We start from the raw sequence: 576,716 nt of genomic DNA on the forward strand, positions 1-576,716 counted from the left end.
ATATAATCAGCCTCAATTATATTCATGAATAATATACTTATTTTATTCCATTGTATATTGCTTAATAAATATATATTAATAACCGTTTCAGTTATATTTTATTATTGAAACGAAACGTGTTCATACAAACGAAAATGTATAATAATATAATGCAAAATTATGAGTTTATTTTGTTCGTTTGAAAGCAAAGCGCGTGCAAAATATGCCACCTGTTAGAACAGTCGTCAGCACGGGTATTATTTGAGTAATGTATTCAAACGAAAATCGTATTTAAACTCTTGATTTAAGATTTATACTCGTGTGAATGTGTTTGTTACTACTTAATGTTGTAGTTACTCGAATAATTCATCTATGTGTATAATTTGCATGATTTGTTCAATTTTTTTTTATATATCCAAATGATTAATATTAATGAAAAGATTTTTGAAACTATAAAAAGTTCTTAAAAATAAAACCATTTAAACATATATCATTGAAGTCATACGAAAAATAAAAATATTTAGTATCTTGAATATTTAATTAAGCATATATTTGTCATTAGTTACTATATGATTTAAATCAGTATCTTAGGAGTTATCGTATAATAAAAGCTAATAATAAATAAATAAAAAAAAAACTATCGTGGCGGTCAAAGATGTAATGGCGGGGCCAGTCAGCGGGGACTCAGTTACGCGAATCGGAGGGTATCGCCGTCAATATATATTTTTGATACAGATTTTCTTATACTAAAATTATTTTCTTTATTCTTCGTTACGTTATTATTTTGGTCCGAGGTCTACTTCTAAGTCAATTCATTACTTTTACGTTTAAGATGAGACGGACATAACATTATTGATACGTATAATAATGTAATACACAGAATTATTTATTAGTGAGAAAGGTTTTGAGAATGGATGTGGATGGATATAGAGGTAGGGGACGACCCAAGAAACGATGGATGGATTGTGTGAAAGACGATATGGTTAGAAAGAATGTTACTAGTGAGATGACGTCCGACAGAGAAGTATGGAAGAAGAAGACATGCTGCGCCGACTCCAAGTAAAATTGGGATAAGGGCAAGAGGATGATGACACAGAATTGTTTATATCGAGTTACTTTCGCATTCATATTATTAATATAAGTAAGTACATTTTCTTCTGATGGGCTAACTCCTCTCCCTTTGAGGAAAAGCCTTGCAGCCAACTGCCACCACCAACCAACACACCAATTCCACCAACTGCTCCAATGCGGGTTGATTGACACACATGTAAATAATAAATAATAAATATTGGACAACATCATACATTACTCTGATCCCAATGTAAGTAGCTAAAGCACTTGTGTTATGGAAATCAGAAGTAACGACGGTACCACATGTGACAGAATTTCGGTGAGATTAGACACATACAGGTTTCCTCACGATGTTTTCCTTTACCGAGCATGAATTATAAAAACGAATTAAGCACATGGAAATTCAGTAGTTCTTGCCTGGGCTTGAATACGTAATCATCGGTTAAGATGCAAACGTTCTAACCAATGGGCCATCTCGGCTCGTTATTATATATATTGATATATATTATTAGTTTAGTTGTATCTATATAATAATATAAATTGTAAGACGTTCCAATTTTATACATTTTACTTGGGTAATTAAGTAATTTTGTTTTTAAATATCGGTTTCAATCAAATACTACAAAATCTGTAGATATGTATCATGTAAATTTGAATTTTGAATCTTCTAAAGTTTTCATTCGAATTTTATAGTGTTAAAGACAATGTGAATCTATATGAAATGCCCAAAATAACTAACATATTTATCTAAATAATAATGAGACAAACATTTATTTATTTACATAAGAATTATTAGCATTAAGTCCATAAACATTATATATAAAATAACATGTCCTGTCTGAACGATTCATCATCGCCGAGCGTAAACTATTAAAGTTAGGGCAATGAAATTTGGTGAGTAAGATCGTTCGAAGGAATTTTGGAAATTCTACCCCTAAGAGGGGTTGAAAGTTTATACGGAAGTCCGTCATTTTTTAAGTTAGAAAAATTAAACTTTATTTTTGGGATACTGAATAATATAATAGTTAAGATTTTCTGAATATTCTACCCTAAGGGGTGAAATACACACCAATGTCCGTTGAGTGATTTAGAAGAAAATACCTTTTTTTTCTTAGCCACTGTTAGACGAAAGCCTCCAATAGAATGCCAACCATCCCAGTCGTGGTAGCCGCACCCATCGCGTACCTGCCACCTTTTTTAAATCATCGGTCCACCTCGCCACAGGGCGTTATGCACTACGTTCATCTAAGCGTGGTCCACACTCAGGCACGTGACTTTGTTAAAACGTGGACTTTATTTTATCATAGATTATTCTAGAAAACGAGGTATATTGAACACGTGATCAGATTTGAACTGGAATTCTGATTTAGATCCATTTATTCTATTCATAGGTCTATATCAGTTCTTTTTTGGCAATACAGCATTCAATTATAAATCATTTAACTTGAATATCAATTCAATTATAAGAAAAGTTGGAGTCTGGAGAGACGCCAATAGAATTAATACCATATGAAATTTGGAAAGTGCAATAAATCGTATTCTATTTCTATGACACATCCATTTGAATGTCGAATTCACGTCGTTAGAATTTATTACTTATGAGGTAAGTTTAAAGTTGGAACTTTAAAGAAATATATTTTAGCTTAGAAGACAACTCTATATCGGTATTGCATTTTTATATCCCATATTTTTTTTCCATCTCGATTATTATGTTAAACTTTAAAGTTCAATTTCGTTTCTGATTGAATTTTATAGAATAATATTTTTTTTTTATATATATATATTTTTTTTAAATTAACCAATTAGATTCAACACTATCATCAAATACATAACCATCCCTGGGGTTACGCCTAAGAAAGAATATAGAGCTACTCCTATCGCCGAGTTTCTTTCGATACAGTCAATTCATTCTTCCGTAGATAAAGTTTTCGATTCTATAATAAAATCGTCCACAAATACTTACAACTAATTAAATAAAAAGAGCTGCGTAAGCGTTAGTATTTAATGTCTTTCATGATTCGTTCAAGAATAGTTTATCTGTATTAATTAACAAATTTATAGATAGATATTTAATTGGTAAAACTGCTAACTTCTCAGTCAGATAATATAAGTATAATCTATATTCTAAGCCGATAGTGACACTAAATTGAATTCAATGTTAAACTAACGATTCAGAACTGCTTATAAGACGCAATTAATATACGATATATTGTAGCGAAACTGTAAAGACGTCTACAGGATCTGGATCCTTCAGTAATGAGGAAACGACTAGGAAGAAGAAGAAGTACCGACACAAGGGGCTAGATGACGTGACTTAAATCACATTCACCGCAGACCTTGAAAGGATTGCATAATATTTTACAAAGTACTAGTGCGTATAATTCATGAGATTAACAGGAAATTTATTTGCCCAACAAACATTACCACATCACCAAATTTCCAAATTAACCCCCGATAATTTATCCATCGTATCTAACAATTCATAACGAAGATAAAATAATCAAATATTAAATCAGTCACCGTAGAGTTATTATAATAAACAATACGAGCGGTATGCACACAATTGTCACCGTCGGACGATACATACGACAAAATTTCGATCAAAATTTACCCCATCCGTTACTGTTTAATTACATTCGACTTGTCTGAATATGGAAATTCAATATTCCATGTCGCCGTATTCGCATATTGCATTCTCGTCCTATTGAATACGATGATTTGTTGATACGATTAGTTTTAAGCAATAGTTTAATTCAACGGATCTACTTTTATAATAATACTAGATACCCGTCTCAAATTCACGGGTACCATAAGGATCTACACTTTAAGATTACAAACAAAAAAAGTAAACAGGAATAAGGAGAGAGTTACGGAATTTTAAAATTCGCGACTTTTCTCTACTATATTGCACATGTAAATATTTTTCTTGAATGGCGCATTTTATTCATTAAAATTACATTAAAATCCATTGCGTAGTTTAAATTATCTAAACATACAGGCGACGGGAAGTGACTTGGTTTTATACCGTGCAGAGATAACATACTAGAAACCTCCGAAACATACTCCTTCCTCTGGTAAAGTAATATTAAAGACTTTAATTTTAGGCAATTAATCAAATCAATACTTAAATGATATGCAGTAAACAAAAAGTACAAAAAACAATAATACATAAAGAGAGAAGATAAAATTGAAATGTGTATGTTTTGTTTCCGCTTCAATGCAGGATGCAACTAATTTTTTGCAAAAGGAATTACTTAGATCCTTAACGATAGAACATTAAAACGCGTGCATCTTAACCGATAATTGGTTCAAACCCAGGTAAGCACCAATTATTTTTTATGAGCTAAATTTGAGTTTATAATTCATCTCGTGCTCGGCGGTAAAGGAAAACATTGTGAGGAAACCTGCAAACAAATTTCAACGAAATTCTGCCACATTTGTATCCACCAATCAGCATTGGAACAGCGTGTTGATATAAGCTCCATACCTTCTCCTCAAAGGGAGAGGAGGCCTTAGTTAGAAATTTTCAATCTGTTTGCACCTCAGTCTTTATCAGAACGAAGCTGTGGTTGCTCTGACAATAGCGACGAAGTGTCTCATGCAGCCAGAGCTTTAGCACTGCAGAATCCTGAATGCTGCAATAAAAAGCAAAAAAACATTGTCATACTGGATGCTTATCGCATTGAAGTTGCGCTTAGTAAACCTGATATAAGTTTAATGAATGTTTTAATAGTTTGTGCAATTAGGCATTCCAAAAATAATTGCATTTATTAGTCTAGATAAATGTTCCCTGGTTGACTTACAGCCTAAGTAAAGTATGAAAAATAAGGCGACTTGAAATTTAGGAGCAACTTTCGATATGCTAAAGGAATTTTGCGAAGTCTTGGTTATAAAGAAGCATTGATCCCACCCATACAAAATTTTTTATTTGTCATTATTTTTAGAACATCAAAACAGATAAATATTGCTTAAAATGATAGTAAGAGCAAAATATTCGTGCCTGCGGCAGCTAAAACAGTATCATGTGGGTATCTGCAGATGACGAACTCCAATACTCCGACATTAGCTAAGTTTTTTTTTTATGGAATAGGTAGGCGGGCCAGCAAATGGACTACCTGGTGGAAAATGTTCACCACCACCCATAGACATAGGCGCTGTAAGAAATATTACTAATCCTCATAACGTGTAACCGTTAATATTTCATGATTAGCTTAACTAGTCAATGAAATAATTTCCGTGTTTTATTAATTATGGGTATTAGATGCTATTAATGTTTGTGTACCAGTAATTAATTATGATATTAATTAATTATATTTGTACGTATAATTCAAAATATTTTTGAATGGTGAGTTGATTGTCGTGGGTAAGTTACACACATAAACACATTTGCATTATAAAACAAACCAATCCCTAGCGTAACTCAGTCGAAAAAAAAATTTATTGAAATGACATATAGACATACTCGTCTAAATTATTTTTGAGTAAAAAGAAAATTACTTTTGAAAGTCAACCCTCAATCAGTTAGCTGTTAATAATAACAATGTGTCACTTCGTGTCTATCGTCACTAGGCCTGCCTGTGGACGTTAAACGTCGAACATTATCGTCGAAATTAAATTACTCTTTAAATATCCTTATTTTATAATCTTTAATTATTTGTTAATTACTTGTTCTTATTAGGTTCAGTCCATGTTTTAATGTAACAGGGGAAACTTTGTTGGCACACGTGAGACTTATTTTGGTATCAAAAATATAGGAACTTCGTTTGTACAATACATTGTTTTTCTTCTAATTATTATAATACATAACAACCAATACCTTATATAATATAATATATAAACTTGAAATTAGGCAGGTAGGTTCCTTATAGGGCGTAGACATCCGCTAAGAATTTTACGAAACTCCACCCTTGAGATGGTAAAACAGAGGTTGGAAGTATGTATGAAAGTCCTAAGTTTTTGAAGTAAGAGACATGAAATTTAAATTTAATGTTTTATAGATGGTTTATAGGTGTACTAATAGTGTATCTTTAGAAATCAACGCCCTCTTGGAGTTAAAACAGGGAATGCTAGTAGATCAATCAGATAATAGGCAATTTTTAGGGTTCCGTAGCCAAAAGGCAAAAAACGGAACCCTTATAGATTCGTCATGTTAACTAATTCTGTCGATCAAAACAGCATTCGACCGACGAGACTTGACCGCAACATGTATTCATTTCAAATATTATGTGCTCTCGCTATGCTAGCACATTTGCCATGCAGTAATAAACGTCGAAGCTCAACTTTACTGAATTCCGTCGTGAAATGTAAAATATGATATTTGATATCGAATGATATTATCACCATTATAATATTAACGGATACAATTACACTGTTACTTGAAGTGATAACTTCTCATAGGTAGCGGTTGAATGGGAGGGCCATTCAACCGCTACGCTACGTAACGCGTTACGGCGCCAGTCCCGTTCTCTTATACATTCTTAGTTACAATTCTTTAAGATGTACATTGTACATACACAAAATTCTAATGTATATATTCAAGAATTGTAAGTAAGAATAAAAGATTTTTTTAATAAATAAACTTTTCTTACATTGTCAGATTAATATACATAAAATTTAAGTAATAACCTAAGATTTTCTCGAGTCAAACGATTTCAATATTAAATATTTCAACTTAGATTAGTTTAAGTTATCACTTTTGTCGGGCGTCCCGAGACGCATGCGTTTGTTTAGCGCTGACTACCGCAAATTGAACAAAAATCATTTTATTATTTTGTATTGCTGTTTTCTGTTTTAAAAGGAAGACTAAACAGTTAAATTTTTGTATCTTAGATTCCAAAGCCAATGCTGTTACAGATTTTTTTTTTTATGGCATTTGTTGGCGGACTAGCGTATGAGCCACCTGATGGTAAGTGGTCACCACCGCCCATAGACAAAGGCGCTGTAAGAAATATTAACCATTCCTTACATCACCTATGCGCCACCAACCTTGGGAACTAAGATGTTATGTCCCTTGTGCCTGTGATTACACTGGCTCACTCACCCTTCTAACCGGAACACAACAATACAGTGTACTGTTATTTGGCGGTAGAATATCTGATGAGTGGGTGGTACCTACCCAGTCGGGCTTGCACAAAGCCCTACCACCAAGTTATAGATACAAGGAATATGATAGGTTAAATTAGCAGGTAACACATTGATGCAAAGGCGGATTCATTGTTCAAAGAGGCTCAAGAATTCTACCAAGAAAAAACAATAAGAACCTAAGTAGTTCTCTTCTTCTAACTTTTCTACATGATTCATTTATTTATTACACGAATAGACCATTTACAAATAAATTAATGTATCCTGTAAACAAAATACATACATCAAATACCAAACTCTGAGGTCATTCATCGTTTTTATAATCTTGTACGGAATGATATCGCTTTATGTTTAACACTAGCTGTGCCCGCGACTTCGTGCGCGTTTGAATTTCACAAAAAAGTTATTGTTGTAACCCAAGCTACTCCTTATTACATCAGCTTTCTGTCAGTGAAAGTCCCGTCAATATCGGTCCAGTCGTACTAGAGATTAGCCGGAACAAACAAACAGACAGACAGACAGACCGACAGACAGGCAAAAAATTGGAAAAAAATATTTTGGTATATTGATATTTAGCAAAAAGCGGTTATTTTAATATTACAAACAGACACTCCAATTTTAATTATATGTATATATAAGCTTTTAATTAATTTATTGATAAATGTAAAATTTTGACTTTGATTTCGATCCGTACCATACACCAAAATATTCGTCGTATTTTTATCGAATAACGTTATAAAGGCATAACCACTGACAGTCGAGTAAGTCATGAATGAAATCCGTCAATTTCCATGGAATAAAATAAAACTGACATAAATAATATTTAAACGTCTTCGTATACGTCACGTGTTGACAGTCACGTACTTTTCCTAACACAATATTATGTGTGTAGTACAGGGACCTATTGTGTTTTCAGCTTACAACATTCAACAAGTGCTAAGGTCACACGTGTAGCTATTTTCAACTGCATCGTTGGTCTGGTTAATACTATTTTACAAAAGGAAGTAATGTTGTTTGTCCAGTGCCTGATCTAACTGCGGTCGTGCCAGCCAACCCATCAGACTAAGAGGAACACAGACACGCACTCTCTATTCTATCAGATAGATATTTCATGACTATGTTTTCATTTCTTCATTCGGCATTACTATTATTAATATCAATTTTAATTACATTTTAAAAATAGTATATTTTTGGAAATGTACAAGTGTGTGTTTGTGTGTAGATGTTTTTTTTTTTATTTTCTTCATTCTTAACGAAATGTTCTAAATATTTTTTTGTAATATTATTTCGTATACAAATAAATATTTACATTTTTAAATTAATATATTTATAAAAATTGTATTAATATAGATTCGATTCAAATTCGATTTTCAAAACTCGTACAAGCTTATAAATATAATGTTTTCGTTTTCAAATGCTTGTTTTGGCATTTGAAAACGAAAACGTACAAATGTTTATCAGATCGATAGAACCACGAGCCGTCTGTGTAAATCCCTTTAAAATCCCATCGCAGCAAACGAATATCCAAGTTTAAAGTTATTACTTTGCACCGCGTAACAGAGACCGCTCTTCAATCCTGCAATGAAGCCTCGGGCTCCAATCTCAATCAATTGAATCGCCTATCACGATACCAATGTTTGTAAAAGCGTACAAATTTTTAGATAGTACGATTTTGAATGTTTATTATGGGTAATGAATAAATAATTAAATAAACGTTATAACTATTTAGAGCAGAATTTATGTAAATGATTTTCAATCGTCAGTCTTGTACATAATTAATTATGTGATTATAACAAAATTTGTTTTTAATAAAATAACATGATACAAATATTTGAAGTTGTTTCATTATATTATGTATTATTAAGTAAATATTATGCTTTATATTACATTATAACAAGCAGTGCTGTATTTTGCGCTCATTATTATTGCCCAATAAATGGAGCATAAAAAACCTCTTTCATGATCGCTGTGAACTTCTGTAACATAAGGTGGCTAAACTCCGAACTGAACGACTTTCACTTTCACCTTGAGAGAAGAAGCAAGCCTTGCTTCTTCTTATAGGGTATCTGAGTCGCGGTCCTGATATCTCTTGTCTCTCCTACTGCACATTGATACAAATTGATTAAATCAATTTGTTAGAGAGGATATCAGCTATAATCGCCGCGGCAGCCTCGAAGGATATGTATGCATGCCTATATATGCCCCATCATCGATTAAAATCCATGTATTCTTTTCACACCGCCATTTTGGCACCGTATATGTTAATATAGAAAACATAATATTACATGAATTTTTGACATTATTTCATTAAATGAGTTCAAAGACCTCAAAAATCCAAAAAGTACAAAAACAAAGCAATAACAATTTTATGTCCAAGTAATTACTATTAAACTACTAACTAAAAATATACAATGGTACAGCGACATTGAACAACAGTCTTGTCGATCCATCTTGTATTCCGGTTTGAATATATTTATGGACAGGACATATTTCATCTCATTTGCTAATTAACTAATCTGCCCCTAAGCGGTGGTCCGACATGATGCGGAAGGATATAATGGAACATTTATGTAATATTACCCTGTAATACTTTAATACACAAAACTTCAAAAGTAGAGGGTTGTATATGAAATATTAATTACATTTACTAAAACGTCGAAACAAACTATGATATATTTAAATATACGAATGATAATTCAGTTAGATAATACATATTTTTTATTTGATTTTTTAATCCACATATATCCCTCCTAAAATTAATTACTTTAATACACAAAACTCAATAAGTTTTATATCTTTCTTTTTCAAGCTATTTAGTACTTGCAAATTTGAACAACTCTTTCACGACTATATTAAAATACTATGATTACTTATTTCTCTATAGTTTCGTATATGTTCTCGATACAAAATATGCATTTTTAAAACTAAAACTAGTATATTATATGGATGAGCAATATAAAATAACTATTTATTAACATTTTGAAAAACATTTCTCTATATATATAAAACTCTCTGAAGACTTAATATTAGAAAACAAATTAAAAAACAAACATTCTGATAAAACCTCTTCTATTCGATAGAAATATATTAAAACCATCAAAGTAAATTCCATAGCAATTACAATGCTAAGGTAGTTTTTAAATTAAGTAACGATAAGATAATTAATTATACATCCGTCTCCTATACTATGACCTCACGACACTTGTACAGGAATGAGTTTCCATAAGCCCGTACTAGCGTGACAATAAGTCCCGTTCTAACGTGCCAATCTTTGTAATACGATTCCGATTTAGCCGGCACTGTTTGGAAAATTCCAGAATTTTTGAGGTAAGATTCGCTTATTGATCGTTATTCAATATATGATCGAGTTAGATGAAATTTTATTTTGTACGAAACATACGTATTGTGATGCAGATGCGAGGTTCGATTTGAATAGCGTTTTTTGTGAGTTTTGGATCTGATTTTTTTACTTCCTATCTTTGTTTAAAACGTTTTGTTGGTAGAAATGACGTACAAAGCATACGGAATGCTACTTAAATTAATTGAAAAAGAACCTTTGTGATATCAAATTTTAAGGAATTGCAAACGTTCCATACATATATAAAATTTTAACCATATGTACGTATATCTAACTCTCTTTAGACTTTAATTAGTATTTTTACTAGGTATTTTGACTTTAACCATCTTCATATTCTTCAATATGCAAAATTATTTCTTGGTTTTGTATACTTTCAGTCTATCTCTTTACCTGTAAAGCAACAGTAATGATTCTTTTATACATATGTAATTGAAATTATTCTTGATCATTTCGGTCGTGATAGTACTTTTAAAGGAAACTACATTAACAGCCTGTAAATTTCTCACTGCTGGGCTAAGGCCTCCTATCCTTTTGAGGGGAAGGTTTGAAGGACACGCCGTTCAAATGTGAGTTGGTGGATATACATGTGGCAGAATTTAATTAAAATAAGACACATGCAGGTTTCCTAACGATGTTTTCCTCCACCGCCGAGCACGAGATGAATTATAAACACAAATTAAGCACATGACAATTCAGTGTTACTTTCCTGGGTTTGAACCCGTAATCATCGATTAAGCTTATGTTTATGTTTGTTTAATGTATCATGTGACTCAAGGTAACTTGACTGAACAAGGACCACAAATCCGACATAACCGGAAAGGGTTCAGGTAGCTAGCCAACGACTTTACTCGATTTCCGAAGCATGCGACTGTCTTAACTCCAAACTTCTGAACTTGAGACTGCTTGTGAGATTTCTCAATTGCGAAACGTAATAATTTTTTACTTATCTAATCCAGGATTCAAACTCAGTGCCTCGGGATCTGTAGCCTAATAACTTAGCTGAACCAACGAGGTACCATTAACACAGAGGCATAATTATTTATTACAAAACTGGTGTACCGCTAGTTGCCTTATCTAACGTTTTAGTATGAAGACTTGATCTATAATTTAGTAAACTCCCACGTCATGTTTTCACAGGCTATTGAATGTCCTTCACATTTTCGATCTCTACTATAATAGAATTTCGAGCGAAATTGTCGACCGAGCTAATTTAATTTAGTATTGCATTTGATAAACGAACGTGCATCAATGAATAATTAATTATTATATTAAAGCGAGTGCGTATAATTTTTGAAATTAGAATATTGATATTCTGCGACTATAATTTTTTTTTTTTCTTTCTATGGCATAGGTTCGCGGTCGAGCATATGGGCCACCTGATGGCAAGTTGTCACCACCCTAGACAATGGCGCTGTAAGAAATATTATAAAATATGAAGAATTAATTTTTCTTTGTATATTTAACTCTCGTTTATTATTTGCGAGTCTCTCCATATTAAACTTCAATAAAATCAACTTATCGAAACATTTTCTTTTCTCATTTCTTTAGTATTGATTTTGATAACATTTATTTTTATTAGACAGGTAATTGATGTTAAGTCTTTGTCCATATACATAGTGACTTAAATATATCTTAACCACTTTGGATACTATCAATACGCCGTCAATAACAGAATCTAAAATGTAACGTCTCTTGTAATTATCCTGTCTAACTCACCGTTCAAATAACATACAACGTGCTGATGATGTTCTACTGACCGATTTTGGTCACGGTGGCTTTCACAATGGAGAATATTCAATTTCGCAGAAGATATAACAGTGAACAGGTGTTTTCACAAACACAGGGGCATTACTATTTATTTTTCATAATGCAGATGTGTTGACGGGTATGTACATCACCTGATGATAAATGATCACTTCTTAAATGCGGCAATTTGTCACCAACCTTAAGAGTTAAGATGTTTTGTCCATTGGGTCTGTAGTTACAAATAGCTCACTCGCCTTTCATAGCGAAACACAACAATAATAAGTACTGCTGCTTGGCGAAAGCCTTACCACTGAGTAAATTATTCCCTTGCTCTCTTAGGGAATATGGGTGCAAGGGAACTGACTGATTGGCTTCCGGCAATCAAACACGACCGGCGAAAGTTTAAGCGAATACCTACGGCCTTAAACGCTTCCCCAGACAGCACCATATTTGTGAGTTGGCCATACTCACTGTATGTGAGTCCTATTAATATTTGACCAACTTACAAACATGGTACTGTCACTGAGGACTACTCGATAGGAAATTACTTTTTACTATTTACTTGGGGTCTAAATCTGGACACGGGATATGAATACCTAAAGATCCCTATAGCTGTATAGCTAAGCAAAATTGTATTGTATTCAAGAATCACTGCTGAAATTACAAAGGAACTTGTAAAACACAAGCGAAACCATACACATAGTGTCTTTTAATTAAGTTGCTTAACCATTACAACGAATCTAAATTATTTGAACATCTGGTTACAGCGTGTAGTCGTATTGAGGTTTATAAATCTCGAGTTGACTTGTAGGAAACGATGACGTCATAAAAGTATACGGCTAAGTTAGAAATCGAGTTCCTTGTAAAATGTTCTCTACACATAAAAGACAAATATTGTTTTCCTACTAATTGGAAGTTACTGTAATGGGTGCAGTTTGTTAAAGTTTCAATTTTATCCGTCTATGCGTCTAACGAGTTATATACTTATATTATTTATTTATACTTCACTCTAATTCTGTCTATGTGTATGGACGAGTTTTTGCGAACGTATTTCTCTTCGTATAAAGCAAAACAACAGCTTCTAAATATTGGGTTGGAGCCCACTACACCACGCTGATACAATACAAGAATAAAACACACGTGGCATAATTTAATTGAAATTGAGCACATGAAAATTCAGTGGTGTTTGCTATCGGTTCGGTGTCGGTTTATTATCGGCGATAATCATTGTATGTGCACAAGAAATAAGGATAAGCTTATAACGCCAAGTTTCCGACTCCGCAACGTCAATAAATCATTCTTGGGGCAAGTTATCCGTTTCTATAATAAAATTCCACAGACATTTTTACCTTTGCCGTTTCATAAATTCAAATGATTTGTAAAAAATACATCGGTAAAGAAGGCATATTATTCGATACAACACTATATAGATGATAAAAAAAGCGTGGAGTTAATGCTTGTTGACTTCCAGGCAGGAGACATAACATACATATGTATATAATTGTATTTAACTAACATGACTGTGTTTTTAGATGTTGAAAAAGAGTAACTTCTGAGTTTCGTGCCGGTTCTTCTCGGTAAAATCTACATTCCGAACCGGTGGTAGCTTTACTTAAAATAGTTTGTTAATCGATTCAAAACTCTACTTGAATAAAGTATATTTTGATTTTGATTTTATAATTATAATAAATTAAATTATAATATGCACGTGTTCTGGACCATATTTTCAGATATTATGAAAAACAAAATTTGTTATAGCATAATAAGCAGCTAAAAAAGTTTTCATCTTTTGTTATAATCGTCATAAATCCTCAATTCTAATCCTTTATCCTTATGATCGTATGTGTAGATCGCCATTTCTAACAATAGAACGCATACTTTGATATATCAAGTTTTAATGGCGTTTTATTTATATACCCTCGGAACCCTAATTCAATGCACTCATTAGAAGCCAAAAATAAAACGAATTTTATTCTCACAGGAATCTAAATGACCTTTTTAAAAGTTTTATCAAAATAAACAGCTATTTCATGTAACATTTTAGGGACAGATGGTCTTTCGTTTTATGCGCTTGGGTTTTGTTATTATATCTAAGAAGGGATATAATTGTATGTATTAGAAAGTGTATATTTTACAGATATTATGGCTTATCACTTCTTTTCATTAATATATAATATATAACCTCAAATAAGTATAAACTTATTTTTGCGAAATTATATTTATTTTTATTATATCATGTATTAAAATTCTAAAACAAACAAACTATCTGAACTACCTCCTCGATAAAGAAGCTAATTTATAAGCTATCCCAAGATTCTAACTTCTAATCCCGGGTTGGGCACTACTAAAGTGTTTGACTTTTTTTGCAAATAAATTTTCAGTAGCATTTCGAAATTTTGAAATTCGTTGACTATACATTTATGCCCTGAAATCCCACCAATTTATGAGAGTTTGTCTGTGCACACGTATCTATTTAATTTCCCGGACAGATGGTTGGCTGCGTTGAAAGGCCACGCCAGATTTAAACAGGAAACCATCATCACCATCATCATTTTGAAGGAATTGTCAAATCAAAGTCTTAGTTTAGTAAAGCTATTCGGTGAGAACCAAATTTGACACTTCTAGTTTGCCAATGCTCGACGCGGTCATAAAATGTTCAAACTGATTTACGGCGATACGCTATTTTGACGTATATAACCTATAAATATTATAATTACTGAAGTCATTCTTCCAAATAACTTTCTGACATTTCACGATCGAGTTTCCTTGTCCTTGAAAAGGCATTTTACTTGACTTAGCGTGTTCGTGTAGTGATATATATTTGATCAAACATTAGGCGTTTAATATTACAACCACCCAAACATGAACTGAACCTACAAAAAATCTCGCCATAGACAAGTACATCGAATACAAGTATTTACTATTGGCATTATTTGACATATTGGTAAAGAAATATAATCAAAAACTAATTCTAAGCAATACCATGTTGGCAAAATCAATGCAAATACGCCAACATTTTAAGCCAACGTATCTAACTACTGGTCCATCATGGCTCTCCATATAACCATGTAGTTCGAAGTTGAAAAAGCATCGCCATTTACAAGTTTCTTAACGTCCCATTTTAAATGTTGAGGTCACCCTTGGGGATGTACTTGATCCGTAAATCTTGTAATACTTGAAGCTTTGAAATTTATAGCTGTAGGCTTTCCTTGACACTGATTATAAAAAATGCATAGTTTACTTTGATTTAGTCTGGATGTACTTTAATCTGGTGCTCTCTCCTTTGTAATAATTTTAAAGTAAAGAGATAATTTTAAAGTACATTCAATCGTAATAAGTTTGAAGGAGATTTGAAAATGAACACCTTTGAATTAATAAATTAATTTTATGTGAAGTTAATAGATAAACATAAAACTACTACTTTTTGACTATTCAGCTTTATTTAATAAATACAATAAAAGATAAGTAAAAAAAGTTTTTACGTCTATGTAAACAGGAACAGCCTGTAAATTTCCCACTGCTGGGCTAAGGACTCCTTTCCCTTTGAAGAGAACGTTTCTAGCATATTCCACGCCAACCACGAGATGAATTATGAACCTAAATTAAGCAAGAATTATAAGCACAAATTTAATAAATGTTCATAATGTAAGATAATTTAGCTCAAAACAACGCACAAAATTTGAAGACTATGATGTTGGCGGAGTTTTCGTGGAATTAATAACTTTTATTATTCGTATGCTTTTGAGTCAAAGCTGCGTTGAGACTTGCTATTTTTTTCACAAAATTTAAATAACTAAAACACGAAAGAGATGACACCGATATACGATTACACAAAAAGGGCGTGTATGATATTATCGTTATGTAGTAAAATTATTCTCTCTGATCTTCGTACATAAAAAAAATTCAGAAATACTTTTCGCAATGGAAACACTCTACTGATCAAATTCGATTAATTTTATCAAATGAAAGTTTATTAAATGAAATTTTAGAAATCGTCAAATAAGGAAAACGCATTATGCGATCATCTCTCTGTCCCCCTCTCTCTCATTGTGTCATTTACACGACATATCTCGTTTTGTAGATATGCCTTTATAAAAACGATTGCAGGTAGATAACTTTTATCTCATTGTTGGCAACGCATTCACGATCTAAAATAGGGTCTCTTATTTATTGCAGCGGCATTGTCTATGGGCGAAACTGAACTTGTTACATAATTAAGATGACTAATCGTGACAGGAGAAACATCACCGATACATATTTAAGATCGGATTAATTTCCATCACTGAAACTTCACTATGCTTGTTGAACAAGCTCTAAAAACTTTCTTCTTGGGAGAATGGTGACTTTTTCCCAGCAATGAAACATTTCAGCTAGTAAATTTATTTGTGAATTCAGTCAATAATACCTTCTGCAACTGGTTTCTATCATTCAACGAGTTCTTTTAAGCCGTTTCCCTATTATACGACGATAAGAAACATAAAGCCCATTTTACGCCAAATTACATCCTTGTGTAGTCAATAAGCATCAAATTCGCATCCATACGTCCAATCAACGTTCGTGACGAATCAGATGTAAAGGAAGGGATATCGAAGGCTATTTTCCGGTCTTACGCTTCCCACTGAGCATTTTTTCTGAACAAAATTGGACCCAAACGATTTGATCCCTTATACAAAAACACATAAGACATATAATAACGTGAGTATATATTTTTAGAAGATAGAGTATGTGCGTTGTATGTAATAGTAGCCATAATTCGCGTGCTGCAGAAAAGTAGCCCAATTTGATTAATTTAGATGTTCCGTTTGGTAGGCATCGTATTAAAATTATAGCATGTATAATTAATACATATACTCGTATAAATAAATAGATGACGATGCTATTTATTAAAGCAACAAATCCTCTAGGACGTTTTATTGTTAAGGATTTTTTAGCAGCGAGCAATTGTACGCACAAACTTGGGCATTCTATGTTGTGCAAAGTTAGTACTCCTTGAAGAAGGCAGCCGAGACCAGAGCCACCTGGTTTAATCCTCATTTAAGTAGAATTATGCATATTTTCTTCCTACATATTTCTGTATTGTTTGAGGTTTCGTGTTTCTGATCTTTGTTTGTAGTAAAGAGTTGTAACTTGAACTGAACTTCCTCAAGAAGCGAACTATTTGTCGCAGAAGAGATATTCAAATCTGATTAGTACTTCCCGAAATTAGCACCCCCAACCATTATAACCGTATCTATTTAATATGGTAGTATTATACGTATTCTTTGTGAGTATCACCAAACATCATTCGTTGTATAGTCTGAGTCTGAGTCTTCTGTTGAAGGGTGAGTGAGTTAATGAGTAATAAATTTATAAATTTCTGTAAAGAGTAGGTGACACTTCTTCTAATAGTGTATTTACCATTTCGGCCTTCCTAAATATAATAAAAAAGATTTAGCAGTGAGCACATTCAGTGTTTCCATAAAATATTAGCTTTTTATACACTTTTTACCGACTATAAATTGGCAATGCGTCACATTGGTACATTTGGCAACATTTTTATCTACGCTCGATATGGAGCCTCTTGATTTATATTTATTTTAATTTGAATTCACTACGTAAACTCTATTAACATAAAATGCTCTAAAAATATTAATAGTTTATGCTAACAATTTTTGAAATTCTAAATCTTTGCTAATATTATTGGTACAAGTCTCTCCTCCGTCCGTCTGTTTCTTACCTCAATACGAATACCAAGAAAACGATAAAATTATAAAATGAACCAATACACACTTTATTAAAATTGACTCTTACTTACTTTAAAATCTTCAATAAACTTTCAATTTAGTTATTTATTACAATAAGTCAACAAGCATTAACTCCACGCTTTTGTATCATCGATATAATCCTGTATCGAATAATTTGCCTTCTTTACCGATGCATTTTTTACAATTGACTTGAATCTATGAAACGGCAAAGTTAAAAATGTCTGCGGCATTTTATTATAGAAGCGGATACCTTGCCCCAAGAATGATTTATTGACTTTGCGTTTCATAGATTCGAGTCAAATTATGATGAATGATTAATATTTAGTACATTATTAACTAGCGACCCGGCCCGGTTTCGCACGGGTGCAATGCTGATACTAAATATAGTACAAATGTCTATATATACAACGTACACAACTTTCTCCCGTCGGTAAATGTATAATGTATTTAAGGTACTTAATTGGATAAGATAGGATATTGGATTATTAATACTTTATTGCTTAAAACCACTTCATAAATAAGCCATTATGTCTCGTAAAAAGTAAAAGACAAAAAATGACTTTTTTGTAGACCTTTTTAAGGTGGTTTATCTATCTCGTAGGTTTCAGCGTAAGCAATGCTAGAGCAAAAAAATGTGCTTAGTTACAACATTACATTAGGAACCTCTAAAATTATCAGTGTTTCTCAACTACATTCTGCATATATTATACATTTATAAACCTTCCCCTTGAGTCACTCTATCTACTAAAAAAATCACATCAAAATCCACTGCTTAGTTCTAAAGATCTAAGCATACATAGAGACAGACAGACAGCGGGAAGCGACTTTGTTTTATACTATGTATTGATGTTGCATAGGCAGTGATGGCTACTTACAAATCTGTGTGCAAGGAGTTTACGCTGTTATACTCTAAATTCTGTCACTCTCATAATTCAGTGGAAGAACATCAATACGAATAGAGATAGTTTAGACGCAGGAAAAACAGCGCTTTGTGTTTCTAATGAAAGGGAATTTCAACCCTATAATTATAATTACCAGCTCCTAAGAATTACTTGACTGAAAAACTTTATAGTTTTGTACTAGCTCAACCCAGGATGTGATTCCAGGTACTCGCGATCTACTGCTTTAAAAGAAAATGATTATCCATATTATTTAATTCACTTTTTATCATTTACCAGAATTTATCCAATGATATTCAAGCTAAAATCAAGTCTGTACCCGTCCGAATATTTTTCGAACCGCGAGCGAATTCAGCACTTTCGTGCCACGAATACGTTCTTATTGTTTCCCTGTAAACTGCCGCTTTTAGGTTGACTGTTCAACTAACATTATGAAACGCATCAGTTAAGTCGTTTTCGTATCACTTATTTTGTCGACAAATAACTATATAGCGTTCTATCAATAGTTAAGAACACTAGGAACTTTAAAATCATTATGTTAAATTTTTAGAACGTCACTTGTATCAACTTGTTTCGATAACACAAAGAATTTAAACGAAGAGTAAATAACAACTTTTAATAATAAAATAAAAAAGTGAAAAGTTTTAATTATCACACAAACAGGTAGGGTCAAATCGTGTGTAAACTCCTAATAGGTACTACTTCGGTTTTAAAGGGAAACCAGTGTAAATAGAACCACAAGTGACTTAGATCCCATGGATGGTTTCCCGTTCTAAATTATGGTTTATAATTCATACAATGTAAATGTCTATGGGCCGTGATGAGAAATTGTGTTATTTTCACGTCTATGTTTGTTCTAGAATAAAATAAAACAATTTACATAGTTTAACTAACATATAACACACATACAAACGTAGAATACACAAATACGTATAATTTTGCAACAATTTCTCTCAATATATAAAATCATATTTCAAGAAACACGATCGACAAGCAGCCTTAACACCGACTGCATTGTGAAGCGAAGCTCGTATGCCTGGTTCGACCGTAGATATTTCATTGGTAACTGAGGGTGTAATGAGTGGACACGAACTGAATAAAGATACTTGGCTTGCAGCAAAAATCTGATTGGAGCTAAGAATGCTACTATTTAGGTTCTAATATTAATTACTATACTGTTGTAGCATAATGATATATAAATATGATAAAAATTTGTAATGTATTCTGTAAAAAAATGGAGAGGAAATCGACTAATTGTACACGAGATAGCTATACTGACTTTATGGTATCGGAAGGTGGACTGGGCTACCTGATGGTAAGTGGTCACCACTGCCCTTATATTATGGCGCTATAAGAAATATTAACCATTCCTTACATCACTAATGCGTCAACGACCTTGGAAACTAAGATGTTAAGTCCCTTGTGCCTGTAGTAACACTGGCTCACTCACTCTTCCAACCGGAACACAACAATACTGAGTACTACTGTTTGGCGGTAGAGTATCTGATGAGTGGGTGTACCTACCCAGACAGGCTTGCACAAAGCCCTGCCACCAAGTAAAAACTCAACTGTATCATAACGAATTATCACTGGTTCAATTCAAATCAAGTGCATAAAGATTCTCAAATTTTATATATCAATACTAGCTACCAGTTCGCGCTTTGTACGAATGAAATAAAGACAAACATACAAAAAAAACCTTGTGTTTGTGACTTAGACATAGAACAATCACAAGTTTCATCACGACCAGATGAATAGTTTAGACACGCATATAGGACAAACAGACATTCATTTATTATTTATAAGGAGAAGAAGAAGATTAATGCAACTTTTAATATAATCATTATTATCGATCATCCAATGGAATTGAAGATTTCTGGCTGATAATAATTGTAGATTCTACCGAGAAGAGCTGCCAAGAATCTCATATATGTAACAATCATAATATAAATTTAAATACATACGTCCCGTATGGAAATCAACGAATAGTCCACGTAAAGGCGTTTTACAGTAAATACTTTTATATCAATATCGTAGGGATGAAAGGAAAATGAATTTAATTTAAATATTATGGAAATTTAAAAGTAAATACGGCATTTGGTTCAACTAATACAACAAATTCAAACAAATATGTCCCGTCAATTAACAAGTTTTATAGTTACAATATTACTAAAGGTTTAAGCTTATTCTATTTCACGACAAGTAAGACCTTCGCAAAATTATTAATCATGGATTCCAGAGTTTTAGTAAGTTTACGTTTAATTGTAAGACCAATTACACACGATCCGTGCCAGAGGATTTATTGGCAAAGTTTAACTCAAGGGAACTCGCATGGTTTTATTCCAGGTAAATCAAATTAGGTCATTTCTCTTGCTGAATATACTTTTAAACATTATTTTTTTTGTATTCGTTACGATGATCTTGTCAAGGTTTATTAAAATCTTACATTATTAAATTAAATTAGTCTAAATACATTAACATACATTCACAAACATAGATATATATTTAGTAAGATTGTAAGCTTCATAAAAATATATTTAACAGTGACGCCTTAATTGTAAGAAATAAACAAACGTGACGTTGACACAACAAATTGCCTCGTAAACCACACATTACTTGTACGTCTGTTTGTTTATACCCCAATTAAGGACGGGACGGAGATATTTTCATTACGAGGTGTTGAATTTATTAAAAGAAATAGTTAGTGCTTATTGACTTCCTCATTTCAGTTTATCAATTGTACGGTGCGATTTTAGAGTGGGGTGTGGTACCCAGGTATCACTTTAGTCTAGTTGAAACAGTATGTATGTACAGTATCGGTGTACCTGCTTGTAATGTATTGAACTATTCAACTAATGATATATGTTATTTTCAATGTACAATACTTTGTAGAGAAATCAACCTTATTGGCTTCGAGCAAATTATTGGAACACGACTGTTTCAACTAAGAACAAATCAGAACATACAGCTTATTGTACAAAATAATTGGATGTTATATATTTCTATCCAATTATATTGTCTGCCTCGTTGGTCTAGTGGCTAAATATAGGGTCGCAGTTCTCGAGGCCATGAGTTCAAACGGTCGGTTTTTGTACCCAGGCCCAGCTCGGGCTGATAAAAAGATATTTATATACGTTCTTTATTTATCTTTCCTCTCGTTGTGATTGGAATAGGCTATATATGACATTTGACAGCCTCGTTAGTTTAGAAGCTAGTTATAAGGCTGCATATCCCGTGGTCCTGAGTTCCAACGGAGCTCAAATGGAAGATGTAAAAAATAAGATTTTTCCTCTTATAACCTCCAAACCTTCTCCTCAATGGGAGAGAAGGCCTTAGCCCAGCAGTGGGAAATTTACAGGCTGTTAATATTGTAAAAAAAACCTGGGTGCCTTCAAACGAATCTTGCGGGCCAGCATTGCGAGGATGACTAGTGCAGTTCATTCTCGCTGACTGTACTGGCCGTCTTCGCGTTTGGACTCCACTTTATTTTTGAACGATAAATGACTCAGTATAATACCAAAATAAGTGAAAATAATACATTATACCATATTTCGTTGAAATTAATAAAATTTATTAAAATAACACAAGACATCGTAATGAGTCAAGATGGCAGGCAAGCACGACTGAATTTTCATGTGCTTAATTTGTGTTTATAATTCATCTCGTGCGTTAGCTCCAAACTCTTGAGATAACTATACCCTATTTGGTGGAGCATTGACGATGAAAGAAATAATTACACTTGATAAATCGCCAGTATCCATACGCGAAACATACTCACAATCAAGGCCTTAGCCTCTGTCTCAATTATATAATCAATAACTTCATTCATAATCCGAATAACCCGATCTATTCCTTATATAATAAACCTCGATATGAATTTATAGCGGCAATCGAACATCAAAGCGGGTTTACGTGCGAAGGCCGATCGCAAATCGGTCCCGCTTATTCGGCAATAATAAAAACAGTCTCAATAACAGGCCATAACCTTATGGCCATGAGCACATGTGTCACGAGTTATGTGCTACGGACTTAGTTTCAGCACTTTATTGTGAACCGTTAAATTTTACAGCCATGCATAAGCCCGACGTACATAGATTCGAACGTTTTGAAGATGTGGCACATTTTTTTTATGATACACTTTCGATGACGATTCTAGGAAATATATTTACTCTAGATCCAAGGTCGCACAGTGGTTGGAACATATGAATCTTAAAGGAAGATTGTCTAATTCGATATCCTGATTAACATGAATGAACTGAAAGGATAACATCATAAAGAAACATAATTTGTGTGATGAAATTCTTTCATAATTATATTGGATATATATGCTATCTGTATTGGAGCAGCTTGGTCGATTGATCTTCAAACATTTTCTCAAGAGGAGGCTTCAGCCCAATAGTAGCACAGTATCAGCCTATATGTCACTTTACTAAAAGTTATAATGAATGAATCAGAACCCCACTTACAAAACACAGACACACTCATCCCTCAATTACATTTGGATTCGTTCAATGAATGAATATTGGTTATGGTGTTAGTATTGTTGAATATTTTTCTTATTATTATATACCAACGAAGTATATAATACACGCAGCATGCATACATAACAGAGTGGTTCAAGTGGAAAGCGTAACAGACAAACAGACAGACAGAGTTAACATACAAAAACAAACGGTTTTATGAATTTTTGTTAAAAAAAAATGTTGTCATTGTGTGAGTGATAACATAATATGTATATTGTTTTTTCATGTTTACGTTAATCTAATATATTCTACATTCAGAATATTAAATATTAAATGTCATATTCCAATCAATAAACTAACACCACGATAAATATTATGAACGTCAAATGGTATAATAAAAATACCATCACGCCTATCAAAGACGTTATAATTATTTATAGTAACTTAGCTTTACTTTTAAAGTTAGTCGTCTGGTATGAATAAATAACTATGGCAAACGAATTCACATAAAATGTTATTCTAGACAAGTGCCACATCTATTTAATAAGCTTTGACAACCCGCTGACCACCAGGACGAGTTTTACGTTTCTGCGCTCGCCATTTTTTTTGCATCTTTTTGTCTCGCAAAGTTGGTAACATTGCGTCACATGTCCCCATATTCTGCAACCAACTGTTTCACATATAACTTTAAATTAAAGGGGATAAAACTTGGCTATTTGTGGCTGCTAGCTGACGATAAGGGCGAACTTTGATGTTTCGAATTCCTCTGCGTTGTAATTTCGGATGTTATTACTTTCAGTGATGTTATTTTAAATAGTATATGGTTATATAACAGTATGCGATCTGGAAAACGTCAAGGGGACGCGCGTTATGATTTTTTTAAAGAAACCTTTGATATTTCAGATAGAGAAACCTAATTTTATTTTTTATATAGCTGCCCGTCCCGAGTTCTTACGGCCGAAATAAGACTTTTTTTTATTATTTTCGTTCATACTGCGCCGAATTAAAATTTATTTCATTTCATTTCAATTACAATTAAAAAACCCAATAATCATTTCAACAAAATCGGTCCAGCTGGTAATTCAAGTGGGCTAGGTAGTAGGAAGTAGCACTTTTATGAAAAAATAAAAAATGTATTCGTCATGCTACTACGTTAAATTTATTGTAAAGGTACCATCAGCTTGGAAAGTATATTCTACCCAAAAAAGTACCAAAAAATGAACGTGGAAAATTACATACATAATTATGTCATTTTGTACTTATATATAAAAAGAAAATATTATTTCTTTATACTAGTTATTAAGACTAAAAAGTGCATAGCTTCCAATGATTTAGTCAAATTCAGAGCAATGCACGAAACTAATTCGTAATACGAAATTAAAAATAATTATGCATGCATATTAAATTCGTTCGTTGAATTCGTAACTGCTATCGTTCTCTAACCCACGAACATAAAATCCATCTGACAATTATATAATTAAAGGGGTCGCACGTGTCCGCTATTATTCCAGCGACTAAGAAATTCATTACTGACCTGACACAAATATCAGTTTTATTTCTTTTTTAATTAATCTTTTACCGCTTTCTGTCATTTACACATTACATTAACAGCCTGTAAAGTTCCTACTGCTGGACTAAGGCCTCCTCTTCCTTTGAGGAGAAGGCTTTGGAGCATATTTCACCACGCTGTCCAATGCATGTTGGTGGAATACACATGTGGCAGAATTTCGTTGAAATTAGACACATGCAGGTTTTCTCACGACGTTTTCCTTCACCGCCCAGCAAAAAATTGCTTGGAATCGGCTTTTATATAAAATCTAATGACTCACATGGACAAGTGGAAAAAAAGTGGATCTTCATCTGTCTATTCAATTCGAGATTAATTATTAAACTCAAACACTAATCTTTATCAAGGATTTATCAAAACCTGACTTATTTTCAATTAAAAAAATTGGAATAATGGAGTCATTGTATGACTTTTGTAATTGCGAATCGGCAAATTACGCCAATTATAATCAACGAACAATTTAATTCCATTATTTAAGACAACCTTTGATCGTAACTACATATTTCAAGTACGTTTTCTTTGTAAACTCAACGCCAACGCGGGTTAACACGGATGCTGCCTTGTATACCCTTACAATCTCAGAATATCCTGATAATTACTATAACTATTGATTATACCCGTAACATCGTTCCTTGCCCGGAGCAAATTAATGTAGCGAGGATAATGGTACGGCAATTGTTATATATTTGCTTATTCTTGTGTAATTTTGTGTCCATGGTCTAACTCATTAGACCTCCTGCTGTGAAATTGCTATATAATAAAATAAGGAGTAAGTAAATAAACATCAATGTTATACAGTCTCGTTGGTCTTATAAAGTCCTGGGATCGAGCCCAGGATTGGTTCAATAAAAAAAATTGTCGGCAAGTGTGGGATATTTTATCTTGTCGGATTATAATAGTGGAGGTTATTAGAAGTGCACTTGTGTTTGCGTACACATTTGTTTACTAATATCCCGCAAAGTTCGCTAGTCTCCCTTGAGAGTGAGCACCGTTGCCGAAATCGATCAGGTGGAAATTAATACTTAGATGGGTTGTGTGCCTGACAATGATCTAATATTATACTGCCAAATATACATCAGCTTATAGATAGTAGCACACCTTGAAATTAAAGGATTCCGTGAAAACGAATTCACAAATTTTTCAAAAAAGTACGAATCTACTCTGTATGGGACCAGGAGTTTTCTTTTCAAAACAACAGTGCAGTTCTGGACGAACTCACGTCGTAGAAAGTCGTCTCTTTCTATACATTCCATGGTTCTTGTTCTGCGGTTAGTCAGTTAGTTTGTTCTTAACTCTACTGGTAGTAGTTTTTTTAATTTAAGTATTTGTGTTTTTTTTACTATTATAAATGTGCCTACTGAGAAAATACCTGTTCTGAATATGTAACAGTCGTAGCTCTTTTTGCGGATATATTATACTTCCAGATCTTTCAAAGTGGAAGATTTTTTTTATCTAACATTTGTAGAGTCGTTAAAACACTTTAAACAACGTTTCGATTTGATCCTATTCGTTGAAAATTTCTTAAACATTTTTTTATGGCAGTTTTAAATCGCATGCGTAAGGCGAATGTTGAGCGTCAATGACGAAACGACGAAAGTCAAGTCTTTTGATCTATAGAATTAAAATCATGTCTGATCTGGTGTAGTCATAAAGCTGTAGCGTGTAGATCATCAAACCGTGGGCTTAACTGATTATTCGCACATATTAACCGTGATATTTTGAATGTAGAAGAAATTATTTCTGTGAATAATCAATACCCAAATAGAATTTACTCCAGTAGAGTAGCAATTAGAATTTGTATCGTTATGCTATCTAGTCACTGACGAAGGCGATCCCATCTACCTTAATATATCGGCGTGTATTTGTACGAGTGACACTCTTACTTATAAGACATCTCAGAGTGCGTGAGACGATTAAAATTTTAAGAGTAAAGACATATGTACTTGGTGGTAGGGATTTGTGGGTAGGTACCACCCCTTCATCAGATATTCTACCACCAAATAACAGTACTCTGAACTTTTGTGTTCCAGTTAGAAGGCTGAGTGAGCTAGCGTAATCACAGGCACAAGGGACATAACATCTTAGTTCCCAAGGTTGGTGGCGCATAGGTGATGTAAGGAATGGTTAATATTTCTTACAGCGCCTTTGTCTATGGGCGGTGATGACCACTTACCATCAGGTGGCCTATATGCTCGTCCGCCAACCAATGCCATAAAAAAAAAGAAAATTAAATTAGAGTATATTTTTCAATGAACTTAGATAATTTTACTAGGAGGGGCGCGCCTTCGATCTACATTAACACTATAGATCTATAACGTTATCACTTATTTCAAATGACAGAAAAAATGGTATAATGGTAATATTATTTAAATGTTATCATTATTATAGTCACTGTCACGTATCTCTTTTTAACATTTCACAACCGTGTACTACGGTAAGTTTCGAGTTAGTTGTTCCAAAATATCTTATTAGCTATATTTGTTCTAAAGTACATTGACATACAACATCCACTATAAAACTCACTCACTATCTTGATTTGATTTCAATAAATTGATTTTTAGCTTATATAATTTTATTTTGTTTAAATTTGTTTACGTTTTTTTTATTTTGTAATATGTTATTATATTAAATTTATTTACGTAACAATATTGGTACCTAATATTGGCTTTTAATCTTCATACACTATGACTTCAGATCAATGTGTCGAGTAACGTCAAAGTTATTTCTCTAGTAACTTAAACCACACCATAAAGCTGCCAAACCAAAACAGAGACTACACGAATCTTCATTCACTTTCAGGCACAATGTCTTTGTGAACACTTTTGAAAACACCACGTATTCTTCGCAGAAATAATTTTACTTACAGAACACAGCTCCTTCCAACTTTTTGTAGAACAATATATTACTTTTAACATTTATCAAATTTACAAATATCCCGATAATTGACTGGGATTGGATTTTGAAGAACGTGATGATTCAGTGATTATATTTTTTGACCACCCACACATTTTCATGTAATAGTTAGGTCAACGGGCAAATATGCCACCTGATGGTGAGTGATCATCACTGCTCATAGACATTATTGCCGCAAGAAATATTAACAATAACCTACATCGCCAATGTACCACCAAATTTGTGAACTAAGACGTTATGTCCCTTGTGACTCACCCTTCAAACTGGAATACAACAAAATTAAGTATAGCTATGATTTAAAAGTCTTGAAGCTTCGTTAGTATATATGATTCGGATGATTGTAGAATAGTTTATGAACATAAAGCTGATCCAATTCGCTGCTTAGATTGGATTAATTTGATTCACAAGTCGCATGTGTTCAAAGAACAAATATATTGTATTTAATTATAACTTATATTTTCATTCCTGAATTGCCACTTTTATTTTGTCCATATAGCCAAAGCTACACTATAATAAATTAAGAATAACACCTCGTCTTATTACTCCACTGGTTACAGGAGAGCTGGTTCATTCCTTGCCCAGAGTATCGAAGTTGCAATTCAACAGGGAAATACTGTTAGCACTCTTGCCGCCATTTCACGCGGTCTTCATTTATACAGTTACTATTTTTAATCTTTATTGGTATATAATTATGGCCTGAATGTAAATATTTCTTATATTATAGATAAATTGGTACCGATCAAAATTTAATTTAATACAATTAAATATTTGTAGTAAAAAAAATCGTCAGGCCAAAGAGATTGTGTGAAAATATTTTCTTTTGTGCGGACTATCAACTCATCAAAACAAAAAGTACTTTCTGTTGACCTAGAATTTCTAAATTTGGCTCAAAGAAATATCTCACAGTACGATGTCAATGTCTATGCGATGTGACTATCCAATTACTCTTCAACATTCTTCGTATGAAAAATAAAAGAATGTGAAAAAAAAACTAAATAATAAATAAATATTACACAACATCACATACATTACTCTGATCCCAATGTAAGTAGCTAAAGCACTTGTGTTATGGAAAATCAGAAGTAACGACGGTACCACAAACACCCAGACCCAAGGCAACATAGAAAACTAATGAACTTTTTTTATATCGACTTGGCCGGGAATCGAACCCGGAACCTCGGAGTGGAACCCATGAAAACCGGTGTACACACTACTCGACCACGGAGGTCGTCAGAATAAAAAATAAAGGAATTTCGATAGAACGTCATGATAAACCTAATATTTTTCCTATTTTTTTATGGCTTTTCTTTAAAAATAAAGAAGAGCCGCGATTACCCAGCGAATAGAACGCGTCAATCTTGACCAAAAACCGCATCTTTTAATAGGAGCACTGAGGATTTGAAGTTTTAAAATTGATCTCTCGTACAATACTCAGACGAAATTCTGCCACTAGATAAATGAGCAAAGCAATGTTCAGAAGTGGAACCTTATACAAAAATATTGTTAATATGCTAGTTTTTTTTTTGTTTGTAAGAACTTCTCTCCTATCATAAAGAAACAATATGCTTTACTTAAAATTATTTCTCGAATCCCTTTTGAATATATTATATACATCCAATTTCGCAAGTGTCTACTCAGACGCGTGTCTAATATATAAAACTCTGAAAGTTGCTTATTTTTGTTCTCTTATTTAATACTAACGACTCGCCCTGACTTTAAACTAGCTCTTCATATTATTATACAGGGTTATTGGTAATTCGACGTATTCCCGTTAGGAGGTGATAGGGGTGACTATTTGCGATAATTTTAACCCCCATATGCATATATGCAAAAGTGAACCATTTTTGAGTTATCGCGTTTTTTAGATTTATTCAAAATATGCCAAAAATGCAACTTCAAAAATTTATTAAAAAAAAAGTATCAATTAAAATCCAGTTTTTTCTTCTGATTTATAAAAACGATTAAACATTGGATATTTTTCAATATTTAAACAATAATTATCGGTTCAAATTTAAAAATGCGAGACGGAAAACGATATTTTCAATAAATTCAATATTTTTTTTATTTTTTTCCCTCAAATATGCCTGAAAAACAAAAAAAAACATTATGCCTGCAGATTATTTTAAAAACATAATCGTTTTCTTAGCTTTCTGAAAATGTATAAAAACTAGGAATTTATTTCAAAGCAACCGAAATAAAATGATCAGAAAGGACGCTGGTGGAAATTCGTATTCGAACATGACCGAATTCGTACTAAAGGTCGCTCTTTAAAATTCCCACAAAATTGATTTAAAATAATAACCAAGGTAAAAAAACTTACATATTCACTTAACTTACTTAATACAAATTTAAAATAAAATTTAGATGCATAAACAGTTCAGTAGCTAAGTTACAATTAAGATATTTTGTATTATCATTTTAATCCTGTGCACGTTATTTACGAAGAGGATGCTGAAAGAAGAGTTGCTTTCTGTAGATTCATGCTTAATGAGGATTTAGAAGATGCCCTCCTAACGGGAATACGTCGAATTACCAAGAACCCTGTATATTATACTATACTAACTGGTTATCCTGATTTTGTCCGTGTGAAATAAGAATTTGATATATCGGGTCCAATCTAAACCAGCCATGAAACAACTCAAATACATACAAAAAACTTCGATCCAACCTCTTAATTAAATTACACACATACGTACAGAAGATTTATATATATAAAGTATATGTTATAGTAAGAAAAATATCGTAAGGTAACCTACATAGGTATGTCAAAAATCCCCTCAAAATTAATGGATTAATCCACCAATGGGACATTTACAAGATCTTTGTTTTACAACTACCTTCCAACTAGTAAAATGTTGACGCTTTGGTCTTCGTTTAATTTGATACGAAACGATTTGAACATACATATCACCTAATGAGCTGCCGACTTTCAAACTAGACAAAACACCAATGGGCTTGGAAGTTAGAAGTTGGCAATGTTGCACTGCAATCAAGAAATTCTCAATAGAAGCCTGGAGTTCAGAAATTAACACTGCTAATTACTCGTGCCTTGGAGAGCATGTAGCGTTTATTCTGTTTTTTAGTTCATTGGTCGGTTTGGATTGTTCCGTTGGCTTAATGGAGGGAATCTTTAGATTTTTCCCATATACTTGAACATTATAATAAACGCGGCACAGATAACTTACACGTTTGAAATTGCCGCCGAATTGTTATAATTTTTCCTGACAAAGTAAAGCGTTAATAACTTACTTAAATATTATATTATTATACTCAATACAAACACTAATAAATATTTGTAGTAAATAAAGGATTACAACCCGGCAGGGGTACCTAACGAACAAGGGTCGGAATGACAGGTTGAGAAACTGGCTTCCTACATTTTGGCTACGAGCGAGCCACAGGACCCCAAAAGGAATTATTGTTAATATTATATAACGCAAAAGTTTTACTACATTTAGTTATTTTATTCAGTATCTCAAAAATAAACTAAGAGTATTTGTTTATGAAAAGAAAATTTTTGTATTTTCTTTTACAAGTAATTTACGGAATTTTACGATTTACGATCTATTTTTATCGCAACGAAGCTTTTTCTCTTTAAAAGCAATCCGATAAAATTGTGGTGTTATGTCTTATAATAAAACGGATGAGAAATTTCATAACTGACATAAAAATAATTATATATCATTTACGATACTTTGGTTTTTGAGTCTCTGTAGTTAGTGTCAAAGTATTGAACAATTACTAAAAAATCACTGACAATTTATGACCGATTCGGATTCGGAAGAATTTCATCGTTTCGACCGTTTGCAATTTCATTTACTTTTAACAAAATTTCGACAAAGTACAAATTATATTATTGAATGTTAATGAGTAATCTGGCGAGCAAAAGAAAATCGCCAAGGGTCTCAGTATAATATATTAATTAGCAAATATGAAACACGAAGATTTAATTACCGCCATTAAAATAATCCAGATAAGAGAATCTCCACCCAACATCAGCTCATTAAAAACTCGAAAGCAAAGAAAATAGACTGGGGGTATGAGGAACGCATTAAGTATCATTTTCCTAACAAGACACGTATGTCTCGTTCCGTATGTAACAAAAACATCACATTATTTATTCTTCATTCATATTTCATTCGAAGCGAATATCACCTTTACGTCGACGCGTTAAGAGCTCTACTCGTCATAAATTAGGAAACACATCGACTAGGCAATTTAAATAACTAACTTAAGGTACACGAAATAAAACCTTATTGCATTGCAATACGAACGGTATCGAGTGTAAAGGAAATTGTTTTGGATATAAAGATGAATGATACTGTCTCTGTAGGTGGCCCGTGACAGACAGATGCTCCCCTTTATCTCGTACATCACAGTTCACTCAAGCCATTTTTTTAATTTTAGATTTTCAGAGGTTTTTTTCGATAAACAAACATTTCACATTCTTTTGTTAACTTTGTTTGGGAGAGAAGTTTATGGTCAAGGTTTGAAGTTTTCAAAGAATGTTTGTGTCAAAAATAATTAATCCTCTACCAACAATATATTTAACGTAATATTAGAAAATCTGAACAATAATAAAAATGAAATATTTTTTTGTAATAAGAGTATTTAATGTTTTAATGTAATAGTTGTTGGTTATTATATTATATTATTCGTACAATGGCATATACTGTAATAATTTGTAATGTACTCTACAACTTCAATCAGGAACAAAATCTCTGTTGTTATCAATAAGCGAAGGTTATATTTTTATCAAGTAATGGTTTGAGTAGAGATAGATCAGTGGTTAGCCACATGAGCCTTACCGATAGTCCTTAGGTTCAGACTCAGACAAGCACTTAATTTTCATGTACTTCATTTTTGATTATAAATAATCTCGTGTTCGACCATGAAGGTAAACATCGTGAGGAATCCAAGATGTACCGAATGAAAATGAATGAATATGTCATGAATGGGATACTATTACTGCCCCACTGCTGAGCCAAGTATAGAATTAATTATAAACACAAATTAATCACATTGAACTTCAGTAGTTCTTGTATAGGTTTGAACTCGTAAACATCGGTAACTAACAGGCCCATCTCAACTCGTAATTAATTAATCTTAATACTCTACCACATATGAGAATTGACACAAAATTTTACATTTACGAGCAATATTCCAAGTTCATCATAGATGCGAACATTGTTATTTATGAGATATGTTACTAACCAATTCATTGTGCCGTTGAATACAGCAGGTTCCACTGGGAGCAGTTAGCGAAAATCGAAAACAATATCTTACCCTTAATAGGCACATATTCTGTTTATATCTTACAGGTGATGTGACGTACAACGATGTACGTATTCCTACAATAAATACTATCAAGTAATGGAATCTGCTTTGTGTATTATCTAAATTGTGGTTGAGGAAATAGCTTAGGTAATAATCATCAATTTAAAGGACAATATAAGAAGGTCGAAGACTTTAAGTATTTGTTTAATTAATTCGTAGCTGTTTACTTAATTTGACAGATTACTAAGGGATCATATTCATTAGTATTTTAGTTGTAGTAAAAATTCAGTTTTCGTTTAATACTATCGATTAATTTTAAAGTATGATTACTAGCACTTGTTTATTATGGAAGAAGACACAAACGATTAGAAGGCTCAGCTGATGGAATGTTACTACGACCGCCTATTCAAATTTATAGATGATATGGAGGATTTTCAGATGCGTTACCAGTCTACAACACAAACAAAAAATAGCTATAATAATGATCAAGTTAAAAGTTAGATATTAGAACCATCTCATTAAAAATATGCGTTTGCTCAGAAGTTTGACATTAATGAACTCTTACGTTTTTATGTAATTTACTTTAAATTTATATATTAAATAAGTCGACCCTTGCAGTAGAAGCGACGCCTAGGCCGAGACGGTAAACGGCATGACGCACTTTTATGCCGTCACACCTCTTCGCTACCACTCTCTCCTCCCTTGTGCGCGTGGCGCATGCGCAGTATGAATCCTTTGCTATATACTATTATAATAATAAAAAATATATATTTAGTTTCTGGAAAAACTCTGTTTTTTAGTTTTTTTTTTACATTAGCAGCCTGTAAATTTCCCACTGCTGGGCTAAGGCCCCCTCTCCCTTTGAGGAGAAGGTTTGGAGCATATTCCACCACGCTGCTCGAATGTGGGTTGGTGGAATACACATGTGGCAGAATTTCGTTGAAATTAGACACATGCAGGTTTCCTCACGATGTTTTCCTTCACTGCCGAGCACGAGATAAATTATAAACACAAATTAAGCACATCAAAATTTAGTGATGCCTGCCTGGATTTGAACCCGAAATCATCGGTTAAGATGCACGCATTCTAACCACAGGGCCATCTCGGCTCTTTTAGTTAGTTTTCTCTAATTGTAATTTATTTTAATAACCATCTAATTCAATGTTTTACATATGCACGTTGAACAGTGACGGACCGTTTTTGATAAAAAAAAGACAAAAAAGTACATAGACATTGGTACTGTAGGAAATAATAATCATTCCTTATATCACCATTTCATCACTAACCTTAAGTACTAAAACGTTATGTCCCTTGTGCTGTACTTGCACTATGTGAGACCGGAACACAAGAAAGCTAAGTATTGCTGTTTGGCGATATATGATGAGTGGGAGGTGGGTGATACCTACCTAGAAGGGCTTGCACAAAGCCCTCCCACTAAGTGAACGAACCATAACCCAACGAAGATGCCTTCAGATGAGCAAAGCAGAGTCTTCTAATAGACATCATAGCGTTCTAGTTGACAGTTACGTTACAGGCCCGGTGGCACTGAATTCGTTGTTTATTAAACTCAGATTTATCAATCTGTGATTATTTACATATATCACAAAAAAATTGCCAGAAGGCAATCGTTTCATTGTCAAAGTGTGCATCAACCATGAACTCTCTTATTGTATGATAATCTCCTACACGAGCTGTCGCTCACTTTTCTGGAAAGATTGGCAAAATAATTTTGAAGATATCATATTCAGATTTTTTTACATATAAAATATAATATATTTTAATTTTTAGTTTCTATTTTTTTTTTTAATAAACACCTCTTCATGTGTTAAATTTATATTTTTTACTATATCTTTATAATCTAAGCTTTAATTTATGTAGTTGAAATAAATTACAAAAAAAAAAGAAATTATTTTTTTATAGATATACCCTCAGTACCGGCGAAGTGCCAGCCCTCCAAACTACTAAGTCACTTACTACGTAGTAACTTCACATTTTCCAACGTCTTCGGTCTAAGGTCTAAACAATTTACTCCAACCGTTCTAAGTGCAACCGGATCTTGTAAAAACGATTTATCTCAAGCGTTTGAAACTGACGGAACAGACACGCGGCCATTAGTTATAGTAGGGAATAGATACAATGACGCTGACGGCTTAAACTTCTTCCACGTCACTATGAGAAATTAATTTGTGGGGTCACTGAACTGTCTTATTAACTAAAATATGGATAATGCTTAAAAGGTTATGTAAGAACTATTTTAAACAATATAACTATGGTTTTATTAAGATACAGAACGAAATCTTTGTCCGTTATTAGAAATACTTCTTCGTTCTTCAATCGATCAGTCCTTTAGCAATATCTGTTTAGAAAGTAACCACTGAGTTTCTAAATTGTTCTCCTTTGTGGAGTCTATCTTTGAGAACCGGTGGTAGCTTTAAATTTAATTCTACACTGCAATATGACGGTTGAAAAGTGCGTTTATGAGCCTACTTGAATAAAGAATATTTTGATTTTGATTTTTATCACTGGCTTACGTTTTTATAACGTATAAAAGTTAGCTAAACTTGAGACACTGGTTAAATAAATGAAAGTAATAAAATGGTAAACATCAAATCAAATCCATCACCATGACCAATTACCATCAGGTAGCCCTTTGGCCCGACCACCTACCTATATCATAAAAATTAGCATTATTAAAATATAAGGAACAAGTTAATATCCTTCTGCTGAGGAAAAAATGTCTTATGAAGCCTTTCGAAGCCGAATTCCCAACAATGCGAGATGAACAGACAAGTATCTACTTGAACAGCTCTTTAGTTACCGGAAGTAGAATTGAAGATCTTCGACGAAGATGTTTGTTGAATGTTTTATTTGGGCCATTTAGTTCAAAGAGATAATTATTCGTTAGAAAGTTATTTTTGACTCCACTAACCACTGTATTTAAATGGATGAGGGATAGTACTTTGTTTAAGCTATGATTCGAATTGCTCTATACAAAAATATATTCTATACAAAGATTTAGACTTAAAAAGCGGCATATTACCTAAAGTGATCTCAACCACTCGCTCTCTTAAGAGATGAATGGGAGGAACAAAATCGGGCATTGAGTGCACTCAGAATTAACAAAGAAAGTAATATAAATATTTTAATATGTTTTTTTTTATATTATATAGGTAGGCGGATACAAGCACATGGACTATCTATCTGTTTTATATTTTAATCTATCTCGCGAGATTGTGAACCACAACATACTGCTTACAATTTAACGCACTGATTTTTCGATATATTATATTAATCTACCTAAACTAATTGAAGTTAAATTATAAAAAATATAGTGATTTAGCTCAAAATAAAATGTCAAAAATCGATATTTTTGATATTTTATTTTGAGCTAAATCACCCTCCACAATATTTCGACAGTTTACAATCTCGCAAGATAGATTACAGTCTAACAGTATTTACAATTCTAGGGTGATATATATATTATGTTGTAATTAAATAAAATAATTGTAATTTATATAATATACAAATATACTAGTTGTTAAACGCGACTTTGCTCTCAGTGCTTGGTCAAAAACTGTTAGGCGTACAACGTAACCAAATTTCATCAAATTCAGTTCAGACAGACTTAACAAACAGACAGACGGAGTTCTCACATTTATAATATAAATAATACATAGTTTAAATATAATTTGATTGTTTTATTTAATCATATAATTCTACGAAGGAATGCCGTATCTATAATCCTTAAAGCTTAAATAAAAAAGGATTACTTGTCTAATTATCTACCTTCAATTAACATAATCCACTCAACACTTTAATTAAATTGGATACCATAAAGCAAAATTAGCGGAACCTTAGCACCTAATACGCGTCCATACATTTGCCAAGCCAATACAAAACCGCAAAAATATATACCAAACAAATGTGAACTTTATTGTTAATACAATAAGAGCGAATTGAATTTATTTATGTTACAGATTAAATTGAATCCGCAGTAATGTGTTGATAATTATCTGGTTCGAAATAATAGTTGTGTTGTATTTTACATTTTCGATAAATAGTCTACGGTAAACACGTCTTTAATGCAAATAGCTTAAGTATCAAAATTGTATGATATTTTTTAAACATTTATTGTGTTGAAACTTAATGATAAAAATGTTTATTTGTTTATATTTTTCTTTTATTCGCTGACGAAGTAGTAAGCCGGATAATATAAAACTTTTACATCGTAATTGCTTTACGACGGGCGCTGGTAATAAAGTAAATTATTTATATATAAAAATAATACAACGATAATACCTTTGTAGTATAAGAGTTTATTTTTCGGTCCGTGCACTTTTGAATTTATAATTTATAAAAAAAATATTTTTAAATTAAAAAAACAAATATTTAATAAAATTTTCTATGCAACACCGTACATAAATTAATTAATAAAATCAATGAACATGAAAACCGTATGTACTTGAAATTTAATTTGAAACATGTATTTAATTATCTAACAGGAAAATTTTGATGTAGCAGATATCACAATTGGATTTACTTCGTGTTAGGGCTTTGTTCTCGCCCGTCTGGGTTCTCACTCATCAGATATTACGCCAAACAGCAGTACTCGATATTGCTGTGATCCGTTTTGAAGAATGAGTGAGCCAGTCTCATTACAGGCACAAGGCACATTTTCGTTCCCAAAGTTGGTGGCACATTGACGATTGTCTATGGGCGGTGGTGACCACTTACGATCAGGTGGCCCATTAGCTCGTCCGCTTGCCTATATCATAATAAAAATGATATAGACTATAAATGTACATAGCAAAAGTTAATTATAAAATAATTGCTCATTTTCGATATCACATTTCCACAATATCGAACGAAACTGAGACGTAAGGCGCACGTCTCCTGCTTCAATATTTTCAATGAAAGCAGTCTGAGCGAAGAGAAATTAATTAATACATCAGAAATCGTTACATTGTTTCGCTTTTCAATAGAATGAATTTACCCTTGTGTTTAAACGTTGCTCCATGTTTTATCAATGAATATTGTTATAAACGTGTTATAATATCAAACTAAAAAATATTTCAGTATAGTATTTACTTACTTAACTTTAGAAGATTCGTATTTTATATAAAATATTAGATTCAAATAGTTTCCATTTCGTTAAGTGTTTTTAAAGTGAAGTATATCAAAGTAAGATTATGCCCAAATTTAAGCCAAATTATATTAGGCAGCGTGGGTAGGCCCACCATAAGGTGGTCCGACGACCTGGTGAAGGTCGCAGGAAGCCGCTGGTTGCGGGCTGCCCAAGACCGGTCGTTGTGGCGATCTTTGGGAGAAGCCTATGTCCAGCAATGGACGTCCTTCGGCTGAGAGATGAGATCATAATATACTGAATTACTATATTACTATATTATCATCTCATCTCTCAGCCTCTTTATAATATTTATAAAATCAAGCCAAAAAATCTCAAAAATGTACATTCACTTAGTACCATCAAACTTATCTCACGGTGGAATCCAGGACGTGGTTCGAGGGGGTGAATAGAGGAAATATTCATCTAAAGACCTTGAGTTAAGGCTAATTTTGGCTTAATCCAACGAGCTTTAAGGTGTCTGTTTTTTAACTTGTATAATATTAACAACCAAGAAAAATATATATGTAAAAATTAATATAATAAATAATTATTTCAATCAATATTATATATTATATTATGACTATAACCATTAATCTTAAAACGATCACTTTTTTTTTTTTTCTTATTACATGGTCGCTGGCAGCCAATATGACTAGATGTTCTATCCACTTTGGATCTAAGAGATTGCTTTCTGTTTACAGATTTTTACATTACGTTTCTCGAATTTCTTTTTCTTCTTGAAATAACCCAAAACTACTTCAGCTATAAATACGATTATACTAAGAGTATATAAGATTCCAATCAGCATAAAAGCCCCGAGCAAGTGCTGAATACTTAACGGGAGTATAGCGCTAGTTCCATCCGAGCTGATGCTGTGTATAAATAGTTCTTTGTTCCATTTATCTATTAGACCGTTCTCTGAAACACTTCGTATAATATTATTAAACCTTTCCAGCATTGGAAACCATTTCCTAGCAAGTAAAACAACACCGTATTTGTAGAGGTTATTGCTCTCGGGGAAGCAGTAAATCAACGCCGCACCTTTACCTAATTTCTGATCTATGTATTTTGCTTGCCTCTTCGATGAAACAACGGCGAAATTCCTATCTAAAGCCGCTCGTCTTATCCCCTCGGAGAACGTTGTCGAGTTATATTTGCGATATAAATAAAACGAGCTTGCGTTATTAGTCTCAAAATAGGATCGGTAAATCTCCCTGCCTCCCAAAGGAATTCTAGACTGAATAAGATCTGATTCGCTGCTTATCTGCTTTTCGAATCGTGGGTGCATTAGAAAGCTTCTTAGAAATGATTCGTACGATATCCCCATGTTTAAACTAAAGCAGAGCCAAACGAAAATCAGTATGCGAAACACTGACGATTTTGGATCAAATTTAGCTCCCCACCCAAGCAGCATACTAAACGTCATTAAAATTGAGTTCGTTGGCCATATCGGTGTCGTCCGATTTTCTCTATAATGCAAGAAATGAAAAATTAAACCCATTACTAAAACACTCATCAAAGTTGCGACCCATGTAGACCATTGAAAAATTATGAATAAATTGTCCCAAGTCGCGGCCTGTTTCGCTTTTGGTACACACCAAGTCATCTCGTCTTGAGTGTAACTAACCGTGGGATGAAATAATTTACGTGCAGTTCTTGTAACTTCTATATTACCAAAGAGAAGATCCACTGAGTCGTTTAGCAAGGCACCGTATCCGCCAGTCACGGAGCCGTTTGCGTAAATCTCCCCCCAATTTTCCTGTTTCTCCGACATTCGAATAACAAGGCTCATGTTTGTGAATTCACTTACAATCTTCACGAGATTAATCTCTCCGCCTTTTTGAAATTCATAAGCATCGTTCCACATTGTGTTCAAAACTTTCCTTTCAGGAGGCATCACGTACGGTTCAGATATAACAGCGTAGGTTATTAAAGGGCATCCTTTTAAGTCTAATGGAAACATTTCCCTTTGAACTTCCAATTGTTTTATATCATTGTTTCTGCATTTGTCTAAAATGTACACGGAGTTACATTTTCCGGCGCAATTTTTGTCAGTGTATGGGGTCCATGAATAGGAAGTTACTTCTTCGTTTAATGGGTTATATATGAATGCCATACTTTTAAGAATTCTATATTTTCTGAGATCATTAATAAATGATTTAGCTATTTCTGAACCACTTTCTCTTGGCTTTAGCTTGTAGTAAACTATCGCTTTAGCTAATGGATTCCAAGTCGGTAATCCACTCAATTGTCCCAAGTGATTCATGAGCTCGAATTTCTTCTTTAATATAAGCAAATAATTTTTAGCTTTCTCTCGAAAATGTGAAGCGTTAGCGTGTCGACGGAAAGCGTTTTTAACCATGATAGAATATTTTTTTCCTTTATGCATAGTTTTTAATAACTGGCTCTCATCAGCTGACGCATTAGAATTGACACTTACAACAACAATACTTCCGCTTAAAGCCTTTTTATCAACAAAATATTTAGCAGATAGATTTAAAATACATTCAGCACTAGTAGCTATTTTTACAAAATCTTCATCTGCAATGAAAAGAGATTTTTCACCGCATACTGTGGAAATTACATTTACTAGAATTAAAACTATAATTATATTTCTTAAAAGCATGGTATTGGTCATGTTACTAGACGAGAAATAAAAATACCAGGGGATTAAAACCTTTATACAAAGCTTAAAGTCAGAGAAGTTACATCTTTGGTTATATTTTTAGCTACGAGTATCTTTAAAATTAAGGATGTTGATTAAAATTGATGATGTTATCCGAAACCAAGAATATATTATCTTCTGAAATGTTTTTGTATTCCATATGATATTTATACAATATATTCCATATATTTTCCATATATATATTTCTATTGATTCCATATATACAACAACTATGAGCGCAAATAATTTTGTCAACGCTGTCTCGTGATAGCACATGTAAGAAAAAGTATGCCAATATATAAATAATTATGTAATTAAGCTCTATGTAGAGCTTTTTCTAAAAAAAAAACTTCTTCCAGTTTTTGTCTTCTAGTTCTACCTTTGTGTACAAATTAAGTGTGTCCATAAAATAAAAGTAGGAAATTCGATATGAAAAACTATTTATTGGATAGTTATAAAAAAATCTTGCGACGTACATTGCGGTGCGCATATTATGTGTATTTTTCTCAGAATGTATTAAAAGTATCCATAAAAAAGTTAAAGTCCGTAATATAAAGTATCTAGCTCACTATCACTATGTATTTTACTGCTAAATACGAGTTAAACATTGAAAAGATGAAAACTGATTGATATTTACTCAGTTGAAGCGTAATTTTCGGATAGGATTTACGCGTTCAAACCAGTGTACCAGCTTTTCTATGTATTTTTATTAGTGTATATGCAGCATCCATTAAGTATTTTGCCTGTTTTTTTGTAGATTCTTTATTCCGATGACAGGTTTAAGGTAATTTAATGTTGTTAAATGACGATTCGAATGTCCTCATAAGAGTCTGTTCCAACAAATAAATTTTGATGTATTACTTAGATAATGGTTTTCGGGTGCAAGCGAAAAGTATATTAGATCAATGTCGAAAATAATTATTGTATTTGTTAATACATTTTTTTTAATGTTGAATTGCTATTTTCAACGTCATTTTTCATCTACTTATTTTTATATTGTACAGTCAGAGTAAGAAAACCTTCGTCAGTTATCAAATTCATTCCTTTATCAAGTCGTAAACTCTTAGTACCTTTTGAATCTAAAGTACAGACAACTGCATATAAAATTAAACTAAAATAGTATGGGAACTTGGTTCAAAATAGTGTAACATCTTTGGACTACGTCTAGTGTCATATCAACATAAAAACTTTTTATGGCCTAATTAGTCATTACAAGATTTAAATTAGATATGATATCTTCTACTGAATTGTCAAAGTCTGTCAGTGTCATATATTTTCTTATCTGTTTTTTTAAGTGACGGTTAATGTAATGACGTGACGTGTGATGAGTGGTTCCATCGGCACCGGGAAGTGGTGGTGATTCCTTGGCCTGTAAAAGCGGCGGATATACCCTACCGAAAATCTATCGGATTTGATGGTGTAGCGGTGGATAAATAAGAACGATAGAACCAAAGCAGCTGTCGTAGAACATTGTCGAAGTATCTGGGAGGGCTTCAGGGGAACCGATATATACTCTCGCCTTGTTGGATCAATGCGACAGCGACTACAACCTGTGATTGATACGAATGGCGGATATACTCGTTTTTAATAAAATAAATAAGATTTGTTTAAATGAATAAAGTTTACCATAACTACTATTTTATTTACTACTTCCTTCCTGCGGTTTCACCCGCGTCCCCGAAGATTTTATGTTTTCCCGGCATTAAAAGTATCTAATATGCTATTGCAGTACATATTCTATCTGTGTGCAAAATTTTATCCAAATCCGTTTAGTAAATTTGACGTGATAGAGTAACAAACATCCATCCATGCCTCAGAGAAATCAGCCAGATCGATACACACAAACTTTCGCGTTTATAATATTAGTAGGAAGTAGGATTACTACTATGCACTCTCTTTTATAAGAGACAAGACAATGTTCTAATCTCCGATGTTACACGAGCATTCACGAAGGACTATGAGGTTTCGTGAAACTTTTCACGAAATTTTTCACGAAACGGTAATTATCATACCGAAGCTTCTTCTTATTATTATAGAAACGCTATTATACTCTTTGCTAGATGCGACTTATAATGACATTGCGACGCAATATGTCATACTCAATCGGTAAAGCAGGTTATCGCTCATACTGAGCACACGAAAATAGATCTTAAGGTGACGAGCCTTTTCTTACCCCGACTGTACATTATTGCTCATAGATATTGGCGCAGTCATAAACATTAACCATTCCTTATATCGTCAATGCGCAAACGACCTTGGAAGCTAATATCTGATTTTAATTACACTAGAATTAAATGTTTATTCCGTGGTTATCAGTGAAAGAAAACATTGGTAGGAAACTTTTTTTTTTAAACTGTTTGTGACATCTGATTCAGTATTTTCCCTTCAGCATTATCTTGACATTTAAAACTAAATGGTCCAATCATGACTAAGTAATGCACGATTATTTTCATAATAGCCGCCGTGAACTTCTCTAATGTCAAATGATGAAACAAAAATCATAAAATAAACAACATATTCATTTACAAAAAATATAATATTAAGATTTTAAGGTGGTTTGTAGGTCACTCTATCCCGGGTTCAAATTCAAATTAAAAAAGGTTATTTGTTTTTCCTGTCAGGAAATTCTTCATTTTACTTCTTACAATCTGTTTACAGTTTATCCTCCTCCTGACCGATTTCGGCCTCGGCGATTAATCTCAAAGAAGACTGGCTAGTCTTCTTTAGTTGGCTAACTAAACAGAACATATTGTAGCGTAGACATATTATGAGCAGGACATATTATAGTGGAGATATATGAAAGTTCACCTGTGCACGGAAGTGTATCCAATTTCAATGTTTAGTTTGCTACTGAGAATATTTCGCCAGAACAACTGAATATTTTCATAAAATCTATTGCTTCGTATCAAATTTATAAATCACTTCTTAGATCGCCAGAGCGGCGCCAACCAAAGGATCTTTGATGTTTAATCCCTTGTCTAATAAAACTGCCTCACTCACCTGCGCACGTGACAAATATTTGAACTGTTTGGACCTGTTATGATCAGTCGCATTATGCTGGCGTATCCATGTGCGTAATGCGCCGAACTCAACACACATAAAACGCCGAAACGCGTATGTATACACAGTATTTTTGCTTTGGCATTTTTTATGCTGAATTAACAATATTAACCGAAGATTGTGGATATGAACCCCGGTACCGAAATTTCCTTTTTCATGTATTTATTTTAATGCTATACGGTGACGGAAGGGCAAATAGGTCACCTATTGGCGAGTACTTTTTTTAGCCATATAATAATATTGACGTGCAGCCGGATTGCGTCCAGGTGAGCCTGCGCATTTTTGGGAAAAGCATTTCGTATTTGCTATATATACTCGTCTCTGAATTCTTTGTATTATATTATATTCAGAATGCTGTGTCGTATTTACGCTACTGTTGATCTTGAGGGAGAGTAATTAGGAAGTACGTAAACAGGCGTGATACTCACTCTGTGCGGATATTTCGTGCGTAAATAGCTAGTATTTAAGATTGGCCGTCGTGACATTTCGATCACAAGTACCTCAATCATAATTCGAATTTAAGCAAGACAACATCAGTATAATACTCTTATTAGACTTCTATTTTTATTTACATATATAGATTAAATTTAAAGTTCAGTCTTTGGTTGTTCATTTTCTTAAAATGCAATTACAGATCTAAGGAGATACAGTGCTGAGTTAAATATGCATTTGGAATCCTTCTGAAATCGCGAGATAAAGGGTATTCATTATAATTTTAGTGACCGTGATGTGTTCTGAAAATTCCCTAACCTATATAGTGTGCATATGATAAAAAAATTTGAAGCGAAATAGTCCTGTCTATATGGACAATAAAGTTTTGCCGAAATTCCCGTCACTAAAATCAGCTGTGATTTATATATGGGTAGGCAGCCTGGTAAATGAGCCAGGAGATGTTCAGTCGTCACCAGCATAAACCTTAGCACCATAAGAAGTATTAACCTTGCCCTACCAAGGAACTAAGGTGTTCATCCCTTGTGCCTATAATTGTACTCACAATAGAAAATGAAGCAAAACAATACTTGGTAACACTTAATAATTGAATTTAGAGGGAATTGTTTTTGCTCAATCTTAATGTAGCAATCTTATAATATATATAAAAATAAGTGGCATTTTTCGTTGTCACTTTATAACTCAAGAATGGGCTCATCTATCCAAACCAAATTTTCAGGGTTTGTTCGGACTATTTAGTAGATGGTTTATGTGAAGTTTGCACAAAATCGGTCGAGTGGTTCTTCATTTATCACATTTTTTGTCACAAATGATTTCAATAAATGACAGGTTATTTTGTTAATGGAGATTTTTAGACGGGGAATTGTCTATCAAATTAAAAGTAAGTATCAATTCAAAATGAGTACTCATCCACCAGTTTCAATAGGTAATACGTCTTTATTCAATTTATTATTTCCAAATAACCCATGGCATAGCATTAAATACTGGCATGTAACACAATTTCTTATTTTAAAAATGATTGAGCTGCATACATGTTACAGATTCAGGGCCAGATTTATCATCAAGTTGGGTCGTTATTGCCGTACCCCGACGCTGATCATCAATTTTTGCAAATTTATTTTATTGGTGATGAAAATCGTGAATTGGATCAACGTTGTACAATTGTTTCTAATACAAGACGAGAAATTATTCGAGATCTACAATGGTTTTTCCATCAGCATAACGCACGAATAACATAATTAATATGCGTATTAATCTACAAAATGATCCAGCTGCCCATGAGTTTTCAAAACAATTGCTAGAAATTGGTGATGGCAAAATACAAATCGACAGGACCAATGGATTGATCGCTATACCGAACAATTTTTGTACTATTGTACAATCGATAGATGAATTGATTGAATGTGTTTTTCCGAATATTCTTCAGAATTATATAAATCATGATTGGTTGAGAGAACGCGCCATTTTAGCACCAAAGAACATTCATATCAATGCTATTAATTTTCAAATTCAAGAGAAACTGCCAGGTGATTCACGACATATAAATCAATTGACAGTGCTATGAATCAAGATGAGGCATTGAACTGTCCAGTTGAATTTTTAAATTCATTGGAACCGGCTGGTATGCCACCGCACTGCTTAAATCTGAAAGTTGGTTCTTTAATTATATTATTGCGAAATATTAATCCACCAAATCTGTGTAATGGCACCAGATTGACAGTGAAAAAAGTTATTGCCAAATTTGATCGAAACTACGATCTTAACTGGTAAATCTAAAGGTGAAATTTTGTTTGATACCACGTATACCTATGATTCAAACTGATATGCCATTCGAGTTCAAACGATTACAATATCCTGTTCGTTTATCATTTGCGATGTCTACCAGCAAGGCCCAAGGGCAAACACATCACGTTTGTGGTGTGAATTTGGAAGAATCATGTTTTTCACACGGCCTACTTTATGTTGCCTGTTCCAGAGTCGGTACCCCCAGCCGTTTGTTTATTCACATTCAAAATGGAAAAACCAAAAATATTGTTTATCCAAATGTTTTGAATTAATTTTTTAAATAGCTAGTAATTAAGTAAATATATTTTTTTAAGAAATGAATCGATGTTCTAACTCATTTTTGTATCATATCACTTTATACGTAGCGAAGCACGTACCGGGCCGCTAGTTCTCTATAATTTTAGTTAAAAAAAAATTTACTGGTTATTGTCTCATTCGAATTTACCCAAAATTGTAAATCTGTACAAGTTTGTTCATATTAAGTATGTGTGTATGTATTTTATGCCCTAAAAATTAATCAACGAGACATTTCGACAACGATTAATTTCCAATTTTTCTAATTCGAAAAATATCGATGCCACTAAAAATTGCAAAGGCTTAAACGACAATGTCTGTCGACAGATCTTCGATTTATTTTATTTAGGGAAGGTTGTAAGTAAAAAAAAAACAAAGATGTAAATTACATAATTTATTATTATTTTCAAAATTTGACGTTTTACACAAACAAACCTTGGTCCGATCGAGATCGGCTGTACAACAATTGCAATTGAATACGGTGGAAACAAACATATAATTAGGGATCGAACACACCTGCGCTACTCAGCTAAGAGAAATTACAGGGATCAATTATAAAGCTACAGTCAAACGTATGGAATCAGGTGATTGCGAAATCTCTGCAGTCTTTGCAATCATCTCGTTTGATCGTATAGGTGTAACAATAGTTTTATAAATCATAGATAACGCGTTTCTTAGTTTGGTCATGGAGGTGTGTTCAATTCTTCAATTTCTAGGCTCATCAGATACGATAGTTTTGAAATAAGCACTAAATAGGTTCGAAGGATTTTATCATAAAAGATTCAATTACGTTCGAAAGATTATCCAGTTATAATATTTTGAAATGTATCTATTCAAATTAGTAAACCCATGAACGTGAATCCTTTACCATAAAATATAATATCACTAATCTTACTGATACACATATCAGAAAAGATGAAGTATATTTTTCACGTACTAAAATGCCTGATGATGAACCAATACTCAATAGATAAGCTTGTAAACATTCAAAACATTGGAAACGAATAAAGCGAATCAAACACAAATATCCGGTACAAATAAATGATTAAATTACATTAAACATTAATTACGACCTAAAATTGACAAACAAATTGTTGTTCTAACATTTTGTGCCGTAAAACGAGTGTGACGTTACACCGTATAATACCATTTAATTACATTAACTATATACAATAAATGCAACTTCGAGTACCTAAAACCTGTGCTCCATAACAATCTATATAAATATGACTTTTATTTAAAGCTAATTGAAAATTTATTGGGAGAGAGGAAAACGGGACGGTGGATGTTTTTATTGTAAAAAATATAAGCGATTTTTCAGTAATATAAAATTGTAGAGGAATTCGTTAATGACAAAGCTTAGGGCGAAATTACTTAACTTACTTGCGTGGATGACCTGACAAAATATATTGAAAATAATGACGACTTTGAATACCCCAACAACCTTCATGAAGAGAGAACAGATGAAACAAAACATGATACAGGATATTATGCACTACCGATCTGTTTTTTATTTCCTGTTTCCTGTTTGTTATTTCCCTGTGATTGAATAAAACCAATTTAAAGAGGGAGCAAAACGAATAACAGTTCGTAAAATAATTAAAAAATGATCATGAAGTTTTGCGATTTATTTTTATTCGATTATTATTTTATAAATAGGATACGATTAGGACGTTTTGAGGAACTAGTCCTGGATTAGTTATAATTCTTTAATTTTCATGTTAAATTTATAAATATTTACATTATTTTCAACAATACGAAATTCATTAACATCGTGTTGAAATAAATAACTCTTCAATTAGGCCTCTACTTGAAAAATCGGTAACAGAATCATAAAACCAATGTTTTTAAACTCAGTGGGTTAATGCATAGAATCATCTACGGTACCATCGTTTCCTACAAGCTCATACGTCTTAACGCCTTCTATGTTATTATACCTGTCTCTATCAAGCTAATCGACCCTCGACGATACATTTCATTTCCCTACTCGCGTCGTCTATTCGTTAAAAATATTGTATAAGACCTAATATATAGGAAAGAGAAACTTTAAATTGTAAAAGTGCCGAAGTCTTCAGTTGAACGATATGCTTCATTTTCAGTGATGGCAGCCCAAATTTTAGCCTTGTACCCCTATTCATATGGTTTGTAGTTTAATTATATTCATCAGATATTTATTTTGTTAAATAAATGTAGATCAACATCAGTTTTCGGATCTATTCAACTTAATAATATAAGAAACTGAATTATAAACTATCGAAACATCTGATGAAATAATTATTACATCCAATCTATTTATAAGTCTTAGCATAAGTTAAACTATTAAAGGCAGAAAGGGCATGGTATGATTTAATAAAGCTGATGATTATAAAGTAAATCAGAATGAAAATTAAAAATATTTCATCAAAGCAATAATGATTGACAGACATTTCAATAACCTCTCAAGATCAAAGTGGATTCACGACAAAATCTATTTAAAATAATACCATTATGATTGAGGATGAAAATAAAAACATGAATTTTGATTTTTGATTCATTATTTCTTGAGAGATTAATTAAGATACTTCCATTTCTTGTTCCAGGTTTGCGCAAATTTTCAATAACTCACACCCGATCGCACAAGTGACTACAGCGTTACGTTAATTAATATTTACATTAACACTTGCGTATCAGTCGGTATTTCGATTCTATCTTATGCAACTTAACCATTACTAATCGATTCATACCAACCATTAATATCGATTTCAGATTTTTTATATCGATTAATTTTATCCATTCAGCTAATTAAGGAATGAAGCGTCTACGGGTTGATATTCGAATCACTACTTCTCGTATATAAATCGATCTACGGCTGATATGTTCCGTTTTAGGTGACTTGTAGGGAGAGTTCATAAATTCGTCGCTGGTTTTTGTATATATTTAAATCAGGGTCAGTAACATATAGCATGTACTTAGCACCTTGATGGATCTAAATCTTGAAGATGGTTATAAACGAATGCGTACAAATATGTAGTTACAAAACATTTAAATCAAATTTTAACTTAAGTGTCGTTGAAGTGGTATTAAAGTAACTGTATAATTATCACCGATATAGCTTTCTGATCATTATTTTGAACACAAATAGGTATATTGTATATTTTGTTACTGATATTATTATTTTATACAGTTAATTTAATCTTTTCTTACAATCAAACAAATCAATCGAGATCTTCACAACACACTTATGGTATTTAATAAACATTTATTAAATAATAAATACAATAAAAACCCAGTCCAGCATAAATACAATTCCATAGACTGAGGCAGCTGTACAATGTAACGTACAATAATATACTTTCATTGACATAAATATTATATTGACAAAATATATCAGTGTCGGATTGGTACACGCGCGGTATTGCTCGTAGTAACAAACTTCATTAAAATAAAATAATATCATTCATGAATGAAGTGCACCGTTGACACAAAACACTCAGCTAACACTTAAATACATTTATTATACAACATCTTGAATCGATATTTTGTCGTGCGTACTTCTGGCACACGTGTGTTGCGTCAAACGTATACTTTGTTTCGGTTAAAGGAAATTCAATAAAAGTGTTTTAAACCAAAAATTCGAACATCAACGTAAGCATCATCGACTCCCCAGCGAGCCGCGACCACAAGCCACCTAACAGTACACATCTACACGTACCACTCCTTGATGCCGTCTCGCTTCACGGGCTGCGGCGGCGCGAGCGGGGCGCTGCCGTTGCGCTGCAGCGCGAGAGGCTGCAGCGCGCGGGCCGGGCCGCCGGCGCCCGCAGCGCTCGAAGCGCTTTGGTAGCTCGAGTGAGCCTGGGGAATGTTACAGCGTTGAAGAGGGGACTCCACGTCTTAAGTTAACATAGAATTATTTCACCAAAACAACTTTCATCTTAAATAACACAATATTCCTTAAGGTTTAAACTTGCTTCATACCAAATTTTATCAAGTTCAGTTCGGTGGTTTGGTCGTGAAAGAGCAACAGACAAATAGACAAAGTATAGAAGTAAAGATGGCTATTGTGACGAAGCCAAATCCTTACCGTAGTCTTATTCATAGATATTAAGAGGGAAAAGTTGGATGTGGCGCTTTGGTCAGCTACTGACCTGGTTTCCTAGCAATGCCGCACTAGCACTTTGTTGATAGTTCTTATCCTCAGTCACCTTGTAGGAGGGGTCCAGGCGGAACACCAACTTGAGCACGATGATCACGATCAGTATTATTGCTATCAGCACTGAAGCCACTATACCTGTAAAAATATTTAAAATGTCTCTTAAAACTGTCAAACTTTCCTCTTGATTATAATATCTGCCACCTGATGGTCAATTACCACCATTGATCAAAGATACTGGAGCCGTAAGAAATTTTAACCATTCCTTACATAGCCAATGCACCGCCACCCTTGGGAAGGGAAGTCCCTTGTGCCTCACTTGTAGATATATTAATTATGCTCTACTCACCTACAACGGTTGCAAAGAATTCAGACTCGGGTGGCACAACCCTACTGTCAGTGGTCTTCGGATGATACCACTTAGTGGTGATCTCGTGTTCATATCCATTGTAATCTGGGTGTATCCTCGGTCCTCGATCCTGTTCTTCGATTTCGTATGTTGGCGACCTCGTTTCTATTTCGTTCTTATGATCTTCATAGTCTGGTATGCGGTGATCATCTTCCGTAGTGCGAGTAGATTCTGTATGCTTGCCCGTCATTGTGGGGGTGAAGTGACCGGAGTGGGAACGATCTGCAATTTTTTTTTTTATAAAATTAATTAAGAGCTATACTTATAATAAACAGATGAAAAATCTATTTATTTGTGAATTGAAAAAATTTAATACACGACTTAAAACTAAGTTCTCACCGTCTGTTGGTGTAGTTCCTTTTTCCGGTGTGGTCGCCGTATCCAAAGTACCAGCGTGCATGTTATCGTGATCAGGTAGTGTTGATTGATCGCTCTTGGTGGTACCAGTCGTGTCTGTACCACTAGCAGTGGACCCTGAAAGGGATTTATCAACGTGCTCCGTTGATATCGGAGCGGTAGGGGACGTCATCGCATGGGTACTGCTTGCACCAGAACTGTAGAGAATAGAAAATCAAATAAAACTATTAGGTTGTGGTATCGAACTGTTGGATGTGCTTAATTTGTGTTTATAATTCATCTCGTGCTCGGCGGTGAAGGAAAACATCGTGAGGAAATCTGCATGTGTCTAATTTCAACGAAATTCTGCTATATGTGTATCCACCAACCCGCATTGGAGCAGCGTGGTGGAATATGCTCCAAAAACCTTCTCACCACAGGGAGAGGAGGCCTTAGCCCAGCAATAGGAAATTTACAGCTGTTTATGTGTATGTGGACTGATTATAAAAGATCCTCAAGGGAATTGTGATTATTCCCATTGAACTTATTATATTGTGTAAGAGTAATTAAATTAATTGAATGGTGCAATTGTTTTAGCAATTTATCTTTAGAATACAAGACATCTTAACACAAATACCAAAATAATTACTTTTGAAATGAATAGTTGTTGAACTCGATCGACATGTGTCGATGGAATACGCTAGGAATTTATTCGTATGTAAAGTTAATTACGTGGTCATAGGATGTTCTGGTTCAGTGATTTCCTCTCCGCTGGAACCAGAGCCTTCAATACAGTCTTCATCGTCGCATGGTTTCATAAGCTTACCACTGATATCACCCTGAGATAAACACATGGAGTTAATTTAATGCATTTTAAATATGAATAATGTAAATATTATAGTCACGTGGTTTCAACTTCGTATAGTTTTTTAATTTCCCGCCAGTCTATAGTGGAGCATCATCGCGGGATAAGCTTTCGTTCCTTTCCATTTTCAGCTTAAAAGCTTTTGTACAAAAATGAATAGTTGGTTAAATATTTTGTAAATAATATTTTAATTAAGTTCCAATAAAATAGTTGTACTATAATAATAAGTTTACCTTATGCAACTTAGAAGGTGGTCGTCTCGTAGATGGAACGTAAACTGGGGTGATTAGATCATCACCAGATCCCGCGTCGGGTAGCACACAGGCGTCCTCGTCATCATCACGGCAGCCTGAACCGGCTCCGGAGTACACGAGCTCATCTAGTACTCCAGGTCCACCATAGCCTGATGGTGGAGTCTAACGAAAAATAAAATAAATGTTAAATTTATTGCACCATAATTTCAATCTTTTATTTTTATAGTTGTGATAATTGTTAATTGAAATTATATGTAGATATAGTTCGTTCGATTAGTTTAGGGAATATAAATAATAACTATTTAATCGTAGATTTGTATTGAGTATACAAAATTTGAATAGAAGAAATATAAAAAAATCTTGTTATGAAAAAAGTGACTTTAAATTATAAGATATTTGATATTTATAGGTGAGATAATCCATGAGAAGAATAGACAATTTCCGGCACTTCAGTTTGCTTGGTGGTGTTTTTATTGGTAGGGCTTAGTGCAAGTGCGTCTCGGTAGGCACCACTCACTCATCATATATTCTACCGCCGAGCAGCAATATTTAGTACTATTGTAGTTTCCGAGGTCGGTGGCGCATCGGCGACGCTTACCGGTCCCAACGTCCATGGGGAGCGGTGACCGCCTACCGTCAGGTCCATCGGCGAGTCCCCCGACCTACGCCACAAAAAGAGAAAGGAGAGCGTCTAAGGCGCGACCTGCTGCATGCGGTTGATGTCGCGGTCGAGCGGCGCGGCGGCGCGGCGCACGTCCCCGCGCAGCGCGGCGGCGGGGTCGGCGGCGGCCGCGAGGTCCAGCAGGCGCGCGCCGTTGAGCACGAGGCCGGCCGCCACGCCGCTGAACGAGCGCCCGCCGCCGCCGCCGCCGCCCACCGTCACGCGCGACATGCCGTTGAAGATGCTCGACTGCTGCCCGCCTGCGCAGCCACGGGCCGAGTGAGAACCATTTCACATCACAGTCTTTGACTCGAATGTAGTTCGTCTTTTAAGGTACTGTCTTTTTACAGATCTAGCATATTAACTGTGTCTTCAAATTTTAATAATATAGTATTTTATATTTGGCGGAGTGCAATTGAATCACTTCGTCGCAATCGATAAGGTCGGAAGAATTACTTAGTTAAAAATTCGGGTTTAGAGTTAGCAATCTGAGTCTTGTATTACATTTATATTTAAATTCGAAATAATGTTTCCCATGTACAGTCAGAGTAAGAAAACCTTCGTCAGATTTCAAAGTCATTCCTTTATCAAGTCGTAAACTCTTAGTACCTTTTGAATGTAAAGCACTAAACAGACAACTGCATATAAAATTAAACTAACATATTATTATGATAACTTGGTTCAAAATAGTGTAACATCTTTGGACTACGTCTAGTGTCATATCAACATAAAAACTTTTTATGGCCTAATTAGTCATTACAAGATTTAAATTAGATATGATATCTTCTACTAAATTGTCAAAGTCTGTCAGTGTCATATATTTTCTTGCAATATCTTGCAATCTTAGAATAAAAACGCTTGTAATATTATTCGGCCGTTATTTTAAGTGACGGTTAATGTAATGACGTGACGTGTGATGAGTGGTTCCATCGGCACCGGGAAGTGGTGGTGATTCTTTGGCCTGCAACGGATATACCCTACCGAAAATCTATCGGATTTGATGGTGTAGCGGTGGATAAATAAGAACGATAGAACCAAAGCAGCTGTCGTAGAACATTGCCGAAGTGTCTGGTAGAGCTTTAGTGGAACCGACATATGGTCTCGCCTTGTTGGATCAATGCGACAGCGACTACAAGCTGTGATTGATACGAATGGCGGATATACTCGTTTTTAATAAAATAAATAAGATTTGTTTAAATGAATAAAGTTTACCATAACTAATATTTTATTTACTACTTCCGTCCTGCGGTTTCACCCGCGTTCCCGAAGATTTTATGTTTTCCCGGCATTAAAAGTATCCAATATGTTATTCCAGTACATATTCTATCTGTATGCAAAGAGTGAAAGAGTAACAAACATCCATCCATGCCTCAGATAAATCAGCCAGACCCATACACACAAACTTTCGCGTTTATAATATTAGTAGGAAGTAGGATTAATACTATGCACGCTCTTTTACTGACGTTTGACTTTTATAGTTGACCTCTTTTTTTATGTTATAGGGGACAAACGACCAGGAGGCTCACCTGATGGGAAGTGATTACCACCGCCCATGGACATCTGCAACACCATGGGGGTTGCAGATGCGTTGCCGGCCTTTTAGGAAGGAATACGCTCTTTTTTGAAGGTGCCCATGTCGTATCGGTTCGGAAAAACCGCCGGCGAAAGTTGGACTATCGATATGCAACACTACTCTTTTATAAGAGACAAGACAATGTCCTAATCTCCGATGTTACACGAGCATTCACGAAGGACTATGAGGTTTCGTGAAAAGTTGGTAATTATCATCCCGATGGACGGCTTCTTCTTATTATTATTTAAGCTTTTAAACGCTATTACACTCTTTGCTAGATGCGACTTATAATGACATTGCGACGCAATATGTCATACTCAATCGGTAAAGCAGGTTATCGCTCATACTGAGCACACGAAAATAGATCTTAAGGTGACGAACCTTTTCTTACCCCGACTGTACATTATTGGTACTTTGTTGACAGAAAACTTCGTACAAATATTTTTATGAATTATAACTTTAAAAAACGACCTTACCCTGTGGATGTCGTATATTAACAGCATAGTTGTCCAGCTGCAACGCCGCTCGGCTACCGTTCCTCGTGAACCGAGCCACGTGGTACGCACCGTCGTCTACCCTTGCCGCTTCGTCACCCAAAGGATGATCTCCATCACCCACGTTGTAAACCATGAAGAGATTACCTCGGATCTGGCGATTTTTTTTAATTTAAATATAATAAAATCATATGATATGATATGATATTATAAAATAAATAAATAAGGTGTAACAACAATCATCAAACCTAAGTGTTACGAAAAGTAAGTTACTTATTTGTCTAATATAGTCTAATAACTGAATCAATCGAACATAACTTGAAAAGAAAACACAATCAATATATACAAAACTATTCCGTTACTGAGTGATTGAGTGACTGACAGACAACGCACAGCCTAAACCACTGGACCTAGAGATTTGAAAATTGGCACACGTATACCTTGAGCATCCTAGAGGTGCACTAAGAAGGTACTTTTCAAAATTCCCACGGAACTATTTTTAGGATATTTCGGAATTCCCAAGGGATAGGGAATAAACGGGAATTGTATTTTTTTCTTGAAAGTCCGTAGTCCTAGAAACTTAAAATTTGGCATGAAGATAGTTATTATAGCACAAAAAAAAAAAAAACTGAAATTCTTTTTTTATTTTTATTTGTTTATAAAAGTAACCAATATAATTTGATCCCATACTGCGTACATTTTGCTTAAGAGCAGGGCTCTGCTTACATTGGAAAATTTAAAAAACTTGAAAAAAGTGAAATATCTTCAAGCATCGTTCCCTTTTGGTAGATCTATGAGCTATTTACATACCTATAAATATGTACATGGAACCCTCGGTCCACGAGTCCGACTCGCACTTTATTAGGTAGGTTAGTTTCAATTGAATAGTTACTTTTAGGTTTCATTTAGTTTTAGTTGGTTACTTTTTAGTTCGTAATTACGTTTGCAGGTTAAAGTTGAATAAAATCGTGTCTCTGCATTTCGTTAAAATGATTCAGAAAACACACCTCAAAAAATATGTTTGCAAATCCATACTTCCATACTAATCCATAAATTATTATTTTTCTGTTATTTTTGAAGTTAGAAGCTATAAAATACACACCAATGTCAACAAAGAGGTCTTACATTAACGTAATATTTTAAGTTAATTTGTAAATATATTCAATTATTCATATTCTATGCGAGCAAAGCCGCGGGTAACAGCTAGTATTTATATAAGAAGGACTGCTGATTTCTTAATACGAATGCACAAAATAGCTCCTGACCAAATAAAATAGCAAAACAGTTGTGAGTGATTTTGCTCTCCACATAAAAGTACACTATAACTACAATACACAACTAACTAGATCAGAGCCTTTAAACTAAGCAATCTCAAATATTATAAATTACCTCTAAAATTAATTATTAAATTCAGTAAACAGAGAAACAATATTCCTTGATTTATTAATGAAACGATATTTTTTAAATGTTATATTTGTAGTTCCACAGCCACATTGTCTGTTCCTTTAGTGTATCTTATTTCTAATCTGTATTTTTTATTCAGAATTTCCTCATTAGTCATCATTTGTGCCGCCTTTACCAGTGATAAGAATGCAGCATATAATTGGCAATCCTCGAAGCATTGAAAGAGATGATAGGCGAACTTACAATTTCCATCTGCATATAATCCTGCGTATTAGAAGACTCGATCCTCAACAGCACGGCGTCAGACTTGCTGGTAACAAAGCCGACAGCTACTTTGTCCGTCTCGGTATCTGCGACTGCGCTGGGCGGAAACGTGTAGGTTATGATGCCTCGCCCGGGACCGAACTCATATGCAATTGATTCTGAAATTCATAGACAATATTTGACTTTGAGGAAGACTTGAAGATATATACAGATACTTAATATAAGCCTGCCTACTTATTGGCACAGATACTTGTTAGACACATTCGAATGCAATAGAATGCCATTTAAATATATAAGAGATACATGTTTGCACATAACATAATTAATGAACAACTAGACAAAATATAATAATGACGAGCCACTCCGACGTCCCGGGTTCGATTCCCGGCCGAGTCGATGTAGGAAAAGTTCATTAGGTTTCTATGTTGTCTTGGGTCTGGGTATTCGTGGTACCGTCGTTACTTCTGATTTTCCATAACACAAGTGCTTTAACTACTTACATTGGGATCGGAGTAATTTATGTGATGTTGTCCAATATTTACATTTATAATTATTGTATAATGAATATATATACCACATATTAATTATTATTAAAATTTATAATTGTATGAATGTACGTGGAAACAATAAATTAATATAAAAATAATCATTGAAACGAAATATTCTTACCGTCGTAACACGTGGGCCCCGTGAAAGAAGTGAGGTCACAATCACAAACATAAGTATTCCATTGTTGCACGCACACGCCCTTGTTAGCGCATGCGTTATGTGTGCACTTGGTAGGACCTGCGTCAAAATTACCGTTTCAATATTTCATCCTAATATTACGAGAAATTAAAAAAAAACAATCATTATTCTTATATACCTTCACATCCTGAAACTAATGAGGAACTAGGTACGACTGCGTCTTCTATCAGAGACGGTGACTCGCCGGGAAGATCTAAGCTCGACATGCATCCTTCAAACCCTTGCCTTGACAAGACACCTACTGGCAACGCTGTGTACATCTCCTTAGGCACCCCACCCACATATAGGACGCTGTCTAGCTCCAGCATTAGATTAGAACCTAAAATTAAATCAAATATAACAACATTGTTTTCTTAAAATGTTTGTTTCTCTGGTATTTGAACCTTACTTGTCGTATGCATTTCCAAATCTTCATCGACTTGCATTGTATGTATTTTCGGAGTCGGTCTCCTTATTGAGACCGTGTGCCATCTATTATCGTTTAGAAAACTCTTTAATTTATCTTTCATTGTCACCACTCCGTCTCCGAGATTGAACACGCAGTGTATATGGCCATTGACCAATTCCACAGCAATAAAATCTTGTTTCTTTCCTCCATTGTAGAATAAAAGGCCATCCATCTCAGTCGTTCGGAAATAAAAATCTAAATACGTATTCCCATATGCCTTCAGTAAAGGCAACCCGACGTATGTATGTTTCGATTTAAATGTCACAGCCTTGTAAACATTTAGAGAATCCGGCTTCACGAATTTACCCGTAAATATTATATTAGACGTATCGTATATGTTGTTGTGTTCATCGATGCTTCCAATACCGAGCGTTTTAGCCATATCTATATATTTTATACCATTAAAAATGAATTTCTGGAGGTAACCAACAAAATTAGGTAACGTGGATGTCATTTGTATTTCTTCTTCTGGATGATAAAGTCCTCCTAAATGTAGCGTCGAAATTTCTAAAGTAGACGCTTTACCTAGAATTGTTTCAGCTGTAAAACAAATCAAAGTCAATGATAAAATGGATAATCTCGATACTAGTTTCACATTTAGTCACAACATTGACGTTAAAATCAATAGAAACTAGCAAAGTAAACGCCTTACAGATTCACGATTAGCAGCATCAAAACATATTTACACTCAGAGTCTATCAGCCCAAAAATATTTGCACGAAAATAGCAAAGCTCCACAGAAAAGATTATTTTTAAATCTAAATTACTTCAATCGAAAGTGTGGTGTCAGAAATTATAATTAGTAGCGATTTTACAATTTAACAGATACTAGCTTTAACTAATCTATTTTGTACTTGAAACCGTTTTTAACTAACCAGAAGGACACTACTCTGTATATATTCTACTCTATATCTGTTATTATAACTAATAGTTGAAGTAAAGTTCTGATGAAATTCGTCTCCTTCGTACATGTAAGAAAAAGACAAATTTATTTCAAGATAGTTTTTAAATCTAATTAAATATTTTAACTATGTGTTTTTGGTCACCATTTCGAGATCATTTACTCTCAATGCTGCTTATTGGCTTATTGTAAAAACAAAACCATTAACAATCTTTAATTTCAACTGACAAACCAGAAAGGTAACCAAAACATTTAGTTTAAATTTTTCAACTGCCGAAAGTAATGTAAAGGGCTACAGGAGAAAGAAAAGAAAAATCAAATAACAGAGAAGAAATAAAAGCATTAGAAGAACAGAAAAGTGAAGGTACCAAGTGCCAGCTAAAACCAACTCAATATAAGCCTCTATCTACAGCTAATAGGACATCTAACATCAAGGGACGCCGTCTGTAGTCTTTAGCGTCATTAGAAACTTAACTGTATTTCATTCTTATGGAGATTCATAATTGCACATTTTTTATTGAATGGTTTAGTCTAAATACAATGTATATTTTTAGTGCAATTATTAAACTGTTTCTATTAAAATATTACGGTTCTTAAACTTAACTCTACTATTGATTTCGCTTTGTATGTTATAATATTTGTTAATAATGATATTTTATTATCTAATAACATAAAGCATCGTTATTTGAAACAAAATAGATGTTTGAGAACTTTTATTATTTTGTCATTTTTTTTTTGTATTCTATTGAAATATAATTTAATATTTTAAGGAATACCACGATCCGAAGTTATTTTCTCGTTTTAACAGAGCAAAACCAAAACCAACCTTATGTTCCACTACATTAGGGTCAAAATAAAATGGTGCGGGTGCTGTCCCGTGCATACGTACATAACGTACCGCGCACTGGCTGCCCTCCGTCTACCTGCAGCTTAAGGTTTGATGCCCGACGCGAAAAGCGAACCGTATGCCACTTGTCGTCTGCTACATTTGTGCCAGCTAGAAGGTTCTGTAACATTATAAGTTAAAATATTTTTATACAGTTAATATAAGACGGTTTACAATATTTTCATCTAAAACTCTTCATTACCTTTGGTCATAACATTTCAAATATGATCTGGTAATGGACAATTCTCCTAGTAATGTAAAATACTGGGAGCTAATTCTACTAACAGATTATCATTTTATCTCAATCGAATCGAAACGTTATCGTTCAACCGTATTCTACTAAAACAGCTATCCAGATGCTGTTCCGTCGAAATTGGATCGATAAAGTAATAATCATATTAAAACCGTGATATTGGTGTTATGTACCTTTTCTCTATCTCCCAATCTTACACTGGCTCTAACCCTTCCCGCAGCCACGGCTAATTCGATCCTGTCAGCTGAATGTTCAGATGCAGTTCTGAGCAATAGTCCTGCTTTAGTAGTCCGGAATCGCAAAAGTAGTTCTTCGGTTTGCGTGACGTGCTCAAGTCCAAGCGCAGCTGTGAGGTGTTGACTGCCATTGAGGAATATTGTCGGTGATTCTGAAATTTGTTTATATTTTGCTTATAATTAAATATTAGCTAAAATCCGATTGAAACCTAACCATAACCTTTGTCAAAACCAATTAAAAATGACATAGTTCCTATAATTTTTTTACTACATGACCCAAAATATATGTTACAGGCATAAGTGAATCAATTGATTCTCAAAGTTTCTCTCACCTCGTCCACAAGTAGGTCCACCATAATTTGTAGCAGAACAGTCACATATTGGTCGATTCCAACCCTCAGAGCAAATCCCACTATGCTGACAAGGCGAACTGACGCATTGCTTCATCAATACATGACAAGCTGGTCTGACTGAGGCTAAAAATAAAAAAAATAAAAAAACATTTATTCTTCTATTTTAAATTAAAATGAACATCAAAATGCAATCGAATTTTAACTCACAGTACAGTACAGTACAATTAAACTTTATCAGCTTGAGTGAGGACTAAGCTGTTCCTAGTTTCAAACGTTATGTAAACATGAATAAAAAAATATGGAAAAATCGAGAAATATATTTACTAATAGAGGCACATTTTTGCATTTTATAGTTTTATAACAATCATTTTATAATTTAAAACAAATTTAATATAATGAAACACTATTGTTATAATTGTTTCCAGTCACCAGAATCCTGTTGTCTTGCATAAGCGGTCAGATCCTGCGGTTTTCCATTAAGCACCAAATCACGAATACATCCAACAAAGCCCTGTCTTAATGCAGCTGTCCACAAAGCCGCTGGTGTCCTAGACGCGGAGTATTCTGAACCAAGACCGCCGACAAAAAGAGGCCCATCGAGCTCCAGTTGATTCGATTCACCTTTACCGAAAAAATATGAATAAAATAATGTAATTACACAAACAGATACATATTTTATTGTTACAAATTTCAAAGTAAAGCGTCATAAATGCCCCAGTACTATCTCACCTCACCTTTAACAAAGAAGGTTTAAAGATTGTCCTAAAGCTTTGCTAAAAATAATGTTAGTGAATAAACATGTAGATAACTTTTATATAACTGATATATTTAGGTGTTCTCGTAATATTTTTCTGTACTATCGCGCATAAGATGAGTTTAAACACGTATAGAAACCTCGGTAGCCAAATACCACTGATTATAATCAGCACATTACATCTACTTCCGTTTCATATATATCGCAACTGTTCATATTAGATACTACCTATTAATTTTAAATATCTTACCAGGCGTCTTAAACTCAGCATTAGCTCCATCAACAGTAACCCTCCCATCTCTACCAGTTCTTCTGAGAAGAAATTCGTGCCAATGCGAATCATCAACCCGTCGTCGGGAAGCCCTAACTCGAACGCCTCCAGACCCTAAATCCACGTGGACGTAAATATACCCATTAAGGATTTCCACAGCAAAGAGATCCGCCTGAAACAGATGAAAATCATTATTGTGACTCAAACCTGATTGGCATAATACACAATACGATTATATAAATACAGTTAAACATTATAAACGTAAAATTGAGATACAAAATAAAATAAAATCAGAATAAAATATCCTTAAGAAAAGTTTTAAGAACTATAATATATAAGTATAGTATATATAGAACTATAGTATATAAACAATATACATATATGTGGTGATTTTTATATACTTAATTCTTTTTGGGTCTTAATCTAGAGACTAATAAATACTTTATTATTATATTTTTGTTTGTTTGCATCCTTAACGAGTGTTTATAACGAACATATCATCTTTGATAAAAGGCGATCTATCGGAGCGCTTGCAATTATTTTATTATTGTATATAATAAATAATTATTTATCATTATGTAATAGACATGTAACCGACTGTGTTATATATTTATATATTTCTCTTTCTTTTTTCAAAATAATAATCCTCAATAGTAGAATATTAGGATTATTACTCATATTGTACTTTTGAACAGGGCCCTTATTGAATAGCACATTATTGCAAAACAAGGAATCAGAATTCAATTCTGAAGTACCAAGCCATAAATTATTCCATACTGTTTGATCACCGTTATGCATATCACGGCTAATTGTAATAGAACTACATGCTAAATGCAAATTACTGGATACATTCTACCTGCATAGTATCAAACGAATTACAATTGTGCATACTTAACTCAGAAGCAGTTCATAACATGCATATTTCAGCTTATCAATTTACGGATTCACAACTGAATTTAAAAGTAGGATTATTCTGTAAGAATAAATTCGCAACTCACCGCAAAACCTCGTGTTTTCTCGTGAAAGGTCAGAATGTTATACGAGACTGACTATTTTAATTATTAAATTTATACGACACACGTATCAAAATGGCGTTTCACCGTAACGATGGTGTCAACGTATGGTGTCAACATTATACGAGTGAGATCCGAAGTGAATTCTTACTCAATAGCAATGTAATTACATACTAATAAAATCATAATTGACATTATTCAATATCGTTGCTGTCATTTTAATTTTAGAATTCATTTAATTTTTCGTAAGTGTATTATGCCTAAATTTATAATTAATTGTGTTTCTATTATTTTGGATAAAAAATGTATCTACAAATACATTATAAATTTACTTTTAAATTGATATGTTTTCTATACATAGAACTAATTGGCTGAAACATAACATTGAAACAAAGAACAATTTATTCTAAACAAAATAAAAATGTATACAATAGCTCCCTAAAAAAAGGAAAATAAAAAAAAATCCAATTCATCCAACTTAATACATGCAAACTATTCGCAAACAATCTGAATCCCAATATTCGCTAAACTAGAAATGCAAATCGTAGCTTACTGTCTAATAAAACAACCAAAATTTTGATAACAATTTGTAGAAATATCAGACATATACATTAGGTAATACTAAAGTAGAAATGGAAAAAATACCATCGACGAAAATGAGGATCGATATTCTAAAAAAAATATACCCTAGTGTTGATCTTATTGTGTTTTATTTTCTTGCAGAAAAAATCTATAGCTACATTGAGTAAAATGTAATAAGTAATAAGGTAAGTGCAATTAATTATCATAAACAATATAATTGTTCTATTAAAAATAATTCTATAATAAATAAACATGATAACTAAAACTGTGGGCTTATGGTGCGAATTTGTGTAGGTATTAATAAAGCCTTTCTCGAAAAGCTTAAGATTTATCGACCTCGATATATATACTGGAGAAGCCGACGGGAATCAGGTGCTCAGGATGTTCTGTGTACCACTGTGCTTGGGGTTCTACGTGCACATCAATCACAAAAAAACACAACACACTTCAACATTTCCAAGTGGGTGAAACTTTATAAGGTACCATACACAAATTCCCCTACGTCTGTGTTTCCGATATATTTTTTTCAACTTCACGTTACCTTGACCTACCATGCAAGATTCTTAGTGGATGAAACGAATGAGAAATTACAAGTCAGTACGACGTTAATTTAATTCAAAGATATCGAGCTTCATTTAATCAATATGTTTAAACGTAGCTGCCGATTCAGTTTTCGTTACATAATTAATTCTTTTACTCATCCAATAAGAAAAATTTATAGGAGATTGCAAATTTTTACGCAATTTACTAGCTACTACTAGTTTTGAATAGTTTATTATTCAAAACGTATGATTCATCAAAAAAAAAATAATATTCGAATACAATTTATCGCAAAATATTAACCTTATTTAATAAAACGATTGGGATAATAACTCTTACAATTCTGAATACAGACTTTTGAGGATGTTTGATGAGTTCGTTACACAAAATATTGATATCGGATAAAGCGTATTAAATATTTCAAAAGAAATAAAAGATTCCAATCATATTTTGCAATCTCGTATAAAACATTTTAATGGTAATGAAATTGACGACGAAAGTTCAGCTGATAATTTTGATGATGATTTTTTTGACAACGGTGATATTTGTAATGACAATGATTTTGATGAGAATGATTTCTTTAATGGTCTCTTGTGGTGACGGTCCAACCCCAAAAGCTTCACCCCTTACCGTGCAACCTACCCTTGGTGGCTTCGCGCCCATGTTGAAGAGAATTAGTCCATTTGGTTCATTTGTTCGGAACTTGAATGAAATCGTTCCAGTCTTCACCGCTTCCCATTTCGGTAATATCTGAAGTAATACGAGTCTTATATTATGACAGTAATTACATATCTATATCGTATATCTGTTTGTACATGTGTCTATAAATTAAATCCTTATTTAAACTGAACGAAGTCGGGACAGGTCGCTACTGTATATATCATTAGGAGGATACAATTCCCAGGACCATCTGATGTGACGATTACTTGAACAATTAAACTCAATTATATTATACCGTTACTTTAAATGCTATAAATTACAATCGGGTCGATTCTTGGCCTCGGTTTTTAAATGATCAGTCCTTCGTCCAGGGCTGAAGCATTTTTTTAATAAAAACACGTCATCCTTCTCTATTCCAATAATAATATACTGAAAAATTCAGAAAAGAGAAATGATTTAACAACCAATACAGAATTTTAGACGTAAGACATGTAAAATTAATATTGTAAAAAAAAAATTAAACTAATTCACATAACGTCAACTTAAGTTCCCGAATGCGTCACGTAAAGTTCCATTATCCGATAACAGTGAGAACGTAGGATCACTTAATATTTTTACGCCAACCCTTTTCTTGAGCCATTTAGGAAACGGCGTTATCGGAACATTAAATCAGTTATTTCCATCAACCCCACCTGCCCATATTCCCAGTAATTACAATAATGTACTAGCATCACAAACACTTGAAGACTCCGCTAAAGGTCAAAGTGTGCGTGGGTGAAAACTAAATTGAGCAACCAGAAATATGAATGAAATTAATTATTCATTCAAACCCCTTAAACTGAAATGGCCTTACAATGTTTCAGTGACCTTTATACAAGATTTTAATTGGAAATTTATTTTTTAGTAAATTATAGAATAACATGAAGCTCAATGTGTTCGTAGATATGTTTATATCTATAGGTGATGTTTTATATTTATAATAAAAGCCAATATACTTGTGTAATCACTCACTTGTAACGTTTAAGGAACGCCAGTACAGAAATTCCAAAATATCGCCTATTTCTTTGTATATACATCGTCGTCTACCATGATAATGTTATCGCTTCAAGTGATTGAAGCGAATGACATAAGAATATATTAAATACCTTATAATGAAAATGAAAAATGTTTTATTCCGTCGAGAATTTATCACATTTGTTGGTGAGATCTTCTTTTAATTATTTATAATACTGTCCCAGAAGATCCCGCTCTTCTATAATGTCATTTATAATATGTACATGTTGGAATTAGTATTTGACGATAACTTTTTTATTTTTCAAATAAATAAATAATACCTTCTTTCTCATGAGATACTTCATTTATTTGTGTGGGTACACAAATAAACATGTGTGCACGTTTTTGTGTCAGTGTTTGCTTGTATGTATGATATAATAATAATGTATGGAGTCTAAGAGCGTTTGTTCTCTTCGACGAAAAGTTAATTGACTTATGTAACGGGCTTTATATGGCGGATATTTATTTAGTTTCTTCCCAGTAGAATCTATTTTCCGAAGCGATTCTCATCATAAATTTTATTTTATCTTTTAAGTGACGGTTGAAAGGCGCTTGTCAGAACTTATTAAAATAAAATATATTTGAGTTCAATTGACTTCAAGTCTTTGTGTGCCTACTTCTTAAACAAGATCAGCACGTTTTTTGGTAAAGAATATAAATAATACTTCATTAGTATTTTTTAAACACCAAAAATAATGTGCAAAGAAAAAAATAACGTTAAAAGGAAGTATTTCAAAAGAGTAAAATAGTAGTTTATTTATATGTATATTATGTAATAGCGTTTATTTATTTTAACTTCAAAATCTTTTCGAAAAGATAATCTGTGGGTTTACCAAGTCAACCTTATCGTCTTTCAAATTTATTGAATGGAAACGACGATTAAGTTTTTCCAAAAACTGTATCTATACGACATTATTTATTTAATGTACCAATTTACAATTGTATATTGAATACAAGAAAAAATTACGTCTTTTCAGGATTTGACGTTAAGTATTAGAAAAAATATAATTTCATATGATTTTAAATGAGTTTCATAATTATTTGCATTACGAAAATATTGTTTCCAAAAAAAAATTAATAATAAACTATTTTCGGTCATTTGGTTTGTATTGAAACGTCTGATATGTTTGTTCATTTATGGACGTAATCAGATTCGCAAACGTTCATTGCAATATCTAATATGTAAATATCTAAGTAATTTACATCATTGAATGCTTTTAATAATTCAGTATAAAAAGCGTTAGGTAGCATTTTGTTCCCATAATATATTCTCTTTGTTATATTCCTATTGTTGTCTCAGTTCATATTCAGGAAGCAAATTTTCTGAAGGTCCAACTTCGAGGCTAAAAGTTTGTAATAGTTGCAATCATAGACTCATTTCGCTTTGAATAGCATTCGAAGCGGTGCTATTCAAACTTCACGTATACGAACAACAATAACTTTCACACACTTCATTACTTGACAATGGCGTCCATCGTGAGGGATAAGCACCAATTAAAAACAATGGTCTGCGTGAAAAATCGTCCTCTATAACCCGACCCATTACGGAAAGCGTTACTAAAGTGGAAAGTACTTTAAACGGCGGACTCTCGAATTTGGTCGAGTGCCCGGAGTGGTCTCGATCTGATTAGATCGGTACGGGTATTGGATTTGAGTTAAGCGTTTGACTACCGCTCTCGGGGACACTTCATCCTTTGGTACATATAAATCTTTCGATAAGTGTTATACGATATTGTTTTAAAACTTTTATGTTAAAAATTTTAGTATTCGACTACGAAAGTAATTTTGTCTATAAATATAAATACTAAATATTAAAATCTATTATTAATATAGATACAATCAGAACTTCAATTTCTGTTTCTACTTATGTAGTAACTTCGGGTCCGTCTTGTTATTTAATTTCACCCAATTTACTATTCCAGACGTACAAATTAGACCAATTAGTTAAGAATGAGCCAGTATTGATTTACTAAACCAATTTACTGCCTGGGGCGAGTTTTATTTATATGATATCATTTAAACCTAATCTACAGAACCTCTACAAACCCATTTATATCGTACGTAACCTATTGTAATAACTACTATATTATTCCACTGTGTTAAATATTCTAAAATTTCAAGCAACTTATAGTCGGAACAAATCTTGGAAATTCCATTTTCAACTGTGTATAAATGTGTAAGTGAACATTATTAATCGGTATGTGGGCGTGTGAGTGATCCTTTGTATGTGTGTGTGATTAATATTATGTTTAAATACGTTTTACGATAAAACTTACTAAATGTGCATCTCTAGTAGTAAACGTCACAGGGTCGGCGGAATCAGTGGCGGTACAGGCGTATTCAAGTCTCCCAGTAACTGCAATCAACTTGCTACCAGTTCGTGCTAAGTCGATCAAGTTCAAACGAAGCGTGTCTGCCGAAAACTCCACCTGGGAACGTAATGAATTTGTAAAATTTATCGTCAATTGCTACTACGATATTTTTTTTTAATATCCAGTTTTGTTAAAAATAAATGTTTTGTATATTTCAATTAATATATATAGTATTCTGTAGATATCACTTTCAAGGTCGCGTAATAGGCCAAATCCATAATTACGAGTATTGCTCAAAGGAGTTGGAAAGTCTGGTCGAGATCCTTTTTTTTAATTTATAGTACGACAGTTTAAGTAATTAAATATTCAAGAAATTGAGCTTTAAATTTTACTTCAGCTATTCCTTTATGTCACTCTATAAAATCAAACAAAAATAGATTGCGTCTTTCCGTCAAATTATAAATTATTTGTAATATATATTCATTAGCAGCCTGTAAATTTCCCACTGCTGGGCTAAGGCCTCCTCTCCCTTTGAGGAGAAGGTTTGGAGCATATTCCACCACGCTGCTCCAATTCGGGTTGGTGGAATACACATGTGGCAGAATTTCGTTGAAATTAGACACATACAGATTTCCTCACCATGTTTTCCTTCACCGCCGAGCACGAGATGAATTATAAACACAAATTAATCAAATGAAAATGAATATAATTGAATATACATACATATAGTCATTAAAGTACAATTTGTAGAATATTTTACTTATCAAGCTAGTTAAATTTGATATAGCAATAATTATTTTCTTATTTAAGAGGTCCTTAACGTTGCTCGTTAGGGCGTTACCGATAAATATGCCCCGAATAAACCTCACACCCCTGTGCCTTGTGTTTTCGGGGAATAGTATCAGGTACATTCGATACTACGTCTCGCCCCTTACTGATTCAATAGGTTAGTTGGGTTGCATCGCGATTAGCGTGCATATTTAATTACGTAAAAAAAAGCATTAAAAATGTTATGAGGGATATATTGCAAAAATGAGGCAAATATTCCCTTTGTGTTGTTGTTCAATATGAAGATATCAATAAGGAAATCTTGTGATAGATAGCGTAGGAGTAAAACTCGGATTATTTAGGTTTGCTCATTAATTTCTATTTCTTCGAATTATTCTTTTAATTCTCTGAAGCGAAAAGGAAATGCTACAGATGCCACTTTACATATAACTCCACGTTAAGTTTTAATTGCTGTAACTATATCAGTACCAATTAAACTCAAGCCATGTTCCGTACGTAACCATATACGATATATTGTAAAAATAGTAAAATTAAATTAATAAAGTTCTTACCTTTTTGAGACAACCAATAAAGTTGGTATGAACTCTAGCACCTGGTAACGCTCTTGCGTTCAATGAACCGCCAACGTGGGCTCTGGAACTGGCCAACATGGTGAAAGAACCGGCTACGTGAGAGTGTTCTGAGTATACATCATCAACTACCGCTGATACCTGAGAACAAGAATTTTAGTATAAGTAGGTGGACGGGCAAATGGGCCACCTGGCGTATTCCTTAAATCACAATGCAAAATCTTGGATCCAAAGGTTGGTGGCCAACCTTTGGATCCTAGATTTTGTGTCCTTAGTGCCTTAGTTACACTGACTCATTCAATTCTTCAAACCGGATTACAACAATACTAACAGTAAGTATTGCCGATTGATGGTAGAATATTTGATTATTGGGTGGTACCTACCCAGACGGACTTATACAAAGTCAACCAATAAGATATATGGATACTTATTAATGTACAATACTTTATTTGAATCATTTTATTTGCTCATTTCCCTAGTGACTAGCATTTACGGGTGCTTATCACGAGGACCTGTGTTGGAATCTATGATTAGGCTAACAAAGAGCTTTCGCATTTTTTTCTGTAAAGTAAATTCAGATAGTTGGTTTTTATTTGTAATTAAACAAATTTATTTTCAATGATTTACGAAACCATATATCAGTGACTGTTATCTTAAATTCGAGTCAGACCAAATCCCAATAAACAAACAAGACAGCTATTTCATAATAGACATGAATATTTAATTCATACCAAATTATTTACCAATATTTATCAGTTATAATATATCTCACTTATGTAACCTTAAAAAAGACTAACCTTATCTTGGCTATATTGTTATATTTTAGATTAATAAGTATATTTTTCTATGAAGTCATTATATTTTCATAACGTCTATTAATAATTCAGACTTCTGTATAACAAAGACAACGTCTAGGCCATAATCGCTTAAGAAAATCCACGAAAATTAATTCTACGCTTCAATGTCATCTACGACGTCAATATCATTTTATATCAAATAATATGCTTCGTCTATAAAAAATATGTCATAAGTTTTTAATATAAACTCCCTGTATCTGTGGTGTGTACGTGAAGAGCTATTTCATGTTAGAACATACAGTTTAGATAAACTTTCATAGAAAACTTTTTTCATATCGACAGCAGGGCTTAATGTATTTGTTTCAACATTACTTTTAAGTATATAGGCCTTTGACCGTTTATCGTTTATCTTCTTCGTTGTTTTATGATGATGATCGTATTAGTAACAGCTGTTGAAGAATGTTATATATTAGCGCCATTTGTTATTGGAACAGTTGGTCTTGAGATACAGTGCCAAATCTAAAAGATTTAAGACGAGTATTATGGCTCCACGGGCGTTAGACGGGATTTTTCATTTTTTCAATAGAGAATTAATGCTAGGTCTACCCACAATTCCAAATTTATAATAACACGATAACTCAAAGTTATTTAAAACGATGCTCATTTGGAGCAGAAATTTAAATTATTGTAGTACGTTTAAACAAAGGTTACACCTTTTCTTATTACGAGTAACAAAACGCTTAAAAATAATATGATTTTATGAGCGTCGTGTCTTTGTAACCGACTGATAAGTTAGTACTTATCGATTTGAAACTTTGCTAGCATATGTGATTCGGTTAATGCGATGTGATATTATGACGATATAGCTTAGATGTGAATAATAATGACTACTTGTGAATAACCCGTTTGAGTTAATTTGGTTTATATAAAGCATGGAACCTAGTGACGAGAATCTGATAAATCAATCAACTTTATAAAGACCTTCGTCCTTTTTCTGAAGTAGTACTCGAATTATGCTTCTGTCGTCTAGTCTGCCTACGGAATGGATAGTCATGGAGTCCAAATGTTTGCTGTTGAATAACCTTTGACAGTGAATATTATTATTATTTTTTAAATGTTCTTCTGGTTTTTTTATGTCTATCTCGGTGAGAGTATCACTATTTTCAATAGCCTGCATAACATTGAGAAATAGTAAGTGATTTTCAAGGCGTGAGCTATAACTTACGCCTTCAAACCAATTTAAAGTCAAAATCTTTTTTCAATATAGAAGCATTACACTTATTGACTCACATAAATTCTACCACCGGTTCGCAAAGTAACAACTCAGATCCGAGAACCGGGGAAAGAAACTCAGCGGGAATTTTCTTTTCATTTAATTTAAAAACTGTGGTCTCATTTTAAATCGTATATTGTATTATATATAGAAACAATTTATAAACTTTAAAAAAATACCCACGTGATTTTGAATGCTATTAAATCTAAGCTCTTTGCACGAAAATATATTACTAATATCATTTAATTTGAAACAATTTTACTTTATGGAGGATCAGAACATGCACTTTAAAATAAAAACTCAAATACGAATTATTACGTAGCCTTGCGTCAGCGACTGCAATTTTACTATGAACGTCAAGTTGGTAATATAACAAAACAAAAAATCACATGTAAACGTCAAATAGTCTTCAAATTCATGCAAACACGCGATCAATTGCGCTGGAGAAATAGCGTAACCTATAACAAACGTATTTTACCGATGTATATAAATTGAAGTGTTTTACCGTTATTGGGCAATATGCGAGCCGTCTGGGCGAAACTAACCTCTTAATATCAGAAGATTAACAGCTATTATTTCCGTATGGTATGCATGTGTTAAACGTGGAGTAAACATGGGGTAAATGCAGTACTTTTCGATACGTATTCGTAAATTAAATTAATTTACTGATAACGTTAGAAATATCGCCATTTATTTATGATATAGGTAGGCCGACTAGCGAATAAGCCACCTGATGGTAAGTGTTCACCACCGCCCATAGACATTAGCTCTGTAAGAAATATTAATCATTCCTTACATCGCCAATGTGCCACCAACCTTGGTTACTAAGATGTTATGTTCCTTGTGCCTGTAGTTACATTGGCTCACTCACCCTTCAAACCGGAACCCAACAACACTGGGTAATGCTGTTTGGCGGTAAAATATCTGATGAGTGGGTGGTTCCTACCCAGACGGGCTACCACAAAGCCCTACCACTAGAAATTGGTACTAAATAGTTGATTTAGTATTCATTAACTTTTATGTGGAATGTATAAATTTAATTGTATATAATTTACATGTCTGTGTAATATAATATTTAATTACGGCTGTGTAAACAGAACTAATAGTAGTTTTACATTAAACTCGTTAACGATTCAAAAGTGTTTACTTGAATAAAGTATATTATGATTTTGTCTTTGAAGGAAAACTTAAAAGCTTGCTACGTTCACAGCAAGCTATTTAAGTTTCCTTGGAAAACGATTTTGTCTTTAGAACTTCTTTTGTTGATATTTAATTTCTTAGTATTTAGATATATATTGTTAAGGAATTCTCTATAAGCTTTTATGTTTAGATAATATGGCAGAGTACATATTATAGGAATCATACATTAAGGCTGATGCAAATTCCCTGGGAGTAGGGGTGGATAATATTGAGGGACGCTAGTTTTATGAGTACATTGACCCAACCTAATGTGGGAAACAACGGCAGCCGTGGCGAAGAATGCTAAACAGGTAAACAGTAAAACTATTGGTCTCATAGTCGACATTTCATGTTGAAAATTTTTGAATACATTGTTAGGTAAGTAGTGGGTTACATTTCGTCCAAAGGAATTAAAACCGCTCTTCATTGGAGTCAAATGTTCACATTTAACAACTATTTCGTTTCGAGGTAAATAGAGTCATAATATACATATAAAAAAATATTGTCTACAATTTATTTGCTGACTGTACAAAGCAGACGGAATCCTCAGAAGAGAGATAAGAGAAATAGTGGCAGCTCGCCTCAGATTAATATTTGCTGAGCGAAATTATACACAGGGAGACGTGCAAACAGATCGTGAAACTAATGAGATTTAGTGGCTCGACGGACAGACGGTCTGGTAAACCGAATACTTGTAGCGACTTAGATTATATTAATAAGCGTATTTTCATTTATAATTGTTTTAGTTGTATGCGGAAATTTAATTGGTAAAGCATTAAGAATAATAATTAATCGTTTAAAAATGATTGTGTCCCCCACATATTTTATAATCAGTCCTCAATACAAATATAGTCTGAAAGGGGTTCACTGTTTGTGCGATAGCAGTCTATAGAGTTTGGTTACAATTTCCGTAAATAGTTTTATTATAGATTTGACTGAAATAAATATTTTCATTATATCAATTATAAAATGAAACTCTTATAGATCAAGATTTTAGTATTGACTCGTATCGACGGTTACGGCATCTTTGCAAAACGTGAAACAGGTAAAAAAGGAATTGCGATTTGATTAAATCGTATGAAAACTATATTCCATCTAAAATCAAGGAAATCGACCGCATGATGACAAGAAACTACTTCTGACTACATTATATAATGTCAATATGAATATTATGACATATTCATATTGGAATTAAGTCATTACTTACTAGCAGTCGATGTGCCAAAATCATAGGATCCGATTAACATCTCTGGGTAGAGCGCCAGACAATTTTAATTAGAACTTACATCGTATTGTTGAGTCATGCGTTTAGTAATCTAAACATTACACAGATTAATATGCTGTTTTAATTTAATATTCAAATGTAGTTTTATTCACCTCAAGTTCTCATGCTCCGTATGAGCTCAGAACAAACAAAATCACGAAAGAAAAACGTTTCATGAAAAAAGGACAGTTATTCCATATTTATATGAAAAGGAATCCCTTTGCTTATGTTTCGAATGATGAATAAATATCCTCATGCCAGTTGAATATTTCTATTGCCTCTGTATACTTCAAAATTCAACGCAACAAGAGGATTGAGGTCAGAGATGAATGGAATCCCATAACTTCTCATCGTCACACAGCAGAAACTAATTTTATTCGTGTTCGTGTTCCTGTGTTCGTTATCTATAGTTAGTTTTGTTTGTATGTTAAAATATTTTTGTCTAGTGGCAGTGTCTAAGGCTAAATCTATACTAATATTATTATAAATATAAAATTAATTCAGTCTGTTTATCTTTCTATCTGTTGCACTTTTACGGCCAAAGTACTCAACGGAATTAGATGAAATTTGGTATGCAGCATGCTTGAACCCCAAGGAGGGACTTATACTTTATACCTATACCTAATTTTTTAAACCTAATACCTGACAAAATACAGAAGTGTTTGGTTTGAAATCGTTTTAAATTTTCTCTAATGCTTCAGAGTACCTAATACCTACGGTTTTATTCGGTAAATTACATCATGTCTTTTACGTTTCACCAAATGGATTTTGTAAATACTTGGACAAAATTATCTTAAATATCTTATCCGTAATGTACTTTACTTTGACCAAACAATACTTCCAGCTAATTCCAAGTCAATTCCAATTTGATATCGACTAAATTCGCCGAACCAGCGTACACTTGGAATACGCGCTTAAATATACTTCGAAGAAAATATAAGTTTTTACATTAAAATATTTTAAGTATTAATTAAAGTTAAATATTTGTATTTTAACTGTAACACTTACCCTGCAAAAGCTCGTGAACGGTGTAATCTGCGAACAAGCATATAAAAATTAAACTTTTTCCGTATTTAAGTTTGGGACTTGCAAACGTTATTCATGGAATTTGAAAATTGTATTAACAGGGATAATCTCAATTTACTCGAGTAAGTCTAACTATACTTTTGTTAGGTATTTAATTAAATACTTGTTAGCCGAAGAAATCCTGAGCTCAACCACCTTGGATTAAATACAAAAATCTTTTCATTCAAACAATTTTTAAGAATAAATCTGAAATTTTGAATGAAACAAAAAAAAAAATATTTGTTATCTCTAGATGTGATATATTTAAGTCACGACAAAATACTCTTAGTAATAAATGAGCCGTCACATTTTATATTATTATTATTGAACACTCCAGTTTAACATAAGCAACAGACGATGTAAAAAATTTTTGATCATTTCTCAATAAATTACGTTAGAGAATCGGAATATTTTGCAGTCATACATACAACATTAATCACTCTGAAACTATAACTGAACCTTGATAATATTTTGACTGGCATAGAAGCAAACGAATCTACGACTACTTTATTTTCTTACTTTCAAATTAAAAGTATGAATCACATCTCATATCATGATGCTATAATCAAGATCTTTCACTTAACAACTTTATTATTTTTTTAATTTTAATTTAATCTTAACAAAGTTAATAGTACTGACATGAAGTCAGAAATAATTAAACAAATTAACAAACAAAGAATACTTTTGTATTGAAAATTTTGTATCGACTAAACAATGGCTTACCTCAATCAAAAGTTCTACATGAAAAAAATACAATGAACAATACTTAATTAAATAATTTGTAAACAATCCATACTCTAACCAAATTAATATTTAAAATTTATTATTAATAAATTCGGGTAAAGTTCTTCATAATTAGTAATTCATCAGAGATTATATCAAAATTGTTTTTGTCTATATATTGTCATTCATTGTCAATATGACATAATAAAGAATATTAATTAATGGTCTGATATTTACCAATTCCTAAATATAAATATTGTGTCTTAGTATTGTAACTATACAATATACTTGATAGACAAGTTATATATAGTATATAGGGATCCTAAATAGAATAAAAAGTCGAGGTGGTACTAATAATCTCAAAGTGATTCCTAGAACATGAAGCCATTTCATTGAAATATAAAAAGAATCTAACATTTACACACTAACCGCTAATGACTTACTGGAAATCCTTTGATGAACTCCATGCAAACTTGTATCGATCAACTTACGGGGAAATGTAAGGTTAGAATCAAGTTAATAATTATATTTCTTACTATCGAACAAGCCCTCTTCTAATAAATAAAAAATGACGCGATCACTCTTCATTTGGTTACAACACAATCTAAAATGTATCCGTTAAATCCGACGCAGAAAATATATTTCAACAAATTCGAAGTTTAATAAAAATTCCTTGCCGATATAGAATGATTTAAGGTAATCTGAATATTTTAAAGCAACTTAAAATTGGATTTATTATAGTGTTTACCTGATGCGCTATTGCTTGACAAACTCGGCACCAGATTTCGGTTATGGACCTTGATTTTATGGAACGGAGTACATTAAATAAACTTTGTTTCAAATATAGAGTTTTAGTAACTTGATAATCCGGAAAGTTGTAATCAATGCAGACAATTATATTTGGTCGTAAATGAGAATACCTTGCAAGATTAACCACCTAAATTTATTTCAGTATTAAGTACTTTAAAGTGCAGGAGAGTCTTACCTCTTGAATTCGCCTTCTAACGGTAAGCTTGTGCCATTGATGATCATCAAATCGCGTCTTCGAAGGCTTGATGTGCATCTCTTGCTTGCCGTTTCCAAGGCCCATCGTGAGTGACAGACCACCATCTCGAACAGCTAAGTTAAGATAGTCCGCCTCGTGACCTGTATGAATATCGAATTATACATTAAAAAAAATAAGAATTTAAATGCTTTTTGATTCGAAATTATAAGAAAGACATATAAAAAATTCAAAACATTTTTACTCAAATCTCCTTTTACGAGTTCTATTGAATTCTTAAACGTCTAGAAAATATTCTTAAGAAATTGAAGAGGTTCAGACGTTGCAAAAAATGCTAATTAAAACAAATAACAATACAATACAGAGTTTTGATAAAACTTATTTCGCATATAGCTGAAATCAGTTTTTTTAGACAAACCTAAATGACATTGTTCATATATAACACAATACGAAAAGAAACAAATAACGATAACACAATTATACACAAAAATAAATGTGGCAAAAATAAACAAACATATTTGTTTCAACAAGGAGAACAACAAAATAAACTTAGTGAAGATATAATTGATACCTGTATAGAAGAGAAGGCCGTTTGGTTGTCTCGTCTTGAAATAGAGAGAGATCGCGTCCTGTGTGCTAACAATCGGTTCACCGCCAGTTTGAGTCAAATCATACGAGAGAAACTCAGCGCCGCGAAACGTTGCTTCAGATGGCGCTTTATCTGAAACAAAGACATTTTTTATCATACTTGGAGTTTTTATTTGGGGATGATTTAGGTGATGATGTTTTTGGAATTGTAAAGAAAAAAGTCATGATAATAGAACCCAATGGCTATTTCTTAATTACAACAAACTCGCAGTGGATCGCTTCACACGCGATTATTATACATGATATCATCAAAAATCCTAAAGCATAATATTACACAAATCAAATCAAAATATAATTTATTAAAGTAGGCTTCTACAAGCACTTTTGAATCATCATTTTACAGAATTATACTAAATATAAAGCTACAAGCCAATTCTGAATATCCATATATTCTACCTAGAAGACCTGGCAAGAAACTCAGTTGTTATTCTTTTCCAACATTTAAAATACAAAGTTAGGTCAATAAAAACTAAATTTAAATAATATATCTTGCCTGGCAATCAACAAGTATCAGCTTCACGCTATTTTGTCATCTATATAATGTTCTTTTAACAAAAAAATTAAATTTATGAATCAGCGAACTTAAAAATATTGGGATGTTTTATTATAGAAACAAATAACTTGATCCAGGTAGGATTCATTGACTTTGCGGAGTCGGAAACTTATCCTTATTTCTCGTGTTTATACAATGATTATCACTGATTCTATCAAAGAGATCAATGTTTAAATAAAAAAGTTTAACACAAGGTATTTATGCTTCATGAAGTAGGTATGCCTAGATATTCTTTCAGCAACATTTAGTATTGTTACGTTCCGGTTTGAAAGATAATTGACCCAGTGTAACTACAGGCATCAGGGACATAACATCTTAGTTCCCAAGGTTGGTGGCGCATTGGCGATGTAAGAAATGGTCAATATTTCTTTCATTGCCAATGTCTATGGACGGTTATGACCACATAGCTTTAGGTGGCAAGATAGCCCGTACTCTTACCCATATAAAAAATCTAAGAAGCTTGTACAGAGTTATACAGCCAATAATCACTATGATCCATGAATGTAAAGAAATGTATAGACTTTTTAGTAGCAAATATAAGAGTGTGTTCTGATTTATTAAATTTTAAATTTAGTAAGTATTGTACTCATTACATTGTTATTAAATTACATTTAGTGTGTACAAACATTTTGTAAAAATTCTCTGTCTATTTATGGACCAGCTTGGAAATTTTTAATTCAACGCTGCGAGGCGAAATTAATTCTTGACAAAATAACGCATTTTGCTTAAGCATTTTCAGTCACTAAAATGTGTAATTTAAAAATTTCAATTTTGACCAGGACTGAGTTATTATATAAAATATTTGTAAGTTTAAAAAAACAGCACAGAGCGTGCGGTAAAGTGTTTTAACACTAAGGGCTGGCTGGTTACCGGCGGACGGATTTCTAAGATGGTATAATGATTATGTTATATTATATATTTATATATTACAATAATTTAAAAATACTTCTGGGTAATAATTTTTTACATAGTATAATTATGTCCAAAATAAAGTTAGGAAAATGTACTATGTTATAAAAAAAAATACTCCAGCCTGAAAAAACCGTGTTTTCCCACTTCCAGTGCGGCCTTGAAATGTAAGTATTTAATTAAAATAAAAAGATCATCAATCGATTGCGCTTATTACATTTACTAAAGATTAGTGTTGTGTGTTTTATGACAGTGCAAGAAAATGACAGACTTTCACGACACGCCGCCTTCTTCATTAGGAGGGTTACGTTGTGTTAATGGTACTAACGGATACGCCGAACACAAAACTTACCCATATAGATTTCTAGTGACGCTTACAGTTACTCGCGTAATATTCTTAAGATACATATAAATTATAAATAAATAAAATAATATAAGTACAAAAAAGATGTCAAACTAAAAAGAATCTGATATATCTGATTCTCCTCCAATTTAAAAGGAAATCATATGGAAATCATCATCATCATCCTTCGAATCATTATTTACTGTCAAAACATAAAAGACTGGTAGAAACTGTGACGTACTAATAGGAAAGATAATTACGAATACTACCCGACTAAACGATACTAGAAAAAGTTCAATATTATAAAATTATTTTGCCGTCGGTGGTTGATTTTTTAAGTGTTCTATCTTTAATATAACTATTCCATTTTCCTTTGGAAAAAAGCTGATTCCCATAATTGTAATAAGTGTACATCATATTCATGTGTTATTAAAGTGTGATGAATATTCTCTATATTTATTAATTATTATAGGGGAAGCATTGATAAAAAGATTTCAGCTATTTATGGTAAATGTTAGTGTAATGCAAAATGTTTCATCAGACCCCAACTTTGCAGTGGCTTCTGACCGATTTCGGTCACGGCGCTAATCTCAAGGGATTCCAGCCAACTGGATGTTATAGTGCAAAGGTGTTTGCGCAAACACTGGTCAACTGTCTATTGCTCTCCCATAATCCGATGGGACGGAAAATCTGACACGACTCCAAAGTTTTCGACCGTAACGTAGTAACGCACCTGCGAATATATATGACACCAACTTCTGTTTCAGCTAAGGAGAAAGGTTATTGGTACCGTACAATCCAGCTTCATCCTTGCAGACATCCTTGGATTGAGAACAGTAAACTCAACTTTAATGATACAAAATCAAATCTGCGGCTTCGGTCTGGCCACATCCCGTGCAATAATTTTGCATTTCGGATGCGGAAAACAACATCCCTGAACTGCACAACTTGTAATGTCTTGTCTGTCTGTCTGTCTTGATTATCTCTTGCACATATTGATGGAATATACTCAGAACGAATCAGTTAGAACTAAACTTAATTTAGATTAGACTTAAAGTCTGTTGGACAAAGCAATGTCGTTCTGGCAGATCCAATGTCAAATCTCGCAAAAACGTTGTCCAAATTAATTTATAGACCTGTGATTGATTAAGATAATTTTAGGTTTAATATATATTATTTTTGTATCCTCACAATGAAACCTTAACCAGGTCGACATGTTCGCGTATGTGAAAAAGCCCTTTTTTTTAGTAAAAAAAAACTTCCATTTCCAACGAATGCTGTCCTAAAAGCGAACCTAAACCGTACGACCCTTTCTGCTTTGTCAAATAAGTTAATTCGATCATTTATTAAATTATCCTCAAAAATACGCTATGAATTAAAACACATTAAAAATTAATGGTCACTTAAAACTTTCCTGCGACCAATTAAAAGTTGAGTTTAACGAACTTTCTGCCGTTTTAGTTTTTATCACAACACTCATTAACAATAACAGAACGAAACTATTCATTCATAATTCTTTAGCCAGACTAATTGAGGTATGTACTTTATACTTGGAGTTTATGCAGTTTTAATCGTCTTTAAACTTCCCGACACCTGAATGAAGCAAGAATTGATTAATGGATCCAACTTTGCTACACTCGGCCAAGTTTTGTATAAATTGCTAACGGCTTTATTGTAAAAAGAACTCTATTATATATTATACTTGATTCAATATACTCTAACGAACATAACATTTCGGTGCTTTCTTGGAAAACTGACAACATAGGGTAGTAAAATATGATCTGGTAGGTCCATTAAAAATCTTTATGTTGTAGGTAATAGAGGAACGGTAATGTATTTCTTTGTTCGTTTTTCATTATATAGAGTATGTATGACAATGTAATAGCACATACAAAGGATATAGTAAATTAGTTCCACTCATCGGCATTGACAATATAATGAATGAATACTTCTTATAGTATCTTTGTAAGAAAATTACGACTATGAGGTGAAATTGATATAGGAAATGAGATTAAGCATTCAATTAATTTGTAAAGTTATATGTTTATGTAAAATATCTGCATGCTGATGAAGTATTTACTTTGACGAAATAACATTTACGTATATACGTATTGGATCCATTCCAATATTGCAAAAATAATAGACTGGATGTCGATATATATTTAAATGAAGTAAATCATATGAACATATATTTAAATGAAGTAAATCATATGAACATCGGTTTTTAATCATCGTAGAAACGAAAATAACACCTACATATTAAAATGAGATAAAACGCCGAGATTATCCAGTTGAAAACGCGTCGATCAACCGTCAAGAATCAAAGATCGCTTACAATAACTTCCAAGAGCACACAGCCACAACGGATTGACGTGACGTATTAACCCAAGGGCGCTTTATTAAACTCGGGGTGTGTCATGCGAGTAACGTGTGACAATGTTTAAAATGAACGCAACCACATACTTATTATATATCACTTAAGATGTTCTGGAACGAAATGTCCAACATTGTTGAATTTAAAATTTTTCAATTTTAAATGTCAAGTATAAATATATCAGATATGTTATAACATTGGTAATTTGGCTCGGTCATTTAAAAATAGAACACATTCTTTTTTTTTTTTAATTGCTGAAAAAAATATAATCCGCCCTTATAAAAAGCAGGCTACAGCTAGTCAGTTATAATTTTAAAGTAAAAATGAAAGTACTTATTTCTTAATAAATTATTTAATAAAAAATATTGCTGTATATAAAACCAGAATCAATTTAAATTATACATTCACATCAGTCATGAGAAAATTTAGATTGTAATGACAATTTGCCAAAAACAGAAACATATCTATGGTTTTTGTTTATTTAAAGAATTACGATAAACAATACAGATACATTGGAATAATTGTAAGGAATTAAGTGTCTTAATCTCTATTACCGAAACTCAGAAGATCAGTGTTATATACTTAAGTCAGCCTAAGACTTAAGACCTGTTGTTTGGAGGCGTAATCCCTACTGAAGTCTAACTATCAAAATTACTGGAACTAACAAAGAACGTTATTAAATAATTAACGATTAAGTTATTGAATGATCCGAGTTGGCCCAGTGGTTAGAACGCGTGCATCTTAACCGATGATTTCGAGTTCAAGCGAGTTCGAGTTCAAACCCAGGCAAGCACCACTGAATTTTCATGTGCTTAATTTGTGTTTATAATTCATCTCGTGCTCGGCGGTGAAGGAAAACATCCTGAGGAAACCTGTTTGTGTTTAATTTCAACGAAATTCTGCCACATGTATATTCCACCCCGCATTTGAGCAGCGTGGTGGAATATCCTCCAAACCTTCTCCTCAAAGAGAGAGGAGGCCTTAGCCCAGCAGTGGGAAATTTACAGGCTGCTAATGTAATGTAATATAAGTTATTGAATGTGGTTTTTTATATAAGCTTTCATTTCTCATCACTGGTGATTCTACCCAATTGAAGCTAAGTTTACTTATATTTTCTGTTCATAAACAAATCACCTTGTTAATGGATTTAGTAAACGGTAATTATGATATTTTATCAGTGTTATATTTATTCTTACATATATGGATAGTAAGGTTCTCATTTGGAAAAAAATTACATACAAATTTACAAATACAAGCAGTATCTGTTTTCATACAGTTACAATCCTGTTATCCCTTCCAGCTATTGTGAACGTTGAAATAACGATTGAAAGAGTAATTACGATACACTCAACGAAAGCAGCAGCGACTGTATCTTAATGAATAAATCATACGCCGTACGCGTACAGAGACATGGATTCGTCTCAATCCTGCGTACGATCCGAACAGACGTATCTATTGGCACTAGTAAATAGACAACAGTAAAACACTCCCTATTTCGTACATGTAGGGGGCAACGAGTGCCTTATTAGTGCCCCACGCACAATAGCATGTTTACGCATGTAGTAACAGCAAAACTTTAGGTTCACGATACCGGGAAATGCTATCGTAGTCGATGTAATAATGCATTTTACATTTACTATACGGATATTTAGAATTCACCACGATGCCAATAATGAAAGTGAGAGACGAAAAAAACAGATACACTGCGCTGTTCTAGGAGTTGCTTTAGACCGATGATTACTTTTAGTTCCATTTCCCTTAGCGTACTTATTGCTGAAGGATTAGTTATTAAATTAACTAATAAATATATACTAGTATTAACTAAATAATAACTAATGATTACGTAATAAGCTTAAAAAATTATAGACTAAGCGGAATTATGCCGAGGAGATTAACTAAAATAATTATACAATTTATAGGATACACGAATCGAATGGCCGTAATCTCATTGTCAAGATTTCACGAGTGAGAAGTTATCCTTACAGAATTACAGTGCTCTTAGTAGGGAAGAAATAGGGATTTTTAATTTGTATTCTAAAAAATCTTTAATACTAAGTAAATTAATTACTAATTGGTCTACTAACATGTCTTACTGAAGGTCACATACATTGTGATATCATTATAACTAATGACGTAGGTACTCACATAGATAAGTATATTGACTTGTCTACCATCAAGTGAATATACTTACTCTGATGAAGTACCTACCCATTTATCATATAATCTACCTCCAAGCAACAACACTCAGTATTGTGGTGTTTCAGTTTAAAGGTTGAGTGAGTCAGTGTAACTACATGTAAGTTCTAAAGGTTGGTGGTCAAATTTCTTACGATGCCAACACCCATGTGACCACCCACCATCAGGTGGCCCATTTGACCACCTAGCTATTCTATAAAAAAACCACCTACAATTACATTGTTATCTTACTAAAGGCCACATAATATGTCGTACGTGTACAAAAATAATGAATTTTAAAGTATTAACAATGCTTTTTATTTTCATAGTACGTTATGTTACGTAAAAAAATATATATTTTTAATTTTGACAATGATAGATCATGCTTGGTAAATAATTAGAACTAATGTTATCGGGAACGGCAGCACGTGATTTTATTTTTTTATTTTATAAAAAGTAAATTTACAACATACACATTAAACACTGTTAAAAATTAAATAGATTTAATAACACTCACTGATTAGTTTATGAATTAATGAAAAATGTACATAACATTCACATATTATAACATGTAAATTAATTTTGATTTCGCAGGTCAGCATATAAAACTCATATAAAACTGCTTCACCGATTCTCTATAAAATATAACGCAGTTAAAATCATTGTTTTCTTATTAATAGCGAACTACCCGTCCTGGCTTCACACGATCACAATAAGAGCCTATATACAACTTTGAGATAGAAAAACAAACATAAAAATAAATTCTCATGTTATTTTCCAGCAAGGAAAGTTGAAGTTCTCGGCTTTCTTTACTATAATTCGTATGTGTTATGCGAATCATTCCTCTTGAATCACTCTGTTTATTCATAAAAACCGCATTAAAATCCGTTGCAATTTAAATTGCAGGTTTCGAATATATTTATTAACTTAAAAAATATTTATGTAGAAGTTTAAAATAAATACCCACGAAACAAAATAAACAATAGCTACTGTACAAATCATGACCGCGTGGAATGTGGGCGGGAATGCTAGCAGCATTTCCCCGTTGAATCGCAATTGTCTCTGGGCGAAAAATGTACCAGCCCTGTCACCATTGGAGACAATAAACCGGAGTGTTACATGTTTTAGAATTATTTTTGTATTATTTCTCCGAGGCTTAAACTGCAAAGAGCACAAGGACATTATTTTAAACTACTTTTTAATTACAACAACGTAATACTAATACTTGAAAGTACAGTATAACCTGTTCGAGTTAGCTTGATCTTTTTGACAGACGGGCTAGTGATGAGAAACAGAAAATATAACATATATAACAGACGATGGAACGATGGAATGCGTAATTCAAATTATTTTTTACTTATTTTTCTAAAAAGAGTTATACCAGCTAAAGAGACCCCAACCACTAGCCAAAAAGATCCCAACCAAAAGGAACCCCGTTCGTAACAATAACTTAACAATGATCTTTAATAAGGATTTTTGTAATCGATATTTGTAGCAGTTGGGGTGTAAGGGGGCGCAAACTATACCTTAGCGCCCCAAGCCAACCTCACCTGCCCGTGGTGCATCCTTTTGACCAGCAAACGAGGCTCTGACGACCGACTGATGGCGGTATAACCATAAAAAAAAAAAATAGGCGTAGCTAAATACCACAGGCTGGTGACGGGCAGCAGCGTCACCGGTGCGAGAAATTGCGTCCTGCGATCGCCAACCCGCCTGCCCAGCGTGGTGATTATGGGCAATACCTCCAAATGATGAAAACACGTAAGCCACGGCCCCCAGTTCCCGGCGGTCCCGCTATTCCTCGTCATAGGTGCGACGGTGGTAATGGACGGACGGGGGGTGCTAAGAATCACCGGGCTACAGGAGGCCACGCCAAAGTCCAAACTTTCGGAAGAGACTTTAGGGCTAATGAAGAAACGACGTGAAAACCCACCTGTCACTTCGTCAGAGAAACGGCAACTAAACCAAGAGATCAGCAAGCGTGTACAACACGACCTCCGGTGCTCCAATACTCTTACGATCAAAAGAGCCATCGAGCAGAATCGGGAGTCTAAGGTGTTCGTACAATCTCTTGGAAGGAGCCACCTGACGAAATTGACCACAGCAAGTGGAGAAGTCGTTTCTTCCAAGCCGGCAGTTCTTTCGTAAGTAGAGGACTTCTACGGCCGGTTATACGCATCGCACGCATCTCGACCTGATCCCGAAAATGAGGATCCTAGAGCTACATTAACACGCCACTTCACCGAAGACCTGCCAGAAGTCAGTTTTAGCGAAATCGAGATTGCTCTTAAACAGCTTAAAAATGGAAAAGTCCCTGGAGAGGACGGCGTCGCAACGGAGCTATTGAAAGCAGGAGGTAAACCCGTACTGAGGGAACTCCAGAAGCTTTATAACTCTGTCCTCTTTGAAGGGAGAACTCCGAAGGCGTGGAGTAGGAGTGTGGTCGTCCTGTTCTTCAAAAAGGGAGACAAGACCCTGCTGAAGAACTATCGACCCATATCCCTAATGAGCCACGTCTATAAGCTGTTTTCAAGAGTAATCACGAACCATCTTGCGTGAAGATTCGACGAATTCCAACCCACGGAACAGGCCGGGTTTCGGAGCGGATACGGCACCATAGACCACATCCACACAGTGCGGCAGATTATACAGAAGTCCCATGAGTATAATCGGCCCCTGTGTCTTGTATTCGAGGACTATGAGAAGGCCTTTGAATCGGTTGAAAGCCGGGCTGTTCTGGAGTCCCTGCAGCGTTGCCAAGTTGATTGGCGATACATCCAAGTGATGAGATGTCTCTACAAAGCTGCCACCATGTCCGTCCAAGTACAGAATCAGCAAACAAATTCCATACCGTTTTTGAGTTATCACGTTTTTTAGATTTTTTCAAAATAAGTCAAAATTGCAACTTCAAAAATTTATTAAAAAAAAAAGATTCGATTAAAATCTACTTTTTTCTTCTGATTTATAAAAACAATTAAACACTGGATATTTTTCAATATTTAAACAATAATTATCGGTCCAAATGAAAATGTGAGACGGAAAACGATATTATTTCAATATTTTTTTTATTTTTTTCCCTCAAATATGCCTGAAAAACAAAAAAAAACATTATGAAACTTGTTCTGCAGATTATTTTAAAAACATAATCGTTTTATTAGCTTTCCGAAAATGTATAAAAACTAGAAATTTATTTCAAAGCAACCGAAATAAAATGATCAAAAAGGACGCTGGTGGAAATTCGTATTCGAACATGACCGAATTCGTACTAAAGGTCGCTCTTTAAAATTCCCACAATATTGATTTAAAATAATATCCAATGTAAAAAAACTTACTTATTTACTTAACTTACTTACTTAATACAAATTTAAAATTAAATTTAGATACATAAACAGTTCAGTAGCTAAGTTACAATTAAGATATTTTGTAATTTAGCCTAGTTCTTGCTCGAAGTGACTTCCCCTATTGTGAACGCAAAGTAGCATTCTTTTTCTAAGTTGTGACTTAACTACCGAACTAGTCAAATTATTCCGCATTGTATTTGAAGCATTGCATGTGTCTTATTTCAGAAATTCGAACACATTTGTATCCACCAAGCCGTATTGGAAAAGCGTGGTGGAGTTAGCTCCATACCTTCTCCTCGAAGGGAGGGGCTTTCGCCCAACAGTGGTATATTAACAGGCTGATACTTTATCCGTTGTAATATATACATTTAGCTTGTGTTTTATAATCTGTTTCGACTAATTCTCGTTCTAAATTGAACATTATAAAATTTGATATGGTGTACCGCAAACTAGTTAAAATGTCGATAGTATTAAAACGTATAAGAAATAGAGCATATTTATGTCCCAACTTTCATGGCGTACGGTTAAGCAGTATCGAAGTCCAATAATCTCAAGTATATACTAAAATCCACTTTTCATATAATGTTAATGTTTAATGAATATGGTATTGTATTTATATAAAAAAACATTATCATTAAGCTTCATAGTTGATGTGACATTTTACGTGTTCAATATTTTTCGTGTCACACGCAAATTAAATGTGTCAATTATTGTCACGTGGAATATATAATTGAACTTATTCCATTTATAAACTGGAAAACAAATGTATTATAGCTACGTACTTATTTCGATTTTTGAAAATAGAACAGATAAAATTATATGGTTTACATTAGAGGGACGTCTTGTGTCTGTGTGGGTATGATTGCGTATGTGTATACGTTTGTCTACGTCTCATTTCCTTTTCATAATGGTTACTATATATTTATATGCGTGTGTGTGTAAAGTATGCTTTTGAATTCCAGTATAAATTAAGAAATACAAGTGGTCTCCCGCGATTATTCAAAAAAAATTTTTAGGAATTTCGAAATCTATCACAGATTTTGTTTTGATTTAATTTCATTGTAAACTGCAAGTCGGTCAGTTGTTTCCGTTTTTCATTTTTTTCTTATACATCCATAGCACCGCTTTCTAACCAGCCCGTAACTTTTTTCAAAATAAAATATTTATTGATTCATAACAATTTAGTAAAATGCCATCAATAATTATCTTCAATTTCCAGCACATCTACAGCTGGAGCTCTTCAAAATGAGGACATAACCGATTTTTTATGTGCAGCTATCGTCTCAAAATCACTGACAAAAATCGGCTACGCTATCAATATATAAGATTGATTATGTTTTTATTTAATTCACTGTATATTTTTAACGTGAAACGACGTTAAAATTGTTGATTATTCTCTAAAGGTGTTTAGGAACTTAATAAAATGGTCTGACATTGGAACTTGTTACATTTTCAAACAAACTGCTTAAAAAGTCACAACATTGTTACGATAAAACTGTTCCCCAATTGAGTTGTAAAATTCATTACTCACTTTGTCTCTCGTTGTTGGGTAGTATAAAGTCTATTGTAGGTTACGCAAACAGCGCTCGTATGAAATTCTCTATACAAGTTACTGATTGAAATTCGTGAAGTTTCACTTCGTGGTCGAGGACATAGATTAACTTTTATAATTGGATGTTTAATATGACATGACTTTAATTTGAGGAATACTCTGAATTTATCAATTGATACTTAGGATTATTATAATTCTCGTTTGTAATACACGTTTATTTATTTGATATATCTACAACCCGAGATGTACCAGTGGATAGAAAACGTGAGTCATAATCCAAGATAACGAGTTCAAACCCAGGGCAGTAAACCAGTTGATTTGTATTAGCGGTAGGTAACCAATTTGTTCAGCGTGGTAGAGACATATTCTAAACTTTCATAGAGAATATGAGAAAAGGTAGTACTACGACCAAGAGTACAACTCTTGGAGCATGTGATCATCTGATCGGCCTCTTATTTTATAATCTGAACCCGGCACGACCGTTGAAGCACAGCATCGCTTTATTCAAGATCAAGTCAAGATCCATACTCCGGGTTGCCCCGTTGTTCTAGTGGCCACAAATCTCGAGGTTCTCGGTTCAAATCGCTGACCGATAAAAAGTTAATTAAATTCTTTCGTTGAAGAATTCTCAGTAATTTCTGGAATCCGGAGTTTGAACACAAGACCTTGAAACTCCCGACTTTACAAACTAGCCACCAGATTTACTAGGTGGTTGGGTTTTGTACAAACTCATCTAGTATATTCTACCGCCAAACAGTAGTATAACATAGTTGACCAGTATGAAGGGCGAATGATCCAGTCTAACTACAAGCACAATAAAAATAACATCTCATATATGAGGAATATTACCAAGCGCGTTGGTAATATGAGGAATATTACCAAGCGCGTTGGTAATATGAGGAATATTACCATACGCATTGGTAATATGGACTGGTGGCCACTTACCATCATCCATTTGCCAGTTCCATACATATAATACTATATACTATGTAACCTAAATAAACATCAAATAAGATATAATTGCAATTTGTGTGACAAGTGCGACGGTCGACGATATAATTGAACAACTCTAATTGGAAACAGCGCAATCGTTTCATACAATTCAAGTCAACCTATACTTGACTACATATACTAGTATTAGATCGTGACTTCATTCGTGTGGAAATATTGTTTGCTTCCTGTAAGTTGATGATGTTATATAATATAGAAGCTAATGTATTCGTCAAAAGACTTTATGTATTGAAACGGTTTATCTATTACATTAAACATTTTTTTTTATATTTTAATTATTTTTATAAAATAGTAAAAAAAATTTTTTTTTACAATTTTTTTTTTTAAATAACTGTAAATAAATTTAAAAAGTAATATAGGATCTTAGTTGTATTAAGAATATAATATAATATCAAATTAAATTTTCTCATACCACTCAAAAGTATTATTTACACAACAATATTTAACATAAATAAACATTTTATTTTCTACTTCTAGATTTCAATTCTGTTTTAAATATTATCTCAATTATTATTGAGACACAAATTATATATAAGTCAATAAAAGTTAACCCTTCTCAAAGTGAAAGAGTAATTGACATTCTTACTTCATAGTCCTCAATAGTCATTCTCAGTAGTGTAATGGTCGATTTACAAGCAACATCTTACTTACGCAGTATAATTTTCGCAGGCAAACGAATAATACTTATACGATATAAACAAACAAATACACGAAAATAAAATGTTGCGATGCTACATTTAAAATACCCTTTCAACATTTTTACGTTCACATACGCTCGTTTAAGTGTGCAAACCAGTTTGCACAAACTAACGCCATGTAATATGTTTGTAATCACGCAACATAATGTCGTACGTATGTCGAAAATACGTTACATTATTAACGTAATTAATTACATAAGTAACAACGCACTTGTCAGCGAAACGTCCTTAGGAAACCAATAGTGATTAATGAGTCGAAATTCGGTACTACATTACTAATCATTTTAAGCTAAAAATAAAATCAAGTTACTCTCGATACGAATAAGGAGACATAAATTGTGAATAAGATCAATACTTTCCACAATCGTATCATATTACAGAGACATCTTCCCCGATGGCTTCACCGATGTAGAATTCTTCCAATTAATAAATTTGAAGTATTTAACTAGCAACAGATTATGAATACAGTTTATACCACACATGAGTAATCTAACCTTCTTACCTTCCAGTGAAAAAAAAAAAAAGAATTTGTACATTGATTTTATACGGATATTATCCCCAACGTACAATTAAACAAATTTTATCTTTTTATTATATTATTTATTTTTATTTAAAATACTTTATTGTACAACATATATTACATAACAATTATTGGGAACATTAGAGAAACGAAAAAAATGTGACAGATGGCGCGCAAAGGCGGTCTTATCGCTTATTGCGATCTCTCGCAGACAGCCTTTTGTAATAGAAGCTTAGAACGAAAACAGGTAAGTGCAGTTATAGATAGACATAACATACATAACATAAGCAGCCTGTAAATTTCCCACTGCTGGGCTAAGGCCTCCTCTCCCTTTGAGGAGCAGGTATGGAGCATATTCCACCACGATGCTCCAATGCGGGTTGGTGGAATACACATGTGGCAGAATTTCGTTGAAATTAGACACATGTAGGTTTCCTCACGATGTTTTCCTTCACCGCCGAGCACGTGATGAATTATAAACACAAATTAAGCACATGAAAATTCAGTGGTGCCTGCCTGGGTTTGAACCCGAAATCATCGGTTAAGATGCACATGTTCTAACCACTGGGCCATCTCGGCTTATATATATACATTATAGATAGAAAGAGGAGATAATAACTGTTATTTAAGAATACTGATATTAAAGTATAATAATAAACTACACATAACTGCATCCGAATAATACACATAATAATATAATATATATATCAACATATATATACATAACTATTATATTAGTGTTGATATAGAATTATTGATTGACAAGAAATACTGTTTCTTACTTAGAATTGCGATCGTGATTATATATAAGAAATACAATTACAAATAATGTATTAATTTTAACTAGCTGCTCTGCGCGGCATAGCGCGTTAGGGCGCTCCCTCGGGCAAATCTTGCCTGTAATATTTGTTATATTATTGTTTATACTATGATTCGATTTTGAGCATTCGCCTGCAATCGAGTCATCTCTTTTTTACACTTTGATTCTTGATCTTCTCTCTCGCTGATTATACAAATTATATCAACTAATGCGCAGTTCATCTAACTCCCTTATGTAATGCTCGAATTTGAACTGTTACAATACAAGCGAATGCTCTCGGCAAGGAACCGCCCTTAAACAATACGCTCCGCTATGCAAATTCACCTAGACTTTGTATAGAAACAGTATGTATATTAAGTAATTTTATTTACCGGTACTGCAAACTTTTCTTAGTAATTATTCTATACGAAACTTTATAGAGCAGAATAACTCAATTTATTAACGGTCACAGTGTAATATGCAAATCCCTGACTAAGAGCTTAAACTTTTCAAACGTATCTTTTGCATATTTTTCTAGACCTCAATCTGAAATAGGCCGTTACGTCGACGTCGACGCTTCGTCTGTCTAAATCAAGTGTAATAAATATGTAACAACTTCAAAATTTATATTTTTCATACTATGAGCGAGGGTCGATCTTGACGGTAATTATATTCGATGATTATGATAAATGTCATCTAGGATGCAAAGAGGTTACAGATTAAAGATTAAGGTTATTTAGAATACTTTAAAAATATCAGATACGTAGATTTGAGACTGACTGATTTTTAATCTTTTTCTTAATTTAGCTTTTATGTTAATAAAATGTAATTATTCGTATCACAATCCAATTAGTAGAATTTCGAATTTCGAAAATAGTTTAAAATTATAATATATATATATATATATACAAAACGTTGTATCCAGTGCCCCATATAATTAAATAGTTTTCCGTTCATAAATGAATTTATTAATTTACAACGAACAATTCTAAACCAGTTTCAACCAGTTGGAAGAACTTTAAACCGACTCAAGCCGGAATAATTGTAACATGTAAGTACATGTTAATGGTCTCGAAGTCTATAAAATGAAATTATTGTTCGGTTTTATAATCCAATGATATTTGATGAAATTGTTAGTACTTAATATTGGCATAGCGACAATAGCGGAAGTTCGATTTATGGCGGTTGAATATTCCCAAACTAATTTTGAAGGTCAAAGTTAAACTATGAAATGCAAATAACAGTAAGTTTGCTTGAAATTGATGTTGAATCAAATCTACGAAGCCGATAGCATTTTCTCAGTCTAGAAATTGTTGGAAGTCAACGGTTGAAATGGTAAGTGGATTTTGATTTTGTAGATATTTACTACCACTAGCGGCAGTCTTGAATTTTGCTACAGTTTAAAAATATTCCATTTGTTTTAAGTTACGTTTTGAATTATTGCAAAAAACGGGCTTTTTAAAAACATTCTTCGCGTTCGATAAACTCAATCAAAAGGGTTTATCCGACACCAAAAGATTTAGGAGTGGAAAGTTAAAAAATGAAATAGAAAATATCCCAAGCCGTGATGGCTTCGAAATCACTGCAAAAAATCAACCCGCAATCCGCTCGGAATGTGACGGTTCTAAAATTGAATTTCCAATTAAGTGAAGGTTGGAACCGACCCTGGATCAAGGCATCTGGGGATACATTTTCATATTGTTTTATTTATGTAAACGTGAAACTTTCTTACTGAACTTTTCACCTAAACCGAAAAAAGTTTTTTAAACTGTGTAAAATTTATGCAAAATACTGCTAACATCTAAAGTTATAATAAATTTTCGGCATAACATAAATATAGTTAAAATTACAAAGTTAAAAGAGAGGCTGCCTTTGATAACAATAATTTCTTTTTTAGATATTTCTACATTAAAGTTTGCAAAGTTCGAATATATTAAAGAAATTCCTATTGCTAATATTGAGACTATCATAGCATCATTTATAAATGATTTAGTATTAAAGTTAAAGACTTTAAGTAACCATGAAACTGCAATTACCATATTTTATACATTAGTAAATTTATATGCCACGTAAGTCCGAAATTGTAGATCATAATCAGCTACATTTGAAGTTACCCTATATATTTCATCGAATTCAAATTTTACACAGAAAATATACTCTGATAAAGAAATTTAAATCGAATGATCCTTAAAATAAGGTTGCTATTAAAAGAAAAACTCACTGGGATCGTGAGAAACTTCCTACGATCCGAATTTCCGAACGCCTCCAGTCGCTCGGCCATTTCCGTCACGCGTAATGGCGGCGTCGCGGAAATGGCGCGATGACAGAGTCCGGAAACTTATCCCCGTGTGACTCGCATGACACGTTTCTCGGGCCAGCGTCAATTTTAAAATTGGAATCGTGTTTGATTAGAATAAGTGCTCTGTTTCATTCCGAATGCCCGATTGAAAAACCCTTTCGGCCGAAATGGAAATGCATTTTGTCGGAAGAAAAACAATATTGGAATGTTTCCAAATTTTTTGTAGCTAGCGCGGAAATGCATCGCATCCCACCTGTTTTGTGTTATAAATTGTTGCATCCACAATGGAATACCTTTTCATGAATTGTAAGAGATATTCGGGCTGGCAACAAAAGGGAATGAGATACCGGCTGCTTCAAACTGGTTATATGCTGTCACGACGTTACAAATCTGACAAAGAACATCGCTATAAAATTGAAAAATAGAATACAAATTGCCCTACTGCGGAGGAGTTGTGTCAATTTCTCATTTCAGACAAAATATTTGCACGATTTGTGAACGGAATTTTAAGCTATTTTCGTTCATCATATTTTAAAATGTTTTACTTGCTTGGTTTTTAGCCATTATTAGCTTTAATATTCGAATAAAAATCACCTTAATCTTAAATTTAAATTTAGCTCGGAGTTCGATATTCAAATATGCACATTAAGGGGAAAATCTAGTAAAACTTTATGGAATCGAATAAATCCTCTTCAAATCCAATCATATACTAAAAAAGAAAATTAAACCAAACGATTCACATAAAACGAACTGCACGAAGACTTAGAACTTGGTAAACTAAAACCCAGTGGGTCACGATGGAAATATATTTCCACAGATAAAAAAGACATTAGCCGGGACCGCTCTTTATCGGGATAGGGATAAGGGGAACGGAACGCCTCATTACCAGGACAGGTCAAGCGAGGTGAGATCTTTTAGCACTCCTTTCATATCTAGAATTAGATTTTTAGCATTTAAATTGACTTAGAAATAAATATATTTTTTTATTCCTGACCTAAATTTTTTAGAACATTTATTTTTAAAAAGTTTTAATTTAAAATATACAAAATTTTCTGAATTAACTGAATGTGAATAAATATATTATTTCTTACCTAATGATTAAAGCTCATTGATTCAAGCTAACTCAAGCTAACAATGATATGATATTGCAAAGTATTTTTTACGATATAATATTATCATCTAATGGGAATAGATATGGCGCTACTTATGAACGCCATCACTGCTTGAAATCATTCCCTATAAATTAACCGGCGCTAGGTACTCGAAACTAACATCTATAGATTATAAAGGATTTGATGTAGACCAAACCTGTTTTTGGAAATGAAGCCAGCGTCCTCATATTTTATATTAAATATTGCTAAATGAATTATTTGGAAATTGAATCACAAATAAAATTTTTATTCAAAAATATGAAAAAAATATCTCTTTAGCTAGATTCTTTTTGCTGAGATTTGATGAGAATTCCAGCAACGGTAATCTTTTTTTTTTTTTGTAATATCCAATGACGCGTATTAGTTTCTGATAGTCCACAATTGTGGTCGCAATGAATTTATTGCGTCCTGTGTATGTATATTATGTTTAAACTTTAAATGAAATTACGAAGAAAGACATTTTGTTCCTCGTAAACGTATGCGGCTCACGTAATCTTCTATTTTACATATTTGATGAGTTATTCCATTATTTACTTTGATGACGTAAATATTTTCATGGATTTTATAATTGAAGTATGTTACGTGTCAAATATGTAATTACTTGAAGCTGACTCATTAAAAAATAAGCGAAATATAGTGCAGTTGTAGACACTACTAGTGCAAAAGGTCATATGTGATAATTGTCCTTGAAACTAGATTTGCTTATGATCTTTTATTGAAATAATATTCGTATTATTTAACAGTGTTGTTTTCGTGGTGACTAATACGTAAGGTGATATTTAATTTGCATGTAATCGCAAAGTCAATTAAACCATGCCACTTATTTGGTGGTAGGGGTTTGTGCAAGCCCGTCTGGGTAGGTACCACCTATTCATCGTATATTCTACCATCTTGCAGTAATACTTAGTATGAGTGTCTGGCTGGTTCGTTACTGTAGACTCTGTATTCTGAAACAGTCGTAGCTATAGATTCAATTTAGTTCGTTAACATAATGATTTAAGAGCACTTTTAAGAGCCTACTTAAATAAAGAATATTTTTATTTCAAATTTTTAATCGAATTCAAAATAAAAGGTTATGAATTCAATTGTATTTTTTAAGTAGTACTCCTTTGGTCGCGTAATGAAAGGCACTCTATACATATAACATAAAAAAGCACTCGAAATAGACAGTTTAATGCCCTATCGCATTTTACAATGTTTATTTTATAACAATATTCAATTGTGAATTTTTAAATTTGTGATTGATTGTGTGAGTGAGAATTTATAGTAGGGGTGAGAAAAGAAGAAATTACATTAATCATAATAATAATTATTATTTTGTTATAATTCATTATTATTAAGTCTTTATTTGTAAATATTTTATTAAAGCTTTCGTTTAAAATTGAAATATTTTCTTAATGTAACGAAGCGTCACTTTAGACGAGTGGAAATAATATCTATACATATATATACATATAGATATTATATATATAAAGAAGCGTAAAGATCAATGTTATTGATTCTTGGCAACGTGAAATTCCAAAGTTTTGGTTTCATTAAGTTCACCCGACGAGACGCTCCTGTAAAATGTTGATTCAAGAATATTTGTTAGAGGTTAAAAGTCAAAAATTCAAGGTAAATGTCAAGGCTGAATACTTTTAAAAATATGGAAGCATTACACGCACGTACTCGAAATATAATAGAGAATACTATATCACATAGTCATTTCTAGGCTGTGTGAAAAACGTTCCCTTTAAAACAGTATCATAAAAAAAAAAAATGTTTTTAGAATACTTTTTTATATGCACCTGAAAACCAACCCCTAAAACGTGAGCAAACATGCGGGCGATAACTAGTCGGTTCATTCAAACTAATATCAAATATAAAAATATAACATAACCGAATTAAGAACCTTCTTTTTTTTAATCAGTTTAAAAAGTATCTTGCTATCCTAGTTCAAATAAAATGAGTTCATTTTATTATACAATAAATATAAAAAACAAACGCATAAAATGGAAGTACAGATGAGAAATTTCCACCGCGAGTATTTCCTTGAATACAGCGGTAATGGAAATTGTTTGAAATTGTTAGCGATGTTGAAAAATCGCGCATCTCTTAAGAAATATCGTAGCGTGCCGTAGTAGTGTGTGTGAGCGGCCTGTAATACATCAATTGTAGTAATTGAACGTCTAACGTATTGGCTTTGAATATTTAAACATATTTTCATCTTGTTTATTTCTTGAAAATAAAATTGTTTCTCTTCGTACATATAATCAATAAGCTCATAGGTAATAAATTGGAAGATTTATAGTAAGATACACTTCGTATTTTTGTAAAATCTGATTTAAGGTAAAAACTTTAAGCCTTATTTCCCAAAAGTAAAATATTGGCGCTTCAGCCTTTCTTCCTTTCCAATGACTATATATTTATTTCCTACTCTCCTAAGAAGAATGCTTGCAAATTCCCTCCACGCTAATCGAATGCGAAATACCCGTAAGTCAGAATTTCACCTGACACGCGCAGGTCTCCTAACGCTGTTTTACTTAACCACTTTATTGACTTGATTTGAACCTGCAACCTTCACTTCAGGTCCTATTATCTACTGGATCATCTCGGTTCCGTTTTCTGGAAAAAAGTAAAATCGTCGAACCGTAGTTGATTAATTTACAAAATACAAATGGTTCGCCTCAAGGTAAGTGGTCCCCACTTCCCATAGAGATTCAAGTAAGAAATTTTGACCATTCCTTTCATCTCTAATGCGCCACCGATCTTAGAACCTGAGATGTTATGTCTCTTACGCCTGTAGTTAGCTCACTCATCCTTCAAACCGGAATACAACAGTACTGAGTATTGATTTTTGGCGTTAGAATATAAGATGAGTGGGTAGTACCTACCCAGAGAGGTTTGCACAAAGACCTACCACTAAATAAAGCGTTCAAGCGTTTCAATTTCAGCGAATTGACATTTATGTCGTTTAAGATATTTATAAAAAATTAAATGACATATATATATATATATTTTGTAACAATATATATTTATGAACTGTTTCAATACATAAAATAATTTCGGATAGTAATTAGGTTTTCATATTATATAACATCATAAACATACTGGAAGCAAATAATATTTCCACAAGAATGCAGTCACGATCTAATACTAGCATATGTAGTGAAGTTTCACTAAGCCCTACCGACAAGTATATCGTGTAACTTTTAAAACAAAACGTTCCTGAGGTAGGTTCAATTGTGAATTTTCATTTCGGCACATAGAATTACACCACAAAGAATCGCTTATAAGGATGGACTCAAATATAACTTTCTTCCCCCGTAGCTGAATATTCAACGGTGGTGTAGACAGAGGGGTATTGTCAACAGTTTGTGTGTTTAGTGCCTTTATTGTGTTGCAGTGTTGGCAGCAATTGCATGTTTTATAAGAAAAATGTGCACTATGCTTTATGAATAAAACACTCGACTCTTGTTAAGTTCCAGAATATAAATTAGCATACCGTATCTGGTTTATAATTATAGGATAATTTTCGAATTAAAAAAGAGGTTATATTTATTAAGATAAAAAGTATATATTCAAAAGCCGATAATTGTTGCGACCCAGGCAAGCACAACTGAATTATCATATGCGTAAGTTTATAATTCCTCGGCGGTGAAGGAAAGATTTAAAAAAAAAACCTGCATATGAAACCATCCATCAACGCAAATATACGCTGCGTGGTGGAATAAGCTTCAAGCTTTCAAGCCTTAAGAGAAAAGGAGGCATTTGTCCAGCAGAAGGAAATATATAGGTTGTTATATTTGATTTTATTACGTAAGTATTTTTGCCCTGAAAATTGAAAATTTAACTAAACTTGTCGAACGATTATGCTAAATTAAAAATATCGATAATTTTTCAAAATAACATTTACCAATAATTCAAACGAATACGTATCAAGTGAATCCATTCGTTCATTCGATTCCGATATTTCTGTCAGTTTTCGAAATTGAAACGAAGTCCTCTTGCAAAGGTTTTTCGTGTACAATTTTACAAAATCAATTTCGACAATCGCGTTAACATGTCATTCGCGAGAAATGTAATTGTGTGAGTATTTCGTTCGCTGTTTTTTTTTTTGTGAACCCATACGAATTAATGGGTGCGTTTTTACTGACTGAAGTCATTACTGATGTAAATTATCAACGTAAATAAGTCTTCAATGTACCAACATTGTTTATTAAATAGTAGTTTTTTTTATAACTAGCACTACTGGAGTAAAACATCAATTGAATTTGTAGAAAATATTTTTTTGGTCACGAGCTCGACAATAGCTATAAAAAAAATAATGAAAATCAGTGAACAAGCGTAGGAGAAAAAGGTAAAGCAGCGTTCTTGTAGGAATGACTGATACGCCATTTTGGTACGCGTATCCTGTAAATTGTATAATTATTATAGTTAATGTCACATACCACATTGTGACATTTCACAATCGTGTTTTGCGTTGAGTTTCTTCTCACAGAATAGCTCCACAGAACTGTTTCAACTTTAGCCTTTATCTATTTATATGAACATACATGGTATAATAATGAGGATGATATTTTCTATATCATAATCAGAAGCATTAATAGCATTTTATATTACAGGTATAATTCAGAGTAATGTGATTATTTCATACAAAGATTATACAGCATTTTTTTTATTTAATACTGTTCGAAATAATATTCTAGAGTATGAACCAATTGCTAGTAAGAATCAACGTTGTCCATTGACAATAGCTCTATAAGGAACATTAACCATTTTTTACATCATCAACTCGCCTACCATGGGCACTCAGGCGTTACAAACAGATTAAAATGTGTTTTTCCTGTTTGCTCTAGTCGCATGTTTATATGTTTGTAGATCCCAAGGTTCTGGGTTAAAATTCTTTTAAAAAAATCCCTCAATGATTATATTTTGATTGGCAGTATTTATACTCCGTTGCCTCAAAAGCCACGTCAATGTCATGCTGGAATTCCATCCGAACGAATTATCGTTAAGAGGTAATACACAAGCTAAGCACAAGTGCCTGAATGCAAGCAATTTTCATGTGACCTCCCTTTTCCATCAAAAAAATTTGTAATAGACCTTCTTAGATACCTGGGCTTTTGCACACATGTTAAGACGGGCGTAGTAATAATAACGAAAATACCTACATTAAAAAAAAAATCTTATTAATTTCAGTAAATGTTTAGCATAAAAGAATGTACATCGTTTAACTTAACAATACAGTAATCTATTGTAGAAAAATCAACAAAAACATCAGCCGTATTTGTATTCAACTAAGCAAAAACCCGTGACTGCGGAAAAATAACTGACCTCGGTAATTTCCGCCATAAGCTTTAGCTTGGCTAGCTTAATTAAAAATCCGCCTATATATATAAATAAAATGCAATATTGCGTCATACGAATAACTTCGTATTCTACACCGATAACAACAAAGATGCATTGGGGGCACTGACCCCATGGGCTATGGTCGTACCCAGTCCTTACACAAGTGACAAGCTTAAAAAGAGGGACAAATAGGAATATCAGTTCTTCCTTAATTAATTTGGGGCATTGCTACTATTTAACAGGAACTAATATTTAAAAAAAATGTCCGTAATTATACCAATACAAAGTCAGACATGGTAGATAGGAAACAAGACTGTTTGTGTAATCCTGTATCGACTTATAGGAAATATCGTGCACGAAAAATATAAGTTTTCGGATTAGCTTACAAATTGGTTCCTCAATTCGGAATAGAAGATGGTTTACAAAATGAATATTCCAAGAAAGGAACAAAGATCGTACCTCGATGACTGCTCGTTATTATTCGTATGTACTGAAATGTATTTGTGTCAATATTTGAACTCATTAACAGAATTATAAAAACCGATTTTTATATTTCTAACATCAGATATGACAAATTTTCATACATACTTTCATCTTCTGTTTAATTCAGGTAATTATATCATCATAAACGTCGTAGGTTCTTACAAAAATCTGCAGATATTTATGTGTTTTTGTTTTCATAATTGTTTAATACCATTACATTCAATTCGACTCTATTTATAATTAATTTAAATAAAAAAAAAAAAAACAAAATCTAAAAATATATTATGCGAAACGTGCTCGAAATTTAAATAAAAAGGTTAATGTATATACGAATAAGTTTTTATTGCATAAAACTATTAAATTAATATTCGATAATCTATATTGAGCTTCATCACCTTTAAGGCGTTTTATGAAAAATATTATTGAAATCATTATGATAATAATAATATCTCTATTGAAGAGGGGGACGGGAACGGAGACAAGAGGCTGAAGATGTTCTTAGGTGTACTGCCGATGCTTTCTTAATAATATTTAAGTCTAATTATTATACCTCGTTTGAAATGAAAACTTGTTCTCGTAAATTTTATTTTTGATATGCTTTTTATTAGCCTCACTTGAAACTAACAAAGGTAGTATGTTAACAACACTAGGAAGGCAATATTGACCTGCTTTAAAGTAGTATTAATTTGAAACTCTACAAATGTATGTTATTTACAAATGTACGATATTTGGTACTATTTCCATGAGCAGTGGCTAATTTTAAGAAATAGATACGAAAAAGATGTCCGGTGTGGTTGATAAGATGCAATCAATAACATTTTTAGGTTATACAGAAATTCACTTGTTAAATCTTAACAAAGAAACATCCAATATTATACATAATTTTAAATATAAGTAATATATTTAAAAAATATTTTTACAAAAAGTTATCGAATAAAATAAAAAAATATCTGAGGAAAAAACATTATATCTGGCTGATATTAATTGATAATGTAAGCATTGACAGATACTGAGGATTTCTAGTCAGAAAAACCCAATCGCATTTTTATATGCACCGTGGCTTGTATTCAGGACCTCAGGATCTGTTCCCTTATACCCACTAAATGACTAAACCATCGAGGCAGCCAAGCAACAATAATAAGAGGAAAGCAATCAGCCAAGTAACACCCCATAAATAACTTTTATAGTTAACATCTAAGTAACGTCTGTTTGTCGTATCGTTCAACGTGTGCCTTGTGTGAACATTTCTTAGAAATCGTTAATCCGCTTCGTGTTAACAATGGTAAAATGTCAATGTCAGGCTGTCAAGGTGAATTCAACGTTTCAAATAACAAACATGCGACAAAATACGTCGATATTCCTGTTATTCTGTTCGAACACTTGCGAGAAAGATGTTACGATTTTAATTGGAAAGTTCTAACCTATTTGTTCCATAAAAGACATATTATGTGACGAGAATTAACGAAGCAAAATTTTAAGTTAAAACGATGAAACGTAGATGAAAATGTCATACATATTGTACGTGTCGTTCGTGTAATATTAATTATCTGTGCTCCAAAGCTGGGTAAAGGGCTCTCGCTCTTGACACGTGCATCTGATAAATTAATTCTAATCATACATTAACAGCCTGTAAATATCCCACTGCTGGGCTAAGGCCTCCTCTTCCTTTGAGGAGAAGGTCTTGGAGCATATTCCACCACGCTGCACGAATGCGGCAGAATTTCGTTGAAATTAGACACATACAGGTTTCTTCACGATGTTTTCCTTCACAGCCGAGCACGAGATGAATTATAAACACAAATTAAGCACATGAATATTCAGTGGTGCTTGCCTGGGTTTGAACCCGAAATCATCTGTTAATTCTCATCATAACTAATGTTATAAATGTAAAAGTGAATATGTTACTCTTTCACAGCTTAACTAGTAAATCATCGATCATCATGATATTTTTCATACACGTTTAGGAGTTTAGGATAGGATACATTTTACCAGACACTCAGCCCTCACACTCAGTTCGAACCCGATTTTTTTTTAAAGTATAGCTACTACTTCAACACAAAGAAATTGTAAAGATTACTATTTTCTCTGCCAATTAAGCTAAATGCTTGTGCTACTCGTAGAAATGGGGTTGACAATAGCCAGGATCGAACCTGCGATTTTACATCGCGGAGTATGTCCTTAAACAATGCGCTATTGACGCTTCAATTAAGATTCACGTTTTCTAACAACCGTGACATCTAAGCTACATATATACATATATAAATGAAATATAATTCCCACTTATAGAGAATTCAGAATAATTTCTAATGCTTGTATTATTCTGCGAAATTGTTACGTAACGTAATATGCTCTGATGAAAACTCGAGCTTACTGGGACGCTTGTTTTCAATTTAGGTGAAATAGAACATAATCTGCAGCATAACATACTCTAAGAGACAATCATCGCAGAACGTGAGGACGGAAAATATAAACTACTTACTTGTTTGCTGACGGTACTAACCAATACGAGTCTTGTGTACTCACTCGCCCGTACATACATACGTACGTATATATATACATTTTAAAATTAAACGAGCTGAGTAATTACAGTTACATTGAGACGATATGCCCAATCGAAAGAATATGTTAATCATAAGAAGACGGGTTCAGACCCAGGTAGGAATCGATGAGTTTTTTTTGTGTATTTTCATAACGTGCTCAGCGCTGAAGGAATGCATTGTGGGGAAATTAAACCCGCATATGTCGAATGTAATTCTGTCAAATGAGTATATACAAACCCAAATTAATTGGTGATAGAGTTTAATGCATCGGAGTAGATACCACCCATTCATTACGTATTCTACCGTTAAACAACACTACTTAGTACTGTTGTGTTTCGAATTGTCAAAAAGACATTCAAGCCTAATCAACCTATTTCTCCTATTTTTCGTTTGGTTTTTATTGACTTATTAAATTAATAGTAGAAAAAAAAAAGTCGACACATTTAATAATTATTTTTTCAAACCCGTGATGATTATATGATCAACTACTTTTAGCTCACGGCTACATCCGCGAGTTAGGAGGACGTTCGTAGGTATAAGGTATAAAAAGTAGCTTCTTTTCCATTTTAGTGGTCGGTCGTCAGGTATTATAAAGTCTACGCGATGCCCGGGGTTCAAGCTTGTTTCATACCCAACTTCATCATATTCAGTTTGTGGTATGAACGTGTACAAACAGAGTCGCTTTCGTATTTATAACATTAATATAGAATTTGATCGATCGGCGACCATGAGTAAAATCAAATGTCCAACATTATTTGAATTTGGAACAATTAAATGCACTTCCAACTGTCATTTGTTCTGGTTTTTTTTTATACGAGTATGCGATCTAGTAAATAGGCTGTGATCACCAACGCCTATTGCACTAGAATAAATATTAACCATCCCTGACATTGCTAACGCGCCACCAACCTTAGGAACTAAGATGCTATGTCCCTTATACCTTGACACTATGACTTTACACCTGCTCACTCACCATTAAAACGACAACACAACAGTACTTTTGTTGGCGTTAGAATGATTTACTTATGTAAACACACAAAGCTATACGACCAACCTACCTACGCATACATACAACTATGTTACAGTAATAAACAAGACGAAATTAAACTGGCCGAGAGTACAAGCAACCAATTAAATATGACCCCAGAGTTGAAACGTAATTGAGAATAACAATTGTTTACAAATATAGCCCACTATGTCTAGTTCAGTTCATTATTAAATTGTTTTCGTCGAATCAATTAAGTTGTTTTAAAATCTCTGTTACTTGGCTTAACAAAACGTTCGCCTCTAATGAATATGGTCGAACAACAATATTAAACTATCAAATTATTAACATATTTGTTATATTTGCACTAGACTATACTATTGATAACTCAGCGATCTATACTTATCGTAATATATTTCCCATCGACATTTCACATTCAAGGATTCTCGTAACACCTTACTTGAGCATTCTGGGGAATACAAGATAAAGGCCGTCAAAGCGATCACCATGAATTCAATAATTCTTCGTAATACATAACGCGGGAATCGTACGAGTTGCAACATCCAGACCACCGGTGAATCGCCGCCAACCATCGGTACCGAGTACGAGGGAGACTTCACTTCACTTCAAGAAGTAAGTATAAGCTTATAACGCCAAGTTTCCGACTCCGCAAAGTTAAGAAATCATTCTTGGGGCAAGGTATCCGTTTCTATAATAAAAATCCGCAGATATTTTTAACTTTGCCGTTTCATAGATTCAAGTCATTTGTAAAAAATACATCGGTAAAGAAGGCATATTATTCGATACAAGATTATATAGATGATAAAAAAGCGTGGAGTTAATGCTTGTTGACTTCCAGGCAGGAGACGTAACATACATATATAATTGTATTTAACTAACATGACTGTAGTTTTAGATGTTGAAAAAGAGTAACTACTGAGTTTCTTGCCGGTTCCTCTCGGTAGAATCTACATTCCGAACCGATGATAGCTTTACTTTAAATAGTTTGTTAAATGACGATTCAAAAGTGCTTGTAAAAACCTACTTGAATAAAGTATATTTTGATTTGATATGATTTCATATGGGCAGGGTGAGGCATTTGACAGTCTACCTATGACATAAAAAAGCATGATAAGCCGACATTAATATCATAATGATAACTTGTTTTATAAATTATTCTTTAAACATCTGAAATTAAAATCTAACAAATAAAAACTTTCAATGGAATAAGTTTATGTTGCAATATGAAATAACTATTCTTTATTTAAACCACGGACCATGTTTTATCTCATCGACTAGGTTGTGAATACTTCATAAAAAAGCATTTTATTTACAACCTCTTAACATAGGTACGTATATTTCAATGAAACTTCCTAATCTCCTAAATAACTTCAAGGTGCACATCTGTCGTTAAATATTTAACCACATCAAAACGGCTGTATACGGCTCGCTGGCTTTAAACTGTGGCGTGCGGCTTGACCGTTTTGAATCCATACATTTTAACTAACGACCCACTAACTGGTTGCTTCGAACTAAATTACACTAGCGTACATTCCTTCTCTCTGTATGCCGCGCAACCGTCTATGTATATTATATCAATATTATGAGATTAATTAGTTTAAAATATCATTTATTTTTATTTTATACCAATGATCCGCTTTTGTTTTCTGTGTGCTTTGCATTTATTTATTGCTGATTTAAATATAGAACCTTTTTTTTGTTTGTAGTGGTAAAGCCACTGTAATCTTAAAAATCTACATTCGAAATTTAAAATTCAATAATCTTAAAATATGACACTTATCAAAGTTTTAATACCTATATAACCTATTTACTGACCTTTAAACAATAATTGCCGAGATAGCCTAGTGGTTAGAACGCGTGAATTTTAACCGATGATTTCGGGCTCAAAACCATTCAGGCACCACTGAATTTCATGTGCTTAATTTGTGTTTATAATTCATCTCGTGCTCGGCGGTGAAGGAAAACATCGTGAGGAAACCTGCATGTGTCAATTTCAACGAAATTCTGCCACATGTGTATTCCACCAAACCGCATTGGAGCAACGTGGTGAAATATGCTCCAAACCTTCTCCTCAAAGGGAGAGGCGGCCTTTAGCCCAGCAGTGAGAAATTTACGGGCTGCTAATGTAAAACAATAATTATTATACCACGTTTGAAGGTATGTTGTACATATTTCATTTATGGGTTTAAATCAACATGACTCAAAGTATAATTCTATGCAGATGACCATGGTCTGAAAACGTTTCAAATGCTATTTCGCACATTTCGTCCAGATTGCAATTAAATGATAGCTGAGAAGTGGGTTGGGAATGGCTACGTAGTGTGCAATTTGAAATTCGGCCAAATACTAAGCTTGTGTAAAAACTGTACGGAAACAGCAGATATACTTGTAAACTTCTATTTGCAATTCTTTCAAGAAGATTTTCAATGAAACCTAGATTATTTTATATAAACTCTTGTAATAAGGAACACTTTATTATAATCGCAACAAATTTTATTTTATTTTTCAAAAAAATATCTCATGTGCGTCTCGGGACGCCCGACAGAAGTGATAACTTAAACAAATCTAAGTTGAACTATTTAATATTGAAATTGTTTAACTTGCTCAAATCTTAGGAATACGTAAATTATATATTATATGTAAGGAAAGGTAAGAGAAAGAGAAGCAAGTCAGACTGGCGTCGTAACGCGTTACGTAACGAATCGGTTTATCTCCCATAAGAAGTTATATATTAAATACTAGTTTTCATTTGCGCGCGTTTAGAAGGTGGTTTCGACGTTAAGTGCCCTATGTCATTCAATTATTCCAGAAAATGCGTATGAATTATTTCCATGATGACCGGAGTATTTAAGACTTTATAGCGTTATAAACAATTACTAAACAAAGTTATTTTCGCAAATATAATATTAGTTAGCATTGTAAAACACAATGACAAGTCCGTCGGTAATTATTCGTTATCGCCCATAGACTGTAAGAAAAATGTCAATAAGATGTTTCGTCTTGTTTTTGTGAGTACAGATAGTCAATCAGAAGAAGTGTTTTAGTGTCTGTAATATTCAAAGTAGTCTCAAAGTCCATATACATAAAGTTTATATAATATTAAACTAAATACAAAACACTGTATACCATTTTAGTCGCTCAGAATATTATATTATAAGCTGAGCACTTCAGAATTCCAACGCTAGCTTTATTTGCATTCAAAAATATATTAATAAATTAAATTCCAACATTGAATTTGCATCTGACGTACAAAAAATATGTATATTTCAATTCTTTTATTACTCATTTCATTAAATGTAGTAATAAAAAAAATTGTATATTTACAGTTTTTCATAAAAAAGCAGCGTTCTTTTGTTTAAATTATTTGCAGAATGTAAAGGATGACAAAAACGCTTCGGTTTTTATCGTTCTATGTCGTGTGTGACGTCATTTACTGTAAAACAACAATATAAATTTAATATAATTATAAGTAACTATTTTTATTTAATTGGATGCATTTTATGTAATCGATAAAGATTTCAATTTCGTTCGAAATTCAAAAATTTGGTCAATGAAACTTCGCCATGCAAATAATTCAAGGATTTGTATGAATAATGTAGAAACATTATGCGATAAATTAACAAACTTAAAATAATTGACGTATTTATGACTTTTGTACTGTAGCAAGGTTTTAAGTGTCAAGATGAGAATTAATTGTCTCCGCAGCAAGAATTCCCACGTTTCGAAATACAAATATCAAATTTATTAAATTACATTTGAATTTCTTGTCAATTAATTGATATATTATGGGTAGAGAGACGGGCAAATGTGGCACCTGATCGTAAATGGTCACCGCCGCATGTAAATATTGGTGCTGTAAAAATATTAACCATTCCTTACATCGACAAATCGCTACAACCTCGGGAACTATGGTGCTATGTTCCATGTGCGACTAATTACACTGGCTAACTCACCCTTCAAACTGGGACACAAGAATACTAAGTATTTTGTACGTACTAGTGTGTTGGTACGCTACAAAGCCGTACCAAGTAAAAAACTTTTGAATATCGAACACATCAGGAAACCTTTCTAATTCTGTGGCCTAGTGTTAAAAGGGCTAATATCAACTTAATATACTTTTATTACATAATCCTAGTAGAAATAATGAACAGCTATTGGTTGTTTTATACGACATATGCCTTTTTACCCAAAAAAATAATTATTGTTTTAAATTATTAGTAAAATGGCAAATTGTGGTCTGAATTTTAACGTACTTTGGCCCTTATAGCACCAGGCTATTTAATGAATACTGAATATTAGCTCGATTAACATGATAGCTATGAACGTTCTTCCGCGACAAATTCCTTCGATAGATATTTACGCTCAAGCGAAAATGGAATTCGATCTGATACCTGCCAACTGTCGTTTGTCAACTAAGCTGACAATTACCGTACATCACGATTATACGGGATGCCGTCATATTAATTAGTTTAATTGATAACTGTCAAATTTACATATTCAAAAGCTTATGTTCGGTGTTAGGACAATGTGCGGACTGGGTGGGTACCCACATCAAGTATTATATCAGCAAAGGTTACATTAACAGCCTTAAAATTTCCCACTGCTGGGCTAAGGACTCCTCTCCCATTGAGGAGGATGGAGGTTTGGAGCATATTCCACCACGCTGCTCCAATGCGGTTTGGATACACATGTTGCTGAATTTCGTTGAAATTAGACACATGCAGGTTTCCTCACGATGTTTTCCTTCACTGCCAAGCATGAGATGAATTATAAACACCAATTAAACACAGGAAAATTCAGTGGCGCTTGCCTGGGTTTGAACCCACAATCATCGGTTAAGATGCACGCGTTCTAACCACTGGGCCCATCTCGGCTCTTTTAAGGGTGAGTGAAGCAATGTAACTCCAGGCGCAAGGGATATAACATCTTAGTTTCCAGAGTTAGGGAAGCATTGATGATATAAAGATGCTGGTAAGCAAGTAGAAAATTTGTTAACCTTTTCCAAAAAATATTATATTGATCGTTAAATAGGAAATTGGGATAATTGAACAAGACATATTTAAAGTGTAGGAATAGGTTATAGTCAATACATCGCCGTTGCAAATAGAAGATTTGCGTGTTTAGTTAGCATTATACATGGTGTTACCATTAGCTAGAAAGTCTCGCTTAAAAGCAGTGCCTGAATTAATGGCCGCCTTCCATTTCACAGTTTTTCCAACGAACCTTTGTAAAATTTGAAACCATTATGTGTTAAAAATGTTACATGTTTTAAAATTATGTGTGTTGAGGAATTTAATAGCTCGTGCTCCGTTAAAAACATCGTATCTTTTCGTAACTGTCAAATTTTGTATGAAAAAAAAGCAAAAATTAACTCCACTAACTTACATAATATTGTTATATAGGGTGAGTTGGGGCAAGATCGACAATGGGGTAAAATCGTACGGATCGAAGTTCCAACCGATTCGTGCATATTTTTATCTATTTTGTTCTCCAGACAATAAAAACGAATAAAACTGCTTCTATTGTCTAGAGAACATCCCTTAAAAGGTCATCGAATTAACTGGAAATTCGATTGATATGACATTTATGTTGGTTTAGTACTTATGTATTTAATTGGACATTACAAAAAATAACGTTTCCTCATTTATTGATATCGACGACCTCCGTGGTCGAGTAGTGTGTACACCGGTTTTTCATGGGTACGCCACTCCGAGATCCCGGGTTCGATTCCCGGCCGAGTCAAAGTAGAAAAAGTTCATTCGTTTTCTATATTGTCTTGGGTCTGGGTGTTTGTGGTACCGTCGTTACTTCTGATTTCCATAACACAAGTGCTTTAGCTACTTACATTGGGATCAGAGTAATGTATGTGATGTTGTCCAATATTTATTATTATTATTGATATAGATTAAAATGTTTTGTTTTATTATGATTATAAGTGAGCCAGTGTAATTGTAAGCACAAGGGACACAACATCTTAGCTCCCAAGGTTGGTGGCGCATTGGCGATGTAAGAAATATATCCTACAGCGCCAATGTCTATGAGTGTTGGTGACCACTTAGCAACTGGTCCATTTTCCCGTCCAACGATAAGTAGTTGGACGGTCAGACGAGCGGACGTGGTATAAATACCACAAAAAATAAATACAATATAAAGTATACGTTCATAGAAATGTTATCTTAAATAAACATTATAAAAACAAGTTTAGTTGAAATCGGAACAAGAATATTTCCAGATATATATTTGTGTTTGCAATTTATCTGCTCTCCTTATAAGTAAAGCGTGTTGAGAGAATGTATTTTCCGAAAAGAATTCAATGAAATTTTGATCTCTACATTCGCTATAGAGCACACGGATTATGAATAAAAGCCAGATTATGTTTCAGACCGTTACTAACAACGTCAAATAAAAAAATCAATTAGTAATAATAAGCTTTTTAATATGAGCTTAACCAAGAACATGTACAGGTTGGTGTATCTATATTGTCTCGGTGTATTGGCTATATGGTCGCGGATTCTGAGGTCCTGGTTTTAAACCCCAGGTCAGGCTGATAAAAAATATTGGGCTTTTCTATCGAAAATTTCTCAGCTCGGAGTCTAGAAGCGAGTACATTCCCGTGCCTCGGAAAATACGTAAAGCCTATGATCTTGCGTCTAAACTTTTTCCAGTCATGTCATATTTGCCATCCTATCGAATAAGAGTGAGGGAATAGAAACTGCTTTGTTTGCGCACACACTCGTGTCCATATATCCTGAGTTTTTGGCTAGTCTCGCTCGATTCATCGTCGTTGCTGAAATCAGTCACGACGAAGATTTCATCATCTTAACCGATAGTTGCAGTTTCAAATCCAGGCAAACACCACTTTATTTTCATCCGCTTTGTTTGTGCATATAATTCATGTCATGTTCGGTGATAGAACACATCATAAGTAATATCAGATGATAGTCAGCCACATGCTTATGATTGTTCATATTAAAACATTGTGTTCGAAATTTTTCCCTCAAAAATAAATACGTTAGTACAACAGTAAGATATTTATAAGTTCTTACTTTAATATTACTTATATTTAATTTTAAGGCACATTCCGAGTCAATAAATAAGTCGTCCGGAATTTATGATTTCAAATGCACTCATGTTTACAATGCTTAAGAATACCATATTTCGTATCATAACAAAATTAATCTTAACACTTTTTTTTATTATATAAGTTGGCGGAAGAGCCAATGGATCATCTAACGGTACGCGGTCACCACTTTCCAGACACATTAGTGCTGTAAGAAATATTAATCATAAAGTACATAACCAATACACCACCAATCTTCAGAGCTATGATGTTATGTCCCTTGTGCCTGTAATACACTGTACACCGGCTCACTCACCCTTCAAACCAGAACACAAAAATACTATATATAATAAGTACCTACCCAGGCGGCTTACACAAAATTCTACCACTAAGCAATCAACTTAAATTGTGTCGCCGCCTACATACTACAGATACAGACACACTCAAATAAAAAATACAAATTAAAGATAAGATACACCAAAGGCACGTTCCTACAACATGTCTGCGGAGCATCATATATAAAAAAAAAAAGAATTGTGAGCGTCATTATCAACATGAAAGTATTATCATTGTTACATTATTCACCAGAACATATAATTTAAAGGCCAAAAGCAGTCGTAATTATATCGTATAATTCGTAGTAGTTATTGTATAGTAGTAGTCGTACAAGTATTTTCTGCATACCCGTTTGAGTCATCAGATATTCTTTCACCAAATAGCAATAATGTCTATGGGTTGTGGTCATCCCTTATCATCAGGTGGCGCATTCGCCCGTCCGTATTCTCCTTACATAAAAAAATCTCGTTGCTTCATTGCCTGTTACATAAAAAAGACGCGTGTACGAAATTCGAATTATACCAGTGGGTCTCGCGCGAATCGCGTTTACACAAAATATTGACTTAGGATATTTCGAAACCTATAACACGTTCGGTTTTGGTTTCATTTCATTGTAAACTGCAAATCACTCATCTACATTTGACGCGAAAATGATGAAACCTTTTTTTAAATGATCGTTTAATGTCAAATAGTATACATTAGTTCAGTTGGAATTAGAGTTTGTCGATAACTATTTACTTTTATTTTGTTTACGTTTTTCATTTTTTTTTTCTTATACAGCCTTAGTACCGCTCTCTAACCGGCCAGTACCTTTTATCCTGTCTCTAAAATTAATCCTTTGTTAAATTGTAAGAATTTATTAAATTACAATCAAGAATCCTCTTTATTTTTCTGCACATCTACGGGTGGAGCTCTTCAACATGAGACCATAACCGATTTTTACGTGCAGCTATCGTCCCCTAATCGCTGGGACAAAATTCGGCTTACGCTGTTAATATATAAGATTTATACTATTGTAACCGATATATATAGGTATATAGCAAGCATATTTACTATATACTAATATATACATGTATGAGTTTGCTTAAATAAACGCGCAAAAAAAATTTATTCGTATATACACAAAGGCAAAGTAACACGAGTGGATCTCACTCATCGGAGCATCTATTTATGTATGAATAATACGTTTATTGATTCTGTAAAAAAAAAAACAATGTTTTCGTCAAAACAGTAAATTTGTCACTTAGGTTTAAAAGTATTTTTAGACTGATCGATGTTTTAAATGTTCGATATTCAAGCTCATCATCACTTAGTAACATATGTTATTCTAGAGATTTCTATATGAGGTATTACCAATTTTGAAACTGACCTCTTTCACAGAAGGCACCTTCATAATCGCCGTCCCTGCATTCGCAAATTGGGCCGTCATCTGTGCTGATACATACGCCGCCATGTTGGCAAGGATCGCGTCGCTCGCACGCGTCCCCGCTCGCGTTAGTGATGCGTGAACTCTGAAAACAAATGAGTTTTATGAACATTCTGTATAAATTCGTTTGGTCTTTTCAAAGCTAATGAAAGGGTTGATATTTTTTTTTGTTTTTTTTATTTAAATCTAACTTTGCACAGGTCGAATACCATTCTGCCACCACATGTACTAAAGCAGCGAGGCGGAATAAGGTGTTCAAAGTGTTGATGAGTGCCCAAAAATTGACAAAATGATTCAACGAAATCTTCTTCAATACTGTAATTCAATTTCGTCGTAAGATAACAAGGCAGTATATGATATAAGAGGTTCTTGACTTTTAGTAGATACTAATTAACAAATAAGACCTTGTGTCTTAAGTGTGCTCTCGTTCGTAAAGATTATAATAATGTTACGTTATATCCAGATACTTCGGGGAAGAAAATTATTTTTGTTTCAACGAAATCCATTGAGTACAAACTCAAAATATTCCCAAATAGACACACATGTGTCTATGTGCGCATGGGAATATTTTTATAAGTGATTATCAATAGTAGTATTTGCATATTTAATAATAATTAATACTATACAATAATAATACTAATCCTAAACCTTATCATCATTATATTTATAAGTTATTACTTAGATACATAATTCATTATTTTATTATTTTTTTACGGAATTTAGTTACCATAAAATAATATTAATCATTTTATGTGGTGAAAAATTATTAAATTTAAAGAAATTATTTTAGGCTTCTCGTGAGGAAACCTGCATGTGTAAAAAAACAATAACTTTATTGGAGCAGCGTGGTGAAATATGCTCCAAAACTTCTCCTCAAAGGGAGAGGAGGCCTTAGCCCAGTAGTGGGACATTTACAGGCTGTTAATGTTAAATGTTTCGGATCTGCGTGGTATATATGGTTAGAGACATTTATTTTCTCAAAAACTTTACATTTAAATCACTTACAGAGAAAATTACAGAACAATTTCTAGAAAAATTAAATTGAACAGGCGTACATAATATGACGAATATTATACTAACTTAATAATATCAATACAGTGCAAAAAAAGTATGGGTATTTTGTGATGCAATAATAATTACCTAACTTACATACATTACAATTATATAAATAAATAATAATTGCATCTTTAGTAATTGAGAAGGGATTTAAAGTTAAAATATAGAACTCTAAAAACCTTCACGCAATGATCTATTAAGAATTGAAACTCTGGAGGCAGATACAGAAGTTTTAGATAGATATAATGCGCTTTGCCGACTTAAAATTCGCAATCGTGATCCCATTTCCCTCAGCCAATCCGAGAATCAGCATTTTTTTCCCTATTGCCAGAGATGAACTATCGATTTTTGGAAACGATATTGGATTTTATATGAACTAATAGCATTTACCATTATTTTAAAGTTGGATTGCCATTTCTTCATATATTTTGCGACGTCATTCCAATTTTAAACTTTTGTTCTAAGCCATGTAATTTGCTGAAATCTTAGAGTTAACGTTTATTCAAGCGTTGCAAATGGGAAAATTAAATATAAAGACAAAGCGTGTAAAATCTCTACAGGTGTTCTCCAACTCTTGGCTCTCAGCCAGCGGATTTGCCGAATAGTTAATAGTCTCACCTTCGTTTTCTTTTGCCAAAACTTTTTTCGAATTCATTTCTAGTTGAAAACGCGGAGTGCACTAAGATGGTCAAACAGCCGGTGTTGGAATGCTTTCAGAATAACGTTGATTGTTTTACTTTGTTTACGGATAGAACGAACGAAGCTGAAGCGAACGTAATGCGGAACCAGTGCGACCATGCGAAAACTATAAATTACGGAGTATCACCTGTATATTCGTACATCTAGCTCCACAGATTCATCTTAAAACAATTATATTCTCTTCAATTAGTACCTACAGCTGCGCAACCATGCCGAATCAACGGACGAAGATTGTAAAAAACCGTGGAGTAGTAGTGCTTGTTGACTATCAGGTAGAATATATTATATATATTAAATATATATATAAAGACTTACTGGGAAAGACTTACTACTGACCGGTTCTTCTCGGTAGAATCTACATTCCGAATGACGATTAAAACATATAAATATTTTGAACATGAACTATATGTCGTACCAGTTGAAGATAATTTTTACTTTTCAAATGGTCACATCATTGGAAAAGTAAAAATTACCTTCAAAGGACATATACATAATCGCCTCTGCGATAAGTAGTGGACGTATCTCTCAGATATACTTTATGTACATAATATTATCTGCACTTAGTACCTTAAGCTATGACCACGCCTGATCAACGAACTTGAATGTATATCGTTGCCCTTTGAACAACTTTATCTCTTCTTTGCTCGCTCACATCTTTACAGCTTATTCTATTTTGTTTTACTTTATATTGTGTAAAGGCATTTAATCACTTTTAATTATTTTGAACTGACAGGTGGGTAGTTCTTGTTTGAAGTCTTATGTTCAGTCTTTACCTAGTAGGCTGTTGTTATGTCCATAAATAATAATAACATTCAAATCTAGATAGAATTACTAAAGAAAAGCTATTAGAAAAGTTTAATAATAATGAGGAACCTTTTTTTCCTTATGCCTTACTGAAAAATCTAATCAACCAATATACATAAAACTTATACCAGAATTTGCAACCTGTTTAGAAAAAGGATTAATGACTTACGTGTAACTCAGCAAGTGACTGTCGTTAGCATAGATTTTGAATATTAAGGATGGTTGAATTCAATGATCTGAATCCTTATTTTTGCTTTGAACTATTTTTATTTTAGAGAGTGCATTTGACAAAGATCCGAGCGTTTAGTTTGTAGTCACAAAACATCCGTCAAAACACCCTGATCCGTCCCTTTTCTCGGATCCGTCTAAATTATCAATGTCATATAAATTGTTTTGCCACTAGGACATCCATCTCTTTAGACGGACAAAGATACGGTACGTCTTGGTGAGTACGGGCCCTTAGTTATGATTGGAGACGCGTTGGAAGCCTCGGGACTATTTAATACTTCCTGTAGCACTACAGTCTTTAGGCGGAAGAAACCACTAAAGCCACGTTGGCTCATTTGTCTTCTTGACAGGCATATAAAAAAAATATAATGGATTAACCGGCCTTCGTATTAAATTTGTCCTAATAACCCATATTGATTCGCTTAAGCCTTCCAGTTATACAATTAAATATCCATATTCGTGTTATAAGCAAGTGGAGGCACGATAATAACAAAAATCACGAACACTTGTGTGTGTAAGGGTAGCGTGTTCGAAGCTGTATGACGCCCACTTTAATGCGCCTAAATTTTACTTCTATTACCGAGTAATTTTATATGATAATTGTACATGCATAACTATGATTTAACCACCCAATCATCGTATATTCTAAAGCCAAACAGCAATACTTAATATTGTTATATGAGTAAGCCAGGGTACAAGCACAAGGGACATAACAACTTAGCTTCCAAGTTTTGTGGAACATAGGCTTAAAGCCCTAATGTCAAAATGGTATCCACTAACCATCAGGTGGACCATTTGCTAATGCATCAAATTATGATACAATAATATTTCTTACTGTGTACCACTGCAAGTTAGTAATATACGTGGCACAATTTCATCCTACACATGAAAGATTTTTATCGATATTTTCTTTCACCGCCAGGAAGAGATGAACTTTAAATATAAATTTGCACGAAAACTCAGTGACTCGGTTTAAATCCACGTGTTCTATTAAGTTGGCTGTCTCAGCTCATTGGGCACTTATGCAATGTCATATTCTGACCCGCCGTTTCGTTAAGAAAATTGCAAATTTTAAATAAACGTAGGTAACACCTTATGAAATTTAATACTGTTGTGTTCCGGTTTGAAGGGTAAGTGCAAATACAAGTATAAGGGACATAACATCTTAATTCCCAAGGTTGATGGTGCATTGACCATGTAATAGATGTATTAAATTTCTTATGGTGCTAATGCCTATGAACAGTGGTGACCAGGTCAGCCATTTAGCACCAGATATTATAAATAACCCAGAAATTTGTATATTTTTTTTTCATATTTGTTATAGGTGGCAAACGAGCAGGAGGCTCACCTGATGGAAAGAGACTACCACCGCCCATTCGAGCGATTCGAATCTACACGCAGCCATATAATCGATAGGTCCTGCCCTTCAAGGCTGCCGAGGCGTCGAGACTAGATATCATCTCTGAGATAAACGCACACCCCAACTCATGGTACAAATGAACGTTTCAATTTGTACCCTGGGTAAAAAAGGAAAGTGGTATCGGCAGGAGAGGATACTGCGTCTCGGTAAGAAAGAGCAAGGCCGGCTTCGCAGTCAAGGTGAAAATGAACGGCATTCAAATTGGAGTTGAGTCCTTATGTACTTAAAATTGTTGTAAAGAATAATTAAATTTATTAATATCAAATATTGTTTATTAAGAATATATTCTCATCCGTTGTATGTGTACTGAACACATTATACTCGGGTAAACTCGTAACTGTCGAAAGAGACAATTTTGCGAGCAATAATATTTGTATATAGTTTTGCGGGCTATCATTCAATCAATTAAAATATTACAAATATTGAAATAGCTTCAAGTTTGAACACGGTTCGAATAGTATTTTGAAAGATATGTTTGAAAGATACATATGTTGAACTTAATGCTACGGATAGGTTTATGTTCGTGAAGTTATCTGTCCATTCTTATATATATCAAGTATTTTTTTATAAATTTAACTCCAAAATTTATCCGACGCGTAACATAATATAAAAAATAAAAAATAATATGTGAATGATTTCGAAATATTACAAATTAAACAATGTAAAATTGCGGACAGAACTAGTTTCTACTAAAGACTTAAGTTTTATAATAACTACGTCATGCACTGTATGTACATTTTGTTTTTTTTTTTTTATATAAAAAATTATAAATATTGGACAACATCACATACATTACTCTGATCCCAATGTAAGCAGCTAAAGCACTTGTGTTAAACGTACGGTTCTATATTATGAAAAGTTGATAGTGTAGATAACCCTAAACATCAATCCAGTTCTTTCATAAGTAATAAAATAACTGAATTAATTAAATTACCAAAAAATCATGAAACAAACTGAGACCAATAAAATTCAAAAGGATTTGTTAATGTTGATCCTTTTAGTCTAATGTAATAAATATTTAAAATTCTAAACAGTGACGTCACAGAAAGCCCAGCGATCTTCCCACGCGTTTGATAGAACCCTTAATCGGTTTACGTGTAATTTATTGGGTAGATGTTTCAAATTGAGTGGGCCAGGGGTGGTGATTGCGTAAAAATACGGTTTTATAATAGGCAAATAACGGTGTTTTTTATTTTTAAATATTATTTTATCTTTAAAAAAAAAATTAAGTCAAATTACAATCTTTATAAGATATACTTAAGTTTAAACAATAATGTTTTCACCATATCGTTAACAGTTGAATTATTTGATAAATATCCAAATATTATTGAACGTAATCCCACAATTATATATGTATATTCTCCTTAACACATCAATCCGTATGTTCATATATATGAATATTAATTAAAATATTAATTATCATATAAATATTTAAAAAAAAATAATGGAATTATATAAATTTACAGATAGTATTAATTTAAATTACCAATATTATAATAACAGAAATGCATAACAATGTCATTTAGAACATATTTACTAATATTATCAATGCAAAAGTATCTGTCTGTCTGTCTGTTGCTGTTTCATAGCCAAACCACTGAACTGAATTTGATGAAATTTCATATAAATCAAGCTTGAACTTCAAGGAAGGCGATATGCTATTTTTATGCCTACCAAACCAAAAATTGAAGTACACTTTTACAAGCACTTTTGAATCGTCAATTAACAAACTATATTAAGTCAAGCTACCACCGGTTCGAAATGTAGATTCTACCGAGCAGGAAACTCAGTAGTTACTCTTTTTCGACATCTAAAAAAACAGTCATGTTAGTTAAATACAATTATATATGTATGTTATATATCCAGCCTGGAAGTCAACAAGCCAATCACAAGACGCTAGCCAACTCACGGGTGACAACTATTTATTTATAAACGTATAACTATATCAAAAACCAAAGCAATCCCGTAGGAGTCTATGATTAGGTGGTACCCATTACGCAACGAACCAAAATAAATTCCAACGTAATTGAAGCATCGCAAAATATAACTCGTTACTGAATAATGAACACTTATATTATTAATGTTATCATACTTTAGTTGATGGTGAATACGTGCCAAGCAGGTCAACTTAACTATTTAACTGTATGACAAACTGTTGGCACTTATCATTCAAGAGACGCGAACTGTGTCAGGTCATATGAAAATTACATTTTTATTGTAAGCGACGGTATTCCGAATTTGAATGGGACTTAGCTCTTTTAATAATAGGCTGAATGGTTTCATTGTTGACTCTTTAGGTGCAATATGAATAGCCGAAGTGAGATATTATTTTACATAAGCGACTCCACCCGTGATTTCGATCATGATCATAAATGCGAAAGTATACAGTAGGTATTACAGGAATACAATTAACAGCTAGAAATAAAAATATACTTGTAAGCGCAGGTTTCCGTTTACATACGGTACAAAGCATATTTTTAGGCAATGGTATACTCACGTATAATAAAATGTTTTTTTTTTTTAAACAATGTTTTGGTAACCATTTCTCTCGTTCATTTATTTATAAATAATAAATATTGGACAACATCACATACATTACTCTGATCCCAATGTAAGTAGCTAAAGCACTTGTGTTATGGAAAATCAGAAGTAATGACGGCACCACAAACACCCAGACCCAAGACAACATAGAAAACTATTGAACTTTTTCTACATCGAATCGGCCGGGAATCGAACCCTAGACCTCGGAGTGGCGTACCCATGAAAACCGGTGTACAACTACTCGATCATGGAGATCGTCTAAAAATATTTATAAAATCTTTAATGACAAATGGAGAGCGCTGGACATTTTCGCGTCGTTTCGTTAATACGTCAAAAGTACTTTAATTTTAAATTACTATATTTACAAATTATTTATCAAACTACCGGAAATTGGCATTCGCTTCTAATTTTTGATTCGCTTTTGAAGTTTCCACTATAATGTTCTATGCGCTCCACCTGCCTCTTGTTTTATACTCTGTCGTTTTAACATCATCATCATAGTATAAAATAATAAACAACAAACAGTCAACAACAACAAACAGTATGTTTGCTTAGATCTTTAAAATTACACAACGGATTTTGATGCAGTTTTTTTTAGTAGATAGATTAATCCAAGAGGAAGGTTTATATGTATAATACATGCACAATATAGTAGAGAAAAACTGATCATTTTAGAGGTTTCTAAATTGATATCGTAAATAAACACATTTTTTGCGCTTACATTGCAAACGCTGGCTGAACCCTACGAGATAGATCAAAATAATATACTACAGTATTGTACACCTTAAAAAGGTCATCAAAAAAGTCTGCGATGGTATATGTTAGTCTCTTAGGGATAACCCGCAATAACCATTTTTTATCCTTTACTTTTTACGAGAATAATGGCTTATTTTCGAAGCGATTTTAGGCAATACAGCATTAATCCTTATCTAATTAAGTATACATTGTGAATTTATACAGATCAAAATGTCCCTTAACAGCATGTAATTAAGTGAATATTTTCGAAGATATTACAGATTTAAAACGCAGGGACATAGCGGTTTGTATTGTCTAACGACTGAAAAACTGTGAACGTTGTAAGACATTCTGTAGTATAATTAGTATCAGCATTGCACCCGTGCGAAGCCGGTCGGTCGCTATTTGATGATAAATATTAAAATTGCAAAATTTATGGCATTTTTTTAAATCGAAATTCCATGCCTATATTTGGCCATTCAATTTGATATATCATTTTGAAATGTACTTCATTACTATGTTACAGAACGGTCACGCATGCAAATAGAACCCATATGTATTCACCCTCACGATTGGCTCGACGCCCACACTGACGCAGGTATTACCCGCGTGCTATAATGGTTGTTAATATTTCACGCAAAATTAAACAATTACTGTTCCGCCCCCGCTACCTCTAGAGATGGTTTTTGGGTGCAACATTTATCATAATATTCAACTCTTTACTTAATGTATTCTCGAGAGACAATGGGGCTAACGCAAAGGAAGTTTTAATGTAGCGTCAAGCGGTATTTCGTGAATTTATTGTAATAAATAATAAATTATATTATGCTTAACATTTAACCTTACAAAATACTATATACTAACGACATGCCCCTGTTTCACATCGGTGCATTATGAGACATTTTTATAACAGATGGCATTCAAAACTATTTTAAATTAAACGAGATAATATAGAAGTACTTACAAATTACTAATTTTAAGTGGTAGTGTTAAATTTGGTTCAGTGGAAAGCATAACAGAGAATTAAGAACGAAATTGCAAATTAATAAAGCGATATACACCTGAGATGGTCTATTAGTTATAACGCGTGGATCTCAAGCAAAGATCTCCAATAGTTGTAAATATTAAGAAGAATCAAAGAAACATTTGTAGGGCGAATTACTATCCTGTGTAAATAAATCACTATAACTTATGAACGTCAACCAACACAAACCGGAGCAGCGTGGTGGAATAGGATCTTTTTTCATTTTAATAAATAATACCTTTGTCTTTTCATGAGTTAATTACTATAACCGTACTTTTTAGATGACGGACGGGCAAAGAGGCCATCTGATGGAAAGTGATCACCACCAACCTTGGAAATAAGCCGTTTTATGTCCTGTAGGAAGTGTATTAGATTTTCAATAGAATATCTGATGAATGGGTGGTACCTACCCAGATGCTCTTGCACAAAGCCCTGCCACTAAGTAAATAAGAAATATGGAAAGTGGATTTTACCGAGAAGAACACAGTCAAATAATTCTTTAAACACAATATACAATTTTTTTTAATTAATTATAGTAATCCCACGTCACGCGTTCGACCCACCCGTACCCGTACACATCATCCAGCGGGAATCAATTATTTATCAACGAAATCTCTTTGAGTTGTTCTTTATTTAAAATAAAAATTAATATAAAGCAGGTACTCTTATTTATTAAATAATTCAAGTAATTTCTACAAATATTAGAACAATCTTTTTGTTTCAGAACAGACAATAGTCTGGATTGCCTAGTTTAATTTAAAAATATTACCCATTTATTTACTTTCGTATTTTATTCATTCAACTTTTGACTTCATTTTAATAACAATACCTTTCATTTTCAATGTATTACTGATATTTCTATATTTGCTTTATAATTTATTTGATTTGTACTAATAATATAATAGAATGGTACAACTATAGCCCAAAATGTCCGGACCGTACCTGAAGAGAGAAATATTCGATTTTAAGTCGAGATATTTTCAGTAGCAACTAAAAGTTTGAAAGTTGGCAGTGTTTAACTAACACCCCTCCCCCTTCCCTTACCAACACAAAAAGCAATAAAAACTGTTTGTTCTCTGCCTGAAATCTATACGTTCGTCTCCCTCAACAATGACTGCTGTGTCCAAATTCCGTGAGAAGTGCATAATCCTGATAAATACAAATACAATGGCTTAAACACTCCTTTTCAATCAGAACACAGCAATACAATTGGTTTTAAAATAAGCAAGAGTGGTCTAAGCAAATTGGCATGTTTTTGCCTCTATCAGAAAAAAACTAATCAGAAGTTTTAATGGACGCGTGGCTTAACGTTCATTTATTACAACGACGTGTCGTAGACGAGCTCAATATTTTGTAATTTTTGCAACAATGGTACATAATGCATTTACCATGTTCGTGTATTGCATTTCTTCATTAGTAACGAAATATTCATTGTTAATAGTAAAACTTCTGTGACACATAGCTCGTACTAATTTGGGGCTACTAATGCTAGCACACAATTCCACTGTACGAGTTATGTATAAAAAAAAATCCGTACTAGAACACGTCGATCTTAAATGAATATTGCCGGTTGAAATTCGGGCCAGCACTTGGTTATTTGTCGAATAAAACTCCGCCAGAAGTACCCGTCAAGTTGTATATCAGCGTGCGTAGAAAAGATTCCACCTAAACAGGAAAGCAAGCCTTTCTGATCCGTATGTCATTTACGATCAGTTACTTCACACAAATTTGTAAAGAATCTTGGATCTAGTACGTACTAGATAAACCGTGTTTCAGGAGGAAATTGTTTATTTATTTTCGGTTTCACAAAGGTCATTGGCATACGTTAGAATGAATTCGACTCTTTGGTAAAATTCAACAAGCATTAAAATTGGCACTAATAGACGCTTCTTTGCGTGTTGATATTTTTCGGCCAACTGTTAAATTGTTTGCGATTTGAACAGTATAAACACGACATAAAATCAACTTAACAAAATTCTGACTTCTTATAAAAAATATTCGAACATTTTTCCGTTGAAAATTATTTGTTGAACAAAAAGTATTGGTTAAATTAAATTGGAACGTAATTTTGCTAAAGTTAAAAGTTTATACGAAACTAGATATTAATCAGTTGCACAAATTTAGCGGAGGAAAATTGTGTCGATAACTGATTGTCTCTCTTGTAACTTGGTTTGCTTGCCATTGGCTGATCTCCAGCTGTTAGAGGCTATTCCTTGGAATTCAAGCTCTCATCTTAAAAAAAAAACATTAAAATTGGTATGAAAGCGTGACAGATAGAAACAGTTACTTTTGCGTTTATAATATTAATATAGATAAAAATATGATACATTGATTTTCCTAGATGAACACTTAATTACAGATGATTCAATTATGTATGTAATATAGATATTCTGTAAGAACGAATTCAAAACTAACCTCAGAACACGATCGTGAGATGTTAGAAATGATAATCGACACATTAACTATAATTAATATATAATATATAGGCTGTAGATTCCAGGTCGTATTTATCGTGAAAATCTTCACCCAAAACCGGAGGTAACTTTACCAAATGACAATTGAGATATTGGCAGATATGTACTTTCCATTCTATGATTATTCTATTAACTACCTCAATAATCAAACTAAAACAAGCGAATATGATCGCTTCTCTCACATAACCAGTCTTATGCGAGTAAATTGAAAATCAATTAATTTTCCCCTGCTAATTAATCACACCTGCGAATCCATCCCGCTCCGTAGTTAATAACCCACTCGGGTTTAATAGTCTGGCATACTCGGTGATTGCCGGCCATCTTGTGACGTCATCAATCTGACAGCACACTTTAACACACACTACACTCAGGTGATGTTATGTTTTGTATGTGAGTGTGGTTTGAGGGTACTCATAAATTATAAAGGAGCGTACATATTATGCGACACAATTTGGAATGTGATTTACATATATCATATATGATGAAAATTACAAGCTGATCGTGACCGTTTAATTTTCTATATTTCTCGTTCAATAATTGGTAAAAAGAAGAAACATTATTTTTATCAATTATACCTTTTTCTTCAATTATAATAAGCCAAATCAGTGAACACGGACTGTCGAATTTATCTCAATTAAAAAACTATTTTTGGAACGAAGTTCTTTTATGTCGCTTAGTAGAGTTAACTGGCAGAAATCATCACGTAAAGATAAAACGATATGCCCTCTACAGGCGACTATCTAAGTTTAATATATAAAAAAAAATCTGGTCTGTGTTTTAACGCCAATAATGTTTTACCAATACGATTATGAAAATGCATAATATAAAACAAAAGCAATAGTTCTTTTTTAATCAATTCTGACAAAGATTTTGATTCACAATACAGAGTCTGAAAGTTAAAAGCGCGTACACTCTTGTGCTTCGGTAAATATATAAAGATCTTGGTCCTGCGCCTAAAATATTTGCGGTCGTGTCTGATTTGCCGTCCCATAGAATTATAAGAGTCAAGGAAAACACAGCGCACCTTTGTTTACGCACACACTTGGACACTCTGGACGACACCATCATCAGTATCATTATGATATTAGAACTTGACATTTATTAATAATCAAAGATCACTTTCGGTGATCATTTTTCAACTTCCAATGCCAATTTGATTTCCCCTAGAAGCACTAACCAACTAGCGATATTTGATTTAAGTCTCGCATAAAGTTGAAGCAACAAACGACGCAAATATACGTATTGGAAGTAAGAATACTTGCGTTATCAAAATGGAAATATCTTGGAGTATTAGTGGACCTTAGAGTAATAGTGCAAAAATATTTATTATACATAAACACCCCGCCTTATTGCCTCCACTCGTGTTAGGAGGACGGTTGCGATTTAACGGGGAAATGCTGCTAGCATTTTTGCCACCATCCCGTGCGGTCATTATGGGTGATTTGTATAGTACCCATTTTAAATTCAGTTTATTTTGTAGTTATTTAAGTTTGTCACTTATTTTTTCGTCTCTGAACAACGACCCGATTTCGCTTTGTCAAAAATTCGTATGTAAAATTTTCATTTAATATAATAGTCAAATTCTCTTATTAATTTTCAACATTTTTCCGTCGATTCGAAATAATTATAGAAAATGATCACAGGAGTATTGGATAAAGAAACTTCGCTAATAATTCGTATATCATTTCCCAAATTTTAATTCACAATATTCGATTCGATTTTAAATAAAAAACCCGAGAAGCAATCGTTCCATTTTCAAAATGTACATCTATCGAGTTGGGTTTATAGTATTTATACAAACAATAAATTAAAACTAAGGGTACAACTAATTATGCAACATTTAATACCTAAAACATCCGTTGCACGATCACACAACACTGCAGATCTAGGTATATACCAAGCAACATCTGTTTCGTTCTATGCTAAATGCTGTGTCATTACAGCAATTAAGATAACTCACTGACCATTAATTATTCTGGATTCCAGGCGCTTTACCTGAAACTACACAGTTACTGCTCGCTGTTTGTCTAAAATTTACCATAAATGTTTGAACAATTAATATAACAATAATAACATCTCAAACTAAACCATCCTCATTAAAATGGCGTGTGTCTTCAATCCGTAAATAAACTAATACAAACCCGAAACATACACATCTACAACAATTATATCTTTAGAATAATTATTTCTCGTGAGCAAATTGAACCCGTAACCGCAAGGTCGGAAATAGCTCGGAAATGGAAATGAACTGCAGAGACACCGCACCAGTCCCCGAAGTTTACGTCAAAATTACAAGTTACATTTATCCTATCAAGATGTTATCTAAAATTTTTCATTGATATTTTTATATTTGTAATCTATTAATCGTGTATCACTAAAACCTGAAGTCTATCTTATTTTTCTTATAAAAAACAATACAGCGGCAATTCGTACTTATAATAAAAGTTTTTACAATCTTTTTTAATAGAAAATAATGTCAAAATATACTGATTTGGAAAAAAAATATCTCGGTCATAAGAAGAACCGGCGAATTAATATAATTGAAGAAGAATTCATTAATAATTTCGTCATAACATCAATACGCTACCAACATTTAATTCGACCTCCCCTCTCAAACTGAAAATATCAATAAAGATTATTGCTCACTAAAAAATAATTAATGAATTGGTGCTACCTACCCTATAAGTCTCCAAAGCCGTGAGTAATAATCATCAAAATAATAATATATACATTGTCGCTAGAATTAATTAATGCGTTAACTTTTTTAAGCTTCATTTAAAGTACTTTGTCAGAAATAATACATATATCATTGTTTTGTCATCAATAATGAAAACGTACGGAGAATTCCAATTTATTCAAAGGTCCGAAAATGAGTAAAATTTTAATTAAATTCCGTTCATTCGTTTCACACAGGTCGAGTTATTAAAAACTACGTGTTTAACTTAAAACTCATTGCACAAATGCTAAGTAAGAATTTCCCGGATGCAATATTAATCGAAAGGAGGGGACTCGGTTAAGTAAATTCAAGTGCTCTCCGATGAAAAGGGGGCAATGCCTGTGGAAGCGCTATCGTGAAAAAATAATGGATTATATCGATTTCCACTTCAAATTGCAAACGTAATACTGGTTATTGTTAGAGTGTAACATTTTAAATCATAAAACGTTCGACGATACGTACTTGAGATCATTAGCATTTATTCTACTAATTTTAAAGAATACATTACACTATTTTATTAAACTATATTTATGAACATGTCTATTTGAAAGAGTAACTACTGGGTTACTTGCCGTCTCTTCTCGATAGAATTAACACTCCGAACAGACGGTAACTTTGTGAAGTTAATTATAATAAAGTTTAATACTGTAAAATGACAATGATTTAAGAACCGACTTGAATGAAGAATATTTTAATTAAATAAAAAAAAAAAAAAACTAAAAACAAATGATACAGGTACAGTACAAAGCATCGAGTGGTGGAGTTGCATTCTAGTTAGAACATACGGATGCCGAGCATGAATCGAGCCGCCTCAACGCCTCAACCAATACAGAATTACTTGGTGGTAGGGCTTTGTGCAAGCCCGTCTGGGTAGGTACCACCCACTCATCAGATATTCTACCGCCAAATAACAGTACACTGTATTGTTGTGTTCCGGTTAGAAGGGTGAGTGAGCCAGTGTAATCACAGGCACAAGGGACATAACATCTTAGTTCCCAAGGTTGGTGGCGCATAGGTGATGTAAGGAATATGGTTAATATTTCTTACAGCGCCTTTGTCTATGGGCGGTGGTGACCACTTACCATCAGGTGGCCCATATGCTCGTCCGCCTACCAATGCCATAAAAAAAAAAATGCTAGGATGCACTGCAATCCCGCACTTTGATTAATGTTGTCAACTAATATGACCTAAAATATAACAATAGAGCTGAAATATCAACAACAGCGTGTAAAAGGAACTAAAAATTCTTCATATCTAGGATCGAACACGAAAGAAAATTACGCTTGGATACATGACATCTAAGCAGCGCGAGCCACGCACGACGAGGAATCCAATAGCCGAATTTTACCTTTTATGTAGAACGCAACTTAAGGAATACTACTCGTGGGTACTAATGCGCCGACGTGCGTGACCTCTGTGACCCGCGTTAGCACTCAGAGCAACTGATAGATAGCACTTAGCAAATTTTCTTATTCCAATGTTCCATTTATAAATCTCAGCTCGGGATATTAAAACCGTATTTATTGAAACAATTGTTGATTCGTCCATTACAATCCAACTGAAACCTAAAATATTCAATAATCAGAGCTGCATTTAACACGTCACGTTTTTCGGTTAATTTTGATAAAAAAATAACCGACTTCAAATTTTTATTTTCAAATTTACATGGAACCAAAAGGTACGTACGAAAAATAATTTTCCAAATCGGGTCATAAATGATACAGTTCTCGCGGTAGCAGGCACAAAGATAACAAGCGAATTAATAATCTACTTCAATTTTTAAAATCGCTTAAAAATGAATGCTTCCATGTGTGTCTTTCATGCGTTCCAAAACCGTCCGATTGTAATAAAATCCTATAAAAACCCTTATTTCACTAGTGCGAAGCATAGATAGATATTTAGGAGTTACATATGTAAAAAGTTCAAGTCATAGCCGACTCAAAAAGTCAATGCCGAGAAAGCGCTAAAATGGTTCGAACAATTCAATGAAAATATTAACAGGATCGACGAAACTGTTATCAAGATTTCTTGCTCTTTCATAATTCATTAGCAGCGTCCTATTATACAAAAAGTGCCTTTGAAGGCATAATAAAGACAAGAACTGACGAATAGCGGACAGAACGTCGTCAGCGTGTAATGTGAACCTTATTTTCATCGCGCTCTTCGCCTATAAATTTATTCGCCATTAAGGTAAATAATGTTTGTGCATTACATGTGCCTGGTACCGAGATTAAAAGGTTAATGTTAAATCTATACGTAGTATAAATGTACTACGATGCCGAGGTAGTACATTATATTTTGTATAAGATTTATTACACAGTCATAACACAAATAACATTAAGATGTTAGTTTAGTTTGTCATTTTCCAAATTCAAGCAAAATTACTGTTCCAATTTATAGAGTATTTTCAAATTATGTTTTTGTCTGATAACAACCATAGATCAGAACGAAGTTGCTTTCGATATGTATTTTGTATTAAACAACAGATGGAATAAAATAAATTAACAACGTTTAGGAACAATTACAAGACAAGAAATATATATTTCGTTGTTAAATATATTAAATAATATTATACCACCCTTTATAATGAGAGAAAGAGAGAGATAAGGGAAAAGAGGGGCACAATGTTTTTTCCTTAATTTCCGTCAGTTCACTCTACCGTAAGCCGTGTAAAAGTTCTAAAAAAAATTACTCTAGACCACAGAGTAGAGTTTAGAATAGGCTAGATACCATAAGTCGTCTGACCAAGCTTGCCCTTTAGTTTATGTTCGACCGGGCCGGTGCCGATTTGTATCGTCGAGGATATAAATATACCGAATTATACTGTTATAAACTGTAAAATATTTTCTAGGGCAGTAAATCTGGGATAGTAATTTTGTTGCTGACAGCTGTAATAAATTATTAATAATTATGATGTTCAAATATGGCAGGAGTGACTACATCGTACGTATAAAATAGATGACATGGTCAGTTTTCACACTATCCAAAGAACTTGCCATATCTAGTACTTTAAATCTGTGGTACAGACCAGTGTTGCAGAACTATCAATAGTTTGAATATCGATAGTTGACTTCGAAAACTATTCAGGATATCGATAGTACTATTTATAGTATCGATAGCTCTCCGTGAGCAATACTATCGATAGCGGCAATACTATTGCTATATCGATATTATCGATAGTTTTCGACTATCGATAGTTTAGGTTATAAGTAATACTACCGATAGTATTTCTCATAGGGAGCTATGGATACTATCTCTAACACCTTAACTACCGATAGTCTTTCGATAGTGGACTATCGATATGCAACACTAGTACAGACGCTTTTAATGCGATTGTTGGCAAAAGTAAACAGATATTTTAATAAACAAGCCAAAAATTCAACTTCAAACAACAACTGTATAATATCTTCTGTACAACTCGCTATCGGTCAGGGTGACGTCATCATCATTACGTATCATTGAGAAATAAAATGCTTGATAGTGGTATGTCTATTAAAAGTACATAGGACTACATGTTAATTAAATTTTACTTGATGGCAGGGCATTGTATTAGTCCGTCTGGGTAGGTACCACACAGATATTCTACCGCCAAACAGCAGTACTTAGTATCGTTGTGTATCGGTTTGAAGGGTGAGTGACCCAGCGTAACTACAGACACAGGGGACATAACAGCTTAGTTCCCAAGATCGGTGCATTGGTGATGTAAGGAATGGTTAATATTTCTTATAGCGCCATTGTCCATGTGCAGTGGTGACTATTTACAATCAGGTGGCCCCCTTGCTCGTCCGCCTACCTATACCATAAATTAAAACATGGCGTGTATACACTGGTTATGTAAAAAGTAATGAGTAGCATAGTCGCGCGGAAAAGTACTCTTCGAAAGTTATTTACGTCGGTTTTCATCGTAAACTGCTTTATTACTCGTAACTGCAGGATATAAATAAGGGTAATGAGTATATCAGAGATTATATTTGGGCTTCTAACGATAAAACCGCTGTTGTTATGAATTTATAACTCAATAAACCTGACTTTGTGAACGATTTTCAATTGCGTAGGTAGGATCCGAATGCGTCGATCGATGAATTGAAATACAAAGGAATCTGTCAATTGTGACAGATAAAACACTGATTGTTGTTCCAGATTTTTAGTTAGTATAAATGATGAGGATATAGTAGACGAGGTGGCTGAGTTTTTATTCAATTCTAAGGTTTGCTAGACCAATTTATACACATCTAAGTTCCTGTAATTCTATTTTGCACGCCAACTTATTGGTTAGTCGTGAACTTCTTAAGATTATCTCGTACTTACTATGTAGTAGCAATAAGTAAAATATATACTAGTTGTTTTAGGGGTTGTTCGTCATTTTTAGGCACAAAGAAGTAGCCTTTGTCCTTACTTTGAATTCAAGCTTCCTTCATTCATCAAATTCAGTTCAGTAGTCGTGACAGATCAACAGGTAAACATACTTTGTCATTTATATTAGTATCGATGAGAATATATTAAAAAACGAAGTAACGAATAGAATATCATGAACTGTTCGTAAAATAAGTCTTATGTACTTCTCAATAACGTACACATTCCAAATCGGTGGTAGATTTACGTTTTAATAAAAATATCTTCTGAAATGACGATTGTGTATATTTAAATGGATATTGTTTTGATAAAATAATTTCCGTACAAGAAGTACGATGTATGATAATGTATGATACTTCAGATATAAAGTTTAATAGGTAAGAAATAATAATCCAATACTAAAAAAAAATCTACTATGCCAACTGAAATATACTTTCATAACATACATAACATAAACAGCCTGTAAATTTCCCACTGCTGGGCTAAGGCCTCCTCTCCCGTTGAGGAGAAGGTATGGAGCATATTCCACCACGCTGCTCCAATGCGGGTTGGTGGAATACACATGTGGCAGAATTTCGTTGAAATTAAACACATGCAGGTTTCCTCACGATGTTTTCCTTCACCGCCGAGCACGAGATGAATTATAAACAAATTAAGCACATGTAAATTCAGTGGTGCCTGCCTGGGTTTGAACCCGAAATCATCGGTTAAGATGCACGCGTTCTAACGACTGGGCCATCTCGGCTCTATATACTTTCATCCCTTTCAAATATTAAATTACTTGCCATCGCGATAAACGTCGTGACCTTGAATTACGAACGTATGCACAAATGCCTCGCGAATGCCAGATCTAATATCTTTCAACATATTTAATACGATACAGTAGTAGTAAATAAACAAATTCATATGATATACTCTTAAATATATTAAAAATGAATTTATTTAAGTAAATAGTAAGAGCCCGTCAATATAATTTTGAAGTTCTACCAACTTATTTCGATTAAGATGAGTGGAATTTGTTAAACAAGTGGCGGTATTTTTGACGATGTTTTTTTTTCCACGAAATGAATTATGAACACGAAGCAAACACGACAGAACTCAGTAGTGCCTGTGTGGATTTGAAACCGCGATCCTTCGATTAAGGTCTATGTATTCTGTCTTCTGTGTTATCTATATATGAGTTCTCTCGACTATAGGAAGATATTTTAATAAATAAATAAATATTGGACAACATCACATACATTACTCTGATCCCAATGTAAGTAAGGAGCTAAAGCACTTGCGTTATGGAAATCAGAAGTAACGACGGTACCACAAACACCCAGACCCAAGACAATATATAAAACTTTTTCTACATCGACTCGGCCGGGAATCGAACCCGGGACCTCGGAGTGGCGTACCCATGAAAACCGGTGTACACACTACTCGACCACGGATGCCCTTATAAAGGACTATTACAAAAAAAAACAATTTAATATTATTGTAAAATGACTCGGGGGTCGGGCTTTGTTGCCGGTCTAGGTTGTTACTCATCAGCTATTCTACAGCAAATAGCAATACTTAGTATTTTTGAAATCCGGATTGAAGAGTGAATGAGCCAGTGTATCTACAGGCATAAAGAACATAGCACCTTAGCTCCCAAGGTTGGTGTTGTAAGGTATGGTTAATATTTCTTAAAGCACAAATCTCTATGGGCAGGGAGACCACTTACCACCAGATGGCAAATTAATCCAACCGCGTACATACATATATCATAAAAAAGAACAAAGGTTTTTGAAAAAAAACGTCGGCAGATTTCATAAAACGAAACAGTCGAATAATTGTCACAGAATATATTTACAATCTGAATTTGAAATTGATAATTTTAAAATCCGTCTCTGTACACGGACTTGTGAAAACTAGGTAAGACATAGAGCTATACATTATGCGGAACCGCGTTCCACTGATACAACTTTTGACGATTTTCAAATTCAGACTGTCAATTAGCTAAATTTTGACGTCATTTCAATGAAAACATCCATTTAATTCCACGTGAACACGATACGTAACCCGGAGCATCTATTTCACTTGAATTAAGAATTCACTTTCTCATGCAAATTAAAAATCCATCCCGTTTGATTTAACTAATGGGTTTTTAATAGTCCATTTAAATTTAATAACTCGAAGACTATTTCGAAGAAAACTAAGTTTGATATAAAACAATAATGACTGATGTATCTGATATATTTCAACACTTGTAGACATTTCCACTACTCCGCAGTAGTAGCGTGGTGGCATAGATTCCAAAGAGAAGACAACCGAAAGTGTATGCAAGCAAGCAAGGGTGAGTGAGCCAGTGTAATCACAGGCACAAGGGACATAACATCTTAGTTCCCAATGTTGGTGGCGCATAGGTGATGTAAGGAATGGTTAATATTTCTTACAGCGCCTTTGTCTATGGGCGGTGGTGACCACTTACCATCAGGTGGCCCATATGCTCGTCCGCCAATGAATGCCATAAAAAAAAAAAAATTCAGCTCAATTTGTTTTTTATTTTTCATAATAGGCTGACGTTAATCGGTCACCACCGCCTATAGAAATTGGCCCTGTTATAAATATTAACGGTCCCTTATTTTGCCAATGCGCCAACCTTGGGAATTAAGATGTACGTCCCTTGTGTCTGTAGTTACACCGGCACCCTTCAAACCGGAACCCAACAATACCAAGTATTGCTACTTGGCGGCAAAATATCTGATGAGTGGTTGATACCTACCTAGGCGGGCTTGCGTAAAGCCCTACCGCCAAAGTAAACTGGATTAAAATTGAATTCGAAGATTTATAATTTCTTCAAGTAAAGTCGTATAAGTACTTTTGAATCATTTTGTAAAAAAATTCAATAAAACATTGAAAATACATTTAATATTCTACCGAGAACTCAAAAGTCATTAATTTCTACTAATTAGCATTCTATAATTAGAAATCTTATATCAAGGAATATGCCTTACATTTTAATGAATTACTTTTACACATAAGATTTAAATACAGTAATTGGCAAAAGGAAAAATATTTGCTTTTCATACGTTTCTATTAAGTAAGGCAATTACATACTTCAGGCATAAAGCGATCAAAACGTTAAAAAAAAAAGTTGACAAACGTAGGAGAAAAAGAACTAAACTCTTTTGTATTTGCCTATATTTAGATTTGTAAACAATTACATAAAAAACTTCCTATATCAATTCATGGCTTACTTGTGTACTTCGCAAAATAGTATAAACAAGAACTGTCAAGTAACAGGCCTCTGTTACTTGACACTTGTTCTTCCTGTTGAGGAGGGGTTTTGGAACCTACACCACCACGCTGTTCCAATACGAATTGGTAGATTTACTTGGATTCTCATCAGCCACAAGTTTCTTAAATTTTTTTCCTTCACCGACATGAGTTAACTCAAATTAAGCACATGAATTTATTGCTGCTTGATCGGGTTCAAACTGAGAATCATCGGTTAACATTCACGTCTTGTGACAACTGGGCCATAACGGCTCACAAGAATAGAAAAACACTTCAATGGTATGAAATGGTATAGGAGCGGATACGACGGAAACAAACATCCATTTTGGTATAAAGATTGTATATCTTTCCGAACTAGTGGCAGATCTTTGACAACAAATAAAGCGTAACGCTTCAACGTTGAATAAAGATTCGTCTCAGCCCCATTTTATTTCTACAAAAAGCAACGTGGACTTGACTGGGTTTTATTAACAGCTCATTGGCGACACTCTTAACGTGGCTTATTAGAAGGTTCCCGTCATAGTAGCGTGGTCAGAAACTGACATTATCCGGCAAACGGGCTGTTTCACGTTCTTAATTATGACCGAGTCTCTATGATTCATGTTTGTCACACGGAGATAAATGAACTGAGTGAGAAGGAAATGAAGAATGGATGTTATTTTTCTAATTTATTAACGAAACATGTTAGATATATATGTACATTATGCCGAACATAACGCCGCGAGTTCACATTATCCACGATCAATTTAAAAATATAAAATAAAAACAAACGATCGCATGAGTAAAACTGCGGCAACAAGCGCACATCGATATCGGCGGATAAAACTCAACTCCTATCCAGAATTCAATATACGAGCGAACCGTTCAAAATAATCTCCGAGAGCAAATATCGGGGCCGACTTTCTATTACGGTTAGGTATGTGGTGAGTGTAGATGAACTATTGGTATACGTTTTAGACTGGTAATGGCGACTTGTATAAAAATATCTTAGCGACTTTATTTGCATCGAACGAGTTAGCTTAGAACTTATATAGCAATAAACTAAAATTCCGTCTATATTCATCTATTCTAATATTATGAAGAGGTGGAATTTGTTTTTTTATATGTTAAGGGTAATCTCCGGAACTAATCGGAAAGATCGCGACCTTGTACCTTACATACATTACATTAACAGCCTGTAAATTTCCCACTGCTGGGCTAAGGCCTCCTCTCCCTTTGAGGGGAGGGTTTTGGAGCATATTCCACCACGCTGTTCATATGCAGGTTGGTGGAATACACATGTGACAGAAATTCGTTGACATTAGACACATGCAGGTTTCCTCACGATGTTTTGCTTCACCACCGAGCACGAGATGAGTTATAAACACAAATTAAGCACATGAAAATTCAGTGGTGCTTGCCTGGGTTTTAACCCGAAATCATCGGTTAAGATGCACGCGTTCTAACCACTGGGCTATCTCGGCTCTCAACTTGTACCTGTGTACGAGTAATTTTTTTTTGAGAAATATTGTGGTAAAGATTGTGGGGTGTTTACAAGCTGTTACTACGTACTTTATAAAATTAATGTTTTTAAGGTTTGTTTTGACTAAAGTGAATTGTTCGTTAATATATTTGTTAAATTGTCTACATTTAATGAAAATAAAGTTAGTCAAAACAAATAATAATAATAATAATAATTGATTTTCAAATATGTTTTTGAAATAAAAATCGTAATATATCTCTAATACTATCGAGTGTTAAGTCAATAATTTTGATGATTTTAGTAGGTTACCGATTTCATTTAGAGTGTTGTTATACACATTTTATTCATTTTACTACTGGTATTAATATTATAATTTTAACCTGCCAATTAAAAAATTCAATGCAATCCAACAAAACATTGATAAATACGGCATATTACTCAATACAAGATTATATTAACGATAAAAAGCGTGAACTTAGTATTGATTTCTAGGCTGGATAAATAAAAAATTAATAGTACTGTACTGACGTACTCTGCAATTGAATTGGTGGAAAAGAACCACTGAGTTTCTTACCGATTCTTCTAGGTAGAATCTACTTTCCGAACCATTCGATTCAAAAATACTATTACGACCGTAGTTAATAAAGTAATTAAGTGTACATATAATTATGTATTTAATGTTAAATCATAATAAATAAAATATATATATATATATAAATATTGAACAACATCACATACATCACTCTGATCCCAATGTAAGTAGCTAAAGCACTTGTGTTATGGAGAATCAGAATTAACGACGGTACCACAAACACCCAGACCCAAGACAACATAGAAAACTAATGAACTTTTTCTACATCGACTCGGCCGGGAATCGAACCCGGGACCTCGGAGTAGCGTACCCATGAAAACCGGTGTTCACACTACTCGACCACGGAGGTCGACATAATATTATTATTAATAATTTATTATTTTTATTATTAATTCGTATTCAAATATATTTGCTTTATCTATATAGCCTTGGCAGACACCGATTTCACAAAATATGTTTTGTAATAATTTAAATTTTAAAAAGTTAATATATTGTCCGTATAAACTTTTCTATTTCGTAAGAAATATATATAATAAGACGAATTATATTATTACATAGCAATAGCAGCTGCTCTTTAGTACATAGACATATTCAAGATTGTCATGTATGACCAATCCCCAACCAACTCCAACGAGTTGGACGAACACTGTGGATATTAAACCCATATGAAAGCTTTTTAACTAATCATTTATCTTCCAATATATATATTTGAAATGTTACTAAGTAAACTCAAACTTGTTATTGAAACAAACTCATAAGTAAAGTTTACTCATCAGAGTGTAAAATCAAATCATGAATAAGTGTAAGAAATCCACAACTATTTTGCTCGTTGATACGCGACTTTGATCCGTGTGTCCTTCAAATGCAATATTTATTATAAACAAGATTGCATATCACTTTTGTTCTGCGATGAATTTTGTTCTCAGAGAATGGCTCTACTGTATATAGTTATATTATTTACAAGAATATGAAATTTATTTATTTTTATTTTATGGTTTAGGTGGCAAACGAGCATGAGGCTCACCTGATGGAAAATGGCTACCACCGCCCATGGCCATGTGCAACACCGGCTTGTGAGTTCGTTGTGGGCCTTTAAAAAATGTGTACGCTCTTTTCTTGAAGGTTACCAAGTTGTGACTGTTCGGATAAACAACTGGTGGAAGCCGGTTCGACAGAGTGTTTGTGCGCGGCAGAAAATACCTTAGAAATCGTGTTGTTTTGGATTTTCGGACATCTAGGTGCGGGTGATAATTTGAATTTTGACGCAATATCCGAATGGAAGTCACGCTTGTCTCGTTAATCGTCTAAATTGAAGACAGTTGAAATTGCAAAGCGTATCCTCTTATACAACAACACCTCCAAAACGCGCTGCATGTTTTGGTGTTATGTATATTGGTTCAGTAGATTTTTCAGTTAGACATCAGTAAGGCAGACAATTTCTCATTTATTCTTTAGTAAAAAACAGTAAAAGCATGTAAATTTCCCACTGCTGGGGTAAGGTCTCTTTTCCCTTTGAGAAGAAGTTTAGGAGCTTATTCCACCACGCTGCTCACGCTTATACGGTTCTTTCGTTTGTTAGTAAAGATAAGTTACATTTGACGAATGTTCGTTCGGTTCTTTTATAGATATGATAAAAAAATAAAAAGTTCCAGTTAGTAGTTAAATAGATAATAAAAAAGATATATATTTTATAATAACCATTATAAATATAAAATATATTTAAGTTTATCTATTATATAACTATTTTTAAATAGAGTCAACAAAATTCACATATTAAAGAACTAAAAATTCTCTAGCCTTAAATAAACTCAAAAATGAAATCTGAGCAACCAAATTCGGATTCAAGATGAGATTCTCTCTTAAAGCGGGAACTTTCATAAATCCCCGGACAGTTGGATGGTTTTATGTTATTCCTACAAACTCCTACAAATAAATTGCTTTCGCGGGCAGTGGTTGAAAACAATTTTTAATTTTGTTAACGTTCGCTCAAAAAATCGGAATCAACAAGATTATACATTTTTTTTGAATGAAAAATAATATAATCAGGCTCTCAACGGTACTCATATTTACTCCAATAAATTAAAACGAGATCCTTTTTCACCCTATACATACATATACCTGTTTTTGGTCATTCATTTTCACTATGCCGGAACTTACCTGACTTAAAGTACTCTATACATAATGTATTTTCTATATTTTGATTACTCTGTATTGAAATGTTATAGATATAAATGTTTAATATGATTCATCAGATAGTTAGGAATTTCAAATGTCTTTAATAATGAGGATTTCAGTTACTATACTTTAACATTTGGAAGATCAATATTAAATATTCGACTAAAGGAAGGTACAACTTATGGTTTTTAAACGTATCGAAGTTATTGATTGACGAGTTTATATGACAGTAAAGATTAAATACGACTAATTTTTATTTTCTAATTTGCTTTTAAATTCTTCAATACAGTATTTTATCTCTGTTATGTCTTAACTTCAATGATTATATAATTTAGTTACTACGGTTTGATTTTATATTTTATATAGATTAGTTTGGTTTATATTTTTGAAGGTAAATGTTGTTAACACCTTTAAAGACGTATTACTTTTAAAGTTAATTATATCTTATATTATATATATATTGTTAATTTAAAGTGTTTAGTGATAAATTGATGGTGTAACTATTTAAATAAATAAATAAGTAAATAATAAATGACCATAAAAATCAATAAAGAAGTATTTCAAGTAGAAGTATTGATAAGATTTCTTTTACATTGTGAAACGGCTAGAGAGATCTTTTGCATCTCTCTTCCCTATTTACCAACACGGTCATAGCGGATCAAAGCAGTATTGAGAAGTAAGAAAAACTTGTAACACCAAGTTTTCGTGCACGCATATTAAATTTATTGTTACTTTGTTTAAGTGTATATAATAAACTTCTATATTAAAACAGATCAAATTATTCTTTGCTAATTAATTTGAAATTATGTTAAAAAAACGTCGATAAATAAATGATTACATAGCAACCATACCTGTTTATAGTAATAGCATAGATTTATCCTCATTAAAGTTATATAACATTTATAAAATCAAACAATTTTATTGGAAATATATCATGTGAACTCTCAGCTTAAATCACCCATAGTACATATTAGTAAACTGGTCGTCATAGATCAATGTGTCGCATAAACGTTGGCGTGTTCATGTGATAGATATGATCCAGTGTTTGATAAATGGCCAGCAGAGCCTTATCTGTAGGAAGACATTAAAATAGAATCATATGAGTTATATATTAGGTGTCAATAAGGCGAATATTCCTTTGAAATCTTATTATAACGCTACTGCTAACTCTATCAATTTATTTTATTGGTCAGTATTCTGACACAAGGGACATAACAGCTCAGTACCCAATGTTGGTGGCACATTGGCGATGTGAGGAATGATTAAAGTTACAGCGCTAATATCTATGGGCAGTGGTGACTGTTTGCCCACTAGTTGGCCCATTTGCTCTAAATCAATGAGACTATAAATTATTTTGAAACTAACAGGTATTTTTTTATTTATTACATTAACAACCTGTAAATTTCCCACTGCTGGACTAAGGCCTCCTCTCCCTTTGAGGAGAAGGTTTGGAGCATATTCCACCACGCTGCTCCAATGCGGGTTGGTGGACTACACATGTGGCAGAATTTCGTTGAAATTAGACATACAGGTTTCCTCACGTTGTTTTCCTTCACTGCCGAGCACGAGATGAATTATAAATACAAATTAAGCACATGAAAATTCAGTGGTGCTTGCCTGGGTTTGAAACCGAAGCCATCGGTTAAGATGCACGTGTTCTAACCACTGGGCCATTTCGGCTCAGGTACTAACAGGTAAACATATGTATATTCATATTTCGAACAATCTATTTCTTATCTAATATCCAATTGTTTTTTTACGGGTGGCACTAGAAGACGTCGGTGGCTACCAGAATAAAAAATAAAAAAATCGGTTGAAAAACATGGGAGGAAAAGTACTGAACTGTTTTTTCTTTCCTTATAAAATAATGTACATTTATATTATACATATGTTTAATCTCCACAGATTAAGTAACCGTGCCTTTGTTTCTCTTAATTACTTGAATTTAGTTTGCATACCAACAAATACTACTCAATTAGTTTATTGTACAAATTCGCTTCCAACTCCAGCTAAGGCTTCCATCACGGTCTACTCTCAGCCAAGTATTGTTATTATGTATCGACTATTACCCCTTGACCTGACCTGAACACCCCACTGCTCAACTTTGATTGCGTAAACATTGTGAATTATAATGTTTCCTATTCGTGAGCATACACTAAGAATTTATTGGAATCGGTTCGATCGCTCTTTCAATTGTGGCAACAAAGATGTTATATACATTGAGCTTATTCACTCACCCTCTTAACCCGATAGTACAATCATACAAAGTTCATATTTGAACCTTAATAGTTCAACGGGAAAAAAGCGAAGTTTCGTAAAAGTTTAATTGAATTCAATAGGTTTTAATACAAAAATATATTTGGAAAAACAGAAAAAAAATGTCACAACGTAGTCTATACAACATCTATACTAATATTATAAAAGCGAAAGTAACTCTGTCTGTCTGTTTCTCTTTCACGGCCAAACAAGCGAATTTGATATTTCGGTAAGAAGCAAGCTTGAACCTCTAAACATGACGACCAGCCCCTAAAACGCGAACGAAACCGTGAGCGAGAACTAGTAATCTATATATTACAAATGACTTCAAATATTATATAAATAACTCTGACTCAATGAATCGTCGTCACTCAAACTCCAACGAGCTAAATGGGTCAAGTTACAAAAATAAATCGAATGACCTTTCGGGTCTGCATACACAGCCCCCGAAAAAACACGACTAAAGATAAATGTAGCCTTTTTCACCCATAATCTGACTAGACGAGTTGTATTTTATTTGTTAGTATTACCTTGACTTTATTTTAATTCAATATTTATAGTTTTTATATGTTATAGAAATCAATTATTAGTTCGTATAGTTACGATTTTTAGTCGAATATGTTTTGGATAAATATACGACCTGCCTGAAAAATACTATTTACGTACAGAATGAGTAATAAAGATTAAAAAATATAATTCTAAGTACACATTCTTACGATCATGTTATCTCTTGAGTCTGTAATTACGCCAGATCGTTCATCCTTCACTGTTAAACCAGCAACACATAGCTTTAGCACCGAGATATATGGACCTGGCTGGAGTCTCTATCTAGCTGTGCCATTTATTTACTAGACGATTAACACAATTGTTTAAATGTTTTATACACACAAAATATTCTCTCAAAAATATCTCGAGGGAATAGAGTAAGACTAGCCGCAAGAAAACCTTGGTTGGGCCAAAAACATTGCATCGGATGATTGGGAAACTAAAGGCCGTGCAGCCGATCTTTAGGATAATGTCAAATTGCTCTCGCATCTGACAATGAATGTTAAGGAATAGAGAGTGCCTCTATCTTTGCGCAACCTCTGTTCTGTAATATATCTACTGCATAGTTGATTATTCTATTTGGTTGCCGTCCCTGAAAATCGGTCAGTAAGACATCATTATCTTTATTCTACTACTAAAAAAAATATATTTTATTATGAGTGGATGAGTCAACTAGCATAATAAGTCAAAAGTTTTAAGGTTAACAGGGTTACATTGTTGCAGTGGAAAACGGAAACGCTGCCTTTTTCTGAGCTCCTACTTGTAACAACATAAACCGTCACCAAAATACATTCAAGCACTAGAAATGTGATCATTCACAGCTCCTTAAGATTAAAATAAAACATAAAAAATAAAATGAAAAATAAAACATTTTTATACTTTTTAATATTTGAAAGTAGCGTAACATAGCTCAGTCCTCAATTATTATAACATCAGTACATAGTAACAAAAAAAAAAGACACCAAAACCCAAAATATTAGTCGCTTTTGTTCTAACTATATAATTGTTTCTGATAAATAAACACAAAGAAAACCCAAGGTAACTGCAGCGACTTTTACGTCAATCACTCGCAATGCAAGAAGTCCTTCAACGAATATTTTTTGTATCATTAATTAAAATACACGATAATAATACTCGTATACTGTTAAACGTGGAAAAAGGTATACGCATTTGTGCGGTGAAATTAAGGCTTTGTAGACGCTTCTGCTTTTGACTTGAACTAAAGTAGAACGCTATGGAATTTCTTTGTTGGATTGCCTGAACGTTTTCTACCTAACCGTGCATCCTAAAACGAACTCTATTTACAAGAGACTAAGTTCCCATTTCCGCGGGTCAATAATGCTTGACAAAGAGCGTGGAAAATTGACATATTTATAAAAATATAGTTGAGTGCATGGAATTTTATATTTTCTTTCAGCTTTATTCTTCCTTTAATAAAATTCCTTGGAAGGCGATCATTTTTTACTTATTTAAAATTAGGTGCCTTTTCAATTAGGTTAAGCATTGCTGTGTATTATAAATACAGATACGTTTATTTATTTTGTATGCAACTAATGCCCTCTACGTTCGACTACACGTAACTTCCTACAAAACAAACATCAACTCTCATCATCAACAGCTTTTAAATTGTACTTTCAAGACTACTTTCTCGCAGTGTGATAATAATTCTGAGAGAACAAATTGTGAAAGGAAGCTTAAGAGGTAGTAACTGACTTTATGCAGTCACGCTTGCGTCACCCATGAACCAATTACTTTATAACCAAACAGCAATGCTTCGTATTTACATGTACTGGCTTGAAGTGAAATGTGTGTGTATGTTTAAATGGGAGATAGCAAGATCATGATAAATTACTCGATTCATTAATTTCCTTAAATAACTTTCGTAGGTTAAATTAACTAACTTACCTTCAAATCTCTCGAATGCCGCAACTCCTGTCTTCGAGGTGGCTGTCCGGGTAAATCCGAGTAGACCAAATTTCGCACTGATCCTTTAAACTTCGGCTCGAAAATCACTGATGGTAAGGCTAGCGTGGTCAGTTTTGAATTGTACCTGAGGACAAAGAGGGTTATTTAGACATTAACATATGTATATTACAGAGGACATTACTAATCATACTTTATCGTCTAATTACTATTAGAAACTTGTATATTTGGCCTATAACCTTTTTCCAAATAATATATGTAAATAATATTTATATGTTCCAGATGTCCTAGTGATTCCTGTAAATCTTAACCAAAAATGACAAGTGCAAGCGCGTCAAGCACCACTGAATGCCCATCATCATCATGAGTCATCTACTAATCTGTGGTGAAGGAAGACATCGTGATAAAACTTTCATGTATCGAGTTAAATTCCACCACACGTGTTTTTTTGCATAATGAACGTGTAAGGTATTTACATGTTATCGTTTTACTCATTTTAATAATAATTTATGTATATATCGCCATTATCGACCACCATGAGATTTCCGAAACCATTGGTGTAATTTAGCTTTCACGACGTACACGCTAAGAAAGGGTTCTTGGACCTCTCCTGAAATGGTTTGGTAAATTTGTTCAAATTTTATACGATGTCGGGACGGACAGCTACTTTTACTAATAGTAATTAGTTTGGTTGTGAATTTCGTAAGTATTCAATTCAGTGACAAAGGATTCTCATTTGTAAATCTTGTCAAGTCAAGTGAGCGGAGATGTCTTATTTAACTGCAATATGCGACTGAAGTAAAGGTCCGATATACGGCTATGTTCTGTTTGATCTTTGTGGCTTATACAAATATTGTACAGTAGATATGAAGCAATGAGTAAACATAGAATTATTCAGTAATTTACAAATCTGTGTCAAGTGACAAAAACATCATCTAATATAATCTGAATACATTCGTTTATTAAAATAAATAAAATATTTTTAAAATAGACTACAATTTAAAAAGCAAAGCCGTTTTAAGTCTACGATTGCACAATCCATCCAGCGAGAGATGGGCACCATTTATCTTCCTTCCTTTTCTATCCTATCAAGTGTTGACAGCGCAATATATTTGAGCACGACTTGACATATATTTTATGTGAGCAAAAAAACTCTTGTTTCGAGATGGATTGAAAATAGTTATTTAAGAATTCATTTGATATATTTTTTAAATCTATTAGTTACGTTGTTTTATTTTAATACGTGTGATATTTTCTAATTAAAAATTTACCTCGTAGTTCTATGTTTTTGAAAATTATCTAGATAGATATAAAGTCACGCAAATTATACAATTCGCTATACTTTAATGGTTCCGTGAGGTCAGTACAGTGTTAGCTATAACAACGGAACGCATGCAGCAGTTTTTACGACCAGCCTGAAGCCAACTGCCTCATACTGTTGGCCCATCATACTGGCTGTTAAGCCTCTAAGTGCTGATAATATTAATGGGTTCGCTTAGTATCAATCACGACGCCTAAAGTTAAGGTACGATGCCTCTTGTCTGCCAAAAAATAATCAATCTTTACGTGTAAATGACACGTATATCAAATAATTTTGAATGTTCGTAGATATATCTTGGAACTTGCATATCCCAAGGAATTATTATATCAACTCGGAACTTCTATGCGATGCGTAAAAATATTATGAAACCCTAACTAAGTTATAATTATTAACTAAGTTATACCTAATAATTATAATTTAACGTCATCAGTTTGATTAATATCATTTAAAAAAGTATCGTTTTACACTCCGATTTTCCTTAAAAATAATAGAGACCTAGCTGCAGGACTTATCCGGAATGTTTGCTACCAACATTACAATATACCTAATTAAAATTAAGTACGTAAATAATGTTCTGATATTAAGTATGTATAAACAAATGTAGAATAAAATAAAGGCACTCGAATTTATTTTTCTTATGTCCCATAACATAATTGATTAAAAAAAAATAGAGTAATCGTCACAATTAAAATATTTACATTTATCATTATTAACTTCATAAAATTGAAGTTTTTGGTAAAAAGATTGATGATATTCTTTTGTAACTAATTCTTTTCATAGGATTTTAAAAGTTTTCCAACTCCGATTAGGGACCCATCTTTAGGGACTCAGGGAACAAGTTTTAGGACTTTTGCATACTTAGAAAAATGTTTCCAATCTAACGGAAACATATAATCCATTTTACATATTTCAAACTATCACTGAAATAAAAATAAAGCTAAGGTTATATTTTATTATAAGTAATTTGGTTGTCACTAGTATATACACAGGTCCAACCAAAAATAATTTTCTGAATATTTCAGTCAAGAATTTCATATTGGTAGCAGTTTCAAAGTTGCCAATGTTATACTGGTCTGTCTTCAAAAGCGAAGTGACGCCATTCATCCTGCGGCTGAACTTTCTCGTCGATTTCGGGTTACCGTACCTCGCATTGTCATTAATACGGTCGTTGTAAGGCCTCTGACGCTGTTCAGAGTCTAGGTGGCAAGTGGTCGACATTCTTTCAATTCAGTTGCTTAGTAAATTGCTCAGTGTCTAGTGACTTTCCTATTCAATGCTTAGTGATATCTGACTATTTGAAAATACAGTGATTTTTCGAAACATTGTCTAGTTTCGCACGATATCCACGTACACGATGTCGTAAACGGACACTGTATTCCTATTTTTCACCAATTATTCTAGACATGTATATTATTTGAAATACCTTATTGGGCTAATAATATACATGCCCCGTCTCTCTTGAGATTGTCTACTGCGGACGAAATCGGTTAGGACGACGTAATATCACATTTAAAATGCCTTTTTGAACTGTCCACCAACCAACGAAGAGGTTTTCGATTCAAATCTAGGATTTGGTCAATTTAAAGTTGTTGGCCTCGTAAAATGTCTGACACTATTGGTCCGGTGCCTGAACTTTCTTTGGTGTAGTTAGACTGCCGTTCCATCGTATACGAGTGAGAGGTTAAAGCGCAGTTATGTCCGTAGTTGCACTTGAGAACGACAATATCTCGTGCTTAGTAGTCTAAAATAGCATTGTCCAAAATCGGCCATCAGGACAACATAATATTTTTATAATGCAACTGCACGAACGAATGTTCCCACAAATTTACCTCTTGTTCTTTTTTTTTACATTAACAGCCTGTAAATTTCCCACTACTGGGTTAAGACCCCTTCTCCCATTGAGAAGGTTTGGAGCATATTCCAGCACGCTGCTCCGATGCGGGTTGGTGGAATGGCTTGTTCCTTTCTTCTTTGTTTTCAGATGAAGTTATTGAACTAAGTAAATATTAAAAATTAGATTCTGTACGTATTCCTATAAGCTTATACTTATACTATCCGTTACATTTTTCGATATCATCAAAAGAATCACAAAATATTATTCGTTTTTGTTATTTGCTTTAAATTTAGGCCTAAACCACAAATCCTAAAGGTAATAAATCCTGAATATTATAGTCAATATCTTTACTCGAGCTCATTTTATGTTATACTTCGAGGTCGAAGTTAATGCATTTTAATTTGAAGAAAAATCTCACTAACCGGGAAATAAAATAAGAAAATTTATGGAGTTGTATGAGATATTGAGTAATAAACCAAAACCGTTGTTTTCATTTATTCGCCGATGATTACTTTACTTGAATGAAAATATTACACTTTAAGGTGTCCTTTACTAGGACAGAAGATATCTTCTTTAAGAAGCATATTTGTAAGGGCCTATCCATCTATTTTAATACGAACTTTCCGTCCTGATATCATTCGGCCCATATTCATATAAGGTTAGCTCTTCCATTTCCCTTGAAGTTGAAATTTCTAAAAATCCTTGCTCAGTCGGCGTCGTGAAAGCTAATCGTCAAATCAATCGAATCTTTAGTTTCAAATATCCCGCAATGGTTGGTCTTTTGCTTTTTTGCAATATGTAGATAAACACTACAACACTTATACCACAAGGGGTAAAAAATTTAAATATTTTTTCATATTTATTTTAAACATATTTTATTTGTGCAAATAAATATTATTTTATTCATAAATATCTGAAACTGCGTTCTCTTTTATGTAATAACAATAAAATATAATTTGAGTAGAGCGTAATCGCACTTTTGCGTACGTACGATCGTGCATTCATTTATGTATGTATCTGTATGCGCATTTGGGCATGAAGGTTTGTCTGCAAATTTTATAAATTGCAGTTTAGTAAAGCCATGCTTTCGGCTAGTCAGCAATCAAGAGTTACTAACAATAATAAATTAAATAATATATGTGTATAATTTATTTCATAAATAGACTCAACTCAATTACATAAAAGGTACGAATATACGTTATATTAGCATAAAAGAATTTATTACAAAAACGGATCTTAGTTACCAATGCATTTGCAACGAAGCAACGAGAACCATCGTTAGATATAATCTTAGTACCATCTCCATATTAATCTATCTGATGTTGCAGTCTGATACACATCTCAAGAAGTTCCCGGCGGTGCAATTTAATTAGCGCAAGTGATTCTTACACAAACACTAGTATAAAAGCAAGTAAGAGTTTGGATAAGTTATTGGATTTGATAAGCGCTGGTTTAATACAAGCAAAAACTCTTGCAACTATGATATACAAAGTTATAATTGAAATTTCTAGTTAACTTCTCCAAGGAGTGAGAAAACCTCATTGATTAAAATTTTACATATTTGGAAATAAATTTTAGTAAGGCAAATGAGCAAACAGTTTTGTCTAACTGTTCAATCAACTTTAAGCGACAAAATTAAAATACGTTCCGTAAAATAAATAAACATCAAGACAGGTTATGGTTGGAACGGTTAGAACGCGTACATTTTAACCGATGATAGAGGGTTCAAACACTGGCAAACACCACTGAATTTTCATGTGCTTAATTTGTGTTTATAATTCATCTGGAGCTTGGCGGTGAAGGAAAACATCGTGAGGAAACCTGCATGTGTCTAATTTCAAATAAATTCTGCCACATATGAATACACCGACCCGTATTGGAGCAGCGTGGTGGAATATGCTTCTAACCTTCTCCTCAAAGGGAAAGGAGGCCTTAACCCTGCAGTGGAAAATTTACAGGCTGCTACTATAAGACAGGAAGACAGACAAGTGGACCACCTGATTTTAAGGGGTCAACATTGCCCACAAATATTTGCAGTATGAGAAATGAAAACCATTTTCAACACAATCGCCAACTATTTTAAGAAATGGCTTACCATTTTGTATACTTTAAAATTTAACTTTGAATATTCGGACGCGACACAATAACATTCTGCTGTTATTCTTGAGTTATTTAAAACATTCAAAACTAGAGACACTTTAAGTTAAGTTAATCTTAAATCTCAAGAATAATCCTAGCAATACTTATCTCGAGAAGTTAAACGATGTTGCAGTTTAATTAGACCGAGTAAACCTCACTTAGCATTGCTGACTTATTGCGGTGATTAGTTTTGGAACACAAATATTAAAATGCAAATGATTCAACAATCTAATTCAATCGATAAAAGTAAAGTAGATAACTAATCAGTTATTTTTTTTTTTTAATTCATATCAAAAATACTTGCCAATGAATAACTGAAATAGACTCCAATACCCACAGACATTCCTTTAATCATCTTTACGTAGCCAATTATGGAAACGAAGATGTTATGTCCCTTGTACACTAACTCACTCACGTTTCAAACCATAACAAAGCAACCGCAGTACAAACTTCCGGTTAAAGTTACGAGCAGTGGTATCTACACAGATGGGCTTGCATAAAGTTCTGCCCAAGTAAAGTTCGTATTTTTTTCATCCTTTGACTTCTTTTTACTCATTATCACGGATGATCAAATTTGTAGAACATTTTGGAGATTTTTAATGTAGGCATGTCCAATGAAAACGGTGACATATGGTCACATTATATGCCGCCTTGAATGAAAGGGTGTTTGTTTAATAAAATTCCACGGATAATTTTAACTTTGGCGATTAATAAATTTATATAATTCAGTAAACCACTCAAGGAGAAAGATCAAAAAGCTTGTAGTATTTATTGACTTATTTAATACTACTGGCCGCCACTTTGCTCGCATTTCAGGGATTAGTCGTCTAGTGTTAGGCACAAAAAAGTAGCCTATGATAGACAGAAAAACAAAGTCAATTTGCCATTTATAATATTAGCATAGATAACATAACACCCGTATTTGACTTGTAAAAACGAGTGACTACAAAATTGACTCCTCGACAGTCACTCCCATTTGAATCAGAACTATGAACCGATGGTAGTTTAAAGTTTAATGTAATCTTGTAAAATGAAAATCCAAAAACACTTGTAAAGTGTTCACTGAAGTATATTTTGATATTGATTTTACCTGACATTCAGCGTTGTCTCAACTAGTTGGAATTCTCAGCGGTGTTGCAATTTAATTAGCTCCAGTGATCCCAACTAAGCACTAATACTTGGGTAACATACAGCTGGAAACTTAAGTTACAAACTAATTCAATTTAACATAAATACCCCTACATCGCTACTGTTACAGGTATACTGTGTTAAAAGTTTTTTCTTGATTTAAAAGCCATTTGATTTCTAAGTAAACAAATCACTATATATTTATTTATTTATTTATTTAAGCCTCATTTATTCCTTAGTATAATAATAGTAATAAGAGTTTCTTTTTTTTTATTTTTTATATATCTAATTTTAACTAACTAACTCTCGACAAGTATAGGCCTCCTCCATCTGACTCCATTTTTTTCTGTCTTGACCTATTCTCATCCAGTCTTTGTTTAAGAATTTAAAAAGTTCGTCTTCCCATCTTTCAAGGGGGCGACCTCTTTTCCTTTTTCTTCTTCTTCTAAGTAAACAAATCACTATATATTAGTTATCATAAAAATCGAGGAAGAAGAATGAAAATATTATAAAAACAAATGATAACAGTTTTTCATTTTCAACATTGTATCGCATATAAATCTTTAGCGCAAACTTAAATTCCCGGAAGGCTAAATCTATAATGTATCCTTTTTTGGGGCCTCCGTATAAAATTGCATCATAATCGTTTCAGTGGCTTAAATGTATACATACCATATTTTTCATCAACTGTAACAATATGTAATATATGCCGTCCCTTAAATTAGACATTTTCCGTAAAAGTTCATTCGTCAAACCGTCTAACCGTCTGTTGACTATCGACCGTGTAACGGTCTGTAAATGTTGCTCTACTAGGCTAAGTCCTCATTTTGAGAAGTAGATTCGGAGCTTGATCCACTACGCTGGTCCAATATAGAACGATAGAAACACTTGTGTATAGAGATTTTCAACCGACACAAGACACAAACAACAGCTCACGATGCTTTTCATTCACTGTCGAGCAGGAAATGGTCCATGAAAACAAATTAAGTACGTGAAGATTCAGTAACACTTGCATGGGCTTAACACCCGTCTGCGGAAAATTCTCCGAAAACAATTCGCCGAAAACACAATTCACCGAATCACAATTTTTGCATGTCAACTCATTAACTGAGCAAATTTTACGGAGGATAACCGAACTCTGTTATACGAAAAGCATCGACGGTCCTTACTTATAAATGTTTTTCGGACCGAATCGGATCGGATATCAGACGTAATTGGCGACGCCAAAACCTGGCCAGAAATCATACACCCAATATAAACAAATTTGAAGATAGAAATATACAAAAAAAAATAAAAATATATAAAACAAATTTATATACTCAAAAATAGTCGTTCGTTGACTCCTGGTGCGGCTGAAAGCGGAATTTTATTAATTTGTATTCTTTATATTAGTATAAAAACATTTATAACTAAGGATCGTCGATGCATCTCGTTTAACAGAGAGTTCGGTTATCCTTGCGGATTGAAGACTCCGTAAAATTTGCTCAGTTAATGTGTTGACATGCAAAAATTGTGATTCGGTGAATTGTTTTCGGAGAATTTTCCGCAAATCCTTAAAACCATCTAATCTTGGCCTAAAATTTACTCGTTATGCCATATATTGATAAACTAATAACACCTAGTTTCCGACTGCTCAAAGTTAGTACATCCTTAGAGTATTCGTTTCTATAATAAAATACCACAGTTATTTTTAACTTTGCCCATCAAAAAATTTAAAGCTCATGTCATACAAACATTGCTTAGTAAGGTATATTACTCAATACAAGATTATATTAAAGATAAAAAACCGTGGACTTAGTATTCATCGATGAGGATTTGTTAAAAAAAATATTGAACTTTACTGATATAATCTGTAATTAAAATAGTGAAACAGAGTAACTGCTGAGTTTTTGCCGGTTCTTGTTAGAATCTACTTTCCGAACTGATGGTAGCTCTATATATAATTCAACACTGTGACATGACTATACAATGCTTTTATGAGCCTAATTGAATAAAGAATATTTTGATTTTGATGTTGTTGGTGGAACAATATAATTACAAATTTAAGTTGTAAATTGAAATTTCAAATATAATTGCAAAAGAATGCTCGAATAGATTTGAAGTGCTTAGTTGAACGGCCTGTTAAAACTGAAGACAGAACTAGTTCTAAAATATCCGAACGACATTAATGTTTTAAAATTGTAGCCGTGGCAGTTCCGCTGAATAGAAGTTCCGTACAAACTTACACCAACACTCAGACTTCACACTCACTATCAACTCTCTTCCTTTGGGATCGAATTCTAAGTCAGGATAACTTCTAGCAACCTCCTACTTGCAATTCTAAAACTATTTTACTCTCAAGTCTGAATGCTATTCATTCCTTATAATATATTTATTTGTGACCGGAATGTGCAAGTGACATTTGTATAAATACGGATTATTGAATTCTTTGACGTTACAGAGATTACAGTAATATCTTTTTATAAATAAATACAAGATGATGAATAAGTTGAGCGTTATTACACTCGGGACTTGTGTGGGACAATAAAATAGCCCCAACGGGAACGCAACACAGTATTAAGGCGTGTACTTACTTCGTATATTCATGTAATTTGAAAACACCAACTTTGTGTTACAACATGAAATTTGTAAACATCATTTGCTACAATTTAAGTCGTTTCTGAGTTACAGCAGAGCGTCAGTATTTTTTAACCTTTAAAGAGTTAATAACATTCATTAGCAACCAACAGAGAACAGAGGGACAGTTAAATGCAATAAGCCATATATGATGCCCGGGACGCCAGTGTCCACGCGGGATAATTGAATTTGCGTCCCGTCGGGACTGCAACGCTTCGTAATTTCTTTGTATAATACCTAAGGACAACGGGACTTGTGTTATAATGTGATATTTATATGTTATACATTGTCAATAATTTTAATTTTTATGCAAAATCTAAAATAGTTTTACGAGTCTTTTCTAACTGTCTATATATAATTATTTTTTCAAAACTATCTATTTCTAAAAATATCGAAATTAAATATACCTATCCAAAGTCAAACTACAAAACGGAACTAAAATCTCACTGGATCAAAGACTAACTGGCGTCACTAGCCCTAAATCGGTTTTAACCTTACTGGGTGACGTTGTGTCTAGACCAAATTCAGACCCGCAGTCTAGACTTCTAAATGACCTCGGTAACCCCGTTCCATTAAATTGAGTGAAACTGTGTCGATTTTTTCTCCTTTCCGAATGGAATTGACTTTGTCTATTCTCTTGACTACTGATATCACTATTCTGGTATATTATCATAAATAGTATTAAATACCGAATTATATGTAATTCTTTTTTACGGTATATCTTGCAAACATACATAAAAGTGGAATTCGCGCTCAATGATTTTTTTTTCTCGCAATTTGATTAAACGAAATAAAATAATTGATAAGAAGATCAGATCTATTCATCGGAATATCATTATCAATAACTATATTTGTGTTTTACAAATTTTATATAAAGTTGATAGAAATCATTGAAAAAGGATAAGAAAGTAACTATTAATGTCACATAGCTAGGCTAAGGCTTTCTCTACTTGAGGAAAAGGTTTTTGGAGGTTATTTGACCATGCTGCTTCAATACGGGTTGGTGGACAATGTGTCAGATCACAGTGGACACATGAAGGTTCTCTCTCGATGTTAGCCTCGAATGCTGATTACGAGCTGAATTATTAGCACGAATTTGAACCCGTAACCATCGATTAAGATTCAAATATTCAAATCAGTGGTTCACCTTGGCTCTCCATTAAATAATAATTAACGCTGAGGGAATCAAATATTTTTATTTTCTCTCATTAACAGCCTGTAAATTTCCCACTGCTGGGCTAAGGCCTCCTCTCCCTTTGAGATGGAGCATTAAACTTGTATTTTCTCTCAACAATACAGAACTCCACTTTAGGTTCGAACCGTGCGAAGCTGCCTTCTGCCAATCCACTGCTATGGTCACTTCAACGAAGCGCGTGGTGACATACCACCACCCCCCACAACTATCCACTGAACATCAATGAATACATTAAATTGTCTACTAGGTAAATTTCGAATAGACAAGAAGGACGACTAAGAATATGTACTTTTACTAAACGTTAACATGGGCGGCTCCTAAAACGTTAATAAAGTCAACTCAATTCGAGCGAGTGAATCCATAAGAATGAAATTAGTTATCATAAATTAGCAGTTATCGCGTCAAATTTGCTTTTGATCTTCATAACTTAATTATAGCTCAAATATATCGTTTAAAATTTCCATTTAATCCTGTAGATAGACGATTCAAATCGCCTTATAAAAACCTAGATTATAAAAAACTATATATATTATAATAGTGAGTCTTGCAAATTAGCTACCTGTAGTTAAGTGGTCGCCAGTGGAATATTAACTAATATTATAATTAAATTTACATGACTAATGCTCCACCGACCTTGAAAACTAAGAATTTCTTTCCTCGTACCTATAATCACACTAGCTCATTCATCCTTCAAAACAAAACGCTGTTTAGTAAAATAATAAGTTGTACCAACACAGAAGGGCTTGCACAAAGCCCTACCGAGTAAAGTCGTTATGATTTTGCCATTTACTCAAACGATTTTTTACTCTTTTTCACCAATCGAAATATAATATAATACTTTAATTACATCCACAAATCTTGCATGAAAATCTATACAAAACTCAAATACTTCACGTCTTTTGTATCTACTTTATTTATTAATAAAATATTTTATAAAAATATGTATATTGAAATTATACCCCAAAGCATTGGCAGCCGTTCTTTATATTCTTTTTCTATGGAAAGAAAACAAAGGAAAAACGAACGGGAATATCTTTTAACGAGCAACTGTACCAGCAACTGTTCGGATGTCGGATAAAGAGACGATTTCTGTCAATCCCCCGGGAGTTCTTTTATTTCCCGGAATAAAAACTGATCCCGTATGTTGATTGGGTATTATTAAGAGTTTTATATAAATATATCACATGACATAAATGTAACGGTAGTAATTATATACATATCTAGCTGCCCCCCCGAGACTTCGTTCCGGTAAAATTCATACAAAGCTACCCCTCCCACTTGAAGTTGAAATTGCCAAAAATCGTTTCAAATTGTCCATATTAAATTGCAAGTCAATTGAATCTCTAGTTTCAGAGATCCGTGATGAGTCAGTGGTTTCCTTATGGACGATATCTATTTTTTTTAAGCTGTCCAGGTGTCATTTGTTCAGCTCATACTCTCGTCTTTCTTACAGACGACTATGGCCCAGAGATGCGTATGTGTGACCCCGTGATGATCACTCTTGTCAACGACAAATGCCAATGAATTTTCATGTGCTTAATTTGTGTTTGTAACAGGAAATCTGAAAATAGGATGAAAATTCTCACAAGTGTACTAATCCTAGAAGTTCTGGCCCAGTAGTGATACATTACCAAGCTGTAACTTTACTTTACTTTAGACAGAAATAATTCATACATTATTAACACAAAAAACGACTGAATCGTATGTAATGAAAACTTAATCAGATTTTCAATATGATATAACGCGTCGCATGAAATTGGTTTGGAATTAATATAAACGTTTATTCTCAAAGGCGAGGCACAAAAACCATTTACAACGACTTTTCGTACTTATTTCCATACACATATACATCTTCCGTAAATCTTAATGGAAACGACGTACATCCCACACATACATACTCACAGACACACACATTCCTAATATACACAGATTTCAAAACGTGGAAGTTTGTCAGAAAGTTGATATTCTAAAATCGAATTCCATGAATTCAAAATAGGAAATAATTGTGTTTATTGTATGAAGCAATTTTGACATTTTACATAGTATTATTTTAATGCAATCTACACAGAAACGCACACAGAGACATCCTTCGAAAAACCGTAATAAGCTCTGGCAAACTTTACACGCGTAAATAAAATGACACACATATATAAAAACAATTTGTTCATATTTTTATATGACCGGTTATATCTGGATTCGTATTCTTCCAGACCATTTCCTCCGCAAGAAATAGCCCACACGACATTTAAAATACGAGCAATAAAGAATAAATATTTCATCGGATCGAATCGTACGGATAAACTATGGATTTTCTTAAACGACAGCAGCGTACATAAATAATACAGACTTGCTCCCGTATTTCGTATTAGGATTGAGTCTGAAAGATTTGATATGATTGCTATAATATATTTCAAGTAAAACGATATTTAACAACTTGATTTATTATTGTTTTATAAGTACCAGCAACTTTACTTAGAATTGGTAAAAAATCAAAATCAAAATATTCTTTATTCAAGTAGGCTCATAAAAGTCGTTTTTAATTATTGTTACAGTGTTTAATTAAATGTAAATCTACCACCCGGTTCGGAAAGTAGATTCTACCGAGAAGAACCGGCAATAAACTCAGCAGTTACTCTTTTCCACCATTTAAATTACAGAGTATGTCTGTATGTAAGGTACAATTTAATTTTTATATATAACAAGCCTAAAAATCAATAAATACTAATTCTATGCTTCTTTATATTTAATACAATATTGTGTTGAGTAATATGCCTTATATGTCAATGGTTTTTTTGACATTAGCTTTAATAGGCCAAGTTAAAAATAACTGTGGAAGCCTAGTATAGAAACGAATAACGTGTCCCAGGAAGGATATAATAACTTTGCGAATTTTAAATTTGCCTGCTCGTATCTATATAATGATTGTCACCGTTTCTTCGAAGATATCTACATTTTTGGTAAAAATGTTAAGTAATAACTATACAATGTCCATGTCTCATTGCTGGGCTAGACCAGTCCACTTGCAGTCTTTGCAGAATATCATCGAACACTTCACACGTCTTTTTATGCCATTATTTGTTATGCCACTTTTTTCACGCAGCGGAAACCTTCAGAAAGGTACTCGGGAGGGGGGCGTCTATTCGTGTTATGCTAGTAGGTCATCTTGACTCACCAGAAATGAAACTAGAATATTAACGATATGTGATTACAGTTTTATAAAAAACCATTCAACATCCAGTGCTTTCAGGTTTCAGCAAGAACAACCGTATGTTCTTAAATTAGCTATCGTCCTATAAAAGTATGGTAACTTATTTATATATAATTCTTAACATATTTGTTATTAATAAAAATCATAAACCCGAATTCCATTAAAACTTTATACAAGGATTCTTTCAGAACTGACCTTTTCGAATATTCAAAGTTAACGTTATTTAAAAATACAATATAATACTAAAGCAATGAAGTGGGTAGTATTAAATTAAAAAAAAATAAGTAGTGTCATGGGACACTTAGTTGGAACGAAGTAGTCCCTGGTGGTAGTGCTTTGTGCAAGCCCGACAAGCAGTAATACTTGGTATTCTTGTGTCCCGGTTTGAAGGGTGAGTGAGCCAGTCTAACTACAGGCACAAGGGACATAGCGTCTTAGTTTCCCAAGGGTGGTGACGTATTGGCGAAGTAAGGGATGGTTAATATTCTACATCGCCAACATTTATGGACGGTAGTGAACTCTTCACATCAGGTTGTCCATATGCCTTTCCGCCTACCTATTACATAAAAAAAATAGTGTTTGATGTTATTATACATCAAAAAAAAATCATCAGAAAAAAAGTTAAGCTGCAATATATAGTATAAACATAATCATAAACATAATCAGCCTGTAAATTTCCCACTGCTGGGCTAAGGCCTCCTCTCCCGTTGAGGAGAAGGTATGGAGCATATTCCACCACGCTGCTCCAATGCGGGTTGGTGGAATACACATGTGGCAGAATTTCGTTGAAATTAGACACATGCAGGTTTCCTCACGATGTTTTCCTTCACCGCCGAGCATGAGATGAATTATAAACACAAATTAAGCACATGAAAATTCAGTGGTGCCTGCCTGGGTTTGAACCCGAAATCATCGGTTAAGATGCACGCGTTCTAACCACTGGGCCATCTCGGCTTTGTAGTATAAACAATACTTTAAACACTGTTATTCTAAATCCCTTAAAAACAACAACAGTAAATTGCATTTGACTTCTAAAATATTGTAGACGGTTATTAATAAGTATGCAAAATATTCTAAATGATTCCACTATTTTTTATCTAGTTTCAGATGAAACTGAACCAAAAAATCTATCAAACTTATGAAAGCTAACATTGTGTATGTTAGCTTTCATCAAAAATTAACACATTACTCGCTCACGAATAAATAAATAAAGACATTTAGACCGGTATGAAAAAAAAAAACCGTTAGGCCACGATACTGTTTTGCAATTGGCTGATTCATTCAGACCGCTCGGTTTTAACGCTATTATACAGTAGACAGTCGAACCGAACCCTACATATTTAGGTCACAAGGGCACGAGCGAGCAGATTGTGATGTATAATACTATTGGGGTCTGTTTATTGATAGTGTGTAATAGCTTCATATGAAGCAATTTTAGCTTCCATAATACTGGGTAAAAGCGAAAAAAGATTTTTCGTGAAATTTACTTTGCATTTATGTTATTTGTATTAAATATTACATAAAAGATAGTTACAAGGACGTAAGTCAGCTGCAGGACAATGACTTTGCTGTCCTTTAGTACATTAGAAAGTTTTACAAGCATCCATATGATGTCCATATAAAAATATTCTAAGGTAAATCATGACCAAGCCAAAAACGATTTAAATAAAGCAATTTCTGAAACATAATCATGTTCCTAGAGAAACGATAACTTTTTAATGCTCGTCTTAATTTACTTTTTTAATTAATTAAAAATTACGCGTTCATTAGTCAAACTTGTATCTATATAGTTATAGATACAACTTATTTTTTTTATTTATAAGAGTTAAATAATTATGTCTTATTACATTATATAAAGATATATCTCTTTCTATCACCAGTAAGTGGACATTGGAAAGAATAAGACAGAGTATACTTATTTTTTTTTTATAACCACAATACTAAGTGTAACTACCCAAAGGACAACTGCCGAAAAGACGAAGAGGTTACCGCTGGTTTTAAGTGGTTCCGGTGTGAACCGTATGCGAGTCTCACATCCCCCCCCCCCACTTCACGGTAATGGGGGAAACGCGTATTGCGTTTTTCCAGCGAGACAAAAAAAGGCCCAAAGGACATAATATGGTTGGCGTCGAATCGGCGTAGCGACGTAGATAATTATTAATTATTCTTACGGTGCCAATGTCTGTAGACAATGGTGACCACTTACCATGTGGCCCTTTTGCCAGTTTGCCTACCTACTAATTTATAACGTTTACTACATGCGCAGTATTTTAATATAATATTTAATCAAAAACCGTTCGACGTTCAAAATTAGTTCGACCGAAACATCTAATTGCTTGTAAGCTTGACCTTGTACAAATAAACAGAAACACGACTCCAACCCTCATAATGAGTGATCCTTACCAGACAAACCGGATGAGATTAAGTTGACCACTTTTTCTTTCCGAATTAATGTAGATAGCGTAACAAGAATGTTGCTCTACTTAGAAGGATTAACTGTAAAGATACTTAATACACTAAAGTTGATTTGATTTGAGTTTTAAGACGTTTTTTAACTGAGTTGCTTTTAATAAATGAGTTGAAAAAAGATAGATCGCAATTCGGTGATTATTTATAACATATTTTTTTATAACAGCAAACTAGCACACTGCTTCTAACGGCACTCGAGTTTGATATAATGTTTACTGTAAAATGTGTTTAGTAATGAGCATCAAAAAAAAATCAAAGACGTAATTTTTTGTTAAAATTAAACGGTAAATCTGAAGAAAACTTACAACCTTCGTAGAAGTAAAAAAATTGGTGCTTTGACATTTGTTTCCTTCATTGAACAGCTTAATTTCATTGGAGTGTACATACATTACATTACATAAGCAGACTGTAAATTTCGCACTGCTGGGCTAAGGGCTCCTCTCCCTTTGAGGAGAAGGTTTGGAGCATATTCCACCAAGCTGCTCCAATGCGGGTTGGTGGACTATACATAGTGCTTATATAATATGTACATGTAACAAAATTTTTGAAAAAACGATTTTTTTTATATACCATATTCAACTCTCCGATTATACTTCATATTCCATATGTTTAATTTTTTTCAACAATAACATTTATTAAGAATAAAATCAACTACTTATGATTCCATATTCTTAAATATAATAAAATAAAATACACATATATAGTATTAACAACTTTCAGAGCTCCCGTTTTTGTATAAGATTTCCTTCTTATATTTCAATAATCACGTTAAGTTTGATTGATTCTAACCATTAATCGCGTATATGGCTGAAGAGCCCCGAACATACCCTTGTTCAGGATGTTTTTCCTTTTGAAAGATCGTGAATAAAAGATCCAAGAGGGTCGAAATGTCCTCCATTACGATCTCTGTAAAATAAGCTTTGAAATTATAACAGAGTCCTTATTGTCTACGATATTAATTTTCAGAATATCTTAATAGATTCCGATTTTCTATTAATTAGCTAATTTTCATTCCTGTTTAATTATTCTATATATATTTCTATGATAAGATATAATACCAACGCCCTTACCATCTGCCTCTACATTATATTATTTGACGACCTCCGTTGTCGAGTAGTGTGTACACCGGTTTTCATGGGTACGCCACTACGAGGTCCTGGGTTCGATTCCCGAGACGATGTAGAAAAAGTTCATTAGTTTTCTATGTTGTCTTGGTGTTTGTGGTACCGTCGTTACTTCTGATTTCCATAACACAAGTGCTTTAGCTACTTACATTGGGATCAGAGTAATGTATGTGATGTTGTCCAATATTTATTTATTTATTTATATTTATATAAATAGAGCATCACAATTATAATTGAAAAACATTATGATATGACGAACCGATTAGAATGAACTTTTGAAAAATATCTTCATTTGTTCTTAAGATATGTGACATTTAATGTTACTTCATCGTTTATTCTAGCAGAAAACAATACATTTTGTACTGAATTAGTAAAACGGATATAATTTAATCTTAGCTCTCAAGATTATCGGCGAGGTTACACTTTAAATGGTCATAATTCTTATAATGTCATGCACTCGCATTTATCAAAGTATTACAAAAATCAAACAACAATTTTATAGGACGTGTTTTTACTGAATTTTAAATGGAAATTTCAGAATTTTCGAGGAGTGCATGTGTGCAAACTTCCATCAAAAGGTCAATGCTCTTTGACTGACAACATGACAACATTCGAAGCCATTTACTTCAAATGTGATATTGTGTAGAAATACAACATTGGTCGATATCAGTTCAAATATACGCTATTGGTAATGATTAATGCTAATATAAGTAATATTGTTGTATTTATTTTAAAGACATTTACAATATGACTTTAGTATGTAATACTCAAATGTAGTTTGATTAAAGTGTTGTATATTTTTATTGTATATAAACAAAAACCGTTTTTGACTATCAAACTACTTTATTTAATGCCACAAGACTAAAATCAATGAGCAGATCTGTTCAATTACCACTCGTCAAATAATGAATTATAACATTAATTTCCTTTAAACTAAATAAACCGCTGTTGTAAATGCGAATATGTACCAGTAAGTGTTCAATATATAATAATTGTGTTAGTTTTCGTTTGGTACTGTAAGCTGGGTAGGGAAGTTACACGTAATAAAAAAACAAACATGCAATACCATTAGTAATCTGTATTAATAAATGAGAAGACTTTTCACCCGAAGCAGTTTCACCCGCCTTAAATATAGGTTATTGACGCGAGAAGCTCGAATTGTTTTTGTAATAGCTAAAAGGCGTAAGTACTCAAATCGATCATTCGAAACCAATAATTATGTTACATTTATCAAAGTTTTATTTTTAAATAACATGCTTTAGGCTTATATAAATAAACGAAAATATTCCCCACCTGGGTTTATTCCAGCATCTCTTTTTAACGAGAAGGTTTTAAAGAATAATACACCAGGGTGCTCCAATGCTGAATAGGCTTGAAAAGAAAGAGATAGAAAATGAAGAAAGCTTAAATCTACTAATTTTTTTCGTCGATTCTTCTCGGCTATTTTCTTTTCGGAACCGATGGTAATTTAATTTGAAAATCATTTTTTTTTACATTAGCAGCCTGTAAATTTCCCACTGCTGGGCTAAGGCCTCCTCTCCCTTGAGGAGAAGGTTTGGAGCATATTCCACCACGCTGCTCCAATGCGGGTTGGTGGAATACACATGTGGCAAAATTTCGTCGAAATTAGACACAAGCAGGTTTCCTCACGATGTTTTCCTTCACCGCTGAGCACGAGATGAATTATAAACACAAATTATATATTATATAACACATGAAAATTCAGTGGTGCCTGCCTGGGTTTGAAACCGAAATCATCGGTTAAGTTGCACGCGTTCTAATCACTGGACCATCTCGGCTCTACGATGACAATCAATAACTAAGTGTAATTGAATTTAAATATTAAAAGGTTAACGTCGCCCATCAAGTGTAACAATAATACTAGTTTCACTACCGAACGCTTTGAAAACTAGTGACGTCATTTCAAACAATTTAAAAGTAAAGTTGAATATACTGAAAATAAAAGATTTATGACTTGAAGTATAAAATATACTAAGCACCGCCCCGGCCTCTACACCTCCACAAGTCACCATGTACATGACACACTGCACTCGACGCACGTTTTGCCTCGAAACAGAAGTATCCTTACAAAGACGACGATGAAACCGTATTTAAAATTTCGTGTTTTACGTACGGAGGGAGGGAAAATATTCTAACTTTGTATCCTTTTAGTTATTTAAAAAATGCAAATGAGCAAATACGTGTAAATGGTAACTTTTGGCCGTTTAGCGAATCTGCCCGCTACACCATCACCATATTATGAACGTGTCAGGAACGGAAAATAGCCCGACAGTACACAACCGTTTCGTATATAGTTCTCATACTCTAATTTGTAAAAAAGTCGAAATTATATTAGATCATGGTATGTGTTGTGTCGTTTTATTTTTCTTGCAATGCTAATAGCATTGCAAAAGTTAAGGTGCCTGCCCACTACAACGGCTCATATCGTACGTAAAGTATCATATATTGATTACTAGAATATGTTTAACGGATGGACTTACTCTTAATAAGTACTGAGTTTTTTGCCAGTTTTTTTCAATAGAATTTAGATTCCACACCGGTTGTAACTTTAAATTAAATTTTTCCTATAAAATAACCGTTCAAAAGTGCTTATATATCAGAAATTATGGTGATTTTTAATTTTGTTTTTGTTGTTTTAACAATGGTGACTGTTTTTTTTTATAGTATAGGGGGCAAACGAGCAGGAGGCTCACCTGATGGAAAGTGATTACCACCGCCCATGGATATCTGCAACACCAGGAGGGTTGCAGGTGCGTTGCCGGCCTTTTAGGAAGGAGTACGCTCTTTTTTTGAAGATTCGCAAGTCGTATCGGTTCGGAAAAACCGCCGGCGAAAGCTGCTTGCACAGAGTGGTTGTGCGAGGCAGAAAATGTCTTAAAAATCGTGCTGTTGTGGATTTTCGGACATCTAAGTGGTGCAGATGAAATTTAGAATTTTAACGAGATGTCCGAAGGTGAAATTCAGCTGCCGGGATTAATCCAATAATTCCTTGGAACATTCCCCGTGGAAGATTCGGTAGAAGATGCAGAGTGATCCAACATCTCTACGCAGAGTCAAAGGATCGAGCAGATTAGAAAGGGCTTGATCGTCGAAAATTCGAGCTGCTCTACGTTAGATACGGTCAAATGAAGGGAGCTGGTACTGGGCACCCGCCCAGAGGTGAGAGCAGTATTCCATGTGAGACCGAATTTGCGCCTTGTATAGTCTTAGGCGTGAAATACTGTCTTGCCTTGCTGAGCACATCGAGCTTTTTTGATGCCAATTTAATAGACTGTAATTTCACTGGCTTACCCATCCTTGAAAACTAGACAGTCGGTAATATTAACTTGTATAATAAATACTAGTTTATTTATTTAGTTGTTCAATAATAAAAATTATTAATTTAACTTTGTGATTATTATTGTTGTGTATAAACGATCTAATAATTAGTAGTTTTAATGGAACAACTAGACAGACATCTCCAAAGTTCAAAGAGGAAGAGTACATAACAAACATTCAGCTATTCAATTGCCATAAAGGCCGTGTTAGAAAAAAATAAAATGCAAATTGTATAACGGGCATCGGTGTTCCCTTTCCTGGTTGTCAGGCATTTCGCTTTTGGCTCGAAAATTTCGTTAAAACCTAGTTAGTAGGTTTCTGCGTGACCCCGTTTCGCTCGTTAGGGCTAACTAAGCTCAAGGCACGTTCTTATGCTCAATTTCGAAAATACACGCAAGTTTTTAATATAAAATTAACATGTTTTCGCCGAATTTTTATAAAGGTTTTCATAATATGATTTTAAGCTTATTTCGTACAAATGTATTTACTTGGTGGTTGGACTTTGGGCAAGCCCGTCTGAGTAGGTACCACCCACTCATCATATATTCTGCCGTTAAACAGCAATACTTGGTATTGTTGTGTTTCGGTTTGAAGGATGAGTGAGCCAGTACTACAGGCACAAGGTGTAGCATTGGCAAAGTGGTGGTTAATATTTATACACTTAACATCCGGTGGCCCATTTACCAGTCCGCCTACCTATAACATAAAAAGTAGACCCTGTACAATTGAGTATTACTTATTTATTTATTTATTTATTTAATATGGAACTCCAACACAGGTACATATGTAATACAAAAAATACAAGTTTAGACAATAAAATATTAAATGTACCTCCAATTATAGGAGAACACAACATGCACTTATAAAGTATTGAACTCTAAAACAAAACTTAAGAAATAAAAGAAAAAGAAAAAACTAAAACTAATAATTACAAAACAATGAAATAAAATAATTTATCGAAAACTATTTAATAAATCTAAACTAAACAAAATGTAAACTAAACAAAATGAAAACTTACTTATGATACAGACGTACGTGCAAACGTACGAAGCGAAAGTGGGCAAACTGATGGTCATTGGTCATCACCGCCCATTGGTATTGTAAGAAATATAAAACCATTCCTTACATCGCCAATAAACCACCAAACTTGGGAACCAAGATGTTATAACCCAGAAGAGAAGTATACACAATGTCATACCTCAATAACCATAAGAAGCACATCTTCAAAACCAATGAGTGCAATATGTTACCATTATTAGTAATATATATTTAATTGAAACATTACAGGAAGAATCTATCCATCAGAGTAACAGGTTATCGCTGAATATTAATAAAGGAAAAAGGACCTTTTGTTTCTGATTTCCACAGATTTCTTAATTACATTCATCAATTAAATACGAAAAACTACATTGAAATGTGATCCAGGCAATAAATATCAATTCAATGAAATATATTTATTTATATCTGGAACGAGTGCTATCTCAAAAAGCAATATTGAAGCAAAATATTTAAAAACATTCAGATACCCAAAGCGAAATGCTCCTTAATATTTTATCCGTTTGCACAGTTTATTTTCTCTTCGTTTTAATAAATTTGTATGTTCGTCGTTAGTCCAGATACTAGCTAGAAAGCTGCAGATCTTGAGATAAGAACACCTGGATCAAATTCGAGGTTTTGGACTATTCAAAAAGTATTCATCCATTCATTCTTTCATTCCTTTATTTATTGAGATCATTCAACAGAAATAACAACATTTTATTAAACACTTTAAAAAAATATATAAAGTTAATTGCATTTCCATGACCTAAAATAGTTTGTTACGACAATAGCCAGAACAATTACAATACAATTATTCTAAGTTAAAATATAAATTAAATGTAGCCACTGATTTATTTTACTCCTATTGAAATCCCAAAGTAGCACACCCAAAATAAACTCCATATTTGCAACCTGTTATCTCGCGATCTGAATCTCTAGATAAAAACTATCGTACGAAGCAGATAAAATAAATTCTACAGCATCACTCTGATCAATACATAAACAATTGGAGCACGCGATCATATCACCTACTGTTGAATATCTACAGTTGTATTTCAATCAACCATAATTTCAATGCTTCAAAGATCCGCTTATAATGGTAACATCATTATTATCATTGATATATAAATTATCTGAATCCACGGCTTTCCCACGCGAAATTTATAAAACTTTACTCGTAGCTCACAGACCTTCACCCATAGCTTCACCCCATCGAGGGATGAATTATAAAAAGTCTATATCCTTCCCTAGGACTCAAACTATATCCATACCAAATTTTAGCGAATTCAGTTCAGCGAATTAAGCCTGAAGAGGTGAAAGACAGAGTTACTTTCGCATTTATAATATTAATTTAGATATAGACAGGCAAAAACAAAAACGATTCCCGTTCCTCCTTAGTTTGTCAGAAGAATTTCTTTTACTATCAGTATTTAAGTAATAAAAATAACCATGTTAATTTAAAATCTTATATAGAATTGCTTTTGTTTTGGAAATGGAAATAAAGTACAGAACTTAAAAAAATATGTTCAAAGCATGCATCTTATATGATTTCCTTAAATTTTCAAAAATATTACAGTCACATTTCGAACACTGAACGACCACCACTTTATAATTGGTCTTACGTTTAATTCTATTTATACTAAACTATGTTTCGTATCAAAGTTTCAAAGAAAAACTCAAGCATTTTCGTATTAATGACGCTATATTTTAGTGATACTATCTTCCTTTGGACGTTTAATTGAGCTTGGTTTAATTGTAAGATATGGCGGATAAATACAAAATCATAAATATATTCAATTTAGAATTAATAAAGGTAATTTTAAATTTAATTTAAATATCTAAAGTGGCAATTCAACAGTGCCTACGCGAATAAAGTTAATTTTCAATTTACAAGTGAGTTCATACACAAGACTATATTATATATTTTAATAATAATATATTTACCCGAACAATTAAAACATTCCTTGTTTTTTTATTCTATAACCATTTGTCAAAACTGAATGCGAAAGTAATGGGTGCTCACTGCCAATACACAATAACATCTTGATATAATATCAGGAAATTTGATAAATAATTGGAACAGATGTTTATCACTGATATACTAATCGGCATCTTACAAAGAAACATAATGTCTTGTGAAAATATCACACGTGTTAAAAACGGTACTAAAAATATTAAAATACGGAACAAAGAAGAATTACATCTGAAATTAAACGAGCACTTTTCTTTTAACTAGTATTCGCCATGTAATACTAATGACGAGTTCGTTCGAGTTTCGAACATTTTTTTAAAATCTTACTTTCGTTTTATAATGTTGTGTTTTAATTAGATATTCTATACAGTTTATTTTGTACCCCTTTCCGCATCATCTCATGACCTGTACCGTAGACGATTTGACGCGGACTCAATTAAGATTCCTTAGGCGTTCCCATCCCACTTTTACGAGGGTAATTTTGTCAAAATGGAAACTCGCCGTGTCTTTCGAAGGAACTTTCAGGCGAGTCTCGATTGGTTCGAAATACGAGGACTTTAGATTTTAATCCATATTGCAACACTGGCTCGGAAATTAAACCAAATTAACATCATTTTAGCTTTAATTTAACATCTGCCAACGCTGATGTAATTAATATATGCTCTTTCGGGGCTTATGGCTAATTCAGACTTGAGTTTTTTATATATTTAATGCTTTAAGAATAAGGAAGGAAAACAGTCGAAACTTCCAAATTTCTTGATTTAAATTGACAAATTAGTTTAAATCAAGACATTTTTGAATTTTTCATCTAATATTTACACATTTTAGTATCGACTTCCAAATAATTTTATATCACAATTGATTTTTTAAATTAAATAACCCTATAAGATTATTTGAAACTTTATACTCTTGAATCATTTTACGAATATATATTTTCAGATTTTCACCGATCATCCGATAGTAGGAGCAAAAAAATTGCCAAAACAAAATAAGGAACGAAAACCACAAAATTGAATTAGACAACCGACATACATAAATATGTAAGCTTTCATTAATATTTATTATGTGTGCTATGGGGCTGAGCTGACTGAGAGAAATGGCGCATTCTACGTGACTTCGGACGCTGGTTTAACACTTGTTAACATATTTTTGGAGTTTGCTAAAACATCTGGCAAGCGAGGAAGTATTTGCTTGTTATTTGTTAAAATATATATTTTGTTATATCATATAAAGTGCTTCATTTAAACTTTTTGCAACAGTTTCGACTTGTTTTTCCGTTGTGATTCCTTTGACTTAAGTTGAAGGAAGATTTTTGTCCCTAATTACTCAAATAAGAAAATCCCTTTCGAAGTTTTATATTTTTAATGTAGATATTTGCAACAAGCCTGTGCTACTTCGCGATTGTCAAAGAAGATTGTTTTATAATTAAAACAGGTCGATGAACTTGTATATCTGTCCAATTATTTTGATGATAGAAAGTCAACCCAAGATGATGTTTGAAGAATCATAACAAAAGCATGCTATATAGTTCATCTCAATATGGCGTATAAGGATGCACATCACAATAGACGTCTCACAATCAAAAGTCATCACGCTTCAGATATTTGTGGATGATGAAACAAAGGATAAAGGATTGGATGTGACGGAGCAAAATATTGCGTGAAACAACAAGAATTTCAAATATTCTTCCAAATGAAAATACTTTTGATAATTTTTCATCTCAGAATGTCTTAACTTTTTTAAATCATTTACAACAGGAAAATTAAAAAGCGATTAAACTTTAAAATATTTTTGTATTATATCAAATCGAATCGAAATCGTATCATTGTAAAAGAACCAATTTAACTTTATCCAAAAATTTAACAGAAATGTGGAAACATCCGAATCACTTCGGATTACTTCGATGTGAAGGGGAGAGGTTTGAGTAATTTTATGAATACAATTCAAGTATTTGTAAAATAAAAAGAAATCAATGATTGGTTGCAATCCAAGCAAGAAAACTGATAAATAATTGGAACAGATGTTTATTTTATTTATTTCGACAACATAGAGCTTTTATATTGTCAACACAAAAGGACCACTTACATATATAAAATATATGGATTTGTTAATCTTTATAAGCGCATTAGCCAGTTGGAGTTTTCAAAGAATACGCCCAATCATGATTATTATTTTTCATAACAGTGGCCACTAATGTTATTAATGTAACTTCTTACTAATATTATAAAAGAAATGTTTGGATGGATGGATGTTTGTTACTGAATCAAGCCAGGACTACTGAATGGATTTCAATGAGATTTTGCACAGAAATATATCATAGTATGGAATAGCACATTGGATTTTATGCTAACACCTGCACTCCCTTGCTTGCTACTCCCTCACATGCGAGTGTACAACACAAAAATAAAAATTCCGTAATCTAGGGACCAGTATACAAGAAGTATATTCTGGGAACGTTTTTTGTTTCTACCGTGTTTAATAAACGATAATTTCAAAAATCTTATATCGTCGTATTGTTGTACATTTTGTAATAAATAAATATAATTACAATAAAGCTATAAATAGAGTCTTAAAAATACTAGCACAATTTATAATACAAATTCATTTAAGCACATAAAAATCTGGACAGACTTTTACTGGTGGGTACCACGCACTCATTATATATTCTATCGCCAAACAGCTATAATTGTTATTGATGTATCGTGTGTTATTTTTTTTTGATGGGTGAGTGAGCCAGTGTAACTACAGCCACAAGAGACAATATCATAGTTCCCCAGGTTATTGGCGCATTGGCGATGTAAGAATGACATACATTGGCTAAATGGCAATGTCTACAATGGTGGTGACAACTTAATATCGGGTAGCAAATTAGCTCCTATATCATAAAAAAGATAGAAGAAGAACTAGGACAAATATTTTACAGTAGAACTTTTATAGTACAAATCCGACTCTCATTTCGTCGGTTTGTTTATTGTTTATCGTAAAAAACAATCCCAACCTTTTCTCTCCAGCTGAATCAATATGATTATACTAAACAATATTTCACTCACCCGTAAATCCAGAAAATTTAAATGAGAGTGGTTTGGTCACGTCTGCCGCACGACCGACAACTCACTATACCCCTATAAATAGCAAACGATCACGAAGCTAGCTCAGAAGGCAAAGTATGGATCAGCTAAACTGCTTTATGCAATATTTGTCAAGAGTAACTCAGACCCTTAATAGATTTGGGAGGATCCTTATATGTAGTATTAGCATTATGGGCTCATAAGGTAAGGTCATATCACATTTTTTATAAAATTGCAACTTACAAACTCATCGTATTACGTACATACAATTTCTGTATTGACTCTATGAGCTACATTTATGTTAAATTTAAGGTATTATTCTGTAAATAATATTGAAGTAATAACTCATTAATTAGAGATAAATATAGAGGACGTTCTATACCAAATTTCATTTGAGGTTTTATCATTTTGCGTTTTTATTTTGTTGCTATACAAAAAAATGTAATCGATTTTTGATACTTGGTGCCATCAAAATATATTAGACAAATTGTATTCGATTTAGCATCAAAATCAGTTCTGTCATTCAGATATTAATAAGAAGCATTCAAATACAAACTTTGGCAAAATTATTTCTGTCACTTTCTGATCTTCAACGCCGAAAAATGGTCACAATCGTAACGATTGGCGTCAGAAGCAATATTAACCATTCCTTAGATCGCTCTTGTGCCAGCTTGAAATCAACTATGATTCGATGGCCCTTGTGGTTCACCCATCACCATTCACCCATTTTACCGAAGCACGACAACAACTTGGTATCTCTTGGTAATGAGAGTGGGTGGTACCTACCAAGACGAACTCGCACTGTGCCATATGAAGTAGATAAAGTAGAAATAAACTCAAATTAATAACATTAATTCTCAATCGGATTAATGTGCACGTGTTCTTACCACTGGGTCACTTCGGCTTACTAATATGACGTCAGCAGATTGTGAACAGGATGCTGCGGCACATCGGTTTGCTCTGAGCTGTTATTCGATTAGTATCGGAGAGTGTTCTCGGGGGAGATGCGTGTGGGGATAGAAGTGACGGTGAGACAAGGAAATTGCCGTGAACTATGTATATTAATATAACTGTTTATATTTTACCTCAAAATAGTCCTCATCTGGTCCTCAAAATAAAATTGAAAGTCTTAAAAGTGTTGCAGATGTCCATAGGGGATGTAGTCACTTTCCATCAGGTGAGCTTCCTGCCCGTTTTCCACCTGCCAGTTTCTCTCTATTCGACTCCGTAAAGTTAATGCTTCCTTTGCATCCTTCCTGATGCAAATATTTGATTCTATCGAAAAATCACGCGGACACTTTTGCATATTCTCCGCGCGACGCGACGTCTCTTAGTTATATAACCATACTATTCATATTACAACTTATGATTTGCTTAAGCCCAATTGGTATAAGACATATGATAAAATATATAATTTTTTGTTTCGGGAGTTTATACCAAATTAATTGAGAAGAACCGGCAAGCTACTCAGTAGTTTCTCTGTTCCGACAATTAAATTACGTATATATTTATATTTTATTTAATTTTATTGTTGAGTCTGCATGAAAATCAACTGATACTTAGACTGCTAACTCCATGCGTGCAATAGTTGTAATTAAGTTTCAAATTATTTGATTACAAGTAAATACCGAACGACAACTTAAATCACACATTGTTTAATGCTAAATCCAACCGTGTATACTTAACGGATAAAATAAATTTTTATTCAAGTAGACTACTTAAACAACTGTTTTTTTATTAATAAATAAATGGTGACCTTCAGATAATTGCACAAAAAAATACTAGTAAAAATCATCTCATAAACCCTCCCAAATTCTTCGTCACAAAATAAAGTTAAGCCCTATTAAAATCTGACTATCTATCGTAAACAGACAGACGGATATTGTCAAATATCAGAGATATATAAAAACGAAGTCACTGAAAAAATACAGCTGGAAATACAACCTCCATATCACAATGCAAACGAATTTTTTCTTGCTTCATATGACTCGCTACCGAAACCGGATCAGGTCATTGTTGAACCTATGTTTACTCAGACGCTATTAGATTAGTATCGGGAAGTGGTCCCGGAGGAAGCGTCCGGATTTGAATCTGTGGTGATGTATTTTTGCATTGATACGATGATCAAACAACAGCGAAGGTTTGTAAATATTATAATCACAACTATTTTTTTTCTTTACAATGTTTTATCCTCAACATCGATAAATTATGGAAATTCGAATTACAGCTCTTCTCTAAATATGTACAGCTTTATTGACTACTATAGGTTTAATGAAATAAGGATTATAATATACGCACCGCGTTTTTTTTACCAGTTTATTTAATTTATTTTCGGTTGAATTGCAAACTATATTAAATAAAAAATCTAAAGTTAAGAATTGAAGTTAGTAACATTAACGTAATCAAGTTTATAAGAATCAAATGAAACCTTGAATTTTTTACTCTAATTGCGCCCAAGGAAGTTTAATTTCACAAAATTAATTAGCTTTATAGTCAAGTTAGTTTAAGTTAGTTTAAATTGTTTGAGCCGTGTCGGCCCAGTAGTTAGAAAACATTAATCTTAACCGATAATTCCTAATACAAATCCGGGCACGCTTCACTTCATATTTCATGTGCTTAATTTGTATTTGTAATTCAGCGACGGTGAAGAAAAATATCGTGAGGAAACCTACATGTGGTGGATCAAATTGCCATGTGTATTCGACGTGTTTTTCGTTTTCATATACCAAGCCATATTGGAGCAGCGTAGTGAATTAAACTTCAAAACTTATCCTCAAAAATGAAAGAAGACCTTAAGCCAGCAGTGGGATATTAACAGACTGTTTCATTTTTTGGCCAATCATTTTATTTTAAAGTCAATTACAAAATCTTTTCGAAGTGATAACTTCTTATGGGAGGGTAAACCACTTCGTTACGTAACGCGTTACGGCGTCAGTCTGTCTGGCTTCCCTTTCTCTTACGCATATGACAGCGGTAGGCAGTCCCCTCCTCTCTCACTTTAACCCACAGCGCTAGCCGTATTTCGGACAGTTTAAATTATCCCCTCTGTCGGGCGTCCCGAGACTCACACGTATTTTATTTCAATACTATTTATACCTTATGCACTAAATTAGCTTAAACCTAAACAATATCGGCGAAAGAAAATCTACAATCATTATCAAAAACAATAAATTAATTGAAATACAATTATAAATGCACAATCACCCGATGGATGCTATATATTAAACCTCGTCCGTTTTAATTTAAATTTTCCACTTGTTACCTAAAACACCTTTGAATTTAATTTTCAAAACATAAATTATAAATCATTAAAATAATCGCACATATTAAATTAATTCCAATAAATATATTATGATTAAAACACGGGCACCCATAAATAATCGAGCTATCGAATATAAATAACAATTGTATCCGACGTAAAATCGATTCCATAATTATTTGTCCGTGTGAATTCGTGATATACGCTTAGTACTACATTGACTCCATTATGAATGCATTCAACGAGTATTCGCCATAAATCTCAACTCTATTCGTTTGTAATAAGGATTTTAAAAATTGTTACACGGATGTCGTAAGTGTTGGGGCTATTTTCACACTTATTTTAATATGATAAGGTGTGGAATAGCGTGCTGGTATTTTGTTTGCTCTCGAGGCAGATAATGTATTCAGTAATTATTTATTCTAAGTTAAAATAACGATTCCGTGGTATGAAAGAGAATGAGGCATGAGAAAGGATGAAGTCATAATAGCAAATCTTCACTAATGGCTACTCTGCATACTCCGGTGTAATGGATTCTCAACAGCACACAGAAGTAGCTTTAGACAAAACTATCTTAAGCCAAATGTTATTTTCGTTACTAAAACAAAACTTATATAATAATTACACGGAACACAGACATTTACACTTTCTCACACAAATACAAATAAGTCGATACTCGTAAAATAATCGAACATTTAAATTTAGAGAAAAAAATTAAAGTGCAACCTCTTTTTAAAGGCAAACCATCTGAAATAATATAATTAAGAATATGATAACAGATATATTCAAAATAATTACATATATACTGACATCCCCGTTTTATTTTTGATTACCTTTTATTCTCTACATAAAACATTTTAGTGAAAAAAATAATTTATAATTGAAATAGCATGCCATAAATATGTCTTATCATATAAATGCCACGTAACGTTATTAGAACTAAAGAAAGCAGAATAAACTGCGATTTTTATTTTCTAGCGATAATACTACATTTCGCGCAATACCCTTATTTATAGTAACCAATTCCTCTTGCCGCATAAAGTTTATAGAACCTAACAGTATTTAAAACGGGATATTTACCATGTTTTTTATTTTTATTTGGTGGAGCTCGATATTTCGACATTATCTACGAATGTCTTGTTCACGAGTTGTCAGTCTCGTCTCAGCTCCGCCAAATAAAAATAAAAAACATGGTAAATATCCCGTTTTAAATACTGTTAGTAATAAAAATAACCATGTTAATTTAAAATCTTTTATAGAACCTTACCTATAGCACACAAACACCAAATCACATTTTATCTAATCGATGAGTGAATTAAAAAAGTAACCTATGAAATCTCGTACATAGTTTGAGTCCCGGGGAAGGTCCCCGGGACTCAAACTATGTACGAAATTTCATTTAAATCAGTTCAGCGGTTTGAGTGTGAAGTGGTAACAGACAGGGATACTAGAGAGGTAGGTAGACTCGGGATTTATTATAACATTCAAATGTCAAATAAATTTACTCAAAAATTCAAATATAATGAAACATTTTTAACAAAAACGGATATGCTTAACTGCTCGTATTAAAACTATAATATTCTTTATACGAGTATATGCAAAAAGAGCACTTTTATATCGTCATGTTACAGTATTGAATTTAATGTAAACTTACGGTTCCGGCCCGCTGGAAATATTCATATATTGCTTTAGTAGGGTTAAAAAAACCCATAGGCAACTCAGTTTATGTACGTTGCATTGCTTAACATCAACACTCTTCAATTATCACGACCAAAAACGTTCAAGTTCAAAAATAGAATGGAATAACGCACACAATCGAAGTACGCTCACACATGACTATGAGTAATCGTTTTATACTTAACGTTACGTCAGGGGTCGGACCCAAACCGTATCAAGTCACTATGACCCAAAAAACTTTCGGTCATTAGCCCACAGCATTGCTCATAAATCCCCTCGACGTCATAAAACTTAAGTTAGTAACATTTAATTAAAAAGAATTCGTCCCCTTGTTCCAAGATAAAAGACTGAACTTCCACTGAATACCGCTGGATGTAATGCTATTACGCGCTATAATTATATTCTATTTAAATTGTTTAGAAGTAGCGTAATTTCAGAATATATTTTAGACCTAAATTAAAACGTCTGATATTAAGAAACTTAAGTTGTCTGAAGCGTGGACTAGTTCGGTGTAAAGATTAACCTACTTCAAAGGTTCTCAGAGTCCACCTCGTGAATGTTTTTACGTCATTTTCTTTTCCTTGAATACTCTTTGAAGATGAAAAACCTTTAGTTTTGAAAATATACTAGAAGTATTAACTGTGTTTATTGATTGAAAAGGTCCGTCGATTAAAAAATAAAACTATTAAAATATTTATTAATTTAAAAAAAATATTTAAAATTATATTTTTTAATCCCTCAGCCGTATCTTCTACGAGGAATCTTTATATATTACTAGCAACCCGCCCCGGCGTCGCACGGGTTCAATTAATTTTATATTAGACATATAAAGGTTTAAATTTTATTGCCACATCCAAATATCGAAGCATATATTTTCTCTTTATATAAGTGAAAACTGCATCGAAATCCGTTGAGTGGCTTGAAATAAGTGACCTGGTGTCTGGGACACAGACAAAGGCCAAACACGTTATCCTCCATTTTAATTACTTTGTGCCAATAGCATAAAAGGTATAATTAAATTTTACCTGCCTGAAAATCAACAAATACGCCTTTTTTCGTTAATATAATCCTGTAATGAGTAATATGCCTTTTTAATCAATGTTTTTTGACATGAAATTTGAATTTATAAATACGCCTAGTTAAAACATTATTTTAATCTTAGTATAGAAACGAATAACAAAACTTCTAAATACGAACATTTTCGTATATTTCTTATGACTTTCAATAAAAGAACATGTAATCGTAGTACATTTTTACGAATTATATTAGTAGCTATTCAAAATGATTTACTTAAGAGTTCAAGACTTACTTCTATCATGTAGGCTAACACAACGGGGATACGTAACTCCCCAGAATATGATAGTGCATAATTACACTCTATTGTACTGTCTATTTCCTCACTCAAGTCAACTATTTACATGCTTCCCGAGTCTCAAAATTGTTAGTACCGTTTCCATACTTTGGACAGCTACTGAGATTTCTCAATAGATAATACTGGTGACGTTTTACCAGAACCTCGGGATCTGCAGCCTTATAAGAGACTAATACTAAACCGTTACATATTAAAAATGAAAAGTACTCGCGATTAATTAACACTCTTTTATATTCCGAGGTTCCGAGGAGATTTCTCACTGCTGGCTTAAGGCAGTTCTACTAGGTGGTGTTACTTTAGTAGGTACCACCCACTCATCAGATATTCTACCGCCAAACAGCAGTACTCAGTATTGTTGTGTTCCGGTTTGAAGGGTGAGTGAGCTAGTGTAACTACAGGCACAAAGAACATAACATCTTAGTTGCCAAGGTTAGTTAAGGTAAGTTGCGCATTGACGAAGGAATAGTTAATAAACAACGCCATTGTTTATGGACGGCGGTGACCACTTACCACCAGGTGACCCATATGCTCTACCATCTGCCAACTTATGCCTATAAAAAAGGCATGCTCTCCCTTTGAGGAGAAGGTTTACAGCTTATTCCAACACTGCTCCAACGCGGGTTATTTCATAAACATGTGGCAGAATTTCGTTGAAATTAAACACATGTAGGTTTCCACACGATATTTTCCTTCAAATTCACAAAATAAGCACATGAAAATTCAGTGGTGCTTCAATGGCTTTGAACCCGCAATCATCGGTTAAGATGTACGCGATTTAACCATTGGGCCATCTCGGTTCCCCCAGTATATCTTGCATTAACAAAATTTATGTAGCTTTTAATCCGTAATCTATTATCTGTTTATTTTTATTTAACGATCATTATAGCTCAGGGATTGGCTTTCGTACATTCTTCCCGATCATCTAATAGGCTTTAAACAGTCATTAATCTTACAAGCTTAGACAAAGTTAAGTCGGTAAGTAATGGAGCAATATCTGTAGCTTTCGTTTTCACAAAAACATCGTCTGTTGAAAATCCATAAAATAATTTATTAAACGTCATGTTTTTCCCATTTAAGTTTTTTTTTTTAAGTTAGAGGTGGCAAACGCGCTGTTTTCAGTTTTGATAAGTCAGTTAGATGTTCATCAACTACCGTCAAAGAGTAACGACATCTGCAAGAATTTTTTTTTTCATAATCTATACGAATATTATAAACGCGAAATTGACTCTGTCGGTCTTTTAGCAAGCTTGAACCTCAAGGAAACATAGGCTACTTTTTATAACCTCTAACACGCGGGCAAGCCGTTAACGAAAAGAGGTAACAAATAAAAAACAACTGAAACCGAATTATTTATATCAATAAAATCTTTTATTGCCACAGAACGAATATCGGACGATAGATGACATTTAAATTATTTTAATTAAATATTTATAACGTATCATAATAAAGATTTTGAAAACGGCGAATTATAATTAATTATCTTACTATACAATAATAAATAATTTATTTTCGTATAACGCCTATTATTATTTACGTATGTGTGTAAAAAAATGATTGTTTGTCAATCAAATGTGTGTTGAATAATTTTTTTTTTTTTTTTATTAATTTATAGTCGGTATTATCTGAAAGGGAACATATGTATCTAACTTACCCGTCGAAGTCGATCAATTGTCAAAAAATAAACAATTGTCGACACGTCTCATTTGTCAAACGTTGATCACGTAAGTTCGACCATTTTTAATTTGATTCGGGTCTGAGTCGAAAACAAATTCATCAATTACGAAATCATTATTATACCCGCTGGTTAAAATTGAAACCTTATTTACGTATTTTTTTTTTTACAATAAACTCTTTACTCCACCCGGTTTCGTTTAGGTTGAAAAGAGTCTACGTAAAATATTTATACTAGAGTACTAAAATACAAACGAAAAAGTTGTTTGTAATAGATTTAGTACTTATAATAGAAGTTCTACTTCTTCGGCGTAATTAATAATAGTTTATTATATAGTTAGATTTACACAATTAAATCTCACGACAAGCTTTTATATCATATAAATTGTGTCAAATGTATAATTTTGTGAAAGTTTGAGTGTAAATGTTTTTTTTACTTTTAATTTATTTTTACTTTTCAGTGAGCTCGCATTCGTATCCTCAGTAAGTCCTTTCATTTGATACCCATACTGTAGGAATGATTTAAAAAAAATATCTTCCATCTCGTGTGTTCTGCGATGCAGGATTGAGAATTACGTCACACAGTTAACCATGCATTGTTATTCAAACTAAACGTGTATACAAAATATCAGCTTCTGAATTGAGTTGTATGATTTCATCCGTACATACTTACATTGCAAGTTAAATAAAAGCTTGTAAAAAAGTACTCGCGATTAATTAACACTCCTTTATATTCCCCACACCGCGTTAGCATTACAGAACTTCTATAATTGCACTGTAATCTTCAGAAGATCAATATCGTAAATCACCCAAGTATCTGACTATGAATATATTATTATAAAAATCGTAACAATATCAATTAAATTAAATAACACCCATAGTTGCTATCAAACCAAGAAATATAAAAATTTTATAGAAATATATAAATTTTAATAGATTTTGAAAAAGAGTAAATACTGAGTTTCTTGCCGGTTCTTCTCGGTAGAATCTACATTCCGAACCGATGGTAGCTTTAGTTTAAACAGTTTGTTAAATGACGATTCAAAAGTGCTTGTAAAAGCTTACTTGAATAAAGTACATTTTGATTTATTAAAGCTTAAACTACCTTGCTTTTCTTTTTAATTATAAACATACATTTATAATGTATTTACTTACATTACCTATCAACAAGTCCAACGAGACAAAGAAAAACAGTATATCAAAGATCACAGACCTGTGACCAAAACTAATATCGCGTATATTCGGAGAATATTTTAGTATTTAATCATAAAAGCCAATGGGCGATTAGCTATACAGTCCAATTCCACTTCCGCAAGTTGCAAATACTTTACGAAGTTTCTGCAACCGCAAACCTTTGGCGAAATCTATGGTCAGACTTTGGGTGTAAATCTTTTGAAAGAACAAGATAATCAACAATCTTAAAATATATAAATGGAAGTTTGAATCGAGAATCTGATCCCGATAAATGACTCATTTACTTTCGAAGTGAACTTAAGTTATGTTTTGCTTAAAGGAAAACAGTTTATTCAGACTTCCTCGAAGTTATTATGATAGAATACATTTTTGGAAGTTTCGAAGTCAGAGTTAAGTTATATGTTTATAGAATTGTTTCTGTGTGTGGAAGTTCGACATATCTTTCGCCTCGCGTTTGTTTAGAACAAAATATGGTTATTGGCATAAAAAAGGGATGTGTCGTGACACCCGGTTGAAACGAAGTTGCTTTCGCTGTGTATTAACAGATGCAATGAAATAAATTCAAAACATTTGAGTTACAAGAGAGAAAAAAAACAAGAGGTGTCCTGGGACTCTCGGTGGGTATGTTTGAAATAACAGATACAGTACAGTTAAAGTACAGTTTGAAAATAATTAAATAATAAGGACAAAATTGTCATTAAAAATCCTCATTGTTATTAAATTATCTATATCTATACATATAATAAAATTGGAGTGTCTGTTTGTAATATTAAAATAAGCCATTTTTACTAAATGCATATGTATGTGTACACGGTACATATATCAAACTGTCTGTTTGTTCCGGCTAGTCTCTGGAACGGCTGAACCGATTTCGATGGGACTTTCACTGGCAGATAGCGGATGTAATAAGGAGTAACTTAGGCTTTTATTTTAGAATTATATATAGAATAAAAATAAAATCACGCTACAATATCCAAATAACTTAAATTCAAACGTGACTGATTTGTGATTTCTGTTAGTTAATTCCAAGTTAAATAATTTCTTTCCAATAAACGAACATTCCATACGTCATATAAATGTATGTGAACGTTGTCTTTAGCAGTGTCGAATGAAAAGTGGAAAGTGTAGACTTCCCTTGAAATTCCACTCCGACCTCATTAGTTAGTTTGCTTTACTGTAGTTTTAATTTTCAATCCTTTTATAAAAAAATTGCACCATTGCACCATCAACCTTGAAAACTAAGATGTTATGTCAACAACAAGCTCGAAGTCCAGCGAAGATCTGCTGATATTCAGTAAAAATATAAAATAAGGCCACAATTTATAAAAATACATGGCACGGGCAACTGTGAGATGAAGAATACAGCAGTTCTGATTCCATATTTGATAGTGTATTCAATATGTATGGAATGATCAATGTATGTAGCAATCAATTTTTTTAGACGAAGTTATAGTTGACTTAGCAGACAGTTGTGAGTTTATAAATATATTAATAAAGTCGAGGTCCAATTCCAATCAACCCCAAAGAACAATTGAACTCACAACTTCAAGAACTTCATTACAAGTAGTATTATTTTAAGTGCTACAAACATTGTCAGTTTTTTTTAATGCCAACTTCAAGTGACTTATTGTTAAGAATAAATATTTGTATTGATAATGAAAACACTACTACTCTGTTTTCTCAGAAAGTAGAGACAGACTCAACGTTGGCAGTTCGTGGCGAAGACTTGTTGGAGTTTGGACTGCAATCGAAGCGATGCAATTGATCTGGGCGCCGCTTGCTTAATACATTCAATGTACATTTATTGTTATTATCGGTTCGATTTATTATGGAAAGAATAATAAATTACTAATTAAGTTAAATAGGGACAATGACACTTAACCTGTATAGATTTTAAAAAGAGGAAATTATTAATACGCTTAATTGACTGATCTTTCTAGAAATATACATTTCATTATATTGATTATTTCTCATGGTTTAGTCTGCGTGACCTCATAAAAGTACCTTTAAACGCCTTGTATACAAAGCGTCAAATATATATACCAATATCAGTCAACGTTAAATGTATTATATATAATTTACTTTAGAATTATATTACGGTAAAGCTTCAACGAATCAACCGAACAGACGAGAAACAAGACCACCATTAGTGCTACCTATATTTATACAATAAATCTGAAGACATCTTTTCGAAGCAATAATGAAGCAACTATCAGACGTATGAGGCTATATGTTATAGGCTATTAAACATCACGCTACAGCCCACGGGGGTGGAGCAGGAAAGCTTAACGTCGATGAAATCACGCGGAGCAGCTATGGTCCAAGAGTCAGTGTTCCGCAGACTTACAGTATAGTAGCAAACTCCATATGAATGCCAGGTATCTTGTTTCACCTGCCGTTGGTGAAATGGAGGTTCACTATTCCCATCGAGGGTTCCTTTGAGCGTGCCAAGAAGTCGAAAGGCATCAAAATTGACTTTCAAAACGTGATCGCAGCATGTATGCCGATTTGATATCTTAAAATATATTTACAAAAATTTACAATAAGATATCTCAAAACGACATAAGCATAAGTATCTTACATTTCCCACACAAACTCTGACGCACACAAAACATATATAAACTCATATACATACACTATAATAACATCACGAAATACATAAACATCACCCATACAACTAAATACAACAAAATGTAAAGAAATTGTTATTTTTTAAAACGATGACCCAGTTAGAAACATCTCTAGCAATTCAATGTACATTTTATGTTTATGTAAAAACAAAACACGTTTAAAACCAGATGAAAGTAGTTTAAAAAACGCATTTAGATGTGCTTTATAAGTTCACAGTGGGCGACGTTTTATAACTGCGCTCTGAGGACCGGCCGCTGCATCGCAATAAGTCGGCAAACAAATACGAACGATAGGTTTTTTATTTTAGACGATACATTTTTACATTAACAGCCTGTAAATTTCCCACTGCTGGGCTAAGGCCTCCTCTCCCTTTGAGGAGAAGGTTTGGAGCATATTCCACCACGCTGCTCCAATGCGAGATAAATTATAAACACAAATTAAGCACATGAAAATTCAGTGGTGCTTGCCTGGGTTTGAACCCGAAATCATCGGTTAAGATGCACGCGTTCTAACCACTGGGCCATCTCGGCAACGCATAAGAAAATATTCTTACATGACAACAATTGGAATTCGTTCAAATCAAATGCAGATAACAATCTATGTCTTAGTTGGCACGAATTTCTGAAAAACCATTAATTTGAATTTATAAAAATATACAAGACCCAGCAACATAACTCAATCATTCAAATCGTTAGACATGACTTAAATTTCCAACATCCAACATACAATATAATCCTACAGAGCTACTACGTCCCTTGCGACTATCCACTGGCCCATTCTGCATACAAGAACTAGAACGCGAAGCGTAATTACTTGGTCTGTCACCGGTAGAATTTAATTCGCATACAAAAATTAAATTGTAAAGTTGTATGAGCTAAATTTTCACATACGTAATTTTTATTAATAATAAAATTTTAAATGGACCCAGTTTTAACAAAATTGCGTGTATGTAAAATTTTCCGGTGTATATGTTACTGTAAAAGCTCGAACTACGATAAATCCTAAGATTTAAGATTAAGTCTTAGGGTTTACCGTAAGTATTTCTGAAAATGGGACGATTTTTTCGGGTTTTTACCATTCGAATTCAGTATATGCTAGGTTTTAACGCTGTCAGCTGGTAGATGTTGGTTTTAGGAATAAAACAATAAGTAATTCTTAATCACTTATTTCAATCAACTATTAGTCAAAACCTTAGTTATCAAACGATAGTAATTAAATAACTAACCTAATCTAACCTATTTAAATTATTTTCATTTCGGATATTATTTTATAAGACGTTATAGCATTATTTTTTTCAACGTTTACCGTGCCTTAAATGTAAATCCTAAGATTTACTAAGTGAATGGTGGCAAAAGTTCGAATCGCAAACCGTTTTGGGCATTTACCATTAAGAATTGGTAAATCAGGTTTTACGGGAAAATCGTAGGATTTACCGTAGTTTGAGCTTTTACAGTAACATATATATATACTTATATTTTAATTATAAGGTGTAGATTTCTCAGAGTGAATTTCGGTAAACTGAAAGACGAAACTCTGTTGCGAATAATGTATTGTTCATAGCTGCTACGAAATCACCTGCGAACAGTTTTGTTAATTATATTAACAGTGAAATGTGGCCAAACGTTGGCCAAACTTTGTCAAGTTCCAACTCCCAAGAGCTCTTGAATTATACGCATATATTTTAGTTAATATTGCGCCAAAGGGTTTCATATTGCAATACATAATTAGTAAAGTAAGAACTTCCCTTATTAAGACGGTTTGGAGCTTGTTACATAAAGCTATTAATGGACTGAAAAAAGCAACAAGTGACTTACAGGCACTTTAAATATGTCAGAAAATAATCGGACACACGCAAGATGATTTAATTAACCGCTGAGTTCAAGATGATTTTTTAAAATAAATTAAAGAAATTGTTACTCAGCGATACTTCTATCCACCGCCTTAATTAATAATAAATATTTATTATTAAAACTCTGGGTCTCCAGTCAACTCGCCCTTCGAATACCTGGTGATTACGTCATCGTCTACATTTTCCTTGTAAACTGTAGTGTTGTGTTTGATTTCGCTATTATAAATCACGTTAGACATGTAATTAGATGGTACCACAAATATTGATTAAAATAAACTTACTACTAATACAGTTTTTATTTGTAACAGATAAGATAAAAAAGTTTTTCAGCGGTAATATATGGAATCCTAAATAGGATTTTATCATATAATATTTGGTGGTGATATACCTTAAATATCGATCTAAAATTTAATTTGTTGACACAATGCCTCTTGTTTGAATACTAATATTCGATACAATATCATCATTTAATAGCCAGTCATAGTCCAAATCGTAGTGCGGAACATTGCCCTCTCACAAGGTGCGCCAAAGCTCCCAGCTACCCACCTTCCGCATCCAATTGGGATTTCATTTCAGTTTATTTCATCCATTCCATACCTTTCACGCCTTACCTTTTATACTAATATATTGATAATATAATACAATAATTATACTAACTTATAAATATTATAAGAAAATCAATATATACTAACTCCAAGTATTTTAATATATAATATCATCTATATATCTATATATATAATAAAATCGTAACTGATCGAAATCTGTACATACAAGATATTTGAGAATAAATTGTACTGGGGGTACTTATAAAGGCAATTTATTACAAAAATGTGTTTATTAGAATTTTTGTCTGTTTGACTGTTTATCTGTTCGTTTGTTACCGCTAATCTCGGAAACGGCTTTACCGACTTGGATGCGGTTTTCACTGATATACTGTAATTAACTCGGGCTAACATATAGCGTTTGTTTTATTAAAATCGAGATGTTATTGAACCAGGGCTGATGAGGTTAATTTATTCCAAAAAAAAAATCGTTTACTTTTAAAGGAGACCAGTGCACACGGCTAGCTTTATCTGTCGCGTGTTCGCAACTGCAAAAAAATGCTTCAATCCCCGACGGCACTTCGTGTAATATCGTGTAATATACATTACGAAGTTAGACAAATACTTATTAGGAACTACAATGCCACGACAGATTCAAAGATACACAGATATGTCAAAAATATACATAATACTTTTGAGGCTTAAAATCACACGAACGCAGTCGCGGGCCCAAGTTAGTTTAACATACGAATATTATATTAATTATTTGTTTTCACGCATTTTTTCGTAACCTTATAAAAGTCTTGTTAGCTCACAGATAAAAAGTAGCTCTTGGAGTATTGTAAAACTTTCTTTATTCAAGTAGACTTTTACAAGGACTTTTGAATCGACATTTCGATTCAGTATGAGGATTCTAGCGAGAGGAACTGACATGAAACTCAGTAGTTACTCTTTTCTAACGTCTATAATTATAAACTTATATCTGTTAAATACAAATTTATATAATATATCCTGCCCGGAAGTCAACAAGTATTAACTTTTTATCATCTATATAATCTTGTGTTGAATATAGGCATATTGCATTATTTGTTAATTTTCTTGTTTTATCTCCACAAAAATGAAATATTTCATAAATTAAATATTTTGCAAAAATACCCTAATGCTCTCTTTTATTCCACCTTCTTCATTTTTTCTTTCCCCCATTATTTAATACTTGCTATGAGTACCGCTTATTATTAATAAGACACACGTGTTACAAAGAGGCGATTCTTACCAAAAGAGTGCAGCTACAATATCTTGAGATAATCTTCCTTTATCATTATTATAAAATATTTTGTAATAATACCAATTACAAATCAATTAATCACGAAAGATCTAAACAGAAAATACTTGAGTACTAAAAAATAAAGAATAAGGATAAACTTTCTTAAAGTTTAGTTGAAAATTTAAAGGACAAATGGGGTTGCCAAGTTTGTGTAAATAAATAATGTCCCTAAGCTGAGATGCGACTGTCTGCCGATGTTACGGCAACACCTATCTTTTATACAAACAGTTGCATGATTTAACGCTACTTGAGACGGATCTTTAACAGCGAATGTTTATCTTACAGGATTCCATGACATGATGTCAATATGAGGTCGACGACCTTTAGCTTTAGCAGTCTAACATGACAGCAGAGCATTGTCAGCATGAGTTATAGGCGTGGGCTATCAAGCTGACTTAGGTTTTAGAATCGATTTCAAACATCTCACTGGATTGATTTTAACGACTCAAACTGTCTCTCCTCGCCTTGAATCTTGCATCTTTAGCAACTAACATCTTAAAAGTTTTACTATGTAATGTGTTAATCCAAAGTATCAAAATTGTAAATATTCGGTTCCAAATAAAGAAATACAAAATTAAATTCTTAGATGGAATGGCGCTGATTGAAAATGTCACATTCCTGAATCGCGCTATCTAAATATTCGATACTGGGTATATATAGTGTGGTATAACATACTCATGTTATGTCCCCGATTCTGTACTGTCTCTTCACCAATGACATACCGAACGTCACACAACAGGTTAACCTAGCCTTATTCGCGGACACCGCATTATATTCAACATCAACCTCGGAGGTAATCACAAAACGGCTCCAATCCGCAGCCAACGCACTAGGCGACTGGTTTAGGAAATGGAGAATCGAGGTAAACACCGACAAAAGCGTAACAGTGCACTTCACTAGGAACACCGGCTACATCAAATGGAACCAGGGCAAACCGGGAGACATAAAACTTTTCGGCCAACCGATACCGTGGAAATCGGAAGTCAAATATCTAGGAGTCACCCTAGACAGAAAATTAAATTTCAACTCCCACATAACTAGAGTCCGCAACAGAGCAGCGTTCGTACTAGGAAGACTGTATGTGATGTTATGCGGGCGGAGTAAAATGTCCCTTAGAAATAAGACGACACTATACAAAGCCTGCATTCGGCCCATCATGACTTATGCGAGCCCTGTCTTTGCCCACATCAAAGTGTCCCAAATTTACAAACTACAAATAATTCAAAATCGATCCCTTCGTATCGCCACGGACTCCCCGTGGTACATCCATAACGACGACCTTCACAAAGACTTCGACATCGATTCCATCGCGAAACATCTCAAAATACTTTCCACGGCGTATTTTGAGAGAGCTAAACAACATAGCAATCCGTTGATAGCACGAGCTTGCCAATACACCTCCATCAGAGGTAATCTACCTAATAGACTCAGGCGATCTATGCACGTCCTGAACGACAAAGACGATAGCTTCACTATCGCAAACTCGCCATTAGTAGGGAATAAAAATACACTACACACCTCACACGCACAGCGTTTCCGCCGGCGGAAACGAGGACCCAGATTAGTGACGTCACGGAGGCGGCCGTGACGTCAGTAGATTCTATCAATGTTTAAATTCAAGTGTTCATACCCCACCGACTACGTTCTGAGCCGAGGTGCGATCTCATAGGAGACACCCTCAGGACGAACGTCACTCTCGAGCCCGAAAGGGTTCACCTTAAGGCAGAGTTTTAACACTCGCCCCAACGTTCGGTGACGCTGTAAAGGCCAGTAGGGCCAAAAGCACTACTTCAAACAAGAATCCCTACTCATGTTAAATTATCAGGAAGTACTTCCTTAGTTTCCTTGTACGATTTAGTCCCAGACAATACTTCGTCGTAAATAGTAAATAAATACTCTTATGATTTCACACATCATTGGAATGGAAAAACTGAAAATAAATATCTACAGTGTATACAGATCGTCTAATATTACATACTAGGAGCACGTGAGCGTTATGGCTCATCTGACTAATGTGGGGCACGTGCTCGGATGAATAAGAGGGGAACCGTGTAAGTTCCTCAGCAATCAGATTAACTTTACTGTGTCATATAATAGAGTATAAAGTGGTTTTTGTTTATTGAAAGTATTTGGTGTGTTGGGACTGAAATATGAGGTCGATTGTGAATACAATGATTTAATGGATAACATTTTCAAATTAAGCAAACGTGACACGCGTTTTTGTATAAGTTGGACTACCAGACTGGCAAATATCCAACTATTGGTAATTGGTTACCACTGTCCATAGACATTGGTAGTGTAAGAAATTTTGATGATATCTTTCTGACCTATTTCAGTCACGGTGATGAAACTCAATGGAGACCAACCAATGTTGGACATATTATAATACCAAAATACAGATGCACTCTCTATTTCAACACTCTCGTAATCTGTAATCGTAATGAGACGTCAAATTAGTCATAACCAAAATGAGTTCAGGCGCAGGACCAACGGTTTAAGTCCTTTCCAAGGTACGAGAGTGTACACACTTCTGAATTTTTCGACAGATAAACGCGATAATATTTTATCGGTCCGAGTTTTAACCAAGATCCTAGATACCTAGCCTAGATACGAGGCAGTCAAAAATCTTTAATCATTCCTTATATTCCCAAAGCGCCATTGTAGCTAGAGAACTATCTCTAGTTACACTGGCAAACTCACTAATTAAGCCGTTACACAATAATACTAAGTATTACTGTTTGGTGTTTGAATATATGGGAGGTGCCTAACAAAATAAATTAATAAATTGTTTTAGGAATTTGAATTGATTCGCTATAATTATCCAGTATCTAGGATATTTAGTCAATTACTATGCGAAATTCAAATTCAATATATTTAATGACGACGATGAAATTTTAATATTGAGTCAGGCCGAAATAGCCTAATGGTTAGAACGCGTGCGTCTTAACCGATGATAGGGGGTCCAAACCCGGACAACATAACATAAACATAATCAGCCTGTAAATTTCCCACTGCTGGGCTAAGGCCCGGCTAAACCCGGACAAACACTACTGAATTTTCATGTGCTTAATTTGTGTTCATATTTTACCTCGTGGTCAGCGGTTAAAAAACATCATGAGGAAATCTGCATCTATCTAATTTCAATGAAATCCTGCCACATGTGTACCCACCAACCCGCATTCGTATAGCTTTGTGAAATAAACTCCAAACCTTCCCCTCAATGGGGGAGGAGGCCCTAGCCCAGCAGTGGCACACTTAAAGTCTGTAACTTTACATTACCAAGTCCTGTGTGAATAGTCCAATTATTTGGTTTTGAACTAACATACGTACGTGCAAATAGGCCACGTATAGAAGTTACCTGTCTGATGCAAGAGTATAAGCCGATTAGACCGTTATTACTCCGTCAAGCATGGGATCGAAGACATTATGTTCCCAGCTCTAAGCAAAGCGTTCAATACAAAGTATAACAAAATATAACATATATTTGAAGAAAAATCTTTTTGTCTTAATAAATTAATTGAGAATCTTATATGTTCCGTGAACACCGAAAATTGTTACATTTAAAAAAATATAACAATACGAGCGCTGTTAAACTTTCGGCTCATGATTAATGTGTGTTAATTATATATATATATATAGGTATATATATATATATATATATATAGGTATGTTTAAAGGAGGAAATTATACCATATAGTTTATTTTTATTAGGTTAAGTTTTTCAGTCGACTTCAGTTCGAATGCTATGGTTCGAATTATTGCCTTTTGAGATCGTTAGTCACGCAATAAAGCTAAAACAATTTTATGTACTGTGCTGTCACGCGATACGTAATTCGATAAGGAATTAATACATTTTATTTTTAGTTTAATCATATAAAACCTACTTCGCATTCCACCACAATCATTGTTGAAAATTTAAAAAAAAAGCAATATTTATATTATGTTAAACCCTGACAAGTAACCATTTGCCTGCTTACGTATAGATAATAGCTTGAAATATAAAAAGCATAAGAGAAAAAAAATCAAGATATTATTAGCTAACAATTTAAAAAGTACCTCACAAAAAAATAGACAAAAATAAAATTTACAATCTTAATAAAAAAATAAAGAGAAAACATATTTTAAAATAATGATTGCAATCGTGTCCCGAATAAGTATCCCATTCAGGTTACAAAACTCAAAACTTATTTTCAACAAATGCGTAATAAACTTCTTCTGCTGTTTCGGAATTTAACTTACAGCTATATCTTTTTTTATAATAATACCTACCAAGTGGTCATCTCTGCCAATAGACAGAGACGCCATAAGAAATTCAGCATTCTATATGAGTCACCTAGAATGAGAACTAAGATGTTATGTCCCATGCCTCTGAAATTACACTCGTTTTCTCACCCTTCAAACCAGAACACTACAATACTATTATTAAGTATTGCTGTTTTGCGATAGAACACATGATGACTGAGTGGTACCATCTAAAGTAATAAAAAAATATATTAATCCATTACATGTGGAATTGTATTAAATTGTTATAACAAACAAAAAACGCAACGGCATACATTAAATGTCTATAAATAAACGTCGAAATACACAACCCTATGAGCTATGACGTGATTCACAATAAACGTTCGCCTACAAATCAAAAGCTCTGTACACAAAGGAGGGTAATTTGGAAATCCTCCGTCTATTGTTACGTATAACGTGAATAACGTATCAATACGACGGAACGTTTATTTGCATCTTGAAAACAATTGAATACTATTTTCAGAATTTTATATTTTTTAAACATTTACTCTTCAAAGTTAATAACAAATAAAAGTCAAGTAAAACCGCTCGACAGCGATGGAATCTGCCAGGTATCCAATCCAGTAAGCCGCATTGGAGCAGCGTGATGGAATAAGGTCGAAAACTTTGTCCTACAAACGAGAGCCTTAGTCTAATAGTAGACCATTAACAGTCTGTTACTTGAATTAAAAAGTAAACTGTATCTGATTTAAAAGACTATAAACAGCACGCAATATCATAAAACACGACAGATGAACCCATGTTCATCAATACGCATGCAAGTTTTAAATGTTAGCAAACCTTGGAAGTAAAACGATCTGTTACTGCGGCTTTACTTGCTCGAAATCACCCCATTTTACCACCTCAAGGGTAAATTTTAAAAAAAAGAAGCCAGTGTTCTTTCCTGAGACTCAAACTATCTCTATATCAAATTCTATCTAAATCGGTTCTGGTTTAAGCGTGAAGAGGTAACAGACAGAGTTAATTTCGTCTTTATAATATGGATAGGATCCCACACGAGTCGATAAAAAATCTCATACTTCAATGTCTATGCGAATGAAATCAACTCGTAAATAAATATTACATTTAGATCAAGTATCTAGGTCGAAACGTCTCCACGGACTAAACTTAAGATATCTGTTAGACCTAGTTCCATACTAACTTATCTATTATTCAGATAACAAAACATTTGTATATAAACATAAGTATATAATAAAATTAGGAATGGGTCGCGTCTGGCATATTTTTTTAAATATATTCAGTGTTGCTATTATTTATAATTGCAGATTCTAATACTGATTGAACATCGTCGAGTGTTCACGTGCTTATATATTTTATAATTTATCCAAATAATAAAATGTATCGTCATATTTTATTCAGTAGTAACGTTTATAGGAATCCAGCACAAATTGATAGTAGACTAGATACCGCATGTTTATTATATAGTATTGAAACCGAGCGTATCAATTTTTTTATACCTACGATGACGTCACTTCATCCAAACTTACAGTTAGAGCAACACAATTAATTACCAATGATAGGAAATACCTCAGTAGACTCGATTTATTACCCTACAAGTGCTTTTACAGCTTATAAGGGCACATTTATACATAGCACCAACTTGGGGCACGCTTGGTCGATGACTTGTGGTACCAAGCCTATTCAAAATCTTTGGTGTCCACTTACCAAACTGGGCTCATACAAAAATTCAAAAGTATAGTTCTAAAATGTCTCTCTGCGGAGCTAAGGCATCCTTTTATGTTGAGGGAACGATTTGATTCATTGATTAATTCGAAAATTGTATGAAATCTGCATACTTATAGATACTTGCCCAGGTTTGAGTCGCAGTCGTTGGTTAAAATGTGCTTTAGCCTATATAGCCGCTAACCGCATCAAATTGATTGCTTGAATAAATCTCATCTTGACTCAAGGGCAACAATCAGAGGCTCTATCAACCGTGATGTGATATACCACGAAACGTACCCTAACGCAATTTTCTTTCACAGTAACTACGAAATGAATTATAAACATAAATTAGCTTATTTGAAAAAGCCAGATGTGAATATCTGGATTTGAAACAAAATTATCAAATATTAAAAAAAAATATTACATGAATAAATAAATAGGATACTTTTATTTCCGGAAACGAAAAAGTTTTACTAGAATAGCAAAAATGTATTTCGATTCGAACGACCACGCGAACGAGCCGCGAGCAGCTGGCATCAAATATAATTCTAGTTCAATAACAGAGTCATAATAAACAAATTATGATGTTACTGGCTCGCCTGAGTAGGGTCAAGGTTTTGCCGAACATTCTGTTTATTCAAATTCAAAAATACTTTATTCGAATACGGTTCTAAAAGCATACATTTCACGAAGTTTGTGAAGTTACTTTTTGGTAGGAATGTAGATTGGACAAAAATCGCATAAATAAATCAAACTGAGAGAAATAAGCAATGTGTACATTGCTTATTACTATTTAGTTCGAAAATTAGGTTATTATTAAAACCGCAGTGTATTTAATTATATATTTAGTCTTCATTGCATTCATTTTTATATAATCATATACATACATGTCACTCTTATAATCACGACTGAGTTTCCTGCCGGTTCTTCTCGGTAGAATCTACTATCCGAATTGGTGGTAAAATGACGATTCAAAAGTGCTTTTATAAGATTTTATGAACTTGAATAATGAATATTGATCGATTTTGATTTTGTTAATATACCAGGTCGGACTAATACCGATATTTCTTTTATTTTTGGTTTGTTTCGCCTGACGTTTGGAAGTTTGCAATCCTTACTCACGTTCTTCGAAAATAACGAATAATGTTGGTCCTGCAACTAAACTCTTACTGAGTGATTTCCGTTCAAATTATGTGAATACGAAAACAGAGTGTATAAGTGATTGCATTAAAAAAACGCAGAGTTGGATGGGCAGTCAAATGGGCCACCGGATGGTAAGGCACAAACTCATTGACATTGGCGCCGTAAATAATTTTAACAGTTCCTTACATCTCCAATGCGCCAGTAACCTTGGGAACAGAGGTGTTATGTCTCTTCCTTGAAATACAGTAGCACACCCATTCCTTCAAACCGGAACATAAAAATACGTAAGTATTGCTGCTTCGCAGTAGAATTTAATGAAACTGATGAAAAGCCCTACTACCAAGTAAAGATATTTGTGCACTATTAGGTGTCGTGCGCAATTAATCTCTCTCCTCAAAATCCTCACGAAAAACTGCCGATACCCGATAAAAAGTTATTGGGTATTCCATTGAAAGCATGAATTTTTCCTTTTCCATGGCAGAAATCGGGAAGGAAGATATCTTCATCATTTTATTAAAAGAATATTAATTAATTGAAAACCCTATTGTGTTAAAATCAAGAATTATTCTGATTGAATCAAATGAAAACCGAATCATTATTCATATCAAATGAACTTATTTATGTGTCAAGGTTTAAATTGATATCATCAAAGCATCAATACAAACATCATCGAAATAGAAAATCCAATCGGTAGTAAACTGTATCGTTATCTATGTACAGATCTGATCCATTAGCAATTAGAATGGGATTTATATTAAATAAATGCATTTATGTATCAGATTTTAATTTCAAAATGGTATCTTTTAATTGCGCTGTTCATATAAATGAATTAATTTAAAAATAGAACCACTTCTACAAATTGCTTTGATGTTTTATATTAAATATTATTCATATAATAAAAATATATTTTTGTGTAAACAACGTAGATAGCCTTCCTAGTGTATATAAACAATATTTTGCTTTTACGAAATAATATTTCACAATATTTCCTAGAATCGAAGGCACTGACAGATTCTTTATAATTAAAAAAAACGTAGTTACCTATGGTTATAATAAATAGTGTCGACAATAAATACATCGACAATAAAATGTATATAAGTTATTTATTATATAAAATTGCTATGATAACAAAACCAAAATAACATTTTTTCTCATTCAAACTCCTTCCGGATTCATTTTAACTGAAATGAATTGTCACCGCTTTAAGTCGATATCGATATACGTAACAGAATTAAACTGAATCCGACAGAAATGTTCACTTCATTATACATACTGATATTGTACTATAATTTATCTCTTAAAATGACGAACTCCGTCTGTGGTCGAGTAGTGTGTACACCGGTTTTCATGGGTACGCCACTCCGAGGTCCCGGATTCGATTCCCGGCCGAGTCGATGTAAAAAAAGTTCATTGGTTTTCTATGTTGTCTTTGGTCTGGGTGTATGTGGTGCCGTCGTTACTTTTGTTTTTCCATAACACAAGTGCTTTAGCTACTCACATTGGGATCAGTGTAATGTATGTGATGTTGTCCAATATTTATTTAAAAAAAAATATGCCCAAAGACATTTCACTTGTAATATCTGAGAATAATCATTACAATTTATAATCTGCTGCATGATTTTCACCTGACACCATTCATCTTTGGGAATTATTTACCTGGTTATTATATAAATATTAAAAAGATTGACTTGTTTTATAATATAAAAAAGCGTGGAGCTTACACTTGTTGACATCCAAGCAGAATGTATTATACACATATATAATTGTATTTAACTAACATAATTTTGTATTTTGAATGTTCGAAAAGAGTAACTACTGAATTACTTGGCTGGTTTTTCGCGGTAGAATCTATGTACATTCCGAAATTGCTTCACTTAATATAGTCTTGTAAAATGTCGATCCAAAAGTGCTTGTAAAAGCCTATTTGAATAAAGTATATTTTGATTATGATTTTGAATAGATATGCTCAACACAGAATTATTTATTTATTATGCTATATTTACGATGCCAATAAATTGTACTCGTGACTTACGTACAAGTACAGATGTACTTTTATCGAACCCACACAACAATTATTACAAATATATACATATATATATATAAATAAAATTAGTGCGCTGCGGTATTTTGTATACATTATACGGGAATGTTACTCAGGCACTATTAATTCTACCGCGAAATGTGACCGCCGCTTTATTATTGGGTTCCGGTAGATAAACTTGTTAACAGCATCACTCGAGTGTATTGTGGCCTAAATAAATCCCGTCAATTTTACACCGCTGTTTATAAAACGTTATAATTGATAGTAGAAGAAGTATATTTGATTTTTAGGATTTTTTTTAATCAATATTTTCAAAGTCTAAGGGAGAAGGGCGCTAATATTAAGCTAACCTTGAAAACCCTGGTTTGAAAATATCCTAAATCCAACGTTGATAACGAAATGTTATGCATCTACTTTATTTGCATTTATAGTAAAATCCCAGTTAACCTTTAACATTTCTTTAAATTAAAAAATGGTAGAAAAAACAAAATAAACCTGTTCACTCTACTCTTAAAGGCTCCAGAGTTCAACTCATCAGGAAAAATAGAACCAGGCAGGTCGTTCCAAATTTTGGCGACTCTCACCAAAAACGAGCTTTCAAACCGTTTAGTTCGAATTTTGGGTATGATGTAACAAAATTGTACTCTTTTAGACGTTCTAATGTCGGATTCATTTCTAGTTTCTGAGACAGGCTTGCATTTATACACTTAGCTAGATAAAATCAAATCAAATCAAATACATTTATTGTAAATGCATGAAATTACATACATTAAGAGCCCCTGCACCCCTAAACTAGGAGTACGGGGTCTCCTTTTAGATAGAAAACATAATGTTGTTAGAACTCTTTTACAAAACAATCTATACTAATATTCTAAATTCAAAATTAACTCTGTCTAGCTGTTTCTCTGTCGCTTTGCAAACCACTGAACCGAGTTTGATGAATTTGAACTCCAAGAAAGGACATACTTTTTTTATACCTACATCGACCAACACCAAAAACGCAGTTACAACTAGTATTTAATAAGTTATTTGTATTTTTCCACCAATCTCCTTTTCTATATTCTTCTTCTAGTTCAGTGTTTAGAAATTCGAATTGATGAGAGTAAAATTGAAAAATACATACGCAAGAACATCTATTGTTCAAACAAAATTAAACTTACAACAGTATTATTTGGACATTAAGTTGCTCGATTCGTTCCTGGAACAGTGAATATAAGTCAGAAGGTTTTCTTTGAGTAGAGATGCTAGTAAAAATAACCTCCCGTTCCTCGGAAAGCAAGTAAAGTTTTGTAAGTAGCTAGTAGAAGTAAAGAGATTGTACCTATCTCTATTCCTCGAGATTTAGTCATTATAATATGTTAGATAATAAGTTTTTAGCAAAAGTATATTTTTTTATTGCTTTCATCGGCATTATGTTAGCAAAAGTTCAACCTAATCAATCCCAGCCAGTATAATCTGGCGTTCGCTGATAACAGGAGCGTAAGTGTTGATTTTTTCGTTTAGAGAATCTGATTTGCAATTCAACGGAATAACGTTAGTTCCACAAGATCATAAAAATATACGCTTCATCATACGAAGGTAAATGAGGACCTCGTTATCAGATTCGTAATTAGATGTATTAGACATCGTATTAAACTCAAATAAAAAATAACTCTTTTAAAATCGTTTATTCTCTTTTTATAATTCCTTTATTTTCCAATGACGGCTGTCAAACCGTGACCGACGCTCAGCCAGTCGCCGCCGCTCCATCTACTTCACTCAAACGTACTAAATACGATATTGTCATGCTTGTAAGTGTCCATAAAGCAATAGATGGCAACTGCGACATATATGTATATTTAAAATGATTATTACATTGTTGTTATGAAAGCTACCACAAAATTCCTTTCGAAAATTTAATAATCGCAACAACGACTTTGCTCAGAAAATTTAATTATATTATCAAGTTATTTCAAGGGATAATACAGTGTTATACCGACTCCCTCCGGCAGCTGGAAATATCAATTTATGTAATACGTACGTGTAATGCCCACGGAGATGTTTAAATGTACACACATGTATTTCCTAGCAACAAAGTAAAATATGTATTATATAAAAAAAGTTGTTATTTTTATTACTTGTTTAATGGATGTTTTTTTTTTATACAATTGCTAGGGCACAGGTAAGTATGCCACATTATGGCAAGTGATCACCACTGCCCATAACGATCGGTACTGTAAGAACATGCCTGTAGTATTTATACTGCCTCACTCAGGCATAAGAAATAGCATCTTAAGTCTTTACTCATTGTTCTTTACAAAATGATTACTATTTCTAACTGTAAAAATTCTCGACTAATTAACGTAACTCGTTCAAAAGTTGTTTCGTATTATTTTGGTAATATTGTTATGAATCTGTTTAATGTGTCATTATTTTAATTACTAGACAAAGACATTCCTAAATACAACTCGTACAGTTGTATGGGGATTTCTTTTGGTCTTTTTTTATTGTAATGTTTAATTGTCATTACATCTTCAGGTACACGATTTTAAATGATTGCCTATATAGGTTCGAAGTATGCAGCTCCGATTATGATAAAATAGATAAAGATTGTTTAAACGAAATTCAAACATCTCTACACTAAACACGAATTCCTTAAAGATAAAATCCTCAAAGGGTTTCGTTGACGTGCGTCTATCTATCCGTTAAGGTCCTCAGAGACAGATTTAACTATAAACCAGTAATGTTTCAAAATGCGTTAAAGTGCTGTACAAAGTCGTTTCATAGCTCGACGAAACAAAAATATATAAATTGTACCTTATATTTTCATAACTATAGCTGTTTTTTTTCACAATGAAATATAATATATATTATATTCCGAGGCAAACTGAATATAACAAATAAATAAAAAACCACAAACCAGTAATTTGGTATCAATACAAACTACGACATAACGTTGCCGGTGACACTAACGAGCCAACATGGCTTAGTAAACAGAATATAACAAAAGTTCAAATCCATGAAAGTAACGCTGGATTTTGACATTTGACCTCGTGCTCGATGGTGAAGGAAAACAATCTATATAGGTCCGAAAAAAATCTGCCACCAATCCACTCTAAAGCATCACGGTCGAACCTTTAATTCTTTTCTTACTCCTGTCTGTGTATATACTTATATTATATTCATGATCGATTGAACGATATAAAATGTATGTATGTATGGACTATATAAAAACTTGGAAAAGTATAAAGCACCACATTGTCCATTTGCGTACTTAGTAACTAGAGAAAGGATAACTGCTGAGTTTCTTGCCGATTCTTCTCGGTACAATTTACTCTCCGAAATAATGGTTGCTTTAAATGTAATTTAATCGTGTATAATTAAGATTCAAAATTGCTCGCAAGAGCCTACACGAATAACGTAAATGTCGGCGGAAAATCACGTATTTAAGAAAACCACGTGCCCGAAAATAATTATTTTAATTATTTTTTTAATTGAAAACTGTTTGATTATTAAATTAATAATATTTAGTGAATTTTAAGATGTTAAATTAGTCTGAAATATTTTACCGTCCATAAACAGTTGTTATATTGAGTGAATAAGGTCCCCACCCATTTTTGTTATAAAAGGCAGAACGCCCGCCGGTATCGAGAGGCTTGTTCGAGCCGTCGGAGCGATCGGACCTCCTCTGTTTCGAATAAATCAGAGAACGATATTTCCTGAGTTTAATTTCATACCTTCGAGGATGGATGAAAATCCAAACCCTGACATTCGTGACGTCAGCAATGCTGACGTCATGTTTTTTTAAAAACAAGCCGGGACAAGCTACTCCGTCATATATTTTGATTTGATTTGATATTTAATTCAAGTCTACTCCACTGACGACACGTATGCGCCAAATTTCGTTTTGATCGGTCACATATATAATAACATTCGTTTTTTTGACAATTGACTTTAAACTAAGACATTGACCAAACTTTGATTAGGTAAAAAAAAATGTAAAAAATATTGAACATGGTGTTCAAAGAAATAATTTCTTGTTATACTTAAGACTGGTCGCTCCGCGTATTACAATAGCCTGTCGGCCCAATAGCCCGTAATGTGATGATAATACCCTTGACTCAAGAATTGGGCTATCAAATCAAAAAAGTTCCATATATTAGTACGTTTAAACAAAACAATGAACCTTTCAGTTTTATTATTATTAGTATATTAGTAATCTTCGTATTTCTTTCATGCAATCTTATATAAACCTTCAAAGTAAAACCTGTTAGAATAAGAAATAAGTTTTGAATCAGAGTCAGTAATAGGTTCACTAATGAGGTATTCGTTCTCGTCAAAGTTGAGTGATTTATGAAACATCTTTTTGATAACTTCATAACGGGACGTGATTGCAAATTTCAAAGACTTGCTTTTATAATAACATTTTTTCAAGATAAAAATTCAACAGTAATTTTATTCCTGTGAATATGATTTTTTAACATAAAAAGATAAACGTCATAAAGGACTGACAAATAAGCCATCTGATGGTAAGCGTTCATCACTGCCCAAAGACTTTGGTACACTAAAAAAAAATTAAAGATAAAATATAAGGGATATTACCAATGTACCACTAGCCTGGAGCCTTGGAACTAAGATGTAATTTGTTACACGAATTGTTTAAACTGGCTTACCCTTCCCAGACGGTATCTACCTAGACGCACAAAGACGCGTCATGCACAAAACACCACCATCAAATAAAACAGAGAACCGGTAGTACATTTTTTCTTGATAAATAAATCTTTTTGATTGTGACTTTGAATAATAGTTTAATATTTTCAGAAAATAGACGTGTACATGGTAAAAATGTCTTTAGAAATTTAATAAATCACAATATTTTATATTTATAATTATATACAATATTTATAATTAGCATTGAAAAATTTACGAAAAATACAGGTTACTAAATGGTAATGTTAAATAACTTTACCTGTAATTTTAACTAAAATACGTATTGTCAATTAATATTTGAAAATAATAATTCAGATAATACAATAACTTGGTCACATTGAGCTGTTTGAATAACTAACACCGGAATTGGATCCACTATCTACTTTTCTGTATAAGATTACGTTTAAAAATCTTCTGTATTCGGTCAAACTTAATATCAAATTTAGAATCGTTTCCTTTAACTCTGTATGCACATAGATCGATTATATTCAAAAACTTTCAGACAACGTCTTCACGGTAAAAATAAACAACAGTTTGTGACCTAAATCTCATAAGAGTTCCTTGCACTCTTTGGTTGCACGTTGGATCCAATGTTTGACGTAAAGTGCTACTTTATGTCTAAACTATGACGTCTACAACTTCGACATGCCAGAATTTTCGATCAAATATTTTTCCAAGATGGAAAGAAAAGACTAAACATATTATTTTTTAATGCGGTTCCGCACGCGTTTTCCCGGTTTTTGTGGATGGGTCGTCAGGTGTAAAGCATCAAAAAGTATTTTCTTGGGGTTCGTATCTTCTTTCATACAAAATTTCAAGAATTTCAGTTCAGTTCTTTGACCGTGAAAGGACAGACAGACAGACACACAGATAATTTCACATTTATAATATTAATACAGATATAATAAAACCAAAGATATTTTATCATAATAATAAAATAATTGGTACGTGTAAAAAAATAAAATATATTTTATTAGTTTAATATAAATAAAGATACAGGACTTACAGTATAATATACCTTATATCATTTTGTGCAATATTTTAAATATAAATAGTTCGATAGAAATGGTACATGATAAAAAGTGTACGGAGGTCCATGTCAGTTCTTAGTGCCAGATTGACTTATCTACATTGCAAACCAGTTGGAATTTTAACTTATCGTATAAAATGGCGATTAAATATTTACCAAGGGAATAAACTTTGGTTGTTTTACTACTAAGATCTCATAGCATAGCTTCTGTGTACAACGTGCATTATAATTTTGTAATGGTAAAAAATAAAGGTACACAATAAAAACGAGCCTTACAGTAGTCGTATACGATGTAACATCTGACATATCACCTTGGTATTGAGCAATATTAAGACATCATGTCGTAAAATTAGTTGGTACCATCTGATGGCCAAATCTATCAAGAAGCACCGCGCTCGCCTATTGGTCAAATCAAATAGCACGCGGCTCTCCGGCTTCCTTTTACACATTTCCGTCCCTTTTCACGAAATCACTCCCAGGATTGCAGGAAACCGAGAGGAAAGATGTTATATATATATCAAAATATAACATACCTTTATAATGAGATTGAGCGTGCCAAATAGTTGTCCAATATTGGAACCAAAGTAAGAAATTGGCCTCACAAAAACTTTGTAGTGACATCCTAAGGAGGCTTAGCCCGACCCTTTGATGTGAGATGAGATAGGTCATGTTTTGTTTTACGACGTTACAAATACAAACATGACATTGTTTCCATATAGCGTAGCCTCTATTGTGATTGTAATAAGGGCTAAATTTAATTCAAATTCAGAACTTCTTAGGTAAACCATTATAAAGGCTGGTAAGAACTTTATCATATTAAAGTCTCATACTTTAATGCCTATGCAATTAAATAATTTTGTGATAATATACTAAAAATTATTTAACTGTTGTTTAGCTATACTAGTTTAACTATTGTTAAATACATAGCTTTTTTTTTCCATACGCATATTAATTAATATTTTTTATCGATATATTTTATCAAATTCGCAAATTATGTTAAAAAAAACGGCAAGCATCGTTGAATTATTCAAGTGGTTTTGTATTTTTAATTCATTTCGTGCTCAGTATTACAAGGAAATTGTTAAACAACCTGCATAATTTTGAAAAAACACGTACCCAGTCGACAAAGAAGTAGCTTCGAAAGGTTAAGAAAACGCTACAGAAAACCCTCCCCTTTAACAGAAGGCGCTGCTAGAAGCATGCATCACGACATTTGAACTCAACTTGACAAAATGTGTCGTCATAAATGTGTATAAACACATACTCATAGTTTCTGCGCTAAGCAGCTGTCGGAGAGGGACAAAAAACAAAAAAACATGGGTATAAAGCGAGAGAACACTATTAATTTCGCTACGTATCCAATGAGCACACACACAAAGAATAGTGATGACGTCCGTAGGATGTTGCTCAATGAAGTTTCCTTTGACATGAGGTTAAGTAGGTCGTGTAAAGACCTTTTAAGAATAAACCATAATATGACGTTCATTTTTTGTAACAACGATTTTGTATAAAATATTTTTTTCAGTTCTTCTCTTTAAGTAGAATAGTCAATCTGAAAAGGTGGTAACTCCAAGTTTATTATTTTTGTAAAATTATGATATCAAATTATTTGTAAAAAACCTACTAAAATAAACTATATTATAAATTTGCTTTAAATATTTGAAACTCACCAACAAGAATATATATTTGAATGTTTTAAACGTTGTTCATTTTAGCTCACATTTGAAATAGTGGAAATAAGGAATAGTCAAATAATATGATAACTTTATGACCTTCATGGTGATACAAAAATTAATAACCCGCCATCCAATAATTTCTTACAATAATAATAGAACAATTCTTATATAACGAGGGAAATTTTTACATTTCACAACATACTGAGAGATTTAGAATGCTACACTGGAGTCATTAATTACGTTGAAACAAAAAATCTAGCTACGTAGCACTTATGTAGCAACGTAGCACTCGTAGCGTACTACGTAGCCGTAGAGACTCGCTCAGAGGACTTGAAAAATAAGGTTTATTTCCAAACTCGTGGAAAAAGATGACTATTATTAAGCCAGGAAATGTCAACCTAAAGGTCAACTTTGCTTGTTTATAAGTTGAGATAATAATCAACTCTTTAAAGTAAAAGAAGTAATTAATTGAATGACGACTGTAAATCAATATAATATAAGAGAGACTCAAAGGCATTATTTTGACGACCTCCGTGGTCGAGTAGTGTGTACACCGGTTTTCATGGGTACGCCACTCCGAGGTCCCGGGTTCGATTCCCGGCCGAGTCGATGTAGAAAAACTTCATTAGTTTTCTATGTTGTCTTGGGTCTGGGTATTTGTGGTACCGTCGTTACTTCTGATGTCCATAACACAAGTGCTTTAGCTACTTACATTGGGATCAGAGTAATGTATGTGATGTTGTCCTATATTTATTTATATTTATTTATATTTATTTATTTGACTTCAAAATTTTGAAACTAAGAATTAACGTAAAACTGCCGAATAATAGTAGATATAATCAAATAGTCCGAGATGTGTAGATCAAATTTAGAAATACGTAAATATAGAAAAATATAATTATATAACTATATTAACATTTTATATAAATCTCCAGAATTTGATCCTTATTAGAGAATTTTTTATCTGTTTCTTGCGAAATTCAAGATGTTAGTTTTTGTTTTAATAAAAAAAAACTCCCGAGACATCTTTGAGAAACTTGTAAACGCCGACCTGTATATTTAGTATAATGAGCTATCCATTTTTTATACAGCTTAAATTATAATATAAGTTAAGTTGATCCTCTTAGAATCGATAGCAGTTAATACGTATCTGGAGTATGAGAAATGCGCCTTGAATAAGAATGAGGACGTGACAAAAGTAAATAATATTTATTGATTTGTTACTAGTAACAGCTGTAACATGGCTTAAGTTAAACAGAAATATGTTAAATGGAAATAATAGCGTTATTACAAACATTGTCACTCCTTTGTACGTTATTATTTAAAAATCCATGCTAATATTATAAAATCGTCGCATACTGGTGGATTTTACATTTAAGACCATTCTGTAAAATTCGAAAGTGCTGGAAAAGCCCACTTGAATTAAGTAAATTTCGATTTGATTTAATTTCGAAAGTAATCTCTATCTGTTCGTCTGTTACGCTTTCATTACTTATAGACTAAATTGATTTTGATGACATTTAGTACGGAGTAAAGTTGAACCCCAAGAAAATCAATAAGCTATTTTTGGAACACAATGCTTTATTCTTTTATTATGAACATACGAATTCTTCATGAAATCCAATAACCATTTCAACTCGGTGTAGAGTTTCCGTGTTTTAGAAATAAATCAGTTAGAGAAGAGTTAATGGAAGAGTTTTTTATAATTTAAATACAAGTATTATTGTATAATTTCAAAGATGGTCCTATCAACAGTTTTATTAATTAAGACTGTCGGAGCAACAGACGTTACAAGAATCTAACAATTTACTTTTTCTTTGTAGTTCGTTACTTCTTGGCAGGGACAAAGGAGACTCTTGAGGCTACTCGCGGCAATTGCTCGAACTTTTTAATACTGGGCGAGAGACATGCACGTCTTTGAATTTGGGCTTTGAAATACTTTTTCGTGACGACTGGTCTTATCTTTTTACAAAGGTTCAACACTAGAGATTTATACACAAATTGCTAGTTACAATTAAATGTAGGAGAAATTACATTTATGCAGATTATGAAAAATACATTTATCTTTTTCATTTTTATATACAGAAAAAAAAAAGTTTGATAAATATATCGTAATAATTAGTTGTAGTAAAAACATGAAATTCAGGCTTTTCACGTCAATTATCTAAATTTAAGACTTTACTTATGGTAATATTTTATACCAAAACTTTATCCAAAACGTGTTGTATCTTCTGGTTTGAGTTTTATGTAAATTGATAAAGTGGTTTTTTCAGTTAAGCAATCCAAAAAGTTATTTCTCATTTACCAAAAATTGTCAAAGATAGAACTCTATCCGCATTTAAAAATACAAAACTGATTTTAAATATTGTTCGAGCTACTGATACATGAACGATATGATAACCTTTTCGATATGATCGCGACCTTACCGCACATTCAACATCAAACATTTCTAGAACACAGCAAACATATTCTGACCTGTATTCGAATAATGATTTCAATCATAAATAACATCGAATGTTTTTGAATGGAAAGATAACGATAGTTATGTATAATTTTCTTGATGATAGGTCATTGTGCAAGATCGCCTGATAGGTTGGTACCTATGGTGGTACCATATATCACCGCCAAGCAGCAATACTTAGTGCTGCTGTGTTTCGGTATGAAGGGTAAGTGAGCCAGTGTCATACACGAGGGACATAACATCTTAGGTTGGTGGCGCATTAGTGATGTAAGGAATGGTTAAATCTGCTTACGGCACTGATGTATATGAGCAGTGGTACGGGTAGCACATTTGCCCGACCTATCGATGTTATAAATACCAGAAAATATCAGTATTTGTATTGCTATATCTCGCTTCGAAATAATTGTAAGTAAAAATTACTTCTTGGACTCACATTTAAGTGTTAACACAACTTGCAGAAAAACTTTATCGGCTCCAAATCGATTTACAGTCAGTGGGGTATAGAGAGTGGCCTTGGATTTGGATACACACTTGTGGACCTGAGAATTATCATCACTTTTCAAAGTGAATGTATTTAAACGAAAAAACTAAAAGGCCTGCATTAATATTTTTAGTACTTAGAATTCCAACACAGTCATTATATTATAAGTATCTTTATTTTATAACTGCTTACCGCTAGTTGTATAGTTCGTTGGCGAATAACAAGTTTTGGTAGAAGTTGAGAACGGCTGGCTTGTTTCCAACCTTTAATTCATTTCACGCAGGAGTTTTAATTGACTCGGTTGCTTATTTTATTTATCCTCAACCATTGTCGGAGTGTAGTCGAAATATACGAATATTCATTTTTCTTACTTAGCTTATTAGGCTAGGTTGAGGCTGTGGTTGAGGTTATTGGAAAAGTTATGAAATATTTCCGTCATTAAATCCTTAGTAGCTGCCCGTAATTAAGAAGTTGACAGTATTCCAAGCCTCAGAAAGCACGTAAACTTCGAGTATATACCTCTCACTCTCTCCATTAATGCGATTTCACGTCTTATTAGTATATAAGAAAGATTCGTTATAGCTAAAATTATGCACTAAAACATATCCTGTTCAATTGGCTAATCTGTTCACAGAATTCGGCCGTGGCTGAAACCGAAAATATCCAATACGTATATCGCAAATGTCACGTAGAAGTAAATCCTTATTCTTCATAGATTGGACAAATTCCATCACATCGAAAAATCGTTATATAATATACATTAATATTATAAATGCATAAGTAACTCTGTCTGTTATGCTTTAACGGCTTAACTACAGAATCGAATTCAAGTAAATTTGGTATGAAGTAAGTTTGAACCCTAAGGAAAGACATTGGTTATTTTTTTAATAACCTAACCTAACAGGTGGACGAAAAGGCTTAGCAATACATTCGTATTAAAAAGAGTCATTAATCAATCATAATCCAAAAACGACGACAATCCGATTAAATTACGTACTTACTGTGTATTGCAATTACATTGGTTTCGAAACTCCTTCTTCAAATTTAAGTAAAACCGAAATAAATGATAAAATGAGAAGACAAAAGAAACGACACGTGATACTAATACCAGATCAGCTGAGCACAACTCTACGTGAAATCCATATTAATTACATAGAATTTGTGCAGCTTCATTAATCGGTATCGGTGTCTAGTGGGTATTTAATCAATTTCCTTTGGGCCCTTTGAAGGAATCGCACGAGGGCTAAGCCGATAATCAATGAATTGCGAGTCTGCGACTTTAAGAAGGCTTTCTGTCAATGTTTATTGAAACGGTCACAACGGATCGTTTTATGCGATCGAAATGAAATTCACAATCATACTCAGCAAACAGAAAAGTGTAACCTACTTTGAAAGTCGTTTGTTTATCTTTTATGATATAAGTTGACGGACGGGCAAAGGGGCCACGCGATGGTAAGCGATCGCCACTGTCTATAGACATTAGTGCTATAGGAAATATTCACCATGCCTTACATCACCCATGCTCTTCCAACCTTGGTATCTAACATGTTATGTATCTTGTCGAAAATTGCTTCTATTGTTATAAGTCGCTCTTCTTTTTCATGGCATAGGTTGGTGTACTTGCAATTGGGCCACCTGATGGTAAGTGGTCACCACAGTCCATGGACATTGGAACCGTAAAATAATTTAATCATCCATGATGAATGATGCAAACTAAGATGTGATGATCTTGTGTCTTTAGTTACACTGGCCCACTCACCCTTTAAACCTGAACACGATAATACTAAGTATTGCTGCCTGGCGGTATGATATATGACTAGTGAGTGGGACCTACCCAGTAAGGCTTTCACAAAAACCTACCTTACTTTGGTGGTAAAGGCGATTTTAAAATTATTTGATATAAAAATAAATTAGATATGAAAGTAAATCATATCTTACCTAAACAAATCTTGAAGAATTTTATTTATCAAAATCTAATTACTATTAAATAAAGAAAGTTTCACTTTAAGATTTCCGCTGGTTGCTGACATAATTATTAGTAAGCTAAAAGGTCTTCACAAAATAAAAATTAGCGGTTTGTGTTATCAACACGCGTTTGTGGTAATAGTTTCTATAATTACCTCATATAACCAGCGAATTTACGTTACGATATTGTGTAATTATTGTACATTCTTAAAAATTGCAAACAACTTTAATGGAAACCCACCATAATACTCACTCTGACCGTATTAAAATCTTAAGAATAACTTTCGTATTAAGTAACATTTGAAAATTAAAGATATCAAAAACTTGAGGTTGTCCCAAGAATCCTGATGCTGAATTATCTTATAGCATTAAGTTTACAACGAGCTGGCTCTGTCCAATTAAGTCGGTGTTGATTTAACTTCGTCTTAATTGCCGCAAATTCTCCACAATAACGTAATCAGGCTGGTAACCGTCAGACGTGATTTATTTCGGACACCGAGCCGTATTTACCGTCTGAGACCGGAGACAAGACCAAACATCTTTAGTAGTAAATTATACAGATGTTGTAAAAAGTCTTATAATATATAGTGTTTAGGAGATAATCAGTTAAATAATACTGTCTTCTTCCTTCGAATGTCAAATCAATAATGAGTGAAAGAGGGAAACTACTGTTTAACTAAACAAATTTTACTAACCCGCTAAACAAAAAATTGGGTCAGATATTTTTATCTATAATTTAAGATATATTTGTGTTTATAGATTCACGTAGTGGTAGGGCTTTGTACCAGCTCATCTGGGTAAATACCACCCACTAGGTATTTCAGTGACAAACAGCAAAATTTACGTATTATTGATGTTTTTTTTATATTAGAGGTGGCAAACGAGCAGGAGGCTCCCCTGATAGAAAGTGACTACCACCGCCCATGGACATCTGCAACACCAGGGGGCTTGCAGGTGCGTTGCCGGCCTTTCGGGAAGGAGTACGCTCTCTTCTTGAAGGTTCCCAAGTCGTATAGGGTCGGAAAAACCGCCGTCGAAAGCTGGTTCCATAGAGAGGTTGTGCGAGGCAGAAAATGTCTTAAAAATCGCGCTGTTGTGGATTTTCGGACATCTAGGTGGTGCGGGTGATATTTGGAATTTTGACGAGATGTCCGAAGGTGAAATTCAGCAGCCGGGATTATTCCGAACAATTCCTCGGAACATTCCCCATGATAAATTCTGTAGAAGATGCAGAGCGACCCAACATCTCTACGCAAAGCTAAAGGATCAAGCAGATCGGAAAGGGCTTGATCGTCGATAATTCGAGCCGCTCTACGTTGGATATGGTCAAATGGAAGGAGCTGGTACTGGGGAGCACCCGCCCAGAGGTGAGAGCAGTATTCCATATGAGGCCGAATTTTATAGTCTTAGACGATGGGCCGACGTGAAATACGGTCTTGCCTTGCTGAGCACACCGAGCTTTTTTGATGCCAATTTGGCTTTGCCTTCCAATTGACCGCGGAACTGAACGAGGCTCGAAATATCGATGCCAAGTATTCCGATACTAGCTGTGCCACACGCGATCGAAGGCCTTCGCTATGTCCAGACTGGCTGCTAATGCCACCCCCTTGCTCTCAACTGCAACCGCCCATCTATGAGTAAGGTAAACTAGAAGATGATCGGCTGAGCGACCCCGACGGAAACCGTACTGGCGGTCGCTAATCAGCTGGTACTCTTCTAGGTACCGCAGGAGCTGGCAGTTTATAATGGACTCCATTACCTTGGAGAACAAGGAGGTGATGGCTATAGGCCTATAATTTGACGGGTCTGAGCGGTTGCCCTTTTTAGGGATCGGATGCACCAAAGCAGTCTTCCAGGAGTTCGGGACGACGCCGAATGCATAGGATTGCCGGAAAAGACGCATTAAGACCGGCGTCAACTCGGGAGCACAAGTCCGTAGCACGATTGGAGGGATGCCATCGGATCCACTCGACTTATGAATATCCAAGGAAAGAAGTGCTTTACGAACTGCACTTTGCCGGAATTTAACCTCCGGCATCGTGGTATCACACCGCGGGATTGTTGGTGGTGACTTTGCTCGGTCATCCAGAGTCGAGGTCGCCGCGAAGAGAGAGCCTAAAAGATCAGCTTTCTCCTTCGCTGTATGGGCCAATGATTCACCGTCTCTGTGCAAAGATAGAAAAGAGGGCTGACAGAAATTCCCTAAGACAGCCTTAGCGAGAGACCAGAACGCACGTGTTCCTGAAGGGAGGCTCACCAGTCTCTCGCTAATTCTGCTAATGTACTCCGTCTTCGGCTTAGCAATCACGTTTTTGAAGAATCTAGAGGCAGAGTTATATTCCTTTCTGAATGCGCTGGTATTTACATCACGAGACGCCGATGCGTAAGCCCAGTTTTGGTAGCATTCCCATTTTCGGCGTGAAGCCGTTTTGCAGAAACGACCAAACCAGGGCTGGGACTTGCCACCGATGGGGACTGCAGAATACGGAATGAACAGTTCCATACCCTGAAGTACCACATCGGCGACAGAGTCAGCAACAACGCTGATCTGGTTTGAAGGGTTTGTGAGTCAGTATAACTACAGACACAAGAGTTTTAACATCTTAGTTCCCAAGGTTGATAGGATATTGGCACTGAGGATCGATTAATATTTCTAACAGTACCCAACAGTGCTTATCTCTATAGGTAGTGATGACCAATTGCCATGAACTGGCCAGGTCTCCGACCTACATAAAATAAAAACAACATATATATATATATAATAGAAGCTAGGATTGAGTCACATCATCACTTTTATCTCTAAAAGGACAATGCGCTCTTGGCATTGCATTAGTAAAACGAATAAAACATTTATAGTAACTCTGTGTGTTATTATCTTCATATAACAAGATATGTACTATTACTCATACTGTTTTATCTCATTTTCACGTTCACTAATGGGATATTAACACTATATATTAAACACAAACAACCAACCACGATATACCGCTGGACAGCCTCGTATTCTGAAATGTTAAAGGTTTGTTTGAGCTGGTTCCCTGCGAGTTCGTTATATATATAAATGTGGCAGAAAATAATACCACACATACAGTAATGTTTCCTTCATCCCAGACTGGTAATGTACATGAAATCCATAGTATTGCTGGCACGGACGTCTTCAGCTCATCATCAGCCATCTTGGATTTTATCCAATTTTCCTAGAAATCCGTTCTCATAAACTTTCTTCAAGCTAACAAAGTATTCTCTGTTTAACTACAATGCCTGTTTAAAATATACTAATGTATACTTATACTTCTCCAACTAACGGTAAAATTTGTTCTAATAATAAGTATGATAGTCACTTAAGGAGTCAGTACCAAATTCATAACTTTCGCATTACCAGAGCGCTTATATGCTCAACTATATAGTATACAAGTAATGGGAATGTTCGTGCTTCTTCTTTTCTTCTTCTTGAAGAAGCACCAGGTCATCGGCAAATCTTAGGTAGTTTAGGCGAGCTCCATCAATGTTCAGACCTAAGTGGTCCCAATTTGGCTGTCTAAAGATGTGCTCTGTATATCCATAATATGTGATTAAAATCTTATATTTAAAATTTGAAGAAAATCTTCCAACGTTGTTTCCGCCCTTTCCTTTGGAACAGCTTAAATTTTGAACATTATCCTCAAAAGGGAAGCCTTATTGCAGCAGCTGTTAATCCACTTTTATAAATCTTAATGATGAATTGTATAAAATATTATTCATATGAAAGAAAGTTCACAAAATCTCGACCGTATTTAAACAAAGCGAATCCAAAATAAATATTACACAAGAAGAAACTCGGACGGAATTTCAGGAATTCCTTACGATTCTGCACTAAATGGCTTTGCATGGCATTTTAATTCGTCGGGTCGAGACCAAAATAAACTTTCAGCCTGGAGTTATTTAGAGGTAGACTGTTTAAATTAACATTAATAAGAGCAAAAAGATTATATAAAACTTTAAAAAATATTAAAACGACGAAACATTTTAAATGCTTATGCTTTATAAAATATTATTACCTTTAAAAAATATTAAACTCTTTTGATGGTTAATAAATTTTCATTTAGAATATTCATAAAATTCTGAAAGAATATTTCTTTTAGCAATGTTAAACATATGTTTATTTCTTGATAATAATCAGCAGAGTCGAAACCTAATTAATTGGATAAAATTATTTCCTGTATAAACAATATTACTTTATGTCAGTTAGTATTGTCTATTAATAATAATAATAATCAAAGGTAAGCCCGATAAAATCCATCTTGGCTGAATATAGTATTCAAGTTTAATAAAATATTAAAATATCAACAAAACAATTCATTTGACGTCATCGAATGACACTAAAAACGATCAGGAAGCAATTATTAAAATAAATAACAACGCCTGAAAAATATATACGTATATTATGGCAAATGTACTCACGATGGTGGTATCCCGCCGACAAAGACATCGGAGTTAGTGTTGAATTTCCCAAATGCAAACTCCTTGCCTCGCGACGTTTTGCTCTGTATTATGCCGTCCACAGATAACGAAGTGTGTTCATCACGCCGCGCCACCTAACGGAAGAAATTATTTTTGATTATTATAAACAATGACTTAATTTAGTCAAATATTATCGAATAAAATCGGAAACTGTTTATGAGCTAATGAGCAATGTACTTTATATACGTATATCGTTACTTTTTGCTTTGTGCATCGATCACGTGATAGTATCGGTATGACCACTCGTTGTAGAACCATCCGTAAATAATTACAAGCTATTATTTTTCTTTATTCCGTTGATCCTTCTTTTTATTTAAGGCCCAGCCCAATGAAATTAAAATAAGCATAAAAGTTAACTTAGTTTAATAGTTGATAACGCATTGACAATTTATAAAATAGGTCTAATTTGTCGCAATAACCATTTATGTGATTACAGAAAAAAATGCCACCAAAGTTGGTATTATTTCTTTTTGTTTCAACTTAAATTCCTCTTCCTCCGTTAGCCCTACTGGGTAAAAATTTAAAAATCTCAATGAAACGTTTTAAGGGCAATACAAAACAGTCGAAGAACTAGGACACTAAAAGTTCAATTGTGGTTTTAAGTTTTGTTCTTCTTAAACATAGAATCATTTATCCTCACTACTAAAGAGTTGAGTACCATCGTCTATCCTTAAACACAGACAGTCATATACTCAACTTTAAAAACATTAAAGATAAAAAATCATTTTAAGAAAAAGTATATTTAATAAAAATATGTTCCAAAAGATATCACTACCTATTGAATATTAATATAATCCAGAAATTTATGTAAGAGTTCATAAAGCTGACACAAACGAAACTTATCGCTTAAATAAATTAGAGAACTCACCTGAACTTTGTGCCAGTGGCCATCGTTTAAATTGCTTCCCACCGTTATAATCTGTGCTCCTCCGCCCAAGTTATACCTCAACCTTAACGCACCATTCACTAATTTCAACTCAAAAAAGTCGTAAGTACCACCATCGTCCGTATACAAAAGTAAACCGTTCGGAACATCAGTTTTGAACTCAAGTTCCAACGTGCCATTTAATCCGGCGTTCCATTTGCGGAATTGTGAGTAAGGGTTCTGTTTGTCGAGGACGAACGCGAGATTCCTGTTCAGCGAGAGGGACAGGAGACAAAATAGTATGTAACGCATCGTTCTGACGTGTACCGCGGTCATAGCTAGCGGCTGTACGTCACCAAGCGACGCCCGTAAGCGACCTTTTACGTTTCATTTCTTGGGTGCCTGGAACAAAATTATAACGTTAATACTCCAGATAACACATATTCGATTTCTTATAAAACATTAGCTAGATACGGTTAGATATTAGGTTCTATATTTTTTTTTTTTATTTTAGTTCTTATATCCAGAATTATAATTAAAAAATTATAATTCCATAATTGTATATTGATATCGCCTTAAAAAAATATCTCCATTATATGAATTGGTTAAGAAATTCTTTATTTTAAATATAAATTAAAAAAGGAAATCAAATAACAAAAACTTAGTCATTTAAGTACTTCTTATTAGCAATAATTATTCGAAATGCTGGTAATCATTATAATCAATGGCACTTGAAGTTATGCCATTGTAATCGTATTTTGAAAGAGTTAATTTCAAACCATTATTATTACAGCTCACTCGTAAATAAACTTACACACACACACATTCAATTTCAAACTGTTTCAAAGTTAATCTGAAATATATTTCGAATTTTAATCAGAATATATTTATTTTTAAACTTCACCAATTAATCATGGAGTATACAAGTCACGTAGCCACTTCACTAATTCAAAGAGATCATTGGCAGTAAATGTTCGTGCCATTAGCGCGTATTCAAGCAAAATTTTAAGAAGTCGAGATCTGACTTGTTCTATCAGTTGCCAACAAATGTTTCTTGGCAGAAGTGATTCTCAGGTAAAAGCCTCTTCAACGAACAAAACAACTGCCGATACGTACGAGAAACTAGGGCGGCATAGACCACGAGACTAAGGAATAGTCTCATCTAACAGAGGACCAAAGTTCCAAGGAACTGTAGATAGGGAACAAAAGATATTTGATACAAAAGCATATATGTTATATGTATAAAAGATGACATGCCCAAAGGATCTACTAAAGTCTTAACTAGAAAAGATATGAATGAATGAGGAAAACCGTTCGCAAGCAAATTGCATAAGAAGATGATAATATTATATCAAAATTCAAAAAGGTCGTATACGAATAAGTACATTTCAGAACCCAAGAATTTAACTAAAGGTCATAAGTGGTTTGTATTTGCAATATAGCAACTGTCACAAATATTAAACTTCTGAGGGAACAGTGTGGACATTCAATTCGTTTATTAAAATAAGTCCAACAGTCGAGTAAAAATTCAGTTCATGCAGAAGCAAAGTTTAGAAAACTTTGTAAATATATGATAATTTTATCCCCATTCTAATAAAATATGAGCGACCACATTCCTATTCTATAAATCATTTTGTCTTGCAATAAACCATATAAGTTCTACTATTCGGTATTCTTCTAGAAATTCCAATTGTAATATATATTGGGAACTGTTCGATATTCGTTCTACCACTCGAAGATAAATTATTATACAAAAGAAATATATAATATTTGCCCATCAACCAGTATTTGAGCATCGTGCAATAAGCTCCAAACCTTCTTAAGAGAATTTAGCTATTGGTAAATGGACTTGCTTATAATAAATTGTTATGAGTACTGTCATAGTGGAATAATTATTCTACTGAATCGGATGGTACCTAGACAGACTTGTACATAGTTCAACAATTAAATTATACATTAAATCTAACTCACTACATTTTAGCGGTTCCAATTTTTCGGTATAATTGTGAGAGAAACATTATACATACAAATACAAAAGACATACGTTAGTCACCATGGATGGCACGGCCCCGACGATTTATATTAGAAGATTAATAATAATACCTCTTATTAAGGATAACTAATATTCTTTTTATGTCTCCGAGATTAAAGCTTGTACGTAAAGTGGGGACGAAAATAACCCAAGGAGACAGGACATCAAAAAACTTCTTCTTTCACATCACTAGACGGTTTATAAGCTATTACGTTATTTCCACTTAATATGCCACGGTTTTAGTAATCAGATTTATATCAGTCAAATGTTATAAATGAAAAAGTAACTCTGTATGTATGTTTGATACAACATCACGACTAAACCACTGAGACTTATAAAATGTATACATACGTAATAATGAATAGAACATAATTGTACATAAATAATATGAAACGTAAATAACGTTAGAGGGACATAAATTACAGAATCTACTTAGTTAGTCAATTGCTGGGTTATTTAATTGTCGGTTTCCTTTACACTAGCTGTAAAGAAAAAACGATCGTCTGTGATTGGGATCATTTCTGACAATTAGTCCGCTTTGGCAGGCACTGTATTGAAACTAACACTTACTGCCAGCTTTCATATCAAACGTTGTACAAATATCAAAAATATAAAACTAATTGCTCAATCAAAACTCAATAACAGTTCAACGCCAAACATTTATTCAGCTCACTTATCTGCAACTGTTCATTATAAATCTACCAAGTTTCAGAGAACATTGCATCCACTTCGGAAAATTTTGCAGTGAGAGATAAAACTGTAGGTAAAAGGAAGTTGGCACCGTTTCACTGCCTACTGAAAGTTTTTTACCGATCGTTCTTCGTCAAATTCACGTACAGATTTTACCCATTCAAAATAAGCGACGGTTCGTCTCTTTCGACGAGTTATTTGTATTTAAATTTCTTGTTGCAGAAATATTTAGGAATTCAATTCAATTGTCTTATCGTATTATTTGAATTTTATAGTTCACTTGTGAAAGGGGTTCGTGTAATCTAGTCAGAGGTATGACATAGAAATAATTTTCAAACTTGGTGGTAGGGCTTTGTATATATTCTATCAGCAAACAGCAATATATACAATTGTTGTCTTCTGGTGGTTGTTGAAGAATGTGTGAGCTAGTGTAAGTACAGGCATGAGGAACATAACATCTTAGAACCCAAGTCTATTAGTAGTATGAAGAACGATTATTTTTTTCTTACAGTACTGTCTATGGGCAATGGTGACCACTTACCATCAGGTGGCCGATTTTCCAAACAGCCTACGGTATATGAATAAGACAAAAATAAATAAATAAAATAATTGTAAATTTTCCATAAACAAAAGTACAATTTTAGTTTTAATTAACCTAGACCTCCAAACTACGAGTGTAGTACCTCAAACAGCCCTGTTTGTTGAAATCAAAATATACTTTATTATTCAAATAAACTTTTACATAATTTCTTAAGATTTTTAATGTAAAACTACGAGCGGTTTGGACTGTAGATTTTACCGAGCCGACAAGACTCAGTAGTTACTCTTTTTATTATTAGTGAAATTGAAATAAAATAACAGGAAAAAAATTATATTAATTTAGCAAAAGATCTTATATCCAATAAATGTTTAAACAAAATACGATACGTTCATACTTTGTATTAAAAAATAATAAGAAAAAGGTATCTTTAATAAACTCTTGTTTTAGGTCAGGAGTTAGTTCAGAAGAATTAATTAACAAAATCAAAAATCTTTAGTCAAGTAGGCTCTTAAAAGCTCTTAAATCATTAATCACAATGTTATTATTCGTGCTGGCTTCTTATAATGATAAATTTAATAATTTTATTTCTTACGTCGTAAATTTCGTTGCTATTAAAAAAGTTTTGCTCAACCTGTTTATTTTATATAGAAGTAGGTTAAACATTATTGTTAAATTAGCAGTTAAATTAAAGTTTTTACTACGTCTTATTTAAATCTATCTATACGTTATAAAGTTGAAGACATAGTATAGTTATACGGACTAATCTATCTATCTATTTAGTTTAAATATATATGTAAACCAAAATTGTAAAATGAGATTTAAAGTAAAAATTTTAAACCTTATGTTTCAATGGTACTATTTTGGCGCTTAAGCTTTTCTTCCTTTCCACTGGCGATACCATATTGAAACAAATAATGATGAAAATGCCCTCCTACTTGATTTCGGTCACGTAGTGGACTCAAAGGAGACCACCAAATACAACACGAAAGAGTTAAAGAGCAGGAATTTTATTGCGTCGGCTTTAATTGCTTTCCGAGGCATGAGATTGCATCACTGATATCTTCCTGAATACAGGCTGATACGGAGAATTGATAAAAAAATGAAATACCTTTTTTAAAGACCCTACCTGGAACCAAGAACCTTGAGATCGATCGACTTAACCAAGAAGGGAGTCATGAAATAAATTAATCAAGGGACCAATAAACTACACCTTCAAATATAATACCTTTTCATAAGTGTGTGTGGGGTGAAATATTATAGGATGAAATATTCATATGTGCGAGTACGTCCTCGCTTTGTCATACAATTTGTTACAAAATACAGAAAATGTAACGATATCTCTATAGAAATTGAATCGCAAACGATCGGAGCAATCCGTATCCGTAACGGATAGGCTATTTTTTGCGCACTATCGCAAAATGTGTTCCATTCTCACGGTCGAACATAAAGGGGCCCGTAGATATGGTATAAGCTGAAAGAATCAATGGCCTGGAATTAACTTGAAGACGGTTTTATCGCATCCAAGCTATGCAATTTAGGTAACATTCTTGTGTTAAAAAAATATTGAAGAAATAATATACTGAATAAAATACAATCAAATTGAAAAAACACGTTTTAAAAATTGTAAAATCTGCTGAATACTATGTATAATATCAGTAATATAATGGGATTTTCTTCATAATAAGTCACGTATATTTTATCTAAAATGCTGCATGCAACCAGCTAAGAAGCTACATTCGGGTGAGAACGGTGTTTATAAATATATACCTGATTTCCAGGGGCACCTAATCTTTGTGATTCATTGAGTGTACGGCGTGGTACTTGTTTTAAGAGTAATAGCGAATATGCAGTTTAAAAAATTACGATTGCGTTATAATCATGTACTAAACCAAGGTAATAAGCCTTAGCTATCAGTAAGCTATTTTAAAATTAGGAAATACTTTTAAATTTATTTTGTATTCATCTACTTGAATCATAAAAGTAAAAAAAAACGGTTTTGTAGCGGTTTTCGTGAAATTATAAAATAAGAGACACTAGAGACGCAAGGCACATATTATCTTCATTCCGGTAACTACCGCATTGGCGATGTTCAATTGTATCAAGTGACTCGAAATAGACAACTTCACACCTTTTTACAATGTTTATTTTATTTCAAATTTAAATGTACGAGCGAGTTTTAATTGTAATTTATTTGTTAGTAATTTATTATAATAATTGTTATAATTCTAATGAGTAAATTTTTAACATTTTATTGTAATAAATTATTTCCGTGCAATTAAAAACTATTTTTAATGACGTCGTACAAACGAGGTTCTACTTCTTCTAGAACTTATTAAAGAACATGACTACACGCATCTTTTTTTGTTTATATAACTGTTCTTCTGCTTAAAATCTTTATAATTACTACAAACATATACGTACATACATTTTATATATTTACGCTCATTGATTACTCGAAAACTGCTAACCTGTTTGGACTGTTAGATCTATTAAGATCCTCATGGGATCTGAATACTTTTTTAAAGTACATATTGTTTTTCTGAAATTCACAGGATGGTGGATTGGACTCCAAGCCTTCTCTTTAATATCTGAACAAGCCTTTGTCCGTCATAATGATAGTTATAGAATAAAATTATTTTTTATTCATAGTAAAATAATACACCCGGGTACCTCGTTTGTACGACTTCGTTAAAACTAAGAAAAACTACAAGTTGAGTTTCTTTAAAACCTTTTCTCAAGATTTGTTTGCGTCATCTCTAAAAAAAGACGTCGAATAAAAACTCTAGGGAGAAGATCTTCATAAAACTAAAGCTATAGATATAAAATATTAAATTGAAAGTTTGATACGCTTAAAAAATATCAATCGATTAAGATATTCATCACTAGTGGTGCTTATGATAGAACGGAAAATGTATTTATTAAAAATACTAAAAGTTTGTTAGTAATATGCTTATACGTTAGTAAATTATAAACTCATCTGTGTAAGTTTGAATCTTAATGGAAGGTTGCGGATTCGAGTCCAGGCAAGCAACAATTTTTATAAGGGAAAGTAGGTGTTTAGTAAACGTCATGAGCAACTTGTTTGTGTCGGATGAAAATCTTGCAAATGGTGTTCATAAATAAAAATAACAAATACCAAATAAACTCTTAACAGTGGAATTTTATTTCGTTTTATATCTTAACAACATACGAATTAAAAATATTGACTTATTATTGGAGTTAAATTCTATTATAATTAGAACTTTGTTTTTTGATGGCAAACCATAATTGCATAATTTCACCATACTATGTACGTATTTATGGTCTTTTATAAGCCATATCTAATATACCCTATTATAAATCTACTACCAACTATTGGATGTTATGTTATATATATGTATTGTTAGAGACTAGCTCTAGCCTCCAATACGGTGCTACGTCATAGGATATCATAATTAATTATATCATTAATAATATCACATATTATAAACATATACAATTATTATTGTAATTAATTGATCAATAATTTCTACAACTTTAGTTAATATTATTTTATATGGAATAACATTTAATACTGGCATGTAACACTATTTATTATTTTAAAAATGATTGAGCTGTCATAAGGAAAACAATTGGATGATTGTGAGGGATTGTAAAGAAATATAGAGAGATTGGAGCATCATTGTAAAACATAATTTTATTTTGCCATCCCGAACTACTGAAATTACAATATCTATATATATATTAAACACATAGACAGGTATATACATAAGTAATCGTACTTTTCTAGGCGATTTTTTTCTTTAGTCCGGTGTTAGTTTTTTTTACCTATTTTTTTATTGTCATACGAACTGAAAAATCAAACAACTATCGTAATTGGATCATTCCGTTAAGATGTTAAAATCATATAAACGTCGACTTATATAATAAAAGGCATAATTTGTTTAGGTGTAATAAATAATTCGTTAATTTTTTTTTTTATTAAATATATATATAAATATAGTATAAAAACAAAAACATTATCAAAAACAATTGAGCCAAATCGTTAGAACTATTTCTGAGATAAGCGAAATGAATGTACGTATATATATATGCAATAAATACTCGTTTAATATTACAAGATAAGCTAAGCTATACATATTTTTTACACACAGGAATAATTCAACGATTACCGTGAGATACCGTGACACGTTCAGAATTACGGCATCCCCAATCGCTAATTAAAGCATTTCAAATATTTAAGACACCGTATTTAATTTATCTTCCGAAACAAAAAGACATTATTGCATAAATTAGATTAGGAAATTTCTTGTCTGTTCTTCTCCGTAGATTTCACATTCCTAACGTGTCCTAGTTTCACTTGTAAATTGCTAAATGTTAAAGTTACCATCGCTTCGGTATAAATATTTCTAACGGTAAGAACTGGCAAGAAACTTGTAAAATCGACATTGAAAATTCTCACACAATATAGGCAAAGGCAGCAACTGGACATCCTAATTAACAATTATATTTCCACCGATCATATGTAAATGTCATGAAAATTTATTCCGTACCTTGATCAATATGTTAAAAAACGGTATTAAAAATATTAAAAATTTATTATAGAAAAGCCTTGCTTATCTGCCTTTCAACTAAACAACCATTATTTAAAGATCAATTGGGCAGCTTACATGAATTTAATGAAATTAATTTATATTTTTATTAATATCAATACAGTAAAATCATTCTATTAAAAGCATTTCAACATGAAAGCGAGAATAGAGGAGCTAGCGCTCGCTTTATGTAAAAAGTAATTCTTCCATTTCATTTCCCTTTGAGATGAACACGGCATTTCAAAACAAACAGATCGTCTAATCTCGTTCGTAATTAATCAGGATAAAACAAACCATTGGATTTCCACACAAGCTCTTTGTTCCTTTAGGATTTAATTTTTTATAAATAAAACAACATATAACCTTCTTATATGACTATAATATATAAAAAATATTTATATGTCATTATTTGAATACCTTTAAATTGTCGTAATTTTTTTTTTCTGGATTTTCATTAAAATCTACATTCAGAACTGATAGGATCACGTCAAAGCAAATAAAATTTTAAATTTGTACGAAAGATTTGATTTTTTTTTTTTTATTCGACTATGGTAGAATAAAGAGGATAGTTATATGACTTATATGTATGTTAGTATATTTCTGCGTCCGTGTAGCTCCTAAGCTACGAGTGCGTATCATAGTTTAACAAATGAGGCGTTAGAGTCCCGCTTATTATAGACTTTGTGATGTAATGTTAATTCCAACATAGCGGATATAAATTAAACTGCACAGCTTACATGAAAATTAAAAAAATATTTACTTTTAAATCAAATTAAGTATCTGAATTTGTAATAATGTTCTGTCAGAAATCAGATTAAATTGTACAAAGACGCACTGGACTGGATGAGAAAGGCGAACCAGGAACATTGCTTTGTAAAGTTTTTCTGCTTTTTCGTAATCGTAATTTTAGTCTTTGTTTATTTATATCTTTAGACTCTCAAAGATTTGGCCAACGGTTGGTCACCAACACTAGACGTACACTAGAGAAGTAAAATGTTGGGAGAGTGTCAAGGATAGCAGTTACGCACACCAACTTAATAAACTTGGCTCGTTTTTATATAGACCTTGATATATAAATAATCAAAGATTTAATATTGGTAAACTTGTGATTGATAAATAAGTTATTTAGTATGTCAATTAAGGATACTCGACGTGGTACTTATCAATTTTTCTCCAACTAACATAATCACAAAAATGTAAACGAACCAACACTCCTCGAAAAAATCGATATTTTCTGTAATTTTCTGTAACAAAAAATAATATTGAAAACAAAATAAAAGTGTAGCATTATTCGAGCTTTAAATTTATTTACTAACAAAAAACGACCATAGAATAAACACTTAGAATTGCCATCTACGGTATAATGTGTCTGTCGAGAGAAAGTTGTTCATTTGTCTTAAATATTATTTATTTATTGATTTAAATACAATTTGACAGTTAATTTCTTATCGAGTTTGAACTCACTTGATTTATTTAGGTGAGAACAAGTGAAACTTTATTTTGAAAATTAACTATTAAGCGTATGAGGTAAAAAATTTAATTTCTTTAAAAAAAATTATACCTCCGCAGCGCCACCCCCGGCGCTACGCCACTGCTTCATAGAACTTGTGTACCTACAATAAAGCTTTACTGTTCTGTTCTATAAAAATTAAATTCAATAAATGTGTTAGATCATATGCTATGCTCATATGCCGTTTCCACGTGGTTCGCTGTTCTAAGGTCACAAGCAGAATTGCAGCCGCAACGTTAAGCGCAGATACCGCGCGTTCCTCTAGAGGAATGCTATTCGTGATTGTTCCGCGAATAATTCCCACCCTTCCATTGTACAGACAATACACCCTTTTTAGTCGTTCAATGGAAGAAACTATAAAAAATAGTCTATACGTTCGAGTTCATCGTGAACTCACCAACGACAACAAAAATAATTCTGGTATTGATCAAATCACTATAATATTTTTAACCGACTTCAAAAAAAGGAGGTTATCGACTTGGTTGTATTATATGTCAGAACTCCGTCATTTATGAACTGATTTGGTTTTTTTTTTTTTTGAGATATACTTTATGTTTGTTCTCGTTTAAATTTGAATAAAAAGATATATCAAACCAAAAATCAAAATTTTCTTTTTAAAGTGGGCTCATAAAAGCACTTTTGAATCGTAATGTTACAGTGTTGAATTAAGTCTAGAAGTGAAAAATATTTAAATGGGCTCGAATTTTATTTAAAATTATTTTTCCTTCTTCAATAATTATTGCCCTAACTTCGTCCAATTCAAATAAGAATTACTTTAATAATTAATACTGACTACTTCTCGATCGCACTGCTACTTACTGGGTCCAATGTGAGCCATTCATCCACCCAAAAAAAAATCGGGTTCGATCCCGTTTAGCAGGAGTTTAGCTACATACATACGTACAGAAATGTATATGTATAAAGGTATTAGAAAGCTGTAGATCCAGATATCCAGGGTTTAAGGGCCTGGTCGGGCGGTTCAAGGTTATCGAGTTTTTTAGTCAAGAAGTTTCATAAAGCAAGTAAAGCCTTTGGTACAACACGAAAACTCACATCATTCGGATTTCCATTTCTATGAGGATGAAGGGATAGAGAAATCACCCTTGTTTGCACACGGATTTGTGCACTTTAATATTTCGAATAATTGTAATTATTGTTAGTTTATAAAATATCTACGAAAATGTAAATGTCGAAAGCCCAACGGAGCATTTAATTTTAATATAGTTTTCGATCATTTTTTATTAATAATTTATTGATATAAAGTTTTATACAAAACGTTTCTAAACGAGCTGCATGCTTGCACCACTCAATTCGAATATGCTTAATTGTTTTTATCGTGTCCTACGGTGAAGGAAAACATCGTGAGGATTATGTACATGTTGCATGTGTCCGATGAAAGTCCGCCACATGTGTCTCTATAGAATAATATAAATAGAATAACCTCAAAACGTTCTCCTCGAAATAAGAAGAGGCCTTAGCCCAGCTGTGGACCATTTACTTTACTTTACTTATTCCGGATCTATTCTAAAACATCATCTATGACAAACTTCAATTCTAGCAACGGTTTGAGCATTGCTTTGTAACAAACAGACAACTATCACATTTATAATGTTAGTAGTATTATACAGGGTTATTGGTAATTCGATGTATTCCCGTGAGGAGGTGATAGGGGTGATTATTTGCGATAATTTTAACCCCCATATGCATGATGCAAAAATGATCAATTTTTGAGTTATCACGTTTTTTAGATTTTTTCAAAATAAGTCAAAAATGCAACTTCAAAAATTTATTTAAATAAAAGTATCAATTTAAATCTATTTTTTTTCTTCTGATTTATAAAAACGAATAAACACTGGTTATTTGTAAATATTAAAAAAATAATTACGAGACGGAAAAAGATATTATTTCAACTTTTTTTTCCACAAAAATGCCTTCAAAACAAAAAAAATCGTTATGAAACTTGTCCTGCAGATTATTTTAAAAACATAACCGTTTTATCAGCTCTCCAAAAATGTATAACAACTAGGAACTTATTTCAAAACAACCGAAACAAAATGACCACAAAAGACGCTGGCAAAAATTCGTATTCGAACAAAACTTAAATTCGCTCTTCGAATGTCTCGCAAATAAATTTAATACATACCTAACCAATGATTACCAATAACCCTGTATATATTGTAATCATTAGAGACTACTGACAATTCTACCGCATTCCCATTTCGAACCACAAACTAAAGAGCGGACATTCCTGCATTATCGGGAAATACCAGACAGGTCTGACGAGACGCTATTCTAAAACTTAGTCTAACTATCTACTAAATACATTCCTTCGAACGATAGCTTATATCAATTTCTAATACCTAAATGTGTCTCAATGTGCGTTATTCATAAACTATTATTTATATAAAAACTGTTCGTATACAATAAAGTTAAGGTTAAGTACTGTTTGAAATAATAATATTCCAAAATTAAATAAAAATCTTGATAACCGATGTTGTATTGGATATCGTGCGTTTCGTTGTATAAGCTAAAAATTCCTTTGTGGTAAACCGAATTTGTCTCGTAGTAATATGAATACATGGATAAACGAAAAATACATGATATCGAATTTTTCACTTCCATTATATCTTTAAAGTACACAATTATAGCATTTTGGAAGAAATTCTAGAAAAAGAGCATGGAAAGCTCCACTCAGCTCCAGACCACGGCAGATATAGCTCTATGAAAATTTCTAAAATAAAAATATGATACACATTTTTATGATTGGTACAAAAACCATACCAACCTTTAATTGAACAGAACAGCGATTGCAAATGATCAATACCCAAAATAGGTAAAGAAACCTTTGCCTACTTTAAATCTAAGAACATATATATTAAAAACAAATGATATCATAGTTTGGAGTGCGGTTGAAACACTTGGACCCCATGATGATGCAAAAATCTTTATAAAACATATGGCACCCCGTGTTATTGCCTCCACCAGTACAAAAGGGCTAGTTCATTTTTCGCCCAAGGAATCGGGATCGCCGTATAACAGGAAAATTTTACATTCTTGCCAACATTTTAAGCGGCCCAGATTACAGTAGCTATATAAAATTTTGCCCTCAATATAAATTATTATTATTAAACAATTTTATTTCTAAAAATATGTCAAAACTTGATGTATAATCTCGCTATTAAATGCAAAAATTGTCTATATTATACATAAGCACATGGTACTGAACCGCATCCCGCAGGCACAGTTGGTATCAACTGGAGCATTCAAAGAGATCATCTCTTGCAGAATGCATCGTGAAATCGTTAATGCTACGTGATTTTTAGACGTACATTTACATACATTACGATTCGTTTTACTGCAATTCTCGAACTTCCATAAATTTACTGCATCTAGATTTGTACAATTTAAACTTTCACGATGTAAAATGTTGACCATTTTTCGAATTATAATCGGATTAATTTTTCTTTTTTTTTTCGAACGTCCGTCGAAGGGTAAATAAATAATTGATGGTAGGGTTTTGAACAAGCTCCGAGTAGGTACCACCCCCTCATCAGATATTGAACCGCTAAACAGCAGTACGCAGTATTGTTGTGTACCGGCTTGAATGGTGAGTGAGCCAGTGTAAGTGCATCTTAGTTCTGTGGATAGCACATTGGCGATGTAAGAATTAATATTTCTTACCGCGCCATTGTCTAAGGGTGGCGATGACCACTTACCATCAGGTGGTCAATTCGCTCGTCCACCTATCTATATCACAAAAATAGATATAAATAAATAAAAATAATGAGTCAAATACAACACAACCTATAAAACAAGTATCAAGAATCTTTGAACAAGAATTTGTTTTAAAGCTATAACGGAAAATTTTGTTTGTAAAATATTATGTAGATTTATAAAATGTTTTATGAAAATATTAAATATTGTTTTATTATCAATTTTCAAATGAAACAAATGTTAGTTATTTCTGGTGATTTCCCGGTCCAAATAAAGAACCATAGCTTAGAAGATTATTTTGTTTCATGTTCATTTACATATTTATAACATTTTAGATTTAAATTTAATTATTCAATTGTTTATATGCGAAATATGCCACTATTCGTATGCATATAGTGCAAATTAAACATTATATATAAATTATACGAAGGGAAGGTAAATATGTATATATATATATCAGTTTTGTAAGTTTCTGAGTCGAATTTATGAACGTAAAAACTTATAGGAACGATTTCAGTGGATCATTACTCGTAACTAAAAAAAAAATTGGATTATAAGATCCATTATTTAAAGTTATCGTTAATTTCAACACCTATTCCGCAGTAAAAATTATTTCTGATATAATATATCAAAGGCAAGAAAAAGATCCAACTATACCTTACAACTTCGGCTTCAGATTTTTTACCTCTTTAATTATACCAAAAGTTTTGATATTCCATATGAATATGCCTGAAAATCTACACTTAATCATAATAATTGATTCATTCAGATCGCCCTGTGGTCAAGACACGACAATCCTAACCGTAGATGCTGGTTCAAGCATCACTGAATTTCGACGGGCTTCATTTGGATTTATTCACCTCGTGCACGAGGAAAATATCATAAGGAAACGTGCGTACATTTTAAAATAGTCTGCCATAATATTTGTACCAATTAAATCACATTAGAGGAGTGTGGATTGAAAACGTTCCCCTCGAAAGGAGAGGTCTTAGCAGCAGGTTAAAATCCTGTCTGTCACATGTCTTTTTAACTGCGAATATTATGCAATACAAACTATGAGAGATGCTGCGTGGACTTATTCTAACTGATAGTAATTTAAATTGTTTTTGTATATCCTTACCAAATAAAGCCGAGAGAACGAAATCTTAATAAAATAATTAAAATGTTTGTATTATAATATATTAAACAGCTTTTTTTCTCGTGTTTTAACGTCTAGAATGCTAAAGTAATTGAAAAAACCGCACGACAATTTGAAATACGGAGACCACATTCCTTTCTATTGCGATCGAAGAAGTTTTATGTACGGAACCCGCAGCCATAAAGTTAATAGAGGACGAGATATAATTCAACCCTATATACCTTCAACACAAGCCTTCAGGGAAATAATATTCAGATAGTAAAAATTTAAAGATAACTGTTGTATATAATTCACAATAAATATGGAATTTACATCTAGAAGATGCTTGCTGATAAGTGTATAATTATTGGTAATAAATTGATTGACACTTTCAAATTCATATCTAATGTATGGAATATATTAAGTTATGTGACAGAATGAACAGCCGAGATGACCCAGTGGTTAGAACACGTGAATCTTAACCAATGATTGCGGGTTCAAACCCAGACAAGCACCACTGAATTTTCATGTGCTTAATTTGTGTTTATAATTAATCTCGTGCTAACAGCGTGCTAACAGGAAAATATCGTGAGGAAACCTGCATGTGTCTAATTTCAACAAAATTCTGCCACATGTGTATCCACCAACCCGCATTGGAGCAGCGTAGTGGAATATGCTCCAAACCTTCTCCTCAAAGGTAGACGAGGCCTTAGCCCAGCAGTAAGTTATGTATAATGGGCTACCAAATAGTACGTAAACACCTTCGCCTAAATCAGCACCACACGTTATAGAATAGCGCCACCTGCTTTCTGATTTGCGATGACACAGCCCTATGATTGGATGTCAGGCGGTAATTTCATAGATATCTAAAAGAAGTTTGTGTCGACGGCTTAAATAATGTTTTCCAGTCATTATTTAAGCCGCGTTGTGCAGAAATCTATACATATAATAAAATTGGAGTGTCTGTTTGTAATATTAAAATAACAGCTTTTTACTAAATGCATATATATGTGTACATGGTACGTATACCAAAATAATATTTTTTTCGATTTTTGTCGGTCTGTTTGTTCCGGCTAATATCTGGAACGGCTGGACCGATTTTGACGGGACTTTCACTGGCGGAAAGCTAATGTAATAAGGAGTAACTTAGGCTACAACAATAACTTTTTATTTAAATAATCAAACGCGCACGAAGTCGCGAGCACATCTAGTGTGTATTATAAAAATGGTATCCTCTTTTAAATCTTAATAACTTTTATTAGTTTATGTGGTTTGGTTTGGTTAATTTTCTGCACAGAATTTTACACAATCTATCTATCTATCACAATTTAGTAATATTTTGTATATCTGTTCCAATATAGAAGGCTAGGGAAACAATGTTGTTACATACACAAGGGAGTTAATTTCAAATAATTGGCAGAACTCTGTCGCAAACAACGCCAGCGCCATTTTACATGGGCATAAGGAACCAGTTGACAGATTTTGTAAAGTATAGTCACAGATAATAAAATAACGGGAGATTTTTTTAAATTTAATTTCTAGATTATGACGTGATATCATTCATATGAATATATTATTTCGTCTCGCAAAAATACGTTCATTTAAAAAAAAACATTTCATTTAAAAGTTCATTTAAGAGTTCAAGTAAAATTACGGCCTGTAAGTATCCCACTGCTTGGCCTCCTCTACTGACGAGGACAAGTTTTAGAGGTTATTCCACCAGGCCCCAATGCGGATTGTTAGTATTTAAACTTAGGTTAGAATTCACGTGCAACATTTTTATATATAACGATTTGTCTTTGAAACACAGTGTTATTTCTGTCACGTGTAAAATTGAAATAAGTCCATTATTATATCACCTACTCGTCCCTACTTCGTATGTTTAAAATTCATACAATAACCCCATTTCTCTCTCTTTAGTTAAAATTTCGAAAAACATTGTCTTAGCGGAAGCTTACGTCCCCCCTTAAGCAAGCGACCGAGTGCAAGCAGTGTTCTGGCTACCATCTCTCCCCAAAAAAGATTTTTAAAAACCTTCTGGGGCGTCTTATAAATGGTCCAAGATTAGATTCGAGACGCGCGGGTCTTTCGTACCCCTGGTTGAATTTGTTCATTTGAATGAAAGCCTGGCCCTTCTTAGCCTAGCTTACATATAAATAAACGAATTTTCCAATTGTCAGATTTCTTGACTCAGTAGTTTTGGCTATGATTAAATAGTCGGGACAAACGATTTTACAAGTATTGATTTCATTTCTAATTTCGATTATAAGGTTGAAATTGACTACTAAGATAATTATGTGTTCTTTGGACGTTAATTTATTCTCTGAGGTAAATTAAAATCTAATTAGTTTAGAAGTTAATATGTTTATAGTTAGATTTATTAAATAATTCTTCGTATCGAATTCTCGCACTATAATGTGTGTTTATATAGAGATTAATAGTCAGATGCGATATATTTGATACATTTGTGTATTTTATAATAAAAATTCTTTCATCGATTTAATTTAATAATCTCTTTTTTATTTCTGATACAAATCAAATTAAACGCCCACTGCGTCTATCTGTCGTCTAAACGCAATAAACTTAAAAACTACAGAACAAATTTTTATACGGTTTTCACCAATCGACCGAGCGATTCATGGTTTAGGTGTATAATTAAGTTATGTACATACTTAGAATTACTATGGGGAGCTAATATATGATACCTAGTGACAATTAATTACTACACACTAACACGACACATAAATACACTACATATAAAAATCTAAATAAATATACCTATATATTGGGTACGGTAACTATTACTTGATTTGTTTGTACAACATAGTTTTCAAACGGGTCACCTGATGGCTAGTGGTCAACACTGCCCATAGACGGTGGTGCCGTGAGAAATTTTAACTGTTCCTTCCATCGCCAACGTGCCACCAACATTGGTAACTAAGATGTCAAGTTCCTTGTACATTGGCTCACTAACTCAAAGCGGAACGCAACAGTACTAAGTATTTCTGCTTGGCGGAAGAATATATTACCCTACCTGTGGTACCTACCCAGAAAGCCGTAACACCATGTAGTTATTTTGTAATTTTAATCAAATAACAATTTTCATTTTTCATTATGTATTCGCAACAAATGAAATAGTAAATTAACCTCACACACATGCTATTAAGTTACTACAATCGGAAGTTAAACCAAAACAAAAGAATAAAAAGCATTTTATTTCTGCGTTTCGTATAAAACACACGTATAAAACACTCACAGTAAAGAATATAAATAAATAAATATCTTAACACAGCTAGACTTCACGAACATAGCATCTTAGACAGCCTCATAAAATGTCACCCTCGTATAAAGACGTAATGGCACCGCGCAGACAAGAAAAAAAAACAAGCTTACAAACATAAATGTTTCGATATTGTATTGCCATAACACAAAATTTAAATATAAATTAAAAATGGAACTTTACTACGTTCGTTATTACAACAGAATGAAGCTGCTCGTAGCGTAGCGTGTTAAGGGTAGCGTATACTTAGTAAATGTAAATTATTGCATACCTATTGTATATCCATTCGCCTTTGTGTTTCACAAAACTAATCACGAATGTGTACACTTACGATGTCACGTTACGTGTTTATTGTAATTTAAAAAGTAAAGGTTTAGATTATGTAATTAGATCAGGTTGTAGGACGCATGGCGCGAGCTAGGCGCGCTGAATACGACTGCAGGCAGAAATGGCGGCGGCTTGCGCGCGCAACCCGCCCTGCGGTTAAGACGGCGTGCCGTTAACTCGGTTAGGCGGATTTTTTGTCTACAATTGCGCTTAGCTGCTGTTTAATGTTTTCCAAGTATATCGTATCATACAACAATGTTTAATTTATAAACGTATTAGAGTGATCAATATTTATACAAATGTTTCCAGGAGTTTTACATAATTGAACATTAGTTTTTACATCGTATGTACTCTATGCACGTTTTATTTGTTTTTGAAAATAAATTATAGGTAAGTATAGTAGTAACAATACTTTTAAAATTATGAAAATATTGATTCTTATTTTTTTTTAACTAAGCATTGATTCTCAAATGAGTAGAATATAATTAAATAGTTTTCCTCGATCATAAATGTATTTACATTTACGAATTAAGTGACATAATATATAACTTATACTCACTACAGTTATAATAGTCGGTATTTATAAATAAATAACAGAAATAACATCTGGCAAGTATTTAACTAGGATTTTGCCAATAATTACAAGTAAACGTACTAACAGAACCGTACCTTAACCGAAACAAAAGGCTCACACTTTGTAACGTTCAGCGTAACCATATACCAGCAACACTTTTCAAGTCTACCCCAACACAAATATCGCATCCATTGCGTATACTCCTACAATTTCTTAATAAGTTGTCTTAACAAAACAGCAACAGATGCTGAAGATAAGAAATTCTCAAGAAAATAATACATGGCAAGTCATCGTTGGAAAAAAAGCGTTGATTTTCGTAAACGAAATTTCCCGTTGAGAAGTGCAGTGAGGAGTCGAGTAAATTCTTTGTTGGAGCGAGCAATAAGGGCGGGAACATAAATTCAACAGTTTATGCTTTTTAGGAACGAAGGGAGGGGTAGAATTAATACACGTGTAGTTTATCGAGGCTGTGTTGTAACTTTTAACCCCCTACGGCATTTACAGCACTTGCTGCAGGATATATTTTTAAGCCCCAATGCAAAAAGAGGGTATTATAGGTTTAACGTGTGTATCTATGTGTCTGTCTGTGGAATCGTAGGTCCTAAGCTGATGAACCAATTTTTATTTACTTTTTTTTTTAAAGTTGTTTGCTATGATTAAATTTATTCAGCTTTGAAGATCATCAGCTCTTTTCTAATTATGATTGAAGAGATATGAGTAAGTTTTACAAATCTAATCAATTAAAAATGTAGTATCCTGTGACTTCAATTATATGACAACAACATATTATATATAGGTAACTCTCACATGATACTGCAGCAACATCTGGAATCAGCAGGCTACCCAGCTCCTCACCAATTTAAAGCAGAGTTATCGTAACATATTATTTGAGCTCATTGAAATGGTATCATGATACAGATTACATGCCCGCCTCGTTGGTTTAGTGGCAAAATATAAGGCTACAGATCCCGGAGTTTTGAGTTCAAACCCCAGAATGGGCCGATAAAAAAAATATTAAGTTTTTCTATCAAAATATCTCAGTATCATCCCGAAGTTCGATGGGTGTACGCTCCCATGCCTCGGAAGGCATGTAACCCGTTGTCCCTGTGCCTGAACTATTTCCGTTCGTGTCGGATTGGCCGTCCCATCAGAGTCCCATCAGGCAGAAAGTGAAAGTGTCAGGACATCATCGCCATCATCAGGTTACATAAGATAAATGTTTAGAGCACATTTAGTTTTTTTTAATTTTGAATTTATGTGTTTATCTCTTGTCTTATTCACTTTATATTTTATTAACTATTACAATACGAACAGTCAATTTTATTTTGGTTCAAGTTTTCGTTTTTATATAAAATATTATCTTTTTTTTTATTCAATTAAAATTAAATGTCTGTTAGGTCAGTTTTTCCCGAATATTTTTATTTTCTTGATACTAAAACAACGACAATGCTATTCCAAACGAGATCTGTACCTATTACATAATAATTTTGGCGTGTCAAAGTGAATTATTAAATTTTATGACGTATTACAAAAACACATTTGTGATTTTGTAAGGAGTCTGTATGTAGAAAAAAAGGAAATTGATTTATCTTATTTCTGCTTATACTGACAGTCTATGTTGGGCAAAGGTCACTTTACAAAAATAGTTTGTTACGGAAAAGGTTTTAAGCTTAATTCGCCGCGGTGTCCGAGATATATCTGAACGTCTTATCTTTTGCAAAAGCCTTATCACCTGTTTTCTAGAGCATCAGCACCATGATATTTTTAATAAGTAAAAACATCGAGAACATCATATTAAAGAAAATATTACATGATTAAATTTTGATGATTAGATTAACGGTTCAAATTAGATTCTAGATATTCTATCAAATGGGATTTCTTCTTGAATATGCTTTCAGTTTTATCCGATTTATAAAATTGATGAAGATCATCGAGAGTCTATAACGTCAAGTCTGACCCAAACATATCGCGCGGAGTGACGCGTGTGATTTAATTTTCGCTTTTATATTTTAGACAAAACAAGCCGCGGCGAGCGTTCATAAGTCCGTAATGAAATCTAAAGCTTTAGACAGCAGTCCTCCAAGTCCAATTATGATTCCATTCCGCTAACCGCATTTTTCGATTCGCAAAACAAATGTTCAGAACAAATCTTATCTTGTCCAATATATCCTGATAATTTATTTTTACATTAGTGCGAGACTCAACTTATAAATAAGATCGATTTATTAATTAAATTATTTGATTTAATATACAGAAGATAATGGGGCACGTAGTATGATATTGTTCTGACTACGTCGTATATAAATAATAGTACTAAGGAAACGAATTCATGACATCTACAGAGGGGATAAGGTTCAATTGATGTTTTATGTGATCTAATCTCGCAGAATCAGATGGACATCATATACACTGATTTTAAGAAGGCATTTCATAAAGTACCCACGACGTTCTTATTGAAAAATTATCACATTATAGATACTCAGACTCAGTGCTACAGTGGATATCATCATATTTACATGAACGTTCCTTTTATGTTGTCGTGAATGATTTTAGCTCTCTAACTAATATAATTACGTCAGGCATTCCTCAGGGCTCACATCTCGGACCAATTTTTTTTAATATATTTGTCAACGATATTTATGTACGAATTATGTTTTAAGCATTCAACACCTTACCTATATGCTAACGACTTAAAATTTAGTAAATTAATTAATTCTCAACATCAGTCAAGTTTACTACAGAGTGATTTAAATAGAGTAACAAATTGATGTCCTTTTAATAGAATGCAACTTAATTTTAATAAATGTTTGCGCATAAAATTTACCCGAAAGATAAATATTATACCAACACAATAAACTTTGATAATACGCTCAATTAAGTTGAACTTATAAGAGACTAATATTTTGATCACAAACATAATGTAATAAGTAAAGCCTCTAAATTGTTAGGATTTATTATGCGGCACGGTCGCACTTTTAAGGACTTTAAAACAAAAATCTGTCTTTATAACAACCTTGTCCGAAGTCATCTGGAGTATTGTAGTGTTGTCTGGCGCCGGCATTATTCTTCACACCATTTAAGACTGGAACTGTCCTACTCAACTAAGACAGAAAACAACAGTAGCATATAAAAACAGACTAATTTTTTTCAAAATGATGAGCCTTGAGAAATGAAGAGATTTTCTTGATCTAATGTTCCTATATAAATTACTAACTACTTGCTTACATTGTCCCATTTTATTCGAACAAATGAATTTTCGAGCGCCACATAGCTTAAGCTTTTACACCACTTGAGCCTCAACGCACCAGAACATTCTTAGGTGCTAACTCTCCCATCCCTCGTATTTGCAAATTATATAACAAAGCCCCTATCAACCAACGTATTGATATAAACATAACACTTTTCGCAAGTATGTCATCAACGACCTAGTCAGCCAGTCACTATGAGTATGGAAGTTTTGCTTATAAATCGAATGTTTTAATTTAAACTTTAAATTAAGATTAAATTAATGTATGTCTCATTAATAAAATACAGTTATGATTGTATTTTAGTACTTAGTTGTTTAACTTTCTAATCTTTATATTATAACATTGCGTTAACTTTTATTAGTCTAAACAAATGTTTATATATCAGAGTCATATTTAGGTCGAAAAGTACAAACTAAATTTTTTTTTTTTTGCATATTTCGTTTCGTTTTGTTTCGTTTTTTTTTTTTACTTTTGTTGTTCTAGCAAGCAATAGTAGTTAATAGTTTAATTAGCATGTAGTGTTTGCTTTTAAATGATTTTACATAATCTATGGATGTATATACCTAATTGTGTATTTATGTAAGAATGACAAATGTAAAAATCGCTAGCGAACCTAATAAATAAATAAATATACATATATAATAAAGCAAAAACTGTGTCTCATCGAAAATTTAGGGAAATTCATTCAAACAATACATATACAGGATTATTGGTAATTCGCTTTTTTTTTCAAAAAATGCATCTTTTTTGAAAAAAATCCTCTGGACCGACGAATTCAAATTTGATCAAGATGATATTACTAACTACCACAATAAACATTATTGGAGTGAAAAAGTGGACAAAAATCCTAATAAGAAACAAAATCGTTTTCCGTCTCGCATTTTTAAATTTGGAGGGATAATTATTGTTTAAATATTTAAAAATATCCAGTGTTTAATCGTTTTTATAAATCAGAAGAAAAAAATAGATTTTAATCGATACTTTTTTTTAAATAAATTTTTGAAGTTGCATTTTTGACTTATTTTGAAAAAATCTAAAAAAACGCGATAACTCAAAAATGGTTCACTTTTGCATTATGCATATTGGGGTTAAAATTATCGCAAATAGTCACCCCTATTACCTCCTAATGGGAATACGTCGAATTACCAATAACCCTGTATACATCATAACAAGGACAAGAGATTCACACTTGTCACTTAATTAGTCTAAGTGTAATATTATATAATAAAACCTTAACGAAATGCACCGCACATAAGTTATAAACATATTGGTTTTCAACATCAAAAAAAATATTCCCAAACTTTATAGATACCATTCCATAATCATTGTTATTTCAGTTAACAGTTATCATTGGATCTTGGACTCGTATATGTAATATATGTAATTAATATATAACACTAAAAAACTACTGCAATTTTAATAATTATTACAAAAATAACAGAGGTGTTGACTTTTTTGTTTAAATATTATAAAAATGAGTTTATTTAGTCTTTACAACAAACTTACAATGTCCATTTAATTATATGATACAAATTACATTTATTGGGATGCCTTCCTCGAGGACATACCACTTGATCAGATGTAGTTACTGCCAATCAACATTGGCATCTTAAAACGCATTAGCCTTTCCTTGCATTGCCATGCGCTGCCTAAGCTGTTATGTCCCTTGAGTCCGTAATTACACAGCACAATACTAAGTAATTTCCGTTGACCACTACCTACGGAAATTGCTTGGCTTCGTCGCAGCCAATAACTAATGTTATCGGTTTAAATTTATATTTAATAATAAACTAATGAGCCAAGAATTTAATTTGTAATATTGTAATACGGTATTTTATCGAATTAATTTTGAAAGGACAGTATGTTTGTTGATTTGATGATATATCCTAAGAATTGGCAAGATATTATAATTAATAAAAAAAATAATAAGAAGTTTCGTAGATGTTCTGAATATTTGACTTTTATTGCAATACATTTTGTCTACTACAATAACACAAAGAACCTAAAATTTAGTATCCATTAAATCTATTATCTATAATATATTTGACAAAAATCTATTAAAATATGAATAATGAAAAGAACTACTTGTATATTCGTTATCATCACTGTCTAATTGCTTTCGATTTTTTTATAGTACACCTAAATGTGAATTCATCCAAATATATAAATAATGTACTTATTATTAACGTAAGTTCTCAATACACATTTGAATATTAATTTATATTTTTTTAAATATGTATATGCTTAAAAAATGAGTTTCCTTATGAAAGATTTTATATAATTTTATAATGATAAGACAATTATTATATCTTACACACTTAGACAAATACTATATCTTACACTGATTTCATAATTTAGAAACAATGAGATACATAAGCTTAGTCGTGGTAGTTGAAAATCGCAAATTTATTGACGGATATTTTTTTAAGGACAACTCAATCTCTTTATGTGACGATATAATATATGAAGCCATACATAATAATTACATGGAATAATTATGTAACTCTATTGCATTGACTTTCATTACAGTGTAAGTTCATTTTAAATCTGTGCCTAATGTGCACATTAATCTAAATACAACAAAAATATTATTTCCATGAAATTAAATTATAATAATAAATTAATTAAATATTATTTTTTACTGAGAGACTTGAACTAGTGGAAAACTATATATACAGTACATGTTACTGAACGCTCTATTACCGTCAAATTGACACTAACGATAATTTCAATTGAATCACATTGAATCTGTTTTCATTTTAGTCAGTAAATATTTCATCATATTTACGAAAAGAAAATATACACATTCGTTTTAACTTAATATGGACAAACACTAACTATGACTTCTCAGTATAAAAAATTTACGAAGTTAATAGCTAAATGGCCAGTGGACAGCTCTAAAGGTGAAAGGTTAGTAATACAATATCTGTATATAAACATATATATCATTAAAACTAAATCATAACCATAAAATATTTCAGGGATCTTGGCAAGTTCATACGAGAAAAAGTGAAAGTTGCTTTTGAAGAGTCCAATAAGCAAAACTTAGATTCTGAACTGTGTACCCGTCAATACAACGCTCTAAACAAAATAGCAGACAACCATTACCGTGACAGATATAAAAGAACCAACCAAAGCACTGCAACCGGTTTGAGCACTGAAGAGTGTAACCTCATTCTGTCTAGTGAAGTATTAACATATTTAAAGGAGGAAAACAAAGGTTTCTTTAGAAAAATCTTTCAAAAGGATTCATAATGACTTTCAAGCAAATAAGATACTTAAATCATTTTTTATCTCGCAAGCTTCATAATAAAACCTACAAGGACCACACACCTGTTATGTTAAATGAAGTAATAAAACACTTAAAACCTAATGACAATGAACTCTACATCGACATGACTTTTGGTGCAGGTGGACACTCTAAAAAGATCCTCGAATCAGCTAATTGTCAATTAATAACATTAGATAGAGATCCCATTGCCTATGAAAAAGCTAAAAAACTCTCCGAAGAATATCCAAACAGAGTAATTCCATTATTAGGAAAATTTAGTGAGCTTCCTACACTTTTGAAAAGTGTTGGTATTAAACAGTGTTCAATAGATGGTATATTATTTGACTTTGGTTGCTCCTCCATGCAACTAGATAATGGTGAAAGAGGTTTTGCTGTTAGCAAAAATGGTTATCTTGATATGAGAATGGATGCTGGGAGAGATCCTAATCAAATTACAGCCAGGGAAGTTTTAGCAACTGCTAATGAACATGAGCTTTACAAAATTTTTAAATACTATGGAGAGGAGAAGAAGGCTGCAAAAATAGCTCAAACAATAATACATGCTAGGTACATGATAAAGAATATCGATACGACTCATGAATTGGTTGATATTGTGGATTCTTGCTGCCCAGATGAATTCAGATTAGATAAACTTCAGAGACCACAGTCAAATGCAACTAAAGTATTTCAAGCATTACGTATATTTGTTAATAATGAACTCAATGAGCTTAACTACGGTATGGTACTGGCTAAGTATTATTTAAAAATAAATGGAAGGTTGGTCACAGTTTGCTTTCATTCTCTCGAAGATACAATAGTTAAACGACATATAGCTGGAAATATAGTTAATGAAACAGCTAATCCAGTCCCATTAAGATATCTTAGTCCTATGTTAGTACAAGATCAGGAAACAATAAATCAATTCTTAGATTCTCCATGGAAAGCAATAAACAAACATGTTGAAGTGCCCTCTGATGAAGAAGTTGAAAGAAATCCAAGGAGTAGGAGTGCTCGGTTGAGAGCTGCACTTAAAATAAAGTAATAAAAGATAGTGCCTTTTAATTTAGAAGCATGAATGATACTTAGCAGGTGATTTTTAATTGTACAAAAGTTATTTTCGCTTAATAATTTCAACTTTAGCTCAACATAAGATGTAGATAATTTTAGATTGTAATGTAGAAAAATAAATAATATTTAAAGTTTATATTTTATTACTGTCTACCTTTTACAACAACATAAATTATAAACAAAATTTATTTGCAAAATTCATAGAGACTACTATACTGGTATTAACATTCTATGTAAACTTCTAATTAAAGAATTGATTTTCTGATCCAAAGATAAAAAAAAAATATTAAATCTTTTGAAGATGATGAGAATGAAAATGAGAATTTAATTTCAATAGTCCATAATATCAGTTACCTAAATGAATTGTACTTTAAACATGTCATACTTTTATTATCAGCTTTGAAAACTACAATTTGAAGGAGTACAGCTAGACAACAACTTTCCAAATTAAATTAAAGAATGTGATAATTTTAATACATTTAAAAATAAACTGAAAAAACATATACACATGTGCTCATTTTGTTTTATAAGTTTAAATTTTCATTATTACATTTATTTTTCTTTTTAAATTGCTTCGTTTTAGAAACTTAAATTTATGTCTTAATTTATTTATTTTTAAGTCTATTTGATTGTGTACCAGAGATTAAAAAAATAAATTATATAAATGCAAAATTTATGTCACAGTGCAAAAATGAAACACTTGTTTTTATATCAGAAATAAATTCTTCAAACCTAATGTGTAACTTTGACGAATATCATTTATATCTTAGACATATTCAAGTTAAATTAAATCTTAACATTAAAAATAAATAATTATTTCAAAAATAAAGCCACTTTTAAAAAAGGATTATAAATAATAAAACAACAATGATTAATTAGTAGACTCTTTAATTATCAGTATTTTTTGACAATGTAATGGTAACTACTTCTAATTTGTTTAAAGTTACCAATTAACATTAGATCTTAATAACAAATAATTATTTTACCCCCAAACCTGAGAGGAGATTTAAAATATCTTAAATAAGAAACACATGATAGACTTTTGATTAGAGTAGCATAATACACACTTGATATTCCAATGCAAGGATATAGAATGCTTCAATACAAAAATATTATGCAAATCCATCATAAACATTTTCGTGCAATTTTTATTGCTGTAAATGCATTTGTATTTTAATAGTATTGATCGCAACAACCAATTGCTTATAAATTTATATATAGATGAGTAAAAAGTATGGAACTTTTATTTTTTAGAAATTGGTTAATATAAGCCCTCGATTTTAATGTTTTTTTTTTTTTTTAATTAATTATCTTGGATTTCATTCCAGACTGTTTACTCACCAATTCTATTTATTCAATATTCACATAAAAGTATCATCATGTCAACTGGCAGCTTAGGAATAAACATACTAAATTATAAATATGGAAATTTCTTAGTAATACATATGAATTTAATAATTTACAAGCTATTTATATACAATTATATATTATTATAAATATTAATTTTCCGATTTACATTTTTCTTGTACAATGAAAAGTGTTAAAGATTGCAGACACATCATAAAGTCAATTTCTCAACAGACACTGGATACACATCATTTAAGCAACAACTGACAAGCACAATAAATCAAAGGGCATGCTCAATATCTTCAGAATCGCGTTTAATAATGTTTTTATCAATTTATTAAGAAAAAACATTGCCAGAATGTTAGTCCGGTTTAATTTATACTGAAATATTTCATTCTAATAAAATGGTAGATGGATATTAAAGGAGAACTAAAAGATAAATATTAATGTAACATGGGAGCTTTCTCTTCATCTTTCTTGAATCTTGACCAACCTAGAACTAGAGACCTACCTATAAATAATATACATCTACACTAATCTACACTTTTTCTGATGACAAGAAATGATCAATCAAACAAATGGAAATTCACTAGTACATATTTTCATATTTTAAACTCAAACATTAGAAAGAGAAAGATATATGTCAGAACCAGCATCAGAGACAATATAGATATTTGAATAGTTGATATAATGTAATTCAATTGCATTTTCCTTTTTACAATTTTTTTATCATCTAACATCTGTTAGTTGTCAACGGTAGTTAAAGGGGCTATATCAACCAAAGTAGATGTTTTCTAAGCACCTTATCGATAGCTTATTATTTCCACATCAAACTAAGCAGATAGCTTAGTTTCAGTGGAAGTTTGTTTCTCATACAATTATCTCCACTTTGGTGGACATAGGACTAGACATCTGAACATGCCTAATTTTTAAATCGCCAATCACAAAATCTTCTTTTGGAAACTGTCATGATAAAAATCACTTAAAAACATTCTTACAGTGAGTGTAAATTATTTTTTATAATTTAAATTATATTATATATTTAATTAACTCAGAAAGTGATTGCAGTTATCGAACAATACAAACCCACAGGTGGAATGTGGTACACAATGATATTACATTATGTATTCGAATTTTAAAACATATAATATTATAGCAACATTTTTTTTTAAGATTTTAAATTAACATGGTAAATATCCCGTTTTAAATACTGTTAGTAACATTTTTTTAGTTTGGACATAACCATCTTGAAGTTATTTGCAAATATATGTTGATATATTTTTGCCATATATTTGCAAATAACTTCAAGATGGTTATGTTAACTTCAAATATGTCCGTTAAAACAAGATGGCGGATTTAACACGCATAGTACATGTGACAATTGAAATGTACTACCTCCATTTTGTTACAAAACAAAGAGATGTTGAGTTATCCATTACAAAATATTCAGAATTAGTAAGAATAAACTAATTTTAATGTAATAACATTGTTTTAAGGTACGAGTAGCATGAATGCATTTACAATAAAGTGGCAGTGTTGCTGAAATACTTTTACATTTTAAAGCGATAATAAAATTTAGAATTATTTCATATGGCAATAATATTTATTATTATGTAAACAATAGACAAACGACAATATTTTTTTCCTTCTCTCAACATTTTCATTACACAAGATATTATACCTCTCATCACCTTAACTAGTCTTATATATTTGGAAGTCTATATTTTTACCTTATAAAGGACTGCAACACAGTGGCATTTCTCGAAAATAATTTAACTGTTATTTCTAATCAACACTTATGCAGAATAGTAATAAGCTTTTACGTTATTGCTTTAGTTATTCAGCTTTGATAACTATGTTCGATTTATTGATTCAAAGTCACAGATCGATCCAAATTCATTCACAGCTTTCATTACCTGTGAACAAATACATATTTTTCATTGGAAACATTGAATTTGGTATTATCTTACTAATACTATAAAAGCGAAAGTTTGGATGGATGGATCTTTGTTATTCAAGCATGTCTGAAAAAATCTGACATAAATTTGGCACAGTGATTGCTTATAATGCCACATAAGGCACTTTTGGCACCCGAAACCGGGCGAAGTCTCGAACGGAAACTATATATGTAATCGTATGTATTTCATATAATTGTAATGTAAATATAACTGGCGGCTTTCTCAATACAGTTGAGACCTACATTATTTTCTTTTGCTTACTTGTAATTGATGGACTTTTCTTCAAATAACATATTATTTTAAACTGCACCTCCTAGATAACCACAGAATAGTCGAAATGGTTGTAATACTTGCATCAGCTCGTACTCTGCTCTCACCGGCACGGATCATATGTTCACGGCTGGATCGGCTTACATGAGTACCGTAAATGCGACATTAACAGGAATAGGGCCGGGTGAGAACATTTAGGGGGCGGCAGTCGCGTTCTCAGAAGCGAACGCGTACCGTGCGCGCGGTCCGGTTAGCTGCGCTGCACGGGGGCGAGCGCGCTGGCGGTGGCGCGCGCGGCGGCGGCGGCCTCGCGCATCTCCTTGAGCGCGTGCGCCACGGGCGGCGCGTGCGCGGCCGGCGCGCGCGGGAACATGCCCTGCAGCACGTGGTTGAAGCCGCTCACCTGCCCACCAGAGATGGCATGTTATAGCTACATTTGTTTACTTTGCACATTACCATCTTTGAGTTATTTGCATCTAACTTTAAGTGGGTCAGTTAAAACGAGATGGCGTATTTGGCAAGTGGCAAATGTTCACCTGGCGAGGAGGAAAAATATTTACAAAAAATTTATTTGGAACTCGACACAAGAACGCATTATTTTTTTTTAGGAATCAGGCGCCACCTATTCGTACGTTGCTGGTATGATACCCTTCACATGAGTGTAATACTGACAGAAATAAGCGTTCATATAATATTATAGATAGGATTAACTTTACTATTCAGCATGATATAATATTACATTTTATCTACGTACATTTATTAATATCATTATATTATCAGTTTAAAACGCTTAAAATATATTGATTACATTTAAGGATAAAAATTGTACAAATAATATATAAGTCGAATTGCCGAACATCGAATGCATGACAGCGTTAATAAGTACTTATAAATAAACAAATGGAATTCCATCGAAATTCAGAACGTATATATTAGTTATCAATATGGATATATTTTTCTCACCATCTGGTTACAATTCTTCCTGAAACGATCGAGCCCAAACGCCCTTATAGCTCTCGAGAAACCGAACACTTGTGAATCAATCCAGGCGGAGCGCTTCGCAATCGTCTGTCCCGGACCTGACGGCCTGTACTCTACTCGTTCCACTACACTCTGTAACAAAATATTGGTAGTATAGGTCATCACATCAAAATATTTTTATACTTCCTTTTTTTTTTTCATTATGACACATTCAAATACCAAAATATATCTATGATAATTTTGACATTAAACTGACGCGATATCATTGGTCGAGATCATAAATAAATAAATTATTGTGTATGCATTTATATGGATATATTGATTATGGCAAAAATGTCGTTTTGACCGTCGGCGACACGAGAAAAATGCAATAAAATAAAAGCATTTTTTAGCTCCAAATGACGTTAATCATAAACAGATTCATATCTTTATACAAAAATTAATAACAGCTACAAATTACGCCAATCAATTGCATAACGATGCTTAATAAGAACACTGGCATTCAAGGCCGTGAAGCAATATAAATTCATTGTAACATAATATATAGTAGTTTACTGCTTGCGGCTTCTCGACCACATAATCAGAATATCTTTTAGATAATATTTCTAACTTTTAGTTATTAGTTTTCCAACTGGGCTTTGACAAGTTGGGGGGGGGGGGCAAGGGCAAGGATGCAAAATTTCACAGAGATTTGTCGTGGGAGACCACGTTGGAACAAAGTTTTTTTCGTTATATATTATGTATTAAATATCAAGACGATGAAATAACAAACGTTGTTAATGTTTGAAAATGATTGAATGACAAGAAATCAAATTGTTATTAAAAATCCCATACAATAACATGAAATAACTTTAAATAATATTATATAAAACCTTAAAAATATAAAAAGACTGAGGTAATTATTATATCAAACAGGATGAGGATACAACTCATCTTATAACAAATACTAATGAAAATATGCAGCATTATATGAATATACATATTTTGATACAAACTCACCTACTCCTATTTCCAAAATTTAATTTTTGATAACACTATAACACGTCATAAGCTACGAAACAAAAAAAAATATCGGGCGTTAAGCTGTTAAGAAAAACATACTGACCAATTGTGTTCGTCTATGTATGTTATTTTGTATATACAGCTTATATATTGCGGTCCCTACTGGCCTTCTCTGTCAATTTATATTAATATTCAACAAGCATCGATTCGACATCACAATAAGGTTTAATGCCGTACCTAGTACGTTTATAAACAAATATAATACAACATACAAATTATATATATATCGTATTTAGCGATATTTTCATCGTCATACTTTAAATATACAGCACCTTGGTTGGACAAATATCACTATTTTTTTTTGTGTTTGTTATTTTCAGAAGAAAGTTGTTATGAAAGAAAAAACTTAAGAAAAGGTTCTTTAATAGGTTCTTCATAAAGGGCCATTAGAAAATTTAAGAAAAACAAACGACCATATTAACTTTTCTTAACCAAAATCGGAATGCCAAACAAAACTATAAATATACGCGCCAGAAAATAAAGGTTCTGTATCGACATGTCATCAGTTTTATCGACATTCAAATATATTTAAATAAAATGGATCTAAATTAAAAACGCGAAATAACAATGTAATTAAGAATTACTACTACATAATAATTAATTATTATTAATAAGTATTATCTAATACAGATTAAAATTTTAATGTTTTTCTTTATCTTTAATTATAACTCGTTCTTTAAACAGGTCATGTGACTTATTTAAAATAAAAAAAAAACAATAAGACATTATTTCTTTAAGTGTTTTATATACCCAATAATTGTAGTTTCAGTGTGTTTAAGCCAATACTGTCAATGTTTGACAGAAAATCTCCTAGACCATTAATTTTATCACAGACAACATTGAAATATTATACCATATCTTTAAAATTATTATACATACAACATAGAACCCTACTTAAATGTAGGCTAAGAATATAAAGTATAATAAAAGCCTCATATCATTTGGTTCAGTAGATTTGAGTTATAAAAAAATAAGCAAAACGAATCAACTTACCATAACTTTTGTGTAGCCTAAATTTCTGGTGTATGTAACCAAAACCTTTTTATCTGGATCGACTACACTTTCTTCTATGATCTTAACCGATTTTGCACTAAAGAACCTGTAAACAATTAACACTAGATAAGTATTCAATAAAATATACTTACAAATAGTATACAAAAAACATCAAATATGGCAGCTTTGTTAAATCAACTTAATCACCCCAGTTGATTCTAACTCAGAAGGTTTTTATTGAAATAGGCAGTTAAACTAGCAAATGGGCCACCTCATGGTAAGTGGTCATCACCACCTATACATTGGCCCTATAAGAAATATTAACTGGGATGCTTAATATTTCTTATATCTTCCTATACATAGTATGGTTGTCTGTAGAACTTACATACCTCCTGCTACATGGGGTTGTGTAGTAAATACAATTACAGATTTAGACAAATGCATGACCTAACTAGATGATTTCAATTAAATTTACTTTTGTAAAATAAAACAGTATATCCTTGATGGAATTCAGCAGGAAAAATTGATTAACCTTCTATAAGAAAATTAAAAGAGTATATTTTTTAAATATTTATATGATCATTAATTATGGAAATATAATAAACTTAGCAAGGTGAAAATAATATAACAACTTACAAATACAAACATAGTTCCAATTTCTATAATTAGCTTTCTAAATAGATTAAGTCAATATTACTTTATTAATCGTTCAAAGTTGAAGGTCATTAATAAATCATAAACACAAAAAAATATATAAATCAAAAACATCTACTTGAGATGTTTTTTGTAATTCCTTATCATAACTTGTTATCTGTATTCAGGAAAACAAGATATCTCTTGGACGATAAGCTCAAAACACTATGTTTGTGTAACAATTGGTATAATTATTTTTACATAACTAACTATTGCCTAACATTTGTGGGAAGCTCTAATTATTTGTAAGATAACACCCATTATAAATACAATATTTATTTACTATTTATATTTGATTTATTTGTGCAAAACTTAATACTATGTTATATGTATGCAAACATACAATTTAGTTACTAGTATACTATATAATAAATATATTATAAAACAAAGTTGCTTCCCTCTTTCTGTATGCATAGATCTTTTAAACTTTATAAAGGATTTTTATACAGTTTTCATCAATAAACATGGTAATTAGAGATGAGGTTTTATACGTATAATACATGCATATCATAGAAGAAAAATAAACTGAGAATATCCAGCCAGTAGAAAATGAGAATTTTACTTTTATGTTTTTTGTTCAATCTAAAAATTGTAAATATTGTAATATAATAGGTCAATTATTGTACATGTGTGAAACGGTGATGTGTAGCTAGTAACTCATAAAGGCAATGTAACTCATGTATTGTAAAGGATTCCTCTCCTCATAGAGAGATTTGGCACTTTGGAGATAATAATCACAAATTATTCAAATGAAAAATCAGTAGTGCTCATGTGGATTTCATCTATAAACTTTATTTTAAAATCCAAATATTCTAGCCACTAACCAAACATTAATAATCTGTCAATATTATTGTTTACATTTACTTTCAACCTTGGACTTAATGTTTACTTATAGAAAATCTTGAATATAACCTTGATTCAATATTCTTATGGAAATGTCAGTTGCAGAAATATGTTTAGCTTACATTCCTTATAAAATTAGTATTATAGTTTTCTAAATATGTAAACATACAGTAATTTTATTTCCATCAATTTATTAAATCCAAATAAAAGAAGAAGCAAGCTTTGTATTTTTAATAAATTGTTATAAAATTAAGTCTACAATCTTAAAAAACTTCTAATTTTAAAATATATATTTTATAAATATTGTCATTAGTATTGTTATTATTAAAAAATATGCAACAAACCATAATTCAGTTACCATTTAAAAAAATTATATCCATAAATAGTAAGTGCATACAAAAAACCTTGGTGAAGCCATATTAAACAAATCTCAATATAATTTGTACCATATACAATGCAAGTATATTAAATATAGGACATACCTTTCACCCCACTTTGGTACTCTGTTTGTTTTTGTCAATAGTCTTTTTGTATACAGGCATCCGTCCTTAACTTGTCTGCTCCATGTGTCTTCGGATAAAACATGGGTACTGAAACAAAAATATACAAATTGGAACTTTAAACATTATGATTATTTTTTGTAGCAATTAAATACTTGTATATTTTTATAAATGCTCAACTTAAAATATATTTTTTAATTATTAAACAATCATGACTTAAAGCATGTATAAAAACTTATTTAAAATACCTTTGTGGATTAGGGTATCTCTTCCAATAACCTCGAGCAACTTGTTCCCAGCTGTAGTTGAATGTTGTCGTATTTTCATAATATCTTGCCATTTTTGTTAAATTCTTATTATTTAATATTGGAATGCTTGTTAACAAGATGTTAACTTTTTAATGCGCCATTATTTACCACGTTTAAAACCTGTTAAACACGGAAATTTGAAGATCAGGTCCATTTACTAACATATAGTCACATGTACAGAATACATATCATATTTCTGATCGGATTACATAAACACTGCAACTAGGTCAGAATATAATTTCAGTAAAAAAGGGCTAACATCTTTAAAGTTCACATTTAACGTATGTAAACAAAGCATGTCCTTCGTGACTTTGATCACGTATCTATAGATTTATAATCAACATAAGAATTTACATATACAATAATTAAAGCCAACTTAAACCAAACCAATTTATCTTTTAGGCTTAATAACTCAAATGTGAATTAATTTATTCATCACGTATGTTAATTAAAGTAAACTATAAAACACATTGTTAAAGTAATTTAAGTAAAAAAAATAAATAATTACCTTAGCCGGAAATAAACAGGAGCGTATTTTTGTGAAGATATAAGGTGTAATGGTATTTTACACCGTCACAATTTCACTCCTCGAAATTTATTTTAAATGAACGATGATTGATTTCTCCAAATACCTCATGTTATCATTCATATTTCAATGGTTTGTGATAAAATTCTGATAATATTTTTCACAGATAATTCCAGAGTCCACACAGAAATTTGATCTTACCTTACACTACAGAATACAGATTAAAATATATATTTGACATTAAAGTAACAGATAACCTATTATTACATTATCTGCGTTTTTCATTAATCATATTAAGTACTATGGCTGAATAGTTCAAAACGTTTGCGTTTCCCAAGATTAAAGTATTACACATCAAATTATTTTATCATTTTATTATTTATTCAAAAAAATAATACATTTTTAAATTGTCAATATGTCCAATGAACATGAAATTCTCCCTATATAATAGGGATGTGTTGTTATTGTGGAATATGATGTAGCATACGGGGCCGGTCAGCCTTTTTTGTTTACACTAACTTGCGTTTTGGCACCGATGTGGCTCCGATTTTATGCACAGGAAGTTTTATAACTCTTCGATATAAATAATACATACTCTTTAATTTTATTCCATAAAGGTACGTTTAGACTACGATACTATACACGGTACGGTCACGGTATACATTTCGCGTATGTCTCTGTATGAACACGAATGTCTCTGATTGCAAAATTTATTGTGTCATAATAATTAATGTCGCATTAGCAGGCGTGTGAACACCTTGCTTTCAAGTGTCTAGTGTAGTAGAAATTTTCAATACAACGGACCGCGTTTGGGTACACAAAATTAGAGCTGCGTGAGTTTAACGAGGAACAAGGAGACACCAAAGAGTCTTATCATTTTTGTTGTAGAGCTACCAGAGCTTTGCATTGAAATGACTTGTCAATGTCGTAGTCTAATCGTACCTTAAAAGTCTCAATGTTAGTGACAATTGTTCAGCTGAAGGACAATCTTATTCTCGTATATTTTTTTAATATTATAGGAGTAATTTTTTCTAATAAATATTCAAAATATTCATATTTCATTCTCTCCATCAGCAATCTATGGTAAGCTCCTAATTCTTGCCTTTTTTGAATGCACTGGTGTACCCAAATACTTATTTTGCGATTATTTATCGCAATAGTAGTAAAAGCGACGCACGACGTTTATCCATACTGACCGAGCATCACTAGCTAGTTTGCGTGTGAACAGCTCGGACACTATTTAGGTATACTTACAAATAGACAATACTCAGACGCAAAAAATCCGTACAAGTGTAAACAGTACAGATATTAATGTCGGAATTTCTTTCGTAGTCTAAACGTACCTTTAGAGGTGACAGCAAAGAGTACATAAACTTCCTACAGTTGACAAATAAAATAAAACAACATATAATTTTGATAAAGATTTTCGTTAAAGCCATATTTCTTTCAAAGGAAGTTTTTAATCGCTATTACCTACCTTTTAATATTTTTATAATGTACATTTACAAAGAATACTTAAGGAAGTTAAGAGAATTATTGTTAAATGAACCTTATATTATACTAAATGATGATATAACACCAATTTTAAAACATTATATGCGGCTTCTTGAACAAATAAAATTTGAAGATGGATCATATCGTGCTTACTATGGTGAATTAAAAACAATCCTTAATAGCTTTACAGACCTCTGGATTGAAGAGATGGATAATGCCATAAAAGAGGCAGACAGATGTAGCCACGTCATAAGTAAGGAAGAATTAATGCAAATGGTGGAGAAAACAATATCAATTCATCAAGAAGAACAAGCTGATTTCGAGGAACAATATCTGCCAATTGAAACTTCTCTCGAGAAAGAAACATACCATGATCTACGAAATAAATTTGACGATTTCATGAAACGACTTTTTATATTTAAAGAAGAGCTCAATGGGCTTGACAAGCAAAATAAAATAGAAGAATTCGCAAAGGAACATTTTCCGATTTCATTAAAGAAAAAAAATGATATAATTGTTTTTACGAACGATTTTATAGCTTTTGGACTCAGTTTAGTTGTTAGTTGATAAATTACTTATATTTTTATATAATAAAATAAGTAGCGTCAAGGAAACGCAATATTTGGTATTAGAACTTTCGCAACTTACTCGAAAATCATGGCGAGTGCCACTTAGTATTAATATACTTAGATATAATTTGTTTCAAACAATTCTTGCACAGTGGTAAATAAAGACATCGACGGGAAACCTATAAGGGTCTGATGGACCAATTAGTGCAATCATCAATTGCAGTAGAGAAACATGATAGAATAAATTCCAAACATTCTCGTTCAGAAGAAAATATCTTAATAATTACTTATCAGTCGAACATTAACATGTTATTCTTTTTCCTAGATTGATCGTATAAGCGTAAGTCTACAGGAGATTTCGAATCACCTTCGGAACAACGTGCGTGCTATGCGAGAAATATCTGAAGTAAATATTTCCCATTTGTTAATCCGGCTTTACGAGAAGAATAAGGAACATCTAATGCTGTCTCGACAGGACGTAAGGTCATCAGTAGAACTTGCTGAAGTTAGTTCACTTACAAAACAGTATTACCACCAATTTGATTAAAACTCACTTGCTATAAAAAAACAAAACAAAATATGTATGTGTTCTCCTTTTATACAATACATTAAAAATATATTTTATCAGTATGATTTTAAGAAAATTAGGAGCCTAAAAATATTTTCAATGTTTCTATGTATTACAAAATACAAATATAATGGTTATAAAAACTTTGTAGGTTCAACGCAGTATGGCAATAATAAAGGACAAAATTGAAGATTCCAAACTCATACCGATACAACGTCTGCAAGAGGAATTTAATTATTGGGAATCGAGAATGCACGAATTTCAACAAATTGAGAAAACGCTGAAAAAAATACAAGCTGAAGAAGAAAAAGTTCTAGAACAAGAGCAGTTATTTTATTCTATAAAGTAGGAATATCGTGTTACGCAGCCATATGCGTACAACATAACCATTTATACCAGTGTAGATTTCATCATTAACCTTTGAAAGTATTGAAACTCCCATCTTTGATGGCTACGGATACGTATTCTTTAAGCATTTTTGAAATTTGAAATATTAATTCCAATAATATTATTAATATTTTATATAATCAGTGCACACTATTTAATTTTACTTTCGTAACATCTTTGTTTTTCTTTTCAACGTTTATTATTTCTAAGAGCGGTTAACCTTCACCAGAAGCATCCTTCTGCAATATAACTATCGACAATGGTTCGATTTTGAACATTACGTTACAGTAATGCCTCACTAACTGACGAGCTTTCGCGTATAATGTATCAATCTAAGATTTGATTTTGAGCATTCACTTTCAGTTATTTTTTTACAATATCGGACAAAGTAGTCATATAGAGTTCTAATATTGATTCGATTAGGTATGTTATTTACGTAAAAAAGGCAAAAATCGGCGAATTTTGAAATAAGTTACGCGCTGTATTAATACTTGGCTCGTCTTTCACACTAATGTAATTTACACATTGTATCATTACGGGTTGCTCACTGTAATGCTCTGTTCTTCTCAATCGATTATGTCATGCTCGAATCTAAATGGTTAAAATACAAGCGAATGGTTCCGATGAGGGGCTGTCCTAAGAATAACTTAATGTGTTTAAAATATTATACTCGAGGAATGCTCGATATGTTTCGGTTAGATATTAACTTACATCATCATGGAGCAGACCCATCTAAACCACGTTGCTCACTGTTGAATTGATTACGAAAGGAAATGAATAACGTAAATAAAAAAAGCGTATATTGTTGATGTCAATCTAGTAAATAAATTTTAGCTCAGTCCTTGTTAACATTTCCTACACATTCTAAACATGTTTTAGGGATACTGAAATACCAACTGAAAAATTTAAATGTAGGGCAAGGATGGAAAAGAAATTGAAGCAAAAGTTGGAAAAAATAAGAGAGTCAAAATTAAACGCGGCAAAGGCCTTAGTAACTTTTTTTACTGTCAGAGGTAGCGGTATACCTAATACTTTGTTTGTTTTTTAAACCTAATTTTGCAAGGCAGCCAAGCCAATAAGTCAACTCATGGTTGTTACGCATTAACGACTCACAAATTCCCTGACTTTTCGAGGTGTTTCACACAGCTTTTACAAATATTGAGTTTAGGGATAAATAAAGAATTCTTTGTTTTCCGGGAAAAAAAGTATACCAGACAAGTCTGAATTCGATTCTCATATTGAAAAAGATCTTTATAGAGCAATTGTTTAAAAATCATAAATATTAAGCGATAAAATATATTTAAAAACATAAATATGAAAAAGATTTTAAATACGGCAAAGTAAAAATTAATCCATTAATAGTTAAACTAAATTTATTTAAATAACGATTTTTTATTATAAATAGAAACTGCAGTAATAAAGTTAATTGTGTTGTTTCGTATCGCCTAGTCGAATCTAAAAGTCTAGTGAGTTTTACAGTAAATCAGTATTGTTTTCATTTTCAATGTTTGGCATTGACTTCCCTGGTTTCCATAACAGAGTAACAACCATGCAACTGATGCTTCAGGTTTGAGGTAAAAATCTCGCATAACCTTACGACGTTTTATTGTTTCTTCTTTTAGTTATCTATTTGTAGGGAAACTCTCACAGAAATACTTCAATTCAATATTATTATCATATTATTTTTGTTCAATATTTTTACCCTTAATGTTAAAAATAAGAAAAGTATTAAAAAAAATGTTATCAGTTTAGCTTGTATCTTCAAATTATTATCGGTTGACTGTTCATAAATGTCTTGTTTTAGGTCGAGATCGAATTTTCAATTCAGATAATATTGGCACGTATTACGTAGACGAATATGGTCATCAATGCTATATATTCGACTATGGCCTTAAGAGTTACCATGTCAATTGTGTTGGGGACTTTGTTGACGTATGAAAAAAATTATAATGTTTTGTATTTTATTTATTTTATTCTTATAAATAATAGGAGTCTAGTGCGTGTCCATTTACATAGAAAGGCTTAGTTTGTATAAAAAAATTGTTTGTTTGTATGTAAGGGATGATCTCCGGAAATAACATGCCACTTACAACTAAAAAGCTACATTATTCTTGAGTGCTGTAGGGTATATTAAATTGTATTTATATCATATAATTTTCTTTATTAATAAATTGGACCTGTACGAAGCCTGGACGGGTCGCTAATCTCACTCGCTAGTCATATAGGTTATATGTATATGAGACTTATATCTAAAATTTATTATATTAATTTCCGAATCTTTCCAAAGGAAACCGATACCTTGTCTACCAGTAGAACAATATCTGAATGTTTGCTGTCTGCTTAACTTTTGCTTTTATTTTTCAGAAAAATGAGAATGAAAAATATTATTATGACAAAATGGGTCGTTTTATTTTAAATGAAAATGGAGAAAAACTTTATCAATTAGCTCCATGTTCAAGCACTTATAGGATCCAGAAAGATCTATTCTCTAAGGCTTCCCAGGATTGTGGGCATTCGGAAGAAGTTAAAGACGAATGTCACATGAAAATACAAAATCCACTTGACGCAGTTATATTACCTGACGTAGAATCTGTTGATATAAAAGGTAGGGACTAGAATTTTTATCAAGAATGGACAAACCCTAGATTTTTTAACTTACATATATTAAAGAACCATTAGAACTAAATCGTACTAAGGATTACTATCACGTGGACAGAGAGTTGGCTTTTTTTTCAAAATATATAAATAAATAAAAGCGCATAACTTGATAGTCAGAACAGAAATTAATCTTTTTTGCTTGAGAAACGATTCATTCAAACATTACATTAAATGCGCTGCAACTGATGCTATTATAAGCGTCGCCAATAAAGTATCCGTTTAATAATAATTATATCAATATGTTTAAGGTAAACTGGACCCCAAAATAGTAACATATTTATGGGAAACTTTTGGTCATGTTCTACCCGAAGTGTTGAACGACGTAGGCGAGACTCGTCCAAAGAATCCAATACACCACATTGCCCATAAGCTGCTGTCGCTAAAGTACGTCAAAGTTTCCACCTTAAAATAATTTAGTAATCACTATAGACGAAAAATGTTGTTTCAATTCTAAGAATTTCATGTGGTTCCAAAAAATGTACCAAGCATAAATATTGACTGATTTAATACCGAATAAAAAAAAATCTCGCCTTAAAAGTAACCATTATAATTTATGACGTCATTCTTCATATATTTTCCGCCCACTAAGTGAGTAGGCCCATTTTACTTTTCGGTGCCGTTTCTAAATGTCAATAATAAATAATTATTTTATAAATAGATTCAAGAAAACAGAAAACGAATTGGCGAAGATGAAACAAGAAGCTATGATGTATCGTGATAAGATATATAAAGATCGCTTACAGGTGAATAATTTAACATTAATAGAATTAACTATAATTTAATAATAGGTTTACGTAAATAATCTTATGTGAACATATTATGGACGGCGAAATATTTATGCTAGAGTTTTAATACTAAGAACATTTTAAAGCTATGATGAGCTTCCACATGAAAACGTGTGGAGCCCGCAATCGGTTTCAGTCATGTTTTGACTTGTACAGGCTCTTTTATGTGAATTCAGGCGCAACATCGCAGGTGCGACAATTTTCTGACATCAACAATTAATACGTTTTCTTTTACTATTTTTCGATACTCAATCGACATTGATAGTATGGAGATCATATTATCTAGTGTTCTGATGTCGTAAAATTTAATTATTTGTAATGTCATCTATGTGGTATGGAAAACCCCCAGATTGGCAACACTGCCACAGCCGCCGAGCGTGTAAATGTGTTCACGTGGCACGGCGTCGTACCGTTTCGAGAGCAACTGTGTGCATGTTATTTGTCCCTTAAATATTCATATATAATTTTTGTATTGAAAAAACACTTGGGTTCAAAAATATTTTTGAATAAAATTGAGTTGCATTTCTTTCAGAAATTCCAACAAAAAGTAGATGCGTGGAAAGCGAAACAGGTTAAGCGCCGTAAACCAGAAGAGTCTGATGATACTGAAGAGCAGTTCGTTTACAACGCACATATGAAGCAACAAGACCTCATTAGATCTTTAGAAAACTATAACATTTAGTTATAAATGAAAAAAAACCTTGTTATTACGTTTATACTATAGAATATGATATAGATTATTAATTTTTTATTGCATGCAAAATTGATTAGTTATTTTTTTATAATTCCACTACACTAAAAAAAACTTGATGATTTTGTTTCCCTTAATTTCATAAAATTAGATATTATTCAATAGTACAAATCTTACAATAAATTTTAAAGTTCAAATTTTTACGCCAAAGTAAATTTAATTGACAGGACCATTTTGGGGAATAATTTTATGTGTAAAATAAAAAATATTTAAAGTACGTACAGGTATTTATTTATTGTTCAAGCGTCTACTAGATATAACGAGACACACTTGTCGACTTTCATACGAAAGCAAAATTATAATTAAAAAAAAAAAAACAACCAGACGATAAACCTACTAACTAACTATTCGCCTCGGATGGACATAAAAAATATTTCAATTCAAAACCCACTGCCAGATATATTTGGTCTAATTCACAAAATAGAAGAAAACATTATCTAAATTAAAAAAAATAAACTAAACGCAGCAAATCCCTGCATGACGCAAGATCATAGACAAAGATATCCCGATAAGTTGTCAAAAAAATACGTTAATAATTATTATGACTAAAAATGACCCGAAAAGGACTTATGAAAGCAAATCGACATCGATAAAAAAATCTGAACTAAATATCGAAAAAAAATCCAATTTCAGTGACAACATTAAAAATTAAACAACTATCAAGCCAATGTTACATCGCATGCCGATATCAACCTTATTACTCGCGTAGAGAATTCATATTCGCTTTTTATATCAATGAAGTTATTCTATTTTACAATTTAAAATGCATTCCTTACTACGTACGTAATAAGATCGGTAGTGGCATATGTTGTCATTATAATAGATATTTTCTAATCCCACATTTATAAAGACCCTAACGATCCGGAGCAGGTACAAAAGTATTTCTCTATTTACATGAGAGGAAATGAATCATTTACTTTGGATACAACTTAGAATCAAATTTGGTTTTACGAACGAATTATTATTAAGTTATTTAGATATTTAACAGACAATTTACTAATATTTTTTTTATAATTGAGATATTGTACCATTATTGATTTTAAGTTGTACTGAAATTATTGTTATATATAAATAACGCCAGATTGAAATGTCGACTAATTTCTACACATCCAGTAATTTTTAACGATGATTTTTAAGTACAAAGCGTTTCGAAGGCAAATATAATAATGACAAATTTTGAAACACCTAACGAGTACAAAAGCAATGAGTTCAACGAAGTACAATTCATTTTATTACCCATTTTAATCAGTTTCGTATTCACGACGACCCATAACTACGTTATTTATTCATTCCAATTTTTACGTATTCCAAATAATTTGTGAAATACATCGTAATAAATAGTAATTATTATTTTGTTTCTGTATTCATTTTCATATGGATTGTTTAAACAAAAAAAGTTAGAATAACCGTTTACTTTTTGTTTTTTTTTTTAACTTTATACAAAATGTTTTAAAGATATATTATTTTTTTAATTTAGTAAGGCATTGACCATTTTATTAAATCTCTCAATAGCATTTTACACAACACAAAGTTAATATATTACAAAAAAAAATCGCCACAAATATATTTGCCTAGTGAACACCAAACTTATAAAAAAAAATGGGTATTCCGTGAAGTGAATCGATTGTTATTAGTAAATGATGTCTTAAAACAAAGCATAATGTTAATGAGGTCCATTCAATAGGGCTACGTAGTCAAAACATGGAACTATGTACAAAAACTACTCGTACAGGTTATTCACGACAGAATTATTAGGATGGACTTATTTGAAATTATTCAACTGGCAACACTGACAATTAAACATTTCGCCCATCAAAAAAATACATATACTTATATTATATTTCATAGATTTCAGGATTGAATTATTATGAGAAAGAAAAGAAAACGAATATTACAACTAAAGTTTTATTCAAAGACTAACAGTGACTGGCCTAACTGAAATATAAGAAGGCTTTGTTATCTGTGAACTATCGCAGACTTATGGTTGTGGGTGGAAATATCAAATAACAATTTTCATTATAATCATAATGTTACATTTTTTGCGTTATTCGCATTTGTTTAATACAAACAAAAGTAACAACAAAATCTTTCTATTTATACATAAATTAAGATAATACATACAAATACGATTGAACTGAGCAATGTTCTCGTTTTGTATTTTCTATGATGTGACATTATTCATGAATTAATTTAATCATTGAAATGAACAATTTTCATTTAAATTATCTATTTTTTTAGAAATGTTATTAATAAATTAAAATATTATATTTTAATTGCCGCTCGTCTTAACGCTGCGTGAGTTCACAGATTATCAATACGGCTCAAACCGATATAGACAACACAAAATAAAGAGGTTCGAAATAAGTTCAAACTTTTTATTATTTATTTAAATCGAATCACTATATAACACATCTAGTATTATGACATCAATGTCAATTGAACAGAAAAAGGGATCAAATTTTTTAAATGAAACGTACACCGAAAATCTAATTACAGACTTTGATTTACAATTATTATACTATATTTTTTAAAACTATTGTACTAGGAAAAATTGTCCGGAAGAAATTAAAAATTTGTGCCGTATAGTGCCGCATTTTCCAATTAATAATTTCAGGTGAAACACTGCCGTGGATTGCATTGTAAGAAATAAAGACACATAACCTTATCTTAGGGAGAAAAAAATTTCGTCTATGACTCAATCCACAGCAGATAAGGCTAGAGTATTAAATATTAAAATTTCTTTATGCCTGGTTATTCCCCGGCTATGTTGTTGTCGCTTTAGCCTACCATAATCACTTATCTTTCTAGAGACAAGCATTTGTATGGTGATAGAAGCGGGATTTTTTACAAAGCGATTAAAATCTAACGACAATCGACATAGACGGAGAAACCAAACAAAACAGATTCGCATTCACACTGCATCCATTTCGAGACACGTTTATTTTATGTACAAAAACAAGTTGTCAAACACTCCGCAGTGTGAGTGCGGCTCTGTTTTATAACAACGCTCAAGTATATTCAGCCAAAAGTCCATTAGGATTGCATCTTTATCCGTTGGGAAATATATTTTGATTTACACAATAATGACGAATATACTTCAGCGGTTGCAAAAAAATATATGTTTGTTTTACAAAACGAAACTGCTTACGCTATTGAGGCTTAAAACTTTGCATACCAGAATATACTCTTAGACGTCACAACGACTTTTATGCATATGAAAGTCAAAAGTTCATAAAGATTACCAACGATTCAATTTAAAAAACTTTTACTACTTTTGGTCCATAATACAGATAAGAAATAGTATCGATGATTTTTTTTTTATCTGTGAATAAATCTCGAAACGATAAATTGAACTAATTTAATTTGATATATAGGAATTTATCTATCAAGAATAGAGATATGTTTTGTTAAGCGGAAGTTAATTACCGGCGATACAATTATCGTCGTCCTTGTGGCGAAGGTTTTAAGACTCAATACGTAAGGACCGGCATGGCGTTCTAGTTGGCGCCGAAGGCGTCCGCCAGCTCGGCTTGGCAGTCGAACTTCTCCGAGCTGTCGGTGTGGTCCGGGTAGAACTCCCTGTATATCTTGTCCAGCAGCGCTTGCCTGGAAACGATGTACGATCACGGTTAACACTTCGATCATTTACGCGTGGTATTGCAATTATCAATTTTGTAGTTACCACGCAGCTTACAACTTACTTATTGACTTACGTAGAGAAAATGTGTAAAAAAATTCTATACTTGTGTAAGGATATAATAATAATTTTAGTAGGTAAATAGTCACGGATTCTACCATTGAAACAAACTTTGTATATATCACCGTAGAATTGTAAATACCGTTAGATTATGATCTATCTCGCGAGATTATGAACCGCAACTTACAATTTACAATCTTTCGACAGCTATAAGTATTGCCCACTGTACAAGTGAACAGTAAGGTTTCTTATGAGCTATGAAAAATAAAATAAAGTTCTTTGACCTGAATATTATTTAATATAAAAAAACTTACTTAGCAGCGAGACCACCACCAGGTGGCAGACCGGGTATTTTCTCCTTCACGAGTTCTTTGAGGACGTGGGAGAAGTGGTTGGAAGTGTCCTCCTCTTGACCAGCGCTTTGCTCTAGCAGGACTGGAATAAAAATACAAAAATTTAAATGTACTGTATTGGAACACTGATTTTATTAGCAGTTGATGATGATGATAAATGTTGTGTTGCTTGCTTATACGCTTAAAACTATTATGAAATAAATTGAAATATTTTTGTATAAGTGAGTGTTAGCAACACTTCCTCGCTGACCGATAATTAAATTTTGGTATAATGCATTATTAAATGAAACTATCACCCATCATGACCCAAATCAATGACAAGAGTGAGGACAAAAAATAACTTCACCATTGAATTGATGCAATGATTGGTCGAGATCTTGAACTAATTTATGATATAATCATTATGAATTAGCAAAAAGTTACAACATGTTTCCATACAAATACAATACAGTATAACCACTTTAATAAGATCACGCTTAATACGATTTCTCGCATAATACGCCGCTTTACGCCAGTCCCTGCAACTTGAGACATATTTTCATACATTTCTTAACGCTTAATACGATTCGTCATCCCGTTTAATACGCCCGCGCTCAGCATACGCGTCCGCTCTGTGCATGATGCGATTCTAAACGTTGCAGCGGCATGGGAAGCAATTAAACCAGAAACCATTCAAAATTGTTTTAAGAAAGCAGGTTTCAGAAATAACGTGGTTGACGTCGTGTTGGAAGAAGAAGAACCCGAGATACTGCAGGGTTTTCCGGGATATTCTTCCATTGATGACAATGTAGCACCGTACGAAATTCAATCAATTGAAGATCTTATTGAGAATGTGAATAACACACAAAACGATGTAAATGATAATGATGAAGACGAAGATGAGTCAACTCCGGTTTTGTCAAACGCCCAGGCGTTATTAGCTATTAATGATTTAAGACGCTATGTTGCTTCTTTGGATGAAAGTGAAGACGCACTGCAAAAGTTGCATCATGTTGAAAATCTTTTAATTGCTAACGCATCGAAATCTTTCTGTCAAACCAAAATAAGTGATTATTTTAAATAATGTATTGAACGTACATACATTTGTTTGTAATTTAAAATAATAAGAACAAAATACATAATAATATGTAGTACGTTCGTTTTATTTTCCCGATCCCGCATAATACGCCTTCTCGCTTAGGACGCGTTTTTGGTGGGGTCCCTGAGAAATCGTTTTAAGCGGGTTATACTGTATTAGTATGAAAAGTTTAGTTTGATGATGAATTTTAGAACTTACGTAAATGTTTACTGATTTCGTTCGTATCTTTATACGAATATACGCTAAGCGAAGAGAGCTTGGACGGCATATATTATTACTAGTGTCGCCCGCGACTTCGCTCGCGTTTTAGGGGATTGCGTTTGATAGAGAAAGTCAAAAGCCTACGTCCATCATTGAGGCTCAAACTTGCTTCAAAGACAGCCAGACAAACTCAGTTTCGTATTTATAATATTATCAATACCTACTTTCGCTTTGATTATATTCAATTGATAATAATATAATACATATTTTTCTCTTTAAACGAAACGTGAAGTTTGTACTACAATTGAATGTATGACCGTTCAGGTAGAGATCAAGATTGAATTTCAAATTATATGATTCTAGAATCAGTACTGAAAACAAAATGGGTTCCAATAAGCCTTTTTATAGACAGGTCAACGCCATAGCGTAATATATGTATGAAAGGCAGACCGTACTTCCCCAATATTACTGGAAATGCAATCGAATAGTCGATACAGGCCTACGACCTCAACACCGTAACGCAGTACAATGTTTGTTCGACAAATTATATTTTCTGATAGTACTTACACGTACAATACAATTAAAATTGTATTTATTTTTGGTAAATATTATTAGTAACCTTTCATCAAAATGTGATTAGAGTAACTAAAATCAAAACAAACAAGCACACGTCTACACATTTAGATCATGATCTCCTGTCCGATTTCGGCCAGTACGGCTAACAGAAACTTCAGACTGGCAAACCGCGCAGGACATATTATAGTACACGATTCTGTGCGATACCACAAGTGCACTGTTTATTCCTTGATTCTAAATATACGATGGGTTGGCAATCAGACAATACCAATAAATACAAGCGCAGGACCAACGGCTTTACGTGAGTTCCGAGGCACGGGGGTGTGTGTATGTGTGTAAGCATCATACACTCTCGTGAATCTGTGCAGAAAACCCAAAACCTTATTTATGGTTTAAATCCTGACACCTTTAAATTTAAGACCTCGGAATTTGCGACCACTAAACCAATGAAGCAGTCAGTCGTATTCATAATATCAAATATGTTTATGCTAAATGTATTTACGCAGCGATTATTGATTTATATGATTCAGTTGCACGAGTCGCGGTGTGACATCAGAACATTCTCAGCATTATATCAATTGAATAATAAAAAATAAAACTTTGACCAAAACCATCATATTAATATTATTTTAATGAGGTAAACAGAGTTTAAACAGATATTTCAGAGAGTTTTATATATATATATTTTTTTTTTAAATTGTCTATCGCTATTTTGACACACACGTGTGTTTATGTCATAAATTATCCAGAGGAATTTACGACGTAACCTAACAGATTAGTAAATATATCTTAAAGCTGAAATTAATAAAGCGAAATTAGTGAAACTTTAATTCCATGACTGTATTTTTAAATAAGTTACGTATTATTTTTTTATTAAATTATAGTTTCTATACAATAAGATTATCATAGACAAAAGTCGAAATTTATCGACGAAGAATTTTAAATTATGATATGTATTACTGCAATACCAAAAATGTACCCATAGCTTGAGTTTTATATTATAATATTTTATAGTTGCGAAGAGCCATGGACATCTGTAATATACAAGTTATTTATTTATTGGAAAAGTTACACCATCAATTTATCACTAAGCACTTAAAATTAATATCTGACTTGGGTAACATACAAAGTGATACGTCTTTAAAGGTGTAAACAACATAAAAAAGTTGTAGCCAGATAAAATGATATACACAACAAATTACAAAAATCCATCTTAAGCAGAAAGAACCTAGTCGTGAAATGATCTACCCTAAATTGTATCTTGAAAATTACAGCGAATTATCCTTAGATTAGACCATCTCTACCTTCTATTAACGGCTTATATTTCAATTTAACACATACTATCTACCGATTATTATTCATATTCGTTGAATATCGCTCATCACAAATAAATAATGAAGCCCAAAGGCCGCGAAATATCGGGGCAGTGCAAACAATCAATAGAATATACCATAAATAGTTACTTCTCCGTAAACGAGCTCACATTTGGTTGCGCCGGTTTTCGATAAATCACATGCTCTTTGTGCGCTTTCATCAAAAATTCACGGTCGTGTAGTCAATACAATATCAATTGATGCAATACAAAATAAACTACGCACTGACGAGCAATCGTTTGCTTTATAATCACAGGTCGATGAATATTCTTAAACGTTGTTAATTACTTTGACAAAATAATTAACTGTATTTCTTTTGTCAACGAGCGATGCGAATATGAAATGCGCAATATCGATGTGGATTTTATTTACCACTAGCTGTGCCCGCGACTTCGTGCGCGTTTGAGTTTAACAAAAAAAAGCTATTGTTGTAGCCTAAGTTACTCCGTATTATATCAGCTATCTGCCGGTGAAACTCCCGTCAAAATCGATCCAACCGTTCCAGAGATTAGCCGGAACAAACAGACAGACAGACAAACCTTGTAAAAAATGTTATTTTGGTATATGTATCGTGTGTACATCCATATGCATTTAGTATAAAGCGGTTATTTTAATATTACAAACAGACACTCCAATTTTATTTTATGTATATAGATATAGGTACCGTGTATGTTTACTTTAACAATTAGTTCATTTTTGTCAATATAATAAGCAATCAGTTAACGTTATCAGTTATTGGTCGTTTTTATTAAATTAGTAAAATACCTCTCCGAATAAAATATTTTTATATCGCCTTATATTTTAGTAAATACATTTTTGAAAATTTAATAAAAATATAATATTAGAGTTTGATAACGTAAATTGAGCAAAAAAAATTTTTTTAATTTCGGTTTTACACACGTTAAACGGTACGACACTATCGGTATCTAAGGTATAGTCTATTCAAATTTCAAATTAAAGAAACAGTGAATGAATGAATGAATGAGAAACAAAATTGCGATTTACGTATTGCTAATAGCTCACCTATATACACTCTTAACATTTCTTGATGAATATATCTTTATTTATAATACAATACTATTCCACTTAACTACTTATATCCATTTTAATTTTATTTCCCAAGTTCTTTCGTTCGTTCGTTCTTTTTCCCTAAGCCATAATGAATATCAAAGGGTATTCGAGCTCGACGACCAATATCCCATCAATTCGATGTCAAATTATATTCATTTGGCATTTGTCATTTTGTGGTTGCAATATCCTAAGACTAGTCCATTCAAATAAGGAAATAAATCCCACACTTACAAATCACATACTTTATGAAAATCTAAGTAAAAATTACCTAAGTTTCGAAAACAAATACATACCCATAGAATAAAAGATTATTTGAGACTAGCGATTAAGTTTTATACCACAACCATAATACACTGGCCAAAAATCGTTACCAATTTTATGCAACTATGTATATGTAAGGAGTACAATCCCAGCATATCCTCGAAATAATTCATACAAGGATAACGAAATAAGGCAATCTACAATTTTCATTATCAATAATTAATGACTTAACGACCATTATCTGTAACAATGCATGGATATTTCACAGATATCGAAATAAAAAAAAAGATATATTTAAAATTTACATTAAGATATAAAACCTTATTTAGTTGTTATATTAAAACGTTTCAAGTGGGTGGCCTATTTCACGCAAAGAATCTATGTACCTACTACGTCTCATAATAGGGTCAGAAACGGGGCATCGCCCGAGGCGACTTAGTAGGATGTAGAATGCGCTAAGATGCACCGATGCTATTCCATTATAGAGCCCTAAGTTTTAAGATGAAATATTTATACATATTATTTTTTTCACATTTGAAAAATAATGGAATTTAGTGCAAATTTTAACAAACAAATTTTTGATTTATGCTTAAAGATACATTTTTAGTACAAGCACAATACAAGTATGATCATATGTAAATATAATATATACATCATTATTTATTTTAAAATAGTTTATTATATACCGAAATAACTTATTAAAACACCTATTGAATTCTTTTAATTATTAAAATTATATGGAAAATATAATTAAGGAACATCCCTCATTTCTCACTCCAGTTCCTGCAGATCTCTAAATCCGGCCCTGATGGCCTCGCTAAACTAACCTCTAACATAAGCCGTACATACCGGACATGTAAATATTTGACCAGACGAGACCGTCAAAAGAGAAACATATCCGGCTAAAACCTAGCAACCCCAAAGTCTAACATTCTCTATGCAACGTTTCTGAACTTAACGCAAAACTTCACTTATCTATTATTAATAAATAAAGATACATTAATCTGTTTATATGAAAATATTTATATGAAATATTTAAATCAAAGCCCTAAGTTTTGATTCATCTGTACTCCTTCTTCATTCGGATTTCTCTTTGACAGACAGACAGACAAACACTAATAATCTCTGTTTGAATGACGAAATAATTCAGGCGCAAAACCAGCTGATTACCTTAATGTCCAAACCACGAGTATAAAAAATAATAGTTGCTACTGAAAATCCGACACACAGACAGTAAAACTGAACAGCTCAGGACACTTAAAATCCCGATGTTCGAATCCAAAACCGAGTTAGTAGAATTAAAAGCCACTGGACAAACAAGCCATCTCAAAAAAACAAACATAAATTGTATATATAGTCCATTAGTATATCAATCGTGATACTATATTTGACATCAATTGAATGAAACCAAGCAACCAAATTGTAACTATGATAAATATAGAATTACTGGCTATCCGTCCCGACTTCATCCGAGTGAAATTAGAATTTTATTTACTTTCCGATCGCATCACCTACTGGGTACAATCTAAACCGCCCAGGAACCCACTCAAATACAGACTAAAAAAACATCTAATTCTATTCAACCGTTTGGCTTCGAGTTCAGTTACATACATACATACAGCAGATTTACATATATAAACATATAAAACCACAATGTGTATTTTTAGCTGATGAGCCTTGGACGTGATTGCTAAGTACGGTCGAACCCGTAATAATATTTTAAGTTATATTCTAATCATAAAATGCATCGATCAACCGATCGTTCATTTTCAACGAACCCATTCTTGTTTAGTCTACAAATAATTACTTAAAACTTGATAAGAGTCTGATAAGAACGTTGATTTATTATATAATTAAATAAAACATGTTATTTTATATTTATATTACTGATATTAATTCACGTACTGCTCAAGAATAAAGATGGCGCCATTTTACCGCACAATAACAGAGACACGTCTTTGACCAGGTATATTTTTTCGTTTCAAAATCAAAACGCAAGTAATCTCTTACGAGCACGTTTGGATCGTAATTTCACCTTCGTAAGCTACCACCCGTTCTGAATCTAGATAGAACTGGCAAGGAACAGTGTAGTTACACTTTTTCATCAATGAAAAAACATACACGTAATAATCATATAAAATTATTACGCATTTTATTATCTTGTATTAAATTTCAATGATGTCGAATACTAAATCTTTTTTATCTATGTAGGTAGTCGTTTATCGTATAATAAACTTTTTGGAACAAGAGTTTCAAATGTATTAATAAATGAACTAAGCTAAAAAAATTTAAATCGATTTTCCTTCCCGAATAAGGATGTGTCGAAAACCTAGTGTTACAAGTTTATCTTGTATATATGTTCTTAATAAATAAATAACAGAAATAGTATACCGCTCTATGTTTTAATATAATATAATAGCTCGCCCTGCCATTACATTTTTAGAAGTTTCTACTTCCAACCGTCTTCTCTTCTTAGTGAGAGTCTACGAGTTATTATGCTAACTTTAAAGTCAATGGGATCAATAATTTCACACATTCATGTGATAACTTAGTTGTATATCGCTTATTAATATCACAAATAGTTTTTTTTCATTTTGAATACTCACGCAAACAATACTACAGATTCGTAGATTAGATTTACTTTTAACGTTACGATTGGTAATAAATCCATTCGTACGCTCTTTTATTTAATTTTAGCCTTTATTATTAACATAACAAGACTTAAAATACAACTGACGAAACACAGGTCGTTATTCTGTGGCGATTTTTGAAACCTTACGACCTTGACGTAACCTTTATATAAGCGTTGTGACGTAAGGTTAAGCTAGTTTTATGTGAATATAATTAGATTAATATTAATTAAGCAACAGATCTACGAGTATTATAATATTATGCGTTCGTCTAAAATCCGTTGGTATGTTTGTTTTTATCGAATATAACGAGACGTAACCTACTAATTCGATGACTTTAAATACACTTTAAGAAAGATATACCTTTATTTTTTTTATATATTTATATTTATTTATTTTTTACTGTTTATGTGAAAGATATTATTAAACTGTAATTAAATGGTGATTTCGCTCATTTATATAGAGTTTACATGTCAAAATACTAAGGAGCGAACAGGTGCTGCAGAAAGACGTCCTTGTCTTTTTCGCTCAATTAATTTTAATTGTAAGTATTAAATAATAAAAAAATAATAGAACGACTCTATGTTTCGTTTCAATTTAACGATACTATAAAATTATATAAAATAAGTACATATTATACCTCTGTGAAATATTATTTTCCAAGTACCTATTTGTTTTTTTTTCTTTTTAATTTTGGGACTTTTATCCTATACAGTTACGTCAGTCCCATTGTCCCTTCATCCTTTTTGTTTAAATATATATAATATTAATAGCCATTAAATAGAATTCCAGGAGAATCCAAGCAGATTCTGATAAATGATCTGATAGAATACTCTGAACAAATCCAACATCGAACAAACATGCTTTTAAGAAAGTACCTATTTATAAATCAAATAACTAATTTAATTTCGTAATTGTCTTATGAGAATTAGACTTGAAGCTATGACAGTTTCAAAAAAGGAGACACTGTACCGAGGTAAGCGAGTAAGAAGTATTTCCCGAATTATTACTCTCACAAAACAAACCATCTTCTCAGAAATAAAAAGAATGTTTCTATGTATGTATGTTTCTCCCATACTTACTAAACTGCGTTACTAAACTGATCATCCGACTGTGATGAAATTTGGTTAGTTCCTATAGAAGTAGTGTAGACCCTTATTCTACCCCTGCGAAGCTGGGACGAGTATGACTACCCGTAGTTATTAAAAATATTACTTCTCAAATTATTTAAAAAGAGGAAATCTTACAAGGTAGAATACTAAGCGACACCGATTGCCCCAGCAGCTAAGCTAAACCTAATTATAAATAAAACCTAATTACATTACTTACGCTATAAATGAAACCTTATCTGTAAAAATCTGAATTAATATAATCACTGGAGATACATTTATTCTCTATTCAATCGAAACGTATGAGCAAACAGGGCTACCAATACCAAAGAAAAACTAAGAAACTTTTCTTATATAGTTTCATAATGATTTTGACAGTTGACAAGCAGTAGGTCACCTTTGAAAATTTTTTTTAATTGACTACTTGGCCTTAAATCAAGACGCATTGTTCAAATCCGTGTCTTGGGTAAAATCTACTAACAAAATGTCATTTTATCGCAATCGAATCGTAATCGTTGCCGTTGAACCGTAATCCAATTTTTTTAACGATCCAATTGCGGTTCGGTCGAAGTTAGGTCGGAATATAATCGAAGACATATATATAAATATCTATACTCTGTAGATACTCTAGTGCTCAATATAGCTGTGTTATTAGTGAATCGCATGATATACGTAAATCTAACCTTTGTTTATATTTTTTCCTACTAACATTTGAATAAGCTATAGTAGAATTTCGTCACGGTAGCAAACGAAAGCGATCCCGTGGCGACCGCCGACGAGACGGGGAGGGTACCGTTGATTTTTTTGTAGGTATACCGGTGTACCTGGACGCTCTCATCGTCCTGGGCTCCGGCGAGTCTCAAATACCCACCACTTCCACGTGGGGGAAACGTGTAACGCGTTTTACGAGCGAAAAAAAAAGGCTATAGTAGAATTGTCCCCTTGATCTAAATCGCACGTCAGGCCTGACCGTCCGCTGACAAATCGCAAATAGGATCGATAGAGAGAACTAGGATTACTCGATGCGTCATACGGCTTCGCTTCTTATATTAACGTGAAACGCTTCAACACATCATTCGATAATAAAACGTCGCAACGCGAGGACGTACCTAAGTTCATTGCTTTAACCCATATTTTCAAAATAAATAAAACTATATCAATACGCGATCAATAAATAAAACAGGATTTGGACTAAAGCAATGAAACGATTTATTTAATTTAAAACGAACTTTAATAATAAAATCGTAACAATGTAAATAACTCGCTTACAGTATTATATTTAAGTATAATAATATTTATTTATGAGTAAGAGATATATTCGTTTACTACGCTACACTACACAATATCACAAAGGTTAAATTGACGAAACAATGTCTTATAATGGGACATTATCTATCTTTTAAAGAGGAAATCACATAATTGTGACATTTAGACTTACCCCGTCTTAACCCAGGGAGTGCAAATAAAAAGCCGGAGCGCTTTGCTGAGTCTGAGAGGCCTCAGAAGGTCCCTTGAAAATATATTCTTTGTGCAAGGGGCACTGCTTGCACAAATGTGCTACTTGTGCTTAAGACGGGGCTGATCAAAGGGAACACACTGGCATAAACTATTACTCTAAGACTACTTCACAATATATTAGTTAAAATTTCATATATTACTGGTGTATTTAGCTAGTGTAAATATCTGTATAATACATAAAACTTAAGTTAAAAGGAAAATATTTTAAGCCTATTTTTTAATTCATTTTAATAAAATTATTTTCTTTAACTTTAAAATTATCATCATAAATATTAGATATATCATAAATTATAATAAAAATACCATATAAAGTAAAAAAAATAATACAATATTCATATATAGAATTGCAAAACGTCAATAATAAAAAAAATGCGACGGGCATAACATTTCAGATATTTTCACAAACTTATATTCACCAACGTTTGCCAACGATTTAAAAAAAAATCGTCTATTCACTATCTCAGCAATACTATTTAAAGTGCATTTAATACAGAACACACATAGAAAATAAAAACTAAAAATATATTACAATTGATACTATTTGTATATGGTAACATTTATACATTTGTACTAATTATGATTTGATTTATGTATGATTCAACTAAACAAATCTGATGGGAATATCGTCATGAGCTTACATTGATGCGATATGAATCATTCCATTATAATCTGATAGAAAATGCATGAAATTAATAATTTATCTATGCTACTTGTATTAGTAACGCGCAAAAATCATTTCAGTTTTTTTATTTTTTTTATTAGGCACAAATCGCTCCGACTTCGGACCTGTTTTATGAGAAAAGGTTATATAGTTTGAGTAAAGATTAGTATATTAACTATCTACTATTAAGAGTTTTCCTACTTTTTACCTATATGTATGTATGTTTTATGTATGTTAAATAATTATTCAAATTCGTATATGTATAATAATTAATTTAATTATTTTATTACCTAAATGTATCTTTGTATATCAGGTAAATTAAAAACTAATAATATCACGGAGGGAGTAATGTAATTATTATCTTATTATTAAATATATTTGTACTAAAATCGTTAGACTGTTTCAATATATTATATAAAAACTATACCTATTAAAAAAAGTTAGACAAGGTAAAAATGGTACGAAATTAAAGAGTAGGCATTTTGCTTGACATATCATAAGATCACGTGTAAACACGAATTACTTAATAATCTCAAAAGAGATTTTTTTTTTAATTTTGGTCACATATTTGACAATTATTTTATGGATTTAGGTAAACGACTAACTTGGCTGTATTTGAAATTATTTTCATAATTCTATTTTATCTATCTCAATAACAACCAAATAACGTACAAGTTGAACGCATTACCACCTTTGACTGCAAATAAGTCGGTAAAAACAACTCTTTTAAAGTACGATTACGTTACATACTTTTGAAGTGTCAATTTAAAAAATCAGTAAGAACTACAATGTCAAATAGTCGTTGCGTCTTTGTGCTTTAACGTCCTACGCAACTTTTAAGTTCGCGATATTTCGTTCGACCATTATTAAGCCCACTCGTAATAAAAGTATATTCACGAGGCTGAATTGAAAATGAGAAACAAGCGAATAGGAGCATTGTGGTCGGTATATTTATTAAGATTCGCTTCGAACGCTACGAGACCCTAACGTTCTGTCGAGAATTATTATTACTTAGTAACTTCAATATCACGTGATTAAATTTACTGGTGTACATACTTTTAACTATGGCTACGCTATATGACTAATATGATATCATGTTAATTCAACTTCTGTACGCTTTGATCTTTTAAATTACCCAACGGATTTTAATGGGGTTTTCATCAATGTACAGTGTTCTAGGTATAATACATGCATATTATACTACAGAAAAGCCGAGAATTTCAACATTCCTAGTCCGAAAAGTATCTAGATTTCTTCTTTTTATATCTGTTCTTTAATCTAAAAGTAATAACGATAAAATATACAAACCAAACGGTGATACGGAACCCACAGGACACGAGTACGACTCGCGTTAAGCTGGTCATTAAATTTAAAATAAATACATAAGTGTCCTATGTTTTATTTCAGTGTATAAGAGAATAGATCTGCTCATCCGAGAAGACGCATCCCTTCACGTTAAATTATCTTTATATTACATATATGTACACTTATATAATACGTTTGCGGACAGGCATATGGGCCACCCGATAATAAACGGTCACCTCCGCCTATATATATTGGCGCTGTAAGAAACAACAACCATCCCTTACATCACACCAATGAACCACCCACCTTGGAAGCTAAGATGTTATGCACTAAGTACTTCTGTTGGGCGGTCGAATACATATAAATTATAATAAGTCATTAGACTTAAAAATCAAAGTTCAAACAACTACGGTTTCAAGGTATAACAAAAAATAAACGAACCTCTAAGAAGTTGTAATAAAACATCGCGTGTCGTGGAAACTACTAAACAAAACGCTTAGAGGCGATATTGTTTACGTGACAACAGTTTTGTATATAGTCTATTTCAATAGAAATCGTACAAGCTATAAACGTGACGATAACCATTCCTCGGTGATGATAATCGAAGACGCTAACATTTTTCCTAACTTGATTACTACCGACCTTTAATATATTATATAACACAAGATAATATCCTCATGACCGAATTATGTGCACTGCCTAGCCAACTGCACCAGGGATATTATATTGAATAAGTGTGTGTGTCTATGTGCAAACATATCCCTCGAATATATTTCAATTCCCTCATTCTCTTATTTCTATGAAATGACATTAACACGACCGGAGAGTTCGGGCGCAAGAACGTCTATAAATTCTTGTATCCGTAGCACACAGTACTTATTTCCTTGACTTTAGTTTTAATACAACAATAATCAAGTAAGATTATATCCATTATTTTTTTTTTCTTTTATGTATCTCTCGGCTCACTTTCGTATACTTGGTCACGTGACATATGTATGTCTATTTAATGGATTTTGGTTTTTCCGGCGACCACATTTGTCAATCAATGCCGGTTTAACTTGCCGCTAACTGTATAGTTTGGAGCTATTAACTACATTTTCAAAATGATATTTAATAAATTCGAGCTGACTTCGATTTTTGAAAAATTCTTAATTCTTACAAATCTGTTGAAATCGACTACACAGAACTATATCGACTTGATAAAGAATTCGCCGGATTCATTTTAAAGTAACATACCGAAGTAATAATAAACCTTAACTTCGTTACTATATCTAAGATACGGTTCCATGTAAAAAGAAATGAAATACAACGATAACAATAACAATAAAACGTATTAACTATGTACATTAAAAAAAAATAAAGAAAACCGCGTCAAATTCAGCGACAGACGATTAAAGTAAAACCTTTTTGCATCCGAAACGTAACATATAGAATCATTGCCATCGACCTTGAAATAGTACTCAAAAGACTGACGAAACATTTGAATAATATTAATCACCGCAAGTCCCTAGAGTTGACGCACACATGTGAAACTTATACTAACACAAAGGCAGGTGCAGAGCCCATAACTCGAACTTGCGAAGCGTGAACTACATATCTTCTACAAATATTAGTTATTGACGACACATAGCATGCAAAGCTGTCATACGATAAACTATATCATGCAATAATTACACAAAAGCATCGATATTTTACTATACGTAAGTATAGAATAAAATGTATGGATGTTAAAAAGTATTTCTATTATATTTTCAACTACTTTTGAACATACACGAGAACATTGACAATTCTGTCAATATAATAAAAAATAATTACGTGACAAGAGCTTTCCAGATACGGAAGGATTATCCAATTTTATAGGCTATCTTCCTGGTTCCCTACTAAGAGTATCTTTGTTGATAAAGAACATCAGATCTGGAGGTCCATTCTACTTACTTATAACGGTAATGATACGTTCGCGAATATATTCCGATCCAACTTCAACTATTCCTCATCAAAATTAATTTAATCGAATCTGAGAACTAATTATACTTATCTATATCGAGTACGATACGATCTCAAATATATTTCGATTCAAATTTCATCAAACCTCAACTGGTTGCGTTTGTAGAATACGTACTCGGCTAAACGACAAAGATCCCGTTTCGAATCGATTTCGATAAATTGACAAATTTTGGTCTAGACCTGCGAGGCCGTTAAATGACATTAAAAAGTTAAATGGACAAATGGACAATTTGGCGGAATGTACCCACTATATATATATATATGCCCTTTAAGGGTAACAGTATATACCCTTTAAGCGTGTTATTCTTGACCCTTTTATACTTCTCATCCCTTATACCGAACACAAATATTAACCGAAGCATGACTTGACAGTAGAGTGACTAAAGTGATACGTATTCCCTAGAAGACCATTAAGCCTTACATCATCAGTAAAAGGACAATATCAATAATTTTAATGACGGATATGCAAAGATTAGCTAATAATAGGATTAATGTAACTTTACCTATAAATATTACTAAACAAGGAAAAATCCTGACGACCCATTAAAATACGCTATTTTATTATATTACAAACAAACCTCCTTGTTATTTATAACAATGATCACGTAATTTTTATGGTAAAGAATCAATGTTATGGTAATAAATCTATGTTTCGTACAATGTCGTTCTTTACCATAGTGAAATTCTTACTTTTTGTTTTTAATGACGTTTGGTCAAGGTGCATGTCAAAATATTACGACATAATATTAATTATTCAATAATGGTAACCTTTTTTAAAAATTTTTATTAATAATTTTGAATCGATGATAATATTTTGATAATGTGAATCCAATTAAAATTTAAAATAAATAATTTGGCACATACAACATTTTAAATTCAAATAACTGCCATGCTATTCGATTTATTATTCTAAGTTTCATCTTATATACATAAACTATATTTAATAAATTTAACCTTGAATTTGTGTACACAAGTGAAAGAGTATTTAAAATTATTTCGATAATAATTTTCAACAAATTACTCCAACGGTAAATTCGGTGCCATTTTTAATTATCAAGGATATTATCGATTTTAAAAATCGATTAATATCGTTATAAATATTCAATGTTTATTTTTCCGAAATTACAGTTTACTTTTCAATCATTACACGAATATCGTATTAAAGAATTAACGATCGTTTCAGAGATCGTATACCGATAAAATTGATTATATTTTTTTTATCACAATATGAATCACCGCGGCAAACAAAGCACTTTTAAGGCAACTTCTTTATTTATTATTTACTTTAGAGTATGTAAAAATATTGTTTAATTTTTTTACTTACGACATATTGTACTTGTTAAACAAAGCAAACGAAGAAGATATCAAATCTCAACATTTATGTTTAACCTATTTTAATGTTTTGTATCAATAATTCGATTAGCAATAATACCGTTAATATATAACTCTTATATTATTTATAATCTATCATATTGATAACCGTGGTAAAATTTATAATTATGTTAAAATATTAATTTATCACTAGCAATTTACTTTCACCTACAGTGACTTAGGACATACAATATTACATATTGTATTGCTCAAAGGATTTAAACATACCTGGGCATACACAGAGATAGTATTTTTCTCAACAGAGCTATATAAACTTCATATTCCTAAATCACATTAAATTGATTAAATATCGCAAACCTACGAGAAAAATTCGATTATTGTGCCAACAGAGCAAAACAACTACTATGGATATTAACCCTGCACCTCGCTACCACTATTCCTATCGTCGTCTGTCTGTCTGTCTGTCGGTGTTTGGGCGCAGGCATGCAGTAGAGAGTAATAGCAACCTGTGAGCCGTTGTCGAAGCGTCTCGTCCAGTTCCCGGTCAGCTCTTTGAGCTTCAGGATCCGGCTTCGGTGCAGCTGGGAACACCACCAGAACAATGCTCATGTTATCTTTGCTTCCCTGAAAAGGTAATGACTTGATTAGCTGTTTTCTCGTAACACAAAAAAAAATAGTGCTAAGGGGAATTGAGTATTAAAAATATATGAAATACATAAAAATTAAATAGATACGAAAAAAATAATGATTACTAAAGTTCAATTGATGTAATGTATCAATGAAAATTTAATAGAAAAATAATAATAAATCTAACTGTATACTCAACGTCGAGGAAGAATGAGTGACATCAAAGTTATTGAAGAGACATTATGAATGAATGCTTTGTTATTGTACAAATGTAGACTTAAAAGAATGACACAATTTCTTCTATTGAATGAAAGCAATACCCTATTGTTTTGTATCATATGTGTATAAACTTGTAATTATAATTAATAATAAAAATAAAAATATAAATTTAAAAAAACCTTAATAAATTTTATACAGCTGCTTTAAATTAAACAATGGTATCTTATTTTAATCACAAATCAATTACGACAGAAAGAGAGAAGTTGGTGTATAACTAAACAACCGCTAAACAAATTGTTTTTAAGTAAGGCTGTTAGTACCTTAAATAAAAATTAACACTTGTTGGTTTATATTCTGATTCAACATATACTTCTTATTGGATGTGGAATTTTAACAACATCTAATACAACAATACACTTTTCATCTTCTTTTACGTCTGCCTCAATGCTCATGTCAAAATCAGGTATTATTAACAAATAACATAATGATAAAAACATAAAATATTATCATATGACAATATTCTCCGTGGTATTTTTTTAAACTATAATTTATATAATCAAGTCTAATCCCATTATAGTTAAATAACTTAGTAATATTAGCTTCACTCACTCAATTTTAATAATTATTTGCCTAAGACATATTTATAGATCATGTAATTCTTCATTACAATCATGACGGACTATTTGTAAAACAAATTTATAATTGAAAAAAAGATCAATCCTTTATTATTGGCTAATTATTAAAATATAAGCAATTTCTAGCTTCTTCTATGGTATTGGATCTTTTTTTAGTAGATAAGTAGATTTTTTATAAAAATAAATATTATTAAATAACCGAAATAATTACTTCTCCAAGATATCAAGTTGCATTTCAAGCCAAATTATTGAATACTAATTAGTATTCAACTTATTGCATAAACAAGTAATCATTTTCCAGTATAAGTGTAGAATATTTTTGTCTTCCATTGCTGTGTGCATTCTATAATTTAATATGAATATCTACACATTTAATAAGGAAGACTTTCTGTTGTCTCACAATACCATTGATTTACTGCGAGGCTAACAAGATTAAAACCTTGAATTAATAAATATATGATATATATGTAGTAAACAAACTGTGGCCATTGTAATAGCATATTAAGTTACAGTTTTAGTATTTACCTTATAAAGACATGTGTCAATGACCTGATTAGTGATTGCCACAAGGTCATCCGTGAGCTGAAGTAATGAGTGCACGTATGCGCACAGAGCCTTGTTGCTCATCACGTCCCATACACCATCACAGGCCAGCACCAGAAACTCGTCTTCGGAATCGAGCCTTTCGTGCACAGACACCTCAGGTTCTGGCGAAACAAGCTGTTCGCAAGGTCCGCGACCCATTACCTTCTTGTACTCGTAGTCGCCTAATGCTCGCGACACTGCCAAACTGCCGTTCACACGCTGTATCATAACAGAACCACCCGCTTGCACTATACGAGACTTTTCCGAAGGCAATTCCGGCTTGTGGTCTCGTGTAGCAAATATTGGAGCTCCGTTTCGTGCCAGAACTGCTCGAGAATCGCCACAATTTGCTATATATATCTGCTTAGGCGACACGAATGCACACACTGCTGTCGATCCCGATTTCTCTTCACCATTCGAAAGCTCGGGCAACTCTCGCATCTTCTTGTCGAGGTCGAGAAAACCGGCGCGGATTGCCTCCGTTATATCATCACGCCGAAACTCTTCAGTTTGTAAGATACTCTCGAGCAAATTATCTGCACAGTGAGCTGACACCCGTGCACCCGCATGGCCATCAAAAACGGCAAAATACGACCAGTCCGATAAAGTTCCGTTTAGAGTGAGTTGCGCGTGGTGAGCATCCTCCATCTCCACGCGCCAGCCTTGCATCGACGCCACGCCATAGCGAAGACCGTTACCTTCTCCGTTCTCGTTATATTTCTTAGTCTCGGGCTTATTTAAAAAGGCCCCCATGCTGAGTCCCGCTGTATTGTTTCGCTATTCGCACATAGTATCCACACCATCAGGCACTCGAAAAAACGTCGCGGCAGATAACGTTAAAGGCAAGTAAAAGCATCACTGGATCTAAGATACGATCTCGTCTCACAGGTAAATTATAAATTTGTTACACTGAATTGTTATTGGCACAGTTTTGATCGGTCCAGGTTATGATTTTGCAGTTTATTCTGCTTCTACGTAATTTGTAATGCTATGATGTTGCGTCGAACTCGGTGACAAATGGTGCTCTCTACGAAATCGTAAAACGAAAAAGCAACTCAAAAGAATGAATGGCGGACATAAATAGTAATTGTCTATGACTGGTTTTCAATAAAAAAGTATATATATACTTAAGTTCTAAAGAATATGTGTAAAAGGTTAACGAAATAAAAACTTGTCGTCCATGAAAACAGAAACTTTTAAAAGTACGTCCTTAAATTTGTTAAATTATTTTTTTATTAATTTACGCTTGTATAAAATAAGCTTTACGCCAAAAATAAGATTATTATGGTGTTACTCAGGATATTTTTTTAGAATTTATCTCGTTAGAGCCATACGATTGTTAAATTTTCTATCAAATTCTTGTCATGTATTTGCATTTTGTAGAAGAAGCAACGGATTATATATGTTTTTCAACCGAAGTTAGGGAAAAAAAACGATAAATGACTAGAGATGTAGATAAAAATAAAAATGAAACTCGAAACATAGACAACTCACATTTTCCAATACCAAATCTATTTTCACATAGACAAAATTTGACATAACAAGTAAATTTTTGCTTTATAGGTTATATTACTATTTGAGGTTATGTTATGTTAAAGCTATGATAAAATTAAATATAACAAAACGCCGCATCGGTTAAGCGATTGATAAAATAAAATGTTGTAATTATTACTTAAGTAACTTAAAGAACGAAAAACAAGTGATAACCTTTATTATACAACAATGTTCAGAAGTGTTATGTTAAAATGGTAAGTATATTTATATTATTTTCATTAATTAAGTATCAAAATACATATATTAATAATGTTAACCTTTTTATGCACATTTAAGATTGATATTATATTTAATTTTTACAAGGTTGCCATTGAAACATTTTAAAAATGAATATTTTCTGCAAGCAGCGGAGACTGGAAAAGATTATACAAAAATACTCTGGAATAATAAAAGACACCTTTCAGTTTCGAGCATTAGTTTCAAGAAAAGAAAATCTTCAGAAGAGAAGGTTAGAGAAATTAATAATTAGTCAATAAATTTTATATTAAACATTTAAAAAACTATTTACATAGCAAGTATATTATAAATAAATAATAATTATTATTATTGTAGGCTGTCGAAAATCAAGGGAAAAGAGTAATCAGATATGCACCGAAAGCAGGTACTGAGGTTGTGGGCATTTGGCGTAACATGACTGTACAGGAGATTGCAAATGTGTTGAAAAAAGATGTTGGTTTGTATATATAATAATTTAATATTTGGATACATACACTGAAATCACAACACAAAAAGACTATGACTAAATAATTTTAAATTCAAATATTCCGTTATACATAAAACAAATAAAATAGTTTAGAGAGAATAGAATATTTATATATATATTTAATAATAAAAAAAAATTAATTACTATTGTAGTTATTATACACATAATTATATGTTAAATGAAAATAATTTTAGTATTTAAATTTGTATACGTAATTAATGTACATATTTCAACTTATAAATACTAGATGGCGTTATGTCAAATTGTAGATAATTCTAAATCGCGATGGCAAGATTCGCTAATTGTTTGCATATAGCATTTGGGATTTTTTTGAATAAATATGGTTACCAGTGGCACCTAATAGTTTTATTAGTAAAACGTTAGTAAAGTGGAGCATCCTTGGGATTGACTGAGCTAGTTGTTCATGGTCCTTCGAGCCGGATAGTGTCTCATCAGACCTAACCAGGAGGAAAGTGCAAGTCTTCGGTTACGGAGCAAGGTGGATCGCCGCTACAACCGCAAGTTTGACGGCTGAACCTTTGCTGCTGCTGGCGAGTACCTAGGAGCGGTACTGTCAAGAATACATCGACGTAGTTGCCCAGGACCTTACTGAGACCCAGTGAAGTCAACGCGCTACGAGCTACCGGGAGTGAGTGGTGGTCATCGGAGCCCTACTACTCCAAAGGGAAGCAGGAAGTTTGGAATTCACATCAATGTATTGTGGATAGAGTGAAGTAAATATAAAAAGTGAAACTGTGAGTACATTTAAAATTACATTAATTTGAAAAAAGAAGATATAAACTCAGAAATATTTTATGAATTTACTTAGTATTTAATAAATTTAGAAAAAATTGTATATTTTACTTAGAATAATTTTACAAAAATATAATGTACTAGGAATCCATGTTCGATTTCAGTTTGAGCTATTGTAATACTAAAACACTTAGAAATAATTTATTTTTAGTTTATTAAAATGGAATCTCTAATCAACTTTCAATATGATTTATGTTCGCGTATGTGTAAATCAAGGTTGAATTTTAAGAAAAGCCCTAAAGACCGGTTAACAAAGGCTTATATAGAAGGAAAGTTAGAGGCTATTGATCAATTGTGGCTTGAATTCTTATGTGGTCATAAGGATTTAATGAGAAATTACGAACCTAAAATTTTAAATTCTTCAAATTATGTAACGTCTGATAAATATAATGAAACTGAGGAAATTTATTTGGAATACAAATGTGAATTAAAGTCTAAGTTGGTAGAATTTAATATGACACAATGTGGAAGTGGAGCTGACAATGTAAGCACAAGAGCTGCTCAGGTGAAATTACCCAAAATTAATATTCCTACCTTTTCAGGAGTTTACTCAGAATGGGCCTCTTTTAAAGATCTTTTCAAATCATTAATAACTCAAAATGTATCCTTAGATAATGTACAAAAGTTACATTATTTGAAGGGACATCTTGCGGGTGAAGCGGAGCAACTCTTGAGGCATATGCCAATTCAAGAGTCTAATTTTGAAAGGTGCTGGCAGTTACTAGAGGAAAGGTATAACAATAAAAAATACATCTGCCACCATGTTTTGAAACGACTCTTTAGCCAAAAGAATATATCATTCGAGTCGGCGAATGCATTAAAAGATTTAGTTAACACCACTAATGATTGCCTAGTTACTCTCAAAAATCTGGGCATAAATGTAAATAGCTGGGATGTTTTAATAATTCATATCCTTACTTTGAAATTGGACCCAGAGTCTCGACGTCAGTGGGAGTTTAGTGTATCATCAAATATTTCGTCAGACGAACTTCCCACTTATACCCAATTTAAAGAATTTTTAACAAATAGATTTCGCGCTATCGAGTTTTTGGGCCCGGTTTCAAAACCAGAAAACAAATTTCAAAATAATTGTAAAGTAAAAACACTTCATGTTGCAAGTTCTGTAACATGTCCGTTCTGTTCGGAAGGTCATAAATTAAGTAAATGTAAAATGTTCCATAAAGAAACTGTTGAATCTCGTCGAAAATTTGTTTATGACAATAATGTTTGCTTCAATTGTTTGGGAAGCAATCACTCTGCCAAGGAGTGTCGGACACCTGTTAGGTGTAGTATTTGCAAGCGGATTCATCATTCGCTATTGCATCCTAAGGGTGCTAATTCATCTGAGGTAAACAAGACTGAGTGTGTTGTTAATTCTTCAGAAGGTACCACAACCTCATCTTCGAATGCCTCTCCATCATCCTTTATGGTGTCTTGTGTTGCAGCCGGTAAGAAACAACAACAAGTGCTACTTGCCACGGCTTTAGTCAAGGCTATTTGTAGGAATGGTAATGAGTACAGCATTCGGGCGCTCCTAGACCAGGGGTCGCAGGCTTCATTTGTAACCGAATCTACGGTACAATATTTGGGTTTAAAGAAAACTGTTTTCACCAGTCAGATAGCAGGGCTGGGAGGAAATAAGGCAATAGTTTCTAAGACTATGGTCACAATGGAAATAAAGTCTCGGTACAAACCAGATTTTAAAATTTTAATAAAAGCACACGTGTTAAAGAATATAACCTCTCTCTTGTCAACTAGAAGAGTGGAAGCCAAAGAATGGCAGGAACTTGAAGGTTTAATGCTAGCTGATCCGGAGTACTTTAATTCAAATCATATCGATCTTCTCTTGGGTGCGGACGTATATGGAGCAATTCTGCAGGAGGGTATGAAGAAAAATCCAGAAGGAACGCTGATAGCACAAGCAACCAGTCTCGGCTGGATTCTGTCCGGTACTGTAAGCTGCAACATCAAGCCCTCATCTCGTATAAGCGTAATGCATTGCTGCGAAAGTGAGGATTTATTGAAGAAATTTTGGGAACTTGAATCAGATGTTCCGAAACAAAAATCCAGCATGTTTACAGAGGAAGAAAGGCTTTGCGAAGAACTTTTCACTCAGACCACCAAAAGAGATCCCAATGGGCGGTATATAGTTCGGCTGCCTTTCAAAAATGGATATCCCGAAGTCACAGGATCTAGAGACATAGCCGAAAAACGTCTTAAATCGCTAGAAGTCAAGTTCAGCAAGGACCCGATTCTGAAAACAAAATATCAGGAGGTAATAAGTGAATATCTTAAGCTGGATCACATGGAAGAAGTACCACCAGAAGATATAAATAATCCTAAGGCTATATACTTACCACATCACGCCGTTATCAGAAATGATAAAGAAACTACGAAGGTCAGAATTGTTTATGATGCCTCCTGCAAAGGCAAAAACAACCTATCACTCAATGATCAGTTGTTGGTTGGACCTACCTTACAGCCAGAGTTGCGGCATATAATCATGCAGTGGAGGTGTTCACCAATTTGTATGTCAGCTGACATCGTAAAGATGTATCGACAGGTTAAAGTGGAAAGGCAAGATGCAGATTGTCAGAGAATACTGTGGAGAAATAATAAAAACGAGCCTATAAAATATTATAGGCATACTCGAGTTACTTTTGGCACATCTTCTGCTCCATATCTAGCAGTAAAGGCTCTTCAACAAGTTGCTCGTGATCATAGTACTGATTATCCATTGGCAGTTGAAAGAGTGTTCAACGATTTTTATGTAGATGATTTTATGACAGGAGTTCAAACCTGCGAAGAAGGTAAACAAGTATTTTTGGAAATGAACGAACTATTGGGAAAAGCAGGGTTTTCATTACAAAAGTGGAATAGCAATGATGATAGCCTAGTAATGGAGATGAATCAAAAGGAAAATAGGGAAAAGGACATAAAGGAAGAAATAAAAATAAAAGAAAATGAAATAACAAAAATTTTGGGACTTACTTGGAACCGCAGTGATGACATCTTCCGCTACGCAGTAAGCCTTCCTCATTTGCAGCAACCTGTAACGAAAAGAAAAATTATATCTGATATTTCACGACTCTACGATCCACTTGGGTGGGTAGGGCCAAGCATTATCATAGCAAAGGTAATGATACAAAAGCTGTGGTTGGCAGGATTGGATTGGGATGAGGAAATTCCAGAAAATTTATTACAAGAATGGTTAACTTACCGTGAAGAACAGATTTTATTAGGCAATATTCGCTTACCAAGATGGGTGGGGATAAAGTCAAATGATAATCTAGTTGAATTACACGGATTTTGCGACGCATCCAAAACAGCATATGCAGCAGCAGTGTATATCCGTGTAATTGACTCTGAAGGAAAGGTCAACACGTCTTTGGTTACTGCTAAAACAAAGGTGGCACCAGTAAAGCAGGTCTCAATACCTCGTTTAGAATTATGTGGAGCTGTTTTGCTTACAAGATTGATAATCGAATTTGCAAGAGTCATGAAAATTGAAAAATACAATCTTCATGCGTGGACTGACTCCACAATTGTACTTGCGTGGCTAAATAGTCACCCAAGCAGATGGAATGTTTTTGTAGCAAATCGAGTGTCGGAAATATTAAGTAGCTTAGATCCGCAGACGTGGTGTCATGTGACTTCGAAGGAAAATCCAGCTGATTATGCATCTCGAGGAATTAAACCATCTGATCTGGTGAATAATGAGTTATGGTTTCATGGGCCGAAATTCATTTCTTGTGAACCCATTATTTATCATAAACCAAAAGATTTTGAAACTGAATTAGAAACTGTAAAAGTGCATCATGCTACTGAAGAGAACTTGGGCTGGACTAAGTTTTCGTCCCTTACCAGAACAATCAGAGTAGTCGCTTATTGTAGGCGATTTATAAATAACTCCAAGGCATCAAATTATAAATTAAATACGTCGTATCTGACAGCTAAAGAAATAAAAGAAGCTTTAAAAATATGCATTATAACATGTCAAATCAGCAATTTTAATAAAGAAATAAGCATTATAAGAGAGAAAAAGAACTTACCTAAGAACTGCAAAATCCGAATGTTGAACCCATTTCTGGACAACGAGGGCATATTAAGAGTGGGAGGAAGGCTGGAATTTTCGTCGTTAACTTTCGACAGGAAACACCCTATCTTAATTCCAAAGGAGTCTCATTTGGCGCAACTTATAATAGCAGACGCTCATAGACAGACGCTGCATGGTGGGCCACAAATAACATTAAGTTATATACAGTCAAAATACTGGATATTAGGAGTCAAACAGCTTGTAAAATCGTATTATCGCAAATGTGTAATATGTGTTAAAAACTCAGCCGTTACCAAACAGCCTTTAATGGGTCAGGTACCAGCAGCGCGAGTAACACCAACTCGACCTTTCAAAAATTGCGGCGTAGATTACGCAGGTCCGATCCTAATAAGAACGAACAAGGGTAGAGGTCATAAATCGCGCAAAGGATATATTTGTTTATTCGTTTGTATGGCAACACGGGCTATACATTTAGAGTTAGTAAGTGATCTTACATCCGAAGCGTTTCTACAAGCATTCAAGAGATTCGTGGCAAGACGTGGCCAGTGTACGCATCTATGGAGTGATAACGGAACGAACTTTACTGGAGCGTCAATCGAGTTAAAGAAATGTGGCATATTTGAGAAAAAACATATGGGAGAAGTCGCTGAATCATTAGCACACAATAACTGCGAATGGCATTTTATACCGCCTCACTCACCTAACTTTGGAGGACTGTGGGAGGCCGGTATTAAATCGGTAAAATATCACCTAAAACGAGTTATTGGGAACTCAACATTAACTTTTGAAGAAATGATAACAGTGTTAACACAAGTGGAGGCGTGTCTTAATTCTCGACCAATGTCAAGTATCAGCGACGATGTTAATGATTTTGAAGTGCTAACACCTGGACATTTTCTAATCGGAGAACCTTTATTGACTGCACCGGATTACAATTTCGAAGAACTATCTATAAGCAGTCTGAGAAGATGGCAACACACTCAAAGAATGTTGCAAACCTTTTGGCGAAAGTGGTCAAAAGAGTATTTAAATCGGTTCTTACAACGCTATAAATGGGCTGTTAATAACAATCCTCAAACTAATATCGGGGACATCGTTATAATAAAGGAGGATAATTTACCTCCATGTCGCTGGCTCTATGGTAGAGTCATAGCTACTCATTCTGGTGCAGACAATATTGTCAGAGTAGTTAGGCTTAAAACTAAAAATGGAATATTAAAAAGACCAATATCTAAGTTGTGTTTCTTGCCTGTAACAAAGAACTAAAATTCTAACATTATCATTTTTATTAGTTCTGTTTGTTTTATTATTAAATATTATTATTAATATATGTTATGTTAAAGGACAAAGTTGCACTTTGCCCTTGGGGGGCGATGTATGTATACGTAATTAATGTACATATTTCAACTTATAAATACTAGATGGCGTTATGTCAAATTGTAGATAATTCTAAATCGCGATGGCAAGATTCGCTAATTGTTTGCATATAGCATTTGGGATTTTTTTGAATAAATATGGTTACCAGTGGCACCTAATAGTTTTATTAGTAAAACGTTAGTAAAGTGGAGCATCCTTGGGATTGACTGAGCTAGTTGTTCAAAATTATTAAAATTTTCATTTAACAATTAACATTTTATTTAAAGTTAATACTTTGTTTTGTTGTTTAATGTTTGAAAGAGTTTGAATTATAATATATTCAGTATATAATTGATATTATATCTGTGGTACAGCTTTCTTCAAGCCAGAGGGGCTTGCACAAAGTTAGATTAGATACTACCCACCCATTAGATATTTTACCACCAAACAACAAAACTTAGTATTGTTGTGGTCTTGTTTAAAGGGTTAGCGAGCCAGTATAACTAAAAGCATTAGGAACGCAACATCTTAGCTTCTCAGTTTGGTGGTTCCTTTGTGATGTATGGAATGGTTAATATTTCTTATATTTATATGTCTCCGAATGGTGATAATCATTTTCCACCAGGTGTCATCTGCATAATAAAATTATAAAAAAAATTAACAGTAATTTCAAACATACACAGTTTAAACATACTTCAGTGCCAACAATTATAAGAATTTATTTCTGATGTATAATTAATTTACAACATTTTTCAGACCATGTCTTCAAAGCCTTAGAGTTTGCTGATAAAAATTCAGACACATACTATAAAGAAGACACTGTGATACACAATCCTCAAATAATAAGAGATGTCATCAAGATATCTGGCTGTAGATTCAGGATAATTGCAAGACCTGATGAGGATATTGATAAAGAGCAGGTAAGCTATAAGATAACATATAATAATAAGAATCAATTGAATTTAGGTCAGTCTTAATGATTTAAGTTTTGCGGGTGCAGTTGTAATTGAATATTGTGAGTTTGAATCTAGGCTAAGTTTTCATAACAAAACAATTCACTTTGCCAATGGATAGTAGAATTGTCTACAAGGCAAAAACTTCCCTATAATACTAAGAATTGCGACTTTTTTAATGTAAAATTACACATATCCAGAAATCAGAAGTGAAAATCATTTATACCACGGTAATAATATTTTACTACATTTCTGTGCTGCACTAAATATTTTTTGAAAAATTAGTTATTTATTTGTTTTTTAATATTTAGAATAAAGATGCAGTACCAGCTCCACCTGCTCCGCCGGAGGCGCTTCGCCCCCGACCGCCCGTAGTGTGCGTGATGGGACATGTAGACCACGGGAAGACGACACTGCTCGACGCTCTGAGGGACACATCTGTTGTAGATACAGAGTTTGGAGGAATAACGCAACATATTGGAGCTTTTGAAGGTAGGTTTCCAGTGTTGTATTATATGAATGATGTCGAAATTGATATAAGTATTATTCAATGAAATGAACCCATAGCGTTTGCATAATCTAAAGTCCCGTGCGGCGCACGGCGCCCGTTGCAGTGACGCTGCCGTCGGGCGAGCGCGCCACGTTCCTGGACACGCCGGGGCACGCGGCGTTCGGCGCCATGCGCTCGCGCGGCGCGCGGTGCACGGACGTGGTGGTGCTGGTGGTGGCGGCCGACGACGGCGTCATGGCGCAGACGCTGGAGTCCGTGCGCATGGCGCGCGCCGCCGACGGTCGGTCGCTCTCGTCGTTCACGGGGCCGGATGTTGACTCCTGGAGGCCCTGGAGCCACAGAGGAGGGGACATTCAATTTGTTAACTCGTCGGAATCTCTATTGTGGGAGCCCCCCTCTTGTGAGGGCCTCAGGGCGGTTGCCCCAGTTGCCCTCCCCAAAATCCGGCCCTCACTATTTACATACCTAGACTATATAGACTATCAAATCTGAGAATGCGTCTAAAATCATTGTAACCAACGGTTGGTCGCTGAATACACGCAAACTAGTAAATTGATATAAAGTAGCTTGTTGTAAAAAAAAACTAAGTTTTGTTTAGTGTGTTTAGTTTTTGTTAGTGTCCCTCACTCAGACAGGCTTGCTTAAAGCCCTGCCACCAAGTAAAATAATAAATCAGTATTTAGGAAATAATTAAGAAATATCACAAATCTATTACTTTAAATATTTAAATGATAATCTTGTCTTAATATTTATTTTAAACTTAAGAATGTAATAATACTACATCCTCCAACGGATACTCTCTGAAAACTGTGTATAATTACATAACTAATAATCAATTTCAAGAATATCTTACCCTCTTGACATACCCAAAATCTTACAGTTGATGTGTCATTTTAAATTGGTTAAATAATGTACCTCAAAAAAAGGCAGAGTGGGTATAATTTTGTATATTAATTAATAATATAATGCATTTGTTCCCTTTCAGTTCCGATATTGGTGGCAATCAACAAAATCGACAAGCCAGGTGTGAACATTGTAGGTATGCCTCAATTTAATTCTTATCTATTTTTAATTATGTACTTACAAATTTAGAAAAATCAAAATAATAATAATATTAATATATAATTATATGAGTAATGAGCCGTTTAAATAAGTTCGTATAAGTTTTTACATTGATATTTGAAAAGATTTCGATTGACTTATGAAAAGTTTTTATGGTTATTAAATTAGATAATTATACCAGTAAGAAAAATGAATCGTTGCTTTGAAATAGTGTATTAGTAGTTTAATATGTAATAAGTTTATATATAAACTACCCGCCCGTCCCTTCTTCGTACGAGGGAAATAAGATTTTTATTTACTTTCCGATCGCAGCGCCGCCTACCTTTAAGGGACTTACTTAAACACACAAAAGAAATTTCATTGAAATCGGTCCAACCGTTTAAGAGTGTGAGTTTAGTTTTTTGATGGTAGGGCTTTCTGCAAGCACGTCTGGGTGGGTACCACCTACTCATCATGTATTCCACCGCCAAGCAGCACTTTGTATTGTTTGTCGGTTTGAAGGGTAAGTGACCTAGTAACTACAGTCACACAGGACATAATAACTTAGTTCCCAAGGTTGGTGACGCTTTGGAGATGTAAGGAATGATTAAAATTTCTTACAGAATAATTGTCTATGGGCGGTGGTGACCTATTTCATAAAAAAGGAGAAGTTCAGTTATATACCCCCGTACGGAATACTTATATATACAAAGATGTGCGACAATCACAGTGAACATTTTCAGGACAAAACCCTGCGCTCGCTGGCCCAACACGGGCTGCTCTGCGAAGCGCTGGGCGGGGACGTGCAGGCCATCGCCGTCTCGGCGCTCAAGAGGCTGCACCTCGACACGCTGGTGGAAGCTCTCATCCTGCAGGCGCAGCTGATGGACTTGAAGGCCGATCCAGGCGGATACGTCGAAGGGGTCGTCATTGAAGCCTTCGTGGATCCCCGAACTGGGTCAGTGACCTACCGTAATTATTGACTACATTTGGACCACATTTATTTAAAAAGAAGAGTTGCTAGTGCTAGTGTGGACGCAACATTAAGAATGGCTTAGTTGCACTCGCCTTAACCGTGCTTACGTATTTATTTGTAAAGATTTACCGACCTAATAATGCTGATCACTTTTGAATACTGCTGCTGCTCTAGCGGAAGGTAATACTGAGGCAGTTTCTAAGTAAATGATGTCTGTGAAAGAGTCGATACATACTACTCAACCGATCCTTTGCATACACATTGTTAGAGGTACCGAAATCGCCAAAGTGCGAGTCAGACTCCCGCACGAAGAGTTTCGTGTTGTTATCTATAAAAATGTCAAAAAATCGTGTCTGTTTTATGGGAGCCCCACCTAAATATTTATTTTATACTGTTTTAGTATTTGTTGTTAAAGCGGCAAAAGAAATATGTCATCTGTGAAAAATTCAACTGTCCAACTATCACGGTTCATGAGATACAGCGGAGTCTTAGTAATAGGGTACCGTTTTACCCTTTGGGTACGGATAATACCCTAAAAAGATAGTTAAACATTTTAGCTAATTGGTATTCAGTTTGATTTGAATACCAATTAGCTAAAATGTCTAACAGAAAAAATTGATCTAAAACTATTTTTTTTTTAATTGAACAGAAAGCAAGCGACAATATTAGTACAGCGAGGTACGTTGAGAAAAGGATGCGTTATCGTCGCTGGCAACGGATGGGCGAAGGTGGGCAATGTTCACTTGAATAGTGTAATGTATTCAAAGCTATTTTTCTTCCATACTTGAATCTGTATGTTCTGGAACAAAAATAATACATTTTTATGTAAATACTAGCTATGCCCGCGAATTCGTGCGCATTTGAATTTAACAAAAAAGTTATTGTTGTAGCCTAATTTACTCCTTATTAAATTGTCATCTGCCAGTGAAAGTCCCGTCATACCGATTATGACGGGACTTGCACTGGCAGATGACAAGTCGTTTCAAAGATTAGCCGGAACAAACAGACAGACAGACGCTCCAATTTTATTATATGTATAGATATATATAATTTACCAGAAATGTCCTCCAGTCTAGTTAAATTTAATTTTTGCAAAACAAATCAACAAGGCTAAAAGTATTTTGTCTATAAATAACTAATTATTAAAATATTTAATCCCATGTCTACTGTCTATATGTTTTGTTGTTCAGGTGCGCGTGCTACAGAACAGTGCGGGCCTCAGTGTGGAGAGCGCATCTCCCGCCACGCCCGTGCTCGTGATGGGCTGGCGGGAGCTGCCCTCCGCTGGCGACACCGTGCTTGAGGTCGAGAGCGAGGTAAGTCAGTGGAAATAATTTCCTATTTTGTAATGAGTTAATATCATACAGCTATAAATAAGACGATTAAAAAATTGGTATATAAAATATAATTATCAATAAATTTAAATAATATAATAACATTTTATTGTTCAGAAACGTGCAAACGAGGTGATGAGATGGCGTCACAATCAACGAATGAAAGAAAAACAAGAATCTGATTTAGAAGCTATAAACATAAAGGAGAGCGAACACCAGGCCATATATAAACAGAAGCTCGCACAGAAGCGGTCGCTCGGCCGGTTCCGCACCAGGCAGGAGGGGCCGCGGCAGAAGATGATACAGGAGGACGACCATCCCACGCTCAGTGTCATTGTTAAAGGTTCGTTTTCACTTGATGACTTCCGCTTGGCTGTCTAGGGCTAGCCTTCTCCGAATACGAATATTTATGCACTTTTGATTGATGACTAAATTACTTATCATTCATTCACGATAAAAAAAAACAAACGAAATATCCCAGTGTCCCGAACGCGTGCATTTTGTCCACTGAATTTTCGAGTACTCAATTTATGTTTCAAATACATCTCGTGCTTGGCTGTTAATGAAAATATCGTTAGGAAGTCTAATACCGAATTTCAATTATATTCTGTCACATGTATCCACCAACACGCATTGGAGCAGCGTGGTGGACTAACTTCAAACCTTCTTCTTAAAGGGAGAGTAGGTTTTAACTCAGCATTGTCTCATTTGGAGACTGTTACTTTACTTGAATCACAATTCCAGTATTGAAACAATTGCTACTTCTATTGGAAATACGTCAAATATATAATGCCTCGTTTCCGTAGCAATTAAGTTAAACATTGTTTCTGATGATATAACCTCACTTGTATATCGAATCAGGAGTGGTGGGTCATTAAATAATTTATTCTCTGTCTACTAGGTGACGTGGACGGGTCGGTGGAAGCTATCTTGGATATTCTGGAAACCTACGACGACCATGAACGTGTGAGACTCGAACTCGTCAGCTACGGTGTGGGACAGGTCACTCCTAATGATGTCGAGGTAATTCTAATATGGAATAATATTATTATGATTATGATTTCTACAATATATAAATGTCTTTTAATAGTATCTATAGTAGTCTATCTATTTTATATAATTCTGAAGAGTTTAATGTTAAATAGCAATATTTAATAATATAATTATTGAAAAAAATCATTCTGTATAACATCGGACCTATGGGGGAGTAGTAATTTTAATTTAAAGTATTTCTTGTAATATTGTACCATCTGATGTTAAATGGTCACCATCTCCTATTAACATTGGCAATAAGAGACGTTAGCTATTCCTTACATGCTGTCAACTTACTTAGTTTCTAACTAAGTAAGGTTTGCTCAGTTTTCAAATAAAAGCCGGGCTTCCGGACTCCTTCCGCTTGGAGGTAAATCAGACACAATCGGCCCGCAGGTGGCGCAAGCGTTCAACGCCATAATCTACGCGTTCAACGTGGAGTGTCCGCCGGGCGTGGCGAGAGACGCCCGCGCGGCCGGCGTGCAGCTGGCGCAGCACAACGTCATCTACAAGCTGGTGGACGCCGTGCGCGACCAGCTCAGCGCGCGCCTGCCGCGCCGCCGGCACGAGGAGCCGCTCGGTGCGCCGCTATAGAGCCTGACCTTTCTTATATCCCTTTATCCAAGGGACGACGAGTATGGCCGTAGTGGCTAACTTACGAGGCTGCGGATCCCGAGGTCCCAGATTATAATCTCAGGGCTTTTAGCTCGGAGTTGATACGCTGACAGTTTATAACGGGCGTAAATTTATAGCAGGGTGAAAATAGAGATTGCTTAGGGATCAGATACTAATGACCACTCCCGTACCCGCAGGCGAGGCGAACGTCCTCCAGCAGTTCCACGTGTCGGAGGGCAAGAAGAAGGTGCCGGTCGCGGGCTGTCGCTGTGTGAAGGGCTCGCTGGTGAGGAACGCGCTGTACCGAGTCGTGAGAGGCCAGGACGTCGTGTATGAAGGTATTCAGAATACGATTTACTCATTTTTTATCACAAATGAGGATTCTAAACCGTGATCGAATTGGCCTTTATTCTAAGAAGCGTCATCCTAATTCGAACAAATATTACCGCCAAACACTTACTTAAAATGGTTGCTTTGAAGGATGAGTGAGTCAGTGTAACTACATGCACGAGACATAACATCTCATCACATAACACCTCAGTCCCCTACGTTGGTGGCGCATTGTTACTTGCACAAAGTTACTTGTTGAAAAATTATTGCTATGTTTCGGGAAAACAAGCGAAGGCTTATATTGTTATTATTTTTAACTATTCCATTTTCAGGTAAACTAGCATCAATGAAACATTTGAAAGAGGAAGTAACGACCATAAAACGAGATATGGAGTGCGGTCTGCGCTTCGAAGACCCCAACTTTATAATGCAGCCCGGAGACACAGTAGTGTGCTACAAGATGGTCGATGTCTCCAGCACCACCAGCTGGGACCCCGGGTTTTAGACCGGCTTTAGTTTTGCCAAAATGGTGCTTGTTATATTAAATATTCCAATACATTTGTCATATGTTGTAAACAATATTTTCCTAACTACATTATGTAATAGATTTTAATGTATATAATGTTTATTAATATTGTAGCAATACTATTGCAATTAATATATTGGATATAACGGTTTCGATCTGTTCCCTGTTCCGATACCACTTCGATCGAAACGCAACTTGATCGTTGTGTAGTTTACGAAAACCGCATTTATTTCTTCTCAATTCGATAGTTAAATTTTTTTTAAAGAATTCTTTACCACAGCAGTGGTACTATTACGGTTATAGCATAGCAACTGTTGCTGTCAAATATTCGTTGCGGATTGATATCAAATCAAATCAAATAAAAAAATAAGTATTATGGACCTATGCAGTAGCATAATACTCGATAATATATTTATCGACAGCAACATTTATCAATCCGCAACAAATATTTGATAGCAACAGTTGCTATGCTATAACCCTAATAGCAACACTGATCTTTGCAAGAGCACAATATTTTTTTATTCTTAGTATTGCCAGCTTCTCATAAGTAAATAAATCAAAATATTGTTTACAGCATAAGAAGTTAACCGACTTATGTATAAATTCGTAATAGACACGAGTCTGATTTTTACGCACTGCCAACTGTGTTGGGGTTTTTTTTATGTCATTATTTTTATATGTGACTAAATAATCAATGAACAAAAAACTTTACTTCCATTTTATTTGTGTAAATTGAACGAGACAGGAAATGAAATGTACGTGCGTAAGAATGAGATAGCTACATGATTTTGATATCGACCTGTGTGTCTGTAAAGTAGCCAATTTGTAGTATATTTAGTTTTTAGTTTAATAAATTATAGAAGAAGAATAGTTTTTTTTTTCTTTATTTAAGTACTACTGCTTCACAATACAATATGAGTAGGTGGTACCACCCTGGCGCATGGACTTGCGCGAAGCCCTATCACCAATTATACGGTTATAAAACTTTTTTATAACTGTTTGTAGCAGCACATCTGTTTGTCGTTACGACGCTAGCCACTAGATAGCCACTCCCAAGCGTATACAACATCTGCACGCCATGATTACGTCGTAAATAACTCCACAGGCCAATCCAAGCGCATTCCACAGTTATGCACAAAAAACTGCGTATTTGAAACAGATTAGAGACTCTGGAAAGAGTCGTTTTTGCTACCGAAACTTGTTTATATACCCGAAACATTTATCTAAATAAACACTCATTTTCATTCATTCATCCATTGCATTCCACAATACTGCTCTCTACAAATCAGTCGTTTTATTGTACCGCCACGCACCTCCTAAGTTACCCACAAAACCTTTAAATGTTTTTTAATTAAAAATATTTTAATGTTTCCTTCTACAGTGGTATATTTGTAGTTTTCCGATCAAGATTATGGAAATAATCCGAAGTATGAAAGATAGACTTATGATTACTGAACAACAAAAGATATTCGTTTCGTAAATATTGAAAACTTTAAATAAAGGGTATTTTTTTGGATTTTCATATAAAATAAAACTGCATTAAATTATAAAGAGAATCGTCTATTTATTTTAACTTCATAGGCTCATAATTCGTGTCTCACTAGTTTTGAACAAACTTCATCAATAAATTAATTTCATCGCTCAGGCGACAACTAGTAACTTTGTATGGAACTAACATTGTTTATTGACTATCAAACAAAAAGTAATACATACAATAGGATTTCATTTGCATTATATATAAATTATTTATATTCACTAGATAGGCTCCGTTATAAGAACACGAAAAGATAATATAAAATAAGAAATTTCACATTTAAGTCTTGTAAATCTTATATTTATACACATTTTAGTTTCACAGTATCGCGACAAATTCGTCGTTCGACGTCTAATAATGAATGATTTGCTTAATAAATAATAAAATAATTGATTTAAGTAACATATCGACTGATAACATTTAAAAGATCGTACTGCGACTTAACCTCATGATTCGGAAAGGTTTACAAATATTAACAAAACTTTGTAATTTAAAAAGTATATATATGGAAAATTATTGACAAAGCAAATATTTGTTAAGAATAAAACAGTCACAATATTATTAAACATACCTTTTTCTGTCTTCGAAAAAATCATTATAAATTATAGGTATCACGTTCCACAGATAGCATCAACAAATATATGTCTCTGCGAACTATTATTAATCATCTGTTATAAGAATAATAACGCATTTTTATTATAACATCATAACATCTGTTTTATATTACATAATATAATAATGCCAAAGTATGATCTCAAATGATTGATGTTAACGTAACTAAGGCATTTACATAAATTATACAATAATAAATAGTATGTAAAGAAACAATAAATATGTTTTCCAATTTTTACTTGTATAAGCACTTTCGTTTTACAATATAATTTGTTCAATATTAAATATAGAAAACTTAAGATGTCTTCATTTAACAGCAGTCTTCAACTAAAACAATTAAAACATAATAACCATAGAATGATTTTAATAGAACATTTCTTGGTTGAATACTATTATGCAATATGCTCATTGTATACATTGGTTTTTATCGATTTAACACTAACCCGTTTCTTATAAACGTTGCTTACCAATAGCTTATTTCTTTCGAATGTTCTAGTCCAGTAAGAGTGTATCGGTTTCAGTATCTATATACATGGTTTAGATTTGGGGTTTATTTTTAATCACATAATATCAGTCGTAAAGTGTCAAATTCAAAATTTAGAACGAATATTCTAGAAAATAATAAAAAAAAAAGAGTTAAATTTTCACAGATCAATTAATTCATTTAATATACGTTAAATATTTATCTCAATAAAATAATGTATGTCACTACCAAACGTATTACGTCTTTTAAATATTTTTTTACTTCCTTTTTATCCAAATCACGATTATATAATCACGATACTGGTGGGACTGTACGACTGAAATCAATTTGTATGTTATCATGTGTTTGCGTGTTGTTTTTGCCGGGTTAAATAAATTATACTTTATTGAATTAAATTTCGCAAATATTAGTTTCATTTGAACGTACCTAACTAAAGATTATTTCAAGTTTTTATACATATAAATAAATAAATGCAATCGTTTTTAACAGTAAATATGTAATTTTGTATTTTTATTTGAAAATTTTATAGTTTAAATTACATTGAAAATCTTTCTTTTCTTTGAGTTTACATTCGTATAAATAAAAGTTATGTTAGTTTTATATTATGAGACCATAAATATTAACAGCCATTCGACAGCAATATTACTGTGTAAGTGTTACTTGTTAAAGGAATATTCTAAAAAGAAAAACAATACATCTTTAAACTATTTTTTTTTGCTTGATTTTTAAAATTTGATTATTATAAAATTATAAATATTGACATAAGATTAATTATAATAATTATGAAACTTGTCAAGATTTACAGCTGAAAATTCGAAGATTTAGTTTATTACCTAATTGTTGTTTTATTTACAATGAAAGTGATCGTTGGGGTCACGCGTTCGATTATCGACTACCTACTAGAAACTGGGAACCGCGCTTGTTGTCTAAAGAAAATTAATTTAAAAGTTAAGCGAACAGATAGGCTGTATTATAAATAAAATTGTGACTAATTGTAAATTACTCTATGAAACAGATAAAAAAAAACAATCGCTTATTTGTTACGAGCGCTGCGAGGATACGCCACAATTAATCTTACGAACGATACATCAACAATTATAATTAAATATCCATAACAACAAAGTCTCTGAGACGACTCGATTATTTTCAACAACATTTAAATTGAATTAAAATTAAAAAAATATTTTTTTTCGAAATCGAAAAGCTCGCGGTGCACACATTTTTTTTATGAATTAATTTCGATTTAATTTAGATAATTTTAAAACAGATTAATTAAAAATTAATTTAAGTCTGAATTATAATAAACACGCAATCTTTGATTGCTAGTAAACAACCTACATGCTATATTTACATGTGAGCCGAAAGGAAAATGTCTTAGAATATTAAGGTATGTACAACTCGTCTTTACAATAGAATCACAATACTATTGCCATATATAAAATATTTGACATCATTTTCAGAACTGCCAACACTGGACTTTCGCTGAATATTGTAAATTTGGGTACATTTGGCGTGAATAAATTACAAGGACAGGGAAGAAGCTCAAATCAGATCAGATTCGAGAAACGATATTTTTAATTTATTTTATTTGACATAATTAAAACATACAAAACAGAATATTCGCGATATTGACATTGATTTTACTAAATTCTATTTATAAACGAAAAAGGCTAAACATTTATATCAGTGGAACCAGTATAATCAAAGGTAAGTGTGGAACTATAGAGTATTTCAACCATCTAACATAGTTAGGGAAGCTTATTGGCACAATTAAAAGCCTCTAAGTAAATAAGTCGAATATTTATATAGATTCAAAAATCCAGCAAAACCCCAGTGCATTAACATACAATGCAACTGTCTAATTGGAATATTACATAATTTCACACACTGGCAACATTGTATCACAGGTACTGTTGCCACAAAAAATGATACTGTGAGTTATAATATAATTTGATGATTTTAATTTAGCTGCCATTTTAAAAGTCGAGTTTATTAAAAAAAATCGTTTTGTCAGTAATCTGAATTTTCAATACAAATTATTAAGAACATTTTCTGGAACTATTCGTACCCATAATATCTACGTAGCTACGACGTCAAAATGATATCATAAAACAACTTCGATCTACACGCGTTCACTTCCTCATATATCGAATCGAATCAAACGAATCACAACAACTAAAGAAAAATCGTTTCGCATCCAATACATAATAATAATTTAAGACATGCAGAATGTTTCGTACCACGTCCGCGCCCTAGTCCACGAGGTCGAGGCGCTCGCGGTCGCGGCGCCGCGCGTCGCCGTTGTGCGCGCGCGCCGGCCGCGCCCACGTGTTGACGCAGCCGTCGGCGCACGCCGTCACCAGGTACTCGGCGCGGAACAGCAGCGCCGTCAGCCGCTCGTGCGCCACCTTCTTGCACACCAGCGGCTCCAGCACGGGGCACTCGTCGAAGCGCGGGCACGACGGCGTGCCGATGAGCCGCAGCGGGTCGTGCCCGTCCGCGCGCCGCAGCGCCACGCCCGCGCCCGCCTTCTCGGCCGGCCGCGCCAGGCTGAAGTTGCGCCGGTGCTCCGAGCGCCGCTCGCCGAACGAGAAGCCGGCCAGCCGCTGCGTGAAGTTGGCGCCGAGCGAGCCGGAGCTCTCCTCCTTGGCCTTGCCGACGCTGATGTTGAGCGTGGCCACGTTGTTCGCCTTGCCCTTGGCGGGCGGCTTCGCGCCGGACGGCTCGCCCGCCGCGGTCACGCCGCTCAGCTCGGCGTGCTTGTGCCCGATCTTGTTCGTCTTGGTGCACTTGGCGGGGGCCTTCGTGCCCGGGACGCCGTTCGGGGAAAAGCCCTGGCTGTTCGGGGAGAGGTGGGCGGAGGCCCGCACTCGCACCGGCGGCCTGAGAACGTCCTCCGTGAGGTCCCACAGACACAGCTGCGTGTCCTGCGATACGCTACCTAACCTATAACACTGCACACTCTCGCTCTTCTTGTCCTCCTCGACCTCGTGCTCGGGGTCCGCGAAACTGACCACGTACGGGTCGAACGCGACCACCGAAACCCAAGACCGATGTCCCTGTCCTCGAGCGACCACTCTTCTCTCACTGAATGACCACACGGTCACTAAATCGTCCTCCCCTCCCACCACAACATACTTCCCGTCTGGAGACCAACACACGCACAAAAATCCACCAAAATACGATCTCGCCCGTCCGATCAACTCCATAGTATCATAGTGAAACACTCTCAAGAAACCGTCCTGCGACACCACTGCTAGATTTGTCCCGCATGGCGAAAACGAGAATTCGTTAATACAGCTGCCTTCCGCACCTATTACCCACCTAAAAATAAACAACATGCTTTTAATAACTGATATCACGAGGGTGCACCCCTCCACGTTAAATTATCAACAGCGTGCTTTATTCTTATAAGGTATAAGAACGGGTATAAGAATAATACGACTATGAATACAGACAGCAAAAAAAAAGATTTAAACGCATATAACTGAACGTGAAGGGATGCGCCATCTTGGGTGAATAGATCAAATCAAATCAAATCAAATACATTTTATTCCATTAAAGTTTACAATAAATCATTTTTGAATCGTCAATATTTCAACTCTACCACCTAACGAAAAACAGCCTCCAGTGAGAAGAAACGGCAAGAAACTCGCATATTTGTTCTTTTAAATATCCAGATTTACAATTATGTTAGTGTTCAAAATTGCTGTTTAATCCTTTTTTGGAATCCGACCTTAAATTTCGTAGTCTTTATATAAAAAGTTTTGCATATATATACTGTAATAAGGATTTGAGTAGAATATATAATTACTTACCTATACAGAGGATTTCTAGTTGATTTAGTTCTACATGTATGAATAGAATAACTCTCTCCCTGTTTAAAAAGCTGGTAATGGGGTGATGTGGTGCCACAGGTGAGTTCCTCATTGTAAACATAAAGCTGACCAGATGCATGGGCACTGATGAAAAGGTTACTAGAACCCGGTACCCATTTAATGCAGGTCACTCGAGTCTTGTCTATCAACCTCTGAAAATTTTAATTAGTTATGTTTATTATTTTTAAGACAATGCATTATATGTTACAATTATATTGTTCAATAAAAAATTTATAAATATCATTTTTGTTGAAAAGCCAGATCATACAATATATGTGGTCTTTTTATTACTAGATATGAAACATGCAATCTCGGTTTACTGGTTAGATTATATGAATAACCTAGAATTAGTCATTTGTTGCTGCACTGATATTATTTATAGAAACAAATGTGGGAAATTTAGGCATTATTGCCACCATATTATTCTAACTTACTCCACTACTAAGCTCAAAGTACTTAGAACACTCAAAATTCAAGACCAGTTTTTAAAAAGAAAACTTTTCACACAGGCAATAATTGTGTGTATATTGCTTACAGATAAAAATAATGTGAGACTAAAATCAGCTATGAGTTCTTTCCCCAATAAATGCAAATAGCCCCCTATTGGCAGTACTGATTGGCAATTTCTAGTCTAGATATGTAAATATGCATATGCATTTTCGGCTGGTCTGCACAAACATCTTGGAGAGCATAACTTTAACACTAGATTACACATATATATTTATGTATATATACATAATATTTATTCCGAATACAAGCTTTAATAGTATTTAATATATGTATTTTCCAATTCTCATTATCATGATGATGATCATGATCCCATTACTTTGTTTTGTATTATTTTAAATAAAAAAAATTATAACTCACCTCTTCATTGTACAATTTACTTAATTCCTTCTTAATTGGATCTATGAGTTGAATTTGGCCAGTTGAAAATCCTATGACTAAAGATACACTCTCAGGTGTCATAGTAATTGTGTTGAAGTCGTGGCAAGTTGGGTTCGTACCTTTGTACATCTTCTTGTCCACCGGTTTAGTGAGATCTGCAGCCTAATGATATTATAATGGTAAGAGTAACTTCAAAATACTATATAGCGATTATTATATGAAAAAATATTTTAGACACAGCTTTCACTTTTACTAAATCATAAGAAATATAAGAAGTGTAAAATGGACCAATAGTAGGGTTTTTATAAAAAAAAAACTATCATAGCTTTCTGAAAATATTGTTTTTCAGTACCATGCAACATAAACATATGTGGAATTTTAAGGGTAAATAAATAGTTACTAATTTAATGAATATTTGAAATGTATCTTTTAAAGTTTTAACATTATTAGTGAATCCTATAATGTAGGAGTATAGGATTACATATTCTGTATAAGTTTAAACAAATATTATATAAAATTGCATTACACTACAAATATTATTACATGCCTATGTTAAAAGTCAGGATAGTAAAATCCACTTATGTTTATCTTTAGATAGATCCCTTATCAAAACTTAACTGCAATACATAAATACAATATTAATACAAAACAAAATGATGTAACCAGTAAACCATGTTGATAACCAGTTTCTAGATTAGATTCAATTTATTATTGTCTTCCAGATGTTCAATTTTTGGGTTTCTTTTTTTATCAATATTTTAGAATAACTAATTATAATTGTGTGACAAATGTTATTATGGCTAAATTTACCTTCTTAACTCCTCTATACACATAAACATAGAGCTCTTTGCCGTGATTAAAGCATATTCTGTCATCGGAGCCTTGTCCGTCCGATCCAGGAGCTCCGCCTCCCGTGCCCGGGGGCAGGGAAACCAGCGATACGCGCACATGGGTCGAACCTGACCCGCTAGTATACCCCACACGATTTGGTCTCGAATACTCGGACAATGTCATCAATCGATACGTCCCCTCTCGAGTCACGAACTGTGTCTTCACGTCGTCCTTCCCGCCAGAGTCAGATTGTACGGCCATGTTATCATATCCTGTTATTATTCATTGAGACCGCCTGGGAAGCCCGATTAATATCAGTTGACACCTCAACCCGCACACGATTTTAGCCGCTTGTATACCAATTCCATAGCTCATAAGTACTCAGTCCGATCAAGTCATCAGGTAGTCGGACAATAAATAACTTATAGTGTGTTTTAATTATTAAATGTCGAAACAAATTAGATATTCTTGTGTATGCAACTTATGAAGTCAGGTGTCATGTCAGACAACATGACGGCTCATTGTTTATGGTAGTTTTTTTCTGCAATGGATTCATTGTATTTAAATATTGTTTTTTTAAAATCTTGTTGTTAAGTATTCTATAAAATAAGGATAAAACGTATAATGAGTTGTGACTAAACTTGACTTTAATGAATAGCATAAAAATGCTTTCTTCGATTATATAAATATATAATCTATTGTTTTATGTTTCTTGAGCTCATGTATTTCGACATTTTAAACCGAATATGGTATAATGCATAAAAGGAAATATGTTTGAATTTAATCTCATTATTGTATTAATATTTGATTATAAGCCACCCAGGCTTATACTTTTTAACTATATCTTGGCCTGAAGATTATTGAATAATAATTTTAGATAAGAGTTACTTATGCAAGTCTAAGAATTATTGGATTGTTTTAATTAAACTAAAGTAGGTTTATACCTACCTTAGTTTGATTATTTATTACAAATAATGTTCCCACATCATTTATAATAATTTGGATTTAAAAATACTAAGCTACTATCAAACCATGAAAGGAAATTGAAATTATAAAAAAATATATATTTTTCTTAAATTTTATTTAGAACAAAACACATTCTATATTATTTACACGTTAAATTATCACTTTCTGAAGATTTGCAATCCATTTTTTCTTTTTCAGATGCTTCAAGAGTGCTCTCGTCTGGGGGATTATTTACAGAAGTTATCAATGCATCGTCAGACTTCTTTTCTGCTTTGGCTCCCTCTTCTCCCTCCAGAAATTTATCCCATTTGTTGATTCTTTGATTTAAAGCAGCATCAGTTTCAGCTATTCTGAATTTTGTTCGACCATCCCATGTTTCAGCTGTAATTTGACGTTTACCAAACCATCTACCATTGATAAGTTGAATGACAGCATCTGCCTGTTCTGGCTCTTTCATTGATATCTGAGCAACACCCTCTGGATGTCTGTCATAAATAACTACCTTTCGAACATCACCGCATTTACCACATTCTTCCCTTAAGTCCTGCTGATAATCTAATATAAGCTGCACATCGTTATCGAAATCAGAGGGATGAAATAGATTTTTAACTATTACAACTTTCTCGTGTTTAGATCTCTCTCCGATAAACTTCTCGGGTCTCCAATCGAATAACTTTTGTTGCATTTTCTTTATTTTCTCTAATTCTTTTTTCTTTTTCTTTTTGGGTTTTAAAGCTGGATTGTATTCACCTTTCAACTGGAAATGTGCTTTTTCCACTTTAATCTTATTGCCTTTATAGTCACTACCATCAAGGAGTTTGAGTGCAAGATCAACCGATTCAATTTTAATATATGTACACAGAGCATCTCCTTTAAAACAATTCTGCTCTTTATCAACATATAACTTAACCCTCATCTTTTGAGTGCTTGGGTCTCGTTCGACAAGACCACACTTTTGCATTAGATTAACAAAATCCTCTTCCGTTGTATCTGGGGGCAAGTTAGATACATAGACTTTAGTGTTTTTCTCTTCTGATTGTTGAAACCATTGAGGATCATTTTTCCTTTTAACGCCTTGTTCTAGTTTTTTCTGGGCTTCTTTCTTATTATCTGTTTTAGTTTCTTCGTTACTTGTATTGTCAACAAAGCCATAAGACATTTGATAAAATGCTAGAAAATCATCATCTACTTTAGGTATCCATGCTTTCTTCTCATCATCCCAAAAACTTTTCGATCCATCTGCTTCAGTATAGACATGAGTGTCATTTTCATAACTGTAAGTTCTTCCTGGAACATCTCCTGGCAGTGGAGTCCATGAGTTTGAGTCCTTGTTCCAAGTAAATCTTTGTTGTGTTGTAGGATCTGTATATATTGCCTCATCATTTTCGTAGGTTATGTATGGGGCATAGTTACCATACAATTCTTCCATTGATTTAGAGTCTGAAGTTTCATGTTCACTGCTCGTTTTATTTAAAGAATCGTTAGTGGGTGTTTCTGAAATATCTTCGGATTTAACCCCTGTTTTGGATTTAGAAGAATCTGGTTTTGTTGTAATATGTGGAACATCTTCGTTACTTTCTTTATCATTTGATTGTTTATTAGAAAGGCTGTCGGATACTTCTGTGATATTTTCTTTAATAATCTTACTTTTTTGCTCCTCTTCCGTCAATTTTTGAACAGTTTCGCAGGAAAGCTTTATAATAAATCCCGTCTTAGCGGGCTTTTCAGGTCTCGCCATATTCTTAAATCACTATTGTCCTCAGATTAATTTGACAATGTTCATTATTTTATGATGAAAATTAAGATAATCCTATTCCAATAAACACTGTATAGTAAAGTCAAAATGTTATGGATTTTCATAGAATCTATCGTTTTGTTAAATGAAAATGATAGATTATCAATTGACGTTTGTTGGTTGAAGTTTTTATCGAAGTGTTGCAAAGTGCGCACAAAGTTGCATGAACTCAACAGATAATAATATGGTACATATACTTATTAAAATATGTAAAATCTTGTTAAAATTTAACAAATTAATCATACTTATTAAATAAATACACAAAATTCTAAGATAGATATCGCCGAACCATAGAAATTATGGAATAATTTTCCAATTTATCTGTAAAATTAGTTTGTCATTTGTCAATGTCATCAAAGCATAAAATTGTTTGAAGATAATTATCAAATATATATTTTTTTTGTTATTATATTGTATGAAGTGTCATATTTTTAACAGAATAAAGTATATATATATATAGATATATTAATTTGAGTTATACGGAACTGACTGTCAAATTAGTTTGAATAATTATGGAAGATCTAAAGAACGTTTACATTTCGCCGCTTCCAGATTCCCCATACGTAAAACCTTTTAGATTTAATTACACGCAAAATGGTAAAGAAAAGACCTGGGATCTGTTGGAGGTTCACGACAGCGTGGCTATAGTAGTTTTCAATGTGTCCAGAAAGGTCATGATATTTGTTAAGCAATTTCGTCCAGGTACGAATCTGATGATATTTTATTAAAATAAAATGTTTAAAATTACGCTCAAGGAAAACTGTAGTATGTGATAAAAAATATTTTTTGTTTTTCGTTTCTTGTATTTTTAAATGTTATATTTTATTTTTCAGCAATTTACTATAACTGCATTCACCCCGACGACAGAGAATTAAATGTTATCGATACTAACAAGTATCCAGCATCTCTGGGTATAGCTTTGGAGATGTGTGCTGGTATCATTGATAAAAACAAGTCTGTTGAACACATTGCTCAAGAAGAGGTCTTAGAGGAGTGTGGATATGATGTACCTCTTGAAAAGTTGCAGAAAATAACTTCATATAGGTAGTTGATAAATAAATCTCTCTGTAAATGTTACTATTGTCATGATATGGTTTTTGTTAATTTTTTGACAACTTTTTCCAAAACTGATGTTAAATATGTATGTAGGTCTGGTGTTGGTGTGCAGGGATCACTACAGACATTCTTTTACTGTGAAGTCACTGATGATATGAAGACTCAACAAGGTATGTCTTTTATTTATTTATGGACTTATTCCATTTTCCTTTTACATATATTTTTGCAACTAAAGTGTACATGCAATTATGTCAATAATTGTAAGGGTTTATCTGATTTTAAATATTGTCCTTTTCCCAGTAGAACCTGGCACATTTACCCTCAGTACAGGCACACAGCTAAATAGATAGTACAGTTGCAAATCAATTGTTTTGTGGGTGATAACCCAACAGAAATATCTTAAATACTATGATAATTGTGAAGTAACTCAGACAGAGTTGTTATGCTTTCATGTCAAAACCACTTAACCAAATGAATTTTGGTATGAAGCAAGCTTGAACCCCAAGGAACCCCATGTTCTACTTTTTTATACCTAACTCTCGATGACCAACCACTTCAATGTGACAACTAGGGTTAAGTTTATGTGTATAATAATATATAAAATGAAGATTTAGCCTGTAAAGTTTAAACTGTTTCTAGGTGGTGGTGTTGATGACGAAATTATAGATGTTGTTGAAAAAACTATTCCCGAAATGGAAGAAATGGTCAATTCACCGGGACCCATTCCGAGTCCACCTAGTTGCCTCTTTGCCTTGATGTGGTTTTTGCATTACAAAGCAGATAAATACCGAAAGTAGGTAAAAATAGCTTGTTTATAATGAAATTTATTGTTATAAATTTATATTGTTCACTACAATAGATTTTATACTTAGCACAGAATTGTAGAAATGTAGTTAATTAACAATTGTTCATATACAGTAACAGCCTTTTACATTTTCCATTACGTAAATTTAAACATAAAATTTTATTTTTGACAAATTCATTAGAAAAATAATTGTAACCTATTTCTATTACCATATAACCTTTACAGTTTGTCAAAACAATGAGAATGGATTTTATTTCACCAAAGGTTTTTTTTTAATCTTTGCATATTGTAAAAACCTCAATATTTAGGATGTTCTTAGTTCTTAGTGCATCCGTATTCCGTACTATCTTCCAGAGTTCTATAGAAATATAAAATATGGTCACAAAGTTTTCTTTTCAATTTATATTTGAATATAACAGTAGTAACTGTTATGCATTTATTGCTCAAATCTTACACGCTGTATGTATTCCTTGTGTAAAATGCATATATGATATTCATATTGCCACATCAATTGTCTAAATTTAAAGTGGGTAAAATCTCCAAAATGCACTGTATCTTCTGATCCTACAAAGAATCTCATTTCTTTGTATAAATAGTATAATATACAATAATGTCCACTCGACCTCTTTTGTAAGAAATTTTTATGTGTAAATCTATGAAGTGACAAACATTCTTCATAAAAGACACGCTTTATTCCATAATATGTAAGAGACATCTAAGTACATTTTCGCATTACATAATAACAGCAAAGGCCAAGATTACTGTTGTTATTAACCTATGTTTCACTTGTATGATTCAGTTACTAGTGTATTTATTTGAAGTTAAAATTGCTTCTGAAGTATAAATACGTATAAATTATCCTTTTGAGTTGTCAGTACCATTTAAATAATAAGCATTGGTTAATCATTCTCGTATGTATGTCGAATGTTTCGATTTGTAAAATAACAATTTGTAAGTATTATTACATAGGCTATACATTTAAAAGATTTGTATATCTAAATAATTGTGCGAAAAGTAGTATATCTACTATTAATGAAATTTATTGATTTTTGTTTTTATTGTAAATTGGAAAGAGGTTGTATTTGTATTCTCATTTATTGTTATAAAAAATTACTATTTTAAGTACAATGTAATTATGTACAGTAATCTATTTATCATATAATGATAAGTTATCGAAAGACGATCCCAGATAATGAATGCTCACTTAACGTGGATATGAAAACGTAAATATTCCTATAACTAAATGAATAATATTGTTAATTATATAATCCGTTTTCTTTTGCGTTATTAATCGATAATAACGTAAAATAAAACGGATATATACATGTCAAGTATTCCTCGATAAATTACGTAAATAAAATCTGTAAATCTAATAATATCGTACATTCTTAATTAGTAAAACATTTGAAAATAAATTGTTTTATATCGGCATGTTTTTTGGTTGTTATTTATTAAATAATTCCTATTTTAATATAACAAAAATTTGCGCAGGTCATTTGGACGTTACTGTGTGGAATGCAAAATAATGAAATATATTCAATTGACAGATTATGTATGATTACTTTTATTTATTTCCTTATTGAACTTGTTATCTAAAATGTCACAGTAATATAATAAATATTTTGTAATTAAGATATTAAAGTTAAGCAATTAATTTAATACCAATTGATATGTCATTATTGACATTTAAATCTTCTTAGTAAATAAAAATGATTGTTTGTGTGTTGTCTTCTATGCGTTCCTAAACTATTATCCGATTGTGGTGTAACTGGTATTCTGCCAGCCAGGCGAGGTTGAGAGACTCGGGAGAGGATCACCGACCACAATTCAATATAATTGAATATAAGTTTTTACTATCTGTAAATGGAATTGGTTTAATGAAATTAAATTTGTTCATATGTTAATAATTTTTACAGTTTTAGATTTGGACATCATTTAAAGACAAAAGAATAATATTTTGATTGTAATGAAACTATGAATATAGCGTTATTTATCAAAATATAGAAAGTCTTATATTAATTTGTTTTAGTTTAGATTGTTAATTGATTAGTTCCCTATTGCAATATTATTATTTTAATTAACGTGACGATATATTTCTTCGTGAATTAAAATTATTGAAGTAATAGTAAATTTGAATCAAATAATTCTTTAAAGATATTATTTTATGTGGTCTTGGGCACGTAAATAATTGGATATGGGACAAATGTAGAAAGTGACCACATAAAATGTAGACAAATCGGACCATACAAAATATTCGATTTAATAATTGGACGAAATAATGTAGACATATTTGCTTGTACTAGTTTTCATGTTGGTGTGAAAAATTGTTTCTGATTGGCTTCGAATCCCGGGTCGGGATAGCGAAAAGTGGGCTTTTGAGCCCAGACAGGAGGCTGACAATGTTTCGATCTCAGTGTTTCAGAATGTAAGCAGAGCTAATAGTCCGGTACATGATTTAAACTATATCTGATCATGTGAGAACACACGATTGCACCTCAAAGCTGAGTATTATTAATATAGAGCGCGATTGGTTAGATTCCGTATTGTGTGACTTTAGACGATTGAAATCGGTAAGACGGACGTCATCTGTCTATATATATTACAAATGCGAAAGTAACTCAGTCTATCTGCTACGCTTTCATGACTAAATCACTGAATCCATTTGGATGAAATTTAGTACGAATCAAGATTACCGTCCTTATGTTCATTCAGGCCACTTTTCCACCCTTTGAGAGAATAATGTTCAGGACAAAGTTACAACGATACAAGTTAATTTAGTAATTAAATCTTTTGAATATATTTTAATGTATTCTATATAAAGGTATATTTAGGGTATTATATCTATAAACAACGTTTCATTAATAATCGTGTTTTATTAATTGCTTGGCACTTAACATGGTGTTGAAATTAAATGACCAATCGACTGACGTAACGTATTTATTTATCTTATGTTTAAACTCAAATTGCTAGTGTATCCTCGTAAGGTCCTCCACGATTTTGATGAGATCGTCGACTGTCGCGTCTCGCATCATGCCACCGCCGTCGTCGATCTGAATTAAGAGTAACGTTCATAGATATTAAACATGCATGAATAGAATGGAAAAATACGTATATTTCTTCAAAAATACAATTATTAAAAAACGATTTAGTCAATATATCGGCTAAGTAATAGTTTAGATATAAGTGTATCTCTAAATATTTTAAGCATCGTTCCTTTTAATTATATTAGGAACGGAACTTTTTCGTGCCATGACATTTGTTGCTGCCTATAAAAAAATGCAGGTACACAAATATAAAAAAATTACAATCTAAAGATAATCACACCAAAAGTCACGAACAAAATGTCTATGGAGTTAGAAATATAACAGAAAAGCAGTAACAATCGAATCATAATTATTCCATGTTATAAATTTTAATTTAAAGATAGAGTTACCTGTAAACCTTGTACGGTTTCTTGCTGCATATCCCGCGAGAGATCGAGGAAGCTCTCGATAAGATCACCATCAATGAACCCTTCCGCCGGTTCCGTTTTGATGTCCGTGTTGAAGGATCTCCAGAACGAGTGCGGGATCTTCCCGACTGACTTGATCGTGTGAGTTAGCCTCTCTTCTAGTTGGTGAAGGAATTCAAATAACTCTTGGGGTAATTGGACGACTAGACCTGAGGTGTTCGATGTTTATTATTAGAACTTATAAATAACCGAAATAAGGGAGAACGTATTAGATAACAACGAAAAGAAATATTAAATGTCGTTAAAATATATATTACGTTAAGAGATAATTTTAAATAAAAAAGAACAAAATTTGTAGAAATATTAGCGGAAGAATAGTAGTAAGGTAGGCAAGCTCTAACGACGCTAAACGGGGATTCACTCGAGAGTCGGGGGGGGGGACCTAACTAGAGATCATTTTGAGGGGTATTTTGTACCAAAAAAAGTTATACAGGTCTAACTTTAAATATATGTCTCTAGTCATATAGGAAGTCGGCGGCGGTACGCACAGATGGCGCCGGTGACGGTGGCGAGCAGCACGGGGCGCGCGACGGGCGCGGCCGTGTCGGCGAGCTGCGCCACCAGCGCGCCGCGCCGCATCACGTTGACCATGTCGCCGATGTGGAACTGCCCCATGTAGCCCATCTGCTGCCGCTCCTCGTCCGTCGTGGCCGCGCTGCCGGCGGCGCAACACAACACCGCTATTATTAATGCTCCGGGTACTCTACAGTACGGTCTTTGACGACTCGATTTAACATCACGTTGGGGATTTTCTATGATTTTATCATTATATAAGTAGTTTAAAGTATTACATAGATCGATACAACGTCTCATTCGACGATTGGGACGTATAAAACAAAATAAACCTACCTGTCTTTCTGACAAACGAATAGGTTGAAGCTGTTCTCTGCTCCCAGGAAGGTGTCGTCGTCGAGAATTTCGACAGCCGTCATCCAATTCGGACTGTAATCCCGAGCTATCTCCTCGAAACTACCTTCCATCTTAATGAATAGAAATAAATAGTGTTAAATATAGTTAGTTTCGTTTTTTAAATCGCAATAGTTTTTCTAAATTATTAATAATCTAATTAAACTAATTTATTTGTCAATTTAATTATATAATCAATCGATTCGTAAGGAATGCGAGCTCGTATTTCATATCCTTTCACTACCAAATAAAGCATTTATATTAATAAAAGCAATAATAATAATAACAAACCTGTTTGTATTGCAGTAAGGACATGGATCTCATGAGGTCGCCTACGAGGATGAAATCTCCCTTCACTTTTAAATACAATGCGACGATGTTGTTGAAGTGACTGCATTCCAGCCGCAGTTCTTTCTCTGACGTCCATTCGAATAATCGTACCTAGAAATTTAATAAATAAAAAAAAACGATTCGAATCATCAATCAATTATTTTTTTAATTTAATTATATTAGGACGGACAAGGGTCATCTGCTGGTAAGGGGTCGTTTTTCGATCATAGGCACTGGTAAAACTGACATAGAATTGCTCCTTTATTCCCTTTATTAAACTATCGTTTAAAGATATATTTTTTTAAGTCTTTGCGTTATGTGTATTTATTATTTACTATCGTTACCCTCCAACGGACATAAGATGTTATGTTCCTTATGTCTTTATAATACTGGCGCAATAAAGGAAGAATATTTGATGAACGGCTGTATTTCTCACAGCCAGGTGGGAAAATTAATTTTGTTCAGGACGAATTGTTTTATTTACCATTACAACACGGATTATACTTAAAGAAGAATAAATGTGTGCAAATGGAACAAAGTTCGACTTACAGTACTATTTATAGATGCTAATAATTTTCCATTAAATTCTACGAGCGTGTAACAACCGCCCTTTATTTCTTTCTCCGCGACTTGTGTGAGTTTGCCTTCACACCAATGGAAGAGAAGTATTCTACCCTGTGGAAGTAGGAAAATTTAAATATCGATGGATACAATTCACAAATATACTGTCACACATAATGTAGGTTCTTCTGCGTGTGAGTGTGTTTGTGTGTGTAGTAAGGCCAATATGTGTCGCTCACCTGCTTGGGCTCAGACTCCTCCGGGTTGAGTATGGCGGTGCCCACGGCGTAGTAGTGGTTGGGGTCGTCGGCCAGCCGACACGACACCAGCGACATCGCGAACTCCGTGCTGAGCAGCTGGTGCGCGTGCAGCACTGCGCACGGCAACTCGGATATTACACATGCTTCTTATGTTCGACACTTTTTTTTAAATATAAATATGTTATGTACGAATATCTTATATGTTGACTGGGTGGTGTATTCGGACAAGCCCTTTTGAGTTGATACCACCCACCCATCAAATACTCTATCGGCAGCAGCAATACTCATTACTCAGTGCCGAGTTCCGGTTAGAAGGATGAGTGAGTCATCCACTGATTACAAGTAATAAGGGAGAAGACATTTTAATTCTCAAGGTAATGATTGATGATATATGGGAAGCTAGTTCTTACTTTGCAAAAGTCAATGGGCAGCGGTGACCGCTTACCATACGCCTGTCTGCCAGTGACCTCAGTGTGACAGGTGGAGATTTTGGGCGAAAAGATTTTCTTTTATTTAATTAATTGAATGTAAAAAAATATATAAAACGATGGAACCGCTAGGAAATCACAGCAGTGCCATCAAGCGTACCCTCGAAGGTGTGCTGGTCCACGACGAGCAGGTTGTGCAGCTCGACGTCGACGGCGGGCGGCGCGTGCTTGTGCGGCGCGGGCGCGGCGCCGCTGGAGCTCGCGGCCGACGTGGAGGCGCTGGCGCGCGCCGCCACCGCGCCGCCGCCGCTGCCGCCGCCGCCGCCGCCCGCGCCCGCCAGCTCCAGCTTGTCCACGCGCATCGTGATCACGCCGAACGTCTGCGGGGCCCCCTCGTTAGCGCTACCGATCGATGCCGAGTTCAATGTTCGACTAGCTCGATTGAATCTCGCTGATATCTGACCTGAGACGATTCCTGGTATGCGATTCTTCTGGGTGTCTCTCCGAGTGGCACGGTTCGTATGTGTAGCTTCTGTATTTCGTCTATCGTTCCTATGGTCACTGTGCTGTCGGTGGCGAGCGCTAAGCTGTAAAATTATAATATCAACATAAGCTCTGCACAAAATTAGTATTTACTATTATATTATTTGTCTGATTTTTATTATGTTTTGGTCAAGAAAAAATAACATAAATCATTGCACTAATATAATATATACTAACATGATTTTCATAATAGTGTCTAGAAGAATATTCAAAATGGCTATATATCTCAGTTTTAATTTAATTATTCAACAGCATATGAGCCATATTGCTTGTGCAAGTTGCTGATTCCAGATGCCTTTGATTAATGAAAAGATCATCACCATTTAAAAAAATAAAGTTAATTTTTAAATACTGAAAAGCTTATATTTAATTTCTCTAATTAATTACTAAATATTAATTCTCACCTGTCCGGATAAGCTTGTGCATTCAGCGAGCACATGTGTGTGACCTCCTTCAGGTTGACGTTTGAGAACACCAACTTGTGGTTGGAGGAAAAGATAACTGTCGGACGATCTGAGCACGCGAATATGTTTGTAGTTGAAAGTGACCTAGAAGAGCAAACAGTTTCATTGCATTATGATAATGTTTTCCAATTTAAATAAGAAAAAATGCATGTAGATAAAACTATGTACAGATATGTAAACAGTAAAATGAACTGTATATAATGCATACTATACCAGAAATATAAGCAAGTCGCATGGATCTTTACTACTCCTGCCGTTGGAATGTAATATAATTCGATTTTATATAGAAGTAGATCCATGAACATATATAAAAAGGTTAATGAACCTATTTCTTGTTCCTACAAATTGTATTACCTGAAACTCCGAAGCACAGTCGGTTGCGTACCAAGAGTGACTTTCTTCTTGTTACTGAGCACGCCGGTCTCCTGGTCCACGGTGAAGTAGAACATGGAGCCGTCTCCCAACGCACACAGCAAGTAGCACACTCCCTCCAGCACGCAGATTAGCAGCGACCGAGGGATTATTTCTGGTGATAGTGTTGATTTTATATACATTGTCGTTTAAAGTATTACGTATGTTATGTTGCAAAGACACTTTGACAATAATTGTGTACAAAGTTGATGATCTATATATATTTGCGTTGTATGCGACAACACACGTGATACATGTTCAAACTTAAAATAAAACAATAATGAGACAAATTACACTATTATTATTTTTCACACAAGCAAATATAGCATATAACGGAACATAGACTGTGTGTAATTTTAGGCTCAATGGATATAATATTTTAGATACAAATTGGTCGTACTCAGCATCGCCTACGGGTGCCGGTGGCCACATTCGATCACATGGTTAATTAACTTATTCGCACGCGCGGCGTGTGCGCTCACCTCCGGAGAGCTTCTCGGTGTGAAGCGGCGCGAGGTCGGGCAGGCGCAGCAGGCGCACGGAGATGTCGGTCCACAGCCCCACGCCCAGCAGCGCCGCGTCGCCGCCCGGGCCCAGCTCCAGGCACGCCACCTCCTCCTCCATGCACACCTCGCTGCCGGCGGGCACATAACCGATTACAGCGACGGCCGGAGCGGCCGGCGGTCGGCGGGCGGACGGGGGTGGGGAGGGGGTGGTCACTCACGCGAGCAGCTGCAGCTCGCCGTCGCCGATGGCCACGAGGTAGATGCGCGGGCCGGCCGCGGCCACGGCGCGCGCGCCGGCGCACGCCACGACGGACAGCGCGCGCGCGCCCGCCGCCCAGCGCGCCGCCAGCCGCCAGCCGCCCGCCGCGCGCGCCGTCAGCCGGATGCCCTCGTCCGTCACCTGCCGCGGTCGCTCCGTTTAATCTTATTTCATTAGTATTTACCTAACTAATCATATATCATATATTATAATTTATCGAACTAATCTTAGAAGCGACTCTACTCCTACTCTTAGAAGTTCCCCGAATATTATATACTGGCGCCCTGCCATTAATAAATAAATTGACAATGAATGCACGTTTGCAATCATCTCTGAGAGCGAACTTCAGCCTGACTAACTTAGTTTGCGCGTACGGTAGACTGTGTTGCACAATTCAATTAGCAAAATATGCCACTTACTTGTATTAATTGATCATGACAAACATTTCCTGTGAAGAAAGTTTGCCGATCAGAGACAAAACCTTTTATCTCTGTTTCCTCCACTTCCTCTCCGTTTAAAGTTAATACCCTGTAAACGAATAGTATCTTAACGGTCTGAAACATGACTTTGCATGAAAGAATAGTTGGATTAGTATGGATAAATATTCGTCGACGTAGTTTGTCAAAAATGTACTACCAGTTTGGAAAGAAACATCTTAAACCTAAACGGAATTAACGAAAGAAATTTTTTTTTACTAATTTATTTGAAATGACCTGGAGGCGATCAAACCATTAACACAACACCTCGATCCTAATGGAATACTAAACAACTGGCAACCAAAATTTAGCAAGTGATGGGTAGTATTAATTTATCAAACTAGTCTACTAAAGTATATGGAATAACTACCTGGTCTGCCCCACGAAAGCCAGCACGAGCGTGTCGTGGTACTGCGAGTCTTCGGCCAGAGTGAGCGCCCACATGCCCTTTATCCCGGGAAGGTCGATCGACGCTTGCTCCTGGATGCCGATGCCGTTGCGGATAATACGCAGTGAGCCCATTTTGAAAGCACCTGGAAAAGTTAATTAGTAAGTAAATATTAAAGTTAAACGCATGATGTAAGACCTATATGTGCTGTAGTTTGGTGTTGCCCCAGGTACACCGAGTTAACTCACCAGAGCAAGTGATGAGTTGGTTTTGCCCCTGTCGCTCAAGATCCACCACGCACATGTCGACGATAGGTGCAAGGCTGGTGAAACTCTCCATGGGTTGCACGTAGTGGGGGGCTTCCTCCCTCGCGGGGGCCAGTCGCACGAGCGCTGAATCGCCCAGACGAGACCCGACGAACACCACGCCGTTGTCTAAGTACGTCATGCACTCAGGGATCGGGATATCGCCTGCGGACAGATAGACCATTCATATTATAATTATGTTAGTTTGACTGTATCCTATAGAATATATCCTGAAAAGTTTTGAGTAACTTATATTTAGGTTTTTAAATTTAGTATATACATATTTGTATATATTTTAAGTAATCTCTGGGTACGAATTCTTAATACTCAGTACTAGAATTATAAAAGTTGACTCACCGAGTAACTCGACTTTGAGATCTTTAACAGTCTGTGTGCCGTCCATTTTCTCTTGCAGCTCCAGTAACAACATGAACAGCCGGCCTGCTATGTCACCCAGAAGGTATCTCATACCACGCTCGTCTACTCGGCAGTAGCAATTTATTGGAGTTAGCTGCAATTGTGATTGTTGCAAATATTCAACACATATCACTAATAAATAAGGCGCAGGCGCAAATTCAGAAGTAATCAACCTAAATTCCTACTTTTAAGCTGAAACTTTTTGCGATTTGCATCCAGGACTTTGGTAACTATATATTTTAAATATAATTTACAACCTTCATCTAAGTCTACTAAACTTTATAGATAGTGAAATGCTGGAAAAAATATTTTCGAAATAGAAATATTTGCAAGTTTAGATGGAAACAAAACCCCTATAGTTAACTCTTAATTATAAAATCAAAAATACAATTTATTCAAATAGGCTTTTATGAGCACTTTTGAATCATCATTTTACAGAACTATATTAAAAATAAAGCTCCCTGGGCATACATATTTAATTCAAAGCAATTTATTTGTTCCATTGTATATGACAATGTTTAACTCTATGGAATATATTAACTAAAAACATAACAAAACTCAGACAGATAACACAATATTGTAAAATGCTAATGCTATAATCTAAGTATTAAGGTTTGAAGTTACTGATTTGGAATGATAACTATATATTATGTAATTTTTCAAACATACCTTGATCTGTGGGGGTGCAACTGCTACATAGCTCTGGCCATCATGGTAAACTATTGACTCTTGTCCAACAACTATAGCTCCACCTAAAATTGTACATGTCGGTATTAATCAATCAACATTTATTATTCAAACACATAGAATTACACTTCTTAGTTAGTTTATATGCAATACTAAACAAAATATTCCTTATTTTAATCAAAAACAATTTTAATCCAATTAAGCCTTCAGTCATCATATTCAGATTAAGCACTACTATGCCAAACCAGAGAAGACACAAAATAATGATAGATTCATTTGAATTGAAAAAAGGAAAAACTAACAAATACCAATCTATATATTAAATAACAAAATAACTGAGAAAAATTAAAGACATTATGAAATCACACTACAATTCTTGTGAATCAGTACCTTTAAAAAATCAAAAAGAATAAAACAGCCAGTTTTATTTAAATTCCAAGCTATCTTACAAGAAAAAACTCATTCCAGTAAACTATGTTTATACCTAAGTAACTTTTTTTTAATTTTTATATTTCATAATAAATTACCTAGTGGACTTGGTACAGGAATTAGTATAGAAGCCTCAGTCTCAACATTATCTTGTTTCCATGGTATCTTCGAGAACTCTTTGTCTCTTAAATTTATTTCATGTGTCTGTAAGAAATCATAAAAAACAATTTTTAATATTAACATATATTTGTATATTAGGTTAACAATTGATAAGTTAATTATTTGATACATTTCTTTCTCATATAAGTAATTTTAAGCATTCATAGAGGAATGAAAAAAAAATAGGCAAAGAACTCATGGCATAAATCAGCAATCACATTTTAGTTAAAATCTAATTAAACCTATATCTATAAAAAAAAATTTTTCTTTCGCCAGTACGTCACTACTGAGTGTAGCAGTCTGAGACTGTGTCTAATGGACGTGATGGTTATAGGCTATTAATTTTTTTGAAATCCATTGCCCTACACTTTTTTTTAATTTAAAGTCCAGCAAAACAGCCAAATAACAAGACTGCTACTACTACATATATTTTTATAACTAATAACATATATGCCAATATTGTTATATAAAGCTTTAAAACATACCTTTATGTGTCTCCCGTTGAGGTCCTGATGAATTAATATTAAAGTTGGATTGGAACAACCATGCAAAAATTCTAAATCAAAAACATTTAATTCTTCCAGTCTGAAAATAAATAAATGTTGTCTATGGTTACTAACATACTACTAGAACTGAGTCTAGATTGATGAAGATAATTTTATAAACAATCTCACTCTATAACACATGTAGATTTTTTTCAATACCGAGTAGCCATTAAAAAAAGTGTGTTTGATGTAAATCTACCATAAGTATATATACCAATCTGCATTGGAACAGGGTATTGGAATAAATTCCAAGCCTGCTCCTCAAAAGAGGACAAATTTACCAGTAGTGGAATATTTACAGACTTTTACTTTCCACTTTAGAACTGAGTGACTGTTTAATCCCTTAAGAAATAATGTATTTGGGTTGTAAAATTATGTTATATGAATTAATTTGATAGTAGTTTAATTTAACTATACTTCATATACATCTCAAATACCTTAAACTCGCAGCTTTTAGCTCCGTGGAGTCCTTATCCAGTGGTATTATTTTAAATAAACCATCGTAAAGCCTCAAACCAATAACTCTTGCTTGTGGATCTATGACTGCTAGTATACCATTTTCTGATGGCTTTCCAATTCGATCAGCAACATTACCATGTGCTCTGGTAACTACTTCTAGTTCACCATTGGTACCCGTCCTCCATTCTAGTATCATGGCATTGTATCGAGCGGTTAATATGAATACTAAATCCTTTTTCTCATACTGAAAGTAAAAATGTTGTATATGTAAAAACAATCAGTGTAGTTGATTTCATTTTATACACAATTTATAGCTAAGCAGATTTGTATTTTCACAAATCCATTGCAACTTATAAAAGTATTATTATTTATGTTTTAAAGATACTAAGTATATACATATAATTATGCAGTAAAAGAAAAACATCAAAAATCACTAAAATCTTAACTTACTGGTGGTCTAAACAACTTCATTTTTGCCACTCTACCATATAAACCAACTTCTTTCATGGGACGGAGTCCTTCTGGAGTCACAAGGTACATCTCTAAGCGTGACACTTTCGCCACCAGAAGGTTCAGATCCGTAGGAGAAGTGAAGTTTCCTACAATTACAAACGCATTTTGTAAGCTTACATTAGATTATAAATAATTGTCAATTTTTATATATTTATAATTAGCGCCAATTTGTTGTATTTACGTAATCACATTTTACATTGTTTACTGTAAAATCTCAATTGAAAACCTTAAAATTACAGCGGAAATATAAAAAAATTGTCAATGGTCTTTAACAAAACGTCAATTATATTTGGAAAAAATAGTCATAATTAGCAATAATATGGGCATTTCTTGGATCTTTTGAATAGAGTGCCATCAAATATACATCCTATGTTTGTTCAGGCTTTGGTATTCATAACAAAAATAGTCTTATTGGCCGAAAATAGTTCAATGTTATATACTATTACGGTTAACCTCTATGAAAAATATGTATAAATTGTCGTTATTTACCTGTTATACATGCTGTAACCGCTGTTGGTTTCTGTGCAGTAACAACGTAATGATAAGCCATGATCAAAGTCTTAATATACGGGTCTTAACTTCTAATAAATCTTCTTTATTTATTTCTTATTCACCATTACAGAATTAAATTCGGCTGTCGCCTGTACGCCGCCTGTTCTGTTTACTAGTGTTGCACAATGCACAAGATTACAAATATAACAATGTCTTATTAAAATCGGTATTTTATGTTTTTTTTTTATTTTTCAGGTTTCATACTAATTTGTAAACCTTATTATGAAGTAAATTATGACAAAGGTGGAAAAAGAGTCATCAAATTATCAATATTTTTAAAATATATTTGTCATTCGTATCAAAAATCTTGTCTAGAATTGTGATATTTGTTTGAGAAATATCGATACCTTTAATTACAATATAAACTGACATAATTCATTATGTGGAATTTAGATGATTATATTTTTTTAAATTATATTTTATTGCAACTTTGTTCAATTTAATGACCGTATGTACAAGATTGGTATTTCACATTTTTAAATAAATGAATGTAAGCAACTACTTTTTTTCATTAATAGAACTGACTAAAAATCTAAGTACATATTTTGTTTCATCGTAAAGTCAAACTAGATTTTTTTTTTCTTAATAATTATTTTCTTAATAATTTTGCTTTCTTTCGAAAGAAAAATAGTTTTAAGCTTAATCTGCGTGCCCCCACCAAAAAAAGCCAAGCGATGCGCAAGATCACTAGAAAGATAACTTTTCTCAAAGCGTTTCATGGTTTTTTTTAACTCTTATAACTTGGGTTTGGATTATACCACAAAAACAAAATTATCTGGATATGATGTCAATAGCAGACTTATTAAACATTTAAACTTTTAATTGCATATCTCTTATAGTTTTGATTTTATTGATATCTAAAAATCCTGATTTCGTCAACTCCATCCTGATTACATCAATTTCAATCGCACAATAGTTTTCGCAGTTTTTTCAGAAGCATAATTGCCAAAAACATTCCGTCTCGACAATTTAGGAGAACGGTCGTCGGTCATGAGGTTCGTTTTCATTGGTTTTGAGACGTGAGTACGGCAAACAACAATAATAAGGCGATCCGTACATTGCTATATTCGATCTAATATATTTTTTATTAGCAGTGTATTTCTAAATGTTATTAATATTATATCATTTTGACACATCTTTTTAAATAACTTTTAACATGGGTACTATAAACTTTCGAATACTATCGTTTTTTCAAATTAAAATTATCAGGAACAACCATTCTGCTAGAACTTTTTTGAAAAAATAACCGAAAGTAGCATTGTTGTGCAATAAGTGAAGTGAATATTTGTTTTTGATTATACTGCAACAGATTTTGGAGGCGATTCGACGAGTGTTACTTTAAGCTGCAATTTACCTGTCATTAACATTTATCTTTTAAAAAATTCTACTCCAATTCAATCTAATTTAGAGATAAAATAGCAAAAGACCTGAAAGATCAACAACAGTACCATAGTTGATATTGGTCTGTGTTCATTAGACATAAAAATACTAGTCCTATGAAATTATTTCTCTTTTGTCGGAGGAAGATATAAAAAATATATAATAACAGGTGCTTTAAGAATATTGTGCGAACGGAAGAGTGTCAAGTGTGACATTTGCAACAATGTTAAAGATTAAAAGGACGAGTTCAGATTTTATGGATAGTTTTATTGTAATAATTACAAAGTATTCAAGTTTTGTTGTTGAATTTTATATGTTAATAAAAATGAAATGTAATCTAATTCCATTAAAAAAACAACATCTTACACTTTACATTACATTATGAAAATATAGTCGAAGTGCGAGTACTAATAAATGTCGTCGTTATTGCAAATATTTTCTTAATCTGCCAATTAAAACATACTTTCTAATAATATTGTTCTTAGAACGATGCCATCGTTCTAAAAACAATATTATAGATCAAGGAGATTTTTAATTTATGAAGGTTTTAATTAGACAGTTTTAATAATATTAAACATAATGTAAGACTTGGTTTAAGTAAAAGACAGTAGTTAGAATAATATATATAATAATATAATTTGTTTCTGCATTATTTATTTTGTTTCTTATAAACTATATTGTTTTTATATATCTATGTAATCTTTTAAAATCAGTCTTCGTGGTTGCTAGGCGGCACACTTTCGAAAAGCATTTGAGTTAGGAATGTAAATTTTCCTGAAACAAAAGAATATAGTTTAATTTTAAAAATAACAAAATGCATTTTATTGTATGGGCATTTTTTTGTACATATTCTTTGGGTTCATAAAATATTAAGAATCCGCGAATAGTTCTACTACAGGGAAATAGCCTCCTTTTGATGATATTGGTTCTTAATCCTACAATGAGGGCTGGTGAATGTGCCGAGGCGTCCCAATAGTTATAATAGTTGAATTTTATCCAAAGTTTTTATGTTTTTAACCTTATAATCTTCGGTTATGCCTACTGAATTTTCATAAGCTTAATTTTTTTTATAAATTTATCTCGCACTTGGCGTGATGGATAACATCGGCATGAACCGGATCAGAATATGCTCCAGTTTCTCTTAAGCATTATCTAAAGTATAACGATCGTCCGAGTGTGAGCAATGTGCTGCCGATCTCCTCCCCACCACAAAAAGATTTTTAATAGACTTTCTGGGCCGTGAGGTGCCTCAGAAGGTTGAATGACGATGGTCAAAACTTGACCATCATAGGAGCCCAATACGGTTTAGCACCCCCAGCAAACTAGATTTAGACATGCCTGCGAGTATATAAAGCCACATTGGAGCTGTATGGTGAAATAAGTTTCGAGGCATGTACTCAAAAGAAGAAGTCTTAGCAGTCCAGCTTAGAAGTCCAGCAGTAAGACATTTTCACGCTGTTACACTACTTTATTTGACATATGACAAACATAATTAAATGTTTTCTATTGTATATTATTAAAAAAATACATACATTTTCAATTAACCAAATATATACTTATTTTTACTTACTTAATAAAGCTGTAGGTGTTTTCTTGTAATAGACAAATATAGTGTAGACTATTACACCGATGACTATAAAGCCAATAGCCATTAAATATTTAATTGAAGGATCATGGACGATAGGCAACACTGACAGGAATATTGCCACTACCAACACGAAGCAAGGCACAATTGTTGGCACTCTGTATGGTCTGGGCTTATTTGCCTGCGTCTTTCTCAACACTAGTAATGCGACCATAGCCAATCCATAGAAAAACCAAAGGAACCAACTAGCAAAGTCAATAAGGGTTTTAATGTTGCCAACCATAATAAATATTGAGGTAAGAATAGCCTGAAACAAAAAATATAAATTGTTTAAGAAATCCATTTTTTTGTTTGTTTAGAATTATTATTTACTAGCTGTGCCCGCGACTTCGTTCGCGTAGTTGTTGGAAACACTATCATGATTATCGTTTGATTGCTCACGTTGGTTTTTGTTATTATAATCGTCAATAAGATTTAATAATATGTTTTACAGTACTTCAGCGTAGATTATATTTTTAGTTTTATTTTCTTGTGGTAGAAGAACATACTGATTTTGCCCGCAACCCGATCTTGACAACGCGACATATAGTTGGCCGTGTGAAAAGCAGTCTTGACGTAAATCGATTCCTACGTGTTTAAATGTTTGGCCCTGTGATTTATTAATGGTTACGGCAAAAGATAACTTAATGGGAAATTGAATTCTTTTAAAATTAAAAGGTAAATCATTTGGAATCATTGGGATGCGAGGTATAAGCACTGTTTGACCAACTGCCGGACCAGTCAAAACTGTTGCAACGATCACGTTATTGCGAAGGAATTTTACTTGAAGGCGGATCCCGTTACATAAATTTGGTGGTTTAAGATTTCTGAGTAAAATTATCGCAGCACCTATTTTTAACTTCAGGGAATGTGGTGGAAGGCCGCTCGGGTTTAAAGAATTGAGAAACTCTTGTGGGTAATGGACAGCATCTTCTTGATCCATTACATTATCAATAGATGTGTAGGTAGTTATATCGCCTGGAAGTTTGGTTAAAATTAGGTCGTTAATTTCGTCAACGCTACTATTTCTCGCCGCCAATATTGCCCTTTGACACATCCATTGGTAATCTTTATTTTCTATTTCGACGATATTAGGGTAAACTTTTGATATTAAATCCTCTATGCTAGTCACTTTTTCTCCTAAATCGCGATCAATTTCAATTTTATTTTCAGAATGAGGTACTTTTCCATCTCCTATTAAAAGTAACTTTGAAGGAAAATTTGTACTTCCTCCCCCCAAATGTGCTCTCATATTCGTAGATAGTTTTAAGGTATGGACAAATTTCCATAACGGTGAACTTTTAAGGCAAGACCTTACAATGTCTGCTCTAGTTCCTCTTAAAATTACCGGTAAAGTTTGTCTAAATAAATTACCAACATCTGTGTTTTTATTGCTTATTGTTATACGGTCAATTATGACAACCCTTTTCTTAAACATAAAAGAAATATTGTACAATAGTGTACGATTGCGAATATTTTTTTTGTTAACAATTCGATGCAGGTGTATCGACATCTGGATGTAAGGCAAAAGAAAAAGTCAATTGTAAATAAATAAATCACAAACAAAATTCATACTCTGCCAAAACAAACAAAACGTTCAACAGGAAATGTAATAGTAAATCTGAATGACTTTTTTTTGTCTTGGATTAGGAGAAAAGTTCATGAATTGTAATACCTGACGGTAGACATGTTTGCTTAAACACTCAATTTTGATTCCAATTTTCTGTCATTATATAGGACCACTATGTACGTATAGGGTTTAAAAAAACATCAAGAAGAAGTGTATTTATCGATAGACCAGATTTACAAATTTGGAGTATATCATATATTTACAAACCTACCTTGGCTGACACCGCCTCCAAAAATAACAATAATTTTAACTATAATATATTATCGTAATAACTTTGCTGACTTTTAAATAGGCTAAATATTTTTAATTTCATTTTACATAGTATAAATCTAAAAAATATTGTGATCATTGTTTGTTATTCATAGGTTTGTGTTAAGTTAGATTTAAAGTGGGTAGGTACATACTTATCTCCTTGCGTGGAAACACAGAACGTACCTACATATTGGTAAGTAGAATAAGTTACTTGATTATTAAGTTGTAGAATAATAAGCAATTATTTTTTACTTTTTAGAGCATATTACTTTTTTTCTCTTTTGAAGTCGGTTTTTTTTTTGTCAAAATTTTTGTTTCTAAAAGATTCGGCCGAGTATCGCTAACGTGCTCCTTAGAATTGTTCCGTTCCCTTCCGTACCGTTACTTTGTCAAGGATCCTATGCTCAGAACCTTACCAAACTTTCACCATAGTACCCTTGAAGTATATCCTTTATAATAAAAAAAGAATCATTAAAATTGGTTGGCACAATTTTGAGTTATTCACCTATTTATCGCGCACATACATAATGCACATTTAAGACTTATATCGTTTTCATAGGGATACCATCATCGTAACAGGATAAAATTAAAATGGGGCCCCACGGGAAGCACTACCTTTCAAACAAAAAAAAATTATCAAAATCCAGTGAAAAGTTATGAGGTAAAAACATATAAAAAAAAAATACAGACGAATTGATAACCTCCTCCTTTTTGAAGTCGGTTGAAAACAAATAATATTAACTTAAACGTAATAAGATAAACAAACCGAACAATAAGAAGTTTAGATTTGTTTCTCCTTTGGTGTTATTATTTCATAAGGTGATTATAGTACAACCGTGTTGAATATGCTTGAACGTAATAGAAATGACTTGAAATATTGAACTACTAATTTATTTGTGTAGTCATTTTAAACGATATTCACCTATTTGCTTATTTGCATAATTTATTTTCTCAGTGATGATTAATCTGCATCGGTGAAAGTATCGCTCGCCATTTTGAACTTTTTTACGTGTGTAATGTAATTTTTATACCTTATTTATAGCGTGAAACGTTTGAATTGTTTACTTGCAAAGTACGAAGGAATGTTCATTGAAATTTTATCTTATATCGTAAGTTAAAACTACAGCCGATTATGATTTAAATGTAATCGATTTTAAACGATAAAAAATAATGAGCAAATAAGCTGATAACAAAACCTAATTTTGATAAATAATTTAACTATTAAGAATGTTAATTTTTTTAAGTCGTTATGTGCATTGCTACTTCGCAGAACTACACCTGCGGGTGAGAGTGGCGAGCGCGGCGGCGGGACTGACCCGCCTTCCCCTCAGCCGCCGCCGCGCCCCGCCTGCTAGCACACTCTTAACAAATAGACATATAGTGTCACGGACTTTTTTTTTATTATTAAAAGAGGAATATATCTTTCATACACATTTTTTGAGTAACTTAAAACGTTTATGCTGCGCACGCATCGAAAGTCCATAAATGTGAATAATTTTCCCCGTTTTTGCAACATTTCTCACTGTCGCTGCGCTCCTATTGGTCGCAGCGTAATGTTATATAGCCTAAAGCCTTCCTCTATAAATGGACTATTCAACAAAAAAAGAATTTTTCAAATCGGACCAGTAGTTCCTGAGATTAGCGCGTTTAAACAAACAAACAAACAAACTCTTCCGCTTTATATATTAGTATAGATTATTGTTTTGTTAAGTTATATTCAATCCAAATGATAGATATTATTAATATTGCTAAAAGCGAAATACTTGCAAAAGTTTTACTCTAAGCCAAATGTATTGAGTTGGCATGAGTTAAATGTCAGACTAAATTGGTGGTAACCTGGAATGCAACAGCTGGTGCTGGTGTCAGTCGCTTCATATTAACGTATGAGAATACTTCCAGCATATGACCCCCACGCGCAGCTGTGTAACATACTCTAAAAATAAACATTAATTTAGTACAATTTTATTTATATTTCCATTTTCTATAATATTCTTTTAACATATTGAAAAATCAAAGTCAAAATATCCATTTAATGTAACCACAACTTGATAACTCCTTTATAAATAAATAACTTATATTCTATTTGAGTACCTTACCTGGTAACACCAAATTGGACACTCATAGCACAACCAAATGTCGCTATGGCAACACCGAGTGGTATGAGAAAACTGGCAGGACCCAGCACTCGGGTTCCAAACGCTACAGCTACAGCGGGCACAGATACCATTTCAGCGTAAGACAGCACAGACATATACGCCACATTCATAAAGACGTACAGACCAGTAATAAGTGGTACAGCGATGGATATACTCAGGGGAACATTTCTGAGGAAAATAAATAAATATTTTTATAAACAAAAGTTGGCAACCATGGGCTTTCAAGTAAATCAATTCTCCTAAATCGTTGGATGGATTATATTAGACACATGTTAAGTCTTGAGTTAATTTGTATAAACTTTGTTTAATCTTGATGAGCGAAATTTTTCTCAGAAAAAAGTCAAGAAACAACGTAGGCTAAACCTCTTTCGCGTTTAATGTTTTAAATATTTGTAACTAGTAAAAAATCGTCTGTGCCTCCAAAAAACTGAGACGATATTTGATTACTTTGTAGTCTCGTGTTAGTGGTATACAGTAATTTTATTACCTTTTTTTAATAGCCGTCAAGTTTATGACTTTAAAATTATTATAAGACTTTTTTTGAAATATCTAACTTACACGCCTGGGTTAATAATTTCTTCTGTAACCACAGTTACGCTGTTCCAACCATCATACGCCCATAATCCTGAATACAATGCGAGAGCTATACCGCCTGGACTCTTTGTACTACCCTCAAAACCTTTGTTCAAGTTTTCAGTGTTGCCTGTAATATAAAAATATATATAATCATAATACGACTTCTAGAAAATATTACAATTCATTGAAATGTAATTATTATAAGTGCATATAATGACTCATAGTAAATGGAACTATTTTTTTTTTAAATATAGCTTAATTCAAATCTTTCTACTTTATGATAAACACAAGTTATGTTAGGAAACACATGTATATTCTTAATATATGATTTCTTAATATAAGTTATTTTAATAACAAACCTTTAATAATTTCATATAGTCCTCCGCCTATTACAATAAGGCAAGCAAAAACTTTGCACACCCCAAATATATTCTGTACCTTTACAAATAGTTTTACACTTGTTATATTGATGTATGTCATAACAACTGAAACAAAAATAGTAATATATTAACCAATAATAATTACGTATCTTGACTTTCATTTACATTACACAAATAAAAATGCTCTTTTGTTATATATAAATTCAGACCACCACTAATAACTGTGAAGTTTAACAAATTTAAATTGCATTACCATTAAAAATAACATTCCAAGTAAATTATAAGGTTGTTAATGAGTAATGATGAAACTATTCAGTACAAGTAGACTATTTCGAAATACCACACAAAAGTATATGCACTTTAAAAACATTTAGAATTGTTTACTTCCGGAGATTACCCCTTACATTCACCTAAACTTTTTATAATATAATTGAGATCTTGTATGATATTGTATTTGCTTATTTGTTACAATGTTAAATGTTAAAAAATATATTATTTTTACAATAATAAAATGTTTGAATTTTAATAATTGTCTTGCTGATACAAATATAACCAGTATTAACAATATTAAATAAAATATAATGTGTTTGCATAAAAACATCGGTCATTATAAAAATTTGCTTTGGTCTGTTGAATTAAAAAAAAAAAATTGTTGGTCAGTATTATTTATTAATACAAAATTATACAGTGAAAACATAAAAAAAACACATAATTTTTGATAATTATTGTATACAAAGTCTTACGATTATTAGAATATAATATTTAAGTGATATGAATTCAATAGGCAATTTTTACTTCCATATTATTATAAGGGTTACTTGTCACAATGTTCATATCTTTTAAAAGTTCTATAATCCTGTAGTTCTCTTGAGTAATTTGAACATAGCCACTGGATTCTTCGTTAAGTTTTTCCTGCATCAATTGCTGTAAAAAATAAGTTCTTTAACTAATTACAATAATCAGAGGATTTAAAACAATGTATTTTTAATATTACTTATTTAAATGTCATTGATGTTTATTTACATAATTCTAATAAATGAACATTATATTGGTATTTAGAAAATCATTAAAGGCCTGACAGAAACTATATTGTTCATCCTCCATAGTGTATAATCTGTATATAAATAACAAAAGTAATGAACCGAACAACTGATGTAGGAAGGTGCACTGGCAAATGGGCATTTGATAGTCAGCAATACCCATAGACAAACAAAAAAAAAATATAAGCCATCCTATACATCACTAATATGCTACTTATCTTGGGGTTATGTTCCTTCTGTCTTTCGTTACATTGGCCGACTCACCCTTCAAACCAATACACAACAACACAAAGTAGTGCTGCTTGGCATAAATGTGTGAGTGGTTCCTAAATAGATGTGCTTACACTAAGACTTAGCACAAAGTTAATTAACTTTAATTTGTGTAAAGAAAAGTAATATCTTACTCCCATAACTTCAACGATAGAATCACTTGCATTCGGGAACAATGATTGGATGAGTCCATGAAGTTCTGTTTTCAAAATGTGGAATGTTTCTTTAGCTTTTTGTAAGTGTTCTGGCCTGACTTCACACTGTACTATTCTAGGTCGAGATAGTGCTTCTTTTGCTGTATTCGTCAAATCATTTAACCTGAATTTAATTTTATATTTATAAGGATTTTGATATAGATCATTCTGTTTAAAGATGAATATTCTAATGATACCAACATTTGAAAATGCATTTGAAGGCAGATACTATAAAATAAGTTTTGCATAGTTTTGATTAAAAGCTTTTATTTTATAAGCAACGTATGTAAGGATTAAAAAATGCTACGTAAATGACATACCTTTGTATCTCATTATCAATATCAAGAATGGTTCCTCTCGTGAATGCAGTAAATTCCTTAACTTGTTCAGTCTTTTCTTTTATTTCAGCAAGAAATTGTGTTACTATTAAATTTTCGTCAATCGGTATGTGTGTCGTTGAATTTTGTATCTCCGCTCGTAAGCCTTCTACATAGCTAAGAGCTCTTTCTCCTACATTATTTACGGATATTGTTGCGTCGAAAGGAGAGTTTTCTATGATATTACAAATGTCGAGACATCTTTCTTGCAATCGTTTGATTTCACACGATAAATTTTCTTTGGTTTCCGCATTTAATTTACTGGACATGATAGCAATTAAACTTTTGAACTTTTACTTAACGGATAAAATAACACATTATAAACGAGTAAAGCTATATTGTATTTGGTTTTTTATAATTAAAGATACTTTTCACTCAATTGCAAGTTCTTTCTATATTATAGTGATTTCAAATTATAACGAAAAACGTTGCTAACACTGGCGTTTAAAGTTTATTGTATATTTGTATAAGTGTCACTTCACTGACAGTTGACACTAGTGCTTGCTGCGTACTGTAATTGATAAACCGTAAACTAATCGAGAACGCTGCGCTGTGCCGAACGTCATAATCGAAAACAAACGCACAAAAATTGAGAACATGTAAAAAATACTTTTAAATTAATAACTCACATAAAGCTGCCAAAGATCCCAGTTTGATGGCCGTTGCTTTGTAATCGGACTGTAACTCTGTTGTGAAGGGTTGAAAGGCGTATTCAGCAAAAGTCATCACGATAATAGCTACTTCTGCAGGTCTTAATATTACTACATAAATCCAGGCACATATAAATGAAGGCATAGGCCCCCAATATTTATGAGTTTTTCCAAATGCTTCTTGAAAATATGAATATTCTGCACCAGATTTTCCAAGAACTGTGCCTAATTCCGCAAATGATAATGCTCCTACAAGTAAAAAATGGTGGTTAATTATTATAAGTAATACGTATGAACATTTTAAAAATTAAAAAAGTTAAAAAAAAACATAAAATTACGATTATATAATTAAAAGGATAGGTATCTTACCTACACCCACCTAATAAAGATATAATTCCAGAAACAGTCCATACTATCAAACATAAAGCAACAGAACCGGAATGCTCTAAAGCTGTTGCTGGTGACACAAATATACCAGATCCGATCATAACTCCAAGAATTAAATTAACCGCAGAAAATAACCCTAGTTCCCGCTGTAATTTGACGGTACTTCCGGCCATATCAGACGTTTCATTGTCTTTGATCTTTTCGCTTTTTTCTATGGCTTTCATTTCTGTACTGGCCATATTTTTTTTTACCTGAAACAAAATAGAGTTAAATTAGTTTTTAACCGATTTCAAAATAAGGGGGAGGTTATCAGTTCCTTTGTATTTTGTTTTAATGTCTGTTATCTCATTCTTCGTCATATTTATGAACAGATTTGGAAAATTATTTTTTTGTTTGGGAGTGTATACTTCCCATTTGATCTATTTAAATTTGAAGAAAAATTTGAGGTAGATTATTTTTTGTTAAAACTGTATAAGTTTATATAACATAAAAAGAGTTCAATGTGTAAATTATACACTATCGCAACCATAAGAGGAGATAAGCCAAATATACAAAATTTGACAGCAAATTGGAGCGATTACATTGGCCGAGAGCCTGATTAATCTAAGACATTCATTATGGATTTGCGAAAAAATGGCACCTTCGAACGTCGACGAAACTTACCGTAATTTTGAAAGTAAAATTAAAGTAGATTTAAGTGTTATAGTGTTGTATGATAAGTAAAAATATATTAATCATAAACTCTTAGTTGTACATATAACAAAATATATTGCACAATATAGCTGAGTTATTAGCAAATAGCATTAAATACGTAAATCTAAGGTTTGTTTATCTTTATTCCTACATCGATAAATACATATGTGTATATAGATACTTCATGGAATAGGCTATAGGTATGCTAGGAATTAACATTTAAAACCCAATTATATTTAAAAAAAATATTTTTATTTGCTTTGATTGACAATAAATATTTTCCTAATTTCGTATAAGTATAGAAATATATAATATCAAGTACTTTCATTTTTTATACGCTTACTTATGTTATATAAATTTAATTCAATGTGTGGAAGCCTTAGGTGCTAGCGAGACTGTAAATACATTCTTACAGACTATGTATCTATAGTCCGTAGGCAACGAATAATCGAATTAATGGTGAATGAACTTGAAATTGTGAACGTTATCAGCGTAGTGATTCATATCACAATTGAAACTGTCTCAGTATTGTGGACTTTATTTCGCTTTAAAAACGAGCTATATTAAAACAGATAAAAGTAAATAAGTTCGTGGGAATTAACCCTACTATGAGAAAGAGGTCAGAGTGAACATTACGTTCATATTGCCGAATCATACAGGAAAGACTGACCACTTAGTGCCAATAAAGAAAAATGCTAGCGGTATTCTCTATACAGAGGAAATATGTCGCTTAATTGGGTAAATGGTTCAGTATTTTAACTGCAACACTATTTAATAAGGATGCCACGATGATTCCGATTAATTTTAAAAACCATTGATTAGGTAATGCTATTTGGAATTTCAAAGATGAATAATTCACTTATAAACCATTATCGTAGAACTTGTTGTTCGATTATAATTAATATAAATTACAGTTTGAAATCTTTGCCCTAAAATTCAAAGTAGCCGTATAAAAAAAAAAGTATCTCTAATCTGTTTCCGTGTAGACTGATATCAAGTCATGCATAGCTCATTCCAATGCGTTAATATTTCTTATCATCGTGATAAGTATCCACTAAACCAATACCTCACATGTATTCTGTTAAATGAAAGCAATTTTTGGCTTTATTACAGTTATTATATCAAGTACCAAACAATACTTGGCTTTCTGTATTCTAGTGTGGAATCTAAGTCAATGTGACGATATTTTGACAAAACTCCTTGTTATAGTTTAAATTACTTTAATAAATTATTTAAAAAGTCACACTTAATCGAAATTTCATCAATTTATGAACTATATTTATCTTTGTGATCCGTTAGAAAAGTCTGTTAAATCTCTAATTCATTGTTTTTTTAAAAGCCCGCTAAAAATTCCTATCGTTTTTTGTTATTACAAATGATTATCAATTGCTTAGGTACAATAGACTTAAGTAACATTTTTGGCTTAACTGAATATGTATATCTATAAACATAGATTATATATATTTAGCTGGCACGTCATATAACATTACAAAAGCTTGGATGCCACTTAAATTTTTGCATTTTTTACATTATTCCGTTTTCTGAGGGATACTGCATTAGTAAAATTTGTAACGGAAAGTCTGTACTAATTTATAGATGTCATTATCAATCGATTACAAAGTTACATAATGTCATGATCTTGTATGTAAAGATTACCGACATTTGCAGAAGCTACATTTATCTATGTTAAATGTTATCATATAACACCCGGACAATTAATAGATAGGAGTTATAATGGAGTTATACCATTTCTAAAGATAAGGTTCACGATAGTTGTAATTTTTTTATCATGAATGTAGCTAACTGTTTTATCGGACAACACTATATGGATCGATGAAAACTCGGCATGTTTTTAGAGATTATACTTTAAATGAAACCCTAAAAGATACTTAGTTCGGTAATTCTTCGGTACAAGAAAGATCAAACACCGATGGAGTTAACGATATTTATCTATAAATGAATATCGTAAATGGAAAGGAAGACATATTATAGCGCAATGATGCTTATAGGAAATGAGGTGTAAAGTTTAATACTGAGTTTTTTAACGATCTAAATTTTTGGTATCCAGTATAGGTGTCACATCTGATAATAAATGTGTTCGTAAATCGTAGGTTACTAACTCTTACGCTTAATATTAATTTTTTTTTTTTTAAATGTATTGGAAATGGCGCTTTATATACCCACTTTCATAATGTTAACCATTAAAAAAACACTGAAGAGGAAGGCGACGGTAACTTTTTTATTTTTAAATAATGAAACTATTTCCTTTAATAAATACATTTTATTTGCAAGAATTTAACAAAATATTATTATGGATCATTATTACAAATTTCAATAAATGAAAAGGAATGATGAATATATATTTTTAAAATTTTCATCATAACTCATAACTGATATCGCAGACAGAATATAAGCAATATGTAACAATAAAATGACAAATAAAAGCATAGATAATATTTGGTATGCCACTAAATCCAAATGATAATAATGATTGTTTGATTAACGACAGACGTTTTATCAGGAGCACTATCGTTAAGAAAATGTTATAATTAATATTTTAATCACTCGTACTTTTTATTACATTTGAACTTGGTTTTAAATTAGTGTAGATTGACGTCTTGTTTTTTGTCTATAACTTATTCGTCTGATACTGATATGATTCCCGAACTGAACCAAACGAAAAAAAAAAAAATTATCTGTCACAGCGTATCACAAACGCCCTTTTGCATGGGGGACCGAAGAAATATTTCAATGACTGTAAATTTAATATCTTATATCCCATTATTTGGCCTTTAGGCAGTTAACTACACAGTCTAATTGTCAATCCGGCAGTTTTGATTTCTAGGAATCTTCTGTAACGCCAAGAAAGATTATTATCTTCTGAGAAGTCTCACTGATAGTCCAAGATTAGAATATAATTCCTATGATTAGAATATAATATAGGGGCAGCCTTAAGGCGCGGCGCACTGCTTTTTTTGCACCCCTGTATCCTGGATTAAGACAGGCCTGCTTACCACCCCGTGATCTACACCCTTATTAGCCGCTAAACGAATGAGACTATCAACATACAGAATACCTCTATCTGACCTACATAAGATCACCGTCCTTATTTGTTTGTTGATAATTGATAAAAATGTTTGCTTAGTCTGTAATACTTTTAAGTATTTACAAAACGATTAGCTTTACTTTTGCTGATGGCAATATAATTTTAAGATGTTTAGTTTATTTTAGTATTAGAAATAAGCCCCAGCTGAATGTGCCCCTTCATGGTAAATAATCACTATCAGTATTTGCACTGCTAGAACTAAGAAGTATTTATGTCCAATGCTATAAATGCTAAATTCAACCGTCAGTATGCCAAAAACATTTACGTCCCTTACGTCGGTTTAATAAATGCGATCTTAGCGTCAAGTAGGCGGGTGGTGAAATGAGCCACCTTATTTTCTCTTAAGTGGTAGCAGTCAGTGGCGTTGTAAATATTAAGTATTCTTTAATTTACACCAATCATACTAAACTGAACCGGAACACAACAATACGAAGAATTGCTGTTTGAGTGAATTGTATCTTAACATATCGAGTTTTTTTGGCGTTCTATTGCTACATTATACATATACCTAGATGTTTTTTGGTAGAATTGTTTTCGAAAAATTAACTAACAAAGATCGTTTTAAACATTACCCTGCTTAAGCACGCTGTGTCCAATCTGATGAAATGCTATATCTCTTACATCATAATGTTTTCCATTGAATAGAACAATGGGAATTACGAAGTAAATTGAAGGACTCTTAATGGATCAAATTGCTTACTTTGTGTATTGATTATTTACGATTGTTATTTTTACGATCATCAATACCTCATTTAAGCCAAAAGTCTTCAAAACTGTCAGTGATAGTGCAATCAACAGTCTTACGGAAATAGGTATCGGATTATATTTCTTATAGTTTAGAACGATGTTAAATTTAGAACCTTAGATTGGAGCATCTTTTCAACCCTGACTAACTTTCAGAGTCAGACGTATTTGGTAAATAAACTAGTACGCAACGGTACCTACGTAAGATTTTTTATGTTTATTGAACTATTTAACAGTTTTATATACGTCTTAGTATAGTTTGATAATTTTACGCGTAAATTCGTCACGAGAAAATCATTCACGAGCAAGGTGGACACTATTGTAACATACTTCTACACAATCAGATTTGAGTAAATTAATTTACAAGAAAATACTAAATGTTGATTCCTGTAGACCTTATTGATTAGATAAATAAATTGATAATATGACGATATGCAGATCCATTGGCCTTGAAATAAGTCATACAAATGTCTTGCATTTCCAGAATACTATCAATAGTAAGATCATAGTTCTAATTAATATTTTACAGTAGAAATAGCAAACTGTACTGATGGCAAATCTAAACGAAGCAATTTTTTATATGACTGTGTAAGTGTGGGCCCAAAGCAGAGTGGCTTGTCGCTGGCGGTGCTTTGCTTTAAAAATGAGCACAGATTGACGTACGTCATAATGGTGTCTCCTATGAAATTGGAAACCTTAGAATAGTTCGTGCCAAGTTAGTAATACACGTCAGTTTTATAGCAATCGTAAATATGACAATTATAACTATAATAAGAAGATAATAATAATAACTTTAAATATAAAATATAAATGAGAAGTCGATAAAATTTGTAAAAATAAAGATAGGATATTTTCAGTAACGGATTATTAGAATTCAAAGGTGAAATTAAGCGTTTATCAACGGTTGTATGTAAGTTATTTATTCTTTAACCTGATTTGAATTTTTTTTTCGTTTTTTTGTACGTAGAAAACTTCAACGTAACTTAAGGTTTTGCTTTGATTCGATTGTTGCTTGTCGCATGAAAGACGATATTAAGTACTTATTATTAAGATATCTACCACTTAATTCTTAACTGGTTGTGTGTCAGTATTACATTGCTTTAGGGAGCTTTTTGTGGGTGATTAAATTTATTGGTTATACTTTTTAACGCGTTGCTATTGGCTAGTTAAATTAATAGTGAATGGGTTGTGGCTATCGAGGTGGCCTTGCCGGACTATACAATCAGTCCGTATGACATCTGGTTTTGTCACGTACTATAGCGAGTCTATCTTTTATGCATTGTAAATTTTGAAACATGACTCACAGAAAAAATAAAGTACTTACTTACTTACACTGTAGTCATGAAAACAAATTAACCAGATTTTTTTTCCGGATTTCATAGAAATTAATGTTAATCTTAGGTATAGTTTTATTTTTTTATTGAAATGGTTAGTAAGTCCCACATTGATTGTCTTGTCGTTAGTTCTAATACATGTTAGAAGCAAACGAGGCAAAAGGCCTTAGCAAAAGGGTTGAAGTATTTCTTGTAGTGGAAGTTTTTGACTTTTTCTACTGTGTTAAAAATGTGCAGGATAAATGTCAGTTTATTTTCCTAAAAAATCACAAAGGATTGGCAAATAAAAAATACATATTGTACTCTCTCCGAGTTGATTGGGCAAACGTACAAAAAAAACGTACTCTGTACGTACGCGGTTACTAAACTTTTAAATGTACCAACGTCTGCAAGTTTCTTAATATCTGTCGATAAGTTTCTTAATAAATTCAAAAGACTACAACAACGTGACTACTTCCGAAACAACTGAAGATTTCAAAAGAGACTACCGTGCGAAAAATAATAAATTAAAACATAAAATAATTCGTTCAATTCAAAGTAGATTATCATTTTCACGGTATTATTTTATTTTAATCAAATATTTTGATATTATTATTCAAGGAAACATCAATAACAGGTGCTTGGAAAAAGTTTTCATCATACCCTGATAAGGATCTATCACAATCCAAGTGATGAGTACATGACTTAAGCATATCCGTAAAATTCTTTCATTTGCGCTGCTGCTAAGAATTTATTAACAGAAAAACTATTTGATTCGGTAAGGCTTTCGATTACTTGGTATCATCATTTGCTTTATTTTGTAATTTTGTAAATATGTACCTATCCAGTTTACGCATTTTTTAATATGTAATCAATATTCATCGAATCGTATGGATGTACACATAACTTTATCATCATATTTGACAGACAACACTTATGAGTAATAAACGGGTATTTACGGACATTATCAAGGAGAGACAAGTGAGATATACCTAACGTCGACGATCAATCGCGAGACATTTTATGTAGAAAAAGTATAACTCGAAAATATCATATTTCAGTCTTATATTTTTTATTTGGTTGTGCTCTTATATAAAGAATACATATCACAATCTTCCAATAAAATCTTAAGAATTATATGTTTTTTTTCTAAGAGCTCCTTCAATTATAGAAAACCACAGAATGCTCAACTTTATGCACACGTATAACTATTACTAATAACAAATATTAATAATATAAAACTGAGTAATATTATAAACATAACAGTGGAAAAAGTAATTAAAACTTAGGATTAAACGTTTTTCGTTCTGATTAGATACCATCGACTATTTGGCGGTAGGTCTTTGTGCAAGCCCGTCTGGGTAGAGCCCCTCTTATCACATATTCCACCGCTAAGCTAATATTTAGTATTGTTGTGTTAATGGGTGAGTGTGCCAGTGTAATTACAGGCACAAGGGTCATAACAACTTAGTTCCTAATGTTGAGAGCGCATTGGTGATGTAAGAATTTTATATAAATATTTTATTCTTTGAAAGTATGCATTATGATTCGTTCAGTATTTTTTCAGAAACGATTACGTCTACACGAAAATTGTCTTGAACAAAAAATATCTAAGTTGTCACGACTTACAACTTTTACAGAAAACAATTTATTAAACATGAACGCGAATTTTTATTTTTATCTCGAATGACTTTGAAACTAAAATTGGCGCCAATTTTAATTGTCACATCTGTGCTTAAATTTCAAGATAGAAAGCGTATATATGCTTTTGAAAATAAATAAATAAACATTGGAAAAAATGTTGAATTGGTTTCATTTCAATTTCATTTTCGTGTATTATCTCATAATACTGCCATATATAATTCTAGCCCTTTCACTTAACACGTTTCATTCCCACGCTGACAATATTTATGGTTCCTGGTTCAAAACATGGGATACTTTTTATTCTTCTATCTCTATTTTTATGGCCACTCCAAAAATAACTTTACGAAATTTGAAAATTATGCCAGTATAAATGCTTCTATATAATATTTATTATAATCATAATGACAGGTCATCATTAGTTAATTGGTTTGTAACCTCGACTTCTTTCATATTTCATTACACTTATTTAGAATGCTTTTTATTTTTTTAATATTCTCTTTGGACATTGTTATTTAATATTAGACAACAACGAAACTAGTTTTGAATGGGAATTCAATATCGCTTCGATAAGAGTTAAAAATGTTTATTTTTTATTATTTAGTTTTCGATTTAGAAGTTATTGTATTCGAATCGATTTTCGAATGTTCAAATTTTAAGAAGAATTGATAAGCGTCTTTTGTGAACGAATATTTTGAAATAAATAAGAAAATTGTCTTTGGTACTATGACATAATATTATTAATCTTTTTAAAGTATGTTTTACGTAGATAACTGATAGATAATTGTGTGAGTTTGTATTGTATGTATACAATATTGTAGCCATAGTAAACGATTAGAATAAGTTTATAATTTATAATTCAATTACTGTTAGCGAGCGGTTATCAGCCACTATATTATAACATATAATTAGGTAATAAAATAGAAATTTATGGTAGTAAGTAATGTACAAATACATAATGTCGTGTTAAACGTGTCATCTCTAGGTATAGAGCTTACAAGGATAAATACTTAACAATGTATTATAATACGAATATATAACATGTACATTAATATTTATCATGCTTGTTATCAAATCCAACGTAGTACGTGTTCAATGATTATACAGGGTTATTGGTAATTCGAAAGATATTTTTGAATTGAAAAAAAAATTGAAAAATGAATTGAAGTTTAAGTGTTTGGCTGTGATTTGAAACTGCGCTTTTATGTTCATATTTTCAAGTTACCAAAATTAAAACAATCTTTATTTTTGTCATATTTCTATTATATGTTAATACGATGACAGCGAGCACTATGTTTTTTGACATAATACTGTCACTGTCATCTGTCACGAATTTAAATTTTATACAATTGTATAACTATAAATCAATCTGATAAATGTTGAGTAAACGAGTAATATAATGATTGCGTGGTATTTGAAATGTTATTACTACTACTACTTCTTATACTGTTCGTAAATGTATCACGTGGAGAGCAACGCACGGATAATTCTAATTGTAATAAAATATTCTATAATAATTTAGCGTGTACGTTTATGTAGGGTGCGATAAACGACGTTTATATGACTAAAGTTTATTGTTTATTTGAAACAATACTGAGTCATTGTTGGACGAGTCCGTAAATAGTTATCAAACATCATCCTTTCCATTCATAAAAAGGTCTATACGGGTATATATAAAACCTCATCAAATGTATTTTTTTCATAAAAGAAGAAATAAAAAGGCAAATGTTACGTCTGTAACTGGCACTTATTAGGCACTCGTGACTTCTGAGGTTGGTTTATTAAACATGTTTAATAATAAAAGGTAAAATTACAATAATTATTTTATTGTTACAATAATTTTATTATTATTGACGAAATAATGATAAGAAAATCAGTTCTTAACGGTAGTTTGTAGAATTTATGTACGTAGAATACGTTGGTATGTGACAAAATTGCGTGTAAACATTTATACAGCTTTTGAAAATAAAAATTGGGAGTGTTCATTTATCTAGATACGTAAACTATAGTACCAAGTTTCACAGACACTAATTATTATTAGTACCTACCAACAGGCGTGATGATTAAACCATTGAATGTAATTAAGGTCAAAGTGATGGTACCTTCTAGCAGGTATATTTATTTCTAAAGATCTTCTAAATAGCTTAAAAAGCTCGGTCGGTAATTTATAATTTTCAAATATTGTCCTTCTATTATTTTATGATATCAAATGTTGAAGTTTGTAAAAATGTTCAACAGCAATTAAAGTTGTGTGCGCATACGCAATAATATGCATCATAGTGGCGTTTAATTGGACAGATTTTATTTACTTCTTTCATATTCTTTTTTTACATTTATAATGACGATGTCATCCTGACCTATTTCGGCCACAGCAACCAATCAATGTAGAACAGCCAACTATGCAGGATTTATCATATTAAAAAGTGATATTGATACAAGTGTAATCTCTATTGTCTCTCTCATAATCCAATGGAATGGAAACCAAAAAAGAGTTACTATCCGACCAACGGCTTTGCGTTTTCAATGTACGGACACACGCCCGTACATTAAAAATGGGTGGAATCTGGGTGCGTGTGTGCGTGTCTCCAATTTCCAGGCTTCTGCCTATCACTAAAAACATTTCGAGAGGAAAACTTAATACCTAACTTTTTATCAGCTCGACTTGGGGTTTGAAAACGGGACTTCGGGATCTGCGACCAACAAGGCAGTCAGGATTCAGTTTGGAGTCTTGATCTTATTATATTTATATCGGCGTTTGCGTAGCTTTGGAATAATAAAATATATGTTTTTATAATAAATTTATTGCTGTTGGTATTAATTTGCTAAGCAGAATAGCTCTTTTGATCATTGTATGAAATAGATAATTTGAAAAGGCATAAGGCACCTATACAATAAATCAAATCACAAAATCTTTTCTTTATACAAATCTATTGCGGAACAAAGATTTGTTCCAAATTTCTGGTATATATATATCTTGGATATTATTATAATATTCTTTTGTTTCCTCTTGTTATAAATGTGGACCAAACTGTTAAGATATGATAAATCGATCGCAAATATAATCGTAGATATTACAACTGTCAGCTGTGACACACTTTCGAACGAACTCACTAAAATTTTGACATTACATATATATTATGAATTATTGACCATTCCATAAAAAAACCAATACGCCCCATCTTAATCTTGGGAACTAAGATGTTTTGTCTTTTGTGCCTCTAGTTACACTGACTCACTTCCCCTTCAAACTGGAAGACAACAATACTGAGTTAGTACTCAAGTCTTGTACAGACTTCTACCACCATGTAAAATAAATATAATAAAAAATTCTATCTTGGTTATATATACCTATAGCTTAATATTTACTTTTAATTTTATTATGTAATAACAGTATGTTATTTATAAAATACCCTTACATAAAGCTGAAAGTATTTGTATAAAAATAGACAGATAATATCTATATCACAACACGATACATTCCAGCAACTTCAGAAGAGCGTTCTTTGTTTCAATTTTAATAAAACGAAAACTGCATTTCCTTGAAACGTGTAAGAAACCGTTTAACGTCTAAAAATAAATAACTAAAATAAACGTGTCTCGTAAACGAATTGCGCAGCTGATGTTATTGACCGAAATGCAGAGATGCATTTAAAATTTTTAATACACAACGCATCATGCATTTATTTTATTTTATTTATACATACAATTCTCGTTCTTATGCTTTTGTATTTCGGAACAAAATGATGTGAAAATTGTGTTTTTTCTTTTGTTTTTGTTTATGAAGGCGTTTTGTATTACCAAGTAATGCAACGGGTATTTAAATTTGACACCGCTCAACGAGCACTTTAAATGAATTTGAGTAAATGATAAATCATTTTAAGTTTCGTTTGAATTCAATACATTTAATTTCAATACGAAGTATTCAGAATTGGTTTTGTTTTTCTTTGAAGTAAAAATGATCGCACTAACATTGTTTCTCATGAAATGTATGATTAATTAACTTTATCATTATGAAGTTATTATTTTGTAACATGTAAATGAAAAAAAAATACATAAATACTTTTGAAACATAATTTATGATAATCATTATTTATTTATAAATATTTTTTAATTATTAATTTACTCAACTAACTAGCTATATAAGCCATGGCGCCTTAAAATCTAATCGAGGCGGAAAAAGTTATTCGGTTTTATTTTAAGGAGTGCGGAAGTAGGCACACACAGCCGTGCTTCGGAATGCTGAGCTATCATCAGGTCATTGAGATTGAATGCCGTGGCCTAAATTCTGTCAAGAGAAAAAATAAGATTGATTTTAAATTTTACGTCTTTGTGTAATATCGTCTATTACAGAGCCAGCCACTAGGGAAACATTTTTTCATTTAAGGCGTATACACAATACACAGATTATATATACGTATATATATTGGGTTTTGATGTGTAGTCCCAGCGGCTAGTGGCTTTCTTTAAGGCTCTAAAAAATAAAAACTTTATACAGACACAAATTCATGCTTACGAACACGTTTATTTAATTTTATTATTTTGTTTTGGTTACTTTCCAAAACATGGTGTACTAATTAAAGGGAAGGTACTAGTTTCTGAAACACTGTTATCTGGCTCGGGCTACATTGTACTGTTCATAATTTTTTTTTATAATAAGCTTTTATTATTATTATTTACCTATTAAATGTTATGGCTTAACGCTTAACTAGAAATATAATATACGTAGTTGCAGAGTTTTTAATAAATTTTTATTTATGAATGTAACTATAATTGTTTATAAGTCGTATTACTAAAACGCATTTAAAACGTTTCAAGGATACGTTTGTTTGTCTTACAAGATTTCAATTTTAAATAGAACTTTTTTATTTGAGTGTAAGTTATCTTTGTTATTAAGATACTGATTCCATTATAAATACACCTACATCGATAAGTATCTTTGCATTAAGATTAAAATAACTTTTTCAGGCGACAAATCAACAAATAGGTATAATGCTGTTAGATATAATGATCGTAGGTGGCAATAATGGCGAAATTTTTGTAATTACTTACATCAGGGTAGGGCAGCACTTTAGTATTAAAAGTGAAATATACATGTATGGATTATTTTCGTCCAGTATTTCATTGTTCTGTCATTTCATTTGTAATATTTAAGCTCTTTAGGAACTCTAGAGCACTGGGGTTATCAAGGGTCAGAATTATACAATAAACGCTGTTCCGCGTATTTGGTTTGTGATTAAATTTGAATCTATAAATATAGAAAATAAAAGAGTAGAGATGGTGTTACCTTACCGGAAATCAACATTTATAGAAATGTAGTCTAACTATCTTAAAAAAACATCTTGAATATTTTTAAGGTTTTGACACTGGTTGGTTGTGCACTACTTTACTTGGTGGTAGGGCTTTATGCAAGCCCGTCTGGGTAGGTACCACCCACTCACCAGATATTCTACCGCCAAATAACAGTACTCTGTATTGTTGTGTTCCGGTTGGAAGGGGAGTAAGCCAGTGTAATCACAGGCACAAGGGACATAACATCTTAGTTTCCAAGGTTGGTGGCGCATAGGTGATGTAAGGAATGGTTAATATTTCTTACAGCGCCTTTGTCTATGGGCGGTGGTGATCACTTACCATCAGGTGGCCCATATGCACGTTCGCCAACCAATGCCATAAAAAAAAAAAAAACTAGATAACGAAACCCGACAATTATTTCTGGATAAATGTAAGTTTAGAGAGTCTAAGACCAAAAATATGTATTGTGTACCTGCTGTCCATAGTGTTGAAAGCATTCTTAAATAAATACAATATCAGCAGCAATATTTTTTACATGTCAACCTATTCGTCAGGCATTCTACAGCCAAATAGTTTTAAAAATACTTTTACTTAGTTCCGAAGGTGTCCTTTTTAATGTTTTTAAATAAATCTGAATCAAAAAATATTTTTAAAATCACGGTTATAGTGCTCGGGTCTATGCGCAAAACTGCAATAGAGGAGTCAAGTCAAGGTCGAGATTTGTCAATATCCTGAGCCACAATCAAGGCAAGTCAACCATACAGAGGCAAACCGTCAACGTCAAGGTTATCTTAACTACTATTTTAAATGCTAAAATAACTCTGTCGGTCTGTATTTAGGTCTGTTGCTCTTTCACGGTCTAAAAACTGAGCCGAATTCAATGCAATTTGGTATGAAGCAAGCATGCACTCAATGGAAGGACATATGCTTACGTTTTTATGCCTAATACCTGACGACCAAAACTCTAAACGTGAGCGAAAACGCGGCCACAACTAGTATGTTATATGTGTAAGATGTGGTGCCACCGTGACGGAAAAGGTACTGCTGGTTTTTATCCCCGGGTGCAATGGTTTGTAGGCATAAATGTAACAAAGCGTAGTGCGCTACTGTAGTTTTTGACGTTTTACGTGATATCGAAGTTGTAGATAAGATTTTTTCCTTATGAAATTTATTTTCCATGATTTATTTTAGTTGTGCAAAACACTAAAAAAACAAAAATATTGTGGCTGTCGCCCAATTTACATATGAATGGCCCTGATTCGTAACAATACATTTTTGTATTGTATTCATTGATAATAGGACTCAAGACTAATTTCGCCCGACGCATATTGCGCAATAACCAACTGCAAGTACGAGTATAAAGTACCGTGTCACATAAAATATCTTAAGTATCACATTACAAACATAACGGTTTTATAATGTTATGTAAGCATGTCCTTGACTTAGCGTAAAGTTAGACGTAAATAGGTTTGGTATACAACCTAGCATATAAGGTTGTCAGCTGGAGTTCGATTCAGTATTTAAACTTTTTTGAGTGTTATAAGAGTACAATTTGAAGGAGCAATTAATATGTGAAATTATTTTACTGAAAAAGTTTTCACATAATTATGCAATGCTGCATACGATATTTTTTAGAAACAAGATATTAATATAAGGAATAATTACAGATAATAAAATAAATAAAAGTTATCAATATTAAGAACATGTTTTCATATTTGAATTATTTCAATAATATTAATGACTAATTTAAATAACATTTTAGGGATGTAATGGTAGTCGTTATACATAATAATCTACTTAATAAGCCTGTATTAATATTTTCGTGCAGGTCTACGATAGACCCGATCGAAACCTATCCACAATTATAGATCGTTAAAAAATAATGATTTTTTAATCAACAACGTATATCTGCAAAATTTGTATAATCGAGATATTTCGATATTAAATCCATACAGTTCAATGACAAGACAGTTCAATGACAAGACAGTTCAATGGGCGTCCATGTTTGACGTTTACGGGTGCGTTCAGAAAGTGTGTTCCAAATAACAATTTCGTGCAGGCGTACGATAGACTCGATAGAAACTTATCCATAATAAATTATAGATCAAAGTTTATGAATATTTATATGTTATATAAAAAGTAAAGAATAAACCATATTTGTTTATTTTTTTTTACCCGAGCGAAGCCCGGTTTTCATCTAGTATTACTATAATTTTTTACACAGACTCAATAGCTTATCGACTTTTTTTTAATTTAAGTATATAAAAGACAGATGGTAATGCTATCAGACGGCCTTATTAAAACCTGTTGGGTCTCGATCATTACAGTCAAACGACTGACAAATGTGTCATTAATATGTGAACACTGTCTCTTTCAAGTGTGTACACATCCACACAGCAATATTAACATCGTTAGTTGTTTATTTAACCGACTCCAAAAAAGAGGTTCTGAGAGAAATCTTATATCATCTGTTCATATTGTTTGCGCGATTATTTAAGTACTATACTATATTACTATACTATATACTATACTATATTTATGACTATAGTTTAGGTACTAGTGTTAACAAATGTTCATAAATTAGTTAATAACGATGTTCAATTATCATACTTTTATGAGTTAGGTACTCGTAACATTGTGGATTTAGGTGTTTGAAAAATAATTTTGTTGAAATATCTAAACATTTATTTACTTTTATGGATTGGAGCCCGTTTTTTTGTTATTGCAATGTTATTGCAATATGAAGTTAATACATACATAAAATTATTATGTTCGTTTTTTGAAAGATAGTTTTAACCTTATTGGTACTATTTGTCAGAACGTAGTAAAAAACTCCTTTTATCAGTTTTATCGTAAGTTAATAGTGCATAATTTCGTTTGAAATTATGTTAAATTTATTTCAAATGGAGTTTAAACATGTGTTTCAATCTGGAACACAGAATTGTTAAGTTATTGTTTAATATACAGGATTACTATTATACAATAAATGAATTTATTTCAAAAGCTGGTGAAAGGGCCGGGCTAACATCTAAACGTGCCTAGACAATTACTATTTATAGAATTGTAGCCAACGGCTTCGGCTTGGGGTTGGTTGTTAGGTACAAAAAAAGTAGGTTAAGTCCTTTTTGAAGTTCAAGCTTCCTTTATACCAAATTTCATCTAATTCCGTTCAGTTGTTTGGCCGTGATAGAGCAACCAACAAACAAACAGATAGACATAGTTACTTTCCTATTTATAATATTAGAATAGATAGATATTTATCAATATACGCTAATATTTTTTTATTAACATGTCATACGCTTTGACATAGAGTTAAAGAAGTTATTACGAGTGGTATCCCCATAAAGAAAGTTATGTCCAGTTTTCCGAATTTTAATTTATATAAGTTAATTACGGTATAATCTAATTAAAAAACTTAAGAGTAAACTGATGATATCTATCCAAGAGAGAGCGTGTGTGAGGAAATCAGAGAGCAGTGATTACATACAATTATAGGCAAAATTTACAGTTAATGTATGATTAAAATTTAAAACATGTCGCATAACGTATGATAAGTATTTAATTTTTAAATGTATTTTCCTTTTTGTTTATACATAGATCACAGATCCACTCTGATTTCTGGAAGATAATTTATTACGAGTTAATACTTCCGAACAATTTATTGATTGCACATATCCAATTTCAATTTAAAATAAAACGGAACACAAACGCTCAAATATGTTTTGAAACGAAATAGAAGATGTCAGTTATCAGTAGAGCTATTTTGTAAGACCAAACTCGAAACACAACACGGAACACGAATCAAAATAGCGTATCACAACTCACTAGACGGTTTGAATACTTCACGAATAATATACAATGTGAGTTTTTACAGAAAAGCTACTAAAGAAAGGGAAAATAAAGGCGAGAAAAAGGAAAGGGGTAGAACAGTTTCAATTGTTTATTTATATATGATTTTCAATGTAAATATTTTACTTGAAAACAGATGTTCCTTAATATATGTAGTTATTTAACCGAATACATTTTTTAACCTTTTTCTTTCAACCACGAAAAGTATTTTTTCTTTTTCAATAAAGAATTTTAGGTAGTTGAATTTTTTTAAAAGTGTTTACAATCGTACACTTTCTCTAATTTGTTATTTCTTTTTGATATTATAATAAAAGGAAAGTAATAGAACAGTGTGTTGGGAATTTTATTTAACAATTATTGCAATTTGCAGCAGGCATTCTGCATCGGTTGGTACAATTATAGCACATAAATAACAGTTATGTTTTGTCACTTAAAGCATAAAGTACTTTTATTAAAAATAAATACTTTATAATGACACAAATTTAAATAAAAAAAAAAATCCTTCGGTTTACGAGCTTTGTCAAGTAAATTGATTTTAAGAAGCTTATTGTGAATTATGTTCTTAAGAATAATTGTTTTTGTGTAATATATTTCAATATAATAAAAATATCTTAAATTTTAATAATTTAAATTATTAATTTCCGTATATAGTATATCAATTAGTATAATAGTAAAATATATTGAAAACAAAATAAAATATATTCTTTAAGGCTTTCATTTTAAATTATAGATTAATGGTAATAAAGTTGAATTATATTAGACTTACCTTTAATTTATAAATATAAAACACTTCACAAAGAAAATCACTGGCACATTATAAAATAAAATAAATCGATACAAAACGATACTATTTCGATGAATACGGTTAATGCGTGCTTCCACAGTTACAACAGGTTTAAGACTGATGCATTATCGCGTACATTACTTCGTAGTTCGTTACAATAATATCGGTTACTCGATAAGATACATTATCGATTACGTATTTGTTGATAAGGCGATCTTGATTAATCCCTCTTTTCATAAATTAGATCAAAGTACTTAAAAGTATTGTTGATAGGTCCTTTATTGATAATCGTAACGGCCTGTCAGTGTGTATTGAAGCGAATAGCAAAATTTTAAATTATTTTTAGATGATATTGATGTAATTGGGTTCTAATAAATCCGTGTAAAGATTAATATGGGTCATCCCTTATTACAGATTCGCTTTTGTAGGAAACTGATTGAGGCAGTTGGACAGGGCCGGACTGTAAGTTTAGGGGGCACTGGGCTAACACTACTTAGGTGCCCACCTGAGACATATCTGAACGTAGACTTGAATTAAATTAATTGAATGGGTTTGTTGATTAATTGCACGACTTGCAGGGCTGCAAACCATACGATCTGTTTAATTTAATAAAGTTATGGATTATTTCGCATTATCGTCTATTTTTGACTTTGACATGACTTAGCTGGGGGCCCCTGAATACACGGGGCCCTGGGCTGAAGCCCAAAAAACCATATGGTAGATCCGGCCCTGCAGTTGGAAATAATCATTTGTATAATGTGTGTATAATAAGTTTAAATATACCTTTTTTGTTATTATGACAAAATATAATTACTTATTAATTTATGACGAGGTATCTAGTCATATACATTTTAACTTACCATGGTAAAACAATTATTAAGTAAATACGTACAACTATTTTAAGCATTTTATGTGCTCAACTGCAAGTTGTCAAAGTCGAGCGCAGATGAGTCAGCGGGTAGAATGAAGATGATCGCGGTTTAAACTTCGGATATGCAGCGCAATATTCAAGTGCCTTTTGTTATTTTTTAAAACAATATAAGATACTTATATAATAATAAACGTCCTAGACTAATGCCACAGCCTGACCATACTTTTTTGATATACTAAATTAAAAAAAAAAGAAAAACATAGACATTAAATAACTTTTATTTTTATAAAAAATCATAATATTCTGTTCTCCCTCTTGACGACGTGTTTATTACGATACTTCTTCAGGTTTTCCGAACGATTAACGTGCTATAAAACAATAAACATTTTTTTAATGATATCATTATTTATACCGTAGAATATAATAATTATAATTACATTACATATAAATATAAAACATAGTCAGAATTAAAATAAGTATATACTTATTATGTTAAACACTAAATTTCGGGTTTCAGATAAGACAATATATACATATATTAGATAAGTTATTGTTACTAACCAATATCCATGCTTCTTGTTTATTAATAGATATCTAAAAGTTGATTAAGTTGACAATAGTAATGTAATGAAGCTAATTAAAGTGTTTATGATAATTAAAAATTTGTATGAGATATTATTATGAGTTAATTGATCAAAATAAACAAAGTTACTTAGTATTAATAATTATAAAGGCAGTTGTTATGATAGCAATTATATTAATCGAATTGATATGTCCCAGAGGTCAGAATTTAACGGGATAGCTTGAATAAAATCTTCACTCCTGTGGAGAGCTACGCTGAGCTACGTGCGGAGCTTTATCCCCTAGGATGCGTTATATCGACACCATCGGCCTCTCTGATCTGAATCGAGGACAACCATCGCAGTGGTTTTACTAGGTAAGAATTCTAAAGTACCCTAAAAAAGTACCCTATACCCTGGTTAACAGAGTTATGAACTCTGTTGAGATGAAAAAAAAGAAAAAAAAAGATGTTGAAATTAGATTTAGGTTCGAATTTAATCTAAGCGGGCTTAAATTCAGAACCTATTCTGCTTAACTTTTGTTTATAATGAATCTCGGGTTAATTTGTGCTCCAAAATCACATGAGTTGAAAGAAACTCTGCCACATGTTTATTTACCAAATATTGACCCAAATTGGAGCAGCATAATGGAATAAACTTTATCATCAAGTGAATCACGTTATAAATTTATATCTGTTTTTTTCTGTCTAAATTCATACAAGATCTTACTTGCCATTAAACGTCTATAAGATGATCGAATATTCAACAATACTAATTTTGAGAACTCCAAATCCTTAATAAGAAATTGTAATCAATTTGTAATAGGATTATCAGCGTTCACAAAAGCGCCCGGTTATTTTTCATTGGGCTGAAATAAATATCGACACTCATCTCGTAAAAAAATACCCTTTGAATCATAGAACTATAATAAACTAATATTATAATTGCAAAAGTTAGTTCGTTTCATTGTTGACATTGGAAACATATATTAAGGCAATGTCTGTTTGAATGAACAATGTTGACAGCGACGCCTTATATGAATGGTAAAAACTGTTGTATATTATGTTTATAGGTCCACGTGAACGATTGCAACATATTTTAAACTATCGCGCCAAAACATCATGTTTTTTTAGAATAGTGATGTGTTAGACATTTGATACTTCAAGGATGCTTCTATTCAATTACTTTACCGTACTTCTTAATAAAAAGACATAATAATTATTTCATCACAGACATATATTAATTTTGTTTAATAGAGGTGCTCAAAACAAGTGTAAGATGTAAATGTAAAGATTTTTAACTACATATTTATGGGTGGGTTGTGGGTATGAATTTTCTAAAAGTGCTTTCAAACCCTGAATTAAAATATATACTCGTATATTTATTTTTATATTGAATTAAAATCATTTAAAATCCCTTACAAAGGCGTACTACTTTAAAACGCTACAATTAAATTAATGTTCGAGGATCACAGGTCTGTGGTAAAAACAAATCAAGCATTTTCTTGGCAGACATTGTAATTTTGTATACTCTGTGCTTTCATTCAATTTTAATTCAACTCATTTTCAAAGAGGAGTTACTTTCTTTTATTCTTGGTATTAACTATTTTAAGAGATTTAGCTTATGTATTGTGATATTTACTTTATAAATCTCCTATTAGTTATCGTAGTTAAGGAATTATAAGGTATTGAAACCAGTTACCTGAACACTAGAAATACTCGTTAGAGATCGTCTGTGACAGATCGATTTGGCGTACTTTATAAGTTGCAGGTTATATACGCTTTATATTGTTTTCCGACTGTCTATTAGTTAAAAATGGACATGGAGACCATGGATGTCGCGCAAGAAAGCACATCGACGGCATCGACGCCTGCAACGGAAAATGGTGAGGATTTCTTTAAAATTTTGAGGTGACGCCGGTAGTTGGTGCGGCGAAAACGTGTTTCTTTGTTTTATGTTTTTTTTTGCTAAAGTTCTAATTTTGAACATCGTAGGTCCTGATAAAAACGTGACGGCAGAAGAAATGACTTCCCGGGATTATTATTTCGACTCATACGCACATTTTGGTATCCACGAAGAAATGTTAAAAGATGAAGTCCGTACCCTCACATACAGAAATGCTATGTATCATAATAAGCATCTTTTCAAAGGAAAAGTAAGTTCGCGCGATGAAGTTTAAAGTACTAAATAACGATAAATAATTGTCAATGCTTTATTAAACTCATAATTGGCTCTGAAGTACTTTTAACTGGCACAAGTATAACCTAAAGTAAAATGTGGTATTTCTATAGACAGTTCTAGATATCGGCTGCGGGACAGGTATCCTGTCCATGTTTGCCGCCAAGGCTGGTGCGGCGAAGGTTATTGCGGTAGAGTGTTCAAACATAGTAGACTATGCTCGCAAAATCGTTGAGGCTAATAGACTTCATGATGTAATAGAAATTGTTAAAGGAAAGGTGAGATTGCATCTTCAACATGATTATTTTGTAAATGATACCTATAATTATTATACATTTTACCTACAATACCTATGTAATTGAAAGCAATGTATGGTTGTATGTTAATTTACCGTGGTTTGGTTTCTATCAAATCACACTTTTGTTTATATATTAAGTTTTTAGTATTTGATACATTATACTTTCATTAATGATAATACAATGCATATTTTAAAAACTTATTAAAATATAATTTTAATTTGAATAAATACAATCCGACCCAGACTGATGTACTGCCGTTCAATCAAATTCCTATTCAATGATTCAAATGTTCAAGAGCAATATAATTGTGCAAATTCAGTCACTTAAGATATTTTACTTAAGAAGATAATATGTATAACTTTACAATTAAATTTTGTTATAAGAGCACATATGTACATAAATGCTTAAAAAAAACAATTTAAGTGAAGTTCATGACTGGAATTTGTCATAATAATTAATTTTTGGCACTATTACTACTCATAATGACTAATTTCCATTTTTTGTCTAAAAACATGTTCAAATTCATAAATTGTGTTTTTTAAACAAGTATTATTAAAAAAGCTCTGTTGTAAATGTATTGTGATTTTAATGTTTCAAATGCAAACACTTCATGGTTGGATAAAATGAATATAAAAAAAAAAAAAATTATATGTTAATTTATTTTGTAGGTAGAAGAAGTTATTCTGCCAGTAGATAAGGTAGACATAATAATATCAGAATGGATGGGCTATTGTCTGTTCTATGAGAGTATGTTGGATACAGTTCTGTATGCAAGGGACAAGTGGCTTAAGCCTGATGGTATGCTGTTCCCAGACAGGTGAGTTAAGAGAACAATATTTCCTGCTACACATTCAAGAGATTATCACTTATTATTTCAATTTATTTCAATAAAAATATAGTTTATCATGTATCTTATGTAGATCCTACAGTACTTGTTAAAATTTTTAAGTAATACAAACAAGCAAATAGTTTGACATTAAAGTATGTTGAGATATCCTTTAGTTATTTTGTTTAGATTGCAATTGAGAAATGTGAGAAGTGTTCGCATATAATAAAAGTCCAATTTACTTAAAAATAAATACTTTATTTTGATTGTTAAATTTTATTCTAGATGCACATTGTTTATTTGCGGAATTGAAGATCGTCAGTACAAGGATGAGAAGATTAACTGGTGGGATGATGTTTATGGTTTTGATATGTCTTCAATAAGGAAAGTTGCAATTTCTGAACCACTTGTTGATGTTGTTGATGCTAAGCAGGTAAGGAAGTTATATTTATATATATTATAATATAAGTTATAGCAATCAGGACATGGAAGTAATCGTGTACAGAATCTCAGGGTCTAAACAAGTCATATATCATTAAAATAATTTAGGGACATCATCTTTATTGAGCAAGGTTATCGACTATAATCTAACATAACACCATGATCCACAAAAGCAGAGCAGTTATTGTTACCATGTCAGTTGTTGGTTATATTGTCAGTCTCTACTCACGAATACTAAATCTTATATACACACGCGAAAGGATCTGTCTGTGTGTCTGTTATGCTTATATGGACAGACCGTTGAAGCAAACTTGAACCCCAAGAAAGGATAAAGACAATTTCTTTATAGCTATCACTTGACGGGCAGCCCCTAAAACATGACTGACTGTGGGGACCAACAAGTATACATTAATTATTCTCATTGAGTTTATGTTTCACTTCAATGAAATAATGAATAATATCTTTCTTGTTTCAGGTTGTTACGAATTCTTGTCTATTGAAAGAAATTGATTTATACACCGTCAAGAAGGAGGATCTGAACTTTGAATCCAAGTTCCACCTTCAAGTGAGTTATTTGATTTTAATGGATCCAGTTCCAAAATTATAGTTAATTAATAAACAGTGTAGGTGTTGTAATTAAATAAAAATTAGGTGTTCGACCAGTTATTTTTTGAGATGGGTGCAAATTACCTTGTCAAGATGCAAAAACTTAAAAGGGATATGTCACTATTGTTTTAGTTCAATTCAATTTTTATTTTAATGGCTTTTCATTTGTTTTTGTGTAATTTTTGACTAAGATAAAAGATAATAGACTAAGGTAATATTGTACAGGTAAATACTTTTATTTAACTTATTGTTTCTTGTGTATAGTCTGTTTGCTATGATGGTATCTGCTAATGGGTAACTGATTATTACAGGTACGTCGCAATGATTTTATCCAAGCCTTGGTGACATTCTTCAATGTGGAGTTCACCAAGTCACACAAGCGACTGGGTTTCAGTACTGCACCCGAGGCGCCCTACACTCACTGGAAGCAAACTGTCTTCTACTTTGATGAGTACATGACGGTGAGTGTATAAGTTTATCTTCAATATGAGATAGTTAGCATCATATTTAAATACATAACTATTAGGGAAGTCAGTGTATTAATTACAGTGATCAAACATTTTGATTTTCTGTTATTGTCTCAGAATTGACTCCTTACTTAATTCCATATTCTACATTATCTTCTATATATTAGTTGCTACTGCCCTTAATAAACTATAAGAATAATAATTATTAAGATTATACAATGCAGTCTCTCTTGTCCTTTCACAAAGATCCGTCTCGCCCTATAGAAGCCGCCAAGTCTGCTTATTTCATATTTATGTATGTTGGAGTAATAAAATCATACTTAAACATGCTAGTTTAAAAAAAAACTACATAATTAAACATTTTACCTTGCATTATTTTACGTACAGTAAGTACGCATATAACACGCACATAAAAAAGTAACTTTTATAAAAGATTAATGAAATAGAAAAAAAAAACACAATAATCACAAAGATCTTCTTTTGTATGTGGAAATATATCTGAACAATCAAATCATTCAAGTGTTTTCTGTATTATCAGGTGAAAAAAGGTGAGGAAATAACAGGAACGTTCTCAATGCGTCAGAACGCTCGTAACAACCGTGACCTGGACTTTGAGGTGGAAATCTCATTCAAAGGCGAGCTGTGCCAGGTCCAGGAGAAGAATCACTACAGGATGCGCTGAAAAACATTACAGTGCATAGACATAACCGTAACAATATGACCGTTCAATAAAGTTTATTTGTAATTCTGCTCGGAAATTGATGATTTAAGAAATCATTATACCAGACTGTGTACTTGAGAAGTGTTCTAACTTAATTCTTAAATGTTTCTATAACATCCCAGAAGAAATAATCTAGTTGAAATAATGACAAAAAAAAACTTCTGTGAAGTTTAAGAAAATATTTAATGGTGTATTAATTTTGTAATAATAAAAATTTAGAAGGTTTTGTTAAAATACTATTCAATTACACAGCTTGATCAATTCTTAATTCTTCATTGTTTTTAATTTAAGAGCAATTATGTATCGTATTACGTGGAAGATGCATATTTTTTTAATGAAATTTGTTTTAAAATAACTCTTAATAAAATATAGTATCTCATTTCTCAACAGAGATTTTGTTAAGTGAGCAAGGGGACTATTTTGCAACCGTAAGAAATGGTCTTGTGCTGTTTGGAATGTCATAAATTCACTAGTGATAATCGATTTTATACAATAATTTTTTTATAAGTATTATAATTACATTACATTAATAGTTTGTACGTGTTTGAATAAACAGTTCAACTAACATTGCTATTATCTTTAGTCATCATAATTGTAGACACCATGACCAGTCACATCTTTGATTATCACTTGTTCTCGATCTTTGTACATCCTAAGATTCATATTAAGTTTACTGGCAATTATTTGAGGTATAATTTGATTTACAATACACAAAGGGAAAATCTCATTTTTCATTATAGACATGAATATACTTGTGTGATTAAACAAATAATAAAACTCATGCAAGTCCGTATTGTAAAAAGATTCTTGCCCTTCGATTGTGACCCCGGTGTTAAATTTAAGTGCGGAGGTGTGTTCCATCCCTAAGGTCATAGACAAGTGCATTTTATTTCATCAATATATTTTGCAATCGATTTGATTGTTCAAATCTCCAGTTCAGAAAAAAAGAAGAATCTGTCTATAATCTCATCATTATTTTTTAATCTATCAATATACAACATTTAATAGTGCAGGAGCTTAAAGGCAGTAATTAAATTCCAAAGGTGTGCTATTATCTGTAGTCAGTGATTTTATAATAATGTGATTTATGTATGTCACGATTTGTTTATGTTATGGGTTTATAAATCAATTGTCTCGAAAAGAAGTTTCTTGAGCATGCAATATTATTATTGCCCTTGTGATATTGTATATCATTTCTATATGAGCTAAAATATTATAGACATAAAACATGTGATTAGTTTTGAGTGCAAATTTTATGAAAGATGATTTAAATCGAAACATTTATTAAATGAGTATGACAGGATCTAATAGGTTTGAAGTCGCATTTGTTGTTTTTAAGAACTTACAAGAATCCTGGTATTGTATGTGTCCATCTTATATATTATCATATGAACCGATATATAACGGGTCACCTTGATCTGTCATAAAACTGAAAAGTATTTAATGTTCTGAAAAAAATATGCTCCAAATATTAGGAGAGTAAGTCTGTTCAGCCGTGGGATTCAAAGTCTGTTACACGACGTTTTTTTTTAAACAAAGTGTAATAAAGTAAACATTCTTCGTATGCCGATATGTATGTATGTGAAATGTAAAAAAATTACAATAGCTTTTACACGTTTTAGAATATAAAATAGAATGAGTAGACTAGTGTTATTTTGTCATGTTGAGACGGTACGACGAAGGAAAGGTAGGGGATGAAATGGCATACACATCCCTGGCATAATGTTGGTCTTGTTATAGTGAGCAACTTTTACTAAGCATATTAAAAAAATGTTCAAAAATAAATCTAAACCAAAAAAAAATATTGTAACAATATTTTGCCCTAATAACTAAGTTATTAGCCATCTAAACTGTTTTTAGTCTTAATCAAGTCATATTGTTACGAGGACTTGTACCTCAGCCTATAAAACTAGACTTAAAAATCTAGATATAATTAAAGGCCAAAACATGATTTGAAATAAGCTTCATTTTATTGTACCGTAGCAAAATGTGATGTTTTGCACCGATTATGTAAGAAAAGATAGTTTTTGTATCTTAGTATTAAGTAAAACTAGTTTTACGGTTTTTGTCGCATTTTTATTTACGAAGTGGTTTGAGAGTTGATGTCCTTTCCCTTTGAATGTATTGTTATTGTTAACAATGCATTTGATACCTGCCTAATTGCCTATCATACCCAAAGCCCGATTTAGTGTTACCTGGTGTAAACATTCTTGAAATACGAAATGTTTAAATTTTTCTTGATTTCCCTCGGCACGTCCCAAAATATTCTTTTTAAAAGTAATATTTGTATATTAGGTTATATTTTTACAAATGGCAACATTGTTTTCAGATAATATCTGCGTAACTATTTCGTTCATAAAATTAATAAAAACAAAAAAGCACGATGTATATAATATAGTAAATAAAAGTTGCGATAATTAGCTGTGAAAATAGTTTTATTCTATTAGTTATCATAAATTAATAATACATGAATAAACAATAGTTTGTACTAGCCATCAATATTTTTATAGGATTTTTTAACTAACTTCAGTTATGTACTCTACGGAATAAGCATTAGTATTTGTAACCGTGTCGCAGTATTTCATTATAGTTATACGTAAGCTTTTGTATTACTGAAGCATTTAAGCCGACGCCACACATTTCAAACAAACAATGATAATATTAACTGCTAATTGATTCATACTACAAACAGAGTGTAACAGTTACATTATTAAATATTATAAAAAATAGTGCGATATATGTTATAAGCAACTCTTATCTAATTGTATAGCTCAAATTTACCAATATATTACACGGTGGTTTTTTTGATTGGACATATTTAGAAGTTTTTAAATTCAGTTTTTACTATCTGTGGGTCAAGTCTTGCTAGTTGCTACATCATTTTAAAATTTAAACCAGTAAAAGTAAACATGTTAAATTTTATAAACACTTGGTACTGGTAGCAATTATTTTTTGGGTCCTAAATCAATGCATATTATTACATGGATTAAAGATATGCTTGTATTTTATTCAGAATTGCTTAAATTAAATATTATTCACACCGGGTATTTCTTAAATGAGTAAAAATCATGCGTCTGTTTAAATGTGTGTCGCAGAGGTTACGTTCGAAAAAATAATCATAACATTTTATTTAGTTAAAAAAATATTAGGAACAGAATTCGATAAAAATGAGCTCAATAGAATAACTTTTTAAAACTGAAGATCTAAGTTCTCCTCATTCACGTCACTCCTCATCATTTCAAAATGAAACGATGAGATACAAACAACAAAATACTCGAAAATATTAAAAGGACATTAAACTTATAATATATTAAACAGAATGATTTTTTTTAAACGAAGCACGTTTTAATGAGTAGTGTATAGAGGTGCATGTTATATAAGTGAACGTAATAAGATATGTGGTGCATAAATGAGTCAGCCTGATGAGTCGTTTTATTTAATCTTTCCTGCGTTTTCATAATAAAAAGGTCCAACTTATGTTTTGATATTAATATTCACAGATATATCCCAAAATTCATCAGTTATTTATATTATTCTTAGATAATTAAGATATTTATGTTTTTCTTTTTAAAAGTATTCACTAACGCTTTGGAAGCCTTCTCTAAGACGCTGGATTGGACTGGGTATAGTCAATGTACAGCTCCAACGCCCGGTGCTTAAAAAATACGGGCGTAACACTGGGACCGTAGACTTAAGATGGGGTCTGACTGGTCCTATTTCAGTCGGCCCTGTGGAATGGCCGCCGAGATGGCCTTGTGCTGCTGTACCTTATATGTTATACTGAGACGATCCTGCGGCCGCTATCCGTGCACAACACGGCCATCACAGTGGTTTTAATAGGTTTAAATTCGACATAACCCGGTATACAGAATGCTATCGTAGTGCTATATAATGATACAATATATTACATTTTATTCGTTTTAATACTTTGGTTAAAATAAATCTTTTCTAAGTTTTCTGAGTACCGACTGTTTCTCTCTTTCTTGTTGATTATACATTTCAGTGCCTCAAGAAATGAGTTGGAAGAAATAAAAATAGTAGATATATTTTTTTTTGTATTTTTAATTTTAATCTATAAATAATTCTTAAAAGTAAAAATTTTACTTATTATAATTATGTTGTTTACTTAAAAGTAAATGATATATGATTGTCATAATTCTTTGAAGATGAAATGACGGATTGTTTTTTAAATGAATGAAAATGAATGATCGTAGGTAATGAAATGAAAATGATGATGTAAATGACTATAGTAGCGGCACGCTATGATGGCCGTTTTGACGTTTGCCCGCTCATGAAGTTTCGTATTTAATAAATAATTACATCAAAGGAGCAAATTGTTGTTCTTTATTGTCAATAGTGACGTGCAGTTAGTCATAAAATTTATCGAACGTGATTTCTAAACTACAAATATTAGGGTACCGCGAAGATAACTTTTTTATTTATTTTTTTGCGTAAACGTGTACGTCACACTCTCACACTCGACCTCGTAGTCGGTGTTATATTTGTGTTGACAGTAAATATTTTATATTTTATTTTTTATATTTTGATAGTAAATGTTTTTGGTTTCTTTTTTTGTATCAATTTATTTCTTGTGTGTAATGTGTTTATAAAGTTATTCATTCTAATTCCAATTTTTGATTTAAATTGATATCGTTCGAATATATTACTTAAACTTATTTTATATTTTTTTTATTAAACCTTTTTAATCAGATACTACTTGCAACAAAAATTTCAATTAAATTACTTGCAAAAAAACAAAAATTTGAAAATATTATATCGATAATAAATTTACATTTCACATCATTTTTTTAATGTGTCAAAACGGCCATCGTATCTTGCCGTTAGAATAATGATAAAGCAATATGCTAAAATTATTTTGATAGGGAATTTTAGACTTTGTTTCCCTATCAATTACGTAACTGTTACTTAAAAATAATTTTAATTATATCGATGATTATGTCATTATCCTAATTTGACTTTAAATCAATTGTCGGTTGCTTAAGCGACAACAGGAGCAGCTACTATAGATGGGGCTATAGCGCTCTTTTGTAAATCAACACAACAACAGTTTGTTATCAGGTGGTATTCTTCACAGGAATTCGCGTACAAGAATTTACAATCAGTCCTTCGGCACGAGTATGGTTGATCTGAAAATATACAAATATTATATATTTTTTAAAAACAATTATTTTACTCGATGCTTTTACTCAGACGGGCATTGAGCAGGGGGATTATTACTTCAATTTAGAAGTTATTTAATAATTACTCTGTTACTTAATACTAATCTATTATAATTCAATTCTTAATTCGGTGAGTAAGATTTTATTTCGTTTGAGATTTTAACGATTAGTCGTATACGCATGAGATCTTACTGTGCAAAAGTGTGGGCGTAGATATTAACATACTATTACAATTCAATTTTATAATCGAATTTGAAGAATAACCCAGAAGGCTGAAATTTCATTTTTAGTTTTATTATACATAGAATAATTTAAAATCGTTTCAAATGCAACTTACATCCAGACTGTTCACAGCAACAGGAATCGTGTGCTTGCTTACGAGAGCAATAGCTGTATACGGACATGTCACAAAGCGGGCAGCCGGGATGAGCACCAGGCGGACCTTCTAAACCGGGATGATAGTTCCCATACTGCCCGCCATATTGTCCCCCATATTGTCCTCCAGGATATACACCTGGTCCACTGGGATACTGGCCTGGATGTTGACCGTACGGATACTGCGAGTAGCCGCCTCCTAATAAATAGTCCCATATGTCTCTTATAGTGAAACCTGGTGGGATGATGTGATAAGCGTTAGTGATGATGTATGATGAGGTTAGTTTGCATCCATAAAAAATAGTAAATTAGAAACTTGGGAATGGCTAATATAACCGTTTAACCGTTATAGGTATTAGGTTATACGTAAAGGTTTTTTTTTGGATATGAGCGCATACCATTAAAAGCGTATGAGTAAAATGATTCTGGTAAAGGTGAACTAACTGATTGGAAAGGTATTGCAAACCGAGCTTCGAATAAGATTATAAATACCTTTATCTTTTAAATATTTTGTGCTAATCATTTTTTAATAATGGACAAAGACCCCTATTATATACAATATTCAATATTTAATATTAATTGCATATCACGTGGGATATGACAACCGCAATGATTAAATTGAGTATTCATTATTTTTGAATTAACGCAGAATCAATAATCAATACATGTGAGAAGTGAAATAACATAATTTTAAATAAAAAAATGAGTTTGTCGATGTTGTTCGCATCTTCAAGAAAGTCCATTACCGATTAATGGTTACTATTTTTATTACAAAGTTTACCAATTGATCGGCTAGAAAATGAATTGTCTATTAAATTATCTTCGAATTCATAATTATAGGACTAACTCTGTCTGTTTGTCTGTTGCTCAGTCACGGCTAAAATATGTAATCGAATTTGATGAAATTTGGTATAAAGAAATCTTGAAATCCAACGAAAGGACATGGGGTTACTTTTTTATGCCTAACACTCGACAGCCAAACCTAAATCTGAAGCGAAGTTGCAGGCGATAACAAGTATAAAATCTTATTGATTGCTTTAATACTAATAAACATTATCTGCAGACGGTAATTTACCTTTTGTGCAATCGAATGTTGACGACATTATCAGAGTACCTATAATATGTACTACATGAGTATTACTTTTAAAAAAAACATAAATACCGTCTGCAATACCTACTATATCACTTATTTTTTTATAATATATTTGAAATTATAAAAGTAAAAAAATATGTCTGAGTTGCCCTATTAAAAGATAAATTGCTAAAATACAGTTAGGTATATTTATTAATTATTCTGTTATATGGCAACTATGATGAACTTCATAGTAATACGCGGTATTATTTTTAGTTATTTTAGAATTAAGATAATAAAGAAAATTTAGATATTTTTCCGATGTAACATAATAGTTTTTAGTTAATTACATTTTACATGATATTCTGCTTACGTTCATGTTTAAATTAAATATATTATGGTTACTTGTTTGAAATATGAACTTCACCGAGAAGAACAGGTAATTAAACAACCTTAAGTAATTACTTAAAACACACTTGAGCTTCTTGAAATTAAGATCTTAAATAAAGATGCTCGTATCGCGTTAATTTAAGGAAATATACTAATTAAAATAATAAAAACAAGTACGATATAATCTCTCGGTTTCGGTAATTTTAATTACAGTAAAAAATTATAACTTTTAATGACTGTGTGTGTGACCTTGGTGATATATTAAGATTTATTGTTCCAAGTTCAAGTCGAATACGTTATTGTTATTTCCATATTAAATAATGATTATTTGAATATAATAATAATAATATAACATTGCAATTTTATTTTTTTAACAACAATTTAATGGACGTTGAGAAATATTGATGACAACATATTTAAGGTTCTCTTTAATAAAGTAATTTATCTATTTAACGTTCCTTTTTTTTACAATATATATGAAAGACTTTTTGGATAATTATTTTTTTTCTTTTTTTTGTAACTGTTTTATTTTTTTTGTTGTGTAAGGAATTTTGTATATCAACGAAATGGGTTTTATATTTACTTTTAATATTCTCATAGGAATATTTACTAGGGCTAAGTTAAGTAGACTTGCGTTGGTTTTGCGAGATTGTTTTTTTTATTTTTCTATTGTTTTTAAATATATAATAAGTTCATAATATTATCACGTATTACGTTAAAGTATCAGCAATAAGTTAATTGATGAATTAAGATAGGAATATTTATCGTCAACGCTAAAATTAAATTTAACATTAAAATGAACAACCAATAAAGTAAAACGAAAAGTATAACTTCATGGCTAAATGAAAAACCCTATGAATGATTACATATGAACCCTTTTAATGAAATGTGAAATGAATGATAAAAGCTATATATTGTTTATGTTACGTTTTACATAAATCGGAACCATTTATTCAAAATTAATCCGACACTATTTGTTTAATATTTACATATATACGGCTCTGCGTCAGTAGAGTCGATAAGAAAACATTTTAATCCGCTATAACCGTTATAGCAACAATGTATATAGAACTTGTAAGTTTTTTTAATTATCGAATGTATTTTGATCATTAACCGTTAGAATTGGTTATAAAATTAGCTGCTGATTTTACCACTATGAAACGGGCAATGAAAATAGATGTTAAAATGCTTTCAAGTGATAAAACTCGTATTTTTACCGTTACGAGCGCCATTTATCCTGTTTCGGCTTATATCGTAATTGCTCCGCTCCACACCTATTGATTGAGGGTTTTTATTATAAATCATACTGAATGAATGAAGTTAATTGATAAAAAAACTCATTCATTTAAATAATAAATCGATTATGTAGTACTATAATCATTCTGTACTGTATTATGTGCAGTTAATGTATAATGTTAAGTTAAAAGCACGGTATATTTATTTTAATTACATTTTTTTTTTCATAGACAATATTATAAATATCCAATACTAATATAAGTTGATTATATGTAACGACTGTATTTTTCATTGAAACTAATTTGACAATCTTATGTTTTGTTTTTTATTTAAATATTAACAAAATATACTATTCAGTTATTAAATTTGTACAAGTAATTAGTACGTAATTAAAATGTTTACTCACCATAGCCAATAGAAATAATGGCGGCGAATGTCAGAATGGTGAGTTTCGAAGACATCGTTCACTTGTTTGTTTGTTTGTTCGTCTACATGTGAATCGTTTCGCAGATGGGGATTGAATGTAGATTATAAAAATGCGCACAGCAGCTAAGACTTAGCTCGACTTACCGGTACCTTCGCGCGCATAAGATGTTACGTCTAAAATGATCTTAGTAGATAATATATTTATTTAAATAGTCTCTTTAATCTACTGACAAATTCATAATAACTAAAAAAATGTGTGTATATATACACGTGTAACGTTATAAAACTATTTTCGAAAATAATTTATTTCGTCTACTGAGAAGTAACTCAGCAAGAGAGTAGCAGTTATTCTTTCTAAATTAAATAATAGATACGTGTAATGGCGGTAAAACGTTTTCGCGTTCGTCTGTACATAAAGTGCGTTACACTGGTCCAAGAGCCAAGAGGGTTAGCGCTTGTCCTTAACTCTTAATACGGCCCGTTCTCTAGCAAATACCAATTACAAGATATTACCGGTCACCTGAGATAAATGTATTATTTATCTACACGATTATATAATATTTTAGTATTTACCTGCACTTTGGACTATTTGACTTTACTGACTAAGTATTCTTACTTACTCGACTATATTTATCAAAAATATAATAATTATATTTAATTTCAATATACTTTGTCTTTAATTTTATTTTCATTTTAAAGTTCGTATATTTCTTATTCACTATCTGTCATCCGCAAAGAAAATAGAGGGGTTTTATAAAGTGTGTCTGTTTGTGGTATCACAGCAAGACAGATAAATCGATTTGGATTTAGATTTTCTTATTTGTAAAGCTTCTTCAAAAGAGATTACTTGTAGTTATGATTGAAAAAAAATGTTCATCTTTTGATAATCCTGAGCTCTTTCTAATTGTTGAAGGGATGTCAACTACTTTTACTGATCTGATCGATTCAAAATTTAAGAACTATCCTGTGATTTTAATGGTTTTAAAAGAATCTTTATATATATAGTAATCTTCACCTGATGCTGCAGCATCACACATCATACAGAATCAGGATAACAAGCCAACCAAGTCGCAACTTCTCACTAATTTACAATACATATCAGAATGGACTCAGTGAATAATTTAGAGATATATGTACTTTAATTTTTAGAGTTATTTTTGAGTCGTAATATTTTTTTAAAGTTTTATCTAGCAAAAGGGAGCTTTGTATTTATAAAATCACATCTATTTCATCACAGAAAGAAGAATTATGAGGAAGATCATATCGATTATTAAGATCAAATAAGGTTAAACGGCTGGGCGTTTATTTGGAAGAAATCCCGCTAAAATCCACGATAAAACGAGAGCACAGAGCAAAGGAAATTGTAATACATTTTAAATAAGGGTTACTTTAGTACAATTCAATGAACTATGAGTAAACAATAAACACATGATACATAACACTAACTGGTTGAGGAACTTAAATAGGCTTCAGAATAACTTGATATAACGTGTATCTCACAACGCCTTGATGTAGAAAATTGTCATAAGAGTTACTATTAGGAAAGCAATCATTATATATCACCGGAACGAGTCACGTGACTGTATCCTTTAAACCCTTCATTAAATTCTAGTTAGTTAATCATGTATTAAATATGAGAGCACTGCTTTTATTAGAGCTATGGTGCTCAGAATGAATCTAAAAGGGATTAGTTTATGGGTAATTAATATACCGATTTTATAAATAATTATACAAGCTGTCATAAACAATCCAGTTTGGCTATTTTTTAAAAAATAGTTTCGTGTTTTATAATATAATCATCAAAAATACATATTAGATCTATAATATCATTGCTTATTCTTTTAGGTGAAACCTCTGAGTTTGAACTTCACGTTTACCTTTATATATTGCACATGTTCAAAATTAAATGAAAAATATACTTAATTCAAGCAGCCTAAGCAAGCAGTTTTGTATGGTAACCAGTCCGTTACTTTAATATAAGTTATAAAAAGTAGCATTAAAAACTAATAACTACTGAGTTTTTTGTCTGTTCGTTTTGGTAGAATCTATATTCCAAATCGGTGGTTGTTGTACATTTAATATGAACCCGAAACATGACCAATTAAAATCTTACTTAAGTATATAGTGTTATTTTAAAACAAAAATACGTTTGCATAAACCACGCTAATAAAAGAGATGCAATTCTGATTTCTTTCTTTTTGCGATTGTTTCATATATTGAGAAATAATAAAATCTATATAATTTTTTTTTTTTTTATTATGACCGGACATACATATGACTCCACTCCATCTGATGGTAAGCTGAAGTGGAGTCCAAACGCGAAGACGACTAGTACAGTCAGCTAGAATGAGCTCCACCAGTCACCCTCGCCATGCAAGCCCGCAAGATGCTTCTTCACGCCTCGTTTGAAGGCACCCAGGTTATAAGTGTACCCCTTTGTGGTTACTTATAAATACAAAAGAGCAGAATCGTGTATGAGAATATAAAATGTAAGTGGAAATATGTGTCATCAAAATTCATTTATATTGTAGAAGCGAAAGTTTGGATGGATGTTTGTTACCCAAACATACCAGAATTGCTGAACGTAACTGAATGAAAGGCTATGAAAGTTAGATTATTGTCTGGTAGAGTAACCTATGTGTACTTACCGTAACACCTGTTCTCCCCCCCCCCCCAAATGTACCCTCATACGCAGTGAAGCAGCGGGCGGAAACTTGTTTCACTATATACAATAGTGTATTCGGGTACATAACGATTACGCCCGCATACAAATATCGGTATTTAGAATTTAAAAACATTATCACCCAATGCTGCGTTAGGGCATAACTCTGTTATATAACAAAGTACGGATGGATATATTCTATACATTATTACAGGCTAAACTTCTGCGAGCAAGATTGTCAAACTATTTTCGCTGTTTTACTCTTTTTGTGGTTGGAATAGACCATACATTCTGGTATCCTCTTATAACCGGCGTCTGCGACTGCTTCCTATGTTCTCGGCTAGACCTGACGTAAATTATATCAAAAACTGCTATCAATCAAGCATTTATTTTAATTTTAGCTAAGACAGTTTTTTTATTTTTATGGAACAACCGTAACACAAAAATACTAAGTATTGCTGATTAGTGGTAGAAAATCTGATGAGTGGGTTGTACTTGCCCAGACAGGCTCGCACAAAGCTCTACCATCATGTAAGGAAATAATTAAGATTAAAAAAATAAATCTATAAACATAGCAACACAGATTATGTTTGCTGTGCTGTGTCTGGCAGTTGAATAATTGTTTCACTGATTCAGGTTGATACACACTCAGAAGATAAAGCTTTACCTCTAATATTTTTAAATAGTCACTTTTTTATAAGTGGGCAGGACCTGCAAATGGGCCACCTGATGGTAAGTGCTCACCTACACCCACAGACTGTATGACTTATTAAACATTCCTTAAACCATCAATGCTCCACCAACTTTTGGAGCTGAGATTTAATGTCCTTTGTGCTTGCCATTACACAGGCTTACACTCTTCAAACTGGAATACAACAATGCTAAATATTGCTGTTTGGCGGTAGAATATCTGATGGGTAAGTGGTACCTACCCAGAGGCTTGCACAAAACCCGGCTTACACCAAGTTGGTTTAACACCAAGTATATGCTTAATTCATATATCGAACGATATCGTTGTAGAGTTTTAATTCGAAAATGTCTTAGGTACTAGATTATTATAAAGAGCAGACAACATTAGAACAATTCAATTAAATGTTTGCCCTTCTCTTTGTAGTCACTCATACTGATATCAAAACGTGATAGTTCTTTGTTTCCTTCGTATATTAATTGTATTTAAGTGATTTCCTCATGGTATATCGTTTTGGGGAGGTTTTAATAATTACGTACAATGTCAAAAACAATTATATTCATATTTAAAAATTAAATTAATTTGTAAAGAAATAAGCCATTATATTATTATTAAAGGATTTTAACAATATTAAAACATAATTTTGCTAAACACCTACAGCTTAATATAAAGTTGGACTTACAAAAGTGTCCAAAGACCTTATTTGGTGTACATCATCAGATTAGGCTATCATCGGCCCACCTGTTTTCATAAACGGTACAAGTAGGCTCTATATTTAGAGCGGCTAATGTCAGGGTCCCGGGGTGCATGACCGCGGTACCGTAACGCTACAAACCTGTCGAGACATTGTTTATATTAAGATAAGTATTCACAAGTATGTTTTTAATGTATGCGTATTAATTATATTTACCTATTTAAGGGTCCACACTCAATTAGGATTTTAATTATTGTATAAAGTTTTTACTTTAAACATTCCGTAAAAGTAAAATTGAATTAACTTTATAGCTAATAATGTTTACTGTTCAGTCTATAAAGACCTCACTTGGCTCAATGTGTAGGGGTGCCTTTGTGAGTGAATCCATACTAATATACATACATCTGTTGCTCTTTCACGGCCAAACTACTGAACCGAAGTTATTGAAATTAGGTATGAAGAAAGCTTGAACTCCAAGGAAGGCTACTTTTAACTTAATTTAAATTTTTGCTTAACACTTGAGGAACGACCCCTAAAACTAGCAAAGCCGCGGGCGACAACTAGTCAATAATATTACCGTGAATGTTTTCATTAAAAAAAAATAAAAATTGTATATCGATATGACTAACGCGGGAAAAATCTATTATTCTGTTTATAATGAGAATTTTATTGCGATAAATCTTTCGAAGTTTAATATTTAAAAGTAAGCATCTATATGTCAAATTAAAAGGATTATATTTAAAAGACTGACGTAGCCTGGATTTAATTTTGAGCCACGCACCCTTCAAAAACAAACTGATGGAGTATAATTCCCAATTCATCATCAATAAGTCAACATAATGGGAATACCACTGTCCCATTATGTTGACTTACAAAATATAACAATAATTTAACATGTAAATTATTTAAACAATTTAACAACTAAAGAAGGTTTGAATTACTATTGATCTAAGTACTTAAATCGTCTATGATTTTCTCTTTTATAATCATGTTAGGAATATTATATCATATTGGTAAAAATTGGTAATTTTGTCTATGTCTAAATCATATTGTCTTTGATTATATGTACGGGTATTTGACATTTTGGAAATAAGGATACCAGTGGGACTATTACGGTTAGAGCATAGCAACTGTTGCTATCAAAAATTTTTGTTGCGGATTGATACATTTTGCAATCGATAAATCAGTATTATGGAGTATGCTACTACTGCATAGGTCCATGATACTGATTTATTGATTTGATATTAATCCGCAACAAATACTTGATAGCCACAGTTGCTATGCTCTAACCGTAATCTCCCCACAGAAAGCTATATTATAGCAGGGTCTATGTCGGGGTTCTTGGTATATGGATAAAGTCAATTCCAATCGAAAGAAGGAATAAAGATTAACTAAACAAACCTTAGATTTACGTATTCCACTCGATTTGTTAATCACTCAGCTACATTGTGCACTAATAACAGTTCTTGATTAATATGTCATTATTTATAATAATTCTATTTAACTTGAATAATCTATAATTTGAATATTATAGATTATTCAATCTCTCGACCTGATATCGCATCAAATATGAAATCGAAGATTGATATCGCATCAAATCGATGTCAAATGTTGTTTATTTCGCTTCTTGTGGTTGGAGTAGAGTGTAGTAATTATCAGTATATACTATTAATAATAACTAAACAAGACTAAGAACTCAATTAGAATGCCTTGTAAATTAAAAACCTTTTAATAAAACTATTTTAATATGCACACTTTTCCGTGTATAACGTGCCTAATATACCAAATATGACAGCTTCAAATTTAAACTTGATTAGACAAGAATAAACGGTTCGAGAGCACAAAAAACTTTAATATTTTTTGACATGTGACATTAGGATGGAGAGGATTGAATAATAACCGTTTATTTTTACCACAGGGACAAATATTAATTAAATTTTCATTTGTATTTTTTACTATTATGAAGATTATCCGGAACAAATAAAGAGACATATAAACAAATAAAATGATGGTGGGTTTGTTTACATGCAAATAGCCCTAGCAAAAATGGAAATTTAATTTTAATTTTGATAATTAAAAATCTATTTACGATTTGATTTCCTACAAATAAGTCATTGTAGTTCTCTAAAGTAATTAATAATAAAAATGTCAGCAAAATGTGTGGAGCATGGAGGTTATAAGGTATTCTGTGAAAATACATCGTCGAGAAATAAAAATGTTACTTTCGTGGCCCCGATCTAAATCAGGACCAACGGATTTACATATTTTTAACAAGAATGGTAATTGTTTCATTCGTATATTATTGTCGTCCATTCGAATCATTGAATATGGAAAAGCAATCATAGGGCAAGGCGGTGCGGTTCATCAGGGCGCCTGAGATATGGTCATTGACAAACATATTAAAAAAAAAAAAACTTTTTTATCAAACTGGATTATAATTATACTAGCAATAATATATTGTGATTAGACGTGACTTATTGGAATTAATTTAATGTTAAAAAAAATGGAACTCGTCAAAAAATTAACTGCATCTGAGTGCACACACAATTTATTATCAACTTCGTAGTTAGTTAGTCCTTGCCACGTAACTCGGCGAGTTGGACCTTAAGTATATGCATATTAAATAGTTTAGATAAAGACGATTCAATTTGATGTATAAAAAAAATAACGTTATGTCTTGATATGATATGAGCCGAGATGGCCCAGTGGTTAGAACGCGTGCATCTTAACCGATGATTTCGGGTTCAAACCCAGGCAGGCACCACTGAATTTACATGTGCTTAATTTGTTTATAATTCATCTCGTGCTCGGCGGTGAAGGAAAACATCGTGAGGAAACCTGCATGTGTCTAATTTCAACGAAATTCTGCCACATGTGTATTCCACCAACCCGCATTGGAGCAGCGTGGTGGAATATGCTCCATACCTTCTCCTCAATGGGAGAGGAGCCCTTAGCCCAGCAGTGGGAAATTTACAGGCTGATTATGTTTATGTTATGTTATGTCTTAAAACAGTTTTATTAGTAATATGTTGGCTCTAGGGAACCCTTCACACTCACCACCACTTCCCTCCCGCTTGTTTTCCGCGCACCCTTACACTTTACTATATATAGTACTTGTAGTTCCGACTGATCACAACGATTTCCACAACTATTAATATTAAATATCTATCTATTTATATGATCGTAATATTTTCTGCTCAATGTCTGTTTTTAATAATCTAGCTAAGTAAATGCGGAGCAAAGACCTCATCTACGTTTGAGAAATCATGAAAATAGATTGGAGCTCATTCAATCACGCTGCTCGGATACTGGTTGGATACATGAATCAAAATATTCTATGTAAAGACAGAAAAACCAACATTTTTCATGATGGTTTTCTTGACCACAATAACACACACATTGGTACTTGCACAGGTTTTCAGAGATGCATAATGGGTTCACTATGCGCGGTTAATATATTCATATGCTAGACTTGTTGTTTGCTTACTAACTCTTATATATATTAGATACTAGCTGAACCTGCAGCTTAAACCACAAATTTGTAAAACCTTACTCACACAAACCGTATCCCCATTTTAACCCCTCTGAGCGTGAATTAAAAAAATGTAGCCTATTTCTTTCCCCGAAACGCAATAAATAAACAATATTTGACATCGAATTGAAGTGATATCATTGGCCGAGAGCTTGAATAATCTATGATATTATATATATAAAATATATTTACTTATCTAAATTTTCATGAAATTGGGACAGCAATTGACAATATATATATATATATATATATATAGGTATATAACGACGTGATATCGTTGATGATAGATGCAGATACATTTCCATTGAAGTGTTACTCGAGACATAAATTATTTGATTGGCTCAACTTGTACTCGGCCACAAAGATCTAATTGCGTATTGGTTGTTATTAAAAATCGTAAATTATTAGACAAAATGGTATACTTTTTCATTACAAATTATAAAATGCAAACAGAAATTATTCGGCAATGACACTTCGAAATGAAAATTAACCTTAAAAAATAAATAGATGTAGGTACTGCGCTAGGTATTTGACCTTACATACCTAACTACATCCTTAAATAAATATATTTGTAAATTTATATGATATGATATGTAATTTTTTCTTCGATTGGAATAGACTAAATATATAATATAGTCGGTAAAATAAAATGACAATCAGTTTTTAAAATAGTTATTTTTAATTCTGTTTATTTCAAAATATGAAATGAAATACAATGTTTTGTTCAAAAATAATTAAAAAATATATAAAAATTCTGATGTATTAAATTATGTATCTAATGTACGAAATTTTATTACAATTAGTATTAAGATAATTGATAAAAATACAATAATATTCATATTATTTGTGAAAAAATACACAGATTAGTCACAGATAAAAACAAAACTATCACGAGACGCTACCATTAAAAAGTTAAGAGCGTAGTTTGTAAGCGTGGGAATTAATTTTAGAACACACACATAGGTACTTTTCAATAATACAGTTGCATTGTGCAGTGTATCGTACGCATCCCCGGAGATAATTAGTTGCTTGTTTTCGGTGCAACGAATAAATTAAATTTTCATTGCGCGTTCATAACGTAGAATTTATAAAAATACATTTAATTACGAGTAATGTATTAGCTATAAGGTTGTCACTCGCAAACGCAATTATAAATTATTTGTTAGCATAGGGTGCGGTCAGAGTGCATTAAGATGCCAAATATTCATTATGATTTTTATTGTTTCAACTGCTTTCGTCTAACTAAATAATAATAATTATTTTCTTGATATTTTAAGGTTAGTAGATATACCGAATTAAATTAAAGTAAAGACACATTAAATAATCACTTCTTAAATTTTATAAATATAAATAACGGAGTTAAATATAATTTTTTTTAATACTCTATTTTTAAGTAAAATATTCGAAATAAATATTTTAAATCAACTTCTCGTCCATTTCGGTACAAATACTATTTTTCATAGTGAGCAATTCGGTTTTACAAGAGGTCGCTCGACAACTGATGCGAGAATAGCACTTCTTAAACATATTTACGATGCTTGACAAAAATCACAGAATGCTATTGGAGTATTCTGTGATTTGTCTAAAGCATTTGATTGTGTAGAACACGAGACGCTTCTTTATAAGCTCAAATACTACGGTATTAAAGGTAAAGCTCTTGATCTCATTGCTTCATATTTAAGTCAAAGAGTCCAGCAAGTTTTCATTAATGGCATTAAGTTTTCTGGATCTACATTATAAATGAGTGTTCCACAAGGATCAATTTTGGGTCCCTTTCTATTTCTAATATATATAAATGATCTTCCTTTCTATTTTAAAGGTATTTGTGATATAATGTTGTTTGCTGACGATACTTCACTGATTTTTAAGGTAGACAGGAAAAAACTGACTAGGACGATGTGAACGGTGCATTATCACAGATACACGATTGGTTTACAGTAAATAATTTAGTTTTGAATACTCAAAAAACAAAATGTGTAGTTTTTACCCTACCAAATTTTAGAAAGCAAAATTATAATATATCTATAAATAGTGGCCGTCTTGATGTAGCCAATACTACGGTTTTTTTTTATAGCATTGGATTCCAAACTTCAGTGGAGTCCTCATTTATCGTCCCTGACAGGAAGACTCAGCTCCGCAACATAAAAATTAACAATTGTGTCCCACGACACTCGCGCCCCACCCTTATGCTAACTTGTCTATGTGTGCGTAGACGTTTTGCGAAATTATAAGAGTCGGCTCGAAATAAAAATTGACGTGCTCTCACCTTGGGCTCTGGGGAGGGACTGAAAATTTATTGACAGCGATGTCGAATAATAAGTCAAAACCGTCAAATTATTTTCTCCATACTAAAATGTATGGACGACGAATGCCAAAAAGTAAGCAATATTTAAATAAAAATTACTATAATATTATGTGATATAATAGAAATTTAACACGGTGAACTTATTATTTACACTTTTGTGTCCCCATTTAACCAAAAATACATGTATAAACTAGCAGCTAAATAGCTTAAAAAACGCTAATAGAAAAGGTCGATTTCAGTGTTTGGAGTGATGTTGACGATGAATTTACTGAGTTATTAATACAAATTTTATAAATATCACGCGGTGAAACTTGAGATCTATCTATTAAGATACTGAATGTCTTTTTTCATCCATAATCAATGCTCCAGTTTTAAGATATTTCGAAAATAGTAAGCGCTATTTAGGCGTTCCGCAAGGACTGTCCTCTTAAGTCGTACACAGACTAAAAATACTTTATAAAGAGCTATGCTATTTTTTAAATAAATTCTACAAGATTTTATAAATTACTGGCGACATAAAGATGGTTGTTGTTTGTTTAAAGCTTTATGTTATTGTTCCAAATTAAATTGAATTGTATATGATAAACTATAAGGTCTACATTATTTTGCATGATACAAATTAAATTACAATATTTTTTTTGTATTGTTCATTATTACTCTTAGCCAATTTACTATGAAAATTACACTAACTATTATGATTCTACTGGTTACTTTGTGACCAACTAATTAAAAAAAGAATTAATTAATTAAAATAAATGAATGCATTACTTTTCATTCATTTTATTCAATTTTCAGACCGACCTCCACCTCCTCGAAAAAACATTGAAAAAACCATAGCCTAGCATATAATATTTTTTTTAGTAATGATACAATGAATGGTTTCATTCAGGAAAAAGGAAGTTATGTTATTTCAACGTACTAAGCTTATTTTTAATTGCGCATGCTAATCTTTATTTATTATTCAAATATATTTTTTCTTATTGTATTATGACGTAGCTAGACATAGGTAATTGTTTAGCTTGTGTTTTGTATAAATAATTCATGCTGTACACATGAAATGTTAAAAAATACGATACAGATCTATTAACATATTATGTCGGTATAAAATATGAAAATTGTACGTTCTGTCGGTTTAAAAGTATAAGAGTATTTTTTATCTGTATCCGTCATTTACATAACTATTTATTTTAAATAGAAACTTGATTGTTGTGTTTAACGCCTCTAGTGGACGACTTTCGTATATTTATGTAACATTCCGTAATATTTCTAAAAAATTTTTTTTTAAAACGATCTTTTTTCTTTTTCACTCTCGTTCATTGATATATTGATAAGTTTTTACAATATAATTTATGCGTATGGAATTCGACTCAATAAAAATTTAACTAATAATTGATTTTTAAATCTATCTTGAAACTTTTTCAATTTAAAAAAATATTTGTAAGGTATGGTTTTTATAGTTTGTAGTTTCTTTAAAAACAATTCTTCAAATCGTATTAAAGTCAATATTCTTTACCTATAGATAAAGTTGAACTTACAATGTATATGGATCTAACTATATCTATTCTAGTTTAATATATGGTTCAAGTTTCATTGCCCTCATGATATCTCCAGTGACGGAACATCTACCAGCCTGCATGATCACTCTCGGATCCTCCTTGCCGAAGACCAGCTGTTTGAAATAATGCTCATTAAGAGTAAACGTTGTATCTGGATCTTCGTCTGGTTCCCCTTCGTATACCGTGACATTGTTGAGATCTAGTGCTGAAAAAAAATGTTTGATTTAAGAGTTTGAGTTATATAAATTCCCATTTTAAATCGATTTATTTGTTGTTTTATGTTATATTTAATTTATATTTCACGATTTATTAGACAGCAAAATAAGGTATCCATCAGAAAGGTGATGTAGTAACTACTGCGTTACTAAATACCTCATTTGAAAGTCATTTTGTTATGAATGTGCACACAAGTACGGTCGCAGCTAAAGAGAGTCGTTATTTGTTGATATTTAAAAACATTAAATATATACCGTAGCAATGTTTCTAAATAATGCACTGCTTTGTGGACTTCTATATAAGGTATACCAATTTACGATCTCGGTAGGCAGTCGATCACGCTCGGTAATCCTTTCGAGGAGTTCGAATTACTTCGTTAGTAAACAAGGAGAACGTTGAAGCATATGCAATATTAATGTTGTACCACTGTTGTATATATTTTGTTATTAAAAGACCTAAGATTTCCTCCTAATTTGATATCCAAATACAGACAGGTCTAATTTAAAAAACTCATGCAAGGCAAAAAAAAACATGTCTGTTGTTTGAGCTCCCTTTAATATTTATTTTATTCTGTTTTTTATTTTTTGTTGTTATAGTCGCAAAATAAATACATCATATGTGAAAATTTCAAATGTCTAACTAACTTGTGACAGAAGGACGAACGGACAGCGGGATCTTAGTAATACCCTTTGGCTACGAACCCTAAAAAAAGTGCTTTTAAAAATATTTTATCGCCTATCCGATCTGTTTATATTTTCAATTCAATTCAATTTTCAAATATCTTAATTCGAAGGTTGTTTACAGTTTAATTAAAAATATCCAATTTCAGACATAATTACTAATAGTTTCTAGCAAAAATAGTAACATAAAATTACTTACTCCAGGAAAAAACTGACGTTCCTTTAATGATATTGAAGAGGAAGACTCCTCCTAGTTCTTTCGCTTTATTTGGATCGACACTCTCCACTCTGCTTCGTATTCTCGCGACCACGTCGGCCTTACTTTGATTGGGTTGATCGCTATGAGACGCACCCTAGAAACACGAGAGATATTAAATGAAGCAAGCACTGTACTTAATATAACTTATTAGAGTTAGTTAGTTTTATAAGATATAATTCATTACTCTGATTCCAATGTAAGCTAAAGCACTTGTGTTATGGAAATCAGAAGTAACGACGGTACCACAAACACCCAGATCGGAGACAACATAGAAAAGTAATGAACTTTTTCTACATCGACTCGGCAGGGAATCGAACTCGGGACTTCGGAGTGGCGTACCCATGAAAACCGATGTAGACACTACTCGACCACGGAGGTCGTCAAATTTTCCATACAATTACACTTTTTATTTTTTTCCGTCTGTGACGTATCATAGTGATAGCGTTAGATTCTATGGAACAGTGACATTATAGAAAGGTTACAAAGATTTTCACAAATCGTAACCGGTATCAAAAACGTCTGAAATATTCACGACAATTGATGTAAAAATTCGATGAACGATAACGTGTTATGACAGATTTGTTTGTATGTTTTTATTTTTTTTATATAGCATATATTATATACTAAATTGATAGTCGTGTTAAATGATAAATAAAGCATACTATTAAAGTAACTTTTTTTTTAATTTTTATTGAACAAACACGAAAACAAACACTTCTATTATATAAAAATTATTTTAAATTATTTTGTCAGTCTATGATATCAATTTAAAATAAAATACACTTGTCGTTTTGTTAGGAATCGAAAAGAAAGATAATTAACGAAAAATTCACAAGATCGAAGATTATATTTATCTAATGTTATAATTTTAATAAATTTAGAAATAAAATGATTACAAAATAACGTACTCACCATGTTGTATGTCAGGTTCCGTTCTGGCGTATGCGGCGAGATCTTGGAGGCTGACTTTCACTTCATTGCAACATTTGCATGTAGGGTGACCATGATACTTCGAACTTTCTTTTGAGTATTTAAAGACAAACTTACTATAGACTTAATATATATATATTGCATACGTGAATGTTTATGTTTGAATGTTTATTAGATAACTTGAATGAGGTGGATTGTCGTATGATTTGAGTAAAATGATAAAAGGTGAAAAATATGAATTAAATATTATTTATTTAATTCATTTAATTTTATTAGATTTTTATTCTTGAGAAAGTAAATAAGGAACTAGATCTTTACTAATATTATAAATGCGAAAGTAACTCTGCCTGCCTATCTGATGCCCTTTTACAGCCAAACCACTGTACCCATTTTAATGTAATTTTGTATGAAGCAAGCTTGAACCTCAAGGGAGGACATAGTATTATACGATGTTATGCCTGACGACCAATCCTTTAAGCGCAAGCGAAGCCGCGGGCGACAATTAGTTTGATATAAAATCGGAAACGTGGTCATATTTTCGTTATCCAAATATGAACCGTAGGTTTTGTAAAGGTTCATGTTTACAATTAGCTCACACAGATAAACATTGTTATTTTGTGTCACCAGACAGTAGGCAAGAGTCAGTAGGGGTAAAGACTTCTATATTGTATTTTTTTAAGTTAGAATGAGAAGAAAATTGCTCCTTCAATACATAAATCATTTACTATTTTTCTCGTAATCTAATGTTGAAGTGCCCACTGCCCAAGAAATGTGTTAGTTTAATAACTGGCACAGGGGATATAGTTTCCAAGATTAGAGGTGTATTCGCGATCTAATGTATGGTCAATATTTCCTATAGCGTCAATGTCTATGGGCGGTGGTGACCACTTACCTCTAGGTGTTTTTTCAATAGTCCACCTATTACATAGTCATAAATCTGACAATAAATTGAATTTCATTATTTACTACATAATATTTTGAAAACGTTTCATAAATATAAACAACATTTATCCCGACGTAATAAGAAAATTACCAAGAATAAATCTAATTAAAATAGTAAATTTATTAACACTGTGATTAGAAAGTAAAAGTGTTCCATACGAATAATTTTAATTATGTATATAATTATCCCAATACGTATATTTTATATGGTCACAGTAACGATGTACTCGTATAATAACAGCCTCTCTATCACGGTGGACATTGTTATTGCGTAAAATTTCACTTTTAACAGCTAGTCATGATGATTATGGGATTTCAATAATATATTCTAAGCTTGGTTCATCGCACTCGATGGTCAGATTTCAGATTCCTCAGAAATCTAACGGCGAATATACTTATGTGAAATACAAAAAAAGAAGTCATGTTCATGTTTTCGTAATTGAAAACAAATTAACACTAAAGTTAAAATGGCCGACACAATAGAACAAATTTTTGGAATGTATTAAAATCCGTCAGAACTCCACTTAGCTTTTACGTGCTTCCTTTGTGTTAGTCACTAAAGTATATTGTTTATTTTTAAAATAAATTATCCTTTAAGTAATAATAATAGCATAACATAATTTTTACTAAATGGACAAATTTAAAGTTTTTCATTATAATTTTATATATTCCTTCAAATTATTCGACATTATTTTTAATTTTAAGGTTAAATTATTTGAGTAATAATGGTTAGCATCGGGATATGTATTTAAATTCAGAATAATTGTAATTTATTATTGGTTTCAAAACTGCCACCTTTTTATTTGTTTACAAACAACCTAAAGTTATCTCAAAAGCATCTAAGTCACAAGATATTATAACATGTACGAGTACTCACACAAAAACATAGATGGCGCTGATAAGATGTATTTATATAATGCGTGATCAATTATTATTGTTCTTTATTTAAAAACTGAAAATGGGATGTGATTAGTTTAGTTTAGGAAAGAATATTCAGTTATACATTATCAAAAATTATATTTTTATGTAAAGTATATTTACGTCGTTATCCAAGATCTATTTAAATTTAAAACTATCGGAATGTAGATTAGAAAACCGTCAAGAAACTCGGAACTTAATCTTTTATACATTTCTGAGTTAAATCATTACAGATCACATGATACAGCTTTAAGAAAACAACAATTATTAACTTTACGCATTTTTATAATCTATCATATAATTAATAATTATATATCGAGTTATTAGTGCTCTAAGGCTGTTATCACACTGGCTAGTTCAAGGCGAAGCGAAAGCACAGTGAGCTTGTCACGAATTTGCCGCGGGTGCGCATCAAGATCGTTACTATTGGCGGTATGGACGCCATTTTGTATATTCTCGTACTACACCCGTCCCACTCCCTTTGTGGCATCAAAGATACCAGTGCGAGACGTAGCATCAAACAATTGTGTTGTTGGAAGATTGCTGCGTTTTCTCTAATCTTACCTATTTACAAAGCCTAAAAGCACCATTTAAATTTCAAAATAATGGTAATAGCCGCATCAGAGCACAATGTATACTTGAGAAGAAGTTAGTGTACAAAATTAAAAACCGAAGCGAGAAGCGACTTTATTTTGCACCATTTAAGGAAAATATATTTGTTAGTCTTTTCTCATTTTGTTATTTTGTTTTGTCTACATTTATTTACCATTTTTTTTACTTTTGTCACGTTTATTGAGTAGCGCGTGCTCCTTCTTAGTCCCTACTCTAATACGGAGATTAAGATGTTTGTTGTTGTAATAGAGAAGAAATAGTTCTTTATGTATGTGTAACTGTATTTGTTTTGTTATCAACTGTCCATTAGGGTTTTCTAATCTATATCGTGTTTCTGATTATTCTGGCGTATCTATCCTCAATAAAAAAACACAGTAATATATAACTACCTCGTTGGTCTAGTGTCTAGCTTATATATATATATAGGTTAGGTGTTGGATTCACGTCCTAGTTTGGCCCAGTAAAAAGTTATCAAGTTCCACAGTTAGCAGTGTTCACACTTCCTTTCTCTGAATGCTGATAAGGCCGTCTATCCTGGGACTTATCTCTCTCAGTTTTTGTCTGATTGCTCCTAAAAATCCTATCAGCTAAATAGAGTGAAGAGATCGAGGGCACTTGTGTTTGCACACATAAGTCATGTGCACTACAAAATTATCTGCACAGTTGGCTAGTATCGTATCAGAATGGCTGTGGCTGGAATCGGTCAGAAAGTGATTAGCAATTCATGAAGTCACGAATAAAAAAAATATTATTATGGTGTAACATATATTTATTTATTTAAAAAAAAATTACAGACGTAACTAAATTTAAAAGGATTTAATTATTGCAAAGCTTTTCGTAAAACTGTTTACATTTTGACATTTCAGAATCCAATACGGACGTATTTAAGTTAAAATGTGAACTGGAATGACGAAATAGCAGGCTTTCGGTCAAAAACTTTTTTCATTAAACCGCTGTTACTGTGACACGAACTCTATTTGAATGAAGTAGAGTTGTGTTGCCATTGACGTTTAATTACGAAATGATTTTATACCTAGAGAGATGTAACCTGAATATGATTTGAGAGCAAAAAGATCAGATGAGTCTGTTTGCGCTTGAATTACGTGAGACCTGAACTTATTTTAATGATATTTTATCTTAATAAACGATATATTTTTTAATATTATTATAATAATGAAATATTACACTTGCAAAGGTGCAATCAATATAAATTAATCCTCTTTTGGCCTCGAAATAATATTACTTGTATGTAATAAATTGTATTAGTAATAAATGTTTAAATGTAGACGCCTTAGCCCAGTCGTGGGCTGAGGCGCTTACTCCGTTTGGATAAAATGTGAACGAAATCCATCATGCTGCTCCAATGGTGATTACTGGATACACTTGTAGCTTATTTTTATGAACCACAAGCAGGTTTCCTCGCGATATGTTCCTCCGTTGTCAAACACAAGATTTCAAACTAAGCACACGAAATTTCTTAAAAATTGTACGAGATCGAGAACGAGATTGTGGATTCTTATTTGTTTAAAATTATTATATTCTAACTACTGGGTTTCCAGCTAGATAGTTGTACTAACTTACTATTGGTAGGCCGTAGGGAAGTCGAAGCAAAGTTGCTTATCACTATTTACCAAATAAACACAGAAATATACTGACATAACCTAAACTCCATTAACGTCATCGAATATTGCCATTGTATATTAATTCTATCAAGAATGTATACGAACATCATACAAATTATTTATTTACGGCTGATTTATCAAACGACAAGAGATCTTCGACCTTATTTTTGATAAATTAAAAGTGCCTAATGGTTGAATGGATATGTCGCAAGTTTGCAAAGCAATAGATTATTTGGGTAGTCCTGAACAAACGTAAGGCACTTTCTGGAGACGCGTTTAACATGTTACCAATGAAAAAGTTGTTTGGAATGCGTAATAGAGTTCTTGTTTTCGTTTCCTTTCCATATTACGTTAAAATGTGTACTCGGGAGATGTATTCTTGGTTTTGATATTAAGAGAGAGGTCAGCGCGAACTGATTGTAACTTTATAATGATGTCTAGAGTCTAGACGATGGGCAGAGCATTTTGATGTTAGTACAGAACAGATTTTAATTAGTTTTATTCAATTCCTTTGGGCAAGTTACACTTAGAGTCTGTAGCAATTACTATTGATCCAATTTGCGTGAGCTTTGATTCGATTAAGGTTAAATATAATCTTTAGGTGCAATTAGAGTAAAATTTTAAGGTCGAATTTGAGTGTAGCTCTACCCATACATGTTATGGTATACGTCCGCGATTTTTCCCGCGTGTTAGGTTTTAGGAATAAAATAGCCTGTCCTTTCTTGGGGTTCAAGATTATTGGGTATCATATTTCATCAAATGCGGTTCAGTGTTCGTGAAAGCGTAAAGGAACAGGGTTACTTTCACATTTAAAATATTATTATAAATTTGAATGATTTCTTGGTGCCGACAGGTTTCCGTATGTTATTTGTTGTACGAATTTTGATTTTTGAATAATAGCGATAGAACATGTGTCCCAAATTAGTCCCTTAATTGAAGTAATTTTCGTGTACCAAAATTGTGTATAACAATAATAATGAATCTCATGCTTGACGTAGGAACATCGTGCGTGGGATGAAAATATGTCAAATGTGTACAAATACAACTTTTAGCAGCGCGGTGGAATAAACTCCAGTGTTTATTTTTTAAAAACACGATACTAGTAGACCTTTATAGGTTGCTATGTAACTTAAATGTAATATTATCAACTCTGTACTGAGCAACCTCTCATTATCACAAAATATCTATCAATTTTAATATTTGCTCATCCTTCAAAACGGAAGCAATACAAATTATTACTGTTGGGTGCTTTAATAATTGGTAAGTGGGTGCCACCTACACACAGCCAAAGTCACGGTAAATTACAATCTGTTTTAAATTACATAACATAAACATAATCAGCCTGTAAATTTCCCACTGCTGGGCTAAGGCCTCCTCTCCCGTTGAGGAGAAGGTATGGAGCATATTCCACCACGCTGTACCAATGCGGGTTGGTGGACACACATGTGGCAGAATTTCGTTGAAATTAGACACATGCAGGTTTCCTCACGATGTTTTTCCTTCTCCGCCGAGCACGAGATGAATTATAAACAAATTAAGCACATGTAAATTCAGTGGTGCCTGCCTGGGTTTGAACCCGAAATCATCGGTTAAGATGCACGCGTTCTAACCACTGGGCCATCTCGGCTCTTGTTTTAAATTAACGACCCGTAAATTATGGACATTATTCTAATAATTATTTTATGTTACATAAGGTTTCTTCACCGATACATTTTAACGAGATTTTCACCCTGTATATTAATCAATAACATTCCCTTATCAAATTCTACGTGTACCACAAACGAATGAACGAATGAAATTTTCGTTCTCATATTAAGAAAACAGTTTTTAATATTCTGATGACGCTCCTCACCGTGTGAATATTTGATGCTCCCACTGTCTACACACTCATGAATTTATGAATCTCATTATTATATATCATTGGGTATTTTTTTACGACTCCATTAATATACATCGTATTATTTTATCTGTTTATGGATGTATGTTTATTATAGGATGCTGTCGTCCTGACCGATTTAGATCACTCCGGTCAACTTCAAAGGACATATTACAAAGCACGGCTGCATTGTCTATTCCGTCACTCTCATGGGACGGCAACACGATTGGATGATTTTTTTTTTAAAAGGGTGCGTCTTCATGTCTACATTTATTCATGTAAGTATTTTACCTAGATTTATTCCTAACTAATTCCATCCCACTTGTATAGCTTAATGAATGATTCAATTTAATGAACGGCTTAAGAAAGATTACATAAAAAGTACAGCATTTATATCTTTAAGGGTTTACTGGTTTTATATAGCAAATGTTAGGTATCGCGGACACAGTGGCGTAGCTATGACGATCAGATGTTCAGCCACAGATGATACTTTATTTAATAATTGTCTAATATTACAACAGGCATTATACTGCTGTGTGTAACTATAACATGGTAAAAAAAAAAAAATTGCAATTTCAGTTTTGATTATTAAGCCCAGCTTTCAGGTATCTACTGTCGGTTGACCTGATAAAATGAAATTGATTGTTATGTAGATTTGAGCAAATCGCTTCAAAGGAAGATTACACTAATAATAAAATAACTATCAAACTAAGAAATTATTATCAAAATGTGGTTCATCGTGTCAAATGTATAAGTCAACACATCCAAGATCATGTTTATGTAATAGATCGACACTACCATGTAATAGAACATGCAAATAATATGGAACAAAAGACCAAGTTACTTCGGGTCGAACAATAAAATCTACACTTTAACCTATTCGAGGCGACGCTCGTTTACCATACTACTGTACTTGCTAACCAAGAAGTGATTTAATTTACCTGTTCAAAGAATATGAGAGTAAAACGGGGTTTATGAACTTATTCTTCTTCGGGTGCTTCATTACTGAATGTCGTGCTTGTCCTGAAATGGTTTCACCGATGTCTCGACAAGCTTCCTCCACATTACTCTGTCCTCGGCTAGTCTCAGGGCATTCGGAATATTGAGTCCCGTTATATTTTGAATCTGGTCGGACCAGCGGGTAGGTAATCGACCGCGTTTTAAACTAATTAAAATTAATTAACCAGTTTATTTAGACTGTCTGAACATCTCCGGGCTATATGACCAAATTATCTTAAAACTCGTTGTTAGAATATAGTGGATAGTCTTATTTATATATCTATCTTCATTTGTTCGGGGGTGTGGGGGTGAAATAGGGGTTGAAAGTTTGTAAGGAAGTACGTCATTATTTAAATTAGAAAAATGAACTGATTTTTTATATGGTATACAAAGAGTCTCAAATTACCGTAAGATTTAAAATTTTTCTTTTAGAGCCAAACTTCTGATCCTAATTTGATGAAATTTGGTATGAAGCAAGCTTGAAGTCCAAGGAAGGACAGAGGCTACTACGACTGGTGCAGAATATAGCGACTATTTTTGAGTGAACGTTGATTAAAAAAAATCATGAGATATTTGGCAAATAATGGTTCATTTATTAGGACGATAATACAAATGTGTGTTACATGTTGAAAGTAAACATGAGCTGTTTTTCATTTAAAAGACAGTTTCGCCATGTGTCCACAGAAAGGTGATTAAATGTTTAATAATATGTTCTTCTACAGAATTTATCACGGGGAATGTTCCGAGGAATTGTTCGGATTAATCCCGGCTGCTGAATTTCACCTTCGGACATCTCGTCAAAATTCCAAATATCACCCGCACCACCTAGATGTCCGAAAATCCACAACAGCGCGATTTTTAAGACACTTTCTGCCTCGCACAACCACTCTGTGGAACCAGCTTTCGCCGGCGGTTTTTCCGAACCGATACGACTTAGAAACCTTAAAGAAAAGAGCGTACTCTTTCCTGAAAGGCCGGCAACGCACCTGCAAGCCCCCCGGTGTTGCAGATGTCCATGGGCGGTGGTAGTCACTTTCCATCAGGTGAGCCTCCTGCTCGTTTGCCACCTCTTAAAAAAAAAAAAAAATGTTCTACAGTTCTGCAAAAAGTCATTCATATTTGTTTCTTGATAACTAATTTTAAAAGACAATTGTACATACATTTTATAAATCAAAACAGACAAATCACATAGAAATATTAAAATATCGATAGTATCGAAGCTCGTAACGTAATCTTTATGGTGAATTGTCAGAAGTTGATGTATGACATTGACAGCAAAAGTAATAACGTTTCCAGGATACAAGTATCATGACCTATCGCTGTATGTCGTTTTTAATGATTTACAATTAAACATCGAGAATCGAGTTTGTTTCTTACAGTATCATTTTTCAGGGCATTTTTCCCACCCTTTAAATGTGAAAATTTATCAGCAAACTGATAATTAAGACAAAACTTATGGGACAATTACGGAAAAGGTCATAACAACCGAAAAATAAACAAGGAAAGAGCTTCTAAATCAATTAGAGAAACTTCTCCAAGTTCTTAATCTAATGAGAAACAAACTGTTGATGAGATGTTACATCAAGAAACTTTTGCGGGCTATTTGCTCGTCTTATTTTTGGAGTACTTATTTTTATATTATAAACCAGGAGACTTGTAGTTGAATGCGCTAAATGCAGGAGCTACTCATATATTTCCTTCCTTCCATTTTTGCCATACAAATTTAGATATTAGATATTATTATTATTATTTATGCTTTATTGCACCAACACTTAATACTACATTATAACTAAGGATTAACATTTAAAAGTTGCATGAGTGCAACAGGCGGCCTTATCGCTAAAACAGCGATCTCTTCCAGGCAACATTTGGGCAGAGGACTGGTTTTAAAACAAATTTGGGAAGGAGTTTATTAATATTATAAAGTCGTAGAACTTATTTATTTAGACTATAAACTATTATGGAATATATTACGCGGAAAACGCAAGGAGCAATTTCTTTATATCCATAGTTAACTTCCGAACATTATATTATTTTACATAAGGCTGTGCGCAAATATAATAAATGGACTAGTTCGACATGATCACGTAAAGAGAGAAAAAAATGAGAGAGATAACAATTGACCCCACATGGACTCAAGGAACGAACATTGACCCAATACTATAATCAGGTAATGAAGATTGTTGCTCTAAATTCGTATAGAGATAGGTCATATTCCATCTAGTTACGTGCTTTCCTGTTTTATACAAATCTTAATCTGATGTATGTCGTTCAAACGGGTATACAAAGGCGCGGTCACAGGGGAAATTACCCGGTTACCCGGATAATTCGTCCTTGTCTAGAACCGTCATATGGATACGACGCGTCACACATTTAGTGATTCTGGGTATAATTGAATTTTATATTTATTCTTCGCATATATTTTTGTCTCAAATGAACGAATTGCGTTAATTTACTATAACAAAGGAGTATTAGGATTATAATAGATACGATGAATTTTCTTGCCCATAATTCAATGCGATTGTGTATTTATTCTACGAGCGGGTATTTTGTGATTGGGCTTTGTACAAGTCCGTTTAGGTTGATTGGTTAACTATCTTATGAGATATTCTACCGTCTAATCACAATACTTAACAGTATTGTGTTCCGGTTTAAAGGATAAGTTATTGTTAGCGCCTGACATAAATAGCATAGCAACCTACTCACCTACTACCTATTGTGCACGTGATCACATAATATAACCGTTCTAGACGGTACGCAAGCAATAATCAAGCTATGCTCATCTAATTATTACGAAAAAAATGTCGTTTTCGCCACGACATTGTACAGACGCTTTTAAATTCCCAACCTATACGCACGTCCTAAAAAGAGGTGTTCATTTTATAAGCATCGAGTATGTTTAAAACAGTTAGTGTAACTGCAAACCCAAGGGATATAACATCTTCATTCCCAAGTTTGGTGGTATTTTAGTGATATGACGGATGATAACTATTTCTTACTGTGTCAATGTCTATCGGCAATGGTGACCACTTAACAGCAGATGGCTTATTTGTCATGACCTTTCTATGACATAAAAAAACAAGATATTATTTTAGATATAATGCTGTTATGGTCCTAATTTATTATTTTTTGTGCATAAGGTATTGTTTTAGTCGACTTCAAAAAGAGGAATAGCGATCTTTAGTCTTCTGACACGAGTCAAATGTTTTTATTGATTCAATTTAATAAAACAAATCTCATAGCGGCCTTTTAGCTAGCCACTACACCAATTTAATAATATATGTAACTCTTAGGGAGGTTGAAAAACCACGGGATTCATCTCTTGTTTCACTTAAAAAGGAGCCTTTAGAAGATGTATTCATATGTAAATAGATATTATCATAATCGGTCCAACAAATATCTTTTATTTTATTCGAAATTATTGTTACGTTTTGTTTGGTAGTTAGGCGAATGGGCAAATAGATCACCTGAAGGTAAGTGTTCACCACCGCTCATAGATATGGTCACTGTAAGAAATAATAACCGTTCCTTCCTTGTCCCTTGTGTCTGCAGTAACACTGGTTCACCCAACCTTCAAACCGGAACAACAATACTAAGTATCGCTGTTTGACGGTAGAATATCTGATGAGTGGGTGGTATTAAGGCTACCACAAAGTCCTACCAGAAAAAGCGGAAATTCTAAGGAATATGATATATATCAATAATTATGTAATATATTTAAATAAATCCTTTTTACTTATCCCACAAATATGACTATGAAAATGTTATGAGTCATTTTTAATTATGCGCGCACGGTGTGACTTGAAAACTACATGATAAAGTTGCCTGCGAAACCGCCAATTAAGTGTCAACTCGCTCGAAATAGACAACTTCTCACCTTATCGTATTTTACAATGTTTACTTATATATTTTATACCTAGTCGTAGATATTTCAATATTTTGTACTTTTTTTTTTATTTAATTTACAACGTCCACGGGCTCACAGTTGCCCGACATTTTATTTTTATAAATGTTGGCGTTATTTTACATTTTTACTGAACATCAGCAGATCTTCGCTCGACTTCGAGCTTGTCGTCTTCTTGGAAGACGTGGCCCACACTGACATTTTTTTGTTCAATTTAAAATAATATATAAATAATCCATAATAAACAATATATGATAATATATAAAAATACTGTATATAGTAGTTTTTTTATCCTAATTACTGCAATCCAGCGGGCCCTGCTCCGTGCTCGATCAGAGAGAGCACAGCCTCGGCGACTCTGATGTCGCGTTTATATATAGATTTTTTAAGGCTGTGCTCTAGGATGGTCTTTTCTGAAACACCCGCCGCTCGGCCGATGAATCTGCCGATAGCGTCGCTGCCATCGTCCGTGTAATAGACACAGGTGTTAGTGTGTCTAGTGATCGCCACAACTGCGTGAGGAACACTTTCGTGTATACGGAGCCTCACATTCTTCGACTGGACTATGATAACGTCGCCGTAGGTCTGTCCCTGAGATTCGTGGATGGTCATAACGCTTGACGCTACCAACGGTTCGGAATATAGATTCTACCGAGAAGAACCGGCAAGTAACTCAGTACTTACCCTTTTTCAACATTTAAAAATAAAAAGCCATGTTAGTCATCTTGCCTGGATGTTAACAAGTATTAGCTCCACGCTTTTTTATCATCTATACAATCTTGTATTTAATAATATACCTTCTTTACCAAAGTATTGTTTACAAAAATTGGAAAGTTAAAAATATAAATTTTATTATTTACCTTGCCCTAAGAAGGATTTATTGACTTTGCAGAGTGGGAAACTTGGCGTTGTAAGCTTATCCTTACGTCTCGTGCACATACAATGATTTTATCACTGATTCTATGATCTATGATCAATGTTATTATGTATATACATAATATTGTTGTATATATATTGTAAATATATTATAAATAATAATGATTTTATTAGTCATAAACTGATTATTGTTATTTCATTGTAATTACTGTGTTATTTGTAAATTGTTAAATAAATGAAATACGTTATCTAAACTGCGTTTAAACACTACCGGACTTTATTTATCAAACATTTTTGGTATATATTGTATCATAATTATTTATTTTTCATTTGAGGGAACGAATTCCTTAAAGACAGCATGCTGATGGCGTATTGTATTTTTTTCAATTGTGGTACTGAACAGCTGTGTAGGTTTGGTAATTTCTCATCTGCAACGGTTTTTTGAGATGTTCTACTGACGCTTGATTGATGGATACTGGATATGTCAAGGCGATTGATACCGTTAGCTAGCAGGTACGCTTGTTGATGTTCGACTGCAAAATAATTAATATTCAATATATTATGAAAACAGTATCATTCTATACTAATATTATAAATGCGAAAGTATCTGGACGCTCTTCACTCTGAAACCACTGAACCGATTCAGATAAAAATTAGTGTGGAGATAATTTGAGTCTCGGGGAAAGTACATAGGCTACTTTTTTAATTTATGGCACTAGGGGGTAAAATGTGTGATGATGATGATGCGTGTTATAGGTAATTTTTTATAAATTACGCGCGGGTAAATTCGCAGGGTCAACTAGTTATGAAATAAATATACTATTTTATAGCGATTAACACTTTTTTTGAAACATAATATTTTTTTAATCATTTTTATGAAAGAGACTGGACGTATGTCTATATGGTGGTCACCGTCATAGGCATTGGAAATGCAAGAAGTGTAAACCACACCATATGAAACAAAAGAGTAACTACTGAGTTTCTTTCGAAACATCTCGATAGAATCTTCTTTCCGAACCGGTGGTAGCTTTCTATTTAAATCAACACTGTAACCGTAACATGATCATTCAAAGGTGTTTTTATGTGTCTACTTGAATAAAGACCTTGGGAACTTACTGGAGCAGAGTAGCAACCGACAGAGTGCAATGGAAGCAGTTGGAGGAGGCCTATGACAAAAGTCACCGAACTGAGGGACATTTTATAATAACAACTCAACTATGCACATACAAATGATCGGCTGGTGCAAAGTAATAACGTTAAATAGGTACGTTAAAACATTTCCACATCAAAGTATATTTACATAAAAGTATATATATACACATATGTAGTATAATGAATTTCATAACGATTAATATCAACAATAAATATTTCATATCAAGCCTCGTTTTCGGTACATTTTCATTGTATTGCCGTTAATATTATTCCTTTGATGTTTGTTGCGTACAAATGAACAAAATAGAATTGATACCACGGTATACGTTATAATATACGTATTATATAAGTAAAATAATATTCTTCTTTTATTGACGTAACGTAGAAATGAAAACCTTTGAAATGCTTATATAAAATTTTATATTTCAAATAATAAATTATTAGAAATAGTAGACTCATCTATCTATCATAATGTAATATTATGTAAAGTTTTCCACGATATTGTAAATAGTATAGAATATTCTTTTAAGGATTAATTTGTCATTCGTTTATGAATAGAAGAGCGTGCTAAAATAAACATACATAAAATAAACATAATCAGCCTGTAAATTTCCCACTGCTGGGCTAAGGCCTCCTCTCCCGTTGAGGAGAAGGAATGGAGCATATTCCACCACGCTGCTCCAATGCGGGTTGGTGGAATACACATGTGGCAGAATTTCGTTGAAATTAGACACATGCAGGTTTCCTCACGATGTTTTCCTTTACCGCCGAGCACGAGATGAATTATAAACAAATTAAGCACATGTAAATTCAGTGGTGCCTGACTGGGTTTGAACCCGAAATCATCGGTTAAGATGCACGCGTTCTAACCACTGGGCCATCTCGGCTCTAATATAAAAAATATAAATAAAAATAAAACGTAAATAATGTGGACAACATGTCTGAATTGATTAGTCGAGTCACAGATAAAATAAATACATAATTGTTAGAAAAAGGTTTCCTTTCTTTTTATAGGAGGGATATGAGAGTCAGTTTATCAATGTTAAAAATACCTTACATTACACCACTTGAAACCTTTCTTGTATCTTACCGTTTAAGTTTTTGAAACTATTTAATATTATTTTAATAACTAACTTACTGATACGTCGTATAGCGGCTTCAATCCTTCGTTCGAAAATCGTACCAACGAGGAGGAACAACACGACTGCCAGTACGACGGGTCCGTATAACTTCCATTCCATGAACTAAAAATCGTACATACATAGAGTTTGGTCTCAAAAAGGTTTATTTGCACGAATGGAATAAACGAAATAACCAAATATTAACCTTTTAAAAATAATAGCATAATTTTAAAAGTCGATCTTATAAATTAATGTTTGAGAGTTAAACTCTAGACTATACAGATAGTTAACGCTGCGACCGCGTCGAAAAATATAGTGGCCAACCGTTGGCCACTAAGTACACACACACTAGTCAAGTAGTACGACGTTTGGCGAATGTCAAGCGTCACGTACAACAAGATAATAAAGTTTATTCGTTGTTTTAGTTCTTTTGTAACCGACATATTTAGATATATAAATAATCTAAGCTTCAAGTATTATATTATATCTGTGTAATGCCTGGACGAAGAACTAGTATTATGTAATAAATTAACGTAATATTAGCAACTTACGTGAACTACAATTATGATGTTAGATTTAAGTATTGAATTGAGGTCATTTTATTCCAAAACATTTGTAAGATTTTTATGCGGCTTCATAGTTTAATTGTTTTGAATTGATATGACATTTGATGTGTCATATTCGATTACACTAAAATTTTTTTTAACGAAAAAGTTTCATTATAAATATGAAAAATCCTCCTAACCTAAAAAAACCGAACCTCTTTTATTTATTATTTTTTTCTTCGTTTTTATAAATTTAGTAATCGCTGTTATCTCTCAATTTATCGTCATATAACTGAAAGATATGCTAGTAGAAATGTGATTCATTATTTCAGTCACTTCTTCATCCGGCCCATTAGCTCAGTTGGTTAGAGCGTCGTGCTAATAACGCGAAGGTCGCGGGTTCGATCCCCTCATGGGCCAAGAAATACTTTTGCTTTTTTTGTCCAATTTTTTTTAAATAAAAAAGTAACTTTTAAAGAGTAGGCTAATCGTAATACGCATATGCTTTTTAATTTTTTTTTTTAATGTTACTGTAATCTTTATTTACAAACGGCCAGACCGATTGGGATGCTTACTTCGAACAGTATTCTATTAAAGTAGGTCTTCAGGTAATTAATACTCTGTATATTTTTCTATGACGTTTTAAACGTCGTGTTCATTTGACAGTCTTCGTCTGATATATAAAAAAGGTTAAACAATAGTTATTTGCCAATATAAAAACAATAATTATCAATAATCAATGTTTGTCGAAATAGTTCGAATGGTTCATCAATAAATTCTTATCCTCTCAGTAAGTAACAACAGGGACTGGGAGTCTTTTGACATTAATTTGTCGTCTCTGAACTTCATAGCGATTTTTTGTTTTTAAGGCATTTTTTGGAAAAATACTTGTTTTTTATGTATATATTGTGTAGATAAAATAAGAAATGATGATAAAAAGCCTAAGAAACATAATGTATTTTTTTTTTTATCGAAATCAGTTCGCCAGATTCAGGTACCCTCTCCTCTCGAGGTTGAGGCTTAGAACTTATTCCACTACGCAGGTCTAATGCAGTTTAGTGGATACACATGTGTCTTATTTTCAACCAACGCTGGATATTTAGTCGGTTTTTTCATGATGTTTTCATGGCCAAGTACGTCGTTCATTATAAACATAAATTTAGCATATGAAAAATGGTTCAGTGGTTCTTCTTTATGTTTGAATCCGTATTTATCACTGGGCCACGTCGGCTGATTACTAAGTTCCAATAAACACCATTGTAAATATCGTGCACAAATTTATATTTTAGTTTGAAAATAAGTGAACAAAAATATCCGTTCATAACGGCTACAAAAATTTCATCGGGAATAACCTGGATATTTTCATTTTAAAAATAAGCTCTCCATTCAATGGCGGGTGTACTTAAGTCATCATGTTATTACCTAGGTCTAGAAAAACTACTTTGCTAAAAATGATCTTGCGGGTAAGATAATCTCTTAGGAGATCATCTGCTATTTCACGCCTTTCTGATGGCGTCCGACCTGAGCCGTATACAGCGTGTTTACGTTTGTAGAAAAAAAAATTAACGATAAAATATCGAAACTGTGATAGTTAACAAAAGGGATTTCCTATGCCAACTTAAAAAAAAAAAATTTCATCATTTAGTTTAATATAACAATGAACTTATAAGAAACAAGAAATTAGAAGTGAGTACATCTGATACACAATCTTCAAACCGTTTGCTTTATTTTCCGATGTAAAAATCTCACGGTAGATGTTTACGTAGTACTTGTCTCTACTAAAACTATTTCTTTTATAAGTTCCCTTCGTTTCAGTATTGAAACCTCAGTCAACATTTCCTTTTATATTTATAGAAACTATAAGTTTCCTGCAAACATGCACGTTGTTTAAGCGCTTTGTGAAATTGTGATAATGGGTTTTATCCGTGCTATTGCTTTGAGATATAAACTTTGCTAAAGTACTAAAGCGTCGTACTTAGCGCCTAATATTTCATCATTTAAATTAATTGTATAAATTATTTTATTATTTATTTATAGACAAAACTATTGTAGTCGTTCTTTATTCTTATTTTTTAATCTATGAAAAACTTTACTATATAGATAAACTAGCTGCCGCCCGCGGCTTCGCTTGCCTTTTAAGAGTTGGTTGTCAGGTAGGCATACTAATATATAAATAAATATTGGACAACATCACATACATTACTCTGATCCCAATGTAAGTAGCTAAAGCACTTGTGTTATGGAAAATCAGAAGTAACGACGGTACCACAAACACCCAGACCCAAGACAACATAGAAAACTAATGAACTTTTTCTACATCGACTCGGCTGTCCTTATCATATTAATATAGATTAGTTTTGATGAATCCCTATTTTCCTTGGTCAAGCCACACCTTAGAACGACTTCACCAATTTAATACCCTTTTTTAGTTTTATAATTGGTTGTAATAACGTTCTTACGGAAAGAAAAATTCAGAGAACATTGGAGATTTGCAGAAAAATTGAAGAGTGTTAAATTTATAGCGTTTTATACGGGTTTTCTAATAGGAACTGTGAGCCAATAAAAATATATAAAATTGCATCCGTGAGCGGACTGCTAAGTAACTAATACAGTGGATTGTATATTTTCACCATAAATTTTATCAGTTTCTTTAGTTTTTAATCTGATAAATACAATTTACAGACTTCATAGTAAATGACAATGTTTTTAAACATATATAAATTTAAAATGTATATAAAGAATTTAAAATGTGTTTAACAATGTTTTAACACAAAAAAAAGAATATATACAAAATTACTTTTAAAACATATTATTGTACAATTAACACTAATTTTGTCTTATTATCACTGATATTATTGCCGTTAAAGTAATTTTAGTTCGGTATACTTTCAATATCTCAACTAACCATCGTCCAATATCTTATAAATAATCGATATAAGAAAACCATATGATAGATAAATAAATCTTTATAAAACAAAACTTGTTTTACACATCATATTTTAAATCATATTTACTTTTTTCCTTAATAGTTAAAAAACAATAACATTGACCTCCAAACAATAACATTGACCAAAGTAAAGTAAAATCACGGGTGCTAGGACTTTGCCCTAGTCATTGCATCTTGGTACGACCTACCAAGTTATTGTACTACTAATCTGTAATATTTTATATTGCTTTGTTCCAGTGTAACAGACAAGGGTCCTTGCAGTCAGGACGGGTTTAATACGTTGACAATTTATGGAAGATCGCCCGCCCCCGCCCCGACTCCCTCAATAATCTGAATCACCATACACCCTTACGGTTATTTAATCTTTTTTGACTATGTGCTACGGAGTCATATTTAAACGTTGACGTATAGGAATACATAGGGGCGACTACGGAAAAACCTCTGCAAGTTTATCCGTCCTAGGCTCTTGTCTATTCGGTCTATAGAGAAATTCACCCCTGCTTACAACGCTAATGATCTATAAAAACGTTGACTACTTACCATCAGATATTCCAATTGCCCGTTTACGGAATTTAAAGGGGCAATTGGAATTTACGGAATAAAACGGGAAATTACAATTGAAATAATTAATAATACTTTACGATAAGCCTAGATCTATCTAAATTTTATATGAAATAGTTATCGTCAATCTTATATTTAACCTTCTCCATAAAAGTGACCTTAGCTCAGCAGTAAGATATTTCCAGTCTGTTACATTAGTTTTTGTAATTAGTACGAAATCCATATACGTTAGGTCAATTACGAAAACTAACTACATAAAAGTAAATATTTTTAGTGCTATTTCAAACACGCTGTAAACCGGGATGTCAAGCAACGGTGCTGAATAAAACCAGGCCGTAAAGATTTAGCGGACATCTGCCCTCTGAGCGCTCTGTGATGAGAAATCCGGCTGGCGCCAATGTTGATGTTGCTTCCAGAAAAATATATCCAGTTTCTAAAATACTCGTCGAATCACTTCCATAATTATGCACCGACAGATAACCTTTACACCATCCAAGTAAGGTTGAAGTTTAGTACAAAGTTACTACATATTTAGAGCCTTTCAGTTTGAATATGTGAATTTTGACCAAAGATTGGTCGGGTTCAAACTCGACAAATCGCAGTGATTTTTGCATGTTCGTAATTTGTATTTATTATTTTGTGCTTGGCGGTGAAGTGTAGAATCAGTATTCTGTCACATATTTATGTACCCAATTTTATTAGCGCGGTTTTTTTGTTTTACAAAATATCGCGTAACTGAGCAAATGAAGCAAACGAGGTGGACTGAGTTCATGCTCATAATTTGAGTTACACATATTTCATAAGAATACAAACCCGTGTTGTTATAACGGAATAAATTCTAAATCTCATCCTCAAAGAAAGAGAATATCTTTGCCCAGCCGTGGTACGTATAACCCTGTAAAAGATATACAAATATTTACCTACACATATACTGAAACACATATAATACCACTGATTTAATCATTCGTCAAATTAATAGAATATTGTGAGGGTTCAATATTATTTACAAATGTTATATAAATAACGATTTTGAATGTTTTATATGAAGGTATAAGCCGTTATCCAAAACAACTCACTGTTTTCAAACAAAATCAGGAAAATCTAACAGGAACGGAAACTGTGAGCCGAACTCTTTAAGGCAACTCGTCCTTTTTACCCTTTTAGTGAATTAATGCCATAGTCATGTGGCACGTGTATTCTTTTTTGGTAATGCTGTTTAATTGTGTTTTTTTTTTGTTAAAGTATTAAAAATAAGAATTTGAAGTAATTTTGAAAATGGATTATTAAAGTTATCGAAGTGGGTTTCAATTAATGAAATTGATAAGTCCATTAAAATATAAAAACAGGCGCTTTGTTTTCACCGCGCAAGAAAAAATATATCATTATTAATAAAAGAGCTATGATACACACCGTCTTAAGAACCAATGTCTTAATAATACTTTAAAATAATTATCACCAATAACAAAATCATTTTTAAGGCTTCATTTACGTCAAAGATGATGTGTATGGCTTCAATAAGACCATCAGAAGCCAAATAATGCATAGATCCTTTCATTGGTTCTGTAAAAGACGAAGAAGAGCAAGTATCAAAATAATAATTATCTATATATAAATAGTGAAAGAGAAAACTTTTTTATCCGTTAGCCGAGTTTTAAGTTCGTGTTAAGCTGATGAGAAATAAGAGCACAAAAAAAATGTTCGAGAGATACTTCTCGTCAGCGGCGTCGCTAAGGCTATGGCTAAGGCTACCTTGGAGTTCAAGTTTGCTTCATACAAAATTTCATCAAATTCGGTTTAGAGGTTTGGTCGTTAAGCAGCAGACAGACAGAGTTACTTTCGTATTTATACTAATAGTATAGAATGACTGTGGTCGAATTTCGGCCACTTGGTGAACATCAGTTAATTTTATTGCAAACATTTTAAATTTTTTTGTTTATCTCGCCAAATAGCAACACTTTGTTTACATCATTGTTCTGCTCCAGTTTGTGACCCAGTGTAACTACAGGCACAAGGGACATAAATACATCTTAGTTCCCTAGGTAGGGCGATGTAACAGTATGGTTAACATTTCAGTGCCAATGTCACGGTGTAAAGTGTACCGGATGATACAAGAATCTATAAGCAAAAAATCGTTTGGAATCTGTAATTTATCTGACAAGTTCGATTAATCGTTTTGCGTTTACGCCCCGGCAACCAGCACTATGACCATTATTTAAGTTTCAGTAATTACGTAATTTGACCCCTGGAGGGTCGCCATACTTGTAACAAATTACTTGGAAAATTATATCACTGTCTCCACGTCTATTAGATATGAAACATATTATATTTCATACAAATAAAATGAAAACAATCTACTTAATAATTTGTAAATGGCTGATAGCGTACAGCCTAAACTGATCGATCGAATGATAAGAAATTTTGCACAGGTGTGCCTTATGAATATTATTCATCACGGCAAAAATGTTAACTCTGATGGAAAAATGTGGAAGCTGGTAATTAGGATTTGCCATATTTTAAAGATATGCTGAAAACTTTCATCCTAAATTGCACGCAAGGGGGCGAAGTTTAAAATGAATGTTTGTATGGAACTTGGTTATTTTTGAATGTTGGAAATACGGAATTAGGTATTTATGCGCTTCTTTAAACATTACCTAGCAGGAAACAATAAGAGATGAATATTTGTATGGATAATTGTTATTTGTCTTGAATACATATTAAAGTATGAAATAATGAAATAAAAAAAATATTTCGTTATTAGAAATATTAGTACTATACTGTTATATATAATATTTCTAAATTATAACTATTGCTGAGAGCATTTTTACAAACTAGAATTAAAAAATGGTCCATTAATTAATGTCATATAAATAAACATAACATATACAATATATAAGGATTATAGCAATATACAGATTGAATGAAAACTATTAAAATCACGTGAAATTGTGTTTCAGTCATCACTTGATAAACTATTTTGGAGATTAATTATTTACACTATGTAAGCTTCGTTTTGTTTTATCAAGTTAGTAAATTTTATGGCAGTGCCTGTAATGAGTTGACTCGAAAATCTAAAAATGAGATATCCTGTGGAATATTGTAGTTGGTCCATTGTAGACATCTATTTGTTTTGGGATTACACAAGTAGAGTACCGTGGCCGAGGCAATATAAGGGCTGGCAATGAAGGTTACCAAAAAACTTCAATACTTAAGAAAATTCTGAATAAAATATGTTATTGGACATCATAGCGAGTATATGGGATATCATACCTGGACAGACTAACCTAGTCTTCATGATAAAAAGTTTGAGTGTCAGAACGTCCGGCAGGTTGAAATTAATTGTATTTAACAACCATTATTTTATTACAACATATCTTTGAAGGAAACCAATAAATGATCATGAAGAAGAAATAAATGTATTTTTATATATTAAGAATATTATTTGGTGGTTGGGTTTTATGCAAACCCGCCTGGTACCACCACCACCACCACCAACTCATTAGATATTCTACCATCAAACAGCAATACTTAGTATTGTGTTCTGGTTTGAAGCGTAAGTGTGCCAGTGTAACGACAGACACAAAGAATATAACATTAAGGTATGGTTACAATGTCTTACAGTGCCAATGCCAGGCGGTGGTGACCTCTTACTCTCAGATGGTCCATATGTCCGTTTGCTTATAGATATATTAAAAACAATAACAATAATATATGCGTCTCACACCAAGAGTAAGACGGTGTACAGATGTTTCATGTCGTTTGTTGTCAAGGCATAAGACTTACTTACCCCCTCGCGCAAAAAGACGCCCACATCGCACAACAAAGTTTTCGAAAAATCGCGTATTGTAATCTTTTTATCATTTAATAGCTTTTAACCGTAACTAATAACTTTTAACCGTAGCTCATACTAACACTCTCTTACATAAATTGCAGATGTACTGAAAAATACGTAATTCTGGAATACGCAATATAAGTTTTTTTTTATGTTATTTATTCAGAAAACGAATGGCAATAACTTATTTGATTCAGTACTTCGTTCACGTACCGGCGTTATAATTTACAAAACGTGAAAACGACGCTAACTGAATGCGTCCTACAATAAACTAGATATTTAGGGTTCCGTGTATTATTAAGTAATCCACTCTCAATTGCATAATTTTTTGACTATTTTTTAAGCTCTATACCGACTACTTAAGATGAGAAGAGCTTTTTGCCTTTGCATTAGTTTTACTTTAATTTCCATGAGTTATACTTGCACAGAACCTTACTTGTGCAAGTCCGTTTGGAGGTCCTATCTACTCATCATATTTTCTACCACCAAACTTGAATACTTACTACTGCACTTGCATGAACAAGATACATAAAATATTTGACGTTGTAAAGGATGGTCAATATTTCTGATAACGCCAATGACAACAAATAAAATTCCTTTATTCAATATAGAAGCATCACACTTACGTATTGATTGACAAGTTAAACACTACCACCGATTCGGAAAAGAAATGTTCGGATTTCCGAACATTTTCCGGATGTACATTTGTACATGAGAGAAATTCAACTTTTCTTTGCCAGAATACGTTTCATATACAAACATTGCAGTCAATCTTGACCTTGAAATGTTTCTAAAAATAAAAAATATGTTTAATTTTTTTCTGTTATAAAATACGGCGATTCTAATTATTATATATTAATAATTAAGTTGCATTTTAGTTTTATAGGTATCGTGGCCAATTTAGTTTCAGGATACGTCGATTGCAACAAAAAATACATATTAATATTAGTACAGAGTAAGTAATTATTATGAGTACAGATCTAGAAGTCTTTAAATATTAAGAACAGTGTTGCTTTTCGCTATTCTTCGAAACTTCACGTTGAATTTTGATGAGGTTACACAATTATTAAGTATTATGAAGTGAAATCTCTTTTAATGCCTATTTAATTTGTTAATAGCGGTGAATTTCCTGTTTTTAGTCGAGTCGTTAAAACCCGGTTTCTAAGGTGTTACTTGTAACATAATTCATACTGAATAAACTAAAAAATATGTACATGTATTAAACTAAAATAATTTGCTAGTCGTTAGCTTGAAATCTACAGACTCTGTCACTGACGGCAAATTATATGTATAATATTTTATTTATTACTGTGATTAGTATTCGTTTGAAAAAGAAGTTATATAAAGTATCGGTAAGTTTAATATATATTCACTAGTCCCACAATTATTAGTTGTAAACCTAATAATTTGAGAGATATTATTTGCCACTAGCTGTCCGTCCCAACTTCGTTCGAGTGGAATAAGAATTTTATAGTACCATTAAAAAAAATCCCAGTATCCCTATCACAGCGTCACCTACCGGATTCAATCTAATTAATCCTGCCTCACTCTCAAATACACACAAAAAACATAAAGAAACAGACAAGCGGTCTAGGCTAACAGTATATATTTTTATTTTTACATAAGTAGGCGGTCTGGCAAATAGGCCACCTGGTTGTAAGAAATATTAACCTCTGTATCTGCAGACACACCTTTTAACTTTGTCGATTCTGAATTCAAATCATTTGTAAAAAATACATCGGTAAAGAAGGCATATTATTCAATACAAGATTTTATAGATGATAAAGCGTGGAGCTAATACTTGTCGACTTCCAGGCAGGATGTTAACAACCATATAAGTATAATTGTATTTAACTAACATGACTTTGTATTTTTAAATATTGATAAAGAGTAACTACTGAGTTTCTTGCCGGTTCTTCTCGGTAGAATCTGCATTTCGAACCGGTTGTAGCTTCACTTATACTCATATGGTTTGTTAAAAGACGTTTCAGAAGTGCTTGTAAAAGCCTACTTGAATAAATTATATTTTGATTTGATTTGTAGTTAAACTTCAAACCGGGACCCAACAATACTAAATGATGAGTGGTTGTTTGGACTCAGCCAGAAGGGTTTCTATAAATCCTTGCCACCAAGTTACTGAAAGACGTCCTATTATTGGGGCGGATTAATTAACTATTTACATTACAGTATTTGTTCATATTCGTTTTTTTAAAAGTATTACTTCCAAAATTGTTTTCACCTTAGAACATGTGATATTTGCGTAAAGATTGTCATATAGGTCATAGGTACCTATTTATTAAATAAAAAATATTTTTATTTTCAGTTCAACAACGGATGCAGTATACAATAATTGCAAAATATATAAACATAAAGTATAAAACATCACAGTTAAATTTAGACAAATAAAATATTATAATTAAATAATAAATATTTTTTTTAGACAGCGCCAGGTAGAGGCTTGAACTATATCCGGTTAAGAATTACGTGTTTTTGTTATTGGGCCATCTCAATGGGACCTCGAATTGTTTTATGGCGTTGGTACGCGGACGAGCATATGGGCCACCTGATGGTAAGTGGTCACCACCGCCCATAGACAAAGGCGCTGTAAGAAATATTAACCATTCCTTACATCACCTATGCGCCACCGACCTTGGGAACTAAGATGTTATGTCCCTTGTGCCTGTGATTACACTGGTTATGAAATATTATTATGAAATAGTACTGACGAACGAAAGCGTAGTCAGGATATCTGCATGGGTCGCTGTCATGTAATTCTAAGACATGTGTATCTATGATTCCAAATCGGGAAACTAGAAATAAACTAATCCAAATCCAAATCCAAAGGTAAAAGAAGAACTAAATTAAAAAAAAAAAACATACGCAAAGTCATTGTACACACCATGTACTTGCAGACATTTTTGAGCTCAATAAATATAACAAAGGGACGTTTTTATGAGTCGCTATAAAGAAATAGCTAAGCTTGAGCTTTGCGAAATTAAAAGTTGCCATAACACATAAATCAGTGCGTAACTCATTTGCGTTTCGTTTAAGGAACGCGATTTTCGCTGTTAATTACCGGTTTTTTAGACTTACATAGATATTTAACTTTTCTCTTAATTACCGGTTTTCTTTATTTTTCTTAGTTATCATCCTTAAAATATAAATAAAAATATTAAACGGGTTTATTTTAAATTAGTATTTTTTAGGGATAAAAATTACGCAGAAATAAGTAAAAATATTGTCGGTAGTGTTTTAGTAAGCGAGTTTATATTTGCCTATTCAAAAAGTATTTGCTTTACAGAATATTAAAAAATATGTTTGATCTGATACAATTACGAAAAAAATTCGGCAGAAATTCTGAAATGTCCGCCTTTGCAAAATAGATGGACATTTATTAAAATAAAAATAAATACTTTAGTCAAAATATTCCTCACTATTTCTTATTATTTTATACTTAGCAATGATTAAGTTTTTGTAATCCTATATGCGTTTTTTAATTTCCAAAAACAATGAAAATCTAGATAATTTAAAAGTTTTAGTATAAACAACCACAGAAAAGCAATATGATCTAGAACTTTCTTTATGAGTCTTGCCATTTATATGGTTTTTTCTTATTCACAATTTGCATACGTTTTAATGAAATTCTAGTAATTCTGTTTGAGAGCAAAAACGGCAACAACCAAGGAGATTATTTCCAAGTGAGTGAGCCAGTGTAACTATAATGCACGAGATATATTATATCTTAGTTCTAACGGTTAGAATGATGACATAAGTGTTGAATAATATTGTGACCACTAACATCAGGTGGACCGTTTGTTAGTTTGCCTCACTATTTGATAATAAATATTCTAAACTCCTAGTTGGAATTAAGCCACAATATTCGATATTATTTGGTCAGCCAGACAGTATTAGTATCATTATATTTAGTCACTAGCGACACGCCCCGGCTTCGCCCGGGTGCAATGCTGATACTAAATATACTACATACGTCTTATAACGTTTACAGTTTTTCAGTCGTTAGATAATACAGACCGCTATGTTTCTGTGTTTTAAATCTGTAATATCTTCGAAAGTATTCATTTAAATCACATGCTGTAAAGGGCCGTATTGATCTATATTAAATGCACAATGTATTTAAGGTACTTAATCGGATAAGGATTAACGCTGTATTGCTTAAAATTGCTTCGAAAGTAAGCCATTATTTCTCGTAAAAAGTAAAAGACAAAAAATGGTTGTTGTGGGCTATCCCTAAGAGATAGATACCATCGCGGACTCTTCGAAGATCTTTATAAGGTGTACAATACTGTAGTACATTATTTTGATCTACCTCGTAGGCTTCAGCCAGCGTTTGCAATATAAGCGTAAAAAAATGTGTTTATTTACGACATCACTTCAGAAACCTTTAAAATTATCAGCGTTTCTCTACTATATTGTGCATGTATTATACATATAAACCTTCCTCGTGAATCAATATATCTATTAAAAAAATCGCATCAAAATCCGTTGTGTAATTTTAAAGATCTAAGCATAAATAGGGACAGACAGCGATAAGCGACTTTGTTTTATACTATGTAAAGATGATGACTTATAAGCAGTATTTATACATAGTCGGTAGTTTGATTTCATGATTCGTCATTATACAAACACCGTCGTTTGTTTGCAAGCGGTCGCCGGTCTGTGAAATGCCGAAGGCCTGTTGATGTTGCTCTTAATAGAATTCATTTCGCTTTGAGTTTTTAGGGTTAGGTTAAGATATGATAAGGTAATTACGATTTAAAATATTCTGGGACAGTAGACGCTTATAAATATCATAATAATTAATTATTGTGTACTGTATCTGATAGTATAAAGGATAAATAAAATAGACGTGGTATATAATGTGTGTTTATGTATGTTAAGAATTCAGTGTTATTACGGATTCAATTCCAACTCTATGTGAAGTCTCGTTAATAAGAGTAAGATTATGTTATGTAATTTATTTTGCAAATTGTGTGCAGTATCATTTTAATCCGAAGGAGGCCCATTAGCCTATTGACCTCCCAAAAGAGTATTTATATTTTAAATACTTAGATAATTACTTTATTATTTGATTTTTACTGATTGCAATAATCGGGCAAAAAGCTACCTAATAGCGCGTGATCACTTTTACCCTTAGAACATGCCGTTTGAATAATTCTAAATTCTAAACTACGTATTCGATATATTAAAATGTATTTATATAAATTCACAACATCCATTACCTAAACTTAACTTAATAATAATGATAAGTGTTATGCATTGATAGAGCCGATGCCGTAATGGAAAATGTTATGGCAAAAAAAAAACGATCCAAATATTCGTCTCTTGTTCGAAATTATATCTTTGTCCGATTTGCAGTTTGATTAAAAGTATAACACTTCGCCCTTTTGCCATCACTGGGCTAGTTCATTATTTGCCGAGAGAATCCGATTCAACGGTAATTGCTGCTTGCATTCTTGCCATTCCACAGAGTTATGATGTACAGTAACTATTTTTAATTTTTATTTGTATATAATTCATGTTAAACTATTATTATAGTTATAAATGGCAATTAATTTATTTTAGTTTCTCACAAAAGCGTAGCGACTAGCGATGGAATGCAGTCTGCTGGATCTCGACTGAATATTATTTTATTGTTGTATATAATAATAATTGTAATGATTTCGTTAAATATTGTTAAAAAAATAATATAAATATTAATAATCCGAATGTCGTGTTAGTTCCTTTAAACAGTATAGATAAAAGTTAACTAACATGACTGAATTTTAGATGTCGAAAAAGAGTAATGTACTGAGTTTCTTGCCGGTTCTTCTCGGTAGAATCTATATTCCGAACCGGTGGTAGCTTTACTTTAAATAGTTTGTTAAATGACGATTCAAAAGTGCTTGTAAAAGCCTACTTGAATAAAGTACATTTTGATTTTTGATTTATTTTTGATTCAGTAAATTCTCGTTTAAATTTATTTCATTACTTTGATTAGAATTGTTAGAACGGAAAATGTAAATATGTACAAAACACTTAATTACAAATAACCTTGAGGGTTGGTTTAATTAAGTTAATTTCGTTTGTTTTTTTAACTAATTCAGCGAATCAAGGGCGCCAGCAACGTTAATGTCCAAATAACTTTTTGGTCCTTTAATTGAGTTAAATTTAACTCAACTTTGTGTTGACTATACGAGTTGAATATTCCTGATTGGGTAAAAAGTTTTCGCGAAATATGACATAAATTATAACAAAACGTTACTTGAATATATGTTGTTTTGAAAGTTTCATGTGGAAACTGCAAAAAATAACCAAACTGTATTTATTTTTTAAGGAATATTTTAAATATGTTTGATAAGTACCTTATTGTGTAAAAGTCACTTCGTATCTCATTCGTGAAAGATAAGTATCTATCACTTATAATGATACGCCATTGTTATGCTTGTATCCTCTAAATTTTATAAATATTAGTCATTATTTCAAATCACTCTTAAATTTCATGGTCTTTGTCTGTGGTGAGTTTCGAGTTCGTTTTTACAGAATACCACCACTGATTACACTGTTTTAGTTTATTTTATTTTATATCAATTTCTATTAGAGCCCCAAACTTTTGCAGACACGGAGACAATTTTCAGCATCCCACTGTTCATTTCGTAACTTCGGGTCATTACTACGAATTAGTTGACAAAATAGCTAGTTTATTTTACTGAAGCTGATGAGATTACAGTAAAGCGTTTTCGTAAAGGTGACCGATCATTTTATTTTTAACGTGCAATTTTATCATTCGTATAGTCAACGGGGCTGCTTGCTCCATTGCTTTGTGAACTAATCCTTTGATAACAGACCGACGCATTAAGGTGAGCACGTTTACACATTTTTCTCTTTGAACTCCTCTATTATGTGTGTTATCGGTATTATTCTTCGCTACAAATAAGAATTAACCACAGTTGAGCACTGTACTTGCATGAGCACGTTACGCACAATTTCAGCAAACGCCGTCACTCTTGACACACTTTGAGCATGTATGATATGTCAATGTTAGGTTAGTCTCCAGCTTAATAAATTTGATTCACAATGTTTGATCAGATAAAATATTGAAAACCGACTGGTTCTATGTAATATGGATGCATGTGTTAAATGTTATAAATGATTATAGTGTAAGCCGGTAAATTAGTATAGTCACTTCGTATCTCATTCGTGAAAGTTGACTTACTTACGCTGATACGCCAGTGTGATGCTTGTTCCTTTAAATTTTATAAATATTACAGTCAATATAATTGTAACTATTAGTTAGAATAACATACGCGAGTAAATTGTAATTGTGATGTTTTATTAAAATAAAGTGTGAATTTGTACTTTTGAACGAAGGGGCCCCCCACAACAGGAAGGCCGACTTGTAACCTTATAAATTATTTTACTTAACATATTTATAAATAATTATAAAAGGTTGTATAGCATAACATAATCTTTGTTGGTTTGACGTCTTTATAAAAAGATTAAAAAAGAATATTTTTGAATTCGAAATGGGAATTGTTAATATTGGTTGAAAATGTTGACGTCGATAAGATTATTGTGACAAAAAACTGGAATATATAAGTATTGCAAACTATTATAATTGTTAATTATTTGATGTTCCCGTTTTCTTGAAGCGGGGTCTTTAATAGTTAATGTCGTTTATCACTATAGCTTTAAATATATGTATAATATAGATATAGTTAGTAGCATAGTAGTTCATCATAGTTAATATAGTATAGTTTCACTGGACTTGACAGCGCCAACGAGTGGAAAGGACGAGAGAAACTCGCCATTGAAAGTAGAGTCCACATTAGGGCTCAGAATTTATGGCCGTCTTAAGGGTACCTAGCCTCAGTTTGAGCATCGTTAGAAAGGACAAAAAGGCTTATAATAGCATCCTAAAGGAGGGGCGTATAAGTACCTACTATATAATTTCTTTTCGTACACATTTTCCGATAACGGAAACTGTGTAAACGATTTAAAATTTATAACTATAATAAAGTTTTGTTGCAATAAACAAAAAGACACGCTTAAATTAACTAAAAAATAAAAGTAACTTTCATTTGAAAGAACATCATTAAAATTATTGGCAAAATGTCATAGAACAGTATTCTTATATTTCTCATTCGAAGCAAAACGGGAAATTAAATTTTTATTATGTAAATATTATTTCTGTACTAGTAAAACTATCGTCCGTACTATTCGCTTTTCCAAGATTTTGAACAGACTTGGTCAAATATATCCACATTTTTGTACAAAACATACGAATTTTAGTAACCAAGAAAAAGGAATGTTGTAAATCGTCTAAATGATATTAAATATTCGTTAAATTCCAACTCTTCAATATGCCATTAATAACAATACCGAACACATTTCTGAACCAGCCACAAATCAATTCTAAAATCGGAATATTCAACAGAGCAGAGGTAATAATGGAAGGGGCACATTTTTTACATAAGCTAACTTATTCAACTAAATCCTAAAATGCTGTTATCATTAATAATAAGGGTCGTCGTGCTGATAAAGAGAGCAGAGATTGCCTAGTGGTTAGAACACGTACATCATAACCGATGATTGCGGGTTCAAACCCAGGCAAGCACCACTGAATTTTCATGTGCTTAATTTGTGTTTATGATTCGTCCTGTGCTCGGCTGTGAAGGAAAACAACGTGAGGAAACCTGCATGTGTCTAATTCCAACGAAATTGTGCCACTTGTGAATCTACCAACCCGCATTGGAGCAGCGTGGTGGAATATGCTCCTAACCTTCTCCTCAAATGGAGAGGAGGCGTTAGTCCTGTAGAGGGAAATTTACATGCTGTACATGTTGTACTGATAAGGAACATAACAAACATAAATCCCCTTTTCTAGATTTGACTTTGAAGATAAAATTTTCGAATACTTTGACGGTCGTATTTGTTAGCGTATCGAAGGACATATATATATATAAAAAATCAGATTAATCGGAAGTACGAGCTAAAAGGCAATTTATCCAATATGATAATATCCTCCTGAATGAACATTTTCAAGGGATTCTAGCTATCTAGTGTACAAGTCCGATATGATTGTTATTCCGACACGAACAGAAAGAGTTCAGACGTAGACTAGGTGTAGGCTAATTCGTTTACGTGCTTTCAGATACAGGAGAGTAAACACTGCCCACTAACAGATTCCGGTCTGCTTCTGAGGCTTTCACAAGAGAAAAACTATATTTTTTTCGTTGGCTTGATTGAATTTGGTTACAGATGCTCGGGCCCAGCAGCTAAATAATAACAGCCATTAAATTAAAGATGCTATTTCTATTCCCTCATTCACGTAGTCCCATGGGATAGCGATCTGACAAAACTGATTAGAGATTGGCATAGGATCAACGATTTCACGTGCTTTCCCTAATTCTATACTGCTAATAAGAAGATTAAGACTCCATACCCACTCTACTACAACTAAGAATACTAAGACTTACAGATAAACCCTAAAATGTAGGTCCAACGTTTGAAATGTGTTGTCAAATGTCGGGCTGAAGTTATTGTGTTTACTTGATATCTGCTGAAGATGTTTGGTTAATACAAGACACTAACTTAGTTAGCACGTCAGTTAGCACTATAATATATTTGTGATAAGGCAAAATACAAACATGAGTTTTGACTAAATGAGCAATTCACATAAACATTGTTGCCAGTGTATTCTCCAGAGAGAACTTTTGATATCAATTTAATTAATTTTGAAATTGATAGTATTAGTGTACAACTCAAATAAGGGATACTATTTTTGATACATAGACAGAACTAAAATTAAAAAGTTAGAAAATATAACGGGTCCTTTTTTAACATCATGCATGAGAAAGAGATAGCATAATTCTGACAATTAAAGTTAGCTTAGAGAATGAATTGCTTAAAAATCTAAAGGAGAAAATAAAGCATTTTCAGAAAAAAATATTCAAATATTCACATAATATATTACATACATGTGAGTATACATAATATATGGGTATAATGTTATGGTTCGTATATTTCGCGTACATACATTGTTCTTGTGTTGAAGATTCCATAATTAATATAGTCTTCACAGCTAAAACATCATTGTGATGGCGTATCAGACTGACAAAAACCAATCTATGAAGCATTCAAACATTCAAAAGCATGAGTTAATTAACTAAAAATACTTCTCAGATAATATTCCGGTTTTAACGACGTCTATAGCATTTGTATCACCTCGTTTCTGTTTTTCCTTAACACCGATATTAAATTAAACCTTTAGGTTCAGTATTGCGTACTGAAAGCGTTCGTATTAAGTGGCCATAAATCTTACCAAGTCGGCCTGAATGATACCGAACTCTTCACTTTTAGCATTACGGGTAAAAAATATATTATTTTTACGTTTCCGTCGTCTCGGTGAAACATAATATATTACTTTAAGATTATTTTTTTCGAGCAGAGGCGTTATTTTAAACGAAGATATACCTTGGTGTGGTGTTCTAACGTATTTTTTGTTTGATAAGCATATTGTTTGCATTTGAAGATGTCGCTTTAAAGTTTCTTATAAACATAGAATACTAGATGTCGATCGATCGATTTAGTGTTTAGTCGACGGATGTTAAGAAATTTCATGAAAGTCGGTTCGGTGGTTTGATCACGAAAGAGCCATAGACAGATTGACAGATTGACGGACAGACAGACCGACAGACACATAGATATATTTTGTTGTAAAGAAATCATTTAATAAGTAACAATTTTAGGGTATTTTTTCAGTTCCTATTTTATATACTTAGCATAACGCATGTGCACTAAGAATATGTTTGTGTATCGCAGGCGTCGGTGGGTATGTGAAATTGTATTCCAAGGTCATCGAAAATACGATTATCACTTATAGGTATACCTATTTATATCAGCGTTGTACAATAATAATCAAACCGCCTACATATTTATCCATATTAAGTTATAGAATATAAAATAACAAATTTTATATGGATTTGAAAATGATCAAACTGAAAATATAATTCTTATTATTATCAAATCTTATATGTACATTTTCTCAGAAAATAAATATTTCCGGCAAGCAGGCAAAGTGACCATCGTTTTATTTTCAAGCTTAATGGAATCCATTGAAATTGAACATCTGGGATATGACAAACAATTCGTTAACCTCATGGTGAGTTAAGTGATTATATTGATGCCTAAAATGTTACTTTAAGAATTTAACTAAATGATAAACCACGAGATAATTATGGTACATGGTATATTTAATTCTCATACTCTAAAGCTCTTCTCTGTGCGTCAAAATCCTAACCATGTAATTGAAATATTTAATAATGTGTGCAAGTGAAATAATAAATTTATTTACATAAGAATTATTTCTTAAATGTCGGCAATACACCTGCAAGCCCCCAGGTGTTGCAGATATCCATGGGCGGTGGTAGTCACTTTCCATAAGATGAGCCTCCGGCTCGTTTGCCATCTATAGCATAAAAAATATACCTAGTCCTTAAAAAGATACGAATATACAAATATGAGCCGAGATGGCCTAGTGGTTAGAACGTGTGCATCTTAACCGATGAATTCGGGTTAAAATCCAGGCAAGCACCACTGAATTTCATATCCTTAATTTGTGTTTATAATTCATCTCGTGCTCAGCGGTGAAGGAAAACATCGCGAGGAAACCTGCATGTGTCTAATTTCAACGAAATTCTGCCACATGTGAATCAACCCGTATTGGAGCAGCGTGGTGGAATATGCTACAAACCTTCTCCTCAAAGGGAGAGGAGGCCTTAGCCCAGCAGTGGGAAATTTATAGGCGGTTAATGTATACAAATATGAATTAAAAATATTTACTGTACAAATCTTTACCGCGTGAAAGATGTCAGGAATGCTAGCAGCATTTCATTTACTAACAAATAATTTAGTTTAGTGGTATGACTCTGTGCAAGGGCGTTTGGGTACCACCCACTCATCATATATTCATCCATCAAACAGCAATAATTTGTATTGATGTGTTTCGGTTTGAGTGAGCCAGTGTAAGTACAAATACAAGGGATATAACATATTAGCTTAAATCGTTAAAATTTCCTACAAAGCTAATGTCATGGGCGGTGTGGCGTGATTTCTTGCCATCTGATGGCCGCCATGTTAGTCCGGCTTCCATTTAAAAAAAAACTTTATTAGAATAAACTTTTTATACCTATTATAAAATACCGCTGGATTGCAGTAAAGATTTTAATAGGAGAAGAGGATTACTAAAAGGAGATCAAATGTATGTATATATAACAGTTTCCCTATTTATTATATACTGGTTGTCGCCCGCGGCTTCGCTCGCTCTTAAGGGGGTTGGTTGTCATGTGTTGGGCAAAAAAGTAGCCTGTGTCCTTCCTTGGAGTTCAAGTTTGCTTCATACCAAATTCGGTTCATTGGTTTGGCAGACAGACAGAGTTACTTTCACAATCATAATATTAGTATAGGTATAATTAAAATGAAAAAAAAAAAACAGTTCGTGTGGGCGACGTCTTCCAAGAAGACGACAAGCTCGAAGTCCAGCGAAGATCTGCTGATTTTCAGGAAAAATAGGATCTAAAAAAGGCACGTGCAAACTGTGAGTCTGTGGATGGTGTAAAATTTAATTTAAAAAAAAAAGATATAAAATACATTAAAACTAACTTGAAGCGCCTTTTTAATGGCCAAACAATAAACATTCGTTATGCATGTGTAAAGTTAGAACAAGTTTGTAATAAAGAGATTTCAAAATTTATGAGTTACAAACCTTTTGACAAAAGTAATTTATTATTTAATAACTTGACGATCCAGTGGTTAGAACGCGTGCATCTTAACCGATGGTTTCGGGTTCAAACCCAGGCAGGCACCACTGAACTTTCATGTGCTTAATTTGTGTTTATAATTCATCTCGTGCTCGGCGGTGAAGGAAAACATCGTGAGGAAACCTGCATGTGTCTAATTTCAACGAAATTCTGCCACATGTGTATTCTGCCAACCCGCATTGGAGCAGCGTGGTGGAATATGCTACAAAAACCTTCTCCTCAATGGGAGAGGAGGCCTTTAGTCCAGCAGTGGAAAATTTACAGGCTGCTAATGCTAAAAAAAAAAAAAACTTGACGATCGTAGTCTTTTATTACGGATTATTTTAGTGCTCATATTTTTTTTTAATTTAACGCAATTTTAAGCACCTTCATCTTAAAGTTCGCTTTAAACGCTCTTCTTTACACGACGTCTGAAAGAGTGAGCTCAATTGGGTTCTTTGAGATGCTTTCAGCGCTCGCCATTCATTAAAGTGGATGACACTCAAGAAGTCATAGTTGAACTAGATTTCAAGGATTTATATCACTCAATAGAGATAGATGTTTTTGAGGAAAATCAAATTATATGAAACTGTATTTTGGTTCAATTAGGATATTAGAATATTGATTTTACGTTTGTTACGTCAGAAGAGCTGAGATGGCCCAGTTGTTAGAACCCGTGCATCTCAACCGATGATTACGGGTTCAAACCCAGGCAAGCATCACTGAATTTTCATGTGCTTAATTTGTGTTTATAATTCATATCGTGCTCAGCGGTGAAGGAAAACATCGTGAGCAAACCTGCATGTGACTAATTTCAACGAAACTCTGCCACATATGTATCCACCAACTGGCATGGGAGCAGCGTGGTGGAATATGCTCTAAACTTTCTGTTACTTTCCTGTTTTCTTCAGGCACAAGGGACACTGTCTGTATGGCGGTAAAATATATGATGAATGGGTCGTACCTGCCCAGGCGGGCTTATCTGCTAGTAAAACTATCCCCATTGGGTGGCAATATCGATTTTTTTGCGTGAAAAATAAACCAGAGCTCTTGTAACCAGTCAAGGCATTAATACGCTGTCCATGTTATAGAAATATTAGATGAATTCGCTTCATAGCAATGATCGTGTATATATCATAAATCAGCAGAAGTTTCGATCTGGAATATTCTATTTCAATTGATTTATCGTTCAGTTTTGTTTGGATGTATTTTTAAATTATTAATAGAATCGGTTAGCAACGAAAGTCACATAAAAGTAACATATCGTCTTCTTGAAAAACGCATAAAAAATACGCGTTGAATAAAATCGATGAAAGAGGTGAGCAGGGTCGGATGACGTGGGTCAGCCGGTTGACGTGATTTGTCTTCGTCGTATATCTGTCAATTATTGGTATCTTGAATGAGATGTGAAACAAAAACTGTCATTGCCAAGTTTGTCGCCATTGAATTACGATAGGAATTGAGTTTTCAAATTAAAATATATATATATAGTTCCATCATCATGTCATGATATAGTCTAGTATTTTATATGTAAAAATCTCTATAAAAACACGGAATGTTAAAGAAAAAAAAACGATTCATATACGGACTGAATTTTTAATCCAGAAAAATATACGCTTCACGTCAATAGCCTAAATTTAAAGCGCTTGAAACTGCAAAGTTACTTGATATGAGGGATGAAACCGAGTTCTGCAAAAAACAAAACAACAGTATAATCGAAACCGATAAATTTTTTTTTAGTTATATTGTTATTTTCGCATAGTGTTGTACTTCAAGAGAGTAGCTAATTGTATTTTAAGGTTATTTGTTTTATTATACGTAATAACTAAATAAAATTATTTGTATAATTTAATTGCTATATTTTTATATATTTCGATTTGCACACTAATGAATATTACACTATACTTATTATGTGTAATGAGTACAGTGAACAAGAGCATTTGTTTTCTCATATTCAAATAACGATGTAGCGTATTGTTAACTTTGAGACGATCCACAGCAAAGAGAACGGAGTCGAAGGAAATCTAACAATGTACTGACGGATGACAGCTTCATTTAATGCGGACAAAGCGGCTTGTAGCAACTACAATAACTATATTAGAATAGTTAACGGGTAGGTGAAATAGTTAATTTTGTAACTACAAAATCAGGAAGAAACGCTGTCAAAATTTGGACAAGATATTATTTTGATCCGAATCTATGGTAGTTTATTACTTTGACGACCAGTAGGTGTAGTATAACATTGATTACGAATTGAATTTGGTTAATTTATTACGGTTGTTTTATGACTTGGATGTAAGACCGATTCGAATGCAGTGACGACGAATGGAATGAGGCTTTTTCGTCACACCCCTTCACAGCCGTCACTCCTTTATCTCATAATATGTGTGTGTGGCACGCGGCGTTTCTATATTATATTATAAGTAAAAAAAAAAATACTAACAAAATTCATTGTTTTTATTGAATTTACTAGATATTGTAAGCTATTTAAAAATAAGTAATATATATTGTACATGAATATGGTCATGATTTGACTACATTTATTAAAATGTGAGAAAATCAGCAATGCGGGTAGTAAATAAATTAATTAGTAAATAAATTAGTAAATAAATTGTAATTGTAAGAAGGGTTAAAGATTTTAAAAGCACTGTGTGAATAGTTTAGCTCTCAGTTCGTTTGGGGCTTTGATGGCGAAAGTAATTTAAGGTAAGATTATTGTACTGATTATAATGTTCATTGTATTAAGTTAAAATGTACTAACGTTTAAATGTGATTTGTAAAAATAAATATATTGTATGATGTGTGTTCTGTTTTATTCTAATATAAAATAATAGTAAAACGTTAACAATATATTTATTTATTGGTTTTCTTTAGCTTGTAGCTTCTTGATCATTAATTATTTAATAAACGAATGTTTACATGTTCTGTGTGTTCCGAGACAGAAAAGGTTAAAATGTGCTAAAATCAGCATCTGATCAAAGGCATCTTGCATTACGTTACGGAGGAGGACTCGATCGCTGGTTGGTAGATATTTGTCGAAGAATTTCATTCGAGACATGCAATTATGTTCTCAAAGTGTATTATCAACCCGAATGATATTGGTGTTGTTTTGTAACTTGTCCAAGCGCTATAAAGTCAAATGTAATAAATTATAATCATTTGTAATCTTTCTGCGGTTGTAGGGCTTTATGCAATTTCTTTAGTAGATCACTAATTTTATCGTTATCGCATTGCTTAGTTTTGTTATGTTCAGGTTTGAAGGGCGGTGACGGGACATAACACCTCGCTGCGCAAGGTTGGTGGCGCTTTGGCGATGTAAGGTATGTTAATTATTTCTTACATCGCTAATATCTATGTATATGTGACTCATTTGCTAAGTATCAATAATTTTTAAATCAGCTGTCTTTAATTGCTAGTTCGACGAATTGTTAAACGAAATGTATGAAAGAAGTAACAATGTACCCTATATTTCAGATTTATAAACTCCTAGGGTTTATTAATAAAACTTCAACTCCGTAACTATCTCAGAAATTAGACAAGAGTCTTGTCAAGTAAGCCATCTAAACGCAAGCCAGTTACTAAGTGCAGAGTGTCTGGAATTAGTTTAAACTTGAATCTGCTTTGGTGTAGGTCCGGACTTTAAGACAGTTCTGTGACCAGTTTAGGTGATTACATCATTTCTGGCTGTAAAATGTTAAAACTGTTTCTAAATAACTGATAAATATATGATATCTGATCAATTTTTAAATAAAATGATACGATAAATATAATTTATATATATCTAAGGAACTGGGGATTATTTTTTTTCATCTAGTGAATACCATTTTGGAATAGATCATTAGTTCCGGATATTAATACATACAAACAAACTGTCATATCATCGGTGCACCGAGGAGGCAAAATTTATTTTTATGAAGAATTTTTATACTAGGTGCATTTTTGTTAAATGTTTCCGTTGCCAAACTAATATCTTTTGGAGTTAAATTGTCAGTAATAAAAAAATCACATTTTGAAAAATTCAATTTATGGCCAACTTTATCAAATTTTTATTTAATTATAATTGAATCCTTAATAACGTCATCTACTTTACCTCCTATAGTTCCATCATCTAAAACATATATTATATTATAACCAAGAAAGTCATATGATGCAATAACACAGGAAAACATGTTATGAATTATGGGAATGTTAATTGTTAGGTTAGCAATATTTTTAGTTAAACCTAATTGCACGGCGCTCCTAATGTTCTTCGCTGTTCGAGGTAAGGAATGAAATCGCGTCAATTTTCGCGGAAATTCCTCTTAATTGCCTCCAAGTTTATTGCACTGCTCAATTAATAAGCGTAAAGCGATTTAAATCTAAGAGCTATTTTATAATTTATCACTTAGTATTTGTAATTATTCGCTTTTGTTAATTGATATACACTTTCTACTTATTGAATAAATTTATATTGTCACTAATTTTGATGATATTTAATGAGCTGCATCGTCTTGTACATAATATTAATACGCCCAAATATAATATACGTGAACTAGAAAACAAAAGAGACATGTTAAGCTAGGGTGATGATGTCATCCTGACCGATTTCGGTCACAGCAACCAATCTCGAGGGAGACCAGCCGTATTATAGTGCACAAGTGTGTGTGCAAACAGAGATGCACTCTGTATTTTCTCACACTCATAATCAGCTGGGACGCGTATCTGACACGACCAGAAAGAGTTCAGTCGCAAGATTAACGGCTTTATATGCTTTCCGAGGTACGAGAGTGTACACCCTTCCGACTTCCAGACTTCGGGCTGTTACTAAGATTCTTTCCCTAGAAAAACCCAATTACTTTTTATCGAGACGACCTTGGATTGAATCTAGGACCCCGGGATCTGCCTGATACCTAGACACTAGGCCAACGAGGCAGTCCACCAAGCTAAAAGTTAAACCAAAATTCTCCAACAACAGTTATTTCAAATTAACCATGAAAAAACATCTGCGAAAAACATCTACATAATACGAGCCATAGTCTTCGTAATTATGATATTATGCATATATTTGCGACTGAATGTAAACTAAATAATACTTACTCTTTTTTTTATGTAATAGATAGGCGGGCCGGCAAATGGGTCACCTGATGACATTGGCGCTGATAGAAATATTAACCATCACTTACTATGCCAATGCGCCACCAACCATGGGAACTAAGATTTTAATTCCATTGTGCCTGTAGTTACACTGGCTCACTTACCCTTCAAACCGGAACACATCACTACCAAGTATTGCTGCTTGGTGGCAGAATATCTGATGAGTTGGTGGTACATATCCAGACGGGTTTGCGTAAAGCCCTACCATCAAGTAAAAACTGTCTTAGCCCAGCAGTGAGAAATCCTATCGGTACCTCGGTACCTCGGAGTATAAAAGAGCGTTAATTAATCGCGAGTACTTTTAATTTTTAATATGTAACGGTTTAGTATTAGGCTCTTATAAGGCTGTAGATCCCGAGGTTCTGGTAAAATGTCACCAGTATTCTCTTTTGAGAAATCTCGGTCGCTATGTCTATCTCAGTAGTATGGAATGTTTTCAAAAGTATGTCTTCTTAGGTAAGCCCGCCTTTATTTATATAAAATAGCATTAAGTCTTTTTTGTACATGATTATTTTTCCTGTTTAATAAAAATAACTTAAGTTCCTGTAGAAATTAACTATCAATGTAAGTTGTGTAATATTTTATCTTTATATATTGACGCGAGCTGATCGTAAAAAGACAATAAGGGGCAATATTGCGATGTAAATATTTTATAGCTAGAGATTTTGTTTGAAGTTTTATATTAAACCAATAAACAAAGGTTATACGATAAAAAATTAATGTTTGTAAAACTATTAGTATTGAATTAAGTGCTCGTAACTTAAACCACAAATGGGCTCGGTCCACGAAAGCCATTTCGAAAACACTACATTCGTTCAAAGCTGTTCTTAACTTGCTGCAAATATTATGCATTCACGCGAGAGGTTTCGGAAATAAAAACAAAAGAACGGATGCCCTTTTCCGTTTTATGTTGTGTCGAACGAATCGTGGGTTTAATAGTTTTGTATGGATTTCTAAAATAGCCGAGCCAACTTATCTTGTCAATGTAGTTAATATATTCAAAATGTTGTTTACACATATACGTGATAGCAGTTAGACTGGGCAATGGGTCACATTTGAGCCTTTAGTATACGCAATATAAGAAATATTAATTATTATTATTTATATCGTCAGAGCGCTACAAACCTTGTTGATTAAGATGTTACGAGTATGTCCTTTGGTTTAGTAATTTCTTCAACTTATTGTGAAACTAATATTACGTTCGCCCACTTCCCGATAACTTAAGATCAAATTATATGATGCACAGTATTAATCCTTATCACGTTAATATCCTATGGATCTATTCACTCATACAGGCCCGCCCCTCGTTAAATTAATACATTTAAAAGTATATAATAACTTATCTAATCTAATTTGTATGTTTTGCTGTGTAGTTTTAGTCATCTCACCTATACAAAGCTACTTGTAAGATCAAAACTTCTTGGCCGCGCTATACCTGTAACGAGAGACTGTATTCGTAGAAAATGAGACTTGTATGTGTGACCATCTAATTGACGTAATTAATCTTTCATATAATTATACATAGCTCAATATTTTTACTGATATTACAAGATATTTTAATAGACGTATAAGCATAATCAAATGAATAAAATTTATGATTGTTTTCGAAATAATTATTTTGATACTAAATTTAAAATTTGTTTTTTTTTTTATTTATGATATATATAGGCAGGCGAGCAAATGGGTCACCTGACGGTAAGTGGCCACCACCGCTCATAGACACTGGCGCTATAAGAAATAAATGTAATTTTAATTAGTATCGTAATTTATAAGCTTAATTTGTACTGACAAAGGGAATGTTGATATTAGATCTACGTTCTGTTTTACTTATTATTGATACTAAATTGAATTAGATTGAATGATTTGCACGTATCGTGAATATTACAGATGCTAATATAAATTATATTTTTATTTAACTATTAATATATCTGGCGATAAATAGGAGAAGTTGAAAACGTTATGTTTTTTATAGTATCACCACCGTCCGCATGATGGTAAGTGGGCACCACTACCCGTATAAATGTAAGAGATATTAACTATTCTTTACATCACCAATGTGCTTTGGAAACTAAGACGTTATATCCCTTGGTAATATTGTAGTTAAACTTGCGCACTCACCCTTCAAAATCAAAATATACTTTATTCAAGTAGACTTTTACAAGCACTTTTGAATCATCTTTAACAAACTATTTCAAGTAAAGCTACCAACGGTTCGGAATGTAGATTCTACCGAGAAGAACCGGCGAGAAACTCAGTAGTTACTCTTTTTCAACATCTAAAAATACAGTCATGTTAGTTAAATACAATTATATATGTATGTTACGTCTCCTGCCTGGAAGTCACCAAGCATTAACTCCACGCTTTTTTATCATCTATATAATCTTGTATGGAATAATATGTCTTCTATACCAATGTATTTCTTATAAATGATTTGATTTTAGGAAAACCGGAACACAACAATACTAAGTTATTTAATTTTGGCGGTAGAATGTAATACGTGAGTGGTAGGTACCAGGTAAAAGACGAGTTAGACCAGAGAAGGACTATGAGAGTTTGTGCGTTCCTGTTCCCCTGGTTACCCCTGCCAGGTTTGCTAGTGTCTGAAAATGTTTTGACTTCTATTTCTTTCCGCTCTAGTTATAAGAGTTGGTTGATGCATAAAACCGCTAAAAAAATCCGAATGTGCTTACAATGAAAACTCAGTTTTGAACACGTAATTGCTGGTTAAGACTGTGTGCTTTTTATCCACTGTGTCATTACATCCGTGTTATCTATTACATAAATTATAATTTAACAAATATAACCTAGATGGTCAGATATTCGCATTTGAAGCTGTAAAATACAATTTTATCGTGGAAATCATTTAACAACTCATTGTTTAGGTAATTGCTTTCAATTAACATGATTTTAATGACGTTCATATATTAAATGTTTGGTAAATCCAAAACAATAGTTGATTTTCATTATAGTTTAAATTCGTACGTATTAGTAATAATTTTGGTATTGTAAGTTGTATTATAGTTTATTCTTTATTTAAATTTATATATCTTCATAGGTATATTGAGATGAGATTAAAAGGATGCAAGGATAATGTTTGCAATTTTAATAAGTCATTCTCAATTAATATCAATTAAAAGTTAATAATAAAAATTAAATTAAAAAAGGGGCTATTAGAGCAGCAACCAATTCTCTGTGTACGAAATAAAACTGCCCCAATTTCGAATTTTCTATTGCGGGTAAGTCGAATTTTTTTCCCACTTTCATTGTTTTCATAGACGAACAAAATGAACTAAAACATAAACGAAATCCCCCCAATTCAGCGAGAGCCATCCAACCGGCGCTGGGAAGTGAAAAAAAATAACCGACAATATTGTGCAACACTCTGTATTCAATGACTGACACAAATGACCGAGACCTCCTTAATTTTCCTGCTTTGTTTTATCTATACGAACAATGGATCTCATTTTGGGGACCACAATGAATTCCATTTTGTCCGCAATCCTCCAAAATACAAGTCATTAAAACCTCTTGGCCGAACGACCATTACTGTTACGATGGGTCTAATCTACTATTTGTGAGGTCCCTCTCCAAGGTCAGTAATGGTGGGTAATTTATGATCCATCGACGATAGATATACAAAATGTCGTTTAAAGGACGGATATTACCGATTTTTTGGATAGTTACAATGTTATTACAGTATAGGAGACTAAACTATACTACGCTCGCGTTTTAGGGGTTGGTTTACATGTGTTAGGCAAAAAAAGTATCCTATGTCCTTTCTTGGAGTTCAAGTTAGCTTGATACCAAATTTCATCAAATTCAATTCATTGGTTTGGTAGTGAAAGAGCAACAGACAGACAGACAGACAGAGTTACTTTCACATTTATAATATTAGTATAGATATACGGATATTATTTTTAGTATGGTTTAAGTAAAGAAATATATATAATAATAATACTTGCACAGCAATGTAAATTGTCAATTCAGATTTCCGTTTGCAAGTACGCCCATATTTTGATTATCTGTTAAACAAAGACTACTTTAAGAATTTGGCAAACTAATTTATAAATAAACTGTAAAGTCACAAAGGGTCAGTGCTAGGAAAAAGTGGATCTTTGCCGAAGGTTATGGGTAAAAATTTATAAAAAGGGTAGGTGCCGTCTAATGTTTGAAAAATGTCATAAGTGTTGGATATGGTGTTGGTGTAGTGTGTAGATATATGCTTAAAACTTTCTCCTTATAAGGAAAGGTGGCCTCGGCCCAGCAGTTGGTGCGAAAAGAAGAATTCTATATGGGTGTACTTTTTAAAGGATTACTAACAGTATTTAAATCGGGTCTCGTGAACAAGACTTTCGTAGATAATGTCGAAATATCGAGCTCCACCAAATAAAAATAAAAAACATGGTAAATATCCCGTTTTAAATACTGTTAGTAATAAAAATAACCATGTTAATTTAAAATCTTATATAAACATTTTAAAGGATTGTTACCACAGAACTTCGTCTTTTATGGACTGATTGAGAAAATGTTTTTTTTTTTGATCGGGAATATTTCTCGTTTGGTTCTATTTAAATTGAAAGAATAAGTACTATATCTAAGGAAAATACGGATGAAATTTTTATGGGTTCGAATTTTATTTATAATTTATTTTATCAAAGTATTATTCAAAGTCGATTATTTTTTTGTTGAAACTGAATATTTTTCAGTAACTCAGCTTTCAAAAACAAATCAGGATTCTACTTTTAACTCACTCATCTTAAGCATACACAAACTAATTAAATTTTAAATATTAAATATCCATTAGTGACAATACTAAAATAATTTGACCTTCAATTTTTTGTTTTGAAAATAGTTTAAGGAATCGTGAACAATCTGATCGAATAAAAGCAAACTTATTCACTGAGCCGAAGCTTCAAAGAGCCGAGATGGCCCAGTGGTTAGAACGCGTGCATCTTAACCGATGATTTCGGGTTCAAACCCAGGCAGGCACCATTGAATTTTCATGTGCTTAATTTGTGTTTATAATTCATCTCGTGCTCGGCGGTGAAGGAAAACATCGTGAGGAAACCTGCATGTGTGTAATTTCAACGAAATTCTGCCACATGCGTATTCCACCAACCCGCATTGGAGCAGCGTGGTGGAATATGCTCCATACCTTCTCCTCAACGGGAGAGGAGGCCTTAGCCCAGCAGTGGGAAATTTACAGGCTGATTATGTTTATGATTATGTTATTCACTGAGATAAGTCAGAGATAAATTCGAAATCACTTTTCAATGTATGAAACATTGCTCAAATATCATAAAATCACTACGGATTTGAAAAGAAACACCTTGAAAAACTGCAGCGGGGCTATAAACACAATACAAAAATTAGTGTATAACATACAAAATTTTAATTATCTCTCGTAAACAAGGCTTTAGCTCATTACATAGGTCTGATGGAGAAGATTCAATATTCGTGTATTAAATAGCATCAACGAACCCTCATCTTAATCACAGCCTATTACCTATTTCGGGCGAATTAATCGGGAGGGTCCATCGACAATCTTCTGATTCGGACCACGTAGCAATTAGTGGGAGACCAGCGGTACGTTTCCATTGCAAAGGTAAGAAGCTTATTAATAAAATATATATGAATGTCGTTGGCTTGAATCATCAATTGTGCGAATTTCATTTACAACGAAAAATTGTTGTGAGAATTAGCACGACAATGGTATGTTTATAAAACAGCAATGGAAATTCTTGGAATCATACTATTTTAAATTTTTTCGTTTTATCGTCATCTCTTATGAAATTACATAATAATTTATGTAATTGCATAACATGTGCTCGTTGTTTTCAGGTATTAGGCATAATAAGTCTACGTCCTTCCTTTACGTAGCTTTATCATAACAATTTTCTTAAAAATCGTTTCAGTGTTTGGGCTGTGAAAGCATAACAAACACACAGATAGACGAACAGAGTTACTTTCGCATTTATAATATTATTTATAGATAGTAAAAAAATCTGCTAATTATGCTCTAGAATCATCTGGATCAAATCAAACGGAATATTTGTCAATAATTCTCGAAGCGTTAAGAAAAATTAACTTTTCTTAACGCGTTAATAACTTTGCCAATTGACAAACAAACGAACCAAATAATTCAAAGATATCGGAATCGCTTGACGCTTGATTCAACTTACTAATTTCATTCGAGAACTTTTGAACATGCGACAAATTGAATATAAATTTTCGTACATTTTGGTCTTTTCAAGAAACCAAATGAATTTATCGATATCTAGAATAGCTTGATTTTTTACTTGGTGGTAGGGCTTTGTGCTAGCCCGTCTGGGTAGGTACCACCACTCATCAGATATTCTACCGCTAAACAGCAGTACATAGTATTGTTGTGTTCCAGTTTGATGGGTGAGTTAGCCAGTGTAACTACAGGTACAAGGGACATAACATCTTAGTTCCCAAAATTGGTAGCGTATTGGCGGTGTGAGGAATGTTGATATTTCTTATAACGCCATTGTCTATGGGCGGCGGTGATCACTTAACATCAGGTGGCCTATTCACGTCCGTCTACCTATATCATAAAAAAATAATATAAATTTAAAAAATGATGTCCGAACGAAATTACGGTCAAGGTAAATAAAATAGAAGTCTTACTGCTTAGGTGATGAAAGTGCACAGGTGAGTGTGTACTATTTTCAGAATACCATTCAAAAAATCTACTATGAGGTTCTAAAAATCTAAAAAATGACTAAATACGTCCTAATTATTCATAATGGTGGATGATTGTTGAACTTTACCAGATTTTTTTTTAAATTTAGTTACTTAACATCGAGAGACTGGCTCGTTGATCTAGTGATCTGCTGTATGATCTAACCAATAAGTTCAAAGATCTCGAGTCCTTAGGTTCAAACCCCGAGTCGTGTATGAGAAACCAAATGGAGTTTACTGTTGAGAAATTCTCAATAGCAGTACCAAGTTATACTTTTAAAGTATTTACATTCTCGTGCTTCGCAAAGTATGAATACACGCCTGAACTCTTATCGTAACAAATTTGCCGTCTCATTGAAGAATAAGATTGTGCATTCGTTTGAGCGCATACTTGTACACTATAACAAATCCTGCGCTATTGGCTTTTTTTATGTTATAGGTGGCAAACTAGCAGGAGGCTCATCTGATAGAAAGTGAAAGTGCAGATGCGTTACCGGCCTTTAAGAAAGGAGTACGCTCTTTTCTTGAAGGTTCCCAAGTCGTATCGTTTCGGAAAAACTGCTGGCGATATCTTAAAAATTGCGCTGTTGTGGATTTTCGGACATCTAGGTAGTGCGGGTGAAACTTAGAATTTTGAGATGTCTGAAAGTGAAATTCAGCAGCCGGGATTAATCCAAACAATTCACCGGAACATTCCCCATGAAAAATTCGGTAGAAGATGGCAGAGTGATCCAACATCTCTACGCAAAGCCAAGGGATCAAGTAGATGGCTTATCCTTCATTGGAAATCCTTTAGGAAGTAATAACTATCTACCTTAAATCAAGTTTATAAGTTTTGACAATAATTAAACGAATCTAACGATGATTAAATTAACATTTTAAAATTTATTGTTTTATAAATTTTAGTATATCAACAAAAGACGCTGTAAACCAATGGAAACGCTATTCGAGTATAATTCAGAACGCACCAGTGCGGACCAGCTTCAACCGGTTTCGTCGATCGTTCGGTCCGATTTGTTGCGTGTCAATTGTTTTTATAGTTGCACGTGAGCTGAATGGTAAATGTTGTTTATCGGTGAGCAAGTAGTGTAGCGACTTTAAGAGTTGCTAAATCGATAATTGTTACCAGCATTTCTGTATCAACGAACAGCGTTGTAGAGATTTAACCCTTTTCACTCAATTAGGGAGAATATTCTGTTACTATAGTTTTATTTTTATTATTATTTCTAGAATCGAACTGAACATAAACGAAATGGACCTCTGGACTTTGGAATGTGTTACATTTTTTTTTTAAATTATACATTTTAATTATTTAAGTTTTATAAACCGAATACAAAATGTGAATTAGGAACTAAAAATAAAAAAAAATTATAGACACTTTCATTGGGATGATTTAAATTTTTTTAACGAAACTATAAATCTAAATTTATTCAGGAATTTTAAGTTTTGGTAAAAATAAAGGAACACGCATACTTACATGAACATTAAAAGTATTCAATTTCACTTTCAATCAGGATCAAGAAGCAATTTTGAGTCGTATTAAATTGATTTAATATAAAGCTACCTTCTCGTGTGGTAGACCGGCAGGTATTCTACCGGAGAGAAAATAAACAATTACTCTTTTCTATTTTTTTTTTAAAATACGCTTTCTTATTATTAATATAACAATGTATTGAATAATTTGCCTTTTTACCCTGAGTTTCTTTCGCCGGTTCTTCTCAGGTCAGGGTATTTTCTTTTCCGAAACGCTGGTAGTGTTTCTTTTGAGTATCAATAAGTGTAATGCTTCTATATTGAATAAAGGAATTTGAGTTTGAGTTTAATCAATGTTTTTTTTTGTCATTAGATTTAAATGCATCAATAGGCGATTACACTCCTATTTGGTCAGTCGTGAACGAACTATTTATTTACATACATAATATAATACCAAATAAATATGACAAAGTATCGGGCAAATGAGCCATATAATGGCCACCATATGTTAACCGTTCTTTACATCACCAATGCAGTGCCAACCGTTCAAATAATTGATACCTTGGGCCAGTAATTAAATTGTCTTGCTCACTCTTCAAATTGGAATACAACAATGTTAAGTACCATAGCCAATTAGCGCGGCGTGTTGGCGCGAATTTTGTATGTACTTCTTTGGCGTCACCTATTGTCACGTGACGTGACGTGACGTGACGTAAAAAATGCGCGCGGTCTGCAGCGTGCGACTTATCGCCCAGTTGTCTCTAAGTATTGCTGTTTAACTGGCTCTATCTCTAAGTTATTTTCTATAAAGTCGAAAATGTTTTCTTACTTTTCTAAAACATGCATGCAACACGGTAATATTCTCATAATATAGTACACGGTTCTGCTGAATCGGAGCAGTCAAACTAACGAGGTACTATTGAAATACATGCTGACCTAAATTATTCGTAGAACATAGATCACGTGAAACATTTTATCAGATACTAGCACTTGGGCGTGGTTTCTGATATTTAAATGTATATTTTAAGTGCTATATTATATATGTGTATTTTAATTGTTTTGAAAACAATTTAATGTTTTTGATTATGGATACAAAAGTTAAATATACATGTGATATTATTTTGTACTGCAAGCAGTACAACTCCGTACACCGTTAATACATACATATTACCATAATACCAACACAACATAACACGTGATGTCAGATGTTATGTAGTTTATATGTTAAATGTACGAATTTACTCGCCCTTTAAGCCTAAATATAGTAATTAAAATAATTGTTTTTGGCGGAGGAAAACTTATAAGTAGAAACGTTTGTAGAGCTCGGCTACTAGAAAATAACATTCTCATTCCAGTGGTATAAACATTTTGAAATAAAAAATGTATTATATAAAAATCAGGTTACGTAAACATAAATTTAATGGGGCGTCGTTTGGAAAACGATTTAATCACATATATAATAAATAAAATAGTATATGAGACAGAGCGAATAATGCATTGCTATAAACTTTTGCAGCTCCATAAAGATATCAACATGGCATGAGATTCAGGGTTCCTCGTTTTTTATTGGAAACCGAACTTTGAATCCAGGAATACATATAATCTTCTCTCATAATAATAACGGCACAGGCAAATGGTGGTGATGAGTACTGTCCTAGTAAAATAGCCGGGTAAAGTACACTAAAAATCTGTAGCAATAAGTAAGTAGTAATTGTTGAAGTATAAAGTTTCGAGTGTCAATCGTAGCTGTCACGCACACTGGGGAACCAAAGTTGGCTCGTTTATTTCAGTTATTTTGTAGGACGACACTTTATCTATATATTTTTTTTTATTTGAAAACATCTACCTAAAATAGGCTGTGCCTGTTTCTTAGATATTAGTTTATTCCTGTATGAAAAATTTAGTATAAATTTAACTTTAATTATCAGCACATATAATTTGTATCAGAAACAAAAATCATCATCAACAAAATAATGTTGTAAACGTATCGACATATTTATACGTATTTTGTGCGTCACCCAATCTAAAAGTAACTACAACAACTGAGGACTTCGACCTTTTTAATTATATTTTTATTTATTTTTATCAGGGTATCGTACCCAAAGGGTAAAAACGGGATCCTATTACTAAGACTTTGCCGTCTGTTGGTCCGTCTGTCCGTCCGACTTTCTGTCACCAGGCTGTATCTCAAGAATCGCGACAGCTAGATGGTTGAAATTTTAATAAATGATGTATTTCTGTCAATCCCATCTGTGGCTCCCTTACAACCAACGCTATTTTTTTGCCCTTTTTTGCTCGATATCAAGGTAGGCACTTGTAATATTCACAAAATACTCAGTTATATTTTTAATTTAATAATAAAATAAATATTTAAGGGGATTTCCAAACAAAAAAAAAACATTTTTTTCCTATTTTTGTCTATATCAATAAATATTACTAAAATAATAATAGTACCTGCTATAGTTTACCTAGTCAATTGTACGGAACCCATCGTGCACAAATCTGACTCGCACTTTTGATTAAATTTTATACCTAGCACCTGTCTATATTTTGAAGTAGTTTTATTACTAGAATATATGTAATAAATAGTTGAAGCTGCCAGATTTCATTTATATCTTACGTTACGCAATACAAAAACAGGGACATCAGGTCATGAAAAAAAAAATATAGCTAAAGACGATCATTGCTATATTGATGCATCATGTTGAGGAGTAATGAAGAACACAGTTGGTTCGTGAGTTGTAATCAAATCGCTGTCACCTTACCGTGCTGCAAGGAGGTAACAGTTTAAGACATATCAACCAGTATCTGTTGCGAAGCAATAACTCTTTGATACTATGTATTACGGTAAAACGGGATCGTTTTACTAAGACTCCACTGTCCGTCCGTCTATCCGTCTGTCATCAGGCTCATCATGTAATATCTCATGAACCTTTATAGTTAGACAGTTAATTTTTTTACATATTATGTATTTCTGTTGCCGCTATAATAATAAATACAAAAAAACATAATAAAATAAATATTTAAGTGGGGCTGCCGAGCAACAGACATGATATTTTTGCCGTTTTTATAGATCATGGTAGGGAACCCTTCGTGCGCGAGTCCGACTCGCACGTTTTTTCACTGAATCAAATTGAAAATAGCTAATTATAAATCATGATCACTTTACAAGAATGCGATGAACATCTCTAAATTTAATCTCAATTCCTATTCTCTAGTCGTAAAAGGATCAGCCCCATATAAGACGGATTGTTATATATTGTTTAAAAGTTATGGAATTATTACTATAGAATAATTAATGTCCTTGTTTCGTAGGCTATAAAGTTGGTATCATGTATCGTATGTTAGTTTTAATTATGTTTTTATTTACATGGTGGTGGACTTTAGACAAGGCCACCTGGTTAGGTACCACCCGCTCATCAGTTATTCCACCGCCAATCACCTCATGTTATGTTCTGGTCAAGTGAGTTCGTGGAACTGCAGGCGCAAAAGACGTAGTATCTTATTTACCAAAGTTGGTGTCGCTTTGGCGATGTAAGGAATGGTTATTATTTGTATTAGTGGTGACCAATTAAAATGAATTACAATTACAGGTGGCCCATTCGCCCGTCCGCTTATCTGTAACAAAACAAAAAAATCTAATTAGTCAGCTAAATCTGAATACTGTAGTGGTACATTACCCTTACGAGCGGCACGTTAATCTGTCTTTATGAAAAATCGTACTTGAGATATAAAGTTAGTAAAGTTTTAATGTAGTTTCCTTAACGTATATCTAAGCGATTATTTTACAAACTTATCGTAAGCTTAAATCGATTGTATCTGAAGTAAGTATTTATGTTAGTAATATCTTAAATTTCCCTTGTACATCATTCGTTTATGTATTACCATTAAACTATTAAAAATATGTAAAGTGTTATTTAGCCGATATGCTACAAAAGCTTTCGGCAATGTCATAAAAAAAATTAGCCATAAGAGCTACGGCTGAATGTTCCACTACTGAGTAGCGTCCTCTCTTCTTGAGGGGAATACTTAGAGCTTAAGCTGCACCAATACATGTTGGTTACCCATGACTGAAAAATTTAACATGTATGTTATGATTGTAATAAAATATTAGGATAACTCTAATTAGTTTCTTTACTATCCTATAAAGAAGACATTTTCTATACAATTTAATATTTTCTCACTAACAATATGATGATTCGTTATCCTCAGCACGGCAATTAGTATTGAGCAAAAGTTTGGCATCGTATCTTGGTTTAAATTATTTGTATGATAAGGTAAAAAAATAATTAACTATTAGTAAAAAATTTCACAGACAAACACGAGAGTCAACAAAAATAGAAAATGGCAATTAAAAACTTCATACTAGCAACGAGTATTTCGACTGAGTTGCCGGTGTATTCGCGTTATTGTAACCATTGTTGAACCTGAATAATATTGTTAGTTTAATATAATAAATAATTATTTACCAAATAACATTCGAACCTTAAACACTTTAATACTGATTTTAGCCATGTCTAACAGAATTACTTGGTAAGTGGTACAGAGTTAACAATCCCACTCGAACAGCTGGATCAAGAAACAAAGTAGTTACTCTTTCCACCATTTTTCCAATTGTAGAGTTTTTGTCAATAGAGTACTTATAATATTATTTATAATTATATTCATTTTCCTAATCGATTCGTATGTCGTGATGGCAAACGACATGACGCTCTCTTATGCCGTCATGTCCCCACTCTGCCACTGCTCTCGAGTCCCTGGCATGGCTTACATACATGCTGTGTTTACCATGTAGTTCATTGCTCTGTATTATTATAATAAGAAAAATATATTTATTTTTTATTGATAATCTATGTTCTTATTTATTTTAATTTGGCGCTGGGCTCTGAGCAAGTCTGATGATGATATATATCATCCACTTATTATATAGTCTAACGCAAAAGAGCAATATTAGTTTTTTTTTTTTATTATATATAGTTTTGTTCTGTTTCGGTTTGGAAAAGTGAGTGAACCAGTGGAACCGCCACAAGGGACATAACATCTTAGTTACCTAGTTTAGTAGCTCATTGGTGATATAAGGAAAAATTAGTATTTCTTGCAGTATCAATATTTATGGGCAGTGGAGACCACTTATCCGTCCGTCAGTCCGCCTACTTATGATATAAAAAACATATTTAATTGGCTTCCTTTTAAATATATTTTTATAAACATTGATTGATCGATGTTTAACATTTGCCGGTCGTCCAGAGAAACATTTTAGATAAAATAAATGAACTTGATATCTAATTAGACGTCATTAAGGGGAATACTAGACAGCATTGCGTATGGCCAAAAACAAAGCTGCATTATCGCGGAGAACATGGCCACGAGTTGCACTATGAAAAATTCATAACATACCAAAGATTATTTAAAGCCGAATCGAAAGTTTTAGTGCCAACGAGCTTTATTTTTTTTATGTTTTGGCAATTATTTTGACGTGATGAGATTTCATAGTCACATATGAGTGCAACGTTTCGAAGTGTCCGACGTCAGATTTAAGCTTTTTCCATGCAATGTTATAAACACCATTAAAAGTTAATTGGGATTTAACGAATGAAAATCAAATCCGTTTTTGTTTTCTTAACTTATGAAGCATAAGAGGTAGTCATTCATATATTCAATATACATAATATGTATATGTCACATTTTTATTTGGTGGTAAGGCTTTGTGCAAACCCGTGTGAGTGACGCCCACTCATCAGATATTCTACGTTTTGAAGGGTGAGTGAGCCAGTTTAATTAAAGGTAGAAGAGATATAACATTTTAGTTCCCATGGTTGGTGGCTCATTGGCTATATAGGAGAATGGGTGGAAAATCTTTCGCCGTCAATATTTATTTCGCCGTCAATTTAATGGGCGGTTATGGCCACTTAGCAGCAGGTGGCCCATTTAGCCGTCCGCCTATTAATGATATAAAAAAATTACATTTTACACTTTTAACTTTTATACGTATCTTCCAGTTGCACAGACTTGCGTCCATTGGTTTACAAGTGCTTACAATTTCACGAACAAGTAAAAGTTAAATAAATTAATTTCACTAAACAGATTCAATCGAGGCGAATCAATATGCTCGTAATATAAATAACCCAATGAAGGGCGCTAAACATCGCCGGTTAATATGTTATTAAAACAAATCCTTATTCATACGAGTAAATTACTTTTCTCATTTCGATATTGCAATTTAACCGATATAGATCTTCCGTTCAAAAATTAGACTGTAAAATCATCTTGGTTTTTACAGTAATCCGGACATCCATATTCATTGTAAATCGGAACTGAAAAATTTAATATTCAATGATGCAAGGCTGAGTTATCACATCTGATTGTAATTTTCTATTCTTTGCCATCATTCGACAGCAATAACAGAATTGCAGCAGCGTGTATAACGCGAGTAAATGTGAGCTTATCTCCGCTGAACAAAGGGGTCAGAACGAGCGTATCCTTGTGAATTATTAAAAAAATATTATTTAATATTAAAAAATAAGTATTTAAATATGTTATAGCGAATATCAGTAGAGTTCGATTTCGGATTAAATATTTTACCTCTGAATAAAAACTAACGAAAGACATTTTGAACGTTGGCCGCGTGAACGTTCTGGGGAATATGTTGTATCTTAAATAATGATGTATGCTATCATTATTATTTTATTGAACTTGATTTTTCTAATCTTTGATTATTTATATATCTATATCTTGTATTTATCTTAACTGTTTATTTGAAGCGCCAGTAGAGCAATGGTTTATAGGCCGCCCAGCGATATAAAAATTCGCAGGATAGATCCTGATCCCTTGGATTATTGTCGTACTAATTTATTTAGGGCATGGCTATTACTCTTTAAGAATACACTGTCAAAGCTGAAAACGGGACAATAAAAATTGTACGCACACCATCATAATAAAGTTGGCTCGATTGTTTTAATTTTTTTTTTGTAGTGCATCACTCTATATATATATATTAATAATAATTAATATAACTCAATCACGCCAGCACGGCTGTACGGATCTGAACTAGGCACAGAGTTAGATTATGGTCTGCACAATAGCACGTAGGTTTCTTATTATCCCGGATATAGTATCCAGATGGTCCTCATAAAGTACACCACCAAGTAAATAATAATATAACTAAAATTAATATACGATACATGATATGTACTCTATGCCGTGCGAAGTCGATATTAATGACTTTCCATTTGCTCCATTGGTGTTTATTATAAATTAAATTGCTTGGCGATGATGTTGAACATCGTGAGGAAACCTACATGTGATGGATAGAAATCTTTCGCACATGTATCGCCCAATCCGCACTGTATCAGCTTAGTGGAATTAAATCCTAACCTTTTCTTCAACGGAGGAAAGTCCAGCGGTGGGATTGGTTACTTTACAAAGGTATTATTAAATGGGAAATAAATGATGTTTCACCGTTTTAATTTCAGAAGCTCCGGTGCTAACGTAAATCCGGTAAGCAATTTACTTTACGAATGAAATTTTCCTCAACAGCGCCAAATTAATCGTAAATTAAAAATTCATTCGTGGAGCGTTATTTTTGGTGTATAAATAAAGTCTTCATCGTTATCTGCTTATACAATGAACTTAATCTGTATGTAAAAAAATCAATTGCTACTCCTTAGTCTCGCTAAAACTCAAATCGATCATTTGAATAAATTTTGTTTTGTTCGCTTTTATACAGCACTGGTTTAAATTTAAAAAGAAATTTGCAAAAAATCAAATTGACGAATTAAAATGGATAATTTTGTATGGAAATCGTCACTTCGAAAACCTTACTAAACTATAATTTTAATAGCATTCGTAGGTAGTATAGTTACAAATCTATCATTTGTTTTGTGCGGTCATATAAATTTATTACATTTAAAAGGTTTTTCTTTTCCTGAAGATAAGTCTTATAGTAAAAAGTAACCTAATAACCTGTAAATGTCCCACTGCTTAGCTAAGTTCTCTTCTCCGTTTTAGTAGAAGATTTGCAGCTTATTTCACCACGTTGCTCCAACGTGGGTAGGTGGATACATATTTGGTAGAATTTATTTAAAATAAGAGACATGCACGATGTTTTCCTTCACCGCTGAGCACGAATTTATAAACACAAATTAAACACTTGAAATTTCAGAGCAATCATTGGCACGCGTTCTGACCAATGGCTCTCGTGTCGAGTATATGTCTTGAGAAATTAGTTTGATGTTTTTAAATTCACCCGCCATCAATTCGAAGCATGTAAAATAACGTGCTAGGCGGTATAGCCGCAGACCTATTAATAAATTAACCTGTAAGTTGAAACTCTCAATGGATTGAAATCAAGAAGGGATTGCTACCCAGTCAAACACCACTCGATAGACATGACATCATTGCCGAAGATTTTAAGCAAAAGTTCTTAATGTTTTATAAATTTCATTATAAAACAAGACGTGTTAGTTAAGTTGGTGGCTTGGTTGGTTGGTTTATTTCAATGTAAATCCCCGATGAAATTGGTGGTTACTAAGAACATGGTCCATGAACCTTGCGGAGTTTTTAATAATGACTTACCCAAGAGCGATATCCAAGAGATTTGACTGCTGACACCATCATAGCTAATGTATACCCATTGTATCGTCGGCGATCAGTGCGGATAATGGTCGATCTGTAGCTATAAAAGTCAAAGGCCAGGATATTAATATTGACAATTGTTGGATTCTGGTATTTTTGCTAATATTATACAAAGTTTAAGGCTCACATTAATATTGAATACTACTCTGTCAAACGATCAAGTACATATGTTAATGTGCAAACAACGGCAGTGATATAGTCCATTCCGTTTTCCGTTACAGTCCTTTTTAAAAATGCAAATGATGAAATAGCTTAAGGCGAAATAACGCGGCGATTTGGTGCATCTTTTTGCATTTGCAATGCAATGCAATTCACGAAGGACAACCTATAGTAGTAGGCAACATTAACAAGATTCTTCTTGGTTTGTCAATCAAATTCTTTCCCTTTCACTTTAATCTGAGCTGAAATTCCACGCTAAAACACAGGGAACGCATAATCGAAACTGTTTAAGTGTCGGATACAAGAAACACAAGTTGAAGAAGATCCTAATTAACATTTATTTCAGACGCTGTGGGTCGTATCTACACCGAATAAATATAACTTGTAGGTAAAACAAAGTTCACTACGTGATTTAGTAGTAAATAAGTTAAAAATAACAGATTATATGCTAAAATAAGGAATAACTCTATTGGGCACCAATAGGCTCCAATCTGTATTATAAGGCTGTCTAAATACAAAGAAAATAATATAAAAGGACCATCTTCGCGAAGTACCTCGATCCCTTTTTAAAACATCCTTATATAACGTCGTTCAAAATTTACTGAATTCTGAATTTAAAAAAATTCTAAAACCTATGGGAGCTTCATCCGATATATATTTAATTGCATCATATTATGGCTTAAGAAAATGAAACTTAAAAACAAAATTTTCTATATTCAACTAGTCTTATGAAAATACTTTTGGATCGTCTTGTTACAGTGTTGAATTATATTTAAAGCTTATTAATAATTAAGGCCGGCAACGCACCTGCAACTCCCCTGGTGTTGCAGATGTCCATGGGCGGTGGTAATCACTTTCGATCAGGTGAGCTCGTTTGCAACCTATAACTTAAAAAAAATAATTAATCAATAAAATTAATGTTATATAATATTAGGTATTAAAAAGGCTAAACGTATTATTCTTTGTTATGCCGTGGGTACTAATAGTACACTTGTGCTGCAGTAAAAAATAACTAATCTTAATTGCAGTATAAGTTTATATTAACTGCCCACTTAAGGTTAATTTGCAAATTACAACTAATTTTAAAATTTGCAATGCTTTTAAAACTTCTATACAAAAAATAGTAGTATGTATTTAGTATTCAGACAGATTTCATCATCATTATTGTCTGTCTGTCTTCTCATGGACTAAGTAGAAATTATAAAAATCAATCAAAATCAAAATATACTTTATTCAAGTAGGCTTTTACAAGCACTTTTGAATCGTCATTTAACAAACTATTTAAAGTAAAGCTACCATCGGTTCGGAATGTAGATTCTACCGAGAAGAACCGCCAAGAAACTCAGTAGTTACTCTTTTTCAACATTATATATGTATGTTATGTCTTCCGCCTGGAAGTCAACAATTTGTATCGAATAATATGCCTTCTTTACCAATGTATTTTTTACAAATGACTTGAATCTATGAAACGGCAAAGTTAAAAATGTCTGCGGAAGTTTATTATAGAAGCGGATACCTTGCCCCAAGAATGATTTATTGACTTTGCGGAGTCGGAAACTTGGCGTTCTAAGCTTATCCTTACTATAATTCCTTCTTTTAATTAATTCCTACTTTGTTAAAAACATCCCGAAGAGAGTCTCTAACTCCAAGATTATATATGGACCGGATTGCTCTCTTTTGTAAAAAAAAAAAACAGATTTAATATCTGCAGCATTACCCCAAAGTAATATGCCATACAAAATATAAACGATAATAAAATATGATAATTATATTTGTCTTAGTCTGTGCTCCGCATAATACGTGATCCTCCTGCCCTTATACCAATTGTACTTGGGGTCGGCGCAGCGTGTCTTCTTCGTCCATACTTCTCTGTCGGACGTCATCTCACAAGTAACATTCTTTCTAACCATATCGTCTTTCACACAATCCATCTATCGTTTATTTGGTCGTCCCCTACCTCATTCCTATTATTGCTCATAAAATCAAATGAAATCAAAGAGTACTTTGCACAAATATTATTTTACAAGCACTCATGAATCGCCTTTCATAGAATTGTATAAATTTAAAGCTATCACTATTTCGGATTGTAGATACTATCCAGATGAACCGGCAAGAAATTCAGTTACCAAATTTGAAATACAAAGTAACGTCATTCAAATATCAACAGGTCTAGTACCTGTATCCATGCATTTTTATCACATAATACATTACATACATTTACTAGGTGGAATGTCTGGCTAAGTACCACTCAATCATCACATATTCTAACGTGAAACAGTAATGCTTAGTATTGTTATGTTGATACAATATCTTTGGTCCCAAGTTTGGTGGAGAATTTGTGATATATGGGTTTTGGTGAGCAATAAGTTGCTTTTTCTTAAATCAAATAATAGCAATAAAAGTAACTATTTTTTACAGAAAAAAATATTTCTTTGTCAATTCGTTCTTTCTGGTCATGTCGAACTTACATTCTAATCGGATTATAAGAGTGAGGGAATATAAAGTGCCCTTGTGTATACGCACTAACACTATAATATGCCCTGCACAGTTGGCCAACGGGCTGCAATCCATTCAGTTATCATCACTGGATTTCTTGTAGATGTCAGTCGTATAAAATAATCCCTCTCTCTAACTCTCCGTGATTTCAATTTCTAAAAATCCATTCTTAGTGAGGGTCTCCGTCGTGGCAGGAGTAAATACGCTATTTCAGGTCAATCGGACATAGTTTTGGAGTTTTTATGGTCAGTCAGTGGTATGTAATATACGTAGCGAAAAAAATATATAAAGTCGGCTCCAACTAAAGCGGATTTACTGACAGCATATGCCCCAGTTTATTTTGAACACATAAATTAACTTGGAAAAGTATTAAATGAAAACTGAATCCATTCCGTGAAATATTTCGTGGTTAACGTACCAACGATACTAAATATATGATGCAGATTATAAACTTGTGAATTCTATAATTTATTGTTTTGCGGGTTTTGGAATGTGTGAAAATTTTTAATATCAATTACTTCCAATAATTTTTTCATGAAAATGACCGAAACGTGAATTTATTATTAACATTAATTTTTAACGGTTTGAATTAAATAATAAAAAACATTGCCGTTTATTTCGTTTTATTTATTATTTTCTATAATTTTTGTGTTACAGATAAAGACGTGAAAAAATATAAAAACTTTGACCAAAATATTGTAGTTCGTACCAAAGGCGCACTTAATGCCAAAAGGCATTTTCTATCAGTCAACCTTTAGGCTAGCCAGAAACACATGAAGGCGGTACCACGACTAAACAATAATATACAAATAAAATAAATTAAACGTTATTATGAGATAAATACTGTAAGAAAAATTAAAGTAAATATCGTAGAAATAATAAAAAAAACATTTATTTAGTTATAAATATGCTTAGGAATACAATAAAATACTATGACATGACATATGACAACTTCGAATTGCTCTGTTCGTTTTGTTGCTCAAGTTTAGGATTAATTTTGCTGACGTTGACAGCAGTGGTTTGCCACATGACGTCACTAAGCTGTTCCTGACATCACTCGTATGAGTAGCATTTTGGTTCACCGGTATCTCTTACTGTGACAAAAATGTGTTTTATTACCTGTACGTTACTAAAACATATGAACGTATCTGGCATTTTTATACTCATAATTTTGTATTTGAAAGAATGAGTCAACTGAAATAAATGGAGATAGAGAAGACGATTTCATGAAGCTGAAAGTCTTGCTTGTCTTAAGAGGATGTTTTCCTGTTCGATAGCCTGTTGAAATCATTTTTAACGGGTTGAATAATCATTCTGGAATTGTGTGACCTGAAGCTTTACAGTCTGCAAATGCTGCGAACTGTCAAGGTTGTTACGGAAAATTTGAAAGTAAGAAAACAGAAGTAGTATCACTCAGGTCATTGGTTATTTATGAACCCAATGACTATAACTGATGTTTCATTTGCCACGAGTTCCACTGATGATACTCACGCAGCAGTACAATGCTTGACTTCCAATTATTACTTGGTGAGTGGCAATTACATCGCTGTGGATACACTTAAGTCCCCAAGGAGGCTGTTTGTAAGGCTAGCGATCTCGTAGGGAATTAATCGCGATGAAAATTGTTTTCTTAACTCCCTTATTCGCCTCTTATGGCACCATGGGGTATGAAGTGGTAGAAATATTATGTTCTGCCTCAAATATAACTATGGTTAATCTATTAGGTTTCATAAAAGTAAAAAGTAAAAAAAAGTTGTTAGTTATTTGGTTCTGCGAGGTTTATAATACTTTGAAAAATATTCCACAATATGAATTGTATGTGTTTTATGGGAAACAATTGTTTTTTCCCATTTATCATCTAGTTTGGGTACTTTAAGATGGTCGCTTTGTAAGTCTTTAGGGTGATGTTCAATGACAGTGTTAAAGTATTTGTCTTTTTACAAGCTACATTTTTATTTTTTATTCGGAGTAGATACACTATAATTTGAACCATAAGTATAAAGTATAAACATATGAAGTATAAGTATTTATTGGACGGTTGAAGCTTAATTGTTTTTTTTTTTCTGAAACGGCTAATACTTAAAAGTGTTGGAGGGAAATTACATGACACGGGCTGAGTTCTAATTATCCGCTGCAAATAAGTCTGCACCCAAAGTTTTGTGCAACTCTTATAGAGGTTGACTCAAAACAGATCTTAATTAAATTATTCAAATTCCGAGCGCCTTTTAGCAATAAATACCATTTAGTGGTTTCACTCTTTGCTTTATATGAAGAAAATTGTTAAACAAGTTCATTATTTATATCTTTAATTTACTTGTTTTGTTTTATCTGAGTAAGTTTAGTCAGTTAAAACGACAGTATATATAATTTAATATCACGTCTTTCGATCAAGAAAGAGTCTGACGCACACAAGTGACTGATTCTCAACAGTATTTATATTTTATTGGCGGGTGGCTTTCGCTTTTTTTGTAATAATGTTTTGTCTCGTTTAATACAAACAAACGCTCAATATACTCTTTCAGTGTGATGGTGTCATTAAATTATTTGGCTATCTATTATATCCCACTGCCTAGTACTAAGCTTCGACGTAGTTGGACGAAGCAGTTGTTTTTTGAGCTTGGTCTAACGATGTCAAAGATAAGTGACTTTAAATAATTACAGAACCCGGTTGTGAAAATATTACAGGTAATAAAAATAATATAAAAGTAAACCATGATGGTATAATAATAACAAACAAATAATATGATATCCGACAATATTAATCGGCGCTTTATACCTTATATTAGCCCAATTAAAGTCAAGAGGAAATAATTATCACATCCTGATAAGAACCGGCAAAAGAGACTCAGCGAGCTAACATTATTGACTGTTGTTTACAATATAGCTAATGCAATTATAATTTAAATTATAATTAGGCTATTTCAGTATAAGCCGAGAGTTTTATGAACAAGATTTTTATCCAAAAAATTCTTATTTCACAAATTGACACAAATGTCTTTAACTTTTTGAATATTACAAATAAACATTTTCAATAATTTAGAACAATCACTGAATTACTCATAATAATTGAAATATGTTTAATGAGGTGAATACATCTCCTTAATTGTTTTATAATCCAGCTTATTTATCTTTTATAACATATAAAAAAAAAGATCAATTATCTAATTTAATTGTCTTTAATATCAAAATGTTTACTTGGCCGTTTAATTGAATGAGGATCTAATGTAAGTTAAACACAATGTGGAATACATCATATATATCATCTTTGTGGTATTAATATGGCAACACTGTTAGAGCTTTCATTTTAGGCGTGAGTCAGACTTACGACTTTTGATATAAGAGAAAAACAATCGTAACCAAATACCCATTATCATTATCATGATAAACTTCATTTTCTGGTTATTTTCTCCCGTGTTGTGATGGGCTATCTTTCACAAAAATATTTTTAAAGTTACAATTAAATCTAAAAGACAAATTATCCACCTGATGGAAAGTGGCCATCACCGACCATAGCCGGTGTAAGAAATATTAATCGTTCCTTACATAGCCAATACCTTTTGATCTTTGCCAAAAGTCCGAGAAGCATTACATCGCCAATGCCCCACCAACCTTTGGAGCTACGACGTTATGTCCCATGAACACATTGCGTTTGTAACAATCGAAGCAAGAATAAGAATAAGTTTTTCATTCAAATCATTGGTTATCGCCTTTATATATTCAATATTAAATTATTTTTTATTACAATTTAAAAAACGAATAGTAGTAGCAATATCTTTGCTATTGGAATATTCAGGAGAATGAAGACACTTGTATTGAGATACCTCGTAGTCATTGGTTCATCATCGGCAGCATTTATTTGCTCATGTTCCATTAAATTGGAACTGCTGCAATGTGTGTTTTACAGCTGGGTTAAGGGTTCTTTCAAAATCCGTCCAATGATAGTATATTTAAGAATACACCAGTTTGGAAAAGACGCTTGCTGCTTAGAATGAAAGATCATCGCGACTCTTAAAAGCTCCTTCAGTAGTTCATAAATGTTTGAATATAGAACATGTTTGTGTCAATTATTAAAATTATAAATGGGAAAAGAAAAATATTTAGTACAAGTTATCTATGCTGTTGACCGTCGAGGAGTTCCTTCGGCTGGAGCAAATTCTGGTTGTAGAATCAAGTTACGCTTATCACAAAAATGACATCCGATTGAACCTACAAATCAAATTTTAACCTCGTAGCATAATAAGAAGTTTTAATTCAACTTATAAGATTTGAACAAAAAAACATTGTAAGTAAAATAAAAGCTTGTAAAAAAACGAAAAAATATACTTGCACAACGTAAAGAGAAATAATAAAAAAAATGTCCAAATATTAAATTACCAAAATATTAAAATAGATTACTGTTTTAACGATACGATATCGTGTGCATTACTTGAATGTAATTTATCTATATGTTATTGGTGTACAGCCAAGAGTATTTTGATTTGATATATCTTACGACGTTCAGACTTGATGATATCTGGCAGAAATTATGTCATTTATATACATATGTCGTATAGTCTGAAATGAACCTAACTTTGTAAGGAATCGTCACATAGTCAGATTCGTTCTATCAGACTGCAAATCTCCATTAAAGCCTGAATACCTAAGACGTATACAATACGACGTGTACCGTACAGATAGTCCGTATTGTAATTACATAAGGTCGATATTACAGCGAGCATTTATGTTGTTATGTAGCTGTATAGGTTTCAGGATACAAAGTGAGTTCCTGTGACAAGTTTATCAGACTTGGAGTTGTAAATGAGATATGGCGATAGACTTATGTAAACTAGTTATTAACCTACGTGACAAGAACTGAAAACACGCAGTTTTTAATTGTTTGTTAATGTATGAATAAATCATTTGATACCATTCTTTACATAACTTTTAATGTTACATTTAAATGTTAAAAGATTTGTTACATTCGAAAACTAAAAATGATTAAATGAGGTATTATATATATTACTAATTTTGAAAACAAATCAAAATATTTTTTGAATATTTTAATCGAAAAAAGACGTCGTCGTAAAAAAGACTATGGACGTTGATTTAAGAACTTTGAAATTATTCGATCGAGTTCTATTTTTTTCGATAGAGATTAAAATCTCACCTAGCTGTCTAGCATTGATGGATGGGTAAGCTTGCGATAAATTCACTCTTTCTTTATTCTAGATTTCCAACAGTATCTTATAGATTTTCTTGATATAAATCAGTTATATTTGTATCTACAGTAAGATTACCAAGTTAGAATTTAATTTGTTTTTGGGAATATTACTAAAATATCTTGATCTTTTTAACGCTATACATTTTCATCTGTTACTTGGTGTGGGCCATTTGAAAATTAATTTTAAATCTGTTTCATGAAGTTTAATATAAAAGATTAAAATTTAATTTCACACCTTTGATGCGAGTGATAATATAATTTAGAGCTCTTTAGTAATTTACTCAATGCTGTCAAATAAGAAGTCATTTTGAAATATTGAGCTCAATTTATATATTTCACGTCTTGTTAATATACTTTTCTTATTTTAAATAAAATGCTTATAGCCCAGACTTATAATAGTAGTAGGCAAATAACTCTCGGAAAACTGGAAACGGTTTTAATCTCTTCATTTGCATGTAAAAAGAGTTCATAGAAATTTGCACTTTTTTCGTATGCTAGACGAGGCTAAAAACCTTACTCTTTAACGATAGGATAATTTTTAGACCACATATTTTTGCATTGACGTAACATTATTTGACATTTTAAATATGTGACCGAGCACCATATAGTCGAAGTCGAGTCGTAACAAAGATATTTTCTAATTTAAACAATATAATTATAAATATGACCTTGAAATGTATTAATAGAAAAATATAAAAAACATTTTATGAATTAATTATAATAACAGATATACGCCTTTTTGATACGTGTCTCCTATAAATATTATGATCATTATAGTTAATGTCGCATATCAAATTCTGATATTTAACGTTCATATTCTGCGCTGAGTTTCAAGTTACTTTCTATAGAATAAACAAACAAAGGTTATTATTATTTCGTTCGCAATTATCACAAATACGAAAACCATGTACGAGGATCTAACAAAGAGTTACAATATATAAAAACAAATAGCCACAAATAATTCACTATATAATTTCATTTATATGTACCCAACACGGGTGGAGTATCTATAAATTCTCTGGAATCACCCTTTTTGTCAACCGGACATGTTTAGGTTACTATGATTTATACATTCGCCGTTTCCATCGGTACCTTTTCATCCCTAGAATGTTGTATCCCTTCGGTAAATCTATATCGTCCTAACATTGCGATTTCGAGGGCTTACGTTAGGATTTTTGGCTAAAGTTATTCATATTTTACTCGATCTCGATACCTTCGTAAGGAGCATATTTTATTATTTTTTTGTAATATTCTAATATTCGTTTTTTGAATGTATTTCAAGTCCTCTTTCAAACTTGGCTTGTCTCATATCATATGTAATACAGACGTTTATGAAAATAATATCCTTAAACCGAATGAAACAAGGACGGTTTTCGCGTGCGTCTGTTCAGGTACTTAATGGACTTCTTTTTCGTTTTCGACATACTATGGACAGATTTTTTTTACTTTTTTTGTTTAATACGCTTAAAATAAAATATTCACAGCATCATAATGCTAATGTATTCTAATCGAGACATAAATTATGCTTTCAAAAAAACTGAAACTAAAAAACAAAAAGTGATTAGCTAAACGGCTTTACTCGCGTGCAAATTATGAAAATTTATAGCAAACAACCTTCATATCTAATTTTATCCGCTCGAGGGTGAATTAAAAAATGTACGAGTATCCTATGTCCTTCCCTCACTACTCAAACGACCTCCACACGAAATTTCATCTAATTCAGTTCAGCGGTTGAAGGGTAAAGAGGTAATAGACAGAGCTTCTTTCGAATTTATAATATTGGTAGGGATAAGTCTTTGACAGATAATTTACTGTTATGTTATATTATTGAAGTCTCAGGATAGTTAATTTTGATTCGATCAGACAAGACAAAGGTGCTCACAACACTTCTACGACTAGAAAAGACTAGATGATCTTCAAACTGTACAGATATTTTTAATCATATCTTAGAACATACTCGATCGAGTCACCATTTTTTCAAATATTCAAAAACCAAAATCGTTTCATATGTTTAGGAGCGCGTTAAGCATACAAAACCTGCTTCGGGGTTTACCAAAAGCCAATCGATTCAACAGAGCTAATACCACGAGGATGAAGCCGCAAGAAGCAGCTCAGCAGTTTGAATACATATCAATACATACATACACTCATAGAAATAAGAGCTGAACAAACCGATATCCGATAGCAAACTTTACAATCCCCTAATAACAGCGCTTAAATCGATTAACTCGTGTCGTATTACAAACGAGCGTCCAACTTCATAGCACCAACTTCCTACAAGAGATTTATTGGCTAACTGTACATTGTTTATTTCATTTTAAAACGCCACAAAGGCGAGGATGATTACATTGATTTATGTATCAAATATTGCCAATGTTAAATCCAATATTCCAATCGTTTGACCATCGATTTGTATTTGAATGTTATTAGATTTATTACGCGGAGACAGTGTAAATAAATGCATACTGTGGATTTGGTTTATGACAGCGATATTTATTGGCGTTCGGATATGTTGTTGAACGGGGAATTGGATATAGGATACGTTCTAAGAAGATTTTGAAAAATACATTTTTCAAAAAGTAAGTATTCTTGATTTTCTTTTAGAAACAAATATATCTTTGTTTTACGCTTAATATAATGGATGTTTCACGGTTAAGAATGACGCTATTTTTTTAATCATTCACCTTTGTTTTGATTCTTGGATTCCATATATCGATAACTGATCCAAATTTTGATGTTTCCTGAATTCGATGCTAGTTTTATATGGTATGTCTGTGTATTATGTACGAACGGTTTTTTTTTCTTCAAACAAACAAACATATCACGCAACGATTCGTCCGTGTTATTGGTGTATTTTTTATTGTTTAGATTTGTACCCTTGATGTGTTTATATGTTTTTCGACTTTATGAACGTATTTAAAAATAATTCTCATGCGCAAAAGTTTTGACTATAAAGCTTGACTTCTTTCTCTTGAATATTTATTAGTTTTATCTAAGACTCATTATTGCTGATCTTTCATATTATATGTATGGTCAAGGATAGTTTGTGTTTCATATAACAGCCTGTGATTGTTCTCCTGCTGGGCCTCATCTTCTTTTGAGGAGGTTTTGAGCTAATTCCATCACGATGCTCCAAAAACCCGCATGGGAGCATTATGGTGGATAGACAGACTGGTACCGTAACGCGTTACGTAACGAAGCGGTACCCTCCCATAAGAAGTTATCACTTCAAAAACAATAATACCAAGAATATAATTACCTATATAAAATAAAAAAGTTTCGAGGAAGAGATCGTTTTTTAATAAAATGTTTTTTAATACGTAAACAAAATTTTAAGTAACTAAATACAAGCGGACACGTTTAATCTTCTGCAAGTTAAGGAGATGCTACAATTTTAAGATCCACTTTGACTTATTACGTATTTAGAGAGACAAATTGAAACGTTATCTAAAGGCGAGTGCAGACATTACTCAGGTGAGTTTACGCTCGGGTTAGTATTTATAATCTGCAGCAATTTTTGCTTGAATTGATAAAACTTGCTTTATAATTATATAATTTATATATTTCGACAAACGTAATTACGTTTCTCTATACCGTCGACCGTGACCGCTCTTACCACCCTCGTGTTTATAATTATAATAATAAGAAAATTTAAAAATTTATTATTGAAACTCTATATTTGTATTTAGTTTATTTAATATTTATATTGGTTTACTTTAATAATAAATTGTTTAATAATTCATCAATTTTAATATCCGTCGGGCGTCCTGTGACGTCACGCTACATTTTTTTATTTCTCTATAAAATAAGTTCTATGAAATAAGTAAACTGTTCCCATATTTGTTTCAACAGTAGAGTGACCTGCCTGATACTTTTTAAGTATGGAATTAAAAGTTGAACGATATAATTAAAAAAACATTGCACGTCATCATAACTCTCCAGCTGCTATATAATTATTTTATTTGAAAATATTAAAATGAAAATTTTATTTTCCATGTAAATATTTTATGCACTGAATCAAGTGATTAATTAAACTCATATCGAAACATAAAAAAAGTTTCAATATATTTAACGAGTGAATTCATTATAACTTAGTCGCAGCAAATAAGCGAAACAAACATAGAATAATATATAAATACGCTTTAAAATTACGTGTCATCAAAGAAACTTAGAAGCGCACAACCACTCTGTGGAACCAGCTTTCGCCGGCGGTTTTTCCGAACCGATACGACTTGGGAACCTTCAAGAAAAGAGCGCACTCCTTCCTGAAAGGCCGGCAACGCACCTGCGAGCCCCCCGGTGTTGCAGATGTCCATGGGCGGTGGTAGTCACTTTCCATCAGGTGAGCATCCTGCTCGTTTGCCACCTATGACATAAAAAAAAAACACAATCTATATCTGCGAACAGCGAGCTGAACTCGAACTCGAAATCGAACAAATATAATTTTTGTACTTTTTGTATATATTTTCTTAGCTTTGTCTGACACTCTTAAGATACTAAAATAATATTTTCGTTATCAATGTAAAAAATCCTACAGCCTATCAAGTGTACTAATTAGAGTTCAACGTTGGAAAATGTTATTGAAAATGATACAGATCTTCGATTTTCTTCTGTCAGATATCAATTGAAATTACGATTTCTAAAAAACAACGATTGGAATGTCGGCAAAGTTATAAGTAGGGACTGTCGTTGAGTGTCTTCGCTATTTATTAAAAAGTGAATCGAGAAGAAGTTTCATACTGTCATTGATAATATAAAATTCGTCATTCGACTTTATACTTCTTAAGGCGAAGACTTTAATTTAAAAGTAATCACTTATAAGACTTTATCTGTTTCTATAAATATTTCTAGTTGTAAATGTAATTACTTATGTTTTTAAGACCATAATAATTTATTTACTCAATGGAACAAAATTAAAAACAGTTATTACACGTAACAAGGTCAGTTGGAATTCTGAAATTAAAGTAATACTTGTAACATTTCGCTGTTTTGCCACAATTCTCTTCTTCGATTCTCTGAGCGAAGAATGAACCAGACCTCTTGTTTTGATGGCGAAGGTAGATCTCAGTCATACTCAGATACATTATACTCATGAAGAGTCTTGGATTGGAAAAATTCAAAGAAAAAGAGAGCGTGGATATCCACACAATCCTGTCCTAGGGGTGTATTGCAGAGGGAGTCAAAGATGTCGAAAATGCATAGAGTGAAGTAAAGCGCAAATCTCAAGACCGAGTGGGTCACAGTTGAGTAGATCATTAATATTATTTCAGTAGTAATAGTAATTACCACTTGATCCCGCATTGGAGCAGCGTGGTGGCCCAAGGGAACGTGGAAACACTTGGTAGAATGTCGTCCTCATATGCAGGTCACGATGTTTTCCTTCACAGCGGAGTATGAGATGAATTATTAACACAAATTAAGTACATTAAAATTCACTAATAATTCACGTCTTCGACCTGGACCATCACGGCTCTCAATATATAGTTTTTTTTTTCACTATTTATATACCGTGACATTTCAATTATGTATGCTTTATTACTTAATTCTATGTATTCACACTCACCTACGAACACACTTATGAAACGAACTCTGACCCTCAATACGAGCCGAATTTGTCAAACGAAATTCCGAAAATCAGATTCGACGGAATACATTTCCAAATAAGATATTAATACAACAGAATACTACTACGAAAATTTATAATATTCCATATTCGAACAATAATTTATTCCTAAACTGTTTTCTTACAGAACGCGTCCGCGTTGGTTTTAGTTTTATTTTCATTTCGAAACAACATGTATTTTAAACTTCATACAATAACTTTCACTCGGTTCCGACTCTCGGTTAGCCGTGAATCGACTATTTTAAGATTAACCTCCAGAGCACATTATAATATTGAAAGCGTACAAAAGGCATTTCGAGTACATATCACGTCGGATGTATTGCGTGAGAGACGAAAAGAATTATACTTGTGAGATGTAGGCAGACAGAGTATGAAAGAAGAAGACATACTGTGCCGACCCCAAATAAAATAGGGTTAGGGGCAGATTGTCTTAATTTTTTAGTGCCATTATAGATTAAGGAAAAAATGTTCGTTTCCAATAAACTGTTTCTGGAGATACCAAAATGTTTTATTACAAAGTAAGTGAAAAAAATTATGGGGTACTTAATTAAGTGCATTATAATTATGACTATCGCAGATGATAATGATCTAGGAGACTCTAAAAAATAAGGTACTTTGCTGCTCGTCGTCATCATGAACTAAATATCCTATATTAATACAACTAAAGTAAAGTAAAACTAAAAGAAATTACTATAATTGCTTAAATAATGTTAAGCGATAATATATTATACTGGAAATAATATTTTTAATTTATTTCTGGAATGAAGTGCTTTTACACAGGTTAAAAAAGAGTGAACTGAGAGAAATCGCCACATTTGAAAATACGTTATAGGCGACCTTTCTATCTCTTACTGTTTATATAATAATATACGGTTTTTGTTGTTATTTTAATTCACAGGGGATTTTTTATAACATTTTTATTTCTTGTTATTTAATTATTCTTAAACTTTTAAAATTTATTTCATCGTGTCTTTTATTTGAAACATGATATTCTAATCGTTTATAAAATCGCTTCATTAATACGACGAGTAAAATCTTCATTCTCGGTATGCGGCATTCGTTCGGACTAATTTCGCGAATGCGACGGAAATTTGTAACAGGAAGTAAGGAGAAACGTGCGCTATTCAGTTTACTGAATATCAAAATTAACGTATACTAGTAATAGCCTGTTCTTGTTCCACTGTTGGGCAACGGTCCCCTGCCTTTTTGAGGAGAAGTTTTAGGGCTTATTTCACCACGCTGCTAAAATGCGGGTGGGTGGATACACAAGTGACTAAATTTCATGGCATTTAGACACATGTAGATTTCCTCACGATGTTTTCCTTCACCATCAAGCACGAGATAAATTAGAAATACAAATTAAACACACATTTGCTTTAGTTCGAACCCGCAATCATCGGTTAAGGTGCACACGGTAAAACCACTAGGCCATCTCGTCTCTAAAAAATATACTATAGATATAAATTTGTAAAGAAAACAAGAACAAATTACAATCAGCAATAAATCTAACAATATATTATATTTTTTGCACGATTACATAACGTTGATACTTTGTATGTAGGGAAATTATTTGTGAAGTAATTAATCAATTCTTTATGAGTTCGATTTTGTTCTTGGATATTATTTAAAGTAAAAAAAAAATTCTGTTTCAACTGAAAAACTGACATAGTATATTTTAAATACTATGCGTAAATAAAACTGTGATTGAAATGATTACTCATTTTGACAATAATATATTAACAAAATCAGGCATAATTACATTAATTATACATCTTATTATTAAAATAAATATTAATATACTCAACATAATCTCAATCCTTTATCAAACTTTGTAAGTAAAGGTCGTGCGACAAAGTCGATATTAAATGTGATTATTTTTTCGCATTGCTTGACTCTCAGTGTGCTCGGCCTTTACACAACCGCTTCAGAATTGGTTTTAAAATGTCATAGACGTTATTTCTTATATTTGCGAATCAAATACACTTTGCAACAATATTTGTTTTATATTATATTCGTGTAACGTTGTGTTCGGATCGAATAAGATTGTATTGGATTTAATCCAAGTTATATATAAACAAATTTCATTTAAATAAGATTTTTAAATTAAGAACGGAACGATTGCTATCGTTTTATTTTTCAATAATAATTTTATGTTAAGCCACTTGCTCCGGATTCACAACCAAACTATTTTGATAAATAAATAAATAAACATTGCACGACATACATTACTGATTACTGCATACATTACTCTGATCCCAATGTAAATAGCTAAAGCACTTGTGTTATGGAAAATCAGAAGTAACGACGGTACCACAAACACCCAGACCCAAGACAACATAGAAAACTAATGAACTTTTTCTACATCGACTCGGCTGGGAATCGAACCCGGGACCACGGAGTGGCGGACCCATGAAAACCTGTGTACACACTACTCGACCACGGAGGTCGTGAAGTGAAAGTTCTTTGGACACAATGAGAGTAAGATTTCATGGTCAAATATAGGTGTAACGTGTCAGCTTGTAGCATTTAAAATATAACGACTCTTATAAAAAAATAATTTAGTTACAAAGATTCACTCAATTCATGAGGTACCCATCGTTCAAGTTTTTTTACTTTCCCGATTTGGCTCAAGTGGATTAATACAGTTTTATCACTTACGCAGAAGCCTGCGGCTATCTTCGAAGTGATTTGATTAGTTGATGTGATCCGCTTCTACAATAAATTTTAATTATTCTTTTTTCACTTTGGTCTCCGGCCTACAGGATTGGTTCTGAAGATCGAAATTTTCATAACGAAAACGTTGAAACCAACAACGTATCTTACTTTCTTTTGCGACACCAGCGCCGTACACATCATTAATCCTTCGAGCTGCTTCTGCAGCACTGGTGCCACGGTAGAATGCGCACTCGTAAATATATCGATATTTCATGTTTTCTATTGTGCGGTAATAAGCGACGCCAAAGAAAAAATAATGAGGAAAAAACAAATGAATAACTGTTTTAAAAGTTCAAATGTAGGTACCAGGTAAATGAATTAATAAATTTGAATTTGGAATTCTTAACCAACGAGGAGATGTTTCAGATCAAAGTGGTCAGTACGACAAAACGCCAATTTCACTTGTAAGGACCCAGTATTATTATTCTTATTTATTTCTCATTAATTTTTTGTACGCTTATTATTGATATTAAATTTCAATGAGTCTGTTAACCTTAAATAAATTAATAAACAAGAGGTTACAAAGATAATTAGTCTTGGTGTCGTGTCGCTGTCGTATCGGAGTCGCTAAGTATAATTGTAAGTTGATTACATTCGTAGCTCTGATAGGAGAGTGTTTATCGTTCAATAACCTCAGCTGTAAATCACAGTCGAGTTGTTTAGAGTATTTGCGCTGTGCATCCAAGATCGTAAATGTTTTATTGTTTTCGTTCACTCGATGTGGATTATACAGAAAATACTCATCAGCGTTTACTAGAAAACGTTTTTGGCTTTTGAATTTAGTAAAACTATTTCATTCTAGTTGTTGTTAAAATTTCAAGCGGACCTCGTCGACTTAATTTAAAACCGGTCGTTTACAATTGCGTTGAATATCCCGTCACGTTATGGCTTTTCTAACTATTTTTACTAAAACTAAATTTGGACATGGTATAGTTTGAATTTAGAATTAATATAACTATTCGTCTATAAATAGTTCAGTGAACGTTAATAATATTAAATATAACACTTATTTACTACAATATTGCGCAAATATGGTATCGAGTCGCAATTGATCGGAGGTTAAAAGACGTAAATGTTAATCGCTGATTCTTTATTATACTATATGATTTAAACCCCTGGCAAGCGTCGAACAATTTTCATGTGTTTAATTTTCAAGAAAAGAACGTACTCCTTCCTAAAAAGTCGGCAACGCACCTGCAAGCCGACGGTGTTGCAGATGTCCATGGGCGGTGGTAGCCACTTTCCATCAGGTGAGCCTCCTGCTCATTTGCCACCTATGACATAAAAAAAAATGTGTTTATAATTAATTTCGTCTCAGTGCCGAACGAGAAAATCCTGAGAAATCCTGCACGCGCAGTCCGATGGACTAGGTTCATTTACAGAGGAACATTCGCAGACTTTATGATAATTTATCGAAATGGTATTTTAAAATTCATCATTCTCATTTGAATGGATGGAAGTTTAAAACGATTTTATATTTTACGATGATAGTTCGTTTCCACTAAATCGCTCGTGAAACATAGAAATAGTGATTAAACTGAACCCAGGATTTGTAATACCTTAATAAAAATACGTTTCAAAATATACTCGAATTTCCGTTTAGATTCTATAACGTTTTTATGGAAATAGTTCTAAACAAATTCTAGTTATAAAATGACGTGTTTCGCTGTCGGATTGAGATACCCTAAGGCCTTTTTGTAACCCTAAAAATGTGTGAAATATTCGCATTTTAATATTAGTTAGGATATATTTAATACTTGTAACATTATCTGATTATTATTTTTCTTTTGCAGTGACATTGAGTTAACAAAATATACTTTTTTGTAATGATATAGGCAAGTGGACGAGGAAATGGATCTTATGGTACTCGACCGCCCATAGACAATGGCGCTGTAAGAAATATTAACCATTTCTTACATGGTCAATACGCCACTAACCTTGGGAACTAAGATGTTATGTCCCTTGTGCCTGTAGCTCACTCACCCTTTAAACAATAACACGACAATACTAAGTGCTACTGTCTGATGAGTGGATGGTACATAGAGGGGTTTGCTTTGATCAAAGAATAAAGAATTTATAAATATAAGCACCGCGATACTTTCGTATACAGCATGTTTCATTAAGATTAGTTTACCTTTAATTTAAATACTAAAGTGAACTATGTTTCAAAAAAGCTACCAGATCTGTATTCATTTATATAACTTTAAAATACTAATAATAATACTAAAACCACCTCGCTTTTGGTTTTCGGACAATCAAATCATTTTTGTATATTTAAACGCTGCAAAATTCTTAATAGTATTTTTAATTTTTCTTTTTCAAGTTATTTTTCTGTATTCTAGTTTCCCGCGTTCCTAGTTCGAAATTTAAACAAACTTTAAAAAAATATGTTTGTGTATTGTGCCAGTGCATTTTATGTATTAATGATGTTTGTATTCATTATGCAATAATACCTTATCTATACTAATTAGAAATGCGGAATTAATTCTGTCTGTCTGTTGCTCTTTCATCTGCATCAGCCACCGAACTGAATTTAATGAAATTTGTTATGAAGCAAACTTGGATGAAGGATATAGGCTACTTTTCTATGCCTCACACCTGGCGAACAAATCCCCTAAAATGCGAGTCAAGCCACAGATGACAACTAGTAATAAATATACAGAATGACCGGTCATACCCTCCCGCAGATACAACCTACTTCACCCCACCCGCATTTCAATATACACTTCATTTGTTCTAAGCTAGGGCTGTCAGGTCCTATTTAATGGGACATATTTTCAACTACTAACTTCGGGCAGCGACTAAGAATTTTTGACATAACATTTCAATGACATTTTATTCGTACGACTCGGGGTTTAACCGTATTTGTAAGCTAGCTACTGAACTAACGAGATAGTCATTTAAAACTAATTATGATCTGCCTACTTGTTAATACACAAATAGTATCCGTTGGATAAAGACGCCTTGATTTAGACGATGGGTTCCAACTCAGGGCTGATTAAACAATAATTGGGAATATTTGCTTACTTACTGCGTTATTCAAAAGAGCGACTATGTGAGTTTCTTGTCATTTCTTCTCACTGAAGGATGGAGGCGAGATGGCCCAATGGTTAGAACGCGTACATCTTAACCGATGATTTCGGGTTCAAACCCAGGCAGGCACCATTGTTTGTCTGCACCAATTTGTGTTTATAATTCATCTCGTGCTCGGCGGTGAAGGAAAACATCGTGAGGAAACCTGCATGTGTCTAATTTCAACGAAATTCTGCCAAATGTGTATTCCACCAACCCGCATTGGAGCAGCGTGGTGGAATATGCTCCCAACCTTCTCCCCAAAGGGAGAGGAGGCCTTAGCCCAGCAGTGGGGAATTTACAGGCTGCTAATGTATGTAAATATATGTAATGTAAAGGATGCTAAAGTTTATTTGAATAAAATACATTTGATTTGATTTGAAATACGCCTGATGCATGAATGACGTGTGCCAATGGACTGACCTGATTAGCATTCCCTCCCATTGTCCTCCTTTACTTCAATCTCCTCGTCCACTTACCATCGAACCGGTAGACTATTTGATAAAGGCTCGATTTACGTCTCAGATGTGCCCTCTAGATAATTCCACAGTTATTTTAGCTTGGCCTATTAATAAATTAAAATCTCATTTCAAAAAACATCGATCAATAAAGCAACTCAATAAAATACAATATAGGTGATAAAAATAGAAGAGTTAGTATTCGTTGAATTTCATGCAGGATAAATTTCAATGTATTCAATTAATTTCGCTTTCGAAAAAGTGTAACTACTGAGTTTCTTGCTAGTTCTTCTCAGTATAAATTTAGATTTCGGACTGGTGGTAACTTTACTTTTAATTCAATATGTATTTCAAATAAGTTAGGAGATTTATAAGCATTTTCATGTTCATATTTAAATGAAATAGTTATGTAACTTTTACATGACATGTTAACTTTAACATGACGATTCAAAAGAGCTTTTATGAGATTACTTGAATAAAAAATAGTTTTAATTTTTTAGTAAAGATGAAAATATATATACCAAACAATAAGCGTTCTTTGATTGCGTCTGCTTTCTGCTTTTTGCCAAAGGTTTGATTGATAGGTCTAGTCTATGATAGAAAAAATTTTACTATTCAGAAAAGTTTGATGAATTTAAGGAAATAGTATATTATTATACATGATGCTACATGATTATAGTAAGTTATAAGATATCATAAATCGCTAAATGGAAAAAAAAATTTTTTACTATCTTTGCGAATAACACGTATCAAAATACACATGCATGCAGTTTAAATATATACATAAACATACATAGAGTGCACATAGGTAGTACGAGTTTATCAACGCATGTAGGTTTTTAAAAGGGGTTTTTATTTCACAGAAACGGAAATAAATATATATATAAAAAATAGTTATTCCTAAAAACGGAATTGGTTTGTGTAAAGCTTAATCCATAACGATATTTCAAAATACCTGGGTAGGTACCACATAACCGCGAAAAAGATTTTAGTGACAAATTGCTGTGTTCCTGTTTGATGGTTGAATGAACCAGTTTGATTACAAGCACGATGGAAATAACTTAGTTTCTAAAATAAGAGGCAAATGGGCGATTTAAGAAATGATATATATTTCTCACAGCGTCTATGGCAGATGACACTCATAACTCTAAAGCGGAACATAACCCTAAATAGTATTATTTATAATATAACCCTAATTAAAAACATAATTACTCGAAACATGTGCTTAAAAGGGTGAAACTTATAATGCAGACACACCGAATACACACGCCCATACAAGAGACACGCCCTAATGCACAAAAAACGAACATGCGCAAACTAACGAACATATTGAACATCAAACCGTACAATCTATTATATAATCAAATAATATAATACAAATTAAAACACGTTTTAAAACTAAACAAATATCGAGAATGTTTAAACACTGACAACGCCCATGTAAAAACACACGTATATAGATACATAAATAACACACACTTACACAAAAATCACAAGTAACAAATATTTTAACTTTGAGCTGAAGTTATTTAAACAGCGAATTAACAACACACCAGACCTCGTAGAACGTTGGAACCTAGATGGAAATTTATCAACCAAAGTATAGATTTGTTTGACCCGAGACGTTTCTTATTATCTTTTTCTTCCAAATTTACATGCAAGGAACTTAAAAACTTTTGGGAATACCCGTTGTAATAAGTATTATCTTAGGATGTTTGATATAGACTACAAATAGTTTATTAGCAAATATATTTTTTTTAAATAAGGCAAAAGTATGTATATATACAGCTATACAGCTGTGTATTTAATAATCATATAATCATTTTCTTTTGTTAGGAATTAGGTATAAATATTTAAGACTGATTAAAATAAATAACGAAATACATAAATAAATTAAATATTGCGAATTATTATAATGTTTAAATTAAAATTTGGCTACGATTTTATTCATTAAATAATAAATCATAAAATGTTTTTGGAATAGATTTGAAACGACAAGATTGATTGGCATATTCGCATTTCTATTAATATTGGTCCAAACATTCGTATATTGATGTCAATAACGCTTATATTCTGGGAAAGTTTGTCAACGGAAAAGTCGAACAACACAAAAATAAGTTCACTTCAAACGCAAATAGACTCTCGATATGTAATGATGTTTAGTCAGCTAAAAGGTAGGTATTTTTACCTTAATTAGATTATTTTGTATTTAAATTGATATAGCATGAACTGTTATAATATTAAGGTTTTTTTTTATTTTATTTAAATAAGTATTATTAACATAAAGGCCTTAACTATATCTATACAAATAAGAATTAAAAATTAGTTACTCCACTGACTGCGTGGAATGGTGGCAAGAATTTTAGCAGAATTTCCCCATTCAATCATAATCTGATCCTCTGGGCAAAAAATTCATCAGCCCAGTCACCAGTGGAGACAATAAGGCGAGATGTTATACTTTTAACAAAGGTTTTTAGTTAAGTTTATTTTTATAGTCGTATTATTACATTATTCATTAAGCGATTTCTACCTAAATTAATTCATATTTTTATTATGCTTTAAATATTTTAGTATTTAATTTAAAAATAATATATGTATTCAAGGTTGGAAGTAAATATAAACCTCTTTACTAACCAATGCCATCTTCAGTCGACTATCCAATTACTGACGTCGGGACGTGATAATTTGTAACTGTTCGTTCGTGTAACTTTTCGGTCACTCGTTTATTATGAAGATTTTATATAAACATTGAACATATTAATAAATCTATATTTATACAATGAGATTATATAAAAAATGTTACTGTATAAGATTGTTGTCGGGTTCATTTTCGTAATAAATGGACTGTGTTGAGTAGAAGTGTCACATATAATTTGACTAATAAATAAAAGCTGTGGAGATTTACAAGAGAAAACTAACTATAAATAATGTTGATGTTGATGATGATGTTCTACTAACCGATGTTACAACTACCAATCTCAAGGGAGATCGACCAATTTTGCTGGACTTATAGTGCACAAGTTTGTGCGCTAACACAAGTGCACTCCTATTCCCTCACTCTCACAATTCGATGGAACGGCAACTCACGGAACGCGAACGTAAAGAGTTCACGTTCAGCACCAACGGCTGTCCTTACTTTCCGAGGCACGAGAGTGCACTCACTCCCAACTTTCAGATTTCAGGCGGTGATTGAGGATTTTTCGACGGAAAAACCCAATATTATTATGTCAGGGGTTTTGACTCAGAGCCTCGTGATCTGTTTACTTATCTAGCCATTCATTCCGTACGTTACTTATCACTCCATAAGGATTTTATGGAGTGATTCCTTTACAATTGCTTCAGATTATCTGCGTAGGCTTAGAAACAGGTCGCCCAATCTTGAGTAAAAGTCTTCTATAACAAAGTATTTGAATATCGAAGCATGAAATCATTTTGATCAATACAAGACACATAAAAATTAGGATTAAACATTCGGGTAATTGATTGTAATTCTTCCAAATTAATAACATTTTCGCTTGCTTATTAAATAGGGCTGATTATGAAACTTAGATTGTGTGTAGTTCATTTGTTCTCAAATAATCAGATTTTAATGAATACGATATATGAAATCTTAGATCTTGATTGGTGTAGCATTGATTGTGTAAATAGTGAGAGAGACCCCTATAAAGTAATAAATCTTTAAAAAAAAAGCATATATATAATAAACATTTGGAAATAGAATACATGAAAGACTAATGATTAAAAAATACTGACGAGGCTGTATGGTGTTATTCCTTTACCTTATATAAAAGTAACAGTTCAATTAAAAACAATTGATTAGCTACGAGTTTAGCTGATTTGATATCATCAGTCTTTATGTTTTAGTAGGTTGACGATTAGCAGATTATGTAACGAATATTTTTATTTCATATTATAAATAAAGTCTCATAAAGATTTGGACAAACTATTCACGTTCAATTTTGTATTTATTTGTTATTTTAAACTAACCATTCCTAAATTCCGATTGTGTATATATTTTTCGTTGTTATGTTAATTGTTCAATTTGTAGATAGAATGTTGTATTTTATTCGTTAAGCGTGGATTGATATTAATAAGAAACTACTCGATTGGGTTTTATTGGGTAATTTTTTTTCGTACTAGTAACTCTTATTTTGAAGTTAAAAATGTTTTCTTTTAAAAGAAAAACTTTTTCCTCCTTGCGTTCCTATTGTAAACTTCGCACTTAAATTCGACCTTGAAATGTTACTCTATTCGCAACCAAAGATGTATACTCCAAAAACTGTATTTGTTTTCCCATAACAAACGTCCACGCCATTAACGTTACCGATCGTATATATTCGTATAATATCAAATCCCGCTAATAAATCAAAATAATGCTTATTTTCACGTCATATTAAGCGCAATAACGATTTATACAAACGTTTATAAGCGTTTATTGATTTGCAATACGCCTGCCGTATCGCTAAAAGCTAAATAAATGCACTAAAATAAATTCCAATTGCGCGCGGTCGGTCCAGTAATTCTATTGGTTGACTAAAACCACAAATGAATTCTGGGCGTTAATAATTAAATAAATTATAAGGCTCTTTATTTTTTTGTTTTGTATTTTCGTGGCTGTATAATTATTACACGATTATTTGTACAATGGATATGGAGATTAAAAAAATGAAATATGTTAATTGTTGTAATATACCTAGTGTCGGCAGTGTTAAAAAAATCAAACATGTTATGTATTAGCATGGGTTTAAGAATTTTACTGTTCAAATACCAAATCTCGTCGTTAACTAACAAACTAAAAATAGGAAAATCGGCTGACAAATTTCCGTTTGATTCCTACTGGAAAAGAGGTACTGAACTATTTTGTCTGAGCTTATTTATTTTTAATATAATAAAACCGAGTGTTTTTCACTCAATCGCACTCGAACGTCTAGACGGCTTTTATTCAATCAGTAAAGTAGTCGATTATAATCTTATAATAGACCAAAGTACTTCTTTAATATTTGTTTATATTAAAAATGTATCATTTAGGCCCAGTGGAGGGAACCCGTGCGCTACTTAAATATACTAATTATGGTTTTTTTCAATCCAGTTCAAGCTTGGAATTATACAATTCGATGCAGATCGATTGTACGATTCGATGATTTTAATCATTTCTTAATAGCGCAAGCACAATCTCAAATAAAATCAAAACAATATCAAAATACTCTTTATTGTACACCAGTAAACATATAGTTTAGTCAAGTTTAAGAAAGACGCACAAGAGGCGGCCTTATCGCTAAAACAGCGATCTCTTCCAGGCAACCTTAGGGTAGAGGATAGAAACAGATATAGAAAGATGTAGGGGTGTACAAGGCAGATATAAAAATAATATATAAATACATTACAGTGATATAATAATATATTTAAAATAAAATAATATACAACACCTGATATCTAACTACCATATATATATGTATGTATCTCATTAGATATAAATATGATGAACTATAAATTATATACAAAATTAAACTAATATTCTCGCGAAAATATACAGCATTAAAGTGCAAGATGGTTTTAAATGTGGCGAGTGATTGTGCACGTCTTCCTTCAACAGGAAGAGAGTTCCACAGACGAACAGCCTGAACAGTAAAGGAATTTGTATAGAATGAATGAATCTCATATTATACTAGATTTATAGTTCAATGACTGTTTGATTGGTAATCGTACCATAATGCCTACCATAACATTCATAGCCTGCCCAAGCTTCAGTACATAATTCTGAGTACTTCAACATAATGAAATGCCTTAAAAACTGAAATTTACTGATCTTAAACATCTTCGACTGGTACTAAGAATTCCGAAGTACTCAAAGTCGAAATCAATATCAATAATCTTTATTCAATATAGAAATGTCACACTTGCTGTTTGATAGTCAAAAATCTACCACCAGTTCGGAAATAAACACCTCGGACCTGAGATGAACCGAAGAAACAAACTCAGCGGATTTATTTAGTATCAAATTTTACCATTATACTTTTTATACACTAATAAAAAATCTATTTTCGTTATTTGAAATAGTCTGAAGGTGATCATCTCATTCCCAATGTGTGTAACAAATTAAGAAGTCATTAATTTTGTAATATCCTTTAACACAAAAACGCTCTTTAACGATTCTTTTAAATTTTACAATTGAATATTTTCTGGGACGTTTTCTGCTGTAAAACCATAAACATATTCCCACAAAAAAATAGTAAATTATTCCGTGTAATTATGTTACAAGTTAATGTTTGGAAAATTCTTGATTGTTTTTTCATACACACACCAGCTGTGAGCAACTGTGCGCTGTACGTATAAATATTTGTTACGTAATAAGTCATTTTAATAAAAATATGTTGATCTCAGATCAGGTCAGGTCAAATTATAAAACCTCTGTCAATGTTTTATTAAAATTAAAAAAAGAACATCCATAATTTTATTTACCATTTGTTAAAATTGAATCAACACTTATTCCGCTGAGCCGGTACGAGGTGAGCGTCTCTTATCGGCGGATCTTGATTACTGAAGCCAATTTACTGGAACATTTTAATTTTTAATAAACCCGCCTACTTTGCCGTTCCTTTTTAAGCGAACATACAATGGCATTCACTTGTTTTAATTTTTGTTACGTTTACGGATAATTTAATTTTTATAATCAAAAAGTTTGACGAACATGTTGGATATATGTAGTTGGTGATTAATTTTCTCTTTAATAATTCTGAAAATAAGAGTATAAATCGGAATTGTCTATTGAATAGAACTCTTGGATTACGCTGAAGGTATGCGGAATGTACATAAAACCGACCTGTATTAGGCAGAAGGCAGTAGGTTTCCAAAAGCTTTAAACATTTTTGTTAACAGATGAGAATCATTGATGATTGATGATTTACTTGGAGATAGTACCTTTGTGTAAGACCGCCTGGTACCACAGTATTACTAAGCAGCAATACTTTTCATTATTGTGTTCCGGTTTGAAGGTCGAGTGAGTCAGTAACTACAGGTGCAAGGGACATTACATCTTAGTTCCCAAGCTTGGTGGCGCATTAGCGATGTAAGGCCTCACCTACCTAAGAAATATATATCAACGCTTTGGGATAAATACGGGTATATAATAATATTACAAGACTTGAAACGTGAAGTTTCGTTGGTTTTTAAAGTATAATTAATATTTTTTTTAGTGTTAAACATTAAAAGTGTAATATTATCCAATTGTGGCATTAAAAGCGGCCATACCACTCTCATATTCAAGCCTTTGGTGTAACATAACCATAACACAATCCGCTCATTATAAGAAAGTATAAAGAGTATTAAGGCTACTTGAACTCGAACGTTAAAACCACAGCATTCATTAATAAATTACAAAAAATATTTTATTAATTTTGTGAATAAAGCACCACTGAATTATCATGTGCTTAATTTGTGTTTGTAATTCATCTCGTGCTCGGCTGTGAAGGAAAACATCGTGAGGAAACCTGCATGTGTGTGTAATTTCAAAGAAATTCTGCCAAATGTGTATCCACCAACCCGCATTGGAGCAGCGTGGTTGAATATGCTCCAAACCTTCTCCTCGAAGGGAGAGGAGGCCTTAGCCCAGCAGTGGGAAATTTACAGGCTGTTAATGTAAAAAAAATAAAAAATTGTGAATATTTATTGTAAAGAGTACTGTAATATTACTTATCATACAAAGTAAGGAAAAAATGTTCCAGTTTTCAGTATTTTAGAACTCCTTTTTTATCTGGCTGGGAAAACTCTCTTACGTTTTTTCCCCGCATGAAGCGAACGGTATGACTACTCTCTATCTCGTTGGGATGCATGGGATCACTTGCGTATGCTACCGTGACGTCACGTTGGTTGGCTCACGTCGTAGAAATTGCATGTAGCACCGACGCCTTCTCCCTGGTCTTCTTCGACATAAAGCTGACACTCTTCTCAGACTCCCACGCCACAGTATCCTTCTATGAAATGAAAAACTATTAGAGCTCCTAAAGTTACCAACAATTTTATTATTACACAATCTTCTCCCTGTTGCTTTAATCCCTTATTTAACATCCACTTCGAAAATTCTCATCTATATAGTTCACAGTGGCTGCTCTCAACGGATAATACTACCACCAACTGCCAACTGCACTGTACGTATTATATCTAGCGCACAAGTATGTCCGCAAACAGCCTTCTTTATACATCCAGCTTGCTTAATAAATAGAAACATATACTTGTCATATTATTTCGACACCGTCTTGCCGTACTTGTGTGTAGGTCCTTAGCCTGCACTCAACCACAATACGAACGCTAAGCGCGTGAACTCACGGAACCAATCTAATTTGCGGCGCGGCTCGTGTGCTCCATTAATTGTGCATTACTGTGAACGGTACACGCCCAGCCACTTCTTGTGCCGTATAAAAATCTTTTCTATAAATGTCGACGTACACTGCTGTACATAATTATTATTTATTATATATATATTTTTTTTTAATCTTGTTAGGATTTTTTGACGCAGAAATACCAGAACATATTATTTTTATTCAACGATTTGCGATTCCAATCTGATTTCAAATAATATTTAATGTTTTACTATATTTATAGATTATTATCGCTTAAGTTGAGGTCAATTATTCTACCTTTAATTAATAGTCATTTTTTATATTCTCGTTTAAAGGGTATGGAGACACCAGTTACATAGCATGTCAGTTCATATAGCTTGTAGCGTTAAAAGTGGTAAATGGAATGATTATCAATTTTTAAACGGTCAATGTCTGTATTATTAATAATATTGTGGTATTCATTCGTCTGTCTGTTCTGCACTCTATATTAAATTTAAAAAAAAGATTGATATTTTATAAAAATCTGTTATTGAATAATTAAAATTATGGTAGCAGTGTACACTATCTCAAACAATAGTCCTTTAGAGAAAACCTGACGTGTAAACATGGTATTTGCTTTCGGTCCATTTCTGAACGCTGCTAATCTACACTTTATGAATGTTATATTTTAGGTTCTTTGTCTATAATGTAAGTTGCTAGTCTCCGATTCGATAGGCTGATATTATATAGCATTACAACAAATACAACTTTTCTTTACTCAAATAAGCATTAAAAAAAAAAAAATTTTTTTTTTTAAGTTAGCCCTTTTATAAGCACTTATTGTCATCTTGAAGTTTTAAATTAAAAGTAATGTTTTTTTTTTATGTTATAGGTGGCAAACGAGCTGGAGACTCATCAGATGGAAAGTGACTACCACTGCCCATGGACATCTGCAACACCGGGGGGCTCGCAGGTGCGTTGTCGTGTTAAAGAAGGAGTACGCTCTTTTCTTTAAGGTTCCCAAGTCGTAATGTACATTTAATATTGAAATTAAAATATACGAATGTAATTTTTGTAACATTTAATTCAATCGTTTGGGCATGATTGTGTAACAAACGTCCTGACAAACAATTTTCGCATTTATAACAATACAAAATTTAATCCCGGACATATAATTATTTATTTACATTTGATTCGAATTCGTTTTATTACTACGGCTATAAGTTTTTAATTATTGGTAAGTGATCGATGACTCTCTCAGTATTTTTTTTTCTTCTTAAATATTTTTTTAAATTGCCTAGTACTAGTACCAGTATAGTTAGCAGGCACTTTCGACTCGAAATTCACAGCAAAACGAGCACCTTAAATATCAAAAGTCGTATGCAACTCTACTATAATAATTACTCATATATAAATCTACTATCGAATCGACCCGGCTTCGTGCGGGTGTAGTTTATAATAATTAGCATTCAGAAATTATAGCTTTCTACGTGTGAAAAAAAAAACAAACTTGAATCAAGCAAACAAACAAAGTTGTCCTCTTTATTATATCAGTATAGATCACTCACGAAGGTGCAGTCAATCAGTCAGGTAGAACTGTAACGTAATGCTCAGAATTGAATCATAGATTGTTACATTAAAGGGGAACGCTGGTGGCGGTCCGCCCTACGATTCATATGTCATTGTGCTAAAATACGTGCATCAATCGTGAACAGTGATCACCTCGGCTCAACGATATGTTAATCGATAAGTATTTTATTCTATATTTATAGGTGATTTTAATTGTACTAATATGGAATATTTTGTTTGAATCACGATAATTATACATTTAAGGATTTCTTAGCAATACTATAAGTATCGCACGAATTAATATTGCGAAGAGATACCAAAAGTTAAAAAAGATACAAAAGATAAAAAAAAATTCAATTCTGCCACATATGTATTACACCAACCCGCATTGGAGCATTGGTGGAATATGCTCCAACCTTCTCCTCTAAGGGAGAGGAAGCCTTAGCCCAGCAGTGGGAAATTTACAGGCTGTTAATGTAATGTAAAATGTAATGATATAATTTATAATGAAAGTGTATCTGTATAAACCAATTAAAAAAGTGCATCGAAATATATTTTTGACTTTAAACAATATTAGTAGTTATAAAACTTCAAATCGATTGAATTTAAAAATAAATTGAATCACCGATACAAATTAAATTTATTTATTTGTTGAAAGTTTAAAGTGTTAGAAGTTAATATCGTTGAATGAATATAGATGTGCCGATGTCCTCTCCATGAAGTATTTTATAAATACGCACAGTATATTTCTTTGTTACCGCATTTATCTTGAACGAACACTCCAGACTGTTGCAGTGTGGCTGCAAAGAGTTTGAACTTCACTTATTAAGTACAAGCTGTATCAACGATATCACGTGAACTTAAGACCTATTTTAGTTTAAAGTTCAATTGGTCGCGTCACAAATGTTACAGTCAAAGTTGCACTTCAAAATAAATTCGTTATATATATTAAATCGAGTACTTGACTATTTTTTTTAAATGAACAGCTTACGATAAATATTCCAGAAAGGTAAAATAAAATTGGTGTAATTCTTTTTAAGCCTTTATACTACGAAGAGTTATGGTAGTTTGGAAGGGTGAACCAGTCAATCTAATCACAGGGATAAATATATATATATCTCTCATAATCTCTCTACTCAATTAAATGAATATTAATATTAACTAAATAATGAAGTTTAATATTAACATATTAAAAGGAATTCCTATTACAAAAGGACTTTGATATTTTTATTTATAAATATACTTTAAAATAAATATAATTAAATTAAAATAAAATATTTCAACTCCAAAGTTATCGTAGCGCCCTGCCGTCTTCTGTTTTTCCATTATCCGGTCAGATCCAAGGGAAATGGCGCTTTTATTTGCTGAATAGTAAATGTTGAGCACTTAGCTTCGCTTGCTTAAAGAATAATATGGACAGTTTGCGCAAGAATAGTTCTCAAAGAACCAGCGCTGTTTAATAGTATTGTGCCTAATTGTTATTAGCATTGGGAAGGTTTTGAAATATTAATTCGTTCTCCGCTCATGTATTATAGTCGGGTTTAATAATGGATTTCTATAAAAACAAGCAAACTTTCCAGAAAATTCTTTACAAAATCAATAGTTCAATGTTCTTACGTTTCACTCACAGATTGACTTAAATTGAAACTTTTGATTTTGTTTTCAGTTAAAAGCAATATTTAATAGAATATTATTATAATTTTCGAATTCCTTTATTTCAGTTAGATTTCAAAGTTTTGGATTGGTTAGTTTTATTTTGATTAGAATGCTGTCTGACTATATTAAGTACCTCAGTTCAAGGTTATATCGGTCATGTTTTACCTATTTCCCAGGGATAACTTATCTATAAGAAATTGAAATTAACACTATTACATCATAATTTAAAAAGCAAATAATAAATAATTTATATGTAAATAAAGGTTACGTCGTCTTAAGAACAATAAAAGATTAGTAATTATATATCTGATGTTTGTATGTATTGTATACTAATTGCGGCTTCTCTATATACTGATATTTGAAACAATTAAGTATAATTACTTGAATCTGTATATAGATATATATTATAAGTAATAACTGTACTGGCCTCTTACATACAAATAATTAAACTAGATCTTAGTTTACAGTGTAAGGTTATCTATGAATATTATATAATATTATAATTATATACAAAATAATACTTCAATAAAGATATATCAGTTTATTTTATACTAGTTGTTGTTGAGGGGTTAGTCGTCAAGTGTTAGGTATAAAAAAGTAGCCTGTGTCCTTCCTTGGGGTTCAAGATTGCTTCGTACCAAATTTCTTCAAAATCGGTTCAGTGTTTTTGCCTTGAAAGCGTAACAGACAGAGTAACTTTCGCATTTTCAATATTACTATAGATTGAATGTTCACTTCCAAGTGTTCTGTACTCTAAAGAGTTATTATAAAAGAACGAGATCGAAACTCGCCGCAGATAACGATCATGAAACGTAAGAGCGTGATATTGACCATAATTATTATAGTATTTAATGCATATGTTGCTGTAAAAGCTCGAACTACGGTAAATCTTAAGATTTTCCAGTAAAACCTAAGATTTACCGATTTTGAATGGTAAATGTCTATAAAGCATTGGGATTCGAACTTTCACCACCAGTCACGTGGTAAATCTTAGGATTTACATGTTAGATTAGGTTAGGTTGGAATGGTAAAAGTCCGAAAAAGTCGTCCCTTTATAATAAATACTAACATTTACCAACTCATGTCGGTAAATTTTAAGTTTTTACTGGAAAATCTTAGGATTTACCGTAGTTCGAGCTTTTACAGTAACATATACACGCATCAAAACAGCCGATCAGCATATTCATGTTCAATATTTTTTTTATAGTATAGGTAGGACTGGTAAATGGGTACCCAAGGGTAAATGGTCACTACATACTTTTTTGTTAATAACTAATTTTTCACTAAACAAAAAAGGTTGAAATTTTAATACAAGGTAAGTTATAATTATTTATACCTTCTATCTAATTTTCAACCATCTAACAATTTTTTTACAAAGTTATAAACAAAAACGCTTTTCACTCTCTCAACCCAAGCGTTCACCCCAGAGGGTTGAAAATTTTAATTTGTTATTATTTTAGCGTCCCAAACCACATATCAAAAAATCATAATGATACTAATTACTTGTATTCAGGAGTTTTATTGACTGGCCTAATATCCTTTTGCCGATAGTTACGGTTCAAACAGGAATACGTTTGAAGTGTGGGTGGTACCTACCGAGAAGAATTTGCACCAAGCCACTACCAAGTAAATTTCACGAGTGAAGTTCTGACAGATAATACTGCAGTTATTTCATATTGAAATTATAATTAATCAATTTAAGTATATCGCGTTGTTCTAATTAAATAAGTATTCTAAATAAATTATTCAATTTCGAAATGTTTCATCTTCTAACTAATCTATGCCACAGTTTACGGCGAAACCGCGTCTGCTTAAATTAATTCATTCAAACAGTCAGCATCTTATAATCCAGTCCTGACGGCGATTACGCAATTTGTCAGTCGGTGGGTGAGAGATTGTCTTGGCTTGCGATCTATGAAAATATAATTACTAGGATTGTTTCTAACAACAAAAAATATTAAGACCAAATATCTACTAAACTATGATATTTTATTTTTTTTTGTTTTTGTCTAAACTTATAATATTATAGTTGAGTCCTGTCACGGGTTGCCTATCAGATATTTGTATGGTACGTTATATGATCATGATACCATCATACTCAAGACACAATATTGTGTTCATGTTCAAAAATGTAATTAAAATATATATATAATTATTAAGAGAAAATAAGTCCAGGAATGGAGACTGCTGATAGGCAAAGGCAGCATAGCGCGTTCTCCAGTCAGCTAGACCGATGACCTGAAGAGGGTGGTGGGACCTGACTAGAAACAGAAGGTTGAACCGGGACTTTATCCGGAAACCGGCCTATATCAAGCAGTGAGATACGATTGGCTGATGAAGATAAAAATGATAATTGATGAAGATGCTGCTACTAATAATATTATCTTAAAGATAAACATACTATCCATTAAAGCGAGCAATCTCCAAGACTATGCAATTACAATATGGTATCATAGAGGAACCGTGTTCGTGCAAAAACAGATGCACTCTATATCAAATACTCCCATGAGACTTGAATTCGACACAACCTGAGAGAGATTAGGCTCGGAACAGACGACTTAGTGTTTCCATTGATTGTTGTGTGTTAACTTACAAATCTACTTAGATTTTAAGTATTAATTTTCTTATTCAATCGATAAATAAATATTTTAATTAACATAGAACCTCATTTTTATTAACGTTGCCCCTAGAAAAACATTTTAGATTTAAATTCAAACAATATAACATGCTTTTATTGTTTTTTTTTTTTTAATTTTCATATTTTATATGCATGGATAAAAATAAACTTATATAAAATAACTAATAAGTATATATATTTATGGAGTATAAATTATTTAACACATGATTACGCTGTAAAGCAATCAAAGATGTTACACCTAATATTATAAAAATATCTTATAATTGGCTGGTATCTACTAAGAGGAGCTTATAGAAACCCTACCAAGCAAATCCTACCAAGCAAATCTTCCCAGTGACGATTCACTGCATATTAATTAAACAGACATGAAAATGTATTTAGTATATTGCGGGTAATTAAGCCTGTCGCCGTTGAACTGCCACACATAAAGGTACAATTATAAATTGGTAGTGACATCCCAGCGACAGTTAATATGCTTTTTTAAAGAATTATTAAGTAATTTTTATCCAATGCTAATAAAAATATTTATATTAAGGGCTAAAATTTATACAAATAAAAATGAAGTATCATGCTGGTAGTATTTCTGCTGGCAGTATTTCCGCCGATCCTCTGTGCGTTATGATGTTGTCCTGATTTCGGACTCGACGCACAAGCTCAAAGGGGACCAGCCCACTACGCAGGACATACTATAGTGCACAAATCTGTGAGCAAACATAGATGCACCCTCACTGTCATAATGGGATGGCAAATCTGAAATGTCTGGATAGAGTTTAGGGGCAAGACAATCGGCATTCCATGCTTTCCTAGGCACTGGAGTGTTACGCTTATTTTTTCGTCAGAAACGTTATAGCTTTATATCGCCCTGATCTGTGGTTAGTTCCCAGGACTTCAGGATCTGTGCCCTTATATTTAGCCACTAGACCAACTAGACAGTCAAAGTTTATTTTTATAAAATATGGTAAGTGGTCACCATCGCCAATTTACATTTTTTGCTTAAGAAATGTTAACTATTTCTTGCACCGCTTATGCGCCACCAACCTTGAATACTAAATACTAAGATCGTTTTTCCCTTGTGATTATAGTTAAAATGGCTTACTCCCTCCTATAAACCAGAACACAACAGTACTCAGGTATTGTTGTTTGGTGGTAGAATATGTATTGAGAGGTCTAATCTATCCAGACTGGGTCACAAAGTCCTACCTCCATGTAAATATTACATCAAATACCTATTTCTCTTATATTAATGTTACGATGATACTAGAATCTCGAAGTCCAAAGTCTTTAAAAATAAAGATAAAAAAATGTTTCATTCACCACGAACCGCACACCTTTTTCTTAAAAGCAGAGTTCATAGCCCTGTGGTTAATTCACAGGCTGATACTTTTTCCTATAAAACCTTCTTGGGCAAGGTATTCGTTTCTATACTAAAATTCTGTGATTCATTGATCGATAGAGTTAAAAATATAAATATTTTTAACTTTGCCGATTCATAAATTCAAATAATTTGTAAGAAGTACATTAATAAAAAAATACATATATTTTTCAATACAAGATTATATAGGAGATAAAAAAGCGTGGAGCTAATACTTGTTGACTTCCAGGCAGGATATATTATTTACATATATAATTGTATTTAACTAACATAACTATGTATGTTAAATGTTGAAAAAGAGTAACTTCTCAGTTTACCGGTTTTCTGGGTAGAATCGACATTCCGAACCGGTGGTAGCTTAACTTAATACAGTTTTGTAAAATGATGATTCAAAGGTGCTTGTAAAAGCCTACTCGAATAAAGTATATGTATTTTGATTTTTTCAATATCAGCCTGTTGTCTCCTGTAGGATCTATCTACTGAACCAATTTTACAAACAGATTGACACTTTATCGAATCGAAACGTGATCTTTGCCGTTTCAGTGTTTTACTGTTCTAACGATCCAGTTGCAATTCAATCGAAGTTGCATCGGAATAGGATCGAAAACGTATTGTAAACATTATAAATTAGTTGAATCGGTCCCCTATTTTGGCTCTACATTAATACATTAACAGAAAAGTGCGTTGAGAAGCAAACGTGAAAGTATATTTTGCTTTACCCCTTAATTGTATATACGACCTTAAATAAACATCCACGATTACAATTCCCCGAGCACACGTCCAATACATAAATGTTGTCATTAGCTAAATTAAATTACATACATTTTCGTCATTTGCTCTTAATCACGTTAATTTATTATTACTATTTGACTTCAACGCTGGCGTAATTAGCATACAAACTCATCAGGCAGATAAACTTTGCCATAGGTATCTATAGTTCTCGTTTGTGCAACCAATTATATAATTTTAAAACAGTTTCGTACTCTAAATTCACAATTATTTACGCATAAACATGCAAGCCAATTAATTAAGTCACGAAAATCCTAAATAGCTAAGTAAGTAGCGGAGACTATGACCTTTATCTTAATAAACATAAGCGTTGTAATGCAATGAAGTTGCGCAACACGTATATGAAAATATATACTTCTATGTATGTGGCTTAGGGTACCCAGACATTTAGTTATATCTAGGACATTTTAGTAGATTTAATTTTATTATTTAATATTAACATAGCAAGAACAAATATATACAAAAATAATAATAGTAATTCAAAATAAATATATTTGAATTAAAAATAAAATAGAATTGCCGTTGCTATTTATTTGAGAGTTAACAGATATTTCACTGACCTTGTGTGCTGAAGAAAGTTTAGTTAAGTAGGGTCACTTAGCCTGAGTGCACTGAGTTAAGTAAGGGTATTTTAATTACGAAGAACGAATATGATTTCTTATTTGAGTATTTTAAGCGTTAGGTTCCTAATATGGTTTTTTATATGTTTTGTTTTTCATAATCTCTCTATCGTTTTTTCAGATTGTCGACGTCCAGTACTATGAGAGAGAATAGACACAATTGTGCTCTTTGCTCTAGATATAGACCGCCGTGGTTTAAATTTTGTCAAAAGTATTTAATATACTTATAATTAATAATATTGTTAGGGTTTTCAATTAAAAAGGATGTTAAATATAATTAAAATTTTCAGATGTTGCAATTGAATTTTTTCCATTTCGCAATATTCGAAATAGCTTGAATCAGTTACCAGCTAAATTTTTTTTTATGCAAATTTAATTAATATAATAAAAGGGTATCCCATAATAATAAAATTATTAGGGGGGATACGAGATATTATACATTATTGTAGGACTAAAAGTTTAATTTTAATTTTTACGGAACGCAAACCCTATGTCTTAATGACCACACGTGACCGATGGACTTTTGCTAAATGAACTTGAGCTGTACAAAATATTTATTAGTAATAATTTCAATGGCGCACTTAAGATTATTTTTTATGAAAAGACAATGTTTCTTATCGTCATGAATCAGACGCATTGAAGTCACTAGCTAAACAGACTGGGTACTGTTGCAAAAAAATTAAGTTGGTAGTATTTAATTTTATTATTTTCTTATGAAATAAAGTCTATGGTTACCCTATTGTGTCCTCACAGCGCCGCGTCTCCCTAGTTTGAGAGCTGTTACTTTACCAGGGGGCGCCATTGCTTGCTTTGTTTTTCCAAATGTGGTTCCCTCGTTTACGGTAATCAAATGTTTGCGGGTTGTGACTATTTCAACCGTAGAATGTAAAGTTAATTGCTGAAGTTGGTATTGACTTGGTTAGTTTGGGATTTTCCTAATATTTTTCTTCCTAATAAAAAGAAAAGTATAAAGGCTCTGTGCAAGCTTATCTAAACAATCTAATCAAACTTCAAGAGTGAGTCAGTGAGTATAGCCACAAGAGATAACGTGCTAATTCCACTAGTTTAGTTCGTATTGATTACTTAAGTAATAGTTCATATTTGTTATTGTGTATTTATTAATTTATTTTTATTACATTTTTTTTCGTCTTCAGGTTTGAAATAAATATTTAATAAAAGTAAATACCCACTGAGCCGAGATGGCCCAGTGGTTAGAACGCGTGCATCTTAACCGATGATTTCGGGTTCAAACCCAGGCAAGCACTGAATTTTCATGTGCTTAATATGTGTTTATAATTGTGGTCGGCGGTGATGGGAAACATCGTGAGGAAACCTGCATGAGTCTAATTTCAACGAAATTCTGCCACATGTGTATTCCACTAACCCGCATTGGAGCAGCGTGGTAAAATACGCTCCAAAACCTTCTTCTCAAAGGGAGAGGAGGCTTTAGCCCAACAATGGGAAATTTACATGCTGTTAATGTATGTGACGGGTCACTGTGTTTTGAGAGTGTCAAGAAACGAAAAAAAGTAATAACGTCATTTTTGACAGTAAAATTGGATATAGTGCGGTTTGACGTTTCTTCACTCTGACGCAGCTTCAGGCTCTTTTGTGTAATGCATTTGCATTTGTCGTAAGCAAGACGTGCCTGGTGGAGCGTCGTTACTTTATTATAATATCAAAAGTGCTGATTGTATTACTGTTATACTGTGAAACCTTCAAACACGTGGTTTTAATTCTCCTCGCCCGCCTACCCACGATCGCTCGGCAGCCTCAGATGGATACAGAAAATAATGATAACGGCAATGTGTCGTTATGTGTATGTAATAATGTAAATATAAAAACTTTATACTTGTTAAATTTTGACATCAGCTTTAACTATATTTCATGTGTAATGTACAACCTTTGGTACGGGGAAGTATAAAATAAAAATATATTGATTCTGATATAATAATCTTCATTTATTCATCAATCGTATAGGCAAAGTTATAATATTTTAAAATGTAACGTTACCAAACCAAGGATCTAACTATTCTCTACATTTGAATTTTTTATATTTCTTTATTTAACCAATTTTAAAATATAACTGCCAGTATAAACTAAAACTATGTTGACAGGAATTAGACTATAACTCAAACCTGTCTCCCTAAATAAACATACACTCCTCACAATTTCTTTTAAAGTTTATGTTTTATCATAAATATAGAACAAAAATCTATCTAACAAAAGGTAAAAGCAATAATATTTCATAGCCCTTCATAAAATAAGGGTTCAGGAAAACGTAAGAACATTTGATTTTACAATAAAACAAACAAGACGTTCGAAATTTTGATTAAAACGACTTCAGAATGTATATCCTAAATGAATATGACATTTTTGTATTTGAAATTATGTTTGTCGAAATAAAAATCACAATATTCCTTATTAAAGGCTAATAAAAGCATTTTTGAATCGTCACGTCGCAGTGTCAAATGTAAAGTTACCACGGGTTTGGGAAGTAGATTTTACCGAGAAGAAATGGCAGGAAACTCAGTAGTCACCCTTACTTAGTAGCTCACCATTTTAATTGCAAAGTATGACAATAAAGTTCAATGAAAATTTTATATAATCTGCCTAGAAATTAACAAAATAATAAGTCCACACTTTTTAACATTAAAATTATCTCGTATAGTTTGTTATCGTTAGTTTTTTTACAAAAGCCTTAAATCTTTAATAGGCCAAACTAAAAATGACTATGGAATATTATTATTGAAACGAATACCGTCCCCATGAATGATGTACTAACTTTGCGAAGTCGGAAGCTAGGTGTTATTCGTTTATCTTTCCTCCTCGTGTTTATACAATGATTGTCACCGGTAGTTTTAAATATGTCTATCTATATTGCTGTTAATATATACATATTATTGTTTTAAGCATTTTGCGAAGCAACTGTAATTACATCCACTTTATTAAAAACAACCCGAAAGGATTTTCGAGCTCCAAGATTATAAACGGTCCGGACAGCTCTTTTTTGTGGGATGAAAACAGTTTCAATATCTCTAGCGTTACTCCAAAGTAAAATGCCGTAAGACAATACTATGAAAGTAACCAAGGTACATATCATACGATACACAAAAAAAGACGTCAATTCGTTTTGTCCAAGATATTTGTACATTTTTAAATTATATTCTGTAGGTATCATGTAACCGTGCTATGGGTTTGTATATATTATTTATGTACTGCTTATGTTTATATATACTTTAAACGAGCAGTCGTAATATGATAATGGGCAAAGTTACGGAACGAAGTTCTTTTACGGAAAAAGCGTTATGCTTCGGATGACCTCTCCCTCTCACTCTCCCTCGCCCTGTCTCTTTCTACTACATACAGTTTTATTTAACGTTTATTTTTGTTACTGTTTTAAAAATAATTTTATGTCTTATATTTTAAATATTCTCTAACGTTGTTAATTTCTTCCATTATCTTTGTTATTTAATACGTGTCCCACGAGTGTACCGGTACAAATTTGTTTTTTAATTACACAGAAGTTCTACCCCCGACTTCAACCAAGAGTGTTTAGACAACGTGCATGTAAATATCATGATTATCGGTTGAGTTAAGACCTGAAAGCATCACACACACAAACAAACATCTTTTCGCAATTATAATGTTAATCATGGTTTGGATTGCACACTAGTAACAATATAAATTGTATTTTAATTATAATTCTACATTCGTTTTTACGCAAAATCGTTGCCTAGACAATCCATTCGGTAGACTTGGAGCTACGATTGCAGATACGATGTACCTTTGTTTTACAGTTATTACTCTATATATTTACATATAAATAAAATTGTAGTTTATGAATATTTTGCTGTCTGACATATCTTGATAACAATTGATGATATCAAAACTCGAGAATTCGTCCTGTAGTTTTTATTTTGTAACAAGAGCTAAGTCACACCTGGATAAATTGAATTATGAAAATACTTAACCGTTAATTTAAATCATTACAACAACACCAATTATAATTATAATAAATATAGAATTTAAAAAATAATTCAACGATGTGATAGTCTGTACAATATAAAAAATAATTGTAACTGTCATTGTTACGCACTGTATAAGAAAGACTACCTAACCAGCTACGAAAACCAAATATTATGATCAAATGATGTGTCTGTACAGTAAAGAAAGACTAACCAGCTACGAAAACCAAATATTATGATCAAGATCGATCGGAATTGTAGCTGAATTGTTGCCTTTAATTTGTAAGAATAAACCTATATTTTACAATACATAGCACTAGATGAAAACCCGGCTTCGATCGGGTAAAATAAATAAAATTTAAAAAATACGGCTTATCATTTATTAATAATTAACCGTATACTACCGTAGCCCTGCACGAAATTATTAATAAATATAATATTATATTTATGAATGAATAATTTATAATATGAATATCTATATTATATTTATTAACAATATTATATATATCAACAATTAGGGCAATATTAATAATTTTCCTAGTTTAAAGCGTATCTCATTTTTGAAGTTATATTTTTAAGGTGCGTTGAGAAAATTTTATGGTGGAACGGAAAAATCAATCCGACACCATGAAGTTTACTATAGGTCTATTCACTCATGAAGGCGCTCCCCATGTGAGACGCTCGTGCTTAAAATATTTCTTAGTGTGCGTGAAACAACGATTATTTTTTTGAAACTTAAATTGTGACATATAACAATAAAGTGTATCGTTTTATTACATATAATTAATCTCTTATTATTATTAATATCTCTCTTGACGACCTCCGTGGTCGAGTAGTGTGTACACCGGTTTTCATGGGTACGCCACTCCGAGGTCTCGGGTTCGATTCCCGGCCGAGTCGATGTAGAAAAAGTTCATTAGTTTTCTATGTTGTCTGGGGTCTGAGTGTTTGTGGTACCGTCGTTACTTCTGATTTTCCATAACACAAGTGCTTTAGCTACTTACATTGGGGTCAGAGTAATGTATGTGATGTTGTCCAATATTTATTTATTTATTATTATTATTAATCTCTGGTATCTTTTGTGAAACGATTCACGCACAACTACTACTGTTTAAGCCCACACGCAAGTATCAACGTCAATACGAAGTATTAAGTATATTGTATGAATTGTATAAAACACACGTAGGGCGAATAGAGTCACTAGTATTTAAATTATTATATTCATAAGATATAAGTAAATACATTATTGAATTTAAAATGCTACGTTTAAGGTAGTTGTTTAAACGTACGAAGACGGTAATTTCAACTAATCACAACTTGATTAAGATGTTGTTGTTGCAAATATAAACAAGCCCATATTACGAAGCGCCCTCTGACGTTGAAATTAAATTTTAATCAAAACATTGTTCAGTGAGTTAGACGAAAATAAATTTGCTTTGAAACAATTTCGTTGTTGATATCAGATTTTGTATGTTCGTGGATGTTTTGGCTTCTGTCCTTGTTGTGGCTTTTGTATATGTTGAACTCTTAATGTAAATTATTTCTCAAAGAGCTAAGCTAAAGTCAGCCTCTTAATGAGATGTGAGAATTGAAATTGACGTTAGTTAACGCAATATTTAACTATTAGTTTCATTTTAAAACCGTCGTTTGTTTCTGCCTAATGTGAGTATAATAAATACACATATATTTACAAAAATTGTCTGGTTATACATTGTTAAGAATATTAATCAAAATAGACAGTTATATTAGAAACTTTAGATGCCTAAAATTTCAATATCAATAGACTAGTTACCAAACGTTCAATGCTGTAAGGACAGTTCATAGTTTTGAAAAATAATTCTTAGTATATTATGAATATATTGTTATATAAAATATATTCATATTAAACTAAATAAAAACGAATGGTTCAGTATTATAAATAATTACATTAAATATATTTGAACAGCGCTGTCAAATAATACACCGCTTCTTAATGAGCCATTGGCTAGAACATGTGAATCTTAATCAAAGGTTGTGGGTTCGAACCCAGTGCTCAACGGTAAATTATAATATCGCGAGGAACACGAAGAACTCTCAAGCTCAGTGATCACTCTTTTCCGACATTTACAAACTTATGTCAATCATATACAAATGAATTTATATAATATGTTCTGCCTGAGTCAACAGGTATTAGCTTTTTATCTTTTATATAATTTTTTTTTATATAGTTTTTTTTTATAAACCTTTTGAATTTATGAAGTTTAAAAATATCTGCGTAATTTTATTACAAAATGTGGTTGACCATAATTACATTTTATTTATGTAAAATAATTCTGAATTTCTTATTGGTTCTCCTCGGTAGAATTTAGAGCCGATGGTATTAAGCTAGAGATTTCGAAATTTAAATTCATTTCTAATCATTTAACATAACTATTGAAAGCGATTATAGTACAAAAGATTTGTGAACGTCCTGTGATTTGATATAATTGATGGTGACCCTAGTTGTTTTCTCTTATGTAATATAAATGTCGATAATAGCGTTATCAAACCAACTGATAAACAATGTTTAATAATTGTGTGGTATACAATATATTATCATCCAAATATTAGAGGAAGAATTGGTTGCTTCTTAGGGTTATTGGATATTTTACACGAAAGCATATTTTTCGGTAAGCAAGTAAAGCCGTTTGTCCTGCGACTGAACTCTTCCCGATCATCGATTTGGCGACCCGTCGGATTATGAGAATGAGGGTTTAGAGAGTAAATCAGAGTGATAGCACCATGATATGTCCAGGGTAGTTGGCTGCTTTTCTTTGAAATTAGCCGCCGTGACAATATACTTTTTCATACGCTTTACACAAGTTTCGGTTATAACGTCAAGACAACACCTACAAAGTCGATCTCGGCTTATCCATTATTTTTTAGTTTTATTGATAAAAAAATATTCATCAATAATGTTTGATGATAACATTTTAAATATCATATTTGTTGCTACATTGGGAAGTTGCTCATTCCAATTTCGAAATTCGATCGTAAAGTACATAATATCAGACCACAAGCACGGATGTGATTAAGAAAATCCATAACGCGTTTGGAACCCTCGCTGATGGGCCCACGATGCACGTTATCGTATTCACCGTCATAATTGCCTTTACAGAGAATTTTATTACATTCCGTCAAAACGTAACGGGCATGATTAAGTAACAATCGTAAAAACTTTTACATTGATCATATTGAACTTGTTACCACTGTTAATCGACCACACAGATTAAATTGCCCTGCCAAAATTGGGTAGGGTATTATTTACACATCTTATATTCTACCGCTAATCAGTAAAAGTTTTATAATGTTTGTATTTCTGTTTACAGTGTGAGTGAGCCAGTGTAACTATAACTACGGGACATAATCTCTTAGTTACCAAGGTTGGCGGCACATTGACAATGTACAATGCACATTTCCACGTCTGCCGACAATTCTCATTTTGTACTACGGAAATGAAATGATTAATTGTATTGTAAACGATAATTATTGTACAAAAATGTAATTACTTTTTTTTTACCGTATTTACTTATTTATTTGTTTATACATAAAAGTTTACAAAACAAAATACTTATAGCTAGCATCAGAAAACCACCCGGGTTTGTAATAGATGCTAACATAGAGTTAAATCTAATTTCGTTATCTACAGAACATTAATGCCAGTTAAACATGTGTATAAACTATCATAACTCACTTAAAAAGTATGATTTTAGTTTCTTACGAGGAGTAACATTAAGAAGAGTTGATGACAATTAAAAATCTATATTAATTAAATGCTTCTATATTAATTAAAGTATGACTTGTAAATAATATATTTGTTAATAACTTCCTCCTCCTTTTTTTGAATTCGTTTAAATATTTCATCTTTCCAATAAATAAGGTATGACAAACCTTCGAATTAAATTTCTATATATCGATCAAAATATATTGATGAAATTAAAACAGTCGTACCATAATGGAACATCCTATATACGTATATTCTAATAATAAATGAATCCAAATTCAATATTATAAGAGACACGTTATGATGACACGATATGATATCCGTGTATGTTAAATATATCGACATTTATCAAAACGTAAATAATGCAAAATGTATCTTCGAATGGAGATTTGTTTTTTTTACCTTATTTGTGATTCAGGGCCCTCGGAACATAATAAGGATTCATGTCAATACGCACGACAAAGCGCGTGACAAGTTTTTGTCGAAAGTATTTTATGGGAAAATATTTTTTGTGATATTCTTACATTGCTTAGCTAGATATCTAATTAGTTGAATAATATGTAGTTGATTTTGTATTTGCATTAAAAATGATTTATCGTTGGATTGAAAGGGCACTAAACCGCTAAATACAGGAGGCTTATGCCACATCGTCTGATCTTTATCAAGGCTGAGGGATCGTTGGACAAACTAATGGGGAAAAGATATATAAAATAGATCACTTAATTTAAATCAATGTGACATTATAATTAATTTTAAATGAATTGTAATATTCTTGTTATGTATTTCTTATTAATAACTAAATTGTAAAGAATACGAATTGAAAAATAACCTCTTTTATTGATCATACTTTGTATAAATACTTTTTTCATGATATAAATACTTTTTACGTAAATAAGATTGTAAGTCTCATAAAAAGTTGATTGTGGATATCAAACTGTAAAAAAATTATATTGATTTAACAAATAACTTGGCCTTCGAAACAGATGCTATAACTTCTATAAAGTTTGTACACATATATCCTAGTCGATTTTATTTTGAATAAAACAAGACATATCCCCGTGATTAATTAATCGCAGATTCAATAGATGATAAAAAAGGCGTGGAGTTAATATTTGTTGAATTCCAGGCAGGATAAATTACAAACATATATAATTGTATTTATCTAACATGACTGTATTTTTAAATGTTGAAAAAGATTAACTGCTGTGTTTCTTGCCGGTTGTTCTCGGTAGAATCTATATTCCGAACCGGTGGTAGCTTCACTTAATATAGTTTGTTAAATGACGACTCAAAAGTGCTTGATGTAGAAAAAAGTTAATTAGTTTTCTATGTTGTCTTGGGTCTGGGTGTTTGTGGTACCGTCGTTACTTCTGATTTCCATAACACAAGTGCTTTAGCTACTTACATTGGGATCAGAGTAATGTATGTGATGTTGTCCAATATTATTATTAAGGAATAACTAATATTCCTATATACCCCTCCTTTTAAGCTTATCAGTCAGGTCAGGATTGACCCTGCGGCTTTTTCCGGCGGCTCGTAAACCATTGCTGTTGACGTTTATATTATTTTTATAACACTACGTGGTAAGCTATTATGTACATCATTGCTAGTTTTTCCTCCAAATATCAATTCTCTGTATTGTTAGGTTCCGGACTGAAGGGTGAGTGAGCCAATGTAGTTCCAAACACAACGGATGTGACATCTTAGATACTATGGTTATGTGCTCATTAAGGATGTCAGGAGGGAGTTATACTTGTAATAGTCGTAGTTTCCTTGGTATGATGGCCACTATCGTGTGACCTATTTTTAGGTCTGTTTTTTATAATAAAAATTAAATAACCAACTTCATTTCATCGGTAGACGTTGTATATATTAAGCGTTATGATAAATTAAATCTTATTTAGATGTAATAAGAGCCATAGTACAAGATTGAATTTCATTGCTATAATTAAATTATATATTATCCGGAGCGAAAAATATATTATGTCACGTGATCTGAGTTGCACTTACTTTATTTTATTATTTTTTTACGTACAAAATTTAAAAGAAGCCATTTCGAAAAAAATCTCTGACTATGAAAATATGATATATCATGATATCAAGGACAACATTCACTCACACAAGATAGATCAAAATTTAAATCCATATGGTAGTATCTTCATCTCAGAAATCAGTTATTAAATATTTCGTTTTTAATTTGCGCATAAAAATAGTAAATTGTATATGAATTTTCATATATGATGTAATATGAACCTACAAAGTTGGTCAAATGAACTCGTGACCCTTATCTCAGGCAGACCTCGAGTCATTAGGCCAACGAGGCGTTTTAATGGACTTACACTATTAACTGCAGGATTAACGGTCGGAAACACCGTCCGCAAACCTAATTGGAGTTTTTATTGCCTTTATAGATCACCTACTGAGGTGTTGTAAGCGAAAACTCCGATGAGGGATTTGCGGTGTACGTCGCAGATAGTCGGTTCCTGATATGGATTTCATTGTATATCACTTTTAAAATGTTATATATATATTGAAATCTAGTTTTTCAATTCAATTAAGTATTAAGTTGCTCATATTCGCGTTAAGTTTTGAATAATTATCAAAGATAATTACAATTTACATGCCTGATTGTAATGTCTTTATTAATTTCGTTCAACGGATCGATATATTTATAGTTATGGAACACAAGGTTTATTTTGTTGGACGTAGTAATTCTAATTCGACAGGATTTCTTATACGTTACAGGGTTAAGTGATGGCTCGTTTGGATATCAATAGTGGAGTAACCATATAAAAAGAAAAAAATATATTTAGTGGGACTGGCAACTAGGCCACCTGATGGTAAGTGATAACCACTGCCCACAGATAATGGTTTGTAAGAAATAATAATTTGTCATATCACCAATTTTCCATCTTGAGTACTAATCTTATATATTAACAGCGTAAGCCGACTTTTGTGCCCATTTAGCCCAGTTATTATGGGACGATTGCTGCACATAAAAAATCGGTTATGATCTTATTTTTAAGAGTTCTCGCCGTAAATGTGCAGAAAATTAAAGACGATTCTTGATTGCAATTTACTAAATTGTTACAATTTAACAAATAATTATTTTTAGAGAGCGGAAAAAAATTACTGTCCGGTTACAGAGCGGTACAACGGCTGTATAAGAAAAAAAAAAAGAATAACGTTAACAAAATTAAAGTATTTTTTTATGAACTAAAGTATACTATTTGACATTAAAGGTTTCATTTGATTAAGTTGTCATCATTTTGGCGCCAAATATACATGAGTAACTTACAGTTTACAATGAAATTAAATCAAAACAAAACCTGCTACAGGTTTTGAAATTCCTAAAAAATCTTTTGATAAACGCGAAGTTTCGCGGGAGACCCTCTAGTAATATATTACGTTACTTGCACACTGTCCTTGTATTCTGTCCTTAGGGTGGGTCACTCACCGGTCAAACAACAATGCTAATAGTTAAATGATGAGTGGGTGGTGCCTACCTACTTGAACAAAGTAAAATGATTCATCCAATAAAATAATTATCAATTTAATAGTCAAAGAGGATGAAAATAAAGACTATTATATTTATTTATACTCGTAATAACTATACCAAATTCACGCAAGCACCACTGAATTTTCATGTGCTTAATCTGTGTTTATAATTCAAATCGTACTCGGAAGGAAAACGTCGTAAGGAAAACCTGCATGTGTCTAATTTCAACGAAATTCTGCCACATGTGGATCAACCAACCCACATTGGAGCATCGTGGAATATGCTCCTTACTTTCTCCTCAAAGGGAGTGGAAACCTTAGCCCAGCATTCTGGAAATTTACGGGCTGGACATGTTGTATTGTGTAACCATACCAAACCAAAGCCCTCTGTTGCTATGCAATATTAATAATTAAGCAAATAAAAAAGATAAAAAACAATATCATGCAATTAAGTTAAACAAAGGCCCAGACGCTAAGTCTGTGGAAATTAAGCAATTAAGAAAAAAAAGTCAAATCTTTTTAATGCTCTGTCTCGGTTTGAAGAGTGAGTAAGTCAGTATAATTACAGGCACAAAGGACATAACATCTTAGACGTAAAAAGTCTGTGTTTACAAAATATCTATGAAAATTTTAAATCCATTTTATAAGTAACAAGAGTGAATTTTAAATCTATTATATGTGATTAATGGTTAATAAGCAAAATGTTCTAGAGCCGAGATGGCCCAGTGGTAGGAACACGTACATCTTAACCGATGATTGCCGGTTCAAACCCAGGCAAGCACCACTAAATTTTCATGTGCTTAATTTGTGTTTATAATTCAAATCGTACTCGGCAGTGAAGGAAAACATCGTGAGGAAAATCTGCATGTGTATTATTTCAACGAAGTTCTGCCACATGTGAATCTAACAACCCAGATTGGAGCAGCGTGGTGGAATATGCTCCAAACCTTCTCCTCAAAGGCAGAGGAGGCCTTAGCCCAGCACTGGAAAATTTACAGGTTGTTACTATTAGGCAAAGTGTTTATATTACATGCCTGTATTAATAAGTCATGTTTTTGTTTTAAGTAAATTCAAATTAAGAATATTAATCAATAACATAGTATTATAAACGTACACTGTTCCCATTTCTTATAATCATTACTTCGTTAAAAAATGTACGATGTATTTTCTAAACGAGTTCTTTAAAGTCTGTAAAGACGTCAATGCAGTTAATCGTGATAAATGCGGCAGTGACATCTAACCGATAGCTGGATGAGACCGGTTCAAACTAGATCGGGCTGGATCAAAGAGGATTACGCCTATCAAAGGCCTGAATTTCCTAAATAGAATAAAGACTAGTATTACCTGATTAGCGAAGTATATTGTAAATTTGTTCCGTACTTGAATTAAATTTTATTTCCAAAAATACTCATTATTATTTTCCACGGCGTATATTATTCCTTATCTTTCGTATAATAACGTTTATTAAGAACAAAAGAAAACTTAACACATATAATTGATGTTGCCGTCTTGACTGACTTCGGTCACGAAGGCTACTCGCAAAGGAGAATAGGCAACTTTATTAGACATATACATGAATTCTCTTTTTTCTTACACTCATAATCGAACTGAACAACATTCCAACACGACCAGATTGAAATTAGGTGATCGGCCAACGAGCTTAACTCACTCTATGAGCACAAAAATGAAAATACTGTGCTCTAAATTATGTGCTACTACTTAGCCGTACGGCTATGTGCAAGCTTGTCTGGAAAAAACCACCCAGTCATTAGCTATTCTACTCCCAAACAACAATACTTAGTATTGGTGTTGGAATGGTTACTATTTCTTACAGCGCCAATGTATAGTATATTTACAGTTACATTGATCACTTTGATAGAATCAGTGATAATTATTGTATAAACACTAGACGTAAGAATAAGCTTATGAGGCCAAGTTTTCGACTCTGCAAAGTCAATAAATCCTTCTTGGGACAAGGTATTGGTTTATAAATTAAAAGACATATTTCACAGGCTATTATCCACTTTGGAAGTGTCTCTAGCGCAAACTATTCAGGTTTAGAAAAAAATGATATTAGAAACTTCTATATCATTTTTGAAGACCTATCCATAGATACACGTATGGGTTTGATGAAAAAACAATTTTTGAGTGTCAGTTCTAAGTATGGGGAACCCAGTTTCAAACCAAGTTTCAACAGTATAGTTGTTATAGTTTCGGAAAAAAGTGGCTGTGACATACGGACGGACAGTCAGACATGACGAACCTATAAGGGTCTGTTTTTTGCCATTTGGATACGGAACCCTATAAAGTAAACATCTAACGAACTTTACCAATCAATTTTAATTAACATTGTACTTGATAGATTAGGAATTCATAAGGCATCGTGATATGAAAATGGTTTCACAATTGATTGATTGCGTGCCATCCACTTTCTAAATATGATCAATGTTCCACATAATACAATTTTAAAATACCGTAGGATATTTCGCGTATTTTAAACAAAACTGAATAAGGTAAGACTTATTTTGTAAAATATTTATGTGTTATATCCATTGAAGTATTAAGATTATTTAAAATATCTCTCTGAACTCCTATTGATATTATCAAAAAAATGGGACAAAATTTTTACAGATTTTGAAATGTCCTTTGTTTGGTTAACAGAGAGTTCGTTTTCTATTTTATTTCAAGATTGATTTCCAATGGCCATTATACACTGGCATCGCAAATAGTGACGTAAATGTGTGATTTATATTGCGTCTTTATGTCTCTCAACTACCAGTCCGACTGAGTCTCATTTACTGTGCTTTGAGCACGGCAACACAGGTTTTTTCCTTCCAGCTTGTCATATCATCAATGAACTTTTGATCATGGTGTATTAGATGCGATTTTCAATTTACATAAAAAAAACGATGTTCAGTTAGTTTTTTATCACGATTGCGTCCGGGTGAAATAATATCTTTTTTAATTCCATTGCAGCGGCACCTATCGCGTTCAATAGAAATAGTCCTGCGATATAGTCAAATACACAAAAAAATCGGTCCAAACGCTTATGAGTACAGTAACACACGCACACAAAATTTTACACGTATAAAGTTATTCATAACGGGGCTTGTATAAGTATATACAAACCAAAATTTAAAATAGCTACATACAAATTATGACCGTGTAGAACGGGTTTCCCTGGGCGAAAAATGAACAGGCGAAAGAAGCCTCTGGAGGTAACAAGAAATGGCAACTGTTTTAAAATAGAAAATGCTCTATTTATATAGCCTTTTTAAACCGAGTATGGAATGAAGATAAACAAAAATTTAGGTTTACCCGATCAATGCCTGTATAATTGAATCCCACGAAATCATAAAAAATAACATAAATATAACAGTTACAATTAGCTTTACTAATTGTCAGTGGAGCCGAGATGGCCCAGTGGTTAGAACGCGTGCATATTAACCGATGATTTCGGGTTCAAACCCAGGCACAACCACTGAATTTTCATGTGCTTAATTTGTGTTTATAATTCATCTCGTGCTCGGCGGTGAAGGAAAACATCGTGAGGAAACCTGCATGTGTCTAATTTCAACGAAATTCTGCCACATGTGTATTCTACCAACCCGCATTGGAGCAGCGTGGTGGAATATGCTCCATACCTTCTCCTCAACGGGAGAGGAGGCCTTAGCCCAGCAGTGGGAAATTTACAGGCTGATTATGTTTTATGTTACTAATTGTCAATATATAGTAATAAAATAATAATTTTTTTTATACCGAATTCATTGAAAGAGTATGTCCCGACAGCCTTATTTTACTGAATTTTTAACGAACACTTCAGTCGAATTTCAAAAGAAACAACGACGTATAAATTCGTCGTCGTACAATGTTTGTTTCGATGTACTTATTTTAAAAAAAATAACTTTTGTTTCTTTACTCTTGAAGTTCGCGATGTAATTTTAGACGCCACGGGAATGGATCGTTTGTCCAATTAGTTGAGTTTAGTTTTTTTTTTCAACAATTTATATACATGTTAAAAAACTAGGGAATGTCATTTTTTACTTCGCATTTGAAATGATATTATAACTGATTTTCGAACGTATTTTCTTCATTTTGAGGTCCTAAATATTAAATTTTGTTTGGTTTAGAGTACAGCATTTTACTTATTGGTAGATTTTTGTGCAAGCCTGTCTGTATAGATACATTCCAAACATCAGCTGATATTCTATCGAAAATATTTAGTATGGTTGTGATGCGGTATGACGGGCGAGTGAGTCAGTGTAATTACAGGTATAAATGAAATATTTGCTCTCAGGGTTGGAGGCGCATTGCCGATGTAAGGAATGATTAGTATAGTACAGTAACAAGTACACATTCCGAGGTCCTGGGTCCAAGTCCCGCGTTGATTATATTAAAAGTCATTGGGTTTTTAGTCAAGAAATTCGAGAGAGAGTTTGCAAGTTCGCAGTTTATTAGACTTTCGTGTCTTAAAATCACTGAAAGCTGTTAGTTGTGATATTGGTCAAAAAAATTTGGAACATGTTTTGCAAAAATGTACCAACCCTTAATAGTGCGAATAAAAGCCCTTAAGATTTACGGGAGAAAATCATTTTAAAAACTCACGATCACATTCATTTTCATAACGCGCCTAAAAAAATATTACCTAAAAAATATCGACCATACATGGAATAACAAATACACAAAATATCTTATACAGAAAGTCCTGTAAAGAAAACAGCTTAAAAATATTAAAAAACATGTCGTCGATATTTTAATTTAACGTTAATATGTTATTTAGAACAAAATACAGTACTTTTCATACAAATTGAAGCTTATGTATCAATATATTACTTGCATTTATCTACATATATATAAGTTTTGGCTTTCACCCTTTCAAATTCAAATGAGTTAATTTAATCAGACTTAACAGATTCTAATACAAGTGGATTCTGAGATGAGATTCAAAGAATATATATTCTAGATGATCAGGACTTTTGTGTTTATTCAGAGTAGAAACTCGACCTGAGATATGGCTCAGTCGTTATGGCTTAATAACATTTTGCTATTAGTTTAAATACATAAAAAAAAATTAAGCTGAGGCACCGTTTTAAGTGATTTCAAAAAAATAAGAGAGCCGTCAATGCGGTTGTATTTAATTTTTTTTAATATTGTTACCTCGGCTCTGTCGTTTATTAACCAATTTTGATGTTTTTTCTTGTTAGGATGTTACATTAAGTTAGATTATTATATTAAAGGAAAAATACCTACTGTTTATAAGATCGTTAGTTATTAATTTACAATTATCTCAGAGTATTATTTGAGGTTAGATTATTTAATATAATTATGGTAAGGTTTAAAAAAATACATACCTATAATATAACAGGCTGTGTTAATGCCGAGATAAGCCCTCCCCTCCTTTAGAATTCCATGTGGCAGAATTTTCATCCGACATTTGCAGGTTTCTTCACGGTGTTACTCTTAATCGCCGAGCTCAAGGTGAATTATTTATAAACATAAATAAAGCAAATGAAAATTCAGTCATCAGCACAGATACTAATATTCTTTGCATTCGCTCAGAAGTTGGATAATTTACAGGCTATTGCTTAACGTTAAACTGAACCAACAATGTAACATTTGTCTTATAATAATAATTTGAACATACAACAATAAATTTCAAACGTGTACACAATGTTAATAACACAATTATCGAATCGGAGTTCGCGTTCATTTAACTATTATCGCTCGACTTGCTTCTAAAACATTTGCGTTCGAATTAGTTTTGTTCTCTCTCATACTAGTTACTTTGATGTGATTGTTTAACGGGCTTTAATCGACCTCATAAAGTTATATTTTTGCAAACAATTGTGTTCATTTTACGTAATAAACGTAAACAAACACATGCAAATTTTGAAAACCTTTCCGTAACGCCTCATAAAGGACCTTTTTATGACAGCTTGAACAGGGAAGTCCAATTTAAATAAGGACAGAAAATAAGGTTTAAAATGTAAATGAAATCTGCTTCGTAAATAATTCCCGTGCTGTATTGGAAAAAAAAACGGACAGATTCTAATAATAGACGCCATTATTAAATCAGTTGTCTGTTTAATATTCAATTCACTGATTTACATGACCGGTAATCGAAATAAAATGAAATATTAATGAATAAATACAATACTATTACTTTTTAAAGCGAAACATCAATTGGCGAGTCGTAATGGGAAGGACGACTCGTATGCCGTGAATACACACGTATTGACGATATTTTATGCCGTCTTGCAGCTTCAGCTGCTATTGTCTACCTAGTGTGTACGTAGCTCAAACGAATAAACCTTAGATTCACGTATTTCATGCGATAAGCAATAGCAATTCTTGATTCATATGTCATTATTTATATTTGACGAAGACTGAGTGACGTGGCCGGGGAAGTGACGTCACCGGACAGACGACGTGGCACGAGAAAATACATGACACGCGGGCGGCGAGGTGGACATAAGATACCGAATTGAATAGTCACTTGCATTTTTTATGAGTTCCTTAATGTTCTTGTTATTTTCTACAATATAATTATAACTTTGTTAACAAATTAGTGCTTGTGTATATAATTTTTCAATATTTTGTCGAATGGTAGATTATAATACAGTATTACTCCACTTATATCCAGTTTTTACTTTTTAAGTCCCAATAACAGCTTCGTCGGCGTTCAAAACGGCATTTTGTCGTCTGTATGGAATAATTTATATTTAAAAAATTCGAATGTATTTCAATGGGTTTTCGATCACGTATAATAAAATATGTGTCATGTGCCTAAGGCTTTGTAAACGTAGCACTCGCTCGGTTCACTCTGTTATGTGAAATTTAGTATTATAGTGACTTGCACCATCGTTAGAACATTTCCCAGGGTGCACCACGAGTTAAATAGAATGTAATATAGCCTTGTCAAAACCAGTTAATATTTTTGTTAACCCCAAATTAGCACGCGTGCATTAGTGCCATTTAGGTAAGGTGAGGTCACCATATATGGAACCGTAAATGCGTTTGCTGGTTGGCGTCAACCCGCAGCAACCACAAATAAATCGAGTGACATTTTTCGTTTGCGAATTTTGATGATATTTTTTATGTAATTAGTAACCCTTTACCTAATTGTAACTCAAGTATTTCTAAGCAGCCAGGACCAATAAAAAGGTATTGGATTGTTCTAACATCGATTCGAATGCCTCGGAGAGCACGTAAAGTTGATCGAACGCCTAAGCGTGTTTAAACACTTTCGGGTCGTATCAGATTATGGGAGTGGGGGAGTAGGGAGTGCACTTACTTTTACGCATACACTTGTGGCTGTACCTTCGAGATTGTTCGGTATAGTCAAAATCGGTCAAGTCGACTTCATCATTCTAAACAAATAAAAAAAAGCATTGTATGTGTTTACATATTATTTATATTCATCATCATCCTCCTACCCTTATCCCAATTTTACTTGGGATCGGCGCAGCGTGTCTTCTTCGTCCATACTTCTCTGTCGGACGTCATCTCACAAGTAACATTCTTTCTTACCATATCGTCTTTCACACAATCCATCCATCGTTTCTTGGGTCGGCCCCTACCTCTATATCCATCCACATCCATTCTCAAAACCTTTCTCACAACATGGTCCTCATTTCTCCGCATAACATGCCCATACCAAGACAGCCGGTTTCCAGGTAGCTTCTCGGTTACCGGTGCCTCTTTCAAACTTCCTCTTATGTACTCATTCCTTACTCTATCCATTCGCGTAACACCACACATTCCTCTCAGCATTCTCATCTCCGCCACATGCAGTTGTCTTTCAGTCATCCCTTTTATAGCCCAACACTGATCCATATAGAACAGCAGGTCTGACCATGGTCTTATAGATCATATATATTATTTATATTATATGTAACAATCTTTATCATAATACATTGTGGTATTTCTATTGTAAACACAATAGAGATCATACTTTAAAGCTAGTTGCAATCAATATGTAATAACTCGATCGTTCTAATATAGAACTTCTCATGTGACGTAGCCGTTTAAAGTATGGTTCTATTTTTGTTAATGAAACTATACTTTATACTGCTATTTGAAACTATTGTACTTGTATCATATTAAAATTTGCTTTTATGTATAATGACATACATTTCACTTAGGATTTCAACCTCGATAATATAAGTCGCAATTGGGTTGCTTAGTATTCTAGTATATATTTTTTGTAATATATTATATATAACTATATTATTTTATGAATATAAATATAAATATATTATTTTATGAATTTTATGTTATTAATCAATTAAAGTAATTTTTTTTTTTTGTAGAGGTAAGTCGAGCAATATATACCTTATGGTAAATGACCACCCATAGACAATGTCACTGTAAGCCATTCCATAAATTAAACATCAAAAATAGTGTAAATCTTAACAATAGAAAAGTAACGCCAAGAACACGAACAATACGTATATAGAGATATTATTATTTAAAAAAAAACTAAACAGTAATAAAAATAAACATTATATAAAAATTAAATTTCTACTTTTTACCTTAAGCTCAGAACAGTTACATCTTTAAAGACTTTTAAGCAATCGAAAAACAATAATTGTAGCATTGAATCGCTTCAAAGCTACTAGTGGTAAATCAATTGTGTGGGGCGGTTACGTTGAAACTGTTGGTGTTATTATTAAGAGAAAAGTCGAAAATGAAGCGCTTTGTTAGCAACATTTAAGTGGCTTTGAGTCTGTTCACACCTTTAAAACAATTTACAGAAACAACTGATTAACATCTTTCCGTAAGTATATTTTTATAGTTAACTTATGATTTTCTTTTTAGTAGTTTATAAGCTTAAAACTGTAATAGATATATACAAATCTTATGTTGTTGGTGAACCAATTAAAAAAAAATAAAAACAAAACATACAAATAGTGTGTGTATTGACTGTCTCATTGGTCTAGTGGGTAGATATAAGACTACTGATCCCAAGTTCCTCTGATCAAACCCTCGGTCGGGCCGTTGAAAAAATCTTTGGTTTTCATTTCGAAAAATTGTCAGTCGCAGTGTGGAGTCTCGAAGAAAGTACGTCGTAAGTAAGAAAGTCGGTTGGTCCTGCGCCTGAGCTCTTCTCGTTGTGTTAGATTTGCCGTTTCATCGGATTATGATAGTAAGGGGATAGAGACTGTATCTATGTTTGCCGAAACAATTGTGCAATATAATATACCCTGCACAATTGACTAGTCTCACTCGAGATAAACCGCCATGGCCAAAATCAGTCAGAAGAACGTTATGATCAACGTATAATAGTGGAGAGGAAAAGTATTAATATAGTTCTAAATAATAGGAACAATCCTTAAATATCTCAATGGGTAAGGCCTACTTTTATTATGAAAAAGGTTTTTCGAGCTTACTTTTTATGGTATAGTCTTGCGGACGAGCAAATGGGCCACCTGGAAGTGGTCCCCACCACCCGTAGACAACGGTGCTGCAAGAAATCAACCATTCCTTATATCGCCAATGCGCGACCAACCTTAAGAACACTGGCTCACTCACCTTTCAAACCGGAACACAACAATACTGAGTACTGCTGTTCGGTGGTAGAATATCTGACGAGTGGGTTGGTAGATACATATTTCATTCAATATCTACATTTACTTAAAATGTTTTCTTTAACGTCCATTACAAGAGTATTATAACTACAAATTAAGTACACGAAAATTTGGTATTACTTGCACGGATTTGAAATCGCAGTCTTGAACACTCTCACAGGTTCTATTCATTGAGCTATATAACATTTTATAGCTCAATTATTCTTCATGTTTTTGGGTTCACAACAAGTGAAATTGGTATAAGAGAACAGAATACAAAAATTTACTTGATACAAAAACAAAACACTTTGTTGTTTGGAAAAGTTATTGTAATTAGTTGTTCTTGGACACTTGTGAAGTTATACAATTGTTGTTACCGGTCCCAAAATATTGTTGGATGTAATTAGGAGGGCAAAAACTCGAATACGCAAGATAGGGGTTTTTGCCCAGGCAGCGTGGCGCGTGCGTTGTACATTGGTTTGCGTTTGATGCAATTATAAAGAGTTTACTACGAAAACAAATTAATGAAATAATGATGTCATGTTCATGAGAAATAAATCTCGTAGAAGATATTATAGTCCATGATTGGACACCTGACATCATCTCAATCTATATCCAATAAGAAGGCATTCCGGTGTAGAATACCTTGCACTTGCTTATAATGGTACGTTAGTTGAAAAATACCAACCTTTGAACTCCAGGCTGATATTGATAATACAGGGGCATAAAGCTCCAATAATAAAACTTCAGATTTGGCCGCAGTCTGTCAGGACCGGCTATAATGTTATACATCACTGCTTTCATTAGGAGCTTATAATACATTAATTCGGTGGGTTCACGACAATTCATCAATGATATAAGTCAGAATGTTTGACTGCCATATCTGATTTGGTGGTGCATTTACCAAATTTTATGTCCTTTGTACCAATTATTACACTGTTTCACCCATCCTTCAACAATAAATACAGTATTATTGAGTATTTATGTTTGCCGGTAGAATATGTGATGAGTGGGAGGCATCCAGTGGCATCCAAGTAGTGCTTTGCAGAAATATAATGTCTTGGATGATGATTTGGGCAAAGGTTGGCGGCATATTAATGGCTAGAAGTGGCTTTATGATGTATAAAGCCAATTCTAGCCACTGGTAGTAAATGATCATATTATCAGTTGGTCAACAAAGTATCGTTCAACTGCAATTTTGAATGACATCTATTAGTATCTTAAAATAAATCTATTGGCTCTGTTAAGCATAAATAAAAATTAAATTCACGCGCATTTCATTTATGCGGCAAGTTAGAGCCGTGAAGACTTTTTTGGTCAAAATATTTCACATAAACTGGACACGTATAATTATTGCACCCAGAAACTTTTCTGAATTAAACAATTAAACAACCAAAAAATGTATTCTGAATAAAGCGATGATTTTAAATAATCTCGCTATAAATGCTTGAATTGTACCGTACGTCAAATAACGGTAAGGCGTGAGAACTACATGCGAAACAGAGACAGATGCATATTTCGCTGTTCTTATTCAACAGAATAAAATATTTCTTATCAGACAAAACGTTTGTGTTTTCTATAACGATTTCGATACTTCGCAATTTTTATGAGTATCGACTATTTGTTAAACAATTTATTATAGATATATAATGTTGTCAGCTCTTTAGTCGTTATATTTGATAACTGTTACAAGAATATAACATTATTTTAGCTTTTTGAATTTGGGAACATTTAGCTTCATATTTGTAAACTTTTAATTGTGTTTATCTTATCTACGGAGGTAAACAACTCGTTTTTTTTAGATATTGTGTAAAAAATATATTTAGAAATATTTTTTAATGAAAGCGTGTACTATAAATAAATTTATACAATTTAGTGTAGAAGACTACATTGTTTACTGAACCTAGAGAGGAATATATAGGAATGGATCTTGAGGGGAAACGGTCACGACCCATATGTTGGACCACGCCTGCTGTCACCAACAACAAAAGTGTTTCTTAGTTTTAGATAAGATTATCGAGGTACAAAATTTAGTTGCAAGATTTAACCCTCACGTGTTACACTTACGTAATAAAGTTAATTTACAAAACTAAAAATTTATTTATAATGTAATTCGGCATAAGTAAATCTTTGATTGGTTACACTTGACTTCGTTATGTTATGAACACGATTTGAATCTGACTTAGGTTTAATTAAGCTATGAACTTTAATATTATAAAATAAACTCTCAACTTTAATGTCAACTCAAGTTTATATCGAGCTAATATATCCAATGTTTATAGATCTTCGCATACCCAACTTATATACTATACAATTCCTGATATTGTATAGAATACCTGATTATAGAGATACCGGTTACATATAAAGCTCATATAATTTATGTTATCATTAGATGAAAATTCCATATCGGTCGAATAAGTTGTTTTCGCATGATTCCAGAAAAACAAAACAATTATGACTATTTGTAATAATATTGTGGTTTAGCCAATATAATAATCAAATGATCCGATTATTGAGGCGGTACCAAATTATGCACGGGCGATTAGCTTCAGACAATTGTATTGCGAATACAGATTCACCATTCAATATAAAGTATTGCTTAAGTTACAGCTCAATTATACTTATAAAATTATTTATCATCAACGGTAGAGTTAGCTTCATTGTTATTTAAAGAAATAAGTTATTCAATTTCATGGCTGAATTTAAGTGTAAGATTTCAAATTTTAGTACATACTAAAATGAACGCGCTTTAATTTTTTTCTTTAATTATAAAGGTGTATTTGGGTCTGTGTAATATCAATTGTCCGTTTTACGCTCTCCGAGAGTGTATGTTTTTATTATAAATTGCATATCTATTTTTTATATACTAAAAATTTTAATGGAATTGGGATGAAATAAACATTTGTGATCATAATAAAATAGAACTAAATCCAATCACTTACTGATGAGTTTTTTATATTTTTTGTTTAGTTTTTAATTTCTATCAATCTATAAGAGGCTAATGACCTGTATCTACCAGATATAAACGATAAGCTCTACAGGTGTGCTTAAAAACTTTTTAAGACTAATTCTGAGATTTATTTAAAAAAAATAAAAAAATATATATTATTTTTAAACTAACAATACTAAAACAAAATAAATATAAATAGAACAAGAAGAAACTGTTTCAAAAAAACACTAGAAAATCCTTGGTTAAGGAATTTAAACTTGCACTTCCAGTAGAATTCTTTATTTTAGTTTAATTTCCAGCAATTGCAGCGCTTCCCAGATTGAGTAGATTACTTGTTGGAAGAAGAATAGTTGTAATAAATAAGGAAAAGTATCAATTCCATCGAATTAGTAACTATCGGGTACTTGGCTCTGAGCTCTACAATACGTTCGCGCCTGCCAAAGAAAGAATTTTAGACCGGATGTAGACATGAGATAAGACAGTCGCAAGACATTTTTAGCGCTTCGCTTTGCTTTTAAATCACTTCTTAAATTAAAACTCCTTTTATATAGACAGTTCGATCAAGTTTTAATGATACCTTTATTTAATTTATATACAATAAATTTATCATTAAAATAGTTGAGATGAGGTGTCCCTAATATTTTTTTATTATATAATTATTTAAATTTAATTACTGGTTACTGTTTATGTCGAATCAATAGATTGGTTTTCAATAATGTTATATGACATAAATAATTTAAAAAAAAACATCATAAATATTTATCGTATTCAAGCGCGTAGTTATCATATTAATAGTCTGAACTTGCTACGTCCATTATTTAGTAAGAAAATGTTTATTATTAATTTGATTTTTATATAAAATTTTTAACGATTTTTTTTGTGACCTAAATGTCTTCTTGTAATAAAGTATTTTTGCAGTAACAGATAAAACATACAGCTGTCTAAAGACTGTTCAAATCTACTCTCCTTATGGTTGTTTGCGAAGTGCTTTGGATAATGACTGAGCCATCGAAAATTTTTGGTTCGAAGCACTTTTAATTGATGACTAGTAATATCTTAAATGGTTATGTGAAATAAATTTCAATATCATCTCGATAATAATTATAATGAAAAGGTAAATAAACTAGTGAAATAATAAAGTTAGAATCAAAAGGGTGTATGAATATCGTTTCTTTTAAAATGATAGCTTTTCGATATCATAAGTAAATGAAATATAAGGTAAAAAAAATCTATAAGTATCAATAATAGACCGAAAATTAGGGTCTCAAACATGAGGCTTTTACATCACCGTACCACCCGTAAAACCTTTATTATTTTATGAAAACATATGTATGACTCAAAATAAAAATAATAATTATATCTTAAATATAAATGGCATGAGCTTAATACTTTGATTTTACCAAAAATAATATAAACAATATCTTTTAATGTTCTCTTATTAATGACACTATATCTTTTTTTTTTCAAATATCTTAATTTATAAAATAGCAACACAATAATAGTATTTTTTTTTAAATATATGTTCTTATCCCGAATAAGAAGTTTGATGTAATATTTAAATAGTTACTGCAGCAACATATAGGTAAGTGTTTATTAAAAGTCTTTATGTTTTGTTGAAGCTGTTAAAAACTTATTTTTCAATAACTTTAATAATGTAGACGTCACGTTGCGCTGAAACGGGAGGGGTGGGGTCGACGCGGCGGCAGTCGTAGCCCGCGCGTAGCCCGTAGCGCTACGCCGTAGTGCTGTTACGTGTTTAGCCGTTTCAGTGCCGACCTGTAATTTGTGTATCACAGTAACGTGTTACAAACTGGTATTATCTGTGTACGTAGTGAAGTGTTCAGTGATGTGATGAAGTAATAATGTATTTTTAAAAGGAGTTTTCGCTTTGTCTTGTGCAATCGTCCGTAGTTTATTTCGTGATGTTGACTTATCATGACAGATATTTGTGACTGAGAGCCTTTGAAGCAAGTTTTGTTATCTCGTTGTACCATTTATATGGATTTTACGGAGGTATGTAATTACTTCAGCTTTGTATTATAAATAAGTTTAAATTAATAAGAAGGGTTATTCACATAATACTTATTGAATATCATGAAAGTTATAATTCAAAACTACTAGAAAAATCTATTATTAAAAAAAAAAACAGATACACGATACGACAAAGTAATGTTGTGCTGAAACAAAAAAAAAATAAAACAAAGCTTAAAAATAAAATTATTTGAACAGCTTGAGTCTGTACTTTAGGAACATATTTTTTTAGATTCAAGCCTGTCTTGTTAAAAAATGTTATTTTAAAAACCATTTACAATTCCTACTTATATATTTTTTATCAACAAAGGTCTTAGACACTCGTTAAGTAAACGAAGGCTCTGTGGGGACAGAGCTTATTGTTCAGAGATGCTCTCTGTTTTACCGCCGACTTTTATAAGAATTTTTGTAATAAAAAATCGGCCCAATTTTTTCCCCATTTCGATTAACAAACATTGAATATCACTTTTTTGTTGGATATTTTTATGAAGATTTTTTACATTTCAATTAAATGTCCTTTGGTTGTGATATTTGATATAAATGTAAAGTATTAGAATAAAGAATTAATTTTGGTATAACTGTTATTGATAGAAATTGTAGAAATTTATTTCTACTAATAATACCATTTGAAAAATGTTAATATTAATTATGCGAATTAATTTCATGTTTAAAACCGGTGTCATTGTTTTTCATTTTGTAAGAATTCAGCAAGTAAATCCGATTTATTATATATAAATATGAACATATATTTAATACGAACGAATACCCCATATACCTATTAAAATGTTGCATAGACTGATCGTAACTATTACTATAATAATTATAATCTTATAGTTAATTATATAACAACTATTATAACAAATATGAAATGTTCATTTATATATATTATAAACACTCATTTAATATTTATATACAAATGTAGCTTCCAAATTTGAATTAGTAACTTTATATGTATAAAAGGAAAATTCGAAGCGTTTTGATGGCACGTGTTAGTAGTAAATATATGTACTAAGTTCTTGTAGTATAGTTTCAGGTTAGCAACATTATGTTATAATATTCCGTAATTATTGACGACGTTCTGAAGGACTGCAAATACTTGATACGAAAGTGTTTACCCATTTTCACACCGATTTTTACGACTGTTTAAGAACATATTTAAAAAGACCATAAGATGGCCCTTAGTTAAAATCTACCTATCATAAGAAAATTTAAATATCAGGTTTATATTATATTAAATTAGTTCTGTCTACAAAACGACTAATTAGTGCTTATCGACACTTAAGAAAATATGACACACGAATTAATTGTATAAATGATATACAAAAGTATCGAATTAAGTACTTGTGTCATTGAGATTATTTTTGAGTTAAAATGTCATTGGATTCGCCCATGTCATCTTAGGACCTATGCTCAAAAATAAAAATAAAAACTAAATACTCGATATAAACTATTTCTTACATTTTAATACACCTTAAACCTTTAATACATATTGTAATATATATATATATATAATTAAATTATCGTTATAGCTTTAATCGATGTTGATATATAGTTTATTTATAATATTGCAAATGGCGACATTATTTGTTACGTGGAGTATGACCCGAATTCTAAATACAAATATAAAAACAACTGTGCTAAAAATTGATTTAACAAGTATCTAAAAACGTTTGAAGTTTAAGTTACCACCCGCTCATCAGATATTCGACCGCCAAACATCGATAGGTTATATTGTTGTGTTCCAGTTTGAAGGGGCATAATATCATAGCTCCCACGGTATGTGTTGCATAAGTGATATATGGAATGGTCAATATTCTTACAGTGCGAATATGGTTGGTGGTGACTGCTTACCATCAGGTGGGGCCCGTCTATGTGTCTATATTATATAAAAAAAAACACTATGTCATATATTTATAGTATTTCTTCAGCCTATCATATTATTGATGTTGTGACTAATAGTAATTAAAAATATATTTATTTCTCTGTACTAGTATCGTGTTGAAGATTAAGTATTTCAAATTTCGTTACTGACAAACTCTGAGTGAACGTTTGCCGTTTCGATCCGAGGTTATAATAAATATTTATGTAGGCTGTTGGGGTGATCGGGTGTTAAGTACGTTATGTAGAATAAATCACAGTGTATGTGTGTGTATTATATATATATAATTTTAACATTAACACAAATCATATTTCAATGTTAAGTAACTAATTGACTAACGAAATAACGAATTACATTTTGGCCCAGTGTTTAGAACGCATGCATCTTAACCGATGATTTCGGGTTCAAACCCAGGCAGGCACCATTGAATATTCACGTGCTTAATTTATGTTTATAATTAATCTCGTACTCGGCGGTGAAGGAAAACATCGTGAGGAAACCTGCACGTGTCTAATTAAAACGAAATTCTGCCACATGTTTATTCCACCAACCCGCATTGGAGCAGCGTGGTGGAATATGCTCCAAACCTTCTCCTCAAAGGGAGAGGAAGCCTTAGCCCAGCAGTGGGAAATTTAGAGGCTGCTAATGTGATGTAAAATGTAATGTGATGATTTTTCATAACAAAACACTATTTTGTTATGAGCTAATTTCGTTCCGAATATGTATTGGTAAAATTAATATTGTGTTATAAATCTCCACTCGCCTTCTTAAACTTAAGATTTACAAATATCCATTCTGGACTGATGTGAATGTTACAAAATAAACGAATGTTCCAAACTAAACTAAGTATTTTTGGCTGTGCGACTATAGTTAGTCAAGAGAAACGAATCGTACGACTACGTAACTGGTCCACTGCCTGTGAGATTGGCGCTGTAAAATAATTAACCATTCCTTATACACCCAATGCATCAACCTTGGACGATGTTAAGTCCCTTGTGCCTGTAGTTACACTAGCTCACCCTTCCAACCGGAACACATCAATACTAAGTATTGTAGTTTGGCAATAGAAAATATGATAAGTATAATACTAAAATATGATGATAGATATAAGAATTAATCATTTTAGTAAAGTCTTGCTGTATCAGAGTCAAAAAAATCTTTATAAAAGAATTAGCCCGGTCGATCTAGACATTCGAAGTTACATAAATTTACGACAAGCTAAAAATGCTTTCACTTGTTCAAAGCATAATTAAAAATAATATTCAGAAGTTCCGAATCGTTCCGTTACCTGGATTTTTTTTTGTTTGAGGTCAAAGGTCAAAAATCCGGAAAAAAATTGGTTTTTCGCAATTTTCAGGAAAAAATTACTTCAAATAAAAATTGAAGCTTATAAATTTCTCTATAAAAAATGTATGTATACTTTTTTTTCTTAGCGCAACCTTGTTTGTAGTAAACAAGTGAAATCATTTTCAGCTTGTTGTAAATTTATGTAACTTTACTCCTCTTTTTTGGTCTAATTTGACCGAACTAAATAGTAAGTTAGTAAATATGTTTGAATAAAGCAATGTGCATACTGTGTATGACTTATTCTGATTACTTCGTGAGTGTATTTTAATAAAAACATCTGATTTCGAGCTCCCTATCTTCATTTGTAGAGTTAAATACTGCTCGCAGTGTTTCTTTAATTTAATTCTTATGTAAAGAAACTGCAAAGAATGCCTTGTTGGTCTCGTGGCTAGATATAAGGCTGCAGATCGCGAGGTCCTAGGTTCAAACCAGATCGGGCCGATAAAATGTTATTGGCTCAGCCCGGAGTCCGGGATGGTGGAAGTGAGAGTCCCGTGCCATGGAAAGCACTTAAAGCCATCGGATTATGAGAGTAAGGGAAAAGATACCTGTGTTTTTTACACACACTTGTGCATTGTTATATCTCCTGAGTTGCCTGATCTCCCTTGACATCGCCCGCCACAGCCGAAATTATGTATGTTTATAGCGACCATACATTAGTGAAATTAAATGATTTTTCAAAAACGCGCAAGCACGTTTCAAATACCGAATTTGAGCTGCGGCAGATCCAAATTGATTTCGTGCTCGGTCGAAAACTACATCTCGGAAGATGTTATGAGAATCGTGTTTTAACGAACTCACTGCGGAAAAGAGTTATGGTGAGTTACAAATGATAACTGTTCGAAATTATCCCCGAGGTCATTTACTTAACTTCATTGTTTTATATTAAATCAGTTGTTACTCACAGCAATAGCGAAGCTGTATAAATTTTCTAAACCGTCATTTTGTATTAATAATAATTATTAAAAGTATCTCTAATTTTATTTCTAATCTAGCTGTGCCCGCGACTTCGTGCGCGTTTGAATTTAATAAAAAAACGTGACTTTATTATTATTTTACATATAATTCTAAAATAAAAGTAGCCTAAGTTACTCCTTATTACGTCACCTATCTGCCAGTGAAAGTGCCATCAAAATCGGTCCAGCCGTTCCAGAGATTAGCCGGAACAAATAGACAGGCAGACAAAAATTGTAAAAAATGTTATTTCGGTATATGTACCGTGTATACATACATATACATTTAGTAAAACGCGGTAATTTTAATATTACAAACAGACACTCCAATTTTATTATATGTATAGATAAATAATAATAAAAATGCATTAATTAAAGACTATATACACAATTTATATAGGAAGATATTATAACTTTATATAAATACCGCAATTCAAATAGGAATGGTAGTCAAAGAAAACAAATGCAGTACGTCGAAAAGAGAAAGCACTATTGTAAACTATGATGAGGTTACACAGCCAATTTTATCAAAGAATCAAAACAATTCACTAATCAATAATTTATGCACGAACTTAAAATTATGGTAATAATAAATAAAATTTAAGTTGAAATCAAAATCAAAATATACTCTATTCAATTAGACTGTACTAAAGTTCAACCTACCATCGGTTCGGAATGAAGATTTTATTAAGAACCAGCACGAAACTCAGTAGTTACTCTTATCGAACATTTGATATACTAGTTATGTCAGTTAAATAAAATTATATATAATATATCCAGCCTGAAACTCAACCAGTATTAGTTGCACGCTATTTTATCAACTATATAATATTTTTGTTAGTGGTAGGGGTTTGTGCAAGCTCATCTGGGTAGGTGCCACCCACTCATCAGATATTTTACCGCCGAGAAGTACATTGTATTGTTATGTTTCAGTTTAAAGTGTTCCCGAGGTTATTGGCACAGTTTAGATGTAAGGAATGATTAAAATTTCTTACGGCGTCAATGTATTTGGGCGGTGGGGAACACTTACCATCTTGTAGCCTATTTGCCCGTTTGCCTACCTACTTCATAATATATTTAATATATATTAAATTTAATTTTAATTGTGACTGATCATAAACGCGAACACTTTACAAAAGCCGGTACTTTGAATATATCAATTATATATAACTAAAACAATGTTCCTATTAACGTACAAACACGAACAAAACCGTACAGAGTTACGTAGATTCTTCAGATCAAAGGGTTCGTTGTGAGCCAACGAACTTTATCAGCGGTGTATTTTAATAAGGTATATTTAAGTGAAATTTCCTCTGGTTTGATGTGAAAAAATGAAGTTTGTATTTGAATTTATTTTTTATGTAAAAAGTTACTGATTCAAAGAAGTTTTCACCACTGGATGTATAACAGTAACACTAATACAGAAGTAAAATATATAACACAGATCTTTTCTTGATCTATTTATAATATGACTTGAGGTTCAAGACGACGATATCTATGAATCTCCAACGACTGTTCACTTGGTGGTAAGGCTTTATGCAAGCCGTCTCGGTTGGTACCACCCACTCATCCTAATGTATTCTACCGCCACACACCGATACTTAGTATTGTTGTGTTCCATTTTGAAGGATGAAGAGTGATCCAGGTCCCCAATTAATCCCCAAAATTGGTCGCGCATTGGCGATGTAAGGAATGGTTAATATTTCTCATAATCCCAATATATATAGATTATTGGTGCCAATCATGGTGGATTGGCCATTTGCCCGTACTTCTATATTATAAAAAAATACTTCATGACATATTTATAGTTTTCATACTATTACGCTTTGACATAAAAATAAATAAATATATATAACACTTCTCACCGAATATTATCCTGTTTAAGATTGAGTTTGTCAAATGTATAATGTGTTGTCGTTATGAACAAACTCTGAGTGAACGTTTGCCGTTTCGATCCGAGGTTACAATAAATATTTATATAGGCTGTTCACCCCGATCGGGGCGTTAAGTCTATAATGTAGAATAAATGACATATGTAGAATATTTGTGCTGTATTTAATTTTAACATAAGGAATCGTTAATATTTTTCCAGCAGCAATCTCTATGAACAGTTGTGACCATTTACCAACAGCTAGCCTATTTGCCAGTCTGCCTACAAATATGATAAAAAACCCGTATGTCTGTTCCTGCATGTAAGTACAGGTCTTGTATGTGTTTGGAACCAGGTCTTAAAAACGATAAAACTATCGAGGTTTTAATTAATTTACTATTTTGATATTCCTGTTGACATTTTTTTCTCACAACAGCTTCATAATGCTTAAGGCGTGTGTTCAGATACGCATAAGGTTTTATATTCAATTGTGTGCGTAAAAATTGATTATCTGTCTTTCACACTGACACTTCATCAGCAATACGACCCGATCAAAGAGAGTTCAGGTATAGGATCAACGGCTTTATGTTTTTCGATACGTTTAAACACGAATAAATATTAAGAAATTTCCGATCTGCGCACGGTTACTATGAATTAATAGAACATAATAACTTCGTTTAACGTCAAATCCATTTGTATCCAGGAATCTTTATTAGCTGTCCACTAGACAAAAAAATAGTCAGTCATTCAATATTAATTATATTTTATAAATATAATATTGATAGGAGTGTCATAGAGGGATTAAAATCAGATTCCATCGTAAATGATGCTACAGTTGATTTCGCAATAAACCTATTCATTTCATAATAAACTTAATCACGAAAATGTATTTGGAAACTTTAAAACAATAACGTAAGGAAGTTGACTCACAATAGAACTCTTTACAACTCTTTACGACATTTTACTGGCAGTTAATTTAAAAATAATCCGATAACGTAAGATTGCAACTGGAACAATTTCCGTATTAAGCTTTAAAAATAAACATCTGTATACCAGTATTCAATACTATAAATATTTTTTAAAGTGTCAGGTATCATATTCACTTATTACTCTAACATTCAAAATCACATAATCCGATACGAACCCCCTATACAAACACGCGATGTTAAACGCGAACGTAAATCAATTTAAAATAATCTGACATATGAATTAAAGGACCCTTCATAATATCTCACGGTATAATGACCTTTGTAATTATAGTGGCAAAACTTATATTCGCATAAAACATTATTACGTGTTTTTGATGTTATTTTTTACTGTAGCTAAGCATCGCGTGTAAGAAACTAGTGATTTCGTTGTTTAAGCGACCACGCGAACCACTTGTTTTCGATGAATAAAAAGGCTTATTAAATTTTATACGGTGTTCTGTATTTGAAAATATGACACTGATTGTTGTTTTAAATTTAAAAAATGTATACTTTTTACAGACTCATAATAACGTGTTCTTTATTTAAAATTTTCAGTGTTATCTGATATATAAATAAATAAAATCACCGTTTTAGCTGACTTCAATAATAATAAAGGAAATCAAATTGAGTAATTTATTTATTTCGATTTTTGTAATTTTTATTCAATAGAAGTTTTCCTGAAGTGACTCAAATCTAAAGTTTTCAACGATAAGAAAAAAGTTGATAAGTGAATTATGAATAGAGAAATAATCAATTAGTATTAATGTTTCAAAGAAGAAATAAAAAAAAAATCTCTTATTTAATCAAGACACCTTGAAAATATATCTTATCAATATAGAAAGATCTGAAGCTTTCTTTTGGAGAACAGTAGAAACAGATCAAATTCAATGGAGTGAAACTTGGAGGATGCCCTTGCCAAAAGGCACTGAGCTACGAGATATAATTTAAGTGTCGTTTATTGGATATTACACATAGTTTCAAACAAGATTCTGTAGAACACAGAAAAAGATTATTATTAAAAAGTTTTCGATGGCATGCAATAAACGGAAGGAATCCAATATAGAGTTGTCAAACGATGAAATGAAAATTATATTGTTCAAGAACATAATTGTCACATTAATACTCTAAATAAAAAACAGGTAAACCTTTTTAATAATATTACCTGAGACTCAACTAAAACCTACTTCAAACTTTTATGTATATTTGTTTAGTGGTTTTATCAGTTAGGCATTACAAAGAAATGTCACCTCCCGTATAAAAATAGATAAAATTATTTAAAAAACCTTTTTTTTAAATTTCCTTTACATTTTTAAAGTATTCTCCTCAACAGATTTAACAAATTATATGAACGTAAACATACATCAAAGATTCCTTTCTCTTTACAATAATTTTGTTGAAACAATTACGCGAAAATAATACAGAATGAATTGACGTGTATATTCTCATATATCTTTTGATCTTTATCTGCTATACAATTAAATTCCTTGTTAACTTCTCTCGTCTAATTTAAAGGTACACGAATATACAGGGTTATTGGTAATTCGACGTATTCCTGTTAGGGGGTGATAGGGGTGACTGTTTGCGATAATTTTAATCCCCATATGCATAATGCAAAAGTTAACCATTTTTGAGTTATCACGTTTTTTAGTTTTTTTTCAAAATAAGTCAAAAATGCAACTTCAAAATTAAAAAAAAAAAGTATCAATTAAAGTCTATTTTTTTCTTTTGATTTATAAAAACGAATAAACACTGGTTATTTATCAATATGAAAGCAATAATTATCGGTCCAAATTTAAAAATGCGAGACGGAAAACGATATTATTTCAATATTTTTTTGATTTTTTTTCCACAAAAATGCTTTAAAAACAAAAAAAAAATCGTTATGAAACTTGACCTGCAGATTATTTTAAAAACATAACCTATTTCTCAGCTTTCTAAAAATGTGTAACAATTAGGAACTTATTTAAAAAACAACCGAAATAAAATGACCACAAAATACGCTGGTGGAAATTTGTATTCGACCATGAACGAATTCGGACTAAAGGTGAGTTTTTAAAATTCCCAGAAAATTAATTAAAAACAATACCCAATGTAAATAAAACTATTATACAAATTTAAAATAAAATTTGGGAACAGAAACCGTTCAATAGCTAAGTTATAAGTAAGACATTTTGTAATTTAGCCTAATTAAAGTTCTTGCTCGAAGTGACTTCCCCTGTTATGCACGAATTATTTTCCTACATTTTATTTCGGTTGTTTTTTGAATAAGTTCCTAGTTGTTACACATTTTTAGAAAGCTAAGAAATAGGTTATGTTTTTAAAATAATCTGCAGGACAAGTTTCATAACGATTTTTTTTGTTTTTAAGGCATTTTTGTATATAATATTGAAATAATATCGTTTTCCGTCTCGCATTTTTAAATTCGGACCGATAATTATTGCTTTCATATTGATAAATAACCAGTGTTTATTCGTTTTTATAAATCAAAAGAAAAAAATTAGATTTTAATTGACACTTTTTTTTTAAATAAATTTTTGAAGTTGCATTTTTAACTTATTTTGAAAAAATCTAAAAAACGTGATAACTCAAAAATGGTTAACTTTTGCATCATGCATATGGGGATTAAAATTATCGCAAATAGTCACCCCTATCACCTCCTAAAGGGAATACGTCGAATTACCAATAACCCTGTATATATACATGCGCTTACAGTAGTTATACGGCCTACGAGTTATGTTCGCGTCACGCGTGGTACCAATGTAAGCGAGTTATAGTCCATGAAACTGTTACAAATTAATGCTTTGATACTATTTATTGTTATTTGCGTGAATTCAGAGCAAGTAAATAAATGATATTATTGAATTAGATTCGTCTTGGTGTGTTTAAATACAATGTAAGTAGTCTTGAACTTTATTGCTCAAGTCTAAATCCTTGAAACTTCTTTATAGCAACTATTTGCTTGTAATTTATCCGGTATGTGTATGTTCTAAGAGTAGTTTAAATATAATTATCGTTATAAATACAAAATTATAGCGTGGTATGCGTTATACTTCTACTTTTTGTGGATATGGTCTTTTCATTATGAACACTCAAACTAAAAGTATTAAACAAATATGAAAATTATATTTTATACTATATAAGCGAAATTCAAATGCAAAATACGCAATAAAATGAATAAGCTGTAAAAAAAATTGGTATCGTTGTTAAGATGTACTTGAATCAAGTATAGTATCGAGTTAATCGCCACAGACTATATATACGATATATAAATATAAAAAAGTGAAAATTTTTAAACGTTATAAATTAAATAACCACACACGCCCTTAATCGAACCACAACCTATCCGCTGTTTCAACATGTCGACGTGTTTGTGTCACGTGACACGAACGGAATAGCTGGCATCGCTATTATTTTGTTAAGGACTCGACTAACACAGTTCAGACGTGTAATTCAAGGAACGGGGTTACATCGTTTTGAACCTATTTGGTTTCTTAGCTTCAGATAAACGTGTTAGCGAAACTTGTAATTAAAGTTTACTCTTAGTTTAGTCGTTTTAGGTCATAGCTGTTGCTGGTAATGACTTTTTCATGTGATTTATATCTTAAGTGCTGTTGGATTATTGTGTTCAATTTCTTTAGTAAAAGTTTAATCGATTTATGGATATACTATAAATTCATGTAGTGCGACCCGTCTCGGCTTATCACGGGTGCGATTTATATATTTTTATTGGGTCATAGTCATAGTCTCTATTAGAAAACTGCTAATACACTATTAAAGCTCTTAAGTTTTTTCAATTTCCAATTTTCTCGGTAAATCGGTAAAATCGTTCTCAAGGTCAAAGTCGTGACCAAGGGAAATAGGGATTCACTTTTATGTATAGATTGGCTTCTGCTAAGTATTTTTGTTACAGCTTAGTACCGACAGATGGCGATAATTGATTGTTTAACTTTTCTGAATCGCGCTTACCAGATTTTTGGTTTTGGTTACTTATAGTTAAACAAAATTTAAATCATTTTAAGCGGGATCCGCCGCAGCTCGCCGATCGCCGAGGCTCGATCGCTCTGCGGTGCGAACCCGACCCGGTTCAGACATCACGGATAGTAATCCACCCAGTGACCCGTCTGTAGTTGCAGACGGCATCGCCACCACTGTAGGGGGCCATCGCCCCGACCAGTTACCCCGGGGCCCATGCGGGCCTGCTTGGATATCTCTAAAAAAAACATTTTAGGAAATATAGTATGTTCTGATTCAGTCAGCGGCGACATTGTCAAGATCAATATGGTGAACTTTAATGCGTGCTAGAAACGAGAGTCGAGTGAGTAGAAGATTACATTCTATTGTTCTAGGTTTAAATACTCTTTGTACATTTTTGTGGCCGTGTTGTTAAGTAGCGAAGACGTGAAATCGTAACAAAGAGAATCACTTTCGTATTTGAATATTATTTAGTATTTGATTCTCCTCTATACTTTCGGCGCAAATAATTTTCTATTAGACACCTATACAAAAAAAAATTATAGCGAAATTGCTTATTTAGGCTTGACGTTATTGTTTACACTAGATGAAATACCTGGTTTTGCTCGGGTGAAATAAATAAAACTAAGCAAATACGTTTCATCATTTACTTTTCAAATACCTTTTTAGAAATGTTTAGTTTTATTTTCTATTTAAGGTGGTGAAAACTAACAATAATAATTCTTTACACAGCTTTCCGAACGCACCCGTAAGCATCAAACATGGCCGCCCCTTGAACTGTCATATCATTGAATTTCATGGATTAAATATCGAAATATCTCTATTATACGAATTTCGTAGACTAAAAATAATAATTTTTAACGATCTATAATTGTGGATAGGATTCGATCGGGTCTATAGTAGACCTGTACTATTATTAATATTGAATAAGATTACCTTTTAATAGAAACCTATTTTATTGTTAGTATTTAGTATCATTTATCACCAAATAGCAATCAAGTAGCTTGGTAGAAAAAGCAAACCTCCTCAGATGAACTGGAGGCCTTTGTTCAACAGTGCGACATTAGCGGGCCATCTTTATGTTCTGTCGCATGTTACTTAATTAAGTATTGAAAAAAACTGATGTTTACATACATGAAACCTTCATGCACACATCCCGGTCAAGGTCAAGCCAGGGAACAAAAGTACTGACCTTGACGGAATGCCGGATCTTTTTACTTTTTACAGACTTAGAGTTCTTTGTCTCTTTTAAAAAGTGAGAATGTAATTTATATAAATTGTTAATGTGCACATAGTAGGGTTTCGTGAACACCAGTCTGAGTAGGTACCACCCACAGCATATATTCTACCACTAAGCGGCACTTAGCAAGGAACTTTGTACTGTTGTGTTATTGTTTGAAGGGTGAGCGTATTAGTGTACCAGGAGCAAGAGCTATAACAACTTAGTTCCCAAGTTTGGTGGGGGCGCATTGGAGACGTAAGGAATGGTCAAAATTGCTAAAGGCGCCAATGTCTATGGGTGGTGGTTACTTGTTACTACTACCATAGGTATTACCGATTTCATAAAAATAAATTCCTAAGTGTATAACATAATATTACCCAAAATGTTTAAAGTTTTTTTATTATTATTAACTTGTAATTTGTTTCATACATATTTCGAAATACAAAGATTTTTTTTTATATTCGTGATTAGTGCTTTAAGAATCTGCATACACTTCTTACAGCACCAGTGTCGAGGCCAATGAGAATTAATGGTAATGGCAGATCAAAACAAATTCATAATAACGCCATAACCAATTAAATGTGTACGTAGACAGACCAAATAACATAATAATATCAAATAACATTGATGCAAACTTGATTAACTTTTAATAATAAAAGCAACTATTAATATATTCCATATTTTAAAAAAGACACTATTAATTTGTTCTTCTCGTTTAATGTAAAAATATTTGTTTTCTAGTAGGTATTATTATTACATTGTTACTATGATATTAACTTCACTATATTCTTGTATTTAAAACCTCAGCGTATTCCGTGTTTAGCTCGAATTTAGTCGCCGTGTAAAAAAAACTTTAGGTTAAACCAATCCAATTCGTTCCTGCGGGAACACAACGATACAGTCTGTTTCTATTGTATCCTATTGCGGAATTGAAAACAAGTTGCAAATAAAAACGCTATACGAAATTTTAAACGCATTTGTTAGAGATTTGTTCGCTGTCTAGTGAATGATTTATATGTAAGCGATCAACGTGTCTTATCAAAGCGTCGTGTGTTCGACAAAAGGAGATGATTTCGAACATGTGTACGTATTTATTATTTATAGGAGATTCGGGTAGCGTTTGTTGAAGAACGTTTTGTATGTTCAAATTTATTTCCGTTTATATAAATTGGAATATTGAGATCAACTGACATTTATTGAAGAGCTAATTGATGGTACGCGACAGACGTCTGCAAGAGTGACAATACCATAAAAGAATTTTCGATCAATCTTCCTTAGCTTAAGCATATTTGGCGGACACATGACTCTTTCACAGAGACGTAAACGAATAGTAGTTCTTAAAATATTTATAAAATAGTGTCGCTCGCTGATCGAGCCATTAATTATCAATTTATAAAACAAAAAGCAGAAGGTTTGGAGCATGTTCCACCACGCTGCTCCAATGCGGGTTCGTGGAATACAAATGTGGCAGAATTTCGTTGAAATTAGACACATGCAGGTTTCCTCACGATGTTTTTCCTTCACCGCCAAGCACGAGATGAATTATGAACACAAATCAAGCACATGAAAATTCAGTGGTGCCTGCCTGGGTTTGAACCCGAATTAATCGGATAAGATGCATGCGTTCTAACCACTGGACCATCTCGGCTCTCACATGTTCATTCCACCAATCCGCATTGGCGCAGCGTGGTGGTATATGCTCCAAACCTTCTCCGTAAAGGGAGAGGAGGCCTTAGCCCATCAGTGGGAAATTTACAGGCTGATATTGAATAACGTGCAGTGATAAACGCTCACGCTGGCATCGTGATATGTAGAGCGTATGTTTTCGGTGAGTTATTCGCGCTACTTATGCGCCGAGGACCATTCGTCCAGTTCACGTGATTTTCTTGATTAGTAGTCACAAATACCCTGCACTTCGCCGATCTGTACTGTCCCTTACCGATTTATTACTTAGGGAGACTAAACTTATGTATTTACTTTGATGAAGTAACAACTTAAATTATTAACGGTTAATACGTAGCTTTGTAGCTTTACTTGACAAGATCAGATTAAAAATTAGAATTCAAATGTACTCGTTAAAACCCACTTCTAATGTAATATATTTTGATTTAATTCATAAAATGCTTCGTTATGGTAATCGGTGACTTAAACGTTTTATTATTAGATTTATTCTTGAATTATAATAAATTTTACTGATAAAATGGCAGTATACTATTTAATATATACATAACGGAGCGTGGTTACTTTGATTGTTGATTTGGATAATTAATGAATCGAGTAGTTGGCAATAATGTTTGATGGCTGATTTACTTTTAAGAGCGGGTCACCCCGAATGGAGTTGTAAGTGTCATGGCAACGCGAGTCGTTATGTTTTGACAAGCGACTCGAATGCGATGGTTGTAACATTTGCTCTTAATCGAGATGAATTATTGTAATCTTTTTATATTATTGTGGTGTACGATTATTGAATCAATTAATACAGTGATTAGACGATATTAAATACGTTTTATTTTGTGAATATCTCCATTGCACGCCCACATAGTCTTCCAAATGTCGGATCAATCCCCGAACCCAACTGTTCGGCATCCTGCTCCTCCGACATATATAATTTATAAGATATGTTGTTTGAAATTCCATAAAGGACAATAGATTTTTCTCATTGTTTAATTTATTGTTTATAATTCATGTGCTCAGCAGTAAGGAAAAGGAAAACTTCGTGAGAACATCTGCGTGTGTTGTATGAATTTATCCCACGTATATACTGAACCGCAGCTAAGCCTCCTTTATTAAAAGGAGAAATGAGAGATACTTGAGGGACATATAAAAATCAAATAGAATATTTTCTTATTTACTCATCACCAACAATCGTTTAATGATAATAATGTAAGTTATAAATAATGACGGAATAAAAAAGAGATCTTCTGCTGCGGAGTAACCGGTTAGAAGGATACGAAGCTTTTAAAATCACAAAATCAAAATACCACACCAAGAGTCACCTTCAAGAAAGATACACAAGAGGCGGTCTTATCGTTAAAACAGCGATCTCTTTCAGGCAACCTTAGGTAGACAGAGAAAGAAGTAAAAATAAATGACAAGAAATAAAAATGAATCAATTAAAACAATAACTAAAAACTAAGGTTAAATTATGTGATATTAAATCGTATATAAAAGATAGAAAGAAAAAGAGAGAAAGGGAGCCTGGAGGTTGCATAACGCTTTATCCTTACGTGACGTTTTCTGCCAGCTCACTCTACTGCATGCCGCGTAAAAGCACTTCGTTCCACTAAAACAATGAACTCGGTCTATTTTGTTTAAAATGTTAAAGCCCTTAACAGAGGCGCGTTGCTATGCAAGACACCTACGCGCAAATGGACGAACAATAATGATATTTGTGCATAGACCGTGGGCAGCTGCGCGTGACGGCTCATATATTTTAAAACAATGAGAACTACACATGCGTATCTTCTCCATGAAATCATTTGTACATGTGTGATGTTTGTATGTTATTGTGATGGTCTGAAGCAATTTAAATAGCTTATACGAAGCATTTAAACTTGGCAAGTAAATCTAGTAAAAGATGTCGCGGGCAGAGCACTTGCTTCGGCCTACCCTCGTTAAATACAACTTAAATTATTGTTCCTTTGCAACCAAGTTTCATATTTATAGCCGGGTTTCGGATTTGCGGGAACTTAAATGGTTTTAAACGTGTTAGACGGTTTTAAAACAAATAAATGGGACAAGCGTAAGCCGCTCCTTAACCACCTTGAAGTGCTTTTAGAATGTTAGGTATAAATTCTTTAGTTATTTTCTAGTTAAGGTTTGACTCAATGGTGTAGTGTTTAGTTTATATCGGCGCTAATTCCGAGGTACCGGGTTTGATCGATGAGAAATCATTAAAATATTTTTGAGTTTTTCTGTTAAATAATTATCAGTAACAATCTAGAATTACGAAGTTGACAGAGTTTAGCTTCATCGCCTTTGAAAGCATGTCAAAATGTATGAACTGCTTCTCGATCGTGTCGAAATGTCGTTCTATTGGATTATGAGAGTAAGGGTAAAGTACAAATTTGTTTACGCAAACAATTGTACCCCATGATATATTCTGCCCAGAGTGTTATTCTTGAAGATTAATTCTTAGAAATAAACCGCAAGGCCGAAATTCGAAGGATACAATCTCATTGGTTTACTTTTAAACTCTATTTTATATTTTATTTTATTAATTTCTTAACAAACGCTTGTAGCTATGGCAAAGTACAAAATTATTTAGAGTTATATATAAAATCCACGATAAGAAATGAATCATTAAGATCAAGATCAAAAATCATTTAAAATGTTGACTTCTTCTTTCAAAATAAGTACGCAGACTGCCAAATGGACTGGACAGTGTTACCACTGCCCAGAGACAATGTAAATATATTACACATCACTAATGTGCCATTAACCGTTGAAACTTCAAGCTGGGACACAACAATATTAAGTATTACTGTTTGGCAGTAGAATATATGATATCTGGGTACTACCTATAGTAATTGACAATGTATTTGCCTTTTTCCTAAACAGTTGATGTCCTGAAGGGGGAGCCAGGAGACCCTTAGTATGGGCCAACCTAGTTTGGACTCCTGTCTCCCACACACAATTGCACTTATAATTAAGACGCATTTAAACTGTAATTTATGTAACGTAGGAGATAATAAATTATTATTGATATTATTACTACCTACCCAGACGCGATTGGGTGAAGCATCAAATACTGGCTATTCATGTTGGCCCAGTGGTGTTACTTTGTGTTTAACTTTACAAAGATACTAAGCTATCTCGACTGGAGTAATTTCAGGTATTTGATATTACAAGCATATCTCTTTGAAGTAATGGAAAGGGTTAACGTAATGCAAATAACTTAGGGAGGCATGTTAACATGTAAACTGAAGATCTTGAAAGCAATTCGTTATAAGACTGCTTGTAGTTAAGTATTGACTTAAGCCTCGAAGAAATACAAATAATTTCTCATTAATAATTTTTTGTAGTTAACAACTTCGTATAGAAGTTTTCTTTTTTATTGTAAAGAAAAGTTCATAAACAAGTCTTTATCTTTTATTTTCTCTGTAAAGGAATTAAATTTTTCATAAATCCGTTCGTAATGATATTAAATCACTGAAGTCAAAATCATTTTCATCATCAATCATCGGTCGGAGAAGATAAATATCCCTCAGCTGAGAAGAATCGGCGAAAGAAACTCAATTATCAACCATATTTATATATATATATAAATATATATCATAATTAAAACAAATAGAATATTATTATAATAAATAGAATATTCATGAAATTAAAATAGTTAGCGCTATTAGAACAATGGTGAACACTTACCGTCTGGTGGGATTTTCACGTCATCCTACGTATTACATTTAAAAAATATATATACAGATTAAAAATATCACGCAAGGATATTATTAAAAAAATATAAAAATTCAAAAACACCACTTTGGTACTTGCACTAAATAAGATCTCAATTTTAGAAGGTATAAGAAAAAAATATATATATACGTACCACCTAATTGTATTATGTACCTTAATTATTATGGATCAGGTTTCCTATACACGAACTATATATAAAATATCGTAATGTCCGTATCTTAACATGACTCAATACTATGTTGATGATTGTGAGAGTTTTTTCCTGGTTTTTTCTTAATTATCTCTATTCTTCTATCGAACAATTGGTAGGTTTTTGATGACTAATACTTATAAGAACATGTCCATTGATCCATGAATATTGTTCCATTTCAGTTTTATTTCGTTATTGTACATTAATGTTCTTTTATAATTGTTCATGTGTTTATAATCTATTTCACGTTTGGCGAATGAAATATTACCCATATTTTCCTACGCTAAGCAGCTGCAATTCTCGGATGAAACTCAATAATGGCCTGTAAGTGTACCACTGCTGGTCTAAGACTTCCTTTCCTATTAAAGTTTCGGATATTATTTAATTAGTTTTGCTTTTTAGATTATTTAGCAAAAGCAATTATAAACCTAATGATGCTTGACCTCATTTGAACCCGTGATATTCATTTGACGTCTAAACTTAAACAAATCTCATTTAAACAAATTTATTTACTTAAATGAGATTTGTTTAAATGTAAAACACAATAAAATAAAATTGAAAGATTTTTTATTAATTTCAATAATAATTACTGAATTGAATTCAATATTCAAATTTGATTGAATGATATTTAAATTGAATATAAAATTCACATAAAAAAAAGCAATTGAATAATAAACAAAATGTATATATTTAATTATCACTGAATACGTAACATACATTTAATATTATTAGTCACAGAACCTTTCGCTCCTGTTTTCTTATTAAGGTCGCTGCCCGAGTTTATTTTGTTGGATGAGGGAGTAAATTCCATTATATAACTTGTCCTTCAGTTGAATTGTCGTGAGTAAAACTGTCTATTAAGCTACGAATACTCTTAAAACTGTTCGTTTTATCCCGCTTGTTTATGTTCTGGTAATATTGTTTATGAAGTGATAACGATGAATTAATTATTAAGCATTTAAATAACTCAATACTTAATTATATTTTCATATTAGATTGAATAATTATTTATTGTAATTTGTAATAGATGCTATTGAATAATGAAAGTACTCGTTATTTAATTTACGCCAGTCAGATATGAAACCTTTTTGCGTTGGGATATTAAACTTGAAATGTATTAATTAGATTAACCTTGAACTCGAGTTTAGAAGTTTCACTTATAATAATAATATATCCCAAAATAAATTTAAATAACATTATTTGGGTCCGATAAGCATTAGATATTTTTTCTTAAATTAAGTCTAAATAAAATTGTCATTTGTATTTTTGGCTGCAATTAAAGCAAATTCCTATACTACCTATAATATAAAATATTATATATATATATATATAACAATACTTTTTAAATCTTTTCATAAATGACGAGGTTCTGACATAACATACAAAAATATACACCCCAATTGCACATCCTTCTTTTTGAAGTCGTTTATAAATATCAAAAAAAATTCAGTCAAACGATAGAAAAGATCCACTAACGTCATCGTATAACAAGTTAAAGTCGATTTGTTTATTTAAGAAAAAGAAACGGCTTATGTGAAACATCGTAATTGAAGTTTATTGATAGAATTTATAAGTAAAGAAAATCAATAAAATAACCGAACTTCGTTACTATTTTTGAATAATTATTTGTACATCACTCATCTGTACTAAATTGTAAAACTTACGATCGTTGCGTTACGTTTTAATTGGTGAATTAGCGTAACTACAGAAACAAGAGACAAAAAGATTTTAGTTCTCAATAGTGTTCGCACCTTAGAGATACAATTGGTGATTCTTATTTGTTTCTATGTCGATGTCTATCAGAGGTGTAGCATCAGGTGGCTCAATAAAAAGTCTGCCTATGTATTGTATTGTAAATAATAAAAAATCGTTGTAAGTGGGTCAAGAGATCAGGATTAAGCCTTCCATTTTATTCATCCCTAGATACACCGAACACGCTAGTGCCATTAAAGCCTTTAAAATTTTGCAACAAAAAATATCACACTCAAATAACATTAACTCCGGTATATGAATTTTTTGATTGCGTTTTAAAATGAACGTACTTTTAACCCCCGTTGAAATTTCAGTCGACCTTTTGGGCTTAATATAATTACGCATCAATATCGGCGGTTCGAAATCCATTAGCCATAATTTTCGCAACGTCCGTCGTTATATGCAGTTATTATAGGGAAATATTAGACTATATCATAGATAGATAGATAGTATGGTTTGTATCTATTAACAATAGTCTGAGAACTGAGAACCGAGATACCCCAGTGGCAGTTGGTCCTTAGTTTTTAACAAGTGAATTTTAACTGAAGATCATTATTAATTGGTTGATACCTATTAAAGCTCTATTGAATCTTCATATCACTCAGTCTATGTTTATAATATATCACGCGCTCAACGGTAAAACCTATATGACGTATTCTGCATGTTTCGGATTAAAAAAATGGTTTTATTTTTTTACAGGATTTTTATCTCCTATAGAACAACAATCACGGGGGTTCCGTGATTGTTGTACTCGTCCGTATCCGCTGTTACGTAGTTAAGGTTTATACTAAAATCATCAAATTGCCGCCAAACAAGAGATATGAGAAGTTACGTATAATGTCACTGATATTGATATTTGGCGATAACTGAATAGAGGTGATTTGAGGCCACAAATCGATCACTGGTAGATTGAATATGAATTAGTGTGCAATTGTATTTTATTAACATACAAATGTAAAATGTAAACTGTCTGACAACAGTAACTACTGGCTTACTAGTCGGTTCTTCTCGGTAGAATTAAATAGTTTAATATAATTTTATGATGATTCAAAAGTATTACTAAGAGTCTACTTGAATGAAGATATATTTTGATTGATTTTTAAATATATTTGTATTTTTTTTTGTTATGATCTCAAATGTTCATTGTTGTATTGATTCGATTTTCTACTCTTTCACTGAAATAAACCCTCAGATTAAATACTAACTTTGTTTTCCTCTACTGATACCACGCCTGTCAACATCCGAAGCGATATCGAAATTGAGAACTAAAATAGAATATTTCCGAATTTTCCAAACAAAAAAAAAATCCACTCTGCGTCATGAAAAGCCGATTCGACGTTTATACCGTTTGGTTATAGATTTTATTGTTTAAAAATTATTTGCATCGGCTCGTTTGGCGGTATCAATGCACAATATTAAAAAAAAAAAGTCTAGGCATATCTAAAATAATAATAATAATTTATTTATATATGTGTGTGTATAATATCACTATAAACGAAGTGACGTTACATTAAAAAAAAAGTATACTGTTAGAGGAATGCGATGATGTCATTAAGGACTTCCCGGTTTAATTATTTGCCTAAAGGTTTTTGAGCTGAGAAAGCAGCTCGACAAAGTCACGTAGAGTACGTACAGGAGAGAGATTGATTGGTGAAGAAATCAGAAATCAGAAGTTATCAGTTAGTACATCGAATATATAATAACTGTTCAACAATAGAAATCTTAACAGTAGTATTGGTAAATTGTACCCCGTTCACTTGTTTTATAATTACGTTGCGTGTTTGTATGAATGTATATATTATGCCTGCATTTATATGTGTGAGTTACACACTCACACAAACATGATGTGTGACCTGATGGATAACCAATACGTTATATTTGAATATTGAAAATCATATATATATTAGGAGCCTCACAAGTAACTATCTATTCTAAATTTAACACATAAATTTAATTTGATATAGTAAATGTTCAATCAATTTATGTGTCATGTGATGATGATGACATGGAATGTCATGTGAATATGTTTAGTATTTCTAAAAGTGTTGAACAATATGTGATCACCATATTCAAAGCATTGCATTACAGACGACCTCAGTGGTCGAGTAGTGTGTACCGGTTTTCATGGGTACGCCACTCCGAGTCCCGGCCGAGTCGATGTAGAAAAAAATCATTAATTTTCTATTTTGTCTTGGGTCTGAGTGTTTGTGGTACCGTCGTTACTTCTGATTTCCATAACACAAGTGCTTTAGCTACTTACATTGGGATCAGAGTAATGTATGCGATGTTGTCCAATATTTATTGCTATAATTTGGTAGAGTGATTGTAGAGATAGATGAGATTTAGATTCGAAGGTATATGTATAAATAAGAACTCCGTGTACAAATCCACGCGATGTCACGTGAATCACTTGTATACTATCTCATGAAATACTAAGCATATTCACATGGAATGTATTGTATAATCAGCGATTATTATTGATGGTCGTTACGCTCCAAGGCATCCAATTAACATCGGCTGGTTCGGCTATTACGGTATAATTACAAGTAATTTATTATTAGATTACTGGGCTCAAGAGCATGCATTCGAAGTTAATATGACGTAGGGGCGAATATGCCGAGTCAATAATTCTGTCTTAATTAAATGTACATACGTTCTTCTTTTGTTTACGTGTGTAATATTATATGTCAATGGTCAAAGCATATGGTAATGATTATAAAGCAGGCAATAGCTTAGATCTGGCCCTTTTAAGGAAATGTCCCATCTGACTTACGTTTTATATTTAGTGGAGAAAATTGAAATATTTGTTTGTAACTAGTTGTCTGAAGAAAGGCAAAAGTTAGAGACTTTTTTTAAAAAAAAAGTTTTATTAATCTCAGATAAATGTTGTACTAACCAAATACAGCTTAGTTATTCATGTAGACCGAAACTTGTTCACGAAAGAGAGGGGTTCCTCAGGGCTCAATTTTAGGACATATATTGTATTTTTCGCATAGGTGCTGGCATTTGATAGATTGCAAGAGAATGGAGGAAATCACCAAGGTTGGGGGTGAATATTATCGTTACTAAATCATCGAGCTACTCTATCTAGTAGTCCCACAAGTAAACTGCTAGCTTTATTATCTATAAGCTGTTGAGGAGCAGATAACACTGGATGATAGTCGAGGCTTCTAAAAACATTTCGAGTGAATAGATCCCTAAATCTAGTAGATGAGATTCTGGAGGCCGAGATAGTTTGACAGTTTCCCCTTCTCTGCCGTATAAAATGCTTCACGCGCATGCCGGTGTCCATTCTAATAAAATCTGGCCATTGAACTCGATTCCAATAATAAAATTTGGATGCTACAATAACAATTACTATCACTTTGTATTGTTATAAATCTGAAATCGTTACGGATAGAATAAGTTGGGTCGACTATCTTCCAAATATATGAGGGCGTAATAAAGGACTCATATTTTACGTTTGGAAAACCATTTCAATATTGTTTCAAGTTATATATTTATAAGATAAAATTTATTGCGCGTATTGTAATAAATTTATTCGTGGCCCACAGGTCGTTTATCGTAATATACAGTTTTATGAACTCTCTGTTATAATCACTGTTTCGAGGGATTAAAATTTCGGATTTAATGGTTAGTTTAAATGTTAATTTTATGGCTAAATCATTTAGACAATTATATTTAATATGGGAACATATTTTTGTCATCCACGATACGATGGAGTTGAATATTCAATATTCATTTTTGTTATGGCATCGGTAGGCGGACGCTCAAATGAGTCATACGATTAAGTGGTCGCCACTGTCGTGCCGTGACACTTTTTAACCATTTCTCATTTAACAAATGTACCAATAGTAAGAATGCTTTATAAGATATTTTTTCATTATATATATAAATATTTTACGTCCTTTCATACCGTTGTGGTTCAGAGAACATGTGAGTCATTATTTTTTTTCTCGCCGGAAAAACGTACTACGCTTATCCCCCACGCGAAGTAGGGGCGTGGGTTTATGTGGCACTCACCAATGCCCAGGATGCTTAGTACGCTGGAATACCACTAAGAAACCAGCGGCACCCTCTTCGTCTCTTCGACAAGAGTCAACGAATGTTAGAGTACTATACTATATAACTACAAATAGAAACCATTCGTTTTGCTTACGAATAGTAGAATATTATGCCTCGTAAACATGAGCTGTATTACAAGCTACTATGAGCTTGCAGCTTACGATTCAGAACGCTACGGCTAACAGGTGGAAAGGTAAAGTTACTATATTGAGAGATACTTATGTTCAATAGAAATTGTTGACGTTATTAATTTCACACTTTAATTTTAATATCAGTAAGACGTCATAAACCATTTCATATAAACTATAAACAAATAAATGTGTTTTAATATCTTGAAATTTTATCATTTTTATAAAATGACAGATTTGATCCTCTGTAATAATCTGCCGGTAACAAAAACGAAAGGTATTATGAGGTCAGGTAAACACGACAGGGATAAGTCTGTTTGGACTTGAGATAAATTTGTGAAATTCTTGAACGTAAGCCGGAGACTGCTTATATTTATGTCGTTCGAAAAATGTTTGTTGTTTTGGCATTAATAAAAAAATATAATATAAAACTAAAGATTTGCTAGAATTAACCATAAAAAATATTTTCATATATTAAATACCGCCAAGTAAATTAATTTAATAATTCTTGAAATAAAAAAAAAGTTTTAGAAGAACAACAGTATCCTATTGTTTTCAAGGAAATATTAATACTTTATTACAAGTTTCAATCAATTAATAATATCCCAATGGGCTAGGTATCGAATCTGCGACCTGCACATACTGAATACCTATTGACGTCCGGATCAGGAATTTTGTGGAGCTTCGTAACCATGACTGAAACTATTGGATATTCGAAATAAAAATATGTATATCCGAAACCGTAAACGAATCTGATAAAAGTAGCTTTTATTATTATCAGATACGTTATGTTATTTCCACATTGTCAATGAAACTATCCGAAACAATCGGATAATCCAAAATAATCCATTTATCCGTATCCAATAGATCCAAATCCACCCGTATCCAAATCCAAAATTACATATCCGTAATATTCGCGGGCCTTCGAAGTATATGAAAACTCAAAGGTGCATTGGAAGATTCTACAACATTCATACAAAGATATTATACATGTACACACACACACAGGAAAATCATGTAATAAAAATAAGTGATATTAAAAACGCAGTGTAATTTCTCGTCGCAGCATTATCGCGGTTTTCATTATCCTTCTCTCTTTGTGATGTTTACCTATCTCGAGTTTCTTCCCTTTGAAGTTTATTGGCTCTAATATTTGCACTTAAAATACAAGTCACCTTATTTCAGGGTCCCTTGAGACGATCTCCGGGAACATTCCTTTATCTAATATGACTTTGGGGCTATTTAATAGATTGCCCATTTTTAATGATATAATTTGGAAGATTTCCAGAACCTTGAAATATGTATATGCTATAACTAAAGTAAAGCGAATGAACTTCGGTTTCACATACAATACCGGGACCTCTTTAGATAATATTTAACATATAATATAATAGGTAAAAATTATTAAAAATACACCTTGTATATTGAACGAACTAAATGGAAGAAAATAAATTTTACAAATTCGCAAAATTGAATTGTATCTGCGAAGCTTAGATACTCGTATAATTATACCTATATTTTAAAACCTTCACTGAAATTTGCTACATGTTTTGGGTATAAGTTTTATTTGTATTGGTTTTCATTTAAAGTTAGTAATATGGATGCTAATATTATATAAAGGATAAGTCTTACACGACACTACGAATTCCATATAACTGTATAGGCGTGAGGGCTACGCGGTCAAATAAATCCCTTGGATCGAACGTTCCGTTTCATTCACCGCAAATTTATTCGACCAAATGCGTCGCCACACACGATATATGGGAACGCGTCTGCGTATATCGTGAAGCGATGATTCTAAATCAATTTGCGAAATGTGGTTAGAAATCACACTACACTACACTTGAACGAAATGATGACAAGCAAATGACGTTTCGTTTGGAGTTAAATCGAAAAGAACTTTACTCGGTCTGTTAATTGAGATAGGAAGGTTACATAACCTTATTCAGAGGTAAAGAGAACTCTAAATGTTTTTAAAAAACAACCGTTTTTTTTTTAAACATATATTAAGGTTTGAAGTAATAAACAGATTCATTTCAGACACAGATACTAGGTTGGTTAATAAATATCTTATGTAACAAGTTGCTGCTAAGTGTTTATTTGTTCATGGTAAGATTATTAATTCCTAATAGCATCATAAATAAATAACCATATTAAAATGAGTAATAAATTGTCATAAACTAAAACATGTACACAAGAAAAGTGTTACATTGCTAACCTCAAGTTCAAGTTTAATGTTTGTGTCTAACACAAATTTGAAGGCACATGAAAGTCAACGGTGCTTGTCCGGATTTGAACCTGTAATTGGTTAAGATATGTTTTGCTTACTGACCTATCTCATCAAGTGCAATTCAATAAAAAAAATAAAAAGGTAAAATAACAGATTGCAAATATACCAATGCTGAGCGAAGGCCTCTCTACTTTTCGAGAATCTGGAGTTAATCCACCAGACTGCTCCAATGCGGATTGAACTGTGACAGATTTTCATACTCTGCTGATTTCCTCAAGGCTTTAAACTTTATCACTGAGCATATTTCAATAATAATCCAGCACATTCTTAAATATTGTATTGTTTACAGGCTTAATACATTTTTGAACAAAAAATAAATATTTCAAAGTATTTTTTTCACCTCCGAAGAGATTAGGTTGATAAAACGACCCAACGAAATCCTTTAGTAATTCATCGGCTACCAATTTTAACAAAGTGGATTGTGTTATAAATTATGAGGCTTTGTGTATATTGATTTTTTTGCCTCACTGAGGACGCGTTAAAATTGATTGTATTATGTACCTTAAAACACAAATACTTCGCCCGGATTCAAATATAAGACGAGTGATTAAACTTGTATTTTTTTATAAAATAGGTTGGTGGGCGAATGAGCTATCTGGATGGTGAGTGTTCATACCATCTATAGACATCAACATCATCATCGATATCAACAATCTTGGGAGTTAAGATATTATGTTCTTTGTACATAAAGTTACTAACAACCCACCAAACTGAAACACAACAATACTAAGTATTGCCTAGTGGCGGTTTAATATCTGATGTGAGGGTAATTCAGTCGGGTTTGCTCAAAGCCGTACCAAATTCTTCATTTGAGAAGATGGTTTGGAGGTTATTCTCAGACGTTGTTCCAATGTGGATTGGTATATACACGTGACAGATTTTCATCAGATATACAGGTCCTTATGGCATCAAATGTTTTCCTTTAAGGCAGAACACGAGATATAAAAGAAATTATATAAGATGCTTTAAAACCATACAGAGCCAACCATAAAAATAATATTTGCTTGTTAAAATTGATATAAAATATTAAATTGCTATAGTTACGTTCAATAACGTAACTCAAAAAAATCGTACAATAATCACATGGGCAAATATTTACAGAACGACACCGTTAAAAAGATATCCCTAAGGGTTAGGAGGGAAGTGCCTCCCCGATCATATTACCTTTTATTTATAAAGAGAGAACGCGTAAAATCAAAGTGGAGGTGCGTTTGTTAGCGAATTTATTAATATTTGAGCCTTCGTTCTCATTTGTGCAAAAAAAAATATATGGTTTTCTGAACCTGAAACATATGAAGGTTATATATGTTTCAATATACATACGATTGTGACTATAAATCGCTTCTTTTTATTGGCGATCGCATTGTTTTAACGCATTTTCTACTTATCTGTAAAATAGTGGTATAGTCGTTTGAACAAATGAATCTTATCCGAAGATATATTCGTATGTCGGATGTAAAACATCACGTGTGCATCAAGCATTTCGCATTGGAGAGGCTTGAAAAGCCAGGCCTCTATGCATCCAGAAGAAAAGGATACCATAGTTGGACCATTGGGATTACCGATTGGATATGAATAGGTATAATTAAATTTTTTGTTCTTATTTTATGAAAAATGAAATACATTTGTATATGTGATAGTTTGAGCGATGGTTGGCTTATAGTAGATGTTAATAACACGAACGTGTATGACAATCGAGTAAAAGCACCGTATTACGACGGCATGTGAGCAATCAAGTGCGATGACTACAACAAAGGGATTCGCAATCGCCGCGTGCAGAGGTGTGACTGTAGCATAACAATATGCCGCCGTTATTAACACTTCAGTAGTTTATTATTTATTAATAATCTACTTGATAAAATTCTAACACATACAGATATACATCGCACTGCCTGAGTGGGTGAATACTTTGGTGAAACTTGGAGGAAAGAGGGGGTGTTTTATGGCAGCAAAGTTTCAGAGGATGTGGGATGTGTAACTGTTGTGAAACTACTTAAAGCAGAGTTGAGCGAATTTTATGACAGCTGGTTTACATTAAGTTCGACCGACAGTTTTGTCGCTGGCCAACAATCTTGTCTTGCTGTTGGCACTTTATTTAAGAAATTGTAATAACATCTGATTCGATAGTTGTACAACCAATATATGTGAATGATAATGAATGAATGATAATTTATATATAACCTGTAAATGTGTCACGTCTAGGCTAAAACCTTTTTTAATTGTGTAGGTAGGTGGACGAGCAAAATGGACAACCTGATGGTAAGTGGTCACCAACGCTTGTAGACAATGATACTGTTAGAAGTATTAACCATTCCTTACATCGCCAATGCGCCACCAATCATGGGAACTAAGATTTCATTCACTCTTCAAACCGGAACACAAAAATACACATGACACAATAAATATGTCATTCCCACTCAATATCTACCAGATCTAGTCGCATGATGTTTCCAATCTATATATATAATGAGCCTAAAATCGGAAGCGTGATTTATACGCATCCGATCAATGATAGTAGCTGTGTTTAGAAATTTGTCGAGCATTCTTCGATAAAAAACGTGCTCAAAACGGATATAGGAATTTAATAAAATATTAAACGTTTAGAATTTCTGTACATATACAATATTTAAAGTATAATTATTATTGATATGGTTTTATAAGTAATACTATTAAAACCAATTCACGGAATGAAAAAAAATAATGTCTAAATCTTTTTCATCACTCTGTACATAAATTACATGAAAACCCATTCAGGTTTTTAATAAAACTCGGCAAGATTTTACCTTATATCACTGGACATAATACTTTGTATCCCGAGTGATGAAGATGTTCCCCGGATTATAAAAAGAAACATTATTCAGACGTCCGCTTGGACTTTATAGGTAAAAATTCAAAATATAAATTACTGACTAATAAAATGCGTTACGGGGATAAAAAGTTTTAGGTTTGGTTTGGAACACTGTGATTGGACTGATTTTTCTCTTTCTGTCATCAGTAATTTGAAATTCGAACTAGAAAAGAAACTATTTTAACATCATAATTATGTTTTGTACATATTCATACTGCTACATGTCGTATCAAATAAATTTTTTTGAGTAGTTTTTGATCTCTACAGACTAATTTATTTTTACCAATAAGTTAAACTTGTGAACGAGACCGGCTTCAGTAATAGTGAATATAAATAAATAAATGAATAAATAAATATTGGACAACATCTCATACATTACTCTGATCCCAATGTAAGTAGCTAAAGCACTTGTGTTATGGAAATCAGAAGTAACGACGGTAACAATGACCCAGATCCAAGACAACATAGAAAACTAATTAATATTTTCTACATCGACTCGGCCGGGGATCGAACCCGGGATCTCGGAGTGGCGTACCCATGAAAACCGGTAACACTAGTCGACCACGGAGGTCGTCAATATAAATGTGAATATACGACAGGTTAAAAAAAAAAGCAATCAATAATTTAATTTTAAAGCAAACAATATTTAATTCGAAAAATTGCATAATTGATGTTTAAATTAAAATGATTATAATTTTAATTGTAACTTCCTTAACAATGGCGGAATGTACGTCAGTCGAAAACGATTAATTGATTTCATACTGGATGACTGACACATCTTTTAATAACAATATTTACGTTTAAATATATGAAAACAACGATCAATGTTTTCGATTTGGTCATTATCAGCTGAGAGATTAAATGTGCTAAGAGGAGATTTAACCAAATCGTAAATCATATACTACGTATTGATGATCGATCGAAAGCGAATTAAGAATTTTGTTCAATGTTACGCAGCCTTTAAACTGTTTTTTTTAAAAGTCTTACTTAGTGAGTGTCTACGACACGAAAGGAGTAACTATGTTAAATTTAAGTCGAAAAAATGTAAATAAAATCTTTAGTTTCATAGATCTCGTGACGTGATATTTCTCTTAGATAGAACATATAGATTATCACTAAAATTAAATAGATATTATGTAGTATTAAGTATAATAGTTTCAGTAAAAATAACAGCCCTGTTCCACTGTGGGACATTGAATCAATTACAACTGTATTGTAAGACCGGAACTTGATTAATAATATTATCTCACACATATAAGTATGATAAACAAAATACATAACATAACATTAACAGCCTGTAAATTTCCCACTGCTGGGCTAAGTCCTCCTTTCCCTTAGAGGGGAAGGTTCTGGAGCATATTCCACCACGCTGCTTCAATGCGGGTTGGTGGAATACACACGTGGCAGAATTTCATTGAAGTTAGACACATGCAGATTTCTTCACGATGATTTCCTTCACAGCCGAGCACGAGATGAATTATAAAAACATATTAAGCACATGAAAATTCAGTGGTGCTGCCTGGGTTTGAACTCGAAATCATCGGTTAAGATGTACGCGTTCAAACCACTGGGCCATCTCGGCTCCAAACAAAATGTTTTTTATAAACTTTGGCTGATGGTACATGTAGTTCACTCGGCTCAGTTTAATCTGTGCAGTGTATAAAGCGTATAGGCAGATTCATTAGTCTGCAGTATACGAGGTCGCTTAGTATCTTTCTCTAAGTAATATAGATATATGTTTGGAAGGCAATATTCTTGGAACGGTTTATGTGTCCTTGGAATTATTTAATAATCCACCCGTAGTGAATTCAAGCGTAAAGTCGTTGATATAAAGCTGCTAGATCAGACGACATTAAGAAATTTATTATATGTTTATACGAACATCAAACTGTTCTGTGTTTTAAGTACACAAGTACATAAATAAATTTAAGTATTTATTTATTTACTTATAACAGTGATGAAGACCCTATTTACCTGTGTGTTATATAATAATATAAATCTAATGCCTGTGTTACGTAAGATTTTAAAATCATAGATTTCATTTTTATGCTTTGTAATATTTAAAAAGGTCGGTATCCCATTATATTATGAGATGATGAAATTTTATGAGTTGAGAAACAAGTAAACGTACTCCGATAACATTATTGTTTAATGAACACAAATATTATAGATGCGAAAATGACTGTTGCCTCTTCACGCTCAAACCGTTGAACCGATTTAGATGAAATTTCGTGTGGAGATAGTTCGAGTTCCGTGGAAGGACATACTCTTTTTAATTCACCCCTCAAGGGTGTAAAATAGGGGGGAAGATGTATGTGCTATAGGTAAAGTTCAGTAAATTTCGCGCAGCTAAAGCCGCAGATTCAGCTAGTATTCATAATAAACTTGAAGCATATTTGATTATTTATTACGTTATTTAAAAATATAAAATATTACCTATTTAGTCTAAAATAAAAATATTATAACATAATATCACTGTTATGCCATGAAACATAAAACCGTCAATGTTTTTGTTGCATTTTTATTTATTAAAAGGTAAATAATACTATTGTATAAATTGATTATATATTTTGTTGTTAGTTCTTATAACAGAAGTGTGCCTTATGTCTAGTGCTCTAGAACCCAGGTTCTTATTTACCTCTTCCAGTTTATTTACATCTTTGATTTCTAAACGGAGTACGGTTTAAATTCACTTGAATGCTTTCAACAATTAATTTTCATATGTGAATTTAAGTATTTCCGTTTGGTATTATAAAAAATAAATAAAAGAAACAGCTTGTTCATCTTGTACATAACCCACTGCTGGGCCAATGCCTCCTCTTCCATTGATAAAACTTGAAGCTAATTCCGCCACGCTGCTCCAACGCGTCTTGGTACACACACAGATACACATGTGGCAGAATTTCATTGAAATTAGTTGGTAGGTTTTATTACGATTTTTTTTTCATCGTCGAGCAAACCATGAATTAATTGAAAAGTGCTTCCCTAGGTTTCAACCCGCAATCATCCATTACATATAAGAATTTAGTAAAGTCTAGTTGTAAACATACGGAATGAAATATTAATTTCAATAATAAATCAATAAAGTATTGTAATGCTGTTATAAACAATTGAACCTATTTCAATTTGTTAATTTAGTGTTAATGAGTGTTTTTATAACTACTGGTGCGACATTCTGCTGATAATTTATTACACTCTATCGCACCGATTTCCTGTCCAAGTCCTTTCCATGCTAAGGCTCTGGAACTAATTTCCCAATGACGCAAAGAAACTTGTAGTTAAAAGGTTTTTTCTCACGCAACCACCCTCCTAAATAACATCTTTTACACAGTCACTTCTCTTGTAATAGTTTTTCCCATGACTTGACAATTTTTTTTTTTTTTTGTAGTTTATCATCTTTGCCATTTTCTGATCAACTAACGGGTGCCTTAAATATGTGTTGTATAAAGAGACTGCATATTGGCGTCTCAATTATTCATGAAATTTGTAGACAAATGCCACCTGGTGGTAAATGGTCAACATTGACCACAGAGATTGGTACTGTAACAAATATTAACCCTTTCTCATATCATCAATACGCCACCAAATTTGAACACTAAGATGTTATGTCCCTTGTGTCTGTATTAAAACGGTTCAATCATCCTTTAAACCAGAACAGAATAGTACTAAGTATTGCTGTTTCCCAGTAAAATATATGATTAATGGGTAGTACCTACACAGTCTTTCACGTCATACCACCAAAAAACATTACTGTGGTGATTGTGTCAAGAAACCGTGGTGACGTCTCCGGTATTTTCCATATTGGTATAATTATTTTTACTTGTATTTTGTTTTGTATGTTGTGTTTTTATTACAGTCTTAGCTTTATGGACCAAATATATGACATATTTGGCCCAGAGGCGTGTTAACACTGCAAAAATGATTAGGCTATATTTATACTGCGAGGCGCCTGCTACCCTATGTTGCCGTTTTTACTTAATATGGTTTTACGAGTCAGCCTTTATGGTTTTATTGGTTATGCCTATTATGTTTTTGACACCATTATCAAAAAACACAATATTTAGGATATATATTTAAATATTGATATTTAATTGACATTTATTTCAAATTGATTTGTTTAATTAAATTTTTGGAAAACTCTACCTTTATTACAAGGTAAAAGTAGAGTTATTTTTAACAACATTTCTAATGCTTTATGTTGAAATATTATATTTTTATATAAGAAGCGTGCAGTACAAATCTCATCAACTTTAATTAGAAAAAATGTTTTATACTTTTCGTGTCACGTGTCCATTTAATTAAAATTATAACGACGCGTGTTATTAAAGAAAAATTCCAAATGTAATCCTGTAGGTTTATTAAGCACATCCTGCCTCCTTAGATTAATTCGTTTAACGCATTTTCGAGTGCTTTACGTAACGAAATTGCTCTTTCAATATTAATTATAAATTTAATTACAGCATATGTGAAAATACATCGCTTGATAGGTTTATGGCGTTGGATCTTAGGGCACAGGGTCTAATGGGAGAACTCATATTACATAATGTTTGATCATATAAAAAAAATATATTGGTGTATATACATTGTACGTATAATCTTCAAATATTTTAATTTTAGTCCATCATCATAAATTTAAATCGATTGTTAAAAATAATAATAAATAATTTATAATAAATTAACACCCTGCATAGATTATAAAAAAGAGTCGTGTACCTGTACCTGATATTACGTAATAGTATCTTGAAAAAAATGCTCAAAAGTACAATTATAAATAAAATTAAAGGTACAAATCTCCTCCTCCAGTGAAAATACTCATCATTTACTCGCTGTTTCTCTAGTATTTTAAGTTGTAAGTATTTTTTAACACACAGAATGATGTACTAGCACTTTGTGTGAACTTAATTTCCGTATAAATTTTGCAAACACAAAATCAACCACATTTGAACAATCAACTTGAATGTTTAAGGTTTGAGACGAAAATGCCGAAAATTAGCACGTTGGATTTAATTGAAAATCGTGCCTAGCTACTGCATTTAATGGATTTTCACCGAATGCCACTAAGTACTGCTTATAGTGCTGTAGTTTTTTTTTATGATATCGGTCACCACTGCCCATAGACAATGGCGTTATAAGAAGTATTAACCATTGCTTACATCACCAATGCGCCACCAACCTTGAGAACCAAGATGATAAGTCCTTTGTGCCTGTAGTTACTAGCTCACTCACCCTTCAAACCGGAACAGAACAATACTGAGTACTGCTTGTTGGCGGTAGAATATCTGGTGAGTGGGTGGTACCTACCCAGACGGGCTTGCACAAAGCCCTACCACCACGTACAGCTGTAGTGTTTCTTTTTAGGGCTCTGTTTTATATATATAACAAGTTGCAATGATCCCAATCTTTCCTTGCATTACCAATGCGCAACTGACATTAGGAAATTTGATATAATGACCCTTGTATTCCTGCAGTAACACGGGTTAGATAACCCTTTAAAGAGAAACATAACAGTATGTACTGCTGTTTCGCGGTGGAGTAATGCTCTTACTTTCTAGTGATAAATCGTGAATAACAATTTAACAAGTTCAATTTATAATAGTAAAATCAACTATAGGTTCGAAATATAATTTCAAAATATTGGTTCCTCGGAAGCCTCTACGTCACGATAAGAGTAAGTTAAATCACATGGTAATCGGATTCATTATTTATCGTTAACGGTACTGGTTACTGGTATATATAATGAATTACATTCACTTGGGCATGATTTGTAAAATAACTATTTTTATTTGTATATATTTACGGCGATAGTGTTAACTGTAATATATGTAGTAAGATATTTTCTATTTTAGTTTAAAGTTTTCATATTAAAGGCATCATAAATGCTACTTTTAAATATAATATCCAGTTCTCATATATGCGAAGATTAATAGCTATATTGAGCCACAAATATGGATTTGAGTTGCGTAGAGAAAAACGCTTTAAATCTAGATCTTGACTGCCAGAAGAAATTCTAAAGTTAACTTTTAATTTATATGATATGACAAATTTATCCATCTCGACGATTCATTTTAAAGAATAAAATATATCGGAAATGTAGTTTTCCACTCACGAAACGTACAAAAAGTATACTCAACTTAGCAATAGAGTATTTCAATTGACATTCGCATGAGTTAAACTCGAGTAGTTAGCGTTCAGACAGAAAACTTACGTGGAACGTTTTCTGTATGAAAAATGAACGAAATATTTTTGTTTCTGGCGAGACGATATTATTTTATATTCTCAGAAATATATGTATTGGAAGTACAGTATACGATACATGATGAACTCATTCTATGACGATATTTAAAAGCAGTTTATAAAATTATACTACGAAGTTATTTCCTCTACAATATAAAAATATTCAATTTTAATATAACATAGGTATCCAGTAATTAATAAAATTACTATGGATAATAATTATAAATTCAATATGGTTTAGAAGTTTTGGATGTAATCTACGCTCGGAAAAGTATGTAAAATAATATTTTTACTTATAAAGTTTTGATATAGCAAGTGAACTTCCGACCTGTTAATAAGAAAATTTTATTTTATAGAGTTATCAAAAAGTTGTAAATTTATATGGTTAAATTTTTTAACAACTTAAAGTTTAATAGAACTTGGATATTTATCCAAGAGCGTCGGCAAGAAAAATAACATATTAAGCTTAAAATAACAACTGAGTTTAATCCCGGAACATGTTGGGTAAAAGATGATTAATTTCGAATTTAATGATATTTTCAGTTTTTAAAGAGAAATATGAATTGAAGTAATGCTTACTGTAAAAAGATAAAAAAATATATTACATTAAAAGAAAAAATAAGACTCGGCCATCACGGGACGCGCGGCTGTTGTGAAACATCGATATTGATGATTGTTAAATTAATTTCTATTTTATAAGGAAAAAATATAAAATATTGAGCTTCGTTAATTAAATAAATACAACATATTATTATATAATAATATACGCAAACACGAAGAAGTAAAGAGCAGTTGATCTCCAAAAAAGAGAGCGTCAGGCCTTTGGCGACTTACGAGTTAGCCTTGCATCGGATGCTCATACACAGTTTTATTTTTTATATAAAATTGTAATGTAAGGCATCTCTATCCATTGGTATTTTAAGGATCATTAACCGTTCATTACATCGCCACGAACCACCCTTAGAAGTTAATACGTTTTTTGTGCCTGTAGTTACATTGGTTTATTTACTCTGCAAACCGGAATATAATATACGATAAGTGGGTGGTACGTACCGATTTTCTTGCAGAAATCCCTACCACCTTGTAAATACCCTTTCCATTCTCAGCCAACTACGGATGTTCAGCTACAATATATTCAATTTGGCAGAATTTCATCCAACGAGACTTTGTTTCCCTTCACATCAAAAATATAGGTGACTTCGAATAAATTACATATAATTTAATTATCCAAGCATCTCCCGTGTAATAATATTCTATCGATATCCTTATAATATAAGCCTTGAGTGTCCTATGACGTCATGCATAAGGTATATAGAGGATAATCAGAATAGATAATTATTATAGGTACCAATTATTATCATGTTCAGTGAGATAATGATCTGTATTACAATTTATAAATTCGTCTTTAACACGTAAGTAAGCTTGAGAGTTATAAAATATTGTTTGAAGTTATCTGCGCTTAATTTAACATGTAGGTAACGAACCATTCATTAGTCATTCTAATATTACATTGAAATATGAGTAAGCCAGTTTAATTACAGGCACAAGGAACATCTCACGTCCCAGTTGTCACAATGACAGTGCAAGGAATAGTTAATATTACTTATCTCCAGTTTACGAAATGTTGATCAATAGCAAATATGTAATTCTATATTAATCTAAATCGTTATTGGTCGATTGAAGCGGGCGACGCGATGGACCAATGAGCGTCAATTATTTAGTCCGATTCGTTGACTGACTTAGCGTGTTATAGAGTGTCAATTATTTTGAGTTATTAAATCATTTTTGTCACACATGGGAGCTTGAGTGGCCTAGAACTAGTAAAATTTGAAACTAGCTAGCTAACATTTAGCTTTGAATTTTGCCTCACTCATTGATACGTAGACCTAACATCGGTGTTAATGTGACTCTTTTTTGGTACCCTTGTTACCTTTTTCTGCGGGAAGAAAACAGTTTTGTTATATAACTATTTAATTGTAGAAACCAAAATTTATAAATCTTACAATAAGTTTAGTTACTTATTTAGTTACAGCTTTTGTACTATAGATAATTTAAAAAAATGCAAGCTGGACTCAGCGTGGGTCACTTGGGATAAAAGGAATGTTTGAAAATTTAATGCATTATAATTTATCTTATTAAATATTAAAATTTAGGCGCCACTGACGATTCAAAGATTGTATATTTGATTATTTAGTACACCGTTCGCCAGGCCGGTGTAACTAAGTTTGTATAAAAAATTAAAGTGGGTACATCACCAAATCTCCAGCTACATGTGGATATTGTTTATATCCTACGTTTATCCTATTATATCATATGCTGTTAAAGCACTGAAGTAATAATCAATCACAAATTAAGAAACTCAACTATTAAGGTAACTCACCGATATATTTAATATATCGAATTTGAAGTTTGAATTCGGTGTTAAACCGACTGTGGCCAGTATCACCACCAAAATTAAATGGGAATTATATCCATATTTAAATCAAAGAAATAATTATGGAATAATTATTTTATTGAATAAGAGCCAATTATAGGGCAAAATAAATCTGTCATAATAAATTCCCGACATTTTCAAACAAATACTAACCTTTTATTGGATGACAGCTAATAAATTAATCTGAAACGATGCAAAATGACTTCCAACAAATACAACAAACGAATTAGATAATAAAATCTAATTGTAATAATCATTTCACAGCACAGATAAAATAAATGTAATTAATTTTATTATTTAAATTCAAAGAAAATGCCAAAATGATGTATTGGGCAAGCAATACCGATATATGCGAAGTGGGAAATGGGTTAACGGCACGGGTTTTAGCGAAGTGACACTTTTGTGGCGTTTTGTATAATTAAAAAAAAAAAAGTTAAAATTATAAAAATATTTTTTAATGTAACACCCTTATGTGTGGTACATTAAGTTTAGTTCATTTCGGTTAAAATTCAAAATAAAACAACGAGAGAAACGTCTCATCTGATATTTCAAATAAAATCACATACATATTTCCTTTAAGAATTTTTAGTTTTATTGTAAGCTTATAAACCTATTAATAAATTTAAGTAAATTTGATCTCAGAATTTCTTATAATGCCAATATAATCGTATATAAAAATACATCTTTTTATTGCAAAGTATCCAATTCCCGAAATCAATCTTTAATTCCATTAACATTTTAATTTTGAACGCACGGGCTTGTGAGGCTTCACCTCGGTACTTATGTGAAGAAAAATTGACGTCAGTGATTAAAGTTTAAGTGTTACATGATTTTGGTTGGTGGTGAGGTTTTGTGCGAGCCTGCTATGTAGGTACAGAAATATTTCGTATTGTTGTGTTTAAGATTGAGAGTGTCAGTAACTGCAGACATTATTACGTTACCAATGTATACGGGCAGTGGTAATTGATAAGAACTTGCAATGTATATCTATCTCCCTCTCGCAATCTTTACTATAAAACTTATATGATATTCTGTAATTAATCGCTTTTAATAATTATTAGTGGTAATTGATAAAAACTTGATATTGAATCCCTATCTCCCTCTCTTTATAAATCTTTATTATAAAACTTATATGATATTCTGTAACGAATCCCATATAATTATTATTATATATCACATAAACAACAACACGATATTACGCGTAAAATATTACAGCAAATCGATTAAGGGCTAATTCTAATTAAGCCTTCCTGATGACACCTGCTCCCTTAACAAGATAAGGCCTGATGGAGGTTGTATGTGTCATGTATGCTTAGTTCTAAATAATTTATAGTTTTCTCGACTAGTCGAGTGATTAGTCGGGCAACTAGTTCGTCGATATGTCAATAGTTTCATAGTAATTCAGTCTTGATAAAAATAAAAATGATTTAATATATTTAAATGTGTAAGTAATTCACATGTAACAAATGTCACTGTAAACGTCACATCACAAGGTTCTTGTGGTATGGAGCTTGTTCCACAATGCCACTCCAATCGGGGTTTGTGGGATACGCATGTGTCAAAATTCCATCTAGTGTTCCTTTTTTTATAAACTCGGTAGACCAAATAGTAGGGCAAAGAGCGACCTGATAATAAGTGGTCACCACCCCACATATATATTGCAGCTGTAAGATTTGTTACACAAGTTCACTCACTATTCAAACCGGAGCACAAAAATATTAAAACTTGTTGCTGGTGGTAGAATATGTGTTGAGTGGGTGGTACCCACCCAGATGGGCTTGCGCAAAGCCACTCAATCTCCTAATAAAGTTGTCAACAAAAACAGTATATGTAGACAGATATCCAAATATACAAAATTTAGCATTTATTAGTAAGATGAGTATGATAAGCGTATAGATATATATATACTGCTATGTAATGACAATCTGACGGCGAAACGTTGTGCTAACGTAATCAAGAGGACGACATGATTTACAATGCTCATTACATCTTGTAAACGTCAAATGCAAATAATAACGACGAAGGACGAAGTAATTATGGCAATATAGATGTAAATTTTGCGGATTACAGTTAAGAATATAAATTGGATTAGTATAAGTCAAGTATAGTGACGTGTACAGGACCACAGCTTGGGAAAGAACATCGTCTGATGAGGTGTTTTGGAACTTATAATGACACGTTGATTTAATGTTTTTTGGGTACGCATGTGGCAGAATTTCATTTCAAGTTACTAAATATGTTTTTGAGAGATATGAAAAATGATTTGTGCTCTTCCTAGATTGGAACTTCTGGTACGATATCAATTAAGTTATATTAACTTACATAACTTTAGATAGTTTCAATAGTTTCAAAGGTATTCAGTTATTTTAATAGGTGTCAGAAAGTATGTATATAAGAATTTAATTGTACTACTGATATATTCTGTAAATATAATTGTGGAAATGAGTAACTACTGAGTTTCTTGTTTTTTTTCTCTTGGTATAATCTATCCCCCAAACCGGTGGTGGCTTTCCATTAAATCAACACTGTCACATGACGATTCGAATGTTCTTTTATGAGTCTACTCAAATAAATAATATTTTGATTTTGATTTTTGATGTTCGAACGCTAAATAAGCATGCGTTTGATGTGTATCAGGCAGTACATTAGACACATCAGCTGATTCCTTTTTATAACTAATATAGACGACTAAAGAACGTAGGAAAAGAGCTAAACTTAAAATGAATATATCCCGCTGAGTTTCTTTCGCCGGTTCTTCTCAGGTCCGAGGTGCTAAATTCCGAACCGGTGGTAGATTTTTGACAATCAATAAGCAAGTGTAAACACTTCTATATTGAATAAAGATTTTTGACTTTGACTTTGAATACATAGTAACGAATAATTTTGTTCCAAGTCGGTATGATATAAAACACTAATATTTAAAAACAATTGAATGATGAAAGAACCGACCGATGATTTAAAACCGACGGAAATTTTAAATTAAATTGAATATGATACAGATATATCGGCTACACTAAAACTAAATTGTATCTATGTTATTACTGCATACATTGCATTATATTCAAACGTTTTTTTAAATACGTGTGTTTATAAGTCTGGCATAGACATTGCAATTAGATTTAAGCCAGTTAAAAACATTTGTTTTCAGCCAAATTTTTTTACCGCGGATATTAGAATTTTATATATAGATATCTATACATATAATAAAATTGGAGTGTCTGTTTGTAATATTTAAATAACCTATTTTTACTAAGTGCATATGTATGTTTACACGGTACATATACCAAAATAACATTTTTCACAATTTTTGTCTGTCTGTCTGTCTGTGTGTTTGTTCCGGCTAATCTCGGACTAATCGGGACTTTCACTGGCAGATAGCGGATGTAATAAGGAGTAACTTATGCTACTTTTATTTTAGAATTATATATAGAATAAAAATAAAATCACGCTACAATAAACAAATAACTTAAATTCAAACAACGCGCACGAAGTCGCGGGCACAACTAGTTTCTACATAAAATCTAATAAACGTCCGATGGGATGGCAAATCCAACACGACCGGAAAGAGTTTAAGCGCAGGACCAACGATTTTACGTGCTTTCCGAGACGCGAGAGTGTAAACATTGGCAACATCCAGATTCCGAGCTGCTTCTGAGAATTTATCGACAGAAAAATCGAATAACTTGAATCCGATTCTAAGGTTTTGCGTCCAAGACTTCGAAGTATTACTTATTAATTTAATTATATTATTGACAAATTTGAGAGTGATCTGGTTTAATTAGACACACAGATATCATCTTAAATTGGCGTGTTGGCAGTGCGTGGAATCATTACAAGTTTGTATCGTGTCAATGTTTAAAGGCTGAGATAACTTTGTATCAATAAATATTACTGTCGCTCGTTTGTGTGTGTTGTGAGATAATATTAGGTTGTATACAAGAAATAACACAGTAAATAATCAACATTTGTGTTCGATGAAACGACAAATAAATACGTGCTATACGAAAAATAGTTTGCAAGTAAATCCTAAATGGTACTAACACGAAACGTTTAAAGCACACATTGACACTTTGTATCTATACACACATACAAACTTCGCCTCGATTTATACTGCAGTGTTAATCACAGTTTCCCTCCTAACTAAGTTTGCTAGTTGAAGTGTATGCCTGGTATAAGTAAGTCAGTAGACAGTCAATTTTGTATTCCAGTTTAAAGTTAATTTCTCTATTTTCACGCTTTCAATGTTAATGCAATCCGTTTATTAGTTGAATATTATTATGTTTTTGTAAGATCTTATAACGATGTGTATTTCAGACAAAATGCATGTATATTGTACTCTTATATTGTTTTGTTAGAAATACATTACTAAAGGATTTATTCCGAGATGGCTGAGATGGCCCAGTGGTTAGCACGCTTGTATCTTAATCGACGATTGCGGGTTCAAACCCAGGCAAGCACCACTGAATTTTAATGTGTTAATATCTTTTTATACAGGCTTTGCGTTAGTCGATTTTTTTTTAATTTAATATGAAAATATTAACAGAATATATCCGATCTATTTATATATTTTTTTATTTTTATTATATAGTGTTATAGCTTAAAAGCATTCTAATTATTTTCCTGTTTAATGCTTCAGAAAGACCTCGTTTGACTCAACATTTCGTCGGTCGTTATACTTTGGGTGAATTTGCTCAGATATTATTTTCCCATTGTAGAACCGTCCCGATAGAACCTTTCACATAATAAGGTGTTTGATAACGATACCTATTTTTTTGGAGGAAAGCATGATGAAAATTTCGTGGCTTGGAGCTTACTCTACGATGATGCTTCGGTAAAATATAATTATATACACGAGGCTGAATACATAATCAATTTTCATTATCAAATTTTCCTCACGAGTTGAATTACAAACAGAAATTAGGTTGTGAAGTTATTCGTACTTCCTGGATTTGAGCCCGATTCTTTATACATATTGTATGTTAAGTAGCCATTTCCGAGCAAGTTTAAAACATTTTTATATATTGCAGTAATATATGTCACATGTAGTATGTCAAAGAACCTGCATGAGGATCTAAACTTAATACTCAAGGACTGAAAGAGTAAGTAATTTAATCTCGTCTCCTCCTTCATTTTAGTACTTACTTTTGTATTAAAGTAAAAGCACTTTCCGTACAATGATGAGCTCTTAATATAACTTATTTGCATGTTTCCATAGTTATTTATTAATTGTAAACATTTAACTTTTATAATACGATTTACTCCAGGATCCATGGTCCATTTTTTGTTCTTGATTACTATCAAGCAGTTTTTTCGTGAGTAGCTTCATTATGATAAGACGCCCAAAAATTTCCTGTACGAAAACTCTCCTTTAAAAACGGTGGAATTATGAAGTACTATTTTGGTTAAGAGCTTTGATACACACCTCATGTAAACCATATTAGGTGTATCAAAGCTCTTAGCCAAAGTTAAGATATTTGCGTTCTAAATAACATTTTATTTAAAAAAGTAAGTTCAAAATATAAACTTAATATAACTTTGGTTTTAGGAGAAGTTTAGTTGTAATTATAAAAAAAACTCACTAAATAACATATAAAAACAATTATATCAATAATTGATATCACAATGATATCATTATATAATCAAGCGCCATTAATAAACTGTGACTCAAAATAAACTTTTGTATTAGAAGACGGTCTTATGTAAACCCATGGAAATTGGATTCAAACCTGTGACGTACGACGAATAGCATACCTTTGACTACAAATAGTCCCGACAACGCACAGGAAAATTTGACATTCTATCCAAGGATATTATGAATATGAAGGTTTCCATTTATTCCAGTTTTGACAGTTAATAAATTTAAATCACGTTAAAAAAACTTTGATTATAAAGCGTATTACTCACGATTACATTGATGTTAAAAAGTGTGTTAATAATCTTTATATTGAGAAGAGGAACCAGTAAGTTTCTTGGTGGTTCATATCTGTAATACGCACTGTGTTATAGTATAGTTTTTATCATTGACTTTAATTAGTAATGTCTGGCAAATAAAATAATGATACAAAAGACCTACTAGAACGAGCATATTGTGATTTGTTTTGATTAATAATCAATTCATAAAGTTCAATTGTTTACAAAATAAGCTATTCAAATATATTGAAATGTTTCTGAAACCACTAGTTTACAGAGAACATTTCAAATTAATTTGTTATCAGTTAAAAATATATATATAACAAAGCTATTTAATTGTCATAATTTATCTTTTCCTGCTTATATATATGTACATTAAAAAAACGTGTTAGTGACTCATTAATTAATATATAGCATAAAATACAGATGCCGTTGCGGAGATTTTTTGTTTATATGAAAAAGATCGTTTATCGAATGTTTCGTACAAATCAAATATTTCGTACGTTTTAAGGTATCGTTATAGTTTTGGCAGAGTTCTCTTAGAAACATTTCGGATCTATTATTATTATTGACTGTATTTTTATGAACTCAATAACATTTATTTATTAAAAAAATATTTACATTAATTTTCTAAGTATATGCAAATAAAAATAAAAAAATCGAGTATATAGAACGGATTATGTAATCCGTTTTGAAACCATAACCTATCATAACACGAAACATCTGAATCAGGATTATTTAGTTCATGTAACATTATAACAGAGCCGAGATGGCCCAGTGGCTAGAACACGTGCATCTTAACCGATGATTTCGGGTCCAAACCCAGGCAGGCACCACTGAATTTTCATGTGCTTAATTTGTGTTTATAATTCATCTCGTGCTCGGCGGTAAAGGTAATTTACAGGCTGCTAATGTAAAAAAAATGTATGTAACCATTATAACAACTTTTGTCTTTATATTAAGCAAAAATGTTTCCAATCATATGTTATTGTATCGCCTTATTCAATCTCGAAAATTAATGAACATACGTAACCCATATATGAAAACCAATAAATGAAAAATAATGTCAATATTATATATAAAGATATTGATACCAAAAGGATTTTATATGAAGATAATTACGACTCGGTCTCTTCAATTTACTCGAACTTATTAATATTTCTTATAAAAAGATGAAAGTAAAAGATTCCTTTGACGAGACCAATTAAAAGTAATAAGTTATTTGGGAGAGTATCTTTTAATTTGAGATATTTTAACTAGAGTTATTCTGTGAAGAAACTTACGTATTATAAATGAATATTAATTTTATTTAAATGAACCCACTTATTTTATCAATTAGACATTATTATTTATGTATTAAGTATGCAGGTTCTTTTATCTCGTACCTATTTAGAAAGCTATATAAAAGACTATGCTCTTTTACTTTGCCCAATGTATTGGATATATTTTAAATTTCGTTAAATTTTGGATATTTTGAAATGCATTGTATCTATTTTACTTGGTAAGTTTACAGAAAAGTATTTAAAAGAAAGTTACGGTGTTAAATATTGACGACCTCCGTGGTCGAGTAGTGTGTACACCGGTTTTCATGTGTACGTCACTCCGAGGTCCCGGGTTCGATTCCCAGCCGAGTCGATGTAGAAAGAGTTTAGTTTTCTATGTTGTCTTGGGTCTGAGTGTTTGTGGTACCGTCGTTACTTCTGATTTCCATAACACAAGTGCTTTAGCTATTTACATTGGGATCAGAGTAATGTATGTGATGTTGTCCAATATTTATTTATTTATTTAAATAGAAAGCTCTTTATGTTATTGTTTCATAATTAAGTCAAATATATAAAAAATATCCATTAATGGAATAAAATTAATTAGGGTGTTCTACAAGAACCGTTTCTAGGCCCGTTTCTATTTTTCGTCTATATCAATGATTGTTTATTGGACCTGATACTACTTTTTTTATGTAGGTGTTTGTTGTTTTTAATGTCACGTAGCTACATAGCGATATATTATAATAATTTACTTTGTATCACGAAAAAAATATACAGGAGCGAAACTATGGACTAAAGTAGTTTATTATACGTACATGTATGAAATATTATGAAATGAATGAATATTTATGAAATATGTTTAACTACTTTTATTACTGTATTATCTTCAGAACAATTTTTTATACAGACTTACATCCTTATTTATACCAGCTTTCAAAAAATTGGATCAGTAGTTGTTTAAAATATGATAAAATCGGAAGGTGTAATAATTTTTTTAGTTTTTTTATCACTTATCTTTTCAAGATAGATTTTCGCTTGTAAATAATCTTTGCTCTTTCTAATACTAGAATGGTTTATTTTAAAACACTTGAAACTGAATTAAGATGGGTCCGTTGATATATCACTAAAACTTTAGGTGATAATCAAATTTTCAAATTGATGCAATCACCGCTCCTTTCGCTGATTTCCTATTTATAATCTTAATCGTATTCAGTGATGAAGTGGTAGGGAACCTATGTGGAACGAATGAAATTGTTTTTCTTTTTATACATGAAGACATTTTTCCTTTTGAGGAATGTAGGCCTTACCCTAGCTGTGATACATTTATTGTCTGTTATTTTATCTTCAAAACAATTATTAAGCAATTTAATAAAATGATTTCATCATAAGCTTAAGCTTAACCGACATTAATCTTACAGGAACCGGTTACTGCGAAATAACGACCCGACCGAGTTAATGGTACTTTTATCATCACGACAATCAATAATAGCGTCCGCATGTCCAATAAAAATGATTAATACCTCCCCGGGAAGTGTCCACTCACGTGTGATAGATCCCCGTATACGTCAAGATGTTTACGGAGTTTTATTTCATAGAGAAGATTTGAGAATCGGTCCTGTTATATCCTTTGAATCTGTTTGTAGTAAAGAACATTAGTTGTAGCAATTATGATTTCTTTTCAAAACTGTATATTATAGGTTTTATAATTTAAATTGAATTTATAAATAATACATTTGATCACAAAGCATAATTTTTAAATAACTTCTTATCAGACCATACAGAAATACTTATTCAAAGTGAATTACTCTAACTGTCAATAATGGTATAAAAAAAGTTACATCTAATTAAAAAGCAAGCTTCAAGTTTTATTGTCATCTTGAAATCATCACCAGTTCTCATAAAGCTTATATACAATACCACAAGGTTGCTTATTAAACTGTATTTTTCAAATATTAGATCGAGATTTCATACAACTGTTTCAGTACTTGAAAAACACAAACGATTGTCAATTATATCGGTGTTTGGACAGACTACTTTGAAGTATCTTTTGACTACCTGTTATAGTTTCCGGAATACTTTGTCTTTAGATCTTTGTTTTACCGAAAACTTGTTTGAACTTGGTTCGAAGTTCTGAATTGAATCCGTAACCTTTGATGCAGAAAACGAGTGACGTTAACTGTTACCAGACACAGTTGAAACGCAGGGTTTATTTTTATTTTATTTAATCTTTTGGTTAAAGTATTTTATATATGCCTCGTTAATAGGCTTCAAAAATTTTAATATGAATACGTTTTTAAAGCCGATTATTTATTTCAAAAATGTTTTTTTTTAAAACCAATCTAATCTACCGAAACTTGTATAACTACAACATTTCAGCCATATCCGGTTAGAGAGGACCAATAAATTTACATTTTAATATAAGTGAGTAAATCTATATTATTATTATTATTAATAACAACAGTAGCAATAATAATAAATTAACCTACGGTGGTACGAGTTTTACCATTGAGCTAAAGAGGTTAACTACAATCTCTTTAGAATCTATACTACAGCATTGCACAGTACAGCATACAGCTGTGTGTGTGTGTGCTTATTATATACGGACATTTACAAATGTATACTTTTTGAAACTGAAAAGCAGAATGGAACTTATCATATTTTTTTTTTCTGGACTTCTCAGAGAGCTTTGCGAATAAATCAATAATTGAAATTACATTTTTGTAATGAACATATTAGATTCATATTTTGTTCATCAATCCACTATATCGGATTTGGTGGTGTATGTTTTAAGGGTATTAGTAAATCTAATTCAAACTCTTACATAATTGTAGTATAATAACAGACTTATATTTCAAAATATTATTATTAATAAATCTATACTACGAGTATCTCTGCTTATTTGCCTCTATGTTACGCTTTTACGGCTAAACCGAATTTGATGAAATTTGGCAAACTTGAACACCAAGGAACGTCATAGGCTACTTTTATACCTAAAGCTGAAGCTGCGGATAAAAACTAGTCTAACCATGTGTGTTTAAATAAAAGAAGAAGACTTTTATAAAATGATAACACACATTTTCAATTTATATTCCAACCGATTCCAGTCGATATATAATTCCAATATAAATATAATCTGTACAAAACGGAGAAAGTAATTAGCGATACTGATGTTTTTCCATACTTCCAACTCCTCAATCGACATCTGCTATGATTGATGACAATTATTTATGACATTACCATCGCAACGTTATTACGTAAATAAAATATGCACGGTGAGCAGAATTTAATTAAAACAGTTATATTTTATTGATAACGATTTCACTTATTGATTTCACTGTAATTAGTATGAAGTTTACTATGGTTTTCTTTTGTGTTGTGCTTTATTGTAATGTAGATTCAATGTACGTTGAATGATAAATTAAATCAAATTATGCTGCAGTGAATCGATACGTTGATTACAAGGCTTGTAATTATTTGAATTAATTTGTTAGTACTTGTGGCTCAAATTTTCTATTCTAAATTTTTTAAACTAGTTCCGTTCAATTGATTGTACTAAAATTTTGCACGCACATTTGGTGTCAATAAAAATATAGTCTGGTTTATATAAATATAATGAAATTGTGTTGTTTGGATTAATAATTTAATTCTTTAAATTTTTAATTCAATCTTTATATAATTTATAATCGTAAAATATCTGGTCTCTGTTGCTGATTATGTAACTTCACTAGTAAATGATCGATTGAGGTCATAATTACGTGATATATCTGTATTTAGTATCTGTTAGTACACACAGTATATGTAAATACATCTGACGTTAATTACGTCATATCGGGGTACGGGCGCGATACGAAAATCAAACACAAGATATATTTAATAAGTAACTTTTATTTGTATAATCTTTACTGAATAAGTGATGGATAGATCCTGGGAAGTGAGAAGAGAAAGAACTCCATCTTCTTCCTACAATTTCAAGGCATAGACTTTTTTACAGCACCATGTACCTAGTTTTGATCTATATATTTGCCATATTATAAATTGACCAACTGGTTATCGTTTCTTTTGCTTGACCATCATATAATTACTAGGCTGTAAAAGGTGGCGCTGTAGTCAATATATTAAAAAAAAAACCTTTTTTCGCGTGTGGAATTCGAAGTCTAGACAAATAGTCTCATACAGATTCGGAAACTGCTTTGGAATGTAGATTCTACTAAAAGTAACAGCCAATAAATAATATTTTTTTCCTATTAGAAAAGGGTCAATTAATTTATGTTTTTATTTTAGTTTCGTTGAGTCTCAATTATATTAATATAATTTCTAAAAAATAAAATGTAATTATAGTTATTAAATATTAAATACAATATGACCTTATTCTATCTCCTTCTCGAAGCTTAAATAAGATAAAAATATATAAAATTTGTAAAACGAAACGTATGACGATTCAGCGAATTTATTATTGGTGGAACATGTTTTCAACGTTCAGCATTCCGATTTTTCCGTCACATAAGCTGTTGAATTTGGAAATGCAATAGATTATGCGGCATATTGCGAATTTCTAGGCGCAGCGACGACGTGGCTGGAGTTACGGAGGTGTATTCCACGGTGTTAAGCTTAAACGCCTTATTGAGTAAGCTTATATCATCTTTATAAGAGTTTTATAAAAATCCAATATACTTTATCCAAGTAGACCGTTAAAAGGACATTTGAATTGTAAGTTTTAAATATAGAAGTATTTATTCATTTTCATCAAATTTCTAATTTAATAATTATTTACATAGACATATTGTTATCCATAAAGTTAGGTGATACCGGTTACAGAATCAAGCATTGCCTGTATGAGAGTTGTAGAAGAGACGTAGAGTGCGTTTGGATTTGAATAAATTTAAAGCCTTTCGTAAATTTAAATTTCTCATTTATTTACTTGCAAAGATTTAAATTACGTTGATAAAATTTATCTTAATTATAAATGCAATAAATTATTTCCGTTGAACAACAAATAAATCGTACTTATACCGAACATCAATTGTTCTTTTAACAATGAATAAATTCACATAATTTACATTGCTTTGTTACTGTTAAATATCACGTTTTAATTTTAGGCACGATATAATCATTTACATTGTCCATTACACATTTTCCGTGGCTCCATTTGGTTTGCACCACTCCAATTTTAACGGTATACCGCAGTTTTGTTACAGGATCGAAACAGGTCTGAATAATTTGATGGTATATTCGATACTTTCGTTTTGTTTGATGTTCTTGATACGATTGCTTTTTGTTTATATCAACCGATTCTATTTTAATCTTTTCATTCCAAATAAAGAGGAAATATTTGGATAGCCTTTCCGAATCTTTTTGAAGTTCTATTCGTGATAGACGGGAAGGTTTTTTTGGTTTGTTTTTATTTGTTTAACAAAGTCAAAGGTGCAAATTACTCTCTCTTCCTCAATCTTCCTCTTATTTTTTTTTTATAATATATGTAAACGGACGAATACGTGGGCCATCTAATGGTGAGTGGTCACCATAGATTATAGACATTGGTGCAGTTATTTTAACCATTCCTTACATAATCAATGCCCCATCAACCGTGGAAACTGAGATGTTATGTTACCTTGTTCCTGTAGGTAACACTCACCCTTCTAGCAAAACATGCAACACTAAATGTTGCTGTTTGGAGGTATAATATCTGATGAGTGGGCGGTACTTACCCAGACAGTTTTGCACAAAGCCCTACCATCAATTTTATCAGCCCAATATCTAATTAACAATACAGAATGATTTACATCATATAATACAATCAAAAATATTCCTTAAATAAAACATTTAAAAGGTTTTCCGCCCTAGCAGATTTTTTATTCGAACGTGGAATAAAATAGAGCTGTCACTTATTAAATATCTTCAAAGTACGGTCTTGTTAATTCAATTTCTAAAAATATATTAGAAAGTGATTTACTTGAAATAATATCACGAATGATTTGTACATAAGTCTGATTCTCAATAAACATCGCGTCACGTAACGCCCGTAGCGATATCGAAAGCGAATATCGACTTGGGAAGGAAACTGTATTCAGATCTTCGCCACTTTTACGTCCCCGTAATTGATAATCCATATCTGTACCTTCCAGAATAAGGACGCTCAGTCTATCAACGACTCGATTTTGTATGTAGAAAATATATATTCCGTTCATTTTCGTTTTGGCACGTTTTATTTTTAATTGTGATAAATCTTTTTTTTTGCGTAATATCGCGCTATAAGAGTTTTATTACTAGTGGCTTTTAGTTTAATAGTTTTTATTACGGTATAGCGATTAATTAATGTTAGCAGGTTTTTTTTTGAATTTTTTTTATTCATTTAAGCATTATTAATGATAGGACTGTAGTGTAACTAACCATCAACAAATGTATGTAAAAGGGCCATAATATCTTAGTTCCTAAGGTTGGTGGTGCATTGGCGATGTAAGGAATGTTTAGTATTTCTTACAGCGCCAATGTCTGGGCGGTGGTGGCGCATTTGCCAGTCTGCCTACCTATATCATAAAAAAATTATGATAAGTTTATACAAAACATACATAAACATAAACAGCCTGTAAATTTCCCACTGCTGGGCTAACGCCTCCTCTCCCTTTGAGGAGAAGGTTTGGAGCATATTTCACCACGCTGCTCCAATGCGGGTTGGTGGAATACACATGTGACAGAATTTCGTTGAAATTAGACACATGCAGGTCTCCTCACGATGTTTTCCTTCACCGCCGAGCACGAGATGAATTATAAACACAAATTAAGCACTTGAAAATTCAGTGGTGCTTGCCTAGGTTTGAACCCGAAATCATCGGTTAAGATGCACGCGTTCATACCACTGGGCCATCTCGGCTCTTAATAGATAAGTTTATAAAACTTTTAAATTCGTCTTTGACATATATTTTTTAAATATTATAAAAATTAGACTTCACGAACAAAAGATCCCGAAATATCCGCAGCGTTTACAATTTCTAAGCTATTTCATCTATCGGAGTGGTTACGCGTCATTTAACATCCGAAATTGTTTAGAAACTAGCCGAGAGTATTATTTTATTTGTATGTAAGGAATACATAATATCACGAGTTTTTAACAGTTGTGATAAATGTAGTCATATATAGCCAGGGCTGGATTTAGGTCTGGAAGTCCTGGTTCGAAAAACAAGTTCTCTATTTTTTTCAAATAAAATGAACAATCTTTTCTGTTGAGTGTTCGAATAATAAAATTCAAGTAGTTTAAGTGAGATAAAAGAATACTCGTATTTTATTATACCTACATAATCTATACTAACATAAACTAATATTATAAATGCGAGAGTAACTCTGTTTGTCTGTCTGTTGCTATTTACGGCCAAACCACAGATCCGATTATGAAATTTGGTATAAAATAAGCTTGAACTCCAAGAAAGGACAAAGGTGAAGGCATAATAAGGTCTACCACCTGACGACGAACCCCTAAAACGCGAGCGCATCTGCGGGTGACAATTAGTACATTACATACTAACTTTTTTATTGAGGCCCTAGAGCAATAACCCTGGATACTCATCCCTAAATCCTGCAATTAAAATAGCATTAATAAGCTTCACCGTAACGTAGCCTATGATAATTTACTTATATAATGCTAAGCAACCAGATTATTAATCACTGTTACAATTTAATGTGTATTCAATCGTCTGTATGTATTTGAATGTCTCGTTCATCTAGTGTTTAGTGGCCAATGTTTAGAGTTCGAAGTTCGAGTTCGAGTTCTACTGAGTTTCATGCCGGTTATTCTCGGTAGAATATACATTCCGAACCGGTTGTAGCTTTACTTAACACAGTTTGTTAAATGACGATTCAAAAGTGCTTGTAAAACCTACTTGAATAAATTATATTTAGATTTATTTTTTTAAACTGTAAAAAATTACCGTCTTCTCTCGTTAGTAACTCAGATATTTAATTTGTTGAGTCCTGTGCCTTATTTGTATCTGTCCTTTCGTGTCAAAGTCCCGTCCCATTTGATTATGAGGTTTAAGGAATGGAAAACGCAACTATGTATTCGCACACACTTTTAAACTTTCCCTGTGGGAAACTGTTTATATTCATTTTATATTTATATAATATAGTTTGATATTTCCATAGAGATTATATAATATAGAATAATTTTATTGTTTTTTTATTATCATTTAAATCTATTATTTATTTTCAATTCGACAACATCGGTATTTATGCGGTGAGACTAGGCAAGGCAAGGCCTATTACAGGACAATTTAATGCTAAGCCTTACGGTTCAATGTATCATGCGGTAACGTTCAGCATACTTCAACTATGCATTTGAAACAAGTATGATAGAGTTAGCTTAGTTTTGCATATTGGACACTAAAACAAGAAATTACTTCAAATTTTAAACAAGCTAGTAAGAGCCTAGATAACCGAGCTGTTAGCGTGCAACGAAACAATATTAGGGTACTAATAGGGTCATTGACATCTAACGTAGACTTAAGATTGAATAGAAATGACAAAATATATTTATATTTTAATTATCAGGCTGTCTATCATTGTTTTGTATATATTTTGACAATGAACAAAAACGATGAAAAATACTTCTTATATTTATATGCTTTCTTGTATAATTATATTGAAAATAAACCTTACAGTAGTATTTATTTGGAAAAAAATGAGGTAGCAAAATAGTTATCCGATATAAATTTCCGAAATGAATTTGGATATTTCGTATTATTATTAAATAAAAATAATCACATGTAAATAAAACAATAATACGATTTTATTCTTTACACAAAAAAAAAAAATTACAATTTTAAGTCAAATTATCCTGAGTACCCAAACTAGGATAAATCGTGACGTTGGGTCAGGTTAACAGTATTAGGATAAAATATTAACATTACAGTGCACGCACCCCATTCCTTTACAAGTTTGCTCACGTGCTCTACCGTAGTAGAATGAATAATGTTTTTTTTTTAAATCTAGCATACATTCCACTTTTGGGCAAAGATCTCCTTCCTTACATACATGTATTTTTCCGCATTATTAGTTTGATACATTCATATTTGTAAATATCTATAAATCATAATTATAATAAGCTATTGTTCAAATAATTGAGATGAATTTTACCAAGAATGCTAATAGAATTGTCCCAAACAAGTGGAGGCCATAAGACGCGGTGTTAAATATTGTGGAAAGCGTTTTGTATTTTGACTTTGAGGTCCTAAATTTGTATTTTATCTTCTTTGTTATAATAAGCTACTTAATCTGTTTTATGTAATTCAAACAGTGATATTAATTAAATAAGCTCTGAGCCCGAGTTTGAGCCCTGATGGCTCAAATAGGACGCGAATCTTAGCCGATGATTCTGAATTCAAACTCGGGCATGTATTGCATCGAAATTCATGTGCTTAATTTGTATTTATGTATAATTAATCTCATCATGCTCGGCGGTAAAGGAAAAAATCAAGAGGAAACCTGCACGTTGTGGATGAGAATCGAGAGAGACTTTAACAGGCAGTTAATTTACATTACTAATATTTTGTTATTGCGAAGCAAGCCAGTTCATTGTAGGTTTTCTAATAGAGTGCTTCCAGGTGTTTCGTTTCAACTTCACAAATTTGTTTGAAGTAATTTTAAATAAAATATGATCTGGTTTCTCGTTTCTAGTACGAGTTTTTTTTTTTTTTTATTTAAGTTAAATAAGGAAATTAAAATAACATCCTATTCCGATCGCTATTTAGAACGGAAACACGCCATATTACATCCTCCTTTTATTATATACAGGATGTTTTAGCAGTGTATTTTTTATATTGATTTATTTTTCTTTATTATTTTTAATTTAGAATAAGACGCGATGGGTTAAATGTTGTGGTTCATAAGGTAACAATTGGTGTAGTTCTATTGAATTTGTAACCAATCTTACTCATTCTTACTTATACGTATCATTCTTCACGAGAGAAGAAGATACATTTGGTTAGGTTCGTTACATTTGTGAGCTTATTTTTCTTATTTTCATAAGATTGGAACAGAGTTTTAAATCTATACTTAATATTTAAAATGCGAAAATAATTTTGTATATCTGTACTTAACCGCTGAAACGATTCAAATGAAATTTGTAATGGAGATCGTCCCGAGGAAAGACATAGGCTACTTTTTTTAATTCACCCCTCGAGGGAGTAAAATGGGGGTGACGTTTTTTGTGCTATAGGTAAAATTTTGAAAATTAACCCGCAGTTTCATCTTTCACATACTATAAATATAATATCATTAAATTATCTTTGAATTTTTGCATATAATCTTAATTGTACCAACATTATTTACATGCAAAAGGAGACGCCTTCAGGTATCTGATTTTCAACTCAAACGAGACATAATGTTAGATTATACAGTGCAATTAGGAAACTTCGACGTAGTTATGCTGTTATTCGGTACAATTTCAAAGATAATTCAAAGTGACGTCATTATTTAGGTTAGGTGCCGCTATTTGCTCACAGAGTGTAGTTACGATTTCCTTCTCTTTAAACGTAAGAATTGATATTAGCCTGTATGCTCACGTAAGAGAATAATATTACGGTTATGTCAGTAATTTTAATAATATTGGCTGAATATTAAATTATTATATATTTTAAAACAATTGTTAAAAATATATTTTTTTAATGTAATTTTATGTCGAGGACGGGTACAAGGGCCACCTGATGGTAAGTGGTCATAGAAATCATTTCTTACACAACCAAAGCGCCAGCAACCTTGATGACTGAGATATTATGTCCCTTGTGCCTGTAGTTACACCAGATCACTCGCCTTTAAAACCGGAAACCATACTCAGTACAACTGCTTGGTAGAATATATATTGAGGGCTGTTACTTACCCAGAAAGGCTTGCACTAAGCCCTACCTAGTAACGTCAGTACAATACTAAACAGCTTAATTTAAAAATGATAATCAACAGAAACAGACAAGCTTATAATTACAACCAAGTATAACGATTACGAACTTGATGGTTATTACAAGACACAGATATCACTTATTTCACTCAAATATTAAAAAAAAAGAAACATTGTTTTACTCACATAACAAATTATGATTTAGGGTTTAACTAACACGTCTACGGGCGCTACGTGATATTTTATGGGTCTTATAACCGGTTTACACTATCTCGTAACGACATAACCGTCCGAGCAAAAATGGCGTAACTTTTGTATTCTTTAATATCGGGATAAAAAATGTCATTTACGATATTCTACACTACACTTCCTCCTTCTTATTAATTAATAGCTAGCAAGATTTTTCAATAGTTTTTGTTATAATCTGAATCAAAATTGAATTAGTAATATCGTTTTATATTCAACGGCGTCTTTGAGATTTTTCTAATATTGAATTGACTTTAGATGAAATTAAAAATATGAGCCTGTAAATAACCTATTGCTGGGAGTAAACGTTTTCCCTTGAAGACTAAGGCTTGAATGTTATTTTATAATGCTTTTCAGTGGATACACATTCCTCCGGTCCATGTAGGTTACCTTACTAGCCTCTATAGTAGGTTTCACTACCTTTCATAAGATGATGCTAGCCCAAGATATGAACTCGCATTGTTTAGTTAAGGCTCTCACGTTTTAATCACTGGACTATTTGAGCTGTAGTTTTTGTACAACATTAATTGTTACCATTCGTAGTAAGCAATAGCCGCTATCAAACAATTTAACATGTCTTAGCAAAGATATATATATCATCTGTTGGCTAGTTAACGACAAAGTGTCGTCAAGATCAAATGGGAACCCGTCTAAAGGTTAAACAACACATAAAACAGTTACGGCGAGTTATTTATCGTTTTTTTTTTTGGAAAGGAATGAAATTTATAAGCTCTTATGCCTCTGTCTCCGAGAGATAAAATATTTCTAGTGTTCCTGAGATACTTAATGCTTTCGTAAAATGATTTAATACGTTTAGATGTTAGTGGCGTCAAATTACAAGAGATTTTTGTTTTTGGTGTTATGTGAATCGTGTATCGTTAAGTTTTGGGGACTGACTTGTATGCCGTGACGGCAAACGATATGACTATTGTTTTTTGTATTGCCTGGGACCCGCCGCACCTCTAAACAGCCTCTTTAATACGTGTTGCATATACTAATTTATTTTTGTCATAATAAGGAAAATATATTTATATATTGACAGTGTATATTTTTGTATTGACAGTCTATCAGTTAGTAAGGCTTAATACATTTTGATTATTATACAGTTTGATGATTATAATGTTTTCACTCGACATGATTTTGTCAACTTCTGACAACTTCAGCAATCATCGTTATATAGCTGACAGTTTATTATACAATTAAATCATACTCATTTATAATTTTTTACCTGGTAAACCTGTATAATAACCTGTTCGGTAGTTTTTCAGTTCTTTGCGTTTTGACAGACAGATAGGATAAATAAATTTGTTTTTTATATACGACTCCACTCCACTCCACATGATGGTAAGGGGTAGAGGAGTCCAAATGCGAAGACGGCCAGTATATTCTGGACGAAAGGAGCTGCACTAGTCGCTCTGGCCATGCCAGCCCGAGCTTCACGCCTCGTTTGAAGGAACCCAAGTTATAAGATGGGCGGACCATATTCTGTGCTGGTAGAAAATTCCATTAGTGATTATTAGGCCAAAAACATATTGTCACGATTACTACTTAAATCATTTGACTAATGTTGATATTACTTACACTATGAGAGTATATACTGCATATGTATCGTAGAATATAAATACTTCAAGGCCATAAATGGTGCCTATAAAAGTCTAGGAAGGAGATTGTGTTCTTACCATAAATACGAGTACATCCATCTCAGCGTACTTTGTGAGTTTGCATGTGACGTACTACTAGTGCTACCGGTAACGGTTTCTCCCACAGACACTTAAAATATATGTTAGTCTTAGTACGTTTCCATTCCGTTTTATCTACTCTAATACCAAAACACAATACTAATACGACTGTATTATATTTGTCTTAGTAATGTGTTAAGCACCTCGAATGGGTCGAATTTGTAAAAAAAAAATGATGTCCGTATTTAGTGTTAATATAATAATAATAATATATTTTTTAATAGGTAGGTATGTTGTGGACTATATATTGAGTAAGCCAGTGTAACTACAGGCATAAGGGATATAAATTCTTAGTTCACCAGGTGGTGGTGCATTGGTAATTTAAATTATTATTAATATTTCTTACAGTATATATATACATAGTCAGTGGTAACCACTTACGTATATAAACCAAATAAATTTCCAAAATAATGAGGGAGAATTCAGAAGAAGCCAGATTAATTGTAGACAACGAGAGCGAATGGCTCAGGTCTCATATTATTAAGGTCATTAAAATGATAATTTCGCAGTAATAACACATTAATCAACAGAGTAAATGCTCTTCAGACAGTTCTGTTATTGAGAATATTAACAGATTGATGTTAAAAATAAAATAATTGATATCAATCTTTTAGAACCAGTTGCTTTATGAAAACGGAATATAAATTAATAATTATTATCTGTGTATTTTGGTTTGACGTATAGTTTTGACAATCAGTAATGACCTTAAATATAAATGTAGTTTAGAAGGTGACTATATAAACAATTATGTGTCTTCCTCATTCAAATTTTAAATGTATTATGACAGAAAGAGATAGTTAAATAAACACTAAGCAACGTGTATAAGCTATAAATTGGAGTTACGTCACTTTGCTGACATCGCCTTTACGATTAGATCTTTTAAACGACGCGACTACACAATACATTTAAACAATACAATCGTGATGCGGTTTCCACCAATATATAAATATATACATATATAATTTATTTCCAGGATATTTAGTTATCATACTAGTCGTATACATATACAGTCGTCTAAATTTAAAGGGCGTGATATTACGAAATGCATATGCCTATATACTAAAACCTTCCTCGAAATGTGCTGTACGTTCTGGTCTTATGTTTAGTATATTTTCAGCTACGCATTGCGAAATATATGTCTGGAATACATTAGTATATAAGATTATAAAGTATTTTTATATATGCATTTTTCTATAATCACACGGTAACTGTATACTTCAACCTAATTACTTTGATTGCACACACGATAAAGTTTCATTTGTTGTTACAAATAAAGCCTCATTAAATACCACTGCTCGTCATTAATCAAATTTTCCGCTTTATGGTTAACGTATTAATGATTGTAATTTTATTCAGACGAAAGAGGATGTACGAAATGTTTTCATTTGACTCTCTGTATTTTGGTTTGTTATTACGCTTTACCTGAGTTGTTTTGAGATGTAATGAACTGCTCACAGTTTTGTGATTAAATGTGAATCGTACATTGTTCACTTTTGTATATACTAATAATATATTTGTATGTGTGAGGGCAATATTCGTTGTGTGGTGCGTATGTAGTGTTTTGTTTATCATGTGTGCGTGAAGAACAATGTTCGTGAGGATTTGTGTTTGTGTGTATCTTTTTGGGTGAGATGAATATGTGTGGGTTGAGGGTAATTCGTAACAATTTGTAAGTTTTATTTGGCTAGACAGAGAGCTCATTCTACTACATGTTGTAAATTGTATCCACTAATGTTGCACTATCGCATGTTTTTCTCTTCCATCAAGCATGAGATGAATTATGAACATAGCACACGACAGTTCAGTGGTATTCACCTGCCTTAAAATCTTCGGTTAATATATACGTACTAGGAAATCAAAGCCGTTGGCCTTGCGCCTGACTTCTTGTCGGTTGTATCGGATAGTTATCACATGATGTGAGTGAGTGAGGGAATACACCACCTGTTTTTGAGGACACATTTATCCTGCACTCTTGACTATTCTAATCGTATAGCGACTAAAATTAATCAGGAGAACATAATACAAACTCATAGCCTGTCTATTATGGCAGCTTCATACGGCAACGATATATCATAGCGATTCATCTGTGCAGCCTGTTTGCGCAGTTTTATCGAACGGGAGAAAGTGGTATCAATCTATTGCTCCAGTCTCGACTTTTAAGTCTCCAGAGACATTCGATGACATAACATTAATAAAGTTTCGGAATGTCACGTGAATTCAAGACTTGACGTCTATAACCGTTTTAATAATACCCAATCAACATTTATTGAACATGAAATGAAATTCCAACATTTTGAACACTGATTGGAGTCTAGTAATTCACATGTTAAGTTCTCAAAATTCCACGTTTATTTTTTGAATAAAAAATGTCATTAAATATCCATATAATTATAAATCGTAAAAATTAAAAACTTTAGCAGTATATTTTAAAGAGATATAAAATCCCATAGCTATAAAACAGACTTAGTAATTATCATATGACATATTATGTCGGTACTTTAACATTTCTAAAAGGCTTTTAAATAAATACGTGTAGTTTTGATAATACTTAAGCCGTTATTATGTCGTATTATGACCATTGGTAAATATCAACATCATGATACGAATTGATGAGCAAGTCTCAATATGAATACGACATACGAATGCGATTTCGAGATATGAAACGTCCTGGGATCCAAACTAAGTGCAGAAAACTGTAATTGTGCAAAAATACGAATCGCTACGGTTTATCGTTGCTGTGTGTAGCCGCCTTTACATAATCAGCCTGTAAATTTCCCACTGCTGGGCTAAGGCCTCCTCTCCCGTTGAGGAGAAGGTATGGAGCATATTCCACCACGCTGCTCCAATGCGGGTTGGTGGAATACACATGTGGCAGAATTTCGTTGAAATTAGACACATGCAGGTTTCCTCACGATGTTTTCCTTCACCGCCGAGCACGAGATGAATTATAAACAAATTAAGCACATGTAAATTCAGTGGTGCCTGCCTGGGTTTGAACCCGAAATCATCGGTTAAGATGCACGCGTTCTAACCACTGGGCCATCTCGGCTAGCTAGCCGCCTTTACTAGCACTCTAACGGAACTTGGCGTCTATAGTAGCGAGTCAGCTATCTGATTTTGTAGGCAGAAGTTGTACTGTCAAAAGCGCACCATTCGATATCTAGTATTTCATTATTACATAATAACTTTAACATGTTTGTTAACAACTGTTACTGGAAGATTATAATATTAATTAGTAAACCTTCTCCTCAAAGGGAAAGAAGGCCTTAACCTAGCAGTGGGAAATTTACAGGTTGTTAATGTAATGTAATTTAAGTTAGTTAGTCATTTTTATTGATTACTCATATATATATATATAGTTTTGCTTATAGTAAGGTATACATAAATGAAGGCTTCTTTGTATTGATTCTGTATGTGTTGTATACCTTTGACCTGATTGGGTTGAAACTTTGTGTGGCAAACTTCACATAAGTAACAACAAGTTGCTTATGTGAAGTTTTTTAAAGTACAGTTGACGTGCAAAATGGAGCGCGAGTTACATTTATTTTTAAATAATAAGTACCATTGAAGAACTGTTGGATTACTCGCTGGGAGCATCAACTAGTAGTTAAGTATGAAAAATCCAAATTCCTATCAGAGTGAATCATTAAAATAAGATATAAAATAGCAATTACAAAAGAAATCCCATGGTATACGGTTGACGAATAGTAACTTAGTTTCTTGCCGGTTACCGGAACCGAAAACCGGTGATACTTCACTTTTTTAAATTAAAGTATTTATTTAATAAAATATATTAATAGTTGAAATTAATTATCCCTGTTTATCAATTTGATTGGATTAACTAAATATTTACGGTTTCTCGAAGCTCATTAAAATATTTACATAATAAGTTAATATCTATTATATATAGTATCGTATGTTATTATTTAAATATTTAATTGATTATTGACATTAACCAAGTTGATTGCAAAAACGAATTATCACGATTCATAGTTACGTGATTGTTTAAAATTATATTTAATTAGTCGTATTCTATTAATATACAATGTTTTTATTATTATGTACTAAATATTTATTAATTCGAGAGGTATTTTACTAAAAATCATGTTATAAAAACCTTGATAAATTCAAACTCAAATTCAAATTCCTGTATTCAATATGGAAGCATTACACTTACTTATTGATTGTCTAATTAAACATTACCACCGGTTCGGAAAAGAAAATACATTAAACTTATAAGAAGCGGAGAAAGATACTCAGCGAGTCTTTTTTTGTCAAATTAATTAAATATGTATATTTAATATGAATAGAAATAACCAGGAGGCAATCGTTTCATTCCCAAGGTGTGATATAAATCATAAACTCACTGTATAATAACCTTTCGCACACAAACGTTCTTTAACATTTTTTTTTAATTTGGCAACAGAGGCATTTTAAACGATTTCTGGGATCCTGTTGTAGAACCGTATACATTGCCACACAAAAGAGTTATTGGCTCTATGCGGTCGAGTAACACGAGCGACAAGTTTGTGTTTGTTCCTTGTACCAATGCTATGAGTATCAAATTTTCTCATAAAATCATTAATATTCTTTCTGTACATACATAACATTACACAATATATATTGAGAAGCAACATATCTTGATTTCAAGAAATCAAGATATTAACTATATAAAATAAGGCATATTACTCAATACAATATTATATTAAAGACAAAAAATTTCGATTTAGTATTAATTGATTTTTAAGCAAGATATATAAAAAAAATTTAGTACTTTACGGATATACTATGTAATTAAAATGATGAAGAGTAACTACTGAGTTCTTTGCTGGTTCTTCTCGGTAGAATTTACTTCCGAACCGGTAGTAGTTTTACATTAAATTCTAACCTATAAAATGTGCTTTTAGCTGCTCCTGACACAAAGTACCAACTTGAAAAAAAAGGAAAATATAGATAAACTATTGAAATGCGTTATAAATACATATCACATACTGGTAATTTTTATTTTTCTACCCTTAGGACCCAAATGGAATATCATGCAACCTTTGCCGTTGCTGTAATTAAGAACGGCTTCGAATTCGAATTTGATTATTACCATCAGTCGTATTTTATAAATTAAATAAGTATTAGCGAGTAGCAGTTACTTATAATGATTATAATCGAACCTGTTTATTTTACATTATTATGTACTTATAAAATTATTGTTATAATTAGTTGTTTAATAATTTGTTAAACTTTAATTAATACTATTTTATTTGGCACATTATTTAAGACTGGCACAAATACTTATACGTACTTCTTTTTTTAAAAAAGATGGATCTGTCACGAGATATAATGAGATTATTTACATTATACATTAGCAGACTGTAAATTTCCCATAGCTGGGCTAAGGCCTCCTCTCCCTTTGAGGAGAAGGTTTGGTGCATATTCCACCACGCTGCTCCAATGCGGGTTGGTGGAATACTCATATGGCAGAATTTCGTTGAAATTAGACACATGCAGGTTTCCTCACGATGTTTTCCTTCACCGGCGAGCACGAGATGAATTATAAACACAAATTAACCACTGGGCCATCTCGGCTCAAGAGATTATTGGATGTTATTAAAAAAATATATTATATATATAAACGTGATTTTATTTTGTCATCTTAAACTACTAAAATAACACAAGCTAATGTCTAGAACACGTCGGTATGTCTTGTAAAATATTTTTTCAAACGATTCTCCAAAACGACCTGCGATAGTATTATCCATGTTCAAATATAAACCGATTCACATGGCGATCGTTTGAACTTAATATAATACGTAGTTAGAACTTGTATGTTTACAATCCTGTGTTTCGAAAAGTAGGTAAACCCGTGGGTCCTGCATCTGGAGTATCTCACTTATGCGCAGTTATAACTTTAGCGCATTTGGCTATTTCTATTGATGTCGTGCATCGGGGATGAAATTATTCAGAAAGCCTTTATGAGCTTACAACCCACATTAACTTTTCTTCAAATTCAAAGTAAGTAGTCTTGGTGGTAGGGCTTTGTGTAAGTCTGTCTGGGTAGGTACCACCCACTCGTCAGATATTCTACCGCCAAACAGCAGTACTCAGTATTGTTGTTTTCCGGTTTGAAGGGTGAGTGAGCTGGTGTAACTACAGCCACAAGGGACATAACATCTTAGTTCCCAAGGTTGGTGGCGCATTGGCAATGTAAGGAATGGTTAATATTGCTCGCAGCGCCATTGTCTATGAGCTGTGATGACCACTTACCATCAGGTCGCTCATTTGCTCGTCCGCCTATTTATATCATAAAAAAAGTAAAATTTCAATGAATCATTTAATCAACTGCCAATCGCAATCACTGCTAACGACTCCCAAGATGCGCCAAAGTACCCGAGTCTCCTCCTCCCAACCAGCAACCAGTCAGATCATCATCTTATTCAGATCATTATGTCATCGTAAAATTTAGTACACTGTAAATAAAATATTGATTGACTGTATAAAATAATGATGATAATAACAATAATAATGATCATGTGTGCGTGAAGAACAATGTTCACGTGGATTTGTGATTGTGCGTATCTTTTTATGTGAGAGATTGAACCTCTCCCAAGTTGCGCCAAAGTGCCCGAGTCTCCTCCTTCCAACCAGCAAATTAATAATAATAATGTTAATAGTAAAATAATCAAATACACAAGCACTTCGAAGCATCTTATTAATTACCTACTAATTTTAAGGTTTCATCAGAAATTCTCATACGGAACTTTAAAAAAACTGATTACAGCTCATTTAAATTTCAAAAATCCCATTAAATCGTTCGTGATTGTACAACAATCGTTCTTATTTATTTTTATCGCTTAATTAACGTTGTTTGCGAGGTCAAAATAAACAGAGTGATAATTACGCTGCGATCTGATTAAATGACCGAAACTGCAGTTCCATCTCATTTAAATTACTATCGAATAGGTTTTATACCTTAGAATTGAAAGTTTAATGGAAATGATATGTTTTATTTTATCATAATACAAAGGATTTCATTTTAATTTGATTAGCTTCTGACTCTCATTCTTTAAGACCAGTACGCTTATATAAATTTAAATTTTAATGAGCGAAATTGATCGCGATGTTATAAGTAACCTGAACTTTAGATATTGAGACTTCAAATATAGAAACCATTGTGTTGCTTTAATTTTTATATACAACCTTCATGTACTTCTGTTTCACATAAGGGATTACGAATATAATGCCTTCGTGTGTTAAGACCGAGTATTATGTATTTAAAAAATATGATTGTCACGGAACTGTCAACAGATTGAGGTAACTCATAATTAAAGAAATATATATATAATTTCATTGTATATATACATACTATATACATACATACATACATACATTGTATGTATACATATAATACTTAAAAGTCCTTACTTTTTTCTCTTGATTTAATTAAATAGAAAATTTAAACCTAATAATTAGTCTTATAAATGAAAGCATTGATTGGAAAGTCACTGCCTTCTAAGACATGATCGTAATTTAGAGATATATAACTTCTTTGTTATATCTAACCTACTGTAAACTAAAATAAGATTATTTTTATTGAAGTAACATAATTACACAATTGAATAGTAATATATGTGACCGTCATACTGTTTGCAAGAGTCGGTTTTACCACACAGCGTACCACATAGTAAATCACAACTAAAAGACTCAAAGATATTCTCATTAAAACAAAAATAACAAACTGGTCGTTTCTTAGATAACGATTTTGATGGCTAATTAATGTTCAACAATGTAATTGTAAGTTTATTTGATTTCATAAGTATCACAACCGAGTCATTATTGATACATAATTGTATTTAATACGATGGCTTTGTGTTCGACATATTGACTGTTATTGTTCAAACGATTTACGCTGATGTATTTATTGGTTATTTGATTCATTTGCAATTTTAATTATATATTCGTGTTTGGTTAAATTCGTGTGTAAATAGTTGATTTTTGTGTAAATTTCGTAACTATTGGACTATTGTATGATTGAAGATTAACGGATTTATATGTGAATGTTGTTTAGGACGTAGTTATTTAAACAATTGCTGTCTTCATCTTTCGAATGTTAATCAATGTTGATAGAAAGAGATAATTCTTCTAAGCTTTGATAAGTAGGAATAAATGAGTTTAGTGCAACGTAATATGTTAATTGTATTGTATCTATCACTACTGTGACTTGGCGGTAGAGCGTATGTAAGTATGAAACTCTTTATAAATTTTGCCACTAAGCAGGAATACTTAGTATTGTTGTTCTGATTTGAAAGGTGAGTGAACCAGTGTAGCTACTGGCACAAGGGACATAACAATTTAGTTCTCATGGTTGGTGGCAAATTGGCGATGTAAGATATAGTTTAAATTTCTTGTGGCTATAGTCACCATCAGGTGTCCAATTTGCCCGTGCGCCTACTAAAGATATTAAAAAAAAAACAAATATTGAATAACCTTTTTGAAAGATTACGTTGACAAATAATGCAAAGTATTTAATTATACAACTATTACTTAATGTTATACTAAGAGATAACTTAGATATATCGTATCTAAACACATATCTAAAATCAAATATATACTATATATTCGTTCGGAGAAGTAACAATGTGTACGTATAATAATTTACAGATCCGTATTCATGCGCACAGATTATTATTTTTTATTCCATAAATACTTTTTGTTTGATAATGTTTTCCTTTAGTTTGGTCATTCTCCTATTTACTATAAAATTAAATAAATAAATAGTTCCTATTCTAGAGCGGGAGCCAGGAGACCCTCAGTACAGGGCAACCTAGTTTGAATTCCTACCCATCACAATTGTACTTATTATCAAGGCGCATGAAAAATTTAAACAAATTTTGCAATATCTGTGTATTAATATTATTAAGAGAAAATTGAAAATGACATGATTGTTTTATGGGAATGAGATGATCGCCTCCAGGCTGTTTACAAATAACGAAAATATGTTTATTGTTAGTGTTATTATAAATAAAATCAATACAAATATAATACAATACAAAATCAATGGTAGAACGAAATTAAAAGAAAAAAAAAATCCCGCTGAGTTTCTTTCGCCGGTTCTTCTCAAGTCCGATGTGTTAATCTCCGAACCGGTGGTAGACTTTTGACTATCAATAAGTAAGTGTAACACTTCCTTATTGAATAAAGATTTTTGACTTTGATTTTGATTTTTTTTTGTCTCTTTGTATGTATGACAATTTATCGTTTATATTCGTAGTTAGATATACTTGTAATTTTATATGTATTAATAATACATATAATTCATTTGTTCTATTCTATATTTACATTTATTTAGTTATAGATAGATATTCTAGGAGCTATCACCTACACCGTTGGTTGCCTGCAAGAGATCACTATAGCAATAAGGTCGCCAAAATTGTATTCTTATTTTATTTAGGCTGTATCTATCTTTTATTTATTTATTTTCCCTCCGTGGTGTACAGTAAAGTATAAAGCATAAAGTATGATTTCAAGAAAACGAAAAAATAACGAACGGACCGTGACCAATAGTATGTGTAAGTAAAAACAATAAATTCATTCTAACGAAATGAATCAACAGCACGCCATGAAGTAGCAGACACATATTTGAACTCTGATAATCCAAAAGCAATCTGCTGCTACCCATAAAAACTATGTATATCTAATATATATAAAACAATACTTAATTATATGGGTATATTAAAGCCATGTAGAGATATTGTGTTGAATTTAAATAGTAATTGTATAGAAGAGCAATAAGTGTCATTCGAAATTGAGTCGTAAATACGATAATAATTACACTTATTGTTAGTTTAGCCGTGTCTTACAGATAAAGTTCAAATTCAATCGCACTGACCCTAACTGCCAGTGCAATTACTAGGGTGACTATATCGAAGTTAATTACAGGGACTGTTCTAAAATTACTTTAACAATTTGGTTAGTTTAATGAAGTAAAGTAAATTTGTGCTGTAGTTTTTTTTTATAGTATTCTGTAATTTAGTCGATGAGGCTCAACGCATGTATCTAATTATATACAGTACAAAAAACATGCAGTGATTTCAAGGTCTTCTAGAATTTAGCCCTAAGGGGTCTTAAATAAGGAATGGAAATCAATAAACTATCTTATTTCTTTAAGAAAGTAATGCGTAAAAATCATTTATTTAGGTAATTGTCTGAGTGGGTAATTAAACATAACCTGATTTTAACATTTTGTCAACTTCATTTGAAATGATTTACATCGAACCTGGATTTAATTTATTTGGTATGAGGTTTTATTATAGAGATAAAAATATATTTTATTCAAGTAGACTAACATTGCTTGGGAAAATTGATTATTCGGAGAGGAGCCGGCTAGAAGGTCATTACTATTTCTTATATTTAATACGTAGTTTCATCACTTACACGTGTCAAAGTATTATTTGGGAATGCCTTTTAATCTAGCAGACTAGCAATTACAACCTTAATGTATAATTTAAAACCTCATTACTGTCTCTTTCTATTCTAATGTCTAAGAGCAAGAGTTATCCTTTCCAGTGACCGAATCATTATTTGCTTTTAAAAAAAGAATACTTTTTAGTCTATCCCACTTGAAGGCATCATATAAATTAAGTAGTATATTAACAATCATTTTAGTATTAACAAAATAATTCGAGACATTTTGATTCTAGCTCTTTTTTTATTGTCACCCTCTTAATAATACGGTAGTTAGCAATACCAATTACATAGCTATCCTACAATAGAAACTGCATTCATATAGAACCTTATTGCTATATACGTAAGGATCACAATAGAACACTTTTTATGTCATATAATCAAATTAGAGACTAAATGGTTTCAAATATCAATGCAGTTTAATAAACGGTAATTATCTGTAGATGTTGCCAGTAAAATTAGAATATAAATGCTCAATGGATAAATGTTATTATTCAGCACGTGGCGCGCAGTATTATTCTGCAGCTGAATTTTTGACCACAGAGTAATGCTAATGAAGACAATATTACATCACATAATAAATTAATGACGGAATTAATTTGACTTTACGCTACGATAATTCTTAATTTAAAACAATTTATTTTTATCGTTAAAATAGTTCTATTATTAAATATTTTTAATCTGTTTTTCGAATTGCATGGAGAAATATACAACAATTTTAAAATTAAATTTCAAAACGAATTTATCTTTAAAGTAGGCTGTTGCCGTTCTTCACGAATAAAGCGAGAATTTTTAAATTATATTTTGTCATGTTAAATTTAGACTCACGGATATTATATTTAAATTTAATAAATACGTATATAAAATTTCTGCTTGAACTTTATTGCCTCGTATTCAGAAATTATAGAGTTCAGGTATCATTATATTTAACAGCACTTATTGTCAGTTAAAAATGAAACTATATTTTTCTCTAATCATATGAAGATATCTGGAAACCGACTGTCTTGGTATGGTCATGTTATGCGGAGGAATGAGGACCATGTTGTGAGAAAGATTTTGAGAATGGATGTGGATGGATTATATTTGGCTTTTCAGTACAAAAAACATGCAGTGATTTCAAGGTCTTCTAGAATTTAGCCCTAAGGGGTCTTAAATAAGGAATGGAAATCAATAAACTATCTTATTTTTTTAAGAAGGTAATGCGTAAAAATCATTTATTTAGGTAATTGTCTGAGTGGGTAATTAAACATAACCTGATTTTAACGTTTTGTCAACTTCATTTGAAATGATTTACATCGAACCCGGATTTAATTTATTTGGTATGAGGTTTTATTTAATTTTAAAGATAATAATTTTGATGATTATCAGTATTTAAATTCTGTTATTTACAAATAAGTAGTGTTTTCAGTTTTAGAAAATGAGGGCATAGTCTACCACATAAGCCCAATAGTGATGGAACCCAAGAAATAACTTCAGATAGCTAAAAATGCATGTCGAATGATCAATTTTTGGGATTTCATTTGAACAGTCTTCACTTATATCCATAATTTAAAAAAATCAAACGTCAAAATCTGAATTCGCTATTTAAGCTAGCATACAATAAAGATATATATATATATATATATTCGAAACACCTCCTGTAAATCAAGACTCAAAATTAAACGAAACGGTTTTAAAAATAAAATATTTGCGAATACCTACGTAGAAATTATTGATGCGTTTTAAAACGCTGACAGTTTCGAAAATAATGAGGCAGTCTGGTCTCCCTCATTATACTAGACTTCACTTATCTATCATCAATAAAAGAGGGTTCATTAAATATTTCTGCATCGTGTGAACCCTTAACGGGTGGTGCGTCGACCTTCGAAATACAAAGTTATGAGAACTGATGCGAAAGAAAAAATAACAATGCGGTCGCCTCCGAAAATATATAAACTTAAAGAGCTAAGAACTTAAAGATATCAGTAACAGGATGTCTTGTCTGCTGGTGTTGTAAATTCCGTGCCATTCAACTTCACCATTGCTATTTGTAATTTTGTCTTGAAAATTTGTATATTTTGTACCAATTCAAAAGTTTAACAATACAGTAATTATTGAGCAAAATGGCATTGAAAAAGTGATGTAGCTCTTGTAATAAATAATAAATAAATAAATATTGGTCAACATCACATACATTACTTTGATCCCAATATAAGTAGCTAAAGCACTTGTGTTATGGAAAATCAGAAGTAACGAGGGAACCAGAAACACCCAGACACAAGATAACATAGAAAACTAATGAACTTTATCTACATCGACTCGGCTGGTTATCGAACCCGGGACCTCGGAGTGGCGTACCCGTGAAAACCGGTATACACACCACTCGACCACGGAGGTCGTCTTGTATTTGACATGATTCTGTCCTTCACCCGCCTGTAATATAATTTAGCAAAACTGAATTTTGGTGGTTATATAACCATTAGTTGATTGCCGGAGTCTCGTTTTTCAGGAAGATGAGGTGAGGCTGCCTTAGAGTTTCTTTCTAGAGAAAATAAGCACTTAAGATTGGGTTCAGAGGCGTTATTTTATGACGTGTTCAGAAGAGGACGAAAAGTACATGATAATTATATTCCAACAAAACCTCATTTCTAGAATTAATACAAAATTTATTTTGTATAGTGATGAAGTATTTCTGGCCAAATACGGTTACGGTTGGGGGCCTTATTAAAATAAGCTACTTGACCATGACATATTATTGTATGCAAGTGTGTGCGCTTACACAAGTGCACCATTCCTATCTTTTATAATCTGATGTGATAAATCCAATTTGACGGCAGGATTAACAGCATTTCGGAGCACTGTTACATTTCCATCTTCCGGACGTATGCCATTGAGAATTTAGACGCAAAATCGTGTTAATTTTTTGCAATCCCACTCGGACCTTTTCGGTGGTTTTCGGAGTTTGTAGCTTTATAAACACGTATATATATTATAAGTCACTATACCAAAGAGGCAGTCATATGGTATGGCGGCTAAATGTTATCATACGTACAATCATGTAAATGCATGCTCCTTTTGGCAGCGCCATAGTTTCCTAAAAATATAGTGCAATACTCTCTGCCACGTTCCGACTTTTTCCAACAGGAAATTTAACTTGTAACAAAATTTTAAGAGTTTGGTACAAGTGAGAAGCTTATCAGAAATACGTGATCAAAATAAATTAAGGAAAAGGCAACAGAAAAAAAGTTCTATTAAAACACATAATTGGTAATTTAAAAAATCCTTAACTATCACTTTGTAGTAATTGCTTTACTTAATTTCACAACGAATCGTACTCATTCTCATTTTACAGTCTTCCCATAACATGTCTAGAATTTAATTATAAAACTAAAGTGAATCTGGGTCCTATTGAACTACGAGGGCGACGGACGAGGACTGGTACATTTTTCGTATACGTTCGTATACATACCAGAATTAAGGAAATTCGATTCAACGGAATGCTGCTAACGTTCTTGCCACCATTCCACGTGATTATCATTTGTACTTGATTTGTATGTACTTGTTTAAATCCTCGATATTAGTAAATCTTATTTAAATAAAGTAAAATACTATATATCAGTTTTTATGTTGGTTGATGTTTATGCTTTGCCCTTTAATGGGATATTGTGTAATGTCCATTTTTTCTTATCGTGATAAAAAATCTTATTTACAGTTATTTATATGTGATATATATTTTTGTCATTGGTTTATGGCTTGCTTATAAGGCTAAAGATGTTAAAAAATAAATTGGCAGCAAAATAAATTATGCAGCTTGGAGTAAGGAACCCATTGGTATGAGTACACTTCCGTGCCTCGAAAAGCATGTAAACTCGATGGTCCTGGATCTCCCTCCCGTTGTGTCAGATTGCTATTAGTTTGGATTATGAGTACGAAGAAGGCCATTTGAGCTTAAACACGTGCAGATTTGTACAAAACATTTTACAAGGGTAATTATCTAGGAGCGGAATCAAAGAAGCCTGCAGACAGGAGGACTAAGTAAACTTTTCATAGCTTTTGTAACTTTGCTTTTGATATAAGTAATATACCCAATTTTCATAACATAAATCTAAATCACTCAAAGTTTATGATTTTAACCACACGTCCTATATAACGTTGATTTCCCCAAAGTAAAGTACTATCAAACTTTGATTGCATAACAGGATCAACTTAGTGTATAGAATAGTGTTAAGCATATACGTGGTTCTTAATACACGAACTAAAATATTATAAGGCAGTTTAGTAGTTGACCCGTGATATAGAATACACTAATGAAATTGGGCCATCAAATATTCACCAAATAAAGGTTCGTTTGGGAAATTCTTGTAATGATACGCTCGTAAGATTAAAGGTTATCGGCTCTACAAGGTTTTTTTTTAATTTTTTGTTCTATCGATTCCAGAATTTCTTTTAATTGATGTTATTTCTATATAGTATTTACAGTTGAATAGAAGTACAGTAATACCTATGAATAGAAGTACAGTAATGTCTTATAATCAGAGTGACTACTCAGTTTTTCAATCTAAAAGAAATCTTGAGGAGATATTAAAAGTGCATATTTTATTAGAAGATTATTTTTTTTTGCAAATGAATTATTCATGAAATGGCCTCGCTCAGGTAAAATAAATAAAAGTACTCAATTATAAATATAAATATACTAGCTACCTTACCCCGGCCCGAAATTATTATTTGAAACATACATACTTTCTGAACGCACCTGTATACGTCAAACATGGCCGCCCGTTGAAATGTCATGTCATTGAATATCATGGACCTAATATCGATCTCGATTACACGAATTTTACGGATATATGTTTTTGACTAAAAAATAATACTCAATAGTTATTCTTTTCCGTCAATTAGTTGATATAGGTACGCTCAATTCTCACTTATCATCAGAAAATACTAATTCCATCATTTTCTCTCATCTATTTAATCTTGTGTTTGTGAGAATTGGTATTTGTTACAAATTTTCCACAGCTTTGAGGAAGATAGAACGTTCCAGGAAAAACCTTTCCGTAAACGACCTTCGGTACGGAACCATCGATTATGTTAAATGGCCTGCGAAATACTCAGAGACCACGGAATTTTTCAGAGGTACAATTTTTTAGGAGACGAAGTAGCCCAATTGTTACAACAAATTAATCTTTGACGACAGACAAACAGTTTGCGAGATTGCAGGTTCAACTCAGGGCAAGCACTACCGAATTATGACGTAATTTCATAATTATGTGCTGAATTTGTATTGGTAGCTCTTCACGTTCTCAGTGGTTAAGGAAAACAATATGTCAAAATATATCACTTCAAAATCACTCACATGGTACACATGTAATACTTGAATTGGAGCGTGGACCAAACCTCCAAATATTTTTCTCAAAAATATTAGGAGATTTTAACAAAGTAATAGGATAGGATTTTTACGGGTTGTACTACAAATATCTAAGTATTAAACATTATTTCTTTAAGGTTTTAACTAAGTTTATATTTGTAAATAATTAAAAAAACGGCAAAGTATGTAGATCGCTCAATACACGTGGAATTTAAGTAAATAAATCAGGATTAAGTCCAAGTTTTAATAGAGGTAATATCATCGTTGTCATAATCTATAATATTTATAAAACAATTAATATAATATATTTTCAAATATAAAGAATTATTCATAGAAAAATATCTAAGAAAAATGTGCTGACATCTGACATTTCATCGGGCGTTTTAAGAGGATTAAGATTGTAAACAAAAATCTCGCCTGATAGAAGCTGAAAGAATTCCGCCGTGAGTCATTATTCAGGTATTTTTTAGTCGAAGCTTATTCTTTAATCAAGGAAATTGCGACGACGTAGCGTTTATAGTTGACGTATCAACATTTATAGCATTTCAGGATATCGCCCTTCGTTAAGAAAATAAAACCCTTATAGCATCATTCTCGTGTCCGTCTGTTAGTCTGTTACAACATATTTTTAATTTGTATGAATAATGATATACCATTAAACAGATTCAACCAACATTTTTTATTTATAAGTACTGTTTTCTATTTATATCCATATTCTCTAAATAGAAACTCAAAACTAACCGCTGAACACGATCGTGATTTGTCAGAATATTATAATTATTTGTCTGACTCTAATAATCATAAAATTTACAGGACTAACGTATCAAAATGGCGTATCGTCGTATGTCGGTTGTCAACATTTCACGTGTGAGATACGAAGTGAATTTTGACATAATAGCACTGTTGATCAATAAACGGATGAGAAATATGGAAGGTTTTTAAAAAAGTCAAATATTTACTTGGTGGTAGGGCTTTGTGCGAGCCCGTCTGGGTAGGTACCACCCACTCATCAGATATTCTACCGCCAAATAACAGTACTCTGTATTGTTGTGTTCCGGTTAGAAGGGTGAGTGAGCCAGTGTAATCACAGGCACAAGGGACATAACATCTTAGTTCCCAATGTTGGTGGCGCATAGGTGATGTAAGGAATGGTTAATATTTCTTACAGCGCCTTTGTCTATGGGCGGTGGTGACCACTTACCATCAGTTGGCCCATATGCTCGTCCGCCAAACAATGCCATAAAAAAATATATATATATTCGGACTGGCAAATGGTCCTTTAAACTATAAAACAACATTAGTACACAATGCTGTTTTGCTGTAGAATATGTATTGATATATAGGGCGGGTTCAACCTATCTAGACGGGCCTTAACACTAAGTTAATAAAGTATACCATTAATATAAAAATTTAAGTGATAACTTCAAAATATATTTGCGTCTTTTGGCTCATGTTTTTCTCGAAATTGGACTATATAGTCCAATTCCAAGTAAAACATTTGTGTGTTCGTTTCGCCTACCTAATTCTACTTACGTTACATAAAAGTCACGTATACATCTTGTGATAAAAAAAGGTAAATATACTTATATACTTGTATATACGCCTTTATGCCTAATATATTTCTCTGATGTAATAGAAAGCATTCAGAATACTTTTCTACAGAACTGGCTTTTTCTTTTTCAATGTCAAAGTAAAATCTTTATTCAGTGCGAAAGCGTTCACAGTTTCTTATTGTTTGTCAAAAATGTATTTTGTAATTGTATACCTCAGACCGAAAGAAACGAGGTAGGAATATTTGAGCAGTGCATTAAATGGTCCTAGGAGTAGTCTTCTACTCCGTGGACTTCTTACGATGATAATGGCTAGAAGTGGCTTCGTCGATTATGTTGCTATCAACAATTAAAAATAAAAATAAATCATACACCTCAACTGTACACCGAAAGTATTGTAAATTACATGCAAGTAATATAAAATACAAAGTCACTTGCATATGTGAACACCGACACATACACAAAGGCTGGTAAATTGGAAACGTCGCTGCGACACGCAGACGTGTTATTTGTTGCATGGCGGGTGGTTCGAGTAATGAGCGGATGTTCAAATAACAATATGAGTACGTTTTGCGAAAAATTGCATCGATTGTACAGTATTTTATGTACAAATTGAGTATTTTTAAAGTCAAAATCGAAATCAATATATTTATGATTGAAAAAAAGCTTGATATATTTAAGCGTTACACTTGCTTGTCTTTTGAAAAAAAATTCCTAACTGTATCAATTCAATAAATATACTGCTATATCAATAACTTTTATTTTCGTTTTTGATAAATATATTTACCTTTACTTATACGTATAGTAGATCTGTAAGGATTTATCTGACAAATTATTTTATAATATTAATCCTGATTGTTAATTTTTTTCCTCTAGCGTATACTGAGTATTTTTAAAAGTAAAATGGCTATATCAGGCATTTTTAAGCTTTTCTTGCACGAATTTAATGGTGAATTTAATATTACATATTTTCATCAACTCCTCTATCTGTCTTCCGGTTTTCATACCCATTCAGTTAGGGGTAAAAATGTGTCGCGACATTCATGGAAGATATTCCCTCTTTATTTTTGTTATTATTTTATATTGGCTTATAGTAGAGTTAACCGACAGAAATCTTCACGTAAGGAGAAAGCGTTACTATAAACGGTTTAATATAATGTTATATAAACTTATTTTGTTGTTTTAACTCCATTTTTAATAAAAAAAATATTTCTTGCCAATTAATCATTCCCGAACGTAACGTAACGTATAAATCAACATTTATTTTATTGCCAGATATTTAACACAACTGTCCCACGATACTTCTCTTTTTATATCAACGAGCGAGTGAAAACCAGTTTGTCAAACCAAGTGCATAATTACATTGAAATTTAATAAGATTTATTTATAAAAATACGTGATCTGTTAAAATATGATTTACTTTTAGACGAGAAGTGAGTTTTCATTGTTCCCATTAACATGAAGCGAATTTGTCGAAATTACGTCTCTGACTAACGCAGTCTTCCGAATCATTTATGAATAATGAGTTTTCAGAATTTATCGCGGGCATAATGATAATTTATTTTGGATTGGAATAAATATATAATCCGGTGTTTTCTAGTAAGTTAATTAAAACAAAATATGGTGATATAATGTAATGTAATCATTAGTAGTTTTTTAGAAGTGTTAATCATTTAATTAGGTTTAATGTAATCAGGTGGTCGATGACCTCCGTGGTCGAGTAGTGTGTGCACCGGATTTCATGGGTACGCCATTCCGAGGTCCCGGGCTAGATTCCCGGCAGAGTCGATGTAGAAAAAGTTCATAAGTTTTCTATGTTGTCTTGGGTCTGGGTGTTTGTGGTACCATACCGTGATTTTCTATAACACAAGTGCTTTAGCTACTTACATTGGGAGCAGAGTAATGTATGTGATGTCCAATATTATTGAAAAATCAGGTAAATCGAATGTTCTAGATGTTGCAGCTTAAAGTTATAGACCTATGTAATGGTCAAAATCAAATCAAAATACTCTTTATTGTACAACAGTAATGATTGTAGATAATGTCCGTTGATTGAACGAATGCAGAGTTCACAAGGGTAAAGATAAAGGGTTCATATAGTTACGGCAACGGCGTATCGGTAAATCGGGAATTTGACAGTTGGGAGTCGTGAAGTCAACGCCACGCTTAAGGGCGGAGGTAACCAGTTAGCCTATTGAATAAAGGAAAATTACATATTTTATTGTGATGTTCAATCCTAAGGAATTTCATTCGATTTAATATATTATTGTACATGAAAACAATTTACATTTTCGAAGATCCATTCAAAGATTTTTATTTTTAATGTGTTATATATATATTTTTGCAATATAGCTACCACCCTACATGCTATTTTGTATTAATTTTCTTCATTTCTTATATATTATTTTATTGTTTGTAATTGAAAACGTTTTTTTTATCTATCCACCACCCACTCATTAAGCCTAATTATAGAATTACATATATATTCTACATTAAATAAAAAATGTTTTCAATTACAAAAGAAACTTGATTAAAATAAATAAGAATTGTGGCAATTTTTTAAAACTTGATATAAACTCGCTGTATACCTGTAACTTTTTCCATACCAAGTCGAGTGCCGCTCTGGCTTTCAAATTGCCAACTGGAAGGAGTGAAAAATGTCTTCTATTGTTTTTCTTTACCGACAGAGAAAAGAAGGATTGATATTTTTGGAACGAGGCTAAATTAGAAAAACGTAGTTATATAACGTAATGTGTTAAAAATAACTAAGAACATTAATTATATTGAATATTTGTTAAGCAAAGTAAGATTTTAATATTCATTAATAAAATTTACATTTGTGTGAACTCGGAGGAATTTTTCGTTGATTTATAACCGAATCGTATTTTATAATGTGATTATGACATGTAATCGATGTAGACAAGTCGATACTATTTTACCGAGCCTTCTCGTAAGAATCTATATACTGAAACAGACGAAAGCTTGTCAGTCATCGAGATGCTAGTGTAATTTCAGTAGTTCGGGATGGCAATAAAATTATGTTTTTTACAATGATGCTCCAATCTCTCTATATATCTTTTACAATCCCTCACAATCCTCCAATTGTTTTCCTTATGACAGCTCAATCATTTTTATCCCATAAAATAATATTAACTAAAGTTGTACAAATTATTGATCAATTAATTACAATAATAATTGTATATATTTATAATATATGATATTATTAATGATATAATTAATTATAATATCCTATGACGTGGCACCGTATGGAGGCTAGGGCTAGTCTCGTAACACTAGTGTAAATTAATACTCAAAGTTGTATCGAACATTTGTTACACTTCGGGCGAATGCTACCAGTGAGAGACCGTCCTTAACTATCATCGTTACTGCTTATTATCCTACTGATAGATGAGAAAATCTTTATAAGGTCGATGTGAGGTGCGATTGGAACACGTGCATTTAAGAACTGTTTAAGAGTAATTCCTACACGTGACAATTCTACTTTTACACAATCGTAGAACACCTGACGCGTACTTGGTATTTAAAAAAAAAAAAAACGGGAATGAATTGCTACATTAATATTAGAATTGTATGCGGTCACAGTTCAAATCTAACGTAACCTAGATGAGTTAAAAAGAAACTAGTAATTAAATTACAACTTTTTAACCTCTGAATGTATTTAAAACGATGTTGAAATGTTCACAATAACGACAAAGGAAAGATCATCCCGTGGGATTACAAAATAGCGTATTTCGTTTTGTTCATAAAATTTTGTTGAATAGTTTTCTGCTATTAGACTCTGAAAATATTGTTGATAACATACATTGCATACATACATTAGCAGCCTGTAAATTTCCCACTGCTGGGCTAAGGCCTCCCTTGGAGGAGAAGGTTTCGAGCATATTCCACCACGCTGCTCCAATGCGGGTTGGTAGAATACACATGTGGCAGAATTTCGTTGAAATAAGACACATGCAATCTTCCTCACGATGTTTTCCTTCACCGCTGAGCACGAGGTGAATTATAAACACAAATTAAGCACATGAAAATTCAGTGGTGCCTGCCTGGGTTTGAACCCGAAATCATCGGTTAAGATGCACGCGTTCTAACCACTGGGCCATCTCGGCTATAAATTTCATGCATATTATACACATATCATATCAAATCTATTTATGCAAAATTATAATAAAACTGTTTTACGAAAGGAATACTCGGGTATATCATATCATATATATATTATTCAAAATAATATTTAAGGCAAATTCTGCAAAATTTGCAAAAGTCTCAAAATAAATTTTATATTTTAAACCTAAATTGAAGTAACTACATAAGGGCGAGTCAATATTTATTATTTTTGGGGCATACATATACAAATGTTTATTTTATATGGAATATTAATAACATTTTTCAGTGTTCTTCCAAATATACATTCGTATGAATATGTATCCCATTTTTTCATTAACACATTGCTTAATGTTTTATACACAAAAAAAAATTAAAGACTTATTATACAACTATTAATTTACTGAGATAGCGCAATGGTCAAAATGCGTAGATCCCACTATAACTGACTATATTGTGTTAATAATAATCGTGCTCGGCGGCGGAGAAAAACGTCGTGAGAGTTACTGCATATACAGGATAAAATTCTGTCTCATGTTTGTTCACAACCTCAACAACTCGCACTGAAAATTGATGGAATAAAATTCAATCAAAACATCTTCTTAAATGACATTTACCTTGCATTGGAATATCTATATTTATGAAAAAATATTTAAATGAAGATTTACACGCACACTCTCGCACATATACACACAAACACGTAAAACTATGTATTCTTTATTTAAATAAATTTGAAATATTTTAATTATTTATAACTGCGTTCAATATTTTTAATCAATTTAGTTTTGTATACTATGATAGAAGTTCTTGCGATTTTGACATTCTTAATTTAAATTTGCAGTGCGGACGGCAGGTTGTGTTTTTAGGGGTTCTTCAATAAGAATAATAATTATCAGACATGAATTCAATTTGAATGTTAAAGAAGTTTCATTACTTTTGATAAAGAGTATTTAATGATATTTCAGTAAGTAGATTTATATTTTTTTAATGGTTGTTTTTTATATTTAATCTAATATTAAGGACTCGACTTTGTATATGAAGCTTGTCTTTTCAGTTTTTCTTTAAAATATAACTAAAGTATAATAACAAATAGCAAAATAATAAGAATAAATTTTAAGAATAGGCTGTATACTATTGGACCTTGGTCTGTAAAATGGGTTAAACGAAACAATAACATAAAAGTGAAAATCAATTACATTTTGATTGACATTAAATCGAATTTAGAAAGGTAATTACGAGCCGCAATCAGTTTGCGAATGACGGTCAAATTTCATTAGTGTGCTCAATGGATGAAAGTAATGGTAGTGATTTTACACTATTAAAGGGTTAAGTTGACCATTCACAGGTTAATATATCTGTCTCGCTTTATTACGTGCTGTTCAACTTTAGTCACGTCTCGCTCGCACTCGCACAAGCGTGAATGATGGAGAGAATAGAAATTGCTATATTTGAGAGATAGTTTATTTTTATTAATGCTCGTTACAAAGGCTTAAATTTTTAAATGGGAATGCATAAAAATATGATGACATTACATAAGCCCTAACGAGGTTATCTATAATAATGGAAGTCAAAGGCTCGATGTATATTATTTTAATAATAAAGTAATCGAACGGCCACATGGGCCACCGTGGTTAGCACTGACCAATGACATTAGCGTTTTAAACAATAACAACCATTCATTTCATCGCCAGTGCACCACCGATCGTGGGAACTAAGATATTTATTTAACGGAACGAATACGGAACCTAATGACTAATACGGTGATACCTACCGAGACGGGCTTGCTCCTAGGACTTACCATCGCACTGGTCGTTGTAGGTTATATGACCAACTTTAAAAAGGAGAATGATTCTCAATTCGCTTGTATGAAGAATATTATATAATACAATTATTAAGTACAATAAGTTTGTTCGAGTCTATTTCATTGTTTATGAACGTATTAAATTGTTTCTTTTTGGGTCCATTGGGTTCAGTATATCTTCAACGTAGTCCGTTCTCAATTTCATTTATATTGGACATCGTTGGAATGTTAAATAATTAGTTTCTACATCTATATACTTTAAGTACATTTTTATATTTATATACATCGATAATTATTAGTATGTGTTTATATGTGTATACTGTATCGTATGTAGTCCAAACCACTATTGGAAATTGGTAAAACTAAACAACCGCAGTCTCAAATGATAAAACAATTGACAGAATTAGACTCATAAACACAAAGAGGCGCCTCTTCAAATTCAATATAAAAATAAAAAAAAAACAACAAAACTTTTTTTGCTATCTTTACGATTATCGTCTCACGCACACTTAGACATCTTTTAAGCACGACGTCACTCATACTAATGTAAGTCGTAGTCGATACTAACGCGGAGGGGCCTTCGTGAGTAAATAGATCTGTATAGTTATCTATTTTGCTTTAATTTACTGGCTTTTAAAGAATTAATCAAGTTAATGAAGACTAATTGAAATATTACGTCACAATTATCAATTTGAATCTACATTGTGAGGTTCGGCATCTGACTCGCTCTCTTTAAGTGAATGTTATTAAGAAAGAAAGAGATGGCGTGTAATTAATCAGTGTTATGTGAAGCGATATTAGACTACATATAGATATTATATTTACGATAGATATTCAGTTAACTTATTAACTTTTGAAACGAACAAAGTGGAGTCAATATTTCGACGAAGTATGTGTTCTTAGAAGTACTACATATAAATGCTTGCTAGAACTTAAACGACGCGTGTCAATATTAAAACATATTTTTTCCTGTAATAAATGTATTTCGAAAAATTTCGTTCATAATATTTTGGAATTAAATTATAATCATTACTTATTTCTTTGAATATTCATTTATATAATTCATTTTTTGTAAAGTCTCTTGCACAGAATCTAAATTAAAATACTATAAAAACAATGATATTTTGATCGAGGACATGGGGGGACATTTTAAATAAATATTCTTCCTAAACCTAAAAGCAATGCTTTCTGATAGGGCGGTATTAATGTCTTAATAAAACAATCTTACTAAAATTTCGAAAGACATCTGGTACATCATTTAAAACATTTTATCTGATGGTAGGGTTTTGTTGTACTGCTAAACAGTACTAAATAGTATTGCTATGTTCCAGTTTGAAGAGTGAGTCATTATTCAGTCAGTCTGTAATTAAAGGCTCAAGGAAAATAACTTTTAGTTTCCAAGGCCCAATAATTGATATAAAAAGAACACAATCTCGTTTTATTTATTTAACTGAAACTTAATG

The 576,716-nt window shown here is 32.6% G+C and overlaps 17 protein-coding genes, 1 long non-coding RNA gene and 1 other non-coding gene across 28 annotated transcripts; 7 read left to right on the top strand and 12 right to left on the bottom strand.

The window, feature by feature from the left end:
• Window positions 1-38,897: 38,897 nt before the first annotated feature.
• Window positions 38,898-40,719, bottom strand: LOC113397036 (uncharacterized). The gene has a single exon (XM_026635180.2). The coding sequence runs from the start codon at window positions 40,610-40,612 to the stop codon at window positions 38,900-38,902; it is 1,713 nt and encodes a 570-aa protein (XP_026490965.2). The 5' UTR covers window positions 40,613-40,719; the 3' UTR covers window positions 38,898-38,899.
• Window positions 40,720-50,036: 9,317 nt separating this feature from the next.
• Window positions 50,037-230,040, bottom strand: LOC113397062 (neurexin 1). 4 transcript variants are annotated; one of them, XM_026635207.2, is made up of 28 exons: window positions 229,881-230,040; window positions 212,158-212,556; window positions 211,230-211,363; window positions 143,349-143,493; window positions 113,039-113,180; window positions 77,112-77,261; window positions 76,523-76,683; window positions 74,758-74,784; window positions 69,219-69,377; window positions 67,843-67,995; window positions 64,496-64,603; window positions 61,698-61,890; window positions 61,123-61,314; window positions 60,673-60,816; window positions 60,278-60,492; window positions 59,864-59,972; window positions 58,005-58,604; window positions 57,735-57,935; window positions 57,539-57,655; window positions 56,849-57,027; window positions 55,184-55,355; window positions 53,177-53,394; window positions 52,453-52,635; window positions 52,087-52,193; window positions 51,358-51,572; window positions 50,959-51,240; window positions 50,605-50,747; window positions 50,037-50,311 (listed from the first exon to the last, which is right to left on the bottom strand). In XM_026635207.2, the coding sequence occupies exons 2-28, from the start codon at window positions 212,488-212,490 to the stop codon at window positions 50,159-50,161; spliced, it is 4,935 nt and encodes a 1,644-aa protein (XP_026490992.1). In that variant the 5' UTR covers window positions 212,491-212,556; window positions 229,881-230,040; the 3' UTR covers window positions 50,037-50,158. The 4 variants fall into 4 exon arrangements, with proteins under 4 accessions (XP_026490992.1, XP_026490991.1, XP_026490990.1 ...); XM_026635206.2 differs by having other exon boundaries at window positions 59,855-59,972; XM_026635205.2 differs by having other exon boundaries at window positions 64,484-64,603.
• On the top strand, window positions 96,282-238,231 carry LOC113397044 (probable methyltransferase-like protein 15 homolog). 2 transcript variants are annotated; one of them, XM_064217861.1, is made up of 3 exons: window positions 96,282-96,293; window positions 236,576-236,668; window positions 236,740-237,019. In XM_064217861.1, the coding sequence occupies exons 2-3, from the start codon at window positions 236,598-236,600 to the stop codon at window positions 237,011-237,013; spliced, it is 345 nt and encodes a 114-aa protein (XP_064073931.1). In that variant the 5' UTR covers window positions 96,282-96,293; window positions 236,576-236,597; the 3' UTR covers window positions 237,014-237,019. The 2 variants fall into 2 exon arrangements, with proteins under 2 accessions (XP_064073931.1, XP_026490972.2); XM_026635187.2 differs by lacking the exon at window positions 96,282-96,293 and adding an exon at window positions 237,047-238,231 and having other exon boundaries at window positions 236,471-236,668; window positions 236,740-236,978.
• Window positions 234,214-292,202, top strand: LOC113397049 (translation initiation factor IF-2, mitochondrial). The gene is made up of 16 exons (XM_026635193.2): window positions 234,214-234,234; window positions 277,589-277,773; window positions 277,883-278,027; window positions 278,132-278,252; window positions 285,265-285,428; window positions 285,773-285,953; window positions 286,076-286,252; window positions 286,958-287,007; window positions 287,757-287,971; window positions 288,639-288,717; window positions 289,180-289,305; window positions 289,441-289,666; window positions 290,225-290,346; window positions 290,752-290,935; window positions 291,168-291,308; window positions 291,633-292,202. The coding sequence occupies exons 2-16, from the start codon at window positions 277,748-277,750 to the stop codon at window positions 291,803-291,805; spliced, it is 2,130 nt and encodes a 709-aa protein (XP_026490978.2). The 5' UTR covers window positions 234,214-234,234; window positions 277,589-277,747; the 3' UTR covers window positions 291,806-292,202.
• On the bottom strand, window positions 240,904-247,809 carry LOC113397031 (protein preli-like). The gene is made up of 7 exons (XM_026635176.2): window positions 247,562-247,809; window positions 246,993-247,174; window positions 246,727-246,834; window positions 244,709-244,814; window positions 242,636-242,785; window positions 241,907-242,075; window positions 240,904-241,360 (listed from the first exon to the last, which is right to left on the bottom strand). The coding sequence occupies exons 2-6, from the start codon at window positions 247,082-247,084 to the stop codon at window positions 241,923-241,925; spliced, it is 609 nt and encodes a 202-aa protein (XP_026490961.2). The 5' UTR covers window positions 247,085-247,174; window positions 247,562-247,809; the 3' UTR covers window positions 240,904-241,360; window positions 241,907-241,922.
• On the top strand, window positions 249,071-254,824 carry LOC113397085 (uncharacterized). The gene is made up of 9 exons (XM_026635240.2): window positions 249,071-249,630; window positions 249,967-250,146; window positions 250,361-250,554; window positions 251,476-251,609; window positions 252,401-252,528; window positions 252,961-253,201; window positions 253,503-253,638; window positions 253,913-253,997; window positions 254,572-254,824. Exons 1-9 carry the CDS (start codon window positions 249,073-249,075, stop codon window positions 254,719-254,721), a joined length of 1,806 nt encoding a protein of 601 aa, XP_026491025.2. The 5' UTR covers window positions 249,071-249,072; the 3' UTR covers window positions 254,722-254,824.
• Window positions 254,999-277,119, bottom strand: Alph (alphabet). 2 transcript variants are annotated; one of them, XR_010309444.1, is made up of 5 exons: window positions 275,966-277,119; window positions 274,466-274,583; window positions 258,802-258,922; window positions 255,665-258,396; window positions 254,999-255,565 (listed from the first exon to the last, which is right to left on the bottom strand). XR_010309444.1 is itself a non-coding variant. In XM_026635241.2 (4 exons), exons 1-4 carry the CDS (start codon window positions 276,776-276,778, stop codon window positions 258,288-258,290), a joined length of 1,161 nt encoding a protein of 386 aa, XP_026491026.1. In that variant the 5' UTR covers window positions 276,779-277,119; the 3' UTR covers window positions 254,999-258,287. The 2 variants fall into 2 exon arrangements, 1 of the variants encoding a protein (XP_026491026.1); XM_026635241.2 differs by having other exon boundaries at window positions 254,999-258,396.
• Window positions 279,195-281,663, top strand: LOC135193817 (uncharacterized). Its single transcript, XM_064217859.1, has 2 exons — window positions 279,195-281,611; window positions 281,659-281,663. Exons 1-2 carry the CDS (start codon window positions 279,256-279,258, stop codon window positions 281,661-281,663), a joined length of 2,361 nt encoding a protein of 786 aa, XP_064073929.1. The 5' UTR covers window positions 279,195-279,255.
• Window positions 292,203-293,367: 1,165 nt separating the features above from the next.
• On the bottom strand, window positions 293,368-300,562 carry LOC113397046 (WD repeat-containing protein 20). The gene is made up of 4 exons (XM_026635188.2): window positions 300,033-300,562; window positions 299,202-299,384; window positions 298,275-298,486; window positions 293,368-297,780 (listed from the first exon to the last, which is right to left on the bottom strand). Exons 1-4 carry the CDS (start codon window positions 300,312-300,314, stop codon window positions 296,709-296,711), a joined length of 1,749 nt encoding a protein of 582 aa, XP_026490973.1. The 5' UTR covers window positions 300,315-300,562; the 3' UTR covers window positions 293,368-296,708.
• A 551-nt stretch (window positions 300,563-301,113) lies between these two features.
• LOC113397042 (17S U2 SnRNP complex component HTATSF1) lies at window positions 301,114-302,927 on the bottom strand. The gene has a single exon (XM_026635185.2). It carries the CDS (start codon window positions 302,755-302,757, stop codon window positions 301,159-301,161), a length of 1,599 nt encoding a protein of 532 aa, XP_026490970.2. The 5' UTR covers window positions 302,758-302,927; the 3' UTR covers window positions 301,114-301,158.
• A 287-nt stretch (window positions 302,928-303,214) lies between these two features.
• LOC113397050 (uridine diphosphate glucose pyrophosphatase NUDT14-like) lies at window positions 303,215-304,991 on the top strand. Its single transcript, XM_026635194.2, has 4 exons — window positions 303,215-303,516; window positions 303,648-303,858; window positions 303,964-304,040; window positions 304,510-304,991. The coding sequence occupies exons 1-4, from the start codon at window positions 303,327-303,329 to the stop codon at window positions 304,665-304,667; spliced, it is 636 nt and encodes a 211-aa protein (XP_026490979.2). The 5' UTR covers window positions 303,215-303,326; the 3' UTR covers window positions 304,668-304,991.
• Window positions 304,992-307,528: 2,537 nt separating this feature from the next.
• Window positions 307,529-317,909, bottom strand: Pic (piccolo). The gene is made up of 23 exons (XM_064217837.1): window positions 317,722-317,909; window positions 317,170-317,318; window positions 316,698-316,963; window positions 316,201-316,300; window positions 315,655-315,760; window positions 315,110-315,192; window positions 314,381-314,534; window positions 313,967-314,188; window positions 313,701-313,863; window positions 313,274-313,382; window positions 312,814-312,995; window positions 312,572-312,723; window positions 312,033-312,204; window positions 311,619-311,762; window positions 311,135-311,258; window positions 310,832-311,051; window positions 310,223-310,356; window positions 309,972-310,097; window positions 309,384-309,533; window positions 309,036-309,166; window positions 308,675-308,841; window positions 308,109-308,335; window positions 307,529-307,725 (listed from the first exon to the last, which is right to left on the bottom strand). The coding sequence occupies exons 1-23, from the start codon at window positions 317,780-317,782 to the stop codon at window positions 307,642-307,644; spliced, it is 3,426 nt and encodes a 1,141-aa protein (XP_064073907.1). The 5' UTR covers window positions 317,783-317,909; the 3' UTR covers window positions 307,529-307,641.
• A 1,866-nt stretch (window positions 317,910-319,775) lies between these two features.
• LOC113397077 (b(0,+)-type amino acid transporter 1-like) lies at window positions 319,776-346,238 on the bottom strand. Of its 2 annotated transcripts, XM_026635230.2 has the most exons (9): window positions 346,102-346,238; window positions 328,693-328,951; window positions 328,293-328,562; window positions 325,762-325,887; window positions 325,385-325,529; window positions 324,767-324,994; window positions 324,507-324,603; window positions 320,735-321,056; window positions 319,776-319,938 (listed from the first exon to the last, which is right to left on the bottom strand). In XM_026635230.2, exons 2-9 carry the CDS (start codon window positions 328,937-328,939, stop codon window positions 319,874-319,876), a joined length of 1,500 nt encoding a protein of 499 aa, XP_026491015.1. In that variant the 5' UTR covers window positions 328,940-328,951; window positions 346,102-346,238; the 3' UTR covers window positions 319,776-319,873. The 2 variants fall into 2 exon arrangements, with proteins under 2 accessions (XP_026491015.1, XP_026491016.1); XM_026635231.2 differs by lacking the exon at window positions 346,102-346,238 and having other exon boundaries at window positions 328,683-328,918.
• On the bottom strand, window positions 326,439-328,128 carry LOC113397079 (uncharacterized). The gene is made up of 3 exons (XM_026635233.2): window positions 327,607-328,128; window positions 327,227-327,410; window positions 326,439-326,706 (listed from the first exon to the last, which is right to left on the bottom strand). Exons 1-3 carry the CDS (start codon window positions 327,930-327,932, stop codon window positions 326,560-326,562), a joined length of 657 nt encoding a protein of 218 aa, XP_026491018.1. The 5' UTR covers window positions 327,933-328,128; the 3' UTR covers window positions 326,439-326,559.
• Window positions 346,239-349,068: 2,830 nt separating the features above from the next.
• Window positions 349,069-355,152, top strand: LOC113397078 (protein arginine N-methyltransferase 1). The gene is made up of 8 exons (XM_026635232.2): window positions 349,069-349,435; window positions 349,545-349,705; window positions 349,842-350,006; window positions 350,696-350,844; window positions 351,139-351,286; window positions 351,770-351,859; window positions 352,212-352,361; window positions 352,906-355,152. Exons 1-8 carry the CDS (start codon window positions 349,366-349,368, stop codon window positions 353,047-353,049), a joined length of 1,077 nt encoding a protein of 358 aa, XP_026491017.1. The 5' UTR covers window positions 349,069-349,365; the 3' UTR covers window positions 353,050-355,152.
• A 2,786-nt stretch (window positions 355,153-357,938) lies between these two features.
• Window positions 357,939-361,953, bottom strand: LOC113397081 (peflin). Of its 4 annotated transcripts, none has more exons than XM_026635234.2 (4): window positions 361,748-361,943; window positions 361,323-361,379; window positions 358,606-358,878; window positions 357,939-358,235 (listed from the first exon to the last, which is right to left on the bottom strand). In XM_026635234.2, exons 1-4 carry the CDS (start codon window positions 361,800-361,802, stop codon window positions 358,087-358,089), a joined length of 534 nt encoding a protein of 177 aa, XP_026491019.2. In that variant the 5' UTR covers window positions 361,803-361,943; the 3' UTR covers window positions 357,939-358,086. The 4 variants fall into 4 exon arrangements, with proteins under 4 accessions (XP_026491019.2, XP_026491021.2, XP_026491020.2 ...); XM_026635235.2 differs by having other exon boundaries at window positions 357,941-358,235; window positions 358,606-358,842; window positions 361,748-361,953; XM_026635236.2 differs by lacking the exon at window positions 361,323-361,379 and having other exon boundaries at window positions 357,940-358,235; window positions 361,748-361,891.
• Window positions 361,954-373,197: 11,244 nt separating this feature from the next.
• LOC113397082 (uncharacterized) lies at window positions 373,198-375,400 on the bottom strand. The gene is made up of 3 exons (XM_026635237.2): window positions 375,272-375,400; window positions 374,300-374,453; window positions 373,198-373,409 (listed from the first exon to the last, which is right to left on the bottom strand). The coding sequence occupies exons 1-3, from the start codon at window positions 375,272-375,274 to the stop codon at window positions 373,207-373,209; spliced, it is 360 nt and encodes a 119-aa protein (XP_026491022.1). The 5' UTR covers window positions 375,275-375,400; the 3' UTR covers window positions 373,198-373,206.
• Window positions 375,401-387,294: 11,894 nt separating this feature from the next.
• On the bottom strand, window positions 387,295-389,955 carry LOC135193831 (uncharacterized). Its single transcript, XR_010309455.1, has 3 exons — window positions 389,863-389,955; window positions 389,329-389,434; window positions 387,295-387,571 (listed from the first exon to the last, which is right to left on the bottom strand). It is a non-coding gene; the product is annotated as an uncharacterized LOC135193831 (long non-coding RNA).
• Window positions 389,956-390,202: 247 nt separating this feature from the next.
• Window positions 390,203-390,276, top strand: Trnai-aau (transfer RNA isoleucine (anticodon AAU)). The gene has a single exon. It is a non-coding gene; the product is annotated as a tRNA-Ile (tRNA).
• Window positions 390,277-576,716: the final 186,440 nt, after the last annotated feature.

Source organism: Vanessa tameamea, chromosome 19, assembly GCF_037043105.1.
Source record: "Vanessa tameamea isolate UH-Manoa-2023 chromosome 19, ilVanTame1 primary haplotype, whole genome shotgun sequence".
NCBI lineage: Eukaryota > Metazoa > Arthropoda > Insecta > Lepidoptera > Nymphalidae > Vanessa > Vanessa tameamea.

Bases quoted from the DNA above. Each gene is read 5' to 3' on its own strand.
- LOC113397078 (XM_026635232.2), top strand. From the start codon at position 349,366: ATGGACATGGAGACCATGGATGTCGCGCAAGAAAGCACATCGACGGCA. The intron at 349,436-349,544 runs GTGAGGATTTCT...TGAACATCGTAG, and splicing joins GACGCCTGCAACGGAAAATG to GTCCTGATAAAAACGTGACG. The intron at 351,287-351,769 runs GTAAGGAAGTTA...TTCTTGTTTCAG, and splicing joins ATGTTGTTGATGCTAAGCAG to GTTGTTACGAATTCTTGTCT.
- LOC113397049 (XM_026635193.2), top strand. From the start codon at position 277,748: ATGTTCAGAAGTGTTATGTTAAAATG. The intron at 289,306-289,440 runs GTAAGTCAGTGG...TTTATTGTTCAG, and splicing joins TGCTTGAGGTCGAGAGCGAG to AAACGTGCAAACGAGGTGAT. The intron at 289,667-290,224 runs GTTCGTTTTCAC...TCTGTCTACTAG, and splicing joins GCTCAGTGTCATTGTTAAAG to GTGACGTGGACGGGTCGGTG.
- LOC113397077 (XM_026635230.2), bottom strand. From the start codon at position 328,939: ATGGCCAGTACAGAAATGAAAGCCATAGAAAAAAGCGAAAAGATCAAA. The intron at 324,995-325,384 runs GTAAGTTAGATA...TATTTTCCTCAG, and splicing joins GAAATTATTAACCCAGGCGT to AAATGTTCCCCTGAGTATAT. The intron at 321,057-324,506 runs GTTACCACCAAT...TTTTTGTTTCAG, and splicing joins CACCAGCTGTTGCATTCCAG to GCTATTCTTACCTCAATATT.
- LOC135193817 (XM_064217859.1), top strand. From the start codon at position 279,256: ATGGAATCTCTAATCAACTTTCAATATGATTTATGTTCGCGTATGTGT.
- LOC113397042 (XM_026635185.2), bottom strand. From the start codon at position 302,757: ATGGCGAGACCTGAAAAGCCCGCTAAGACGGGATTTATTATAAAGCTT.
- LOC113397082 (XM_026635237.2), bottom strand. The intron at 373,410-374,299 runs GTAAGTAATTTT...ATTTTTTTTCAG, and splicing joins AACGTCAGTTTTTTCCTGGA to CACTAGATCTCAACAATGTC.
- LOC113397062 (XM_026635204.2), bottom strand. From the start codon at position 212,490: ATGACCGCGGTACACGTCAGAACGATGCGTTACATACTATTTTGTCTC. The intron at 55,356-56,848 runs GTAAGTTCGCCT...AAAAATCGCCAG, and splicing joins ATTATATGCAGATGGAAATT to ATCCGAGGTAATCTCTTCAT. The intron at 52,194-52,452 runs GTAAACTTATTA...TGTTTATCTCAG, and splicing joins CACCTTCTAAGTTGCATAAG to GGTGATATCAGTGGTAAGCT.
- LOC113397044 (XM_026635187.2), top strand. From the start codon at position 236,598: ATGACTTCTCAGTATAAAAAATTTACGAAGTTAATAGCTAAATGGCCA. The intron at 236,669-236,739 runs GTTAGTAATACA...AAAATATTTCAG, and splicing joins GACAGCTCTAAAGGTGAAAG to GGATCTTGGCAAGTTCATAC. The intron at 236,979-237,046 runs GTTTCTTTAGAA...ACTTAAATCATT, and splicing joins TTTAAAGGAGGAAAACAAAG to TTTTATCTCGCAAGCTTCAT.
- LOC113397050 (XM_026635194.2), top strand. From the start codon at position 303,327: ATGGAAGATCTAAAGAACGTTTACATTTCGCCGCTTCCAGATTCCCCA. The intron at 303,517-303,647 runs GTACGAATCTGA...TTTATTTTTCAG, and splicing joins TGTTAAGCAATTTCGTCCAG to CAATTTACTATAACTGCATT. The intron at 304,041-304,509 runs GTATGTCTTTTA...AACTGTTTCTAG, and splicing joins TGATATGAAGACTCAACAAG to GTGGTGGTGTTGATGACGAA.
- Alph (XM_026635241.2), bottom strand. From the start codon at position 276,778: ATGGGGGCCTTTTTAAATAAGCCCGAGACTAAGAAATATAACGAGAAC. The intron at 274,584-275,965 runs GTAAATACTAAA...TTACCTTTTCAG, and splicing joins TTGACACATGTCTTTATAAG to GGAAGCAAAGATAACATGAG. The intron at 258,923-274,465 runs GTTGCTATTACT...TTTTTATTCCAG, and splicing joins GCTTCGACAACGGCTCACAG to TCCTGCTAGAGCAAAGCGCT.
- LOC113397081 (XM_026635234.2), bottom strand. From the start codon at position 361,802: ATGTCTTCGAAACTCACCATTCTGACATTCGCCGCCATTATTTCTATT. The intron at 361,380-361,747 runs GTGAGTAAACAT...CTCAATCAATAG, and splicing joins CATTATTTCTATTGGCTATG to GTGTGGAGCGGAGCAATTAC. The intron at 358,879-361,322 runs GTAAAAATACGA...TCATCCCACCAG, and splicing joins GATAAATGGCGCTCGTAACG to GTTTCACTATAAGAGACATA.
- LOC113397079 (XM_026635233.2), bottom strand. From the start codon at position 327,932: ATGTCCAGTAAATTAAATGCGGAAACCAAAGAAAATTTATCGTGTGAA. The intron at 327,411-327,606 runs GTATGTCATTTA...AATTAAATTCAG, and splicing joins ATTGATAATGAGATACAAAG to GTTAAATGATTTGACGAATA. The intron at 326,707-327,226 runs GTAAGATATTAC...TATTTTTTACAG, and splicing joins CTATCGTTGAAGTTATGGGA to CAATTGATGCAGGAAAAACT.
- LOC113397036 (XM_026635180.2), bottom strand. From the start codon at position 40,612: ATGCATAAAGGAAAAAAATATTCTATCATGGTTAAAAACGCTTTCCGT.
- LOC113397046 (XM_026635188.2), bottom strand. From the start codon at position 300,314: ATGGCCGTACAATCTGACTCTGGCGGGAAGGACGACGTGAAGACACAG. The intron at 299,385-300,032 runs GTAAATTTAGCC...TAATATCATTAG, and splicing joins TGTATAGAGGAGTTAAGAAG to GCTGCAGATCTCACTAAACC. The intron at 298,487-299,201 runs GTGAGTTATAAT...TAAAATTTTCAG, and splicing joins GTAAATTGTACAATGAAGAG to AGGTTGATAGACAAGACTCG.
- LOC113397085 (XM_026635240.2), top strand. From the start codon at position 249,073: ATGTACATTTACAAAGAATACTTAAGGAAGTTAAGAGAATTATTGTTA. The intron at 249,631-249,966 runs GTTAGTTGATAA...TCTTTTTCCTAG, and splicing joins CTTTTGGACTCAGTTTAGTT to ATTGATCGTATAAGCGTAAG. The intron at 253,202-253,502 runs GTAGGGACTAGA...AATATGTTTAAG, and splicing joins AGAATCTGTTGATATAAAAG to GTAAACTGGACCCCAAAATA.
- Pic (XM_064217837.1), bottom strand. From the start codon at position 317,782: ATGGCTTATCATTACGTTGTTACTGCACAGAAACCAACAGCGGTTACA. The intron at 312,996-313,273 runs GTAAGTGGCATA...CGACCGCGGCAG, and splicing joins GTCATGATCAATTAATACAA to GTGACGGACGAGGGCATCCG. The intron at 310,357-310,831 runs GTACGCTTGATG...TGCCGTGCGCAG, and splicing joins GGACCAGCACACCTTCGAGG to TGCTGCACGCGCACCAGCTG.
- LOC113397031 (XM_026635176.2), bottom strand. From the start codon at position 247,084: ATGGCAAGATATTATGAAAATACGACAACATTCAACTACAGCTGGGAA. The intron at 246,835-246,992 runs GTATTTTAAATA...TTTTTGTTTCAG, and splicing joins AGATACCCTAATCCACAAAG to TACCCATGTTTTATCCGAAG. The intron at 242,076-242,635 runs GTGAGAAAAATA...TCTGGTGGGCAG, and splicing joins GGAAGAATTGTAACCAGATG to GTGAGCGGCTTCAACCACGT.